At 40.0% G+C, this 492,608-nt stretch overlaps 117 protein-coding genes, 6 long non-coding RNA genes and 6 other non-coding genes across 147 annotated transcripts; 60 read left to right on the forward strand and 69 right to left on the reverse strand.

The window, feature by feature from the left end:
- The first annotated feature begins 3,544 nt into the window (after positions 1–3,544).
- LOC145696711 (uncharacterized) lies at positions 3,545–9,858 on the forward strand. 2 transcript variants are annotated; one of them, XM_081773793.1, is made up of 9 exons: positions 3,545–3,769; positions 3,952–4,094; positions 7,139–7,302; positions 8,295–8,421; positions 8,473–8,620; positions 8,670–8,931; positions 9,108–9,398; positions 9,447–9,513; positions 9,560–9,858. In XM_081773793.1, exons 3-9 carry the CDS (start codon positions 7,142–7,144, stop codon positions 9,587–9,589), a joined length of 1,086 nt encoding a protein of 361 aa, XP_081629919.1. In that variant the 5' UTR covers positions 3,545–3,769; positions 3,952–4,094; positions 7,139–7,141; the 3' UTR covers positions 9,590–9,858. The 2 variants fall into 2 exon arrangements, with proteins under 2 accessions (XP_081629919.1, XP_081629918.1); XM_081773792.1 differs by lacking the exons at positions 3,545–3,769; positions 3,952–4,094 and adding exons at positions 5,270–5,482; positions 6,035–6,092.
- A 68-nt stretch (positions 9,859–9,926) lies between these two features.
- On the forward strand, positions 9,927–11,253 carry LOC145696154 (testis-specific serine/threonine-protein kinase 2-like). The gene is made up of 3 exons (XM_081773148.1): positions 9,927–9,973; positions 10,047–10,549; positions 10,847–11,253. Exons 2-3 carry the CDS (start codon positions 10,093–10,095, stop codon positions 11,245–11,247), a joined length of 858 nt encoding a protein of 285 aa, XP_081629274.1. The 5' UTR covers positions 9,927–9,973; positions 10,047–10,092; the 3' UTR covers positions 11,248–11,253.
- An 8,476-nt stretch (positions 11,254–19,729) lies between these two features.
- On the reverse strand, positions 19,730–20,973 carry LOC145697264 (uncharacterized). The gene is made up of 4 exons (XM_081774442.1): positions 20,758–20,973; positions 20,554–20,712; positions 19,948–20,118; positions 19,730–19,902 (listed from the first exon to the last, which is right to left on the reverse strand). Exons 1-4 carry the CDS (start codon positions 20,971–20,973, stop codon positions 19,750–19,752), a joined length of 699 nt encoding a protein of 232 aa, XP_081630568.1. The 3' UTR covers positions 19,730–19,749.
- A 54-nt stretch (positions 20,974–21,027) lies between these two features.
- Positions 21,028–22,577, reverse strand: LOC145697265 (uncharacterized). Its single transcript, XM_081774443.1, has 3 exons — positions 22,364–22,577; positions 21,880–22,029; positions 21,028–21,321 (listed from the first exon to the last, which is right to left on the reverse strand). The coding sequence occupies exons 1-3, from the start codon at positions 22,514–22,516 to the stop codon at positions 21,028–21,030; spliced, it is 597 nt and encodes a 198-aa protein (XP_081630569.1). The 5' UTR covers positions 22,517–22,577.
- Positions 22,578–22,736: 159 nt separating this feature from the next.
- Positions 22,737–25,634, reverse strand: LOC145697554 (uncharacterized). Its single transcript, XM_081774776.1, has 4 exons — positions 25,455–25,634; positions 24,705–24,815; positions 24,463–24,575; positions 22,737–22,898 (listed from the first exon to the last, which is right to left on the reverse strand). The coding sequence occupies exons 2-4, from the start codon at positions 24,802–24,804 to the stop codon at positions 22,737–22,739; spliced, it is 375 nt and encodes a 124-aa protein (XP_081630902.1). The 5' UTR covers positions 24,805–24,815; positions 25,455–25,634.
- Positions 25,635–28,349: 2,715 nt separating this feature from the next.
- LOC145699028 (uncharacterized) lies at positions 28,350–30,314 on the forward strand. The gene is made up of 7 exons (XM_081776280.1): positions 28,350–28,516; positions 28,559–28,789; positions 28,834–28,995; positions 29,092–29,365; positions 29,411–29,651; positions 29,753–29,917; positions 29,960–30,314. The coding sequence occupies exons 1-7, from the start codon at positions 28,372–28,374 to the stop codon at positions 30,272–30,274; spliced, it is 1,533 nt and encodes a 510-aa protein (XP_081632406.1). The 5' UTR covers positions 28,350–28,371; the 3' UTR covers positions 30,275–30,314.
- A 3,116-nt stretch (positions 30,315–33,430) lies between these two features.
- Positions 33,431–34,695, forward strand: LOC145699597 (uncharacterized). The gene is made up of 5 exons (XM_081776875.1): positions 33,431–33,551; positions 33,633–33,893; positions 33,938–34,177; positions 34,225–34,476; positions 34,521–34,695. Exons 1-5 carry the CDS (start codon positions 33,447–33,449, stop codon positions 34,674–34,676), a joined length of 1,014 nt encoding a protein of 337 aa, XP_081633001.1. The 5' UTR covers positions 33,431–33,446; the 3' UTR covers positions 34,677–34,695.
- Positions 34,696–35,135: 440 nt separating this feature from the next.
- Positions 35,136–38,115, forward strand: LOC145697042 (uncharacterized). Of its 2 annotated transcripts, XM_081774177.1 has the most exons (6): positions 36,739–36,970; positions 37,020–37,121; positions 37,162–37,286; positions 37,329–37,419; positions 37,562–37,666; positions 37,761–38,115. In XM_081774177.1, exons 1-6 carry the CDS (start codon positions 36,809–36,811, stop codon positions 37,887–37,889), a joined length of 714 nt encoding a protein of 237 aa, XP_081630303.1. In that variant the 5' UTR covers positions 36,739–36,808; the 3' UTR covers positions 37,890–38,115. The 2 variants fall into 2 exon arrangements, 1 of the variants encoding a protein (XP_081630303.1); XR_014133847.1 differs by lacking the exons at positions 37,162–37,286; positions 37,329–37,419; positions 37,562–37,666; positions 37,761–38,115 and adding exons at positions 35,136–35,276; positions 35,530–36,537 and having other exon boundaries at positions 36,580–36,970.
- A 507-nt stretch (positions 38,116–38,622) lies between these two features.
- On the reverse strand, positions 38,623–39,090 carry LOC145700218 (uncharacterized). Its single transcript, XR_014134173.1, has 3 exons — positions 38,918–39,090; positions 38,779–38,853; positions 38,623–38,733 (listed from the first exon to the last, which is right to left on the reverse strand). It is a non-coding gene; the product is annotated as an uncharacterized LOC145700218 (long non-coding RNA).
- A 3,920-nt stretch (positions 39,091–43,010) lies between these two features.
- On the forward strand, positions 43,011–45,153 carry LOC145699547 (glutamate dehydrogenase, mitochondrial-like). The gene is made up of 8 exons (XM_081776814.1): positions 43,011–43,298; positions 43,342–43,899; positions 43,940–44,047; positions 44,096–44,299; positions 44,341–44,584; positions 44,628–44,695; positions 44,737–44,832; positions 44,997–45,153. Exons 1-8 carry the CDS (start codon positions 43,074–43,076, stop codon positions 45,087–45,089), a joined length of 1,596 nt encoding a protein of 531 aa, XP_081632940.1. The 5' UTR covers positions 43,011–43,073; the 3' UTR covers positions 45,090–45,153.
- A 3,131-nt stretch (positions 45,154–48,284) lies between these two features.
- On the forward strand, positions 48,285–50,396 carry LOC145697432 (homeobox protein cut-like 1). Its single transcript, XM_081774635.1, has 4 exons — positions 48,285–48,384; positions 48,567–49,055; positions 49,720–50,150; positions 50,196–50,396. The coding sequence occupies exons 2-4, from the start codon at positions 48,572–48,574 to the stop codon at positions 50,313–50,315; spliced, it is 1,035 nt and encodes a 344-aa protein (XP_081630761.1). The 5' UTR covers positions 48,285–48,384; positions 48,567–48,571; the 3' UTR covers positions 50,316–50,396.
- Positions 50,397–67,961: 17,565 nt separating this feature from the next.
- Positions 67,962–69,407, reverse strand: LOC145699445 (uncharacterized). The gene is made up of 5 exons (XM_081776718.1): positions 68,821–69,407; positions 68,679–68,773; positions 68,460–68,632; positions 68,124–68,402; positions 67,962–68,082 (listed from the first exon to the last, which is right to left on the reverse strand). The coding sequence occupies exons 1-4, from the start codon at positions 69,122–69,124 to the stop codon at positions 68,291–68,293; spliced, it is 684 nt and encodes a 227-aa protein (XP_081632844.1). The 5' UTR covers positions 69,125–69,407; the 3' UTR covers positions 67,962–68,082; positions 68,124–68,290.
- A 10,021-nt stretch (positions 69,408–79,428) lies between these two features.
- Positions 79,429–81,148, forward strand: LOC145696370 (uncharacterized). The gene is made up of 6 exons (XM_081773391.1): positions 79,429–79,611; positions 79,754–79,919; positions 79,962–80,123; positions 80,435–80,542; positions 80,590–80,813; positions 80,878–81,148. The coding sequence occupies exons 1-6, from the start codon at positions 79,514–79,516 to the stop codon at positions 81,026–81,028; spliced, it is 909 nt and encodes a 302-aa protein (XP_081629517.1). The 5' UTR covers positions 79,429–79,513; the 3' UTR covers positions 81,029–81,148.
- Positions 81,149–81,700: 552 nt separating this feature from the next.
- On the reverse strand, positions 81,701–82,765 carry LOC145698684 (uncharacterized). Its single transcript, XM_081775895.1, has 2 exons — positions 82,595–82,765; positions 81,701–82,114 (listed from the first exon to the last, which is right to left on the reverse strand). Exons 1-2 carry the CDS (start codon positions 82,707–82,709, stop codon positions 81,798–81,800), a joined length of 432 nt encoding a protein of 143 aa, XP_081632021.1. The 5' UTR covers positions 82,710–82,765; the 3' UTR covers positions 81,701–81,797.
- Positions 82,766–83,043: 278 nt separating this feature from the next.
- On the reverse strand, positions 83,044–83,159 carry TRNAL-CAA (transfer RNA leucine (anticodon CAA)). The gene is made up of 2 exons: positions 83,122–83,159; positions 83,044–83,089 (listed from the first exon to the last, which is right to left on the reverse strand). It is a non-coding gene; the product is annotated as a tRNA-Leu (tRNA).
- Positions 83,160–84,374: 1,215 nt separating this feature from the next.
- LOC145696640 (uncharacterized) lies at positions 84,375–85,572 on the forward strand. The gene is made up of 5 exons (XM_081773711.1): positions 84,375–84,577; positions 84,860–84,986; positions 85,053–85,163; positions 85,207–85,392; positions 85,435–85,572. Exons 1-5 carry the CDS (start codon positions 84,523–84,525, stop codon positions 85,562–85,564), a joined length of 609 nt encoding a protein of 202 aa, XP_081629837.1. The 5' UTR covers positions 84,375–84,522; the 3' UTR covers positions 85,565–85,572.
- Positions 85,573–85,706: 134 nt separating this feature from the next.
- On the forward strand, positions 85,707–86,576 carry LOC145696641 (uncharacterized). The gene is made up of 4 exons (XM_081773712.1): positions 85,707–85,851; positions 85,991–86,053; positions 86,096–86,215; positions 86,257–86,576. Exons 1-4 carry the CDS (start codon positions 85,780–85,782, stop codon positions 86,512–86,514), a joined length of 513 nt encoding a protein of 170 aa, XP_081629838.1. The 5' UTR covers positions 85,707–85,779; the 3' UTR covers positions 86,515–86,576.
- Positions 86,577–92,206: 5,630 nt separating this feature from the next.
- LOC145700167 (uncharacterized) lies at positions 92,207–92,645 on the forward strand. Its single transcript, XR_014134166.1, has 3 exons — positions 92,207–92,326; positions 92,371–92,454; positions 92,504–92,645. It is a non-coding gene; the product is annotated as an uncharacterized LOC145700167 (long non-coding RNA).
- Positions 92,646–92,721: 76 nt separating this feature from the next.
- On the reverse strand, positions 92,722–93,640 carry LOC145697555 (perlucin-like). Its single transcript, XM_081774777.1, has 5 exons — positions 93,613–93,640; positions 93,187–93,314; positions 93,064–93,145; positions 92,816–93,021; positions 92,722–92,727 (listed from the first exon to the last, which is right to left on the reverse strand). The coding sequence occupies exons 1-5, from the start codon at positions 93,638–93,640 to the stop codon at positions 92,722–92,724; spliced, it is 450 nt and encodes a 149-aa protein (XP_081630903.1).
- A 14-nt stretch (positions 93,641–93,654) lies between these two features.
- LOC145697556 (uncharacterized) lies at positions 93,655–95,921 on the forward strand (the record flags this gene model as incomplete). Its single annotated transcript, XM_081774778.1, has 5 exons — positions 93,655–93,745; positions 93,791–94,329; positions 94,446–95,204; positions 95,410–95,618; positions 95,662–95,921. Coding segments are annotated over exons 1-5 (1,854 nt in total), but the record flags the coding sequence as incomplete, so codon positions are not given.
- A 364-nt stretch (positions 95,922–96,285) lies between these two features.
- On the reverse strand, positions 96,286–97,473 carry LOC145697557 (uncharacterized). The gene is made up of 5 exons (XM_081774779.1): positions 97,377–97,473; positions 97,158–97,227; positions 96,897–97,104; positions 96,407–96,470; positions 96,286–96,364 (listed from the first exon to the last, which is right to left on the reverse strand). Exons 1-5 carry the CDS (start codon positions 97,463–97,465, stop codon positions 96,286–96,288), a joined length of 510 nt encoding a protein of 169 aa, XP_081630905.1. The 5' UTR covers positions 97,466–97,473.
- A 151-nt stretch (positions 97,474–97,624) lies between these two features.
- LOC145697559 (heparan sulfate glucosamine 3-O-sulfotransferase 3A1-like) lies at positions 97,625–99,255 on the reverse strand. Its single transcript, XM_081774780.1, has 7 exons — positions 99,239–99,255; positions 98,866–99,148; positions 98,720–98,819; positions 98,339–98,675; positions 98,211–98,295; positions 97,878–98,163; positions 97,625–97,835 (listed from the first exon to the last, which is right to left on the reverse strand). The coding sequence occupies exons 1-7, from the start codon at positions 99,253–99,255 to the stop codon at positions 97,636–97,638; spliced, it is 1,308 nt and encodes a 435-aa protein (XP_081630906.1). The 3' UTR covers positions 97,625–97,635.
- A 2,285-nt stretch (positions 99,256–101,540) lies between these two features.
- On the reverse strand, positions 101,541–103,992 carry LOC145699569 (uncharacterized). 2 transcript variants are annotated; one of them, XM_081776843.1, is made up of 7 exons: positions 103,751–103,992; positions 103,626–103,683; positions 103,523–103,581; positions 103,077–103,330; positions 102,100–102,290; positions 101,816–102,033; positions 101,541–101,775 (listed from the first exon to the last, which is right to left on the reverse strand). In XM_081776843.1, the coding sequence occupies exons 3-7, from the start codon at positions 103,563–103,565 to the stop codon at positions 101,579–101,581; spliced, it is 903 nt and encodes a 300-aa protein (XP_081632969.1). In that variant the 5' UTR covers positions 103,566–103,581; positions 103,626–103,683; positions 103,751–103,992; the 3' UTR covers positions 101,541–101,578. The 2 variants fall into 2 exon arrangements, with proteins under 2 accessions (XP_081632969.1, XP_081632968.1); XM_081776842.1 differs by having other exon boundaries at positions 103,523–103,683.
- Positions 103,993–105,647: 1,655 nt separating this feature from the next.
- On the forward strand, positions 105,648–109,302 carry LOC145699546 (uncharacterized). Of its 2 annotated transcripts, none has more exons than XM_081776812.1 (13): positions 105,648–105,762; positions 105,822–105,928; positions 106,302–106,458; positions 106,802–106,904; positions 106,944–107,116; positions 107,199–107,423; positions 107,496–107,682; positions 107,732–107,840; positions 107,884–108,155; positions 108,198–108,341; positions 108,479–108,786; positions 108,855–109,115; positions 109,156–109,302. In XM_081776812.1, exons 1-13 carry the CDS (start codon positions 105,724–105,726, stop codon positions 109,282–109,284), a joined length of 2,214 nt encoding a protein of 737 aa, XP_081632938.1. In that variant the 5' UTR covers positions 105,648–105,723; the 3' UTR covers positions 109,285–109,302. The 2 variants fall into 2 exon arrangements, with proteins under 2 accessions (XP_081632938.1, XP_081632939.1); XM_081776813.1 differs by having other exon boundaries at positions 109,159–109,302.
- A 65-nt stretch (positions 109,303–109,367) lies between these two features.
- Positions 109,368–110,010, reverse strand: LOC145697560 (neo-calmodulin-like). Its single transcript, XM_081774781.1, has 4 exons — positions 109,905–110,010; positions 109,605–109,864; positions 109,453–109,560; positions 109,368–109,409 (listed from the first exon to the last, which is right to left on the reverse strand). Exons 1-4 carry the CDS (start codon positions 110,008–110,010, stop codon positions 109,368–109,370), a joined length of 516 nt encoding a protein of 171 aa, XP_081630907.1.
- Positions 110,011–110,568: 558 nt separating this feature from the next.
- On the reverse strand, positions 110,569–116,570 carry LOC145699567 (protein FAM78B-like). Of its 3 annotated transcripts, none has more exons than XM_081776839.1 (11): positions 116,331–116,570; positions 112,539–112,823; positions 112,245–112,353; positions 111,781–112,101; positions 111,629–111,718; positions 111,503–111,584; positions 111,261–111,453; positions 111,041–111,199; positions 110,880–110,997; positions 110,653–110,838; positions 110,569–110,606 (listed from the first exon to the last, which is right to left on the reverse strand). In XM_081776839.1, the coding sequence occupies exons 4-11, from the start codon at positions 111,817–111,819 to the stop codon at positions 110,571–110,573; spliced, it is 903 nt and encodes a 300-aa protein (XP_081632965.1). In that variant the 5' UTR covers positions 111,820–112,101; positions 112,245–112,353; positions 112,539–112,823; positions 116,331–116,570; the 3' UTR covers positions 110,569–110,570. The 3 variants fall into 3 exon arrangements, with proteins under 3 accessions (XP_081632965.1, XP_081632967.1, XP_081632966.1); XM_081776841.1 differs by lacking the exon at positions 116,331–116,570 and adding an exon at positions 115,580–115,622; XM_081776840.1 differs by lacking the exon at positions 116,331–116,570 and adding an exon at positions 114,947–115,102.
- Positions 116,571–116,705: 135 nt separating this feature from the next.
- Positions 116,706–119,568, reverse strand: LOC145697561 (uncharacterized). Its single transcript, XM_081774782.1, has 11 exons — positions 119,541–119,568; positions 119,049–119,450; positions 118,776–118,994; positions 118,513–118,728; positions 118,225–118,467; positions 117,938–118,183; positions 117,726–117,888; positions 117,481–117,685; positions 117,192–117,438; positions 116,849–117,150; positions 116,706–116,805 (listed from the first exon to the last, which is right to left on the reverse strand). The coding sequence occupies exons 1-11, from the start codon at positions 119,566–119,568 to the stop codon at positions 116,794–116,796; spliced, it is 2,283 nt and encodes a 760-aa protein (XP_081630908.1). The 3' UTR covers positions 116,706–116,793.
- Positions 119,569–120,521: 953 nt separating this feature from the next.
- Positions 120,522–121,700, reverse strand: LOC145699578 (regulator of G-protein signaling 21-like). The gene is made up of 3 exons (XM_081776854.1): positions 121,570–121,700; positions 120,921–121,218; positions 120,522–120,870 (listed from the first exon to the last, which is right to left on the reverse strand). The coding sequence occupies exons 1-3, from the start codon at positions 121,643–121,645 to the stop codon at positions 120,642–120,644; spliced, it is 603 nt and encodes a 200-aa protein (XP_081632980.1). The 5' UTR covers positions 121,646–121,700; the 3' UTR covers positions 120,522–120,641.
- Positions 121,701–130,002: 8,302 nt separating this feature from the next.
- Positions 130,003–130,891, forward strand: LOC145699581 (glycine cleavage system H protein-like). The gene is made up of 4 exons (XM_081776858.1): positions 130,003–130,137; positions 130,287–130,485; positions 130,529–130,660; positions 130,703–130,891. The coding sequence occupies exons 1-4, from the start codon at positions 130,108–130,110 to the stop codon at positions 130,798–130,800; spliced, it is 459 nt and encodes a 152-aa protein (XP_081632984.1). The 5' UTR covers positions 130,003–130,107; the 3' UTR covers positions 130,801–130,891.
- A 6-nt stretch (positions 130,892–130,897) lies between these two features.
- On the forward strand, positions 130,898–131,862 carry LOC145699575 (uncharacterized). Its single transcript, XM_081776852.1, has 3 exons — positions 130,898–131,449; positions 131,526–131,725; positions 131,772–131,862. The coding sequence occupies exons 1-3, from the start codon at positions 131,056–131,058 to the stop codon at positions 131,853–131,855; spliced, it is 678 nt and encodes a 225-aa protein (XP_081632978.1). The 5' UTR covers positions 130,898–131,055; the 3' UTR covers positions 131,856–131,862.
- Positions 131,863–132,128: 266 nt separating this feature from the next.
- LOC145699545 (transmembrane protease serine 9-like) lies at positions 132,129–135,842 on the forward strand. The gene is made up of 9 exons (XM_081776811.1): positions 132,129–132,308; positions 132,677–133,995; positions 134,040–134,395; positions 134,458–134,545; positions 134,700–134,739; positions 134,801–134,970; positions 135,020–135,154; positions 135,198–135,445; positions 135,488–135,842. Exons 1-9 carry the CDS (start codon positions 132,212–132,214, stop codon positions 135,606–135,608), a joined length of 2,574 nt encoding a protein of 857 aa, XP_081632937.1. The 5' UTR covers positions 132,129–132,211; the 3' UTR covers positions 135,609–135,842.
- A 55-nt stretch (positions 135,843–135,897) lies between these two features.
- Positions 135,898–136,482, reverse strand: LOC145699593 (uncharacterized). Its single transcript, XM_081776871.1, has 3 exons — positions 136,277–136,482; positions 136,034–136,235; positions 135,898–135,993 (listed from the first exon to the last, which is right to left on the reverse strand). Exons 1-3 carry the CDS (start codon positions 136,371–136,373, stop codon positions 135,948–135,950), a joined length of 345 nt encoding a protein of 114 aa, XP_081632997.1. The 5' UTR covers positions 136,374–136,482; the 3' UTR covers positions 135,898–135,947.
- A 1,886-nt stretch (positions 136,483–138,368) lies between these two features.
- On the forward strand, positions 138,369–138,923 carry LOC145697562 (uncharacterized). Its single transcript, XM_081774784.1, has 3 exons — positions 138,369–138,509; positions 138,552–138,662; positions 138,714–138,923. Exons 1-3 carry the CDS (start codon positions 138,441–138,443, stop codon positions 138,921–138,923), a joined length of 390 nt encoding a protein of 129 aa, XP_081630910.1. The 5' UTR covers positions 138,369–138,440.
- Positions 138,924–141,312: 2,389 nt separating this feature from the next.
- On the reverse strand, positions 141,313–141,385 carry TRNAK-CUU (transfer RNA lysine (anticodon CUU)). Its single transcript has one exon. It is a non-coding gene; the product is annotated as a tRNA-Lys (tRNA).
- Positions 141,386–141,424: 39 nt separating this feature from the next.
- LOC145699560 (ileal sodium/bile acid cotransporter-like) lies at positions 141,425–143,128 on the reverse strand. 2 transcript variants are annotated; one of them, XM_081776830.1, is made up of 7 exons: positions 143,066–143,128; positions 142,797–143,014; positions 142,407–142,736; positions 142,144–142,369; positions 141,976–142,101; positions 141,679–141,877; positions 141,425–141,636 (listed from the first exon to the last, which is right to left on the reverse strand). In XM_081776830.1, exons 2-7 carry the CDS (start codon positions 142,811–142,813, stop codon positions 141,455–141,457), a joined length of 1,080 nt encoding a protein of 359 aa, XP_081632956.1. In that variant the 5' UTR covers positions 142,814–143,014; positions 143,066–143,128; the 3' UTR covers positions 141,425–141,454. The 2 variants fall into 2 exon arrangements, with proteins under 2 accessions (XP_081632956.1, XP_081632957.1); XM_081776831.1 differs by lacking the exon at positions 143,066–143,128 and having other exon boundaries at positions 142,797–143,058.
- A 420-nt stretch (positions 143,129–143,548) lies between these two features.
- Positions 143,549–144,769, reverse strand: LOC145699566 (uncharacterized). The gene is made up of 6 exons (XM_081776838.1): positions 144,606–144,769; positions 144,453–144,564; positions 144,350–144,402; positions 144,080–144,307; positions 143,892–144,035; positions 143,549–143,839 (listed from the first exon to the last, which is right to left on the reverse strand). Exons 1-6 carry the CDS (start codon positions 144,738–144,740, stop codon positions 143,594–143,596), a joined length of 918 nt encoding a protein of 305 aa, XP_081632964.1. The 5' UTR covers positions 144,741–144,769; the 3' UTR covers positions 143,549–143,593.
- A 695-nt stretch (positions 144,770–145,464) lies between these two features.
- LOC145697563 (fibroblast growth factor 9-like) lies at positions 145,465–146,190 on the reverse strand. Its single transcript, XM_081774785.1, has 3 exons — positions 145,950–146,190; positions 145,776–145,879; positions 145,465–145,729 (listed from the first exon to the last, which is right to left on the reverse strand). Exons 1-3 carry the CDS (start codon positions 146,188–146,190, stop codon positions 145,496–145,498), a joined length of 579 nt encoding a protein of 192 aa, XP_081630911.1. The 3' UTR covers positions 145,465–145,495.
- Positions 146,191–149,514: 3,324 nt separating this feature from the next.
- On the reverse strand, positions 149,515–163,326 carry LOC145699570 (uncharacterized). Of its 2 annotated transcripts, none has more exons than XM_081776846.1 (4): positions 163,080–163,326; positions 150,385–150,577; positions 150,089–150,342; positions 149,515–149,781 (listed from the first exon to the last, which is right to left on the reverse strand). In XM_081776846.1, the coding sequence occupies exons 1-4, from the start codon at positions 163,198–163,200 to the stop codon at positions 149,519–149,521; spliced, it is 831 nt and encodes a 276-aa protein (XP_081632972.1). In that variant the 5' UTR covers positions 163,201–163,326; the 3' UTR covers positions 149,515–149,518. The 2 variants fall into 2 exon arrangements, with proteins under 2 accessions (XP_081632972.1, XP_081632970.1); XM_081776844.1 differs by having other exon boundaries at positions 150,385–150,583.
- Positions 163,327–172,551: 9,225 nt separating this feature from the next.
- LOC145699576 (uncharacterized) lies at positions 172,552–173,607 on the reverse strand. The gene is made up of 5 exons (XM_081776853.1): positions 173,449–173,607; positions 173,254–173,353; positions 173,099–173,212; positions 172,877–173,051; positions 172,552–172,831 (listed from the first exon to the last, which is right to left on the reverse strand). Exons 1-5 carry the CDS (start codon positions 173,505–173,507, stop codon positions 172,656–172,658), a joined length of 624 nt encoding a protein of 207 aa, XP_081632979.1. The 5' UTR covers positions 173,508–173,607; the 3' UTR covers positions 172,552–172,655.
- Positions 173,608–176,829: 3,222 nt separating this feature from the next.
- Positions 176,830–176,901, forward strand: TRNAQ-CUG (transfer RNA glutamine (anticodon CUG)). Its single transcript has one exon. It is a non-coding gene; the product is annotated as a tRNA-Gln (tRNA).
- Positions 176,902–177,166: 265 nt separating this feature from the next.
- Positions 177,167–177,248, forward strand: TRNAL-AAG (transfer RNA leucine (anticodon AAG)). Its single transcript has one exon. It is a non-coding gene; the product is annotated as a tRNA-Leu (tRNA).
- A 1,334-nt stretch (positions 177,249–178,582) lies between these two features.
- LOC145699559 (carboxypeptidase B-like) lies at positions 178,583–180,252 on the forward strand. Its single transcript, XM_081776829.1, has 2 exons — positions 178,583–178,675; positions 178,718–180,252. The coding sequence occupies exons 1-2, from the start codon at positions 178,616–178,618 to the stop codon at positions 179,804–179,806; spliced, it is 1,149 nt and encodes a 382-aa protein (XP_081632955.1). The 5' UTR covers positions 178,583–178,615; the 3' UTR covers positions 179,807–180,252.
- Positions 180,253–182,858: 2,606 nt separating this feature from the next.
- On the forward strand, positions 182,859–186,801 carry LOC145699551 (uncharacterized). Its single transcript, XM_081776817.1, has 4 exons — positions 182,859–182,981; positions 183,189–184,430; positions 184,473–184,638; positions 184,681–186,801. Exons 2-4 carry the CDS (start codon positions 183,211–183,213, stop codon positions 184,780–184,782), a joined length of 1,488 nt encoding a protein of 495 aa, XP_081632943.1. The 5' UTR covers positions 182,859–182,981; positions 183,189–183,210; the 3' UTR covers positions 184,783–186,801.
- A 127-nt stretch (positions 186,802–186,928) lies between these two features.
- Positions 186,929–187,010, forward strand: TRNAL-AAG (transfer RNA leucine (anticodon AAG)). The gene has a single exon. It is a non-coding gene; the product is annotated as a tRNA-Leu (tRNA).
- Positions 187,011–190,501: 3,491 nt separating this feature from the next.
- LOC145696659 (uncharacterized) lies at positions 190,502–193,392 on the reverse strand. The gene is made up of 5 exons (XM_081773730.1): positions 193,264–193,392; positions 192,207–192,451; positions 192,004–192,154; positions 191,684–191,780; positions 190,502–191,413 (listed from the first exon to the last, which is right to left on the reverse strand). Exons 1-5 carry the CDS (start codon positions 193,295–193,297, stop codon positions 191,179–191,181), a joined length of 762 nt encoding a protein of 253 aa, XP_081629856.1. The 5' UTR covers positions 193,298–193,392; the 3' UTR covers positions 190,502–191,178.
- A 4,079-nt stretch (positions 193,393–197,471) lies between these two features.
- Positions 197,472–199,187, forward strand: LOC145698956 (uncharacterized). Its single transcript, XM_081776196.1, has 7 exons — positions 197,472–197,595; positions 197,636–197,731; positions 197,863–197,923; positions 198,310–198,359; positions 198,412–198,558; positions 198,601–198,690; positions 198,935–199,187. Exons 1-7 carry the CDS (start codon positions 197,548–197,550, stop codon positions 199,160–199,162), a joined length of 720 nt encoding a protein of 239 aa, XP_081632322.1. The 5' UTR covers positions 197,472–197,547; the 3' UTR covers positions 199,163–199,187.
- A 1,028-nt stretch (positions 199,188–200,215) lies between these two features.
- On the forward strand, positions 200,216–202,225 carry LOC145699548 (uncharacterized). The gene is made up of 5 exons (XM_081776815.1): positions 200,216–200,583; positions 200,678–200,906; positions 200,960–201,446; positions 201,490–201,772; positions 201,856–202,225. Exons 1-5 carry the CDS (start codon positions 200,285–200,287, stop codon positions 202,139–202,141), a joined length of 1,584 nt encoding a protein of 527 aa, XP_081632941.1. The 5' UTR covers positions 200,216–200,284; the 3' UTR covers positions 202,142–202,225.
- A 29-nt stretch (positions 202,226–202,254) lies between these two features.
- On the forward strand, positions 202,255–203,400 carry LOC145699572 (D-beta-hydroxybutyrate dehydrogenase-like). Its single transcript, XM_081776847.1, has 7 exons — positions 202,255–202,356; positions 202,400–202,535; positions 202,607–202,817; positions 202,857–202,975; positions 203,020–203,100; positions 203,144–203,252; positions 203,295–203,400. Exons 1-7 carry the CDS (start codon positions 202,319–202,321, stop codon positions 203,381–203,383), a joined length of 783 nt encoding a protein of 260 aa, XP_081632973.1. The 5' UTR covers positions 202,255–202,318; the 3' UTR covers positions 203,384–203,400.
- Positions 203,401–203,560: 160 nt separating this feature from the next.
- On the forward strand, positions 203,561–204,719 carry LOC145698858 (sialate:O-sulfotransferase 2-like). The gene is made up of 3 exons (XM_081776083.1): positions 203,561–203,896; positions 204,030–204,363; positions 204,407–204,719. Exons 1-3 carry the CDS (start codon positions 203,583–203,585, stop codon positions 204,665–204,667), a joined length of 909 nt encoding a protein of 302 aa, XP_081632209.1. The 5' UTR covers positions 203,561–203,582; the 3' UTR covers positions 204,668–204,719.
- Positions 204,720–204,846: 127 nt separating this feature from the next.
- LOC145696784 (uncharacterized) lies at positions 204,847–206,551 on the reverse strand. Its single transcript, XM_081773872.1, has 5 exons — positions 206,347–206,551; positions 205,832–206,132; positions 205,373–205,531; positions 205,226–205,330; positions 204,847–205,180 (listed from the first exon to the last, which is right to left on the reverse strand). The coding sequence occupies exons 1-5, from the start codon at positions 206,382–206,384 to the stop codon at positions 204,944–204,946; spliced, it is 840 nt and encodes a 279-aa protein (XP_081629998.1). The 5' UTR covers positions 206,385–206,551; the 3' UTR covers positions 204,847–204,943.
- Positions 206,552–206,640: 89 nt separating this feature from the next.
- On the reverse strand, positions 206,641–207,837 carry LOC145696785 (uncharacterized). The gene is made up of 3 exons (XM_081773874.1): positions 207,583–207,837; positions 207,244–207,512; positions 206,641–206,944 (listed from the first exon to the last, which is right to left on the reverse strand). Exons 1-3 carry the CDS (start codon positions 207,677–207,679, stop codon positions 206,771–206,773), a joined length of 540 nt encoding a protein of 179 aa, XP_081630000.1. The 5' UTR covers positions 207,680–207,837; the 3' UTR covers positions 206,641–206,770.
- Positions 207,838–208,961: 1,124 nt separating this feature from the next.
- On the reverse strand, positions 208,962–211,144 carry LOC145697564 (uncharacterized). Its single transcript, XM_081774786.1, has 6 exons — positions 211,141–211,144; positions 210,827–211,086; positions 209,821–209,887; positions 209,674–209,781; positions 209,453–209,629; positions 208,962–209,251 (listed from the first exon to the last, which is right to left on the reverse strand). The coding sequence occupies exons 1-6, from the start codon at positions 211,142–211,144 to the stop codon at positions 208,962–208,964; spliced, it is 906 nt and encodes a 301-aa protein (XP_081630912.1).
- A 930-nt stretch (positions 211,145–212,074) lies between these two features.
- On the forward strand, positions 212,075–213,474 carry LOC145696560 (uncharacterized). Its single transcript, XM_081773622.1, has 6 exons — positions 212,075–212,185; positions 212,260–212,349; positions 212,389–212,562; positions 212,751–212,912; positions 213,060–213,248; positions 213,294–213,474. The coding sequence occupies exons 3-6, from the start codon at positions 212,398–212,400 to the stop codon at positions 213,387–213,389; spliced, it is 612 nt and encodes a 203-aa protein (XP_081629748.1). The 5' UTR covers positions 212,075–212,185; positions 212,260–212,349; positions 212,389–212,397; the 3' UTR covers positions 213,390–213,474.
- Positions 213,475–215,207: 1,733 nt separating this feature from the next.
- Positions 215,208–218,244, forward strand: LOC145697434 (uncharacterized). The gene is made up of 4 exons (XM_081774636.1): positions 215,208–217,382; positions 217,429–217,574; positions 217,621–217,902; positions 217,944–218,244. Exons 1-4 carry the CDS (start codon positions 215,237–215,239, stop codon positions 218,160–218,162), a joined length of 2,793 nt encoding a protein of 930 aa, XP_081630762.1. The 5' UTR covers positions 215,208–215,236; the 3' UTR covers positions 218,163–218,244.
- A 3-nt stretch (positions 218,245–218,247) lies between these two features.
- LOC145697565 (uncharacterized) lies at positions 218,248–218,877 on the reverse strand. The gene is made up of 4 exons (XM_081774787.1): positions 218,743–218,877; positions 218,562–218,692; positions 218,415–218,518; positions 218,248–218,374 (listed from the first exon to the last, which is right to left on the reverse strand). The coding sequence occupies exons 1-4, from the start codon at positions 218,792–218,794 to the stop codon at positions 218,248–218,250; spliced, it is 414 nt and encodes a 137-aa protein (XP_081630913.1). The 5' UTR covers positions 218,795–218,877.
- Positions 218,878–219,456: 579 nt separating this feature from the next.
- Positions 219,457–224,183, reverse strand: LOC145699552 (uncharacterized). The gene is made up of 8 exons (XM_081776818.1): positions 223,991–224,183; positions 223,782–223,944; positions 223,550–223,677; positions 222,815–223,453; positions 220,039–220,098; positions 219,862–219,995; positions 219,637–219,819; positions 219,457–219,589 (listed from the first exon to the last, which is right to left on the reverse strand). Exons 1-8 carry the CDS (start codon positions 224,005–224,007, stop codon positions 219,486–219,488), a joined length of 1,428 nt encoding a protein of 475 aa, XP_081632944.1. The 5' UTR covers positions 224,008–224,183; the 3' UTR covers positions 219,457–219,485.
- Positions 220,449–222,534, reverse strand: LOC145699555 (uncharacterized). The gene is made up of 3 exons (XM_081776826.1): positions 220,919–222,534; positions 220,710–220,837; positions 220,449–220,665 (listed from the first exon to the last, which is right to left on the reverse strand). Exon 1 carries the CDS (start codon positions 222,513–222,515, stop codon positions 221,196–221,198), a length of 1,320 nt encoding a protein of 439 aa, XP_081632952.1. The 5' UTR covers positions 222,516–222,534; the 3' UTR covers positions 220,449–220,665; positions 220,710–220,837; positions 220,919–221,195.
- Positions 224,184–226,019: 1,836 nt separating the features above from the next.
- Positions 226,020–228,425, forward strand: LOC145699573 (uncharacterized). Of its 3 annotated transcripts, XM_081776848.1 has the most exons (7): positions 226,020–226,213; positions 226,488–226,514; positions 226,953–227,138; positions 227,481–227,591; positions 227,899–228,004; positions 228,091–228,199; positions 228,299–228,425. In XM_081776848.1, exons 1-7 carry the CDS (start codon positions 226,075–226,077, stop codon positions 228,365–228,367), a joined length of 747 nt encoding a protein of 248 aa, XP_081632974.1. In that variant the 5' UTR covers positions 226,020–226,074; the 3' UTR covers positions 228,368–228,425. The 3 variants fall into 3 exon arrangements, with proteins under 3 accessions (XP_081632974.1, XP_081632976.1, XP_081632975.1); XM_081776850.1 differs by lacking the exon at positions 228,091–228,199; XM_081776849.1 differs by lacking the exon at positions 226,488–226,514.
- An 80-nt stretch (positions 228,426–228,505) lies between these two features.
- On the reverse strand, positions 228,506–229,231 carry LOC145699580 (uncharacterized). The gene is made up of 3 exons (XM_081776856.1): positions 228,917–229,231; positions 228,796–228,849; positions 228,506–228,698 (listed from the first exon to the last, which is right to left on the reverse strand). The coding sequence occupies exons 1-3, from the start codon at positions 229,193–229,195 to the stop codon at positions 228,525–228,527; spliced, it is 507 nt and encodes a 168-aa protein (XP_081632982.1). The 5' UTR covers positions 229,196–229,231; the 3' UTR covers positions 228,506–228,524.
- Positions 229,232–229,861: 630 nt separating this feature from the next.
- On the reverse strand, positions 229,862–230,601 carry LOC145697566 (chymotrypsin-like elastase family member 1). Its single transcript, XM_081774788.1, has 5 exons — positions 230,517–230,601; positions 230,412–230,475; positions 230,211–230,369; positions 230,013–230,169; positions 229,862–229,967 (listed from the first exon to the last, which is right to left on the reverse strand). The coding sequence occupies exons 1-5, from the start codon at positions 230,517–230,519 to the stop codon at positions 229,862–229,864; spliced, it is 489 nt and encodes a 162-aa protein (XP_081630914.1). The 5' UTR covers positions 230,520–230,601.
- Positions 230,602–231,229: 628 nt separating this feature from the next.
- LOC145697567 (uncharacterized) lies at positions 231,230–232,290 on the reverse strand. Its single transcript, XM_081774789.1, has 4 exons — positions 232,191–232,290; positions 231,670–232,142; positions 231,436–231,625; positions 231,230–231,393 (listed from the first exon to the last, which is right to left on the reverse strand). Exons 1-4 carry the CDS (start codon positions 232,288–232,290, stop codon positions 231,230–231,232), a joined length of 927 nt encoding a protein of 308 aa, XP_081630915.1.
- A 214-nt stretch (positions 232,291–232,504) lies between these two features.
- On the reverse strand, positions 232,505–233,923 carry LOC145699650 (uncharacterized). The gene is made up of 5 exons (XM_081776922.1): positions 233,715–233,923; positions 233,048–233,305; positions 232,905–233,009; positions 232,766–232,860; positions 232,505–232,722 (listed from the first exon to the last, which is right to left on the reverse strand). Exons 1-5 carry the CDS (start codon positions 233,767–233,769, stop codon positions 232,552–232,554), a joined length of 684 nt encoding a protein of 227 aa, XP_081633048.1. The 5' UTR covers positions 233,770–233,923; the 3' UTR covers positions 232,505–232,551.
- A 730-nt stretch (positions 233,924–234,653) lies between these two features.
- On the forward strand, positions 234,654–235,893 carry LOC145699377 (uncharacterized). The gene is made up of 6 exons (XM_081776646.1): positions 234,654–234,798; positions 234,841–235,023; positions 235,068–235,170; positions 235,210–235,426; positions 235,471–235,612; positions 235,660–235,893. Exons 1-6 carry the CDS (start codon positions 234,664–234,666, stop codon positions 235,861–235,863), a joined length of 984 nt encoding a protein of 327 aa, XP_081632772.1. The 5' UTR covers positions 234,654–234,663; the 3' UTR covers positions 235,864–235,893.
- Positions 235,894–235,982: 89 nt separating this feature from the next.
- LOC145697568 (slit homolog 1 protein-like) lies at positions 235,983–248,735 on the reverse strand. Its single transcript, XM_081774790.1, has 15 exons — positions 248,684–248,735; positions 246,933–247,080; positions 242,156–242,227; positions 241,873–241,944; positions 241,411–241,770; positions 240,700–241,263; positions 240,542–240,613; positions 239,426–240,299; positions 237,261–239,259; positions 237,108–237,219; positions 237,017–237,046; positions 236,716–236,846; positions 236,594–236,666; positions 236,425–236,550; positions 235,983–236,379 (listed from the first exon to the last, which is right to left on the reverse strand). Exons 1-15 carry the CDS (start codon positions 248,733–248,735, stop codon positions 236,289–236,291), a joined length of 4,776 nt encoding a protein of 1,591 aa, XP_081630916.1. The 3' UTR covers positions 235,983–236,288.
- Positions 248,736–253,090: 4,355 nt separating this feature from the next.
- Positions 253,091–263,927, forward strand: LOC145700815 (uncharacterized). 3 transcript variants are annotated; one of them, XM_081778137.1, is made up of 16 exons: positions 253,091–253,233; positions 255,638–255,904; positions 255,950–256,191; positions 256,233–259,053; positions 259,277–259,381; positions 259,432–260,726; positions 260,770–260,967; positions 261,114–261,415; positions 261,526–261,688; positions 261,729–261,908; positions 262,088–262,247; positions 262,291–262,441; positions 262,486–262,840; positions 262,886–263,080; positions 263,128–263,223; positions 263,297–263,927. In XM_081778137.1, the coding sequence occupies exons 2-16, from the start codon at positions 255,649–255,651 to the stop codon at positions 263,381–263,383; spliced, it is 6,606 nt and encodes a 2,201-aa protein (XP_081634263.1). In that variant the 5' UTR covers positions 253,091–253,233; positions 255,638–255,648; the 3' UTR covers positions 263,384–263,927. The 3 variants fall into 3 exon arrangements, with proteins under 3 accessions (XP_081634263.1, XP_081634262.1, XP_081634264.1); XM_081778136.1 differs by lacking the exon at positions 253,091–253,233 and adding an exon at positions 254,726–254,883; XM_081778138.1 differs by lacking the exon at positions 253,091–253,233 and adding an exon at positions 255,429–255,499.
- A 479-nt stretch (positions 263,928–264,406) lies between these two features.
- Positions 264,407–266,960, forward strand: LOC145698599 (uncharacterized). The gene is made up of 6 exons (XM_081775807.1): positions 264,407–264,643; positions 264,907–265,016; positions 265,176–265,383; positions 265,474–265,694; positions 265,951–266,395; positions 266,442–266,960. Exons 4-6 carry the CDS (start codon positions 265,482–265,484, stop codon positions 266,525–266,527), a joined length of 744 nt encoding a protein of 247 aa, XP_081631933.1. The 5' UTR covers positions 264,407–264,643; positions 264,907–265,016; positions 265,176–265,383; positions 265,474–265,481; the 3' UTR covers positions 266,528–266,960.
- On the forward strand, positions 266,821–268,831 carry LOC145698598 (protein-tyrosine sulfotransferase 2-like). The gene is made up of 8 exons (XM_081775806.1): positions 266,821–266,959; positions 267,004–267,166; positions 267,213–267,285; positions 267,326–267,409; positions 267,456–267,672; positions 267,774–267,989; positions 268,303–268,477; positions 268,521–268,831. The coding sequence occupies exons 1-8, from the start codon at positions 266,879–266,881 to the stop codon at positions 268,541–268,543; spliced, it is 1,032 nt and encodes a 343-aa protein (XP_081631932.1). The 5' UTR covers positions 266,821–266,878; the 3' UTR covers positions 268,544–268,831.
- A 5,865-nt stretch (positions 268,832–274,696) lies between these two features.
- LOC145697570 (uncharacterized) lies at positions 274,697–277,793 on the reverse strand. The gene is made up of 3 exons (XM_081774791.1): positions 276,963–277,793; positions 276,717–276,920; positions 274,697–274,968 (listed from the first exon to the last, which is right to left on the reverse strand). The coding sequence occupies exons 1-3, from the start codon at positions 277,408–277,410 to the stop codon at positions 274,697–274,699; spliced, it is 924 nt and encodes a 307-aa protein (XP_081630917.1). The 5' UTR covers positions 277,411–277,793.
- An 8,249-nt stretch (positions 277,794–286,042) lies between these two features.
- On the reverse strand, positions 286,043–287,220 carry LOC145697571 (5-hydroxyisourate hydrolase-like). The gene is made up of 3 exons (XM_081774792.1): positions 287,112–287,220; positions 286,337–286,432; positions 286,043–286,289 (listed from the first exon to the last, which is right to left on the reverse strand). Exons 1-3 carry the CDS (start codon positions 287,189–287,191, stop codon positions 286,043–286,045), a joined length of 423 nt encoding a protein of 140 aa, XP_081630918.1. The 5' UTR covers positions 287,192–287,220.
- Positions 287,221–288,694: 1,474 nt separating this feature from the next.
- LOC145700241 (uncharacterized) lies at positions 288,695–289,047 on the reverse strand. Its single transcript, XR_014134179.1, has 3 exons — positions 288,963–289,047; positions 288,861–288,914; positions 288,695–288,822 (listed from the first exon to the last, which is right to left on the reverse strand). It is a non-coding gene; the product is annotated as an uncharacterized LOC145700241 (long non-coding RNA).
- A 2,131-nt stretch (positions 289,048–291,178) lies between these two features.
- LOC145697572 (aquaporin-8-like) lies at positions 291,179–292,695 on the forward strand. The gene is made up of 4 exons (XM_081774793.1): positions 291,179–291,196; positions 291,248–291,447; positions 292,102–292,419; positions 292,467–292,695. The coding sequence occupies exons 1-4, from the start codon at positions 291,179–291,181 to the stop codon at positions 292,693–292,695; spliced, it is 765 nt and encodes a 254-aa protein (XP_081630919.1).
- Positions 292,696–296,506: 3,811 nt separating this feature from the next.
- LOC145697573 (spondin-1-like) lies at positions 296,507–298,766 on the forward strand. The gene is made up of 9 exons (XM_081774795.1): positions 296,507–296,668; positions 296,957–297,002; positions 297,233–297,310; positions 297,427–297,645; positions 297,784–297,942; positions 298,155–298,247; positions 298,288–298,374; positions 298,485–298,574; positions 298,624–298,766. The coding sequence occupies exons 2-9, from the start codon at positions 296,999–297,001 to the stop codon at positions 298,764–298,766; spliced, it is 873 nt and encodes a 290-aa protein (XP_081630921.1). The 5' UTR covers positions 296,507–296,668; positions 296,957–296,998.
- Positions 298,767–299,072: 306 nt separating this feature from the next.
- LOC145697574 (uncharacterized) lies at positions 299,073–304,241 on the forward strand. The gene is made up of 8 exons (XM_081774796.1): positions 299,073–300,651; positions 300,698–300,925; positions 300,996–302,517; positions 302,719–302,869; positions 302,911–302,974; positions 303,019–303,268; positions 303,487–303,779; positions 303,828–304,241. Exons 1-8 carry the CDS (start codon positions 299,278–299,280, stop codon positions 304,239–304,241), a joined length of 4,296 nt encoding a protein of 1,431 aa, XP_081630922.1. The 5' UTR covers positions 299,073–299,277.
- Positions 304,242–304,272: 31 nt separating this feature from the next.
- Positions 304,273–311,897, forward strand: LOC145699544 (uncharacterized). Its single transcript, XM_081776810.1, has 13 exons — positions 304,273–304,532; positions 304,575–304,750; positions 304,794–305,336; positions 305,383–305,946; positions 306,587–306,915; positions 306,963–306,981; positions 307,457–307,528; positions 307,745–307,855; positions 308,102–309,304; positions 309,353–309,499; positions 309,662–309,786; positions 309,832–309,958; positions 310,270–311,897. The coding sequence occupies exons 1-13, from the start codon at positions 304,399–304,401 to the stop codon at positions 311,295–311,297; spliced, it is 4,578 nt and encodes a 1,525-aa protein (XP_081632936.1). The 5' UTR covers positions 304,273–304,398; the 3' UTR covers positions 311,298–311,897.
- Positions 311,898–317,855: 5,958 nt separating this feature from the next.
- On the forward strand, positions 317,856–319,840 carry LOC145699564 (uncharacterized). Its single transcript, XM_081776836.1, has 5 exons — positions 317,856–318,183; positions 318,326–318,604; positions 319,082–319,271; positions 319,336–319,504; positions 319,606–319,840. Exons 1-5 carry the CDS (start codon positions 317,944–317,946, stop codon positions 319,733–319,735), a joined length of 1,008 nt encoding a protein of 335 aa, XP_081632962.1. The 5' UTR covers positions 317,856–317,943; the 3' UTR covers positions 319,736–319,840.
- A 4,006-nt stretch (positions 319,841–323,846) lies between these two features.
- On the forward strand, positions 323,847–325,920 carry LOC145699549 (uncharacterized). Its single transcript, XM_081776816.1, has 7 exons — positions 323,847–323,902; positions 323,995–324,960; positions 325,003–325,097; positions 325,145–325,244; positions 325,309–325,363; positions 325,464–325,617; positions 325,658–325,920. Exons 2-7 carry the CDS (start codon positions 324,057–324,059, stop codon positions 325,859–325,861), a joined length of 1,512 nt encoding a protein of 503 aa, XP_081632942.1. The 5' UTR covers positions 323,847–323,902; positions 323,995–324,056; the 3' UTR covers positions 325,862–325,920.
- Positions 325,921–325,943: 23 nt separating this feature from the next.
- Positions 325,944–327,864, reverse strand: LOC145699565 (uncharacterized). Its single transcript, XM_081776837.1, has 6 exons — positions 327,654–327,864; positions 327,194–327,312; positions 326,862–327,029; positions 326,480–326,817; positions 326,128–326,431; positions 325,944–326,079 (listed from the first exon to the last, which is right to left on the reverse strand). Exons 1-6 carry the CDS (start codon positions 327,680–327,682, stop codon positions 326,039–326,041), a joined length of 999 nt encoding a protein of 332 aa, XP_081632963.1. The 5' UTR covers positions 327,683–327,864; the 3' UTR covers positions 325,944–326,038.
- A 1,666-nt stretch (positions 327,865–329,530) lies between these two features.
- LOC145699556 (proton-coupled zinc antiporter SLC30A2-like) lies at positions 329,531–332,889 on the reverse strand. The gene is made up of 11 exons (XM_081776827.1): positions 332,799–332,889; positions 331,250–331,312; positions 331,015–331,157; positions 330,851–330,972; positions 330,723–330,804; positions 330,548–330,653; positions 330,395–330,502; positions 330,269–330,353; positions 330,088–330,209; positions 329,880–330,037; positions 329,531–329,833 (listed from the first exon to the last, which is right to left on the reverse strand). The coding sequence occupies exons 1-11, from the start codon at positions 332,843–332,845 to the stop codon at positions 329,661–329,663; spliced, it is 1,209 nt and encodes a 402-aa protein (XP_081632953.1). The 5' UTR covers positions 332,846–332,889; the 3' UTR covers positions 329,531–329,660.
- Positions 332,890–333,147: 258 nt separating this feature from the next.
- Positions 333,148–334,405, forward strand: LOC145699562 (uncharacterized). The gene is made up of 5 exons (XM_081776834.1): positions 333,148–333,192; positions 333,232–333,866; positions 333,910–333,984; positions 334,027–334,138; positions 334,185–334,405. The coding sequence occupies exons 1-5, from the start codon at positions 333,152–333,154 to the stop codon at positions 334,369–334,371; spliced, it is 1,050 nt and encodes a 349-aa protein (XP_081632960.1). The 5' UTR covers positions 333,148–333,151; the 3' UTR covers positions 334,372–334,405.
- Positions 334,406–334,630: 225 nt separating this feature from the next.
- Positions 334,631–335,795, reverse strand: LOC145699594 (uncharacterized). The gene is made up of 3 exons (XM_081776872.1): positions 335,483–335,795; positions 335,252–335,441; positions 334,631–334,768 (listed from the first exon to the last, which is right to left on the reverse strand). The coding sequence occupies exons 1-3, from the start codon at positions 335,499–335,501 to the stop codon at positions 334,651–334,653; spliced, it is 327 nt and encodes a 108-aa protein (XP_081632998.1). The 5' UTR covers positions 335,502–335,795; the 3' UTR covers positions 334,631–334,650.
- Positions 335,796–336,497: 702 nt separating this feature from the next.
- Positions 336,498–338,628, reverse strand: LOC145697575 (uncharacterized). Its single transcript, XM_081774797.1, has 5 exons — positions 338,500–338,628; positions 338,026–338,131; positions 336,841–336,898; positions 336,673–336,744; positions 336,498–336,627 (listed from the first exon to the last, which is right to left on the reverse strand). The coding sequence occupies exons 1-5, from the start codon at positions 338,623–338,625 to the stop codon at positions 336,498–336,500; spliced, it is 492 nt and encodes a 163-aa protein (XP_081630923.1). The 5' UTR covers positions 338,626–338,628.
- A 167-nt stretch (positions 338,629–338,795) lies between these two features.
- LOC145699561 (uncharacterized) lies at positions 338,796–339,986 on the reverse strand. The gene is made up of 3 exons (XM_081776832.1): positions 339,774–339,986; positions 339,362–339,734; positions 338,796–339,290 (listed from the first exon to the last, which is right to left on the reverse strand). Exons 1-3 carry the CDS (start codon positions 339,968–339,970, stop codon positions 338,796–338,798), a joined length of 1,065 nt encoding a protein of 354 aa, XP_081632958.1. The 5' UTR covers positions 339,971–339,986.
- Positions 339,987–340,034: 48 nt separating this feature from the next.
- Positions 340,035–340,644, reverse strand: LOC145697576 (uncharacterized). The gene is made up of 2 exons (XM_081774798.1): positions 340,372–340,644; positions 340,035–340,334 (listed from the first exon to the last, which is right to left on the reverse strand). Exons 1-2 carry the CDS (start codon positions 340,642–340,644, stop codon positions 340,035–340,037), a joined length of 573 nt encoding a protein of 190 aa, XP_081630924.1.
- Positions 340,645–345,198: 4,554 nt separating this feature from the next.
- Positions 345,199–345,979, forward strand: LOC145699583 (uncharacterized). The gene is made up of 3 exons (XM_081776860.1): positions 345,199–345,331; positions 345,448–345,626; positions 345,671–345,979. Exons 1-3 carry the CDS (start codon positions 345,245–345,247, stop codon positions 345,849–345,851), a joined length of 447 nt encoding a protein of 148 aa, XP_081632986.1. The 5' UTR covers positions 345,199–345,244; the 3' UTR covers positions 345,852–345,979.
- Positions 345,980–347,214: 1,235 nt separating this feature from the next.
- On the forward strand, positions 347,215–348,719 carry LOC145699563 (uncharacterized). The gene is made up of 2 exons (XM_081776835.1): positions 347,215–347,270; positions 347,356–348,719. Exon 2 carries the CDS (start codon positions 347,356–347,358, stop codon positions 348,382–348,384), a length of 1,029 nt encoding a protein of 342 aa, XP_081632961.1. The 5' UTR covers positions 347,215–347,270; the 3' UTR covers positions 348,385–348,719.
- Positions 348,720–352,808: 4,089 nt separating this feature from the next.
- On the reverse strand, positions 352,809–354,924 carry LOC145697577 (uncharacterized). Its single transcript, XM_081774799.1, has 3 exons — positions 354,910–354,924; positions 354,843–354,855; positions 352,809–353,987 (listed from the first exon to the last, which is right to left on the reverse strand). The coding sequence occupies exons 1-3, from the start codon at positions 354,922–354,924 to the stop codon at positions 352,933–352,935; spliced, it is 1,083 nt and encodes a 360-aa protein (XP_081630925.1). The 3' UTR covers positions 352,809–352,932.
- A 338-nt stretch (positions 354,925–355,262) lies between these two features.
- On the forward strand, positions 355,263–357,718 carry LOC145699553 (tubulin alpha chain). Of its 2 annotated transcripts, none has more exons than XM_081776821.1 (4): positions 355,263–355,373; positions 355,956–356,181; positions 356,387–357,051; positions 357,097–357,718. In XM_081776821.1, the coding sequence occupies exons 1-4, from the start codon at positions 355,371–355,373 to the stop codon at positions 357,547–357,549; spliced, it is 1,347 nt and encodes a 448-aa protein (XP_081632947.1). In that variant the 5' UTR covers positions 355,263–355,370; the 3' UTR covers positions 357,550–357,718. The 2 variants fall into 2 exon arrangements, with proteins under 2 accessions (XP_081632947.1, XP_081632945.1); XM_081776819.1 differs by lacking the exon at positions 355,263–355,373 and adding an exon at positions 355,777–355,800.
- Positions 357,719–358,004: 286 nt separating this feature from the next.
- On the forward strand, positions 358,005–358,548 carry LOC145699584 (uncharacterized). The gene is made up of 2 exons (XM_081776861.1): positions 358,005–358,148; positions 358,189–358,548. The coding sequence occupies exons 1-2, from the start codon at positions 358,050–358,052 to the stop codon at positions 358,534–358,536; spliced, it is 447 nt and encodes a 148-aa protein (XP_081632987.1). The 5' UTR covers positions 358,005–358,049; the 3' UTR covers positions 358,537–358,548.
- Positions 358,549–358,573: 25 nt separating this feature from the next.
- Positions 358,574–359,191, reverse strand: LOC145699586 (uncharacterized). The gene is made up of 3 exons (XM_081776863.1): positions 359,154–359,191; positions 359,006–359,107; positions 358,574–358,958 (listed from the first exon to the last, which is right to left on the reverse strand). The coding sequence occupies exons 1-3, from the start codon at positions 359,157–359,159 to the stop codon at positions 358,641–358,643; spliced, it is 426 nt and encodes a 141-aa protein (XP_081632989.1). The 5' UTR covers positions 359,160–359,191; the 3' UTR covers positions 358,574–358,640.
- Positions 359,192–359,978: 787 nt separating this feature from the next.
- Positions 359,979–360,629, reverse strand: LOC145699588 (uncharacterized). The gene is made up of 3 exons (XM_081776864.1): positions 360,561–360,629; positions 360,413–360,514; positions 359,979–360,364 (listed from the first exon to the last, which is right to left on the reverse strand). Exons 1-3 carry the CDS (start codon positions 360,564–360,566, stop codon positions 360,047–360,049), a joined length of 426 nt encoding a protein of 141 aa, XP_081632990.1. The 5' UTR covers positions 360,567–360,629; the 3' UTR covers positions 359,979–360,046.
- A 234-nt stretch (positions 360,630–360,863) lies between these two features.
- On the reverse strand, positions 360,864–361,994 carry LOC145699585 (uncharacterized). Its single transcript, XM_081776862.1, has 5 exons — positions 361,909–361,994; positions 361,674–361,866; positions 361,155–361,616; positions 361,039–361,110; positions 360,864–360,997 (listed from the first exon to the last, which is right to left on the reverse strand). The coding sequence occupies exons 1-3, from the start codon at positions 361,941–361,943 to the stop codon at positions 361,410–361,412; spliced, it is 435 nt and encodes a 144-aa protein (XP_081632988.1). The 5' UTR covers positions 361,944–361,994; the 3' UTR covers positions 360,864–360,997; positions 361,039–361,110; positions 361,155–361,409.
- Positions 361,995–362,137: 143 nt separating this feature from the next.
- LOC145697578 (heparan-sulfate 6-O-sulfotransferase 1-B-like) lies at positions 362,138–363,945 on the reverse strand. Its single transcript, XM_081774800.1, has 8 exons — positions 363,811–363,945; positions 363,669–363,770; positions 363,310–363,374; positions 363,200–363,271; positions 363,092–363,158; positions 362,838–363,016; positions 362,399–362,662; positions 362,138–362,247 (listed from the first exon to the last, which is right to left on the reverse strand). Exons 1-8 carry the CDS (start codon positions 363,875–363,877, stop codon positions 362,152–362,154), a joined length of 912 nt encoding a protein of 303 aa, XP_081630926.1. The 5' UTR covers positions 363,878–363,945; the 3' UTR covers positions 362,138–362,151.
- Positions 363,946–366,358: 2,413 nt separating this feature from the next.
- On the forward strand, positions 366,359–368,183 carry LOC145700552 (uncharacterized). The gene is made up of 3 exons (XM_081777842.1): positions 366,359–366,710; positions 367,830–368,057; positions 368,169–368,183. The coding sequence occupies exons 1-3, from the start codon at positions 366,417–366,419 to the stop codon at positions 368,181–368,183; spliced, it is 537 nt and encodes a 178-aa protein (XP_081633968.1). The 5' UTR covers positions 366,359–366,416.
- Positions 368,184–368,350: 167 nt separating this feature from the next.
- Positions 368,351–369,805, forward strand: LOC145699591 (uncharacterized). The gene is made up of 3 exons (XM_081776868.1): positions 368,351–368,596; positions 368,782–369,182; positions 369,597–369,805. Exons 2-3 carry the CDS (start codon positions 368,978–368,980, stop codon positions 369,761–369,763), a joined length of 372 nt encoding a protein of 123 aa, XP_081632994.1. The 5' UTR covers positions 368,351–368,596; positions 368,782–368,977; the 3' UTR covers positions 369,764–369,805.
- A 2,966-nt stretch (positions 369,806–372,771) lies between these two features.
- LOC145700557 (uncharacterized) lies at positions 372,772–373,573 on the forward strand. The gene is made up of 4 exons (XM_081777848.1): positions 372,772–372,857; positions 372,901–373,233; positions 373,275–373,382; positions 373,424–373,573. The coding sequence occupies exons 2-4, from the start codon at positions 373,099–373,101 to the stop codon at positions 373,571–373,573; spliced, it is 393 nt and encodes a 130-aa protein (XP_081633974.1). The 5' UTR covers positions 372,772–372,857; positions 372,901–373,098.
- A 20-nt stretch (positions 373,574–373,593) lies between these two features.
- Positions 373,594–374,195, forward strand: LOC145699589 (uncharacterized). The gene is made up of 2 exons (XM_081776865.1): positions 373,594–373,780; positions 373,948–374,195. Exons 1-2 carry the CDS (start codon positions 373,616–373,618, stop codon positions 374,164–374,166), a joined length of 384 nt encoding a protein of 127 aa, XP_081632991.1. The 5' UTR covers positions 373,594–373,615; the 3' UTR covers positions 374,167–374,195.
- Positions 374,196–375,279: 1,084 nt separating this feature from the next.
- Positions 375,280–375,728, forward strand: LOC145699590 (uncharacterized). Its single transcript, XM_081776866.1, has 2 exons — positions 375,280–375,454; positions 375,492–375,728. The coding sequence occupies exons 1-2, from the start codon at positions 375,290–375,292 to the stop codon at positions 375,705–375,707; spliced, it is 381 nt and encodes a 126-aa protein (XP_081632992.1). The 5' UTR covers positions 375,280–375,289; the 3' UTR covers positions 375,708–375,728.
- Positions 375,729–376,456: 728 nt separating this feature from the next.
- On the reverse strand, positions 376,457–377,724 carry LOC145699582 (N-alpha-acetyltransferase 80-like). Of its 2 annotated transcripts, XR_014134044.1 has the most exons (5): positions 377,609–377,724; positions 377,223–377,561; positions 377,074–377,181; positions 376,678–377,033; positions 376,457–376,637 (listed from the first exon to the last, which is right to left on the reverse strand). XR_014134044.1 is itself a non-coding variant. In XM_081776859.1 (4 exons), exons 2-4 carry the CDS (start codon positions 377,406–377,408, stop codon positions 376,869–376,871), a joined length of 459 nt encoding a protein of 152 aa, XP_081632985.1. In that variant the 5' UTR covers positions 377,409–377,561; positions 377,609–377,724; the 3' UTR covers positions 376,457–376,868. The 2 variants fall into 2 exon arrangements, 1 of the variants encoding a protein (XP_081632985.1); XM_081776859.1 differs by having other exon boundaries at positions 376,457–377,033.
- A 409-nt stretch (positions 377,725–378,133) lies between these two features.
- On the reverse strand, positions 378,134–381,031 carry LOC145699574 (beta-1,3-galactosyltransferase bre-2-like). The gene is made up of 4 exons (XM_081776851.1): positions 380,717–381,031; positions 378,875–380,231; positions 378,732–378,833; positions 378,134–378,689 (listed from the first exon to the last, which is right to left on the reverse strand). Exons 2-4 carry the CDS (start codon positions 379,196–379,198, stop codon positions 378,381–378,383), a joined length of 735 nt encoding a protein of 244 aa, XP_081632977.1. The 5' UTR covers positions 379,199–380,231; positions 380,717–381,031; the 3' UTR covers positions 378,134–378,380.
- A 164-nt stretch (positions 381,032–381,195) lies between these two features.
- On the reverse strand, positions 381,196–382,522 carry LOC145700558 (very-long-chain enoyl-CoA reductase-like). The gene is made up of 6 exons (XM_081777849.1): positions 382,357–382,522; positions 382,228–382,310; positions 381,816–382,184; positions 381,700–381,768; positions 381,439–381,656; positions 381,196–381,397 (listed from the first exon to the last, which is right to left on the reverse strand). Exons 2-6 carry the CDS (start codon positions 382,267–382,269, stop codon positions 381,196–381,198), a joined length of 900 nt encoding a protein of 299 aa, XP_081633975.1. The 5' UTR covers positions 382,270–382,310; positions 382,357–382,522.
- A 2,321-nt stretch (positions 382,523–384,843) lies between these two features.
- Positions 384,844–388,814, forward strand: LOC145699554 (gonadotropin-releasing hormone receptor-like). Of its 4 annotated transcripts, none has more exons than XM_081776822.1 (13): positions 384,844–384,921; positions 386,383–386,527; positions 386,624–386,851; positions 386,893–386,969; positions 387,010–387,147; positions 387,210–387,278; positions 387,389–387,409; positions 387,780–387,873; positions 387,917–388,002; positions 388,047–388,126; positions 388,170–388,229; positions 388,361–388,389; positions 388,521–388,814. In XM_081776822.1, the coding sequence occupies exons 1-13, from the start codon at positions 384,852–384,854 to the stop codon at positions 388,774–388,776; spliced, it is 1,353 nt and encodes a 450-aa protein (XP_081632948.1). In that variant the 5' UTR covers positions 384,844–384,851; the 3' UTR covers positions 388,777–388,814. The 4 variants fall into 4 exon arrangements, with proteins under 4 accessions (XP_081632948.1, XP_081632949.1, XP_081632950.1 ...); XM_081776823.1 differs by having other exon boundaries at positions 386,896–386,969; XM_081776825.1 differs by lacking the exon at positions 384,844–384,921 and adding an exon at positions 384,942–385,538.
- Positions 388,815–389,830: 1,016 nt separating this feature from the next.
- Positions 389,831–394,696, forward strand: LOC145699595 (glycine--tRNA ligase-like). Its single transcript, XM_081776873.1, is given in 8 exon segments — positions 389,831–389,895; positions 390,094–390,562; positions 390,735–391,113; positions 391,155–391,428; positions 393,238–393,731; positions 393,734–393,843; positions 394,032–394,120; positions 394,292–394,696. Coding segments are annotated over 8 exon segments (2,070 nt in total). The 5' UTR covers positions 389,831–389,845; the 3' UTR covers positions 394,497–394,696.
- Positions 394,678–395,523, reverse strand: LOC145699592 (uncharacterized). Of its 2 annotated transcripts, none has more exons than XM_081776869.1 (3): positions 395,335–395,523; positions 394,892–395,069; positions 394,678–394,847 (listed from the first exon to the last, which is right to left on the reverse strand). In XM_081776869.1, the coding sequence occupies exons 1-3, from the start codon at positions 395,401–395,403 to the stop codon at positions 394,750–394,752; spliced, it is 345 nt and encodes a 114-aa protein (XP_081632995.1). In that variant the 5' UTR covers positions 395,404–395,523; the 3' UTR covers positions 394,678–394,749. The 2 variants fall into 2 exon arrangements, with proteins under 2 accessions (XP_081632995.1, XP_081632996.1); XM_081776870.1 differs by having other exon boundaries at positions 395,260–395,348.
- A 1,794-nt stretch (positions 395,524–397,317) lies between these two features.
- LOC145699579 (chymotrypsin-like protease CTRL-1) lies at positions 397,318–398,037 on the forward strand. Its single transcript, XM_081776855.1, has 2 exons — positions 397,318–397,793; positions 397,835–398,037. Exons 1-2 carry the CDS (start codon positions 397,430–397,432, stop codon positions 398,035–398,037), a joined length of 567 nt encoding a protein of 188 aa, XP_081632981.1. The 5' UTR covers positions 397,318–397,429.
- On the forward strand, positions 398,035–399,614 carry LOC145699557 (uncharacterized). Its single transcript, XM_081776828.1, has 6 exons — positions 398,035–398,462; positions 398,505–398,689; positions 398,734–398,854; positions 398,897–399,131; positions 399,230–399,377; positions 399,418–399,614. The coding sequence occupies exons 1-6, from the start codon at positions 398,129–398,131 to the stop codon at positions 399,541–399,543; spliced, it is 1,149 nt and encodes a 382-aa protein (XP_081632954.1). The 5' UTR covers positions 398,035–398,128; the 3' UTR covers positions 399,544–399,614.
- Positions 399,615–399,651: 37 nt separating this feature from the next.
- LOC145697039 (guanine nucleotide exchange factor DBS-like) lies at positions 399,652–400,565 on the reverse strand. The gene is made up of 3 exons (XM_081774175.1): positions 400,144–400,565; positions 399,929–400,100; positions 399,652–399,887 (listed from the first exon to the last, which is right to left on the reverse strand). The coding sequence occupies exons 1-3, from the start codon at positions 400,422–400,424 to the stop codon at positions 399,825–399,827; spliced, it is 516 nt and encodes a 171-aa protein (XP_081630301.1). The 5' UTR covers positions 400,425–400,565; the 3' UTR covers positions 399,652–399,824.
- Positions 400,566–400,707: 142 nt separating this feature from the next.
- On the reverse strand, positions 400,708–402,988 carry LOC145697038 (proto-oncogene DBL-like). Its single transcript, XM_081774174.1, has 4 exons — positions 402,808–402,988; positions 401,857–402,053; positions 401,638–401,813; positions 400,708–401,101 (listed from the first exon to the last, which is right to left on the reverse strand). The coding sequence occupies exons 2-4, from the start codon at positions 401,902–401,904 to the stop codon at positions 400,711–400,713; spliced, it is 615 nt and encodes a 204-aa protein (XP_081630300.1). The 5' UTR covers positions 401,905–402,053; positions 402,808–402,988; the 3' UTR covers positions 400,708–400,710.
- Positions 402,989–403,096: 108 nt separating this feature from the next.
- Positions 403,097–405,278, reverse strand: LOC145697579 (guanine nucleotide exchange factor DBS-like). Its single transcript, XM_081774801.1, has 6 exons — positions 405,212–405,278; positions 404,249–404,371; positions 404,014–404,096; positions 403,854–403,970; positions 403,293–403,352; positions 403,097–403,240 (listed from the first exon to the last, which is right to left on the reverse strand). The coding sequence occupies exons 1-6, from the start codon at positions 405,264–405,266 to the stop codon at positions 403,097–403,099; spliced, it is 582 nt and encodes a 193-aa protein (XP_081630927.1). The 5' UTR covers positions 405,267–405,278.
- Positions 405,279–405,476: 198 nt separating this feature from the next.
- On the reverse strand, positions 405,477–407,489 carry LOC145697582 (guanine nucleotide exchange factor DBS-like). The gene is made up of 5 exons (XM_081774802.1): positions 407,417–407,489; positions 407,099–407,279; positions 406,429–406,687; positions 406,085–406,280; positions 405,477–405,682 (listed from the first exon to the last, which is right to left on the reverse strand). Exons 1-5 carry the CDS (start codon positions 407,487–407,489, stop codon positions 405,477–405,479), a joined length of 915 nt encoding a protein of 304 aa, XP_081630928.1.
- A 7,290-nt stretch (positions 407,490–414,779) lies between these two features.
- On the forward strand, positions 414,780–415,554 carry LOC145698955 (uncharacterized). Its single transcript, XM_081776195.1, has 4 exons — positions 414,780–414,931; positions 414,977–415,102; positions 415,148–415,216; positions 415,256–415,554. Exons 1-4 carry the CDS (start codon positions 414,806–414,808, stop codon positions 415,514–415,516), a joined length of 582 nt encoding a protein of 193 aa, XP_081632321.1. The 5' UTR covers positions 414,780–414,805; the 3' UTR covers positions 415,517–415,554.
- Positions 415,555–416,224: 670 nt separating this feature from the next.
- LOC145698754 (uncharacterized) lies at positions 416,225–417,479 on the reverse strand. Its single transcript, XM_081775972.1, has 3 exons — positions 416,939–417,479; positions 416,543–416,895; positions 416,225–416,492 (listed from the first exon to the last, which is right to left on the reverse strand). The coding sequence occupies exons 2-3, from the start codon at positions 416,875–416,877 to the stop codon at positions 416,306–416,308; spliced, it is 522 nt and encodes a 173-aa protein (XP_081632098.1). The 5' UTR covers positions 416,878–416,895; positions 416,939–417,479; the 3' UTR covers positions 416,225–416,305.
- A 192-nt stretch (positions 417,480–417,671) lies between these two features.
- Positions 417,672–419,390, reverse strand: LOC145698733 (uncharacterized). Its single transcript, XM_081775947.1, has 6 exons — positions 419,222–419,390; positions 419,102–419,147; positions 418,537–418,926; positions 418,193–418,493; positions 417,886–418,136; positions 417,672–417,843 (listed from the first exon to the last, which is right to left on the reverse strand). The coding sequence occupies exons 1-6, from the start codon at positions 419,317–419,319 to the stop codon at positions 417,727–417,729; spliced, it is 1,203 nt and encodes a 400-aa protein (XP_081632073.1). The 5' UTR covers positions 419,320–419,390; the 3' UTR covers positions 417,672–417,726.
- A 7,218-nt stretch (positions 419,391–426,608) lies between these two features.
- On the reverse strand, positions 426,609–429,297 carry LOC145698732 (NADH-ubiquinone oxidoreductase 49 kDa subunit-like). Its single transcript, XM_081775946.1, has 8 exons — positions 428,992–429,297; positions 428,659–428,890; positions 427,980–428,181; positions 427,671–427,732; positions 427,479–427,625; positions 427,295–427,435; positions 426,931–427,104; positions 426,609–426,887 (listed from the first exon to the last, which is right to left on the reverse strand). The coding sequence occupies exons 1-8, from the start codon at positions 429,282–429,284 to the stop codon at positions 426,708–426,710; spliced, it is 1,431 nt and encodes a 476-aa protein (XP_081632072.1). The 5' UTR covers positions 429,285–429,297; the 3' UTR covers positions 426,609–426,707.
- A 286-nt stretch (positions 429,298–429,583) lies between these two features.
- LOC145698734 (peptidyl-prolyl cis-trans isomerase-like 1) lies at positions 429,584–430,645 on the forward strand. Its single transcript, XM_081775948.1, has 6 exons — positions 429,584–429,642; positions 429,814–429,900; positions 429,943–430,112; positions 430,155–430,251; positions 430,297–430,437; positions 430,486–430,645. The coding sequence occupies exons 2-6, from the start codon at positions 429,835–429,837 to the stop codon at positions 430,540–430,542; spliced, it is 531 nt and encodes a 176-aa protein (XP_081632074.1). The 5' UTR covers positions 429,584–429,642; positions 429,814–429,834; the 3' UTR covers positions 430,543–430,645.
- A 327-nt stretch (positions 430,646–430,972) lies between these two features.
- LOC145697583 (sialin-like) lies at positions 430,973–432,436 on the reverse strand. The gene is made up of 6 exons (XM_081774803.1): positions 432,329–432,436; positions 432,018–432,287; positions 431,742–431,974; positions 431,437–431,701; positions 431,129–431,393; positions 430,973–431,085 (listed from the first exon to the last, which is right to left on the reverse strand). The coding sequence occupies exons 1-6, from the start codon at positions 432,422–432,424 to the stop codon at positions 430,973–430,975; spliced, it is 1,242 nt and encodes a 413-aa protein (XP_081630929.1). The 5' UTR covers positions 432,425–432,436.
- Positions 432,437–432,808: 372 nt separating this feature from the next.
- LOC145697584 (uncharacterized) lies at positions 432,809–435,727 on the reverse strand. Its single transcript, XM_081774804.1, has 9 exons — positions 435,724–435,727; positions 434,048–435,075; positions 433,861–434,004; positions 433,762–433,818; positions 433,353–433,488; positions 433,266–433,306; positions 433,092–433,189; positions 432,940–433,002; positions 432,809–432,893 (listed from the first exon to the last, which is right to left on the reverse strand). Exons 1-9 carry the CDS (start codon positions 435,725–435,727, stop codon positions 432,809–432,811), a joined length of 1,656 nt encoding a protein of 551 aa, XP_081630930.1.
- A 6,217-nt stretch (positions 435,728–441,944) lies between these two features.
- On the reverse strand, positions 441,945–442,519 carry LOC145700112 (uncharacterized). Its single transcript, XM_081777369.1, has 2 exons — positions 442,167–442,519; positions 441,945–442,104 (listed from the first exon to the last, which is right to left on the reverse strand). The coding sequence occupies exons 1-2, from the start codon at positions 442,515–442,517 to the stop codon at positions 441,970–441,972; spliced, it is 486 nt and encodes a 161-aa protein (XP_081633495.1). The 5' UTR covers positions 442,518–442,519; the 3' UTR covers positions 441,945–441,969.
- Positions 442,520–444,306: 1,787 nt separating this feature from the next.
- On the reverse strand, positions 444,307–446,843 carry LOC145697585 (uncharacterized). Its single transcript, XM_081774806.1, has 5 exons — positions 446,411–446,843; positions 445,929–446,369; positions 445,708–445,877; positions 444,724–445,267; positions 444,307–444,683 (listed from the first exon to the last, which is right to left on the reverse strand). Exons 2-5 carry the CDS (start codon positions 446,206–446,208, stop codon positions 444,307–444,309), a joined length of 1,371 nt encoding a protein of 456 aa, XP_081630932.1. The 5' UTR covers positions 446,209–446,369; positions 446,411–446,843.
- Positions 446,844–447,479: 636 nt separating this feature from the next.
- On the forward strand, positions 447,480–449,415 carry LOC145697379 (tripartite motif-containing protein 54-like). Its single transcript, XM_081774573.1, has 7 exons — positions 447,480–447,662; positions 447,936–448,030; positions 448,071–448,224; positions 448,267–448,530; positions 448,571–448,714; positions 448,794–449,317; positions 449,361–449,415. Exons 1-6 carry the CDS (start codon positions 447,547–447,549, stop codon positions 449,077–449,079), a joined length of 1,059 nt encoding a protein of 352 aa, XP_081630699.1. The 5' UTR covers positions 447,480–447,546; the 3' UTR covers positions 449,080–449,317; positions 449,361–449,415.
- A 652-nt stretch (positions 449,416–450,067) lies between these two features.
- Positions 450,068–452,275, reverse strand: LOC145697586 (arylsulfatase K-like). The gene is made up of 11 exons (XM_081774807.1): positions 452,251–452,275; positions 452,087–452,184; positions 451,979–452,040; positions 451,778–451,829; positions 451,547–451,611; positions 451,024–451,506; positions 450,865–450,970; positions 450,751–450,816; positions 450,392–450,554; positions 450,235–450,349; positions 450,068–450,191 (listed from the first exon to the last, which is right to left on the reverse strand). The coding sequence occupies exons 1-11, from the start codon at positions 452,273–452,275 to the stop codon at positions 450,068–450,070; spliced, it is 1,359 nt and encodes a 452-aa protein (XP_081630933.1).
- Positions 452,276–452,677: 402 nt separating this feature from the next.
- Positions 452,678–453,271, forward strand: LOC145698823 (uncharacterized). The gene is made up of 3 exons (XR_014133953.1): positions 452,678–452,975; positions 453,047–453,105; positions 453,152–453,271. It is a non-coding gene; the product is annotated as an uncharacterized LOC145698823 (long non-coding RNA).
- Positions 453,272–459,686: 6,415 nt separating this feature from the next.
- LOC145700256 (uncharacterized) lies at positions 459,687–460,089 on the reverse strand. Its single transcript, XR_014134182.1, has 3 exons — positions 459,979–460,089; positions 459,834–459,937; positions 459,687–459,794 (listed from the first exon to the last, which is right to left on the reverse strand). It is a non-coding gene; the product is annotated as an uncharacterized LOC145700256 (long non-coding RNA).
- Positions 460,090–460,191: 102 nt separating this feature from the next.
- On the reverse strand, positions 460,192–461,481 carry LOC145699196 (uncharacterized). The gene is made up of 4 exons (XM_081776459.1): positions 461,078–461,481; positions 460,874–461,017; positions 460,592–460,833; positions 460,192–460,550 (listed from the first exon to the last, which is right to left on the reverse strand). Exons 3-4 carry the CDS (start codon positions 460,817–460,819, stop codon positions 460,272–460,274), a joined length of 507 nt encoding a protein of 168 aa, XP_081632585.1. The 5' UTR covers positions 460,820–460,833; positions 460,874–461,017; positions 461,078–461,481; the 3' UTR covers positions 460,192–460,271.
- Positions 461,482–464,228: 2,747 nt separating this feature from the next.
- LOC145699494 (uncharacterized) lies at positions 464,229–465,424 on the reverse strand. Its single transcript, XR_014134029.1, has 3 exons — positions 464,689–465,424; positions 464,397–464,642; positions 464,229–464,350 (listed from the first exon to the last, which is right to left on the reverse strand). It is a non-coding gene; the product is annotated as an uncharacterized LOC145699494 (long non-coding RNA).
- A 274-nt stretch (positions 465,425–465,698) lies between these two features.
- On the reverse strand, positions 465,699–467,944 carry LOC145698544 (hydroxylysine kinase-like). Its single transcript, XM_081775749.1, has 6 exons — positions 467,711–467,944; positions 467,081–467,514; positions 466,473–466,680; positions 466,191–466,430; positions 465,835–466,129; positions 465,699–465,781 (listed from the first exon to the last, which is right to left on the reverse strand). The coding sequence occupies exons 1-5, from the start codon at positions 467,757–467,759 to the stop codon at positions 465,990–465,992; spliced, it is 1,071 nt and encodes a 356-aa protein (XP_081631875.1). The 5' UTR covers positions 467,760–467,944; the 3' UTR covers positions 465,699–465,781; positions 465,835–465,989.
- A 1,328-nt stretch (positions 467,945–469,272) lies between these two features.
- On the forward strand, positions 469,273–471,118 carry LOC145699392 (uncharacterized). Its single transcript, XM_081776663.1, has 5 exons — positions 469,273–469,341; positions 469,386–469,787; positions 469,828–470,150; positions 470,189–470,375; positions 470,423–471,118. Exons 1-5 carry the CDS (start codon positions 469,283–469,285, stop codon positions 471,021–471,023), a joined length of 1,572 nt encoding a protein of 523 aa, XP_081632789.1. The 5' UTR covers positions 469,273–469,282; the 3' UTR covers positions 471,024–471,118.
- A 9-nt stretch (positions 471,119–471,127) lies between these two features.
- LOC145699393 (uncharacterized) lies at positions 471,128–472,685 on the forward strand. Its single transcript, XM_081776664.1, has 5 exons — positions 471,128–471,242; positions 471,287–471,688; positions 471,730–472,052; positions 472,096–472,288; positions 472,337–472,685. The coding sequence occupies exons 1-5, from the start codon at positions 471,184–471,186 to the stop codon at positions 472,668–472,670; spliced, it is 1,311 nt and encodes a 436-aa protein (XP_081632790.1). The 5' UTR covers positions 471,128–471,183; the 3' UTR covers positions 472,671–472,685.
- Positions 472,686–474,296: 1,611 nt separating this feature from the next.
- LOC145696580 (uncharacterized) lies at positions 474,297–482,258 on the reverse strand. The gene is made up of 3 exons (XM_081773644.1): positions 482,002–482,258; positions 475,538–475,866; positions 474,297–475,101 (listed from the first exon to the last, which is right to left on the reverse strand). The coding sequence occupies exons 1-3, from the start codon at positions 482,110–482,112 to the stop codon at positions 474,447–474,449; spliced, it is 1,095 nt and encodes a 364-aa protein (XP_081629770.1). The 5' UTR covers positions 482,113–482,258; the 3' UTR covers positions 474,297–474,446.
- A 6,802-nt stretch (positions 482,259–489,060) lies between these two features.
- Positions 489,061–489,132, forward strand: TRNAE-CUC (transfer RNA glutamic acid (anticodon CUC)). The gene has a single exon. It is a non-coding gene; the product is annotated as a tRNA-Glu (tRNA).
- The last annotated feature ends 3,476 nt before the right edge of the window (positions 489,133–492,608 follow it).

Consider the following 492,608-nt stretch of genomic DNA (forward strand, 5'->3'; position numbering starts at 1 on the left):
GCCGCTTGCGACTTCGAGCTTCAAAAGTAAAAAAGCCGCGCTAGCCGCGGCTTTATTGTTCTCCCTCAAAGCGGAAAGCTTGTTTACCTTTATTAGATATAAAGAAGGTCAACTAAAAATCATTTTCATCTTTGAAAATTCTTATTTCTGAAGTCCGAAAAATCCCCTCTCAAAAAGCGATGATCCAGGACATCCTGTCTCTAGAACCGAATAAGACGGCGCGTGGCATGCGATAGTGCTAGCTTGGGCACACTTCGATGGTACTAATAACAACAGTGTCCCACTTGAGGCAGCGCCATTGAACGTTGCCTGGAGGGGCACCCGACTATTGTTAGAAGGAACCATCAAACGAGGCCTCACTCACACCCAGCCAGTACTCTCTTTCTTTCCTTGCTTGTCCTTTTATTATCAGAAAAATAAAGAAAGAACGTTCTGGACACACACGCTTTTCTAGAGACTGGCTCACCGCGCGCTGCAAATAAAAAATATGGGTAAGTCAAAAATAAACTAAAACTTTTAACTTGCAAAAAGAATCGAGAAGCCGCTTGCGGCTTCGAGTTAAAACAAAGAGAAAAAGCCGCAAGCGGCTTATCAATTTTGGTCCTTTTTTGAGTCAAAAATTTTGACAGAAAAACTTAGAATTCGAGCCATTCATTAAAAAAAAAAGTTATAAAATGCGGAGAATTTTCTTTATCCGGGTTCCAGGAGGATATGCGGCTGAAGTTCTCAATTAAAAAACTCAAGTCCCTCTTTGAAACTCGTTTCTTATACTTCCCTCATTGATTTTTCCCACAGCGGTTTCATGACGATCAGTTCGTCCTGGAATGATTCAGAGTGTCTATAACTTGGTTGGCTACAAATTGAATAGCAGATGTCACAGATGTAGTTTTCTCCTAGGTTGGGAAAACTCACGTGAAGAGAAGCTCATATCCGGGCGGTTTGCGAGGGGAAAGTTTCATTAGCAAGGCTGTTACTTCTTTTCCAAAAGAGTCCCAAAGAAGGACGAGCGATCGATCGAGAGCGAGGATGAGCGCGCGGCTGATCCGATCGCGTCGAGCACGCGCCCAAAGTTCCACGAGCGCGACACCTTTGATCAGCTTCGCTAATCCCACTTACAGTCATCTAACTCTTCGTCGACCATGTTGCCCAATCGGTCTAGATCCGAGCCAAAACTTCTAATGACCGATTCCAATATACAGATTTCGAACAGAAGATGGTCATCTATTATCAACAGTCTTTTTTTAATTACTGTATTGCTTCTTATTTTTATTTTAAATTATAATCGACATTTTGACTTAAGTTTTTAAGAACCGTTTTGTATTCATGATTGAGTTTGTTTGTTGAAAGTTCATTTGGCTTGCCCTGGGGGAAGAGTGTGTGTGCCTAAATGGTAATATGCATATTTGTGATTAAAGGACGGGCCAGGCGGCGTACTGTAACGAGCAAGAAAGGAAGGGAACGAAATTGGTGAGTACATGAACAGGCGCTAATTGGGGCTGGGACTAATTGTGCCCGGCGGCATGTGCGTGTGTAGGTATGGTAGAAGTTGTATGTTGCCTCGCGGCGGCCAAGTGCCCAAAAATAGAACTTGCCATTCCTTTTCCGATCGATCTGCCAATCTGGAACCTGTGCTCGATCAGGCTAGAGCTTCAGCCTTAGAGAGAGAGAGAGAGAATAAAACTTGCTTTGGTGCGCGAAAGAACCTGAATTTTTCATGACGTTAATGAAAGGGATCAAAGCGGATCAAGCGAAAGACGATGATGGATTAGGTACAGTTGTAAAAAGTTTCATGAAAAGACCGCCTGGGATCGGTCCTAAAGTCTTTTTTCGGAACATGCAAATTTCATCAAAAACATTGAAAAAGCCTTACTCACCCGAAAATCAACGAGTTTGATTCTGCATGTCATCGATAAATGAATCGCAAGCGCGATTCGAGGGCCGGCGCGTAACAAGGATGAGAACGCAAGGACCAGGGCTAATCGGCGATAGCTCGCCATTCTCAGCGGCTTATCAACAACCCCCGGATATCAAACAAGATGATTGTTCCCGAATCGGCGGGAAACGACCTCTGTAACTTTATCAGAAAGAATCGATCTAGTGACACCTAGTGATTCAGCCAAAAATCATTTCTGGCAAATCAGTTTCAATTTTTCGAAGTGCCATTTTCAAGTTTGATTATTTTTTTCGAAAAAAGATGGTCGATTCAAGAGACTTCTTTCAAATTCAAAGAGGTAATTTTTTCTCAGAAAAATTTGTTTTCAAGACCTCGAGTCCCAAAACAGGAAGCCGAGAGTACCATTGATGTTGACTCAATATCGGCTCTTGGCGGGCCTAATTGAGGAAATCAGAGTGTGATACTGTTAGTTCAGTAGCAGGAAATGGCCGGGACCTGATTTCTTTAGGAATGAAAAAAGTGCTTCCGAAGAATAATAGAAAATTATATCAACAATCAAACGGGCTTCACAAACAGGAGCAGATTTTTGTTGTTGCGATTTTGCGATCGAAGAGTTCCAAAGATTCGATCAGGCACCTATCGATTGCTTCATATTGGAAAAGCCATAATAAGGGGAGTCCTGGTCCTCAAATAAAACTGTCGCTTCTGGCGTGTGGGAACCCCTTGGGGTCACGTGTGTGCCCAAATGATCGCCCCCAGTAATTTTAATTGCCTGCTGTTTTTTCCCTTCTTTTTTCGAAGGTCCCAACTGTGAACAATTAATTTACCCCTTCCATCAAAAAGAAAGAGCGGTATTTTTAATCAGGGAGTTGAATTCGCCTCAGGGCGAGTTCCAAACTGTATTTCTGTGTGCCCAAATTTACAACTGCAAAGTTCAGCGCTCTCGAAGGACTGCGCGGGACCGTTTCATTCTTGTTGACCATAGGAATGGAAAAATTATGGCTTTTAGTGATTCGATATTTATCAAAGAAAAAAAGCTTGCCTAGGAGCGCGAGTAGGGACCGGGGAAACAAGTGTCCTCATCAGTAGGGGAAATCAGTAATTTCTCGTTCTTTTTTAACGAGAAACAAGAAACGTTCTTCTATCTTCTTTAACAGAGAACTGAACAATGAATGGTAAGAAAAAATCGATAAGTTTCATGATTTTCGCATCAGGAAAAAGCTTGGCACTTTTTCCATCAATGGAAGTGAAACTCCCCCAAAAAGTTAACGATTTTTCCGATTCTCAAAAAGGATTTCATCCGAGTATGACATTGGCTTCAAAAACGAGAAAACTTCTGAGATGACCTTTTTATTCATGAAACTATAAATCATAGTTAATTTATTGAAATACTATTTTTTCAAAGAAAAAAAAGTACAACAATTGTTTTTCGGTTTGAATGTGTTAACAAATTGTTTAAATAAAAGCCTTTGATATTATTATTATTAACTTCGGCTTTTGGGTTTTAAAGTCTTTAGTTGAGTCGACCACTTAGTCGAAAAGTGGAGCTGGCCTCGAAGAGTAGCGCACTCCAGGAGTTCTTAGTTGATTTTTCCTCTCCCCTCGCGAGCGCCCTCGTTCCATCGACAAGGACGAGAGTCGCTTCTTCTTCTTCTGGCAACCGACGAGGCGACTTCCTTGATCCCCCGTCGAGAGTTAATAAGGTGGCGGTACACAACTTAAATCGCTCTCATTTTCGAACCGCCACTGGTAGATCACGCATAATTTACTCTCAATTTTTTTCGAAAAAGAAGAAGCGAGAAAATTTCAAGCAAACCTAAAAGAGATTATTTCCAGCTCTAGAATCAAAACGACCGAATTCAAAGAAAAAAATCGGTAAACTAAATCGAAGAAATATTCAGAATTGACGATGAGTCATCGGCGATGACCGGAAAAGCCGCGTGCGGCTTTTTTATTCAAAAAGAAAGCAGAAAATATCTTCAAAAAAATACTTTTTGAAGTAAATGACCCCTTGTTTATCATTTCTCAACACTAATATCCTGACGAATTTTTTCTAGAATCTCCCCCCTTGGAATCTCCGCCAGAAAGTCTCCAGAACCTCGACATCGCGAAAATTCCCAACTACGAAAATCTCCTCCAAGAACTGGCGAAGTTGCATGAAAAGTGCGCCGCCAGTGCTTCGCTAGAAAAGCAGAAACCGGTAAGTCTGTTGCAGAAAGCGGACGGTCCAATTAGCGATCAGTGACTCGGTACTCAAAATTAAACAGCGCCCCCTGCGGCGCGCCTTTTTTTCACTGACGATGAGAACCTTGAGGACTCGTGGGAGTTTTATTAGGCGTGAAAGGGTGGGATTTCTAATGATGATGATTTGGGATAATTATGAGTCGTAATTGACGGTTCTCAAATTCTCTGAATTGACGGAACTTCAAAAATGATTGTCTTTTTCCGCGCTTTTTCAAATTCTTTTTCTAATGTCGTATCTTTGATTTTTGAAATCATGAAAGTTTTATTCAAGAAAAATGTCCGGTAACCGGTTCAAGTTCTCCTCCCCTGGCAAAACACCGCCCTAACGAGGCGAAAAATCGGGACAAAACAAATCCCCACCGCCAAGTAAATTACTCAAAGCTAAACAAACCCAGAACTAGCGTGCTCCGCCACCACCGTCCGTGCGCCACCGAAGATTCCGAATTGTCCGGAACAAATTCACTTTCCTTACTTTTTTCTCGGGCCCACTTGTTTGGGCAATTTTCCGCAATTAGGGTACCCTTGACGGACCTGTCATGTACTGGAAATCCGATCAATTTAAAATAAACTCGCCAGGGAATTTTTTTTTCGAAGAATGGAAACTTCCTTTGGCTAAACTTTCTGTAATTTTTGACCAAAAATCGAGAAAATTTTTAACGAAAAAAATTTTTTCTACTGATTTTTTTATCAAGATATTTAAAATTTTATAATAAACCTGATTTTCCTTTTTACAAAAAAAATCATCTTCAACCCTTTTTCCTCCGAAATCCAATACCCGATAATCCCCGTTTCCCGAGACAAGCACTGAGCATCTGGTACTCCTGTCTTCCTCTGCGTCCAATCATCCCCGTCATCTTCATTGTCCCGGGTCGGCATTACCCCGCGCATTTGCCTTTCATCTTTATTCATGCTTGCACGCTCGTTTTCGTTATTATTTTATTTTACTGCACCTCTCTCCTCGCGAGAGGCGCCTGGCACTAGAACGGTGATGTCCTTCAATAAAACCGGCTCTAATTAGCGAAAAACACAATGGCGGTCATCGAGTAAAACTGGGGGGCGCCATACTCCTCCCGATACCACTTCACGAGTTACTAGAAAAATTACCTGCATCTCCAATCATTCCCTTTTTTTCGCCCGAAAAGTCAAAAGCGAAAGTGTCAAAAAAGAGGCCTGCAACAACCGCAGATTCCAACTGAGAGATTGCCTACCTACTGTCACGCGACAGGAGGACAGGAGGATAGAAGGGGTGATACCTATTGAGGCACTGGGTCCAGAATACTTTAAATACAGACATTCTTTTTGACTTTAAAACTGGAGATTTTAATCAACGAAAATGGCGATGAGGTAAAAATAAAGAGATAAATTTCGATGAAAAAGCCCTAGTTCCTCTCATTTTTATGAACAAGTGACTGTTTAAACGCTTTGAATGTACAGTACTTTGGCTCAGAGTCTAAGAGCTTATGTTCCATCTGAGTGCTCTTTTTGAGTTGTTGAAGTCACGCGCTCCGGGGCTTCGCGGATGATCCTATTTACCGTTGAGAACTTTTTCGATGGCCATTTGTGAGGCTCATCCTCCGAGTCTTGAAGCTTGGGCCCTCTCTCCCTCTCTAGAGCCGGGTAGAGCCTTAATGCTAAAAGGCACTGAGGGCAGCGAGCGTGGCCCCGAGCGCGGATCATCCCCGAGTTCTCAAGTGACAAGCGCCTTTGGCCTGATCTTAAGGGCTCGGCCAGCATATGGCCAGTATGAGGAAAAGTGGCGGGAAGGGACTAGGGCTTTAGGATTAATCTCGCCAAAGCTACTTGAGCTCCAAGAGCTCCAAATAGCAATAATGTAGCGGCGCGAGTTCTTTCATCGAAAAATGATTTTTGAACTTCTTTTCGAACGAATTCGTTTAGGTTTAATAATTATGCGCCGAGCTCGAATATGATGCTGAATGCTGAGGCGAGTTTGAAGGTAAGAACATCTTTTTTTTTTCTGGTCAGGATGGGGATTTCGGGTTTGAAAAACTTGAATTTTAAGTGCTTTGATAAAAATGCCTTTTTTAGATTTTCTTTGAAATTTTACTACCACTTTAATTTTCTATTTTTGGGACTCTGGAAGATCAAAAGCTCACGCCCCGTGATTTCCTGAAATTAAGGATTTAGCCATTATCCTCTCTGGACATATTAAAATTACTTTTGCGGAAAACGAGTTTACGCTCGGCGAGGGCAAATAATTGTACTTGCCTTTCTAAAAGTCCGATCTTAAATAATACACCAAAGTGTTACCAAATCCGGAAAAGATCAAATCAAGCACAAGTGCGAGTTTTTGCACATTCTTGTGCAAATTCTTGAAGCTTCGTTTTTACTCTTACTTTTTCATTGCCCGAACAGATCTTTCATATCAAGAACGTCTTATTTTCGAGAATGCACAAGAATTCTAGAGGAAATGGGGGAGTCTTTTTCGGGCAGCAGCAAAATAGCGGTACGGCTATTTATCAGAGATATCCATTGGTAAGTGACACCCTTAATTTCCCTGTAATCGAGACAAACTCGTTTTCACAAAACCAGCAGCGTTCCAAATTTAAAATTTCAAGAGCGCGCTTGTTCCTGCCCCAGGCGTGCGAATTTTAGGGCTCTTGCGGAAGGGTCCTTGAAAATAACGATGTTGACCGTCTCTAGATCTGACGGGAAATTGCCATCCGTTGAATGATTAACATCAATGGGAACCGTGTGTCCTGTCGAGCGGTACCCTGTTTGCCAAGCGCCAAATTAAACATTTTATTTTACATTTATATTCGCGCATTTATACCGAGCAATTATTTTTTTGCAAAAAAAAAGAGAAATATTTTAAAAATATATTAAGAAAATTACGAATAATTAAAAAATTGAAAGGTAAGCTCGAATTTCGGGAAAAAATAATGCGCTTTTCTTTATTTTTTTGGTCCTCTTTGCTTTCTGATCGCTAATTGGAGTCCTTGAAAGCCCTAAAGATAAAACTTTTTTCATCAATTTTTTTAGGCAATGAGTCTTCTCGACGAATTGAAAGGAATCGTGATCGACCAACAACGAGGAATCCGCGAGCGGGACACGAAGCTCGCCACTCTTCAGCAGCAATACGATGCGCTCAACACTTCCTACTGGACGATCATGCAAAAAGTCCGCAGCTACGATCATCTATTCGGGTAAGCGTCCATCTATCTTCCGAGCTGTCTTTCAACACTAGGCCCTCCTGTTTTCGTTGTAATTTTGGACGAGGGCCATATGGCGCCTCTCAGAGGCAGGAGCCAGTGGTTTTTCGGCACCAGGGAACATATGGCGATATTTTTATTGGACATGATTTTCTTGATTTTTCAATAATTTTTTGTCGAACGGTTTTTGAAACACAACTACTAAGACATTCCGGAATCCGACATTTGGCCGGAGCAGGTGCAAGTAGAGCACTCTCTTTACGAGCCGGGTTTATTGGTGCTCTCGGATCGTAATTGCATGCGCAGGTTCCCTGTTCTCCTTTTCAAGGAGAATTATTTAGCGACGGTTATTTATGAGCCTCGCTTCCGCAACTGAGCATTTTGATGATGATGAACCCTAGACGGCTTTTTTTTTTGTAAATTGTTGTTTCAGCAGGCGGCGGTGAGAACTCTTCGCGTGAATGCCTCCTCCACTTTGTGTGTCCTATTTTAGGCCCAAGCTTTCCTATTCCCGTCCAAGTCCAAGTCATCAAAGGGCCCAGTGAAGCCGATCGGAAATCATTCGAAATCGTGGGAACCGCGATTCTAGTTTGATCCCAGTGATTTCAATTAAGAATCTTGCTGAGTATCCAATGACTAATCTACTGGCTGAAATCATAGAAGAGTACACTGATTCAATCTCCCATAAATAGTTAAGCTAAGATACCCCCTTATTTTTTGATCGTTATAAGCCTGTTCCTGGCACATAACAATTTAACTACTTTTGGAAAGGGCCCCAGTGACGAGGACAGGTAATTTATGCATCAAGGGAGTAATTGGCATTTTCAATTGCAAGCAGACCCTCGTAAAATATCCCCGCCCGGGCGCATTGTTCTATTGCTCGGTAATCACGTGGCACCTCGGAAAAAAGAATAACGACTTGCATAATAAATGAGAAGGGGAGGCTTAATTCCCGGACTAGAATTATTGATCATGGATTATTTCAGAATCTTGACGAATAACGCGAAGAATGCCGCTTCTTCCTCGCTGAATGGAATCACCAATCCTCCTCAAAACGGGACAAGTTCCGTCCCAACTCCGAGCCCAAGCCTTCCTCAGACCGACGAAAGTCAGGTAAGATAAAGAACACTTTGGGAGTACACTCCTCTAACATTCCCTCATAAGGCGGATGTCACAAATGTCAAAGAAAGCAAAGAAGAAGCACAGGAGACGGAAACCAAGCCAGAAAGCTTGCCTGTTGGGATGGGAACACCAGGACTTAATCCTGCTCTCTTTTCCTTGGCCAATTCCTTCGCTCTCGACAGATTCGCTGGTAAGACTTTCTAGAAATGTCACCATACATATTTAATCCGCCATCAAAGGTGTCTCGATGATGAATCTTGGCTCATTCAATTCCGATCTCTCTCCCGACAAAGCCTCAAAGCTCAAGATGAAGTCTCCTTCCAAGTCAACTGTCAAACTCGAGGGCCAAACCAAACCGTACACCTGCAAAGTCTGCGGCAGAAGATTCACTGATCGCTCAAATTGCATCAAACACCAGTTTATCCACACAGGATTGAAACCGTTTGAGTGCCCACACTGCAACAAGCGATTTCGAAGAAAGGACCACTTGAACTCTCACTGGTAAGTTTCAAGGTGTTGATTTACTTTTCACTGAAAGATACTATACATAATATATTCCACAAGGCGGTGTATTGGCACCAATAATTAGTAGTTTTTCGACTTCGATGGCTCCAAGATACAAAAACCCATATTATCGCTCCAGTTTTTTCTTTATGGTTCCTTCATTTAATTTTCAGCAAATCGCAGCATGGCGAAGAGGCTTTTCCACCAGGAGTCCCTGCCCCTCGCCTCTCCATCGTCGCCGCCACTTCCCAGTTGCCAAACATCATCGGAAACCTTCACAACTCCTCCTTGCTCTCCAATGGCTCGCAAAATCTGACAAACGGAAACGGGATAAGCTCGGAACAGTGCTCGATCGAAATCAACGAGGACTCAAACGAGGGTAGTCTTGAAGAGCCATCGCCAAAGAAGATCAAGATGGAGGAAACCAATTGCTTTGATGAGGAGGAACTTACCATCGATGAACTGTAGGAAAAATCTGAAACAAAAAAGATTTTTAAACACGAAATTTCTAGCGGAGAAAACGATGAAAACGTGGCAATTGAACCAGCTGAAGTCGACACTAAACCTGCCTTTTCCAAGGTGACTTTGTCTCTCATTTTTCACCAGAAGTAAAACTTTCCTTCAGGAAATTTACGATAAGATCATGAACGAGTAAAAGCCCTTCCTAACTATAAACCTACTGGAAAAACGACGTACTTCATCCTGAAAAAAAAACAGAGAAAATCCTGAAAAGAAAATCTCAAATTTATCATCCGTTGCCTTTCTTCCTATATCTGTACATATCGAAAACAAACTAACGTAGAGTTGAAAATGTTAACCGCCAAATTTATCATTAATTAACAGATTGAGAGCTGTGTACTAAAACTGAAAAAAGCTGAACAACACTTCAATCTTCAGTGTACGGGAATAAATTATATTGCTTCAACAAAATTTGTTTTTGACTTTTTTGTCTCTAGAATTGAAATTTTCAAATGGTGTTTTTTGTACGAGAGCGTCAGTTCCCTCTGGACTTTTGGGGTCCAAGACCCCATTATAAAAGGTAAGTAAAAAAAGGGATTTCAATACAAAAAAAAAAGAAAGAAAAAAGGGTCGAAAAGGGACTTTTTTTTCAGAGTTACCAGTTTCTCAAAACTTATTCCGGTAAAAAACAACTGAAAAATGAGCGATGAGGAAATCCTAGAGCCTCGTGGTTACATAGTCAACAGAGGATCTATCGGGGAAGGAGCATACTCAAAAGTCCGTCTGGCATTTTCTCGTAAAATTAATTGCGATTGCGCGATAAAATGCATCGACAAGAGAAATGCCCCAGACGACTTTGTGAAAAAATTCCTCCCGCGAGAGCTAGAAATCCTTCCAAAATTAAACCACAAGAACATTATCAGAGTCTATGAGATTCTTGCCGTCTCTGATGGAAGAATATACATTGTCATGGATTATGGGAAAAAGGGAGACCTGCTTAGGTACATCCAGAAAAATAATGCATTAGATGAAAGTGTAGCGCAAAAAATGTTCATGGAAATTTCATCAGCAGTATCATATTGCCATGAACTGGGCTACTGTCATCGAGATCTTAAATGTGAGAATATACTTTTGGAAGATGATCTATCAGTCTTGGGTCGGCAATAAAAACAAAAAAAAAAAGTTTTTTTTAGCGAGAAGACCATAATTTTTATTTTTGCCAAAAAACTTGGCCCGCTTCTTAGCTAAAATGATCGAAAATATAGAAAAAACTGGTGTAAGACATGAACCCATAGTACAGCCATACACAAGATTAAGGGTATCAGCAACGATTTCTTCAATATTGAGCATGATTATACTATGGATTTGAGAATAGCACCGAAAACTTACTTTTAGTCATAAAATTTTCGAAAAAATACTAAAAATATTTTTTATTTGTTGACCCGAATTACAGTCAAACTTACTGATTTTGGTTTCGCTCGAAAAATCGAATTCGACGAAAATGGTGAAATAATACTTTCGCGGACTTTTTGTGGCTCAGCCGCTTATGCAGCGCCAGAAATTATTCAAGGCCATGCTTACGATCCGCGAAAGCACGATTCTTGGTCACTAGGAGTCATACTGTATATAATTGTTTGCGGCAGTATGCCATATGATGACTCGAACGTGCGAAAAATGCTGAAGGAACAGCTCAAAACTCGCGTTCGCTTTCCATCACGATGTGCTTTAACACTTGATCCCGATATAAAAGACATTATCTACAGACTTATCTGTATTGATCCTAAACAAAGAATGAGTGTTTCAATGCTTCATCTCCATAAATGGCTCAAAGACTGTACTTCCAATCCGGAATAATAAAACGAGAAACATTTTTTTGAAAAAAAAACGAAAAAACTGGCAAAAATTGCTTTTCCTAAAGCGATAATTTCCCGAAAACAAGATTTTCCGTCATTCTGTTTTTCGTTACAAAACAAAAACGACGATTTTACGATATTGTAAAATCGTCGTTTTTGAGGAAAAACTTGTTTCGGGGAAATCCTGTGTTTATGGAAAAGCAACTTTTGGCAAAGACTTATTCAATTATTTCATTTGATGCAGGATGACTTTCATATTTTCCGGGAATGATAACGTTTTTTTTATATTTTATTGGCCTCTTTTCGGAGAAAACTGATATAGAGTGCAAACATCATTCAATTAGCTGAAAAGTGCTTTCGAAGACATATTTAGACCAGTGGTTATCCGTTATAATTACCCTTGGAATCGCTTTAAGTGATTTACAGTCTCTCTACTGCACCCCGATTATTGGTTCAGTATCACCTTCAGGGAGAGTATACGCATTCAAAAAACAATCAAAAATTCAATTTTCCGAGAAAGTCGAACAGAGTAAAAACCGATAATCGGACCATTCTGATCAAGCGACTTTCTTTTTTTGATTTGGACTTTTTAATCATCAATTCGCTGAATGCATAATGCATCAAGCGATGCTATGTAATGACTGTCGAGATTGAAATTGAAGACGAACCAGGTTTTTACTCAAACGGGATGATAGAGAACATCAGCTTTTTATTCAACACGAAAATCAGTGTTATACGCCGCGTTTTTTGGGGTATTTTGATTTCGGTCGCTACTTTTTACTCTGTAAGTCAATTTTATATTTTTCTTTTTTATCACCTAGTAGATTTTTACAATCAACAATAATTGCCGACTGTACTTATCTCGGCCGACTTCAATTCGGACGGTAACTCATCCGATGAGCAAGATGAACATGACGAACATTTACATCTGCCTGAACTCGCAGCATTCGATGTGGAGAATTAAGGAGTTCTACTCAGAATACCCCCATCTTTACCATCTCATCCCAGGTACAATTAGTTAATGGCTCCCCCGATTTTTCTGGCCCTTTCTATTTTCATTTTTTTAAGCTCTTTATGGAAACATGCAAGATCAAGTGATTGAAGGCGAGAAAATGGATGTCTCCCGCGTTCTAGCAGAGCTGAGCCACATCAGCCTCTACGAATTTCTCGACAAAACAGCTGCTGAAATCATTCCGCTCAGATGTCGATTCAACATGAAAAACTGCCCACTTCCTCAAATGAAGACGACAAGATATGGAAAATGTCTTTTTTATAATCTAGGTAACTAAATTTGCGGAACCTAGCAATTGGTCTCAGTATATAGAATTTTGATTTCAGAGTCTTTCGGCGAAATAACAATTGCTGGACCACAATCTGGACTGGTCTTTTATGGTGCCTACAATAAAAGTGATCAGGTACCTTTTTTTACCCATTCCGGCTCCTCATTTTCCCGTAGACAACTGGAGCCCTCCAATTTGTTGATGGCCTTAGCATTTTCTACGGAGACGGGGATGAAGAATTGATGCTGATGAAACAGCGAACCACTGCCCTGCCCGATTTATTAAGTCAAATCTCTCTTTTTCGTCATGAATACGAGATGAAATCTGAAAGCTGCGCGACCAAAGATCTCTATTTTTATCGAACATATTCTTACGAAAAATGCCAGGTACCACCCCAAATCATTTTCCTCCATTACATTATACTTCAAAGATGGATTGCAAGTATCATCACATCTTCAAACGATGTGGCTGTCGACCTCCATACATCGAAAACCCAGGCGATTTGTATCAAGACATCCCGAATTGCACCTTCATTGTTCATGCTCGTTGCGTTACAAAGAAACGGGTTCACAGAATATGCGACGGAAAATTTCTAGAGACAGCAATTACCAAACTCTCAAACCATATTCGAACAAAATCATATTCTATGAGTTTATTTTTATATTTTGTAACGGCGACGATTTACGTTTAGACTATGAAGAGGAGTCCTCTGAACCCGAATCATTATTTTGAACCTCACTTAGATTTTCTTCACTTTCAACTATCAAAACTGCGGCGACTGTCCCAAAGATTGCGAATACAAAAACTACGTCCGCAGCGTGGAGTACGCCAAATATCATCAACCCATCCACAAGTTCCTCTTTCTTAAAGACCAGAATTCACTTATTCTTAGAACCTTGGAAGGCTTCAGAAGCCAAGAAGGCAGTAAAGGTATCGACGTCGCCGCTTTTCAAGTCTTCTTTCCAACATTGACTTCGACTGTTCACAAAGAAGAAGAGGATTACACCGCGCAGCAGTTTTTCTCCGAGCTTGGTGGTGCTGCTGGACTTGTTCTGGGCATTTCTCTGATTTCTATAATTAGGAAAGGAATCTAATTCAGAAATCATAAAACTTACTTTTCTTACTGATTATAGAATGTTTTGGTCGATGAAGAGTTAGACTTAGTCACAGGACCACGATCTCATAGTTTTTTGGCCTATGGAGTCTGCCTTAAAAATTGACATGGAATAAATATGAAAAAAATTCCCTCTCAGAATGATTGATTACTCCATCTCCCTCACGGTGGAAAGAATAATCAGTGCTCAGAATATGATCCTGGAAACGTTCCAAACCGACGGCAAAAAAGTCTCTTCCCAATCAACCCAAGTTGAACCCCTCTACATACCGACTTCTGCAATCAACGAAGACAAGGGATCAAAGATTTTCTCACTTAATTATTTGATATGAAACTCGAAAAAATCTTCTCTCAGGCCGGCGTTTTTCAATGTACCAAAAGTATTTGCAGCATACGAACCCGTCTCATTTCAAAAAAGATGAACCAAAGTCATTATTCGGCCTTTTCCGCCAAAAAGAAAAGAAGATCAAGAGCCACTCGAGAGGGAGCCAGGCGAATATTTTTTATTTTGAAAAAGCATGATGATAAAATAAACGAATATTTATGTTTCTTGAATTGTGTGGCGTCCCTTTCTTTTCATAGAGGAATAATAATAGTTGTCGTTAAAAAAACAACAACTGTCCGATTCTTTGCGAACAAAATTGTAACCCTCAGTAAAGGCGTTTGATACAAATGAACTATTGATAACACATAAATTGGATCGTGAGAACTAAACCGGTCGCCTATCAAATCTGGTTTTTGAAAGATATTTCTCATTCCTTGAGTCAAACCGAGACCATGAGGATTTTTCTTTTATGTCTTCTTTTCCGGAGGTTCGAAGCTGATTCAAGAGCAGAAAGAATGGAGAGAGTTGTTTCACGATTTTATACTGTTTGGCACTCAGAAGAATTCGACAAAGATGAGGTAATCTTATGAGCTGTAAGGAAAAATGGATCGTTTGACAGGTTTCTGCTGTTTTGAATGAAGTGATTGCCGATTTTGGAATCAAGGATGATATTTTGTTCACCGACCTGTCTTCCCATAAAGTGGCAAACGTCAATATTTCGAACTATGACCTAGAGGAGATCTGTTCTATTGGAAAAGTTCGATCAATTACCAAACGACAAAGATAGGCTTTTCAAATAATTTTCTTTAAATAAATTTAAAGATCTAAAAAGCCCTAAAAGAACTGAAGAATCATATGATTCATATGAAGGCAGCGACGATGAAAGCAGTGACTTCATTTTGATTAAGCCAATTTATTCTGACCAGACGGGTTTCCAGGAATATCTTCGAATTTTGGGAAAATGTGATCTACGCTTTCTAGAGATCATCATTAATATTACGAGTGGTCGATATTCTTTTGAGAATTTTAAACCATTTCCGGATATTCGTGGAAACCCCCTGGTATTCATCTGGTGACTCTTCCTTTGATGATGAGGACTCTTTTTACTTTATTGAGGGAGAATACAGAAGAAGGCCACAACTGAGGCATGATGAGGACGTCAACAAACCAATAAGTCAACGACAAACTACAACTACAACCTCAACTACGAATACACCTACGACTACAACTACAACTACGACTACAACTTCAACTACAACCTCGACTACAACAACTACAACCTCGACTACGACAACGACTACGACTACAACAACGACAACTTCGACAACGACAACGACTACGACTACAACAACGACAACCTCGACTACGACAACGACTTCAACTTCTAGTACAACTACAACTACAACCTCGACTACGACAACAACTACGAGTACAACATCAACAACAACTACAACTACAACAAAAACGACAACTTATATAGGTGCATGCTCGGCACTTTTAGAAAATCAACGGAAAAAGCGAGACTCTTACGCAACTGAATTCAAAAACGAGATCAAGATCAAAGTCATCATGCTTACTATACAGCTGATAACTAAAACAAAACTCGACAAATCAAGCTTTGCTGAAAAAGCGGAAGAAAAAATGCGAGGCTCAGGATTAAAGCTTATTAAAATGGTTCCATATGATCCAGACACAACTCTTTTCTTTTGGACTCAACAATGCTTTCTTCTTGCGACAATTTCCTGCAGCATTGCTTTCGTTTTTATCAACACAAGAAAGAATGGGAAGGTTTCAATTTTATCTTCGTTGATTTTCGCGCTGGTTCCAATCATCGAAATTCTTCCTCCTGTTTTTGTCTGGTACGAGTATAACACTGTTTCCGAACTCGCCGTCGACCCTGTTCAATGGGTTTCGTTCTCGCTGATTATGTGTGCATCAATAAAGCTTCTAAGCCACGTAATAACGATTTATCTGCTGACGAGAGGGAAGAAAAAAGAAGAAAGAACGATTTTGATAAAAACATTCAAAATAATAGTGGAGCATAAAATTCTTGACAGCTTCTTTTTGAAAGCCTTCGAGGTTTTGCTTGTGTATTTTTACTATTCAAGATTTCTGGGTGAGATTTCTGGTACTAAAATTTAACCATAATTTGTTTTAGTGCATGGAAGCCCTGTTTCAAATTCGACGTATATCTCGCTTCTCTGCTCATTCGTCACTTACTTTCCGAAGATCATCCAAGTCATGGTGCAGGTACTCAACAGAGTTCTGAAAGCTGGCTGCGTCAAGAAAAATATCGAGTTCGCAGACGATCAAAAAATGATTGAACAAAAAGGAGCGTATCATGGTTGGGCTCCGCTCGCTCAGAGAGTATTGAAGTTTTTGCTCAGTTTAACAAAAATATCAATCGGTAATTGATTAATCAAAGTCATTCTAGTTATTTATTCTTAGTTCTTTGCGCCTTGTTGATCTCACTGAATGATTATATCATTGACTTCTGCATTGAATTCAATCAAGAACATAAGATGGACAACAGCATTTGCGCGCAAATTGATGATAACTCTTTATCAGTAAGTAAAATTGTATCAAGAAGATTTCATCATTTTGCAGGTTCTGAAAGGAAGAGTGAAAATTGACGGCAACTGTTTCGAAAAGAAAATTCTCGAGTCGGATTATCGAACTTACAAGACCATTGTTCATCCCTTCAGAACAGAATGCATGCTCAAAAGTGAGTTTATCATCATGACATTCACGATTGGAATCCTCATCGCATCAACTCTTATTTCCACCGCGATTTTCTTCAATTTGCCACCAGCTTCTCCCGGGAAATTGAAGTTCAACTTTTGTCTCGCGATCAAAGATGAAAGTCAAGAGAATGAAGAAGCAGAAAATTCAATAGAACCAACCGAAATAACTCCACTGAATCCTGACAATGTACCATTACAAAGCTCTTTTAATATGTTTTGGGATGGTCATCGGTTTTTGATTGGCTCTAAAAAGGAGCACAGGCCTTCTCTTGACTAAAATTTTTTCATCAAAATAAAGATTCAACAAAAATGGACAATATTTTTTCGAATTTCTAATTCGTATGTCAGTATTTATTTAATTTACTGTATCACCAGTTTTTGCTGCATTGAAGAATATTCTTGTTGTCGAATATACGTGGCTTTGACGAGTTCTGTGATGAGTTTCTCTTCTTTGTCATCAAGCGGGTTCCTGAGCATTTGTCGGATGTAGTAAGACTGCAAAAAACTCATTAAATCAAGAATAGACCTAGCTTTTACGAGAAATTTTAGAGCGTCTGAATAAATGTGAAAAGACTTCATGAGCTTTTCATAGGATGGGAATAAAAGTCATCTCTTGAGTACTCGCATTTAAGCAAGAGAAAATTTGGAAAAAAGCTGAGATTTTATTAACAGAAGCACGGAAACATGCTCGAATCTCTGCGAGAGTTATATTATCTTTATTTGATTCATTTTTTCTTAAGGATCAGAATGTCGAAAAATTTAAAAACGCGCAGCTAAAATGATATAACTTCTTATAGTCGGGTGGAAAATACACCGGCATCGACCCGAAAAAATTTTTGTCATCAAATTTACGAGGCATTTCTGAAGCTGTGCAAACAGAAACTGCAAAAAATGTTATTGTCAAAGGATTTCTTCTCCCTTTCCCTGGGAACATTGATGAAATACGAGAAGAAGCAAAAACCTTGAAGAGTTTTCGTAAAAATGAGGCTTGACATCAAACCGGTGTTAATGCTCCTTTTTATTTTAAGAACACCGTAATATTGTCAAATTCATTGAATTTATTGACGAACATCGGCCAGCATGGGCACAAGTCAATATGTGTTTCATAATTATGGAAAAATGCGGCGCAGGGAGCTTGGTTGATTGGATTTCTGAGAAGAAACAAGCAAAGGAAAAAACTTCGATAATGGAAGCAACCATCATTGGAGCACAACTAGTCTCTGCCTTAGGATATGTTCACGAGCAAGGGCAAATTCACCTAGACATGAAACCAGCAAATGTTTTTATGATGGAAGATCAGTTAACAGTAAAAAATATATTTTATGTTTGATATTACTTTTTAATAGCTTAAATTGGGAGATTTCGGGACGACGAGAGAATTTAAGGCATTTGCTGAAACAATAACAGCATCAAATTCGTCGACAGAAGGTGTTTTAACGCATACGCCGTGTTATGGAACAGCCGAGCTATATAAAAATGAGAAGGTCCTATTGTCTCCTCGGATCGATATTTGGGGCTTTGGTCTAATCTTACAAGAAGTCATTACCCTTGAACATGCTTTCGGAAGGGTCAAAAACGTACCTACAGATCATTATGACGAGATAAGTTATCTTTTACATGATTCAATATATTAAAAATCTGTCAAGTTTTCAATATCCGTAACGATAAACGAACAAAGCTCTCTTCAATATTTGGATCGAATCATAAATTTGATAAATTTGAAGTTCTTCTGTCCAAATGTCTTAACGCTGAAAAGCATAGAAGACCAAAAGATGCAACAAGATTGATGAGCGAGGAAATTTTCTCGTCATTTTTGACCGCGAACAATAATCAAGAAGAAAAATTGAAGAAAACGATCAATAACCGCAGTCAAATTTGTGAGCCTACAAATGAAAAACAATCAGAGGACATGACAAAATGGACTCTTGCTAAACTCAACAATTTTATCAATACAAATCAAGACGTTAAAATGATGAGGAAATGCAGGGAAGAGATAACCCGAAGACTTTTCCTCCAAGGATTGGCAAAAAGCCCTGAGAGAGTTAATTTTTCATTATGAAGTCTTTTAAATAACAGTTGGTTTCCGAATTTCCGGAGTCCGAATCTGGACATTTTTAAGATTTTAAGGCATCTTAGTGGGACAATTCAAAATCGACCATTGTCCAAATTTCCGGACTTTTTTTCAAATTTTATTCATAAGCCATCATTTTCTCTAATTTAAAAAATCACGGTTAAATTAATTTCTTTTTTTAGGCGCAAGCTGAGCTTGTTCGCGAGGTTGAAGAAAGGGAGTAAAAGTAAGAGTTATTTAGTGGTTTTTCTTACATAATCTCTTTGTATTGAGCCCGTACCAACGCTGTTTAAGAACACTTGGTGGGACATACAATTTTTTCCGGTGACCCAAATTTCCGGACATTTTCTCGGAAATCAGGGGACAAAATTAGTCCGGAAATTAGGAAACCAACTGTAGCTTACTTAAAGAATACATCGTCACCAAAAGAAACTGGTCTTCACCAAAGAGGCCCCCTTGCTCAATCAAAAACCCCGAGAAAACAGAGTTACTATAAGTTTCGTATGGAGGGATCAACCAAAGACTTTTGGTATGCTCATTTTGATGGAGAATATGTAAAGCGACAAATTGAGACATATAGCCACAGTGACGCTGTTACCCTTATTCGCGGAAAAGACAATTCAGATTTATACAACTTGAGTCTTCAAGATACAGATATAAAAATGTCAGTTGCTCTCATTTTCAAATATTATTTTAAATTCAGGAGACGGGGAGCTGAAATTTCTGAGGAAGAATTCGATGAAAAATGGAAATTATATCACAAAAAATAATTGCAATCCTGATCATTTTTCCGCTGATAAAATTATTCTCAGAAATACAGATTGACAATCTGGGATTGTGAATTTTGATTCAAAAAGAATTTTAACAGTGTATTCAATGTTAGTGATATGTATTTACAGGCGATAAGGCATTATAAAAGAAGGAGGTATATTTACTGTATCACAAGCTGTTCTGCATTAAAGAATCTTCTTATCGTCTAATATTCATGGCTTTGATGAGTTCCGTGACGAGTTTTTCTCCCTTGTCATCAAGCGGGCTTCTGAGCATTTGTCGAATGTAGTAAGACTCTGGGTTCATCAAGTCTTGGAGCATTTTTGAGGTCATTTCTTCTTTCTGCATTTCCTGAAATAAAAATTGTCTTTTTTTTCCAAAAAAGCAGAAGCTTACGTAAACTGATTCTTTTATTTCGCTCTTAAGTTGAGCTTGAAGAACGATGGATTCTACTTTCAATTGCTCCTGGACTTCTTTCTCGAGCATCTTGAAGTCTAGTCTTTGTTGATGGCGCTCGGCAAGGAGCAAAGATTTAAGCTCTTCTACTTCTTTGCTTTGCTCTTCGATCTTAAAATTGATACGTTCAGTTCATTTCTAAAATTGCAAGGATGAAAACTTTATAAAATAAGTTCTTGGTCAAACCAATCGGTAATTTCCGTTGTACCGCGTTTTATAATCGCAAGGGTTTGATTATGAGCGAGAAGTGCTGTAGAGTGCGGCCTTCCGTTTCTATTAATATTCATCATGAAAATTAGTCAACATCAAACTACGAGGGAACATATTCTGTTCGAATATTCAAATCTATCCCTCTAAATTAAATTATTGCCCCTATATACCTATAATATGATGTATAAAATATGTTCATTTCATATCGAAATTTCGATAATGCCCACTGATATCCACCTATATAACCGCAACCCATTTCAAATAGATTATTATTGATTTTTTTGAATTCCTTGTAACTTACAGGCTGTCAGCAAAATTCTCTTCTAAAAGTATTACCTTTCGATTTTGAGCGGCGATCAGATTTTGAATTTTTCCTTGTTGGATGATATTCTGGACTTCTTGCAGTGCCATCGTCTTTTTAACTCGCCCTATGTCTTCTGAAATATAGTTGTCGAGTGATTTGTTGTCCCAGGCCTCCAATTTTGCTTCAATTAACTGAAAAAATTTCTTTTTATAAAATGAAAAGGCACGTTGTCTCACCTCAATTTCGTGAAGAACATCATCATGGCCAGTTTTCAACCCCTCTATGTCATCGTCATATCTATTTGGGTCAATGTCCTTTATTGGGTCAACTTCATCTTGAAGCTGTTGGATGGCTTGTTTGAGCTCTTCGATGTCATGGGCACTTTCAGAACTGAAGCTGCATCTGATTCCGACAACAGACTCTGCAATTGCGCCGGGAATTGCTTTTGTCATGTTTTAAAATTAATCCCTAAAAAATTCTTGATTTGCTCTTTTTTCGATGTTTTTTCAAAACAGTCCTGAAATTCCTCGTGCCAGCGTGCTAGTATTATCATCGCTTAGACAACTCGTAGTCATGAGCGCACCGTTTCTACTGAATTGATCTTTCCTTCCATCATCAATAAGTAGAATCGCCGATCTTGCGTTCTCCGCATTTGGGTCGATTTGAGCCTCGAAAGTTACTTTGAAAAATGAATTCAACGAAGTGTCTGGATTTGGAATGTCGGCGAGGCTGATGAATTCAGATTCAGTAATGGCTTCAATGTCTTGAACTCGGAACATTTGAATTGCTGGATTATCGACCTGAATTTTTTATTAAAAAACCCTTCTCTGCCCTCCCCTCTCGCGCTTTGGATCTTTAAAAAGGTGAGAAGAAAACCCAATAAAGGACCCGTTCTTGACGCGCAAATCCTTAATCCATTTTTACGCTTGACTTTTAGACGTCGCGGCCATAATCTCATTCATAACACAAGATGCTGGGCAGATGCGATAAGCATAATAACGCTCTTAGTTGAACTAGACTTCGCCCTCTTACATTTTTATGATAATTCTTACGTATCAACTGGCTGATTCAGACCTTGGCACTTAGAATCCAGCTCACTGCTACTGCCAAGTGGAGCTTTTCTAAAAAAATGCACGACAACAATTGTTATTCAGAGTTCAGCAGCTTGTACTACTCAAGTTCGAACTTTGAAGACAGTCTACGGACCAGAGACGATTAACGAGACTTTACGCAACTCAAGTCCACGTACTTCTATGATGACGCAAATGCATATTAGAACACTGATTTTGTAGAAGAGACTGTAAAAGTTTTTCGCGAAATCCCCTCTAAAGACGCATCCCCGTAAATTATGAGTGTACCTGATTTTCAATAAATCGTTTTGACGCCTCTATATTTTCATCACCAATAATAATGAGCTGCAGCGATGACATAACGAAGAAACCTTCTATGTTCTCTGTCTGTAACTCGTGATGCGACAGAAACTGCGCGGTTATTTCTTCGATTTCAGCCTGAAAAAATACTTCGTTAGCAGAACTGTCTTTTTGGCAGTAAACTTGACGTCAATGTTCAACTTTTCTGTCAAACTGGTAGATTTGAAGATAGTTCTGATGAATGTGTCTATATTGTTTGAAATCAGAGGTTTTTCTCAAGATAAACGTCTGACGTTCTCGATTCAAGAAATTTCTGACACTGTCATGACTCATGAGTCAGCGATCTTTTAAAACTCAATATGTTCGAGGTTAGAAACAACTCTTACACTGACAAATTACAGACTAAGCGCGTCAAATAACCACAACTAGTAATTTCGTTTGACTAGAATACATCAAATTCAGTTTTACTCACCGCTAGGTCTTCGACTTGTTGCTCTAGAATAGCGATTTCTTCTGAAGAAGGTGGATCGACTGGTTCTACTGTCGGTGGTTCTGTAGTTGGAGGTTCTGTTGTTGGAGGTTCATCTGTACATTCTCCATCAGGATAATCATAATTGCAACCCATGAATATCCTCGTGAAGCCAAGATCTTGATGGGAGCATACACACTGTATCGTTTTAGTTTCACCACTGTTTTGTGCTCAGACTTTATCCAATCGATTTAGTCAAAGCTTCATCATGGCTTAGTAAAAACAATCTGTTTAGGCGATGATGAGAACGTGTTGAAGTCAAGAGCGCATATGAGCATGTCAAGTGGCTAGGATAATTTACGGATTAAAAAAGGCTTCAAATTAGTAAAATATTTTCATCGTATCTTTTAATGACTGTTGCGAGCACGGTCCTGGTGCATGAGACTTGACATGTCTCGTCATCGTCAAAATCGCCGGTTGGTTTCGAACAGGAATCTGAAATTGTACCAAGGGGAATATCTGGAAGCGCCACACAGCCCTAAAGAATAAGATAAATGACCATCGATGAGTGTACTGAATATTCCATTTTTAGAAAGCTCAAATTCTTGACTGATGACTACTGCTAAGAATGTTTTGAAAGAAGAATGTCCACGTTTCAAAACGGAAATTCTATTAAATTACCCTCCATTTTCCCCTAATAAAGGAAACTGCTTATACAACTTTGGGAGCGCTTTCTGTTGCCGTTTTCCTGGCTGACCATTGCTTCCAAACCTGACATTCTTTGACGGTTATAAAAAGAGTGTCATAATTTGAGAAGCGATCAGATTAAACTTTGACGATTAAGCTGATCCTTGGTTTATTTCCGTAATCCTCCGTTTTAGAGCCATTGGGTTTTGAGTGCGTGAGGAAGGTCCATTATAGTATTATAACAGGATAATGTCATTTCCTTTTCAACTCATTTTTGGCATCAAAACTACTCTTACCCATAACTTATGGGCCATAAGTCTTACTTATAAGTCTCCTTCCTCTTATATAACGAAAGAAAGAGTAGACATTGTGGCTTTTCTTTTGAAATTGATTATTACTGAAATACAGAAAAATTCAGGGGTCGCTAGAGACAGATTTTTTCTGACGAAACACTTGTTTATGGTTACCCTTGCAAGGCCCCGAAGCTATATCAATAAATTTTACCCGCGACATAGTCTTGCGTTTTTGGTATTTTCTGGTGCATTCTTTCGGGCTATACGATGACGGTCATCGCGTCCACTCAATCATGGTAAATTACAGTCTTGATCTCCCGAGTTTTCAGCGCTAGAATCAAGTCAATCTATCAATGGAATAACATCCCATCTTGACGTATCTTTTTTGTCATTTCGGGAAACAACTCTCCATTCTTTGACAATCTTGGTAACATTCAATTTTCATAATTGAAAAAGTCTCCTTTTATAACTCATGTTTGGCCGTTTACGTGTACTTTTGATGTTAAGGGGCTCTTGAATTTAGAAACGTTGCGACGTAATGATTAGAGCCGAGGATGTTCCGATTTATGAGTGGCTCTTTATAGTTTATACTTGACCTGTGGAATGGATTTTAAGGGTTGGTACAACAGTAAACCTAGCTTTCTGCCACTTATTTTCTCACAATTAGCCAGTAATTCCCTTATTTTGAATAAATTTATATACATTCAAAACGATTTTTGGTAGAATTAGTCATCTTTATGTATAAAAGTATCCGATTTTATTGTCAAAATTGTCAGAAAAATTGAAAATTTGAGCTTTTTTAAGAAATGTGTGAATTTCGTCAGCTATTTTACTCAAGAAAACCGCTGAAAACCTGCTGACAACGTGAGATTCAACATGTTTATACGGATGTCAAACAATAACGTCATTTTTGAGTTCCAGAAAGAAGATCGAAAAGCCTAAAAAAACGGTATCTCCAACGAAATATGGGGATTAAATGAAACCGAGGCGACATTACGAAACACGCCTCGGCATGTGATTATGGTCGAGATTTACCAAAAAACTTTAATTTGAAAACGAACCGGCGGTAGCCTTCCCTGGCCATATTTTATTCTCAGGAAAGAATTATTCAGTGGAACTTACGTTTTTGTTTTGACTGTTGAAGTTGACCGTCGTACTTGTTTTTGCTGTACTTCCATTTATTGAAGATGTCCTTGATTTTGCCTTCGAACTACTTGATGAAGGCAAAGCTCTTCCTTTTCAGGGATCGAGTTCTTTATCCTTTTGTATTTGAAAAAGATAGGATCGACAGACAGCAGTGGAGCCTGCAATTTTTTGAATTTAATATTGGATTAAGGCCAATCTACTTATTTCTCGAACCAGACCTGGGTGCGGCACTTTTGATACGTCGATTTCTTGTCCCTTTTTGTCTACAGGTGCAGTTTGACCAAGCGCCGCCAAGTACCATAATTTTTTGTACAGCATAGCTGTTTGACCTTTAAAATCGAGCATGAAAATGAAGATAAAATATGATCTGATACAACTAATGGGTTTGCGACTAAGCATATTTGTAATAAAATAATCAATGATAACTAATCATCCCTATTTATTTGAGTACGTACCATTTAAAAGGTATTGTTTATTCACTAACTATTGAATTAGAAAGCTCTGTCAGCTCAAGCTTGACAAAAAGGACATTCTTTCAAAAGCAGCGGAAATTCTTAAGCGCAGAAGTCACAGAAGAACTGCAGATTTCACCAACAACCCATCCCAATGAAAAAAAATCAAATGGAGCAGTTGTCAAATCAAAAAGAAATATGATTTCTATTCAATAGCGTGTTAGAATCAATTTATCATATAAAAAACATTGAAAAATCGTTGATTAATTCTCCGAAAATTGGACGAAATCTAGATTATCCGTGTTGTATTCCGTAATTATGAGTTGGCTTTTCAGACATTTCATGTTTTATGATGCAACAAGGTCCAACAAGCGATCCTAATCGTGGCAACTCCTTCAGCGAATGAGCGCGCGGTTTCATAACCTTTTAGAATGCCCTTTTTCTAAGAAAATTGAGCGTTTTCATTTCCGCAAACTTTATTCTTGTGGTTTCAGAAAATTAGCAAATTCGACTTACAATTATTTTCTTTGAAATATTTCTTCTTTTATTTCTCTTTTTGTATTTTTCTCTAAAGCTATTTTATGAGAACTTATTCGTTTGTATGCCAAAAAAAGACTGGAATTTTGATCGAAAAGAAAAAAGTGCGATTTGTTTATTACTGGTTTTATTCAATCAACCATTTGCTCAATTTCTCGAGTCCTTAACGTGGCTCACTTTCAAGTTGCTACGTAAGAGATCCCGAAAGCTGAGCGAGGGCGCCCTTACGAGAACGCGCGGTTAGGTTCATGAAACACCTTCTATCAGCAAAAAGGACCATCTCTTACGTGCCAGCGCCACTGCTTCTTGAAAGTGTGCGTGCGAAGAACGTTGTGGCACATAACTCAAAATGAATTCATTCCAATTTTTGATTCTTAATTTCTGTAAAAATGGAAATATTAAACAAAAATTTCCAGGGGTCTAGATCAACTGTAACCAAAAACCATGAGTCAGTTTCTGAAAGCTTAAATTAATAACCGCGAAGCGGCTTTTTTAAAACGAAGCCGCGAAGCGGCTTCGCAAATATTACATTATTATCTATGAAATATTCTGGCGAAGCCGCATAGCGGCTTCGTTTTTGCAAAAAGCCGCTGCGCGGCTTTTCATTTTAGCTCTTTAAAACCTGACTCAGGTTTTCTACACAGGACTACTCGATTAATCAACCCGTTCTGCCCGTTGAAAATCAATATAAATTCGTGGAAAAATCATTGAATAAATAAAAACATGTTGAACAAGATGAAAGTCACGAGAGAACTTCCAAAAAGAACGGCCAAAAAGTAACGTGAGAGTTAATTATAGAGCCCCTAGAATCGAATATAATGTTCCACTTCTAGGTGTTGAGCGATTGACATTTTTGGATTTGATGCGCCTTTTTCTGATCGCGGATTAAATCCCGAGCTACGAATTTGGCGCTTGACCAACGAATACAAGTGCATCTGCCAAATTGTAAAAAAGGAATAAATGAAGGGCTGTAATTATCGTATGTTTCATCGAAATTGAATTTCGAAGGATTTGTTCCTCGCGAAAACATAATGAGAATATTCGCACCTTTTTTGCTTTCCCATCTGCGCTACCCAAAATAAAGCAATATGGGTTTGGCAAAAATATCATGGAGTCCCATTCAGAGAATCCAGAGCTCGACAAACGGTGAAGTAATCCTGAGTCAGGATTATAAAAAAAGCCGCAAAAACAGATAACTAGAAGTTAATTCTTCCTTTAATTTTTGAATTCTGGCGAAGCCGCTGTGCGGCTTCGATTTGAAAAAGCCGCAAAGCAGCTTAAGATTGCTAACCTTAACCCTAACCCTGATTCAGGTTTTCTACACAGGTTGTCGAGCCTAGGGCAAAATTTTTCTGCCAAAAAATTAAGCCTTTGAAAATTGAAATTCCTGTTCTCGTCGAAAATAAATGTAAATTTGCACCATGTTGCGCGGTACTTGATAATTAATAAAAGAACAAAAAAGAGCGAGAGTTATGAAAAAATAAGGTCATTTGAGGTCCCTTTTGTCTGAGGCGGGAGAATCGAGTTTATAGCGCTCGAAATGAATTTAGATTTGATTAGTAAAATTTACGAGAGGAAGCGAAGAAAGCGATGGAAGGGTCAAGAGACAGTTTTCTTACGTCAGGTTCGTTACAGTAGTCGTGCAAACGTCTCGAATACGTTCGTCTGCTCTTTGAGATTTACATGAGTTCACAGGGTCAGAAAGGTCATTTACCATGAAGCAGGCATTTTTTATTGATTCTATTAAATAAATATATATTTATATTAAATATATTTATTCAATTGAAATATTTTAATTGAGTATTTTGAAGTAAGAAATAAGTAGGCCAAAATTCAAAACATCAATTTGTTTTTGTTTAAACATGCTCTTATATGTACTTATAATTAGAAAATTCGGAGCGTACACACCCATCTCGAAACTCATGCGATATTTGTTCATAATGACCTTGCCGAAAAATCCAAAATCTGCTGACCCATTTTTTGTTTTATCGAAAGTCAAACTTATTGACTGTCTATACTTGGTAAGACTTGGGAAATTCTGGTTTGAGCCGCAAATATTAGTGACATCGCAGTAAGATTTTTGTTTTCAGTGTGTTCAAGAAAAGGAATAAAAAATAAAAGTAGGTAAAATAAGAGCTAGTAGGACCTGAAAATCAGCGATTGAAACGAGTATGGTTTTTTGCTTTATCCCTCGCTTTCGAATCCATTTGTTAGAAGGGCAGAAGGAAGTCGCATCTTAGTCTTATTACAAGATACGGAGATTTCCTTTTCAACTTTTGGTTTGTCGACAAAAACTACTGACTTTCAAGAAGTCGCAGGGTTTAGTTATATCAAATGATTATGGTACTCTATTCTCCGTGTAATCTGACAATGACTTCTCTAGTATCAAGAATTGTTATTCACAAATGGCTTTTAATTAATGATCAGGGATCGTATGTCTCCAGTTTTGACAGATCGACAGAACGTAGACATGAATAATAAAGGTTCTTTATTTTATTAAAACTGGCCCTTACTTATTTTTTACTTTGGCAAGATAAGAGAGGATAATTTTGCCCGTGGGAAAACCTGAAAAACTCCTTTGTTCAAAATTTTTATTATTTCATTTTTCCGTGTTTTTGCTCGAAATATCGTTCCGATCTCCCAGCCGAGATTCAGCGAACAAAGAGTTTAAGAGGTTATGAACTTCACTATTTTTTCATGCGGCCGATTTAGTGTTCGTGATCCAATTCCTGCCTGTTACGAATTGTTACGCTAGAATATGATAATCCAATTTATTTTAATATAAAAGTCCGTGAAAATCAAGTTTGGCCAAGTAAAAAACCGACTTTTTAGAATTTAAAAATTTCAAATTCAACATTTTTCAAATTAAGACGAAGCAAAACAAAAGCGTGAAAAGATGAAGGCTTCGACAGTTAATGCAGTCTCGCTATTTTTGGGAATGATCGAAATGCTGCTTTTCGCAAATATTTTCTACGGCTTTCCCTTTATTCAAAAGATTTTTGAAGAAGAAAAGGTTTACATGAACGAAGTTTGCTCGCCAGGTAGAACATCATTATTCTCCTCGAAAATGACCAAAAATTCAGATGATATTGTCAATGGCACGTATTGCAAAGAAGCAAAGCTAGAAATCGGCAAAATTTGGACGTACGGCGTCGTTTTCTCCTGCACCGGTCCGCTCGTTTTTGGAACGCTTGTGAACGCCATTGGTACTTCTTGGACTAGACTTATCGCTGGAGGTTCTGCTACCGTGGGTCTCTTACTGATGAGCTTCTACAAAACTTATTCTGCCCTCCTCCTTCCCGGAGTTATCTTAGGTGAGAAAAAAATAAACGGAAATAATTCTCATCGTTGATTTCAGTTGCTTTCCCATCAATTGCCTGGATCATGCTCAACACTTTCATTTCGCCAGTTTACAAGAAAATCACTGTCATTCTCATCGTCATCATTCCTGGTTTGATCAATTCTTCCGCTACATCAATGCTCATCGCTAAGAAATTATATGAGTCCTCAAATGGAGAAAGTAAGTCTTTTGAAACAAATTATCTTTTTGATCGCTTATTTAATCCTAACCCTAACCAAAATTCGCCATTTAACCCTTTTAAATTTCTTCTTATAGTTGGTTTGGAAACTGTTTTCTCCCTCCTCTGTATCCTATCAATCCTGATCCACATCCGAACTCTCTTCTTGATGCCATCCCGCCCAATTCCGAAAAACATTCATGACAACTACAACTTGTTCAAAGAATCCCTCGTCATGAGTTTCTGCAAAAGCACGGTGAAGACAGAAAAGATGGAAAAGCCAAAACGACCTTCTGCCAGCTCACATTTGAAATTTTGCAAAACTGGGGCATTCCTGGTTTACTTGGTTTACTACACCATCGTCACTTTCAGGTAAAAGATAGCCACGAAATCATGTTTATTCATGGATCCGTTCAGAATCAACACCATTCGTGGCTGGATGACAACCTGGATTAAACATGCATACGAAGGAGTTAAGACCAATTGTTCGACAGAAGAATGCGTTGCCGAAGTCGATGGGACAATTTCTTTCCTGATCGATATTAATGGGTACGCTTACTTCTCTCTTGCCCTGATTCCGCTTATCCCTGCTTTTATCATCAAAGCTATTGGCAACTCATACCCCGAGGGATACAAATTTGGAGAACTCAGAGCCAAGGTAAACAAAAATTCAAAGAAAAAAAAGTTCCCTTTCAAAGTTATGTAATCCGCATGAATCTCTTTAAAAACTCTACAGTTCTTTTAAAATTCTCTTTTCAGCTCGGAGGCATGATTTTTATGATGACATTTTGCGCTGGCGTCTCTTTGTTGTGCTCGTTTTTGATGACCCTGACCGTCTCTTCCGCAGATTCATACATCCTCGCCATTTCGAACATTGCTCTGTCCGTTTTTATCGTCCCGCTTCATTATTCAACACCTTGGCTGGTAAAAATCATTATTTATTTTGCCCTTTTAAACATTTCTTAGCTTCTTTTCTCCTACTTCCCGCCGCAGTTCGTTCAATTCCTCTACGCTCTCATGACGATTCCCTCCATCCTCGTCTCCTTCCTCAACACTCCTCTGTACAACATGATCCTCGGGGAAGAGGACTCCATCAACTTTGGCCCAGTTTCTCTCTACCTCGGTCTTTGCTCAGCGCTTACGTGGATTTGCTCCGTCTACCTTTGGTTCGACTCTCGAAAACTGATCAAAAAGAAAGAAGAAGAAGAGAAGAATACTCTCTATTCGCCCGAAAAGAATCTAATTGACAGTAATCGTGATGATGAAGTCGTCAAAGCCTGAATCATCATAACATATTCCTTTTCTATTTATTGTCTTATAATAAATGTATATTTCTTTATGTATCTGATATTGACTTATTAAAATAACAAATTCAAGGCTTTTTACAAGTTTATTTAAACTCATACTCATGGCTTTTGTCAGGTTTACCGGGCGAGTAATTTGTCAGATGTCGGTTTTCTTTCGATCTCGGCGAAATTGCAAATGCCCATAATATGTTAAGAATCAAGCAAAGTCCAAAAATGATGAAAGGTGTGATGTTAATAAAAGGATCGACGCCTCTTACAAATTTCATAAGCAGGTAGGTTCCGACGAGGAATGAAATATGCTCGAAATGAATAAGAACTGTATTGAAGATTCCCTAAAAATTATAAACAAAAATCAAAATCTGTGGATTACCAAAAAGCGAGAATCATCATCCAAATCATAGTAAAGTATCTTCGACAGCGAGTTCATCTTTTCTTCCCGAGGATTCTTGAGATTAATAAGGAATAGAGCGAGTAAATGAAACAAGATTGGAAGCCCAAATCCAATAAATATCCCGAGAGATCCCCATATCTCATCGATTTCGTTCAAAGCAAAAAGGAGAAAATAGGCTCTTGTGAAAATTTGCAATAGAAACTTAAAATAATTAAACAATATGATTCAAGTCTTGACAAACCATAATAAAAATATATCCAACACGAAAGGCACTCAATTTGTTCTCATATTGTAGTACTTTCTTTTTTGTCGTGATTGCCCAAGAAAGAGATAAAAGAGAAAAATATAACGACATCACATGCAAGAGAACGTCAATAGCATTTCCTTCTTTAATTGGCTCACAATAAAGATTATCCGGTTTAACGGGGTCTTCGGGCCTTTTGCACACATTCAGAATATGAAATTGTAGAAAAAGCTACACAAAATTTATTCTTATCGTTATAGTGGAAATTTGTATACCTGAGGAGCAGATTCAAGTGATGCTATAATGAACTTCACACTCATTAATTCTTTCAGAGCATTTAAGTCCTTTTTTGATTCACCATTTTTCCAAATTTGATAAACAGGACCCATTAAAACACAATGAAGAAGTTTAACCAGAAAGGATCCTCTCTCCTCTTCCGTCAAATTTGTTGATTGATAAGATGAAATACCAGATAAAATCCCAGCAAATAATACGATTGTAATTGTTATTGATCCCCATAAGTAATTCTCCGTGACAAAATATTTTATTCCAAGATAAATATCGGATCTTAAAAACTTTAAATAAAGTTATCTTTCGCCGCTGTTTACCCGAAGTCGAGAATGTAAAGGGCAATCGCAAAACACACTTTCGCAGTCGTCAGGGCATTTCGATTTGATCGAGTAAGAAAAACAAAAAGCGTCAGAAAAGATAATATAATAAAGAGTGGCATGAAAAGATATGATTGACTTTTTTCCATCAAAAAATTATTGATCCAATTTTTCTTGTTACCATAAATACTCTGGTAAACCGCGTAAAGTTCGTCCTTTGGATCAATCGGTTTACAGTAGAGATCTGCATCTGTTTGATTGTGCGGAATATTTGGACATCTTCGCCCAAGAGGGTCGATGAGAAATGGCAAAGCAGCTCCACTTCCCCTTGGACTATCATCGTCATGCACATACCATGAATGAACCTGAATCCAACCATCGTCGTAATAAGGAAATAAAGCCTCCTTAGGGCTTGAGTCCACTCGGACTCTGCTGAGTCCTCGTGGATAATGGTGTACTCCCTGTCTTTCTCTAATAATGCTGGCTTCTGCTGGATAAAAAGATATTGTTGTTTATATAGCGCTTTATTAGACCGATGTTGAAGGTCTTTGTTAATCAGATAATAACTGTATAACTTGATAATAAGCTGATAATAATCTGATTATAACTTGATGATGTTGACAGTGAAGTACAGGCTTTATATAGTCAGTGAATGGTGGGGGTACAGAGTAAAGTGTCGCTGTTGAGTGACTTATTGCTGCCACCGGAAGTGGACAGGAGAATCTGACAATAGGATCAGGATGAAGCTGGAGTTGTGATAGGCGGAAGCGCGCGCCGCGGGCCGGATGTGATAAGGCGGCGGGCGTCCATTGTTATTATGATCTAGATGACTCCTGATGTTATGAGTCATAGGAAAGGAATTCGCGTAGATGGGATTAAGTGGCAATACGTCGAATACAAACGTAGAATACCGTGTGCCAGACCGTGCCATGATACTCTCTATTTTTTTCGATAATGTCACTTTTTACGCCAAGATGCGTTTATTTTTATGTACCTTATTGTTATTTCGGTGAAAAGAGTCCCACTTTATTTTACAATCTCATCGCCTCACCGACCTCATTGGCTAGAATTTAATTTGAGAATCATGAATCTTATTCATAATACTCGACCCAAAAATAGGCACATTTAAATATCTGTCCCGTTCTAAGTCCAGAATCTAAAATAAGAGCACTTGTCAAACCAGCCCCTCAGAAATCGCCGCTGAACGCGATTTAGTCAGGATCGAGGCATATTAAACGCGTCGGACGTGTGGTATAAACTTACTTTTCACGAATTAGTCTTTGCATATATTAATATTGCAAGAAAGAAGGCCGTTTGGCAGGATTTGAAGAGTTGATATTATCTTTTTCAAAATAAGTGAAAGCAGTGAACATGGACTTTTTGAAGCTTTTAGGCATTTTTGTTGCAGTTCTTTCAGGTAAAAAGTGACTAGGGCAAAATTTACCGTACTTACTGTAATCATTCATACTTAGGGGAAACATCTGGAGAACTAGTGCAAAAAAGATGGGGAGAAATCAACCCTTGGTACTCTAGAATGCACTCTCTAACAAAAAATGGCAGAAACACGAACCGCTATTTCCTAAATTCTTTCATTCTAGGTTTTATTTAAAAATTTGTCAAATTTCGCGATATATAAAACCTTGATAAGAACTCAATTCGTCAATTCGAAGAACCCAAAAGCGAAGTTTTTCTGAAGCTCCCAAGAATAAACCAATCACAAGAATAGACATAATCTCTCCTTATTTCTTCCGTGACATAATTACAAAAATATCTTTTATTCAATCAAACACTAAAAATATATCATCGCCACCGGCATTTTCTTTCATCATATGCTGATTGCAACCATTTCATAATCACATTCACTTTTGCGAGAAGAAGTAGCATCGAGAAAAAAAATTGAGAGATGAAAAATATTATCAGCACAATTTTTGTCGCTCTCGCAAATGGAGAAAAATTCGGATCATCAGAGGTTTCAAAGGACTTGAAATTTGGATGGGACCTGAAAAATGTAAGTTTTTTCTATCGATAAAATGAAAAATAAGGGTCTTCTTCACCCATTGAAAGGACATTTCTTCACAAAAAATTCTAGAACTGCGGACCAAGGCCTCAAGGACCCCGCTACCCAGAACCTCCGGTCGCCTCCTCCGGCGACCCAAATGAAAACAAGTCATGTGACATCATCACCGATGCTCAGTACATTTCTGGTTACAAATGCGAAGCGCCTTGCCAAGCAGATCAGGAAATAGTCGTCGAAATCAACTGCAACTGCCACACTTCGATGGGTCCCCTGCAGTTTATCAAACAATGCGAGTGGGAATTCGTCGACGGAAAGAAATGTCCTTCTTTGAAGGTAAAAATCATCCATGCTTTCATCCTCTTATTCCTCGATTTCAGCCTTTTCAAAAAGAATTCGACTGGGAGTGCGACCCAAGATTTCACAACTGCCCTGGTCCTCAGTACAGATCGGTAAACCGCGGCCCTTTAGCTTCTCCGAGACCTGCAGTTCAATCAACCAGGGACAGGCCTGCTTTTCAACCAAAAATTGCGGACCGTGGTCAAAGGGTCCCAACCGATCAAGAGGAAGGATCCCTCAAAATTGAGCCAATTGGTGATCATGGAGACCTAATTACTCAGGTACTTATTTCGAAATCGAAATAAAAAGATGATAAAACTGGCTTTAGAAAGAAAAAGTTAATGGAACGACTTCAATCACGAACATCATCGATTTTGCCCCAGTCTTCTCCAAGCTCTTCCACGGTCTCGAAGAAGGCGAAAAAGGAGAAACCGAAGAATACAATCAGCCTCGAAAGCGATCTCTCCGAGACCACTACGAGTCAGAATACCCAGATTACGACATGAACTACTACGGCGATTTCTCCACGCAGAACATTTTCAAGCAGATAACCAAAGAAAGCCTCAATGTCCAACGAAGAGTAAGCCCATTTTGATCTCCTTGAAATTGATTGAAAAATTCTAGCTCGCTCGAACAATTGCTCAACGAAATCACCTGCGTCATGTGAAAGAATCGTTGACTAAAAAGCTCGAGTCGGTTCTTGATCTCGTAACAGAATACGAAGGTTCTTCCGGAAATGAAGATTTAGCGACTTTGATTGCGGAAATTCAAGCGACCTAAAACTGATGAATCCTTTTCTCATTGTACATTCATTTTTTGTCAGAATTAATAAATATTCCTTTTGAAATATAAAATACGTCATCATAAATTTGAAATAATTGTTGAATTCATTTTTCCTGAACCTCATCATAAATTATATTGACTGCTATTACTCGTTACCTTTCACCTAAAATAAATAACTCAATTATTAGGAAACCTGTAAATTTATATTTCATCAAAATGACCAAAGGTTTATGGTGTTCATATCCGACTAAAACTCGCGTGACCTAAAACGCTTGCTTTACAATCCAAAAATCGGTTGGATTTGTCGGCTCGTTAAGAAAATCCAGGTGCTTGTTCCTCTCCTCTTCTCTCTAGTTTTGATAAGAAGTCTGCGCCAAACCTGCGCCGGTATCGTTGCCCGCGGCGAGCCTCGTCCCTCCTAGCGCAAGTACAAAACATTCGATTTCAAAAGCCCAAAATACACCCAAATCTCACAATTTTTTTAATAATGAGTTGATAAGAGAATAATTTTAGTAATCAGAAGATAATTTAATAAAGAAAATGCCGAAAAATTATATAATGATGATGCCTAAAAAGACGAAGAAAAAGAAGGAATGTGTTTTTTATTCTAAAAATTAAGCCGAAACCTGATTTAAGTATTTTATGCGCGAAATTTGACTAAAAATTTTTTGAAAATCTACATTTTTGGAATTTTTTTTATGTCTGCAAGAATAATTTTGAGCATTTCGGACCAAAAAATTAAATAATTTTTTTTATTTTAATTTAAAAATTTCTTTAATTTTTCACTCAAAAATTTTAAGAAAATGAATTTTCATGAAAATTTATAAGAAAAACACAGAAAAAGCGTGAGCATCCCGATTTTATCCGTTGGATGCTGAATCTCGTTGTCCCCTTACTCACGCTCTTCGGTATCCTCAACCTTGTTATCTCCGGGGAAGCAATAGAAGGCTTCTTTAGCTATTTCAAAGACAGCAGTCCGGGCGCTGCGACGAATTACGTTGGCTCAGACGGAATTATCATCCATGGAAAAGCGGCTCCGGCGAAAACGGACACCCAAATCGACCCGAGCAAACTTCAACCTGTCGTTCAAGAGCTTCTTCTCAAATCACAACAGACGGGGCAAGATCTAAATCTGAACAATCAACAATCCGATTACGAAAAACAGCTTCAATACCAACAACAGCAGTTCCAGCAGCAGCAGCAACAGCAACAGGTTCAAAACCCCCCTCAATATGGCCAAATCGGCTCTGGAAATGCAGCAAATATACTCAACTCAATGACAGAGAGAAATCTGCTGGATCCATCGCCGATTAAAATGTCCCAATTTCGAGAACTCGGAGCTGATCCGGAAAATGACCTGGATGAGACAAACACAAACCAGGATGATGATTTCCGACCAGGGCTGGATTTTGATAACATGCAGTTTCCAGAGTCCTCGAAGGTTCAGTCGCATGAGTGTCCCAATTTGGACGGGCATGACTGGAGCGAGAATATTCAGCCGAAATACGAAAGCCATCCGTGGAGATTTCTCATGCCAGTGCTTTACTATGGCCCGAATAATCAAATCCACGGCCTTCGAGAATCGATCATTCTAGCGATTAAGCTCAATAGAACTCTCGCCCTTCCTCCTTTCCACAAACATGCATCTCTCGTCGCAGAGAACACGCCTTTCTCAGACCTGGTTGAAGCGACTCATAGAATCGACGAACGAGCGTTGAGACATCTTGTGAAAATTGTCCGACTTGATGAGTTGAGGCAAAAATGCGGAACGTGGTTTGGAAATGCGTTTTTGACCAGACAGTTGAGCTGCCAGCCGAATATGTTCGAGCGACTTTTCTCGTTTGAATACTACACTCAGGTTCGATCCTTATTTTCTTCAATGATAGTATTTCTATTCTAGATCCATCTGCTGAAATACCACACGTGGGAAGATTTCAAAAAGAACCAGGGTGCCAATTGCGAGCTGCTTCATTCCCCGTCTCTTCCTCCTCAAACAGCTCTTGCTGATAAAAGGGCAATTCAACTCCCAAGGAGCGTTTTGTCAACAAATTTTCATCATGAAGATCATTTTCTTTTCTTATGTTCTTTGTTAAAAAACGCAGAAAAGCTCGACAGAGGACTTGAAAAAGATGTATTTTTCGAACGAAAGATGCGCCGCGCTAGTTTTTCCGTTCAAAAACTTCAATTTCGATCCGATCGTTCTCAAGGCGCAGGGAGATAAGCTCACGCCAGAAATGAGGAGCTTGATGGAGGATGTGATTAATGCCACTCCTCGGCCTCCTTACATCAAGGTAGTTATTTAATAACATGAAAAGGGGTTGTTAAATTGAGTTTGTTAAGGACGTCGCAACGATGTTTATCGACGAAGTAATTCGACAAGGGGATTTTATTGGAATCCACTGGAGATACGACCTCGATGATTGGATGACTATCAATTGCAAGGTAAGGTCACCAGCTTGCTTCTTGAATGCTCATATTGTAGGATGGCGTTCAAGGCTTCATGGGACAAAAATGTCAACAGATTCACAGCGCAAGAGCTGACCCGAGCATTCTTGCTAGAGGAGTCGCCAAAATCGTCCAATATCTTGGAGAAAAGGGAGCAACAAGGTAAGAATTGATTGTTTTCTATTCAAAAAGGGTCGTTTTTAGGTCGAAAATTGTATATATTGCTACGCCGCTCGCAGAAGAAGATATGATCGAGAAGATAAAATTATGGCTTGAACAAAATTCATCAATAAAGGTATTAATTAATACAATTATTAAAATACAATATGTATGTATTGACACCGGACTTTCCCTGCTTGTTGCCTACAGATGATTTGTAGTTTGTTAAATTCAACTTATTAGGAAATTTTAAATACAAAATTTCTGCAAAGTTTCAGGTCTTATGGTCTCGCCATCTGCAAACTTTTTTCGACCATTTTTATCAAAACTGCGATGTTGTGAACAGAGACTGGTTGGATTTACTCTCTCTTTTGGAACAAGAAGTTGTTTACAGGACCGGGCACTTGAATTTTACTGACGAATATTTTGTCGCAAAAAGATAATCATTAACTTATCATTTCGACCAAGAATATTAAGCCCTGCAACAGAAGTACAGTATTCATCCGATCAGTAGTCTCAAGCTGGTCCCTGAATGTCCAGCTCCAACGATCCGTGGAAAATCGAGACAAATTCGACGTCACAAATTGGCGTCTTCTAGGGACATAATTCTAGAAAAAAAACAACAATTCATATGCAGAATCAACCGCCTCAAGCCATCAAAACCGTATCTATAAGAAAATAATTTGTACAGTCAACATGTACGAACCTTGTAAACTTTGAAAAACAGCAAACTGCTTATATACAGAAAAATGCAACTGCCAAAAACAATCAACCTGTAAAATATTATTTTATTTATCTATTGAGTTACACCAATAATATACTCGAAACTTCTTCAAAATTTATTTCGATTGACAAAATCAGTCAATGCAGAAAATATGTCCATTGCAAGTTCCGGGTCCCAGTAATCTGAAGACTCAGAAGAGTCGGAAGAATCAGAAGAGTCAGAAGAATCTGATGTCGAAGTAGTTGTTGTCGTTGATGTGGTGGTTGTTGTAATTGTGGTGGTAGTTGCATCAGCTTTATTAATTTGAGCAACACAAGTTTCGAACATTCTTTCTGCTTCTGATTTTGCTTGTCTTAGCTGAGAAATTTTCGCATCACATTGAAGCTTGGCTGCATTTTGAGTTGATTTTAACTGTTCCATTTCACTTTCTCTATCTAAGAGCTCAAATCTTAATGTTCGATTGGAACTTCGAAACATAAATAAGACTTTCATTTTTTATAATTTATGTAAAAACTTATGTATAAGCCCGATTCTTGCCGAGGAAGTTTTTTCCAGATCTCTGTATTTTCTTCTACCTGAATTTTTATTAATAATTTTATTTATCTACTTTAAGTATTTATGGTACTTATTCTAAGTTGTAAGACCAAATTATTTATTCTTGTCTTAAATGCGGCGTTATTCTCAGCCAATCGCTCTCGAATAATCCTCTCGATTTCGGGTCTCAGTCTTAAAATTATTGAAATCGGTTCAAAAAGCAGTTATTCTTCTTACGAATCGAGGCTCGGTGTGCTTTGATTATCAAGCTTTGTACAACTGCATTCTCCAACAGCAATTTTCAATTCAGAGCTGAAGGAAGTTTTTCGTCAAAAACTGTCATGAAAATAAGCCCTCCTGTTGATGAACCCCCTACCTGCATTTGTCACTACATTCTTTCGAGGAGCAATTTTCAACACATCCCTTGAATTCAGCATTTGCTTTCTCTTTGCAAATACGTCCACGCTCTCGCACTCGGAAACCAAATCCATCACTCTCGCAAAAATTTTCACAGGAAAAATTTTCGCTACAAATAGCGACATTTTCTGATGAAAGCGTATTTATCAAAAGAAGGAATACTATTCTCAGCATATTTCTTATCCTCAGGAAAAATCATTCTGAGCGAAATAAAAGCGTGTTTATTTGCTCAATAATTTTGGAACTTCCTTCTTTAGTTAGAAAAAAGCGCATTCCTTTTTTAAATTTATTTTCTTGAGACAGTTTATAATTGTTCTTGAAATGAAAAAAACTGCGCTTGTTACCAAGACAAGTCTCTTTCTCCGTGGAGTACAGTAAATGACAGTTTATGTAAGACTTTCTTTGGCAACTTGAGTGTGAGGATTTCGGAATGCACCGTGGTACTGACTTGGTCCAGACCAAACAGAAGATTTTGAATTGCTTGGTTGCGCTAAGAAGATATTACCTTCAACCGGTGATCCATTGAGTAGTCCTGTGCAGAGTTGTCATTAAAAAGGCAACGTTGAGTAATTTGAATCAGTTATAGACAAGCTCTGCCGTTCAAAATGACAACTCTGTTCCTGAAGATCCAACCGCACTTTTGAACGCCGTTGCTGCAACGTGATTGCATCCTTTAGCATTGTAGTCCAAATACGGATCGCAGCAATAGTAGCAAACACTCTCAGTTCCCTTGCCTCGGTGTTGCCATCGTTCAATTGACCCAAATCGCCGATCTCCCCAACCATTTTGCGACGATTTTCCATTTCCACTTTGCGTATCTTCTTCCATCCACGAAAATCTTCGCCAGGAATCGCTAATTGAACCGCTCGGTATTCCGCTAGCATAATCCTGCCACGCCCGGTAGTGGCGGCAAAGTCCGCTTCTGACTTCCGTCTGAGATCCTGCTGGAACATACGCTTCATCTACCAGTGTTGCATTGTACCCGTGATAGAAAGATTTGCCCATAACAATTTGGTAGTTTTGCCATTGCTGTCTTAGACAGCTTAGGGGTTGCTGACAACCCATTGTTACTTTGATCGCGCCATCTGAATTGGCTGGGAAGCCGTTGAGTCGTTCTTGATGATGCCTGGCTTCATCAGCGGACCAAGGAGCGCCGTACTCGAAGTTGAAGTCGTTCTCGTCGTGTCGGATGATTCGCCGCTCACTGATGAAGCAAAAATAGTCCTCACCCTTTTTTCGGATCAAAAATCATGAAAATCAAACAAATTACAAATATTTTGATCCATTTTCCTGACAGTACGAGGCTCCATGTCGGAGTGCATCTCCATTCTGAATCGTGTCCGCCAGACAAGCCGTGTATCCAGCGTCGGTGTCGCAGGTCCAGCAGATTCTTCCGTTCCCAAGGGCTCGAGCAACAGATCCGACTAGTGTTGAATTTCCACCAGATTGGTCAACTTGGGACTTTTGGGTGATCTCTGGGTACCAGTTTTGATAATAGTCGACAGCTGCTAGTTGCGATAAAACAAGACTTATTTCGGCTTAAAAATTCTAAAAACAATTTCTCTTTTTTTGTTAAAAGCCGTTTCCTAAAAAGAAAAAGTAAGCGTTTCATCCTGAATTTTATCAATTCAAAAGGCGAAATGGCGAAGAATGAGGATGGAAACGAGGTGATACGGAGCATGAGCCTTGGTTTGATTGACAGAAAAGTTTACAAACAAATATCTGGCCAACAAAATTTTCAATTAGAAGTTTCACGGCAGTTTAGAATGGAACAAATGACAAATCTGAACGAAAGAATTTATTCGCATAGGGTTTGAAGATAGGGCCTGAAAGTGCGAAGTTAGTGGTTGACCCCGACGGATCAGAATAAAATAACAACCTTGGCTCCTCTCCAAGTTCTTACAACTACTCTAGAAAAGTCAAGCTTTTGCAAATCAGAAGGCAAGCCGATGCCTAATTAAAAAGACGTATGAAAGAGAGAAATGCATTTGTCATTGTCATCGGTGGTGATGAGGGGGTCGGAAAGACCCTCATCAAATGCATGCTTCAGAAGAATCCAGGTATTCGCAATAATAAAAATTGTAAAATTGAAGCTGAATAAGGATCGTATTTTATGTTCGCTGGGCTCGATATGACAAAGCTTAGAAATGCTCTTCGAAAATTTCGAAAGCTTTCCTTCATGTCAGATATTAATTACATCCAGGAAAAGACAATAAAAAACGGAAAATAATTCCTTTCTTATCTTTGCCTTGATTTTGACTTGAAAAGAGCTTTCTTCTGACGACAAAAGCTTCCTGGAAAACCGGTATTACGTAAAAATGGCGGCTGTTGCTTCAAAATTTGAGTGCTACACTGGAATGCCTCTTACAGAGCTTGTACTTGTCTGTACAAATAGCACCAAAAATGATCCAATGAAGGAGCTTGACTTGAGTTCAGCTCGGTCTTTCTACTCACAGAAATGATTTCAGATAAGTTTTTCGCAAGTTCTCTGGACACTTTTTCTGAAATCAACGAAGACAACATCCATTTATCTTCCGATCCTTAAAGCTTTCTACCGACTCGCAGCAAGATTTTCTGTCGACACAACGATCATTTCCGCTCTTTACGATTTATCAGACAAGGCAAGGGTTCAAGCATCAATACTCAATATCATGAAAATTTTTAACGAACCCGCGATCGCCAGCCAAGCACATTATCTGGCCAAGTCGAGCGAGAAATTCTCAACGGCCTCATGGAATCTTCTTTTCGCGAACATCGTCGTGACTTGCGCCAAGTAGCCTTGGTTATCCTCGATGGAGTAGAAATCAATGCAAAGAACAAGCAAGAAAGCATCAAAACCGGCGTTGGAATTTTGGACTTGATCGAAAATCACAGCATCATTGGACTCGCAAGAGAACATATTGGTACCTGGGCCCAGTGTGTTACCAAAGAGACTGCAAAAGCAGTAGAGGAACTTTCCTTTGCGAAGAAAATGTACAATCTCATGGTCGGAAAAGTCAGCAACTTTGTTCAATTGGAATCATTTATCAAAAAAGAAGCGAGCTCTGGAAACAAAAAGGTTGGGAGAAGTTTTCATGATTAAAATCATTTGAATTTAGGTGGAAAAGAAGATTCAGCGGGGAATTTTGAATTACTCGCTGATTGACACGAACAACAATCGTTGGCTTAATCGTGCCAGGTCCATTACTTCAAAAATTTCAAGCAAGACCTCACTGGGAACTGATGACAGCTCATCTCCGGAAGGGCTCCGGAAAGGAAATCGAAAAGGGAAAGCTTATCCCTCTTGAAAGCCATAGGAAATCTTTATATTCAATTAAATAAATTTTGATATGAAGTTAAATGGTTAGGCTTATAATCAAAAATAGAAAAAAACTGATGATTTATGTATGAATCGTTTCCTGTACCAGTTTATGAAGCCTCTCAAAGATTTTCTTTATCGCAGAAGAAGACAACGAAGAATACTCTGATGATGAGGAGCCAAGTTGTCCCCTAGAAATTCGCCGCCACTCCACAGATTTTGCTGGAACTCATCAACGAATTTCGGGATGCAGGCAGCTCAAAAAGTAAAAATATATTCTCTCAGCCATAAATGAAATTTTAGCAAAACATCGCGAGAAATTCTTGAAGCAAAAGCGCCAAATGTAGCGAAGAAAATTATGCGTCAAAATACCATTTCGTAAAATGAATAAATCACGTGCTTTTTTATTCATCCTCTTTTGTTTATATATCATTTTTTGTTGCGTAATTATGTTTTTATAAAATTTCCTTTGTCTAAAATTCGCGCCGCATTTTTTGCTTTCATCCCGATTCTGAGTTAGAAAAATGATTCTGAAAACGCTTTTGTACTAATTTTTAAAGTTCACGATTTAAATTTATTGAAGCGGGAGATTTTGTCGATCGCGCCATTTTTCTTCAAGAGATATTTCTTTCACACAAGAAGAAAAAAGAGACACTGTGCCACACAAAAACACCCCACCCATTTTTGGTCTCCTCCAAAAACAATTTTTTGGGAGTTTGGTCAGCCAAATCCTTTCTCACTCGCCTTGAGCAACTCCAGGCGACAAGAGCCTAAGAAAACTTTTCAGAGAAATTCCTTTTTAGACATTTTTAAAAAGATGTCACTTTCGAATACGATCAAGCGGGCTCTCTCTGCCTCGCCCAAGGTCTTGGCCGCTGATAACCCCAAGTTCTACGCCATGGTTTTGGACTTTACTCAGTCCTCCGCTGATATTCTCGAGAAGGAGCTTCTCAAGCAGAATGAGCTCAAGATCGGTCATGATCTCCAGATGCGGGAGGACCAGGTCAAGGCCATGGAACGAACTGTTGACCAGAAAAAGAAGGTAAAAGCCGCAAAGGTCAATTAGGTTTTATCTTTTTTTTCAGACCATCGAAGGCATCTTCGACTTCATGCTTCCCTGCAAGTCCATCATCGAGACCAACTTCCGAGTTCGAATGGACGACGGTTCCCACAAGGTCTTCTCTGGCTACCGAGCTCAACACTCTCACCACCGACTCCCCACCAAGGGTGGCATGCGATACGCCCCCGACGTCGACATGGACGAGGTCAAGGCTCTCGCCGCTCTTATGACCTGGAAGTGCGCCGCTTGCGACGTTCCCTTCGGTGGTGGAAAAGCCGGTATCACTCTCGACTCGAAGGCTTACTCCGTTGCCGAGTTGGAGCGAATCACCCGAGCCTTTGCTCAGCAATTGAACAAGCACGGTTTCCTCGGACCCGCCGTCGACGTCCCTGCCCCAGACATGTACACTGGTGAGCGAGAAATGGCCTGGATGGCCAACGAGTACCAGCGATTGAACCCAACTGACCTCAACGCCCCTGCCTGCGTCACTGGCAAGCCCATCTCCCAGGGTGGTGTCCATGGTCGAGTTTCTGCCACCGGACGAGGTGTTTTCCATGGAACCGATCTTTTCATCAACAACCAGGTTGATATCCAGAAACCCATTGAATCTAACATTTTCATAGAAATACTGCGACATGATTGGCCTTACTACTGGATGGGAAGGCAAGACTTTCGTCATGCAGGGATTCGGAAATGTTGGCTTCCACTCTGCCCGATACTTCGCTCGAAAGGTAATTTTGACTCACATTCCGTTCGATTTTCATTACGCTTGATTCTAGGGAGCCAAGTGCATTGGTATCTCCGAGTACAACGGTGATCTTTTCAACGAGAACGGCATCGACATTCTCGACCTCGAAGACTACAAGCTTAAGAACGGCGGTTCCATCGTTGGCTATCCCGGGGCCCGAGCTTGGAATGCTGAGACTGAAGGTCCTCTTATTGAGGCCGAGTGCGATATCCTCGGTGTTTGCGCTAAGGAGAAGGTACTTGCTCTTTTCATACACTTTTTCCAACCCTTGTCTAGGTCATCACTGCTGACAACGCCCACAAAATCAAAGCCAAGATCCTCTCCGAAGGTGCCAACGGACCCATCACTCCCAAGGGACACGAAATCCTCGTCAAGAACAACCAGCTCGTCATCCCCGATCTCTACCTCAACGCTGGTGGTGTCACCGTCTCCTACTTCGAATGGCTCAAGAACCTCAACCACGTCTCTTACGGTCGACTCACCTGGCAGTTTACTGAGGACCAGAACAGAGCTATCCTTGGTAAATTTCAAAAGAGAAGTTTTTAATTTTAATCTTATTTCAGGCTCCGTTGCCCAGTCCCTCGCCGCTGCCGGCCAAAACATCCCCATCAATGCCAGTGAAGAACTCGAGGTTGACCCTTATAAATGTCGCTTTTCTCACTTTTATTTAAGAAATCCATCCACGGCGCTTCTGAAAAGGACATCGTCCACTCTGGCCTCGCCTTCACCATGAAAAGAGCTGGTCTTAAAATCATGGAAACTGCCGATGTGAGTCATTCTTTTCGATTCTAGTGCTTCACAAAGAGTCCAGTTGGAAACGCATTTGCACTCGATAAATTTAGCGAGCTTAGCGCGCGAGTGTCGAAATTGGGCGTGAACTCGAGTTGACTCTAGAACTAAAAGTGCGGACACCCATCAATTTACTTTTTAAGGAATTCAACCTTGGCCTCGATGTCAGAACCGCCGCCTACATCTCCTCGCTTAGAAAAGTTTACGAAGTCTACTCCCAGGCCGGCTTCAACTAAACCAGATTCAAATAGCAGAGACTTTCCAGCATACTTGTCAGATTCATAAACTGTTCTATTTTTCAAATGATTGTACAAAATATATATTCACAAAAATAATCTTTTTATCTGATTTATAAGGCAATTGATGTCGGAAAATTATCATTGGGGCTAAACCAAGCATGAACTTTAAGAACCTACTTGACAAAAACGTATATTTCTGACTTAACTAACGTCAATAAACTCTTGTCAAATTTTAAACAATCTTTCTGCTGATAATCTAGGGATTACTGAAGTAACTCGGCCTTCAACTTGTCGCTTGTTTGGCAGCTAATGACCACGGATCTCAGAAAGGGCAGTTCATATGAGCATTTCTGACCATTTTGGGTTATTTTGGAGAAGAAAGCCAAAAAATTTATTGCAAGATTCATAAACGATCTTTCAAGACATTAACTCAGGATCCACAAAGGTTTACGAGCGAGCCGGTAATACCGGTCCGGTATTCCCAATTCTCACTTTTACCGTTTTCCTCAGCCAGAGTTCAAATGAAGCCAGAGCTCATGAGAAACTGTTCCGATAGCCTTATTTTAATTCGTTAATTTTATTCGTCCTTCAATATTTACGTGTCTTTGTTCATTTCTAAATATTGATCTTATTGATGACTTATCGTGATCACTCGCAAGAGTGGGAGACCCCGCGCGCCCTCTTTTTTTGGATTTAAAAACAGTTTTTACCGACTTTTCTACATTCCTTCATTATTTGTTTTTTTTCGAGCAAATTTTCTGAACAAAAATCGTAAATGTTGCTTAACATTGTAGTGATGATGACAACCGCTGTGGGTGCTCAATCTCATGTAGAGAATCTCAAAACCTGGATGCGTTTTTATAATCCTTCTTTTGATTCGAGAAAAACCTGGGTATACGGTTGTCATTGTATTTTTACAGGAAAAGGGCTACAGGAAAACGAAAGATGTCTTTTCGTAAAGATTTGATTTTATGAAAGACAAGGATTTTAGCCCACGAATAGCTGATGATGGATTTAGCCATCCGACGAATGGACTTCCAGTTGATGCTCTTGACTTGTCTTGCAAAGCATACAAAGACTGTCTCAAATGTGCTAGTGACATCTACGGTGAATTATGTAAACCTGAACTGGAATATTACAACTTCCGAAGCTTCCTGAGCTTCGCCTTGAGAGCACAAGAATGCACTGATTCGGAGGGTACTTGTGCTCGGACTCTCTGCGAATGCGACGCTAGGTTTGCAAAGGCTCATGCTGATGCTGTCGGAGTATTTAACGAAAATTACCACATGTTCTGGTCAACATCGGGATGGAACTCTGACAACGAATGCGTTTCAAGTCCTCCTTCCGTAGGGCTCTGGAGCTTTAATGGCGTTAAATCCCGGCGAAAGAAGAGTTGTTGAAGAAAACTGCAAAATCTATGCAAAAATGTTTTCTGAAATTAGTTTCTCTTTTATTTAAAAAACAAAATATTCGAAAAATCAACTCGTTGTTTGGGACAAATAAAATACTTTTTGTTTCTCCTTCTGAGAAAAATTTATTCCCTGAAAATGGGAAAGAGATCGAATAAAAATACGGACCGTAGGTCGAATCAATTAAATGCAGCGTTGGAAGGGAAAGAATGCGCGGTCAGATAATTTTCGCAAAAAGCAAAAATTAATCCAGCCAATTTGCAAACAGCTCTCTTTTTCCTTCAAGTCAACTCTCAAATCATCCAAACTTGAGAAATACTTCAAAAAGATAGAAAAAATTGGCAAAAATGACTGATGATTTTGATACAACAAAAATGTACGCAAAAATTTTGCAGGTAAAAAAAGCAAAGGAAGTGAAACTTATTGCGAAAGACTCAATGCAAAAATTTAAAGGTAATAATCATCGGAGGATATATTTTCGTCTGCATCTGTGTGATTCTCTACGCTTGGGTCGAGTTGGCCAGATATATTCGAGAAAAAATCAGGCCGGAACATTCGGCAAAAGGAAGCGTTCATTATTTACTTGCAACAGGTACATTTTCAAACTACACAGCAAAAAATAGGGGAATTTTAGTCTAGATAATAATGATAATCTTCAGTTCACGGCGACAATACTTTCAACTGCCAGAATTTCAAGAAATATAATTATGTTCACAAATAAAGTTTTTCTTTTGCCTTCACTTGAATTAAAAATTCTCAACGAAAAAGTGAAAGTCCAGATGATAAAATGCAAAAAGCAGGTTAACTCAAAATTTTGGGGAAGCCAGGTGTGAGGCAGATGGATCGCGTGGTCAAACTCTTGCCTTATCGATTTTGGTCAAGTGGCCATGTACTTTTCCGAAATCAGCGAAACTGAGCTTGATCTTCGCATAATGAGCTTTATCGATGGATTGCCCTGAAATTCTGAGCATGGGTAACAACTCTCTCAGAATTCTCACGATTGCTTCTCTCCCAAAAAAAGGGTTAAGAGGCAAGACGTTGAACATTTATTCTACTTTTAGATTTAAGCACTTCCAAATAGTCTATTTGAAATAGATAGGCTTACCAGACTAAATTTCGGGCCATTTTTCTAGCTTAGTTGGGGGGAGTAAGATTGAAATAAGTAAAATAAAGAAGCCACTAAAAATATTTTCCGATTTTAACATCATCAGTCAGCAAGTATCCGAGTAAGAAGAATTGGAGTGTTCATTAATAAAAATAATCATTGTCAAGAAATAATTGGTTCCAAAATTGTAATATTCTTTGATAAAAACTTTTCTTGTAGTCTTTCGTTTTTTATGTTCTAGACTTGTTATTTCTTGAGCGGTCTGATCATGTGACATGATTCATGTCTTTTCCTCGAAAAAAATGCACGAAGCTGAATTCAGATTTTCGGAAAATTCCTTTATTTCTTTCGTAAATAAACTCAGCTAAGTGAAAGATGACAAGTTATGATTGATAATAATCCGTTGCCTTTTTTGTTTGATTTAACGGGGTTGCTTTCCAACTGCGGTCAATTTCATGAGTGAAAGGAAGAAAAAGTCGCCTCCGTTTGAGCCGTCGAGTGTGGATTTCACGGCCTCTCGGGAGGTTTCCTGCTTCGGCTTGTCATTTTTTGCAATCGATATCGCTCGTGCGGCGGGTGCTCCTCCTGTCTTCGCGCTCGGCTGATGGCGCCCGTGCAGCTCCCCTGGGTACCCCTCGCTCCACCTAAGGCGACCACCCAAAAATAAAAACCTAGACACCCTTACATACAATCCAAAGAATTCATCGATCGAGCAAGCTATCAATTCTCACAAGAAAAAAAAACACCAAGAAAAACAACTAAAAAGCCAAACTTACAGGTAAATTAACGATAAGAGAAGAAGGTTGAAAAAAAAATAATTTTTTCCAGAGAGAAAAATCTTTCTTTTTTTATGATCGAAATTTTCTTTCATCAGTTTTTCTAGACTTCCTTGCCAAACCGCGCATTAGCTTATCGAAATTCAAGTCTGAAAATAGAATTTACTAAATTGATTATTTTTAGCGAAAATGATCGAACTTTCGTATATTCCAACCCAGCCGCCTCAACTCGAGCCTTCCACCATCAAAACAGAGAACTTTTCTTCCTACCTTCCAGACTTTCAAGAAATTAAGGAAGAAGCCTTTCAATCCTACGACAGCCATTACGTAACCGCCTTCCCCGTACAAAACACTTACGCCTCATTTACTCCGGATTACGGGCAAATTTACACGCCAGAAACGACAATTCAAAGCGGTCAAGAGCAAAATCGAACTTCGCCGCCCTTGACCCTTGCCGCTAGTCTTCCACCCCCAGAGAATGCCAATTCCAATAATGTCGACCAAACGAAGATCTTTCTCCAGACTCCCCAGACGCAAACTTACATTGCGACTTCTATTCCCGAGGGAGCGTACACTGTTTTTGAAGAGATCCCAACTGACTTTTCGAACTCGTCGAATTCGAACTCTTCCTATGCTTATCCGATTTCCCTCTCAATCAACCCTCCTACAACAGGTAAAATTTAAACAAAAAGCCCCTTACAAAAAATCGCGAAGCCGCTTGCGGCTTCAAGTAGAAAAAAGAAAATAAGCCACTTTTTTTGCGGCTCAATTTTTTAAGATCCGAAGCCGCAAGCGGCTTCTCCATCATTGGCATTGATTCATTGCTTAGAAACCTGTGTTGAAAACAGGGCGGTATAATTTGCATTCTTGTAAATAATCTCGAAAATTTGCGAGATTAATCTTCTTTGGAAAAAGATTCTGAGATTAGTCAAGACTGGACTAGTTTCGAGATTAATCTTTTTAGCGAGGGTCGCGTGGCTCGGGGGAAAAATTTTGGTGGCGCTGGCGAGCTGTGAGCAGTGCGAGGCGGCGCGGACAAAATTTCAAGCTGCGCTCCAAGCATGTTTGAGTTTCATTTTTCTCTCGCGCCGTCGGCCATTGGTCCACCAATCACAGCGCGCGTTTCAAGATTATTTGAAATAATCTCGGAACTATTTCGAAAATTTCCCGAATTAATCTTTTTTATTCAAACAGACTAATCTCGCGTCGAGATTAATCTTATAAGAATAAATGAATAGTCTTCGGAAAAAAGACTATTTACAAGAATGCAAATTATACCGCCCTGGTTGAAAACCTCAGTCAGGATTGAAAAAAGCTTTAATAAAAGCTAATTCTAGATATGCTTCCCCAACCAACTTTCCAAACTTCCACTCCCGACCACCAACATTCCACCCAGTCCTCCAATGGTCTTCCGATGGACACGAAAAAGGTCGCAGAAGACATTCTCTCCGAACTGAAGCGCTACAGTATTCCACAAAGCGTCTTTGCGAACAAGATTCTCGGCCGAAGCCAGGGCACCTTATCCGATCTCTTGCGAAATCCGAAGCCGTGGGACAAATTGAAAGCAGGGCGAGAGACGTTTCGGCGGATGGAGCAGTGGTTGCAGCAGCCAGAAATGAAACGAGTTACAGAGCTTCAACAGGCAACCCGTCTGGCGGGGAGCATGAAACAGCAGCAAAAGGATCTCAATTTGCCCAGACAAAAAGCGAAGAAGATCAGAAGGATCTTCACTGATTCGCAGAGACGAGTACTCCACAATGTCTTCAAGGTAACATTTCAAATCACTCTTTTCCTTTCCTTATTTTTCCCTCAGACAAACAATCGCCCAACGAAGGAGCACCAAATGGCGTTGGCCGAAGAACTGAACCTTGAACTCTCCACAGTTTCGAATTTCTTCATGAACGCGCGCCGCCGCCGCCTTTCGCCCGTCTAAACTGCCAAATTCCAGCCCGCAATCCGTTCTTTTCTTCCTCCTATCTTTATCAAGCTGTAAATAATAAACACGTCCCTATTTAAAACCAACCACAAAGTCGTCAATAATAACTGCTTGAGCTTCTTCTTAGGCTTAAATTACGATATCTTTCCGTTTAAAAAAAGCTCATTAACGAGAGTGAGTCGGAAGAATAAGGTGACAGAGAGCATGAAAAGATGTTAAAATTCATAAATAAATAGACCTTCAATGAGATAAAAAATTAGGAAATATTGAGATTTTCTTTTGTTTTAGAAAAATAAAGTTGGATTTTTTTGATTCAGTAGCATCTTGTGGTCAGATAATGATGAAATGATGTTTGGCGGACTTCCGGCTCTTCTGCGCAGCGAAATTTTCTAAGCCTAATTTATCGGTTGGCAAAAAATCGATAGTCGCTCCATCTGGCTGTCGAGGATCGGCGAGCTTCACTGAATTAGGAGTCCCCTCATCGGCCCCTCCCGGGATTAAGGCGCTCCCCCGCGGGGACAGAAGGTCTTACAGGCCATCTGCTCCCTTCGCGGAAAACTTATTGCCGAGGGTGACATTTTTGTTTATATGCAATAATAAATAGGGAGCGTATAATAATAAAAAAGGCGCTGTAAAAATGACGAAACCGAGCTCTAACGAAAATTTGACATGTGAAAAAAATCTTGACATGACTTTTCTTAAAAATCGTCCCTGTCATCCTTAGAAGGTCATTTCTGCGATTATCCCACATTTTCAGACCTAGAATTCCTCTCAAGAAAAAACAATGAAAGTAAAGAGAAAGAGAGCTCAATGCGCTTTTTGCAGGAAAAAGGGCCAGTTGAGAGTAACTTTAGTTCCTTAACCCCTATACGGTATAGGCTATACCCGAAGTGTACAATTTTTGTCGATTTCGGGATATAATCGCCCGCCGAATAGAGCTGGTGGGTCAGAATGACCTGAAAACTCAAATGAGTATTTGCACAAGACTTGCGCACCTTTCCGCAAAATTTCCGTGTGATAAGCCCAGTGAGCACTGCACCAGTACTGATTTTCTCACGCCACCTCGCGCGCTCCAAGGAAGAAAAAAATTTCCTTTACTTATTTTTGCTTCAGTTTTAGTTTATTCTTAGGTTTTTTAGTATGGAGAATTCGAAAATCACCGTTAAAAATGGCTCAGATGAGTATTTTTCATAATTATCACATAATAAATTTTATAGTGTTAAAATTTCTTTCCCCAATGTCAGCACTAAATATCAATTTTACGGAAAATGTAAAAGTGCAGTTCGAAAGAGAATGGTGAACTTAGTATAATCTGATACTTTGAAAAGATTATCTCGAGAGGAAGGCCAAATCGACAAAAATTGTACACTTCGGGTAAGGGGGTTCTTTAGGCAGCTTCGCGTATAGGGGTTAAGGAAGGTCTTGTAATTTTGATTCCAGGTGATTACGAGTTGAAATCAAGGAAGAGAACTCTATTTTTTCTAGTGGAGACGAAAAAGCTAAAATCGTATGATGCGGAAAAATCGAAATTATTTGCTAATCATGGTTTCGGAACTTGGAGGCAAAAGAAAAATTATGTTGTTTATGGGAGCATTTTCTGGATCATCGTCATGATTCTTGCGAACATCATCAATTTTGAAAGGACAAAATTTCGACCTGGAATTGGATCCTTTTGCGTGAGAGAGTATAAACAGTGCACAGGGATGTACATTTTGAAGTTCGAGTACAACTCGTGCTCGAGTCCATTGTACAGTTGTGCAAGCATATACAGTGATGATTATGGCATTTTCAACTTTCCGGAAAAGATCATTTTACCGAATGAGAAAAGAACAGCTGTCAAAGAGGTCTTCACAGACGAAGAAACAGAGCTGAATCGAAATCTTTGTTTCCAGACTGCTGGTTTATCAAGAAATCTCTGTGAAAACTTATGTTTCCAAGGTCACTTAAGTTATTATGAAGATGAAAGATATTTGACCAAGACTTATGACCCTTCTGGATTTATTGATCAGGCTCCGACTTATAATCACACAAAGAATATCGAGTGTTTGGCGATTTGCAAGTACGCTTCTGGGATTCAAGACAGGGACGATTGCCCGCTGGAAAAGCGATGTCGAGAAGGCTGTCCGTGCAAAGGGTACAAGTGCGTGAAAGACTACCCGAGAGATGACATTGTTTTAATCAGAAAATATCACAAATACGATCAAGTTGCATTTCACGATGAGGTCGGCTTATATAAAATGTCACCAAGTCCGTTTGTTATTAAAAGGATCCAAAGTCAATATCTTCGACATTTTATAAGTAGGGTAAACTTACAAAAAAATCAACTTTTAAACGGCAAATGGTAAGGGAATGAAACTTGGCCAGATGATAGATGGTCAAAAACGACTTTTCAAAATTTTTTTTTGGGGAAGAATCTCTATTGTTTTTCATCCCTTTTTCGTCCATTTCCTTCTAAAATTTTTTAGCAATAAGATAGAAAAAAATGAAGGCAACCAATAGATTCGCCTTGAATCACTGATTATTTTCCACTAAAAAAATTTAGTAATCGGCCTCACATGACTTCAGAAAAAGGAAAAGAAGCTGTAAGTCTTTGTTATTGTCTTGGAGGACCCCCTTGGAGGACTTTATCTGCTGGAAGACCCGATTTTTAAAAAATTTTTTTCAAAGGCCAAATCTACATTTTGGCCGAATATTTTGGCCTTTTTTGGCCGGAGGAACCTGGAGGACCCCTCAAATTGAAAACAAATGCTGGAAGAATTATTTTTTTTTCATTTAAAATAAATATCAAATATTTTTTAATTCAATTTATTATATTATGTCGGTAAGTAACGAGGCCTTCTTGATCACCATCGTAGTTTTTGTTGAAATTGTCGAAGTCGAAGTTGTAGTAGAAATCATCGTTTTGTTGCAACTCCTTGTTGTTGAACTGGGAAAAGGCTAAAAATAAATTAATTTTGTTTAAAATATTCTTTCATATCTTACCATGCAAATAGCCTCCAGCATAGCAAAGACCTCCAAACACCAGAATCAACCCAACTGGGAAAAAAAATTTAATTAAATTAACAATATTAATCTTACTCATCAAAAATTTCTTCATTTTTGCCGGTTTTTTTTTCTCTTCCTCTTCTTCTTCCAAACGACTTGTAGTCGAAAAAAAATCGTCTTCCGACATTTTTGAAATTAAGAAAAGAAAGAGAAAAAATGATGCGATGCCAAAAAATCTAGAAAAACAGCGTCCCCGCAATCTGGAAAGGTTTCGGCGCTTTCAAAACAAGAATTACATCAGTTTCGTTTCTAGAAAGGGAGCGACAATAACATAAAGACAAACATAGTGACACCCTTATTTTGAAAATGGAAATATAGTGACACCCTTATTTTCAAAGATAAATATAGTGACACCCTTATTTAAAGTAAAATTTTGATACTGCGACACCCTTATTTTCAAAAAGCGGAATTCAGTGACACCCTTATTTTCAAAAATCGAAATACAGTGACACCCTTATTTTCAAAAATCGAAACACAGTGACACCCTTATTTTCAAAAAGCGGAACACAGTGACACCCTTATTTTCAAAAAGCGGAACTCAGTGACACCCTTATTTTCAAAAATCGAAATACAGTGACACCCTTATTTTCAAAAATCGAAACACAGTGACACCCTTATTTTCAAAAAGCGGAACACAGTGACACCCTTATTTTCAAAAATCGAAACACAGTGACACCCTTATTTTCAAAAAGCGGAAAACAGTGGCACCCTTATTTTCAGTAAGTGGAAAACAGTGACACCCTTATATTCAGAAATCGAAACACAGTGACACCCTTATTTTCAAAAAGCGGAACACAGTGACATCCTTATTTTCAGAAAGTGGACCACAGTGACATCCTTAGTTTCAGAAATTGAAACACAGTGACACGCTTATTTTCGAAATTCGAAACACAGTGACACCCTTATTTTCAAAAATCGAAACACAGTGACACCCTTATTTTTAAAAATTGATACACAGTGAGATCCTTATTTTCAAAAAGCGGAACACAGTGACACCCTTATTTCAAAAATCAAAACACCCTTGTTTTCAGAACAAAAATAAAGTGACACCCTTATTTTGAAAATGGACATAAAATAGAAATTAAAATTAAAGCAAAGAAGCTTCCTTTTTTTTGACATATTATATTAAAAGTCAGAACATTATTGAATTTGAATTCAGCTTGAAAAGCAAGTCAAGTCAGGCGAACAAGTCGGCGATTGTTCCATCTTCGAGTCGATTAATTAATATTTGCGTTGCTTTGTCAAATATCTTGTCTAAATTATTGTGGTATCATTATGTATATTTGTCAGCTTACGCATAAGATCCAATTCAAAATTCACTTGCGTACGATCAAGGTACCAGCCGTGCGATCCACCTGACTCACGTTTATGCAACTCGTTAAAGTAATCTGAAATTATCGAGCATAATTTAAACAACCAATTAGAAAGTCATCAATAGACAATAACTGACCCATGCAAATCACTTCGAGTACTTGAAAAAGGTTTTAATATCTGTCAATAAATACTGAATATGATTCAATAGATAAAAAACCTCTCCTTCAATACTATTAGTTGTTTTTGATTCTCGAACTTCCGGATTTTCATGATCAACATAGAATGCGGCTTCAAGGTATTCGAATCTTCGATCTAGTTATCGGGTTTCATAGATAAGTTCAAAGTCAGATTAAAGCAAGTGAAACCCTTCCAGTAAACGTAAGCAACCCTTGAACAACGGAATACTGCTCATCATAGATTCTAAGGATCAAAATTTTGATTTAGCAAAGTCACTTGATTAAGGTTTTTTTTTATTTTGTTGAAAGCATCCAAACTTAGATCCCTTAAAACTGTGCTTTCTTAGATTGAGTAAAGTTTTCGTGAGAAACGGGCGCGCTCGGTGTGGTCGTCCTATCTTAAGGAAGACGGTCGAGCGTAATGGCTTTTGAAGGAGTTGATCAAATTATATCAGACATTCCTACAGAAAAAAAAAAGCAAATTTATCACATCGTTCCTTTTTTATCCCATCTATTTCCAGCATATTCGCGATCCAAGGCTGGGTCTCGAATCCATGGCATTTTGTTGGAGCACGCCGTGCTCTTGGGCGCCAAAAACTCCACGCGCCCGGAGCTGAAAACCGGCTGCTCCACGCGCTGGAGCAGCAAAAGTGACGGGCAAGAAAGTGAGGGGCTTATGCTTCATTATGAAATATTGAATATAAATTGTTTCAATCATGAAAACTTGATGAAAACGCAGGTGATTGAGTGCTGCGCGCAAACACTTTTTGGACGCCCGCGCTGTGCCTTCTTTGTCACCGCTGCTCCGGCGGCCGGATCATGCTCCAGCCGCTGGAGCTCCGCCCTGCTCCAGCCTCGTGGAGCTTTTTTCGCACTTGCCCCGGGGCGCGGAGCCGCGAGCGCCCGAGAGCAAACCCTGCTCCAAAAAAACGCCACGGATTCGAGACCCAGATCCAAGGTGCAATAACAAAGAGTCTCTCAAAAATGTGAATGCAAATAAAGACAGCCGTTAAAGACAGAAAAATGAGATTTGCATTCCGATTTTCAGAGACTCGTTGTTCTTCAAGGAACGAGCACGTCTGATGATCTATAGAAAGTTTTTCCACAGTTTTTTTATACACATAAAAGCTCAATATGTGAGATAACAATCCTCTGATCATCACTGAAAAGGCAACCAGGGTGTCACAATTAGATTGGAATCCAATTTGGAACCTTGTCCATTTGGAATTGGATTGGAAATTGGTTGGATTTCGGGTCTTTCCAATTGGAAAATCGAATCCAATTGGAAAATTGGAATCAAATTGTTCAATTGGAATTTGAATTGGATTGGCAGATGGTTGGATTGACCAAAAAATTTTTTCTAATTGTGCCACCCTGAGGCAACCGACACATCTTTTTCTCGATTGAACCGACGTACTTCAGCTTCGGTATCTTTGCATAATGGTGCAAACACCTTGATTTCAGCTGTGAAAGAAAGGCTCGAAATCTGATTTTTTCAGTTGAGCCAAAAAAAAGATCGACACCAGTTTTTGGAAAATTGGAGTGATCCCTCAAACCAAAATTTCGAGCCTTTCGAGAGACAATATTTCCAAATCGGGTGAACTTAGAAGAGATTAAAATATCAGTCTTCGAGGGTTTTTCTTATTCAATAAAAAGATGAATTTTAAACTCCAAAGCTGATCCCTCACGTAAGGATCAGTAAGGGCTCTGGATTTGAGCATTGAAAAATTAAGAAGCATAAGCGGGTAAAGCTTTTGCATAATATCTTAAAATTTAGCAAAGCAAATCCAGATCCCTAAATCAGCAAAAGTCAGTTTTCTCGGGTCATATTTAAAAAATAATATACAGTCGTTACGCACAATTCCGGAATTTTTTTCTCAGCGAAATCTTCGGAATTGTGCGGATTTCTGAAGAAAAATTTTCTCCTCTCAAAAAATAAGTTTTTATGGGGTCAATCTCAGAAATGCCTTTTTGATAGACAGCTTTGACTTCATTGAACCTTTTGTTATTCTCATGCTACGATCACGAGATTATTTATTAAATATGTTCAAATTCTAGTTTTGGGCAGTAAGGGAAATGGGTTGATGACTAGGTTCGTGGGACTAGGTTCGTGGGTTTTTGAACAAGCAAAATGTAGGATTTTATATCCCAAATGAGCCTAGTCTTCACGAACCTAGTCCCACGAACCTAGTCATCAACCCATTTCCTTTACTGACCTAAAATGGGGAAGATACAAAAAAAACATATAATAATTCAAAATTCACGAACCCAGTCACACGAACCATTTTTTCCGACATGGCATCGACGAACCTAGTCCGACGAACCTAGTCCTCACAAACCTGGTCATCGGTCTCGATTTTTTGTCGGAAATCTCCTGAATTGTGCGATTCGAAATTTTTCGGCTCACCCCGAAATCTCCGGAATTGTGCGTTCCGGAATTGTGCGTAAGGACTGTTATAATATATTTATTGCATAATTGATTATTTTTAAGTGATACTGTATTTCCGACCCGAGATCATTGTTAGTTCCACAGCTTTCAATTAAATCAAAAACAGTTTTCTTAATTAATCACAAAATTGTGACTAAGCTTATTCAATTCAATTTTTGAAATCAGCCTGTGTGACAATTTTCTCCATCGCTTCTGAAAGACTTCAGAAAATCTTGAATACTGCTTAGGGTCGACATGAGGCTTTTTCCCTGCTCTGTGGGAAAGTCTTCGATCCTTCACAGAATGAGAAAATGCTTTTACTTTCTGGCATTCTTTTATCATTCACTCTTCCTAAACTCACTTTTTCTCCAGCGGCCTCGCTGAGATAAACTCAGTGCTACGAAAAAGCGATCAGAAGATAGCGCATTATTCTGAAAGATAAATTATTCTTTTAGATTCATATTTGAATTATATAAAAACACTTTATTTTGATTTGAGAATATAAGAATGAAAGAAAATTCAATAATGCAAAGAAATTTTGAATTAATCACATTCGTCTTCATCGATTTCGCCCTTCTCTATGACGTTCACATTATTCAAATTTTCATTTCGCTTATCGGCTAAAACATTCTGTTTGTTTCTTTGATTGAGATCTCTTCTTATTTTCGAGACGCTTTGTGAGCGATGCTTAGTGCGGTTCACGTGATTCTTTTGTTTGAGCCTCAAATTGACTCACGATGCGGAAGAAAATTATTAATTAGAACATATTTTACGATTAAAAGAGACTTTTTAAAGAAAGATCCTTCCTTGAACGAAGCATTAAAAACATTAATTCATCTTTTTCTTCTTTTGTTTCTATCTTCTTCAACCAGTTAGTCGTTTTTGAGAGCTTTGCCAAAGACACAGTCCATAAATTATGGTTACAAAAGGATGAATTCGAAAAAAATTACAATTTAAATAAATATATCTTTTCTGAAATTCTTTCCTTATGGCTGTGTTTCTGAATTCTGTGTTCTTCACCAAGGAAAAGGCACGCTCCCTATAAGATTTAAGTAAGTTAATTTCAAGATTCAGTTTCATACGAAATCCTATTGTCAACGCTGAGAAATTGTCCATCCGATAAAGCGAGTTTTAAAATTTCTCTTGCTCCAAGTTGATCTTTTCGCAGGCCCTTGTAAGGATGATGGTTTATTTAATAAGAAGCTTGCTTACATACCTTCCGACACTGATAAAGATCTCAGACTCTGCAGCATCAATTGATTTTCTTGGTGAAGCTTTCACAAGATTTTCGTAAACATGCCAAAATGCCACAAACTCTTGATTGTCTTCTTGTGACGTCTTATCAAGCAAGCGCTAATGACATCATTGAAAAAAAAACTTATTTTATTTGGTTTACTTTAATAATGTTGACTTTCTTCTGGCCTCGAATTTCTTCCAAAATTAATTTTGTTTTTTCGTATTCTTCCTTGATCTCTAAGTAAGTCAAGGCCAAACCCTTAATTAAATGATGTATATTTGCAGTTTGAATTCAAATGCAAGAAGCAAAATAGAAGATTTCGACGCGCAACATTTAGAAAAAATATACATCCTTGCCTCCGTTGCCCAGATAAAATTATTAATCAACTTGTAAACCAGTGTGATAGAGCCAAGAAATAATTTCAACTCGAATTTTGTTGAGGATGACAATTCTTTTAAAATATTCTTTGCATAGTCGTTTGTTGTCTCGTGTCGTTGAAGAACTGGTATAATACTCGACTCGAAAATCAAAAGATTTTGAGAATTGACCGCGGCCACTCCATGCCTTCGTAAAGTTCTTATTGATTTTCTTTTTGAAGAAAAAAGAATTCAAATGAAAATACAAAATTGATTTAGAACTTTACTTGACCCGATGTCTTGAAATAGAGATGTGCAAACGCAAACTTATCAGTGCACTTAACTGAAGCGCTTCGAACTGATTGCGAAAAATTTAAAATGTCAGATAGCAAATCCCTGTCTGTCAAAAATAGATTCGACGATCGGCGCGGACCATAATGGTCTTCAATTTGAGAGTAAAGCTCTGCTCTCAGATCAGAGCGACTATGAGCTTCGCGAGGTTTCAGAAACATATTATATTAAGCAATTAAACAGAAAAAATAATGCTTTCAAACCTCAACAGACACTTGTCGATTCCCAAATATGACTTTCCATCAAAGTTAAAAAACGAGTGGTTTCTTGCATGTTATAGACGTGGAAAAGGGCGAAAAGCCGCGTGCCCGCATGGAATACTCGAAAAGCTCGATTTCAATAGTGAGAAAAGCCGCGCGCGCGAGGAGAAATGTGGAATTTTCAGAAGAGAGAGAAGCCGCGGTTGTGCACGGAGAACTATAAATGCGCGGTTTTAGTAGTGAGAAAAGCAACGCGCTTTTTATAAATTGTTTTTTATTTCTAAATCGCTTGCAATTTTCGTTTTAATCTTTTAACTTTGCTTTTAACCCATTTAACATCTTTGCCACAGCATTATCCGATGTGATACCATATTTGCGCATTTCCTTCGAATTCAAAAATCTTGAGTACAATCGCTTGTACATAATCGCTTAATTGCAAATTGTACTGAACAAATCAATTGCCAGTTTTTACCTCCATGATGCTTTGATAGGCTTTGAAATTTAACTCAAAAGTTATGATATATATTTTTAATGATTAAAACCCTTTCGCATTGTGCATCCAACTTGATGAAGATTTCTCGCCCCAGCGGCTGTTAATTCCGTTATCAGAAGCTCATTTGCAGAATAAGGGATCACAAAAAAAAATGAAATGTTATCATATTTTTGTTATCCCTGCCTTTAACCTGCGCACGACAACTGAGTCAAGGACTTTGCAATTTGTGAGAAGACCATAAGTCAGTATAAACAAAAGATTTAATAAAAAGTCGGGTTCTAGGTTCTCTTTAAATATGCGAAGCCCAAGCTGTCACTAAAATGACATATAGAATAAAATTAAAGAGTTTATAAAAACCTCAGAATAAAATGAATCTTTGGAACAAGCTCTGACATGATATTCAAATTTCGTAGCTCATCCATAACGCCAGTTTTGATTTCTTCAGATTTTCCACCATGAAGTTTAAAAAGGGATAAAAGAAGGGAATTTCCATCTTGATCAATCAAAGATAAACCCATAAGCGGGACTTGACGATTTGATAAAAAAGAGCTCATAAAATGTATCGTGATTTTGAAAGGAAACAAGGATTTTCTTGTTAATTATCAATTTAAACGAGAACCATTTAATGAGCTCTAGTTGTCGTTGCATCAGAAATTTGGTTACTCTCACGAGAAAAATTAAAATAGTTTAATTCAAATTCATTATTTAAAAGTGCAACCCCGGTCCATCGCCAATGTTATCGAAGTCGCATCGTTCAAAAACTGATTTCGTTGTGGGACCAATAGAACGGGAATGACTTGTTAAAAATGACAGGACTCAATTAATTTAAATCATAAAAAGGAAAGACACGGCTTTCAAGGAAATGAAAAGCCAGGGAAGAGAGAAAGCGGCCTTTAAGACAAAAAAAAAATTTGAAAACCAAAGAAATGACAATATAGAAAGCTAAGAAAAGAAAAACTGTGACACTTAAAAGCTGTCACTTTGCTTTTACCAGCGAGTTTATAAAAGTGCTGCTTTGGTTGGGTCAAAACAAAATTCTTGTTGATTTTTCGCGCTGAAAGTAGTCCGACCTTTTCTTGGTACAAAATAGTCATCGTTTTTTCTCAGATGATGCAAACATTGATTGACGTCGATCAAATGTTTTAATAAGCTTATTATAGCTGGAGTCGATGTACCATCCATTTTTGCACATACGAGTAGAAGCTGCATTTGTGGATTCCAAATCCTTCTTGACCCCTGTTAAGGTTTAGATATTGTCATTATATTTGAATGAACGCTCAAAATTTTGTTTAAACCAGTTGCCTGTCCTCTTCTGTCCTTTTCGGGATCATAACTTTCTTTTGGTCTCTCTATCTTCGTAAAAAAATCAGAAAATGAGCTTAAAATAAATAAGTTTAGAACAGAATTTTCAAAAGTACCATCCGTCGGCGGATCCAGTAAAATCAGTACCAAAAATTTCATCTTCACTCTCATAGTCCATGTCATCTTCAACAATATCAGTATCCTGGAACTCGACTGACATATCAAGTGCTGAGTCTCTTCTTGTCTTTTCAGTACAAAAAAAGGCTGACGTTTTTGAATATGGTGTGGCAAGAATATCGAAGATTTTATGTCGAATCCGTTTTTCGTAAAAATACTCGTCAAAAACAGAAACTTCTATTTGTTCACGTGGCCACAACATTTGTCGGCTTCGTCCATTCTGCTGTTTAATCGAGCTAAATTTTTTTCGAAAACAAGATAAGTAATAAAAATATACTCGAAGACGAAGCTATTGATTGCAGAGCTTCCAGCTGAAGTGCCTTTTGCAGAGGCACGTACGTAATTCTTCCAATTAACTGCTTTACCCTCATAAAAATGTTTTGATTTTTGTTCCCAAACTGCCTCAGTTGTTATTTTTTGCTCGAAACATGCACGTTTTATCACATCCAATGTTAGTTCACACGAATTATGCTCAGTGCAAAAAGCGAGAGAAATGAATAAAAACAAAATAGCCATTTTTCTCTTATATTCGCCCATGGCTCAGAAAGAACAAAGCGCGCCTACGCTCTTTAAATAACAGAATCAGCAGAATAAATCGATTTCAATAATCACGTTGTTTTTCTGTGTTAACCCCTGTTTAATAAGAGTTTCTCAATTTTCATTGAAAAAACCGTAAAAGAAGTCTCTGACTGATTAGAATAGATTTCCGTGGCCTCCGCTTCGGGTCGGCTGTGCCCTGTTTTTGAGAGAATCGAATACATTGGCGTTGCCTCCCCTTCGGGTCGGCTTCGCCCTGTTCCTGACTGAATTATCTGGCTACCCCGTATGGGTTGGCTTGGCTCCCTCAATGACTGAACTAAATATGCTTGTATGGCCTTTTCTACGGGCTAGTCTTGCCCTGTCTTTATCCGAATAGAGTATGCTTAGTTGACCTCTCATGCAGGTCGGTTTGGCCCCCTTCATCACTGAATTTAATGTGATTTATTTCTTATTTTTTTGAATGTTGGTCTTCCACTGATGTTGTGTCTTCCAGCATAAGGGGTCCTCCGGGGGTCCTCCGGCAGAAAGTGACCAAAGTTGGCTGAAAGTGGCAATTTCTAGCCAAGCTAGACATATTATTTCAAAATTTAATTTTCGTCTTCCAGCTGATGGTCTTCCACCAGGGAGGTCCTCCGGGGTCCTCCGGCCGAACTAGACCAAAGTTGACCATAGGTGGCCATATACTGGCCGAGCACGGCCATATATTGAATATTTATAATATTGGTCTTCCAGCAGATAAAGTCCTCCAAGGGGGTCCTCCAAGACAATAACAAAGACTTTCAGCTTCTTTTTCTTTTTCTGCAGTCATGTGAGGTCGATTACTAAATTTTTTTTTTGGAAAATAATCAGTGATTCAAGGCGAATCTATTGGTCGCCTTCATTTTTTTCCATCTGATTGCTAAAAAATTTTAGATTTTTAGCACTTTTACACGGCTCTAGAATGACGTCATTCATATTTTTTCATTAATTTTTTTATCTGATGTTGATCAGCAACCTTCAAAGAGTATTCTTGCCGAAAATGAGCCCTGTAGGATGTCCCTTTCAAAAGCTCATTTTTTGTAAGTTTACCCTATTTATAAGTCATCACGGCACTTTCTGCTCAGTTTGGTTCGAGGGAGCTCATTTTATCCTCGTTGCATTGACCAGTCAGTCTCGATCAATGTCAGGCAACACTGATATTGAGGTCTACAAGATGCTTGACTCAGGCGAGCTCCACTTCCTTCAACTTTTCCAATTACGAGAGCCAGTATTATTTTCATCAAGATACAAAATTTGTGGCACCGGCCTATATAAAAGCCTATTCGATATAGTGATGGGGCTCTTAAACTTGACTCTTTGCGAAATGGGGCACATTTTGTACGTGTTTCTCACAGTACATAAGTTGGATAACTAACTGCGTTTACTGTATTCGCGAGCTGGATACAAGTGAGCGACGAAGTTTGTATAAAAAGAGCAAGTTTATTGTTGAGTCTCTGAGCGTAAAATAGTAGAGTATATGTGTGTTGTGTCTCAGTGAGAAATAAGATCGTTTATATATGGTTTTCGTAAACCGTGGTGAGCTGTTAGATCGTGGTGAGTGACTATTTCGTGAGTTGTGAGTTGATCCTAGTCCATGGTGAACTGTGCTTTCGCGGTTCGCGGCGGAGCGTTTGCGCGTGGTGAAATGCGCTTCGCGAGTCGTGAATAGCGCTTCGCGGGTCGTGAACTGCGCGCAGCGCGGCGCGGTGAACTCAAGTGGCGGATGACTAATGAGAAACACTACATAATTCCTCCTCCATTTATTTTTAGATCGTTTGTCTTTCTGGTAGAGGAATGTCCTGTGTTTGTGAGTCCAAGATATCATCAAGGATGTTTGTCCATAATCAGTGATTGTTGTAAAGGATCGTTTTCCATTTGGTTGTCAGCATCAATGGCGGCTGTCGAGCAAGATCAACCGGAACGTAGTTGATTATTGAGTTTTCGCTTTCGATGAACTGTATTTCTGAACGATCCGAGGTGTTTGTTGATGAATCTTTTAACCCAAGGTGTTTCAGGTGTTCGTGTATTATGAAGGTGACCTAAGATTTCAGAAATCGTCGATCGGCATTTCGATATTTTCAAGTCTTTTCAGAAGCTCTTTTTGGAAGTGGAGGCTAAAGGGTGTCCATTTTTCGATCGACCAATAAGGAGCTAGAGCGCCGTTACTTCTTTAATTTCTAGAATTTGGAGGCCAGCATACTCTTCCCTCTTCTTTTTGAGCATTTGGATCTTCTGAGCGAGCATCTTGTATGAGCTGATTGTTTGAGCAGATGATTTCATTAGTGAGCATATTTGAGCAAAATCGTCTTTGAGCAATATTTCATGGGCGAGCAGGATCGTAGTCGGAGTCTCGATAAGAGTGAGCTGTATTGTATTATATAACGATTTCATGAGCTTCAAAATCGTTGGTGAGCAGCTTGATAAGAGTGATTTTCGCTGATTGAGAGGACAATTCCGTGAGGCTCAAAATTGTCTATGAGCAACTTGATAAGAATCAGCTGAACTGATTGAGAGGACGGTTCCATGAGCGTCAAAATCGTCTATGAGCTTCATTGCAGGTTAATTGTTAGAGAAGACATGAACGTCGAAATCGTCTTTGATAATGAATTGAGCAGACGGTCCCATGAGCGAGCAGAAACGTCTTTGAACAACTTGATCTCGATCGTTTGAGCAGATGAATCTTCGAGCGAGCAGAATCATCCTTGAGTAACTTGATTATGAATTATCTGAATGTGACAAAGCAACTGCACGCATTGCTTCACATCTTTAGAGGAGTGGACCAAGGTTCAGATAAGCGGTGTTCATCGTGTGCGCAATTGATAAACACATTAGCTGGGTCATGAGAACACAAGTCCAAAGAGGCCTGTATGAAACTTCTGCACAGCAAATGAGCGGAACTGGATTCCCTTTGATCATCAGCGGGGATTACTTCGAGCTCTGAAGTGAGCCATTCCAGTGTGCATAAACATTGCCGAAGTTTTTGATCCAATAAACGAGCTTCAGGTATACCTTAAGAACAGGACTTCGAAAAACAGATGTCGAGCGAACTTCGTAACCAAGTGTGAATAGGAGCAGGAGCAAGAGCTTAATGGTTTGATTTACATCGTCGTGAGCGAAGGCGATGTTTCAATTTCGGAGCTTGAACTTGAAGTCCATCATCTCTATCAACAGGCTCATGTTGATCTTTATGAGGGCTTCTGATACTTTGATCTTCTTTTCGTATCATTATGAGCAGGAGCTGGAGCAAGATCTTGATCGAGCTGATCTTCTTCCGCTTTAGGATCCTCATTTTTATTGAGAACAAATTTTGTTTGATTTTCAGCCATTACAGTTGGAGCGGTCGGATCAGGCTGGTATGTCGCAGGTGTAAGCGGGCATTTGACAAGGTAACTTTCCAGAGAAATGATCTGCTTTCCCGCAGAGAACAGATGTGTAGATCTCGAGCGCAGGGCAATTTTCTTGTGTCTTTTAGGAGCTTCTGGTATTGTTGATCTTCGAAGTTGAGCAGAGCAGAATGAAGTGTTATCATGTATTGATTTATTTTTTTGATGAACGATTCCAAGATGTGGACGGCAGCTTTTTTGAGCGGAAACGGAACATGAAATTGTCGTCCAAATACACATTGATTGCTTGGTAGTCCATAATGGCTTCCATGAGCGATTCGTTACGAGTTGAGCTTTGAGCTTTTGATAAAATTGATGGTAGATATTTATCGCATTTTCCATTTCATCTCGAGTAGTTAACAGTTGTTCTGATGTGTCGAATTCGGAAAATTGTCGGTCTTCGATGAACGATGGTCGAAGAATATTGAGCGGTTAACGTCGAATACGAGTTCGAGATAAACTTGAAATTGAGCGAATTGTTTAATCTTCGTTTTTGATCAATTGCTTTATGTGACTTGGAACATAGTCTGAGTGGATAAATTTGCATTTCGAGCCGTATTTGCATGATCTCCGTTTCACGAAGCTGATACAGAATCCATCGATCTTTGATGTGTCGATTCTGGTTTGTTTTCGATTTCTTTCATTTGGCTTCAAATGATCCTCAGTATGAACTTTCTGGACTTTGATCTTCTGGTTCCGGATTCGGTCCTTGGTGTTTTTGTTCTTCTTCAGATGTGATCGTTGTTTTTGTCGAACATAATCATCAATTTCGCACCAGTCCGGAGAATATGAGTCCAAGAGGGATTCTTCTAAGTTTTCACGTTCTTTTTGATCTTGCAATTTCATCAAGGCCATAAGCTCTGCAAGTGTCGTTGCTCTAGCAGAGGCGAGGATCTTGGTAACATCCAGACGGTGATTCTTATAAGCGAACTTTTGATCCATACCAATAGCGTCATCATTCGGTAAGTAATTGATGATTTCACCATTATCGTGGAACACAAACTTTCGATTTTTGGCGAAAACCCCCTCATCCAATTTATGGATGTTCAGAACAATTGATTGCTTCTCTATAATTGGATGCTGTGGCGGAAACGACTGATTCAAATTTTCAAAGATCGTGAGCAGTTCTTGTCGGTTCAGATCAGCGGCAAGTTTGAAATATCGAGTCATGTTTCTTAACAGCAGCTCTCTTCGATCGTTAATCTCTACATGGGCGAAGCGTTTTCTTCAGTCACCAAAATATGTACGTGTTTCTCACAGTACATAAGTTGGATAACTAACTGCGTTTACTGTATTCGCGAGCTGGATACAAGTGAGCGACGAAGTTTGTATAAAAAGAGCAAGTTTATTGTTGAGTCTCTGAGCGTAAAATTGTAGAGTATATGTGTGTTGTGTCTCAGTGAGAAATAAGATCGTTTATATATGGTTTTCGTAAACCGTGGTGAGCTGTTAGATCGTGGTGAGTGACTATTTCGTGAGTTGTGAGTTGATCCTAGTCCATGGTGAACTGTGCTTTCGCGGTTCGCGGCGGAGCGTTTGCGCGTGGTGAAATGCGCTTCGCGAGTCGTGAATAGCGCTTCGCGGGTCGTGAACTGCGCGCAGCGCGGCGCGGTGAACTCAAGTGGCGGATGACTAATGAGAAACACTACAATTTGCCTCGTTGCGCCTGTTTAGTTTAAAATCCCCGATAAAGAAACAAAACAGTACGTAAAAGAAGAAAGAATTTTCTTTTGTCCAAATACACACTTTGCTTCTGATTGCTACTTTATTGATGCTAGTAATGAAAACAAGGATTTTGGTTAAAATCTTTTCTTCATTTTAAGATCATCTGAATCAAAAGTATTCAACCAAAATTTCAAGTTATATTTACGCAGTCTCGGGTCATCAAGGCTAGGAGCAGTGATAACTCACGATGGTAATGGAATATCGACGATGAAATTGAATGGATATTTTGTAAGCTCGGTTGTACGAAAACAAGGATTAAAATATATTTTTAAGACGATCGTAAGCTACAATTCTCTGTTAAGTACAATCGAAATTGATAAATTTTTGGGAATGAAAAAAACTGTTCCGGAATGGAGCTACGAATCTGTCTATCGATCATCAACTTACCGTTCAAAGAAAGACAGATATGGGAATGTCATCGAAGGATCGTTCTTTCTAGCCGCTTTGCCAGACAACGAGGGAGTCCTCTTACTCACGTCAAACTTTGATATTCTTTCATCGGTGGATAGAATAACCATAAATCGTATTTATAAGAACAACTGGTTTTACGTCGTTGTTTTTAAAATTCCGAAGATAAGAAATCGACTTGTCGATATAAGGAAATGGCTCGAATCGACTTAGTTTAGACAACAAAACTATGGACCATAGTTCCGACCATTTGACAGCTTTCTTGATACGGCTTTCATCCTTCAGGGAAAAATCTTCGTCGATCGAAAAATCGAGACTTGCTTTGGAAAATTTTATGGACAAAGATGCGAAAGAGTCTTGGTGACTGGGTCAGAAATATTTCTTCTTGATTACGAAAGAAAAACTCATATGAAGCAAGAATTCCAGATCGATCTCCCTGAAAACTACGCCTATGAGATGACCGTGTGAATAAATGAGCTTCCAGTTCAATTTTTTATTCATTTAATGGCATATGAATATGTCTAAAATTGAGTAGTCTAAGAACATTTTCCGTAGAAACATTCACTAGTCAGTTGTTCGCGCTGTTCGTTGCAAAGAGATGCATCCAGTCCCTTTTAAATAAGCTTGAACGAATGAATGGCCAGTATTTTACCTTGCAATGGAAAATACTTTCAAGACACAATTTAGCATCTTCTTTGGCTTCACAAAAATTGTACGCGTAAATGCATTCGGAATTCCCCGAGAAACAGGAGACTTTGAATTCACTGTCGATGATCGTTTTGTCGAATCCAACCCATGATTTCCAACCTGCTTCGAGGATTACTTCTCTGGCCTATTGTGAAAGAAAAGAATCTGCAATCCATTGCCTTTGGCGTCACTTGGACAGCCTCGAGTTTTGTCTGAAAAAATTCCCAAATGGCCTACTGTCGCCCTAAAAAAGAAGAATTTCGCGCGTCTGATTTCCAACAGATGCAACAAGCCTACCAACCTTGGTCTGTCGCTGATGTAGTACTGTCCAGACTCGTTGTAAATGACATTGCCATGTTTACTCGATGGCCAAATTTGGCGATATTCGCCAGGGAGAGAAGACAGATGTGAGGAGCGAATGTAAATTCCATATTTCGAGTTTTGTTGGTGTGTGGATCCTTTCACTGTAAGGACCTGAATTAATTATCGATGAGGAAAGACATGATTGTACAAGCAAGACCTCGCAGCAGTCGCAGGATGTGTGGATGGGGATAGATTCTTGTGCTTTCGCATCAAAGATGGATGACAATTTGTTCGGGCAGTTTATTGAGTTTTCTGAAGAAAAATGTCATTAACTTATTCTTAAAGACGAAAAACTGTACTTGCAATGAGAAATCCTCTATTCTTCCCGATCGATTTGACCGATCCAATCATCCAGTTTCCCTCCTTGCTTGCCCAAAGAGCAAAGGCGCGATTCTTCCAAATAGGCCTATTATTGACTGTTTTCCTCAGCCTCGAATACGTCCCTGATACTCTTGAAAATCTATCAAGGCGGATAGAGAATGAGTCACAGCACGATTCTTGAGCATCTCTCGATGAATGTTCTTGTCTGGAGCGAGTAGCCTTGGAAAACTCCTCGCAGTATTTTGTGTTGATTGTTACGACATCTGATGTCACCGCTGCCATTCCTCTTAAAGATTTACCATTTCTCTAAACAAAAAGGAAAATCGATCTTGCCTAAGTTGAACAGTATTCTCCTCCCCATCAGTTTTCGTTGATTTCCGGAGGGCGATAAATTTTTCCGTTGATTTAAGAATGAATCGCTTCACGTAGACCGGGTCTTGATTCAGGAAGAAAAAGCATTCATATTCGCCGTCGGAGTCATCCTCGAAAATATTCGCGTATGTCTTCTTTTCGTCGTAAAATGAGCTCATATCGCAGTATTGAGCTTCTTTCGGACATCGCCATTGAATCTTTTACGCAGATTTCAAAAAGTTTTCGATATTCACCACCAAAAATTAAAAAAAAAGATCTGCTTCCTGAGTGAACATTGGTAGTTTCTCGAATTTCACAACCATTGCAATATTTTTGACCTTCTCCGTTCTCCAAACTACTTCCTCCTCAACGATCGGGTCGATGTTGAATTCACTCGAGTCCGAACTTGACGATGAAAAAGCCATATTAACATAGCTCTGGTAACTTGGATCATGAAAAACTGGAGAAAGGGTTTAAAAAAGGGATGATCCGAGTTCCTCTGAGTCGTAGAATGGCGAATTTGGTGCGGCTTTATTGTTGTAAAAAGAAGTTTCGCGAACATATTCGATTCCTGGCACATCTCGGTACTAAGAAAAAACCATAAAGAACTCCTTCAAATAGAAATTTGGTTAAAAATATCTACGATAACGTGATAAAATAACAAAAGCAAAGTCAACACCATGAAATGAAAGTTCATTCTGAAACTCCAGCAGTTACTAAAAGACAAAAATGATGACATAAAATATCACTAAAAGATAAAAAGTCTCGTACTGTATTTCTCTTACATATTGAGCGTCGATAAATCTTCCGAGAAAGAAAAATAAACCAACTCTACTCTGAACCATTCCTACCAAGAAATGATTGATCTCTTCCTAATGATTTTCGGTTTTCATCTCTTTCAAAAGTGAGAGAAGGTGTTTGTTCAACAATCTTAGAAAAGCCATTCTGATATTTGCTCCACACAGTTTTAGAGTGGCTGTTATTCCGGAGTGATGTCTTTTCGGGGAAGTACAAATATGAAATTTAAAAGCTGAATTCGCCGAAATATCATCAAGTTTTTTATTAAACTTCAATAAAAAATAGACTTTATTTGTCAAAAACAGAAAAAATCGATATTTTCTCGATTCCTTGAATCGTAATTTTTCTCACTCGAATGTTCTTCAGTATTCCATTTGTTCGGATGGATCTGAGAATTACCATAAAAATGACTCTCCAGCGTTCGAAACGAATCTTTCCATTGATTTTCCTCATCCTGCGCATAAATCACACCTGGGCTTGGTCCATAAAAGCGCGCCTAGAATCACCAATCCATCAGATAAATCGTAGGATATCATATTTTGCGAAATGATGAGCTTTTTCGGCCTCTTTTTGGTCATTTCTTCCGCTTTGGGCAGCTCCTGCAACATGAAGTTTTGCAAGGCCTGTGAGCACCTTGAGCGAAACAACATCATGAACAACTGGTGCCTCCAGCGATCTAGCTGCTGCGAAGTCTACAACGATCGATTCAGCGGATTAACTGGAGCAACTGACGAAGAAGACAAACTCGATCCTGTTAAAATTACGACCACTGCGGATTTTTTCCAAGAACGAGATGATTTCTCTGCATTCGCGCTTGTTTGCATTACTGTATCTCTGCTTGCGTTTGTTATCATGATTTTCATGCTCGAAAGAATTGTCAAGGCTTCTCTTGGAAATTCATCGAACAGATGTGCTCCGCGAAGTTTTTCGCTTTATTAAATATAGAAAATGACAACAGCTCTGGGAACACTACTGAATTTTCTTCAATCGAATAAAATCATGTGCTACAGTAATTAAACGGGCTCAGAAAGAGAACAGGACCTCTGTTATTTACTTTTTGCTCCGCAATAACAGCCGAGGAAATAAAATTTTCTTCAGAATCTCAAAAGGATCTCGAATTGGCTTATTGAAAAAAAATGAAATAAAAAAAATAATTAAATTTCGAAATCTCTGCCTAAATTAACTCTTTGAATCCAAGATTCGTAATCATCCGTGTAACCCGGAAAGATATAAATGAAGTCGCCGATCAAGATCGCTGTTGGTTCATCCACAGCCTTAAAATCGAAAAAAAAACTCTAAAATTCGACAAATTACTTTCGTAAGAATTCCAATTTTTGACCATTGATTCTTTGACAGACAAAATATTTGATAAAGTTTCTCCCAACTTTTGTAGTCCAAACCTCCAACAGTAAGCATCGAGCCTGACGGCATGCTGACGACATAAGTATAAGAGATAATTCTAGAAACATTCAGAAATATAATTGTTATTTTAAATCAAACTTGGGATGAGGAGGGAGTGGTATCCAGCCCTCTTTCGTCAGTGTTTCAACTTCACCTTCGTTTTCCCAGCCTCCGACAACTGTAGGCTGATTGTTGTAGAGGCCAAGACCACCTGAGTCATGTCGCTTTTCTGTTCGCTGAAGTTTTTTCGCTTTTTCTCCATCAAATTCTTCACAGGATCTCTCTGATTTCCAGTCAAAGCAAACCATCGCTTTTAAGTTTAATAAAGTAACAACACCTGCTTAAAAAATACCTTTGCTTCCTCTGTCTATGTCTGGGCTCGGCAATTTGTGTAGAAGACTTGAGGCAAGGTGTGAAAGACTTAAGGACCCCCCCCCCGTCAGCTTTTTTCGAATAATCAAATTTCGGAATTTTAAAATTTTGAATCCGGACATTGATTCTATGGGTCAAAAAACGATTTTGAGGCTTCATTTTTTGGGGGTCTTTCTCGACTCCTTCACTCCCAAGATCGCATTTGAAAATTTTAATTTTGCTCGAAAAATGACGAATTTGCCCTAATTTAGGCAAAAATATTGATTTTTCTTGGTCAAATATTCATCCTATCAAGTTTTTGAAGCAAGTTTAACCTGAGTACTCATGACCTCTAACCCTAACCGAAAATCTGTTTTTTTTTCAATTTCCATTTTTTGAAGGGAAGAGCTGACGGGGGTCCTTAAGCAAAAGCCGAGTAGCTGATTATACAAAAATAGAATTGTAACAGATTCAAAAGGTTATTAGGCAAAGTCATTAGCGGCTTTGTTATTTTTAAAAATCCGCTACGCGGCTTTTCAGTTTAGTCGCTTAGACCCTTACTTAGGTTTTTATGGATTGCCGAGCCCAGATCAAAACTCATCGCATCATGTCCATGACGATATTCAGCATTGAGTTCGACTTGCAGTGTAGTAAATCTGCATTTGTCTAGCCGTGCAATCTTTGAAAATATCTGCTTTTCAATTTTTTATCTTATATTTTATTACCCTATGACCGTCAACATGGCCTCCAAAAATGTGTAGCTGATCTTTGACGAGTGCAAATCTTGAGCGGTGAACATATGCACTCACCGCATAGTCAATGTCTTTTGGGGTTTTGAGGAACAGTTCTTTGTTGAGACTTCCGTCGCCAAGTAATGCGTATTCTTGAATCTTGTAACGACCCTCTTCGTCAGGAATTATGACGCTAAGTTGAGTTGGTTGGTCAGTAAAAAAGATAAAATCCTCGATCTTCGTGCGACGATCGAATTTGAAGATCCTGATTCTTTTGTCAATTTTATTTGAAAGGCCGGATATCTCAATCTTCGTCTTTTGGGGACGATTCATTTTGAAGAGCGTAAGATTCGAAGAACTCATAGTCTTCAGTTGAAGTTGGAAAATTTCCACGGCCTCTTGAAAAGCGTCGATAAGAAAGCTTTCGAAATAATCGGAAGCCATCATAATCGTTCCATTTTGTTTAATGCTGACTTCGAGCAAAGTTTTTCCATCAAAAAACTGCATTTCAATTATTTTTAGCTGTTTAGTTATTGCCGTCTTGTTCATAGTTAGCTGAAATTCGAAATTTTCAGTTCCATTTAAAGACAATTCCAGAGTTGAAATGTGATTGAATTTTTCAAGCGAGCCAAACGGGTGCTTCGGGACAATTATTTTCGGGTACGGTCTTGTCATGGACGTAGCGGACATAGGGAATTTCAATTGTTTAGCAGCATTCTTTGCAAAACCGGGAAAAACATCGTCGTGGAATGAGAAGAAGGGATTGCTTGTGACGTGCATTTTCTTAATCGACGTTTTCTGATAAAAATCGAGCTCAATTCGTTCGAAGTTAAATCTGATCTCAAAGGTCGCGTCGAATACGTAGTTTTGGATGAAGATTTTTTCGTTGTTGACAAAGCCATTGACAAAATACTCGCATTCATCGTTGTTGTTCTCCATTGTGTCTGTATAGAATGTGTCGTCTTGAGAGAACAACTTCGAGAAGCAGACGGACATTTCTTCATACTTGACGAGTGAGCCGATCCACTCGCTGCCGAGAGTGAGAAACTGTCCTTCTGCTTCGAGTAGCAAAGCGTACTGGGTGTTTGAAAGCTTGATGTGCCTTGTAACGAGAATGAGCATTAATCTGTCAACTCGGCTCGGCAACCTATAAAGAAAACCTGAGTAAGGGTCTTGAAAAACTTAAATGAAAAGCCGCGTAGAAACTTTGCGGCTTTGTTCTACTTTAGCAGCGTTTCAACAATAGCCTGACTCAGATTTTCTTCACAGGTTGCCGAGCCCAGTCTGTCAACATCGATCTTATAAGGATTAAATGAAGAAAAGTCTTTGTCGAAAAATAGACTCGATGAGATAAACGAATGAAAATTTCAAGGAAAATCTTGCGTTTTTTTTTAAATTTTAATCCGTTCCAATGGAACCACATGAACAGGATCCAAATCGTTATATTCCGCCATCAAAGATATTTCATTTTTTCTCCATCCTTTTTCAAGTTCTTCGCTTCTTCTTATTCTACTCAGGGCAACTGTTGTAGACAGTTTGATCGAGCGCTCACCCATCCTGACACTCATCAGATAGAAGACACCTTTGAAGCTGATAGAAGACATCTTTGCGTTGAAATGATTACTAGCAATAAAGCCTTGAGCCTCTTCAAAGCGTTCCATGTTGTATTCTGGAGCATAATAGAAACATTTATCAGACCTTTGTGTTGGGGAACTTTTCACGATCAATATTTGACATTTTGTTGAAAGCGAACAAAGAAATTTAGACCGTTTTCAGATGACGACAACGGGAAAAGTTTGCACGCCGTCTTCTTTGAGTGGGATCTCTATTTGATGGGTTCCAATTGAAGATCCGAAGTGAAAGACGAAGAAACCCCTTTTAAAAATAAAATTATGGTTTTATAAAAGGGGATAAAATTTTTAAATAAATTGTTGAAAATTTCAATGCTAAATTGAGCTAATTTAAGGGACTCTTTTCGGAGCAGAATAAGTCCCTTATTTGTAGGGGAAATCACTTATAATTCGACTTTTTTCTGGGCTTAATAGGGTGGGCATATAATACAGATTTAGAAAGCCCAAGAGCTGGCGATCATTTTGACTATTGAAAGTGGGGGGTGATTTCGTACCCTGAGGGCGTTAAGGTACCCCTGAAGTCCCAAAATCTGGCCAATTTCGGAAATGTGAATTTTCGGTTAGTTAGGGCTTCGAAAATTCACATTTCCGAAATTGGCCAGATTTAAGGACTCCCTCAGAGTACAAAATCACCCCTACTTTCAATAGTCGAAATGATCGCCAGCTCTTGGGCTTTCTAAATCTGTATTATATGCCCACCCTACTAAGCCCAGAAAAAAGTCGAATAATTAGTGATTTCCCCTACATATTTGTAAGAAATTACTTCAAATAATGTTATTTTATACTCCGACTGTACTTACAGTGCATGATTTCCATTGGGAAAAAACTTGTAACGGGTACCACTTTCGTTTAAAATCATTAAATTTCCCTTTGCATCAACAAGGTAATGCTCCCCAGTGAGAAAAGTCGCACCGGTTGACTTTAAAGTTTTTCGCATTTGTTTAACTCGTATCTCCAAAAAGATGCTAAAACCGTTCGTGAGAGTAAAATTTGCAACTAGGAATAATCGGGGTGTTTGTCTCTTTTTCATTAAAGTCGGTAAAAATAAGTGTAAAATTTTTTTGCTTCGAATTTTTGTTCTCCCAGCGGCCAGTTATCAATTCAAAATTATATTTCTCTTCTTTTTCGTGGCATTCTTGTTCATTCGTACTACGCTTTGATCTATTTTTCTCTTCTATTCGAGTATTTAAAATCGCTTTTTCAGCATTTTCTTGAATTTTCAACCACGGTGTCGCGGTCATTGAGGTCCAAAGAGTTGCCATTTCTGTTGTTGAAAAAGTACGGGGCTCTTCAGTCGTTGAAAGAAAACTGATTGTTTCTTCCTCTTCAAGGTTAAAGGTGGGAATCAATTTCTGCGGCGAGTTATTCTTTTCGCACTGATAATGAGGACAAGGACATCCTTTAGCACAGTATTGTTCAGTAGGGCAAACAGCTCCGGCGGAATCAAATGATCGCGTGAGTTCGAAACAAATTGATTCACAGGGGGAAATCGGGTTGTTCCTTGTCGATTCGAGTACGAGGGTCTTTGAACAAAGATGGCGGCAGATCTTTGTATCGTAAAACTTTTTCTTTTGGCAGCGAAGGAGATTTATTTTATTTTCTTCCTCAGTGAATTTTTCTGCTGGCTTTTTCTGTCGCTCAATCTGAGAAATTCGCACAGGGAGTTTGAATTGCTTAGTTTCGTAGCATTTCTTCATCAGATGGCCGCAGTAGTCCATGGTTTCTAGCCGAATACATTGTTTGTAGTTTCGATTGCAAGTAGAAGTCAGAAAAGTCGTGACGGCGCGAGATTTTTCAAGAGAGATGAAGTTTGCTAAAAAAATTATTTCGGTCATTTTTTAAAATTTACTTAGAAGCATGATCGCCACCCAAAAGAGACTCCCAAGCCCGACATAAGTCCATTTCTGCTTGTTTGTCGCGAATCCATGCTCAGACAAGCTCAGGTTTTCAGTGATTTTTTTCTTCAAAGAAGGCTTTTTCAAATCTTCCTCTTGAGTCAAGATACTGCGGGTAGTCAAAATTTCTTCGGGGAATAAGTAAACTTTTCTTCCCTTTTTTCTCAAAGTTCCAACACATTGACAGTCCAAGCACTAGTTGAAGATCAATTGAAGGTCAAAATCTCTCAGTTACCTCAATTCTTTTTTGAAAGATTAAAACGGCTTGTTTTTCTTTTTTTCTTCCAGCTTTCATTTCAAGTTGTTATTTCTAAGAATGAAAAATACTCCAGGGGAAGAGATGATTCTCTGTGAACTTGCGCCCTGCTCCTTGCGTGTGATAAAAAACTGTCAGTCTAATTCCGACTTGAAATACCGTCTGTCTTCTCTGCCATTTCGTTGTGCGAACTTGGTTAACCTTTCACCTCAGATCGAACTCGATACACTTTCTGGAGTGTTCGGAGAGATAGCTTCGGTAAAATTTGTTAAATTTATTCAAAAAGATCAGGACGAATCTGCTGCAAGAATTTTTTAAACTCAAAGAATTCTTCGGACGTCATTTTTGGCTGTCGGGAGTCTTCGTTGTCTTTCAGTTCATTTTGGTTGCCGAAAATAAACCAGGCAAAAAAGCAGAATTCCTTGAAATCCATCATCCCTTCTTCGTTCTCATCAACCCTCGCGAGCAACTCTTCTGCTTGATCTCCAAGCTCTTCAAATGATGAATTAATTACTGCCGTTTTTAACCGATTTTGCTCACCTTTCTTCAAAAATCCGAAAAATTTTGCTCTTGAAACCTTGCCCTCTTCATCGGCAATACTATTGAATGCATCCAGAAAAAGAGGAATTCCAGCAAGAAGAGGGTGCTCCATTTTTCTCTTTGGTTAGTACGAGTCCTCAAATGACTCTTCTTAGGCGACAATGCTTGGCTTAATTGTAAAATCGTTTCCGGTAGCATTGAATTCAGAAGTCGTTTTCGTGAAAAATGTAAACTAAGCCCTCTTCAATTGGATTTCAATTAAAGAAAAAAGGATGATTCTGCGGTTAGATAATTTCAAATTCGCCCCCCTCTCGTTGCAAATCCAAACAAGCTCCGTTTTTTTCTCATGTTGATCTGCCATCCCGCGTTTACAAACAAATGACCAGGGCATAAATATTTTCCGATGAGGCTCGAGTTTTCAACGTGGTGGCGTCCATAACAATAAATTATCATTTATGAAAACAAATTTCTATTGTTGATTTTTTTTATTTGGTGAACTTGTTTCAATGGCAGTTTTTTGTTAAAATGACATGTTGTGACGCATCAGATCCAAATACTGAATAGAGTCAAAGTTAAATTGAAAAAAAATATTTAAGGATATAGCCTTGAATATTGAACTTTCGTAGCGCCGAATCCCTGTTACGAATTCATTCATTTTTCAAATTAACCCTACCTAAAATTTATCGTAGATTTCGAAAATGACCTTATTTTTAGTACTTTCTATGGTGTTTGTACCTAAAAATCGCCTTTAAAATAAAACAGACCGTCGTTCTCTGAAAATTTCCATTAATAAGGTAAATTTGGATTGATGATATGAAAGATTGAAGCCTTATCTCCAATCTAGCGGTGGATTTTGTAAAAATATTGAAGATTATGGCTTCTACTAACTGGTTTATGATTGTACTTCGAAATGGAGAGTGGCGCGCGCTGCCAATCAGAGCGAGGGGAGAATCTCAGTTAGATTTCGTCCAAGCTGTCGACAAAATTTCTCGCGTAAAATAGGATGAGCGATGGCTGAGTGAGATTTTCCCCTCGCTCTCATTGGCTGCGCGCGCCACTCTCCTTTTCGAAGTACAATCAAAAACCAGTTCCTAGAAGCCGTAATCTTCAATATTTTTACAAAATCCACCGCTAGATTGGAGATAAGGCTTCAATCTTTCATATCATCAATCCAAATTTACCTTATTAATGGAAATTTTCAGAGAACGACGGTCTGTTTTATTTTAAAGGCGATTTTTAGGTACAAACACCATAGAAAGTACTAAAAATAAGGTCATTTTCGAAATCTACGCTGCATTTTAGGTAGGGTTTCTTTGAAAAATGAATAAATTCGTAACAGGGATTCGGCGCTACGAAAGTTCAATATTCAAGGCTATATCCTTAATAAAATTTTTAAATTAAAACAAAAATTAAAAAACAAAATTTCAAGTTCGAAAATAGTTTTCGCAAAATTTTTGTTTTTAAATTTCAAAATTCCGGTGACTTTGACAATCAATTTTCACAAAATTCAATTTAAAAATTTTTCAGGACTCTTTCCTCGCCAAGATCAAGGTCTAAGCCATTTAAACTCGCCGAAAAAACTCCGTCGTCTTGATATTCTTCCGGTTGAACTGACCTTGTCTGTACCAATTGCTGATTGTACCATTGTTGAAGCTTTTTTGGCTCTTTTAAGTTAGAAAATCATAATTGTTTAAAAGAAATTCGAGCCGTACCCAAGGGGCTGCGGTGCAAACACTGATCAAATAGGAAAATCTCATCTTTTAAAAAATCTTGTCACACTTTTTCTCTTCTTCTAATTTCTAAATCATTGGTGCTTACTTTATATGCAGCCGCTGGAATACCAAATAAGCTTCTTATTATATATTTATCCATGGCGCTGGTAGGGATTTGCCTTGACGTGCACTCTCGTTTTTTAATTATAAGGGTTTATTTCCTGATAACCGGACTTATCAGGGCTCGATTGGTTTAAAAAAAATGAAAATGAAAATCAAGGATTTTCAGTCCTGGAGTGACTTGGAACAAGAATTTCAATAAATTATTATGTATTATAATTTATATTCAATATCGTACAATTGATTGCGGCCGGCACCGACCAATCCGACCTGATCGGGTGGCCGGTCGGTCTTGTTTCGGATAAAAGGAAGCAAAAAATGACCTACCGACCAACCACCGACCGACCAAAGACTGACCGACCCGACCACGAATCAGATGAACTCTTGAGTCACCTGACCGACTCCGACCTTGGAAAAGGGAGGTCGGTGCCGACCCTAGGGAAAAGCCTCTTTAGCAGTTACCTCCATCTCTATCCCGGATTTTTCGTCTGAGAAGCAGATGACGGGTGGAAGTTTAAATGACCTGTACCCTGGTATTATACAGGCTGCATGCCAGAAATCCCCATTTTCGTCTTATTACTCCAGCGAAGAGATAAGTCAGAAAGGAGAAGATATAAGAAGAACTGATTAGATAAATCTTGACCCCTCTACAACTAAAAGGTTTTTATGCCTTTTTTGGAACAGGGAATAACCCTTGAAAAGTCGGTTTCAATGTGTTGTTTATCGAAAATCCAAACAGTCGACCACCATGGCGCGCTGGAAGCCACGCTCCTCATAAAGCTTCGACCGACGGTTTCTACTCATTACGGCTATTCCGATAAGGAATCCGAAAGCAATCACTTTTTTTCCTTTTTTATATTTCGAGGTTGATAAATTTCTGAAAAAATGAAACTTTTCGCCGCTACAGTCGCCGCCGCCGTGGCACAGGGATTCAAAAGATCGAGCCAGCAGATTGAGGAGACTTTTGTCATCGTCCCAGAAGGGTAAGATCAAGAGATATCAAAATACTTCCAGAGAGCAAAAAATACCTTGCCAGAGATTGAAGTAGATCTTGAACTTTCCTCGTTTTTTATTGAAAGCTATAAGAAGTGATGTCCTTGACAAACTTTTATTCGAAAATTCTAGATATGGAGGAAGCTTCGAAGGATTCAACGCCACTCAAGTCGTCCTCGAAAACGCCGAAGACGATCTCTTCCGAGAATTCGAAGACGAGTTTTACGCCGTCGATATTGATCAAATGAGCCGATCTCAATTTACAGAGGAAGAAAAGAAAATGATCCGAAAGTTCAAGGTACTTTTTTCTTTCCTTCTTTCCCTAATCGAGGAATTTTAGCTCATCAAAAACATGATTGTCTACCTCCAGCAGATCAAGCTCTTCGGAAAGTTCTGCTTCTACGGCTGCTACTGTTTCGCCAAGGGCCCAAGAAATCTCCTTGTCCCAGGAGGAAACACTGCTCCCATGGACGGTGCTGATTCGGCTTGCAAACGACATCTTGTAAGTTCATACAGTCATAGAAAATTGAGAATAACGAAGGCTGACATGAGCCGAATCTCAATAGAATGAGAAACATGCCAACATGATTTTCATCAAAACAAAACATAAGTTACATGAACTCGATAGAGCTACTCAAATCAACTGACTGTAATTGAAACCTGTATTGAAGAAAACTTTCTTTTTGTTTTAAAGAAAGAGCTTTCTATTCTATGATTTATTTCAAAAACAGCTTGAAAAGGGAAAACTTAGATGTCTTTTTTCTTTAAATTTGCTTACGGGGGAAAAATAATGATCACTTATTCAAAACCTAGCAATGCAACGAGTGCTCGAAATTGGACTTCGGCGAGACCTGCTCCGCAACTGATCCTTACAACTTCATCGCTAAGCAAGATGAAGTCACTGGAATCGCATGGATCCAGGTAATTCAATCTTCCTTCTTTCAAACATCGTAACTTTCAAAATCCAGTGCGTTGATGAAGAAGGCTCCTGTGCCCGAGCTCTTTGCGAGTGCGACAAAGCTCTTGCCTACGATCTCTCCGATGCCGAACGCGAGTGGAACATTCTCCATCACGCCAAGTGGGGTAACTTCGATCTCGAGATGAACTGCGTTCGAGTCGGAGGTGGTGGAGCTGACAGAGGCGAACGATTCAACGAGCCTTCTGCCATGGAATGCTGCGGAAAATACCCAAGGTAAAAAAGACTTCTGATTGGTTTCAAGCCCCCATATGACCTCATTCAAAACCGCTCATTTCAGACGATACCCATTCCGCGCTGACGACGGCTACGGAAACATCAAGCAGTGCTGCGTCTCCGACACCGGCTACGGCAAGAGCTACAACCCAATGCGACTCGAATGCTGCGCCCGCGACGGCAGCTTGAAGGGCATCGGCTCCTGCGACGAATAAAAAGGGTTAGAAAAATCCATTTTTTATTCAAAAAGATCTGAACTATCCTGTACAGCCCGTGTTATCACGGATCATCATTCATTGTCTAATTATCGCTTTTGTAATAAAAGATTCACTTCTACTTGAACTACTTGTCTTCTCGATAACTACCTGGTCGACTAAAAAAGCAATTTAATAATTTGCTTTGGTAATGAGTCATTAATAATGACCTTTTTGCTTTTGGGCGAAGAAATGAGTAAAAAGAAATTTAATTATTTATGATCTACTTTCTTCGTAGATAATTTCCAGTTCACCAACTCCAGCAGCATGTACCGAACTCGTGCAGATGCGTCACAAATAATAGGCCATCAAACATACAATTGTATAGTAGGGACAAAAGAATAATGTTCCTTACAGAACGAACATCCTTATGATGATAACATGATCACTGATTCACTGAGTAATTTCAGCGTGTTTGTCGCTGTTCGTGATATATTGAACCTCTTTTAAGTTTCTTTGATGTCTATTCTAATTTAAAATCGATCTTCAAACATGAATCAAACTAACCCTAACCCTAACCCTAAGGCTAGAAAAAATCCCCCTCTCTACGAAAATATATACGCCCTATCTTAGGCGTACAATTTCCTTCGTTTTGCTCAACCCCTATTTTACAAAACTTATTAAGAAACATCATTGAAAAGAACATTATGTATTTTATTGAAAAGTTTTTGTTAGCAGAAAACATCATAAGCGTTAATCGAAATCAAACTCAAGCTGCTACAGCTTATCTTTATTCGTCTCCTCTGTAATTCATGCTGAGTCCAAGCCAGAAAGCCAAGAAGCCACTGATTGAAGCCAAAACATCCATGGCGATGAGCATGTCGACGTGCTTACTCGGCCAGCCAGTTGTGGCACCGTTCATGAGCATAAACGACATCACTCCAACATGCGAGAAGCAGAAAGCAATCAGCTGGAGAGGACGGACAGTCGACCAGAATCGCCGGCACTGGCTGGGTCGAAATTCAAGCGGCATCCAAAAACCGGAAGTGCCAAAAGTGGCGATGGCCCCAGTCAGCTCCCAGGTCCAAGTTTTTCCGTTGCCGTTGTCTGAAAAGACGGCGGATTATTTTTCCTTTTCAAAACTAAGTTGCGAACAATGATGATTGTTTTGAGGATTCTCTTCAGAAACGTATCAAAAATGCTGAGAAAGGCAAATTGCCTATCATCAAAGGTCTGACAGAGTACGCACTCTTAGCAACGCTTCTTTTGTGTATTTTTTATCAATAAAAATGTCGGTTTGCAAAGATAATAGCTTCAAAGTTCAAATTTTGAACTCTTGAGCATGATATCGATGGAAATCTGTCTACCCGCCGATTTCAAACAAAATTTTTTTTCTACGATTTGCATTTTTCGATGACTAATTTTCGTTATATTCCACTAGAACTCCTAGTGAAAGCCGAGAAGCCGCTTGCGGCTTCAAACAAAATATAAGTAAAAAGACAGGCTTTACGCAGTTTTAGTTTCTTCGATCTCCAAGCTCTTTGAATATTCAAATTTATGAATATTTATCTACTGTTGTGAACTTACCGAAAGTGTAGTGATTCGCAAAAGCAAGCGCGAACACGACCGCATTGAGGACAGAAATCGCGATGGCGAGCGTGAACTCAAGTTGACGGCAGCCAAAGAATTTCGAAGTGGCCATTTTTGATGAGCTCTCTTTTCGAAATGAGCGTCGCTCTAAAAAAACGCTGCTTTTATCGTCTGATCTAACAAAGAGTGGGACGCCTAGTCAGCGAGGGCGGGCTTAAATTACGCGCGTTACGCTCGAAATCGTAAAGAAATTTCTTTAATGGTTGGCAACTACCAGCCGTGAATAGGTCGACTTCTTAGGAATGCGGTTTTATACTACCGATTAATTCACTTTGAATTATCAAATAATTTCTTTGTAAGTTCGGTTATTTTCGATTGACCTAATTGTTTGACCGTGAAAACTGTCAAAATTTTATCATGAACACTCATTATTTTCGAAAAATCTGTGTCAGAAGTGGGATTCGAACCCACGCCTCCAATCGGAGACCAGAACACTCGGTACGCTGTTACAGCGCAAGCACAGGCTTGAGTCTGGCGCCTTAGACCACTCGGCCATCCTGACACGGGAACACGCCCCCATTTTATCCGTCCGTATAGTTCAGAATCTCTGACCTCAGGTGACCTCAAGTGACCTGAAAATTGACCCCTATCTTAGTACCTAAGATTAAGGGACCCCCGTTTTGGCCATCTTTGACTGGAAATTCAGCCGATTTGCGCGTATGAATTTCGGCGGACAATAGCTCTTCGGAAAGCTTAGATGCTATCCGCTATTCTCTAGTACAGAGAAGTCTTTCGCTCAAGGTAAACCTACCACTAGGAGGGGGCAAAGTTCGAGAATTTCGAAAAAACGCCATTTTAGGCCATCTTTGACTCGAAATTCAGCCGATTTGGGCTTAGATAGCCACCATCCTCGGCTAGATTTAGATAGACCGAAGCCTAATCTTCAATCTCTAGTACAGAAAAATAGTTTGGTCAAGTAAGTAAAAAATTTTCTTAAGAACAACCGATTGGGGCCATTTTTGGCGTTTTTTGGAGTTTAAATGCTCTCTAGCGCCAACATTTGGTTCAAAAGTCTAGTGCGGTTACAAAATTCTGAATCAGCACATTCTAAGCTTTCGATAGATCCCTCATATGTCTTATTTCGATGTTATTGAAAAGTCGAAAAAATTACCAATTTTTACGCTAAGTATGAATTACATGCATTTTTGCAATTTTCGAAGGCTAAAATTTCAGGGATAGATGTTCGTAAATGGGTCATATAACACATCAAAATGATCCTCAGATCACGAGAAATCTAAATATGTCAGATATAACACCCTATGAAAGACCTGAAAAAACAGGGGGGATCCCTTAAGCTACGCTATTTTGCAATTTTTCGAAATAATGTAATCATGGAGGAGAATTATAGATTTTAATTCTTTTGAAAAGAAGCCAAAAAAAAAACTATCAACTATCAATCATTTTCATTTTGACCAAAACAACTGATTAACGACATGCCATATTAAATTTAAAAGGGAATGAGTTATTTTAAAATTATTTTTCATATCAAAAGAAAGTTGAAATTGCAATTGTCAAGTTATTCAATCTTTATTAATTATTACTCAATCAAAAAATGATCACTAACTATAACAAAGAATTCGCGTTTACAACTTGTACTTGGTGTAAATATCGCTTGGCGGAGGAAAAGCTAATTCTGAAAACTCATCCCTCCCCGAAGGCAGTTTAAATCCCTCTCAGCGTTTTCTGCCTTCGCGGCCCTTCCTCCTATCCCCGCGTTTGCTTCAAATTTCTTATCACTTTCATAATTTTTCCGGACAAAGAATAGAAAAAAAATCATTTAAATTGCAAGTTGTAAAAATTGGTTTAACAACCTCGCCATTGTTTTCACGAGGAACCGGGATTAGCAAAAGAAAAAAGAGAAAAATATGAAGCTTTGGCATATTATCTACGCCTGTGCCGTGGCAAGACGAGTTTCTAGAGGTATGAACAGTGATTTCACTTTCGTTTTTTTTTTTCAAATAAAACAATATCGTTTATTTTTGATTCCAATTTTCATATTTTTTTGCAACTTTTCTTGAAATTTTCGTGGATTTGAGAGTTTGATTGAACCTGCTCGCTCTCAAAAATTGTCACCATCGGAAGCCAAACGCTCTTTTTGCTCTTGAAAATTTCAAATTTTGTCAATTTTTAGGACCGCTTTTCTTTCTTTTGAATTTTTAAAACTCGCCCGAAAATTTCAGCTGTCATTCTTTTTTGTTTCAGAAGAGGGGGTTGAAGGAGAGCCAGCAGATATTCCCGACGATGATGTTGCTGAGGGAGTTCTTGACTCTGCTCTTAGTGATGAAGATAGCTACGATATGTCCGATTATTATGAAGAATACGAGGGCAGGTAAGACAGCATTTTTCAATAGAAATTGAAGCTGGAGAAATCACTTTGTAAAAATTTTTTTTCCAGTGGCACTTGGTTTGATACCTTCAAGGGTGTGGGAAGCAAATTCATGAACATCTTCGGAAATGACGATGTGGACGATTTCGAGTACGAAGGATCCGCCATTGTTGAAGATTGGTAAGTCATTAGTACGATTGAATCGAGGGAAACATGTGTCTAGGTGGAATACGTTCAACAACGAAGATTACGACAAAAGTCTTTACGAAGACGAGGAAGATGCTAAATACGAAAGGGTTACGGCTTACCCCTTCCCGCATTTGAACGAGCAAGGTCATGCGAATATGGCTGATTACAGATACAGGGACACGCTTGATGAGTACTTTGATATCTTCGTCATTGTCCTTAGGTATTTTCTTCCAATGAAAAACATGTCTAATTTATATTCCAGCGGGTCGATTTTATTCCTCCTCGCGTGCGCGGGATATTCGAGAGTACGAAACGTCAAATATCTCAAAGAAAAATACGGCAACACTCAAGACGAAGGCGAATCTGATGGTCTACTGACATCAAAGAATTAATTTTTAAACAAACCCGTGGCAAATGCACAATCCGTTCACAATCACCTATAAAACAATAGTTTCCAATCATCAGTTCGCCTTACTTTTATAAAAAGCAAGGCTTGTAGTTTAAAATATTTTCTCTGCGCACTGTTATCCCGTATTTACTCATCTTCAAAAGTGTTATATAAGTCCTAAGTGCGTTTTTTGATGGATCGAAAATTCAGACTGAAAAAATGAGCAAATTATCGAGTACTTGTCTTTTTGCTGCGGCTTCCGGAGCTGTTTTGGAGTTTAATCGGCAAATTGTAAGTCGACGATAATGATAAATTTGTATGGCTATTTGTCTAAGAATGTAAAGAAGATAATCTGCGTAGTTCAGTGAATAGAAAATATTATTTTATATATTTTCAGTATTTTTCTAAATTTTATGGTTTTTCATTTTAGCCCCTTCAAAAAGAAATCATCCGAGATAACGGCAAAGACATCTATCAAGACTACGAGTCAAAGGTAGAAGCAAATCTTTCTCTTCAAATGTCAAAAATAATTAAGGATGGCAACTACAAATATCACGCCGAGATGCACTTTTCGAGTGACAACAACAAGGACGGAGTCCCAGATGTCCAGTTGCCGCCATTTTCTTTTGGCAGCATGGATGAAGAGCTCAATTCTGTAAGTTTTGATGCGCGAATTTTTCGTGATAAAAATTCAAGATGATGAAATCAGCGTTCAAAATCGACAGCGCTTTTGAAAAACTTCCCGAGCGCTTCGGCCTCAAAAGCTCCATAATCGGCGAAATGGAAAAAGAAATCGAGAAAATTGAAAAGAACATCATCCAACAAGTCGAATACGAATCCTCTGCAGACTACGAAGAAGAATCCTCTGCCGATTATGAGTCCCCAGAGTCAAAGACTTATGATCTCCGCATCTCAAGTTCTCCAGCTTTTTGGAGCTTCTGGGGAAGAAAATAAGAATCGAAAACAAAAACTGTTCGTATTTAATTCATAAAAATCCAAAAAAAAAACATGATTTTTGACAAATCATTTTCGTTCCCAAGCCAAAAACAAGGCAAAACCCAACTTCAAAGTAAAAAAAATCGCTGTTAAAAGCAATCCTTATTCACTGTTACGCCCTTCTTATCCAATATCTGTTTCAACCTTTTTCAACTTTTAAAATATAAAATACCGACCACTGTTTCTTTGACGCCAATAAAACACAAAAATTCAAACCCAGATAAGGTTTTATTGATTTTTACTTTTCCCTTTGATAAGTTTAACAGCTTTCTTAATGATAATAATCGCCCAGTAGATAAAAAGAATGTCAAGAAAGAGGCAGGTTAGGCAAGATCCAATTTTCCAGAAAAACGGGATCTCATCATTACCAGCATTCAAAATGACAGGGAGAAAAGTGATCCAATAATGGGGCATTGGGAAAATTCGACAGCAGAAAAATACAACAGCGAAGCTTGAAAGTATGTAAATGATAGGTCAAGAATGCCTCCACTCTATTGTGGTCCTGCTCTGCTCTCTAGTCTAACTGTAGCCTCTAGATAACACGGAAAAGGGTAGTTTTGGTGTTGTATTCCAGTTAGGTGAACACTGACTTGTACACTGAATTGTGTTATGGTTGCACAGACTGAACGCAGTGGAAAAGCGGCGGGCGCCTCCAGATCTCTATCAGATCTAACGGCTTCTTGCTGACCTAACAGCTCCCCAGTCTTCGAAGTCTTCTGACGATTGGAGACTCTAGAAGTGAAGAAAGAAGTGTAGAGATGATCCAGCGGAAGATGTCCAATAGGAGTAGAGATGAAAGCGGTGCTGAGCCAAGCGTTTCAATTTCTGATGCGCGTTGATAAGATCGAACCAAGCGAGTAGAAAATATGCAGTCAATTGGCCAAACAAGAAGGTTTACCTTGGTTGGGCACTCATGTTTTGGAACAATGAGTGGCGCGTTAGCGACTTGGTTTGAGCATAGTTCCAGTTGGCTGATCAGAACCTGTTGCCAATCAAAGGCGCAACTTTGACGGAGGTTTTGAATATCATCCAGCTCCCCAAACTTTCGGCAAGGCATGAAGTTGGAAGAAGGTTCTAGATGAAGCAGACGGGCGGTTTCGCATCGCGTCCAGGTAAGCATCCCCAAGTACATATTTCTTCTCCAATGAGCATTTGAAGTCCAGGAAATGTCGACATCGACGAGAAGAGTACTTCGGATTATCGCGGCACTTGAATTCTCGCTAGTTTCGGACCAGTGCGCGTCCAAAAATTTCGGCGAGCTGAAGCTCTTTTGAGCCAGAGGCGCTCGGGCGTAGCTGCAAAAAGCAACAGAAGTAGCATGGTCGAGCAGTTCACTGTAGCTATCTTCAGACGAAATCGACGAGTCAGCACTTACATCAGCTGGCTTTTGCTCGGATTCCTGAGTTGAAGTAGGGTCGGCGGCGTGTCTGTTATGCGACTTTTGAGAAGATTCTGGATCTGGCGAGTTCAACGGGAAGTGCGTGTGAATCGCGACCAGAAGTTCCAGAGTGGTGTCTGTTTGAGCATCAAGAAGCAGCAATCTCTCCAAAATACTCGTGGCCAAAGACATCTTCGCGGCAACGGCTAGAATTAAATCTGCTTCATGTTGTCGAGTCGAAGGGTGCCACAGAACAAAGACATCATACGCCTCTTTTACCATTGAGGTAAAATCTTCGACGCTTTTACGACTGATCAAGTCGTATTGAGATGATGATTCCAAGCAGTTGAAGATTTCCAGACGTTCATCGTGGTTGAGACAAGCCTCACTTACAGATTCATGAGCGCTTGCGTCGATGGTGCGACGTGTCAGCCGAATCAACCTTTCGCCAACATCGGCGGAAGTGGAGAAAACGGGAGGTAGCTCGCGGGAAACGATGGCGTCGAGAAGGTCCGATTGAAGTCGACAAGCGTATTCGAAGTCGGCAGTATCGATGAGTTCATGGGGGTGCAGAAGTACGTGCGTCATGAGTGCAGATGCGCAGTGAACTTTTTGGCGGTGAGCGAAACCAGGCCAAAAAATTTTGCCGTTAAGATCGCATCATGAGCAGCAGCGTAGTCGGCGAAATGGGGGCGATCAGCAATTCCAACGGATTTCTTCGCGTTTGAAACCCAGCGGACTTGTGGAAAATAGTGGTCGGGTTCTTGGGCAATCGTGCGCTGGCGAAAATCAGCGGCGGCAGAAGAAGAGGCTTTCTACCTGTGGAGAGCACTGAAGTTGATTCCAAGTCGAATTACTTCGAGTGGCGCGATTCCGCGTCTTTTTCAGCTCCAGCTGTTTCGGGCGACGTTGAACAAGTAAAGAGGAGTTCAGCAACGGCGGTGATGAGTTAAAGTTGACCCAGCTAGGCGGGCTAGAAGATAACAAGTCGGGCAGTACGTCTCGGGAAGTTTGAGTCGACCAGTACGAGGCAGTGGTAGAAAGGGCGCTTCCGTTGGCGTCGTTGTTGAAGTCGAAGGTGTTGCGAACAGCGCGGTCACTGTTGGCCTGGTCGTTGGCGTGATGAAAAGAGCGGTCGAGTGTACACGAGACTTGATTTACCTCAAAGAAGCGCTCAAGTTTTTGAAAAACTATGAGCGGCGCGTTGTACGCGTCTTTGGGTCGTGACTTTACTAGCAGAAGTCCATCAGCAACAATTCGGTTGGTCCAAGCAGAAGTAGCGGTGTTGGCGGGAGATGTTGTGATTGCGCGCGGGAGTTGGCGGAATCAGCAACGGCAACGGTTGTTTTTGACCTGGCGCGCGAAGGTTGGGCCAAGTTGACTGTGGTGCGGCGGTCGACACGTCAGCAAACAGTCGAAAACAAGTTCGTCTAGGTCCAGAGTTGAGCGGCAGAATTCCGGTAGTGCTTAACTTGGCGGCAGAATCGATGAAGTCGAAACAAGTACCTGCGTTGACCCCGAGTAATAAACTGATTAAGTTTATTTACTCCTTCAGGGGCTTTGTGACGAGCAAATTCAGGCAGTTCCGAGGTAAGAATCACCGTTCGTGGCGGAGCAAGTATCAGCAGAAATCCAGCGGTTCAAAGGTCTCCAGGAGTCTCCCAGATCGCGTAGTGGCCGAGTGAAACCAGGCGATCGAGCGTGTTACTTATCGTGAAGTAGTCCAGTGTCCGGCGAAAGCAAATGAGCACATCTGTTGTCACCAGTTGATAGGTCAAGAATGCCTCCACTCTATTGTGGTCCTGCTCTGCTCTCTAGTCTAACTGTAGCCTCTAGATAACACGGAAAAGGGTAGTTTTGGTGTTGTATTCCAGTTAGGTGAACACTGACTTGTACACTGAATTGTGTTATGGTTGCACAGACTGAACGCAGTGGAAAAGCGGCGGGCGCCTCCAGATCTCTATCAGATCTAACGGCTTCTTGCTGACCTAACAGTAAATATTGACGATCCTAAGGTTGGTGCCCTTAAGGGGTAGAACTAGGTTTTTCGAAAAAAGCCGATTCTAAACCGGCGCTCAAAGCCAGGAGAGCTTAGATTTTCAAATTCTCTCTTCGGTTTAAGAATAAACAAACTTAGATCGTACAACATTTTTCTTAAAATTTTTTTTCGTTAACACATTTTGGCGCTAGAGAGCGAAACGTCAACCCACCTCTTCAAAAATTGCAATTTTAGCGTATTCGCGTCCTCAAATTTATCGAGTCACGTGACTAGCCAAATTTTTAAAATCTCATTTTAAGATTGTTTAGCCATTTATCTAGCATTATTTTTGAGGAAATTGCGTAATTATAAGCAATAACAGGTTTTTCTTAATTAAAGTGCCTCCCGAAAATCACGGTTTTTCCGAAAATCTAGTTCTACCCCCTTAAATGCTGATTTACCTTATGCTTATTGCATCATTAGCTTGGGTTGAAAATATTGTAGAAATCCCGGAAAGAAACATAAGATTGACAAGAGGCGTTGAAAGTTCAGAAGTTAGTCGATAAATCGCAAAGTAAGAAAGAACATCCCATTTGAGAGTCATAAAAAATCCAAGTAATCCGAATAGATGATGGCCGAAAATCGGCCATTGTTCTTGAGGGTTATCTTTAAACTCTCTGAAAGAATCATCTGCAAAAGAACCTGATAAAAACAGTACTTGCAGAGGCAAACTTTTAGCAAAGAAAGGATTTTACAATCTGGTTGAATCGTTTCATCGATCAAATATTGGTAAAATTTGTCGTTTTCAGCCATTTTCGCGGCGGTAAAATCATCGAACAAATAATATCCAGCCAAAGATAAACCCAGAACCAGAGTTTCAAAGGCAAAAAAACTATTTCCACGGTCAAAAATATGACACTTTTTGACGAGAAATTGAAAATGTGCTCTGACCAAGTCCTAAAAACTAATGAAAGAATGAATGTTGAGATTCGCGAGCTTCCACTTATCGGATTTTCAATAAGTTCTTCATCAAGGGGTCTGGATTTTGCCCGAAAGTGAAAAGCGAAAGCGAAGCGAAGGCGAAATTTTTTAAAAAAATTTTAGTGAAGGCGAAGCGAAGCGAATTAAAGCGAATTCGCTTCGCCTCGCTTCGCTTCGCTATATGGCGATTTCGCAAAGCGAATCCAGACCCCTGCTTCATCGAATAGCAAAGCCCAAAGAGAAAATAATGAAACAACTAGAAGTATGGGAAAAATATAGGAATGATGCCGAAAAATATTGCTTACCGAGAGTCATGAAAAACGAGTTGATAATTTCGGCTGCTTTAAATCTTGTAAAATAATCAGTTTTCTTGAGTCTCAAACAATTTTCTCTTGATAGAAATGTAGGAACCAATCCAAAAACAGCGTAGACTTGCAATAAGGTAAGAAAACACATCTGCAAAGATCAATTTTTAAGGGGGAGGTCGTCGGAAATTTTTTTGTCGATTTTCAAATTTTTGATTATTTTTTTGAATTCTCCATAAAAAAAGAATCACTTTTGGTCTCCAGCTTTTTTTGATTGGATAAACTTTGATATAGAAAATTTTCGATTTTAGGTCATTAAGTCGAGATATTTCGGAATTTTAGAATTTGTTTTTTCGCACTTAAACCAATAAAACTTAATTTTCTTATGAATTATATATTTTTCTTATCAGATTAGAACTGTTAATATCAAAAAATTACGGGTTTTGGCAATTTTTTGGAAAATTTCAAGAAAAATAAGTGAAAAATAACGATTTTTAGCAAAAGCGACATTTTTAAATCGGCCGTTACGACCTTAATTACCATTGCAAGCCTATTTTTCTTCCACGTTGGCCTCTAAATCTTCGTCTGAAGAGTATTTTCCATAAGTAAAATTTTTAAAATTTTCGAGGATTTGGCCGAAATCCTTGTTAAGAGTAGGGTCATCTTTAAGTAAAATTTTCTCCAACATCACATATTTTTTTGTCAATTTTTCCCACGTTGGCCCCTCCATTTAACCCTTTTCTATCAGACAAAAAACGAATAAAAATTTTTCATAATAAATTTATGGAGTTATGCTTGTTAAAAGCACCTCTAAAAACCGACCACCTCCCCCTTAATGTTAAAAAAGCAAAGAACTTACCAATAAAGTAATTTCAATTGTGAACATCCCTTGAAAAATGTTGTTGTTATCTCTTGAAGCTAATTTTCAATGTAAGCCACTTCCTGTCGGCGTCAAATTATTAAAAAAATATGTATCCTTTTCTCAAAATTGAATTTCGATAAATTATGACAAATTTTTTTTTCTAGAATTATTGACAAAGGATGAAAAAAATCAATTTCGAATTCAGTTCTCAAATTTTTGACAACGTAAAAGGCAGAAAATGGATTGTTCTACTCGATGCTGCGAAGGTAAATTTATTCCGCGAAAGGGTCTAGCAAGTGGAAATTTTTAGCTTCCTGCGAAGGTTGCGTCTCTTGTCCGCCAGGATGTGATCCTTGCAAATGCTCTTTGGATTCTTGCAAGAAAGTTTGCCAAGGTAATTTTTTTATCAAAAAGGGCCACCCCCTATTTCTTCTATTCTCAAGGCTGCCGAGACTGTCCTCCAGGATGTGACCCGTGCAAATGCTCAAAATGCTCCGCAAATGGCTGCAAATGTTCCTGCTGCGCTGCAACAAACACATCCGCCTAAAAACATATTTGAGATCTTTTTTCTTTTCTAAATTTTATTTTTTTCTGAAAATATATGCTTTTCTTTTCTAAAAAAATAATGATATTTAAGGGCATCCTCTTGCAAGGCTTTTTTTCAAGTCTGAATAGAAGAGGGTTCCTTTCAGGCGTTGAATTTTTGAAAAATATTCATCCCTTATCCTCGTATAAATCTCGTTTGTCGAACAAACTTTATAAGTTTCATATCCTGGTATTTCGTCAACGCTTATGAAGACATCCGGGTCTTGCTCGGGCTCAAATCTGCAAGAAACTCCAGCTATGTAATAGCATTTCCAGTCGTTCATCAGATTGTTGCCCCAATAATTAAACACCAAACAGTCTTCTCCTCCATTCCAGTTGTCTGGCTGACCGGAGGACCATTTCAAATGCATTGATTCTATAAAAAAAATCCAAAGAAAAAGACAAAATTTTGATAAACCTCGAGAAACCGAAAGCCAGGTCCCTTCGTTAACAGAATCGGATCCTCCTAGCCATGTTCTTGTTGGGTTTAGCTCCAAAAACTATTTCAAATTTTTGATTTTTAAGAAACTTTTGATCTTACTTCGTCAAACTGCGATTTATCTTCAAACCAAGCGAGTTCTCCTCCTTTATCTTTGCAGCATTCAACGGCCTCATCCCATGTTTTCAAGACTCCAGGATACTGCTCGAATTCCACTCGGTTATGTTTCGCTGTTATTAAAGTCAAAAAATTAAAAAGTAATTCATTCATGCCAAAATATAGAAAAATGAAAAAAGAACAAGTTTTACCGAAATTTTGTCATCTAAAAATAAAAAAAGCGTGAATTATTAATCATAAGGAGAATGTCGATTAACACGTGCGAAAATAAGTTTTGTTGTTTTTCATAACAAAATTCTTTGTTCAATATAAAAAATGGGAAAGGCCGAGTAGGGTCGACTTATGACGACATCTTGTTCTCTAGCTTTTTTTCTTCCTCAGCCTTAACGGCGTCGTAAAAGTCTACATTACTTTTTTCAGTGGAAACGAATGCGTTCATGCTCTTTCACTCATCAAAATGGCAGCAGCGCGGCCGGTCGTTTCGGTCTATTCTAGAGATGGAAAACCAACTGAAGATACTGTCAATCTTCCAGCTGTTTTCAAGGTTAGTTAGGTTTTGCAGGATAACTTACTGTAATCGCTTGTGAAGGCTCCTATTCGAACAGATATCGTTCAATTCGTCCACACAAATCTGAGCAAAAACGCAAGACAACCGTATGCCGTCTCAAAGGTAGCTGGGGAGCAAACTTCTGCCGAATCGTGGGGAACTGGCCGAGCAGTAGCTCGAATTCCCCGAGTTCGTGGCGGCGGAACTTCGCGATCTGGAGCAGCGGCTTTTGGAAACATGTGTCGCGGGGGGAGAATGTTCAACCCGACCAAGACCTGGCGCAACTGGCATCGTCGGGTTAACATAACTCAGAGGCGATTTGCGACGGTTTCTGCTATCGCCGCTACTGGTATTCCTGCTCTCGCGATGGCCAAAGGCCACAGGATTGAAAGCGTTCCTGAATTTCCTCTTGTCCTTGAGAGCGCGGTTGAAAGCATAAAAAAGACAAAAGAAGCGGCAAAAGTATTGAGAAACGTCGGAGCTCTAGAAGACATCAGAAGAGTAAGGGAGACGAGAAGATTCAGAGCAGGGCGAGGAAAAATACGAAATCGAAGACGAGTTCAGAAAAGAGGGCCGCTAATAGGATCGGATGATTAATGACGATCGGATATGCCGGAAATAATAACTTTTTTTCCACCTTAGTTTTTATTCATTTTCATGTCTTTTTTTTATCGAAAGTCGTAAATTATCCCTTTCAAGTGTACAAAAACGACGATGGAATCGTGCGCGCGATGAGAAATCTTCCTGGTGTCACGCTGCTTCCGGTTGATCAGTTGAACCTTTTGAAACTGGCTCCTGGAGGTCACGTCGGCCGGTTTACCATTTACACGCAGGCTGCTTTCGAGGCTCTTGATCGGGTCTACTCAGCGAAGAACAAGAAGGGTTTCTCGATGCCTCGCTCGACTGTTTCGAATCCAGACCTTCAACGAGTCCTCCAAGCTGATGAAGTCAGAGCAGCCTTGAAACCAAGAGGTTTTGCATCAAAACGAACAACAGTTAAGAAGAATCCGTTGAAGAACATCAAGGCGATGCTCAAATTAAACCCCTACGCGGCGGTAGAAAAACGGGCTCGCTGGAAATCGGCAATACGCAATACGAAAGAAAAGGGGAAAACAGACGAACAGGACAAAGATGAAGATGAAGAGATGGAAATCACGATTCTGCGACCGAATGTCGTTGAGAACGCTCCGTCTCTTCGAAATAAAGAAAGTGAAGATGACGAAATGGATGACTTTGAACTAAAAATAGCACAAAATTCAGAAGTAAAAAGCGGCCTTCGGGAAAAAGAGTCCTCAGACGAAGACATAGAAGAAATTGATATCCATTTCACCGGAAGTACGCAGGTCAAGAACAATCGTCCAGGAAACGAATCTTCTGATGAGTCATCATCAGACGAGGATGATTTACCGGAAATTTCAATCCAGACGAATACTGTAGTTGAAAGCTCGATGGTCAGGTCCAGGGTAGTGAAAAAACGAGTACAAAGAAAAAAGTGCCGCTTATTTGTCCAGTATGCATAATTCTATACTTTCTTCTGAAATTCGTTTTCATTCAAATCAGAGCGAAATGGTTTTTCATGAAGAAAATCGCTTTCTTAGTTTGAGTTTTGCCGCGGCAACTTGTCTCCCTTTTTGTTACTGCTTTTTTACACCCCGTAAAAGTGACGATGAAATATTTCACGATGTAATCGTTGTTCTCGACGGATCGGATTCCTTCAATAGGACTTTCAATTCGGAAGCTTTTGATGTGGCACAAAAATTGGTTTTTGACGATTTGGCTCCTCGACTTGCTGAGAAATTTGGCAAGAATTGTGGGATGAGTCTCGTTCAGTTCTCTGGGATCAAAAAGCTGACCAAATCATACGTTCCGGGTAATAAAAAAGGCTCTGTTCTAGAGTCAAGTCTTTTTTCTAGGTTCTGGTGGAAAAGCAGATTCATCAGGAGTCCTAGCTCACTGGCAAATTGAATGCGATCACGTGCACCCCTCCAACGCGAAAATAAATCCAGAGAGTAGCTCTTTCGACGGAAATGGCCAGTTGTTTTTGTGTCTTCAAGATTTGAGCTTGGAGAATTTCATCACGGATTTGGACAAAATGCTTCCGATAAGCAAAGACAGAGAAAGAAAGCAATATCTTCTGGTCATCACTGACGACGGTAATGAAGTTGAGGCCAACTTTGTTTATGAAATTGTTTTCAGAGTGGGATATGAACGGGCTTAGAACACCGGAAGGAACGGAAGCTACTGAAGAAGAGGTAAAAAATGACTTCTGGTTGTTGTTCCATCACTTGAATTTTTTAAAGGTGACCGCGCGAGCAAAACAGCACTACGAAATCTTCCCAATCATCGTTCGTGACAACCGAGCAAGCAATAACAACGAAGAATTCATCTCAACTCATCTCGCTTCTCGACCAGAAAATGTTCAGAAGGTCTTTTCCAACTCTTTTGAAGAGAATCTGACTGCTGCTTTTGAGAAAATTGTCAGTTCGATTTGACGAAAAATTACGTCGAAAAAATACATTGCTAGGAAAATGAACTTTTTATTCGTCTGGTTTTCCGTAGGGAATGACGCAGCTATTCGAGATTTTGAGCTTCGGGAGATATCGTCTTCGAGCATTGCTAGAAAAGAATTTCTTGTCAAATATATTTTTGAGAAAGTACCTGAGCCAGTTTTGAATCTGAGCCTTTTGCATTCCGGTTTTCGCGGCAAGCTCATTTTTCTCATCTTGAAAATTGTCACTTTATCTTTCAGAAAAAACAAGGTACCTTCGGAGGGATACGGATGGTCGCAGTTCAGGAAAAGCCAGAGAAAAAGAGCTGCAGTTTTGTCTTTTCTTGAAAACGATTTCAATTTTTATGCGATTTTGAAAAAAATAATGTTTGAAATCGCTCCCTGGAATCTTCGAAAGGCTCGTTTTTCACAATTTGCGAGATGACAGCCGACATCTTTGTTGAGCGTTCTTTCACGATTGCCTTTTCAATTCCATCAGAGGCAGAAAAGAGCGCAATACTACCTGGAAGAATGTATGAATCTTTCGAATATGGACAACATCCGTGAGCTGTTTGCAAAGATTGACGATCAAAAAGTCGAACTTAATTTCAGAGTATTCATGTTTGCAGCTTTTTCGAATTTTTGTGGAAGAATGAGTACTTTCCTGTGTAGCACATCCAACAAAAAGGTCGTACAAGTACGATTCATTGTAGTCAGAGCAAGATCTTTTTCGAAAATTTCGGCAAAACTCGAAAAAGAGCGGGACGGAAGATTCCCCCTTGTTGATGATGCTCTTGATCAGCCTTTTCGCAAGCTGGGCTTTTTTCAAAATGTCAGAATATGCCTGAAGTGTTTGAGCATCAGTGAACTGAAAGAAAATGAAGGAGAGACAAGGGATGAGTATTAGTAATATTATATTACGATGGTGAAATTGGTTGTGATATCTTCAGCGAGGTCGACCACGGAAGCAGCGATTGTCATAAGAGGATGGCTGAAAATTGCAATTAAAGAAACACCATAAATCCGTTTTCGGATAAATTATTGGGGAAAACTGAAAATTTCAAGGGTGATGATTATAAGCCAGTACTACCGCACTCTTGATAAAAGTCGATTAGTGACTCGATTTGAGATTATTCTTACACATGGAAAGCAAGTTCCTCATCAATATAGCCCCCATTTCTCATCTTGGGCAAATTCGCTATTCCAAAGAACAAATCTCTTGAATTCATTTTCCTCGTTTTCCCTCTGTTTTTCTCTCACTTAGTCTAATTCAGAATATAATCACTTTCTTAATAAAATTTTACGCTCTACCGATTTCAGAACTTTATTATCCGCCTCACTGACTTCACAAACATATTTATTGAAATTCATTTCATATTTCATATAATAATTTATTCGCCTAAATATCTGTACAGGCATAACGGTGAATCCACGAAAATGAACTGTTCTCGTCGGCGAGTTTTTCGCAGCAGGCATCGTCGATCTCCTCGCAAATATTGAAAAAGGGAATCATTTCTAGAACCGTTTCTTTGTAAAGTCGGTCCCAGACTTGGGTGAAATTTCCGTATTGAACTCGAACATCGGTTTTTCGCGAAGTTCCTGAATCAAATTATTTTCAGCGAACTTTTTGAAAAGCGCTACCTTTTGAACTGTTTAAACAATGTTTGATTGGCTTATCAAGACAAGGGAATCCCTTTTCTTCTTCTTTGTAAAATTGAAAATGCTCCTTGTCAACTTCGAGAAAGTCCAGCAGCTTTCCCCACTCATGATTTGGGTTTTGAACGAGATTTTCGCCGTCGACAAGGTGAAAGTTTTTAGCGCCAACGATGTCCACAAAGGGTTTGCATTGATTTGCGTAGTCAGCGAAACCCATGGGCAGGTCGTGTTCTTTGATTTGCTTTTGCTTTTCGGTGAATGCTTCAAACGCCTAGATTTTTTTTATCAAGAATTTCGAGAGAAATCGATGAGCCTTACTTCTTCGATTGTTCCCTTGAGACAACCCTTGGTTCCGCATTTCTTCCCTTGGCTTTTCATTTGCTCCGTTCTTCGCTCTTTCATCCTACAAAAACCTTTAATCATCTCCCTCCATTCTGTCCACTCACGAGAGCTGGGAGTACGCTCTTTTAACCGGATCGCAAGCAATGCCAATAATCTTCACTTTCGGGTTCAGGGCCTTCATCGCCTTAGCTCGCTTGATTCTCACTTCTGTGCTTCCGCCGCCACTGTATTGCGGAGATTTTTCAATGAGAATTTCGTCGTCTGCTGCTAAGGGAACTCTGCGCATGTAGTCTTCTTTGATATCTTTCAACTCGTATTGCATATTTTTGAAATCAACGTCGCTCATGAAATCCGGATTCGGAAAACTTTCTGTCTTTTCGATGATCCGGTCGACGATTTTGTCCGTTGAGAAAAACTTTGGCTCGGATGTTCGAAAAGTAACTTGAAGGATGTGATGAAGAGGAATGAAAGAAGAGAGAGCTTACTTGAAGGATGGCAGTCGAGAAAGTCGAGGGAGCCAGTTCCACACTTGGCGAATCCGATTCCAATCACATCTGGGACTCTTTTTTGCAGCTTCTTTGTCGACTGAAATCATTATTATTTTATCTTAATATTTTTCTCTTTCTTTTACCTTTCGAATTGTCATTGGACAAGCATGATCCAACACACTTCCATTAAAATAAGCAGCATCCCTTCCAGCCTCTCTCAGGACATCAGTGATGACCAGATTCGATTTGACTCCTGCAAAGTCTTCTGGAGGAACATTCATCAAAATGTAATTTCGGAGACTTTCCAGGTCGTCGCCTGTGAGATTTTGTTTGACGCCTCCATAAGTTACTTCAATCGAAGGCTGACTTGAAGAAGCGGAAAAGATGCTTTTGCGGATGAAGAGATCGCGTTTGACTTGAATAAGGCTTTCCTAGAGTTTTTCATGAGTTTTCATGAATATCAGAGGTTTTCCCTTTGATATTCAAAGTTTAAGGATATCCCGAAAAAACGCACACCTGTGCGAAAATTGCATATTCAATAAAATTTGAAATTTGCTCGCAATAAAAAAGGCTCAAATCTGCCCAACGGCATAAAGAAAACATAAGCCACTCCGACCACTAGAATAAACCGGCTCAAACCGAGGGCAAACTTTCTCCTTTGAAAAAGATCTCGAATATTTAAAACTCCATTCCTGATAACAATAAATAGCACCAAAAGGATTAAGGCAGGTCTTCTTTTTGCACCAGATAAATCTAAAAAAAAATTATTAAAAAATATATTTTTGAAATTTTTTTTCGGTGAAAAGTAATTTTCGAAGATTTTTTTTTTCTATTTTATATTTGAAATAAATTCTTAATAATTTTGTACGTACATCTTTTACTTATTATATCTTTTCCCTCTAAATTGAGCTTCTTAATAATTTTCGGTCTGGATTGCCCATCTTCTCCAAGCAAGTTTTCATTTTCATCATTATCCGCCATCTCGTTTCTCTATCTCCTCTGATCCGAAAATAAGCCGCCTTGGACAAAGTTTGTTTACTAGTAGTCTTCTCGCAATATTTTTGCTCTCTACGTCTGCCCTGACATTTTGGGAGGATATCTCCAGGCTTAGGCACGATTCTCAGCCAAGATTCTTTCAAAACTTCGCCACAATGGAACTTTCTGTCGCTTTTTCTCTTGAAATAAAGACACGATGCGTAACCCGGCGCAAGAAATTATTGAGAAATTGCCGCGGGGTATTTAGGTATTTTCAATACGCACAAATATAGACCAGGAAATTCCGGTCGTTATGTAACAAGGTCACTTTCATCGTAAAAAATCGTCGCGGTAGTTTGCTATTTGATCAATTGACAATTGATGAATCATTGTTCAACTAAGGCACATAAGTGGCAATGCCATTGTTCTTTAGGCTTTCATTGTATATTTTTTATATTTTAAAGAAAAGGGCAGTTTGTTGATTATTGCGAAGTTTTGGAGTTTGAAGAGATTCCAGTCAGTTTTCTCATCCTCTCGGCTACTTGACGTCTGGTAGACAGCGCTCTTGATACCTTGTTCAAATCCTTTTAAGTTTGCTTTAGCGCTAGAATTTCTTTGAGCGAGTCCTGTGTGTGACGATATCAGACTGAATCGACAAGCTTTTTGGTCGGGGAATGCCGGATAGTCGTCGTTTTTCGTCGAGATATTCTACTTTTTGAACTCGAAAAGATGTTTCATTCGAATCTAAAATTTTTTCTCAACTTGAAACTCAAACAAGAAAATCAAACCTCTTGGGGAGCAGCTAGTTGAAGCTCGTTGATTCAGATTCACAACGAATTCTCTTGAGATTCCATTTTCTTGCTGAATAGAGAATGTCAAGAACGGTGATTTCTTTTCAGCAGCCTTTGTGGTTAACAACTTCCTTACCTTGCGACGGAACTTGTCTTTTTTCCTGCCGAGTTTACTCTAGAATGAGTGTCTTACCACTGGTGAATGAATAATTGAGACCTGAATTGCCCCAGTCCACTCGATACTGGGGTCGGCGAGGAGTGAAAGGCACCAGAAAAGCGACCGCATTAAAAGAAAGTCCGTGCAGATTATCAGAAGAACATGGATTCTTTGTTTTTTGGTTGAATTCAATCGACTCGGAGCCTTTCAGATCGTGTCTTTCTTTCAATAATTTTCCCAATTTAATTTTTTTTTAAACAAAAATTTCGGGAAGGTGTCTGGAACAAACGAAAAATTCGAAAAATTTTGCGACAAAATTTTAACCAATCAGAAGCCCGGATTCGGCTCAACGGCCAATCAGCACCCGTGAAGCCGCCCACGCAGAATTTTTCAAAATTTTTTGGTGACCATGATTTTCAACATTTCCTATATCTTCTAAGAATGGCTTCGACTGTATTATAATTCATAAAGTCATAGAAAACTAAACGCTTTTATCGAAAATTAATCAAAACAAAAACCTACTGTGCATAAACATTCCATAATTTTTGCCCAAAACAATTGCTGCCATAATCAAATACGTGAAGAATTTTTTCAGCTTCTTTTGCATTCAATTATCTCTTGTTCTTTTTTCAGCCTCTTTCAATTTTTATTTCTCGTTCACTTTAGTTTCTTCTTTCGGGATAGTTGATAGACACATGGCTTGAATCTCCATGTCCAGTGCGCTTAAAATATTCATATAAAGGGTTGAATATTTTATGGAAAAAGTAGCAGCACTCAATCACAAAGCTTCTAGTTCGAGTCATGGACTTATATGAGCTTTCAAACTTATAGAATTAGCTCTGAGTACGTTTAATTAAAAAGAAAAAGCGAAGGTATGTAATTGAAAGTGTTTATTCACATAATTACAGTGCAAAACAGTAGCAGCAAGACATATTATGCCGACAACAGCTCATTCCCCGTCTCATCCACTACTTTTTCTTCGACCAAATATTTTTCTTCTTCAAGATTTTCTTCATCTTTTATTGCTTCTTTTCCTGATTTTTTCTTCTTGGCGACGAATAGAACCACTCCACTGATAAGCGCGATGCTTAAAAAGCTGGAAAGCAGATATGTTGATGATCCAGAATTATCTTCAACAGTTATTGACTTTGAGATTTATAGATTTCTTACTTTCAAAGATTTCTAAATAAGAATTTGTCGGGAAAGAGCATTGGCAAGGGTCATCCACTTCACGTTTTGGTCGGTAGACCGGGACAGCTGTTGAACTTGAATTTTCATCGTCCGAATAAATGTAGTAGTCCTCATTGTAGTCATAGTCAACCTCATGGTTATTGCAACCAGGACAGGGTAGGAACTCGAGCCAATGACCTTCGCATGAACTAAGAGCGCTAGGAAAAAAAGAGTCATGATTTTTTCATCTCATCTCAATATTATCTCTAAATTCAAGAGCTTACCCTTCTTGGTCCGTCATGCAAGTCCGAGTTCGTTGTGTAAAAACACTGTCATTGTCACAATAGCCAGGCTTAGACCACTCTGACCAAGAACCAGGAATTGCTGATGATCGGGAAGAGGAGCAACTCATGTAGACTTCTGATTTGCCGTGAATACAACTTCCTCCGTGAATTCGATAATTTTTGATTTTGCACTAGAATCTTTGCTTAAGGATATACCCGATAAAATTGAACTTTCATAGCGTCGAAATGCGACGTAGGATCATTTATATTTCAAAAGCAATTCTACGTTAAAATGCACGTAGAACTCAAATCTGGTACTTCTTTATATTTTCTCACTTGAATTTTTCTCTTTAGAGCGATTTCAAATCTTACTCTCTCGATTACTCGAAATTTTTTGTATAAATCGGTCGAGATTTTTCGATAGATAAGTTCTTTAGACAGTTATCTACAATTTTGATGGTTTACTTTTCGTTAATTCCGAAGAAAACGGATTCTAGAGCCATTTCATTGAGGGCTACTCAACGCGTAAAAGCTCTACAAAGCGGCGCGCTGGGAGCTCACTCACTCGACTCCTCTTTTCCGAGAGAAAGTGCGTGGTTGAGCGCACCGCTCTGATTGGTAGCACGCGAAAAAACGCGCAGAGAAGAAAATCACTAGAATGGAAATTCGATCGAGTTTAAGAATTTGATCCCATCAATTTTGTAGCTTAGCATCATTGCAATACAGAATACTGTTCAGTTTTAGCGATTTAGTGGAAAAATTTCGAGCAATCGAGAGAGTTCGTTTTCAAATCGCTCTAGAGAGGAAAATTCTAATGAAAATATCTAAAAAAGTACCAGAATTGAATTCTACGCACAATTTTAAGTAGGATTGCTTTTGAAATAAAAATGATCCGACTTCGTATTTAGGCGCTATGAAAGTTCAATTTTATCGGGTATATCCTTAAAAATTCATCGTTGAAATCAACAAGGACTCACCTCATCCAAACTTGAAGCATCGCCACAATCAGAGCCGGACATTGAATATTCCAAATCACAACTATTTGTTGTTTCTGTTGCATTTCCTGGATAGTTATCTCGTGTTCCAATAAATTCTGCATTGTCAAAGCCTAGATTTTGGCAAAGAAGATCGGCGAATGTTTGGTCAAAGGGATGAGTCGATGAACCTTGGCAAACAAGACCCCAGTGCGGAGGATCTCCGAAGCCGAAATCGTAGCCGCCGAAAAGAAGACCTAAAATGTTCTAGAGATGGATGTTTTCGAAAACCATTATTTTACTTTAATAGTTCAGAAGTTTTAATGATTTTCAGATTCAAATAACTATGAAACACAAGTTTAACCAAATGTACCAAATAAAGGATGCAGAGAAATTCAAAATTATTAATGCAAAAGCATAGAAATCTATAAATTAGAGCCAATTCCTACCCGAGTCAGCATTTTGAAGTCGAAATCTAGGTTTCCCCTCCATTTTCTTCTTTTTCAATCTAAGAAGATCAATTGAAAATTCTCATAATTTTATTTCTCTGACTAATTTTTCGTCGTCCTCTTCTTTTTTGTTGACTGGCGTCGTAAATCGCGGAGGCGCACTGAAATACCCTTTTGTTTTACTTCACAAATAACGGACTCGCAAAATTGAAACACCTTATTTCTTACCGATTCCAAATATGACGCCCGTCCTTTTATTTTCAAAAGAACTCGTGATTCAGCGCGTTGATTCGTCTCTTTTTATACTTGATATAAAAAAGAGAGAGTGAATATTTGTTGATGGAATGAAAAAAGTCGATATGAGTCGCTGATTCCGGTCATTAAATTGATTGAAAAGGCCAACTTGCTCGACACTGGAATAAATGATGATTGGGTTTTAGATCGACTCAAGGGCAAGTTGTATTCTGCTGACCGAAGTCATTTTATTTAGAATTTCCGCATATTTTTATAAAATTCTACTACAAAAGCGGGAGACGGAAGATTTGGCGATTGGTGGACGAACAAAAAATTCGACTCCGGGTTAAATTTCTGCAGAGCTGCTCAGTGAGCGGCGTAATTTACCATCGTGCGACATAACTCTGAGGGAAATTAGGTGCCTTACGTGCAGTCGATTCAGAATTTGTAAAGTGCATCTCCCCGGGGCAGCTTCACGATGATCAGCGCCAACAAAAAAGGGTCCCAAACAAACCACCACCACGTTACTGAACTACCACTTCACTACCTTTAATTTTCTAATTTTCTGTTTTCTAAATCATCATCAAAAATCTTAAAAAAGAGCAAAAAAAAAACTAAGAGAAAAGAAAATCTTCTGAGCTGGAAATCCTAGATATGCAGCGTGCGGCACACCCTTAATTGAATAAGGAACGCGAGAGGGAAAGAGAGGGGGTAGAGATTAGGTTTTATCGGAGATTAACTTTTATCGAGCTTTTCTTGTTTTGGGTTGTATAAAAATGAAAAACAAAACAACCAAATTTTAATAAAGAATCTGAGTCGAAAGGAAATCTGACAGGGCTGGAAGCTGCGCGCGGCTTTTTGAGTTTTTGCCGAAGTTTTTCTTTTAGGGAGAAGTTCTACCAAGTATTGATAACGATCAGTTTTATTAGTGGAAATTAGTTTTGAGGGTTTTTGGTAAGAGAACGGGAAGATTATCCACTCTTCCGAGCGCGTGATCCGGATTAGTAGAAGAATAAAGTTTTAATCGGAAGAAAAGAGAGAGAGAATGCTTGTCCCCCTTTTCTCCTTTTTTTCTTTGGAATCGAGAAATTCAAAATTCGAGGTTTTGATCTTCTAAAATAAAGAAATTGAAGAGCGCCTAAAATCACAAGAAAAAAGAGAAACTCTAAATTTTTGAAAGGAAGATGGAGCCAAGTGGGTAATTAGCCGCGACGCATTCCACACGTCAGATTTACTCACGTGACGTTCATGTGCAAAAAATTCCAGAGAAATGCCCATTCGAAGCGATTTTTCCTCCTTGAAGATATGGAGAATTTCCGAGCGAATTTTATCAACCCCTTTTCGACCCTCTTTTTAACCGCTTCTTGAGAGCGATTTTTTATTTTGGCAACTTCTTGCTGACAAGTTGCCGAGTCAAAAAAAAAACTTGATGATAAGGTGCGCTCGGCGGGATACTGGCGGGTGATGCTGCTGATATTGATGATAAATTTCGTTTTGCCCTTTTTCGAACCGGGTATTTGATGTTACATAATTTAAAAAATACGAAAAGAGAGCCAGAGAGATAGAAATAATCTGAGATGAAAAAAGTGTAGGAACAAGTGGTTAAAAATATTTTGACAAAGTTTTGGAAATATTACAAGAATGGGATATTTTATATAAATAGTGTCGCTTTGATAAAAATCCCGTTTTCGACGCGATACCCTTAATCTGGACTTGGAAACCGTAAATCAAGGAAAAAAGAATACTTTTCGATTCAACGTTTTTCTTTTCTTTTGGATAATCAAATATTTATAGAAAAGCAAAAAGTCGAATTCCGCTACTACTTTTCTGAGACCTCTATTTTTAGAGGTGTCAAGCAATGATGATGTAAAAATATGATAATTCCCCGTTTAGAATGTAAATTGACCAAATGCCGATTCAAAAAGTAGCTCAGGGAGTTGAAATTAGCTGATCCCGCTAATTCAAAAATGGGACATGCTCAGTCCAAGCGCAAGAAACAACGCCAGGTACGCCCTTAATCCGCCTTTACATTGATTCTTCAACAAAGTCAAATGATTATTAAAAGGGTCGAGCTCGCCGAAGAATCGAACACGTGACACATGAGCAAACACGCTACTCTCTACAGAATCAGGAAAATCAGACTTCCAGAACTGAATTACAGCGAAATGAAAGGTAAAAAATTGCAGTTAGGACGAGTGGGAAAGTTTTGTTCTTCCACTGCGGAAAGGAGTAACTTTATCTCCGTCCGATTATGCGGCGCCTCAAGGTTGACATAAAGCAACACTTTATTTAGAAAGCTGCATAAATATATAGCTAACAAATTGTTTCGAAAATAAGAGGATTAAAATAACGACAAGCTTAGTTTTAAATTTACCGGTTTGTAGAAAAGCGATTTTTATTAAATAAAAGTAATTTATTTAAATAATAAATAATTTATTTAATTTTTATATAATTAAAAAAAAGGTTCAACAAACTCAAAAATGCGTATTTTTAGTAGTAAAAAATGCTTTATAAAATATTTTTTCAAGGTAAAATCTCTTTTCAGAAGATCTGCTGGAAAATCTGGAAGATGGAGAGAACCGAGTCCGGAGAAAATCGACACACTTGAACGGCGCCAGCGCGAAGCTGTAAATAGAACGAAGCGTAATCGCAGTCATTCAAGAGATTCTAGAGGAAGAAGTCCTAAACGTCATTCCAGATCCGTAAGTTTCTAATTTTTTATGAAAATTGTCTGATAGACAGTCTAATAGACAAAAAACCCTTAATGAAAATTTCTCTTGGTAGAATATTATGTAAGAGCATGTAAAATGTCAGACGAAGCAGAAATCTGTGCGGGAGAGGGTCGGTTTGCTGCGGTTTTAGCGCCGCGTGAAATCGTTGATCCGCGATTAGCTGATGATATCAATGTCCGAAATAATCTTCCCTTGGGCATCCGGGCATAATCCCTGCTTGAATATTTTTCCCCAATTGATATATATTTTTTAAACCGGGAGGAATTGGAATTTCGAATTTGACAAAATGTAAATTGAAAATTTGAAAATTAAGAACCTCGAAAATTCAAAAACGCAGCTGCAACCACAGAAAATGTCGAGCGAGAAATTTCAGACTTTGGCGCAGCGGAATTCGGAAGCGCAACGAGGACGGAATTGTAAGTACATGGCGCGAAACATAAGTTAACATTCCTCAGTTTCGAGAAGATCTGGAACTTGGTTTTGCGTTGTTCGTTGTCGCTCGGAGCCGCCCTTAGATCGGCAAAGTAAGGTCAATCTCAGAGCGCCGAGAAAATCAGCGAGTGCTAGTCCGCCGAGAAAAGTGAGAAGGGAACTTGAATTGGCGCCGTTTTATCAAAATGGATTGAAGGTAAGCAATCATTTTTCAGGCTTTGTTAGTTTTCCCCTAACCCTAAGTCTGACTCTCATCCTAACCCTAACCCTGATTTTAGCCTTTTGAAAGCCAAAAACAACAGTTCAAAAAACCGTCGAATGTGGTACAGAATCATCCGCGAAAAAGCGCGGAATCCTCCGCGACAGCCGTTCCCGCTAGAATGACAAATTATCGGGAAGAAGAAGGCTTAGCGAGGGTAGATCGCTCATTTCAACCGCGAGACGGGACAGAAAACGTGATCAGCGCGGCGCAGCACGACGAAATTGGCATTTCCTTCGAACAGGTACCAATTTTTACAAAATTTAAAAAAGAGAGCTCATTGCGTTCCGTTTTGCCAACTAATTGCCTTTACCAGGTGGAGCCGAAACTCTTTCGATTATTCGGAAGCTCGGCGAAGAGCGGCCCCATTCCTCAAACAAACAGAGTGGCTCCACGTGCACTTCGGCGCAGCTTTCCAAATCTTACCTCCCAAACGAGCCGGAAGGAGCACGACCTCAAGCCAAAGCAAAATTTCATCTCTCGAACAGCAAAAGACAAATCAGGTAAACGTCAAATTAAGGGTATCACTTTGTTAAAGTCGTTCGATTTAAGTTTCCGAAACACGTCTTCAAAAACTCGCCGCTCAGCATTTTCCAAAACCGCCAATTCCTCCTCGAAAACAGAAGCTTTCTGAGCTCGCGCACTTAGTCCAACAGACATCGTAAGGCTCTCCTTTTTGAATCACCCCCTTATTTCTCTTCCAGACCAAAACTGACCAAACACGAGCCCGCCTATCAGCAGCAAGCAAACATAAACCACAACAACCAAAATCACAATTACGGCAGCGTGGAGACCCTTAATTCTCTCTCAAGTCAAAGTGGAAGCTATCACTTGCCGTCGAGCGCGAATTTCTCGACTCTACCGGATCGTTCTCTTGCAGAAAGTCCTCATGCAGTGCATCTCTCGGATTCGGCAAAGATTTCAGCGTACTCAGATGATTCTGAAGAAGGCGATGATGATGATGATGCTCTTCAAAGTATAATACTCTCTATCATCTTTTACTTACAAAAAACTCTAGTTCGAACAATACCTCAAATACCTCCCCTGACAGTAGCTGAGAAAAATAACGATCCAGGAGAATCCAGATACAGTCCGGAAATTGGGAGAAAGAATTTATTGTGGTCCAATCCGGCACCTTTTGGATCTCAGCCACTTCAAAGAGGTATTTCAAAAAACCATAATACCTGTATAAATTGGATATTTCCTAATTTTTTTTAATGTTGGCAATTTGACAATTCAATTGATGTAAATACATCAATTTGTAATTACAAGCTTAATGTTTAGCAATTACCATTCTAGTGATTCGATCAGTCCAAGCTCCCATTCAAAAGCCTCAAAATCTTCACTGGCCGCCAGTCAACGAATTCAAGCCAGTTCAAAAATTTACCCCCGCTGGACGCTACCAGAAAAACAGCATAAACTCACCTCCTCCAGTTCCACTTCGGCCGCCTCAAATCAATCATCAACGAAACGGTCTTCATGAATTTTCTGTCTCACCCGAACGATTAAGGCCATCTACTGTGGCAAGAGAAAGGCCAAGATCGGAGGTGCAAGATCGTGTGTATAAGGATATTATATTCGATAACACGGAAAGATCTTCAAATCTGGTAAGTTCTTCTTTCATTCCTAGACCGCTATTTTTAGCCCATGATCTCACCTCAGTGGTTATTTTCAGATTAAATCAGGCCTTCCGAAAACGCTACGTCCCTCGATTGAAGATCTCGTTTCCATTTTGGCCGAGCCTATTCCGCCGCGCAGTAAAAAGTCTCACAGATTCCAAAGCTCGGATTTCCCATCCGAAGAGAATCTGATTAACGAGCTAAAAACGGAGAAAAAACGACCCGGGATCTTGAAAAACGCGAACACCCACACTTCTTCAAGAGTCGTCGAAGTGCTCTACCACGAACCGAAATCAAGGAAGACTCCAATTCATCAGGTAAAAATATCCACTCGTTCGAAATCTCTAGAACTCATAGCAGAACGATTCTTCCCGCTGGAGCGCTCCATACGACCCGCCAATTTTTCTGGGAGAGGATGACTTTGGAAATAACTGGATAGACCTCACACAACCTGCTAGAAACTCTTACCTCAATGATGACTATTGAAATTATAAATAAACAACGACGAAATGCCTATTTTGTCATTTTTTTATTTCAGAAATTTGCCGAAAAGTTATGTTTGATCAACTTCATTCTGATTTCATTTGAAGAACTTCTTGGCAGACAAGATTCTATAAATAATACTTACTCTCTTAGAATAGCCCTTTTTCTTACCAAAAACTCTCCATAATCAATCTCGCCATCGCCGTTAACATCAACAGCGTCGACCATTGTTTGAACCTGTTTTCGCGTAAGGAAGTGGCCGTATTTGGTCATCCATTCCTTTCGAAAACATTGACTTTCTCAAAAGGAAAAGAAATAATCACCTTGAGCTCATCTCTTGAAATCGAGCCAGATCGGTCCTTGTCTTGTGAAAGGAAAGCGTTTTGGACGCCGTTGACTCCCTTTCTCTTGACCATGATGACCAAAAACTCGGCGAAGGAGAGCTTCTTTTCTTGGTCGACTTCGATTGTGTCCATGATTGCTTCGAGGAATTTTTCAATCGCGACGGGGTCTTTAGCGAAAAGGTTGTTCAGGGAATCGACAGGGACTGAATTGCCGAGACTTTGGAAGGCTGCTTTGTTTTCTGAAGAGAATTAAGGAAAATTATTGGCAAAAAACTTTACCAGCATTGCTGAAAGAGTTGAGAATAATATCCCTCTCGGCGCTTGAAACCTTCAAAACCGAAGCAAATCTTGATGAAAGTCGAAGCGCTGATCGAATTGGCAACATCTTTCGTTTTCTTCTATTTTTTCTCTTCTTGTCTTAAAAACAAGCTTTTGAGATCTGACCCTTCGACCTCGAGTAACCGCGGGTTCCTCTTCTGGAACTAGGTTACACCCGCAAAGATTTAGCAAGCTCAGCAAAGTGAGGCGAGCCTTGGTCAGAAGTTACTCCTAGAGGCCTTGGCATAGCCAGAGGGGCTCTATAAAATTAGAATTCTGAAAAACCTTATATAAGTCGTTGATAACTTAAGGTTCTTGACTTGAGCATGAAAATCGAAACTCTCAGTAGAAAAAACTAGCTAGATTTTCGTCTCCCAAGAACTCGTAGTATCAATGAAGATTGTTTATCATTTATTGAAAATAAAAATGCAGAATGAAAAAGACAGGCTCCACACAGAAATAAAAAAGAAGGTAAAAACTTAAATCGCAACTGGGTTTTCCGCAATCTTGGGACTCATTTGCTTCCAAAGAGAATAATAATTACAAAGTAAAGAGTCTTAAAGAACTCGAGTACTGAAGTACAGGCTTTGATGAAGAATTGGTGGCGGACAATTTAAATTTGATGCATCAGCTTTTTGCGTTTTCACAAGCTTTTTTCGCTTCCTGAAAAAAATGTTAAAAATGCTAAAGAAACCAACATCTTTCTCACCTCGTCGGAAATAAATCTGACTAAATGCCTCTTTCTGTCCATTACAGAAGCGCCATTAAAAAACGAAACTTTTTCATCTTTGTTGTAAGCCTCTTTTGCGCTGACAACGACTTTTTCCGTCCCACTTTTCGGTCGCCAAACGAGCACTTGAGAATTATTCGCCGAGGGTTTTATAAGCGCAGTTTTCTAAAGTGTTTATATTCCAGAGCCGAAGAAGCAGTACTTACGGGAATGATATTTCCTCCACTTTGGATTGAAGGTTTTTCTTGTTTGACTGGAACAAGTTTTCCCCGCTCCCCGAGGTCTTTGGTCGGATCTACCTCGATTTTAAGCTTGAATCTCCATCTAAAAATCATTTTTTTTTTCGAGAGCTGAAAAAAAATCTAACCTGACAGTTTTAAGCACAATTATCTTTCCAGTGCTTTCATTAACAGCGGCAAGCCACGTGATAAAGCTTTGATCTCTCATAATACTCGTCAAATGAACATTTTCTCGCTCGGAAACTGGAACGTCCCAGGTTACAGAAGGATGGAAATTGTCGTTCATCCTGACAAGAAACATAAGTTCTCTAACATATGCTCTCTTTGTTTGAGAGTGGAAATTCTTACTTGACATTCAGCTCGGAGTAGGACGGGCAGGGACCTTTTATCGTGGCGATCTCGGACCCTGATCCATACCAGGGATAACTAACTCCGTCGGAATCGGAAACAAAAGCGATCTCGTTTTTTATCAAGGCTGGAATTTCCCAACTTGAGCAGCCCAGCTCTCCGTAAGTGTTGACAAACTGCATTTCCGAACAAGCTACAGTAGACGAGTACGTTAAATTATCATGAGAGAAAAATATTCTAACCTTGAATCCATCCGACCGTCCATGTCTCGTTTTTCATCACTGGAGGAAAAATAACTGTGGCGTCGGCGAGAAAGTATGGTGACTAAACGGTACGTAAGTAGATCGATTTTTCGAAACAAGTTTGACCTTATATCGGAGGACGATTTTGGACTCTTCCTTGATTTCAGTCGGTTTGTCTTCAAGCACAGCGGAGAAATTCGTGATGATGATATTCGACTAAAGAATTTTGAAGACTTCGTGAATCCAAATTGACATTGAAAAACTGCATTTTATGTTACCTTTTGAACTGGTTTTATTTTGCAGCATTTTGCCCCCATTCGCTTTGCCGGTCCTTTTTTGGCGACTTTCGGAGACGATTTTTTTGTCGACGAGGAACTCGCTGATTCTAGTTCTGATTGCTTCTGGTTTGCTTCTTTTGGGCTTTCTGATTCGGTTTGGTTGGTTTTTGGGAGCTTGTGCTTCGAGCTCTGACTTCTGGCTCTAGATTTTCGAGGGGTCTCGCTTTTCTTTGGGCGGAGAGTTTTATAACTTCGCGCTTCGGACTCAGAATCCTCGGAAGTTAGGGATGAATCGGAAGTGAGGAATTTGTCTGCTTCTTTCTGAAAAAATTGCTTTCTTGAAATTTTCGAGAAGATCATGATCGATTTCTTGACTGAAGAGAAACTCTAGAGATGCGTCTTCAGCAAGAAATCTAGGGATAAGGAGCAGGTACTGTATCTAGGGGGTTTCAAAAGCGACTTACGCGGATATTTTCTTCCAATCTGACGAGAATCGGCGGAGGAACTGCAAAAGTGGAACTGGCTGGCTCGTACTTCTCTGTCGCGAATCGCCCCACTTCCGGTTTCAAAAAGCTTAAAACATCCATTTTCAAAAAAATGAAATGACGATGAAAACAAATCCGAAGCTATATGGAACTGATACTATCCATTCTTATCTTTTCACTTTTTTAGAAGAGGGCTAGCTATGACGATATTCATAAGATTTTAATATCGCTAATCGAAGAGTTCGTTTTGTCAAGTTCCCAGGGATAGCTTACCAGACTTCAGAGTTGGAGCTGCGATTCGTCGACTTTGAGCTCGATGAGTTGACCGAGCACGTCGAAATCGAATTGCTTGATGAACAAGAAGGGCTGGGGCTTTTTGAGAAGATAAGAAAGGCCCTTTCTGAAAGGAGGACTTTTGTTCTTTGATCTTTTCCTTGGGCAGTTTCTGGAAGTTGACGGAATATTGAATTGACTTGTTATTCCAGCAGCAGATCTCGATGTCCCGGGTTTCAAGGCTTTATTCTCCTCGCCGACCGTTGGCTCAGGAACAGGAGACAACTTAACAATATACTGTAACAACTCATCACGAGGAGCAAGCGAGTTTTTCCTTGAGAATATATTTTGCGAAGTGCTAGTTTTGACTAAGTCGCGGGAAGAGTCTCCCACGCTACTTTCCATTTTCATGCTGGGAGGGACTGAGAATGCAACACCCAAAGTTTTAATTACTGAAGTTCCCTGAAGCGATGTGAATCTCAAATGAGACTAAAAAATCGTTTTAGCCCGAGTTTCACATCATTCCTTTTTTAACAGAAGTCATAACAATTTTTTGTCAAATAAAAATCCGTTTTCAAATTAATAAAATTGGTAAAATTCTAGAGTCAAGACATCTGTGCCTGAAGCGTTTCATTCTCATTAAAACGATTAGATTGGCCTTGGTCTGAAGAAGTGGTGGAAGACTCCGCTAAAAAAAGTAGTTTTAATCGACTTTGAAAAATTATGTTTTTCGTGACCTAGGCCATCGCGAACCGTGGTTATCTTTCTCTGAATTATGGATTTATAAATCTTTTCATAATTTCTGTTAACTTCCCCCCCTCCTGAATGATAAGTTGGTAATCAACTTATTTGCTAACTAAATAATAATATAATAACTTATGTATAATCTAAGCTATTAGAACTAGAGATCCCAGTGCATCTTTTTTACATAATAAGTGAGTAGAGTATAATTACTTCTCGGGTATTACGTAGTTTTACATAAGAGGGAGAATATATATATAGTAGATTGGAGCTCCTAAGATCATGAAGCATGATAAGCATGCTTACACCGGACATTCAAGCCTCCTTTTTTGCCTTATTTGCCTTAAAAATCGTTAAAAAGAACAGATAATTGTCCGGCTCGAAAAGTCATTTTTTTAGTCAATAAACCCTTCCTTCATTTCCCCTTCCTCCCTCTTGCTTTGCTGCAATTTGAGTTTTTTGTTTGAAGGAAAAGACGTTCTGCTCTCGAATAGGTTTTCAATAATTACTGAAGCGATTTATTATTTTCAATAACTAGGTATCGCAGCTCTACTCAGTCGTGACGAGTATTAAGTAAGAAAAGAAAATGGAACTGGTGAGAGTCTCGTTTATTCTTTCTATTTAAAACGACTGATACCAGGGGCTCATTTTTATTCTTCCGCCAGAAGTTGAGGCTACTTTTCCACACCTTAGCATCAAAATTATTGATTTTATTCCCGACAATAGCTATTCTTTCGCTACTTTTCGCCGTTCGTTTTATACTTCTGAGTCCGAAATATTTATCCGCCAATCAATTTTTTGATTATGAAATCAATGTATTTCGGTGATCGACAGGTACAGTTGTAACTTGCGATTAAAGCTGATACTGTAACAACTGTGCATTATTAGCTCATCCTGCTCTCAAGCCGAGAATTTCACCCTGAGTGAGATACCTTCTACTTGGTGTCTAGGAAGGGCTATAACACCGCCGCCGACGGAAAAAATAAGGCTGGCTCTCTGATTTGGCATTGAAGTCAGAGGTTGATTTTCGAAAGACCTGCCCTAAAAAAATCTAATAAAATTTTCGAATTTTAGGAAATTATTTTTAACCCCTATAAACGAAGTGTACAATTTTTGTCGATTTCGGGTTATTATCGCCTGCCAAACAGAACTGGTAAATCGGAACGATCTGAAAACTTAAATGAGTATTTGCACACGCATTACGCACCTCCCTAAAAAGTTTCAGCCTGATAAGACCCACGAGTACTGCGTGAGCACCGTTTTTCTCACCTCCACCTGCGCGCTTCAAAGGAACAAAAATTTCTATTTATCTTTCAGGCGTCTCTGAGCTATTGTTTTTAACTTATTTAGAGGTTTTTAAGTATGGAGAATTCGAATCTGGGATCTTTGAAAAGATTGGATGAAGATTTTTAATAATTTCGACATAATTAATTATATAAGAAAAACAAATTCTAGTGCGTAGTATAGTTTTTTTAGAAAATCTAAAAGTGCAGTTTGAAAGAGAATGTTCGTTTATGTATAATTTGTGATTTTCAGGAGATTATCTCAAGAGGAAGGCCAAATCGACAAAAATTGTACACTTCGTCTAAGGGGGTTCTTTAGACTGCTTCGCTTATAGGGGTTAAGAAATCTGATTTATTAAAAAATAAACGTTAGTATTTTCTCACCGGCTGCTGATCCATGTTTTCATCAGCGTTAATTTTTGTTTCTTATCTCTGATTCTCGAAGAGTCCTTTTTTGTCTTCTCTTTAACGCTGAAAGAGAGGGCCACATCCACTCACTCAAACTGTGAGAATTACTCAGCCCCCATTTTTTAATATCCATTTTAATGCACATTTTTGCGAGATTCACTGCCGGCTGAGCCGGCTCCCTGATTTTTCATGCGTTTCTGTCAAATTTCAGAAGAAAAAATAGAGAGCAAAAAAGAAGACTTCAACTCAAATTTATGATATTCAATTAAATTTGGTTTCAATACCTTTTTTACTCTTTTTTCATGCTTTCAATTTCGAATTTGAGCATCTCTTTTTCTTAAAAATTGTCGGTTTGGCTGCTGTTTTTAGCAGATTTTCTGTGCTCAAAAAAGATATCAAGATCAGCGTCTGGTTAATGAAGTATTGATAGTAATTAAGCGAAAAAGGGATGAAACCCGTTTCATGTTGAATAGGCAGCCCGCTGCGTTACTCAAGCTTCGCTGATTATAATTATATTTTTTCTCTCCCTCGCCATTGCCAAAATTGATTTTAAGATTTGCTGTTTTTTGCAATCAAGGAAGACTTTTCTTGTTTAACTTCAAAAATTACCTTTTGCGTTTTTGTTCCTTGAATTCTGTTCTCTAAAAAACTCTGCTCAGATCTTATTCTCTGCCAAGATTTTTGGCATATACATTTACTGAAGCTTAGCACCTTTCATTTTTTAAAATACTGACTTTCTCGCCCCTCAGGCAAGTTTTGGCTTCTACCTTTAATAAACTCAAATGCTTTGAGTGAGAAGAAGTGCTCGCTGGTCCTCATTTTTGATGCTTATTTTTCGGGAGATGAAGAAGAAAAGGTTTTTGGTGTATTTGATGACACTTTTCCTATGCCTCGAAGGTTTGGATATTCTCGGCGCTGCTTTGGTGCTCTGATTTATTCATTTGCCCGTAGTGTCCCTCGAGGCACACGAAAAAAATCAACAGCTGATCTGGGGATTCTAATCACTGCTTGGACTACGAGCCGATATCTGACATAGGACGGATTTCATAATGTCAAGAAATAACAGAAAATTAATTAAACAAAATCCAATTAAAACTTTAACTTCACTAAAAAACCACTCGGACTTTTGAAAGACGTGTAAATCGTTTTATCCTAAAACCAACCTTAAACTCTTATTTTCTCGCTGAAGTGCCCAAATTTATAAGATCTTTATGGTTTTCCAGATTAAATTTCCCAAAAGCCTTCGAAATAAAGAATCATTATCAATAATTTATTTATTTAATCATCTTATCTTTAAAATCTAAAAGCATCTTTTTTGAAGCATTAAATTTACCTCACGCGCCATCGAAATATGCATTACCTTCATTTGACTCAAATCATTTCGCTCTTCTGCTCTCATCTTCATTTTTTTTCTCGAATTGATTAATTTTCTCTTCTCTTCTTTTTTCGCCCTTTTTTTGAAAAATGAACCCTTTCCGAATCTTACAAATCTGGGTTTTAAAAATAATCCATTTTCTCGATTTTATTTTCTCCCTTTTTCGCCCGCCGCTTACTCATGTAGCAATCGGGCACGGGCCTCAGGGGACGACTTGCATATTGAGCCTTCGATTTCTTACAGGCGGGATGCCACACGCCCCAGGGTATTTAAAAAAGCGCGCGGAACATATGTCGAACTTGTCTTTCAAATTCGATGCACAGCTGATTTTGCTGGTCTTGAAATTGAGGAAAAAATTTTTGGACGAAAAATACATTTATTTTATTAAACTTTTGATTTTGAACTTTTTCATTTACTCTCGTTTCTAACAGTGTCGGCTTATTTCAGCTCATTTCAGCGGCTAAAAATCAAAATTGACATTTTTCAAAGATACTATGATTTACCGTTGTTTCAGCAGCTTGAACAAAGTCAAACTCTTCTCTTGCATCGGAGTTTGCTCGTCTTGATTTTTCGACGGCTCCTAAAGATGGGCCTACCGACGGTTTTCGTTGCTTTTGACTTTGTGAACCGAAGTTGGTGGGGAAAACAACCCCGGCGGAGTCTTTTTGGATTCTAGATTTGCCTCTGTCGGCGGAGGAGTCAGATGAGCTTGAGGAGCTTGAAGAACTTGAAGAACTGGATGAACTTGAAGAAACGGAAGATTTTCGGGAAAGAGAGTCCGGTATATTCGCGATGTTTTGCCCCTCTGAAAATTCCTTGCTGGTTTTAAGCTGTGTCCACCCTTACCTTCATAATCGACTTCGCCATTTTCCTTCTCGCATCGGAAATATTCAGGATGTTTGTAAAGGAAATAGACGAGCGCGGCGGACAAAAAGATCGCCAAAAGCATAAAAATGATCCACCAGGGAAACTTGGGTTTGTAAAAAAACTGGCAGAATTCGAAATAATTTTCGAGCAGATCGTCGTGAATAAAGTCGTACTCAGAACCATTGTATTTTTGCGCGTCGATTTCATCCGCAAAGTCGTAGCAAATCTAAACAAATCAGCGATTTAATGCTCAAAAAAGTGGACTCACGATGTAGTGGCCTGGCTCTTCGGGCATCGGATCCATGACGACTTCGAATTCTCCAGTCTTTTCATCTTCCGACTCGATTTTGACGTCGTCAGAAATCTCCACGAGCTCTTTTCTTTCCTCGTCGTAAAAAAACGCCACCATAAAATCGATAAGTTGAGACGTTCGTCTTCGAGCACGTCCGGATCGCCAGTTGTCTAGCAGAGGCCTGAAAATTGATTAAATTGAGAGTAAGGAGAAAAACTTGCATTTTGGTGAAAGTGGCTTTGATTGGAAATTCTCCCTCTTCTTCTTCAATTTGCGCCTGTTGTCGAATGTTTCCGCCTGGCGGCGCATAATTATAAATTCGTCCGGTGTTTCCGTACGGATCGAGGACTTCCAGAATTGCAACAGTGTAAAGCAATTGATACTCTTAACAAAATCATTGCGTAAGATCTTCCAAAATATCCCTTTTCCTCACCTTTTGAAACTTGCCGACTGATGTAGTGCTTGTGCCCTTCTTTCGTCGCTCTTCCTTGTTCGCAATTATCGAGCAGGTATTCGTACATACGTTCGTTTTCCTCGACTCCTTTCTTTCCTGATTCTGGCGGGGAGTTCTTGCAGCTGAAGACTTTTGTCATCAAATCCGCTTTGATCGGTTCGAAGGAGGCTTCAACGTTGACGAACATCCCATGATGCTCACTGGTAATCGTCGGTTCGGAAATTTCTAAAAAAAAATTTTCATGAATTTTGTTCTCTTAGACTTACTGGCTTTGACGAAGTCAAATTCTTGCACGATCCAATTTCCTTCATTCCTCCCATTTCTGGCTTTGCACCTGACTCGGATAAACCCTTTAGGCGGATCAAGTGGTTCCTCCATCACAATATTTTCGCTATCGTTGTCGAATCCGTCCGAATCGCATGTCATTTTGGGAAGATCGTAGCTGATGTCAAGCACCGCAGCTTTAATCGACTCGCCATTGACGAGGATTTCAACGGTTTTCACCGGATCTAGAATTTGTTCAACCGTTTTCATCCCCCTATTTCAGCTCTTACGTAATACTCGGACGAGCTCATCTCCTTTTGGCCACCTGGAAATCTCGACAAATTCCTCCAATTCGCCATCAATCGCTTCTTTGTAGTGCGCCTCACAGATAAAGTATGTTCGATCAAAACTACTGGTCAGCCCGCTTCCATCTTCAGCGTCAAAAGCAAGTGGTAAAGTCGTTGTCTGCATTTTTCGCTTGTCTTTTTTGTCGATGCTCAAAAAATCTAAAAAAACAATCATCAAACTTATTTTTTCGAGCAAAAAATATCACCTGTCGTTTTGCCGCAAAAATTGCTGTCGCCAAATTCGGAATCGCTAACTTTGCAAGCGCCGAATTGATTACTGTCGCTGATGTTTCGGCCAAACTCATCGAAAGCTTTCCAGACGAGAACCGCTGGATCTGGCCCCGCCACTTTCGACTCGCATTCCGCGATGTTGTATTTTATATTTTCCTTGTACTGCTTTTTCCCCCGTTCGCCAAGTCTTTTGTCTAAATAAAAAATGATTTTTTGCAAATTAAAAAATTCTATTCGCTTGAACTTACGTCTGACTATCGGGCTTAAATTGTCCCTATCGAGCAAAAAATTCACCAGCAGTTTGTAGTTCGTCTCGATTATTTCCTCATCGTCTCTCATTACTACTCTGCATCTGTAAAAAGCAATGTCTTCCGGCGAAAATCCATCTTCTTTGAGCTCTTTTTTATTGATTTTCAATTCTCCTTTGAATCCAATTTTGAAGCCAAGAATGTTCTCAGATATTTCTGCATCCCGACTTCCCCCGACTTCTCCAAGTTTGATTCCTTCCGCCTCTTGATCTTCTAGCTTGATTCTTCGCCAGCTAATTCGACTGACATCTCCGAGGGATCGAAGATTTCCGCAAGGGATAGTGGCGCTGGAGTCATAGTTGTTGACCCAAAATTCCGTCGCCTGAATCTTACTCGCGAAAGCTAAAAAAATCTTTTATTTTTCAACGGCCATAAAAATAGTTTTGGAAGTCGTAAATTCCTTTTGACTCATTTTCGCTTTCAAAAAATTACCAAAATTCGCTAACGCCAGCAGTCTCATAATTGACCCTCCTCTATGTCTTCACCGATTTTCGTTTCTATCCTCTGGTTTTGCGGGAAAACAAAAGATTATTTCTCCGGCTCGTTTATTATAAAAGCGAGAACCGCTCTTTCTGACAAACCTGAAAGACGAGAGCGCCTCATAACATTTTTACGGGTACATACCATTTATCTGCTGAATTATGAACGAATTGAGAAATGAGAACTCAAGTTGCCAAAAATTGAAAGGTGCACTTTTGAATTTCATAAAAATTAGTTAATTACCTTCGTCATAAGCCTCCTTTTTAAATAAATTTTATTCAGTAAAATAAATTGGTTCTGCTCCTACCGGACCAGCAGGGCCGGTCCTTGTTATCTTCCCTCACAAAATGAAGCACAGAAAGGAATCGAAATGATTTTTTATTTAAATTAATCACCATCAAAAATGCGAAAAACAAGCTCCGCGGCGGCTATCAAATCCGCAAATAATAAAATTGAAAATGAGAAAAAAAAATTTACAGTTTTCGAAACTGAGTTTTGTCTTGATTTCGTTCAAGTGGCACTTTCGATCATCAAAAATGGCGTCGAGACGGGTAGTTAAACTTTTTCGCACTAAAAATGATAAAAACCGTAGCGCTTAAAAACCACAAATAGACAAGGAAATCAACAAAATATGAAAAAACCTAATCAAGATCCTCATTATTGATGATGAAAATTTTTTAAGAGCAAAAGTCCTTGAAAAGCCCGAATCATCGAAAAAATCTGAAGGTCGTATCAGTTCTTCCGGCCCTCGACACCCTACTTCTGCTTGCAACCACAGTGACATTTGGCCAAGTGTGAGAATTATTTGAACATTACGTCAAAAATACATCTGAAAATTTTCCTATCCAAGGTCGCCATGGAATGATTTTCAAAATACAAGAAAACAAAGAAAATAAGTTTATTTAATATATTTTAGATAAAGTAATGTACAGGCTAAGCAGCGAACGAGTTTGATTGAAATTTTTTCTATCAAAAAAAAATTTAAAAAAGCAAGATAAAAAGAAAATTCTAGAATTGGAAATTTAAATAGCTGAACCGGCTCTATTTTTTACTTTACAAGTGATGGGCATCGTACCATCTTCTGAATCTTCTGTAGCTGTCGCGTTTGATCAATAAGAAAATGCTGTATTTGGCGTCGTCAAAGATATTGGCGGCGGCGTGCCCCGAGGCGAGCGAATCGCGAATCTGGCTGATTAGGTTTGACTCGATGTTGACCTCGTCCGGAGCGCCGGGGGCGAGAAAACGATTGAAGATTGACAGCGCTTTTGATAGATCTTCTTTTCTGAAAAAATTGGTAAGGAGATTGACTTTCGAAAACAATTGATTTCTTACCGATATCTATCAACAGCAACCCAAAACTCAAGATTTTCGGCCGAATGTTCTTTGGTCAAAAACGCCTTGAAAATTTGCCGGCAATTTTCGTCGTGAAGGAGGAGAGTAAGATTCCTGATCTTGGAGGCCTCTTCTACAGAGGGACTTTTTGGCAGTTGAGAGGATGAGCTTGAAGAGTTCACCAGCTGGTAGCAGTTCGGATGCGAAGCGGAAAAGTCGCGCACGAGGTTGACGCAGCTGGTGCGGCGCCGGGGTTTCGGACGGACGCCGATTTTTTCCAAGAGGAAGGTCTTTTTTCCTAAAATAAATAATTATCACATGGAAGCGAAAAAAACAAGCTAACTCCTTTTTTCTGACTACTTTTCCTACTTTTTTGATGAAATTCAAAATCTCTGAAATTTTGTTGGGCAAAGAGAAAATCAAACATTTTTATTTTTCTTAAAAAAATCTCTTTTTTGAAAAAAAATTTTTTTTGAGTCGAGAATTTTTTAACTTGAACTTTTCGGAAAAAACCATCTTTTTTGAAGTCAAGGGCCAAAAAATAGAGCAGATAAGCTAGCTAACCTTTCATACACTCTTGAACATGTCTACACATCTTTTTTTACTTTCAGATAGATCTGGCCTTGTGACCTGTTTTAAATTTACTTACTTTCAATCATTAACGAATATCTTCTCAATTTGCTGCTTCTCGGCGTCTCTACGCTGCTCTGGTTTGGATTTATCATAATTTTTTTCTGTTTTCTCAAAAGTCTTTCCTTCCTATAAATAATTTTGTGGATCAATAAGAACTGTGGATATATGGGGATTTGAAGAATTTTCTATTTTTATCCTGCCCGGCGCCAAACTTGACGGCGCTGCCGAGTCACAAGATCCAGAATCGGCAATTTGACCCGCGCCCTGTTGAACAAGAAGAAAAGAACACTGTATCAAACTGGATCAGATTTACTGTATGTACTGTTCAGAATTGATGAAAAGATGGGTGAATAGAAAGCATGTGCTTCTATAAAATTGAATTATTTTTTGAAGTGATTTTCATGTATCTCTATTGGATTTTTCTTAGAATAAAATTCTTCATTTTGCCATTTTAAGAAACCATAAAATTGAGTCAAATTACTCATTTTTATAATTTAAATAAAATAGTAGCTCCGACAATAAAATCAAAGGATTTGTTTTAGAATAACATTATTCATTTTGTCATTTTAAGAAACCACAAAATTGAGACTTATAACTTATTTTTATAATTTAAATAAAATTGTATCTCCGCCAATAAAATTAGAGATTTGTAATGATTTACAGAGGCAATTCAGTAAAAGCATTCACCTGATAATTAATATTTAAGTACAAAATAATACTGAAAAACGGTATTTTATGACGTCGGAATGAATTTCTTTTTTTTTTCCAAGAATCTTTTTGAACCCAAAACAGCCCATGTTTCCTCCCTCCTTCTCAGCGGATTAGTACTCCCCTTTTATAACCCTTCAGAAGTCCGGATGTATCGAGTTTTCGAAGACTCTCGGAAACGCGTCGTGTTTATATAACGTCTTCTGACCTTTTTATCCACCGCAATGTCGGAAGTCGCCAATTTACTTACCACCAAAAATTTCTTTCGAGAAAAACTTTCAATTTTGAATTTTTCAATGTTTCTTTTTTCCGCTGCTTGAAAAAGCAAGTCTTTCAGACTGGAAAAACAGCAAACAGCAAACAAGCAATGAGTGTCAGTTTCAGGTCAAAAGGTTTGATGCCATATCACGTGACATGTCAATAAGCCTGTAGTTCTTAGAAAAGTGAAACAAGCGACAACAAATCAGAAGAGAGATCAGAGGAGGCCGACGGTAGAAATGGGGCAATTTTGGCACGCATCGATATTTATCATTTTCGGGGAAAGGCGTTTTAGGGATCAAAAGATGTCTTGATTACCATCTGAAAGAATGGATATTTGTTTTTGCCAGCAAAAATGAGGTTTCTTTTTGACCAAAAAAAAGCAATTAGGTCCCGCTGAAACTCGCCCGAAGCCAATTCTGATCTGGTTCGAATCCAAGTGCAGAAGTCACGTGTCACCTTATATCATCATTAACGCTAGTCCCTGAGTCCTTTCCATTGATCTCAATCAACTTGCTAGCGATCAATAACCTTCAATATATTCTGATGACGACAATTTTGCTCATCCGTCTCAAGTCGGTCAAATTGACATTCTATGACGATGCTTATTTTCAATAACGCGATGGTAACAGAAGGCGGTCTCGCTTCCCATTAATAATATTCTCGGATGTCCAAATTCTCAATCAAATGAAAAAAACTAAGAATCGAAAAGCCGCTTGCCGCTTCGAGCGAAAAAAAGCCGCGCTTCGTGCGGCTAAAATATAATTTAGCTCGAAGCCGCAAGCGGCTTCTCGACTTTTGAGGAAGGAAATCGCTCGTGACTTCTGGTCCAGGATCAGATATGTTTGGTTAACCACTTGGTCACGTGACTAGTCGTTTCCGGTGTAATTTGCTAATCGGATATCGAGAACAAGCGGACACACTTGCTGCATCTGTTTGGATTACAAGGTTGCAGCTTTCTTTCCTGCAAGTGCTTTTCTTCAGTCAAGCCTAGTCGAACACGCGTGCTGCTTCTTTTTCATGCTTTGTTGGGTTCAGCTGATTTGAGTATTTTTCTCGAGAAAAAATCGGAAGTTAAATTTTCGGAGGTCGTAAATTTCATGATTGTTTATCATCCGATTCTGGCGAGAAAGTTCATCCCTTCATTTTCAAGCAGCTTCCGCCGAAATAAATCGGACATGCCAAATTTAACCCCTTTGCACAAATCGCGCAATTGTATATTTCGCCGCCTAAATAATCCATTTTCGTGAATGCCGCTAAAAATGCAAATGTCTTCCTCCTTCCCTGACCCAAAGAACACAGCGGGAAAAGGTCAAAATTTCAAATGGGGGTCAGGCATTGCTTTTTTGAATTCTTTCTTTTGGAGAAATCGAAAATAAAGATGGAATTTCACCTCTTCCGTCAAAAAAAATCCGATCGGTCTTCAAAATTTGTTGTCATCTGACTTGAGACAAAAAATATCCATTTTAAGGCCACTTTTGAAATTCGATGTCATCCAAAAATCGGCCTTAAAAATTCTTCATACTGTAACTTTAAACCATGCGATGATCAGCATGGTTTTCTAGCGCCGACCAGCAGCGGCGCTCCGAGTCGAAAGAAATAAAATCGAGAGTTTTCATGAATACGGGCAGATCTCAACGAGTCTCTTTTTCTGATAAAACATCAGGATAAAAAGAAATGAAGGTAAAAATCAGAGATAATTTTTATGCGACATAAATAAAAATTTATTTAGCTCATTATTGCATCCATTGCATCTGCCTCTGCATACTCGACCTCATACGCTAGTGCCGACTACGTCGATAATGATTTTCCAGCGGATGCAACGTGCGGCGGAATAATCACCGGGTCACAGCTACTCCTCCCTCCTCAGGATGAAAATGGTTTCTACTACAAAAACATGAACTGCGTCTGGAAAATCCAATTCCCAGAATCGGTCACCAGCTTCCACATCTTTCCCAATAAGTTCGCCGTCGAGAAGTGCGATGAATGCCTTTGTGACGCGGTCATCCTCGACGATGGCGCTGGAAACCAATCGAGCTACTGCGGCTGGGCATCGCGACGAAGGCGAGAGGCTGAGACCGCTCTCGGTCTGGAATCTCGCACCTCCCCTCCTAACCACAGTAAAAGTGGCATGCCTGCGCAGACTATCAACGGAAACACCGGATCTATCAGCTTTGTCTCCGATGACTCATACGCTATGAGGGGTTTCGAAATCTGCATTTACGCTGATGGAGATGATATGGCCACGGTCTGCATCCCACCTGCACCAGCGGCTCCAGCTACTCTTTCTCCAGCCGAAGCTTGGGGCCAGATCGAAGCCGCTGCTGCTGCTTTGGGCACCGTCGTCAACGACTTCTACGCCGCTCTCCCTGGCCTAGGTGCCAACTCGGTCCTTGCATCCAAGAAGCTTGCTCGATTCAACGATTTCTTCGCCAAGATGCAAAAGCTCAACTCCTTCTCTTCCGCCGATGCCTGCAACTTCCCTGCTGGCTCGAACGATCACTCAACTTTCGTCTCACCTATCGACTCTGCCGACGGTTGCGTGGAATTGCAAGGCCTTTTCGCCTCTCTCGCGTCCTTCACCGACTCCTACGTCTGCATGCCCGACGCCGAATACAATCCAATCAAATTGACCAGACTCATACAGCGGCAGCATAACCAGATCGTCACCCGAAAGCTCAAGCAGATGAACTGCGGAAACTAAGCGCCAAGAAAAATGACGAATCGTTGTCAACAAATTCAAATTTAACTTTCTGATTTTTCTCTGTTTTTCATCAGAAAATACCTTCTTTGAATAAATCGCATCTGATTCGGAAAATGTTGTTTTTGTTATGAAAAAACTCATGTTATAAAAATTTTTTTAGTGTAAACTTTTATCGAGCAGTCAATGGAATATTTTCTCCTGAGTTTTGGCTTTCTTCCTATAATACAAAACCACAAACAAAGCAGCTTTTTGACAACACCACGCAGTTGTCGAAATGATTCCAACAATAATCAACCTATCCATATATAAGAATTAAGAGAAATGACTATTTGTTTCTTTTTCTTTACCCCTAACCCAAGCTATATTTTCGCCGAGCCCGAATAAGCTTTCTTTTTTTGCATCTATCCTTGTGTAGTCTATAGCCTGAATTGGCTTGGCGAAGAATTTTTATGCAGAATTAGCAATAATTGATTTTATTCAAAGAAGAAATATTTTGGAAAGGTGCAAAAATATAATTTTGCGGTCCATTCGAAAGTCTTTATTGATGAATATTTTCCCCCGATTCTTCGGATTCTTTTCCGTCTTTTTCTTTGTTGTCCGCAAGATCAGAGACGTAGCAATCCCTGCAACATTTAAGTAGAAAAGCAACAATCAAGGTTGGCAAAACAAAGAAAACATTTTCATATACGAAGAAAAAGTGGCCTTAAAAGGGCCGGCCTTAAAATGGGTCATCATTGTAATTATCTCGCAGGTGTATTTTGGTAAATGTAACACTCGCGCGAAATGGCGGGATAAGGCTGGCTACTCTTTGTTTTCTTTGGGTTTACATCGAAAGCGGGCTCAAAAGTGCTGTCTGGTCGTGTTTCATTTAAAAATTGTAACTAAGTGGAATATTTAGCTTGAAACAACCATCTAACGACATCTTTATCTGATTCATGGCATAAAACTTATTTATGGACGTCAACAATTTTGCCGAAAAAAGAAACAAAAAAAAAATATATTCAGAGGTGGTGAAAATTATTAACTTCTCAATACACGTGGTCCAATCATTGGACCACGGCGACTTTGACCCCCTGTAATTCCAATTCTAGTAATCTTTTTGACCTGAATTTTGTAATGTGAGTTGACAGGACGGAAACGAACCACTGTGAGAAATTTCGAATGAAAACTCAAAAGTGGTGGCGTTTTGCGCCAGATTTCTCTTTCACTCTTTGGTGGAAAATCAGAGCTGATTTTTCGATTTGCAATTAAAAATTTTTATAAAAGAAGGTTCAAGCTTTCTAGCAATGAATTTACGAGCTTTTTTACTTGACGGAAACGTCAATTAGAGCCAAAAGTCCTGAGCGCTATTTTTCACACTCTGAATTTGGCGCGCCGCGCGGGGCTGGATAATGCATTGTGGTCCAATAATTGGACCCCGTGTTTTGAGCGCTTAGTCGCGCGCCCGTGTAATGAGAAGTTAAGGATTTTTTTGTTTTTATGCTTTTTCGCAAGAATCATCTTTCATTTCGAGCGAAGAAAGTAAATATCAAATACATGTATTGGGACTTGATTCTTGACGATTTTTAAGATTTATGGCGCTATTTGGGAATCGCCTGGTAAATCGATGGTTTTTACGAATTTCGCGGCACCTGTGGTAAACTATCGGTAGGCTTATTTCCAACTATCGTTTTCACCAATCATTTCAGCAAGAAAATGAGCCGTAGATCTATGATTTATGAGCAGATTTAACTTCGCTAATTCCAGGCAAAAAAGGACACCGTAAGATAAGATATCTGTGTCAGAATCTCCCCTTTCCAGCAATTTATCAAGAGAATGATTAATTTCCGAAAGTAGCGGAACCGCGACGAATTTTTCCATCTCATTGAGGCACGGACCGACGTCTTGAAGTTCGATCTTTTAATAGCTCCACCGCTAAAAATAGGAAATCGGGGATAATTTTATTCTGACTGAATTGGGCGTATTTACTGTATTTTGAGAAGGTTATTATTGAGCCACTCAGCCCCGAAGATCCGAAAATACTGCTCTTGATTCAGAATCGTTTCCTTCGAAATAGATGACTTTAAATTTGATGGGAATAAAAATGTAGCGCAAGAAATGTGGAAAATTGCAGCCCACTTATATTTTTCTCAAATTTTGCCAATGAGAAACTGCAATTAAAATTCTTCTGGAACTTCCGAGTACAATTTTTCGCATGGGAAAGCTTTGATTTATTGAAGCGTGATGATGAAGAGCTCAAATAATGCTTTTTTTCTACAGGAAAATATGTTAATGGCCTTGATAAAAGTCAACTTTTACTGAGATTATTCTTTATTTCGCTTGCTCATTATAAAAGGCAGTAGGAATCATAGCTCTTGATTTCAAGGGTAGGACTGAATTTCAGTACTTTAAGTAGAAGTTTCGAATAAGGGTATCCTCAGCGGCGCTAATATCTCTATTCGAAGCCATAGCTTTGAATTCGCCAACCAGAACGTAGTCGGTATAGTAATCGTCAAAATGATAATATTCGCCGTCGCGACGAATAAAAACATCCGTCCATCGCGGATTATTTACATAAAGTCTTTGCATTAGTAAGAAAGTGAACCATTCGCCTGGAACGCACTCCCATGGATATGATCCACCATAATCTCCATTTGTGCCTCTGCTGAATGTGACAGTGATTTTGATCCTTTTGAGGTTGATCGCGAAGCATTGCCCTCTCCAGATTCATTCGTGATTTGCACGAGGTTGATAAAGTCGTCTGAATCTGCATGGGCGCAGCGCATATCAACAGATATGTCGTATTCAATTGTTTCCGCGGTAAGGTTGGCGAGTTGAAGGTTTTTGACGGGATTAATCGTGCAAGAATCAAAGAAAGTCACGCAGTTGTCTTTACCATCGCATGGGTCATCGCCAACGCAGGGTTCCAAAAAAATATCGTTTAGATGGGGCTGAATTTCTGATTTTATCCTACAATATAAGGGAAGGTCTGATAAAAGAAGATTCTGATAAGAGTGTCGTCAGCAGCGAGCCAATCTTTATTCGACGCGATCACTTTGAGTCAGAGTTGCAAATTTGCTGAGCTGAGTGAGCTGAGCTGGCTGAGTGAGCTGAGCAGCTCAGCTCAGCTTAGTGATTTTGGAAAATGATCTGATCTGCTCAGCTCAGCTCAGCTCAGACAATTTTCACTCAGCTGAGCTCAGCTGAGCTCAGCTCAGCTCAATTATTTTCGAACATGATCTGTTCTGCTCAGCTCAGATCAGACGATTATCACTTAGCTCATCTTAGCTCAGCTCGATGATTTGAATACAATTTACTACCAAAAAACAGTAAAAAACAGCTCATCTCAGCTCAATCAGCTCAGCTAAGCTCTAATTAGGCTCTGCTCAGCTCAACTCTCTTGAACAAAAGGTCTGCTCAGCTCAGCTCCGCTCAATGACCTCTGAAAAAGGCCAGCTCAGCTCAGAATCCTCCAAAATAGGCCAGCTCAGCTCAGCTCAGCTCAGAGAAATTTTTACTTAGGTCAGCTCAGCTTAGCTCAGAAAAATTAATCAAAATTTCCAACCCTGCTTTGAGTTCTTCTCCTTCTAGAACTCTGGCGGTTCGAGTTGGTCTCTGGTAGATTACTTTTTCGTTGACTTTAACAATCATGTTGGTCACAGCATTGTTCGTTTCAATTTGTTTCTGCTCGAGTTTGATAGTGTACCATTCCCCTGGAACGCATTCGAATGGGTTAGTTCCTTAATAATATCGTGGAGCATCTGGATTGTTGAAAGAAACAGTCATTCTGTTATCAGGTTGGCGGCTAACAGCGAAGAAACGGTGTCCTGGATGGATGGAGACTCGTTAGTGATCTGCACGAAGTTTTTGTATGATTCTGTATCGGAGTGAGAGCAGAGGACATCAACAGATGTGACGTGGTTGACCGAGGCTGTGATGTTGGTCAGTTGATTGTTTTTTATCGGGCGGACTTCACAGGAATCGAGAAAAGTCTCACAGTTTTCTATACCAAGGCATCGGTCGTCACCAACGCATGAAGGGCAAATGGGGTTGTCGCAACCGACACATCCGTTAGGGCAATTTTCTCAACAAGGGCAATTGTCGAGGCAAACAAGAAATATTTCTCGTACTCGAATCTGTACTTTGAATCTTACTTGCGTATTCTCGTTCGCAAATAGATTGGCAATATTCTGTTTTACACAGAAGTCGACAGCGATTGTATTCAGCTCTGCATAAGGCTTCGCATTCTTGTTTCAAATCGATATCGCTAAAAAATTTTTTGGAATTAAAAATCAGATGGTCTTGATTTCGGGTCTCTGGTTGGGAGAAAAGGGAAGCTGAAAGGATGTAAATACACTGACGGACAAGTCTCTTCCTGAGGGACGATAAGACCCCTGCCGGAGTAGATATTGAGCGGGTTTCCGAAACGATCCTCATCGAAATCACCCAATTGGCATGGTCGACCGCATTCACCTCCGAAAAATAGTAAAAACTGAAGAAAAATCATCTTTCGCCTCAGATAGATGGTGGATATGAAACTATAGCCGGAAAGGCATGCTACATGTAAGATAAATATCATGGGATCTAAACTCAGGCAATGCTTTTTACACGAACAAGTTTAAATTTTATTTAACCGACCATGCCCTTATTTGGAAATAAGGAACATTTTCCAAAATGAGGAATAAAAGTTAACGAGGCTTTCATTTTTGGAAAGCCCTTATTTATCGTTGTCGAGACAGGCTCCCTTATTTGGGTGTTCATCAACAAGCCCCATCCACTTTTCACGAGATTTTTTTTCTTCTTCTTGGCACTTTGAGATTTCACTCGACACATTTTTATTGCGACAAGAAAAAAAACTCAAAAACCCTTTTTTTATTTTCACTGTTTCACATTTTTGTTTCAAAGATGAGCTTGTTTACTCGAAGATTTGTTCAGGTATGAATTTTTAATTCTTATAAAAGACAATTTTGAAGACGATCTTTTATGAAGAAAAAATGTATAGTGATACCCTTATTCAAGATATAATGAAATACTCAACCCTAGTTTATGTCTTATCCCAATTTACGCCCATTTTTCTTCGATAGAATTTCATCACGAGCCAGTTCACACGACAGTTGTCAGTGACGCACAGACACTTTGGACTTTTGTTCACAGATGATCACGAGTGGGTCAAGGTCGACAACGGCGTTGCTCTGATTGGCATTTCTCAACACGCTGCTGATGCACTTGGTGATATCGTTTACGTCGAACTGCCCGAAACTGGTGAAGAAGTTTCAAAAGGAGGTTTGAAGTAGGTTTTTTGATAGGATAAGAATTTTTGTTTTAGATGACATCGGAGTCATCGAGTCCGTCAAATCCGTCGGAAACATCATCTCTCCAGTGAGCGGCGAAATAACTGAAATCAACGAAGAACTAGCTGATGATGCTGCTGTTGTCAACCGATATCCTTTCGAAGAAGGTATTCAGATGATTTAACTAGATTTTGAAGTAAAATTTTAAGGATGGCTTGTAAAAATCGTGATGTCAGACGAAAGCGAGCTGGAAGAATTGATGGATGAAGAGAAATATGCTGAATTCTGCGCGGAAGAAGCTGGCTAGTAGCTGTTACAAACATGTTTTGATTGCATAATCGAATCACCTTTTTGTCTGCCAAAAGTAAAATAGAATTTGAAAATAAATAAGTCTGTGAAAAAAATGTTGATCTTGAGCTTCCAAGGGCAATAAAAGCGTTTTACAACGGTCCTTTGACTTCTGGTACGCTAGAGGATTAGTGGTGATAATTAGAAATTACTCATTACTTCAAAAAAAAATCTTCAAAAATCAAAGTACAAGAGAAACAAAGCAACAGGCAAGATGGTGAGGCGAATGTCAACACAAGAAAAAAGGCTTGACTATGCAATTTACGAAGCAAAAGTCGAAAAGCGTCAGCAAAATTATCTCCCTCCTGTTTACTCAAGCCCGCCCATGACAAAAATAGAAGACGCAAAACAAGCCCAAAAGATTTATGAAAACGGCGTGGCGGAGCTTTTGGATCAGTACGAAGAAATGCTGGTCGAAGAAGGAGACTTTTTGGTTTTTGCGACTTTGTTGAATCCGCTGATGGCGATTCCGGCGAAGTGGGAGTTGGAGAAGGCGAAGGATATTTTCAATGAGGTGAATTTTGCGGCTGGAGCTGGGGTTGATTACGATGATTCTGTGAAAGTGGTAATGCTTCAGAAGAAGATGAAGAAGATAAGGGATACTACAGGTATACCGGTGTATATACAGTGTATCTAACTATTTAGGCTCACCATAAAACAAGTCATATTCTAAATTTTCCGTAGAAAAAGCAAAGAAAGAATGCTATACAGCAATAATTGCTGTCCTCATTATGGCGTTTGCTTTTCTTGTCGTCGGCTGGTTCCATATCTTTGGAATTCTAGCGTTCCTCTTGACAATCTTGTACATCGTTGGGGTGAGCATCTGGTTCATCTTCGGCAAAAAGCTCACTGACAAGAAACGAGACAAGAAGCAATTCGAAAAGGTAAGCAAACACCATAAATACCATAAAAATCATAACATTATTCTAGCGACAAGACTTGCTTCTCGAAATGATGGCGAACAGACTTGCTAGGCAGATTGAAGAAGATGTAACTGATGAAAATTACTTGTAAAATAAACGACCATTTATGAAAAAAATCATCTTGGAACGTAATCGAAGCTTCTTTTTGTTACGAAATTTTCGCTCAAGATGAAGTCTAAATGGCGAAAGTGACAAATTTCGTTCTTGTTCAATTTGCGTGTCTTAATATTCACGAATATAATCGGCTGCGAGAGGCATGTCTATGAAATTATGTCGGTTTTGCTCGGTGGTGGTGGCGCCTCGTGGCCAGATCCAGCGCCGCGTTTAGGGAATGTTTTCTGTCTCGTGAAGTCCACATCCTGGTTGAAGGCGGACCACGAACTCACTAGCAACCGGGAGGTGAAAAAAATTGTAAAGAGAAAGAAGAGACTATTTGACTGATTTGGGATGAAACTGATTGGGTTTTGCTGGGCCCTTCTTGCGGCGAGGGCCCAGGCTTTCGGGCCGAATTTCTTTAGTCAATGGACTCAAAGGTCTACTTCAGGTAACTTGAGAACTTTTACTTATATGCTGACCTTGTCACTTATATAAAATTTATTACACCTTTCTTAATTGCTCAAGTTCTTGCGCTTCTGATCATAATTAGGTGGTGCAACTAATACCAATACAGCTAAAAATGGTTTTGTTCGAGACTCAAATGACTGTTCTATTAAAATTCTTATCTTGACAAAAATTGGTAGTATTATGGTTTTTAATAAAGACTCTATATAATTTCCACCAAATGAGGTTTTCATATCATTTTTGCAAAAAAAAATCAAGTATCAGTGTAACGCTTTCTATGAAAAATGTGACCTTTCCATTGACCGTGAAAACGATTCCATATTCAGCACCTCATCTCAAAATTCTTTTCAGCAAAAAACTTCGCAGAGGCCAACACAGCGAATGGCCTCCTCCCTACGGGTCTTATCTGTCACGATACTGTACCTAACAGTGGTTCACGATTCATGGTCGAGCGGATCATCAACGGGACCACTGCTGGAACAAACTGGCCGTTTATCGTTAGAATCAAGGTCGACAAGATGTTTCTCTGCGGCGGAGCAATTTTGAACGAGCAGTGGATTGTGACTGCAGCGCATTGCTTGAGAAACATGAATCACGTGGTTGTAACGCTCGGGGATCGCTCAAAACTGTTCCAAGAAGAGGACGAGATTCAAGTCACTCCAGATCATTTCTTCATCCATCCGGACTTCAACCCTACCAGTATGGTCAACGACGTCGCTCTGATAAAACTCAACAAAGCCGTCCCCTTCACCGAGAAAATTCAACCTGTTTGTTTGGCGAAAACAGTTCCAGCTCCTGGAACAAGCTGTTTTGTCGCTGGCTGGGGAGCGACAAGCCAAGGTGGAATGAGCTCGGAACGACTTTTGGAAGCGAAAGTAGAAACCATCCCAGATCACCATTGCTCGTCCAGCCAATCGTACGGAAGCTGGTACAAGAAAGAAACTATGCTTTGCGCTGGAAAATTCGATGAAGGAGGAACTGATTCTTGCCAAGGAGATTCTGGCGGGCCATTGATTTGTGTCGAAGGAAATGTCCCAGTTTTGCAAGGAGTTGTCTCCTGGGGTGTCGGCTGTGCTCAGCCGAAGAAACCAGGAGTGTACAACAGAATTGCAAACTCCCGCCTTTGGATTGAAAAATCTGTCTGGCTAGGGCAGCCAGCTGATCCAGCGACGCTCGAGGATGAAATTATCATGCCCGAGCCAACTACGACGCCAATGTTTACACCGCCGAAAAACGCGCCTCCAGCTACGATGCCGCCGATGAAAGGAGCTCTTTTTGCGCCGAACTTGCGCTGCAGTGCGAATACGATTGATGATCGATACGGCTCTCGGCTTTATAGAAGCATGATCACTGCAGGTCTCTTCGACCGGATCATTCTAGGGCAACAGGTCGACACTAACCACTGGAAGTGGATTGCCAGTCTTCAGGGAAATTGCGGAGTTACCTTGATTGCTGAACGGTGGGCTTTGAGCGCGGCCCATTGTTGCAGCCCAAGTGTGATTGGCAAGCCGATCACATTCGGAACGACAAAATTGGATGGAAGCGGAAAAGACACGAAGACGGTGACAATCGTTGATTTCCAGAACCACGAGCAATTTGGAAATGTAGGAGGGCATCGAGGAGCTTTTATCAATGATATTTGCTTGTTGCAGCTTTCTGATAATGTCAAGGTATGGCAATCCCTCTTGCTAGGATGAAAGATCATCAATTTTAGGCCAATGCTAACATCGGCCCCGCATGTCTTCCGAGCAAAAGAATCGACGAAAATTTCCAAGGTGAATGTTTCATCGCTGGTTGGGGAACCCTCGCCGAAGGAGAAATGATCCAGCCCGACACCCTTATGGAAGCCGCAGTTCCTCTCGTCAATCATGCGAAATGCTCGAAGATATTCAAAGCGTCCGTTCTCAAGGAGCACGAAATGATGTGCTTTGGCGGAAATCAAACTGACTCGTGCCAGGGAGACTCTGGTGGACCGCTGATTTGCATCGAAAATGGAGAACCAGTGCTGCACGGAATCACGAGTTTTGGAAAGGGATGCGGCCGGGCTGGATTTCCAGGAATTTATGTTCGGTAAGTTCTATCAAAAAAAACTGCCCAATCATGATTTCAAAAAATTATTTTTTTATATTTAGGGTGTCGTCATATATCGACTGGATCGATTCTACTATCCAGCGTATGCTTGCCAGAACAAGTTGTGGAGCAGTTCGATCCGCATACCAGGTAAAATTAATCCTAAAATAGTAGACCCTCCATCAAAATACAGTGACGGACGTACAGTTAATCTAATTACCGCCCAGCTACTCCACTATAAATAATCGCTGGTTTCACTAATCACCTTTTATGTGGGAAGGTCCAACTAATGAGCAATTTTAAGGTTGTTGGTAATGATGTCAGAATCGACTGCGCTGCAAATAAGGATTGTGGTTTTAAATTTTCGAAAGTCGGAAAACAGAGAAAAATTTATAAAACCTGAACAGTGTACCTTCTCATGTACCTCTGCTGGAACGTCACCAACAGTGAAGAAAGTCCGATGCATCAATCCCCGAAAGCAAAGATGGCTTCCTCCCTCGCCAAAAACCGGAGTCATCAGATGTGAGGATCTGACGAAGAAGAATGCTTGTGGACCGATTTCCTCCCTTTTCCCCGTAATATTTCTCGAGAACAGCTTGCGTGTCTTACGCTTTCCTTTTCTAGAGTATCGATCCTTTGGCAAGTGTCAGCTGCGACGGTGGAAAGTTCTGCGAGGTCAAGTGTCCGGAAGGAAGCGCTCCTAGCCACGAGAAGATCACGTGTGTAAAAGTCGCGATTCGAAAAACCTTCCCACCCGCTGTAAGTAAACACGACTTCTTCTCTTTCAGATTTTTCTCTTCAGGGGACACCGATCCAATGCATCAAGAACGCAAAACCAAAAGAAGAATCAACTGAAATCACGAAAGCGACGCAACATCCTCGTGATCAGCCGTTCACGAACGCTGAGAAGCCAAGAATGGGCTGTCGAAATATTCGAAAGCATCAAGCATTCAGGCAGTTTTTCAAGAAAAATCCCCACATTGGGGTCGATTGTCAGCCGAAATGCTCGAACGGAAGAGCTTGCAAGCGTCCTGATCAGTCTCACTGCTCGTAAGTCTTTAAAAATCAGTCCTTTTCCTCATTTTCTTTTAGATTTTTCTGTCTAAACGGCGCGTCAACAAATCCTCCCTTCATCGCTCGCTGCGAGAAGAACAAGAAGACCCGTCAATTCCAATTTGTCAATCGTCTCACCCAATTCAAGCCCCGATGTTAAACATGAATCCAGCATGTTTCATCCCTTTTACACGCGCTGCTCAAAAGTGTGAGGTCACGATATTCTTGATCAACTTGATCGCACATTTTTGAACATTTTAAAAAGCAACATTTTCATGCCCGAAAATTGAAAGTTGGATCTTGTGCTTCAAAATTGGCCATTTGAAGCACATTTGCCTTTTCAATTTGTTTTGTACTGTACATAAATATCCAAATAAATTATTAAGACTTCTAATTATTCTTCTCGCCAAAAAGAAATCCCGCGAATATATTTTTGTAATCGAAGCAAATTGCTATTTTTGTGCAGATTTATTTACAACATTGTTTTATCAAAAAATATTCAACAGCTCCCCAGCGATCGAATCCGGCCATCACAGCATTTTCTCCTTTGAAATGAATCAATTTGAGCCCAGAGAGAATTCCTACCTGTCAGGATTGTACAGTTTCATATTTGGATAGTCCCCGCAGCACTTTGGCTCAGAAGGGATGAACGGTGTTGTCGGTGTTTTTGGAGTAGTTGGTGATGTTGCCGATGGTTTTTTAGGAAGCTCGATTTTGGGAGCAGAAAATGCTGATTTTAGCACCGGAGCATCCTCGATAAATTTCCCAAAGATTCTTGAGCTGCCACCTTCAAAAAATAATAGAAAGATTTCCACTGATGATTTTTACCTGATGTCATTTTGATGGGTTTCGATCGCTCGTCCTTTCCCGTGACAGGGGGACTAGTAGCGGTCAGGCCATTGAAAAGATCCATCAGTTCTTCCATATCAATATTTAGGTCATCGTAGTTGAAGGGTTCCAAAGCCACCGTATTTGGCTCTGTTGTCGACTTATGAGGATAAAAAGCAAATTCCTACAAAGTAAAACACCCTCTATTTGTATCCTGGCCTGATAATAATCTGGATTTGAGGAAAACGTCTCAAGATCAGCTGTTGTTGTTGAAATAGTCTCAGTTGTTGTGGAAGGAATAGTCGTTGTTGTTGTCATTTTCTGAGTCGGTATTTGATGACTTCCGTGCTGTGCTCGGCAAGATTCTTGCCGATCAAAACCCTAAATTGAAAGAATAAATACAGAAAAAGACCTTCAAGAGAGACAAATTTTAGACGGCGATGACACTTACATTGATTCCCGAATAAGATGGATTGAACAAGTGCGCCTTCTGCACCAGCTGCCGCGCCAGATCGGCTTCGCACTCGCATAAATTTCTTGAGCACGAGTTTAGAGGGTCTTTACAAGAAATGTCACGGGCGCCTTTATTCAAGGTCCATTCGTAAGAGGTTTCGGAGATGTTACACCCGTCGTAGCCTATTTAGCGGATTTCGAAGCTTTTTCGTTTCTCGTGGCTTAGGTTAAGCCCCGAAAATCGAGAGACAGCAAAAATGGTCAAATTTTTCGACATTAAAAATCCGGTAGCTAAGCAGCTCTTGCATAATTGAAAATTCTTGCAAATTTCATCGAGCTCATCAACCGGCTGTCCATGAAGAATCTCTTTGTCTTGCTGATTTGGCAGACAGAAGCAGCCGTATTCCTTAAGAAAAAACGCATAAAGCCCATTTACCTGGTATTGAAATTCAAAGTCGTCTTGCATCTTTGAGTAGTCGTACAGAAGTGCGCGGATGTTGAGCTTTTTGAAAAGCGACAGGGCGCCCGGGATGTTTTTTGGAAGAATTCGCGAGTTTTTGGAGTCGAGTTTTGATCCAATCGAGGTGAATTCGTCGAATTCTGTTAGATGCTCGTATGGGAGAAATTGGAAGTTGTCGTTAAGATATCTATAAAATAAATATCGTCTTTTTTGAGGTCTTTTTTATTGAAAATTTGGGTCGGATGGGTTAATTTAAAATAAAGACCGATCAAATGTCAGCGTTTACTCGCTTGGCCAACCAGATTTCAGAAAAAATATCAAAAAATTTAAATATTTTGTCGATTTTTCTTATAATTCGAGCCACCACTCAAAAAAGTAGCAAGTAAGTTCCAAAGAGCTAAGTTACTAAACCTGTTAATTCCATCTCTAGAATTCTCAAAAGCAGTTCTCAGCTCTCTAACAGTAAGTTCCCCCACAACGAGTCCACAAAAAAGAGCGTTAGAAAAAAGGGCTGTTTTCATGATTGAAAAATTTCTTGCTCAGAAATCGCCAATCCTTTACTTTTTCTGCACTGTTTGAAAAACTGCGGCTTATAAAATCTTTTGCGGAAAGGAATCGCACGTGGCGCGCGCTATAACGGTGGCGCTAGTAATGATTTTTCATGATAAAATTTGTCAAAGCCCCTCGCAGTGGTTTTTAAAAGCCTCGAGTAAGGAAATTTTCGAAGAAGACGATTTTCTAACATGAGACTTTTCTTGTCTAATTTTGAAAAATTGCTTTTTTAGGTCTTATTGCAGTTTCAACTTTTATTTAAAAAATTCATCAGTACTTGCATTTCCCAAAAAAAGTATCCTTGAAGGGTACAATCTCCTCATTCTACAGAAAACTATCCCATTAAAACGAAAACTAAAGAAAACTACAGACATAAATGGATAAAAACGGTAATTTTTCAATCAGGCATAAATGTGCAGTTATTCATAATCCAAACTAATGCGTTTATCTCCCACGAGCATTGACTAAGACCCTTCGATCCCTTATTCTTATCGTTTAAATAAGATAAGTCTGTCCGCCTGTTTTATCATTTATTTTTGACGTCTACGTACTCGGAAAAGACGATTTCCCCTCCTCTTTCAATTATTCATCATCTCCATAAATACGCTCTTTCAATTATTGAAGACCCTTTCTGGCGCTAGAATCGCCATTTAAAAGCAAGAAAACGCTTGCGATTCTCAACAAATCAGCGAGAATCAAATGGAGACACTTTCCGGCTCGAGAACTGCCAAGCGAGAGGGAAATCCTACAAATGTTGACCCTCGAAAGGTAAGGTCTATTTCTCAACCAACAATCGACAAGCCATTCTAGAGCTATTTGCAAATGGGTTCTAGCAAGAAGATGAACTTCGAAACAACCTCTGGAGCCACAGCTAAATCTGGCACTGGACCTTCCAGCGTTTCTACGCCTAGAGGCCCCGCGGTAAATTAAAATCATGAATTTAGAAGTGAATATTTACGACTGTTTGTTTAGTCAAAGAGCTTGCGCCAGAAGTTCATGCAATCGAACATCTCTTTCGGCCAAGAGAAGACGACTTATCAACGGGACTCGCAGCAGCTTGGGCGACTTCCCCGATCGAATGAGAAAATCGCCAACGATTTTAGACGCTCTCGTCGTTCTAATCACATTTCACCGTTTCTAGTGTTTAGCGTTTCTGTTTCTTGTTTTAAAAATCAGAAATAAAAACAAAATGGAAAAAACAAGCACTTCCTTTTTTAAGAACTTTCGACCAGTTAAAGTGGCAAATTTGAGATTTCAAAGGGATGAATCAAGAGCTAAAAGTGTGGGAAAGAAAGTTTTTTTCGAAAATGATGCTTTTTTGAGTGGTAATTTATGATTTCGAGAGTTCAAATTTTAAAGCGAAATTTTCGACTTGTTTTGTTGGTGACGAATTGAAGTCGTCACCGTGACGAAAAATAATTGAGAATTTTTTCAGGTGTTTTTTTTCGAAAATAACGCTTTTGTTTTTGAATTTTTCTCAGAAATTTTTGGGTAGAATGTACTTATAATTGATAAAACGCTTTTTATCATTCATAATCTGCTGCTCTTACATTTTTAAAACAAGATTGGAGAAGCCGCTTCTTGTTAGAATGTTCCTTACGGTTGGTATCTCTGCGCGTTACCCTCTGCGGGGGATTTGCCTGGCTGATAAACCTATCACCTTCTCAACGTTACCAAAACAACAAACTTCAACAACAAAGAGTGCTGACTCTGGGTCAGATTGTAACGCTATCAGATTCGTCGGTAATTTTTCTGGTCTAAGCAGAAATCGCCACTCCACTCTTAGGTCTTGAAATTTTTTCAAAAGGGTCTGATTCGCATGTTTACAAAGTGGAGGACCCTCAACTCGCAGATATCGTAATTAATCACCAGGGATTTTACCAGGCCTAGGTTTTAGACTCTTCGGGTTGTAGGGCTTCTGAGGGTTATTAAAAACATATTTGCTTTCGGAGAAAAAATGTTCAAATTTATGACGCAACAGAATAAATTCTGAACTTCAAATTTTGATTCTGATTGATTGAAGTAAGCAAAAAGCCCTGAGTTCCAAATTTTCCTTTTGATCTATTCTAAATCTAAGTTTTATCAAACCATGTGGACCACATGATCTGGCTATCGAAAAGCTGCGTCTTTGAAAAGAATCATCAGCCGTAACGCTTTCTACTGATAAACTATCAGTAATTACGATGCTTCGATCCTTCGAGATCTGGTGTTTTAGAAATGGAGGAGACGTTTTTGAGAGAGCTCTTTTTTCGGAAAAAATGGGTCTTGATTATCTTTAGCTTTGCTTTGACAATGTAAGTTTATCTCGAAAAACCACCACTCAGAAAAGAATTTTAGATTGATGATGACCAAACCTGGTCTGAATTTGATTTCCAAAACCCGTTCTGCTCGTAAGTAAAAAATGAATTTGGCACAAATAAAATGAATTTGAAGTCTCTCCTGAATTGATGATGCAGCTTCCTGCTGGAAGTATTGACGAGTTCGATAGGCAATTTTTCGGACAAATAAATGTTAAACCATCTAAACAACACAAGCCAAAAACAATAACGGAGAAAGATATATCAAACATTACAGTCATGAATTTGAAGGGCCAGGTCTTCAAAGGCATAAAAGTTGATGATTGGTCCATGGTAACATATGATGAAGGAACAGGGACACTTTTATCGACGTCGTTGAATAGAGAAAATGAAATACATCCCTTTGAAGCAAAACAGTTCTGCGAAGAAAGAGGAGCAGTTTTGCCCTGGTTCGAACTTGCGAAATCAAACCTTCTTCCAACAAGACAGTTTTGGATTGAATCGGAATGCAATTATTTTGATGAGACGATCCAAGCTTCCAACGAAATAAGGTGAACCAGTCACTTGATTATTTTTCGAATCGATTATTTTTCAGCAAAGCGTCTCTTGATAATCTTATGAAGAAATTTGTTCAAGAGTACCAAACGCTGATTTTAATCGAGAAAAATTCGGAAGCGGGGTTGTCTGCATGCCTCTGGCCAAATCAACAATCTTTGATTGACAGTAAGAGTGTTTAACGATGATGTTGGCCTATTGTTTTCCTAGATTTCCAGAAGCAGTATCTTTGCAAAAACACAACTGACGAGTTAGGACGAGCAGTTCTTTACCAAAGTCAAGAAATCCTGTGCGATTTGCAGAAGATGAACATCACTCATATCCAAGACTATCATATCCTCGATCGTAACTTCAAAGGCGGTCGGACTAAAACACTTGTTATTTTAATAAGAACCTAATTTTCAGAAACTTGGGTATCCAAAGTCATCGGTCCCGGAGCCTATGCGAGGCTTGTATCTGGTTGGAAACTCTCTGACGACTTGACTGACTCGGGACTCAAATTGTGCAGCTATGCGGCACAGTGTCGTTTAGTTCAACGAGAGAGACTGGAGATCTTTCGACAGAGGAATGCGTGCACTCTTTGTATTTACAAAAACTGATCTCTTTTCTTGTCGATTCAAATTGCCGAATAAAGTATCAATGCCAATCGTCTGTCTTTTCTCGAATCCTTTAAGAAGGGTAACAGTAGGTAGTACCTACTAGGTACACGGTAAAAAGTAAGCCTAATGCGGGGCTCGAACCCGCGACCGTTGGATTAAGAGTCCAACGCTCTACCGACTGAGCTAACCAGGCTTGACGCCCTCTGATAAGTAATCATAACTCTGATTTTGGAATGTAAGTAGTTATATTATTTCAAGGGTGTTATTTGTCAGTATATCCGATGTTTTGAAGCCCGAACTCCTCATCTTCTATCTTCGCGATTCTTTTTCGAACCGCAGGTATCCTCAAAATAGCGACGAGGACAATCCCGAAGACAATTTGAAACGCAACGGCGATTATCGGGAAGAAGAAAGTTTGAGCGTTTTCATACATCTTGGACGGGTCTTAAAAGCCTTGAATCCCTGCTCATATTGATCAGATAATACCGGAATAGAGAACCAAAGTGATCGCATTGACCATCCGTCCATTTTGTACGGCGGTTTCAACACCAATCGTGAGATGCTGGAGAGCTTCGATTTTGAAATTTTTTCCACATTTTCTTATCAACCAGACAACACTGAAACTCATGGTGGCAGCAACTGCGAAACCAACGTATGGAAGGAGAGCTGCGTAGACTAGCTGGGACTAAAAGAAGCGTTGAAATCAAGGAGAAGAGTGAGAAAAGGGGCTTTGGATGAATAATAAGGGTGTTGTTTCGATAACTCGAGAAGCTGAGTACTTACGACGGTTATAATCGCGGTCAAGTAGTATTTGTAAATTCCAATGATGAGAATAGCGATGAGAGTAAGAGTAGTTCCAGCTGCAAGGAGGATATTTGAAATTCTAACTGCTTTTGAGAACTTGTAGCGCTAGAAAAAAGATAACAGTCAATTTTTTAAAAAAAGGCAAACCTTTCCAAGCCAGTTGATAAATGAGCCGATGAGCGCAGGTACAATAACTGCGGCTAGAGTAGTTCCAATTTCTGCGAAGGGAATTTTGATGGCATCTTCGGAATCAACCATGACGGGGACAACTTGGAGCCAAGCTGGAGTCAGTCCAAGAGCGAGGACACAGGAGAGCATTGTCATAGTGATGGAAAGATCCAAGTCGCCGCCCATGTAGTAGATGATGATATTACTGAAGGAGTAAAGGTAAATTCTAGAGCAGTTTCTACCTGATTCCGCCGCCAGGAGCACAACCGTAAAGCATGATGACCAGTGCTTCATAGGTGCCAATCTTCGCTGCGGAAAGAAAAATCATCGCAAGACATGGCATTATTACAAATTGACAGAGCATTCCGACAAGGGGCCCTACTGGCTTCTTGATATATTTGAACATTTGATGCGGGTCTGTTGCCAATCCCATCGCAAGCATTCCGATGACAAGGGTCCAAAAGGCTCCATCACCAACTACAGAGTTTGGGATGTCGGAACCGGGTAATGTTCCGTTGTATTTGATCATCAGCTGCTGCAGATTGAGCATGAACTCAGTCCGATTCGGAGCTCTAGAAGAGAGATAAAGATCGCTCACTCTCCTTTTTTTGTTTTATTTTCAAATAACTTACGTTGCATAAATGGGCATTTTTCTGATTCGTCGATTTTCTTTCGTTTTTCTCTCTTATATCGTGCAAAAAATGGTTCCACGTGACTAACAACTTTTATCCAGCAAGGGCGTTCTTATGACCGCGGGCGATTATTTAAGTGCGATTCAGATTCTCTCTCAGAGTTTCTTCTTTCATGCAAAATGGTCGAAATGGTCGAGTGCGTCCACTTTTATGAAGCTCTAGGTCACGCGTTATTCAGCCGATTTAGATTTATCACAGCTACAATCTACCTTAAACACCAGACTGCGGAATACTTTTACGACAAACAAGAATTTTATGCTACTTGAACATAATTCTCAGAAATGATTTTGTAAGGAGAAATTTGGAACGAAAGGGGTATTCTAAGGAGCTTTTGTTATTGAGACTTTCTGTACTCATTGTTGTCTATATATTCAAAAGGTAAGAAATTGAAAGCAGTTCCGGTTGAACGAGACTAACAAGATTGGCTTTGTGGTTTTTCGTTCTTTGTCATTCCTAAAGTATGACACTGTATCCATCTCAGAATGAGTTTTACGGTAAAATTTTTCCCATTTATTATCGGAGTGACAGGTTCATCGAAATTGAATTCACGAATATCATATTAATGACTCACTTCTGTAAGCTTTCTATTTGTTTTTCTGTGATATACCTGGGCGATATTTACTCTTGACTCACCATATATTTTAAAGCTTGAAATAATAAAAAGAAAAGAAAATTTTCAGTTTGTAATTTTTTATTCCGAATCAAGACCTTTTAAAAAGGTCATTAACTTGGCTGTTTCATTGCCCAAGGATTGTTGTCGTTGTTGTTGTCGTTGTAGTTGTAGTTGACGTTGTTGATGTCGTTGATGTTGTCGTTGTTGAATCAGTTGTCTTCGTTTCCATTGAGTCTCCAGTGTTTGTAGATAATGTTGAGTCGTCAGAGATGGTTGTTTGATCAATATCTACCACTGTTGTATCTGTAGATAGCGATTTCGTTATCACTTCTGTTAATAAAGTTGAAGCTTCTGTTAAGCCTTCATCTGCCTAAAAAAAATTTAAAAAAAATCATAAAAATCAACAAGGCATCGAGCAAAACCGTTGTTTCTATCGAAGCTGTTGTCGAGCTATCTGCAGTTGCTTCCTCAGTGTCCATTATCAATGTCGTTGTTTTAGAAAGAAGGTTCGTTGTTGAGGAGTCAACCAGTAGAGTGGTTGTTTCCGACGAGTAAAGTTCAATCGTCTTTGAAAGTTTTTTTTTATAAGTCATAAAAGAAGATACCGAACCGTTGTTTCAACTGGTAATTCATTTATTGTTGATTGAAAATTCGGCTCTGTTATCAATTCAGAAGGAAAAGTTTCTGGATTGATAGTTGAAGTTGTTGTCGATTTTGAGGGCATTATTGTTGTCGTCAGATCTCCGGAATCAGTGGCAGTTGTCGTCATGGTTGTCGTCGTTGAATTTAACCATTCGATGGTGGCAGTAAAAGAAATTGTCGAATCAATGACTCCAGTCTTTGTCAGAAAATTTAAGAATTAATAAAATTATTGTCGAACCGTGATTTCACCGGGAGTTGTCGCCGGTGAATTTCCAGTCGTTGTGTATGCCACTGAATAAGGTTAATCGATAACACATGATTTAAAAAAAATCGAAACTAACGAAGGAATGCCAGCCCAACAACAGAGCCCATTGCTAATACAACGGCAAAAGTAAACCAGAAATACTTCCAAAATCCGCTGCAACATGCTCTTATGAAAGTTCCATGTTTCACCTTTGATCGAATTATTCACTATCAAAAAATAACATTCATACCGCGACATAGCTATCTCCAGAATCGCCCGACCCGCCCGATCCACTTGACTTCGAGGAAATCGAGGAATTCGTTCTGGAATATCTACTTGATCCAATCGAGAAATTCTCCTCTAAATCGACCATCTCTCCGGTCATCTTTCCTACGATCTGATTCCACCCGCATTAATTCAGACCATTTATGCAATTTCTGCAAATACTAACGTCGGCTTACGAAAGAAACATGGCTCCGCGAACGATAAAGAAATGTTAATAGAATTTTTTATATGATGAGGGGAGCGATCTTGGCATTTATTGATGGAAGTTCTCGAGTGATTTGCCATCGCGACCGAGTAAGAATTTCAACTTATATCACCTTTCGCTTGCTATAAAGTCATTATAATTGAAATAAAAATAAATTAATTCTGATTCCCCATCTGAGATGGGCCATCTTAAAAAGCATTCTGACATCTAACGCAAAGCCAAAAGCAAATTTCTGTAGAGAGCGTAAATGTTTTCAAAATTTTCTAAAAAAAGTCTCTAGATAAATTGTTGTTATCAGAGCTCAAGAACAGAACTGCTCAGTCTTTGGATTTTTCCGGTCCGATAAGCAGAAAAAAGAGGTAAATTCTAAAAAATTTATTCTATTTTAGTATGAATTGAATAATTTCTAGTGTCAAGGAATGCCAAGAATGGGCGAAGGTTTTTAGCAGCGGGCGATTTCTTCGGCATCGAGAAAGAAGAAGAATGGTTGGAGCCTGTCAACTGCCTGTCTAAATGAGTTTAAGCCTTCGCCTCATTCATTGTCCTGAATAAAATCAATTTCTTTCACAAAAACCCGCCTTGTCTTATTTTCTTGCATATATTTTCATATTTACATCAGGTTTAGTTATCAAATAAAATGATTGCAGATTTCACGCAGTAGAGCCACGGGCAATGAGGTATTTCCGCAGTCGATGATCGAGTGGTCTCGGCAGGAATTGTGAGGACTTCTGTCGTGCGCGGGTCTTGCATCCATTCCGCGCTCTCCCGCTGCGAGCTATCGCCAATCGACAGGTGCGCGACTTGTAGTTTGAAATGGAAGTGTAGGTGTTGAAGAGATTCCGGGAAAGGCTTTCTGCGAACAGGCCATTTTTCGTTAGTTCCTTCTGAAATTGAGTTGTTAGAAATGGAAGAGGGGGAGGAAGGACTTACTGTTCCGACGATTTCTCCTGATGCAGTCATGCTGAGATAGAGGCCAGTGTAGACGGATTGGATAGAGACGACTTGGTAGGCCATTACCTTGAATTCCATGATGCCTAGTAATAACGATTCAGTAACGTAAATGGGGTTTTATTCAAATTCGTTTTCTATTCAAATCGTACTTACTGTATCTACTCTCCGGCTCTCTTGTTCCCCTGATCGTTCCATCGGGCAAAATCTCCAAATGAAATCCAGTCTTGCAGTAGAGCTGCCTCAGCCGCGCTCTCGAGTAATTATACTCAATGTCGATAAAATGAAAGCTCTGGACAATCTGCTTCAATCTCGCCTTCTCCGTCTTCCTGATCCTCTTTGATTCCAAAATACTCAGCAAAAATATAGAAAAGGATAAGATTTGGAGGATTCTCATTTTATGAAATTTTTTGAAATTCGGAGTCGAAAAATTATATAAAAGCAAAGATGAGAGCGCCATCAGGTGAGACCGCCGACTTGGGAAGAGGGTTGATTTGGTCTCCCGCGGCGCGTAAAGAGCGCTACTTTTTTGCGCCAAATGGCCGCTTTGATATAGGCAGAATGGGGGACCAGGGGGTTAGTAAAGGGCTTCACGTTTGTTTTCGGTGGACTAATGAGGAACGCTTCTCTTTAGTAATAAGTTCGAATAGGCCTTCATTTAATAGAGCTTTCAAAATTCAGTTTAAGCGATCTAAATATAAGATTTTCTCTTTTTTAATGCTTCTTATCTTCGTGAAAAATGACATTGTTTTGGGTCAAAGTCAAAACAGGTTTTCTTTTTAATCTTTTGTGAAAAATTTTGTTCGAAAAATCTCCAAATTGAGACTTAAAATAATAATTTTTGAAATTTCTCTCTTCATATTTCTTAATAGCTTTATATTCTCAATTATATTTCGCTAAAAAAACAGTTCGAAACTCAAGTTTCGATAAAATTGAAAGAAAATTCTTTTAAAATTGAAGCTTTTACATTTTTTTGCTTCAAAAAGTACTCATCGAGCATATGTCGCCCCTTTTCTTTGAAAAAATCCATCTATCCATGTCTGATCGATGAGTTCTTTTGATAAACACAGGAGAGAGCTCAATATTCTTAAATGGATCGCCCAATATTAAAATACAAATCCAAAGCGGAAAGTGCCTTTTTGATTCAAAATGTATGAAGTGGCGCTTCCGGCGACCTAAAAATTTCAAAATCCAGCTCAAGCCGAGGAAGTAGGTCGTTTCCGTGCGAATTGCTCGAGTGGCATTTTCAAAATAAATGCGCAATAAGGAGTGCTTTAAGATTAGGCAGCTCTTTTCGCACACGCCTGAGGGATCAAAATCTTTCGTGAAATAACGAAGATGCCTCTTTTTTTATGGAGCTTTTTAACTAAAAATGAGCAGTCTCGAAATTCCGAGCGATAAAAGAGGGAGCTCCTACTGAGCTGACCCGTGCAGCGGATTTTGGACGAACCAGGTGCGAGAAATTTGCACTGACTGGATCAAAGATCTCTTCTCCGACAAGTCTTTTTACGCTTCATAAAACTAAAGCCTCCCTTGACAGACGAAATAAACTTGATTTGATTGAGTGCATAATTGACCTTTTTATGATTTGAAATCAACGAAGATTATATTATTGAAAATAAATTGTATTCAGGATTTCTGGTTGGGATCCTGAGCAAACTAGGGTTGAAAGCAGAAATCTTCAGTGCAAGGATATGCGCATTCATCTGGTTCGGATTTAAAAATAATCGGTGTGAAGCATACTCCCTCGTGTTCAAAGAGTTTTCTTGTGGATGTGACTTCTGTTCCATTCCATTCTCCTCGCTCAACAGATTGATAATTTCTAATTGAAAAAATTAAGCGATCTTATTTTTGCTCTCACTCTTTTTCTCCACCAAAAATAATAAAATGATCTTCCAGAAAGATTGCAGAACCTTGTCGAAACACCTCAAACTTATTTAATTCTCAAAATGATTTTGCTTACATTTTGAAGTTGTCCAACGACGCTCCATTTTTCATCTCGTAAAAGATACACATCCTTTATGTCACTACTAACATAACCACCAAGAGTAAGGATTCCGTCGGAAAGTGTGACGCAGGAATGGTATCGAATTGCTCCCGCTGGTTGAGGCTGTTCATGACACCAGCCACTAAAAATGATGAAAAACTATTGATAACTGATTACCTAACAGAAAAAACTTCGACTGATGCGGAACTTAAGCCGGCAATCATTACTGCTTGATTATTAATAAGTCCCATGCATCCAATAGGATGCTGTTCTTGTAAATCTGGCATTTCGAATGTTTCCGTCAAAGCTTTGACAAGCTTTGTGCCCTTTTTCATAGCCACAGAGGACCACTTCTTCTTCGATTTCATTAACAGTAATCAACGATGCATGATAGGTTTCGAAATACTGAACAAGTTTCTTTCCAGTATCTGTTATCTCACAATCTGTGATCGTAGCGATCTAAATCACTTTCATAATAAAGATTTAAGTGAAATGTAATAAGTACTTTTCGACCATCTGAAATTCCACCAAATATATAATTGATTCCATTCAGTAATGCTGTTCCCGCTTTAATTAAATACTTTGAATTCGTAGAAGGTGACTTATAATAACGATTTTCCTGTCATGAGTTAACATTGTTTCCTACTTGAATGAAATATCACACTCGCTGACTCTTTCTGAAAGTGTCCATCACTTGCAATAATATAACTGAAATCGACATAATTTGTTGCTGAGCTCTGGCATAATGCGGTCACATAGGGTACACATTTGTGCCCCTCGGAACAGGGACATCCTGTTTCACATCCACTATTACAGGGACATTTCTTTGATTTTTCTTTGAACTCATTGTAGCAATCATCATAACATGTAGCATCAGCAGGGCAATTCTCAAGACAAGTCATGAGCTCATTGCTGTTCTCCTTAATACATTGCTTGTAATATCCATTGTTGATTTGCGGGTCTTTGCAGCCACAAATCGAATTCGGGCACCCATCACAACCGGCCATACAATCATCGAAACATGGACAACCTCGGTAGCAATCTACATTATTATTATGGCTGAATAATGAATAATAAATCAACCTGTATAAAGCGTCAAACAATGCCTCTCGCAGGATGAGCTTTCGCAAGCATCCTTACACTCGACAAACTCGGTGTAGCAATACGAGTCACAGAGCAGCCCCAGATCTTCATCCCTTATATGCTCATTATAATAATAAGAACATAAATCACAATTGCTTGGGACGGATACTTACGGGCAAGTAGCATTCCGAACAGTGGGACGAAAAGCTTCAAGAAAAGTTATCCAGTAGATAATCAAGCGTAACATGTCTCTTAGAATCTTTGATATCTTTGTCGGGGTATTGCTCCTTATTACTTTAATATTTGCAATGCCGTTAAATCCGCCGGCTAGCTCTCCTCCAGCTCATGCATCTCACCAAATAAGGAAATCAAGGAAGAAAACGATTTGTAACAGAAAGAATTAAAACTTTATTTGCAGGAAAGAATCATTAAGAAAAGTTGGCATTATATTAGTCATTGAGAGCTTATGTCTTCAAAATAAGCTGCAAGTCGAATGTGAGTGAAATATTTTTTTTATTTATTTTCTTCTTTTTCGAGCTTCGTATTTACAGTTTTTGTCATCTTCTGAGATATTTACAAAAGTCTTGTTTAATTTAACTGCATTTTTTCTAAAAATTTATAAAAACAAGACCGATAATGACGAAAAACAACCATTTTAGAGCGTGATAACGTTCTGCCAATCTGCTGGCAAGTCGGACTGCCAAGAGCTGGCGCTAGAAATCTGAGTTGGTGACATCTGCTTCCTCTGGCGGCGTTTTCGTCGTTTCTGCGTCTTGTTGGCGTTGTTGTTTATTGTTTTGTGAGCATCTGGCGCGTCGGTGTCGATTTCATCGATCGTGTCTAAAGAGTTACCTGGTTGGCGAATGTCTTCCTTAATGTCGTTCATGAAACCGCCCCAGATTCGATCCATCGAAAGTCCTGAAAAATAAGTCATTTTTCGCCTCGAAAATTATTGTGAATAAGTTATGTTGTATCAAACTAGGGTTGAGCTAGGCTTACTAATTGATAAGGGAAAAGTCGCAATTGATAAGAAAAGCGGAGAGCGCCGCGGGAGCCCGTTATCACCTGTTGTTTACATTTTCAACCCATATTTAGAACTTCTCACGTCAAAATAATTATCCAAAAAACGGGCTGGAACGAACTTTTTTAACATTTTTTTTAACACAAAAATCTTGACCGAGAAAGCCAAAAGCTACTTATTCGGCTTCGTTCTTTGTTGTCTTACCACTGAACCGGTCGTTCAATCGGAATTCTTCCACCATCACGTCGGTCAATTTCTTTCCATCAGATTTAAAAATCGCGGAGAATCTCGAAAAAGTAGACTCCGTTCTTTTGACTTTTGTCGAAACAGGCTTGGAGTAATGCGCCTTGATTTGTTCATAAGTGATTCCATCTTCGAGTTTTGAGGAATTTTCGTTGTCGGACTTGTCGGAGTCGGATTTGTTTGATCGATTTGAGCCAACTCCCGAATCGCATTCGCTTGAAAAAGTGTTGAAAAGACGGGAAAAATTGAATTTTTACCTGTTTCCTTCGGAAGAAATACTTTTCCCGCCGAGAGACCCATTTTTTCCCCTTTTGAAATTCTCCGAATCGGAAACTCCCGAGTCCGAATTTGTGTTACAGTCGGTCTCAGTCTCGGCTTTGTAGACGAACCGGTTCAGATATCCCGGAAGCTGCTTGCCATTTGGACTCGTCACCACTTCGTTTTTAATTCCTAAACCTGAAAAATACCATTGACAATTTTTTTTCTAAAAAGCACGAGTTCATGCAAAAGGCATCAATTATGCATTTTAACGAAAGAGAGACGCTAGAACAAGAAAATTCTAAAAGACAAGACGTTTGCAACATTTCTGCGTTCATCATAATTACCAGCTGAGATTTTTCTTTTTCACGAATGCTGGCTAATTTGAGTTCGAGTTTTTAGATGGAGAGAAATTATCATAAAAATGATCTTCTAGGTCGAATTCCGATCGTTTTTAAATTAAAAATCATAAGAGAGACCAATCAGAATTCAGCCGGTTCGCCAATAAGATTTTAGAAAAAAAAATATTGCAAAAAATATTGATTTTTTTTTCAAAAAATGTTTTTTTCAATTTTGTTTTTGAAGCGCATTAGAAATTTTCAAAATCTAGACTTGTCGAAGAAAAAAAATTGAATCGGTAAATCCCTCGCGCTAGTAAAATCAGCATCCGACACGTACGTTAGAATGTTCATGCGCGCTTGTCAAAGTGAGAGTATCTACATCGAGATTTGCGTACGATGCATCTTTAATCGTCTTTAATTTTATACAGTTCTTACCTAAACACTGCCTGGAAGCAGGCGGTTAGTCCAGTTCCAAACGAGAATTTCCACAAATTTCCACTGCCGCCATAAAGTTCAAAGAGCTTAAAAAGAGTTCAAAAAAGAAGGATTTTGTCAAAAAAGCAGAAAATACCGAACAATAAGGAACACCCGCAAAAGACGTGCTGAGTATTTTTTTGAATAAAACTTGTGGGGAGAACAAAATTACAGAAATATACAAAAGAATTTTTTAAATAAAAAGTCTGCGAGTGAACAACTGTTGAACTTTTCTTTAGGGCTCTGCCTATCATAAATTTAAACTTTTCTTTTGCTTTGTTTTTGATGGCTTTCTTGAATTTTGTGGTATGATGATCATTGAAATCATGTTTGGCGGTCGGGAAATTCGGATAATGACACCTTGAGCTAGTTCAAAAAGGTCCCTGTTTCTTTTCCCCAATAAATGACCGCTTGGAACATCGACCTGTATGCCCTTTTCAGATGGAATAAACAGGGAGAAATTGGAAAGTCCCTTCTCGAGAACCCTCTTCTTCTTCCTTTTTCAATATTATTTATCAGCCAAAACCTAAGAGGAACTCCAAGGATGACGCAATTTAGAAATCCACGAGTGTTGTCGGCTGCCATTTGAAACAACACTCGTTTGAAGCGCGAGTTTCCTTGGCAATTAATTTCCCACCCGCTCGGCCAAATAATTATACACCCTCTCTTATCTAAAAAAAATTTTTCTTCTCAAAAAGTGTTCTAAAATGAGCGATGATACTCGAACAGCGGCGAGATAGAGAACCGTATTTGAGGTTAACGGTGTTACATTTTGAGGTTCAAAGTTAGATCAAAGTCACGTGGGTTCTTGAAATTGAAGACATCCGAAAATGTACTGTTGAATTTGAAGAAACCGGATTTCAGGGGAAAAGTACCCTCCCGCAATTTGCTCCGTTGCGTCATGAAATAATTCCCATTCTGCTGGGAAATACCCTTCCATTCCATTCCTACACGGTTTAACGCATTCGCTCTATGATGCGCCGCATTCTTGCGACAAAGTTCCAGAATTAAGCTCGTTTTCAAGCTCCAAGACGTGTCCCGCCACGTTAAAAAACATATGACACAATAATAATAAACTCAGGGTTTTCAAAGAGAGCTATGAAAATCAAGCTCTTTTTTAAATATATTTTTTTCTTCAAAAATCATTCATGATGATTTTTCAAGACTTGGAGACTCTAATTATACATCGAAAATTTGACATATTGAAGGATATTATCTAATATTTGATTTATTGATAGCTTGAAGTATCTTGAGAACATCTCTTCAAATAGCATTTGAGGATGATTTTAACTGGCTTGCTTAAAAATTTGACTTCGAGCTATAAGTCAAAGCCTTTAATTAGCTCTAGAATACAGTTTTTTTCCTCTTTTGTGGACCCCCATTTTGTGGACATTTTCTTCATTATAAGGGGTTTTCGAGGGACACTTTTGCAAGGATAATATTTCCCTTTTGTGGACATTTGTCCAGCCGAGAAAATTTAAGAGGAAGAAACAGGGTGTTATTTTTCTAAAATTTGGATGATTTTCAATTTTTTGGATGAAATCAATGGACTATAGAGTTTAACTGACCAAAAATGGTAAAAGAGGCGAAAATAAGGTGTTTCCTAGATAAAATTTGCCATTTTTCGAAGAAAAATTTAACGAAGAAAAAATTTTAAGGCCCTACGGCGGGACATTTTTTTGAAGACTCTTGCCCACTTTTGTGGACAGTTTTATAAAAATTTGGGACAAAAAATGTCCACAAAAGAGGAAAATAACTGTACTAATAAACGAGCGCTTATTCTCAAAGAAAAGAGTAAAAACGGTTAAATATAATGGATAATCCGTCAAACATTTACAAATTTATCATCTTTGCTAGAGAAGAAATTGTCTGAAGAATGTATATTTTAGGGATTTTCTACTTACTTATTGAATCGTTTCTAGTGAAAAAACGGTCATTGAATTGAAAAAAGAAGGTCATTGATTGAAGAAGGAAGAATTTTTGGACGAAAATGGACCCTTTGGAATGTTTCGGTATTTTGTGCATTTTTGACGCGAGCGATTTGACCATCGACGATGTTTTCACAAAGTGGGTCTTGGTCGTGGGCCTTGATCCTTACCTTATGTGGTGGTATGCGGCGGCGCATTGCACAAGAAGTACCAAAACGCGTAAAAAATTACGCGCGCCAAGCTACATTTTTCATTTTTGGATCAATCGTTACCTAAAAAGATAAAGTCAGAAAAGATTTGAAATTATTTTGAAATCGAATATTCATGATTCGCGTAATCCATCGCCAGGAAAACACCTGTATCTCTCCAAACAAACAAGTAAATCCGCCGTCAAACTGTAACAAGCTAAAATCCCCCTGTATCAGTTTCCGATAAAGCGTGAATCTCAGTCCCTTCCCCTCATCCTTCCAATCCGCTTTGACTATTTCTGGGTACTTGTTATCATGACTTGGGTGCTCAGAGATATTTCGGCTTAGCCTTTTTGATTTCTGTTTTGACGCAACTCAGTTTTTCGGAGTGGTCAGTTTCTGACGCACTTGAAAAATAGTGTTAGAAAATTAAAAAAGAGGAGAGCCGTTTTGGAAATTTTGAATTTTGTTTTTTCAGTTCACGGCTAAATAAAATACCGTAATGCGTGTCTATTTGGTAAAAATGGGAAAAGAGGTCCTCAAGCAAAAAAGTCCTCCGGAGTCCTCCGAGATCACGTCGTTAAAATATTTCGTAAAAATGTTTACTATAAACTTTGGTCTTCCAGCAAAAAGAATCTTCCAGTAGAGGAGTCCTCCAAAAAAAAGGATCCTCGATGGTCATGTGTTCAAAATTTTTAACAAATATTTATTATAATAAATCGAGAAGCCGTTTGCGGCTTCGAGCTTGAACGATTAAAAGCCGCGCGAGGCGAGGCTTCTTTTTTGATAGCTCGAAGCCGCAAGCGGCTTCTCGATTAACGTTAATTTTTGAGAGCGAGATCTTAAATTCTGGAGCGATCAACTAAATAGTGATTCGCGTTCTATCTCTTTCGATAAATTTGATTTGTCCGAGCTGCCCAGATGCCAGGATTAGCCGTGATGAAACCGAGCAAGGGTTGATCGCATCTCACGGAGTGCGAATTCAAGTACGTGGGAAAAACGCTGCTAATCTGTTGTACGTATACGGACGCGTATTCTTAATCCGCTGACGTTCAACGAGACTGTCTTAGAGTCCATTTTTTAATTTGCGATAAGGAGCTGGAGGGGAAGGAAAGGGAGGCTTGAGTGGATAGTTTTAAGCCGATTAGGGGGCGAGATTGATTCGCTAGAAAATTCAATTTATTAGAGGATGAAAATTTCTGATACTGATAAATAAGGGTATAATCAGGCTTAGCGCTGTATCTTCGGATAAATAACCCTGTGTAGAAACCTGAGTCAGGGTCCTGAAAGAGCTGTAATGAAAGGCCTTTTTATTGAACAAGGCCTTGGTTGTTTTTTCAACCAAAAACGTCATGTCTGAAAAAATCCGATTTGTGCTAATTCCAAAACTGCGTCATGTGACACCAACTTCAAATCTCAGAAATCCACTTTCATCCCAAGCTTGCGTATTAGACAACTACGTATCCACAGCTGGGTTCAGTGACTCACCCAGACGAGCGAAAAATTGAGTCACGTGAAAACTCGGATTTTGAATTTTTGAAAAGTGAAATTATGAATATGGACCGGAACATGATGAGGCGGTATTTGGACGGTATCGCCTAAGTGCGCGTGACAAGGCAAAGGGAACACGTGACAGGACGCAAGATTTCAAGTTTTATTAAATTTAAGCTTTCTTATCTAAAAACACGGTCTTTCAATTTCTGTTCTTAAATTATCGAAAAGAAAGAAACGTGGCGGAGAGGAAGATTTAGCGGGACTCACCCCGGATGACCTAAAAAATGACCTCTGACGCGAGTGGATACCGTTTTTCGGAAGTAGATTTCAGATTTCAAAATTTAAAATTCATTATCAAAGTCGAATTTTTACAGTTTTGGCAAAACTGAAGAAAAGGAAGTGCATTTTTGGAAGACCAATAAGAAAGCTGTATTCGGCCTTCCAGCCAATTAAAACCCAGATCCATAAAATCACTTACTTTTCTTGGTTTTGCCCCCCTTTTTGCTGTATTTACCTGGAGGTTAGCATTTGCCATGTGATTCTTCTATTTTACCTTGTTATTTTCAATATCTCCTTGTTTTCCGCCTTTCTGAAAGAGAGAAGTTAGAAATCATTTTTGTTGATCAAAATTATTTTGAAGAAAAAAATCATGTTCAAAAAAACCAAAATCCAATCTTCTTAAAACAGCAAAAATATGTCTACTGGCCTAACCCTCCTTCGTAATGGACATTTTTACGCGGCTGATTAGACAAACTTTTTTAAACACCATTTTTTTCGCCAATTTCTCGAGCAGTTTTTTATCATCACGATCAGGATTGAAATCAAAAAACCTTTGTTTATCCGTTGTTGGAGGGAGACTTAATGTTATTGCATTGGTTTATCTGCAGCTTTTCCTGCGCAACGTGGACACCTTCGAAAATAAATCGAGGCAAAATAGATCGGAAACAAAAAATAAGCTTTTGTTTGATAAACGCAATTTTCTCTTGCTCAAACAAAATTTATAAATTAAAGTGAAACCATTATAATGGAAGTAACGAAGGTGCCCTTTTTGACCATGTTTCTGTGCCTTATTTTTAGGGGAAGAATCAAATAAATCATCAAATCAAATCAGTCAATATTAAATATTAATAAACATTCCAACTCGGAAAAGCCCCGCCTTCCAAATCAAAAATATCAAATTTTATCATGTAATTTATTCACGTTTCTTTACACGTCTTGACTGGGTCCAGACTTTGCTCTTGAAATAAATGCAATTCTGAATTTCTGTCAGTTCGTGTTTACAAAAAAACAAGACTCAAAACGTGAAAAAAATGTCAATCTTACTAAGTAATATTTCGGAGACCATAAACAGCCAAAATTTTATTTTGGTAAATAAATTCTAGAGCTCAAGATCGCTGAAAACAAAATTATTTCGCTCTTCTTTCTTTCGCTCATCAATAGTTTCACAAAATTATTCTTCTATCGATAATTCTAAAATGCACTTTTCTAGTCTAAGTACTTATGAGTTATTATCTAATTAGCGCGAAATTATTGACTTACCGCAAGAGAACTGACCGCAACTTTGCGAAGCCTAATTTCTACCAAGACAAAAAATCTTCCCCAACGTGGGTCAGCTTATCCCCCATTTTAAGCGCTAGAACTGACTTTCAAAACAGAAAAATCCCAAGAAAAACAACAAAAAGAAAACCCGAAATCTTCAAATTTTTCGACAGAATAAATCGGTCTTCTTTTTTGAGATTTCCACGAAAGAAATCGGCGGCTTTAGCAAAAGCAGCTGTGGAAACATCTGAGCTAATCTTTTGGCTAATCCATTCTGAGCCGGAAACTGAAAGGTCGAAGCTCTCTTGGTGATAACCACTTTGGTTGTTTAGGCTTGGCAACGCGGCACTGCCTTTTGAGTTTTGCTTATTTTTCAAGGCAAATCCGATTCAAGGGCTTTTTGAACGATTTCTCGAGGAGGGATGATGTCATCAGTTTCTTCATCGAATTAACGAAGAAATTTAAGAAATTTTTTAATAAAAATATTTTTTAAAAAATAACTTGTTAAAAATATAGCAGAAAAGAAAGCATCGGAAATCGTGCTCCATCAAAAAGAGCTGAGTATAATTTTCCGACTCAAAAAAGCAAGTCGTCAATCATGATTCTAGATTTCCGCGCCAAGCCCTTACACCTGTCTCCGGTCGGGCATCCGGGCGAGTTCAAAAAAGGGAGTTGCATAAAATGTCAAAAAAATATTCCGACAGGAAACATACATACTAGACAAAGAAGAGCTTCAAAGATCGGATTCTGAAAAAATAACATGAGAAAGTTGAATGTTGACCCGGCGGCGACTTCCGCTCATCTAAAATTTTCTTCAGCCGTCGTCTTAGAAAACTCAAATTTCAAATATTCAGAAATCATGACAAGAAAGAAGGAAGGGTCATCAAACAAACATACGTAAGAAAAATGTTCAAAAATGAAAGATTTCAGTAAAAAGAGACTTCTTCTCATACAGAGGAAGTCTTCTAGCAGGCGGGGTCCTCCGCTCTGCATGAAAAAACGAAATACCCTCACACGGTGTCGCTTATTCGAGCTTTTGTTCAGGGCAAACCCCTTCTTTGATCGGTATGTAATATTAAAGATAATACTGAAAAAAGGCTGTGAGAATTTTTGTTCAAAAATTATCAGATCGTCATTCCGCAAGATAAAAAGCCAAAGAATAACGGACGTGTTTCATTGCTCCAAAAATGTCTTTCTGACCAAAAACACGCCCGAGTTACAACTTTCTTACTCGTCATTTATACGTGCAGAGCTCATCCCTTTCCTTTGTTTAAAAACTCGAAACTCAATTTTATTTTATTTAACTTCAAAGAAGGTGTTAATACGACTCTTTCGCGTCGTTTTTGCGGTATCGATAGTGACACCCTTAAAAAACTCTCAACCGCGATTACGTATGACTTTATTTGGCGACACCTGTTTCGCGGTCGCTTGAAAACAAATGCTTTCGAATTTGAAGAAGAGCCGCTTCCTAAAATGGCCAAATCCGACCGATGTTTGAAGCTTGTGGCGAATTATTCAATCGATAGACTTTTGGAGATTTGAGGCGAGTTTTTCAGAATTGCCAATCAAAATTCAGAGTTTGCAAAAAACGTGAAGCAATTTTCGACTCAAAAAAGAACTCTTTAGAAACATTCTTCAAAATCTTAAAATTTTTAAATTATCCCCTAATCTCCCCCGATGCCCTTATTTGTTCCCTGCTCCCACCTTATATAACCACCCTTAATCCATCAAGACTTGGACCAGGCTCATCATCTCCTCAAAGTTCTCGACCTGCTCTATTATGACCGCGCTGTTTTGCTCGTTAGGGCCCTCCCCTCTTTGTAATTACAGTTCTCAAGAAATAAAATTTCGAGTGCGGAAAGAAGAGGAATGAATATTCAAAAACCAAGATTTGGAACATGACAGATTCAAGTAAAAAACATCGCTTATCGATGAATATCTAGTGAAAGACAGCTCAGATGATAAGTCAAGTCAAGGGCGCTGTTCTTTGAATTTTAAGGGTACCCCCGTGGATTTATGGAAAGATTGATCTGGTTTAAGATTGATAAAAATTGATGAATTATTTTATCGGAGAACTTTTTTTCAAGAAAATTTTCTAGAGATGAAGAAACGATCTTTTTTTCCAAGAAAATTTATCAACGCAAGTGTTTACCGATCCCGTCTCTTTTGGTAATTTTCTCTTCTCACAGGTTGCGGACTGATTCGATTTACGCGCACCTTTTGCTCTCCCGTAATTAGGTATCCACCGCCTGGCCGGTCCCTTATTCTCTGTTGAACTGTTTTCTTCTTTTTAGCAAAACGAGATTAGCACGTTGATCAGCAACATGTTTTGAGTATAAGTGGCATCAACAATCTGCTGATACAATCAGTACAAATTTAAGCAGGGTCGGCCTCTTATCATATTTTCTGTCCACGGCCGCGGATTGATCCAATTTTCAAAAACAAAATATTTCCAGTGAACGTAAAATGAAACCGGCGCTCCTTATCGCCATTTTTTGGGAATTCAATTGTGTCGGATTTTGAATATTCGTCTTTTTTCTTCGAAGACCCTTTGTTTGGATTTCCACAGAAGACCGAGAAGCCGCTTGCGGCTTCGAGCCAAAAACCCGGAGCCGCGCTTAGCGCGGCTTTTCCTGTACTTAATTCAATGATTAAATGATCATTCAAAAAATAACAGAAAAAGCCGCGCAAAGCGCGGCTACGCATTTTTCGACTCGAAGCCGCAAGCGGCTTCTCGATCTCCGGTGAAAATAAATGAAAAGGGTTTTCGATGAGAAAATTGGAGATCCTAAGAGGCGATAAGGAGTGTTAGATATTTTTCGACTCGAAACCGCAAGCGGCTTCTCGCTAAGGACATCGAAAATGTTGAATCTGAGGATAAGCAGAAGGGATGAGCATTTTTTGAAGTCGTAAACGTGTAGTGGCTATTTCCTGGTTGCGATAAAACGCGATCGTGTATCGCCTCGCATGTGTCACTTTTCGCATTGGTCGGGGTATACATGTACGAAAAGTGGTGTAGAAACACACGTTTTCGGTTTGAGTCCGATTTCGCAACAGGTGCGGCAATAGGGCTACTCCGATTACTTTCGCTTGCTCAGCTGGGCGTATTAAGCCGCGAGATTCACTTTTCATGCGGATTATTGAAAATCATGGTTCATTGCTAGTATTTTCACTTAATTTTTTTCAATGCCTCTAGAAAGCCTCTAAAAAGCCCTTAATTAGACTAACACATGTATGTATCTCACAGCTTTCTGTTCCACGTGTCGTAAACTAACACCTCGTAAGCACTGGTAATCTTTTTGGGGTCATGAGCGGCTGGCAATTACTCTGCACCAAATTGCGTCTAAACTATTTTGAGTAGTTTCGTAAGCTTTTTCCTAATTTGCTGTTATGAAATTTGTTAAACGAAATTTTTTTTTTGCAAAAAGCGTTTTTGAACGTCTTTGGCAGAAAATGTCATTTTTCGCTTCTCAGAAGTCGAAAAATATTCATCAGAAAATTTGGCAAAGCAAAAAGGTCAGAACTCAAGAGTTACGTAAATTGCGAATGAATGGAGCCAGCCAGATAATCGATCTTCCATGGACATGGGCTCACATTGTCGCCTCAAAAGCCGGATAAGGGTTGACATTTTTAAGAGGATTGAAATCACTTTTTCTTTGCTTATCTTTTTCTCAGAAGTTGACGCGGTTTTTTTACAAATTGAAAAAAAAAGAAAATTTTTCAAATAAAAAACTGTAATCTCATCATTTTCGTCCGAGGCCCTCGACGTGTTAGCGGGTTAAAAATCAGGTTTTTCTTTCTGATCAAAAAGCCGAGCCCCCTTTCATCCTTTTAGCATAATCAAGATGCAAGGCGACTCGTCAAGAGGCGGCTTTTACGCCAAAGTACAGCTTTCTTCTCTCTCAAATTGAGCACCTTGAAATTGATGACCACTACTCTCACGGGCGGCCAGGGAGGAGCTCCAAGGTGCTCGCGAGTTACTAATGGAACTCGCCGGCGTCACTTTATGACGCGAAAATCACCACTCACTGTGATCACACGCGGCACAGGAGCAAACACGAGTTTTTTCGTTAATGAGAAAAAACTCGCACGGGAATTTTAAATTCAGACTTTTATCACACTTAAAAGATCTTTATCGAAAAGTAGCGGCTTTTTTAAACAGAAAGCCGCGAAGCGGCTTTTCAAAATTATTATTCAAGTCTAATTTCAAGTTGTTGCGAAGCCGCTTCGCGGCTTCGTTTTCAAAAAAGCCGCTCCGCGGCTTTTTCATTGATGATTTTAAGGGTACCACCTTCGATTTCCCAAATTTTTCGGTGATTTGGGAAATCGAAGGTATACCCTTAAGAAATGGAATTCTTAAAAATTTCAATCTTGTCCACCTTTTAAATTAAGAATAAAACACATCATGATTATTGTTGAGCAGTTAGGTTGTAAGTACTTTGTTTTGAAACTCTCGGTGATGATGGAAAAATGTCAAGCCGCCGCAAAAAGAATAGAAAAAAAGCCACGGCGAATTTAAGCTCAAAGTGAATCCTCCGCGGGAGATGAGCTGTGTTGCGATAGGCAACATGCTAAAATCACGTGTCGGCCTCCTTTTTTTCTCTCATTAATAAACACTAACATTCTAAATTGCGGGGTTTTATGCTCCGCGTACATATGAAAAACCAGCGAGTTCTTAGATTCTAAGCAGTTACTCTTCGGCGATTTGAACGAATTAGAGCTTATTGAAAGCGGCTTAGAATGCATGAGAAGTCGTTAAGTTCACACTTGGGCGTTTTGGGTTTCATAATAATAGCGCGGCGAAATTTAAGCCAAGAGTTTCCAGCTTCTTTTGTCGATTCTAGCGCCCTGGAAATTAGGTTCAAAGAAGAGGCAAAAATGAGAAGACGCCCTTATTTTTTGATCTTCATCTTTTTGAACACAGCTCATTATCAGTTCGACTTTTCGCTAGAAAGCTCTATTTGTGCCAAATATCCTTATCTCTCCAAGAAAAAGGGAGTGGTGACTGGTCCGCCTGTATAAGCTCATCAATACAAAAGCCCCGAAAACCCTCAAAAAGAATGAGGGCAGTTGAGTTTTCCTTTGAATTTGATTTCTATTATAATGGAAAACAGGCGCTTTTGATTGTGTTTTTAAAATGTGAAGTATTTGAGCCAGGTTTTCAAGAGATTTTTGCGGCTTTGAAAACATGTTTTCTCATGATTCTGATCTCAATGATCTGATTAAGAGTCGTCAGTAATTACTGTTATGAAAAAAATTACAACCGTCTTGAGGAAGAATATTTTGAAAATTTGGCTTTGAAATGAACCGTTTTTTGAATTTTCCTTATTTTTTTTCTCTTACCTGTTTTAATTAAACAGAGAGCAGCAGATATGATCGTCCTTAAGGATGTGCGTGAGATAAGAGAGGGACAAATTGCGGTTACCTGTGGTTCTTTTGCGGGTTAGTCGCGATTTCCGCCGAGAAAATAGTAAAAGATCTACTCTTTATGCTTTAGGAAGTTTGATATTTTGAATGGAGTTTCAAATACAGATTAGAGGCTATTTTGGTTTTGATTTTGAGAAATTTTGATTATCAAATAGGAGATGTACACCCTTAATCAAGAAATGAAGCAGCTTATTGAACATATAAAAGGAAACAAATAGTGAAAAGGATGAGACTCATTTGAAGAGTAAACTAAACGGCGCCGCAAAAATTTGTGCCTCGCGTTAACCCATCAACGCGGGCGCGGGCAATTATGGTCGGATAGTAACCTAGTTGTTATAATAGTGAAGATGACGCGGGCTGGCTTCTGAAGAGAGAAATTGTAATAGATTGGGTAAATAAAGAAGGGGTTTCTTACCTTCGTTTAGCCAGTTTTTCAGCAGCAGACGAAAATAAATGATAAGGGGGTTTTCTTAACACTGGGGGAAGAAAATAAATTGTTACAATTTTTCGACTCGAAAATGAACAGTTACTTTTTTATCGAGTTTTTTAGTACAGCAGCTCACTACAAATGAAAACGATCTTGAAAATGATCTAAGGGGAGACAGACGAAAACCGCACCGACCCGCGACTTGTGAAAATATTATGCCGAGCGTATACGAATTTTTATTTTTCTTCAGAAACACGAAGAAGATCAAAAGACTTTTTCTAACGGTTCAAGCGAGAAGTCTCTTAAGTTTTGAGTTTTCACGAAACAACAGATCTAGGATTTTGGTTTTGGGGTGGAAATAATTCATTTTTGATTGTTCGAATTCGAACGTATTTACGTTCAGTGAAACTTTCTTTGCTCTTATCATCAAACTTCAAACATAAAGTCGATTTTTTCAGAACTTTAATTTTAAGAAAAAACAAATTTCATCCGAAAAAAATCTTTTTATGGTTTACAAAAACACAAAATTTTAAAGAGAGGCACGAATCGACAAAAAATTGAAACAATCAGAGTTTCGCGAGAATTTTTCCTAAAATCGGAATTGAGTAAAATTTGACAAAAATTTTGGTCAAAATTGTCGCTTTTTTTATCGCTTCCTCAGAAATTTACCGTTTTTACCAAGAATTATTTCTAGAGAAATACTCATCAAAAAATGTCTCGAAGACCGTTGTTTCTCGTTTTAAATTTTCATGTTGAGAATCAAACAAAATCTCAATATTTATAACGCGCGAAATATTCCTCTCGGAGCATTGGAAAATGCTCTTCATTCTTTTTCTAGGGGGACGCAGTGTTGAGAAAATTGCCCCTGATAAAAACCTGAATGTAGATCGCCAAATTGTCCATCTTTCTCTTCCTTCTGGAAATCTTCGCTATCTCTACAGCAAAACCACGTTGCGAAAATCTGACCACATGAAAGTTTTTGAGCAGTCTCGGTCATTTTTCGTTGTTTTTTTTCTTTCTTGAGATTCTCGGTTTTTGAAAAAAAAAGAGCAAAGGAGTCAGAAAATTGTTACTTTTTCTGAAGCAAGCAAGGGTGAAAGAAGTTTCTTGAGAAAATTTTTCGTTTCAGGGAAGTTTCGAAAACGCGGTAGCGGGGAGCGCGCGCGGTCCGTGATGCGCCTTGGCTTGCGAGCGCCCTCGGAGAATTCTCGCAAAGGAAAATTTAATGGCTTTTTTTTACTGAAATTTATTAAGGGAGTTTTATATTTTTATTTATTTGGCAGTGCAGAAGCGTTATGAGAACATGTTTTTCGAAATGTTACAGTCATTATCTTACAGTAAGGCGTTAAGAATAGCTTTTTATCTTCTTGAGACTCTTGCCATGATTCGGTTTCTTGTTCGGGCCTTGTATTTGAGCTTGAAATCATCAGCTTTTTTCTTTTCTTCCGGAGCAATCTTTTTTATATCTTTGTAGTAGTAGACAAAGACTTTCAGAAGGATTCTTTAACTTTGAAAGAACAACACCTTAGAGTACTCCTGTAGAGATACTACATTCTTCTCGTGCTATTTATCGTCGATCAAAAGATTATGAAAAGGAAAATTCATATTGATTGTTCAAATAGATATTTTCATGATTTTCAGGCTTTTTATTGTTAATTTTTCTCCTCACAGCTGTTCTAGGGCTTTTTTTATCAAACAATTTTTGCGATCAATTTTTTGACAATCTTTGCGCTCTTTTCACTGTTTTTTTAATATCAAAATCCGTGTCCTAGTAAAAGCAGAAGACAAAGCTGGAAGGCGATAATTGCGATGATCGTGCCCAGCGCGATAACTTCTAACGGATTGAAACATCTAAACATAGCACGTGGTTATGTGGCGTAATCTAACCGTCAGCCGCTTACGAGTCAGAAAATGGTTTTGCTTTTGTTTGGAAACCGTCTTTGTTGGGTTCTACTGGGGCGCATCGAGAGGTGAATCTTAGAAATATTTTTTAGAAAAAAAAATTCTGAAAAATCAAACCTGATGTCAGTAAACCAAGATTCATCAAGCATCATGCAAAACCAGTGTCTTTCAACTTCCGAAACAGCAGTTGTAAAAGTGTTGTTCTTCGCCACAATTGTTCCATCTGGCAAAACTCGATTCAACCTGCAAGCATTACAGTTACATAAAGAAAGAAAGATGTACCTCGGATCAAGGGCGGACTCGGATTTGATACAGATCGTTATGGCAGTGCAGCAGATAAACATGACTAAAATGAATGATTTTTTGACAGGAAGATTGAGGTCTTAGATGAGAAAACAAAGGATTATTATTTTTTCTCGAGAATAGAACTTCTAATTTTTTTTTTCTTGAAAATCATAAGATTCATGATATTTTCGTAAACTTTGATTTTTCTGACAAATTATTGACTGATAGATTTCTCTAACGAAAGGTTATCGTTCGATATAAAGTTGTGGTTTATCATCAATGATTCATCATATTTAGTAACCTGTCGAAAGAATAGTGCCAAAAGTACCAATAACTTCAGCAATAAACCTAATCCACCACTTTTCGTCCTTTTGCCCGCCGCCTTCCGCAAAATATTCGCGTACGCTGCCCACTATGCTGATTACAGCCGGAATAAAGGCCATCAAGAACTGAAATGTCGGAAGCCAAAAATTTGCAATTCCAACTTCTTTATCCGGCGCTTTTTTCCAGGTTGAAGTTTTGTTGATTCTTTTTCGTCTTGGAATTTTTAAATTGGCTAAATTTAGAGATATCCTTAAAGTAGAACGGGATGAATTACGTGCCAGTTTTCGTGGAGGACCCTTAATTATGTTTTGGGATAAAAATAAGGATGATTTGCTCATCCAATTAAGGGTGGGGCTAACGATTTATAAATGGCGAAAAATCAAGTAGAGCAGTTTTAAAATAGCCATATTAAAATATCATTTATGAATTAATAGCGCTAGAATTTTGAATAAAAGAAGATAATTTTGATAATTAAGGGTGTAGCGATCGATAATTGCTGCAATAATTAATACTATTTTGGGCTCAAATGTTCAAAATTTTGAGTACAAATTTGACATTTTCAACCCTTTCCTTGATATCGTGAAGAGTAAAAATATACAATAAAAGTATCGACTGAGTCGCACATAATAAACGAAATAATCCCATGATCGAGAAAAATATCGTTGAGAATTGGGTAGTCGGCTATGAATTGCGTTTCCCGGTAGACTTGATCCATGAAGAACAAATTGATCAGGTAAAGGTAGAGCTTGCAGACGGAAATGTAGATCATGCAGCTTCCGATGTCTTCGAGGGGGTCGGTGAAGAGGTTTTCGTTGACTCTGGCGGAGGATTTGTTGCGAAATTTTCAAATTTAGCGCGAAAAAGGGCGGAAAAAATGACTCATCTCTTCATCAGTACAGAACTCCTGACTCTGACGTGTATTGATTTAGAATCTTAGGCTTCTTAAAATCATCTTGCGGAAGTTTTCGAATTCTCGATCCTCTATTCCTGTATTCAAACCACACGACGATGCTTGGATAAACCCCCAAAATCGGCCAAATGTAGTCGAGTCCGATCGCAAAAGCCAGGTCCTTTTTAGATTCTTGCTCCGAGCGCGGCTTGTCCAGCCAGAATTCTATCTAATGCCGGGATTACGAGAGTGCCGCTCGCGTTTGATTCATGACAATTCTAGAGGCGGAAATTCAACTGAACCCGGCGCCTTTGAGTAAGTAGCGTAACCGGCAGCGCAGGAACAAATTAAAAGAATGATGAGTTGCGTGATAAAAGCGCCAGTTCCTTTTTATCGGTTTTGAATTTCAGCCTTTTTCGCAAAAAATACAGCATAACTTCATGTTTATCTATAAATGATAAAAACCAAGTCCTGACGCCGTCGAAATAAGCGGTATTACGGAGCCCACAATATTGGCAGCTGCTTCGGCCACCTCTTTTGAACGTGACGCTCCAGCATCAGCGGCACTTTGATTTTTAAATGTTGCGCCGACGGACATGCTCTGAAATTACTGTTGATTCTTTTGACACTTTCCAAATAGCACGTCAAAACTCTAAAGTCGAAATTATACCTTTGAAGAGCGCGCACGTTTAGATCTGCCATCAGATGATGATCCAAGCTCCGCCGAGGCTAGAATTTTGCAGGATATGAGCCCGTCGTCTTTGAATTTTTCGTAACAATTTTGGAGCATCACGAAATGGAGGGATCAAAAAACGGCTAAGAAAACAAAAGATAAGGAGCAAAATACGCTATATTATATTATATTATATTATATTATATTATATTATATTATATTATATTATATTATATTATATTATATTATATTATATTATATTATATTATATTATATTATATTATATTATATTATATTATATTATATTATATTATATTATATTATATTATATTTAAAATATTTGTGATTTGATCCCATTTTCTTCACCAGTTCTAGCAAGAGTTTCATCCGTATCCACGACAAATTTCATTTTCGTCTGTTTTTCGAGTTTCTCAGTTCAATCTTTCGCACGTTTTTGTTTTCAACTTCAACCCATATTTACGACTTGTTCAAGTACCAGGCGTGGTGAACCTCTGTGGTCAGAGCTTGTTTGGAGAAACCCTTCCCTGAGCATAAGTGCGCTTTTCGGAATAAGAAGCTGTCAGCGATTTGCCGAAATCCTAACATTCTGGTTCTCACGTTGTTTTAGCTTGATTTTAAATGGATAAATAAGGGTATCACTACGGTAATTTTTGAAGAAAATTTAATGTGAAAAAAAAGGGACTTCCTTCCGGGAAATTCTTCCGCCTTTCGTTTTTGAACCAGGCCTGCGAGGATTGGCTATAACACTCATCATCAATCATGTTTATGAACAAATCATTGCCCTGGCAAGTTTGATTGCACGGGCAAACGCTGATGTACGGCCGCTCGTTCACATCGGTCAAATCTGCAAGGAGAGCAACTTCGTATTTCGTGAAGCCTTTTACATCTCGGATTATTTGTGGGTCGGTTCTGGCTAAATCGTCGGAGCTGAAAACTTCCAAGCAGAGTGATTTCACTGTTCGATCGAAGAGTTCTTTTATAGAAAAACTCAAGAGGATATGTTTGAATAGCACGACCCCCTCTCTTACGTGGAACTGGGTCTCTAAAGCCTCAAATTTTATCTCCCTCGGTATCCTTAACCTATCGCTTCTGTAAATATATCCTGGCCTAAATTTGACGACTCCAAAGTCGCAAATGTCAACCGTTGCTTCTTCGCTGTCATCTGCGAGCTCGACGTCGTAAGGGTCGTCGTCAGAGACGCACTTGAATCCATCACCGATCAAATTCGATGGACAGGCGCAAGTGAACGAGCCCACCGTATTGGAGCAATTTCCACGGGGAGAGCAGTCGTGACTCGCAGTTGCGCACTCGTCTACGTCCACACAGTCGTAGGAATCATCATCGTTGAAGAAGCCTTCATTACATTCGCAGTCAAACGATCCCAGCTGATTTAGGCACATTCCATTTAGACACGTTACCAGACCAGTTGAGCATTCATCAATGTCCTGGCAGATGGGATTTTCTGAAATGGAGCTCTCTTAGATTTTTTTCTTCGCTAGGCTTTTTATGATTACACTATCTTTATGAGCGCAGTGAGTCGTTCGATAATTGTGGTCAGAAATCAAGTAGTACTTTAGCGAAGCTTTTCTAACTAAAAATGATAACGAGTGATAAAAAGTAGAATTTTCGAGCGTCTTTTTGAGAGCTCTTCCCTTTTGAATTTTCAAATCCTTCGTCACAAATGCACTCAAATCCGCCAAGAGTGTTCTCACAAGTTCCAAACTCGCCACATCTACCGGTATCTTCCTCCGCGCATTCGTCCACATCTTCGCAAAGAGAGCTCGTCATGTTCATCTGAAAGCCATCGATGCAAGAACAATCGTATGAGCCATCGTTGTTGTGACAAATTGAAAAGGGGCCACAAAACGTGGTGGTATTGAGGGAGCACTCATCAATATCTATGCAAATGAACTGATCGGTGGGATTATGGAAAGGGGATTTTTCATAGCCAACGGAACAGGAGCAAGTGTAGGAGCCGACTGTATTTGTGCATTTCTTTTTCGAGATACGATTAATAAAATTGATGATTGGCCAAAAGTCACCAAATGTCTCCAAATGTCGCAAAATGTCGGAAAATGTCGAAATTTAAACATCGTGTCAAAGTTTCAAAACATGTTGTTATCAAAAAATTTTATCACTATCTTAACTTAAATTTAAATCTATCGCGATATGGACTTTTTAACCAAGACCGAAATCTAGAAGATGTAATCAGGAAATTCGGAAATTCTCTTTTGTATCTGCATTCCTGGTTGGCACCGCAAGCCTGTTGCCCGGTTTCGTGCTGATCGCATTCGTCCACATCCGCGCACGTGGTGCCAAGATCGTTCTCTGATCGCGGCGGTTGAAATGAACATAAGTCAAGCTAGCTCTTACAGGAGGTTATGACCAATCTAATTGCCACCTCGTGACATCATCGAACATTTTTATTGCAAAGGCGAGAACGAGTTAACGGATCATTTAACATCAATTTAGAAAATAAGTATTTTTAAACCGAGCTCAAACTAACAGTATTAAAAATTTCACGCGAAAAAATGAACGGTCCTTATTTCTAGCTGTTCTCTCAAGAAAACTTGCTATATAAGGGTGAGATCCTTAAATTGAAGTGGTAGTTCTACGAATAAGTATCCATGCCCCAATTTAGAGTTGGAAAAGTAATCCGCTTATAAAAAAATTCCTGTGCGAGAAATTTCGGCAAAAACAATGATCAAAACTCTCCACTGCTCATTAATATTCAAGACACCCTTGAGCAAACGGGTCTACCCCAACCGCCCCATTTCCTGAATCAGCTGACCACATGAACCCTTGAGCACAAGAGCACTCAAATGAGCCATCTAAGTTTGAACACACTGTATTTGGAGTGTGACAGACATCTGTCATCGCGCACTCGTCGATGTCTATACATTTATTAGGCGGAAATTCTAGCGCCGAGTTTTCGGAATCCAAATTGTCTTCGTATCCTGGAAGGCAGGGGCAAGAATAGAACCCAAAAGAATTGACGCATTTTGTTTTGACGGGACATTTTTTTTCCATTTCGCACTCTGAAATGATTCTAAAGGCCAATAATAGAAGAAATCTCTCACCATTGATATCAGCGCATTTTCCAGTACTCTCCCCTTCGGAAGATATTTCAAAACCATGTTTGCATATACACTCGTATGATCCCGCCAAATTCTGGCAAATTTGCGTGACCTCATCACATCGATTCTCGCCATTTGTGCATTCATTTATATCCTCGCATATTTTTGGTTCCCCAGGAGCAGAGGTCGACTCGTACCCAGAATTGCAGTGGCAGGCAAAATAAAGGGTTCGACAAGGTTTTTTTTTGTATAAAATGAACGGTTCCATTTTGTTGAAAAAATTGCCGAACCCGGAATCAAAGGAGCCAATGCTGTTTGTGCATTTTTGGTGCTCGCCGCAGGTGTTCTCTTCCAAACACTCGTCACTATCTTCACAGACGTTGCCCCCGATCTCAGCCAGTTTGTAACCTAAACACGCCGCCAAATAAACACTCCATCAACGAGCAGCCAGCGAGCAAGCGAGGTGATAAATAGCATTCATTTGTTGATAATTCAGTTACGTTACAAATAAATTCCGACAAAGTGAATTTTCAAATAATCATTATAAAATTATCAAGGTGACATCAAAATTATTGCTTATTATCAACAACTGAACGAAAAAAAACAGAAAGTCTAAGTGGTTCGCAAGGAAAGAGCTCTTGAGCAACTTTACCTGGAAAGCAGGAGCAAGAAAAGCCAATAACTTCGTCGTTACAAACTTGGTCGCAATTATGGGTCTTTTGAACGCACTCATTAATTGGCTTCTTTTCGCATTTTCCACCTTCTTCTTTCATGAAATAGCCGCCGCGACATGCGCATTCATAGCTGCCGACTGTATTTGTACATCTCGCATTTTCATCACAAGGGTATTCCTCTCCCTGGCACTCGTTGATATCCTCACAGAAGCCATCCCTCTCTTCAAATCCTTCGAAGCATTCGCAGTGAGCGGAACCAATAGTGTTAACGCAAAAAGAATTGCTTGGACAAAGATGGGTCGAGGCGCATTCGTCGATATCTTCACACTGATCGTTTTTCAGAAAATAACCAGGTTTGCATTGACACTCGAAACTACCAACAGTATTGACGCAGGCTGAATTTTCGAGAATGCCGTCGCAGTAATCTTCGTCTCCAGATCTGAGGGCGCATTCGTCCATGTCATCGCAGACATCCCCGTCGCCGAGGAAACCTGGATTACACTGACAATTGAAGCTGTTTTTCGTATCTTTTGGGTAAAAAAGTCATCAAATTATCAAAAAACGGCCTTACCTATGCAATTAGCATTTTCGTCACAAGTATGCGTCCCCAAAAGACATTCATTGACAGCGCTGCTCTTGCAATTTCCATCCTTCAGCACAAACCCTGAAAAATCACTCGTTCTTATAAAAACAGGGGCAATTCTGCAAATCCATGACATTTTTCTACTCTTTCATCCTCTTTTCTTATTTTCTCTTTTTCAAAAGAAAAAAAGGGCGAGAATCGAGGTCTGCTCCAGAAGATACTTAGAAACCACTAAGTGGTTTTGTTTTGAGGTCCACAACAATCTATCAATTTTTAAGCCGGGCTGAGAAATGAAAGTGAAAGGCCATAATGAAAATAATTATTTTATGCGTTTCTTTTTTAATATACCCTGCTTAATCGAAGCAGTATTTTTAGATAAATCATTCTCAATAAGGATCTGATCGTGGACTCCTAAAATTACCTTCTAAGCATGAGCAAGAAAAACTTCCAGGAGAATTTTCGCAGATTGAATTTTCCCCACAAGCTTCTTCATTCTCCTCGCACTCATCGATATCATAGCAAGGGGCATTTCGAGAACTTTGTTCATATCCTTCGTTGCACTCACAGAAGAAACTTCCTGATCAAAAATTTAATAATGAATGAAAACAGCGATTTTAAAATCGAAACACGAAAATCGACAATTCAAATAAAAAAGGCACCTTCAGTATTTGTACATTGCTGCTGACAAATACTGCTATTCATTTTGCACTCGTCAATGTCCTCACATCGCTTCCAATCAGAATTATACACAAATCCTTCGCTGCAGCCATTTATCTTCAAAATCCCTTTTAAAAACTCAACGATAAAAATACTCCTCCGAGTATTTCGGCCATACTGGGACGCATATGTAGGAACCTTCGGAGTTCTGGCAAGACTCGCTTTTCAAATCGCAGTCGTGCATTCCGAATAAGCATTCGTTGATATCAATACACATAAGTTCGCGAGAGGAAGGGTCTGGGCTGAAACCATATTCGCATTCGCAGGTGGAGCCTTGGCAATAACTATTTGCGGGACAGATTTTTGTACAGCGCGGGATTAGTCTTCCTTGATATCAAAAAGGTAGTAGAGGGTTATCGGAAAACAGTAGTTCTTCGAGCGGTCCCTTTTCCTCGACCCTGCCCAAAATTTTTCGTGATATCATTCCTGCTAAGAAAAGAGCTCCTCGTCGGATTCGTCTCAAAATCTTCCGTTTGGCAAATAAATCCAAAATATCTATTCTCTCTCTGATTGATAAACGACGAATCAAAGCAGTTTCTATAACGAAATTTGTCCGTTACTTCTCCATCCTTTCTTTTCTTCGTCTCAAGAATCGGGCAGAATTCACCTTTTGTTTGTCCTTCAAAAGACTCGATCCAGAACCAAGTGTTTTTGAGGCAAGGTTCGGAGGCGATTTTTCGAACGATGGGAGAGAGGATATTTCCTTGAGTGGAAATCAGGTGACCACCGGAAGAGTGGCATCGATCTGCTGCTTGAAACCATGAAAAACCGTGGGATCCAGAACTTGATTAGGTTTTCAGAATGAAAGAGCTTCGAAAAATGAGCCGAAAATGAAAATTTCATTGTAAACCTCGACTGTGAACGTAGATGCCTCCGGTAACGTCGTAACTTTCTTGACAACTTGTCTCTTTGAATTTCTCTGATGCTAAAAGTGGGATAAATAAAAAGAATATTCTTTTCATGTCGGGAGGAAGAAACAGAATAAGAAATCGAGGACTAGTGATTTTTGGATTAGAAAAGAACTCATTTGATATTGAGCAGGATTACCAATTCATGAATCCATTGGAATAATACTTCTGCTTTCGACCCTTCCGGATCGCGCAAAACACTCGGCAACGACTCAAAATTTCATGGAAGATATGGATTTTGATACTTTATTGGCAAGTTTAAGGGTGTCAACATCGATTTTGGCTTTATTTACTAGGCAAGCTTAGTTACTTTTCGTCATTTTATTCCGGCATTTTAATTTTTCTGAATATAATTTACTCGTTAACAGCCATAAAATTCTTAGTTTGAAATAAAATGTTTTATTTTTGATCATATTGAAACTGATTATAAGCAGGTCTAGTCGTGTCCGGAGCAAGCATTATTCGCTGGTTTCGAAGCCTCATGTTCGACAACGAATTGTTGAGATCATAAGTCACAGCTGAGGGAATGTCTGGGTGGCGGCGATTCGGAGCTGTTTGGCGAGGAAGCTTCCAATCTTCAAGAAAAAAACTTGGTTTTGAATTTAAATTTTGACGACTACCTTTGAAATGGCTCTGGTAATCTGATTTGCGAACATCTTCCTCAGCAGTCATCCTAGCCTTCTTTCGCTCCCAAAGTCCCCAGTTCAGGTGCCCCTTCGTTTCGCGCATGTCAGTCATTGCTGGTTCCGGGCCCCATTCGTTGTGGATGATTCGCCAATTTCGCTCATCCCGAGACTTGAAAAGTAAGTTTTGAAATCAACAAAGACTCCTTCTACTTGTACCTTTCGCGGGCTGAAATCATAAGCATACGAAGTCGTCAAATCACAAGCGGGAGTCTTTGATCGAGTTTGACCTCGAGATCTTTCCATCAGAATTGCTTTCGTTTCATTATCGACCTGAAAAAGTGTCAGAAATAGAAAAGGGGATGAGGAGATACCGGAGCGATTTTTGGAAGAAAATCTCCCCCATAAATTGTTCGCGCGGACTTGTATGATCGAGTCGAAGGTCGGTAGTTGTGACGATTTCGGTTTTCAACCCTGAAAATTTTTGACTTGAAAAATGCTTTTTGCATAATTCTTGAAGTCAAAAATCAAGATTTACTCGAATTAATTTTATATATTTTTTGTCTTACCAATTTCCTACAAGCGTTTTGTCCCCATAAGTCCTCACTCCAGACTGACTAGCCAACATATTCCCTGGTCAATCGCTGCCCACTGCTCTTATCTGGCTTATCTCTGGCTTATTGTCAGAAGTTGATCTCCAAAATAATTTCTAGCAGTGGCTTTTTTTCTTTGTGGAACAATGGATTGATGTTGACACGCTGAACGAATCGACAAGCAACTCGTTGCCTTGGAGACATCAAGGACTCATTATTTGAGGTTTTTCAAATCAGAAGGACTTTCTCAATATTTGAAAAGGGAAGTTTTATGATTTCAATTTTGAAAGAAAAACTTGTTCTTGAGTCGGATCAATATTTTTTCAAATCTATTTTTATTGACATTTTTGTTTATTAACATTTTGAGATGGTTTCAACAAATCATTGCATTAGAAATTCCAAGTTTCTTGTCTAATTTTCTGCAACCGAAAGCAAGACCACAGCAGAATAAGATCATCGCGATGAAGATGCAGAACATGATGATTCCTCCTTTGATATCTTGTTTTTTCTGATCACTCATGCCTTCTGTTGTCGTTGCTAGCAATATTTTTATCATCTGGTATTGAGAAAAAAATTACTTTTCTTGTACGTCTCCGTTGTTGTTTTCACTGTCTTTGAAAAAAATTTTCAATGAAATATTCAAAAGAAAAAAAGATGAAAATTATTATGAGAATCTTTCCGTTATCTCCAGTGAGCCTCTTTTACAAGTGCCCTCTTCCGCCCCAAAATCGAATCTGCATAAAAACGTATGGGGTTTATCACAAGCCGCAGATAGCCATTTTCCTCCGTCATGGCCATATCTGTGTGGGGGATGCAAGAACCATATGATTAATAAATGTAGTAAACTCCTTTTTCGCAAGCCCGATTGCTTGATTGGATAACAGCGCATTGATCTCCACTGCTAGTTCTGACGAAATCTTCGTACTTTTCTTTTTCATTTGTCACCGTTCTCCAAGTTGTCGATGAGCTGGATTCTTTTCTGTATCCAATCCATTCATCGACCGGTTGATTATCAGCTGCCTGAGGAATTACGAAGATAATTGGCCATTAATTCTCCTCTCCTTACCTCTCTGTACATATCTTCTTCCCCTTGACTAGAAAAAAATGGAAGATTTCCTCCGGCTCTTTCGCACATTGCCTGCAAAGGGTTCTATTTCGTCAAAAATTCATCAAGAATATAATTAAGAATCCTGATCCTGGGCATCATAAAAACTTAGTTTTCCATCAGAAATTCTCCCAAATTCAACACATTTTAACTCCTCGGCCCCAAATAACTCATTAAAGATCTTTCCATAAATAATCTCTCTATTGAAAGCAACGATGACAAAAAACGCGATGACGATGAAAATGTTGATGAGAATCCAGCATCTCTCTGATGGATCTCGACACTTGTCCGAGCATTTATATTTCGAGCAAGACGTAAATGACGAGGAATAACAAGAGTTACACTTTTTGAAATAGTAACTGCACAAATAACCACTCATTTTAAAATCGAGTTGTCACTTGAGAGAGCCAGTTTTCTTCTTTTCTATTTCAGCCTCGACATTTTGAATAATCTTTTTTACGAGCGTAAAGTCAGTATACGTACCGTACGTATACGCTCTGAAGAATTCGACAAATCTAAGAATTGATATCTTCAATCGGGCTCGTAATTGTCAATTTAATTGGCTTATAAGATGAAAACTTGGCCGATTTTTCTAGCTTAGTTTAGGGGTTATATGACACAGTTTTGGAAAGCCCAGAAGCTGAGCTTTCATTTGGGCACCATATCAAGGGGTCTGGTTTATGCCCGCAAGGCAATTCATGAGACCGGAAGTTCCGAAATCGGCACTAGATCTCTTCAATCGAATTTTTTAGTACCGGTAGTCACTCGAAATGGCTTCAGAGTAAGCGCGTTAGAAAGCCCAGTGTCTGAGCTTTCCAAAACGCTAATAAAATCTAGCTGCCCTGCTACCTAGTGGCCGCTAGGGATGCTAGAAACTCAAATTTGGCACCGTAAATGGGATTTCTTGCACTAGAACTTGCTCATTTGGTCGAAATTAAAGGCTTAAATTTGTTAATAAAGACGTAAACATCTTAGAAATGATGTTTAACGGTGACAAAACCAACCGGTCGAGACCAGGATTATGCAGTTTTCTTCCTAGAAATCCTTAAAATTCACTATTCTAGCGCCCCTAGCGGCCACTAGATAGCAGGGCAGCTAGATTTTATTAGCGTTTTGGAAAGCTCAGACACTGGGCTTTCTAACGCGCTTACTCTGAAGCCATTTCGAGTGACTACCGGTACTAAAAAATTCGATTGAAGAGATCTAGTGCCGATTTCGGAACTTCCGGTCTCATGAATTGCCTTGCGGGCATAAACCAGACCCCTTGATATGGTGCCCAAATGAAAGCTCAGCTTCTGAGCTTTCCAAAACTGTGTCATATAACCCCTAAACTTACTTATAAAGATGGGCCGAATTTTCATCTAATAAGCCAATTACTAATTGATGTCAATCATTATTAAGTTAGTCTTCCTTGTTAATATCGATAAGGAGAGGATGTGTGAATCTGAGTCATTTGCGAGATGACCCCTTTAGGAGAGACAGTACTTTTGCTCGTGGACAACAGTTGTTCTGGCCCCCCGACGATCAATTACTACTTGAAATGCCTTCATCAGAAAAATGATCGGCTTGAAATTATGTTTGTCATTCCGCATGAAAATTGCTCAGGTAAACGTCAATCCCGACAAGAATAAGAAGGTTCAGAATATAAATCTCTTTTTGAAAAAGAAGAAAACGAGGAGCTTTTTCGAAAGAATGGGCAACAGCGAAATCGATGAAAAAGTATCTGATGAAGATGATGGAATGCGAAACCGTCGCATGGGAATTTATTCCTATCATAAGTTATGATTCATAACTCCTAAATCAAGTCCCGTCTCAGAGACAATTCTCGATCACGCGAAAAAGATCAACGCAAAGATTATCATTTCTTCAACGAAATCGTCTGGCCAAGTCTTCGGGTCTTCCGAAAATCGATACGAAGTAGGATCGGGCTCGAGAAGGCTTTTTTTTTGAGAAAATTGATAGCGTTGTTGAGCTAGAAAAAGGAGGAACATCGAATGATTTGTTGAGAAATAACACTACAGGAATACCAGTCGTCATTGTCCCGATGAAAGGAAGATTCTACGATGAACTTTTTCGGAATAATCGCACCATTGATTATAGGAAAGGATCAAAGCTTACCGTTGTTGATGTCAATTGATCAATTCTTGAATTCCTCCGAAAGAAATTACACAGTTAAGACAAAGAAATGCAACTCTTACTGATATGATTGAACAAGCATTGATTACAATACAGTTTGGTATGCTTGACATCGTGGTCTTATGGTGTAACGGTTAGCACTCTGGACTCTGAATCCAGCGATCCGAGTTCAAATCTCGGTAGGACCTCTCTTTTTCGTTATCACTAAAGTCTTATCAGTGATAAGTTATCACTAAAGTACATCCGCAAAAAAATGATTTTTGAGACACCTCTTCAACCATTTTGCTTCATTTTTAAATTAAAAGCAAAGAACAAATCTTAATCGAGGAAGAAGTCATGACTGATCGATTTCACTGGGATACTTTTATCAGAAATATGCAGAGATAGCTAGGCTGTATTGACGCCCTGAATTTTAACATGTGGTCTGTATGTCGGCTGTAGACTTCCCGTCAAGACTGGATGGCCGAGCGGTCTAAGGCGTTGGATTAAGGCTCCAATCTCTTCGGGGGCGTGGGTTCGAATCCCACTTCAGTCAAATCTTTTTGGAAAGTTGTATTCTAGTTCTGTATTTACAGTAAGAGGAAGATATCTCAGACGAAGTGTTCGTATTCTGGTCTACTTTGGATGATGGCAATGGCGGCATAAAGAGACTTGTCGCCTTTTGGACGAGGCTAATTTGAGGATTTTCAAGTAAGGGGCCTTCTTTATAATTCTACGGCCTCTGAAAACCCGTTCCTGAAAGACTGGAACGGTATTGCATTTCCTCTTCCTTATTTCCTTTTCTTGCACTGTTATAAATCTGAAATGCGCCGCGTTAAAAAATCAAATCTTCCCCGTTTATGCGTCTCACGCGGTTGTTATGAACAAAAGTCCGACGATAAGAATAGCAAAGCCAAAAACGCGCCCTATTTTTGCATCCGTGAAGCAGTATTTATCCAGCTCTCTATTGATCTCCCTCACTTCGTCGCATAAACTTGTCGATTCGCAGTAGAAATTTTCGTCTTTGATGTATCTTGCGAATTCCATTTTTATGACCTTTTACGGGTTAAATTTTTCTTATCTTAAAAATATTCAAAACAGTCTATCTTCAACCCTTTGGATAAATACTCGAAGGAAACTGAGGCTCCATTTCCGCCCAATTTTCAAACCCACATTTCCTCTCATGTCCGGGCAGCCAGACACCATGGTCGATAGACATGATGTCTACAAAGTTCTCGCAGCAGTCGACTCTTTGAAAATATTTAGCCGCCGATGTGGAATTTCAAACAAACCTCAAAAGTTGAATTCGGCACATGTCAAATGTGATGGACGAATAATTATTTCGATTTTGACCAACCACACTTAGTTTGTTTTTAACCTCCTGGCGCACCATCGCCACAGAATTGGCAATCCTACCTTTTACAATCGGAACAGTAAGACATCTCGCAAAACTCTCGTCTTTCCCCCTTGGCTTCTTTCATCAAAAGAATTAAAGAAAATATCATTTGAATTTGCGGCAAATATAGAGATATTGTGTATGTGGATATCCGTGTATTCAACTGACAAAAAGGAAGGATGAATTCTTAACGGCCAGATGAACACAACAAGTAAAGGTATTTAAGTGTTCCTTGAATTTTTAAAGACGAAACGACTTCTTTTGACGCGTTGTAAGTGACTACTCATACGGCACTCAGAGTACTAAACTCGGTTTCAAGAACTATCAATAATCGATGAAATAATATTTCGACAAAATTTCAAAATTGTTGACCCCGTGTGAAATTTACGCGCAAAGCACGTGCTCTGGAAGAACGCTCTTTCTATTTCAAATACGTAAAAACGGTATGGGAATCGGCCATCTGGAGAGAACATTTTTACAACTTCGATGAAAAAGCGATCATTCTCCTTCTTCAAAAAAGAGAAATCATGAAGCTCGCCTGTTTGATCGCATCTGCCCTCGCTAACCGACGATTCGATGAGGACAAGGTAAGAACTTCTTGATATTCTAGATCCGAAATGATGCTTTAGGTCGTTTCCGTCGATAATCTCACCATCGGCCAGATCCAGACGATCAAGACCTTGGATCGAGTCATGAACTTCGACTTCTGGTCTCCCGAGAGCGTCGACGAGCTCGTCCCCGGCGGCACTGCTGACATCCACGTTTCCCGATTCTTCGCCAACGAGCTCGAGGATGCCTTCCGAGCCGCTGATGTCGACTACGAGTTCACCATCCAGAACCTCCAAGAACAAATTGACATCGAGACCATGTTCTCTCGAAACCACGGAAAAGCCCACGATCTTCTCCAGTACAATGACTACGATACCATCAAGTCTTACTCTCAGTCTTTCGATGGCTACTTCACCTACGGTTCTTCCTTCGAAGGCCGAGATCTTTTCGGTGTCAAGTTCGGAACCGGAGCCAAGGTCATCTCCGTCGACTGCGGTATCCATGCTCGAGAATGGATCTCGCCCGCCTACTGCCAGTGGTTCATGAACGAAGCCAAGAACGGCCAGTTTAACCAGTACCTCAGCGATGTTACCTTCGTCGTTATGCCATCCATCAATCCTGACGGCTATGTCCAGACCTGGAATGGCGACCGAATGTGGCGAAAGAACCGAGCCACTGGCTACGGTGCCTGCGTTGGTGTCGATCTCAACCGAAACTACGCCGCCAACCACGCCGGACCAGGTGCTTCTGACCGACCATGCTCCGACACCTACCACGGTCCATCCGCTTTCTCCGAGCCCGAGTCTAAGGCCCAACAGGACGCTATCCAGCCATACATCGATGACGGCAGCCTCAAGGCCTTCTTGACCTTCCACAGCTACTCTCAGCTCATCATCTTCCCCTACTCTTACGACTACACTTCACAGGCCCCCAACAAGGCCGAACTTCAGCAGGTCGGTGACGAGATGGCCGCTGCTATCCGAGAAGTGCACCGACAGAGCTACCAGCCCGGCCAGGGAACAGATATTCTCTACCCCGCCGCCGGTGGTTCCGACGATTGGGCTTACGATGCCATGCTCAGCGCTGGCAACTCTGGTCCTCTCTCCTACACTAGGGTCGGCCAAAAAAAAATCGATCTCGTGTTTCAATTACGAATTATACCTTGTTAGAAAGAGGAAAACGAGACGATTCGAATGGTACTAACCATTTGTCTGTGCGAGTTGGGGAAATTTTTTTAGAATTTTTTGAAAATCGTGATTTTCGTCACTAAAAACGTGAATCTTGGACGTTTCTAAATATCAAATTTTTGGCTACGCCAAATATCAAGCCTTGATTGGCAAGTGATTGCCGACCTCGGTCAAGTTTGGCCACTTATTGCCGGAGGACCTCCCGGAGGACCCCCTGAATAGAAGACCAACTGGTTGAAGACCAATATTCAAATAAATATATAAATAGCCTTGCTTGGCCGAAAACTGCCACATTAAACCACTTTCGTTTACTGTCTGCCGTAAACCTTCCGAAGGAACCCAGTTGAAAGACCAACTCCTGGATGACTTGAGGCGAATAAGCCTGTCTCTTAAATTCAGTCAGGTACAGTGGGTTGCGCAGATCGTGCACTCCTGAAGCCGGCCTGGAGGGGAGGCAAGCCCCGTTTCTTGGATTCAGTCAGGTAAGGGGCCAAGCCGACCCGGAGGGGAGGCCAGCCTCGTTTTTTGGATTCAGTTAGGTTAGGGGCCAAGCCGGCCTGGAGGGGAGGCCAGCCCCGTTTCTTGGATTCAGTTAGGTAAGGAGCCAAGCCGACCCGAAGGGGAGGCAAGCCCCGTTTCTTGGATTCAGTCAGGTAAGGGGCCAAGCCGACCCGGAGGGGAGGCCAGCCTCGTTTCTTGGATTCAGTTAGGTTAGGGGCCAATGCGAACCGGAGGGGACGCTAGCCCCGTTTCTTGGATTCAGGTAGGTACGCATCGGCTTGGTCCTGTAGGATCAGGCAAAGGCGAGTGAAAAGTATTGAAGAAGCCTGGGGTCGAACCAGGGACCTCCGTGTTCATGAACCGGTGTGCTACCACTGCACTACTTCTCCTGGGGACTTTGTCCGCCATTAGAGCCAGTTACTATGCCTAAGAGGAGGGGACCTTCTCCCACAGTCCCTTACCTAACTAAATCAAAGAAACGGGGCTTGCTTATCCTTCGGGTCGGCTTCGAATTCAAGAGTCATTTAGATAGAACTGAGTGAAAATGAGTCAGCATGAGCAAATGAGTGAAAAATGGCGATCCTCGGTTTTATTGGCGTGCCCCGAGTGAGACTTTTAATACTTTTAGGATTTTTCAAAAAGACATTTTGTGCATCTTGAACCCTGTTAATGACTGTACGCAATTTCAGAAGTCATTGACTAAGCCTTTCTAATACAAACACAGACTTGCAGACAACAGGTATCAGTTGGAAGACTTCTGATACTTTGAGGATTATGCAAAAAGACGTTTTGAGCATCTTTAGCCCTTTTTGTGACTGTATGCAATTTGGGAAGTCATTGACTAAGCCTTCCTAATACAGACACTGACTTACAGATGATAGGTATCAGTTGGAGGACTTCTGATACTTTGACGATTTTCCAAAAAGACATTTTGGGCATCTTTAGCCCTGTTAATGACTGTATGCAATTTTCGGAGTCATCGACAATGCGTTTCTAACACAGACACTGACTAACGGATCATAGGTATCAGTTGGAGGACTTCTGATAGTTTGACGATTTTCCAAAAAGACATTTTGGGCATCTTTAGCCCTGTTAATGACTGTATGCAATTTACGGAGTCATCGACAATGCGTTTCTAATACAGACACTGACTAACAGATGATAGGTATCAGTTGGAGGACTTCTGATACTTTGACAATTTTCCAAAAGACATTTTGGGCATCTTTAGCCCTGTATATGACTGTATGCAATTTTCGGAGTCATTGACTAAGCGTTTCTAATACAGACATTACCTTACAGATCATAGGTATCAGTAGCAGGACTTCTGATGATGTTATCATAATTCAAAAGACATTTCGTGTAATTTGAACGACTAGAAACTACATTCACAGTGCTGAAGGTCATTCAAGACCTCTTAATGATACAGATAGAGACCAACAGATCCTCTGATAATAGACTCTCATGAATATCACCGATGATATCCACACAATACTTAGTTAATAATTTTTTATCATTGTTCAAACATATACATAAGAATTTGAACCCGTTTTGTCCTTTTAAAAGACTTTTTTCTTCATTTTTAAGTTCTCGTAAATATCCAGCAGTTTTATTTAAAAATTATTAGAAAAAATTCCCCAACTCATATAAGCATTCTGAAAGAACAAAGTTATTCCTAAGTGTTTAATCTAACTTATGAGCAAAAATTTGGGATTGAAACATCTTTTTTTATTGATTTATGAATGAATGAATACCTGAGTTAACCATATATAAGGGTAATTGGCACAAAACACCCTTCCATAAAAATGGTATATGAGTATTCAATCTCTCTTTTGTTCACAACCTGTATAATTTGAACCCTTCTCTATCGTATTCTGCCACCAGATATATCATTTGCCTTGAATATATAGTGAATTTAATTTTTTTAAGCAAGTATGTCAAATTCAAGTCCCAATTTTTGGAAAAAATGCCCTTGAGTGAGACCTGAACATCGGATCTCAGCAATTTTTGGTCTATAAAGGTTTTTGAGCACTGCGAATCCACTGAAACTGGTTTCAAAAGAATAGGAGATCAAAAAATTTTTTGGCCGACCCTATCCTACACTTTCGAGCTCCGAGACGAAGGTCGATTTGGCTTCCTTCTCCCAGCCAACCAGATCCAGCCAAACTGCGAAGAAATCGACGCCGCCATGCACAAGGTTATCAACTACGTTATTGAGAACAAGTAAATTCGAGATCTGTACTAAACAACAAATAAAAGAAACGCAAGTTGAAAATTTTCATTTCTTCCAAACCTGATCATGAGCTGATTAGAAACCAGCGGAATCGATTGTCTAAATAAATTATAGAAAAGCAGGAAGCTGTTTACATTTCCTCATGAGCTCCAAAAAGTCTGATTCCACGTTCCTTTGTTGACGCTCGAATTTGCTTTCTGTTTTGATTATGGCCCAAACACAATAAATCAATGCGGTTCAAATATACGTCACTTGGGCGGCATTTCACCGAGCCGGTCATTTAACCGTCATCTAAACGCGACCCGACGGTTTGTTTGAGCCCAGTGCACCCAAAGGAGCAAAAATGTTTCCAAATTTCTCTCCGCCGACATATAAATGAAAGCGAAAATCATCTGAAGTGGGCCACTCTTAGGACACAAGAACAAGGTAATTCATTTTTCTTCTATCGAGAATCGCTCAAGAGAAATTATATCAAGAGAGTTAGAGATGTTCCTCTATGTTTTCAAAGTTTTTTTTAATTTTCGGGTTTTCATAAAATACAGATTTTATTGTAAATTGATGAGATATTTCATCATGATTATTCGAAAACTAGAAACATGCTGTTCTAAGGGGATCTCTAAATCTTCGTTTTAGATCGATAAGAGCTTGTTTTGAAATGAAGCTCGCCTCGACGTTGTTCGGGGTTATCGCTGCCCAAGATTACGAGGGTAGCGGACAAGACTATACTGATTCTGTCACTGATTACTCTGATGAGTCTGAACGTGGCAAAATCAAGAACCAGTACCAGCCTGTAAGCAGTTACAACAACAACTACCAGCTGTCTTACAACAACGATGACTACTATGGTAGATCAGGTTCCAACCCAACCGCCGTCACCTGCTGGGAATCTAACAACATGGGTACCCACGACAGCACCGCTTTCGATCAGCACAGCCACGAAGGTCTCAGTCCTAAAGCCTCTTCGGACGCTCTTGAGAACAGAGATGTCTATGGCTGGCGCAATATCCACGCCAACCACAATACAACCTCAACAGCTCATAACGCCCACTCGCTCGATGCATACGATCATCGACTCTCTGGTTGCATCTACGAGTTATCAAGCTTCACCTATGGTTCTGGAACGTACAGCAAGTACTATGATATCACTTTTACCGAGGGAACTCTTTCTCCCGTCTGGTGGCACTATTTCAATGCTCACGTACTTCCTGGTGGAACCAAAAAAGCTCACAAAATCGTCATGGCCAATCCCACCTATGAAGGTCTTGGTTACTTGAACTTTATTATCACTTTCATCGCGAAGACAACTGTCATTGACGGATCTCTTGGCACATACATCAACACTGACGAGAGTCTTCATACCGACGCATTCGCTGCCAACAACCAAATTTCAATCTCAGCGGCTACTGGCAGCTGGTATTCCACATTTGAAGCCAACTCTGGTATTGATGGTGCTGGAACATGGAACGAAAATGTTGCCATCAGTTCGTTCCCTCATAACGATCTTGGCAAGGACTTCCGATTTAACATCAGAATCCTTCACAAGATGGGCGAAGGTGACCAGACGGAAGCAATTGACTCTTACTACTGGTACAAAGTCAATGACGTTACCATTACTTTCCCTGCTGTTGTTGGCTGCCCTTGGGACACCTACGTTGATGGCTCTACCAAGGGCTCCTTCAGATGCATGGACAGCGCTGATCAGAGTGGCAGAAAGAACGGTCACATCAGCTGGGTTAGCGTCGATAATAACCATGAGGATAATGAGGCGGCAACTTTCCTCGAAAGCTTCCTCGACGGCACTGTAAACAACGCTGTCTGCTCAACTACATACAGCGAAGACAAAATGTCTTGTGGAACAAAATACAAAGTCGCTGGGTAGATAAAGTTTGCATTTCCATTTTCTCATAATTTTTAAAGCTTGATGAACACCTACGACGAGTACGCTCAGCAAGAATATGGAACGCACCAAGAATTCTGGTTCCAATTCGAGTACTACATGCCATCAACAGCCACGAATGTTGCATGCGAGCGAAACAATTATGGCTGTTACCAGGCGCCAAACATGCTCTTCAACGCCTTCGAGGTAATATTTACATTTTTATAATGCAACTTTAACATAATCAAGGTCTCTTCCATCGACATCGACTGCAACACATCAGGTCTCTACAACGGTAACCGATGCACTGCTAACTCAACAGTCAGTGAGTCTGTCGAGACCTGGTCATAAATCACGTGCTGATTTTCAATAATCAACGGGCCGGATTACCCGTTTGATTATGGTAAAATTAATTCCCGCCCCACAAAAAAAACAAAAAAATACCAAAAAAAAACTTTGGCGCTTACACACTACCTTGTCTGACTACCTTAAAACCGGAACTTAAAAACCCAAAAAAATCATAAAACGACCTTATCAGCAAGAAGGCAATTTCAACCCCCAGTAAGTACGCGGCCCAGCTGACCCCTTTTTATTTCTTCTTTTCTCTTTCCTTCTTCCCCAAACTGCATGTGCATGTTCGGGGTCAAATTCCACGCAAGTACAGGTGCGCTCATAAAGGCCGCTTGACCCAGGGCGGCTAAGAGTAATTCATATGGTCGACCTTAAGAATTAAGGATCACGGGCCGTCGCTATCGAGCCGATTTGACGAACATTAGGGTCAAATTTCCGTTTGAGCACGGTTAAAGGACAGTAAAAGGCCATTATTTATGTACGACGTAAAAATAAAACATGTTAGGGATAGGACAGTTGTGACTTGAACAGAACAGAATTCACAACGCTCCCGCCCTGGGGCAAGTCATGTGTAAGAGTTGTAGCTTTGCCCCTATACAATCAGCCCAAGGTGGATGGAGCTTGCGGGGGCTGACGAGGGCAGCACGGCGCGGGCGTTGTTCCCTTAGCAGTTGTTCTTTGCAGCGGCTAAGGCTCAACCCTCGCGCAGCACAATTCCTGAGCCGTAATTTCGCTGACACTGCAGCAGATCGGCGAAATGTTGGAAAGCAAAAACCCGGGCGGGCGAGGGCTCTGGTGACGCATCGTGACCGAAACAAACCTTTATTAACAACTTGTCAATTGTTCCCTTATGAGGACCAAAGCGAGAACCCAGGAGTCATCTAGTCACTGACACTTTTCTTCCCATAAAACGGTTAGTCTTGTTTACGCTCCGCGAAAAAAGCATCGATTCCGAGGCCATTCGGATTTCGAAGCTTCCGCCTGAGCCTTTTCAATTCGAACCGGGGAATGATAACGTAGACGTCGCTTGGTGGCGCCCTTCTCCTCTCATCGGACGAAAAATCGTATGAATTTCTAGCGTAACTTATCAAAAATCGTTTGATCAGACGATTCATTTACTATTCTAGAGATTAGCTTGTTAACATTGTCGTTGTCTCGACCAGCGTCCTCGCCTTTAAGTCCAGTGCCGGCCTAGGGGAGCAGGGGCTGCAGTTTTCATGTGTTGTAGGCCCTGCCCCTAGGGGGTGTTTGCCCTGAACGAGGGTGAAGTCAGCCCTTTGTATGCGCCCCATGAATGGCCTCGCGATCGACAGGTGTCGCGGGGACAGTTCCGGGCTCATCGCTTCCTGACCCCTCGGACAACTGAGTGGATAGGGTCGAAGCGAGCGTAGATTGTAACTTAGCGTGGATTGGTTCTCGTGCTTACGAACCCTATTTTTTACGGATGCTCTTGCTTCACGCGGCCCGGCTTGCTCCATACTGGCGATGAACCTCGCTCGGCGACCTAAATGTAGCATGTTACCGCCGACAGGTTTAAAACAAGCTCATCTCCGGTAGGAAAGTTAACGCATTTCCTTTGTGTGAGGGGCCGATCGCTCCCCAAGTGGGGGAGCGGTAGATTGCCGCTCGGGAGCATCCACGGGTGACGGCGGGTTCCATTCTTTTTAAAGAATCATTCTTTTTCTCAATATTCTAGAGAAAATTAGGTAAAAATAGGTTTTTCGGATACATAAGAATTCTTGGATGTCAAACTCTCTGAAGTTTCCCTTATAACTGGCGCGAAGCGCAGACTCGCTCCTGAGTTATTTTCATTGACAGGATTTTGTTTCTGAACTTTTGACTGTCTTTTATGCGTCCTTTCAGGTATTCCTAAAAAAGAATGATTCTTTGCGAAAAAGAACCATTCTTTGAAAAAAGAATCATTCTTCACAAAGAATGGAACCCGCCGTCTACCAGCATCCACTGTTCATTCTCTGAATATACTTATCACCAACTGCTGCACATCTTTAATAAATATACATTATTCTCTCACTTCCATTCTTTATTGTTTCTCTTAAAAAGTGAAATCAAGGAAGACTCGCATCATATCAAATGGCCCCGTTGAAATGGGTTAGGGTTTGAACCTAAGACTCACGCCTGAGGGCAAGACTGGATGGCCGAGCGGTCTAAGGCGTTGGATTAAGGCTCCAATCTCTTCGGGGGCGTGGGTTCGAATCCCACTTCAGTCAAATCTTTTTCACCCTTTTTTCTTTAAACTTTTCAGCCCTTTTTTGAAAATTCGATGATGTTAAAATTATATATCCTTAATCTTTAACTTAATTGATAAAAAATGTCAATTAGACAAAAAAGGGTTTTTATCTTCAATCTTGATATATTTTGAATAAGTTATTTGATGTGATGAAATAAGATTGATGATGAAGCCTTATCATAAAGGACTTAAAATAATTCATGAGGCGGTCCCTGTATATGCAACTGAAAATTAAAATTGGTTGTGGCCTAACGTGGCGCCCTTATGTTCCATCAGATTGAGAAAAATTATCGCGCATCTATTTTCTTGCAGCTTCAATTTTTAACAGAATACGAATTGGGAGAGAAGCGACAGAAGAGAGATGAATGTTTCGACCGAAATTGTTTCAATGAGTTATCTAGGTTTGTTAGTCTGAAATATATGCTTCTCAAAAGGCGATTTTGAATGACTATACTTTTTAAGCAACAAGATCAAAATCAATTAAAAAAAAATACTTAGTCTTCCGTCCGTAGAGCCCGTAAATTTTTGGGATAGGTCATTTTATCCGTTATTCGGAATAACTTATTCCTATGAATTAAGATCAATTCATCTTTGAACCGTGGTCGGGATACAACCACATGGCTAAAGAACCTTTTGCAAGGAGTGCTCTTCTGTCAAAACTCTTTTTGTCTACAAGACAAAGAAAGAGTTCACTTGGCAATAAGTCAGTAACTAAACGCGTACAAATACTGGTACTTTGTTAATCGCCTTGGAAGGAGTCAAAACTACTGAATTATAAAAAGAAGCAGATTGTTTTTTTAACAATATTCGTCAATTTGAATTTCTCACCCCTCTAATGGGAATAGGATAATATCATTAACCAAGGTCAAGGCTTACATTGGATTTGATGACCTGATGAAAATGCTTTTAGCTTGAAGCAAAAGACAAGTTCCTTCAAGAATAATATTTTTTTTTGACAATTTTGAATTGATTAATAGTCTATTCGAAAAATATCAACAATTCTCTGAACTAGGACATCCTCGATGAATTATTAAAAATTAAATAGGAAATAAAATATTTTAAAATTCAAGTTTTAGATCGCCTTGAAATCTGTGCATTTGGCTTCATCGGTGGAATCGGATTTATCTTAAACGTCTTGATGGCGCTTGGAATCTACGCAAGGACTGGGTTTTACTGTCAATAAATTCAAGCTGTTTTTTGAAGTTCACTTTCGCGGAAAGACTTCTCGCAATTATTAACCCAAGATGACAGTCTGACAAAAAGTGTTGCGGGCGTGTTCCTCCTCCACTTAGCAATTACGAATGCGCTCTTTACCGTCGCCATGCCTTTTTGGATTATCGAAACTGTCAATAAAAAGGTATAAAAAAGCAATGAAAAAAAAACAACATTAATCCGTCTTGAACTGTAACTGACGGCGCTGCCAGTTTTCATTACAAGCCGTTTATTTCAGAGGCCACTGGTAGAAATCTATTAATATAAATGTGGACTTACCCTTGTTCATTTTTAGTTTTGGACGCTTGGCAAAACAGTCTGCAAAGCATCGAGTTTGATATCACTCCTGAATCTGAACTGCTCGATTTTGTTTTTGATCGTTGTCGTTTTGGACAGAACAATTATCGCAAAATTCACGCTCAAAGTGATCAAATGGAGGACGGTCAAAAGAGCGCAAATCATCAGCATCTACATATGGATTCTCGCAATTCTCCTGAGCTTTCCGGCCTGGCAAAATCGAAGTCTTCTTCCGAAAAACGTAAATATCATGCGCCCTCAATTTCCTTGTTGATATCAGTTTCTAGTCTTTTCTGACGAAAACTGCGTTGCCATATCAAGGAAACAATTGCACAATCCAAGATATTTCGGAAACAAAGAGCATCTACGAAGATAACCGTTGCAGATGCGTGTGGAACTGGGAAAAACCACAACGATTTTTGTATTTTCGACTTGGTCAGGCGTTCGCCAATTTGGCCTTTTTGATCATTGGCTTCATCGTAAGTAACCCTAACCCTGACTCAGGTTTTCTACAGAGGTTGCCAATGTCTGAAGTTCAGACTCTGAACTCAAATGTAAAAATCCTAAAAGAGGGATAAGTTATCCCTATTTCAAGATCTTTTTTAATCCATTGAATTATCAAAAATCCCTTCCAGATGAAAATAGCTTGATCCCATCTATCTTGGAAGAAGATTGATGCGAATATTAAATAACTTGAGCTGTTAAAAGGTGTGCAAGTCGAGCTTATCCCGATCTGGCGACCTGGAGAGGCTCAGCGAAGACTCTATCAGAGGCAATGGACGAAGCTCCAGCATGCTCAGCCGCCAGGTAATTTTGACCAACAATCGAATTGATACAGAAGGAAAAAAACAAGCAATGATTTTAAGGAAATCACGATGGATAATCCTGAATCGGCCAGCAATAAGCTCGGTCACGTGAGGATGCCAATTTTTAATCATTGATTTTTCATTTGCTTAGCATTCTTTATTTTATTGAATTTGTTTTCGTTAGAATATTGATTGAGGCTTTCAGGGTTCATTTTCATCTACTGTCGTGAAGAATATGTCAAAAAGAAGCAAAACTGTATCTGATACGAACAAACAAGGAAATGTTCTCAACTAAAAAATTATCATGCTTAAGGGCATCCCCCTTAAAAACGGGATATTAAGGGGCAGGTGTCACGAATCGACAAAAAAATTTCGACAATTTTTGCCTTGGAATTTTCAACCAATCAGAAGCCTGGATTCGGTTAACCGACAAATCAGCAGCCGAGTAGTAGCCCAAGCAAAATTTGTCGAATTTTTTGTCGATTTCTGACGCCAGCCTTATTATGACCCCTTTATTGATTATGGAAGTTTATCTTGGTAAAAGAGCATTGATTAGTTCTCCTGATAATATTTGCGTACTCAATATGTTGGCTCCCGCGAAACATTCTCATGTTACTGCAGCTACTTCACCCTCTTAGTATGAATTTTTCGTGGTTCCACGCAGGTAAATAATGAAAATAAAAAAACCTTTTTTACGTTGCCTAGCCTTGCGATGGAGCGTCGTGATGGCGTACCTGCATCCTGTGTTGATTCCAATAACGTGGTTCCTGTCGCGTCCAAATGGAATTTCGGACTTGTTCGGCGATGTCAGCGCCACTGTGCGCAGGCCACGGCGCAAATCCGAATTTGATTTTGCCAGGTACAAAATAAATCCATTTTTCGAACGAAAAAGAGTAGCCTCTGAGAATTTTTCATCTTTCTCTTTTCTGAAGCTATTTTATCTCAACAAATTCTAGATATTCAACAATCAAAAAACTGGACAGCTCGTCCTCCCGACCGAGTTCCTTTCAACTTACCGTTGCCTGCACCAACAACAACAATATTTCACAAACAAATTGCACTCTTTCCAAATCAAATCTGCTCCAGCCGCCAGAATCGCCAGTTTCAATCAGACAATGACCCTTTTGTGAATAAAACTGCATAAAAAATTCGAGAGTCAGTATATTCAGATGTTTATTTAAACTTGAAATTATGTACAGTTAGCGCGAAATGTCCATCACATTTCGAAAAAAAGTGTGTTCTTTGAACTTGAAAGCAGTTTTTTTTTTAATTTTTAAAATATTGTGAAAAGGTCATTATCTGACATTTTAAACGAGTTTATTCTTACTTTCTCCTTAAATCAAATCTTCAATCAAAAAAATGAATTAAATATAACTTGAAAACAATTAAGGGTATTCCCCCAGATTTCAATCAAAAAGATCAGAATATTCTGAAGATTCTGTTTTTATAAAAAAAGGATGATTCTAATCTTCATTTGTCGGAATGGTGTTTAATTTCAAACACGTTGTGTGAGAGTTTCTCCAACTCACTTCCGTATTTTGAAACAAACGTCGCGCCATGTTTTCACGAAATTAGATTTGAAGATTTGAAGCTTTCAAGCGGCGTTTCTGACTCATCATAATTTATGATTTAAAATTGAATATTTAAGATGATGCGTTTTTTGATTGAAAATTTGAAAGAAAAGAAATAAAAAATATAAGAATAAATACCTGGAATCGAAGATTTTAAAGAGGACACATTCCAATCGACCGGATATCTGAATCCTCCTATATAAAGGTTCGAATTTTTGGAGCCTTCAGAAAAGAAAGCAACTATAAATGCAATATCTTGGCTTCAATCTGAACCACATTCCTGCGAGCAACATTCCAATGTCTCCGTATTGTAAGTCCTCGTTCCACAGCAAGCTCTTAGTCCACCATTTGTCGCAAAAGGATACCTGAAAATCTCATCGCCGCAGCAAGAGTCCAGTTCTGCCTTCTTCTCTTTTTCTCCAAGAGCTAGTGATCGTCCAGCTAAAACCGGGCCCTTGTTGGCAGTCTTGCACTGGTCGGCTTTTAAAGATTGGTCTCTAAGGAAAAATATTTAGGGCGTGGGTTATTCGGATGATGATATTATGGTAATTCGGCGCGAGAAAAAAATTGGACTTAGAAAGAGGGAATCCGTCTCAGATCCAAATCATCAAAAAAAAATCATGAATCTGATTGGCCTACCGGCGAAATGGGGAAATCTGATTGGTTAACCAAAATTTTGACAAACAATGCCTCGATGATTTATACTATCTTCTTCTCGAAAGAGGAACACCCTTTATTTTACTTCCAAAAATAAGGGGACCCTTTACCTTAATTGAGAGTTGTAGACGTATTCGAAGTCGCGAAGATTCAGCGCCAATTTTCTGTCGCACTCGCAAATCGCCCGCTTGCATGGATCCTGATCAACTAAAAAATAGAAGTTCAACTGTGGGTCAAACTCGCTTTTCCAATTTGAAAATTGCCTCCGAAGTAGATCCTTATCGCATTTCATGTTCTTATCGTTTTGAACAAGTTTTCTAAAACAGAACGAACACGTAAGAAATAATATTTTACGTTCGCTCAAAATCATAAACACCAAAACTGGGTGGAATATTTTAAGCTGGATTAATATAATACTGCTGGAACTTACGGCAGGCGATTTCGATGTTGACGCCGGTGGAGCCATCCTTGATGAATCGCCAATTGTAGGAAGTTTGAAGGCCATCGCATTCCTTGCCGTTTTCAGCTCGGGCACAGCCCCAGCATTTGGAATGGGCGAAGCAGGCGAAATCGAGCTCGTCCTAAATTGAACAGAGGGTCAAATAGAAGGTCTTCTTTTTCTTTCGATTTTACCTGTGGCTGTCCTCGACCCTTATTCTCCAAGCACCAGCAGCCGTACTGCTCGAATTCCCAAAAGTTCTTTGTCGCCATTCCGTTGATCATCTTCCTTCTTCCTCCTTTTCGAGAGCCAGGAATCTTGCCCGGCGTCTTGTTCGCTCGCGCCAGGTCGAGAGCATCCTGATCTGCGCCATCGTCTCCATACTCCTCAGTCATGTAATCGTCTCCGCCTCCGAAGAGAACCGAGCTCTGTCCGAAAACTAAAGAGGAAAATGTGGTAATGAGTGTTGTTAACAGATCGTTAGCAGCCGCAAAGTTGAACGGCAGGTTTTGTAACGGGCTTGAATTAATCAATGGCGTGAAATTCTTATTAACGAATATTTACTGCAAGAAGATTTCAATGAGATACTTAACGGACTTTTTTGAACTTTAACATCATTCATGAAAAAGTGAAATTCTAAATTTTGTAAACAGAAAATTGACTTATGGTCTTTTTTTCAAAAAAAAAATTATTGATCATGGATTCGGATTTCCGTGAATTTTTAAAAAAAATCAGGAAAAAATTGAACGCGTGGTTTGTTTTATACACCAAGCAAAAAGATCAGAGAGGCAGGATTTTGACAAGAATGATGAAAACTTGATTTTTGATTAAACAAAATGGATCAGAAAAAACCCAACACGACTCAGAAAAAATTCAACAGAAGATTAATGTCATCAAAAAACACGCTACGACTGGAAAGAATAATAACGCAATCAAAGCCGCGTGCGGCTTTTTTGAAAAATAAAAGAAATATATCAACTTATAAAACGCAGAAAGCTTTCTAGATCTTAGGGGAAATCGACAAGCGAGAAAGTCTCTTGCAACTTTCGAGTCGAAAAATGCGTCTAGCCGCACTTTGCTTCAGATAATCAATTGACAAGAAAGCCGTTTGCGGCTATCTTCCAACTATTCTTAGAAACTATTCATCGCCATAAGAATTTCCATAAAAATAACCCGTCTTCTGATAAAAGCCGCACGCGGCTACCCCTTATCATTAAAATCTTTCTTCGATAAAAAACAATGAAAACATACCTGCTGAAAAAGCTGTGACTGCCAAAAGTTTCATTTTTCCGCTGCTCTATTTCTTCTTGAAGACAAAACAAAAAGTGTAAAAAGACCGTAAGTATTACCGAATCTCCTTGATCGAAGAGTAACTTGCACCAGATTTTGGGTTGGGGTCGGCTCGATCTTGGTGCTCCGTGGTGGCGCAACGGCGGCACCCTCCGCGCCATCGCGCTTTTCCAAACGAGATTTCTCCACGACAAATTCTGGTTACACAATAAAGCTACTTTTACAAGTTCATGCGATTCTGCAACATCAACGGAAGTTTCGGGACAAAATGAACGGATGCCGATATCGTACTTCATTAACAAGCAAGTTTGTCTCAAAAATAGAATTAGGAAATAAGATTTCGACTTTTTTCTTGCAATTGAGCACCATCTTCAAATCTCAAAAACCAATCAAATCCACTTGGCCCTCTCGCTCCTTACAGTCAGCTTTAACAAGGGCTCCAACATTTTCATCCACTGTTGCATTAAAACCCTCTCCAAGAGTAGCTGTCCATTCTAAAGTGTCATCGAATCTTGAGGAGTCCAGTATCCCAACTCAACGACTATCAATTATTTCTCACTTCAATCTTGAAATACAGTTAGATCTGCTGAGATTTCATTTCGTCCTTCGTTCTCAAGAGAAGCCTTAATTATGAACAAGATTCTCAAAAAGTATATAAAGAAGTACACTTCCTCATTTGATTCACCTATTGAAAAGGGTTCAAAATGAAAGTAGCAAATATTATATTTTTCTCTCCTTTTCTTTCTACCCTCGCGAATCCAGCTTACTATCGAATCAATCTTTACGATTTTCACAAGGTCTACACTTCATGCATCAGAGGTAACGATCTCCAGACGTAAGTTCATACATCATGTATTGTATTTTAGGGATGATCAAGAACAAATCTGTGGATGAGCAGTATCCTTATTCCCCGAGCAGCGGTTTTTCAAATAGGGAAATTGAGATCACGTGCGATAACTTTATCAAGAAGCTGTGGGAGCTACGTGGGATGGTAAAATCTGGGCTCGGCAGCCTGAAACCTTAGTCAGGCTCTAAAAAAAAGCTTTAATGAAAAACCACGTAGCGGTTTTTTGAAAAACGAAGCCGCAGGGCGGCTTCGAAAGTAAATCTTTTTTACCGATATGTTTCTTCTTGCGAAGCCGCTTCGCGGCTTCGTTCGAAAAAAAAGCCGCTACGCGGCTTTTCATTTTAGTTTTTTCAGAGTCTAAGTCAGGTTTTTCACTCAGGTTGCCGAGCCGAGGGTAAAATATTCTAGTGCTAGGGATGAAGGATTGTCTAGCTCTAGAATCGGCTTCGCTATCTGATAAATCACATAATATTTAAGCCACTCAAACAGGACGATAAAGAAAAAGATCCCATCAACCATGTTCACTCTTTTGCTTTCCTCGGAAAAATGAAAAATATCTTCTAAAATGAATCTATCATTTTTCAATAAAAGAAAAAAATGCCATCTCGGCGCCGCTTTGTATCAATATTTTCCTCTCGTTTGTCTTCACTGGCAATTATGATGTCAATTGCGATTAATTATCGCGTGTGATTGAATATTTACAGAACAGGTCACGCATATGCGTTGTCGAATTTGGATGTTTTAGCAACGCGCTCGAATTTGTTCTAAAGCAGGAAGCCCATGTTTGGGCCGTAATCACCCGCCGCCAAGTCAAAATGAAGAAAAAAGAAAACTCAATTAAAAATAACCGAGCAGCGCTGAATTACGCATGGATTATGCCCCCGTCTCGAAGTTAAAAATATACTAAGGCTAGGGCTGATCGGTGATCATTGATCATGTGACTAACGAAAGAGCTTTTTTCACGTGATATTTGCTAGTAGTACGTGTTTTTCGGGTTTTTCGGCTAAAGATTTCAAATAACAAATTTAGGGATAGGGTTAGGGAGTATCCACTGGGGGTTCCCGTCGGGTTAAGGGGGTGTAGGGCGCCCAGGTTCACAATCTGTGTGAACCCGGTTCACAAAATTTTTAAAAGAATGAAATCAGGGGTCTTTATGCGCTTCGCGCCTGATTTCATTAAGAATTCTCTATTAGAGAAACTCATTTTTGACGTTATAAGCTTTCTCTACAACCGCGCCTTTAGTCAATTTGATTCACTCTTTGACCGAAATTCACAGAATTCGGGTTCCGGAACCGGGTTCACAAAATTGTGAACCAATCGATTGTGAACCTGGGCGCCCGCCACCCGGTTAAGGTCTTTTATTGAGGGGGGTCACCTTAAGGGTAGACCCCTTGATAAAGCTGATGGTTAGTTTCGCCCTTTTTTACCATTCATATTATTCTCAGAGTGTTTATCTCAAAACTCACTCTTATCCAATCAAAAAATTAGCAATTTGCAAATTTGATACTTTCGTGTGTCATCAACTTGCATAACCGGCTAGCATCTCCTTACTCCAAATCCTATCTTCTCTTCGTTTAGAACCACCGTTTTTCCTCGCTTCTTCTCTTTTTTTGATCAGCAAAATTTGAGTTGTAGGGTCAGGAAAAGTTTATTTCGCGTTGTAGATCGTTTATTTTCGCCGCGATCTAAAGATCAGATTATTCCGGAGCTGATATGAGTTCGTTTTAGATACTTCTGTCTAGAATATTTTAGAGAGATCATCCTCAAGTCCGATTCCGTTTTTTTGTAAAAAATGCGAGTTCAGCGATCGAAAGTTCGAAAAATGGCTCGCGACGTAAGCTTCTCCCTTCCAAAACTTGATAAATTTATCAATCCGAACGATACGAAAATCGTGGATTATTATGACGCAACAGAATTTGTTTCTTAGGCTTCAAGATCAAGCTTGCAAGAAGGGCAATAATTTCATTGCTTTCTCTTTTTTCCAAGGATTCTATTTTTATTGAATCAAATAAAAAGGAACAAGCTGTGTTTTGAGAGGAACGTCAGTTCTGAGGTTTTTCGGGGAACACGTGTTTTTTTGCTCCCAGGACTTGTTTCAAAAGAAAGTTGAGGCTCTAGAAAAGTTTTTTTATAAATTTTTTTTGATTGAAGAAACCGACTCTTCCAAAAATGGACAAAAATGTAAAATTAATATAAAATAAATTATATTATCGATTAAGCTATTATCGAATGTGCTTTCGTTTCAGCCAATCAGATTTCATAATATTTTGGAAGACCAATGGAAAGAGAGCCTTTAACGCCTTCCCATTGGCTTTTCAAAAAATTCTGAAATATGATTGGCTACAACGAAGGCAGAGGTCACAGGCTCGATCAATTTTCTTGAACCAACTCTAAAAAAACTCTTATCACTAGAAACGAATTGAATTTAGCTCGAGACGTCAGCTCCACTAATTGCAACTAATAAAATCTCCTCCCTGGCCAGTTGTCTCGGCCCGCAAACAACGGCCGCCAGGAAATTTCAATCTGTAAATTTCGCGCCACACTTACCTCATCCTGCGGTCAACAATGCTCCAGAAAAACACAACAAGACTACAACTGCGTCAATCTGATTTCCTGGATCAACCACCAAACCAAATTTCATCCCCTTTTACCGCTTAATTTTTCTCTTGAACTTGAGGCGCAATTTAAAAGGCCGGGCAAGTTCAAGAAAAAAATGTTAAAAGAAAAGTCACTTTATTGATTTTCTTGAACAGTCAGTTTTGCGAAAGGTTATCATTGCTTGAAGTTGAGTTTCAAAATGTAGTCGATGAATTCGACAATATTCAGTGAGCACTTCCTTGATTTAGGAAATGATTAAACTTTTCTCTTCCTCCGTTTGAAGAAAATAACCTGAAAATACTTTCTCTTTTTTCGAAAATTTTGCATAAAACTTACTGTAAGTTGCTCTTGCTCGGACATTGAAAGCCAAGGACTGATCCTATCAAGATTTTTGCCCTGACAACAACAGTTTTTCTAGAGAATTTTCAGTTTATTGACTGTGGCTTAAAATTTTATCTAAGTGTGGCAAAACAAAAATTCCAGCTTCTAGAGATTCTCAAGTTCTTCTTTTGAAGAGAACGTCTCGCTCCGGGATCTTTTTGTCTAGCATCATTTTCAGTAAAAGCTTTTCATTTTAACAATCTTTCTGCATCTATCACTGCGCCAAATGAAAAAGCATCATTTTATCCATTTTTGGTTGATTTTCTCGCTGATCTTCGCTCTTTTTTCTTTTTCGAAAAAGTCCGTCGAGGACGTCTTTTTCAAATTTGTTTGTTTAGATTTCAAATAAACATGGCTTTTCATTCAATAACCTGATTTCAATAGGAAAGAATTGAGAAATTTTGAGCGAAAAAAAAGACATGAAAATTTTTTCTTTGGCTTTATTGGGCCTTGCTGCGTCTGATCAGGTTAAATAAAAATTGGTCTTGGATTTTTATGAAATTTTAGATGGAGGAAATCGGGGCGAAATTCAAAAGCGAGTTCGAAGGGAATTTGAAGCACAACGTGAAGTACTACACGAAATCGAATGGAAAAGGTCGCAATGTGAGTTTATTCCTCCCAGCCCAGAAAGTTGGCTTATTTTCGAAGCAAACACGATTTTAATGAATTTACTCAACTTTCCACTTTCATCGCGTTTTGGGGCGCGGCGAGAGCAATCACGTTTTCTGTTTTAGAAAACCTATCGAAGACTCGACGAAGCAAATAAACTTCCCTATGGACTCTCATTGAAAGAAGGTAAAAATTGATTAACAGCGAAAAATAGGCGCTTTTTAAGGTCAGTTCTGAAAATGTCACGACTGTCACGATTTTGTGACATTCGTGACATTCATGCAACTTGTGATATTCATCGCATTCGTGCCATTTGTGATATTCGTGACATTAGTGCCATTCGTGACATTCGTGGCATTCGTTACAGTCGTGACATTCGTCACAGTCGTGATGTTCGTGCCACTCGTGACAAGCGTCACAGTCCTGACGTTCGTGCCATTCGTGCCATTCCTGTCATTCGTGACAGTCGTGCCATTCGTGACATTCGTGACAGTCGTGACATTTTCAGCACTGTCGGCTTTTTTAAAAAATTAGTAAAGGTCAAATTTGTGACCGTTTATTTCATTTTTCAGCGGATTTTGACCTTGCGTTTGATTTCTGCGACGATAATGGCGATGGAGTCGTAAGTATATTATTTATCAATAATTCGCTCCCGGACATGACTTTTTTCAAAGATCAACATCAAAAAAGAAATTCCCAAATGCACCGAAAAAGCGATGAAAATCATGAGCGCGCAAATCGGCGAAACCGAGGAACTGCCAAAAATCGGCATGCGCGCCCGAAAGAAGTTCGATTTCGACCATGACAGAGTGCTCTCAAAGGTGACTTTTTTCTCGGGCGAACGCTTCCTAATCGGATCTCAGAGCGAATTCGCCACATCGTGTGCGGTTTTGAACAAAAGCTTCGCGCAGACGATCATTTCAATTTTTGATGGCATCGATGGCAGCGAACCAGTAAGTCGATTAATTTTTGCACTTCAGTTGTTTTAATAATTGTACTTTTCCAAGACCGTCTGTACAGATACTGACCCGTCTGTAGTGTTAACTCTACAGTGTTGAGGAGGATAAATTATTCAAATTTTGATACTTTAGTTGACTCCTCTCTAAGAGCTTTTCAAGTTGCCCCTTATTTTTTGTACCTTTCTTTCTTTTCTTTTTTTTTCTGAAATCAAGGAAGAGAACCAACTTTTCAACCTAGAACGGAGCGCTCAATGGAATGACCGAAGTAATCGCCATGGGCGGAATGATGTCAAAGTTCTACGAAAACGTCGATCAAAGCACTTCCCGAGGCCTCCTTAACTCGGTCAACGTCGATGGAAACGCCGCAGCGGACAAGATGACAATTACAGAGCTCGAGATTCAAGATTTCATGCAAAAATTAATGACTGCCGCTCTGGAAACTTGCTTCAAAAATGACTGTATTTAAATTCAGAATAAAAAGTTCGCAGATTTCAAATTTAAAATTTAAACATCTTCACATTTATTAATTACAATTTGATTGCCGGAAAACGATGATGGAAGGGAGCAAATATTTCCCACGTGAGAATTGAATAATTTTTCATGCTTCGTGGCGGACCATCGCTCCAAATATCGAATGTAATACTTTGAAATTATGTTAATCGGCTCAAAAAACTTGAGGTTAGATATTGTCTCAGTAGCAAATAATTTCTGCACTTTTTTTATTGCTGTTAGTTGTACTCAATCACCATCTTATCCATAAACACACATTCTTACCAGAATAAGCCCCATTATGGTTACTGAAAAACCACAAAGCCAGTAAAACGAGAGTCCAGCATCATCAACAGATTCTCTTAAAAATCATAAAAATCTCTCCAGTATTATTTTTCCTTACAAAAGTGACTTTTGTCGCGGCATCATTTATAAAAATCAACTATTCGAAATCTCATTATAAAAGCATCATCCTCTTACACTAACCACTCCGTTTTTTTGAGCGAGAAAAGAACAGAATCGATGTTGTATGAAGGGATTCAACCCCCAAGGGGAGCGTCTTGATCTTTCTGTACCCTGAAATAATTTAAAAACGGTATTCAGAGATTGATAAAAATTAATTAACTGGTCACGAGACCTCGTTCTTCTATAAGTTGATTATTGCTCTAATAGATTTAAAAGAAGCCGTTTCAGGGTGTCAACATCGATTTTGTCAAAATTGGCAAACTTGGCAAACTTTGACAAAATCGATGTTGACACCCTTAATTTTGCTTTAAAACTTTTTTACTAATATTTATAATTATTTATTATTGTTTTCTCTGCAATAGTTATATAGAAATTGTGCCTGAGAGTTGATCTTATTTCAAAGTATTGATAGATGCAAATAACAACATGCAATTCTTGAGAGGTAGGTCTCTTAGCCTTGTTCCGATGATAAACATTTCGCGGTTAAAACTCATGTTTGTTACTTCAACATCGCGATAGAGAGATGGAGAGAGAACTCGAAGAGAATCGCCAGAAAATAGTTCATTCTCGTTTCGGAAATTTATAAGAAACACATCTTTCAAAAAGTATAAATTTTCAAAGAATAAACTAGAGAATGAAACTTTCGAGCGTCCTTATCGCCTCCGTCTCGGCGGGATACTATCAAGGCCACAAACATCTGGCAGGAAAAGAGCTCGAGGAGAGAACTGCTAAATGCGATGCGAAAGTCGATGAAGTAAAAGAGACCTACAGCATTGGAGGCCAAGGCTGGTGGGATTGCCAAGGCTATGGATCTGGAAATCCAAAGGTGTTTTGCTACCCAAAGTGTCCAAGTGGAAAGAAGGCTAACTGGCCTTCGAATTCCGTTCCTGAGCTGAAGGTCATGTGCGGCAATCCACCAAGTGTCATGAAACAGTAAGTACCATAGCATGTTATCAATTACAGTCTGTTACTGACACATAAAAAGATCATTCTGAAATTTTAAAGAGAAATCAAAAAATCTTTGTAGAAATCTCCCTGACAACTTCGCTCTGGCATGTGACGATGTCGCTCAAAAAGGATCAAAAAGTCATGCTTGTGAAAAGGGAATCGATCATTCCACGGTGTACGGCACGTTAAAGATGCAGAAAAAGATCAACAGAGCGAGAGCGATGTACACACTTGAATGTGAAAATAAGGAGAAGACCTGGCATCTTTGCAAAAGAATATTTGCTAGAAACAGAAACACTTGGAAAACGGTAAAATAAAACTTAAATTCATCTCGAAAAAAATCTTATTTTCTTTGTTCTAGAAAAAAGTTTGGAGTAATCAGATGCCGGCTTGCGAAAAGCCAGAGGAACCAGAAGAACCCGAAACACCCGAAGAACCAGAAACACCTGAAGAACCTGAAACTCCCGAAGAACCAACAGAACCAGAAGTTCCAGATGACGAATCGGACAAGACTCCAAGCGGCGAATTCGTTGCTCTGACAAACGAAATCACCGCGAATCTGAACACTTGCACTCAAGAAGAAAACTTCGATCTCACCGAAAAATCCCTCTTCGGCGCATCTTCAGATTCCGACGACGAAGAGAACAGAATCGTCGGTGGAGTAGCCGCTGCTGACAATGCATGGCCTTGGATCGTTCGACTTGAATTGAGAGCATACAGCAACGCTGTTTACAGTTGCGGTGGAAGTATCATTGCGAATCGATGGGTTGCCACTGCCGCTCATTGCTGCAGAGGAATGAGGAGCATAACGGGAGTATTTGGTGATCTCAGAAGATATGGATTTGACAGTAAGCTCACAACATCCTTCCTTATTTAACCGTTTTTTTAAAGGCCAAGAGTACAGACTCACCACTGACAAGTTCTACAATCACTGGGAATACGGACAGAGAGGCGATGGAAACTCTGGAAACAACGACGTCTGCATCATCAAATTCAACGAAGACATTCTCGAAGCAGATCCTGAGAAGAAGACGCGAATCGCTTGTATTCCAAAGAAAAAGGAAGTTCACGGCGCAGGCTGTTGGGTCGCTGGCTGGGGCACATTGAAATCCGGTGGTTCGCTTTCTCCTGAGTTGATGTCTGTTGGCGTCAATATTATGGGACATGATTATTGGCACGGGTTTTTTTCTTGATAAAAATGATTTTTTTCACTTTTGAAAATTAGTCGACTTTAAGATAAAAAAAACCGTTAAAAAGCATGAACAACTCAAATTTCGCCAATCTCAATTACAAACTCGCCGAAGATGATATTTGCGCCGCCAAACCCGATCTCGACGGAGATGGAAAAACCGACGCGGGTGCTGATGCTTGCCAGGGTGATTCCGGAGGACCTCTCATTTGCCCAGTCGATGGAAAAGCTACGCTGATGGGTGTTGTTTCAAGAGGATACGGCTGCGCGTGGGAAGGCTACCCAGGTCTCTACACTTCTTTGTCTACTACGTACGATTGGGTTAAAAAGAAAATCCTTGCTAGAGGACTCTAACTCACTCGCTCTCTACCTTTTCTGTTATTTTCTCCGTTTGATAATAAACCATGATCTATTTCATACAAAAAATCTTGTCTCAGTAAAGATAATGAGTCATTCCTTGCGTCAGATTTGAAGAATCAATAAAGAACTTTCGAAATTTTTAAAAATCAAAACTCCGCCATTTGTAAAAATATGAGCTTGAAAGGACACCTAGCGCTTGTTACCGGCAGGTTTGAAGAGAATTTAAGTTTTCCGCCTGATTTTTTCGCTCAGTACAAGTGGCATCGGTCTTGGAATAGCCACGTCTCTGGCTGATGCAGGGGCGAATTTGGCGATAAATGGATTTGGGCCGGATGAAGAGATTCAAAAAATTCTTGGTTCTCTTAGAGCGAAAAATGTCAAAGGAAAAGTTCCAAAAGAAAGTCACGTGATTGTTTTCTTTCAATGAATTTTGCCAATTTGAACGCTTCGAAAGCGGAGTTCGTGAGCTTCGACGTTTCTGACGCTGAAAAAGTCGAAGAAGGGATCAAAAAGGCCAAAGAAATCTTCGGCCAACCAGTTGATATTTTGGTCAACAATGCTGGTATTCAATTCACTTCTCCGACCGAAGACTTTCCGGTGGAAAAATTCGACCAAATCATCAAGATCAACATGTCTTCGAATTTCTACGCGATCAAGGCGGTTTTGCCAGGTTCGAATTTTTGTGATAAAAATCGTTCTATTTGAGAAGATATGAAGGCGCAGAATTGGGGCCGAATCATAAACATTTCCTCCGCTCATGGAAAAGTCGCTTCGGCGAACAAGATCGCTTATGTCGCCGCAAAACACGGTGTTTTGGGAATGACAAAGGTTGGAAAATATATTGTTGAGTCTTTTTTTTTCGAATTCCTCAGGTTGTGGCTCTAGAAACAGCGAAAACCGGGATCACCTGCAATGCGATTTGTCCTGGTTGGGTTTTGACACCCTTAGTTGAGGTTCGAGCTAGAATTTTTTCTGAGATATCGTTTATCGATTTAGACTCAAATTCGAAAACGCGCTGCTGAAAACGAAACTTTTGAAGTCGAAAAGAAAAAGCTGCTAGAAGAAAAACAGCCCTCTGGAGATTTCGTGAAAATCGAAGATTTAGGTACTCAGATTCTTTTTTCATCTAAAAATCAAGCATTTTCAGGGGCAATGGTCGTCTTTCTCTGCTCAGAAGCAGGCGCGAACATTCGCGGCTCTGATTTTTCCATGGACGGTGGTTGGACCGCTCAATAATTATTTAATTTTCCGAGCCATGTTTTGGCAATAAATGGTTATGAAAAAATGTTCGAATTTTTTGTTTAAAGCTAAAACTAGTTCTCCGAGCAAATTTATTATTTCATCTCAAAACATTGTCTCTTACCGCTGGTTTTAACCAAAAACGCGCGGTTCCATTTTTGTTCCATCAAAAAATATATAAAAAAAAAAGACTCGAATGAAGCTTTTTACCATCTTTTTCTCAGCTTTCTTGGCTGAAAATTGCAGAGAAAATGTCCGACTTGGCTACGACGGCGAATTTCCTCTAATTCCTCTTGCTTCTACCCAGGGATCGGGGAACACTTGGACCAGGCAGTTGCTCGAAGCTGCTACTGGGATTTATACGGGGAGTATTTACAATGAAACGAGAGTGATAACGGAGGATGGCTTTGTTGGAGAAGCGGCGAAAATGCTCTCGGGGCGAACGATTGGGAATAAAAATCATGGAAAGAGCTTTTTGAGCTTTGCTTACGGGGCGATTCTTATTATCAGGTACACTTCTATTATCCTTAAGACTGAAAAAGACTCAGGCCATTTTTCTCGAGAATCGACGATGGAGTAATAAGAAACTCCCTTTTGTCGAATAAAAAAATTGATATATGGTTTCTCAGGAAAATCTTTTCAGAAATCCATACGATGTCTTCAAAGCCGAATTCAACCGAAAAAACTCTCGAGAATACGACCGAAACGGCGGGCACACCGGTCTCGCAAAAGAACATCTCTTCCTCTCTGAAAAGTGGGACATCTTCGTCCAAGTCATGATTCGCCGATGGTTGGGCATCAACGAGGCTTACATTCGAGAAGGGCAGATTGAAAGTGAAATTCCAATCCAAATTGTCTACTTTGAAGATTTGAAGGAAAACGCTGCGAAAGAGATGGAAAAAGTGCTTTATTTTCTGGAGCAAAATATTGGCTTCAGACCGGATGATGCTGAAAAACGACTCGATTGCATCAGAAATGTAAGGGCGTTGATACCATAAATACTTATCTACGATATTTTAGTCCGAAGCCGAATTCGAAAAATTCAAGCGACCAAAACAAGAACTCGACTTTGAAATCTGGAACGCGACGAAAATCGAAGCTGTCGATGCAGCAATCTACCAACTATCACAGGCTATCGAGGAAGCTGGTCTCCCACCAATGCCAAACTATTACAAGAGCGAGAAATTTTTGAATTTCAATGCTGAAGATTTCGAAGGAGTTGAAATAAGGCAAGATCGAGATCGCGTGAGAAGACTTTACAACAAATATCGAAGCCTGTAATGATTTTTATTGATAATTCAAGCTGCAAATAAATTCATTTTCCTATAAAGACGAAAAATTGGCGACTTTTGAAGCATAATTTCAAGTTTGGCTTCTGATTGGCTCATTTAGAAAATGCAGGCTTTTGATTGGTCAAGAGCTTCTTTTAAAAAATGATTTCTATTTTAAATGAAAATGAGTCCAAATAGTATAAATTTTATTTACAAACGAGGTTTGAAGCAGGGCAGAATCGTGAACTGGTAAACAGAAAAAAAAATAATAAATTAATCAAGAACTTTATCGGAAGTCCCCTCTTGGCATAATGGAAGCTTCAACTTCACCATCTCTCACAGGGTAGTCATGAATGCTTCTTTCAATGTTCGTGTTTTTACTCCACGATGATCCGGCTGAATGAAGGAAGACGGAAGATTGGAGGCAAACCTCTTGCTCGGCCATCGAAAGAATTTCCCAGAATCGATCATCGAGCTCAGAGCAACCAGCGTTCTTGTAGTATTTTCTGATGAAGGGCTCAATCTTAATTTTTTTAGTAAATAAAAATTCATCATTTTTCCTTCTTACATCAGTTTGAACGAAGATTTTCAACTCCGGGTTGATCTTCTTCAATTCTTCTCGCATTCGTTCCATCAAATCCAGTTCTGATGGAGGAGTTGCAATGTACATTGTCTACAAGATGTTTTGATTTCTGCTTTCAAAAGAAATGTCTACCTTGATGATATTGGGAATGATTCGGCCTTTTTCGTTGTTGACATTCGCCCAGGTTTTTGTCAGGAATTCGTTGACCTGCATTGCGAAATTTCGAGGATCGCGCATGTAGGTTAGTTTTCGGCAGATTTCGGGGATTTTATCCTCACCATCCCCATTACGCTTAAGAGTTATTTTAAAATCATTATTTTTCGAAGGTTCAAGTTAATGATCTATATTTCATAGTTAAGTGTCAGAAAAAATGTGCATTCATTTTATGAAACTGCAGAGCAGGAAATGTTATGAGCGAATTGAGCAAACTAAGGCTTCATTTTTTCTACAATAAAAAATTGTGAAAAAAATCTGCTTATATGGCTCACTGAGGCTGATGAAATCTTATCCTTCTAGCATCAATGGTAAAATCGAACTGTACTTATCAGTTACTATCTACTTCAAAAATTGATAAAATCTTTCAGGACTTACCTTAGCTGCCTTATAATGTCCATCCTTAATATCGCAGCCTCCATGCCACCAGTCTCCAGCATTGTACCTCCAGTGCATAGAAACATACGTTTCATCTCCTCCGATCGCGTTCTTGACGAATTCTTGCACGACTTCTTCGATATGCAAAGGTCTACCAGTAGCTTTCATGATGTCTTTCATCAGTTCTTTGTCTTCGTCGTTGATTTTTGGGTGGAAGAGGTTCCGGGCGAAGTTGATGTCCATGTAGGGATAGGCCATGATTGCGCAAGAGTGGTCGGAGTCGTAGATTGTTTCCATGATTCTAGAGCTCAGGTAATGCTCAGTTTCAAGGAGATTTTAGCAAAAAGTGCTTCATTTTTTTATCAGACATAATAAAATAAGGGTGTCTAGGATAACTAGGATAAAAATAGAAGAAAAGCTGATTTTGGCTTGGTTTGATTATGAAAAATCTTAGGAACATCTGCGCGTAACAAAATTAAGTTTTTTGAATAAATATGCATACAAAATCGACTCACGTATTATTTCCATCCTGCGCCAGTCTAGAGAGCTTCATCGGAGTTTTGTTCAAATTCGGAACCTTCGGCAGGCTCACATTTTCCAAGCAAACTCCTTCGTTCCATTCATCGCAATTGACATTGTCAACTTCGCAATCGACCTTTTCGCAAGTTTTGATCAGACGGCCTTGATTTTGAGAACCACCTTTTCTGGCAAGTTGGTAAAAGACACTATGTTTGGCTTGAAATAATGATCAAAATAAAAAATAGACGATAATTTATTACATAATTCTTTCAATTTAATCCCCTCAAGAGCACTTCTCTCTCCGTATTGTTCCTGCAAACAGCACCGCTTTGGGTCTAAATGTTTACCCCTCGCCGATGTTGTTAGTGCCATAATCATGTCTTCTACCCAAAAAACATGCAACGTTCAATCAACCGTATTTCAAGCCCGTTTCCTGAATTCGCCGTTTTCGCAAATATCTGGAACGGATTCGAGAGGCTTTGTGTTCATTAATCGTCGCATCTTCAGGATCGAAACTCGCTCATTTGGCTCGACTTCTTCCAAATACTCGTGGACAGCTGTTGGGTCGGCTCGGTCGTGTTTGAAGAATTTTGGCTGAAAAGAAGAAATTTTGTAAATCGGATTTCAAGAAGGGCTCAAGAAATAGCTCAAGGCGCGCTTATGACAGGAAATCCCGTTTTCTGGAAAATCTGGATGATCTTTTCTGGCCACGAAAGAGGATTTGATGGTTTCAAAAGTGGTCATAACTTTGATATTCTTATTACAAAAAATTCCGTTTTAGAACTTTTCCTACTCAAAGGGTGTTTTCTAAGATTCCTGAAAAGCCAATTTTGCATGTTCATTATACGATTATCGCGTCGATAAGACTCCTACGGATGTTCAAGCAAACTTACCATAATGTAAGATCTCTTCAATTTAATGGCGATGAACATTGTTTCCCTCAAACCCAAGAGTTGATTGTTGGGCCCATTCATCAGCACAGAGGTCAGGAATTTGTCAGGTCGGGTTTCGTACTTTGCCAGAACGTTTTCTTCTCGGAATTCTGCGGCGGTGTATTCGGCTGAAAGGGGGCAGATTTTTTGTGATTCTTCAACCGCGTTTTCGTACAGATCATCGTAGTTTTCTTCTTCGCTTTCTGATGACTCATCTTCGTCTTCGTCCTCTGAAATTCACGATAAGAGCTGACTCAGGTTTCGATGCAGATTTTCGAGCCGAAAATCCTGATTTCTTACCGGTTATCTCTTCCCACTCCTCATCAGAAATCGTCTCTTCCGCCTTTGGCGCTGGATAAAATCTTCCACCAAGGGTTTCGAGGGAATCACTCTTCATTAACTCTCCAGCTGCCGCATTATTTTGAAGAAATTGAATTTCTTCACGGAGACTTTCGACTTCATTTTCAGTGACAGAATTTTCTTCGTCTGTCTCTTCTAGTTTTTCTTCCAAAAGACGGATTTTTTCACCAAGAAGCTCGTATTGAACGCTGATCTTTTCAAGAGATAATTATTTTTTTCCGAAATATTAAAATTATTTTTATTAAAAAAATATGAAATTATTTTTTTCATTTTTTTCTCTCTTTCCTTATCAATCTGGTACTCTTCCACTTCTCCGAAAAATCTCTCTTTAGCGAAAAGATTCAAATAAAAGAACCCCGCCAGTGCGATAAAAGCAAGTATAGCCAAGCAATCTCTATTCGATCTTCCTATTTCAAGCATCTTGAAAACTTATATTTTCTAAAAGAAAAAACGCGCGCTTTTTCTTCAAGTTTTTTTTTCTAGCGCGCTCACGGGCGCCCGCTTCGTTCCGCAAATTTCTCTACTTTCTTTTTTTTTTTCTTGCTTTGGCCGAAAATGTTTTGAGGTGTTTGGGATGCAAACTACTAGGGACCAGAAAAAAATGATTGGAGTCGTAATCTTTCGGCGTAAAATGACGAATGTTTGGAAGAGAATAGGATTTCGCTAATTTTGATCGATCGCTTCTTCTACCGGATTGTTTTTGAGAATATTTCCCATCGTATTCGCGTTAATATCCTCAGAATAGAAAAAATAGATATTTTTCGGTAAAAAAAGCTAGCAAAAAATCGAATAAACGAGCTTTCTGAATTCTCAGGGCGCCACTTTGAGTCCAATCAATGAAAAAGATGTGAAAAATTGCCATTTTCAAGCCGATTTTGTCAAAAAAAAAAATCGCAAAATTATCAAAGTTTTCGACTAGAAATGACTTCAAAAATGAAAAAAATATGATTCCCGGTTATATAAAACGTGAAGTTTTGAATTTGACATTTTTGACATTTTTTCCGATGCAACCCTTATTTATACAGCTGCAAGTCTTTATTTTAATAGGGACCCTCTTGATTTTCTTATGAATTCTTAGAAATGGCATTATCCATCATTGTTTAATTTCTAGCGGTTACAGGAGGTATTTCTTCAAAAAATATTTTTAGCGACTAAAGTTGAATACTTGCAGCTTCTTCTTGACCGCAAAACATTCCGCAAAATTCGAAAAGCTTTTTGCAGATTTACAATCTTGAGTCAATAACGGGTCTCTTTCGACAAAACTGATTATCAAAAAAGCTGAATTTTTATGCGAAAAATATTTTTAATGAAAATTTTTTTTATTTTATTGGTGAAGCAAAACTAGCAGCAGTCGCGATCGTTTTTCGCCTAAAGCTTTCGAAAGCCTTATCAATGTCTTCTTCCTCATTATTTTCCGCTCTTCTGCCGAATCCTTCCTTTGGGTAACCGCAAAGCAAAGCCCTTTTTATTTTGAATAAAAATGGGTGCTTTTTCTTCTGTTTCACGATTTTGGTCGTTTTCTCGAATTTCTCAGAGTCTCGTTCCAAATTTTCGGCGATTGGGACGAGCACTTCCAATTCGTGTTGGCGTTTTTGGAGCTGATTTTTGACTAAAAAAAATTTTTTAACAAATTTTGAACAAAATTTTTTCTTTGGCCTTTTTGAAGGGGACCCTTTTTCGAGTCGAATTCGTGTCAAAAAACGTGACATCAGAAAAGGATCCTGTAAATAAATTAACCCGTTGCTCACGGTCTAATTAATGAGCGTGCTTGTAAATGAGTTTATCGCTTACGAAAGATGTTCAGGTGTACCTTGTGATTTGATTAGACTCTCAGCTTCTTCCGCGCTCTTTTTCAGGAACTCAATCTTCTTTGCTTGAAGAATTTCGAGAATTCGATCGACCAGAACCGGATCGGTTTCTTTTGATGGCTTCAGTTTGTAGGTTTTTTCAGCGTGTTTTACGGTCAAAGTCCATTTTGATTTTGATTCTGAAAGCCAAAACTTATTATTGAACGGCTTTTGCGCTAATTACCTTGGGATAGAAAACAAGTTTCAGCATCTAAAATTTTCTCACAAAATGGATTTCCGAAGTCTTCTTCTGTTTTTGTCAATTTGATTTCGTCGTTGATTTCGATAAACGCTTAAATTTTTTGATTTCTAGAGCAATTTGCCGAGGTACCTTTAGAATACTTTCTCGGGCGGGAAATTTCGTTGCCTGACGATTTGACTATTTGTTTCTTTTGAATCTAAAAAGCATTATAAAGAAGCTTTTTTTCGTAATCTTACAGAAGTTCTCATTTTCGTCTCGGCTCTCTATTCTCTCCTTGTTATTTGGCCCTTGTAATCATGCGAATCTATTTTGCTTGTGCCACTTCTCTCTCCTGGAGGACTGCGTTTACAAAGAAACTTTCCACAGTCGATTGGGAGCAGCACTAACTCTACTCGGCCGGAGGGATGATTAATCTAAATAGGAAATGGGCAAGGAAAGCATTTGCTTAGCAAAATTTATTGTCTTTTGATTCTAACTTGCTCTTTTTCTTGTTGAACACATCATTAATGAAAAAATAAATTAAGATAGTTTAAACAAAATGCATTATTTTATCAAGATTTAGAAAAAAGAAGCAGCCATGATTGGTCCAACTTTTTATCAGTAAAACGCTACTGGTAAGCTAATTTGCAAAGAATCGGCGAAGAATTTTGGCCAAAAAAAGAGAGAAAAAAAAAACAACAAATACATTTTCTTTTTTATTTGGCTTGAATGGCATTTACGCGTTGGTTAACTGAAATTTGTAGCAACCCTAGGCCGAGCTGTTTACCAAATGAGCGAAAAGGGCACTTCTCCCACTTTCCAACACTTTTTTTCTCGAGCTCCACAGCTCATTCAACAAAAACACAAGCAAAGAGAGACCAATAATTGCAAAAAAAGTTATTTTATTCGACTAAAAGAGTGGGTAAAATTAGTAGGTTTGACGTTCTGTTATGTCTTTAAGGTTTTGGTTTATGATATTGACATAACGATGTCACCTAGAAATTTTGCACAGATAATCGACAAAAAGAGAGAAATTGAGAGATGACTGTAAGTTGCCGGAGATCCAGAAGTTGTTTCTTGAAAAGGGATAGAAGACTCAGAATGCGAAATAAGGGTGTCATTTTTTTATAAATATTTGAAGAAAGATACTTTAAACCCTTCCTGCAAGCATTTGTTCTGTCATATGAATCGCTTCTGACGTCGCAGCTGTCGGCACAGAAGTCGTTGAAGCAGGTCTCATGCTATTCTGTCCCCCCATCTGATGATGGATCATTTCTGCCGTTGTTGTTCTCTCAGTTGTTGTTGCAACAGTCGTTGTTTCCGGAAAACAGTCGGCTTCATCAACGCAAACTCGATCCTGGTTGTACTTCTGTCCAGCTTCGCAGTGGCAAAGAAAGGCGCCTCCGAAGTTCAGTCCTATTTACTGCGTCTCTAACTGTGATTTTTATTGAAAGAAAATGTAAAGAAAACTCATTCCTATGCACTGCGTTTCATTACAGTAAATGCAATTTCCATCAGCAACAATCCCTAAAAAAATTTTAGCCTTCGGTCCCAATCTCGTTCTTACCAAGAGCTGGGCAATCTTGAGCTCTAGAAAATGACAGAAATAGAATAATAAAGCAGTTCATTTTTGGATGTGATTCTTCATTTTCCTGGTTTTTATGAGAGAGGAGGACACCATGAGATTTTTCTCCATGACGATTTGGCGCTTGTATTTTTAGTAACAATTTCAGCTTGGGGATGGACGGCTAGATTGGTTTAGTGAAAATGTTTTTGTTAGATTCTCAATCACAGGAAAAAGTGAAATGTATTAATTTTTGAAATAAATATCAACATTATGGTGTCTTATATTTGTAATAGAATATTTCCTTCTGTGATCAATCTAACTGCTCCAAATTACTCTCATTTGGTCAAATGATTTGACCCTGAGGCTGAAGCAATCGAAATCAAGATATTTTTTTTGAGAGAACTTGTTTTTGAATATTTAATAAACGTATCTTTTTGTTGAACAATCAATTGTCGTCAGAACAAACATCCAAAGGAAAGTCTATTTGCCCATGTCATAAATGTAAAATTCTATTACTCACTAGTCTCAAGGCGGCCGCTCCGTTTTTTACGGTCCTTGAGTCTTCTGGCACACGCTCAGAACCTTACTTCCCCAGCGAGAAGACCAGCGACCACAAAAGAGCCACAGATCCACTCTAAATACATTGAACGAGTGGGAAACCAAGAGAACAAGATCGACAGCGCAGATACTTTCTAAAAATGACAAATGGAAAGCTAAAGATTACGGTCGACAAAGCATACGACCTTGAGGAATTGTTTTACGAAGCTAAACAAGAATCATTCAAAATAAAGAAATTTCACCGAGAAATTTTTTTGACCAAATCATTGAACTTCGATTGTAAAACAACAAAAGGGCGACAATATTCCAGAAAACCTTTTCTGTCTTCTCGAATTCGACGGTAAAGGTCTTGCGACAGATTCTAATCCAGTAAGATCCGCCAACAGTGTCAGGAAAATGGTACAAATTTGGACCCTTTTGGCTGTTTTCTTGCTTTTGTCCCTTTTCAAATTTATACCAAAAATAGATGGAACGAAGAAGCCGATTTTGACATCAGAAAAACTGCAAACTTGCGGGTTCAAGTTTGCACAAAAGAAGGCAAAGGAAAGCTCGATGTAAGTCAATTACTTTTTTCCATTTTCTTGAAAATTTAGGATCACAAAATGTTCGGCCGAGCGAAATACGCAATCTGTTTCGATCGATCAGAATCCTCCGTGAAAGACGTTCCAGATCTCGAACTAAAGTCGAAATCTGGCAAATATCGTGGAAAAATTTCCATGCGAGTTTCGATTCCTCCCAATCCGAAAGTCCTTGGAAACGCGAAAAAGGTAAAAACTGGTCAATTTCGATGAATAATTACTCATCGTTAATAATTATTAAACTCCCAGTTTTGTGGTACCAACATCGTAAAATGCGGTTGTCGTCATTCAAAGTCAAAGCTGGCACTTTAATTCAAACTCATTTGTCTTTTGATTCTCCTAGACTTGCGTGAATCCATTGATGTCATTTTCTTTAGTCATCGGAAGCCGAAATGATCGCAAAGACCAATACAAGTCCGTCAATGCAGCGGGATAGGTCGTTGAGCATGATCGATCTTTCCGCCAGTCGACCAGAGCCTATTCCAGGCAATCCTTTTGCTGGGTCTGATGCTAGCTCAGATGATCCAGCTGACAGTAAGGTAAGAAAATGAAGCAAATCAATCAAGCAAATAACCAAGCTCCCTTTTTTTGCTAAAAAAATTTTATCAAAATTTATCATCAAATTTTGATTCTCGAAATTTCTTGAAATTTTCGGACCAAGTCATTAAAAAACATGTGTTCCTAAGAAGGGGATTATCCAAAAATTAAAGACGGCGTCATTTGGCGGATTCAAGCGCAGCAAGTCAATTAAAAAGAAGCCTGTCGAGGAAGGAAGGCCAAAGGAGAGAGTGATTTTTGAAGACGATCCGCTTGAAAAGGCGAATGATTTGTTGGAGGCGAAGAATAGGGAGCTCAGATACGCTGTCAAAATGAAGGTAAGATTTATTTCTTCGCAAGAAAGTCGCAAACTTGTTTCAAAGGACATGGAAATCCGCGATTTGAAGAGATACATCGATAACTTGCTTCTGAAAATCATGGAGAACAAGCCTGACCTTTTACTTGGAGATCGATGCTAGAAAATTTTCTCTTCAACTGTATAAAGCTTAATTACTGTAAGCGTTGCATGAGAATATATGTGTGCTTTACTGATTCACTCTCTAGTTTTTATCCTTGGAATAGATCAAGATCGCACCAATGTGATAGTTTTGTCTCCAATGCGCTCCTAGCTCTACCAGATCAAAAAATGACAATTTATAAAAAATCTTTTATTTTTTTCGATGAGAAAAGAGGTTATATCATCACTGACAAGTTAACCGACAAGGAACGTAAGGAGAAATCAGTAATTGATATCGTTGATGAGACTGGAAACTTTCTTTCCACAGAAGAGATTCTCGGGCTACTATCTGTGAATCTTCAATATGCAAATTATTCAATGTCATCAAAACTTTTCGATTTCAAGGCGAAAATCAAGAAAAATGTAACACTAAAGATCCTGGCGGACTCCCTAGTGAACGACTATTTTCTGGTTATTCACATAGACACTGCTCTTGATGGAAATATTGATGGGGCCATTGAAATCGTTATAACTCGAAGAAACGGAAGCTTTATCGATACAACCTGGTATAAATTCAAGTACAACAAGTTTGATAGTGATTTTGATGACTGGATGAGCGACAAAGCATACCTTCTTGACAGACGTTTACTACTTAATGAAGCCTATAATGTGGATTGGGTCCAAGCGATTATTCATCAAACAGATGTGCTCTACACGAATTACCTGAAATTCACGGCAAATTTGCAGAAGAAATCAAATGAAATCAAGAAGCAACCTTCTGAGCGACAGAAAGAAGCGGTGTTGCTTCAAGATTTCATTGCAACCCATAATACCTTCCAAAAATCAACAAAATTATCTAATTACATTGGAAAGCTTGAGAGCGAACGGAAGAGATGTTTGACGGATATTGATAAATTGAACCTTAAAATTAAAGGGATTGACGCTCACGTGACTAACTTACGATCTGATCTAGAGAAAGAGCGTAAAAGAGACAAGGAGCGATATCAAAATTTGATGGCTAAGATTAAAGAAAACGAAGGAGTAAAAGATGATCAAAAGGACTCTGATCAGAACAGATGCTCAGTTTGCTTCGAAACATATGAAAAAGACAAGCGTCAGCGATCATGTCTAACTGTATGTGGTCATCAATTTTGCTTTCCTTGTGTTCAAAAATTATCTGGTTCCTGTCCGAAGTGCAGAAAATCTTTCAAGAAGCACGAAGCCATCAGACTGTTCTGAAATAATTTCAATCTGTTTAGAGAATAAAAATTATTGACAAGAAAAAATATAAGAAACAATAATAATAAGAATAATAATAATAATAAAAATAATAAGAAATAATAAAAAGAAATATAAGAAATATAAGAAAAATACAAGAAACTGATCTTATTAAAAATAGACGAAACGGAATTCGAATGCTCTGGAACTTGTTTTTCAAAAGTTATCATGTTTCTGAATTCTATCAGGCTTATTGTTACGTTTGCCGTTCAGATTTGCCCAGAACTGATCTCAACCTTCTGCCTAGTGACGACGAATGCATTGATATGACAACGCTATCAGTTATTTTTTCTCGCAGGACAACTTCTTTCAACAGCTGCTTCAAGACACGCGCGTTCGGGTGTTCGCGCTTATCAGAAGAGAATAAAAAGAGGGAGCTGAGTATGAGCAACGCAGAATCAGGATAAGCTTGATTTCTGAACAACCAAAACTTAAAAGATGAAGCTTTTACCGTCCGTCGTGCTTGCCGCGGCTGTTGCCCAACATTGTGAAGGATCGGATTTTTTTTATATTAATCAAAAATTTTTGAGAGAAAAAATAGAAAAAATCCTATGAAAAGTATGCGAAAGTAGTAAAGATTGTGGCGAAAATATGATGTGCGCAACTTACGAAAAGGAAGGCGAAGGCGAATCTCGATGCGTTTGCAAGGAATCTAAGTCCGGTGTCTACGGTAATCTTGATGGAATTAACTCCAACTGCGAGGCTTTCTGCAAGTTCCCATGGACAAGGCGATGTCTCGAAGAACAGGAATCTGTGTATGACGTTTGCTGGTGGGAAGATACTGAAGAATCTGGCGACGGGTCTGGTGAAGGATCTGGCTCCGGCGACGGCTCTGGAGAAGGATCCGGCGAAGGATCTGGCGATCCATACATCGAATTTTGCGATGCTGAGGACGAACTCAAGTGCATTGATAAGCTCGGTGAGCTCTCAACATGCTTCTACGATCACAACGGCCGAACTCGATGCGTTTGTGACGAAGGCGCTTACTACTCGAAGAGAGATGATGAGTGTGTCGCTATCTTGGACGAATGTTCTGTCGATGCTGATTGCGAGGATGGCATGGTCTGCGAAGAGACCGAATTCAAGGGTCAGTACATGAACAAGTGCATGTGTACTGAAGGCTTTGGAATGTCCGAAATGGGCTCTTGTGAGCCACTTTGTGGATGGGGAGAAGGCTCCGGAGGCGGTTCCGGGGACGGTTCCGGTGACGGCCCCGAAGAGCCGGAGGATCCAACAGTGCCAGAGGTTGATCAGAAGAAGAAATGGAAGGGCAAGTGGGAAAAGAAGAAGCGAGGCCGACGATCCGCACGGAAAGGAAAGCCCGATGTTTGGGACGATGACTATGAAGTCTGCCACTCCAATGCCACCTGCATCACCGAGGGCATTGATTTCCCAGAGTGCGTTTGCAACGAGGGATTCTACGGTAACGGAGAGAAGTGCGAATCGATCGAAGAGTCGTGCGATGATAAGTGTATCGACCGATATTCTGAGTTCCATCAGTGCGTTGTCTCCACTGACGGTAACCAATTCTCGTGCGAGTGCATTGATGGCTACGTCGTCGGCTCCGATCCAAAATCGTGCATCCCTGCTCCAACTGTCTGCGAACTCTCCGAAGACTGCTACGCGCCATACCTCGCTTACAACCTCACTGAAATCGAGGCTGCCGAGCGAGTTATGTGCGTTGGTGATCAAGATGGAGAAACTTCTATCTGCGGCTGTACCCTCGATTTCCCATACATCGACCAAGAGGGTCTCTGCGTTGATGAGCGTGAGGATCCAGAAGATCCAGAAATCCCAACTTGTGAGACCAAAAAATGCAAGGAGGGCGCCATCTGTGTCGAAGAATCTGGTGAGCCCGAGTGCGTCTGTGACGAAGCAAACGGATATGTTGGTAATGGCGGCCGATGCTGGTTGGACGAAGGCATCTGCGGCGTCGACAGCTTTGGTTCCTGTGGCCACAAGTACGCTGACTTTCCAGTTGGATTCAAGGAGTCCTGCGCTCCTGACATCGACGCCGTCAACCCAGTCTCTTTCAACACCGTCTGTATGCCAGCTGAAGGCTCTGACAACAAGCGAGATGGCTGCTGCGAGTGCGCACCCGGTTTTATCGACGCCAACGGCGACCCTACCGATGGTTGTGAAGAAGAAGCTCTCGGATGCGAGTACAACGCGGACTTCTGCCACGAAGATGCCACCTGCGAAGACCTTGACACCGATCTCATCGACGCTTCTGAGACCGATATTGACCCGACTTTCCTCAAGCAAGGATTCATGTGCGTCTGCAATGATGGCTTCTTCGGAAAAGGATATGGCCGCAAAGGCTGCCGGGAAAAAGTCGGCGGTGGCGATCACTGCGAGAAGTGGGGCTACAGATGCGGAGAAAACGCCGTGTGCACTGAGATTGAAAGAAAGCCCTTCATTGATTGCTCTTGCCAGGAAGGCTTCGAAGGTCTTCCACCAAACTGCGTCGCCGTCGCTCCAAGCCTCTCTGTTCAAGCAATAGAAGATGGTGCCAGCACTTGCGATCAGCTAGACACTTCTCAATGGTTTCTCTTGACTTCCAAGAAGCCCGACTTCCGACTTTCAGCCGCCGGTGACGAGACTTCTTACACCCTTGACATCACTAACGGAGCTTACAATTACAAGACCCCTATGCTCAACGGAAAAGCCTACTCTGGTCTCATTGAGTTTGGCGCCTACGGATGTGGGGCGGATTTCATCCAAGCTTTTGCTAAGGGTAAGTCGGTGTTTGACAACTTTTCTTTGATTGGCTTGATTTTTAGGACAAATTCAAGCTCGAGTTATCGACACTGTTTCCTTCACTGACAAAGACGGCAACGAAATTGATTCACTTTACGAAGTCGTTGAAGTAACCGGATACTACGTTTCCCAGGCAGGAAATGACAAAAAATCCAAGGCCTATGTCCAGGTTACATTAATCTTTTTATAAAGTTCTTTAAAATTCTGCTCTCTAGTTTACGAAGAAATACGATTCTCTCGGACAGCACATGGGTTACACAACAACTGAGCTCGCTGACATGAGGAACAGACAACTCAATGTTCTTGAGCGAAACCAGGAGTGGAAGAGCCGAAACGGATGGGTTTACGTCAAGCCTAATGCTGATACCGTCCAGCTCCAGCTCACCTCCGACTTGCCAGTTTTCAACACTGTCGACCCTGCCAAGTGCTTTACTCCAGATCGAATTCGATTCTTCCTCTACGCCGAGGAACAGCCTGATGGCAAGCTCTCTCCAATGGTATCCACAAGATTTTTCACCTTTTTTTTCAGATATTTTAGGTCTTTAAAAACGCTAATGACACCAGTGTCTCCGTCGTTGATTGCTTCTACCAGAGCAAGATGAACTTCGAAGACTACGAATGTGATAACAAAAAAACTGAGTGCGAATACGACGAAATCCTTGAAGAAGAACACTGTATGGACGTCAACCAGACCCTCTTTGAAGCACTTTTCGAAGCTACCGATGAGATCAACGATAAGAGCTGTATCACTGCTTAATTCTCATGCTCGCTTTTTCTCTCTGTCGATTTCAACAAATATACAGTATATTATATACTGGTCCCTATCACTTTTCTATCTCCTTTTATTTTTCATAAAAATCCATAAACGATTTGTCAAGTAAATCTTTATCGCCCCAAAGCCGGCGAATGATTTGACGGTGCTCGGACTTCCGATCTTCAAGCAGTATTTTCGACTGTGTCAAGACATATCTTATCTTTAATTTATAATCATAATCTGATGACACAGTACCTGATTTCTTGTTGTCGCTTTATTGGGTCGTTTATATGATTAAAATCGCAAGGCATTTTTGTTTTCTTCGGAATTCGTGATATGTTCCGAGAAATAACATAAATCTTCAATAAACAAATGAGTTGAAAAATTATTCGATGGAGTTACCCAGAAAACAGCGACAAGTATTCCAAGGCCAATGAAGAGTTCTCGAGGTGTGAAGGCTATCGCGTCTACCAGACTTGACTCATTTGAAAGAGTTGATTCTCCAGTGCTTGAACTTCCTCCACTTCCTCCTCCTAGAAAAATTTTTGTTGATAAAACTTCTGATTTATCTGTTGAATCTCACCTCTCTTAGCTTTGCAACTAAAAATGCAAACAGAAAAAATCAGCAAAATCATGTTATCTTTCTTCTCTAACTTCTCAAATTTTCACCCAAGCCAGATGGTAGGCGATTAAATCATAACAAAAAACTGCAATAAATGTCCACTATCTTAGGTCTGAGAGCAATTTTAAATGCTACCTGCCATAAACATCAAAAATTGCCCCCTCTATCATTATAAAACAGGAAGTATTAACGATTTCCCTCTTTAAGCAAAAACCGTATGACAAAATGGAAATGTATCTCCTATTAAAATAATCGCCCCATGCGCATCAAAAGCGGCTTAACGGATCTGTCGATCGAAGGGATCCACTCTTCTCCCCTTCTTTCTATCTGATGCCAAAAGACTCGAGAATTTAACATGCCGTTTATCAAAACTCTCGATTTAAAATACGAGCTTATTTTTATAGCGACTTTGGTTGCGACTCTTATCGTTTGCAATGGCTTCTGTTATTGGGTAAGTAAAAAGCATTCTTTATTTTACTACTAATAATAGTTCAATAGAAAAGAAGACAAGCTCGAATGTCTTGACGGCTGTCTACCAGACCATTGTGTGCCGAAGAAAGCGAGAAAATACTTTACACGAAATCAAAAGACCACAACAAGACATCGAGCAATCGAAAACTTCATTTTCAACGAAAGGGGTTCGCCAAAAACTGAAACTGTTTGATTCACAAAATTCTGGGTACAAACTTTTATTATCAGATTTTCTATTTTTTACAGAGTTTTGTTGCACTTTTGATACTTTCCCAAACGCTCTTGTTGCTTCTCCCGGAGCAGGAAGCGCCGCAGAGACCTTTTTTCTTCGGAACAACTTTAAAAATTGAAATGATTAAAAATGAAAAGGATGAAAAATTTTACTTTCGACCATTTGTTTTGGTGGAAGCTCCATGTCAACGTCAATTAAGGAGGTATCGTCATTAATCGGGCCAAAGTCATTATCTGCATTGATGGCTTTGCTGTTGAACTGATTCACATAATCGTCAGGATCGGATTCGATGTTGTCAGTTGTCATGAGATATTTCGCGGGAATCGCTTCCTCTTCTGCTCAAGAATTTGTTATGATGGATTGGTTTCAATAACTACCTTTGGTGAGCTTTGCTTCAGTGTCTGTCCAGTCGGTGCCGGAGGACATGGGAACCGCAGATTTAGGAATCGCTGGTGGTGGAGATTCTTTATGAGCGACAGTCGCATCGAAGGGATTCATGAAAGGATTGGCTCTAAAAAGAACTTGAGATTCATGATCATCTTTTTTTTTCTTACCGATTTTGATTCGTATTCGAGTCGATTGAGCTCAGCTTATTCATCCTTCCAGGCGCGACTCTAGAATCCATTTTAGGAGCTGCTTTTGAGACGTTCTAGTTAGATGTATTAGAGCGATGATTTGTGAGAAAACATGCAAAATCATTTTCACTTAGCGAGAGCTGAAAATGAAACCTTTGAGAGTTTTCGACAGTCCAGTTGGAGCCGGATGAGAAATCTCGCTCTACCCTAGAAGATGTTAAAAGAAGTTAAAAAGAAACTACCTGTACATTGTGTCTGGCTCTGAGATTTCTAAAATAGTGTAATCTATTGCTTGTTTGATGCGTTTTTGACGGACTGTCTGGCCTTGGCTGGCGATGACGCTTTGTGTTTGGGTGAAATCTTGCGTGTAAGGAGTCATGATCGTCGATTCTAGCGCAGAAGAGCGGAATGAGCCGCGCCAGGAGGGATTCCGATAGGGAACAGGAGGCGGACCGAGCTTTGTCGGTTCCTCTTCAAGAAGCTGAATGTTGTCGGAAACCTCGGAAAGGCGAGAACCAAAATCATTTTTTGGATAATCCAGGGAACGGCGAGAGGAAGGAAGAGAGTGCTTACTTGATAGCGAGTGCTCTCCAGATGTTCCTGAAGCTACTCAGAGTCAGCTTGATTGCTAAGAAAGAAGAGGATGGTACCTAATTCGCTAGAACGAATCGATGAATTATTTGAGCGCTGAACGTCGCCCCACTTGGAAGAAACTGTTGATGTCCAGGAAGAAAGTCGGGAGACTTTGTTTTCAATTTCAACTTTTTGATTTTCAGCGCTAGAGTTATCGATGAGTTATCTAGTCATGATTTGATTTGTTCTACTTTCAGTCTTTTTTTTTTTATTTTTTCTAACGAACCTTTGTTGAGCAGCATTTGTTGGTGTCTTTTCAGGATCAGAAAGAACGTCAGTCCATGCTGATTGATTCGAAAGTTCTGGCTTTTCTGACTGATTATCGGACCATTTTGATAGTGATGAAACATTGGCGGAATCAGCCTCCGTGTGAGAGGAGTAGACCGAGGAACCGCGTTGAGTTCCCCATTTTGATGACGCTCGGCTCTCTATGCTTGTTACTCGGCTTGGGGCCTTTCGCCAAGTGTTTTCTTTGATAAGATTATGGAATAAGCATTTGATTTTTATAGTGATTTTAAAAAATGAATTGAATTAATAAATAATAAAATATAACCTTTTCCTTCTATTTTTTGATCTTTATTCCCTTGATTTTCATCGTTGCTTTCTTGATCACTCCATTTCGACAAGGCTGATCTTATTTCTGACTGATTATCTGACCATTTTGAGGACTTCGACCGGACATCCAGTGCTCTCGCCAGTGGGATATTCTTCGGTGTCATTTCATTTTCGTCATCGCTCTCATTATCTGTCCATTTTGAAATATTTGACCTGTTCACCGATTGTTTATCCGTCCAAGCAGACAAGGCAGAAATTTCTCGTTCTTCCTTCGTCTCACTTTCTTTTTGAAGGGATGAAGAGTTGATTGGCTGAGCGTTTTTTTCTTCCCTCATTCTGTTGAAAACAGCGAAATAATCGTCGATGTTGATCCTTTTTCTCCATTCTGGTGTTGAAGGTTTCTCTTCCTTGATTTCAATTTCTTGTTTATCCGATTCGTTGTCCGACCATTTCGACAGCGCTGAAACTTTGGCTTTCGATATTTTTGATTTTCTAAGCGACTCATCCTTTTCAGACTCATTATCTGACCATTTTGAGAGGGCAGATATTTCCGCTCTAGAAAATTTGGATCGTCTGGATTCATTTTTGTCCGATTCGTTGACAGACCATTTTGAGAGCGACGAAACTTGGGCCTTTGATATTCTTGATTTTCCAAGGGATTTATTCTTATCCGACTCGTTATCTGACCATTTAGACAGGGCGGATATTTCCGCTCTAGAAACTTTGGATCGCCTTGACTCATTTTTCTCTGACTCGTTGTCCGACCATTTCGAGAGGGAAGAAAGTTGGGCCATTGAGATTCTTGATTTTGGTTTGTCCTTTTCTGACTCGTTATCTGACCATTTTGAGAGGGCGGATATGTCCGCTTTAGAAAACTCAGATCGTCTGGATTCATGTTTGTCGGACTCGTTGTCTGACCATTTTGAAAGGGAGGAAACTTTCTTCTCTTGAATTTTCATTTTGTCGGACTCATGATCAGACCACTCTGACAGAGCAGAAGCTTGGTTTGATTTTGGAATCAGTGGTGTTTTTGATGATTTCTCGTACTTTTCTTTCTTGATGGGAATGTTTGCTTCAGTTTTGAAGATTTCCGAGAATCGTTTATTGTCCATCTCTACTTCTGTATCAGAGGAATCATCATTGTCTGACCATTTTGAAGCAGTCGAAAATTCTGGTTGAATTTGAGCGCGAGTTTTTGGTCGAATTTCAGATTTTTCTTCTTTCACTTCAAATTTCGATGAAGATGAGTTGCTCGCGGAAAATTTCATCAAATCAGACAGCTCTTGTGACTCGTTTTTCTCATTTGCTTTCGAGGAAATTCTAGAGCTCGATCTCCCAGAAGCTCGAATAGCATTTTTCCTCGACAATCCGCTTGATGAAATTTCTTTAACTCTCTTTGGGAGCTTCCCAGTTTCATCTTTCAGATCGCTAATTGATTGTTTTTAATCAAATTAAAAAAGAATGCCAAAGCAGTTTTTAAACGAGTTTATGCATTTTCATAAACTTTAAAAACGATGATCTTGATTTATTTTTAAGCATGCAATTATTGTTCAAGAAGCTAAAAAACCTTTTAGGAGGTTCTTCTTCGTCGGAGTCCTCATCCGACCACTGCGAAATCCTGGAGATTTTGGATATTCTTGATCCCTTGACACGAGAGCTTCGGGACTGATTATCCTCAGACGATTCTTGTTTCCTCTCTGAGTTCGTCGAGTTAAGAACAAAATGTTCTTTATCAGAATCATTCGAGCTTTCTGATTTTGGCGTCGGTAGAACCGGTTTTTTCTCCAAAAGCTTTTCAATTTTCTTTATTGATGTTTCTCTTTTTTCTTCACTTTCTTGATTTGCTTTTGGCGGCGATTTTGGTGGAGCTTTATCTGGTGCTCTAAGCGAAACAGGTCTTTTTGACATGTTGCTTGTTTTTCGGGAGGGTTCATTTCTCGATTCGCCATAAGAAATTTTTGACATCAGTTCGTCGAGGCTTTTTCTTGCCGGTTCGGGCTCTTTTTTTGACGACTCGGGCGACTTTTTCGATGGTTGTGGGCTTTTTATGGAAGCTTCGGATTGATCATCTGACCATTTTGAGACGCTTGAGATCTTCTTTGATTTCGATTTCTTCGAAAAATGATGCTCTTCCTCGTCCGACTCCTCATCAGACCATTTTGATGCTCGTGAGAGCGTGCTTTTTTCGCGTGCACTTGCTCGTGCACTTATTCAATGTTAATTTGGGAGCGATGGAAATTAAGTTAAGACAATCGGTATGTGAAATTGTCTTGATGATTCTCTCGTGGAAAAAATTGATTACCTTATTGGTTTTGGTTTGACAGCACCTCCATAAGCCGGGGCATCGGAATCGGAACTTGTTCCAGAATCACCCCAGCTGGACAATTTCGACGGCTGGCGAGAAGGATTCTGCGAGTAGATTCTCCTCACCTAAGATGATCCATACTAACTGTCTTCTATTTGAATGGCTAGCCGCTACGCAGCGATCGTAAATGCGGTGGAAAATTTGCCCTACTCATTTCTCTTATTTTTACCTTTGAATCGTCAGATGACTCGTCTGTATCTCCCCAGTGAGAGCTTTTTGTCGAAAGAGCTCCTCTGGAAATTTTCTTCGAGGCCTTTCTGGAAAATTCATCTGCCGAGCTTTCATCAGAATCGCCCCAGCCAGAGGACACACCAGATCTTCTAGAGCTTTCTCTTCAAAATTTTAGTAAGAAAATATTTCCAAATGATGAATTTTTACCTACTAAAGCTTGGCATCTTTTTCTATTTTTCTCTGCAATACTAAATGATAGGATTTGATGAAAACGATGCTGATTCTTTACGGGCGCATGTTTAGTACCTCGGAGTAAAAGGTGACTCATTCTTGTCATAAAAATTAGACCGGATTAAAACAGCCGAAGTTAACCTTGACATGTTGTCGAGAAAAGGTCACCATTTCTAAAAAGGAAAACATTGTTTTGTTTTACAATTTAGATTCCAAACTTGAGAATTGTCTGAACAATCAGTTACATATTTAACTTGAACGTCGCCCGAAAAGTGGCATGAATCACTTTAAAAATAGAACATCAAAGGTATTCACTTGATTTGTGCTGTTTGAGTTGTAGTACAGTAGATCAAACTTGTGAACACAGGAACATATGTCAAAACCACAAAATCAAGAAGATATTTAATATTTCAAGTAACCTCATTCAACATGCTCATCCTGTTGTTGATAAAGGAGCCAGTTCACTTTGCAATATTTGATTGTCTGGCAGACAGGATGGCGAATAGTGTCTTTCGGAGATAATTAGCTACAGTTGGTGATCTTCAAAATAAATTAAATTTGACTGCTTCTTCGAGGACAGCCAAATTGACTGAGGATTTGAAGAAAAGGAATAAGTAAAGAGCTCCTTTGTCGGCCCTAGAATCTTGACTGAAGAAGGAATATCCTGCCAGCTAACCATGTTTATTTATTATTCTGCTTCTCGCAGCAGAAAAATCTCAGTATAATAAGCACGAGTCTAAATATGGCTGATGTCGTTTTGATCCTTGTTATGAATTTTGATGGAATTCCATCTTTGATTTGTAGGAAATCTGGCAAAATTCTCCGACCGCAGTCTCCCCAGACTGGTATTTTGAGAGCTCTTAAAAACGCAGCTTTGTTAATTTTACTTGCGATTTATTGCTTATTAAAATCTTGTCTGCTCAAGGTGACTCTATTTCTATCTGTCTAACCAAAGTACAGCTAATTGACATCTGTTTTTGGGGCGATTATGCTCAATAATAAATAAGTTTTAAAAACGCTGATACTGCAAAAAAGCTATTGATTCTATTGAAGATCTTGAGAAAATGAAGCTACGACACATAATCTCGCGAAACAAAGAAGGGGTATTGGGATGGCCAGATTGGGTACGCACAAACAATCCTTTGACCGATTATAATTACTTCTCTTTGAAATACGGGACAGGCCGCTTTGCTAGGGCATCTTTGTATGTTTTGCAAATGACGTACTTTCTTCTTGAAATTTGAAAGTGAGCTCAATTTCATTTTTAGCACAGAGGATTGTTATCAAAATCTGTAATTCAGTTATATAATATATTTTTGTAAATCATTGCCCAGACGTCCGATATTCTTATTTTCCCCCGGAAAGAATATTGCCCCGATACTCTGGCGAATAGCCAGTGTAGATGGTAAGAATCACCGTCAATATAAAATTCTTCTGATACAATTGTCAATTGCTGTTATGGAAATTAAAAACCAATTAAAAACCATATAAAAACGAAGCACTGATCTCCAATTCTTCAGACATAACCGTCCCGAAATCACCAGGATTGGTTAATTAAATGGGTAAATGATGCATTTTCAGACTATAAAATGGCCACATTTTGATTAATATTGAGTCCTAGACGAGCATTAATGATCTTCTTCGATTCATGGCGTCAGAAAATCTTGCTTTTCCAGCTAAAGTTTCAACTATTATGTTGATGACCATTGTTTTAAAATTAACAAAAGTTTGATCGAATATCAACTTTATAAGATTTTCCCAGAAGTCATTTGACCAACAGACTAAATGAGAATCTAACCAGAGATATGTAACTACAAATCCGTAAATCAAATAGCCGCTACGGATGACCAAAGAAGATTCAGTCTCGCGAGTATAGTAGTACGTCAGCAGACTTTGGCGTCAATTCTACTTCCATCTCTTCAGCTTTCGGGAGCGCCAAAGCGCGCTGCCAAATTTATTCGCGCCCCGCTCCTGCCGTGCTCGTCATATAAAAAATAAACTAAATCATATTTCTTTTTTTCATTTTCATTCAATTTGAAATCAAGGAAGAGAGAGGAACCATGCTGATTTTAATTGTTTCACTGATCGGTTGCATATTCGGCCAGAAAATTCCAAAACAGTATCAGAAAATTTGCAACGACAGGACTTGCAAAACATGCGACAAATATTTGGTGAATTTGATTATCAAGAAAAATAATGGTAAGTCGACTATTTTATTGATATTGCTAGATAGTCGTAGGATTTTATGGAGGAAAGAAGTATCCCTTCAGCCAATCAGAAGCCTTTATATCTTATTCTAACCAATAAGATCCCTCAAAATTTCGCTTTTCATAAAGCCACTTAAGGATGTCTAGTAGACATTCTGCGCAGAAAATATGGCATAGGCGTAGCTTACTTAGGGTACTGACACCCTTATTCAAATGTTACCTTTGGAGACAAATCGAAATTATCGAGCTTTTACTAATAAGTTAAGGACTTGAAATATCTCAACCAAATAAAGGTGACTAACATTGCACATCGGATAACAACGGATATATAACATTCGTTATCCATTTTACACGCCACAAAATAAATGATAAATTCTTATGGTACAATATTATCATTTTTCGAAGCACCGAGCATATCTTTTTCCATTCACAATTATAATTATAATTTATAAACATATTCTCAAAGTTCAACAAGAACACTACCAACATCAAATATTGGCGAGTTCTGCGGTATCAAAGCCACAGTATAAAACTTGCATTGGACGCAAATTAGATGCGAAAGACGCCAAATGCTTTTATTTCGATGTTTCACTCGAGCGGACTATCAAAGGTCAAATACAACTGGCCAATTTTTAGCCAACTTGAGAACACATATTCATTTCTGCACCCTCCGCACCGGATTTTTTATATTGAAGGGTTTATCATTCAAAGACTTACCCCTTCTCATTCAGATGACAAAATACTATCATTTTGCACTGGAATCCTCCAAGCGGAAATCCCAACAGACAATGGAAAAGTCATGTGTTGTCACCATAACGATCATGGAATTCAATTCGGCTTCGCGGAAGATCTTTGCAATAGCAAAGTTGAGCAAGAAGAGGAGTCCAAAATCATGTCCCTTATTGGCGAAACTTGTCGTAAGTCAACAAACGCTTATTGACAATAAGTTATTGTACATGGCTTTTATTGGATCTCGATATTCATAATGGGTTTAAAATTCAATTAAATTAGGGAATTCGGAATAGGATACGGAGGGGATATTAATAATTTAATTGAAAACAGGTGACTCTGAGAAAGAAGGAAAAGTAATTCAAATTCAATCGAATGAAAGACAATTGAATAAGCATCATTAGCGATTCAGAATCATTCTCAAGTTAAAAGGCAATAGGAGGAGATCATCAGTCTGGCACCCCTTACCAAAAGGCCTTCCTAAGGGCCTCATCCCGCTTCTCAAATCAAAGTCAAGTTCATTAATTTAGCTGGTGGAGATTGCAATGATCTTCTACTGGAAAACAGCGAAACAAACGATCGCAACACGAACAACATAAGATTCGCCGCCAACAAATGCTTCGAAAAAGAATCCGCTAAAAGTAAGTCTATTCTAAAATCCATCGTTCCCAAACACTTGAACCTATCTTCAACGGGTTTCGAGCGCTTGAGTCTTTTCTTGAAGAAGCTACCTAGTTTCAAAGTGATTCTTTCAACGATACTTTTTAATAATGCGACCCCTTACTTTAAATATTGAAAAATAAGATTAAGATTAAACATTCTCGTCGATTGAACTAAAATCTCAACAAGAAATTTAATTGTTTTTATAAAAAATCCGCACATTGAATAATCAAAAACATGGTCAGAGCGTATTGAATACCGAATTATGAAAATAAAGCTTTGTTTCAGTGATCAAAGTTTTATACTTCCTCGGCATTGGAATGATGGCTTTTGCTTGTGTCGCTTTATTCATGGCTTACTCCCGCCATCGAGCGCCAGACTTCAGGGCTTACCAGTAAGTACAAATCGCATCATAGCTCCATTGCTTACCTTTTCATTACTAATTGTCATCATCCATTTCACTAACAAAATTCAATACAGATCTGAAATCGTGAAGCAAAACGAAAAAATGCTATGTAATCGAGATCTTGAAAAATCAGAAGGTTTCGGAGATCCCAAACCTGCTAAATCTTCAAGGCCTTCTGGACAGGTAACTTTTTTTTTCTCTTCAAGCGCCCGAAAAATTCAACTCTGTATTGAATTTTTTTCCATCAAAGCTCATTTTATTTGAATTTTTAACCCTTTTCAGCGAGATGAACCAAAACAATGGGCCTGCAGACTGTCTAACTCCTCTGAATCCTTAAGGTCGTTGCCTTAGAATGTCCTTTCTTTTGTATCCATTCATCTAATGTTAACAAAGTTCAAACCAGCTTCCATTTCTTTTTTATATCTTCTGTACAAAAACCACACCAGAAATTCTTCAAAAAATACATCCTTCTTGTCATAAATTTCCATTTATTTATTAATTCAAGTGTTCAAAATTCATCCCGCTGGGACATGATCAGAGCCTGGGAAAGTTCCTCGAACCAGGATTTGATGCGGTTAAATTCGAACTTTTCAAATCGCTCGCTTCTGCATTGTCGGTAGAATGTTGAGAAGAGGTTTCGCCAGCCATGAGTGATTTGTGCCAGGCCGGTGAGCGCTCGAGTCTTGAAAATAGACGAATATTAAGGGGTTAAGCCAAATACTTAGGAGTATCAAGGAGATATTAAAGACTTCTTTTAGCCATGAATAAATAGTGCGTACCTTATCATAGCCACCTATTGCCAGATTCTGTTTTGCTTCCTTATTCATCGCCTCCTGAAAAACTTCAATATTTAAACTTGTCGGAGGAAAATAACAAAGCTGCCAAACCCTGGCACAGTACCTTTCCGTGTGGTAAATCAGTATTGTCGAATTCGCAGACAAATTCCAAAAATGCCCGTTTTATTCTCTTCTCAGAATGTACAAACCGCGAATCCCACTTTTTCGAAGACTTCGCTGGCAGATGAGCCATATTTTCTCCGATCCATTCGCGGGTATAATTCGTCAGTTCTTTCAATCTCTTGATCGGATGAAGATCCGGCTGCATTTCGTGTTTTTGTTTGTGTCTCTGTTTATCTTCATTTTCTGCATAAACAACAAAAAACAAAACGAAGAAAAACATGCCTCTGGAATTGAAAGAAAAAAAAGTATCTGCGGATTTTGATTGGAGATTTTTTGCTGAGACTGGCAAAAAATACGCGGGTCTGATCTCTGGCTGGTATCTTGTTGATGGACAAAACATACTATAACATCGCTCCGGGTCGGACGCGCAGCAAAACCAACCCTTATTTCTCTTTGGGAGACGAAGACCATAATAAATACGAAATTCTAAATTTGAAGATATATTGGCAGGGTAAGTGATTTTAAGTTAAAATTTTTAACAGTAATTTAATCGCAGGAACACGTGATTCCAGGCTGCTCTCGCTGAGTTCGTCTGGATTGAGAGTTGTAAGTCGGTTTCTTTTGAGCTGGAGGCTGATATCGTTTGTAGCTGTTTTGCGATTTGTAGTTATTTCCCGAATATTTGTTCTGTTGAGTATTCGTTGATGATTTCCAGGAATAAGAAGTTGACTTTTTGGGCTGAGAAAATGTTGGTTTCTTTTGAGTTCCGAAATTTTGCTTGTAAGTTGGTCTTTTGAATGTCGCTTGAGTGCCATATCTTCGCTTGGGCGGGAATCTCTTGTTGAATTCAATAGTTCTTTGGCGCGCTCGTTCCCTGGAAGCCTGGTCATATCTTTGTCTTTTAGGGGATTTTTGATGGTAATTGAAAATTATGATAGAATAATTATCAAATCCGATTCCTTTTAACTTTGATTTCTCCAGTTTTCGCGGCAGTAGAAGAAGAGGTCAGAATTGTCTTGTGAGCGACATAATTTCGCACCATTATGTCCATGCTTTAATTTTTAAATAAGCAGATAGAACATGAAAGAATCACTTACTCTTCGAAATTTCTAGGAGTCTTGTTCGCTGGATTCCAGCGGCGAAGATATTGATGAGCGATGGGAGTAAAAACAGCAGCATAACCCGTATAAGCGTCGAAAAAGGAAGCTTCTCCGTTGTGCGCAAAAGAAGCAACACCAAAGACTTTTTGGACTCCTAGCAAATTTTTCGATAAAAAGGAAAGAGAGCGCACTCACCGTTTATGGGACAGTACAAAGGTCCACCAGAATCGCCTTTTCCTGCGATTGCTTTGCCGGAATTGTCCATCAAGAAAACATTTTCTTTGTCGCCATACATAAATCCTACTGCTTTGAGCTGATACGAGTGTATTTTCGTCCTTCCCTCTTTGAGTGTATCTGAAAACCAGCGATAAAGAACCGATCTAAGAATAAAATTACCTGAATATGAGCCACTCATGTCTGTTTGTCCATTTCCGACGATCATGCAAGTTGTTTTCCCGGTCTAAAACGGGTTGGATAACTTTGTCGAATTCAAATTTTTACCATAATATTATTGGCGAATTCGTCGAAGGTGCCCAATTTCGCAGCTTTGACCTTTGAATTGAATCGAATCGGCGAAGAAAGGGTGACAAGTCTGATTTAGATTAAAAGAAGGTCGCTTCTTATTGGCTACGGAAAAGAAAAGTGGCTTATGATTGGCTAAAAATCCCATTGGTGAAGAAATCTCTCAAATTTTTTATCAAGTTTTAATCCCTTCGTATAGTCGTCTTTCCACAAACCAGAGTTCATAATTTTACCAAAGTTCTTGACGCTTTTGATTCTAGCGACGTTGTTTTGATTGGGATTAAAGTTTCGGTCGTTTGATCTTTTCAGGGTTCCAAAAACAACAAAATTCGATGTTTCGATGTCGCAGTGAGAAGAAGACAATACAGTTGTTGCATCAAGAATTACACTGCCGCTTAATAATCGATGTAAGACAGCAAGAAGAACAAGAGCTTACCAGAAGTGACCGCCATTCTGAGTGACAATCGATACAAAGGATGGATACTTTGTATCTGATGTGACTTTTGACCCTCCTTTGACTCTGCCCCGTTTCTTTCTCTTTGCATTGGCAACAACAAAAAATACTGCAAGTAGTTTTAAAATATTCATTTTGAATGAAAATTGCAAGAAAAAAAACTTTTGTGGCAAAAAATTCTAGAAGAAAAAAAAACAAAAAGAGTTTTTTCATTTTATTTATTTGAATACATTTTTCGTTAATCTTCATTTTCAGAGTTCGCGATGGACAAAAATTCCTCTTCGGTTATTTCATCCGCGTCCTCAGGAAGCATTTGAGGTGTTTCACATTCTTTCGCTATCCAGAGTCCTTCATTCTGCGCGCCATCTGTTAGGACTTTTCTTAGATTTCCATCAATCACATCTTAATTTTTCCATAAATTTCAGATATTCACAAAGAAGTTACCGATCTGTTGATAAATTTTATTGTCGAGGAAATGCATGTATCGTGCGCCTTTTTCTACTACTTTTCTGAATGGCGGCTTTTTACCGAGACGCATCTCCTTCTCTTGGTGAAGTTCTTGAAGAATGTCGAAAGCACATTCAGAGTTCATCTTTTCTTGAATTTCTTGGTCCGTCGAATTTCTGTATTTATCCTATTTATGTATTTTTAGATATATTAACTGAAGGAATTACTCACAGAGGCGTAGATGGTTGTTTTAAAATACATATTTCTCGTATCTTTCCTCAAACCAAAGCATGGTTTTGGAGGCCATTGTTGTTGACGTGGGCGATAAACTTTGATATTCACCCGTTGTGTTGGCACTCTTTCTTGCCTCAATTGATCATGATGCCCTGTTTCATCGACGGTTTTCTCTTTAGATCGTTTTATTTCTTCCTCAAGTTCATCAATCTTCTTTTCCATCATCTTGAACTTCATCTCATGCAAATCATTCTTCAAGGAAAGCTCCTCGATCTGTCGTTTCAACGAATCAACAAGGGTTGACTGCTGGTCCTCCTTGATTTCAATTTTTCTTTGGAAGTCTTTTGCAAACTGCTCTTGAGCAAAAAGTCCTTTTCTATCGTTCCTTTCTTGCTCTCTTTCCAGCGATTTTTGAAGAGTAAAAACAAGATTTTGCAAGTGATGGTACGAGTTTCTCAGTGATTGAATTTCTAAAATATAAATGAATGTTTTCAGTATACTATTATGAAAAGCTTTACCATTTCTATCGTAAGAACTGTATGTTTGATTCCCATCAGTTGATCCCGTTAGATATTCAGGAATACCAGTTGCATAATAACTTCTATTGCGTTCAGACATTTTCTCTTCTTTTTTAGAGTAATTTTTGCCTCTGAGCTTCAGAATGCTGGTATTTACCAAGAACAAATTGCAAGGTCAATATAAAGCTGCCAAATTTAAAATTCTCCTCACAAGCCCTTATAATGAACAAATACAGGAGTTATTCGAATTTTTTGCAATGTAAGATTGATAAGTTTGATGATATTTTCGATTTATTTTGAAAGAATGAGAAAACTTTACATTGAATTTTACAGTTGATGAATATTGAGTTGAGTTTTGAAACTAATGCACTATTGAACTTGAAGAGTCTGTAGTTGTTTCGTTGATTGTACTGTTGAAACTATCAAAAAGCACTTCTGATAGATCATATGATGGTTGGGACTTTTTGTGCTTTCTTAGGACGAGCAAAGTGGTCCAAGTTATCGTGCCGAGCATAATGGCGAAAACAGAGAACTAGAAGAGAAGAGTCAGAAAAGAAATGAGCTCATATGCATACCCATCTTGAGAAGCGCATATTGTCTCGCTGGCTTTTGACATTTTGTAGGTTGAAAGCGTTTGTTGCTCGGAAATTGTGAAGAATAGCCAGTAATCCTGCAATTTCTAGATAAGTTTTGCCTCAGATAAATTAACCCTACCTAAAAAAGGGCAGCATAAGAGTGCGCAAAGCTGGAGCCTCCACTTTGGCTTTTTCATTTCTTTTGGCTCTTCGTGAACATGCAGACGATCTTTTCTCACCAAAACTTAATACAGTAGAAATGGGTTTTTCTTCCGTTCGTACCTTGAATCGCCTTGGCATAGGGATATTCTTTCGTGAACACAATCTTTTGCGAAAGATACGTGGAGTACATGCCCTCATCGACGGCATCAGGGGTCCACAAATACGACTGACGACGGCCCTTTGAATCGACTCCTTTTGGATTCGCATTCTTTCCTATTTTAGGAGATCTAGCAGCTTCTGGAGTCTGCACAGCTTCCAAGTCAGTCTCCGTGTCAACCTTTCTCGTCGGCCAGGCTGTTCGATTCGGGATAAAGGGCCCTGAAATAATGAGTAATAAATTTATCCATCTTCATTTTTTGACTAAGAGGTTTTGCAGCATTGGACGTAACGAGGTGAGAATGAAGAAATGTGACATGAAGATTTATCATCCTCAACTATCCACCCATTCTTCGATCAGTTACTGTTCTATTAATACAGTATATATTTATTCTTGCTACAAGAGACTTAAAATTAAGAAAAAATCTTGAAGCTTCGTCAAGAAAATTATCAAAAAAATCGATTCCTTATCAGGTCAAAATATAGTTTTAAAAGAAATCATTGAAAATTTCTTCTTGAGATTTCAAGTTTAACCCATCAAAATATCAAAAATGCCTTATGAATCATAAGTTATGATTACATTCAAACACGGGTGGTTTACATATTTTTTAAGAAAAAAGGGAGGATTTACCTTCTGATAGATCGTATGAAGATTCAGGCGTTACTTGAAGTAGGTACTCGTTCATCTTGCAGCAGTCCTTCTTCTTCAAATGTTTCTCTCGTTCATGTGCCTTTCGTAGTTTCTCTATCGACGATTTCGAAAAGGGAGAGAATTGAACTTCGCGTTGGTTTTGCTCGAGTTTTATGGAGCTTGAGGAGGAACCGGATGAGGCTCTTCCCTTCTCATTTGTCTCGCCTCTTCCTGAAGGAAGCCCTAAAATGATCTCGCTTTTGACTAGTTAAGATGCAAAAAAGTGACAACTGCGACCACAATTTAGAGTTATCAACAAGCCTGGGATTAGCTCGAAAGTTCTTACTTTCGATCATTTTGAACTTCGAGCTTTTCTTCTCTCTAACGATTTACGAGGCTCATTTGGGGTCTCGAATAAACTCCTTTTTTTCTCATTCAGTCCATTTGCTGGAGATTTGAAATCAGATAATTAGACTGACAGTTGATTGAAAGTCGTTTTGAATAATTTAAAATGACAATTTTTCATTACTTGGTTGAATTATCAGCAAGATTTTTTATCTTCAAGGCAAAGCTTAGAAGAAATATTTGGAATGGAGTCGTTAAATATCGTTATTTTGAATGTTTTATGAAATATATTCAGTCGAAGTGAGATCAATTATTTCTTGGCGCACCAATCAAGAGTACTTATAGACTAAAAGTATTCTTTGCTCTAAGTTATAGCAAAAAATTACAGAAGAAAGACCTCTTACCGTATAATGTCTGAACCAATAAATTCTGCATTTTCCGTTGACGCCGTTTGCCTAAAATTCCCGACAAAAAAAGGCTCGTAATTGCCAGAGTCGACTGTACATGACATTTGCGAAAGACTTGAATAAACAGCAACACACGAATTCAGTGCGGTATTTTTCTGTTCACTCAACAGTGTAGAGAATATACTGACAAGGGAAATATGGTTACTTTATCGACTAAGAAAATTGTCTTACTCTCAATTTTCTCCGTTACAATAACAACTCAATCTTCAACAGAAACTAGCATTCAAACTAATTCTACGGTTTCAACAACTCCATTTGATCCAAGCCACCCGGTCTGTTAAAATTTTTTGATCGAATAAATAATTTCAAAGCAGAGCAATGTCCGAATTTTGGTTCTTGCTAAGCGATTGAGAAATTCTGTCACTTTCTCCGGCGATGGAGAAATTTTAGAAAGGACTTTTGTTTTCGCACCATCTCAAAATTTTGCCGACACAAGTGCTTACGCAGTTGTACAGGGAACGATGTACATTTTCGGGGGCTATTCGGATTCTCACAAAGTAAATATCCCAAAATTATACGAATGAATTCAAGTTAACCTTAGATCGCAAAACTGGAAAGCTGTCGATTGTCAGAGATCTCTATTAGACTCATTAACTCGTACGAATATGCTCCTGCAGCGTTGGCAATAGAAAATGGCCACAAAGGTTTGAGTTTCATAAATTTATACTTATTTCTTTTCCAAGCATTAATCTGCTTTGCCCAAAACCACAGAGAAAAATGTGAGATATTTGACACAGTTGAATCGACATCCACTCACTCCACAAAATACGAGCATCATTTTGGCGGCTTTGGTTACTATAACGGGCAGCCAACAACGGTTGGAAGTGCCTTTTACTGGAGTTTTCAGAAAGTAGAGACTTACTCCTCATCTGGATGGAACGAGCTTGCAGATCACCCAAAGTTATCCTAAGTTTAAAAAAACCAAAAAATAATAAAGAACTTAGAAAAATTTACCGACATACATTGACTGGACTTGACAGTGGAGCAATGCTTATGGTCGGCGGAAGAGACGCTGAATCAGAAGAAAATCGCGATATTTGGCTTTTGAAAGAAGGAATTTGGGACCTTATTGGATACCTTCAACATGTAAGAATAGATTTGGTTTGAGATCTCTTGTTTTAAAATATTTTAAGTCGCAGGCCGAGGCTTCAGCATTGAAGGTTGGCGACTATATCTACATTGTCCCCAGAGAAATCGAGGATTCGGATGGACTTTTACCGATTGAAAGAATTCAAGTTTCCAATGATGAAGTTATCGAGACAAAAGTGATTGCTCGGCTTATTGACAAAAGCACCCTTCCAGTCGTTTTTGAAATAGAGATCGATTCTTGTTTTTAAAACCCTGAAAGCTCAAAAATCACGCATCCTGTAGAAGATATATAATAAAAATCATCTTCATGCTTGATATTCAGCCTTTCATGAGAGAGGATATTAGCAAAGGTTCCTTGCCTAGGTAGACTTATATTTTATTTACAGAGAAATATTTACAAAACAGGATTTTTCTATACAGTTTTAAAGTTTTTTTTTCAGGAACTGAGGTTTGTAAAGTAGGAATTGAATAAACAGATAGAGGAAGATTATTTAGCTTTGGAACTTTTTGAAGCCTAGAAATAGTGAAAAAGTGATTTTCAGTTTTTGGGAAGAACGAGTCTGAAAGAGGCTCTGTGGCTTGACGTTTTATAAAAGAATCAGCTCGGGCAATGAAGAAGGCGGTTTGAGGTCACTGGAGGTCATGAATTCAATTTCGGGAGATTTTGGAGACTTCAGCTGAGGAAAAACGAGCTCTGGCGCGTTGCGCGGCGACAACTGCAGCTTTTGACGAACGGAACTGGCTTCATGATCGTTGAACCGTCGCTATGAAAAGAGATGAAAATCGTGTAAAAGAGAAAAGGGTCCTACTTGCAAGTGAGTGTGAGGATTCGATCTTCACTTTGCTCCACGCATTCGTAGCCAGTATGGCAGAGTTGTTTCCGACTGTGCTTGATTCTTCGTCCCTCACACCAGTTTCTCTCGATTCCCTCGATTCTAGAAAAGGATGAATAAAAGGAAAATTAGGGAAGAAACTTACTTGCAATAGATACTGTTGCTTTCAGAGTAAGAATAGCTTCCAAAGTGCTTTCTCAGCTTGCAATTGTTTTCCCCTAAAAATTGATTGAAAAAGATTCTTCTACAAAATCAAAAGTAACTTACGAATTTCACATCGATCTCCGGAGTAATTTCTCTGGCATTTGCAAACTGGCTTGTTTCTCCTTCCGATCTGACATCTTCCATGTCCACAATCGTAGCCCACACACGGGTCTTTTATCGTGCATTCTTTACCACTAGAAAATTGAGTTTTGATTGGGAAAATAATTTTTGGAATGAGTCATTATTATTGAGAGTTAAGAAAATCGGCAAACTGTTTCTTCGATCAAACTTTTTCGACAAGCGCAGCGGAAAATTAACATTTTTAGCAAAGCATCAAAAGCGGTTTTCAAGATCTTTTTTTTACCTTTTGCGACCGTATCTATTCTTTTTGGATCTAATTTGCGAGTGTCAGACAACAGAAAAAATGAAGGCAAAAACAATGAAAATATTCTTACCTGTATCCGTTGGAGCATTGGCAAGTTTCTTCTCCTCGAATCGTGATGCATTTTCCGTTGACGCAGTTTGCCTCGCACTCGGATTCGTCTTTCTTGACACTGCACAAGGGACCTAAAAATCAATGAATTCAATTCTTTAAGACGATTCTTTACCTGTCCATCCAGACTGACACTTGCAACTTTTTCTGTTCCCTGCGCTCACACAGGTTCCATGCTCACAACTGGCGCCGTCCACACAGCTCGGTCTGAAAGTACAGCCCAGGGCGACATTTTTCAAATTCTCCGCCCCGGTGAAGTACATCGCTTTATCGTTGACGCTGATTTTACCAATGCAGCCGGAGAAGCTTCCTGATTCCTTTGTGATATGCCCTGCGGCGAGTGCTTTGGCGAAGAGGGTCGAAGAAAGACCACCAGTGAAGAGATCACCGGAGTAAATAAGGTCGATGATCTGGGTCGGTTTCGCCTTGAGCGCTGAGGTGGTCAGATCGTTGAGTTTAACTTTGACAGCAGTTCTATTGATGAAAACTTCAAGGCGATGCTCCACATCGATTTCAAGTGATTTCTCGAGGAAGAGCGCTACATCTGCGTGGCGAACTCTGATCATTCCGGAAATTAGTTCTACCGCGATGAAGTCATTTTTCTCCCCGTCGCCGAGATAAAGAATAATTCCGCTTTTCCTTTCAGGGCGAATGGTCAAAGTGATATTGATGGTTGATCTTGTGCGCATGATTGAGCTTGAAGAAAACGCAGGAGTCGGAAGAACGATCTTTGAGTAGCTTCTTTTTTCAGAGAGAGAAATGGTTTCGATATTCTCGCACTGTTGTCCAGAAAAACCATTGGAGCATCTGCAGCTGTCGGTTTTCTTGTCGAATGAATGACCATTTCTGCATCTCTCATCACGCTGGATTTGTTGAGTGCCGTCATTCATGTAGACCTCGTATCGACGCTCGAGCTCACAATATTGCCCGGTAAAATTGCTCGGACAGTTGCAGGAGAAAAGAGGCGCAGAGTGAGTAACTTGGCAAACGCCACCATTGAAGCAAGGACTGCCATCGGAAGATTGACATGGACTTTGGGGTCGATCACAGTCTTTGCCTGTCCAGCCTCGAGGGCACTCGCACTCGTAGCCGCCAAGAGATGGAATGCATCGACCGTCGTTTCGGCAGGGTTTTCGAGAGATGCACATGTCCTCATGCTTGCATCCATCGAGGGAGAGAAGTTTACCTTCCGGACAGAGGCATTGTGGCGCGTTGATCGAATCTACACAACCGATAGAATCAGCTGGACAAGATTTTGTAGCACAAAGGTCGATCTTTTCCTCGCAGTGTTGCCCACCAAAGCCAGTTAAGCAATCGCACCAGTAGTTTTGCGGCTCGTCCTCGCTCAAACCAGAGCGGCAGATTCCATTAAAGCAAGGTGAGTCAGCGCAAGGATCAGCAATAGCTCTTTGTTCGCATGTATTGCCCTTGAAACCTTTTGGACAAATGCATTGGAAGGAAAAAGGAGAGGAGCTAGAGTTGAGGCATTTGCCATCGTTTTTGCAAGGATTGGAAGCGCAGACATTGCATTGGTCCTCGTTGTTGTCACTGTCGCAGAATTGCCTCATCGTTGGCGGAATTTGTCGATCGATCAAAGTTGCGCCTTTGAGTCGTCCAGGACTAGCACAGGTTGCTTCACCCGTCTCCGTATGTGCCTGCTGTATCCACCTGGCAAGCCATTCCAGTTTGCAATCACAGTCGAGCTCATTGTCTGACAGGGAAATTCTAGTGATGGAGTTGAGCACAGAAGAAGGAAACGCGCTCTCTGGGATTCTCTTGATTCTGTTTTCGTTCAACGTCAGCATGTTCAAATTTGGCAGACCAGCGAACGAGTTTTCGATCAAACAACCGATCCGATTTCCAGCAAGCATGAGAAACTTCAATTTTGGCAGGGAGAAGGTGTTCGGAGAAATGCCTCGAATGCGGTTGGAACTGAGATCAAGGAGGACTAGTTCTTTGAAATTTTGCAGCTCGGGGAGGGACTCGATTTGGTTGTTTTTGAGGAGAAGTTCTTTGGTATCAGTGGGAATCATTTCGAGTTCGATTGAGGTGAGTTGGCGGTTGGAGCAGTCGACGAGTTTGGTTTTTTCGTTGCAGTGGCATTTTCGAGGGCACTAGAATTGACATTATAAGTCTTGTTCTTTCAAGAGGGTCGGATTATGCCTTGCTTCGATATTAGTTTATTAGTGATTATTCCGAATAAGAGCTGCAAATTAAACACCATTTAAAAAAATATATATTTTGATTATGGTTTCTTATTCTTTTTTATATTTTTCTCACCTTCGATCCAGTCTGACATTTAACATGGTCCGTCTCGCCTTGCGCACATTTCAAGTCGCTAAGTGGAATATCCAAAATATAATATCCTTGCAAATACTGTGGCTCGTTACACTTCGGGAAGCCCAGCGCAATTTGATTCTTGACGCTTTGCATATATTTCGCGGTGCTTTGGAAGAGGCAATTGCAGTTGACTGGGTTTTTCATGATGTTGAAGTATTCCAAGTTTTTGAATTGCTGGAGCGTTCCGTCGCCGATTTCTTGAAGATTGTTTTGGAAGAGGTCGAGGCGGGAGAGCTTTTCGAGATCGAAAGGCATGAAGGTATCATTGGCGATGCAGGAGATCTGGTTCTCTCGGAGCGACAGTTCTTTGAGATTCGAGAGCCCGGAGAAAGCGAATTGAGGCAAAGCATTGATGGCGTTTGAATCAAGCTTGAGGATTTCCAGCATTTTGAAGTCCTTGAACATATCGACGGTCAGTTCCAGCTGATTGTTTTTCAAGATCAGTTCTTTCAGAGAATATCTGGAAAGACTCTTTGGCAATTCTCTCAGACGGTTGTTTGAAAGATCCAAAGATGTCATGAAGCTGGGGAAAGGGAAATTGACACTGCTCCAGTTTTGACCAACGCATCGGACTTGGCCGGAGCGTGCGTCGCAGGAACAGCCCCGAGGGCACTTCACGTCGCATGTGGAAACTGTTCTTTCTTCGTAGCGAGAACATTTCAAGTCGGACTTATTGAGATTTTGCAGAAGAGTTCCGGCTTTATTTCCTGGTCCAGCGCATTTGGCCCGCTGAGCTCGGGTTCGAGAAGAATCAAAGTAGTCAGCAAGCCATTTCAGCTGACAATCGCAGTTCCATGGGTTGTCAAACAGCATCCTGAAACAAATGTGTCAATTTTTAAATTCTGAACTCACGGTAACTCAAACTAGTCTCATTATCCGCTAAACAATGGCGAAGTAACACATCTGCTATTATGCCCTGGCACAATGAAAGAAGCGAGATTGTTAAAAAAAATGTGTCTTTTCGTGAAAATCAGGCGCCTTTGAGAGTAGATCAGTTTTAAGTTCACTCAGCTGAATCTCGGCTCAAAAAGACGACGCAAATTATGAAGGGCTTACAGGGTTTGAATCTTCTTATTCGAGCTAAAGAAACCATTTGGCAGCGTTGTTAACTCGTTGTTGTGAAGAGCACTGAAAGAAAAAAGTATTGAAATTGAAATCAAGGAAGAAAAAAAAATGAAAAGCAAAAATGCTAATTGTCAGTAATGAAGACTTACATTATTAATGAGCCGCGCTGATCGTTGAGCAAATCAGCTGGTAAGCACTTTAGCTTATTACTGTTCATCATGATCGTCTGTAGCCCTCTGAGCCCGTTGAGGGTGCCCGGGCCAATACTCGTTAATTGATTCTCGTACAAATACAGTTTTTGCAGGTTCACCAGGCCATCGAACGCTTTCTCGTCGATTGTTTCGATTTTGTTCTTTGAAAGATCGAGTCCCTGGATTCGACGATATTGGGTGAACTCGCGGGCGCGGAGTTCAGTTAGCTCGTTGTCTTCAAGAATCAGGTTGACGACGTTTTCAGGCCCGTGCTTTGGAACTTTTTGCAGTCGCTTGTCTCGGCAATTCATATGGATTGTATCCGAAGTTGCTTCTTTGCAAGTGCACTCTGCGGGGCAAGTTGGTTCTTCCGGGCATTTTCGCAAGTCCGGTACATCGTACGAAGTCGGGCAGTAAAGTCGGCTCGGGTCCAAGTCCCGGATAAGCTCATGCATCGACAAGTCGCCATCTTTGAGGCGCCCGCCGGAGCAAGTCGTGTAAGGGGCGATTTCATCTGATCTCCTGAAAGTTGTGGTAAGAAACATGTTATGCTAAAAGCAATTTGAAGAGTGATTTTGACCCTGATCAAGGTAATTTTCTGTTGTGGTCTTCAATTAAGCGCGACCGCGAGATGTTGATCGAGCATTGGTCGACTGACTCTGGGCTCACCTTTTACTGTCCAAGTAGCTGATGAAGTAGCTGATTTGGCAGTCGCAGTAAAGCGGTAATTTCTCCACGCTCAGCACTTTCAGCTTTTTCAGCTTGTCGAAGATCCCTGGCTGGAAGAAACTGATCATGTTTTCTTTCAAATGGAGCTCTCGCAATCGTCGGCAGGAGTTGAACAAGTTTTCGTCGAGGCAAGAGAGCTTGTTGCCGGTCAAATGGATGGTCTTGAGCTTTTTGGAGCGACGAAATTGCCGTTTGTTTAAGGATAAAAGGCCGTTGTTGGAAATATCCAATTTTTGAAGACGCTTGAGTTGGTGCAACAGCTTCGACGGAAGCCGGGTGAGATCATTGTCGTCCAGGTACCTAAACAGAACATGACATGGAACATGGTGCTGGCACACTGCCAAATCGTAAGAGATTGAATTGATTCCGGAAGGGGGAATTCAGATTATTGTTTTTACTTACAGTCGAGTTAGTTTTTTAGTCTTTTCGAAGGATTGCTGGTCGATGTGGTCGATTTGATTCTGCCCGACATTCCTGAATTTAATTTCTAACACTTTTGGTTGGAAAAATGAGGACAAAAACGAATGATCTAGACCTGGTCATCTTTCCGTCCAGGAGGTCCTCCATCTATCAAATGGCGCTGAATAGCCCAGCGTGAGCGCAAATAATGAAATAATTGAAACGTAAATTTGTCCCTTTTCCTCTGTCAAAGTGGCGGAAAGCCAATAAGACGAACAGTACTTACAGAACTTTGAGATTGACGAAGTAGCGCAGAGCTTCTCGGTAGATGTTCGTCAGGTTGTTGCCTCGAAGATCCCTTAAAAATGCATGTTTGATTATGAAATCTTTACTTTTTCATAATTTTGTTGGTAAATTGCCTTTTATCGATATTGCAAAGGTTATCTTAGGTCCTGGTTCAAATTGCTTTTCCAATTATTTTAGGGCGAATCCGAAATAATTTAATCCCGGGTCATTAAATCGCACCAATCGTCATTAGTTTCATTCAACTCGCGACTATCACGCAGCTGGAGAACTTTGAAAATCATGGCTCTCCTCCAAGTGCCGAGAAAAGAAAAGATAAAGAGAGAGCGAAAGTCAGATGAAATACTGTAATAAATCGCGGTCGGCGACTGGGGGTAAAGCAGTCTGGCGGCGCGAGGGGTTATTTACGATGGGACTGTGGCAACATTTTGGGCAGAATATTTTCAAGGCTGCTTCAACATTCGCAAATCTCGGGCCAAGGGTTAATTTTGATGAATAATGGGGTTGATTTTCGAGAAGTTTCAGCTCAAATCTGTCTGTTCAAAAAGCAAACTGTAAAATAAATACAGTTATTAACAGTTATAATCGAGTTTCCTTTGAAGCGAGTCGGAAAGAAACGTTCAACTTCACACGAGCTATTGTCTCCCACTTGAAGAGTGCTTTTGGGAGGCGTTATCAGACGAGTATTTGACTCCGGACGGCGCTTTGTCCGCCCAACGGAAGAACTATGGATTCAGAATCGGCCCAATTTCGTATTCCAATGGACAAACTAAAACCACTGACAGAGCTTCTGAAACCAGTGGGATTTTGGTCGACGTCATAATTGGAAAAGGAAATTCAAAGATTGGAAAATAATCAGCTCGAACTCGGGGCGCAAATGAGAAATTGGAAAACCTGTCATGTTTCGCATGTATTTCGCGAATTAGGGAGCAAGGGCTTAATTGAGCCCGATCGCCCAGGTCAAGTGTGTCCAACTTGTTACCAGTCTTGTTTCTCCAGATTGATGGGCAAACCCTTGAGCCCAAAATTCCAAGCCGCGCTTCGAGGATTCGAAGAATTTTGGAAGATTCGAAATTCATAGTTCAAATTGAAAGATTCTCGATTCAAACAGATCGGCATCTTGAACGAAGCACTTCAGGTCGAGTTCGATTGTCTGATCGTATGAAAAAGTGGGAAAGAGAGCAAATGAAGAAGGAAAATTCATTTGGCAAAAATTTTTGGCTCAGACTTTGACCGAGCGATCGAGTTGGATGTCTCCAGGTGGCATCGGAAGTAAAGGCGAATGAAACGTCACATGATTGATTTATCAGATCGCTCCATAAATCCGTTACAAAACCATCATCATCAAAAAACACACATTACGCTGCCATGATTCTTGCTGATTTACCCCCTTGCCATGTAAATTTTGGAAAACCACGAACGTCATGTTCACTAGAACGAAGATTCTCGCTTGAGCGATTTTCGAAGCTACATTTTGATAATTGACGGTGCCCGGTTCGGGAGTCGTCGCGTGAGCTGGTTATCGCCAAATTGCCGTTTTATATGACCTCGGTATTATTTTTTAGATAACCCTAATACAACTTCGTTGTTTCGAGAAAAAATATTTCGAGATTCAACTCAATAATTATAAATAAAAAGGTGAAAGAAGCGACATCTCGACAATCTGCGTAGAAACCTGAGTCAGGGTACTGTAATCGCTAGAATTGAAAGCCGCGCAGCGGCTTTTATAAAAGAAGCCGCATTTTTTGAAAATAAAATCTTGTAAGCGGCTTTTCATTCAGGCTTTTTCAGGGCCCTGAGTCAGGTTTTTACACAGGAAAAACTGGTGATTTTCGACTTTATTTTCCCATTAGCATTTTGTTTTTGATTATGAATGGGAATTCAACACCTTGTAAAATTAACCACCCATTCCCAAACGTCAGTAATTACCGCCTATTACGGGCCGGGTGCCCTTTCAATTTACTGTGACGAGTCCAGTGGGGAGCCCAGTGTCTGTCTTTCGGAGCGGCACCAAATCGAGAAGATCGGATGCATGGCTGATTCCAAATAAAGCCACGCGAGGGACAATAAAAATATGCTGCTTTTCTCAATACGATTGCTCAAATTTGAGGGGAAAATTTACGGAGATTTGATTATCCTAAATGGTAATTACGCTCATTGTTTTCAGGACAGTGAAAGTATTTGCACGAAACCTAATGGAGTTGACATCATATCACCTAATTTTTGAGCCTGTTAGATTAATAAGAATGATTTTTTACAGTCCTTGAAGATTCTCAAAAGCCTTCCAATCTAGTCTGCTGTCCCAAGGACAGCAAATCAGCATAGAGAGTGGATATCTCTCGCCCTGAAATCCCCGCTGTCAAGCCATAATGAGTGGAAGTAATCCGCTGTCAGATAATTTTCCGCTGGAATGTTGCTCGGAATTCGTCCCAGCCAGTTTGAAGAGTGACTAGCCGGTACTCTTTTTTACATTTTTATTGGAAATTATTCATTATTGGAGCAATGAATTAAAAAAAATGACCAAAACAAGTACTAATGATTCATTAGCAGTTTTATGATAAAGGTGATGATTTCTTGGCGAGGAAAAAAGTACTGAATGGGTGCGAATATATTTTACAAGCATTTTTTATCAGATGAATTGCAAATTCTTTTCCGGCTTTATGTTTCCGCCGGATGGATAGTTATATGACCTGCGTCACAGTTAGATTTTTTTTCAATGCAGAATTTCTCCGAAAAATGGTCAGTTCATAATATGAGATGATGACCTGTGGATTCCGCCTTGACCTTCGACCAACAATTTTGTTGGTGTTACCGCTAGTCTTGCGTTTTTCCTATTTCCCAGCGTAATTTGCGAATAAACACCCCTCGACGATAGGGATTTGTCCTTGTTTGCGCGGTTCCTTTGAAGGCATCCGTTTCCGCTCAGAAGTATCGAGCTCTGCAATCTCCCAAATGTCAAGCGAGACTCTCACTCAAAGTTTTCAAAATTTTCGATGATTTTTTTCAGCTGTCATGTCCCTTAATCCGCACTGTCAAAACGAAGTAAAAGTCGTTTCTCTTCCCAAAAAGAGAAACCGCGCGAAAACATGCGCAACCGCGGTCAAGACTACCCATGGAATTTGAAGAAATTAAAAACTTCTCAACTTCCCATGGATAAATCGTTTCTTCAAGTGAAAAAATGAGCAAGTGAAAAAATGAGCCACAAAATCATCGTTTTTTGATATTTCAAAAAGACCACCCCGCTGCTCAGAAGCAGCTGGATCCTTCTCTCACAGAACTCCACCTGGGTCGGCGCACCTGTTGAGTTAACATTTTCAAAATCAAAATATGAATTTTTCAAAGCGCGAATTTTGGTTCTTGTTCTTTGCTTTAAAAAGGTCATCGACTCGAATCATCTTCAACAGTTTCGAATCCGCAACTATTTTTCTTGTTTTCCGGCGTTGAATCTGATCAATCTGATTAGGAGCATCAAGATCTGTTGGTGGTTTACCGGTTCAATGAAAAACCGGAAGAAGATCGAGAAAAAAAGAAGGACCGACCGATCCGGGGCCGGATTGAAGGATCGGAAAACCGGTAAGCCGGGATCAGAAGGAACCCGGCGTTCGAAACTGTGATGACTAAAGAAAAGTTGACTTTTCATGATTTTTAAATCAATTTATTCCGTATTGGTTTTTAAGGTCCATACCCTGGCGTTTTGCCAATGTTTGTGCCCGGAAAAGCAACAGCAGAACACGCCAAAACCACGGACCGGAAGCAAACCGCCAAATTATAAACTTGACGGGCACTACTTGATAGTTATCACAATAAACTGCGTATTTTTCCGATTCGAGAGTAATAATATGAAATGCAAGGAAAAAAGTGCTTGTTTAGAGCACTTTTTGACCTCTTTTTGACCTGTTTTTTCGTTGAATGAAAAATTTTTTGTATCAAAAAGAGGGCTTATAATTTCTAGCCCCATCTGCTTGGCATTAAAAGTCCATCTCAAAATGGGGGTCAATTATTTTCCGATTATCACGACTCGCGAATTTTTTTTAGTGGCGCAGTAAAATTCACACATCAATCACAACTATGGGATCAATAAAAAAACGATCACATAGGTTTTCATCAAAGGCATCGTTCCTGAGGCTCCATCAAATTTTCAAAACGGCAAGGACTTTTTGCCACGAAGATCGTTTCTTTTTTGGATAAGAGGGGGGAGAGGGGGAGTAACGGCTTTTTGAGGGACATGAAAGGGAGGATAAGACATGGATAGGTTAAAATGAGATTGAAAAGGGTTCGATGATTTTTATTTTTAAGGGTATATACAATGAAAAACGAAATTTCTGAGGGTTTTCAGATCCATTTCCTTTCATTCTAAAAAAGCTTTTTTTCCCAAAAAGTATATTTTATGACATGATCCAGGTCGATAAAACAAGCATAAAATTGAAAAATGAAGTATCAAGTGCTGAATCTCGATCGAAAATTACGACCTGAAATCTATCTCCCCCCATTGCCAAGATTTTTCTCAGATAGCCAGATAAGTTATCGTAATGTTTCGATTCTGATTTCATGCGTGTAAAATACGAGACCACGTGATAGGGCGAACTCGGGAGAAATTTATGATTCTGTTCTTCCTTTCAAGATCAAAGCAAAGATGATTTCTCTGTCCCAAGGAGCTTAGCACTTGTTGAAAGAGTGCTGACTCAGCACTGCTGAGACAGCCACCTTAGCTGAGTTATGCCAAGCCCTCTCAATAAGTACTCATTCAGACGAATACTTACAGTCGTTCAATGTTCTGGGCTTCGTTTCGGGAGATTTCGGGAAAGTCGGAGAATCCTCGACGGGAACAATCAAGCTCGATTTTGCCCGATTTGAGCGGTTTTTCTTCGCATCCGTGTTTTTCAGAAGCATTTTGAGGGATGAAAATGGCTTTGATTGTTTTAAAACTTGACAAAATTAAACTCAAATGCGCATTTTTGATTCAAAACCAACATTTTTGTAGCTTTTCCGTCACTTTTTCGAGTCAGAAAAAAGTCAAATGTCAGGAATGACAGAAAAACGCCAGTGTTGAAAATTTTCTTGTTCAAAAACTTTCCTGAAAACAACCAAAACAGCTTCATTTTTTATTATCTTCTTACTTTTCTTTCTTCAAATCTCTGTTTTTCCAATCTCTTTTTCAAAAAACCTTCATGTTCAAAAACAAGAAAAAAGATGAAACTTTCAAAAAATAACTTTGTTCTCAACAAGTTCTCAATAGATTTTCCTTTGCTATCGTATGCTGTAATCCGCAGCTCGAGCCCGCCCAGGTTGCCGCGCAGGAGCGGACTCTCCGCTCGCTCCTGGCCGCCATCTATGCGCGCATCGAGCGCCGCCGCAAAATTTTTTTTTTCGCGTGATAATTTTTTTTAATTGAATGATAAATTTAATTATTTTCATTGAAAGTTTCATTATTATTTTATTAATTTTCCTAAAAAGTGCTAATATTCGGAACTGATATCGATAAAAACGATCATTTACAGGCTGGGCTTATTTGTGACGAGATAGCGGGGCCTTTGATAGCGGCCCTACGCCATTATTATCGAAAATTCCTATCATCCGACCCACAGGTTGAATCATTCTGGATGTCTCTTATTGGAGGTTATTGCGCGCGCTTCAAATCAACAATGCTGGCGGATTAAAGGAATTATGATAGAGGCTGCTCAAGCATTGTATCAGCCTTTCCTTATCTCGTCACAAATAAGCCCAGCCTGTAGCTTGAATATATTGCTAAAAAACTAAATAAAAAATCACTTACTGTAGTAAAAAAGGTAATTTTCGAAAAGGTCGAAATATAAAAGCTCATTTCTTAAAAAAAACTAAGCTTTTTTCGAACACAACAGCATATGCTGATTTTGCTGAAATTCTAGCGCTAGGGTAGTTCACGGTGGAGCGACTGACGTGTCAACTGAAGGAGATAATCGTTTGTTTCGGATATCACAAAAGGCACAAGCTCCACTTTCTCACGTTCAAGGAATTTTCAGAAGGCTTTGTCTGAATTTCCCGATCAATAGAACTCGCGACGGGCCGCCTCTCAGAGTACATCTCTGGCTAATTGCTTAGTTTGTCATGCTCGAGTTGAACTTAGGGGCGAAAATGTCTTTTTAAAAAGTCTTATTTCAGAAAAAATTGAGGGAAAAATCTTCTTCCTTGAAAATTTTCCGATAAAAAAGGTCAATAAAATCGCCAACAAAGGCAAAATTAATGATGATCTGGTTATGTCTGAAATCATTCAAAAAAAGATCAAGGGATTTCTGTCTCAAGCGAGGCGAGACGCTTTTTGGCTTGGCTTTTTTGTTGATTCGAATTAGCCCTGTAAATCTGCTTTATTTTTGTAAAATTTGTGTAAAACGTGTTGGCCCCTCGAGTGGAACGTAAGGGGACGATTTATACTGACAGGGTGGAGTGGTTGATTCCAGAGGAAAGTCGACAGGTGCCGCAAAACAAGACTCCAGGCTCCATCGATTAGAGGCGATAAAATTTCCAGAGCTCTTACGACCGGAATGCCCCGACTCAGCAATTTCCCCCTCAGCACAGAAAAAGGTCATTTTCATTAAATTTGCTGAGTTACAGGTTGTTGAAAACACTGTACATCTCCATCTGCAGCAAAATTATGAGGTGATAATGGCGATCTCACGATTGTTGTAAATTTGTAAATTGAGATTCAATGACTCTGAAGCAGCAATTTAAACTCTGAACTTGAATCAAAATGCAACAAGTTGAGCAACAAGGGGAGGCCAAGGTTGCTGCTCTATCACAAGTGCTTGTTCAACAGCTGATAACATAGAAGACGTCACTTTTTATACCACCTCTTTCGTCTTTGGTGGTCGCTTTTTCTATCCACGCAATTGTCGTCGAAAGAATTTAAAGAAGATCAAGTGCGAAGAAAAAAATATCCTAAACTAGAATTTTCCCTAAGGATTTAACATTGTGATGCCCTTATTTTATCTTCCTAGGCAGATTCTTCTTCGCAATAAATATCAAAGTTGAAGGCTTCAACTTGAAGCTTAAATGGCTATCTTCAAACTACAAGTAGATTATCGGGATTTCCGTTTACGTAAAAAGTAAAAACTTTTCAGAGTCCTGTCTTGAAAGAAAAAAGATCAGAAGAGGGGCACGGGCTGATGACAGATGAATTTCCGCATGAAGGCAATCGCGCCCGCCACATGAAAGTGGCGATCCAAGTGACTGAGAGCCTCAAAGCCTTCAAGGCTTCAGCACTTGCTACGTTGTAAAAGTGACCGACGGCATCCGACCGGAGAAAGGAGTCTGCTCTCGAAGAATGTGCTCTTTCTGAAATTCCATGGATCATTTCGTTTGTCCTGATCAAATAAAAGAAAAAATGTCCATTTCTCCTTCCTTTTGACCTTCAATTAAATTCACTTTAGATTTCCTCCCTTTGTTCTTTTCAAAGGTTTTCCAAAAAGGGCGGCTTTCAAACTCGCTTCCCAGGACATTTAGCGGTACGCAAACAGTTTATGAAATTATATTTATTACATAAAAATTAAGTTTATACAAGAAGATTGTTTGAAGGATGAGGAGAAAGTTTCAGGGTAGAATTCGTGTGCGATCTTAAATTTAATGCTGACTTGCGATTGACTTCCAGGGAAAGAGTTTTTCTGAGAAGGGTGAAATCAACAAGGAAAGCGAAAAAAATTAAAAAAAAGAAAACTTGTTGAAACCCTTTCCTTGAATCTTCTGCGTCGTCCCTGCTTTTTCCAATGTCGTCGAAGATGTCTTTGATTGAGATTTTCTCTCGATGACTGTTCTCACTTTGAAGACTTTCCTCGCTCTTGACATTCAAAGAAGACATCCGAGAAAGCAAAGAAGTCTTGGATCGCATGCTCCCTAGGTAACTCATCGTTCTTTCCAAATTCGTGTATTTTAAGTAGCTGTCTTGAGTTGTTTCTCGCTCTCCATCAGAGACAGTGATTTGGATCTCAAATATTTCCGGTTGTTTTTCTTTCAAAATGTTTAAATTTCGCTGCTGTCGATTGACGTCTCCATTTGAATGTAGCTCAATGCCTTTTTAGATTCAAGAATTCTGGATTTCTTTGCGAAATAAAAATGATCGAACCTGTTCCTGTTGCTTCCGATGCCAATTCTAGCTCTTGATTCTCGTCGATTACAAAAACGCCTTTTTTCTTTATGAGTGGCTTCTTGTGCCGAATAGAGCCAGTTGGTAATCTAAACATTAGAATATAAATTATATTATTTATCGCTCAAAAATAGATGATAATATGAAAATCTAAGATTTACTTTTTTGGACCCGAGCCGAAAAGACACATATCTTCAATTAATAAATCCTTGATGCATAAATCGTATATTGATTGTTCCTTACTTGTCAAACTACTCTTTCCCATTTGTAATAATAATAGGTCATTAAAGCATAACAGAGTTCTAGAGACTCTGAAAGTCTCCATCTAAGCATCTTTGAAACAAAAAGAAGAGCCAGAACTTCCAAACATCAGTCAACAAATGCTTCCTTTTCTCCCCCGGGTCAATCACCGCTTTTCCAATAGTTTGTGACCTAATCTCTCTACTCAAGATAATAGCGGCCTCGAGACGATTTGGTTCACGCCGCGGGGCATCGCCGAAAATCCCTTCTTTCCAAATCAATACTGCGAAAAACACGAAAGCGTTCTCCTCTTTTTCTTTCGCGGAAGTCGTCAAAAAAGCCCTTTTTTGAGTTTGTTAGTCATTTTTTGCCGCTGTGAGAAAGTGGTTAAATTGTTATCAGTTTTGATAAGACTAAAAGACGCGAGCGAGGAGAAAGCCGTTTCAAAGCAGAGAAAAACAAAGTGAAAAAAGTGAGAATGAATTTTACAGAAGAATATTTGGAGAATACGACAAAACAAGTTCTGGTAGATTTTGGACACGAAAATGAAACGAATTTGGAAGAAACTCTTACGACAGCACAAGGAAATATCTCAGAAATGACGACTGGGTATTTTTCCGCAGATGGATCCGGTGATTTTGACGGTAACTGAGTTCGAGGAGACGCTTTTTCAACTCTTTATTTCAGTTATTCTCGATAAACATTCAACAAACCACTCAATCTGGGAGCGAGAATTCTGGCTCGACATCTACTTCTACTTTCGTGATAAAATTCTATCTAATGGAGCTCTCCCGATCATGCTATTGATCGGGGGGATTGTCTTGTTCTGTCTAGGAAAAAGCGGATCAAAGTGCATCTTCTTGAGAATCTTAAACTTAATGAACTAATACTATTGATCCTCGGAAAAAGTGTTGATTGTAACGGTTTGGATGCTCTGCAAGATCAAAAAGAAGAGAAAGGGACACGGCGAGTACAGGAAAGGTTCTAACTATACTGTTTTCTGAGAACTGAACAGTATGTTGAGCTGAAAAAGGCCTTCGGAAAAAGAAGCGATGGAGATGTACTTCAAATTCGGCGTCTTTTCGGAAAAAGGATCGGGTCAAGATTTCTTCCTCAAGTCGAATGAGACATTTCTTTCTTGAGCCAACTAAAAGCCCTGCCCTTCATTCCATATCCTGACATAGAGCGACTTATCTAGATTTCACGAACTTCTTCATTCCTGAATAAACCTGTTCTTTACATTGTAAATCAGCATTGTGATGAGAAAAAGACAATAAATCGATGCGAAAAAGCCCCCATTGTTTTCTTCCTTGATTTCAGGCGACCGTCTTGTCGGCTTTTGACGTAGTTTAAATTGGACTTTTATTCGATAATACACTTTTGGCTTCCTTGAAGCAAAACCCAAGAAGCGAAAATGTTCTTTGAAGAAGGAATAGACATGAGAGAGTATTTGAGGGAAAACGAAAATGATGAAGATGTTGAAATTCGGCCACAAGATTCTAGGCGGATTCCCAAGTACAGAGACTTTATTCTGAAAATCATGGAACATCCGTTCGTTGACCAAATTCAAACAAGAAGAGAGACATTCAATTATGACATTCCAATCAGAAGAATACCGCTACTCGAGAAGTTCTCAAAGTACTTTGTTAACGGATTGAAATCTAAAGAATTTCTAACATTGAAATTTTATAATTCAAATCCCCTAAAGTTTTTTTCTACAGTCTTCACATCTGGCTTGTTTACCCATCACTTTTCTTTCTAAATTTATTAATGAGGAAAGAGAAAAGCGATCTTCCAGGTTATTTGATTATAAAAAATGTCTAATAAAATCATCTTTTTTACTTTAGACTTCATAAGATTGGTGCTCATACTTCTGCTGCTGGAACAAAGCCGAGTTCTTCACAATGGTAGGGATTCCTACATGTGGAAGTATGCCTTTTACCGACTCTTCTTTTCGATGTTTATCATTTGTTCCTCATCGATTCTTTTTTCGGTAACAAGTTTGAAAGCTCTTTAAATCCTGACTCAGGTCGTTTAATTTATCAAACAGCTTATCAAACTTGACAAAGATGATCAAAAATTCGTGGAACTGGGGCATGCAACATCTTCATCTTGAAGAATACGACGAGACAGAAGACGATCTCCTTGTTTATTTCTCTTTTCCAGGTCATGATCTGGATAACTGTTAAATCCGAAAATGATAAAATTTTAAGACGTCAAAGAAATTTTCGTTTTCCTCTTCGTCGTCATTTTCAATGGTAGAATAAGGAGTCAACTTGACGAGAAAAAGAAGATATCAAAAGGCTTCAAGAAACATTTGAGAAATTACTGAAGAATTTCTGCAACGAATAAAATCTAAATTCTAGCAGCAGCCAATTAATTGTGTTGACTTAAACGATTGGGCATTACAAAATCGATCGACGATCGCTGAAAAAAAAGTTCTTCAAGTGAGCGAATCCTTGAGCCGCGTCCCCCTGCGCTTGCCCTCGCTTTTCTTCGCCATCCAGCTCCGTGTCATTTTCGCAAATTCAGCGGTACGAGTAGCCTCATTTACCAAACGCGCGATAGCGGCTTAACTCTACTAGGGCCCTTCGCTTTCCAAAAGCTTGTGCCTAATACAATGTCCCGTACTTATTCACATCAAAATCCAGCCTACCACTAAGAAGGGAAATCAGCTGTCCAAATTTCAGCTTCCACTTTTCAAACAGGTAAAACAGAGATAGCCTTAATTTTCCCGCTTAATTTCGCTCTATTTCCGCTCTGAAACCGCTCCAAGGACACAAATCCCTTCTCTAGTGAATGTATCTATACATTTGGGATGAAAAGAAGGTCGATTTTGCCATATTTTCTGCACTTGGCGGACAGAAAATATGCAAAAAGACCATTTATTTTAAAATCCCAAGCCGGTGTGGTAGCCCGGCCGTGATGCGATTTTCACAAAGGCTACCTGTCACTGATAGCTCACAACTTAGGGTAGCGACGCTTAAAAAGAATCATGTTTTGAATTACAAATTTACAAGAATAGGCCTTCTTTACTCAATTGAATTCGATTTTCGATATTTATAAAGGTCTTTTCCTTCAAACAACAGGAAGTTTTTTTTTTAAATTAGGGTAGATTTGTCGCGGTCTCGCCTTTTTTTCTGGCGAAATTCAGCCAATAAGAGTTAATAAAACCAGGGTGATATTCAAAATTTGAATGTCAACCCTTAGTTTTGCATTGTGAAGCCCTTATTGATTGAATTTCGCCGCAAAAAAGCGAGTACCGCGTGTCTACCCTAATTCCATGACGCGGCGCACTCAACTCAATTCGCCCGGCGTGGTTGCTACTACACCGCCGTCTTGGGTATTTTCCGGGCGCGTGAGTCGCTGGAGGGCGGTCGAGTCGACACTGATCAAACACGCGAAAAGGCAGCAAAGCTCTACTGGCCGCTTGTTGGCGTCCGAGTGCCGTCGCTGCCGTTTTCGCCTTTTCGATTTTGCTCAGTTCGGCCGGGGCAAGGCTGCGAGCCACTTCCACTCGCACCGAGCCCGTGCGTAGGCGCCCAGGCGAGCCCCTCTGATAGGCTGGGACTTCCCACTACCGACCCTTGCATTATTGGTAGTGGAGGACCCCCTTGAAAGAGGAAGACCAGCTCAACTGGAAAACGCCTCGCATTTAATAAAAATAAATAAGCGAGAAATTCAGAGAAATATAATAAAAATATAAATGAAATTTTGAATTTAAAAGAAAAAGAAATTTATTTAATTCTGGAAATTTGTTTTTTTTTTATATAAATCGAGCCGGATATTTTCCAAAATTTTCAAGTTTCTCGATAAAAAAAATTTTTATGAAAAAAGAATATTAATAAATAATGACTTGAAAATATAAATGTATACTATTGAAGATTTTTCTTCACAAAAATGCTCTCATTTAAAAATTACTCAAAATATCATTTTTCTCTTCTCCCATTCTTCTTCCAGCAAATTTCTCCTCTCTTCCAGCAGCGGAGGACCCTTCTCTCATCCAGTAAATAGGCGCCCTCTCGCGGCTCTTCATTATTTTTTTTCTGTCTCGTTTCGTTTGAGTGGTTCGTTCCGCCCCTCGTTGATTAGGGATGGTAGCTTCGGCGGTTGGGAAATGTAAAGAAAAACGCTGCGTCGCGGCGGTGTGGTATACTACACTTGGCAGGTATTTTTTTACTCCCGTGTCGTGCCGTTCGATCACAAAATTAAAGCGACTTTTCAATTTTTAACCGTTTCGACTTTCCGAAGGGCCCTGCATTTTTACTGTATCAGTTTACAGTTGCAGTTTGCTCGTCTCTAGAAAAAGCAACCATGAAACAGTCATTGTGACATTCGTCGGAAAAAACGCCCATCCAGTGAGTTGAGCCCGAAAAAGATAATCGAGAAAAGAGCAGAAATCTGGAAATTGGAATTTCGTTCATATGGACTGGACAAAAAAATATCATGAAATCTTGTAGCTTAGATTTTGACACATTTTGGTGCTTATTTTTGCGTAGAAACGGCCGGTTTAGTGCCAAAATCGCCATTTTTGCAGCCCGAAATGCCGGTTTTTCGGGCTATCCATGATAATCCGGCTTTTCTTTGCTAGATACAATTGAAAAATACTGAATAATGTCCATTTCTATGTCTTTTCCTTTACTTAAATGCGATAGAAGGACGCGTTTCGGGAAGAAAATACGTTTTCGCTTCATATTTTTGAAAATAAACTTGTTTTTTTAGCCCAAGTAGTTAGGAAAGCCCTTCGTCGTGCTATTTTTGCAGCAAACAGGAAGAAATTTTCGTCGAAAATCGACGAAAAACGTACTCGATAAACGTGTTTTCGAGCTCATAAACAGCCTCTTTGGCGAGCTATTTTATCTTTTCTCGTGGCAATTTATTTGGTCCAGGACTTTGAGTGTTCTTTTGGTTGCTATAACTGTATTTTTCGCTTATTTTAATGAGCGAAAGTCCTTTATTTGTCAGAATTAAAAGGTTAATTCAGTAGTTGGACTTAAATAAATATAATTCTATCCCAAAATAGCGGCGTAATTATCAATTTTGTTGAAATTTTGGGCAATTTATATTCCAGTTTGAGAAAGAAACATTCTTTAACTAATCCTGTATTTCCAGGGTGAAGAAAAATGGAGTCGTTCAACGAAGACGCAGACGGTCTCTTCGCTTGTCTGTTGGAAGAGCCAGGAGGCGACCAGTCCGTCAACTACGAGGTCGACCAATCGCAGAATCAAGGCGCTCTCGGCGGCCAGAATCAGTCCTTCGGCTACGACGATGGATACGGCGGCCAGGCCGATGATTCTGTTGGCGGCGGAGGAGGTGGCGATGATGGTGGAGGAATGTCGCTTGGAGCGCAGTTTCTTGATCTCGTCGCCAATACAATCGGTAATTAAAGATCTTCCTTACAAAATTGCTTATTTAAATTTTAAGGCGACGACGCTGGCTTCGCTCCTGCAGCTCCGAAGCCCACGCCACCAAAGCAGCCTTCTTATAGCAACAAGCAAAGCTATGATAACTCCGATCAGGGAATAGGGATCTCCAATCCTCCCATGCGTCAGCGTCCTCGGCAGCAGTTTCAACAAGGTCAAATCGTCCGGCCGAGGCAAGGAGACATCGTCGGAGGACCCAAGATTCAACCGATGAATCGAATGGCTAAACCGCTGAATACGAAGGTAAATAAAACTATCCCCATTCTCATGTCATCTGATTTTAGGTACAGAAAGCGAGCCCGAACTTATTTATAAAAACACAAAATGGAACTGGTCCAAAGCGAATTATTGGCACTCCGATCGGCGCCGGAATAAAAATCCGTCGACCAGGAGGTGGTGTTCCCATTGCCGGCCCTGGTGGAGCCAAGCCGAAGCCAAGCTACCAATCTAACCAGTCTGGTCCTTCCATTCGTCCGACGGAGAAGGCGCCTTCTATCCCGTCGATGAGAAACAAGCAGAGTCAGATGAACAGGATGAACCGTGGGCCCGTCCAAACTGCGAGCCAGAACGATATGGATGGCTCTTTTTCAAATGCTGGCTCTAATCAGAACTTTCAACGAGGACACGCGCTTCCGCGAAATCAACAGAATAGCCAATATTGTGGGCAGAATCGAGGACCGCCGCAGAATCAAGATGATGGCTACGGAGGAATGAGCGTTCCTGTCAAAGACAACAACTCCTCGTTTAGTCAAAACCAGCAATCCAACGCTCCTCTTCACGGTCGACAGAATCAATTCGATAACACGCGCTCTGGACCTAACCAGAGCTTCAACAAGGGACCTGTAAGAAATAACCAAGGCCAATTTCAATCCGGGCAGTCCTTCAACCCTTCCCAGAATCGACAGAAGGCACCCGGCCAAGTCGGGCGGCATCCTGTTGGCCAACCAAGGCCAGTTTCGCAAAATATCGGCTTAAAACCTACCGGACCAAGTGGCGATCATGGCAATGTACGTTCGCACACGCCGCAGGGCCAGTCATTCGACGATTGGTCAAGCCCAAGTCCTGAAGGAACGCATCAACAGCAGCATCAGCCGAGGCAGCGTAATCCAACGCCGAATAACTCCAGGCCGCAAATGGGTCACGGTCACTCGCCAGGGAACAATCGTAATAGTCAGCAGCAAGGAGCGAATATGAGGATGAATCCTGCCATGCAACCTCAGCAAAAGCAACAGCTAACGGCAGAGCAGAGCTGGGATCGCGCGATGGGAAACAATTCTAGCTCCGGACCGCCGAATTCGCAGAAACGAGCAAGCTTACCTGGCCAGCAGAATCAACAAAATTCTCAGCAGCCAGGCCGCTACACGAACTCGCCGATGAATCAGCACTCAAATACGAATCTTGGCCCTTACGAATCGGAACCGATCAGCCCACTGACATCTTCAAAAAGTCCTTATCAAAGCCAGTCGCATTCGCAAGGCCAAAATGCGATGCAAGGTCAAAATCAAATGCAAAGAAACGCTCCTCAAAATCGTATGCGCCCTGACCCTGGACAAATGCAAGGTCAAAAATCACAATTCCGCGGATCTATGGATTCAAACTTTCCTATGAGTCCACCTGGAACGCAGCCTCAAAACTCTCGAATGCACAATCAAAATCAGCCGAGCACTAATCAAAGTCCGAGTATGCATCAACGAGTGCCAAGTTTAGGGAATTCTAGCATGAGTCAACAGCCTCAAAATCAAAGTGGTCAGAATAAATTCCCGGTCGGCCATCCTCAGCATCCTGGAATGAATCAGCAAACTGGAAATCAGAATCGGGGCATGCCTCAAAATCAACCAAATAACCGCCGACAGAGCTCCGAAAATCGAAACCAAACGAACGATGACCTTGGTTTCCTCGACTTTGGTTCAACCTTCAACGATCCAAATCAAGCGTCAAAAACGTCTGTTCCATCTTCAGTTCATCAACAAGCGACCCAGCTTTCGAGTCAACCTCAACCCCAATCGAACATCAACCAGCCAGGTTACCCAACGAACTCGTCGGGGCCGATCCCGTCTTCGCTAGCTGGATCAATGAGCGCGCCCCTCTCGTCGTCCGCGACGCCGAATATTCGCACTAGCATGAGTAACATCCCGGGAAGCATGGCTCAACAATCTTTCAATTCCTCGAGCATTGGGCAGCCAGTGTCGACATTCTCCAGCTCGAAACAAGCTCAACCAATTCAGCAAACATCATCGATGCCATCGCATATGCCAACTCCGATGCAGAATGAAATGAATCGAAGTATCCCTTCTCAGCAACAACAACAGCAGCAGCAGCGCCAGGCGATGCAAAACATGGGTCAAAAACAACCTTCCCAAGCTCAGCCAGGAAACGTGAACGACAACAACTTGAACGATTGGCTAAGTAGCATCATGACCGACAATAACAAACAACCATCGAGTCAACCATCAGCTCCTGCCGCTCAACCAGCAGCTCCGCCAAAGCCGAGAAGCTCGCTTTTGAATGTGACCCCTAATATGTCAAAATCTCAGGCAAGCTCGCATCCTTCACAACCGCCAGCTCCACAAATGACGAATAGCCAACAAATGCTGCTGAACTTGAAGCAGGAGCCCATCGATACCTCGTACATGCGACAAGCTGCGGAGAAAACAGCAGCTGGTGCTGTTTCAAGCTCGGTTCTCAAAAAACCATCAGTACCTGCTCCAGCGCCTGTGGCACCAAAAGCACCTGGATTCACTGGCATGCCCGGTATGAGTTTGCCAAGTTCGATGCCGATGAGCATGAGTACGAGCATCCCACAGTCCTTTCCTGGTCATCCCGCTTCTGTGAGTAGCGCCTTAGGTGCCATCCCTAATGCCCAGACAAATCCCAGCGTCATGCACTCAATGCTTACCCAGCCTGCTCTTACCGTCACTACTGCTTCGTCCAAACCTTCTGTAATCACCAGCTTGAATCAAACTGAAAAGTCACCCATCGTTTTGACTCCTACGGGAGTTTCCTCACACAGCAGTCTCAGTCAACACTCAAGTACTGTTCAATCAGGTCTACCTGGAGCAATCAAAGCTCCAGCACAAGCACAGCAAGCCACAAAGCAGAGCTCAAAGTTTGGGATGAAAAATTTGCGGAAAAGTGGTTTGTTTAATTATTGGGTAAGAGTTAGAAAAATCGCTTAGCTTAAATCGCTTGTGGTGGGTTCAATTCTTAGCACAATTTCTAATGATGTCGGTGTCGGCTTCTTTAATTTCAGAATCAAGCATGATAGATGCACTTTTTTAAACTGGGACTTTTTATGTAAAAGCTGGATATCAAATTATCATTCCATAACAGGGTCAGATTCCTGGGCTTCCAGCGGTTCCTTCGTCAGCTGTGAGTTCAATCCCATCCACGATTACTGCTTCGCCTCTTGACCCGGCTTCAAAAGCAAAGCAAGGTAAAATTGAGTTTATCGGAAACTGTCAATTCTAAATGATCCCTTTCCAGGCGCTCTTCAATCTGGACTTCAATCAGCGATGGCTGCGGCTGGGCATCCAACCATGACGCCACCGAATATCGCCGACTTGATTCGAATGGGTGTCCCAATGGAAAGCATCACTCCTCAAATGATGAATGCGCTAATGGGCGTCCATCGCGATCCATACGGTCGTCCCTTGGACAACTATCTCGGCTCAATGATCCAAGCACAGGCTGAAATGACCAAATCTGCACATGGAATGATCCCTGGCATGCCTGGCGCGATTCCTGGCCTCGCCGGTAAAATTCCTGAACAGCCTTCTGCTGCTGCTACTGAAAAAGCAGCTCAGAAACCATCAGTATCTTCTGGTGGATTAATGAATGCTCTCTCGCAAACAATTTCAAAGCAAAACACGAAGGACTCTCAAGCAAAAAGTATCCTAGAAGAAGTGAAAAATCAGAAAGTCCAAGAGCTTGAGAACAGACGAAAGCTGCAAAAGGACACGATTGAACCGGGAAAAGCCTCGTTGAAAACGAAAGATGGGCACTCGAATGATGACACTCCCATCGTCGATCTTCTACGATCTACGCCCGACCCATCAAAGAAACAAGCGGCCGCATCAACGACTCCAATTAAACCGCCAAGCTCAGCAACTCCTGCTGCTCCAGTGACTCCATCAGCCTTCAACTGGAAGAAAAAAATGGCAAGCTCCGCGAGCACTGATCCGACAACTCCAACCTCGAAGCCGCCACTTTCGGGAAAATCGAGCACTTCTAGCGTCATTATGTCGAATCCAAATCTCGTTAGTCCGAAGGAAGATAGCGCGATCGCTAAAGCAACTCCTCTGTCGGACATCATCGCGGCCGAGCTGAAGGAGAAAAAGAAGAAGAGAAAGAAGAAAAAAGAAGAGCGGAGACGAAGAAAGACAAAAGACTCCGACGACGAGGCTAAGGAATCGTCCGTTTTGCAAAAGCATCGACTTCCGCCTGATCCTGGTTACATCCCAAAAGTCAGAATTACAACGTATCGATCTTTAAATGGAAGCACCGTTCATTTGAGCCATCAATTCAAGCCTGGGGATGAGAAACCAGTGAAGACGCGCGGTAGAAGGGCAAAGAAGGACTTGGAGTCTGGAAGTGTCGATTTGAGCGAAATGTACGGCTGGGAAAGGAGCTATGAAGAGAAGCGTAGAAAGAGGCGGAGAGCGATGATCGGGTTGCCTGAGGAAGATGAGATCCCGGAGAAAGAACAGAGGGTAGAAGAACCGGTCAAGGAAGACAAGCCGATGGAGCCGATCCAGATCGAAGACGAAAAGCCCCAACCGGTAATATTCGAACGAAAAGTCCACTTTCTTATCTTTTTTTCAGGACAAAGAAAACCAGGAATTCTCATCATTAATTTACTCGTCGGCGCCTATTCCTCGACGAGTCCTTCCAAAACCTCCTGCTCGCCTGCATCTCGATGATTTGATGAAGAATACATTCAAATGCGAGGAATGCAATGACGAGTTCCTTTTTGAAAAGTCACTCAAGCATCATTATGATCGAGAAAGCATCCTTATTCATGTAAGTCTTGATTCAGGCGGCTCTATCAAAGAATATTGAGAAGCCGCTTGCAGTACTAAAATTTATTTAAAGATTAGTACTAAAAACAAAATCACGACTTTTACGTCTATTTTTCTGCCGCGAATTTTCCTGACATTATCTTGTAGATCCACTGTATCGTTTGCAATTTACAACAAGTGTTCAAAAACAAATGCCAGCTGCTCCGCCACGCCAGGGAGCACAGTCTCAACGGGAAGCCAATGAAGTTCGTACGTCCGAAGATAATGCCGCTGACAATGTCCATGTGTCAAAATATAAAGACGACGGCGCCGGACAAAAACACCAAGTACGCAAAATCGTGCTCGGAATGCAGCAAACGCTTCGCAACCCGTATTGGATTACAGGAACACATGTCGGAGAAGATTGACGAGACCGAGTGTGACGTTTGTCACACTGTACTGCCTAACATGTGAGTAACTTAGAGGATTATATGGTAGCCATGTCTGATGGCCATTTTCATTGGTAAGTCTTCAATCCAAGACAATTAACCTCATCCCAGTCTGATTGAATTAAATTCAGGTGCGCTTATCAAGCTCATTGTCGCATCCACAACGACATGGGTGGCAACACCTTCGTCTGTCCGGAATGCGGCGAAAACTTTAAGTCCGACGAGCTCGAATTCCGCAAGCACATCAAGCTCCACTGCGCTCACACTTCCAAAATTCGAGGCTTTCGCTGCCCGGTAAGTCGAGTATCCTTAAACCCTCCCTCACGATTTTCAGACGAGCCGGAAGGTCTTTTCCCGCGCCGAGCATCTCCGAGCTCATTGGCAAAATCACTGCCTGATTAAATTTCACAAATGTTCTGTCTGTCCCATCGCCTTTCGAGGCCAGAAGAGTATACGTAATCACCAACAAGAAAAACATCCCAAAACGAATATGCTTTACAAGTCGATCTTCCAGGTAAAACGACTTTGATGGTTTCTTTCTGGAAACACCTTTTTGTGTTTTCTGCTCAAAGCGGGCGGCTGTTCGATGTTATGTGATACTGCCTTGAAGCTCGAAGGCCACTGGCTTTCTAGAGTATTTTTGTTATCTACCCTCTTTCACTTTGTCGCCAGCTTTTAACAATCGAATTCTAGTGCCCATTATGCGACACACTATTCGAAGATCGCGAGTCGCCCAACGTTTCCAAGCACCTAATGGAACACACGAAAAATCACACTTACACAGTTTATCACTGCCTTGTTTGCCCAGAAGTTTTTGAACACTCGTCAGAACTCATGGAACACCTATTAGCCGGTAATGCATACCCTCCTCTTTTCTTATCAAATCTTTCGTTTAGATCACAATATATCTGAATATAAGACACCTGCCGCCGAGCTCGAGAGTGCCCTTGAATATGCAAGAACTAGTTTTTTAAGTTCCAAAAATGGACAAATAGACAATCACAACAAGCTTTTTACAGATGAAGAATTCTCGGACGACGGAGAGAGGTAAGATTCTTACTCTTTGCAAGATAGTAAATTGTCGATTCTAGCATATCAAAAGGACGTGGTCGAAATCGCAGAGATCGTTCCCGCGCCCGAAGCCCCGAGCCCAGCCCAGGCACGCCCCGTCGAACTTACATTTGCTCAATCTGCGATTTCTCAAGTTCACAATCAGAAAAGCTGCAGCGCCATTTCAAGAAGACCCACAAAGTCAACTACGTCACTGCTGACATGATCCGGACAAAGGTCTCTCAGACGTCCATTTCTTCGAGCTCCTTGAGTCTGTCAAACAGAAGCAATGGCGTCTCGGCCACGCTTCCACCGACCGGTGGGAATGTTCTCATGACGCCACAGGGACCGATTCCGATGAGAAACATGCGAAAAGAACCGACGCAGGAAGAATTGGTAAGAAAGGCTTCCATGGATAAAACATTAAGTCATTCTTTTTAGGCTCAAGAAGATCCGCCCTTGCCAGAAGTCTATAAGTGCGCTAAATGCGACTACCAGCACCGCTCGCGCGAGGACTTCCAGCGCCACATCCGAATCCACTCGAACTTCAACACAGAAGAAAAACAGTGCACTGAATGTGGGCAATCCTTTGCGTCGCTGCCTGCGCTCGAAAAACACCTCTTCATGTCTCATAAGGTTAGATTCATCAGTTAGTCGATGAAATAATTGTTTTGAATTTGTAGATCGTGTCAATTCATCAGCTAGACAGGATTGACAAGGGTTTCCGCGAACCAATGGCGCCAAAGAATTTGAAAAGTTCAACAACCTACAGTTGCAAGGTAGAGTCACAAATTGAAAAGAACTCGAGTCTACTGACAATTTCAAAGAAAATATCATTCATTTTCAATTCAGGCCTGTCACAAATCGTTCAACAGCGAGGTCGTTCTCAAGCAACACGAGAAGCAACACGGTTTGCATTTCATCAAAAGCCTCAAATAGTCCAAAATTTCGCACTACACTTTAAGACTTTAAAATCGTATCCAACTTGGTGCTCCTCCTTGTTTCTCACTCCTCACTTTATCTTCTTTTCCTAATTTATTTGACTGTATCAAGCCTTTTATACTAAAAATTACCATTGATCTTGATGCTACTCTTTTTCTTTATTGTCTTCTTCCCTTATTCATTCATTTCTTTTGTACTTGTGCTAAACATAAAACTGCTTCTGTACAAAAATGCAACACAACTTTTTTGTTATTTATTTTCATCTTAAAAATGCGGCGTTACAATTTCAAACTGAAAATTTTATTTTTCAAAGTATTTTTTCGGGTATTTCAACTTTAAATTATTTAAACAAAATACTGTCATTATGCAGCCTTACTTTAAAACTCTTTACTTTCAACCTTTTAAGTTTGCTTCTTTTTTGTTTTCCTTTTTTTATTTTAATTAATTATTTCTATTTCTTCTTATGTTTGTGTGAAGCCAAAGCTGAGACCTGCCAAGATGACACTTTACTGTCACTTTAATACAGACACAATCGAACTTATTTTTCTCTTCCTTAGTCTTCTTGCAGATGTATACAAGAGAAGAAAGAGGTTGTCAAGTTTTCCGACAAAAAATAAGGCTCAACACAATTTTTGGTCCACCGAAAACGGGTTAAAGACAGTCTAAGGGTTGCTTGAGCTAGATGCAATTGAATGACCCTAGATTCATTATTGGAGTAGATTGGTCGGTCAAATCGGATTAATAGTAAACCCGCATGCATGCATACGACTCTTATTTGGATTGAAAATCCCACTTTATCCACGCGGACTCCGAGAAAGACAATATGCAAGTGTCTAATCGACAACCAGGCCTGCGGACCTGACCGACATTTTCATGCCCTTTCGTTGCTAATTACTCACATCGCGTCGGCAAAAATACCTTTTTCAATATTGAATGTACCTCCACTTCTTTTTTCCTTCTTTTTGGCAAATGCGAATTGGTGCCTCTCGCAAATAATAAATATTTATTTATTTTAGAAAAGAATCTTTCTGTTTCAGGCAAGAAAAGACTGCTTCGGAAAATGACAAAAAGAGAAATCGGCAATTTATCGAACGGAATTTGGATTACCAGCTTTTTCTCGCTCTTTTTCTCGGAAAAATAAGCCAAAATTGTAAAACAGAAGAGCAACAGACGCACAGAGTCGCTAGAATCAGCCCGATGGTCGCGATTTCAGGAGTTCCTGGTTTGGGAGCATGAAAAATGACGCATGAAAAGAAGGTGAATTATTTTTTAAACGAAGCATATTTAAAAATATGCATCAATTTTTATTTACAAGTGATATTCATACTAGGCTCAGCATTCGAAAGAACCATTGGTATGAGTCAATCGCTCATATTTTATTCAGAATAGTGCCACTATCGTAGCCAGAAAAGAGCCTGTTTGAACGACAGTATTCCAACGGTTCAGTCTTATTCTGTATTCTTTTTATAGTTTTTCTTCCAGGAGAAATCAAAATATCTTTGAATTCAATTTTTGATAAGAGAGTGGTCAGCGACTCCTCGAATTCTATCTCAAGCAGCTGCCGGATTCCTTCGTTAACTTCGAGACGCCAAAAACGGCAGAGAATTTTGAAGAATGGAGTGCTCAATGGGTAAGTCTACGCATATTTACCATAAAAACGAACAGTTGACGTTAAAAAGAGTAATTTGAACTCCTCTTTTATTATTCTTTTTTTCCATGTTATCTTTATCGATTCAGAAAGGCCGCTTACCATAGTTCAGAAATAAACAGCCACTAAAAATTAATTAAGTTTTCCTCGGAAAAGGAGACAAAGCGACTGCGAGAAGCTGGCGTTCACGAATTCGTTGTCCATGACGCAATTGCGCAGGTCCTCTTTAATAATGTCCAGTGGAGAAGGCAGGAGAAAGTGCTTTTCATCAGAGACTGGCTGCTGGACAATCACCTGAAATTTGAAGCGAAGAGGCAAATCTTTGACAATTTTGTTAGTCAGAATCAAAGTGAGTTTGGAATATACCATGTATGTTGCATTTTTATATTAATCGAACCAGCAAATATCCTATATCGTCATTAACGATTTATGTTCTCAGCAAAGCGAATGACGACACCGCGAGAAACGGAGCTGCCATTCGGCGGACTAATCCACTTTCCCGAGTTGGCAAAGTCGCATTTTAAAATCAAGAAGACAGAAGCATTCAAAAAGAATACAACTAACACGGGCGCCTTGCGTCTTCTCTCATTAGACGAGAACAAAAAAGTCAGGACAGTGTCGGGGAGTACTCTTTACTGGATGGCTGAGAATTATTACCAGGTAAATTGCCAGACAAAACTGGACGTTATTGTCTAAAAAAGGGCCGCGATAACGCTTTGATCTTCCAAAAATGCCGCTTGCGGCTTTGACCGTACACTAGCCAACGCTGAGTCAGGGTTCTGAATGAGCAAGCTAGAATACCAGACTCAGGTTTTGCGGAGAATAGACCCTCTTTTCCGGTTAAGTGCGAGCCAAGAGCTTTTCCTGAGCCCTCTTTATCTTTGGTCCTTAGAGTGTTATAACGTCCATCGTTCAGAACTCAACAAAAAGTGCGTTTGACCTTTTCTCAAATCTTCGGTTTATCGTCCTTGTCCGGGATCCGCGCTCACTCGCGGCGTCGCGCCTTACCCATGCGACCTCCCGCACCGCTCGCAAAGCCAAATTCTTCGATTTTCTCCAGAGTTGGGTTTCAATAATGACTGCTATCACGAAGATGTGCGACGAAAACAGGCAAAGATGCTTTTACCTGCGATACGAAGACTTGCTCGAGCGGCCAGGAGCTGTTTTAAAAGCAATTTTATCCACGAAAGCGAGAATAACGGCTTTGCGGCCCGCAAAGCTTTATGATAACTTGGTAATGAGAGAATTTCCTGAAGAACGAAACGCGACGAAATGGAAGGATTTTGTGCCAGAAGGAACGATAGAGAAGCTAAGAGAGCACGAGGAATTGCTACGAAGATTCAGATATCCACTAGGAATGAGTTAGGAATATTTTTTCTAAAATCTTTAGTCATTATTGACTTCTAGGCTCGGCAATATGTGAACAAAACTTGGTCAGGGTTTCAAAGAAGCTTGAAAAAGCCTCTACGCAGCTTTCATCTGAAGTTTATTGAAAAGAATCTGACCATAGGTTGGCAAAACTACGTTGATATTTCCATTTCATTTTCTCAACTCAGAAATAAGACCATTTATCCGATCCAGCGGCAGAGAAAGCAGGAAACCCGCTGGATAATATCGAGTCCGAATTTGACCTTTACCAGCTTGAGCCGGAGGCCGCCGTGAACTTTTGAATTCAACCATAGTTTTCTCACCGAATATTGCCTATTTTCTTTCACTTCTATATCTACCCTTGTCCGGTCTATCCGTAGGTGTTTGTTCTCAACCTGAGTCATTAAAAAAAGACGTGCGAGTCAACAAATGTCTGACTGAAGCTAAAGGAGCCTGATTTTCAGAGAAATCGTAGTATGAGAATGACCGTACGTCAATTTCTTCCCCAGTTTATTTTCTGGCTCGTCTCCTTATCAATTGTTCATCATTATACAAAGGTATTTTCGAAGTTTCAATTTTCATTTAAAAACTTTTTATTCAGGAAAAATGCTTGTCGAGTTCCCTTGCGAAAAAGAGTGAAAATGACATCATGTGGTATAAAAAGGAAAAGATGCATGCCGGAAAGGTGTATAATCGAGAGACGCCGATTTTGTTCATAGGAGGAATGCCACGATCCGGGACGACTCTCATGCGTTCTATGATGGGTAAGACGTTCTTTCAGGAATAGAGTTCGCAAATCATCCTTTTCAGACGCTCATCCGAAAATGAGATGTGGAGAAGAAACCAGACTTGTTCCTAGATTGCTTGGAATGCGATCGAATTGGTAAGAATTCTAGCTTTTCGCTCGAACTTAAATTTCTCAGGTACAAGTCCGAAAAAGAAGCAAACAGATTGGAAGAAGCGGGAGTAACTAGAGACGTCGTCGATAGTGCTGTAGCTGAATTCCTGTATGATTTCCCTCGCTTGAACTCGTGCCGCTAACTCTTGTTTTAGTCTTGAAATCATCGTTAAACACGGAAAACCAGCCGAAAGATTGTGCAACAAAGATCCCTTCACGCTGAAATCGACGAAATACCTGACCGAGCTGTTTCCAAATAGTCGATTTATTCTCATGCTTCGTGATGGTCGAGCGTCTGCGCATTCGATCATTTCTAGAGAAGTCACCATCTCGGGCTTCGATATTACTTCTTACAGAGATGTCATCACAAAGGTGTGTAAGGAAAAGCTGGTATTTCTGACGGCGATAAAGCCGCTGCTGTTTTTGAATGAAAAAACCCCGCTCTTTCTAGTCTTGAAATTTAATTTTTCTAGTGGAACAAAGCTGTTGAAGGAATGTACTATCAGTGCAAAGAAGTCGGCCCCAAGTACTGTCTCCCAGTTCACTACGAAGATCTTGTTCTGCATCCCCGACCAACGCTCAAGAAAATCCTCGAATTCGCAGATCTGGAATGGAATGAAAATGTCATGGAGCATGAGAAACACATGGACGACATTTCGCTATCAGCTGTAGAGAAATCGACTGACCAGGTGAGTGTTTTACCGAGCCATTAGTGACCTGCAGTAGGGGATTTGAAAACGTGTTGGATTTCTGTAGAATTCATTAATGATATCTGCGGTTGCAGATTGGGAAACAAGATGAGCGGTGCTCGTAGGCCTCAGACAGGGATAACTTTGTGACTTCATGATGCTTTTTGGCATTCAAGAGGTGTCCTAAGTTGTGTGACATCTTCGACCTTATGATTTTGAAAAGTTACCCTCTCGCTATCATTTTTCGACCAACCCATAAGATATCGCACTCTCTTATGGTTCCTTTATTCATAATCTTGAATTTGTTATTCAGGTTGTGAAGCCGCTCTACACGGATTCGTTGAAGAGCTGGGTCGGGCATATTCCAGACGATGTGATGGCTGATCTTCCCAAAATCGCGCCGATGATGAAAACTCTTGGATACGATGTCCATTCAAAAGATCCGCATTACGGAAAACCTGATCAAGAAGTTCAGGATAAATACGACGGTAAGTCTCTCTTCTAAAAAGTCTTTCTATTCTTTTTTTCTAGCTTGGCTGAAGACCCAGAAATAAGTCCGATAAGTCCCTTAGAGCCTCTTCTTCAAATCCAAACCTCGGGTTCTTCTGTTATCCTGATTTCAATTTGACGATCGTTCCGAAACTGCCGACTCCCAGAAAATGTACACATCTATATATTTACCGGCCGTGCTGCAATTTGAAAATGCTCCGTTTGATCACCAATCATAGATTCCCAATATTATCTACGTCTTCGAAGAAAAAAATCTGCATTTCAAGTGTTTTGTTATATACAGTGTATATAATACATTCTACATAAAATAGAAACATATTACGAATAAAGATAACTATATTTTCAATAAAAGTTCGATTGAGATTCAAGAATCATCAAAAGCGGAGTTGTCTTTTTCAAATTGCTTTTGGCAGAAAATTATTATGACAACAGATGCATGACAGGAATGATGGATGTTTTGATGTTTAGTGATGGGTTGATTCTCAGGAAGATTTTCTATGCAAGCAGATTGCAAATGCACTATGTTCAAAAAGGTGAAAAATTCATCAAAACTGAGAAGATGCTTACTTCATTCCGAATTTTCGACCAAGATGAAGCATGTTCAAGTAATAGTATACACCGAGAAGGCGGTTGGGATTGTTTTGGCACCATGGAATACCAATTTCATCGTTGTACTCATCTTAGAGGTCGTAAGTTGTCACCTGGGAACCAGGTTCCAAGATTAGAAAATTTTGCCAATCTGGGAACCTGGTTCCAAGATTCGATTTTATTTCTAATCTGGGAACTAAAGTTCCAAGATTGGAAAAATTTTCGAATCTGGGACCCAAGTTCCCAGGTGACAACGACGGCCTGCCCTAAAGTCGGTTGCGAATCTTGGAACCTCATTATTTCACTGATTGTGCTGATTCTAGATGCACAATCTCTATTTATGTTATTATTTGTTATGAATTTTTCACATCATTGGCTTATTCTGACCATAATTCAATAAAGAACCCTGTTACCTTTACCTTGGAAGACTCGCCCCTTGCGTTTAACTGTTTTGTATTTTTGTCGAGCGCCCCTTATTAGTGTAAAACACTCATTTCAAATAAAACAAATCTCCCAATAAATGAAACTTGAGACCAATATTAACGTTACTAACTTTACAGTCAATGAGCGGGAGTGCGCTCCGCGCCTGTCTTACAGTAAATCTCAGGTTTGACATTGTCAAAACGGGAAAAATGTCATTTTTTTGAAAAGAAAAGGTTCCAAGATTCACTTCACTGGCCGTCGTTGTCACCTGGGAACTTGGGTCCCAGATTCGAAAATTTTTCCAATCTTGGAACTTAAGTTCCCAGATTAGAAATAAAATCGAATCTTGGAACCAGGTTCCCAGATTGGTAAATAATTCTAATCTGGGAACCTGGTTCCCAGGTGACAGCATACCACCATCTTAGAATAAGTAAAAACTTAGTTTCTTGCCGCTATAATTGTACCTGCAAGATAAGCAGTGAGAATTAGAGGACTGAAGGATGTTCTTTTTGCTGTTCGTTTCCACTGAGAAGGCATCTCATTTATATGAAATTCAAAAGCTCCTACAGATAAGAATCGAGCGCCTTTCTTGGAACCTTCCATGATATCCGGAAGATTGTCTTCCGTAATTGATGATATTCCAGAAATGACGCATTCAACTAGATTTCTATCTTTAGATATTGTTGAGCTCACGCTTTAGAACCAAGAATACCTTTAACAAATCGCATTTCACTTTCTTTTCAATATGAATCACGACTTTACCGCCGTCGAAAACTTTATCAGCCCAGATATATTCAACTTCTCTTCCTTCCGGAGTACCACTAGCACTATTTTTCAAGCAATCAGTTGGCAATTTTTCATCAAAGAGCTCTTGATTGCACTCTCTGCAAAGGAAAATATGATCTTTTGTAAGTTTTGCTATATCGAGATCGGGTTGAATTGATTTCCGAATGTCTTCGTTGATTTCAATAAACTCAAACTCTGGTGTGTATTCTGCATAGATCCAATATTTGTAAGTTGCGATTCTAACAAATTCTGTGACAGGGCTTTGCAACCTGAGAAATACTGCTGAAATTTATTCAGGACATAGACTCAGGTTTCTTAACAGGTTGCCGAGCCCAGCTCTGGAATGGGCATGATATGACTTGTCTTTTTCTGGAGCAAGGTTGTATTTCGATCCTCACAGAAAGATTTCGCCCCGTCGTATGCTTTAGAAAAATGATAATTTGAGACTAGATGAGTTTCTTTCTAAATTCTTGTAATAGTCGTCAAAAAGCTTTGCTTGACTGTCACTCAATGGCATTGGCCTGAAGTGGGGCTCCTCGTACCCTTCTTCTGCTTTATCTGATAAATCTTTACGGTCGTCTTTAGGGGCATCTTTAATAGATATAATCATGCCGACACGAAATTCTAGGACTTACTGATTTTCCAAAAAAAACCAGGATAAGAGGCCAGCTAGCAATTCCAGCACTAGAAAGGCTCTTATTTTCTCTTAAAAAGCTATCAAATCAAACCAAAGCAAAATGGCAACGAAAACATAAATTTTCTTCTTCTTGTCCATTTTTTGGTGGAAAGAAAATAATTCGGATTGAAGAGCTACTTTTGAAAGAGTTGTGCTCACTCTTCCGATGAAAACATGTGTTTTTGAAGTCACTACATTGCTAAGTATAGAAAAATTGTGTCTACGAATGTCCCAAATCACCCCAATGACCCCGAATGTCCCCAAATGTCCCCAATTATCCGAATGTCCCCATCATTTTTGCAAAAAAAAAAGATGAATTTTTTGACCGCGTTTTTTGTATTCGAAGTAACATTTCGCTTAAAAAATTACAAAATAAGGAAAATGAAGAGAAATAAAGTTGACGCAGTTATTCCAGAGGAACTATTTTGCCGGATAGGCTCTTCGTCGATTGCGATGTTTTTCGGGTGATAATGATGACAGCGGGGCATGTTTTTTGGCAAGTACGAAAACGGCTTGTTTTCGTCCCTATCCTTGACGAAAAGGGCGACTGCCATTCCCTCGTAGTTGTGGAAGAGCTGGTGGCAGTGAAAAGGCCAGATTCCAGGATTGTCAGCGCGAATTCTATAACAATAAAATTAATTCTTAACCTGATTGAAAATCCTCTTACCGGAAGGTAACAAAACCCATTGCAGGAACCAAGACAGTGTTTTTGAGAATGTGGTCGTCGCGATTTGAGCGCTGCGAAGTGAAGATTTCCTCGTCGAATTCAGCGCGATTGCACTTTATTTGATCGTCCTTGCAAGAAATTGCCGGATGAAGACCTTCGATGAATCCAGTCGTCTGATTCGCCCGTCCGAAGCCGATATCAGTGACGACAAATTCGTAACCATGAAGGTGAATCGCATGGTACGTCCACTGCCATCTGCGCACAATATTCAGCAGATTTTCTGCGGCGGTTACTCTTTAAGCAAAAAAGTAAATTAAATTTAATAAACATACATATAAGAAAGATTTAGCATTGTGACACTCTTATTCAACTACAGAAATAGAAAAAGAAATCTTTATCTTTTTCTGCTCGTTTTTACCGAAGCTCCGAAGCAATGAAAAATAAATGGAAAAAAGGACTTGTCCTACCTAAATTCGATAAGCTCTCCCTTCTCCACTTCCAAAATTTGAGTACAGTGTCCTCCAGTTTTGAGCGCCTTTTCCGAGCATATTGTGATTCCGGCGCTGTTCGGCCCGTCAAAAAACGGCATTTCTGGATATTTGAATTCGATTCCGTTGATTGCCGCCCCGACTGCGAAATTCATGTTGAGATCAATCACCCGATCGGGCTCTTCATTTATAGAAGGAGGCGTTTTCTCGAGAAGAGACTCATACTCCGGGTCTCGTTTGAAGTCAACCACTGTCACGCAAGTTATCTTTCCGACCTTCTTCGCTGGGCAATTAAGGAGAATTTTGTCTTCAACTTCATTGTCGGCAGCGAAGATGGAAGGGTAACGAGCCTCAGACTCTGGAAATGCGGCGATCAGTCGATTTTCAATTTTAGAGCCATAGATCGCTGAATCTCGAACAAAAGTAATCTTTACAAAAGGATTTTCATAATGTCTCGCTTTTTTGCCGACCCCTTCAAAGATAATTTCAGCGAGCAACTCCAGTCTTTGTTCCTCAAGCGGAAAATCAACTTCTATGTTCAGAGTTTCGCCCACACCCATGAAAATTCCGTCGCCTTCTCGAGGCAGAATTCTTCTCCCATCTGCAGCATTAATGATTAATTTTCGATCGTCCGTGGGCCGAATCAATATCGGGTGTTCGAATCCAGCATGAATTGTTTTGAGCTGAACCCTGTTGCTAGTTTGTGAGACCAGATACTCCTCCAAGACGCTGAACTCGAACCCAGTTTCTTTTTCGGACGGAAGCCGTCGATATTGACCCCTTCCGTTCGCGAGTATCGAGTCGACACAGAGCGAGCTCATCTTCACTCCTGTCAAGAAAGGCTTATCCTCGGTCCGGCAATGCTTCGTTCCCGCACCGGTCATCCGCTTTCCGTTTGTGTTTCCGTATCTGTAGGGATCAGTTCCAGCAAGATAAGTCGAGTCAGAATTCCACCAATCGGTCAAAACGAGTGGCATCCAGCTCACTTTATCCTTTTTATCCTCCTCATCTAGAACTCAGGGTTCATTACTATCATACGGTTACCATTAAGAGGTTGCACGAAGGCTAGCAAATTATAGCCTGATTGAGTGTCGCGTTTTTACTCACGAGAAAGAGTTCTCAAGCGTTCTACAACGATCATTTTTCAAAATTCCGACAAAAAATCCGTCTTTTATACCAAGAAAACAAGCAGGTTTTTCCTTTTTTGACGAAAATTGTTCTAGATCAGTGTTTGAATAAATGGTGAGGGCGAGCTCACTCATAGAAAAATTCCGGAATTTCCGGTATCTGCGCTCGCGCTCGCTCGCTCACGAAAAAATCTAAAGGGTCTGCTCGCGCTCGCTCACTCATGTTACAAATCCAGGGCCCTCTGTTCGCGCTCACTTGCTCACGAGAGTTTTGACCATTATCTCAAAGACTGTTCTAGATGGCCCGGGTACATTAAAAGTGTTTCCGCTCTTGTTATCGTATTATTTCAATCACGCGTTATTGGGTTAGGGTTAATATTTCTCTCCAGAGCGATTACAAAATTAATTATCACGATTTTTCGAATTTTTTCCGCTGCAACGGTTGAGTTTTTTTTGATAAATACGTTCTGTCGACCCCTATCTACAAAATTGATGATGAAATTTTATCTTATTCCGAAAAAAAAAAACGATTTAAGAGACATTTCAATCAGGCCGACTCGGCGCGTCAAAGCTTTAAAAATTGTGCGCTCAAGCCAAGGCAGTAGCTCTATCGTAGGGCTCGCCAGAAAAAAGGCGATGTCAATTCTCTCCTACGAAATGCACCTAAAAATGATTCCCGTTTTTTCCTGATTAGAATGATATGTTTCTGTCAGGCGTGAGTCTTGGGGAAAAATTCTAGAGCTAGGCCGAAAATCCTGTTTTTGGGACTTCGATCACGTGCCATGATGTCATTTTATCGGAAATATCAGAGTCTATATACAGTATTTTCCTCTTTTGTTGATCCCATTTTTATGGACATTTTCTTGATTTTAAGGGGTTTTCGTGGGACACTTTTGCAAGGATAATGTTCCACTTTTGTGGACATTTGTCCAGCTAAGAAAATTTATGAGGAATTAACAGGGTGTATTTTTCAAAAAATAAGGATGTCTTTTATAAAAAATTAATGGCCTTGACCGTGTTATTGACTAAAAATGGTAAAAAGGCAGAACAAAGTCGTTTTGATGATATAATTTTCCATTTTTCGAAGAAAAATTTATCGAAGAAAAATTTTAAGGCTCTACGGCTGGACATTTTTTGAAGACTCTTGCCCATTTTTGTGGACATTTTTATGAAACAATGGGATAAAAAATGTCCACAAAAGAGGAAAATAACTGTATAAGAGAGTCTATCGTCTCCTCTTTTCGAGAGAGCGGGCGCGCTTGAGTTGCTTTTAGGCCCCACGCGTTCTTTTCTTTTAAGAATTGATCATTTTATGAATCGAAAGGTCAAGTGGTGGCGACATTGACTTTAAGGGGGAATTCCATGTTTTCTGATAAAGTTCCCATAAATAAATTTTATCTCACAAAACAAAGAAAAGGTTATTTCATGACCATAACGGCAATCTAAGGAACCAAGACAGTGTTTTTGAGAATGTGGTCGTCGCGATTTGAGCGCTGCGAAGTGAAGATTTCCTCGTCGAATTCAGCGCGATTGCACTTTATTTGATCGTCCTTGCAAGAAATTGCCGGATGAAGACCTTCGATGAATCCAGTCGTCTGATTCGCCCGTCCGAAGCCGATATCAGTGACGACAAATTCGTAACCATGAAGGTGAATCGCATGGTACGTCCACTGCCATCTGCGCACAATATTCAGCAGATTTTCTGCGGCGGTTACTCTTTAAGCAAAAAAGTAAATTAAATTTAATAAACATACATATAAGAAAGATTTAGCATTGTGACACTCTTATTCAACTACAGAAATAGAAAAAGAAATCTTTATCTTTTTCTGCTCGTTTTTACCGAAGCTCCGAAGCAATGAAAAATAAATGGAAAAAAAGGACTTGTCCTACCTAAATCATTACTATCATACGGTTACCATTAAGAGGTTGCACGAAGGCTAGCAAATTATAGCCTGATTGAGTGTCGCGTTTTTACTCACGAGAAAGAGTTCTCAAGCGTTCTACAACGATCATTTTTCAAAATTCCGACAAAAAATCCGTCTTTTATACCAAGAAAACAAGCAGGTTTTTCCTTTTTTGACGAAAATTGTTCTAGATCAGTGTTTGAATAAATGGTGAGGGCGAGCTCACTCATAGAAAAATTCCGGAATTTCCGGTATCTGCGCTCGCGCTCGCTCGCTCACGAAAAAATCTAAAGGGTCTGCTCGCGCTCGCTCACTCATGTTACAAATCCAGGGCCCTCTGTTCGCGCTCACTTGCTCACGAGAGTTTTGACCATTATCTCAAAGACTGTTCTAGATGGCCCGGGTACATTAAAAGTGTTTCCGCTCTTGTTATCGTATTATTTCAATCACGCGTTATTGGGTTAGGGTTAATATTTCTCTCCAGAGCGATTACAAAATTAATTATCACGATTTTTCGAATTTTTCCGCTGCAACGGTTGAGTTTTTGATAAATACGTTCTGTCGACCCCTATCTACAAAATTGATGATGAAATTTTATCTTATTCCGAAAAAACGATTTAAGAGACATTTCAATCAGGCCGACTCGGCGCGTCAAAGCTTTAAAAATTGTGCGCTCAAGCCAAGGCAGTAGCTCTATCGTAGGGCTCGCCAGAAAAAGGCGATGTCAATTCTCTCCTACGAAATGCACCTAAAAATGATTCCCGTTTTTTCCTGATTAGAATGATATGTTTCTGTCAGGCGTGAGTCTTGGGGAAAAATTCTAGAGCTAGGCCGAAAATCCTGTTTTTGGGACTTCGATCACGTGCCATGATGTCATTTTATCGGAAATATCAGAGTCTATATACAGTATTTTCCTCTTTTGTTGATCCCATTTTTATGGACATTTTCTTGATTTTAAGGGGTTTTCGTGGGACACTTTTGCAAGGATAATGTTCCACTTTTGTGGACATTTGTCCAGCTAAGAAAATTTATGAGGAATTAACAGGGTGTATTTTTCAAAAAATAAGGATGTCTTTTATAAAAAATTAATGGCCTTGACCGTGTTATTGACTAAAAATGGTAAAAAAGGCAGAACAAAGTCGTTTTGATGATATAATTTTCCATTTTTCGAAGAAAAATTTATCGAAGAAAAAATTTTAAGGCTCTACGGCTGGACATTTTTTGAAGACTCTTGCCCATTTTTGTGGACATTTTTATGAAACAATGGGATAAAAAATGTCCACAAAAGAGGAAAATAACTGTATAAGAGAGTCTATCGTCTCCTCTTTTTCGAGAGAGCGGGCGCGCTTGAGTTGCTTTTAGGCCCCACGCGTTCTTTTCTTTTAAGAATTGATCATTTTATGAATCGAAAGGTCAAGTGGTGGCGACATTGACTTTAAGGGGGAATTCCATGTTTTCTGATAAAGTTCCCATAAATAAATTTTATCTCACAAAACAAAGAAAAGGTTATTTCATGACCATAACGGCAATCTAAGCGATTGCTTATTTAGTAAAGAACCCTTATCTAAGATTATGAAAGCTCCATGAAGGCCATCCGCACGTTGAATGATGTAATGCGAGTGATACCAATGTGTTCCCGCATTTTCCGCTTTCATCACATATGTGAACGAGTTGAAAGCGTCGACAGGGCATTGTGAAAACATTGCGGCGCCATCGTTCCAATAGTTGTCGTATTGATGCAAACCGTGCCAGTGAAGAGAAACTGCGGGAAAAGTTAGATAGTGGAGACTGTCAAAAGACTTACATGACTCTTCATGCAAGGTGCTTTTCACAGTGATCTTGACAAGTGCCCCTTTGTTGACGACGATGTTCGGCCCGGGAACTTGCCCGTTGATGGTGATCACTTTGCGCATTTGCTGGCCGTCTAAGAGTAAGAGCTTTTCAAGCTCGTCAAGAGGGTTTTTGGCGCGTCCATTCTCGTCGATGACGTCGTTGATACCTACATTAATGCCTTCTTGGAAAATGTCGAAATTTTTTTTCGTCGAATTCCATGAAAGCGGAAAATCCCTCATCGCTCCTTTCGGGTAGCTCCTTTTTTCGCCGAAGTCGCTCGTCCGCCAAGTCTGACTATATCGGTGCTCGATGTTCCAAAAATACTCGCAAACGGAGTCAGTGCAAGCCCTGAGACATGGCTCATCGTATTCGCAAATAATTTCTGCCTGAAACAAGGGCAGCAAAAATATAAGAATCATTGTGTTCGCGGAATTTGAAATCAATTCACTTGCTTATAAAAGCTTATTTTCCGGTGGCGCAGACTTAAAAAGGAAGTCTACTTTTTTATGAAAGCACTTTTCTCTCAGAGTTTTTAATTAAAAAGAAGTCTATTCTTTATCATTCGAAATTATTTTGGGTTCCTTATTTTGTGTAGTATAAGTCCTAAAGAGGTATTTATCGGCTAGAGTTCTTAAATTATCAAAAAAAAATACTCTTGGGTTTGGCAAATATCCGGATTTCAAAGGTTTTTAAGATGTGCTTGGTCAAGAACAACAAGGTTCCTATGTTTTTTTTCATCGATAAAGATCGATAGTGAAAAAAATGATTAAAAATTGACGTTTGTGTGAATGCTTGCGAGATTTTTTCCAAGGGCGGAACCAGCGCATGCCACTGTTATTATTTCTTATGAAAAATTTTCAACTTTAATTTTAGGGGGTCCCTAACGATTTTTCCGAAAATGGCCATTTTCGACCGGCGTTCACGCCTACATAGATAGGTGTAACGGTAGAAAAATGGGATTGATGACTAAGTTCGTGGGGACTAGGTTCGTGGGACTAGGTTCGTAGGTGGTTATGCCAAAGTATGCAAGATGGGGTATGGTTTCCTTTCTATAAGGAACAATGTGGTGCGACTAGGTTCGTGGGACTAGGTTCGTAGGGGTGCTAGGTTCGTGGGTTTTGAAATTAGAGATTTTTCTATAAGTATTATAAGTATTATAAAAATTATAAATTTTTTATAAGGAACAATTGAGTGCGACTAGGTTCGTGGGACTAGGTTCGTGGGTTTTGAAATTTTTTTATAAGGAACAATTGAGTGCGACTAGGTTCGTGGGACTAGGTTCGTGAGTTTTGAAATTTTTTATAAGGAAAAGGAGGGTGCGACTAGGTTCGTGAGACTAGGTTCGTGGGTTTTGAAATTTTTTATAAGGAAAAGGGGGTGCGACTAGGTTCGTGGGACTAGGTTCGTGAAGACTAGGTTCGTGAAGACTAGGTTAGTGGGACTAGGTTCGTGGGACTAGGTTCGTGAAGACTAGGTTCGTGAAGACTAGGTTCGTGAGACTAGGTTCGTGGGACTAGGTTCGTGGGACTAGGTTCGTGGGTTGTAAAATTGGGTAAAGTTGAATGGTAAAAAATGACTTTCCCACCCCCACCCCCAAAATAAGCCGCTAGGCTCTTTAACTGAATTTCTATGTTAGCGCTGAATAACAATGGTTGCCTTAGAATAGAAACCCACGAACCTAAACCCACGAACCTAGTCGTACCCCATTTTCCTTATAAAAATTTTTGAAAGCCACGAACCTAGTCCCACGAACCTAGTCGCACCTCCCTTTTCCTTATAAAAAATTTCAAAACCCACGAACCTAGTCTCACGAACCTAGTCGCACCCCACTTTTCCTTATAAAAATTTCAAAACCCACGAACCTAGTCCCACGAACCTAGTCGCACATAATTTCTCCTTATAGAATAAAAATAATTACCCATTAAAAACTCACGAACCTAGTCCCACGAACCTAGTCGCACATATTTTTTCCTTATAGAATAAAAATTCTAACCAATCAAAAACCCCCGAACCAATATTTAGATAGCAATATTATATTATATGATCATATAATTACAATACATATATATAAATATATATAAATAAATATATACATATAAATAACACTTAATCATTATAAATAAAAATATACATATAAAATCAAAAACTCACGAACCTAGTCCCACGAACCACGTTTTCCAGCCAGCCTCCCACGAACCTAGTCTCACGAACCTAGTCCCCACGAACTTAGTCATCCCACACAGAAAAATCGGCTCATCCTTATCTCTTTCTAAGCCTCTGTTTTTCTTTATTATGAATCGCCAGGTTCCAGCGATCATTTTGATTTTAGGACGGACCAATAGGATGGAGTAATCACCCTCTTCCGAGCGCTAGATTTTACCATCAAAATGATCGCTTGAACCTGGCGATTCATAATAAAGAAAAAACCAGAGCCTTAGAAAGAGATAAGGATGAGCTGATTTTTCTACCGTTACACCTATACATAGACTTATATTTTTCAGAAATTTTTTCACTAACAAGTTGATAAAACCTAGATCTAGTGACTTCTTTAAAGTTCTAACACTAAACTAGTGACGCGTCTCTCAGTTTTCATTATTTTCAAAAAATGATTATGTACGATTAAATAAAAGAACGATTTTGGAAATGTCAACGACGTTAATTGCCTAACCCATATTTTCGGGAATAAACAGAAAATTGAGCACATAGCCTTTCTAAAAATGTGCCATGTGCGACCCTTAGACAACTGTAAAAGGGGTCGATCTTTTAATTTTGATGAAGATGCAGCAAAATTGGTCACTTTAAGATCGATTTCAGTCACTTTTTTGTACAAAAATAAAAAAAAAAGCTAGTGACCTTTTTTGCAGCTTTTTGCATGAGGAATTCAGATCTGAAGAGGAAAAAACCTAATTGGCAAAATCGAAAAATCGTTGGGGACCCCTTATGGTCCAATCTATAAGTAGAAGAGGAGTTTCTAAAAAATTCTTACTCTACTGAGCCTGAGGGCTGTTTGAAAAGGGTCAATTTTCCGAAAACTGCCCCACGTCTCCATAAAACCCAAATTGGCTGTAGAAAAACAAAAATGATTATTGTTAGTTGTATAATTGCACTTATTGAAAGATAGATGCACAGATACAGAGTTAACATCCACAGACCGAAATTTTATTGTTTTCGTAAAAATAGACACTGACGAAACATGGTAAGATTTGAACGGATTTTCTTCATAAAGGCGTTCGAGAAAATAGACTTTTAGGATGTTCGACGCTTTTAAGTCAAAAACAGACTTCCTTGATGCCTTTTCTTTTCGAAAAGACTTCCTCTCAGTTCATTATTGTGGAATCTTTTAAAAATGAGTTCAGAGAGGAAGTCTTTTATCAAAGGAAAAAAATAGACACGCCTTGGTCAGTCGAATCTAGGTCAGTCTAAAACTTCCATTTCAAAATAGCATATCCATTTGTCCCTGCTTCATTCAGCATCAAAGGAATGGTAGACGAAACTTTCTCCTGCAACACGCCTCCTAAAAACCAAAATTGGCTGAAGACAAATACAAATTATTTTTTATAGTTGTTTAATTATACTTATTGAAAAATAAATGCACTGATACAGAGTTAACATGCACAGACCGAAATTTTTTTTTCGAAAAAAATAGACATTTTCGAAATATGGTAAGATTTGAACGAATTTTCAGCATCAAGGCGTTCGAGAAAATAGACATTAAGGATGTTTGACGCTTTTAAGTCAAAAAAGCAGACTTCCTGGATGCCTTTTCTTTCCGAAAAGACTTCCTCTAAGTTCATTATTGTGAAATCTTTAAAAAATGAGTTCAGAGAGGAAGTCTTTTATCAATGGAAAAAATAGACACGCCTTGGTCAGTCGAATCTAGGTCAGTCTAAAATTTCCATTTCAAAATAGCATTACAATTTGTCCCTGCTTCATTCAGCATCATAGCAACGGAAGACGAAAACTTCTGCCATAAAAGCGTTCTAAAAGGGTGCTCAAATTTTAACTTCCTTCCCTTATTCGCCGATTATTCTCCCTTCCTATCACCAAATATGAGATTTATAAAAGCCTTGAAAGCTCCGTCATTTTCAGCATACTTCAGCAAAAAACCGAGATTTAAACAGCAGTCAAAAGTCGCGGTCCAAAGATGATAGGAAATTACATTTCCCTTTTTTTAGCAGGGATCTAAGATCAAAAAGCATCGTCTCGATATTTCATACTGAGCAAAACAAGAAAATAATTTTCTTCCCATAATAAGTACATGCTCATAAGGGTGAAGCTTAGATAGGTGATCTTATTTTTTTGTCCACGCTTATCCAATTTTCGTAAGAATGCAAAATAAGGAATTTTTGACGGCCTGTGTCGCCTTAAGGGGGTGGTGGTCGTAAATAAGGATTTCAGCCTAAAAACTCTATTCTTTTCAAAAAAAAAAAAATTTCTCATCTTAATCTTTATAAATGAAAAAGGGTTGAAATTGTGTTGGCGGATTTGTTTGAGAAATAGATTTTAAGGGAATAATGACTAAATCGAGCGTCAAAGTCGACCTGAAATCGCGTTTTTACCTTTTTTTTTTGTAGATCTTTTCGGACTTTTGGTCATTCTTGGCCTCTGTCTGAAGCCAATGTGCTTGCAACGTGATTTTGACACTACAAATGGATTTTTCAAGAGAAAAAATATCTTATTTTATCGAATCACTGTTAGTTTAAGCCGATAATAAAAAATCATTTTATAATTCTCGACCACCACCTCCTAAAATCACGTAAATCGATGACCTTGGATACAGGTATGTCACAAAGATCGCCTTAATTTTTTCATGGTAAGCCTTGGAAAAAATTTTGGCGAAAAACATTAGTTCCAGTATTTTGTCATAGAGCTGCGCTGACTTTTTGAATTTTAAATCCCTGCTTCTTAGGAGTCATAGAAATGATGACGTTTGCGAATATTTTTTATGGGATTCCGTTCATCCAACGAATTTTTACGGGAGAAAAAGTGTTCATGAAAGAATACTGTTCTTTAGCTGAATTCGACGCTGGCGTTTACTGCTCACAAGCGAGCGAAATGATTGGGACGATGTGGACGATCGGAACAATTTTCTCGTGCTCGGGACCGATTTTCTTTGGAAGCTTGCAGTCGCTCATTGGAAGTCATTGGACAAGGTCAGTGGTTATTATTGCATTGCGAATCGCAAGTTAGGTATTGAAATCAGTCAAATTATCGGCCCCACGTGACCTCGACCAAAATTGATCAGCCAAATTTTAGAGTGATTGCAGGCTCCCTCACCTCCACAGGCCTTCTACTGATGTCGTTCTACCAATCAAGCGCTTATTTGCTTCTTATCGGGGTTACTTTCGTCGCCTTTCCCTCGATTTCATACATCATGCTCAACAGTTTCGTCGCTCCAGTTTACAAGTCCATCACTACGCCGTTGATCGTCATGATCCCAGGATTAATTAACTCGTCTGCAACGTCGATGCTGGTGGCGAAAAAACTCCACGAAGTTGGATTGCCTCTCAACTCCTATTTTTTGATACTTTTTATCGCCTCGTCAGTGATTCATGTGAGAACCTATTTTTTTATCCCTTCTGTTCCGGAAAGGCTTTAAATCAAGATCATACCTCCTCAATATTTGCACTTATACGCCACATAAAGATTCCAAAAACACAAGACGATCTGGATAAGCCCGCAGGTATAAAAGAGCCGCCATTCGACATGATGAAAACTTCAATCGCGATGCAGCTTTTTTGTAAAAGAAAGGAGAGCGAAATCGAGGCGATTGAGGGAGCATCTACTGAAAAACGACCGCCCATAAAGGATCACTTGCCTCTTATGAAAAACCTAGTGTTTCCGATCTATGGTGTTTACTATACTATCATTACTTTTAGAATAAATACAATCAAAGGCAAGCGTAATGCATTTTAGATTTTGAATGATGAGATGATTCAGGTTGGATGACTTCATGGATTCAACACGCATATAGATCACTTGACTGTGCTGATTTCAGTGACAGATTTACGGAAAACGAATGTCTTCAGGAAATCGAAAAATCAATAACATTCCTTATCGACATCAATGGGTACACGTATTTCTTCCTCGCCGTAATTCCATTTTTCCCTGCATTTCTGATCAAATTTTTCGCCCGGCGATATCCAAGTGACTATCATTACGGAGAACTTCGAACCAAGGTTAAATAATGAAGAAAAACGAGACGCTAATTAACTTTCAGCTTCAAGCGCTGCTGATTCAAATGTCTTTTGTCATAATTGTCACAATTGCTTCCTCGATAATCATGACTCATCAGGCGACTGCACCAGACTCCTATGGCTAGGGATTTTCGAAAAATTTTGACTGATTGTCTTCGTTTTTCGGGATAATCCAGGATCCCGAAAACAGTCTTGCTTTGGTTCTAATTTTCTTTTCTCTTCTGATTGTGCCAATTCATTATTCGACTCCATGGCTCGTTAGTTATTCAAATATTCGATAGTTTTGAACAAGTTAATTTAGCTCCTGTTTTCCTACTTTCCGACTCCGATGGTTCAATTTCTGTACGCTATATTGACGACTCCGATGATTTTTGTCAGTCTTGTCAACGACCCTCTTTACAAGCTGATACTAAGCGGACAGTCAAGCGCGGAACACTTTGATTTCGAAAAAAGTATTTTTCTCTTATTCTTAAAAAGCTCAAAAGTTCAGTTTCGTATGGAATGGCCGGCGCGTCAGGGATTTGCATCTTCGTCGTCATTTATCTTTTCTTTGACACAAAGAAATTCATTAAGAAGAAAGAAAAGGAAACTGACAACACGAAGACAATGATTATTGAGCCGAGAAACGATGCTCAAATTGGCGCAAATAATCAAAATGAGCTTGAATTTATTCAAATATAATTTTTGCGTAAATAATCAAATTAAGACATATTATTTTAGACCCTTTTTCCTTTTCATTGAATAAATATGCAAAAACACTCTTTTTTGTTTCGGACTTTTTAGTCAGAAGTATTTACAGGAAGCCAGCGAAAGCATGTGCAGTATCCCCAGCTGCAAAAATAGTGAGCACATTCTCGATTTGGTAACTCTTAAATATTGGTAAGGAGTCGTTAGAGTTTCAGACTACCTATTGATTACCTCTATTCTCTTCGGAGCGACGATCGTAGGACGGGCATCGTCTTCTTGTCAATTTTCCGCAGTCATGTATCGCGTGAGACTTCAATTTATCATTAGAAATCTTATTTTTTTTCTTCAAATCATTTTAAAATTATCTATTTGGAGAGCGTTTTTTCCCAAAAATAACTCAAGATTTGAAGAAATGCAAATGAAACATAATTTGCTACACAAGGCATCAATCTCTCAATTCTTACCCTTTCGTACGGAGATGACATGGCCAGAGCAAAAAATAGAAAAATCTTCATTTCGCGAACTCAGCGTGATTTCAAATTAAGGCTTAACCGACTTGCCGAGAAGATCTTGAGCGACAGAATCGTTAACCGAAAATGTGGGTATTTTCTGTTGAACTTAATTTTTCGATTGTCTATTTTTCGAATGCGTTATTTAGGTTTATTTGGTCGCTTTTATCGTCATTTTTTCGCGTCTATTTTTTCGCGTCTATTTTATAAGGCATTCTAAACCTATCTTAGCTTCTGGTAATAAAACAAAAACAATGAGTCTCGTTGATCGGAACCGGCCGCGGATTGCTCTGTTCGCTGGACAGAAAAAGACAAGAAAAATATAATCTTAATTTTAAACGAAAAAAAGCATTAACTTTTCAAACATCGATTTTGGGCTGATACCCTTTGTCTTTTAGAAAATTTTAAATGTCTTATTAGCTTATACGACTATAGTTGGTTTGTGGTACCAAAAAAGTAACCCTGCTCGTCCGACTTTCAAAGATTTCAAACACGAATATCGAGCCAGATCGATGGTCCCTCTATTTTATAGTATACGGTACAATTATCCGAAGTCTATTTTTGAGAGCTTGAGAGATCAAATTTTATCAGTGGCGTCGTCTCTTTGGGCTGTAATAATTTAGCTTTATAAAAATGACACCGCAGCTTTTCGACTCATTTTTGTAATTGGCTTTCTCCGCCACATATTTTTATTCCACATGGGCAGCTGCAACTCGACGTTACCAAACACGGAGATAGAGAAACTCGAAGCAAAAACCCATTTTTCGAAAGCTGAGATTCTTCTCTGGCACAAGGGTTTTATGCAGGCACATCGATATAGGTCTTTTAATTGGGGTAGAGATATTTTTTAGGATTGCCCCGCCGGAGAATTAAGCAGAGAAGATTTTATCGACATCTACGCAAGCTTCTTCGAGAAGGGAGATGCTTGCGACTTTGCAAATATTATATTCAAGGAAAGACCCATTCGCCGCTTCTATCTTATAGCTTTTTTATTTTTTAGGTTTTTGATATAAACGGCGACGGAACGATCGATTTTGAAGAATTTCTCAGGTCTGGTTTCTTTTAGAAGTCTCCGTTTTTTCGAGAAGACTTGTCAAAAAGGACACGTAGACTCAGTTTCATAATTTCTAAAAAAATGAATTAGTGCTCTCTCGATCACTTCTAAAGGAACGATGGACGAGAAGCTCGAATGGGTAAGAGACGAGTTCGAGTTTTGGGGGTACTTTAGATGTTGTCTTAGGCGTTTCAAGTATACGATGTTGACAACACGGGAACCATCAATCGTGAAAAAATGAAGCAAATTGTCAGGGCGATGATAACAATGGCAGGGGACAAAAATCCACAGGAGGATGTTTACAAAAGGGTGGCGATGATTTACGACCTTATGGACAAGGCAAGACGAATTTACTTGTTCTCAGTTAAGAATATCCAATTAAGGACGGTAACGGCATGCTTTCGAAAGAAGATTTCATTTCTGCTGCAAAACGTGGCGAAGGCATCATTCAGGCTCTTTCTTTCTTATAAATTGCATTTTTTTCTGTTGAACCTTTTCAATCATGATTTTCCGTTTATTTGATTCTTAAGTTTGAGTCAAATCTGCAAATATAAAATACCGAACAAATCTTTTTGAAAAATTTTTTGAGAAATTATTATATTGTTCAGGAGCCCCTGTAAGTAGAGTAGGAAAAGGGAGTACAGAGAATTGGCACATGAAAATGCTCTTCAATTTGCTCTTTTTTGATTCGGAAGACCATTTCTGGTCGACGGTAAAAAACTTCCCTTCCAGAGTAGTACTCGTCGGTGAAGAAAACGAGTTTGTAGAAGACATCCGCGTTGGCGTTGATTTTGCGGATTTCTTCGTCGCCGAGGACTGCTGTGTCAGTTCGACCATCTGAATTGGTTCTCCTGAAAGCATAATTTTCAGCGTGAAAATAATTTTCCGGCAATCTTACAGAGTACGGAGAGGAGTCCAGTTCGAAGCGACACCCTCTCCTTGATCAGTTTGGAAGAAAACATCGATTTTCATTCCAGAGCCGGGGCGGCCAGTGCTTAAGGGATCCCCTCCTAGATTTCGCAAACTTTGACGTCGAACTTATTTTTTCTGGGCTTAGCTTTTTAAATGGTATATGGCTCATTTTGAAGCCCGTTTCTCAGTGAACAAACTCTAGCACAGAAAAAAATTTTCATAAGGGGAAACACCTCGAAAAGCGGGCTGAATACATAGATAACACCATTTTGGCCTTTTTAAAAGTCGAACTAGTTTTTTTGCTCATTTAAAGAGCCCTAAATCAATTTTTATTTTCTTTGTTGATCCCTCATCTATAATCTCTTGTTCAGAGAAATCGTTTGGTCAAGTCAGAAAATTTTTTTCTTAAGAAAAATTTTGATGCTATTTTGGCCCTTTTCTGGCCTTCAGTTGCTCTCTGGCGCAGATATATGGTCAAAAATCCAAATGCGGTGATCAGATTCTTACTCAGTGCACTGTAAGCGTTCGAAAGACCTCTTGTACGGCTTTTTTCGATGACATCGAAAAGTCGATAAAAAATTGCGATTTTAACGTTAAGTACAAATTTCATGCATTTTTTCGATTTTCGAGGGTCAATATTTTGGGTAAAGATGCTCGTTAGGGGGCCATATAATATATCAAAATGATCCTCAGAGCACGGGGATTTTAAAAATGCCGCATAGACACCCGTCATAAAGACTCGGGAAATCGGGAAGGGATCCCTTAAATCGAGAACATGAGTAGTGATCCCAGTCGCGTCTACTTTCCAAAAAATAGCGAAAAGCATCGCAAAAACCCTCATTTTCGGATCTCTTTACGAGTGTTTTTGAATCACATCGTTCTTTCGGAAGCTTTAATTCTCACAAACACAAAAGCGTGCAAACATTCTTTAAGTTCCATTATAAAGAAGCGGAAGAGACATTTTTTATGGCAATACTCCGTTTTACTTACGGGAATCTCCCACTTAAGGGGGAGATCGACGAGAATAAGAATTTTCAGAACAAATTGTCGGAAAAATCCGATTGTACAATTACATTTTGACTTCTCGGTTGGAATAAGAAGGGTATAAAGAATCTATCGGAAAAGAGTTTCGCGAGTCTTCGCAGAAAATTCGTGCACTTCTTCACCAAAAGGGTCCGAAAAAAAAGATAACTAAAAAATGGCCATTTGGGGTCCATTTTGAGACAAGTTTTCGACCATTTTTTCTGGTCAAAATATTTCCTTTTTTCGCCGATAGATTTTTTCAACCCTATTTATTTCACCCGAAAAGTCCTAATTTTTCCAGAAAATCAGGTTTTCTCGGAATTTTGTTCCAAAAAATCCCGTTTCTCGTCGATTCCCCCTCCCTCCTTAAGAGAGCAACAAATTTTTTAACCGAAAATATTAGCATTGGAATCACAAAAATTTTTAGACGCAGAAGTCAGGAAGAGCTTGAAAAATGACAGGTGTTTTGGCAAAAAAATCGTGTTCGCCGATTACTTGTACATCGATTATTTCGTCGCTGGTTGTTGTAATTCTTTCCACTGGGTACACGCCATTGGAAGCCGATTTATAACCGGAGATGATAAAGATGAAGCCGTCGATGTTCAATGCCGAGCCGAAGTAGCAGAACTGATATTAAGAAAAAAATAGACATGATTATTTTCACCTCGTTAAGGGACCCAACCATTCTCCAAATTTCATTTTTCAGACGCCAGATCTCCCGGCTGTATTGTCTTTCTTCATTGTCGAAGCCACCAACCATCATCAACACTCCATTTTTCACTCCGGTAAGAGTATGCCCGTCTATTTTTCTTTGAAACTTAAATTTAACGATGAAAAATTCGGTAACTGATCACCTCGGATGATCAGGTAAGCTTTCCCATCCAGAAGAAGCGTAGGTTTCCACTTTTTGATATCCGTCGCGGAGATAACTCGAGACTGTAGTTGGCCGTCCTTTGTAGTGTCCAAGGCTGCCAAATTGATGCGGGAATTCGGTCGAGTGTGTGGATATTGAGGCGGTTCCATTGAACAACTCGCAATTTTTGTAGAAGAGATTGTAATTGAAGCAGATGAGCGCTTAAAATAAAGAAACGGACAAAGAAAAAATAAGCAAACCTTGATCTCCGTGATGAATAGCAATTGCAGAATGGCCAGTTCGGAACTCATTGATCAGTCGAACAGGGTGCTCATTAAATCTACAATTTTCAAGTTTCGCGACCTGAAATAAATCGTCCTATTTAGAAATTTTCGCAACATTATTTTTGCCTTTTGAAAATCAGTTTGGCCGCCAAAAATGTACATTTCTCCCTTCACAAGAGAAAATGCGCTGTTTTTTGCATAGCTGTCGTGAGAGGCGTCAATAAAGGCCGAATTCTTCGTTGCTCCATCGCCGGAAAAGATGAAAGAGTCCGTCAAATCATCCCAGCCAAGAACGAGAATCCTCACATCATTCTGATCAGTAAATCTCTGAGAGAAAAATTTTAATTTACCAATTCTGACAGAGCAGTAGTTGTAGGTGTTCTAGCAGTAGTTGTTGTTGAATGCTAAGTTTATTACTCATGGAAAGTTTAAAAAAATCAAAGATAGATTACCTCCACACAAGGACACTCATTTATTTCGTTTGAGAAGAGGATATTGCATTCTCCGAAGCAATAAGAGTCTGGTGGACAATTTCGAACACACTGTGCCTGAAAGAATAAAAATTCAAGGGACCCCAGTTGGCCTTTTTTCTTTGAAAAATCTCAATTTGGAGAATGCCATTCTTTGTTTTTGAGTAAAATTTACTTCTAAACAAATAAATTTTGAAAATTTTTATATTAAGATCTTGTTTGAAAAATCGAGGAGTAGCGTACACAATGCTGTTTGCTAGAAAAGCGTTCTCACTTGACTGATTTCGGTCGATTACGTCAAAATCAAATAGGACCATCATCTTGACACACTTTTCCAGAAATATTTCTTTCTCCCAAGACGCCCTTTCGCCGCAAACACCCAGCAAATGTCAACAATCCAGTAATGGGACATGTTTTCAAGTTTGACCCATTTAACAAAGCCTTATGCCCTTCGATCGGGCAAAGTTAAAAGTGAACGTTTTTTTCTAAAGCTTAATAAATTATATACATACTTGATTTTCAAGGGCATTCTCTCGGCAACTCATGTATTCTTGATTTTCACTTTCCGCTCTCCTGCATTCGCCGAGACAAATTTCATTTGCACATTCAGTGCATCCGCTTTGACAGTACTCACCGCAGGGGCAGAGAGCGGTGCATTCTGAAATCTGTAAGAAAAAAAATTCATGATTTTTTACCTCCGAATTCTAAAACGCAGCCCGAATCACAAGAAGCCGTCTCGCAATCGGCCTTGCATTGCAAGTAGCTTACTCGACAGAGACCGTAGCATTCATCGTATAGCTCCTTGTCGCTTTAAAAAAGAGTTATCTCATCTCAGTCTTCTTTAAAAATGCGCTTCATTTACAGTGGTGTGTGAAGTGGCTGCACCCTTACCGAGTGCTTCGTTGCTGCACCCCTGACCCGCACTTTTTCTATTGTTTTTTTCTAGAAGTAGCAAAAGTGAGTGCTGCGTTTCTGCACCTTTTACCCGCTGTCTAGGGGTGCAGGCTGCACCGTGCAGCAACTCCACACACCACTGTAAGAAGAAAGCACACATCTTCAGTAAAGCCGTGAAACTCAACTTACATGCACTCCTCTAAACCTGTTCCATAATTGATTTGAGAGGCGAATCCGGAAATTTGAAAATCCAGCAAAAGAAGTGAAAAAATCATTCTTTGAAAAAGTGTCAAAAAAATTCAGCGTCCGCAGTTATTTAAAATACCCTTTAATGAAAAACAAATATTAAGGCTGCCTGATTTTTTTCAGTCTATTTCTTGCTATTCTGGCGTTCTACGGCCTTGCGAAATAATCGAGAACTGGGTCATCTTTTAAATTTTGACCCAATTTTGGTTTTGAAATTCCTAATTGTTTGGCTTCAATCAATAGCCGAATAAAATCTGGAAAAGCGGCTGTGTCTAGATTTTTTCTGCTTTTTGAAGGCAAATATTTACAGCAGAATATAAAATGCTGATTCTGGAGATTTTTACCAATTAAAATAAATCAGTAAGCATCATTTTTTTTCTAAAAATGTTTTCGAAAAGATTCATTGATGAGTACAACAAAATTCGGTGGGAGGATGGCAATGAAAACTTCAATCGGCATTCAGGAATGTGATTTTTTGATTTATCGCTCAAAATGAGAATTTTTAAACTTTGAAAACCATCGACCAGGCGAGCCGAACGTTACCAACCTGCCAAATTTATTCAATGCTGACTTCAAGAGCTCAATTACTTTCGCTCGAATTTTCCAGCGCTGGATTAAGCCAATCGCAGCGGAATTCATCGCAACGTTTATGCTTGTCTTTTGGGCTTGCATGCTTCAGCCGGGAAACGCTCGTCTAAATTACCAATTGCTAATGCATAACCAATTTTGGTAATCCATTACAGTGGGTTGCGCAGTTGGTTGCCCCTTTGCGATTGCAGCTTTGGTTGCCTCTTTGCCCGCGCTTTTTCTATTGTTCCTTTCTAGACTCGCTCAAAGTGCTTGCAGGATTTGTTGATCCTTCACCCGCTCTTTAGGGGGCAACTACCTGCGCAACCCACTGTACCAATTTTTGATAATACATCACCAAACTTCCCGAAAAAGGCCAATTTCGTTTAGTGAGAGAGTCTGTGTGCGCTCGTTGCCTGTTTGATAGGTTAAGTTTGGGAGTGATTTACTCATTTTTCGACAAAAAAGTCGAAGTCAATAAAAAATTGGTAATGGATTATCAACTTTTGGTAATGCATTACCAAAATCTTTGGTTATTTAGACGAGCGTCCCCGCTTCAGCCGAGCTCGCCCGAAAACACTTCTGATCCGGCCTGGCCGTTGATTGCTGCTCTTGCAGCTGGAATCAATCTGATCATTATCATCACAATGTTTTGGGAGATTTGCATTATTCAGTTCAATCCCTGCATAACTGTGGCTCTTTGCCTCGCTGGCTCAATCCCGTGGCGAGTTTGCCTGCCAAACATTATCCTCCCGGCAAAGTGACATTTCCAGGAAACAACATGCTATCCCGCCTTTGTCACTCACTATCAAGGGAGTGGTGGTCGAGATTGAGACCCGGTTTTTCTAAAAATTTAAGTATTCCTTTTGTCGGGCAGTTTTTTTTCACGAATGAAAAAAAAATGGTTTGTATCTTTTTTCGTATTAAAGGTGGTTTTGGATCAAAATGAACCCTTATTCTCGACCACCCTTACCCCCGTCATTTTTTTCGACAAAAGCTTACGAATTATGGCTACTTAGTGTACCTTGTGGCTTAATTCGTCATTCGAATTTGTAAAAAGCAAGTTTCGCCAAGAAAAATCTGATTTTCTTTCACAATAAGGCCATTTTCGTCATTTTTCGGCGTTAAGTCGAATTTTCATACGCGATTGTAAGGGTTAAAGGCAGAGTTCCAAAAATCGCACGTACGCACGCGTGTTTTTGAACTCTGGTGTTAGGGTTGAGATAGACCCGCAAAAAATGAAGCGTCACAATCTTTTTTTTTTTTGCCCGTAGAATCCATTTTCGGGCTCAAAATTTTGAAATTCCGAATATCGATTTTTCGAAGATTGATGACAGGGGATCCTTAAGAAAAAAAAAATCAACATTCGGAATTTTTTTTTCGTAATTTCGGCACTGATATAAGGGCAAGTAAGGTACTGTGATAGCGGGGTTCGTCTGAAAATGTCACTCTTTCCAATTTTCCAATGCTTTGGGGCGTATCTCGCAGCCTTGTTGGCTTCCAATCTCCGTGGCTCGCCTGTTGGGATGATACCAATCACAGAAGAATCAGATCTGCATGCAATTTTCTGGGCAGAATTTTGGTTTACCTTTATGATGGCGCTAACAGCGTTAATGGCGATTATGGACCCAGGCTATTTTCATTCGCTGACGCCAGTCGCCATCGGATTGACTGTTACACAAGGAGTATTCGGGGGATGGTTCCTTGGAGCTGGGTGTATGAACCCTGCGAGGTACTTTCTTTTAAGGTCTTGAGCGCGAGTTTTGATTTGCATTTCAGAATTTTCGGACCAGCTCTTGTTTCGTTGAACTTCGACTATCACTGGGTTTGGTGGCTGTCGGAGATTCTTGGAGCATCTTTTGCAGTTCTTGTGGAATCTCTTTTCTTTGCGCCGATTAAAATCAGCGAAGCGAGCGAAAAATCGAACCTTATTTGGTGGCGAGCGTTAATGATGATTTTCAGAAAAAAATACGAGTCTTTTGGAGATAACGTTGAACTTGCGCTGTAACCACCTGCTATCATTTTTTAAATATCAATGCTAGTCGAATTTTATTTCGTTTTTTTATTGGCGAAATAAATTATTTTTGAAGGGTCTTAAGAATACTGAATAACTTTGGACGTGGAAAAGAATATTTTTTACTTTGAAACTATTCGGATCGTAGTGGCCATGGCGCTTGATTTGGTTCAAAACGCGAATCAGCATGTCTTGCTCGTTTTTTACTCGTTTGGCTCGTTTTTCGCTTGGTCAGATGCTGTTGCAAAACAGCTAAAATCGAGAAAGTAAAATAATTCTTGGGCGACTTTTTGACTAACCACAAGTCATATTGTATGCCTGAGAAGACCGGTATCCAGCAAGATTGTGCAGGATATGCAGGAAAAATAAAAAAAATAAATTCTTTGTCTTGTTCTCAACTTCTCATAAATCACTTCAAATCAAAGCCAGATTCTGAAATGGCTGCGATAGCTTATTTGAAAGAAATTCGGCGAAAGTTTATTTCGATGGCCGAGAAAATTTTAATTTTATTTGTATATAAAAAGATTTCAGTCTCCGCGAAAAACAAGAGGGTAACTGTAAATGATTGCGGAAACTCGTTATTTTGATGATTAAGACCTGAGTAAAAATTGTCAAAAATCCGAGAAGATACCAGACAAAAAGCCGACGTTGCGAAACTGCCGACTCCCAGAAAATGTACGCATCTATATATTTACCGGCCGTGCTGCAATTTAAATATGCTCCGTTTGATCACCAATCATAGATTCCCAATATTATCTACGTCTTCGAAGAAAAAAATCTGCATTTCAAGTGTTTTGTTATATTATATGACTTATATACAGTGTATATAATACATTCTACATAAAATAGAAACATATTACGAATAAAGATAACTATATTTTCAATAAATGTTCGATTGAGGTTCAAGAATCATCAAAAGCGGAGTTGTCTTTTTCAAATTGCTTTTGGCAGAAAATTATTATGACAACAGATGCATGACAGGAATGATGGATGTTTTGATGTTTAATGATGGGTTGATTCTCAGGAAGATTTTCTATGCAAGCAGATTGCAAATGCACTATGTTCAAAAAGGTGAAAAATTCAACAAAACTGAGAAGATGCTTACTTCATTCCGAATTTTCGACCAAGATGAAGCTTGTTCAAGTAATAATATACACCGAGGAGGCGGTTGGGATTGTTTTCGCACCATGGAATGCCAATTTCTTCGCTGTACTCATCTAAGAATAAATAAAGACAAGCTTGCCTGAATGAGCTAAATTTGTACCTGCAAGATAAGCAGTGAGAATCAGAGGACTAAAGGATGTTCTTTTTGCAGTTCGTTTCCACTAAGAAGGCATCTCATTTATATGAAATTCAAAAGCTTCTACAGATATGAATCGAGCGCCTTTCTTGGAACCTTCCATGATATCCGGAAGATTGTCTTCTTTCCATAATTGATGATCCTCCAGAAACGACGCATTCAGCTAGTAGGATGTTTTTGAGCTGACGGCTTAAATGCAAGAAGGAATACCTTTAACAAATCGCATTTCACCTTCTTTTCAATATGAATTACGACTTTGCCGCCGTCGAAAACGTTATCAGCACAGATATATTCAACTTCTTTTCCTTCCGGAGTACCAATGGCACTATTTTTCAAGCAGTCTGTAACTGAGTCAGTTGGCAAGTTTTCATCATAGACCTCTTGATTGCACTCTCTACAGAGAAAAATATGATCTTTTGTTAGTTTTGCTTTGTCGAGATCGGGTTGAATTGATTTCCGAATGTCTTCGTTGATTTCAATAAACTCAAACTCTGATGTGTACTCTGCGTAGATCCAGTATTTGTAAGTTGCGATACGAACGAACTCTGTGACTGGGCTTTGCAACCTGTGAAAGAGTACTGAAATTTATTCAGTCTCAGGATTTTACACAGGCTTTCGAGCCCAGCTCTGGAACTGGCATGATTTGACTGGTCTTTTTGTGGAGCAAGGTTGTATTTCGATCCCCGCAGAAAGATTTCGCCCCGTCGTATGCTTTAGAAAAATCATAATTTGAGGCAAGATGGATTGCTAGTTACATAATCGAGAGGTAGAAATCAATGCTGGCCAGGATTTTCCGTCGATAAAAGCCTCAATTTCCACCGATTCAGTCAAATTCTTGTAATAGTCATCAAAAAGCTTCGCTTGACTATCACTTAATGGCATTGGCCTGAAGTGGGGCTCCTCGTATCCTTCTTCTCCTTCATCTGGTGAATCTTTACAGTCGTCTTTAGGGGCATCTTTAATAGATATAATCATGCGGACGCAAAATTCTAGGACTTACTGATTTTCCGAAAAACAAGGATAAGAGGCCAAGTAGCAATTCCAGCACTAAAAAGGCTCTCATTTTCTCTGAAAAAAAAGCAATCAAATCAAACCAAAGCAAAATGGCGATGAAAACATAAATTTTCTTCTTCTTGTCCATATTTTGTGAAGAGGAAAAGATTAAGTTTGAAGGTCTACTTTTGACAAAGTTGTGCTCACTCTTCCGATGAAAACATATGTTTTTAGAGTCCCTTCCTCGCTTTGTATATAAAATTGTTTTTTGGTAGATGAATCATCTAAGATGATTTTTAAAAGATTATCTTTTTATTTATAAGAATATACTTTAATTCAAGATTTATAAATAAGTGCTTTTGAAAGGGGAGGAAATTGATATTTGATAGAAAAATTAGCGTCAAAGTGTGTGATTGACAAAATTTGACACAATCTAATTATCACATTCCCAAAACTTCAGCAGCTCATAAAATTCAATTTTCATCGTGTTTTTTGAAAGGACGGCGGAGGATGAGACGAAAAATTTGTGTGTTGAGGAACCAGACAAGTTCAAGATTTGGCGAGCTGCCACGGAAAAGTCAACAGGTCCTTATAAACAATTAATCAAAACGCATTAAAATCTTTGATTCATTTGACCGAAACTTTTTTTCGGAATCCGATCGGGGTAAATTATTGCTCTCGTGACACAATTTTTAATAGAAAGTTCACTGAAAAACCTGGCAAAAAAAAATGCAGAGGCAGGTCAAGTTTAATTTCGTTGATGTCAATTGTGAACTTATACAACATGATCCAATCAATTGATTAATCAAAAAGGGGCGATTTATGGGCACATGCACCGGCCATGATTTCTTCCCAGCTTTTTGTTCGAAGCTCGTCCTTTTTTTTATAAAAAGAGAGATGACATCCTTCCGAAGATGCACCTTGAGTTCCTTTGAGATTCTTCAGGTGCGAAGCAAAATTAAATTTTAGCAAAAATGAGGGATTAGGGCTAGAGTAATCGCCAGTCATCGTAGAAGAAGACTTTTTCGATGATTCATGAACCATGATATTTAGACGGTGACACCCTTATTTTTCCGGGAGAAAGTTCAATTCTTTGTCTTGTTCTCACCTTCTCATAAATCACTTCAAATCAAAGCCAGATTCTGAAATGGCTGCGACGGCTTATTTGAAAGAAATTTGGCGAAAGTTCAGTCCGATGGCCGAGAAAATTTTCAATTTTATTTTGTATAGAAAAAGATATCTGTCTCCTGGTTCCTCGAATCGCGAAAAACAAGAGGGTTACTGTAAATGATTGCGGAAACTCGTTATTCTGATGATTAAGACCTGAGTAAAAATTGTCAAAAATCCGAGAAGGTACCAGACAAAAAGGAAGAGGGCAATTAAGGTGGTCCACATAATTAAAGGTTTTGTCATCGGCCGGCATGTACGTAGAGTGATTTCTCACACAAGTGTAAATAAAGAACTCGACGCGCTCCTCAAGATAGCTCGGACAGGACGGAATAGTTTCGCGAGGACGCTCAACCCAGAAACTCACTTTCGAAGAATCCGACAAATATTTTTCGAAATTATTTTTTTTTCTTCATTTTCAACTGAGAAAAAAACCGAGCGATCTTAGAATTTCAGAAATAGAGATACAACTCTTCCAATTTGATACTTCTTCGAAAGACAATACAGGTACTAAAATAGCCGATTAGCGAGGGGATTCTTAAGGGTATCCCTCTTTATATTTTCTAAATATTTTCGCACTCTATCGCGTTCAAGAGCGATTATTACTCATTTTATTTCGTCTAGTTCAGCCAAGGTTTTTTGAAGGCTCGAAAAAAAGGCTCGCTGGACGTGCAAAGCTTGGTGTTAAATTCACCCCCAAGGCGAGGCCACTTTTGCCTTTAGCGAGAGTTTTTTTCTCGCCCGTTTAGGACGAGAGAGGGGTTGTGTCCGAAAGTAACGTTTTTGCCGATTCAGATATTTTGATACACAGAAGAAATTTATGAGAGATTTCATCCGATGAAGGAAAAGGTCAAATTCATCTTCAATTAATTTTCAATAAGGTTTAGTTCCTGCATTTTTGAAAATAATATATTTTAATTTATTTGATTACCAAAAATTTTGGTACAGCAAAATTGTCAAATTAAGCTTTTTAACCATCAAATAATCGAATTTACGTCTTGATAAGTGATTTTTCAAAGAGAGGAGAAAATCTTTTTTCTTCCTTGATTTCAATATTTGACCTTTGAAACCAGTTAGTTAAAATTTTCGGCCTTGTTGGGCTCAGTTCTGGGGAAGACTATCGGAGCGATGAGCGAAACAACCTTCCAGGTAATCTTTTATTGAAAAAAGAGCATGAAAAAGATCGATTTGAAAGATAGAATTTCGATTCTAACAGTAATCGCCTGCATGCGTAAGTCTGCATGTTACTACGTAATCTGTTCTAGGTCCATTTGGGCGTCTAGCCCGGCGGAACGTGCCGTGCCAGTGGGCCGGTTGGTGCGATTGGTCGCCCTGTGGCGCCTCGTGCGGAAAGAACGCCGTGCAATCCCGCACGCGCGAGTGCATCTGCGACGGGCTGATAGATCCAGCCTCGCGCGGGTGCATCGGCGAGGCCCACGAGGGAAAGCCCTGCGGCGATATCGAGTGCCCGGAGGAAAAAGACGGTTAGTCGCGGGGCACAAAAATCATAAAATCCACGAAAATTTCCATTTAAAATCTCATTTGAAAAATATTCAATAGTTCTTCGGTCCCAGTCAGTTTATTCGGAAAAAAATGAACAAAAAATCATCATTGTTTCATAGAAAAATCATGCTGGACTGATTGGAGCGCCTGGGGCGAGTGCTGCGGCGGCGATTGTGGCGGGGGTGAACGCTCCCGTTCGCGCGCGTGCACTTGCGGCCCGCCAGGGTGCACGAATTGCCCCGGCGACGATACTGAGTACGAGCCATGTCCAGAGCTCAGTAAGCAAGAGTGGCTTTAGTGGTCTTTTTTTTTTGAGTTAATTGTTTTTTTTTTGAAAAGCCTTTTTTATGATTTGCTTACTTCGTAATACAGTATTACTAATACTAAGTCATCTGATTCAGATTCTGAATGTATCTTTATCATCTCATTAACAAACCTAACCCTAACCCCTTCCGATTAATCCTAACCAGAAAAATAATCGGTCGCTCAGAATGCCCGACAGGCGACTGGATGCCATGGTCGGAATGTTCAGCAACTTGCGGCGACGGGTCAAGATCGAGAAGTCGAGATTGCGTTTGCCCAGGTATTCAAGTCCCGTTTCAACCTTTTTCTATTATTCTAAGACGGCAAATCACCAGATGAATGCGGCGGCTGTGGCGACGAACTTTTGAGCGAGGACGAGCCATGCAACAATGGCGTTTGTCCATCAGGTAATTCAGCGTCTTACCAAGTTTTTTTCTCTGATTTGAAATTAACATCTTGCTTGAATGTTTGCTTTAATCTGTTGTGCATGCCGTGCTCTAACCAATTAACCGAATAGCTTGCGTTTGGGATGGATGGAGCACCTGGTCCGAGTGCACCGCTTCTTGCGGGCCGGGCAATCAAATCCGCAAAAGAGATTTTCCTCCAGGTAAATTTCGATGTCTTCGCAACTTCAGAACTTGCAATTCTCCTCTTAGGTTGCGATGATTACGTAACTGGAGACAACATAGAAGCGAGATCCTGCGAAAAAATGCCCTGCGAAACACTGTATATTGGAAGCACTGGAAAAGGAATTCTAGAAGCAGGGAAAGGCTCAAGAATAAGAATTTTGCTTTGCTGAACTCAAAACTAGCTGATAAGCCATTTTGGCCACCCCTCACGGTCAACGCAATTTGACAAGTGTAACTCTTCAATTTTTAAATCTCGTTTATCGTTCTCTTAAAATTCTAGAGCTTCAAAACAGGACATGGTGACATGCCACCACCAGAACCAATTGGTACTGGATTTTAACCCAGACTCACCACATCCAATTACAGTCTCTTCATTACCGAATATCGGGCCGAAAACCAGGATCGTTCAACAAAAGTCGTTAAACCATCCGAACTACTGTAACAGTACCTAACCGATAAGCTCAAATCAGCATAACTACCAGCATCTAACTCAGCATTTGCACTTTAGTCTCTTACATCGACTTTTCTGTCAACGATGATAGTGATTATTGGCCGGCGGCAGAGTCATACGACGCTTCCGGTGACTTGCCCTGGACTGGTGGCGAGTTTGATTACTCCTCTGGAGATGGTCCTTCTTTGCGGCCTGATTACAATGTTTATCCGGATGGAAGTGAAGTTCCGATGCCGGACGAAAACTATCCTGACATTGATGAAACCTTCGACATTAATGTTTCTTCCGAAATCGAAGTCGTTACGACGAGTAGTCCACAATCAGAAGATGTCGATCCCATTATATTCGACAGCGGCAGTATATTTACGACAGCAAACTACTATTATGGTGGTGAATCTGAAACTGTTGCTCCTATTGTCGAAGAACCAGAGCCCAACGAAACGACCTCAACGACAAGTACAACTAGAACATCGACAGCAACAACCACAACCACAGAAAAAACAACAACATCAACAACTTCTTCTGCTTCGACGACAACAACTCCAAAGAAAACAACCGCCTCAGTTATCGAAGAAATTGATGCGGACGAGACAGAAGCTGAAGATACATTCAGTAGCTCAAGCTCATCCTCGATCTCATCATCCTCGGAATCATCGACAAGCGAAAGCTCTCAACCTTGCGAATGTTCTGAAGAGTCTTCTTCTCCTTGTAGCTGCGTTTCTGAGTTCATTGAAGAACCAGACCCAGACCATTCGGCTCCGATTCTTGACTGTGATATCCTCAGTGGTGAGCGATGTGCCCCTGAGACGACAACGGAGATTCCAGAAATCGAGACAACACCAGAAGACCTTGAAGCGACCACTGAAAGCTCTCCAGATTATTACACAGCCACAGAAGTGATTTGTAACACAACTGAAATTGAGGAAATCGATGAAACCACAATGGAACTCGCTATCGAGACCACTCCCGAACCTCTGATCGAGACGACGACGAAAGAATCAGGTCCTGATTTCATTACAGTTCTCGATTGCAACACCACGGAATCTCCTGAGAATCCAGTTACAACACCGATGACAATTGAGACCACAATGGCAGAAATAATTGAAACCACCGTCGCGGAAATAGCCGAAACGACTCAACCAAAACTCGAAACTTCCTTCGTCACGGAGCTTGACTGCGACACAATTGAGCCTACAGAAGCTCCTGACTGTAATTGTGAAGATGACGAGTGTCCAAATGTTTGTCCACCAGAGTGTGATAGTCCGCAGTGCGCACCGAAGCCAAACTGTGATAATTCTCCAAATTGTAATCCCGAGGATATTGAATCTACAACCGAGCCTGACAATGGTTTAACATTCGAACTGACAACTGCTGAGCCAGCTGGACCATATGTAACTTACTTCGACAACCAAGGACCGCTTGTTACGACTGAAGGTCCTCCAGGTCCACCAGAAGAGCCAGAACTCTGCGTCGAGCCATGGTCGGAATGGTCTCCCTGTGATTGTATTGAAGAAAGATCGATGCGATCAAGAGAGAGAATTTGTTTTTGTGAACTTTGTTTGGAAGATCTTTTCGAAGAAGAAATTTGCACTGAGCCTTGTGAGGTAGGAAAAGCCTCCAAAAATAAAAAAAGAAATTCATCAGTTTCAGGAAGCCAAGCCAACAACAGCAAGTCCAAAGCCAAGTACGAGTGAGCCCAATCCAACCACTTCAAAATTAGAACCAATTAGAACAACTATTAGCATGGGAACGAGTATAACTACAAATCGCATGGAATTGCCCGTCAATTCAGACTTACCTACCCTAGCAAAGTTAACCACTTCTCACACAATTAGCACCAGTACTGAAGACGATTCCACCACTCGGCAAAGTACCAACGTAAGTGCAAATCGTTTACCGCGCTGATGACAGGTTCGGTTAGAGCTTGACATTCAACTTCTTTTTTTAGCACGAAACATGGACAGCCAATTCGAATGATGATTTATACGATGCTTCGACTTGGCCGTCGTCCAGTCCTGAGACTGACGCCTTGTCCACAGTGACGGAATATTGGACAGAAAGTGGATTAACAAGTTCGCCCGACACGACCTTTGCGCCCTTGATGGAGACAACGATGACTCACCTCGATGAGTTGGAAGCAACGACAAAAATAGCCACAACTCCAAGTCCAAGTTTTTCGCTGGAAACAACCCAAAAGACGATATTGGAAAAGACTGATCGATGGTCAACGGAGGCAATCACAGATGATGAAGAGGATGATTGTAATTGCGATGATTTCGAAGCATCCGGAGATGACGAGTCTGGCTCTGGATACAAATCATGTTGTAAAATCAGTCCGACAATTTTACCTAGAGAGCCCATTATTGAAGAGTCGACTACTGAGTTGGATGTTTTTGCAGAAACAACTGAAGGATTTCAAACTGAGTCTCCCTTCGTTGAAATAACGACTCAAGACATCAGTTTTACTACGCAATCTGCTTTAGAAACTTCACTGCCAAATGAATCTACAACTGAAGAATACATCACTGTTTGGGACTGCAATACAACTGAATCCGCCGACGATCAGACACCGTTTTCGGATGAAACAACCGCATATTCTACAACTGAACTTGAGTTCAGTTCGGGTCAATCTATTGAGCAAACAACGATCCCAGTTCAAACAAGTTCCACCATTCAGCCCACTGGAAACTGCGATGGGAAATGTGGAGAAGAAATTCCATTACCAAAGACGACGGAAATCCCTGATTGTCAGGAATGCGAAACAGAAGATGAAGACAGCGAACCAAAAACGTCTTCCGCGGAAGTGACAACATCGATCACGACAACGGATTCTGATTGCAATTGTGATGAAGAAGAAAATTGCATCCATTCAAACTCATCATCATCTTCAACGTCATCTCAGAAAATATCAACTACAACAGTAACAACATCAACAACAACGCGTTCAACTAAGTCAGAATCAACAACATCGACATCAGCATCAACAAAATCCCCGCTCACCGAAAAATCAAAAGACTGCGAATGTACTGAGAAACATGGATGCGACGCTGCTCCTGATAAAACATCAACATCAACTGTTCACTCAAAAGAGGAAACGTCGACAACAACCTCAACGAAGCAAATGTCAACAACGACATCAGCAACAATCTCAACTCCAAATATATCAGAAGACTGTGATTGCAAAAATAATTCCGACTGCGAATGCCAACCCGTCACAACTACAGATTATATCGAGATTACAACGACTCCGACAGAAGAAAGTTCAACAACAACAACAACATCAACTACAACATCATCAACTACAACATCATCAACTACAACAACATCAACAACAACCACAACAAAGCCTGAATTGATATCCATCCCTGGACGCCCAGACATCATTATTGGAAACAACAACAACGAGCAAGTCACAAGTGGATCCAATCTCATAAGTCCACCTCTTGAGCCAACTGCAAGCGCTCCCGAAGGTGTCGGAATCAAAAAGATCCAAGCTTCCTGCTCCTGCCTGGCTCTGAATGAAAAATTCCTTGGCTGATACAAATACCAAATCTCATAAATTCGCTCCGGTTCATCCCAATGCAGCAAAATCGCAATACTAGTGCATGTTTTTACTAAAAACCAATTTCACCTTTTTCAGTCGATCAAACATTTTCTAAAGATACATTTAGCGTGCGACAAAGGCAATTGGGAACCATGGGGTCCTTGTTCAACAACTTGTGGTGAAGAGGGAACTCGAACCCGTAAGAGACCATGCGGAAGCGGTTGTGACGCGGATAAAGAAGATGAAAGGCCGGAGGAAACTGGGCCTTGTGATGCAAGGTAAAAAAGACTCACTTAGCATAGGATACAAAAAATATTAGCGATTGCGCGCCCTGTCCTAAGAAAGAATGCGATTGCTCTGTTCCTGCTTGCGATCGGCCAAAGGTTGTTTTTTCTTTCTTTGTGAAAGAGATATTAATAGCTCTTAGGACTGCGAATGCCCCGATGAGCTGAAAGAAATGTGTGCATGGACTGAATGGTCCGGCTTCTGCGGCTGCAGTGCATCCTGTGATGAAGGCATCCAAGCTCGAACGCGAAAATGCTTTTGTGGAGATGAGGAAGCCATCGGTTTGCCCCAGCCTGGTTGCGAAGGAGAACCCCAAGAGGAAGTTCCTTGTAATGAGGGACCATGTGACCCAACCGAAAATTGCTTGGAAAATGGTCTTGTTTGCAGTCCAGGTAAACTTTTCCTTTCAACCCCGTTAATTTTTGGAAATTCGTCTCGAGAACTTGATATTACGCAACAGTTATCAAGAGAACGCACGTTCTTTTCGCGTTTTTCCTCACAAAAAAGAGCTCTCGAGAGTTCTAGACCAAGCATTTTTCATAATTCTGACATAAACCTTTCTTACAAAAATTTTCGTAATTATTTTTAATCGATGACTATACCCTTAAAGGTCAATGGTCTGATTTCGGCCCTTGCGATGCTCCTTGTGGCGAAACTAGACAGCAAACTCGAGAACGATCTTGTGAATGTCCCGAAGGAATCCCAGCTGATCACGAAGAGTGTGGCTGTGGAGAAACCTCCGAGTGCAAAACTTGCCGTGGCGAATGCGACAATAATCCCGAACCCTGGACAAGTTGGTCTCCTTGTGAGTGCGAAATGGAGAACCCTGAGCGATCGCGCTTCCGAGAATGCGACAGTTGCGATGACTCTGTGCCTCTTGTTGAGACTGAGACCTGTCCACCGGTAAATAAATAATTCTGTCGTCTTGTCGATTTACTTTTAACCTATCAGGGCGAGTGTGTTCCTGAAATGAGTCTGGACGACTGCTTGGGCGATTGGGAAGATTGGGGACCATGCGATGCTGTTTGCGGCGTTGGTACTCGAACACGAGAACGTCCTTGCAAGTGTGGCCAACCAGGCTGCCCTGGTTGTGAGGAAACGAGCGAAGAAGAAGAATGTATCGGTGATCAAGAACCTTGCGAAGCCGGGCCTTGGTCGGAATTCGGCGAGTGTGATGCTAAATGCGACGAGCCTGGCCAGCAGTTCCGAAATAGAGAGTGCTTCTGTCCACCCGGAATCGACGAGGACCATCCCGATTGTGGATGTGAGAGCACTTCTGAATGTAAATCGTGCATTGGCAACTGCAACTGCCCAACAGAGTGGGAGCCATGGGGCCCCTGCGACGGTGTTTGTGACGGATTTTAGAAAGACTGGGAATTAGATTTATTATAACTTCCCGGGTCTTTCTAAATCCGATTCTAGCGGATCGGGATACCGCGAGCGAGTGCGATACAACCCTTGCGACCCGAACCCAGATGCTCCTCCAGAAGTTCTTACTGAACCCTGTGCCGAAGAGCCAATTATGTGCGTTGCTTCTGAATGGAGCGAATTCGGCGAGTGCGATGCTGAGTGCGACGGATTTGGACAAATGACCAGAAGCAGAGAATGCGCTTGCCCAGAAGGAGCAGATGAGGATGATGAAGAATGCGGCTGTGGGTGAGTTTGAACCTGTTTTTCACTTTTTATTTTGTTGAATAGTGAACTGACCGAATGCAAATCTTGCCAAGGCAAGCCATGCAACTGCTGGGGCGAATGGGCTCCTTGGTCTCCATGTGACGGTCCATGTGGCGGTGGAGTTAGAACTCGAGAATCTCAAAACATTTGCGATGAAGGTGTCGAGCCAAAGATTGAGGAAGAAGAGTGCGAAGAAATCAGTAAGTTTCCATCATTTACGCATTAAATTCAGACGCTCTTTAGTTTGCACGCCTGGAGAATGGTCTGAATGGACTGAGTGCGATGCCGAGCCTGGCGAGTACGGTCAGAAATTCCGTGAGCGCGATTGCACTTGCCCACCTGGTGGCGACGAACTCAACCCCGATTGCGGCTGTGGAGATTTGAAAGAATGCTTGAGCTGCAAGGGTGAGTCACTTTGTGAATGGTCACCCTGGTCTGAGCCCAAAGCGCCATGCACTGCTACTTGTGGTGGCGGAACTCAACCACGTGATCGAACTTGCAACGAAAGACCAAAGTCATTCGAGTCGCCAGAGGCCCCTCGACGAACCTGTGAAAAAATCCCCGATATTGAAGAAGGCTGCCCTGGTGCTTTTACTGAACAGACTCCCTGCTCATTTGATGCTTGTCCTCCAAAATGCGAATTTGGAGAATGGAGCTGCTGGTCTGAATGCAGTGCTACTTGCGGCGGTGGAAAAATGTCACGTGAACGACCATGCAACTGTCCCGAAGGAGTTCCAGAATCTGAATGCGAAAACAATGGGCAGTGCGATGGCGAGCCTATCGAAGGTTAAATTGAAAAAAAATGTTTCACTCTTTATTTTTTTAATTCTAGAGCAAGATTGCAATACAGATGTCACTTGCCCTCCTGACTGTGAATTTGGCGACGACTGGGCCCCATGGGGTCCATGCACAACCACTTGCGGCCCTGGATCTCGTCAACGAGAGAAAGAATGTGACTGTAAGAGCTCAGACAGCTGCGACGGTTGCGAAGTACCCGAAGGATCCAATCCTGATGACTTCCTCGAGACTGGTGACTGCCCGAACGCTCCATGTACTTGCTGGGGAGACTGGGCTCCATGGAGCGAGTGCCCCAACAGTTGTGGAACTGACACTAGAACTCGAGAGCGACCTTGCATTTGCGAAGATGAGGACTGCAACGAAGAAGACAACATCGAGCAAGAACTCTGTCCTGGTGACTCTTGCATGTGGTCTTGCTGGTCCGAGTGGACCGAGTGTCTCGGCGGCGTGAACTCGTTGGAGGGACCTCCCTGTGGCGAGTCAACTAAGAAGAGAACTCGAACTTGCGACTGCCCACCTGGTGTCGATGAGTCCGAGTGCGGATGTGAAGGACCTTCGGAAGAAGAAGAACCTTGTGATCTTGGATCTTGCGAAGACCGTAAGTAAAACACTAGATAATATGCATGAGACCGAAATGAAATTGACTTTCATTTGCTCTTACTTACCATGACAATAGTCTGCTACACTCAATGGAGTCCGTGGTCGCCGTGCGGCGAGTGCGGCGGCCTTAGCACGCGCGAACGCGAATGCATGTGCGACGCCGAGTGGTGCCAGTTCACCACTACGGAGATGAACGAGTGCCCTGATTTTAAGTGCAAACCAGGCACGGGCTCACTTCACTTTATAAATAATAATGAACATATTATTTATAATCTCAAACATTCAAAAAGCCTCGTAAACAGGTCAGTGGTCTGACTGGTCACCTTGCACGGCCACGTGTGGTCCGCGGGCGATTATGACCAAAACCAGGGATTGCAATTGCCCCGAGGGCGCGAATCCCATCGCCTGCGGCTGTGACCAAGATCTGGTCAAAGAACGCAAATGCCCTAATGTTCCGGATGAATGTCCCCCAGGTGACATTTTTGACTGCATGTTTTCGTAATCCTTGTTGATTTCAATTAACAGTCCATTTCATTATAATAACAAAACGATAAAAAACTTGTGGTTGAAAGAAAATTGATAAATAAAACTTCTCAATTTTTATTCAACAACAATGAGTTTGTAAGTATAACCTTTAGAGTGCACCGACTGGTGCAACTGGTCTGAGTGCGAGTGCAAGACCGGTCAGCAAACTCGTGTTCGAGAATGCGATGAGAATGTCTGCCAAGGCCGTGAAGAAACACCAGAGTGCCAGGAACGCGAGGATCGAACTTGCCCAGATGGATCTTGCGACAAGCCCAACTGCGGATGGACTGAATGGTGTTCTTGGTCCGATTGCGATGTGACATGCGGTAGTGGTGGAACACGCGTCCGCACTAGAAACTGCGACTGCGAGGACGAGTGCAGCCAAGACGAGCGCGACGAGGGATGCCCAGGAGATGCCATTGAAGAGGAGCCTTGCGTCGAGGTAAAAAGACTACGACTAAAATGGCCTTTTTGACACATAAACTTAAGGTTCCTCCCTGCGATTTCGGTAAGTTCACAGAACGCGAAGAACTGCGCCGCAGTTGCCGCGGTGCTCACTGCGCACGCAGCCCCTAATAGTCTCGCCACCAGCTCCCTAACTCGTCGCTCACCAATAAAAAAAATCGCGTAAAAGCTAAATTAACCCAGCACCAGAACATGAATCAAAGATCAGAAATTTGAATTTCATTTTATGCACCGTCTGAATTTACCATCTCACTATCTCACTGTACTTCTATTAGTACGGATTATTCACACCGTCACTGTAAATATCTTCTAACAAATTAGGATTCATCAATTTTTGTAAAACTGCATGCTCTCGAAGCTCAAATCTCAAGAATTGAGCTTCACTATCATCTCATATCAGTATCTCATGTTTTACAATCATCACCCGAAGGATTTCATATCCTTATTCAAATTAATTCCTAACCAAAGAACAACCATCTGACGCCCCATAGTTTTCTCTAACCTGAGCTCATTTTCAGAAGGATCGGGTGGCAATCCGCCAGTCATCGGTGAGGGAACACCAAATCTCGGACCCACAGGAAGTGGTGACGGTAATTCGCCGCTACTTCGCTAATACTTTTCTTAGTCCAATAATTTTAATGCATGGCAACAAAAATAACTTATAATTTACCCAAAAATAGAGAGTAATATTGCTTATGCGTTTGAAAACTGGACAAAAGTCATGACTCATGCTCATATCATTTGAACTCATGATCATGAACTCACTAATATCAATAGATGAAGACGTGTATAAACTGTATTCTCAGACTCAGGTGTGGATTCTGAATGTGGAGAAGACGAAGATTGTAATGGCGACAGTGAGTGTACTGGACCTGATTGCTCTGGCACCACCAATTATGACGGCAATCCACCTCTAGGTACTACTAGCAATAATTTTTAACAGAAACAAACAAAAAATCTAAACAACTCAAAACTCAAAACTCAACTCCTAACAAAAGCATCATAAAACTGAAAAAACAACACGAAATAACGGCATGAATCAATCAACAACTGAAATCTACTGAAAACGACCATATCGCTACTGAAGAAAAGATCTTCAAAAGCAGCTAAATCGACCAACTAAACCAATAAACGAGAAAAATCCTTCTCAACTCACTTCTAAGAACCTGAGCCTGAGTGCGAAGAAACACTTGGCCCATGGTGCGATTGGTCCGATTGCATGGAGTACGAAGATGACAATCCTTACTTTGAAGGACAGTGCTTCCAGTCGAGATCGAGAGAATGCCTCTGTGGAGATTGCGCAGATGAGGAAGTCATTGAGACGGAACCCTGCCCTTGTCCAGATGATGATGCCCCTGAGTGTGAAAACGATGATTGTGCACCAGAAGGATCTGGAAGCGAACCGTGTCCAGATGACAATTGTCCTGAAGGCTCTGGAGAAGCTCCAGAAGAAGCCCCAGAAGACTGTGATGATGAAAAGGAAGCACCACCGGTTGATGAGTGTCCCGAGGGATCTCCATGCAATGATAAAGAAGAGTGTCCAGAAGGATCTCCTTGCGATGAAAATGATGAGTGTCCAGAGGGATCTCCGTGCGATGATGATGATGAAGCTCCGGAACTCCCATCAGGTGATGGCGGGGATGAAGAATGCGACGAAAACACTGGTTGTGATGAAGGCAGTGGAGCACCACCGATCATCGATCTTGATACAACCCCTCTTCCTCCACCAACTACAACTTCGGCTGAAGAAACTGAGCCTCCCTGTGACAACAACGATAATGGAGGCTGCTCGTGGAACGAATGGTGTGGTTGGTCAGAATGCGTCGGAGGTGGGCCACCTGATTGTTTCCGCGTAAGAGTTAGAACTTGCGATTGCCCAACGCCTTGCCCTGGAGAAGATATTGAGAAAGAGCCGTGTCCGTGCCCTGAATGCTCAAGTGATAATCCAGACAGGCCGCCTGATTGCGATGCTGACTGTACTCCGGGTCCAGCTACTGAAGTGACACCGGAAGACTTGACAACTCCTCAAATTCAAGAATACCTCTCCACTGTTCCACCAACCATGCTCACTACAGCTCCCCCAACCGACGATTTCGACGGATCAGGAGACTGTGATGATGATGATTGTACGATGGAGGGATCAAGTGATATTCCTTGCAGAGATTGCCCTGATTGCGAAGGCTGTGTGCCCAGCAGTGGAGATGGAAGTGACAACGAATGTCCATCAACTCCTTGGGCTGAGTGGACAGAGTGCTCTTGCGAGAATAACCAGCGAGAGCGTTTCCGAGGATGTGTTGAAGATGGACTCTGCACTTGCCCGGATATTGTTGAGAGCGAGCCGTGCCCAGAGGAGGAGTTGACTGAGTGTACTTTTAATAGAAATAATTTTTCTCACGTTCTTATTTGTTTTTCAGGCACTTGCGAGTTTGACGAATGGTGTCCTTGGAGCGAATGTACAAAACCATGCAATGGGGGAACAATGACAAGATCTAGAAATTGCCCTTGCGGTAATTGCGATGGAGACGCTTACGAAGTGCAAGATTGCAATACCCAGTGTTGTCGTAAGTTTGATGAGTTTTAATTCAATAGAGCAATAGAGAGCGATGCGCTTGTTAATTTTATTTTTCCATCAGTAACAGTGGCGCATTAAAAATACACAAAATTGCGAATTTTCTGTAAATTTATGGTTGTTTTTATTGAAATTGTCTCAATCAATATTTTAGCGGATCTTCCAGAAGCCCCCGAAGATGGTCGCTACTGTTCTTCTCGAATCAACTACAGAACAAAAGAACCAGCTGTCTGTTGTGATGAGCGAAATGACGACTGTACTTTTGACATGGGCGATGGGGTGAGATAACTTGAAAAAAAACTAATCTCAAAAAAAAAATTCTAGCGTAAGTGCTTCTGTGACAACTATTGCGCTCGTGAAGAGTCCGACTGTTGCCCCGACTATGCCGAGACCTGCCTAGATATACCACCAACAGCTCTTCCACCTCCTGTCTACACAACTCGCGAGCCATGTAGGAATTCGACAACGAGTGAATCTATGTGTGACACGAACGCTTGAGATATTGACTTCCTTTTTTAATCCTCCAGTTGCTCTCGATTTTGAGAGATTCTGACGGATTAAAATAGGATCACTTTTGTGTGCTTTTGTGTGATAACGACTTGAAATTTGCGGTAAGATAATTTACAATTACAAAAAGAAACCATTGATCCGTTTAACCCCGCAATTTTGAATGCATGACCTTGATTTTAACTATTTTGAAAACATTTTTCAAAATGTGTCTTCCATGATCTCAAACCATTTATAAATCCAAATCATTTTTAGCTCTTGACCTCGATTCCCCTACCGGCCCCTGTTACGATTCAACAGGCACGCGCATTGTGCCTATCTCTACTGAAACCCGCGAAAACTGCAACTCCTGCCGTTGCCGCTTGCAACCAGACGGTTCGCTCCGCTTCTCCTGCGATACCAACATCTGCCTCATCGATCCTGAACTGATTGCAACCGTCAACGCTGCTGACCGCCAAGACGCAACTTCTTGGACGGCTGGCAATTACTCTTTCTTTTGGGGAAAGACCTTGAACCATGGATATCGCAATTATCTTGGAACAGCGCCCCCAAGCGACTTTGCCGAAGCTTGCGAGACTCTCGAAGTTACCGAGCTTCCATCTTCTTTCGACTTTACTTCTCCAGCTGATCACGTGATCCCTCAAAACCTCCACCAAGAAGACTGCGGCGCATCATTTGCTTTCTCATTCTTCAATCTCGTGAATTTCAAACTCTTATCGACGAATCAGCGCGCTTTCCACGGCGATGTTCTCGAGGTCTTAAAATCTTGTGGAAATGGCTGCATTCCTGGTGATGTTCTCGACATTCATCATGCTGCCAAGACTGGTTTCTGGCCTGATTCCGACGGAAGCAACGTCTGCCCGATGTTCGATTCCTGTGTCCGAGTTTCGGGTGCAAAACGACTCGCCTGCGTTGACGACATCAAACGTGAGGTCCTCACCGTTGGCCCCGTCATTGCGTACTTGAACGTGTCCCGCGACTTCTTCGTCTACCAGGATGGAATCTACTCGCCAACAGTTCAAACACCCGCCACTCAAACTAATAGCCAACTCCACAGTGTGGTCCTCGTTGGCTGGGGCGAGGGATACTGGCTCGCGCGCAACTCCTGGGGTGACGACTCACGTGACAACGAGAGCGCCTGGGGCATGTGTCTCAACGATGGCGGGCGCGAGCGATGCGGCTTTGTCAAACTCGCCAGTGGCATCATCGATTCTAGTTACGTCGTGACAATTCCAGTGGATACAAGCGATTGCGATCACTCTGGAGAATACAACGAGTCGTAAAGAAACTCTTACAAATCAACAAAAAACAAGCTCTCCCTCAGTCTGGTAGACGATTCCGCCCTTCTGAAGTTCAAAAAACCCACAGCTGTGCGCGAGCGCGAATTGCGACAACCATAAAAATGCGAGCAAGGCGAATAAAAAAAATGCGAATGACCCTCTTTGCGAAAAATCAAGGAAGATAACATGGACGAAAATGGACATTTCTATCGCCGTTCTTTTTTTCCGAGCGACTAACATGTGTCTCAAAAACAGTTATTTTTTTCTGTCTAACCAATCAACTGATCCTCTTCTTTTCTGACCTCCAACCTTTACCATTTTTAACCTTACCAAGCGACCTCAACGCAGCGCCGAGGTCCCTTTGCGCCCCGTTTTTTTACCCCGAGCTATCTGCGAAAACTCGACTACTGTATATTCCTGTACAATTCGAATGAAAACCTAGACTGTTCAAAAGTTCTGCTTCTGTCCGCTTGACGGCGCCCGCGTGTCACCTGCATCTGCCAGCGATTACTGTACATTCTTTTTCTACTTTCCAAAATAGGTGACACGCAATGCGATAACCAAAACAAACAGCATAATACAAACTTAAACTTATCAAACTTATTGAAGTTATTGTCGTTTTTTATTATATAAGTTGAATGCAAGTTTATCTCCGATACGACTATTTTCTCGATATTTATGATTTTCGGATAATTCGGGCGGAATCAGCGAAGATTTTATCGATTTGTTTGACAATATCGGGAATCGTGGCCAGTTTAAAAAGTCATAATATCGCCGGTTAATTCTGAACAGAATGACGTAGGAACGCGATTTTAAAGAAAATCTTGCATTTTTCTCTTTAAAATTTCATTTTAGCAAAGGTAGCACTCTTGAAAGATAAAATATCTTCGTGAACGTGCGGGCTCGCTGCACAAATAATAATCATGGCCGGGATACGAAAAGTGGCGAGAAGCTGCATCTTTTACTTTTTCTGTTTTCCTGGCACGGGCTAGAATAAACACGATAAGCACCAAAAAGAGAGGCCGCCACTTATTTTTCGCCACTCAGAATAGTCGTTAGCTGGCTCACCTTGAAAACAAAACGTATTCAAAAATTTTTGAATGTCTGGTCATTTATGAAGTAGACATTCGTTTATCATCGCAAAAAAACAGTCAGAAAATCATCTGTTTTTGGCCGGTCAATGGGCGGCAATTTTGACGCGAGCAATACGCTTCTAAAATGTTTTGTAATTTCTGCATGCGACTTATTTTGGTTGAGGTTGTAATTGCGGGCGAAGGCAATGTCTGAGACAAATTCTTTCGGTCGCAGACGATCCATGTGGTCGGCTCAAGCGTTGTAACAACTCGCGCCCAAACCCTCTTTTTAGTAAAATGGAAAGTGCTTACAATTGGTTTTTGGAAAGATCTCTCTTTTTCCCAGAATTTAACCTTTCAAAAATTATCAAAAAAAATGTCTGACAAGTGCATCTCTAATTGTATTAGGCGCGAAATCTGTCGACGGGCGGCGCGAAATTCCGATTTCGAAAGGGTGAATCTAACCGCCGAACACGGATACCGCGGCGCCCCTTCTCCTCTTTTTGGAGATTTCGCACCGGAAGTGGCATTGACCACTCTTGGACAATGTCGGGCGGTTACAAAGTGTTAAAACACAAGTCTTTTAATCGATACACAGCGTGAGGGCTTTAGCAAACCACAGCATCGAGGGTGAAACTCGGTGTCATAAGGGAACATACTAAACCACTACTGTATGTCTCCGTCAAAAAAGACCCCTGAAATATTGGGGTCCCCAATTTGGGGGGGTGTCAGGAACCGACAAAAAATTTCGACAAAATTTGCGTGGGCGGCTAGTCCGCTGCTGATTGGCCGGTTAGCCGAATCCTGGCTTCTGATTGGTTGAAAATCTCCACGAAAAATTTGTCGAAATTTTGATGTCTATTCAGAATAGACTATTGAATAGTCACTATTCTCGGCATCTCCCCAATATTTCAGGGGTCTTTTTTGTCTCCCCAAATATTTTCCAGTTTGAAAAGGGCCCCGATATTTCCTTTTACAACTCGGTTTCGTCGACAAGAAGCTCAACTCTATAATTCCATCCCCTGACCATCTGGATGCTCTTTTTTTCCTTGTGTTGAATACCGCGTGTGTTGTGTACTGTGTTGTTGTTTACACTTTCTGTCCAAAAAATCTGCGCCCAAAGCTTATTAGCCGCACATTTAGGGAGAAATTAGCGCTGCACCTGAGGTTGATTTTTTGCGCTTCAGGAAACACTGCTTGAAAATGTTCCCAGACAAAATGAATGTCTTCTTTGATTGATGATTTGAGGCGATGCTGCATTGGGACATGTTTTTTGCTAATTGGTAATGGAATTTGTTGTAGAAGCGGTGCGTGTAAAGCACAAGTGCGAAAAATAAACTCGCGAAAGTGCAAATTGAATTTTTGATTTTGCATCAGGAGGCTGTTTTTAGAGGGCTCCGCCTGCTGCTCGCCGCCTAGTCCGATTAAAGTCCGCTCGGCGTCATGATGCAAGATTACGTCGTAAACCCAATTTGCACGATGCTCTTGCACTCATCGCCAAATGCACGCAGCACCTTTCTCAGACGATTGCTTCTAAATTCCCCTACTTGTTTGTTTTACCATCTAGTAGGGTCTCTCGAGTTTAGCAGGTTCGTCAAAGGAACCCCTCTCTAGTTATTGTGGCTCTCAAAAATTATCAATTGCTTATCGATAAAAAATAATTGAACAAGGAACCATCAAGATTTACATCGAATTATTTCAGTAAATAAAGTTTACATCTGTGGTCCCTAAACAGTTTCGAGGGTTTCAGAAACATACGGTTTTTCGATGATAAATGAATTTTATATTGACGCTTGCTTGGAGAAGATAGATTAGGGATTCAAATTGGATATCTATTGATTATCTATTAACTACCTGTTACTTGGACAAACTTATCAATAAACAGCTTTCTCAAAACTTAGAATTTGAAGAGCAATTGAGGTGTAAAATGCTCGAATCCAAACTTCCGGTCCTCTGATTCCAGAAATTGCACTGTATCAATAATTAACCCCCCTTTTTTCTCGCGTGGCTGAGCCCGGTCAATTGGAAAATTTCGAGCTGAGGAGAGAGCTGAGATTATTTTGTTAGTGATTAGGGACTTTGTCGGGGGACGAGAAGGAGCGGCGCCTTTCGATTGATCATTTTTAGGAGCGTGCGTGACTATTTCGCGCTCTTTTGGCTTTCCAAGCATCGGAAACCGCCGCGTAAGATGCAAATGCAAATGGAACATGCCTAAGTTGTCGAGTTATGTCTTTCTTGTGCTAATTAGGTGCGAATAGTTCTAGAATACAGACATTCGAGCATTATTGTTTCGACTCGATACACAAAAAAATCGTCCTGACAAAGAGCGAAAGAGAGCAAAATGGTTCGACACAGGAATGTTCAATAAAATCATCCCTTTTAGAAAAAAAAGTTTATTTCAAAGAACAAAAAAAGTTTGATGCGCGCTCCGCTGGAAGAACTCGAACGACTTGAGCGAAAATCTTCGTTCACAAAAGAAGGAGATCTTCTGCAGGAAAGGGTTGATGAACATTTCTTCTGATGATTTTATCGCAAGTTTTGACCTTTTTTGAGACATCAAGCGCCGAAAAAATTGATAGAAAGGATTACTACGTTGCTGTTGCTTTGGTTGGGCTCATCATTTCTTCCTGCATTCTTGGTACGATGCTTATTTTTGTTCTAGAGAAGGGACCATATCTGGCCTTGTCAATAGAATCGTCGAAATTGGACCCATGATCGTCGATATTTTTGATTGTCGGACAAAAATCTTCATTTTTGGGTCCAATTTTCACAATTTTTTAAATTTTTTTGACTCAATTTTTAGGTGTCATCGCATTTTACCTGAACTCCAGCGCCAAGTAAACTCTTCTATAAGCTGTCTCGCCCAAATTTTCCGATTTCGTCATATGTATTCCTTTTTTTGAGTCAGGAGGGACTCGTCTGCCCTGCTATCCGGCGGGTGACCAGAATGGCCGGACCAAGCGGGTGACAAGTCCGCCCTGGCCGGACTGCCCTTCTCCGCAGGGGACTGCGAGTCTCGGAGGGAAATTGCTAAGTGACCGTGCAAAATCCTGATCACAAGGGTGTTCCGATGATGGAGCTTATCTGCACTAGGTTCATTTTTCAGAGGATCAAGAGCATTTTTCTTCAAATATTTTCAGGAAAAAGGCTATTTATACAAAAACGAATATGAAAATTCCGAAAATCGAGGTTATAACTTCTGAAAATGAAAGTTTCTTCATGAAAACATGCATCAAAGAACATCCTCTTCTTATCTAATTATATAACAGCTGTCTTATGATCTTCTTTCCTGTTTGAATTTCCTTAAATGTTCTTCCAGCTGATCTTCTGACACTTATTCTTACCGTCATGGTGAAAACAAGTGAGCTGTACGCTATCTTTGTAAGCGCCCCTGACTGTAAAGATGAATCGTTTATTACTGGGATGTGGCAAAATCTCTGAGCCTGCTAAAGTAAATACCAATTGGCAAAGCTTTTTTGAGTTTCGAAAATATCTCACTCATTTCTTTTATTTTCTGGTTGAACGAGAAGGAGAGAACAATTAAATAGCTTTCCGTTAGGTGAAAACATAAACGAAGCATCTGTAATTACTCCGACAAAGTCAGAAGATCAGCTGGAAGAAAGTTAAAGGAAATTCAAACAGAAAAGAAGATCATAAGACAGCTGTTATATAATTAGATAAGAAGAGGATGTTCTTTGATGCATGTTTTCATGAAGAAACTTTCATTTTCAGAAGTTATAACCTCGATTTTCGGAATCTTCATATTCGTTTTTGTATAAATAGCCTTTTTCCTGAAAATTTTTGAAGAAAAATGCTCTTGATCCTCTGAAAAATGAACCTAATGCAGATAAGCTGCACTGTCGGAACACCCTTATGATCAAGATTTTGTAAGGTCACTTCGCAATTTCCCACCGAGACTCGCAGTCCCCTGCGGAGAAGGGCAGTCCGGCCAGGGCGGACTTGTCACCCGCTTGGTCCGGCCATTCTGGTCACCCGCCGGATAGCAGGGCAGACGAGTCCCTCTTACCCCCTTTTTTTTCTTTCACCTTGAATTCCGCAAATAAACACACGCACTCGAAAAAATGGTTAAAGATATGCTTTTATTGCAAGAATATGCATTCTGCATGAAAAGTGCCAGTTCACTTAAAATCACTTGGCCAGTCGACCTCTCCACTTCCGGAAGCACTTTTTCGAAGACATTTTAAATGTTTCTTCTCTTCTTTTTCTAAAGAGGGCTTTTTATGAAAGCATTACAGGGTCCGCTTTGGAGCGCGTTAATTGCAATTATTTGCACCACCAAGAGGGATAATCTCATTTTCAGAGTTGTCACAAAAATGAAGAATAATTTTGTCCTGATAATTGCCACGGCAAGTTCACCCACACGTTGGACATTTCCGCGGCCAATTGATTATTGACATTTTATAGAGACTCCGACTTCTGAAGCGGAAATAAAGGAAACTTTTCAATAATTTTATTTTCAAAAAAAAATTAAGGGTTTTTTAATGTTGATAAATTATCCTAAATAGCGTTTTGAAACTGATTTTTAACTGATAATATTCCTTAAAATTGTCCGTCTTTAGAACCCCCGATCGAGAATCACGAAAATGAGCTTCCTAGGAGAAGTTTTTCTCAAAAAACAATTTTAGATACACCCTTAACCCTAGCCGGCCAAAAATGATTTTTCTCGGGTACCGGTCAAGATACTCCATATTTGGCGCCAGGGATTTACCTGCAAATAAGACTATACAAATGATAAAGGTCAAATTATATGGTCTTGGGGAAATAGATTAAACCCTGCCTATCAAGATGCAATAGAAAAAAAACCGCTCCAGAATGAGTTTCTTAGAAATTATACGTTAAGTATTGTGAGGTACTTGGAAATCAGTAAAAACCTGCTTCATATTTGGAGTACCTTGACCGGCTAGGGTTAATTCTAATTTGAACTTTTAGATCAAACCCTCTGCAATCGTTTGCCTTATGATAATCTCTCGATATCAAATTTAAGGATATACAGGCCGTGAACGGTAAAGTTGCTGGGAGCAGGTTTTTTCGGATTTTTTATTGAGGTATACCCTTAATTTTTACAGGCTAAAATTAAGGCCCTTAGTTACGACCATTTCTTTTTTGAGAGCTTTGAGTCAATGAACTTGAGGAGGACAACCCCTTTAAATTTTATCAGTCGATATTTCTGATCTTGGTCAAAAAGACTTTTCCGTTAACTAGATTACTTTCTTTCTAAAACGCTCCTTCCTAAAGCCAATGTTTTCAGTGTAATCTAACTCATCCAGTTATGCTTCTTTTGGGTAACGTGTTGGATTTAATGCGGACAAGCAGCGCAACACTCCAAACGGTGTAGAAAACGGCGCGCTGTAGCGCTCTACGCTCTGATCAAGCGCGTAGCTTTAGATTTAGAGGTGGCGCTGTTTTCGGAAATTCGCTCTATACGGTCCCGAGACTTTTTGATATCGTCTATCAAAAGGAATTTCAGAGAAAAGAAGCTGCTATTCCGAGATTTACAAAGAAATTAACACAACGACTTTTCGATTTATTTTGAACAAGAGACTAATCCGAAGAAGATGGATCCGACCCACCTGATGCTCAACAGGTCGATCTTCAACCTCTACCCGAATCTAGCATCGAAGCTCACCGCTCAGCCGCTTCTTCCGGGAGCTCTTCCCTGGGCACATGGTTTTCCGCAGATTCCACAAACGACAGCAGTTCCAAAGATACCAGCTCGAGAGCTGAAGCAAGAGCATGATTCTTGCGGAGGATCGAGTGCGTCGAACGCATCCGACACGAATGGATCCGGGGATGAGGTACAGTAGTGGGGGAAAAAAGAGCGAAAATAAAGACAAAAAAGATTTTTGAATAAAATTTGTTGAGATAAGAAGTCTTAAAACTTTTATCTTCTATCGTTTTTCATCATAGATGGCCATTTGTCTAGCATTATCATCCTAGGTTGACGTAGATACCATCGACGATTCTGCCTCCGAAGTCACTCGCGTCTCCGCCAACAGCCTCAAATTCTCCATTGGCAACCTCCTCAAAGACGAAGCACCAAAAGCGCCAGCGAAAACGACTCAATTTTGGTCCCCAGTGCAGCAAATCCACGCCAATTTCCCGTCGATATTTCATCATCAACGAGAAAATTCCCCTCATCCTCATCATCTTTCGTCCCCAAATCACAATCAGCATCAACATGGTCTTCCAGCTTGTTTTCAGAAAATTAAACAAGAGGTTAGATTGTCAAAAATTAAGGCTTGTAGCGCTCGAATCGAAAATGATTGACTAAATATGAATTTTTTTAATTGAAATCTTTGCTTGTTGAAAATTTGCTGAAGTGAGCAAAATTACATAATAAATTTTTCAAAATTCTCCAAAAGCTGGATCTCGCTGGCATATTATGACTATCAACAGTGGAGCATGTTACGCGGTGTGGTGAACAACACTCAACGGAGTTTAGAACGGAAATTCGTTTTTGTCCAAAATAGTGCAACTTTCGAATAGAGCGTTGTTTCTAAACCCGTCTTATTGAAATAATGTCTACCCCGTAAATTGGGCGAACTGTTTTGTTTTCCAAGATTTATTAATTGTTAAAGAAAAGTAGGATTTCACTGGAATTATTAACGATGTCGACAAAGTTTAGGCAACTCTCGAACATCGAAAGACAAATGTTCAATAAAAATGTCTTGAAATTCATCCCCCGTTTTTCAGGAATCGACCCAAGTCCAGAGCGACCTAGCCAATTATTCCTGCGACTTGTGCGGCAAAACATTCAAGCATGTGAGGATGCTCAATCGTCATCGTCGCAACCACTCGCCGTTCAAAAAATACAAGTGCAACTTTTGCGGCAAAGGTTTCAACGATTCCTTCGATCTGAAACGCCACGTCCGAACTCATACTGGTATCGTATCACCTCAAAAACCCCTTGTTTTGTCAATCATTCGCCAAGTTAACTGATTTTCTAGGAGTAAAGCCCTACAAGTGTACCGAATGCGACAAGAGTTTCACGCAACGATGTTCCTTGGAAAGCCACCAGGATAAAATTCATGGCATAAAGCCCAAACTCGCCTACAAACAACGAAGAGACAAGATTTACGTTTGCGAAGAATGTGGATTTTCGACAGGAGATGTTCGGTTAGTCCTTTTTTTTATACCAAAACGCCTTTTTGATGAGTTTTTCCTCGAGAAATCTTCAACTCAAATAATCAACCGACCCTTAAAAATGTCAATTTTAGTGAGCACTACTCACACGCCCGCGAATGCAGCCACAAACTCGAGCGAAAAATGTCAGCAAGTTCCTCATCAACCAGTTCGATCGTCGACTCCCCCGTTTCTCTGCCGATGAAACTAGCATCAGCATTTTGACGAACTTTCAATCGACTCGATTGCATTTATCCTGAGCTGTTAACGTTGTTACTTGTCACTTCCTTGTACATTCACTTTTTTCTTTCTATTTTTTGTCTATATAAATCAACATTATTAAAAAATTAAGAAAATGAGATTAATTTTTTTTTTTTGAATTTTTATTGATATGAAAGTTTTTACAATCAAATTTGTACATGAATATTTTGAACAAAAAGAGCTTCATCTTGAGTTTTGATGGTTTCTGATGCTTCTCTGGCTCAATTTTCTTTGAAGAGATGCTCGTTTCGCCCGTTGCATGACTTCCAGAAATTCCTTCTTTTCGCTTCTCTCTTCGATTTCTTTCCCAAAGTTGAACTCAAAGTCGGCCGACTCGAATCCTGATGAATTGAGGCTCTCTTCGCTGCTTGCTGAATGAAGTTGGTTGACGAGAAATCGGCGGATGGCTTGAGGAGTCGACATTTTCGACGATTTGCTGGACGATTTTTGCTTCTTGGACGACGATTTGAGGCCGAAACAAGCGAACATTTTTGAGTGTTTTTGTTTGTCTGTTGAAACTGACTGTATGAAGAGTTCTGCGAAGGCAGGCTATTTATCGGATCGGACAGGAGCGCCACCGGGGAGTGGCAAATGTGGCAAGCATGATTCCAGCTGGGATGAAAGCGATAAGATCAGAGGGAGGAGATCCGGATCTCGAGGGTGTGCAGCAGGCCAAATGGCGACCTAGTTGCACACAGACTAATCAGAACTAACACGACACACGCGGCCTAGATTTTATGATGACTTTGGACCACTTCAAAGCGTTTCTCACACGTGTTCCGCCTCACTATTTTGTTTTTTTTTTTGCCATTTTGAAATGCAAAAATCAAAAATTAAAGGATTTATAGGATACCGAGCTCCGAAAAGCGATCTTTAAAACGGTTCTTGCCCGTTGATAATTTCATTAATTATTTCGACACTTTTCATTTTTCTCAAACACTGGCGCATTAATTTCATTAACTTAATGACTCTGGAAAAATAATCTGCTATCCAGAAATTACCCCGCTAATCTGGAGTCTATCTAATAATTGAATTAAGTACCCACTGCGTACCGACAAGCATCAAGTGTTTATCCTTCGACTGTTATTGGTTGGTCGTAGAAAGCTGTTGCCGTGTCTTGCGGTAAATTAGAGCAGCGAGTTATGAAACATTAACATTGTAAAACATTGCTCTAAACATTTTACCATCCGCCGAGCGGGACCGCTCTAAACCAACCCAACATGCCAAGACTCATTCCGCCATTCCAAGCCACATTCAAGCCGCCACTTTTTAATTGCAATTTGATAGAACACGCGTTTCTCTATGCACCTTTGTTTTTCCTGTCAGTTTGACTTTATGATAAGTGGAAATTGGAGATTATTATTGTTGCTTATGATAATTGTAAAGCCGCTTTTACTGAAAATAGGCTACTAAAAGGGAGTTGGAGTTGTAATTCAATGGGTCCGTGTTTACTTATAAATAGACCCAAATTATCAAGCAATTTTCTTTCACGAGGTTTTCCTCAGAAATAACGAAGGATGTCTATTGATAAATTATGCTTTGCTTTAGTTGTTTATTTTTTCTAGACGCGCTCTTAAATCTAGAGTAGGGTCCGGCATGTGGTTTTGGGTGGTCAACTTGAAGCGGTCATATATATACCCACGTGATCCCCATGATCTGTGGATTCTAAAAATGTATGACTCATCACCATACGAGTTGGGAATAGGATTCTAGAGCCGTTTAAAGTTCCAAAAAATGAAATTTTTAGTTTTTTCTTTTTGTTAAAAATGAATGCCCAATGGGGTTTTAAGGCACGCACATTTCAAAAAATATTGTCTCAAAAGCCCCCTCCCCTGGCTTTAAATTTAATTTGGGCTTGACGGCCCGAAGGGCCGTTTCCCCCCCTCCCCTGGCTTTAAATTTAATTTGGGCTTGACGGCCCGAAGGGCCGTTTCCCCCCCTCCCCTGGCTTTAAATTTAATTTGGGCTTGACGGCCCGAAGGGCCGTTTCCCCTCCCCTGGCTTTAAATTTAATTTGGGCTTGACGGCCCGAAGGGCCGTTTCCCCCTCCCCTGGCTTTAAATTTAATTTGTGCTTGACGGCCCGAAGGGCCGTTTCCCCCCCCTGGCTTTAAATTTAATTTGGGCTTGACGGCCCGAAGGGCCGTTTCCCCTCCCCTGGCTTTAAATTTAATTTGGGCTTGACGGCCCGAAGGGCCGTTTCCCCCCCCTGGCTTTAAATTTAATTTGGGCTTGACGGCCCGAAGGGCCGTTTCCCCCCCTGGCTTTAAATTTAATTTGGGCTTGACGGCCCGAAGGGCCGTTTCCCCTCCCCTGGCTTTAAATTTAATTTGGGCTTGACGGCCCGAAGGGCCGTTTCCCCTCCCTGGCTTTAAATTTAATTTGGGCTTGACGGCCCGAAGGGCCGTTTCCCCTCCCCTGGCTTTAAATTTAATTTGGGCTTGACGGCCCGAAGGGCCGTTTCCCCTCCCCTGGCTTTAAATTTAATTTGGGCTTGACGGCCCGAAGGGCCGTTTCCCCTCCCCTGGCTTTAAATTTAATTTGGGCTTGACGGCCCGAAGGGCCGTTTCCCCCCCCTGGCTTTAAATTTAATTTGGGCTTGACGGCCCGAAGGGCCGTTTCCCCCCCCCTGGCTTTAAATTTAATTTGGGCTTGACGGCCCGAAGGGCCGTTTCCCCTCCCTGGCTTTAAATTTAATTTGGGCTTGACGGCCCGAAGGGCCGTTTCCCCCCCTCCCCTGGCTTTAAATTTAATTTGGGCTTGACGGCCCGAAGGGCCGTTTCCCCCCCTCCCCTGGCTTTAAATTTAATTTGGGCTTGACGGCCCGAAGGGCCGTTTCCCCCCCTCCCCTGGCTTTAAATTTAATTTGTGCTTGATATAGGCAGGAAAGTCTCACCTTTCAAAATAGGAAGGTACAAGACTGAGTTGATCAATTTCAGTTTTGTCCCCAACCCCACCCTCACCCATCATTTATTTAATTTAAATTGTTCCTTTTTAAATTATTATTATGGTTCGTTTTCAATTGAAGATCTTTTTTTCTTTATTTGGGATAAAATATTTGGGATAAGACTGGCCCTTCAGAAACCCAGAATGCCAATATTTAAAAAATGGAGTTGATTATTAAAAAAGATTTTTAGTATTGCACCACCAAGTTTGCACCAAAACACCAAAATAATATGCATCACTTATTTTTATTTTTAAGTTAATTTAATTTTGTTTTTAATTAAGGTTACTTATATTATGAATTCGAAGTTCATATGTTTTAAGTAAGAGCACCACCAAAAATGCATTATTACACCATAAAATCCGGTTTTTGGAAGATTTTTTCTTGAAGAAGGATTCAAGACTGAAGTAATCTGAGGTCATTGAATTAAAGAGTAAACGCTTTCTAAGCAAGTATCTTCAAGCAAAAGTCCTCCGGAGGACTTTCCCAAGGCTGAAATATCGTATTTCAACCTCGAAAACCTTAAATATCTTACGATTCCCAACTCGGCAAAGAGTGATTGACACTTCTATCTGTAGATAAGCGTCTGCGCTATTATAATCAAGTAAGTTTTTCGCTTCAAGTTGAGGTTTACTGCATTAAATTCTTGATTTATACTTATGGAAAGGTGAAATTTTGGCGTTTCTTGAACTTTGACTTGGAAATTTTCCAAGAAAAAACTGATGAAATTCCATCAAAGACCCCTATAAATGAAGCTCAGAGTCTATTCTTCAGGTTTAATAATCAAGCAATCAAAAAATTTGACCACAGTAAAATTTTTCTTAATAAAAACAATGATAACCCAAAATAACTCTTAAAAATCCTAAAAATTGCCTGTAAATTTTTTCTTGTTGGGTTTCAAGCTTCACTGTAATGGAATAAAATATGTTTTTTGACCTAGGGAATTCGATAAAAGTGAAATGGGCTTATAAAAAAATCTGACCCTGATCCATGCCGGACCCTAATCTAGAGCGTTGTGATGTTTCTTTTCTGGAGCGAAGTTCGTCTGTTCGAGCCGGCAAAAATTTTTTCTAGAAGCGTTGCTTTGCAAAGCTCCTTCCTTCATTACGAAAAATAAATCGAAAAAAATGAGCTCACGTGACTACAGAGAAAATCCCCAAGATTTTGGAAGGTCATTTAGTAATAATGGTAAGTTCTTTGTTCATTTTCCGATATAAATTATTCCGCTAAAATTTGCCGATAGAAAATGGAAATTAAAATTAATAAACCCTTGATTTTAGGTGGCAAAATCCTCAAGCCCAAACGACTTCGGCGTCTGAGTTCGTCGACAATCTCGTCAAGAATGAGTGAAGATGAATTTAGAGCACAACTGGTCGGCGCATATCGAATTAACCGACAAGATTCTTCCGTCAAAACCCACATTGATGCACATGAGCAAAACCGAGTCTACTCTGAAAGAATAGAAGAAGAAGCCTCTGATTCGTCGGAATCGTCAGCATCACCGAGTCCTCTTCCGATTTCTCCAGAAAAAGTGGCTAGCACGAGGCTGATTTGCCCTCCGAACGATGAAAATCGACAAGAAGCGGCCCCTGGTCAACTTGGATTCGACAACTTCTCTTCTGACAATGTTGACGACGATATTCCTGTCTTCGAATCTGCTCGAACCTTCACTCAAGCTTCAAACGACTCTGCCTTCGTCTTGCCAAATCCACCAGCTTCGCATCCGGGCTTCTCAAGTCCCGATCCGATACCGTCGAGCAGTAATGAAGAAATACCAAGCACGGGCACAAGTAATGACGAAGTAGAGTTGAGGAAAGTCCCGTCCAGAAATCGTGGTCGGAAAACTACTAGGACGTTTCAATCCACTCAGGGCAGCGAGATTCCTCTTCCCAAACAGGTTAAAATTGCAATCAACAACGAGAACGAACAAAATCAGAATCAGCCGATTACGAATTTTTCGAAGAAAAAGGCTCCCTTCACCTTCCGAAAAACGCAGTCAGAGACAACTTCGACATCAACAGACTCAGCTGATCGACCGAAAACTGCACCCAAGGTCATCAGAACAAATTTCATCCGAAATTACGACAGCACAGCGTCCGAAAGCGAGAACAGCAGAATTGGAATTGTCAAGCTTCACGGTAAAAATTGGCACGGAAACGAATGGTCAAGCGAAGTTCTTCAAGAAGAAGGAACTTGGGTCGAATGTGTTGATTGCAAAAAGTGGCGATACTTACCAAATGTTCAAGGTAAATAAAAGTTTTAAAAGATAGGCTCTCATCAATTCATAGACCCTGCACTGCTACCGGAAGACTGGATTTGCAAAATGAATCCAAATGAAGAATTCAACGACTGCTCGAAAGCTGAATATGAGCCTGCGCAACCGGTAAGCAATCAGCAAAGTCGAAATTCCTCAGAGACAAATTTGTTAAGGGTGCCTTCAAATACTGGGTTTACTATGATTGGCGATGCACAATCGGCTCCGTCGTCTGGATTGGAGTCAACTCGCAACGACTGCCATGGCCAGCCATAGGTTCTTGGTTTGAAATTTACTTTTATGCCGAAAATTTACGCATATTTATTTCAAACCATGGAAGTTGAAGTTGAACCAGCAATAGGCGAATTCATGAAGAAAAATAAACACTTTGACAGGTAGCTTAAATTCCAAACAACTGATGTGAGTGACATGAAGTCCTCAATCGGTCTCCCGTTGAGCTTAGATAGATAATGCCTATTTCACGAAAATTTTAAGCATTCACGTGACGATGATGCCAACTGAGCTGGGGAAGTTCCAACGACCAGTTACGAAATGGGTTCCTCTGCATCAAGTTACACCCTTCAACGATTACGGGCCAGAAGATGCAAAGAGTGTCTTACTGAAGCAGCCAAGCAAAGATCGCACTAAGGTAAGTTGACTTGATTTTCTCTTGCAAAATGTAATTTTAGTGGCGGGCTGCATTTTTATTCGCCAAGCACGCTAGCATGCAAGAAAATTCAACGAAGCGCTTGGAAAACTACGGCCTAGAGTTTCAGATCCAAAGGTGGTCCGAACATGAAGCTCAGCCGGGAAAGCAGATCGACTACGAGTCCAACGAGACCGTCATCGCAAGACTGGAGTTTTCGCTCAAAAAGATGAAGCATAAGGCGTAAAGAAACGCTTTATTTCACTGTTTTTTTTTAAGTTTTTTATTTTTCATTTTGCCACAATAAAGAAAAAACACGAGAAAGATAAACTCTGTTTCATATTTATTGGAGGTCGCAATATTATATTAAAATTGAATTATTTGGAATCAGAGGCGAATTTCAATAGTTGCATTTTCAGCAAGATCAGGATCGAGCACTCGGGGCTGAGCTTCTGTAAGGATCTTCTGAAAACAATGAAATGAAAAATCAAAGTTGAAAGATGAAAAACTGACCTTCGTATTCAAGAGAGTAGCCAGAAGGATTCGATGCTCGTTCGCTCGAATAATCTTCGTAATCTTCATCGTCGTAATCTTCGTCATCGTCGACTCTGTCGCCAGAGGATTCTTCATCACCGGAAGCTTCTTCGAACAGATGAGCACACGCTTCCCGGCAGTCAATCACTTTTTCTTTCGACATGTTTTCACAACCAACGCCGAACGCTTCGAGGTAGATAGTTTGCAGCGGCTCGAACGGAAGAGCACAAGAGCAGAGTTCCTCTTCGTTGCCGAATTCGTAGGTGCATTCGACTGGCTCAAGCTGAGAATGAGTTTTACTCTCTTCGTTAATTTATGATTGATTTTTTACCTCGGGCTCAATAACTTGAGGTTCGAAGATATTCTCATCAGGCTCAGCTTCAGTTTCTTCAACCGGGAGGAAATTAATCGGTGGCGACTCGGTTTGATCTTCGCTTTTGTTGCTGTCCGACGAATCAGAGTACTCTGGTTCGATGGAAATCACTTGCTTTTTGGTAGTTGTTGTTGTCTCGGGCTTTTTAGTTGGAGGAATGGGTGCGTAAGCCTCGGTTGGTTCCGGCTCGTATCGGTCAACTGCTGGTTCGTCGAAATCGGCTTCTTTACTGTTGACGCTTTCCATTCGGATGACGTCGGTGATGGTATTCAAGCTCTTCGAGTAGACATTGCTCACTGAAAGATAAAACTGTAGGAAAGGCTCTTGGGGAAGAAGTTACCTTCTCTTCCAAGAACGAGCTTTCCATCGACAACATCGCCGAAGAGAATTTTCGTCTGGTCCTGACGAAAGTAGCGATGGAGGTTTGAAGCATCGAGAGCATCGACAACGTCAGTTTCGAAGCGGTCAATGTTCTCCGTTTTCTTGATTTTGTCTACCAGACTCGCGCCTTAAAAGATATGTTTCAAGAACAAACAAAGAAGATGATTCTCTTTGTTGACTACAGGACGGATTAAGTTCATATGATTTATAGCGCGTTGGATGCGGCGCCTGTCAGATCAAAAAATGAACAATAAAAACGGCTTTGTTAAAGAGAATTGTGAATAGAAGTACCTTTGTAGACGTGCCAGGCGGCGAGTTTTCGACATTGGCCTTGCGAAAACGTGAGACAGGTGCCGGTGAGCACTATCGGATTTGATTTGGTCGACTCTACTACGGTCTGGCAAAGAGTCCTGAAGGTGAAAAGGTTAACGGCTTGGTTGAAATGATTTTTGAATAGGTCAAAAAGGCCGACTGATGAATCACAAAAGTGAATGGCTTGACTCTAGTCAATGTCAAATTCTTGCTTTCTTGAAAACTTTGGGGATAAGATCTTCATCTTCGTCCTTGCTTGAAATGATTTTTTGTCGATAGAAACTTAGAATTTAGTGGAAATGCTGAAATTCCGTCACTTCTTGAAATAAATAATAAATAAAAAATGATTAATTTCACATCCAAGCCGAGAATTCCGGTAAAATTCATAATTTATAAAGTTTTTTTTAAATTTATGGTTTCTCTTAAAAATCGAATTTACCCAGCAAAGAGCGCGAAAAGTATCTTCATCGTGGTTCTTCTCCTCTTCTTATTATCTTTATTCTTCAAAGCTCTTTTCCGATGATGTTTTCTCTAATTCCGGGGCTCTAGTTGCGGAGCTGGCGCGAGAGCGATTGATCGTAAATGAGCACGAAGCTACTTCAAACCTGCATCGACTCTAAAAAATGTTAACGAGCGCGAGAAACTCTTTTATGATTTCTCTGATCAAAGCAGTCAAAAAGCAGGAATGCTCGAATGTCAGAAGCTATTTGGATAAATCAGCTGATTCCTCGGAGGTTATTTCCTCTTGTCTTTCATCTCTTCCGGTTGAGTGAGCACGAACGGGCTTCCGGCACGAAATTTCGCCGCCTTGTACTGTGTTGTAATTGAGATTCGCCTGGCATGGCGAGTATTAAATTCTAATGCGCTAATTGAGAGACTGATTTGGGAAAATCCCTCTTTTTGGCGCCACGCCGGAAAATTGAGTCAAGAAAAAGGAAAAATCCTACTTTTGAAATCTTGCTGTTTTAAGTTGCATAGTTGATTGGAATTCTCTGAATTTTGGATTTTAATAATGAGGAAAAATTTGGTTTGTGGGCTTCTGTTTGTTTGCAAAACTTCAAATTCTCCGGTGATAATTGTCTTTGCTTTTCTCTTATGGCTTTTTCTTTTGGAATTGTTGGCCAGTTCCGAAGTTCAAACTCGTCACTTTTCACAAAAACAAATAGTCCCTCTCTTTTAAAATTTAGGATTCCTCAATCAAATGAGCCTGAAAAAAAAATGTTGAAAATGTTCAATCGTCTATTTTTTCTTCTTTCTTTTTAATCTTTTTGAAAGAAAAGTTCGAGCGCTGAGATGCGATTGCACGGCTTTGTTAAATATTCAGCATTGAAGCGACGCCAAGAAGTGGGACTTACCTCAAAAGTGAAAAGGCTTTTGTCCTACTCAAGTTATTTTTCGAAGGAGGTACATATTCTCTTCTCGATGATTCGTAGTTAGAATAACCGAAAAGTCCACTAAACTATTTTCCTCCTTGATTTCAATCTTCCCCGAAATGTCACCAGCTGTCATCATTACTAGAAAATCACTATCCCTCGTTTCCGTCCATTTGTCCAAAAGGCACGCTTTCGGAAGCTCACTTCTTCCACCGGGAAATCCGCCGCGCGCCGATTTACGCCGATCGCTCATCATTTGCCCTTGCGTGAGAAACAATAAACATGTTTCGACTCTAATCATCGTTTTTTTGGCATTTTCACGATTTTACGACAGTTTAAAAAACGGTCAACTAAGATAAAATTGGCTGCTTCTGAGTCTGAAAATCTAAGATTCAAGATTGTTGTTAAAAAGCAGCAATCAAGCAGAATTATCGTCGTAAAAATGGATTCATTTTCGACAATACTAAAGCATAGCAGACTAATTTTATTGGAATATGAAAAATGAAACTAAGAGTGAAAAATAAAAATTTTGATGCATCAAGCTACTGATACAGAATAAAGTGATTGCCGCTTTTAAGGTCCTCTTCATTTGTTATTTTCAATCTTCCTGTCAAAATAAAGGTTGACTGGGAGTATAGATGATTTTTGATGATTGACCCGAAAATATTAGCGTCACCAAGCGAGCATATATTATTTTTTGTCCCTGGAGGACCCCCCTACTTGAAGAATTTTCACTAGAAGAAGAATCTCTTTGCGGACCATTCCTGACTCGCCGAACTCCCTGGTCTCGTCCCCGGTCTTGTTCTTGGCTTTGGCTTCGGAGATTTGCAAGTCGACATGTATCTCATTCTTATGCACTAGAAAAACTGACTCATCAATTGATTTTGATTTTTATTTTGACAGTGATCAATATATTTATCTGTTATATATTGATGATTCGCGATATTTTTAAAGGACAGGAAAAGATAAATAAATAAGGTATAAAAAAGAGTTATAAAAGAATTTTCACTCAATTGAGCAATCAATATTCGAAATCGTTTCAGATTTAGAATAGATTTTTTTCTGATAAAAAACTAGACTTCATTAGTCCAGGCTGATTTGAGTTGACAATTCCAAAGGTCGGCTACTACCGGCTTATCGGGATCGTGAGCTTCAGGTTGAAGAGTGACGGAGAGAAAGCGTTTTTCAGATTTGACTGAAGCTACCGCGCGTTTAACTACGTCTTCGCAACTGTAATTGACAGTATCTAGAAAGGACAGTCCTTAGAATTTTGGACATTTCTTTTAATTTACTTATGACGACATGAGCGGTTAAAACCCACTGCTGAGGAGTTAACGCCCACGCATGCAGATCGTGTACTTTGAGAACCCCATCAACGGAGATATCCTTCTTGACTTGTTCCAAGTTGAGCCCTGCTGGCGAGCCCTCCATAATAAATCTGATCAAGTCTCTGGACAAAATAAGGGGGTTAAATATTCAGCGAGAAGAAGAACGACTCACTTGACTACTGAAAGAGTCGTCATCAGGGTGATGACGGAAAACATAAATGTGCATATTGGATCGACGATCTTGTACTCGGGGTTGATGTAGATGACGATGGAGGCAATCAGTACTCCACAGCTCTAGAATTAGTAGAGTAATACGGGAGAAAAGATATACTGAAGAAACGAAAGTAGTCTACCTGTAATAAATCGCCGATGACATGAATGATGGCAGCACGAACATTAAGAGGCGTTTCGCCATCTCCAGAATGACTGTGGCCGTGACTAAAGTTCATTTAGAAACTACAGTAGTCAGATAAACTAACCTGTGAGTATGGCTCTTTTCACTCGAATCGCCGTGAGAATGATCGTGTCCACCGGAAAGTCCGCCGTGCGTGTGGCCATGTCCACTGCCCCAGAGAACATAGAACATCCTGAAAGTTGTTGAAGCCAAAAGAGAATCGACTGGCTCAACTTACAGTATATTTACAAGAATGGCACAGGCGCTCAAACCGACCATAGTTGAGCTATGAATTTCAAAGTCCATCGTTCGTATCCTTTGAACTGCCGAATAACATAAAATTGCTTCGAAAAGATTCAAAAACTTTCATCACAGAAAACGCTCAAAAACAAGCTTGCTAGATAGAATCATGCCTGTAAGAATCCAAATGGCCTCGACAGATATCAGAGCTCCAAGAACTTCTGCCCTGTGCCATCCATATGTGAGAGTTTTCGTCTTAAATTGATCAAAATGAATAATGAATCCGCGCAATGCGACTTACAGGAGGCCGTTCCGCCAAGTGGATCGCCACCAAAGAGATGACAAAACTGCTCATGTCGGTTAAAAGATGCGCCGCATCCGTCAAAATTGCCAAAGACCCCGAGTACATTCCACCAAGAAGCTCTAGAATCGTCAGTTTTCTCTTTCAGAGCTCATCTAATCTACCTGCGACAAAGAAGACTGCGCAAATGCCAGTAGCGATTATCAATTGTCTTCTCCCCCGATCTGGTTGAGGACCTGTTTTCCGACTCGAAGAATTTGTGTAGATTTTCCCGTCGACATCTTGCTCGAGGAGAGTGTCTGTGTATCTAGGAAAATTGTTTGTTTTTGTTCAAAAGAGGCGGAATTGACCATTTGAAACGATTTTTGTATATAAACTGTATATTTTTGATGTATTTACTGGTAGCTTTCCATTTGATAGTAATCCACGTCGATACCGTTTTGAAGCTTATATTCCATCATTCTGAAAGCGAAAAGAATTATGTTCGAGTTTTCTCAACTTCTCTAAAAAATAAAAAAAAACTATCGAAAATTTTCCCTCTTTTTCGCCGCAGCTGAAGATTAAAATTATCTTTCTCGGCTGATAAAAGAGAAAAGGCTTAGATTCTTGAGGCCTCCCTTTCAACCTCTTTTTTTCTGTTTGTTTGATTCAGCAGAAAATGGATGCGACTAAGTATTGTCTTAGTATCGGTGAGTGGCAGTATCAATAATGCAAAATAATTTTGCGGTTATTAGTTAACCAGTCGGAAAAGGATTATTTCTTCCTGACTGAAGGCAAAGTGTTCCCGAGAGACACACTTATTGTAATTGCTCTCAATCGGTACCAATTTTGCGGTAATATCGCGTCGGAGGATTTGGACACGAGTATCCAATACTAATCAAAATATGGCCAAGTTCGAACATTCATTTTTAATATTGAGAAAAGTAATTTAGTAGTCAGAGCTGGAAAGAAATCAAAAAATAATTTATTTGCAGAAGCTAAAAATTTACAGCGTGTTTTTTTTCAAACTAAAACCAATTTACCGTATAAACAGAAACGAAAAACAAAAACAAAATATCTGAGAAGTCTTCCTTGATTTCAATTTTTTTTGCTTGAAGCTTCATTTTCGTGTTTTTTTCTCTTTTTTCCGTCTCTCTTTTGGCGTTGATTGTTTAGATCTCGAGAAAGTTAAACGGGCTGCCTTGTGTCGGCTATAATTTTTGCATATAACAATCCAAAAGTCTATGCATTTTTAAACTAGAACCTGTTTTGGCGCCACCTGCGCGAAAAAAAAATCGTCTCTATTTTCTTTACATTCCTCCAGATATATTGTTATTGACTTGGCGGCAAGTGTTATTTGCAAATAATTCAATATATTTGTACCGCGAATAAAATATGAGTTCGCTTCTTTTAATTTAATCTTCAACTTGAGGTCCTTCGTGTCCTATTTTGGACCATTTTTCAGCTCAAGAAAAGTCTCTTTTGTGTGATTTTTTCAGTGAAAATGGATTGAAAGACCCTCTTCTTTTTTAAAAATGGACTTCTTTGCCGACCCCTTATTTTGCGGCTAAAATATTAAACTTGCAAAATGCAATGATTTTCTATTCTCCATGCACTGATCTGGATAAGTGCCGAATCATGAAGGCGATCATCTGTTGTAAAGAGCGATTGCGATATGCGCAGATTCCGACAACTTCTCCGCCGATTATCTTCTATTTCGACGCCATCAATTATTCAAAGAGAGCTCCAGGCTCATTTTCAAATGGATAACTTCGGACAAAAATAAGGATACAAATTAAAGTACAGATATCTAGGTCAATAACTTATTGACAATAACTTATTGACAATAAGGGTCTTAGGCTTGTATGAACTTTGTTATAACATCTATTAAGACATAATCAATGGGTCACCTAAAGATACCCCAAAGTCTTCGTTGATTTCACTTGCAAGCTAAAGCTGAAGTACTTACTCATAATAGCTGTCATCAGAATTGGAAAACGACTCCGCACTGGTCATCTCTGTGAAAATGCCAGACTTTTCTCATTATGCCTCCCTTTTTTACTCTCTCGGAAGGGAGAAATTATTCAAACTTTAATCGGCCACCAAATGGCACCAACAGCCCCAGGCCCAAGAAAATAGAAGATCTTTCTTAGTTTCAACTAAACATATGTTATCCCATTATTTTATTAGAGCATTCGTTAAATGATTGTCGGATGCAGATGATCAATAAATATTTTTTGCATAGCTTAGCGACGAGGGCAAATACGACTCTTGCCAATGTGTACTTACGCGTTAAAACCCGCGTGAAATTACGAAGAGAAAATGAATGAAAACAAAGTTTATCCGGTTCCGCCTCAGAGCAGGTATGATTTCGAATCGAAAGTGATCTTCATTTTTATCAGCGTTATGAAAACCTACGACGATGACGGAAAGCTTGTCTCAGAAGTGCCTGTAACTTACGGCGCCCAAACGTTACCAGGATACCACTGGGACGAAGTTTCTCGGTTTTCTTCAAGTTCTGATGATTCATCTACTCCGCCAAATTACTACAGTAGCCATGGCGGTGCTGCGGCTACTGTTGGTTACATACAAAGCAATATGCACAATCCAATTTCGCGGCGAAATTTCATCATCAAAGTTCTATTGACAGTTAGCGCCATGGTCTCAGTTATGGTCGGAATGACCTTTTGGTTTTTATACGATTACAATGTTGGCTGCACTTTGACTTCAGAGTGGTACTTGTACTATGTCTTTACGCTTCTTGTCCCGCTAGTTGGGTTGGTTATTTTTTGCTCAGATACGCTAACGAGAAGGTGGCCATTGAATCTCTTTGTGCTGATTTTCTGGACTTTTATCATGTCAGCCGGCTATGCTTTTCTAGCGAATCTTTGGGCGGTCAACAGTTCAACTGGAAATACCGCTATTTGCAAAACAGCTTTTTGCTGTAGTGTTTCTTTGGATAAGCCTAACTGTATACATTCATTAGGCCAAGAGTTTTATCAAGAAAGTGCCGCAATTTGCAGCGCAAATGCTGCTGGTAATTAAGGAAAGATCAAAAAAATAATCTGATTATTTCTCAGGTACTATGGGAATTTCTCTTGGGGTCGTTGTTGCAGTTCTGCTTATTGGAGTTTGCTTAGCTCTTGCTGGAATAGGTAAAACCGGTATTGCTTTCGGAAAGTACGCTTTTCATTCAGATTTATTTAACATCAGTACCCTCCTTACTGTCATTTTCCTACTTCTTCTTCTACCATGTGGATTTCTTGGCTATTTCTTATTGCCTTATGATTGGTACTTTGGCTTTGTCTGGTAAGAATCAAGTTTTACGCCACTCTCCATTAATTTATCAACAAAGTGCTTTGATGATTTACACGGCTACGATTGGAATATGGACATCAATACGCCTGATGATCGACCCTTATTCCGGCTTCCACCCGGATGAGTGGGTCAGAGCATCAATGTATATTTTTCATCTGGGACGGTCTTCTAATTTATTTCAAAAAGATGATATCGAAAGAGCTATTAAATTAAAGAGACCTTAAAAGATTGGAAACTTGTTCACATATATGACTGGTTGTATCGGCCTTTGTGATTGAATCGTTTTTTAAAAAATATTTTTGTAAAATAAACTTCGATAAACCATTTCTTCTTTTTTATTAAAGATCATCTCAATTTCAACAGACCTTATCGGTATATCCTTCACCGGACACGAATTCTTAACTCGTCAGAATGTCACGTTCCAAAAAGAACACGCGTAAAAAGCTCATTATCGACAAACAATCCTTATCTCGAAATCTTTTTCAAAGAAGAAAGAACAAATTTTATTCAGTGTCAAGGCATCTAGGGCAGCGATCACAGTAACAAGAATAATTGCACTGTTCGCATTTCGACTTGTAGGTTTCGCACGTGACCAGATTTTCCAAGTTAGCGGCCTCGAATCTGAATTTTTAAATTATTAACTTCTCAATACACGGGCGCGCGACTAAGCGCTCAATACACGGGGTCCAATTATTGGACCACAATGCATTATCCAGCCCCGCGCGGCGCGCCAAATTCAGAGTGTGAAAAACAGCGCTCAGGACTTTTGGCTCTAATTGACGTTTCCGTCGGGTAAAAAAGCTCGTGAATATATTGCTAGAAAGCTTGAACCCTCTTCTATAAATGTAAACAATTGTAAATCGAAAAATCCGTTCCGATTTTTCACCAGAGAGCGAAAGAGAAATCTGGCGCAAAACGCCACCACTTTTGAGTTTTCATTCGAAACTTCACAGAGTGGTTCGTTTTTGTCTTGTCAGCTCACATTACATAATTCAGGTCAAACAGATAACAACAACGGGAATTACAGGGGGTCAAAGTCGCCGTGGTCCAATGATTGGACCACGTGCATTGAGAAGTTAAGAATGAAGCTGAAATTCTTCAAACTTTTGAATTCTGAAAACAAGAGTTTTGAATCGTCCGTTTCCTCGAATGTATTTTTGGTCGATTTCGCAGTTTTCATCGCAGGAAGAAACTTGTGATCTGAGATGATTAAGCTGGGCATCGCATTTTTCTAGCGACTCGAAGCAGTTGTTGTACGCTTCTTTGTATTCTTCGTAGTGTTTCAGCCCAAGATCTAGTAATTTGACGACCTTACTTTCAAGAAAACGAGCTTACCGTATTTGGCCATAAGCATTTCATACTGTAATGGTTTTTAAGAAAAAATTTTCTAGAGACAAAAATAAAGAAAAGTTATCATGGGCAGGAGAAGCGGTAAAATGGCGAAAACACTGATAACAACTGATAAAATAAGCATTGAAGCGTCTTCTGAAACGTTTTCGCGTCTCAATAATTCTTGCGCCAGTTTTTATCGCTAAATAAATTACAGCGAAAATACTTGATTAAATCAAGGGAGATCATAATTGAACGCAATTTTCTAGACAGAAATGTGGGGTTCTCGTAGAAACGAAACATTTTAAAATTGCTCTTATCGTTTATATACCCTTAATTTTTTCGTTAAAAACCGTGTTCCTGTTGAGAAATCGCCCAAGAATTCTCAATCGCTGTCTTTAATCCCGGTTGTCATTTGAGCTCTAGAACCAGCTCTAGAAAACGTGTCGACCGGAGCCTGAAATTCCTCGTTCAGTTTTTGATTTTCCTCGGCGAGCTTCTTGTACTCGGATTTGATACATTCCGCATCGCTTCCGCAGGTTTTCAAGGGAACTTTTTAAACTCAGAAAAAGAACGAATATCTAAGTGAAAAGCCGAAAATCTCGCCTCTCGAGAAATTTTATCGCATTTCTAAAATGAGCCATCTTTGGCGAACTGCTGCGATTTCCTGAATTTAGGTTGATCCCGGGATCGTATTTGATTTCATTATTCGGATAATAACGGCTCGAGATTTATGATTATGCATTCGTTATGGTGGAGCCTTAAATTTCCGGAAGAAGATAAATTCAATTTATTTTGATAAATTCAGGTAGTTCAAATCATTTCCAAAAAACTATATCAAAAAAAAATCCTTGAAAACCAAGCCTAGAATATCGAGCAACGTCAAAAGTCTGGGCTCAGAAACCTGTCTAAAAGCCTGACTCAGGCCCTGAGTCTCAGAGTCCTCAAAGAACCTGAAAAAAAGGCGCTTCTTTCGGCTCAAAAGTACCAGTAGTGGGTTTTCTCATTTAAAAAACGGTTTTTAGGACCCTGAGTCAGAGTTCAACACAGGTTGCTGAGCCCAGTCAGACATCCACGGCGTAATACAGTCAGTTCTGCAGACAGGGCAGTCGCACTTTTTGCATTCTTGGCACTTTTGCTCATAGCATCGTCTTAATCATCGTTTTAACACCCTTTTTTAAAAGTACAAAACTAACCGTTGCCCAGAAGATCTCATCGAACTCAAACTCGTTGACAGTCCAAAACGTTGCTCGCAACGTTCTTGCAAGCTAAAATTCAAAATGTTTGAAAGCCACTTTTTAAAAACATCGAAAAGCTAAAAAGACAAGATCGTCTTTCTCGCTTTTGACAATGTAATTATATACCAAGAGTGGATTTTTCGCGGTAGAAGATTCGTTTGTTCGTGACATCTGCGCACCATTCCTAAATTTTATCTTTTTAGAAAAAAATTCTAGCGGCGCTAGAAAAATACAAAAAAACCAAAAGACGGTTTCTAAAAAATCAGAAGAATTTTTTAGGTGCATCACCAACTGGATTGGATTTCTTAAAAGTCTCGAGTGTGAAATTCTTTAACCGCAGCAATTATAAACGCATCGCAAATCCGAAAACGCTTTAGATCTGATATTTATTGAGTCATCTTTCAAAATCCGCCAATTTTCCTCTCGACAGCTTGCGAAGAAAACCTGAGTCAGGGCTCGAAAGACCTGAATTAAAAGACCATTCAGAGTCAGGTTTTAGATCCTGACTCAGGTTTTCAGACCCTGACCCAGGTTTTTAGACCCTGACTCAGGTTTTATGACCCTGACTCTGGTTTTTAGACCCTGACTCAGGTTTTCAGACCCTGACTCAGGTTTTAGATCCTGACTCAGGTTTTCTGACCCTGACTCTTGTTTTTAGACCCTGACTCAGGTTTTCAGACCCTGACTCAGGTTTTTAGACACTGACTTAGGTTTTCAGACCCTGACTCAGGTTTTTAGAGCCTGACTCAGGATTTCAGACCCTGACTCAGGATTTCAGACCCTGACTCAGGTTTTAGATCCTGACTCAGGTTTTCTGACCCTGACTCTTGTTTTTAGACCCTGACTCAGGATTTCAGACCCTGAGTCAGGTTTTTAGACACTGACTTAGGTTTTCAGACCCTGACTCAGGTTTTTAGAGCCTGACTCAGGATTTCAGACCCTGACTCAGGATTTCAGACCCTGACTCAGGTTTTTAGACACTGACTTAGGTTTTTAGACCCTGACTCAGGTTTTCTGCTCCTGACACAGGTTTCAAAGCATGCGACTGGCACGCGATAAATGCATATGTTCACTTGGAAAGCGGATTTCTATCACACGCTTGTAGTAAATAGCGATATTCTAGCCCTCCTTTATCAACCCGTTTACGTTGGTAATTTTATCGCGAACACGTTTTTGCCGCAGTCCGGCCCCTTGGAATTAACAAAAAAAGAAAACCGAAATCATGACTTTAGAAAACACCACGGAGGACAATGCGTAAGGGCCCCGAACGCTAGAATTACTAGTTTTTTAAGGAGAAAAGTGGAAATTTACCTGAGCAGCTTTTGTAATGATCTTCCATTTCGTGGAGCTGGATGGTCAGGTTTCCGACGACTGGAAGCATTTCGTTGTATTTTTGAGAAAAGTAGCGAGCTTGATCCTTGAAAGAAGAAGAATTAATATTTTGACACCCTTAAATTTTATCTTTTTGAAGCGATTCATGATTCTAGTGAGCTTTCTAAACACCGCGAACCCGAATTCCTGGACTGGCGTAATCATAATCGCTAACACAAATACGGTCATCTTTAATCCCGGCTTCAGAGATAAACCAGATCTCCAAGCTCACCGCAAAAATATGAAGATTCGATGGATTAAGGGGACACGTCCGAGTCACCCTTTCGAGGAAGTACTTTTTCGTTGAAAAAATAATTAAGAAACGAAGTAAAAATGATTCATAAGCCGATCAATCAGGGTTCTTTATTCCAGCTGCAGTGAGTTCTTGAAACTGTTGTGTAAAGCCTTAATTACCTCAAACTCAAATTTTCGTTTGTATTTTCCTCTGATTACTCTGTCAAACTGCGCCAATTTCGGGTGGAAGCAAGTTTCCTCTTTTGCTTGGGCAAAGATTGCTAGAAGTCCGAAGGAAAGCTTCATTGTTTTTTTTTCTCTAGGAAAAAATCTCAGTTGCGATGAACTACAAGATTCTGCCCTGATTGACAATTTTCAATTGTTTACAAAAGAACTTAAATTCACAAACAGAGGGAATTCCAGCCTCTCCCTGGCCAAAGTCAACAAGAGCCCCTTTTTCTCCTTTATCAGGTTTTTTATTCCTCGAAATTTCGAACAGAAAAATCTTCTTCACGATTTCTTGATCTGCATCTTCCTCTGCCTCCTCTTCCTCGATGATGAGGTCTTCCATGGTGCGGGGGTCCTCCGTGCGGCCCTCCCCAGTGGTGGGGATGTCCTCTTCGATGATGAGGGGGTCCTCCACGGTGGTGAGGAGGGCCTCCTCGATGATGGGGAGGACCAGGAGGTCCATGATAGTAAGGGAAATGCCCTTGCCCTTCCGGCCCGTGGCGGTAATCCATCATCGTTTGTTGTAACATCTGATTGTATTCAATTTGGTCATCGTGAGTTGGAGGGCAGATTTGCGCTCCGGGAGGAGGATTCTTGAGAAGAGGGGTTTTTTTCTTTGACTTTCTGCCATCTTGAGTAGCGGTTTCATAGGATGGTGGTGGTGGAATCGAGGAGTCAATTGAGTTGGCCTTTGTTTCGTTCAAATTATCGGATTTCTGGAGGGAGCCGCTATTTTCGTCGTTCTTTTTATGGTTTTTACAAATGCATTTTATGGGGTTCGATGTGTAAATATAGCATTTTTGCTAACCCAGGCCTTTGTGGTTGATTTCAAATCAGATTTTTGAGCTTCAACTTCTTTTTCAGCGTTTTTTTGTTTTTCGCTTTTTTCCTCTTTTTGTTTCTTTTTTGGTTTTTCGTCCGATTTCTCGGCTTTTGACTGTTTCTTCTCAGTTTTCTTGGCCTTTTGCTTTTTCGGCTCTTCGTTTTTTGATTTTTCAGCTTTCGGCTTTTCAGAGTTGGTTGTTTGTAGAGTTGCTTCTTTTTCCTTGATCATGGCATTTTTCTTTTTGATGAATTCTTCTGATTTGTGGTAGAAAACGGATTTGTTTTGATTGAGAGTTTTGGAGTCGAGAGGTGATTGAACTTGAAGGGTGATATCTGCTTCTAGTTTTCGGAATTCGTTTTCACTAATAAAAAGTATTTTTTGTTTATTAAAAATGAGGAACCTGAGTCCAAACGTCGTGAGTAACAGTCCAATCGTGCTCAGAATCGGGGTGAATTCTTCTTTTCCTCGAAAGAACAAGTCGTCTCCTTCGATATCCGGAAATTCGAATCCTTCTTGGTCTTCGATGAAGAATTCGTCGAGGATTTCACGGAAAGATCGGGCTTTTTCGAATGGCATTTGGTTTTTGTTGAAGATCATTTCTCGTAAAAATTGTCTTTATAAAGAATACTCAAAAAGATAATTAAAATTTAGTCATTCAAGGTCAATTTCGTGCTTTTTGATATCCTTTCCTTAATTTTCCCAATCTCGTCTGATTTGGAGCATTTTTCGCCCCCTCGGAATTCAAATTCTGCGCTTTTTGAGCATGAGCGTATAGCTGCGTCTTGAAAACCTGGTAAGACTCGATTTTTCCTTTCAAAAACTGGCCAGCGAATTCCTTGGGCGCGTGTTTTCCCAGAAGAGTTCTTCCAGCTGCCATGGCGGATCGGATTTTGTCAGAGTTGACAAAGTAATGGGTCATTCGGGCTTCAAGGTATGCTCGTGAGTCGGCTGATGTCAAATACTGAACACATGATTTTTCATCAAACCCTAGCCTTTACCTGAAAATATTCTTCTTTCGTATGATCATCAGCTTTTCGAAACGCTTTTTTCTCGACCAACTGCTCCAACTCCTCGACCGAGCCCGGAATTCCAAAATCATCATTCGCAACTTCGGGGTGTTTTGCATCTGGAACCGTCCATTTCCACGGATATTTTCGAAAGTAATCTTCCTCCCCGATCGATAGCGCGTCAAGTTCCTTCTCTAAGTTTTGAAAGAAACTGTCGAGATTCCAGTTTGAGGGATTTCCCTCGAGTTTCTTCAGCTTACTCATTCTTTTTGAAGCAAGAAAAAGAGCAAGCCGGAAAAAGTGCGACCGTTTTGTGCAAATATTAACCATTCAGCGACTCGCTGTGCAATCGATTTTTGCACTCACATGACTTTCACGGGGATACCCTTATTTGAATGGCGAAGCCCTTTTTGATACTTAGTTTTGGTTGGAATACACAAAAATTTAGAATAAAGCAGACGAAATATTCAAATCAATAAGCTTTAAATTCCTGTTTGATACACAAAAAAGGCCATTTTCCCGAACAGGTTAAAATATATTTTTTTTCTGTTATCGGAAATTTGAGCAAAAACGCGTCTCTGTTCAATCGAAAGTTGTCAAAACTGGCTGCCACTTGATTGGAAATCTGAATCGAGTCCAAAGTCGCGAATAAAATCAGGGAACGTGCGAGATAAGAAATTCTAGAGACCAAGAGGGGCTCTCATCGGGCGATGGAGCCCTAATCTAATCAGCTATTTTTTCATTCAATGAATGGATTGGCGGCTTTTTTTCGTCGCCACCTTAGATTAAAGTGAACTTAAAATTTAATTCACTGTTTTGAAAATAAGAGTTTATACCGAATTTTCAATCAATTAATTTTCTTGTATCGTAAAGTTGAAGCTTTCAAACCCCTTTTCTTGCGGTAAAGAATACGGTTTTCGTAAGCGTAAAATTTTAATAAAAGATGTCCTTTTCAACTCCTTAACCGCGTGGGACGAATTGTACATTTCAATGTAGTTTAAGACTTTGCAGTGCCCTAGCTCAAAAACTACTGATCGTATGAATCTGAAAATTGAAATGCGCCTTAGCACAACCTTATTCTCTCGTTCTTTCAAATTTCAGCGAATTATCGCGCACCACCAGCGCTCTGCGCCGGATTAAGTCTGACCTACTTCGCGCCGCGCTCTTTCTCTCACTCATAACTCTCGTTTCAGTTGGGTATTTTTATTATTTTCAAAGTGAAAATATAGGTTTTCAATACCGGAGATTTCAAATTTTGAATAATATTTGCAAAAAATCATTGCACAATCACTGCACTCGGTCAAAATGAGAGCTACAAGTAATATGAAAATGATTTTGTTTCGGAAATTTAAGTTGAAATTATTAAAGCTCATATTCGAATTAGTATTGTCTGTAAATTTGCCGAGAATCGGATGGGCGAGTCGCGAGTTATTCAAGTTTTCGCTTAAACTACAATGAAATGTACAATTCGTCCCGCGCTCATACGCGCGGATTCGTCCCACGCGGTTAAAAAACGTCATATTTTCGCAGCTTTTAAAAAAATTACAATGAAATTTACGCTGACACCTCTTTAACCTCCTTGAGCTGGTCATCCGTTTTCACGCCGAATCTAATTTGTCTTTCATGTTCTGAGCAATTTATTTTCTCTCGCCATTTTCCTGTTTTCAGTGCTGATCGACCTTTTTAAATTTGGAAAATAGAAGAACACGTCATTTCTAAAGACCGGCAATTCTTTACAACACTGTATTTTTTTTTAATTATTGAAAAAGAAATATTTTAAGTGGTTTCAATTTGATCGATTTCTGACAGAAGAAGTTTGAAAGAATCTTTTTTCGGTTCAGAAATTTTCGAATTTGTCATGATTTTTTTAATAAATATTAAAATTTCTTGACCAAATCAAAAGTAATTTCATCTTCATTTTTCCCTTCAGCTGAATTATTCGCGACTTTAATCATTTGCTTCGCATCATCTCTATGGCAGGCCAGACCGAGTTCGTCTTCAGACATGTTCTACTTGAAAATGATGACAGAGTGTATCACAGCAGGAACATGTTCCTAGGGTCGTCATTAATTCGTCAATTGAAATTTTTCCGTCGCGATTTCGATCGAATTCTTGAAAAATTTGAAGACTATCGTCATTTTCGGGAAAGAAATTGTCTTTTTCATCCTTCTTTTTACGCTCTTTTCTACTGTAAAAAAATTTTCATATTTAGTTTTTGTTATTTTTAAAAAGCCTCTTTCCTCGTTGGAATTTTGGATCGGGACGGGCGCACTCTAAATAATAATTTTCAGCAATTTCGAATTTTCAATTTCGTCGAAATAAAAACACTGACCGAAATCGGCTGGTCGGGAGAAAAGCTCAAGGCGGAAACAGTTCTTTGGAGAAATTCTTAATTAACGATTTCAAGCTGATTTTTGATTTCATGCAGACATGGCTTTTCTTTGGAATTTTGTTCATCAACGTTCACTTTTCTTGTCAATGTGAGCTTTTGATTGAATCTTTTTGAAATTAAGGCTCTCCCAGGGCCAGACTATTTGCATTCTCAAAGTTATTCTTTTTGCCGAAGATTCACTATTTATTGCTGTATGAATATTCACGACGCGAAAATATTCAAATGAATGGAAAAGAATATCTTCCGTGAATTTTTGAAAAATCCGTGAATATCTCAAATATTCGCGAATGCTGCGCGCTCTGATTGGTCGAGCTCCGAGCCGGCGGCGGAATCAAATCGGGCCCTTAGGCTCACGGCTCGTGGGCGCCACCCAAATCGAAGCCCCGTCCCTGTCCGCTCAAAAGTTCGTGAATATGCACGAGAATAGGCCAAAATGAATATGCATGCATTCTTTTTTCGAAAAAGAATATTCAAAGAAAATTTCGTGAATTTTTTCGAGAATGCAAATAGTCTGGCCCTGGGCTCTCCACAATGTTATGAAGGCCTTCGAAAGTACCATAGTAATCATGGTATATTTTCGTTCGAATGGGGACCCCCTGTTTTCTGCTCGAAAATATGGGTGTCACAATTATAAATTTTTAACTATAAATTTTAAATATATGATTGTGACACCCTTATTTTCGAGCAGAAAATAGGGGTCCCAATTCGAACAAAAATAAACCATGATAACTATGGTACTTTCGAAAATAAGGGTGTCACAATTATAAATTCAAAATTAATTGTTAAAATTTTATCATTGTGACACCCTTATTTTCGTTAATTTTGCTTATACAGTATAAAGTATAAGACTTATACTATAAGTTATACTTCAAAAATAAAATTTCAAAAATTCTATCTCTAGAATTTCTTTCCTGTGTTCATCTGGCACGACAAAGGGAACTTGCGAAACACCGCCAACCATTTCGACGAAGAGTCGCGCTAGAATTATGTTTTCGTTAAAAGCTGAGTCAATGCCCTTTTTCGCAAAAGATTAAGAATGAACCGAAAGCGGAAGGTTTGGGCGAACGAATTTTCGGGGAGCGGATCGTGTTCAATTTATCCGGCATGCTCTGGAATCGCTTCAGCGAAATGTCCTTTTTGCGAATTCTCATCTTTTCGAGCCGAATCGACACTTTTCTCTTTGGCGAATTCGGGCGCAAGAAATCCATGCCTTTCAGACATTAATTATGGGCTATTTAAAGCTAGCGGCTAAAAACTATCAAAAGAGGATTTAAATATTTTTAATCAATCAATTCCTAGCAGTAACCACTGCTTTAGCTTATTGATCATCAAGTTGTTTCCTAGCAATTTATCCTTTGAAAGCAAGGTTTATTTTTTAGAAATTTCTAGGTTCATTTTTCCCCGAAAATTTTGGTTGACCCTTTATAACACGAAAATTGGGGATAAGAGATTTCAAAGAGATTTTTGATTGGCTGCCCGGTCAAAAAAGGGCTTCTGATTGGCGGACAACTTCAACTCCAATCAGAAGCTTTTTATCGGCCTTATAGCCAATCAGAAACGTCTTCTAGATTAATTCTCCATTTTCTGGGGTCTGGAAAGATTCTAAAAATTGGGGTTATAATAAAACTGACGAATCATAACCATTTTTGTCAAAAAAATACAAAAAATATTTTAAAAAATCTGAATTAGTTTGATAATCCGATTCCTCGAGATCTCGTCTTTTTTCCTTTTCTCTGACCATTTTTGTCATTTAAAACAGACACTGTTGGAAAAAATGGGCCGATGATTATTTTTTTGAGGTGATTAAATATATCATTAATGATGGTATCTTAAAAGCATTTTCTCTCGACGAATGACCGACAAAATGCCTGCCTGTCAAATAAATCAGAATATTTGATAAAAACAGGTGTTTTTTGATGATTCGGTTTATTCTGCATTATTCTTATTTCAAGGTTTAAAAATTGAACTTTACCTGTCGACGAGTTTTTCTTTTGATTCGACTTTCTTTTTCCCATTTTTTTGGCTTTTTGGTTTTTGAAAAATGAACGTTTTCGATTGTGGTTCTCAGAAGACATCATTTTTCAGCAGAGTTTAAATTAAATTCTGCTGCTAAATAACAAGATAAATAATCTCGCGCATGCTAGACAAAATCTGAGTCTTCTGGGAGTAAGAAACATTCTTCATTCTTGTTAATTAAGATTTGCTACAAAGGTTTATTAAGGAAGATAGACGGCTTCTTGTCAGAGGAATGCTGAACTCTGAGTTCAATAAGAAAATTGGATAACTGATGCCTACCCCCTTAAAACTCCGTCTCCGCGCGCTACCGCTTGGTGGCGCATTTTATGCGCATGCGGCGGGGCGCGCGCGGGCAATCATGAAATTTCACTATTTAAGCTGCTCTCAGCATTCTAGCTCTCATCAAACTCTCCAGGTCCAAATCGAGAAAGAAATAGCTTTAGAAAAAATCGCAAAATGAAATTTTTCGCTGCTCTCCTCGCCGCCGCTCAAGCTCAAACTGACGCTGCTGATCGAATGGCTGTTATTCAGGACAATATTGCTGTAAGTAAAAAAACAAATTTTAAAATGAAAAATATTTTGAAAATTTTTCAAAAAATTCCTTCAAATTTTGAAGAAAATTTCTTTGAGTCAAAATTTTTACTAAAATTTTTCTTTAGAATTTGACAGCGCCAATGCCAACTGTAAACAGCGGCTCTCGATTCACAGCCAAATTCGTTAACCGACTCGCAAAGCTTACCGAAGAAATGGTCAACAACACCAACGCTTGGGGAACTGCCTGTGATGAAGGATCAGGAGCAGGATCTGGAGATGGAGCTCAAGGGGATGATATCTTTGCGTAAGTACTTCATTTTCGGAACTTAGAAAACGGGAAATTTGTAGTTTCAACACTGGAGACGCGCCGGAAGACAAATGCCAGTTGAACAAGCAAATCAACCGGGCTTTGAACTCATACGTCCGAAACTACGTTTGCTCTGGCCGAGGCAACTACGTCTCCCGAACTATCCGACGACTCCGAAAGGTCAAAAACTGGTACAACACCAAGTACGACTGCGCCATCTAAACTCAAGAACACCGACTTGAAACTACAACTGCAGTTGAAATGCCCTCTTCTCTTTTTATATAGCTAATTTCTTTTTACTTTTTAAAATTGCCACTGTATAAAAATTCCTTGAAATAAAAAAATGCAAAAAAAAATAGAAAATACTTTATTGGAAAATCGAAAGAGAAAAATTTTTGCTGGGTTTTTTGAAGTTAATTGCATGTTTTTCTTGCACGTAGATATTCGGAGAATGAAAAGCTTTGAAAGTGGAGTCGATTCACCGCCACCTAATTTTAATTGCGGCGAAGTGGATCTAGAACTTCTCTGACAATTATCCACTTGAGTTGTGGGCTCTTGAGTCATTACACGAAAGATGCACATCCGCGCAGCTTTTTCTCTATTTTTGAAATCGGAGATTTTTAACACGTTTTTTTACCTTTTAGAAAAAAACATGTTTTTAAAAAGTCTTCAGAATCAATGAAATAGTTCGCCGATTTGATGCGCGAACTCTTAGTTATCCTCTCATTAACCCTGACATTTTGAATTAATCGCACCTTGATTAATTACTGTAGCTAAATAGCTGGTACCTCTCTTTCCTGATGACTAGCACTAAATCGAGAAATCAACAATGAAATTCACTTTTATCTTGCCTTTTGTCAACTCCCAATTTTGCAAAAACGACAGTCAGAAATGCCCCGAAAAAATGAGTCTCGAAAGCATGAGAGAGCAGAGAATTCAGTCACTGAAATTTCAAGTCATAAAAGAGATCAGCAGAAGATACAACCTTTCCGACCTGATTGTGAATTACTCTGGCCCGGCTCCGGAAGATCATGAGGTGAAAATTGATGCAGAGGATGCAATTGAGCTCGAAAATTCAAAATGTGAGGTGGCTAAAACAGGCGAAAAAAGTAAAGTCATCATTCATTCACCGCAAAAATCATATCAAGGTAAAAAAAATTATCATAAGTTCTGCAGCAAAGATCAATTAAATCATTCATTTAACTCTAGAATCGGCTCAATTTACGAGCGCCCGGCTCGCAACCGAAATTCCCGGCCACCTCTGCGGCCATATCTGGCTGAGTTTCAGCTCTCGTGACATCTCATTTTTCGAAAACGGCCACGGTAGGGCGTTTTTTTCGTTGATTTCCGCCTCATATTCTAGGAAAAGTGAAAAGCGCCCATTTGATGTTCTACAAGTTGCCGAACCCGAACAACCATCAAAAGCGATTTCCCGTGAGTGTTTTCCAGGAACGGTACAAATGAGAAAAATCGAAAGCAAAAGAGAGAAATCTTGTTATTGCGCTGGGCTGAGAGAAGTTTATAAACAGAGATGGTTTAAAGTTCTGACCGCGCGGTTTAGACCAGCGCGCTTTTTGGAGACATAAAATTCAGAAGAAAGCGAATGAAAATTTAGTCAGGAAACTTCATCTTAACATCAAGGTACGTTTTTGAGATAAGAGATTATTTTTATTGAATTTATAATTTGTCGTCCTTGATTTCAATTTTTGCTAAGAATCTCATTTAGATGAAGTTACTCGCCGGGGTTTTGGCCGGGTGGGTCTCTGCCCAATACCCGTACTACGATTACGATCAAATCTACACCGGCAAGTCGCAGGCCGATCAGTCCGGAGGAGCTCTCTTCACCGGGCATACCAACTCGCCCGAAGTTGCCTCTGTCGCCCGAGCCCTCGGAAACGGACGAATCTGCTGGTCGTGTCTTGAGGAGTCATACGCCAATTGCTTGGGTGCCTCCGCTGTTCGAGGCGATAGCGAGCGACACGGCGCCGTCTACTGCCAAGGTGAAGATTACTTCTGCTACATCTCCGAGCGACGAATCATCCGTCACGCCGAGAACGAGTGGAACTACGAGCAAGGAGCTCCATGGCAAACTGTTAGCGCAGTTGATCATGGAGAGCTTCTCAATGGCGCTGCTTCAGGCCCAACTGAGGTTCGAGTCCAGATGGGTTGCCAGCAGCCGCTGAGCTGCCTCCGTCAGCAATGGCAAAACTACCAGATCCAGATCGGTGTTGCTTTCCATCAGGATAACCCAACACAGGTTGACGCCCAGTACGTCCCTGTTGGTTCCCAGACCGAGGTCAGATCCGGAGCTTGCCGACACCATTACGCCTGGAACGATCACGAAGACGGTACCTTCACTGTTGACGACGAGTGGCGAGCGTTCTCCTGGATGGAGGCCGACACTCAGAGCGGCAACAGCAAGGCTAGCGCTCAAGGATGGGGCGATCGACGATTCGGAGCAACTGAACGTCATTTCCAACGAGGCAAGGGTACCGAATCCGTCTGCCACTACTGTTGCGATCCATACCTGGAGTACGACGCTGAAGGATGCAACCACGTCGCTGCCGAGGGCTTTGTCGATAGCGGAGCTGGTCAAATCACCGATTTCTCCGCTGGTGTCAAGGACTCCAACATCTTCCTCAAGCGGCCCGCCAATGATCACTCCAAGGACTGGAGCTCCAACACCAACTTGCCCCAGTACCACGGTGCCTTCCGAAACCCCCACACCCAAGTGGCCAAGGGTATCCTCGCATAACCGATTCAAATGGCCCTGGCGCGCTCGAGAACCAATCCCGTGCTCAAGAACAACAGAAGACTGCATTCCACAACTTACCATTCTTCCAGCCCTTCTTGTTTTTCTTCTGTACTATGATTACGGTCCAATGCTAATTTGAGCTTTCTCCTTGGCTGATTATTTTTATCAACCCCCACCCTGACTCAATTCTGATAGAAAAGCCACCGGAGAGAGGGCAAATTACAGCGCGCCTTTCTTTTCCATCTTCCTTATTTTTCTGCTGTGCTCCGATCGCGAATCGTAAATGGACTCGATCCTGAGCCGACAGTGAATAAACTAAAAAAGCAAGAAAAAAATCTTTGTTGATTTGATAATTTCTTTGTACCGATAAAAGATATCCGACCATCCTTTTCGAAGGGATCTTGTGAAGACGATTGATGTGGAAGATGAAGGGTCTGGGTGGCATCATGTCGAGGTATGAAGAATTCAAGGGGGTATGTTTTTATTGAATTCTTAAGATAACCGATCACGTGATAAATTGGATAGACCAAGATTCTTTTGAAAACCTCTCTCTCGAACTAATTAGTTGGAATTATCCTCAACGATCGAATTCTGATTGCTCAAATGATCTCTGGATTCTCGGGACGCTAAAAGATCCTGCAAACGATGCATCTTACTTACCAAGATTGTTGATTTCTTATGATGAGATTTACAAAGAAGAAAGGATGAGAAGAAGTCGGGGAAACGGGTCATTACAGAGTTGATATAATTTTTAGTCTTTTCTAGAGTTTTTGACCCTAGAAAAGAGGAGAATGATCCAATGGCATTTGCTGTTTGTCAAATGCATCCTCTCATAGGCACTTGTTCTTCAAAAACATTATGATTTTATTACAGCTGAATGATTTTTTGTAAAACAAGGAAAAAGTGAATCTTCAAAAGGAAATCACAGAATTTTACATTCGGAGCCCGCCAGTTTACGTCAATTTCTGCAGAGGCGAATGCTTTGACTACAGTTCTCTTTGTAAGATCTGTTATTTCATTCAATGCAATGACTGATTCCGCTTTTAGATGAAAACAAGCTGCTTCGATCTAGTCTTAAATCTTCAATAGCAAGTATCCGTGACAGAGATGTTGGACCAGTGTCTTGTTGAATTCGGATTTTATCATAAATTCTATAGACCTTCTTTCACCTTCATTATCTTGATCAAATAATATCCGAAAAAAGCCACCCCAAAAAACTTTACCCCGTGGATATCATCATTGGCTTACGCGACGGGGCAGGAAGACCGAAGTGGAAAAAAGTCAAACTACGAAAAATACGCGTCGAAGAATGCGTCTGCTACAATTGAATAAAAATATCCAAAAAATATCGCGCTATTTTTAATTCATAGTCTTGTAAAGATCGTTCAGCAGACTTTTGAAGGTGATGGGCATTCTTTTAGTCCGGCAGCCGCTCATTGTCGCTCTCCAGTTTGCTAGAAACATAAATTTTAACTGCTAAGAGATAAATTTACCAACCTGGCATGATTTGGCAATTTAAATTGGACAAAAAGTCCAGCGCGCCTCTTTTTTGGTCACTTTCGAAATCTTGACCGTTTGCGAAAAATGACGCTGCGAGAAGAAAAATTGCAGTTTGGAAGATTCTCACAAGCATTTTAATTGTTTGCGAGCTAAACTGATCACTGACGTCTTTTTATAGATGAAAACATTAATAATTAAGTGGCTGGGGATGATGGATCAGCTGTAATAACAGTCTCAGTCCAAGTAACCCGACAGCTCTGGGTTATCTTCAGGAAATCACTTGAATAACCAGTAATTCTTTAATAAGAGCTGTATAAGAACGTATTTTATTGATAAATATACCCCTCCGAGGTTCCAAGACTGAACTTGGCTTTCTTCAGGATAAAAAACTTGCTTCTGCTTGCCTTTTGCAAATCTGAAACCTGAAATTAACTTGCGAAAAAATGATAGAAGACATGAAAACATCATCTGGAAAGATGGGCGCAAGAAAGATTTCGATGAAAATGAACTGTAAAACGGGGATGAAAATGATCGTGACTGTTCGACGAAATATTAATGCTTCAGCGGTGAAATTGAAAGAGCAAAATTGGATGCTCTTCAAAACCACGAATCAGTCACCCGTCAACACTTTTTCGATACAGAGTTTTAATGACAGAATAAGATCACTCAGAATGTGAGTTTTCTCAACAATTCTCAATAAACTTTTTCCATTACGACCTAGAAAAGCCCTAAAATGACTTTGAAAAACATTGCAACAGGAAGATGCGGTTTTTGTTCGCTGAAAAATTCAGACTGAGTCAATTAATGCCAGGTTTGGTTTGGTTTGTTATTTTCAGCGGTTTTCGATATTGAAGAAAACAAGCAATCAAAGCGTCGATTTTGGCTCAATTCAAAGTAAGAAATGCCGAAATGAAAGAGTATTTATTCAAAAATCTTTAGTGATAATTTTGCCGCTTCTTAGCTCAATAAACGAATTTGACAGATTTGAACTTGACAACTCCGAATCTTCTTTTATGTCGACATTTTCTTCGCTGATTCCAGAAGGCTTGATTTTCGTTGTTTTATTTTCTTCGCTTGATTTTAATCGGTGAAGAAATCTCAGAATATGAAGAATAACAATATTGCAGAAACTCCAGTATTTTGAAAGAAAGCCTTCTCGTCTCTTTATTTCTCCTCTTTTTTGGATTTTCTCTCCTCTCTTTTTGATAAAGGGACTGTGCATTTTTGTCAAGGACTAACTAAGTAATGAATGATGAAAAGTATTTTGCCAATCTGGCTGGGCCTAATCAGCAGATTTCTTCAATCAGCAAACTGACTCGTCAACTTTGAGGATCTTGCGTCACAACTCGTTAAATTTTCGCAGAATTCTTTCGCTTTGAAAAGTGGCCTGCTAATTTTTCTTGCTGACAGCATCATAAAATAGGCCAATAATTAGTGAAAAATAGTTGTTTTTCTTCATTACAAAGTTTGAATAATTGATAATTTTCGTGGATATAATTCCGGGTTGCAAAAATCATTATTTAAAAAAATGCAGATTTTTAAGATTTTTCTACTTTTTAGCTTTATTGAAGCTACAAAAAACACACCTGCAGAAAATTTAAAGAATAGCGACGTTCATTCGTGGTTGCAAAGCCCGAAAATTACTGCTCTTTTGAATTTCATGAACAAATATTCAGGCGACTACGAAGATCATCGAACTCAAGAGTATTCAAAAAAAGACAACGACGATTCTTTTGAATCGATAATGGACCTCTTTTGATAAGATTCTTCTGAGCGACTTTATTTTTATTCAATAAATTTACTGCAAAACGTAGCTAAGAGAAGATGGCTTAAAGATGTTGCTGCAGAACAGATGGTAGAGCCCATTTTGTGATGCGCTTTTGACAGGATAAAATAGAAAACTCTTTTTTGAAAAGCCAAAATAATATTTTCATCCGTCTCAGAAGTCTTTCTTTGGGGCTGCAGATCGTTTTGTAAAGTAAACTGGCTGCTGGTTGTCGATGAAGTCGAAAAGTGCTCGAAAATCGTCACTGTTCATTATTCTTTTAATGCTATCAGCGAAGTTCTCAGAAGCAGCGTCATTTCTATTCAAATAATATTCACGAGATAGGGTTAGGGTTGAGCTCAGGTTAAGGATAAGGGTTTGAATAAAAAAGGTCTTTCATCATTTTCCTGGCAGCAAAAGTGCAAACGAAGAAAATAAAATATAAAACTTTCATTTTTGCTCTTTTTTCCTTTGTCTTCCATCCAATTTATATCTGCAATTTTTCATCAAGTAAAGTAAGCCATAAAATATTCAAGTGTTGAACGTCCATTTGCGAATGAAACAAAGAAATTGAATATTGCCGACTTGATCTATGGTCCATAGACTATGGAGCTCTGGAAAAGAAAATAATCGAGCCATTTTTTTTTTAATATTTTTGTGTTAGGAATTCATTTAATTTTCAGACCATCGCAGCGGAACTCGGAAAAATTGACAACATGGCATCTAGTTCGACTAGTATATGGTAGTTTGAATGCTGTTTGCTTCATTCATATTAACGAGCTGCCCCTTTTAAAAGATAGTTTATACTCAATTTCGTCATTCACAAGATGCTCGTTTTCCATTTTTTCTCGTTGATTTCTGCACTTGTGCTTCCTCCCTGGCCAACTTTATTCGAGCTTAAAGGCAACGCTGCGAAACGGGATTATCCAGAGCTCGCTGAAGTTATAAACAGGAATTGAGTTTTCGATGATTTTTTTTTTCCAAAAATACACTTTTCGTTTATTCGGACAAGTTTGCAAAACTCGCTAAAAGCCCAGAAATGGCGAATATTCTCCAGCAATACAACAAATACGACGGGGCTGGGGAAGATCACCAGATGGCTGAGTTTCGGAAATGAAAAAAGAGAAACAAACTGACTCTGATATATTTAAATATATATTTGTTTTTCTACTCTCATATCAGTACGGTAGTTTTATGAGAGCTAGCAGTTACTTATAGTGTTGAATTTTTGACTACAGAAATTTTAAGGGTGATTGTTTTTTGTTGATAAAGCGAGATAAGGATTATTTCTTCTTCTTTTTCTTCTTGTTGTTCTTTTTCTTTGGCGCCTGTTTGGGTTCTTCCTTTGGTTTTGCTGCGGGTGGGGCTTTTTCTTGAACGGGTTCAGGGGTTGGTTGAGGAGCTGGTTCTGGAGCTGGTTCAGGAGAGGGATCATCAATTGGCTCAGGAGATGGCTCTTGGGTTTGTTCAGGAGTTGGTTTAGAAGCTGGCTCTGAATCTGGTTCTTTTGGTTCCTCAGCCGCTTCCTCAGAAGGCTCTGGAGTTTGCTCGGCAATTGGCTCTGAAGCTGCTTCAGGAGCTTGTTCTTCCGTCTGTTCAGGTTCAACAGCGGCTTCGATTGGTTCGGCAGTTTCCTCAACTTTTTGGTTCACTCCTTCTTGTTCTGGTTTTTGCTCTACCTCAACAACTTCTCTTTCGGGTTGTTCTGGAAGAACTTCCTCAGCTGGGACTTCTTGCTGCTCGGCAACTGGTTCGGGAACGGCTTGTTCTTCAGTAACGTCCTGAGCTTGCTCAGGTTGTTGTTCGACGACTGGTTCAGGCTCTGGTTCCTTGACTGCTTCAGAGTTTTCGTCTTCAATAGGTTGAGCTTCTGCCTCAGTAATTGCCTCTTCAACTGGTTCGGATATTTCTTCAGGTCCTGGCTCTTCAGTCTTGACTTCTTCAACTTGAGGTTCGGGCTCGGGCTCAGCTGGCGGCTCATCTTCTTGCTTTGGTTCGGCAACTGATTCTTGTTGAGCTTCTTGAGCAGGAACAACGTCAACTCGGAGTTCTTGATATTCTTCTTTGGCATCGATTTCTCGCTCCTTTTCCGGCTCGGGAACTGGTTCGTCATCTGGCTTCTGAATCTCCGGAACTCGTTGTTCATTATCATTTTCGTCCTTGCTTTTCGCAACCTTCTTCGTTTTAGATCGAGATTGAATAGGGTCTTTCGAGTCTCGATCGGTGCAGATTTTGCGGATTGCTTCTGGAGTCTTCAACCATTTTTGAATCGGCCAGGAGATGTCGGAAGACTCAATGTAATAGAAATCAGGGTCGACACCGGCGGATTCGAAGGAACCTTTTTGAGTTTGAAAATAGGAGTCATAAAGTGATTTTTTCTTCTGTAAGTGAAGTTTTTTTTCAATTCGAAAATTCGATTGTGTTGAAATTCGACAGTTACACGGTAGACTACTATTTCGATAAACTCTTCCTTTAGGTAATGTCACATCTTGACCAGTAATAATTCTGATAAACAACTTCAGCAAAATCAGCTCATCGCATGGGTCAAAAACGCCGTCAAAATTCTAAACCAGGGATGCTCAAAAATCTTGACAAGCCGCAAATTTAAACAAACATGACTCAGCTCTTTTGAAAGACTAATGCTATTCTTGGAGGTGAAAACTCGTAAAAAAAGCTTGATAAAAATAGGAAAATATCCCCGTTCCTTATTTTCATGGCGGATTCGCACCCTAATCCGTTGCATCTTTTTACTTATCGGGTTGTTTCTTTTGGGAATTGTCTCTGGAAGGCAGTTTTTTGCAATTTTTTCCGCGCTAGTAGCGAAACAAACCCGGCAGAAGGGCTTCGCGGGCCGCGGGCCACATCAGCTCAGAGCTTTTTTTCTCAGGACAATTGATTTCAGAATTCATCTAGAACATTTTTCATTAGCAATATAAAAATATTGATCTTTGTAAAAAGAATGCTATTTGATAAATGGCTTTTTCTGCTTGCGACTCATCCTTTTTAAGATCAAGTTTATGTTCTGGCGTTTTCTCAAGTCACGTTCATTCGGACAATTCGAACAGATGAATAAGGTCCATAAGGATCTGTCAATATGATGCGATTAAATTGAATCAATACCTTTAACCATAATTATCATCTGAATATTAGGACTGCGAAAATCTTCTTCTTTGATCAGGAATTTGAAACAAACCAAGATTTCTTTTCTGAAAGTCCATTGATTACTATGAGAAACACTAGTTATAGTACCATAATCATACCGTAATAGTGTTCATTATAATATTAAATATTTATTGATTCGTATAATTTATACGAATCAATAACGGTATTTATACGGTATAAACAAACCGCAAAATAATAATAAGCAAATCCCTAGTACACCAAAAGAATCTTTCTGAAAAACGATAAGAAATTAAATTCAAGTTGATTTATCAGCATTTGAAAAGTTTTATTCAAATTTTAAAACTCATCCCCGCGACATTTATCGTTTTCGATTTTCAGAGTCCAATTGGGCGCTGGAGTCGCATCAGTGAACTGAAGCGCGCGCCAGGGCGGGCTCGGGCCCGGTCACGTGGCGCTCCGACCCAGAGCGCTACTCTCCCTCTCTCGACATCCTCTCTCTCTCCAAAGCTCATTCATTCGAAAAAGTTGCCCCTTACAGGTCACATATCTTTTTCTCGAATCATTCCTGTTTAACTTTTCAACCTTTTTTACCTGCAATATGGTGAGTACAGAGACAGAACTTCGTTTTCATCTTTCAAATAGAAAAAATCACTTTTCATCATCATAAAATTTTCTTATATAAGATCCCTTTCCAGACGATTTTGACCATTTTTTCCATAAAAACCATACAGGGCTCCTTGAGAATTCGATTCTTCAGGCCTCATTCCTTGAGCATATGTTCTCAAGTTCGCACATTTCGCATGTCAATGAAACGGAAACTTATTGATTTTTCTCACGCACACGCCGCCGGTTACTCACTCAGGCAGCAGAAGAAAATCCATGAGTCGCGCTCTTCCCCGTGGTGCGAGCTCTTTTAATGACGTTAGATATTGAGCAGAAGCCGGGCCTTATCTTTTTTCCTCTCAGCCGGCGTGATTTGATTTGTGAAAGATTCTCAATAATAAATTGATTTTGAAACTATGCCGAAGGTATAAGGAAGATTTTGAATAGCTCAAACACAAATTAAAAAAAAAGCCGCGTGCGGCTTTTGGGAAAGTAAAATCATAAGCTTCTTGTTGACTTCATCTTATTTTCAGAAAGAGGTTTTATTGGATTCATAATGATTCTAACATTATTTTCTTAGCGAGAAGTCATTTCAATCCATGTCGGCCAGGCTGGTGTCCAGATGGGTAACGCCTGCTGGGAGCTCTACTGCCTGGAGCACGGCATCAAGCCCGACGGAACCATGTCCGACGACTCCGTCTCGCAAAAAGATGACTCCTTCTCGACTTTCTTCCACTCGACCGGCGCTGGAAAGCACGTCCCACGAGCCGTCATGGTCGATTTGGAACCATCTGTCATCGATGCCGGTAAGTTTTGAAATACCAACTGGAGCGGAAATGACTAAGTTTCAAAATATTTTGCGTTTTTTGAAGTTTTTTCTTCTTTGAAATTAGAAATTCGCGCTAAAAGTCGTTGAAATGCTCGTTAAAAACTGGATTTTTACGAGCGTCAAAGTTAAAACAAATCCACGAATTGTTCAAAAACTTTCCAATTTTGAATAACTCTTTTCAGTTCGATCCTCCGAGTACGCCAGGCTCTACCACCCTGAACAGCTCATTACCGGCAAAGAAGATGCCGCCAACAACTACGCCCGTGGCCACTACACCGTCGGCAAGGAAATCATCGACAATGTCCTTGATCGCATCCGAAAGCTCTCCGACAACTGCACTGGTCTCCAAGGTTTCCTCGTCTTCCACTCCTTCGGCGGCGGAACTGGCTCTGGTTTCACTTCTCTCTTGATGGAGCGACTTTCTGTCGACTACGGAAAGAAAGCAAAGCTCGAATTCGCAGTCTACCCCGCTCCTCAGGTCTCCACCGCCGTCGTCGAGCCCTACAACTCCATCCTCACCACCCACACCACTCTCGAGCACTCCGACTGCGCCTTCATGGTCGACAACGAAGCCATCTACGACATCTGCCGCAACAACCTTGGCGTCCAGCGACCCAGCTACTCGAATCTCAACCGAATGATCGGCCAGATTGTCTCCTCCATCACTGCTTCGCTCCGATTCGACGGTGCTCTCAACGTCGATCTCAACGAGTTCCAGACCAACTTGGTTCCTTACCCAAGAATTCACTTCCCCTTGGCTACTTACGCCCCGATCATTTCTGCTGACCGAGCTGGACACGAACAGTTGTCTGTTGCCGAAATCACCAATGCTTGCTTCGAGCCACAGGTAAAGCTTGTCCTTTTCTTTCCTGGATTTACCTCTCATTTCTAGAACCAAATGGTCAAGTGCGATCCCCGACACGGCAAGTACATGGCCTGCTGCCTCCTCTACCGAGGTGATGTCGTCCCCAAAGACGTCAACGCTGCCATCGCGCAAATCAAGACCAAGCGATCAATTCAATTCGTCGACTGGTGCCCAACCGGTTTCAAGGTCGGCATCAACTACCAGAAGCCAACCGCCGTCCCCGGCTCCGACCAGGCCCCTGTCAACCGCGCAGTCTGCATGTTGTCCAATACGACCGCCATCGCCGAGGCCTGGGCTCGATTGGACCACAAGTTCGATCTCATGTACGCCAAGCGAGCTTTCGTCCACTGGTACGTTGGAGAAGGTATGGAAGAAGGCGAGTTCGCCGAGGCCCGAGAAGACATGGCCGCTCTTGAGAAGGACTACGAAGAGGTCGGACTTGACTCCATCGATGGCGAAGAAGACGAGGAAGAATACTAAGCTCTGAGTGGCACTGCTAGAACTGCTTGCTAGTACAATTGTTTTTCTCTCAAACATGTCCTTTTTCCCCCTCTGATATTTGACAGATACTTATGATGTGCTTACATGTTTGTTTTCAACTGGCTACTTCATCAAGTTTTTGTTCAATAAAATCATCCGCTAAAAATCATTCTAGAATTTATATTGTAGCAGTAACTTTATGATCTTTCCAAAACCACAATACTGAATAATTATTTTTGGATATAGATTTTGGCGACCAGTGTGAATTAATTTGACTGCATTAAAAAAGAAAAAAGGTTGACCAACTCGAATGTAACTTAAGTTTTTTAATATCTCTAAATCAGCGGGGCACTTGAATCCTCAAAAAGCCTCTCAACAAAAAGACCCCGTGCCTATTCATGCTTTACTTAATTCAAATCCATTCCAAGAAAATTCGCCCTGGAGGAAGAAACAGTTTCAAATCAGAGGCGAAAAACCTGGCTAGAACTGCATTTTACAAAATGAAGATTTTTTATGCACTTTTTCTTTTGATCTCCGCAGAGCCGCGGTTGAGAAGAGAGGATTGTGGTGGTTGGTGGTGTAAGAATATGGCGGTTTTCGTAAGTCTATTTCTTAAAAGGAAAAAATAAGATTTCGAAGGGCAAAAATGTCGATTGGCTCGTGAAAAAAGGAGCTAAAGGAATCGATGCTGCAGTAGAGACTGGTGAAAGAGCTGTTAAAACAGTTGGTGAAACGTTTTCTACCGGAGTTCAGTATTCAAAGGACAAGCTTGCTGAAGGAAGTAAAGCAATCTCCGAAGTCGGCTCTCAAACTGTCGAAGATGCAAAAAATACAATTATCGGAACAAACGGAGCCATCAAAAATGGAATGGAGCAAGGAATCATCTTCACAAATGGAGTTGTTTCAGAAGGAGTAGCGAAGATCAAGACCAAAGGTCAAGAAACTATCGACTATATTTCTTCCTGGTACTCGCAATTTTTCGGTTGAAATAAACAGAGAGCAAAATTTTCGCGTCATTTAAATGTCTTTTTTTATAAAATTTATTTTCAGAAAGAAAATAAAATGATGATCAGAAAGTTCTTCCATCGAAATTAGCAGTTCATCTTGTCGTTGTAGAAGTTTCGGATCTTTCGGGCAGATCGGATGACCTGTCGGTAGACCTTGCCTCGTCCATCGCAAGCGTAGTTGCGTGCCCAGCTGTTGAGGGCGGCGTTTACCTGGCCGTTGAGCTTGCAGAAGTCGTTTTCATCGAAGACCTGGACGTCATCGGCGCTGTCCTCTCCACCGAAACCATTTTCTTCGTAGCAGCTTTCGCCGTTGCCGGAGTCTCGGGCTTTGCCGGCAGCTTTGTTGAATCGGGCGACGTATCGATCAGCCCAGTTAGCGTCTGGGAGAGATGCGGCGAGTCTCTGAAAGTTGGTTTTATCGAGATTCGACCATATTTTTTGCTACTTACATCGAAGTGGTACTGGATGACGTCAAGTCGGTCATTTGGGTCGAAAGGTTCAGCAGTAGTATACTCGTAGGAGTAGGCAGATGCGACGATCAAAGAAAAGAGCTAAAATAAAGAGTTATCTTCATCATTTTATCTTTTTGAAACATACCTTCATTTTCTCGATTATTCTCAGATATTCTGATGAGTTTTAACGTATTTCTCCCGTTTTTATGCGCAATATGACCTGTTGCGACAGCTAGGTGGCGATGTTGTTTTACCAAGAGGTTATTCGTTATATCGCCGACGCGCGTAACAAAACGGATTTCGTACGAATAACAACAATCTTCAGACTGCAGAAATTATCCTTGCATATTTTCTCAAGAAATAATAGTGCGAAAATAAGTAAAATCATCAATGAAGAGGGTCATCTTTTCAGTTTGAAAGTTTTTTTTCCGAATAGAAAACATATTTTTAGAATTATTCTATTTTAACCTCAGGGCAATTAAGGAGGTTGTTTAGGTCAAAGGTCGTCACGTGGTAAAAATGAAGGATTTTTTTAAAAAGCTCTTCTCAAAAGTAAGACCTAGGATAGATCTTCAATTCTAGCCCTTAAGGACATTCTCACAATTTACAAGTGCAGAGGAATTCAAGCTCAAAGTAGGCCTGAGCGATTACTATACCCTTAATTTAGACTCGAAATTTTTGAATGATGCGAGGAACAATATTTTTTTCGCGGACAGATACGGTACCTTTCTTGGTAAAATTTTGGAACTTATGCAAAGGATAACCTCTTGCGAACTTATGAAAAGCATAAACAAACGAGTAAGGCCTTGTGAGTTGGCCCCATGTGCTAATAGCAACTTTTCAAGTTGTTGCTACTTGATTATTGGTCTGGACCCAAAGTGCAATTTGTCAGAGTCGGCAGCAGGAAACGATCCGGAATAAGACAAAGTATGATACAATTCATTTATGAAACAAAAAATAATATCGTAAGTGTTCTCGTTTCGTAATTTATTCTCAGAAAGAAAATAAATTAGTGACCAGAAAGTTCTTTTATCGAAATTAGCAGCCCATCTTGTCGCTGTAGAATTTTTTGGCCTTTCGAGCGGATCGAATGACCTGTCGGTAGACCTTGCCTCGTCCGTCGCACGCGTAGTTTCGCGCCCAGCTGTTGAGGGCGGCGTTGACCTGCCCGTTGAGCTTGCAGAAGTCGGTTTCGTCGAAGACCTGGACGTCATCGGCGGTATCTTCCTTAGGGAAACCATTTTCTTCGTAGCAGCTTTCGCCGATGCCGGAGTCTCGGGCTTTGCCGGCAGCTTTGTTGAATCGGGCGACGTATCGGTCAGCCCAGTTAGCGTCTGGGAGAGATGCGGCGAGTCTCTTGAAATTAGTTTTATCGAGATTTCGACCATATTTTTTGCTACTTACATCGAAGTGGTATTGGATGACGTCAAGTCGGTCATTTGGGTCGAAGGGTTTTTCAGTAGTATACTCGTAAGAGTAGGCAGATGCGACGATCAAAGAAAAGAGCTTAAATAAAGAGTTATCTTCATCATCGTATCTCTTTGAAACTTACCTTCATTTTCTCGATTATTTTTAGATATTCTGATAAATTTTCACGAGATTCTCCGGTTTTTATGCGGAACATGACCTGTTGCGACAGCTAGGTGGCGATATTGTTTTACGAAGAGGTTATTCGATATATCGCTGACGCGCGTAACAAAATGGATTTTGTGCGAATCACAACAATCTTCAGACGGCAGAAATTATGCCCGCTTATTTTCTTAAGAAATCATACCGCTAGGGCCGACGAGCAAAAAATCACTTCGAAGAACCCGTTGAGGTAAAGGCCTGAACCTTATAATAAAAAAGACGAAACTTTATTACGGTTTCTGTTTTCTGTATTTTCCATGACATGTTAGAAAGAGAGAAATTTTGAACTTGATTTTATAGTTCTCTAGAGACTGTTGACATCATCATTGATAGTCGTTGCATCGTCGTCTGCTCCTTTGACTAGAAGAAATTCAACTCAGAGGTAGAAATTCTGTCTTTACCTAGGTTCAAAATTGCTTCAGCTTGAAGTTCCTCCAACTTATCTCCATTAATCGTCAAGCATGGTCGACAACCTTAATTTTTATTGTCTTCTGTATCTGAATTATGATTTTCGAACCTGCTGGGCAACAAGAAACCATGAACCAAATCAAGCATCGCAGCAAAAAAGAAATCATGATCGCCCAAAATCCAAAACCCAAATTTTCTGCGCCAAATGGATACTCAGCCAGTCGCAGGGTTTGCTGGATATACGCGGCGAATGTCAACTTATCCTGGCTTTCTCAGATTTAATGATCGGCAAATTATTTTCTTGAATAGCCATTCCAGAGCGCAGAGATGCAGGTAGACTTGGACAGTGATGATTGAGCTCATTTTAGCCCAATAAAACACCTAGATTGAATAAACAAGAGATTTTTAAGTTATGAATTGCCTTCTTGAAACCACATTGAGCGAAACAGTAGACTGCGGCGACAATGTCAACGACCAGGGAAATAATAAGCAGTCCAAGAGGAACTCCAACTCCAATATCGTAATCAACTCGCGCATCAACTCGGTCGATCTCGGTCGGATTTGGTCGAGTCTATTCAGTTTTTCGACGAATAATTTCTCCCTCGATTTTCTTTTATCAAAACTGTGCCTGAATGAAAATCAGCGTTTGTTTCTTCAACATTCCAGCGGAGAATTTTATGTTGATGTCATAATCGGTCGTTAAATTTTTCGAATTGAGGACGTTCAAAAGCTCTTGGCTGAAATCTTCCTTCTTCGTCAAATTCTCCCCAGAGTACCAAAAGAACCCGAAAGCTCCAAAGCATGTCATGATCGTTGCGATCCTAATAATGGCTTTTTCGCGCTCTAGAATGCTTATAACTTACGCTAGGGGGATGAAAACCCCTGTATTCACAATCATTATCTCTTTCTCTCTTCTTTTCAAAAACAATAATTCTGCCTCTCGCTTAAAATAAAAAATCGCCTCTGAGACTCAAAATCCGAATCAGAAGCTAATGATCTTCATACTCCACTGGAGCAGTTAATGAATAACACCTCCAGAGAGCATTCCTGAAAGGAGTCATAAAAAAATTCCCAAATTGATGTTGAAGTTGATGATTCAGTTTTTTTTATTCTTGTGGCAGTGGAATTCGTTTTTCTGATATTCTTTTGAAGAAGAGTTGTTTCGCGAAATCGTAGAACTCGACGTCCAAGGCATTGTCGCTCTAGAAAAGAGACCATAATGATAGCATTTATGATTTTGTATAAGAATTTTATGATTGGGCTAAAAGTCGAAGGAATATTCATACATGAAAGCCGCACTCATGAAACCTTAATACCCGATTTTCTTAGACATAGAATCAATCGGCCCATTACCTTTATTCTTTCAATAATATCATCGGGTATCTCGACATCATCTTTGAATCTCTCCGTCTTTGTCTTGTGGTACTCCCAGTCTTCCGAAAACTTCAGCCTGAAAGTTGCTTCGAAGAGTTGCTGCGATTCTTTTTGATATTCAAGCATGCTGAAGAAGTCGATATTTTCAAGGTTTCTTTTTGCAGACTCGAGTAAGTGCCGGCCGAGATTTTGGTCTGGAACTCGCATGTCGTAGTTTTTGAAGCCTTCGTAGCATCCGATCGACTTTAAAGATCATTAAAACATTTATTGAACTGCTATGGACATCAATTCATTTCTACTTCGTATTAAGAATGTTTAGTTATCAACAAAATTATCCTTGAAAAGTAAATAAAAGATAAGAAAAAGTAAAAGAAATCACTTTTGATTTCTGCTTTATTTTTTCTAGAAGAAAATTTACCTCGAGATCAGCAATCATCCTCGTCTGCCGATTAAACGCCATGTTCGTCTCACAAGCCATAAAATCTTCGAGTTCTACTCCCAGCCACTTTTCAGTCTGATAGCACTGGGGAATCGTGTTTCTCCTGGAGTCGCAGAGAAGATGTTGTCTTTGTTTAGGGATCATACATTTTTTAATTACTAAAACTAGTTCAAGGCGGATTTTCGGTGATGAAATCAAGGAAGAGCGCTCTCGTTTGAATGAACCCTTTCTACTCCAAGTGGCCCCACGCTGAACATGACGCCACTCAGATAAAAATCGATCTATTGGGTCTCTCAGCGTCTAGAAACACTTTCAGTCGCGACCGGCAAAAATGTACTTACAGTTACATGAAACAGCTTTCTTCCTTCATACGAGGGGCCATCTAAAGATCGTAGCTTTCTTCTTGCGCAGTCCTTAAATCGGTTTTTAGGGAAAACACCTTGAATTGAACCTTCAAAGCGGTCCAATCAGGGTGCACTCCACAAGGCCATCCGACAGTGTATCTACTGTATAAAGCTCAATCTCAATTTGTTTACTTGTAAATGCAAGAGAATGCAAGCAAATTTGGCCCTGGTTATTAAGGGTGTAACTTTCTTATTTCCTTTGGGAAAGCTTTTCCTAAAGAGCCAAGTCGAATTCTTTCCAGGATGCTTGCAGGAGCTATGGTGCCAATTTGACCTTTTCTGCATCGATTCTGGGGGCAAACTACAGTGATTTCCTTCCAAGTCGCTTATCAATTTTCTGTTGAATGTCGTTCCTTTCAAAGGGTTCTCTCTTTTGAAGAAAGATAATTCGAAAAAAGGGGACAACCCGTCCCTCCAGTTTTCTGGACATGAAGAATGACGAGCACGTGGTTTTCGTTGTTGATATCAAACTTTTGGTTGTTCTCAGCATTTTTGCTTGTATTTTTGACTAATCAATTTTTTTCACTGTAACCCTAGAAATACTGCACCTTTTACGCGCCTGTAAGAACATGCCTTGGCCGACACCAAAACGAAGAAGAAACCAAAAATCATCATTCTTCAAGGGATTTTTAGACTCCTCTTTCTTTCTTTCTCTTTCTTTTTTCTCTTGTCAATTTTTCTTTTTCAAAATTGAATTTTGATGATTTTATTTTATTTGATTAACGAGGAGGGATGTTGGCGAGCTGGGGCTGGCCCGAGCTTGTGCAAATAAATACTGTTCATTCTCTTCAAAACTTTCGGATTTCGAAAGATTTCAAAAAATACTTGCGAGCCGGGGTTTATTTTCTTACGTGGAAAGGTAGATGCCAAAGAAGATGATGATTTGACGCGGCCGGGGGATTCTCAGTCTCATTTTTTCGTGAGAACAATTTGAATGAGATATCGTTCTACAGTTTTTTCGCACAGTATCGCAAGCCTGTCAATTTTAAGTCTCGCAAACAAACGCCTTCGACTATGAATTAATTTTCGTTTTCTTCTCACACAGAAGAAATCTTCCAGCAGACGGGGTCCTCCGCCCTGCATGAAAAAGTGGAATACACTCACACGGTGTCGCTTATTCGGGCTTTGGTCAAGGGCACCCCCTACTTTTATCGGTAATTTCATTGTAGTTTCCTAGACGTTGAGTTACGGTCTTTAGGCGCTAGACACGTGTCTTGACATCCTCAGGACGAAATAAATCGTAATTAACGTGCTGGATAAAAATTTTTCAAATAGAGTTAATTTTGCTTTTATCGGATTCAGCGTGTTCGAAAACCTAGAAAAAATAGTACTTTTTGACTTCTGGTGTGAAATAGCGATAAGCGCGGCACTTCAAAAGTGAAAAGTATGTCACTTTTGGAAATAGATTTCTAGCGATGCGTCAATGATATAAAAATTCTAATCGTACAGACGTTTAGATAATTGTCTATTCTTGTTGGCACTTTTTTAAAATCTTCAAAAAGTTAATGTTTACCCTACTTTTCGAGCGATTATGATCACCCAGCGCGCCCGCTCTCATTTTTCGTCCGCTGAACTCACGCTGGGGAGTCCCGCTTGGGACCAGGCGGACGTTGATTACCACTCGATTTTCAGACGGTTCATCTTTGAGCGTTCGAAAAGTAGGGTAAACATTAACTTTTTAAAGATTTCAAAAAAGTCCCAACTAGATTAGACAATTATCTAAAAGTCTGTTTGATTAGAATTTTTATATCATTGACGCATCGCTAGAAATCTATTTCCAAAAGTGACATACTTTTCACTTTTGAAGTGCCGCGCTTATCGCTATTTCACACCCGAAGTCAAAAAGTACTATTTTTTCCTAGGTTTTCGAACACGCTGAATCCGATAAAAGCAAAATTAACTCGAGTTGAAAAATTTTTATCGAGCACGTTAATTACGATTTATTTCGTCCTCAGTTGGACAACAAGACGAGAAAAAAATTGTTCAAGAAGAAGCGTGAACTTTTTTTTCCAAATCTTAAATTGATTTTCAATTAGGATTGACTCTGGTCACCAAAGTTCAACCGAAGCTAAGATGGATTTTCGTTGAAGATCATATTTTAGATCCATCATTCTTACCAAATAAAATTTCTGAAACATGCCACAAGCGTTTTGTTCAAGTTCTAAACAAAAAGAGTATGCGATTGATTATTTGAGCAATTTTCTAAAATCAAACAATTTCAATGTTCCGATCGGAATTCTCCACGGGGAGGCATCAATTTTTCAACCATCAAGCTCAAAATCACCAAGCGGCTTCCAAGGCGGATCATCCCACACGGATCAACACGAGGTTTTCGGTTTCAACGCGAAGAAAATAAAAAATCTTTTTACCTTGGCGAAAATTATTTAGCTGAATTTTGAGCTCGCTCTGCTCAGAAAAATAATTTATCTCGATATTTTGATTTTCTCTTTTGAGTTTAATTCTATCAAATCTTTTTCTAAATCCTTCAAAATGAGCTTAGAAAAGTGCTCGAATCGCCTTTAAAACTTGACTTAAAAAGTTCTTAATCATATCCATTTTCCTCAATCCACTTCTTTTCTGAACGTTGTCAAACGTGAGGAATAAAGTCCCCCGGCTCCTATTACTGCAAGCTTTTTTCTTGGCCTAAGTTTCCGGCTCATCCTTTTTTATCCCGACTTTTTTTGTTGCTATTTTGAAATTCTATGCTATTTTAGGCTGCTTTTGACCGTGAATCGAACCGGTCTAGAATTAGAATCTAGCGGTGTGCTGTGACAATTATAGCATTCTAGTTCGACTAATTTAAGGTGACCTTGAAAATTGTTCCTAGTCTAGGAACTTCCTAGACCGCTTAAAACTAGCAGCATTCCTCTGTTTTCATCATTTTAGAAATAAAAATGGATTGTTACAGTAGCTTCCGATTTAAAGCCTGTTTTTGTATCACTGCTTCCACGTGGGAAAAAAACATTACGCGCACATTATGCGCAAAATTGCCGTAGCGCCAACTTGCGGGAGCGCTGCGCCGCGCATTCCACGGTTTTTTTCTTATCGCTCCTTCTTATCGATTTTCATAATTATAGTTTTGAGATAAACTATCAATACTTTAGTTTATTGTTTTTTATAAATATTTTGTATAAATTCATCGAGAGAAAGAGAAATGTGGATATTGCCGGTTCTTTTTGTCGGAAAAATAGCTGCAGAATCGGTATGCGATTGGAAGAAATGCCACAGAAATCGAGTCTGCGAGAGGGGACGATGTCGTCGACCGACTGCAAGGACAGTTTGCGATCTTGGCTACATCCCTAACGCTGCTGGGGATTGTGTGGTCAATCCATGCATCGGTCATGCTTGCCACAATAATGCAAATTGCAATGCTCTGCCGAAAGAAGATAATGAGAACGAATACGAAGCAGTTTGTCAGTGCAAAGATGGTTACATTGGAGACGGAACAGTGAGTTACACATAATCATTTTAATTTTTTGGTTATTTTTGGCAGTTTTGAGCCAGTTGGGCCATTAAAATTTTCTTAAGGAAAATGAGATATTTTGTCGGGATTTTTTTGTTGGTTCCCGATACGGTATCGGCGATACCTACAGATTTTTTCTTCATACTGAGTTTTAACGGACGTCCATTATTAATGATTTTTCTATAAAAATAGTCCGAATTTGAATTATCAAAGACGGTGATTTTTAGAATATCTATATGAGCTATTATTCTATCAATCAAATGATCTTTCCTCTCGATGATTTTTTGAAGATCATTAATTGTTTTTTGACTCTCACGAATTTCATTAAGGATTTTTGAGTCAAATCCTTGATTGTTGATTTCACCGAAATTTCGAGATAAAAAGACAAGGAAAAATGACAAGACAACAGTGACAACTTCAGGCGATTTCAGTAATTTAAAAAACGAACGAGCAATATTTTTTCCTTCTTTCAGCAGAAGCCACAAGTTTTTCAGCCATTTCTTTATAAAATTCGAAGTTTTCCTTTTCGTATTTTACTCTGAGCGCTTCGTATTCTGCAGTTTTCTTGCTCATCTCTCTATGCGTCATTTCAATTATTCTTTGCATTTCTCTGTGGTTCAATTCCATATTTTCGACTCGGTGTTCAAGCCAACCAACTCGTTTATGGAGATCTTCATTCTCTTCTCTGATTTGTTTTATCTTCGCTTCGGCATTCATTAGGTTGTCAGAAAGCAAGCTCGATTTGTAAGCATGGTCCTTTATTTTCCCCTCGAAGATCTTTTCTATTTCTTCATTTGATGGACCTTTACGAAAAAATCCGTTGCTCGCGTCATCAGTATAAAAGCAATAACTTTCGCTTACTGAACTTCCTTGAGACATTTTTTCACATGCTCCTAAGAATTCGGAAAAAGAAATTTTTTTCGTAAATAGAACTTCGATCCGAATCAAACAAAGTTACCCTGTTTTGAAATTTCAAATCGAGCAAATAAAAATTTTTAAGGACAAACGACTCATCTGAAAAAAATCTCAAATTCTTGCCATAAAACATCTCCTGATGAAAAAACGTGTTCTTCACGTCAGACACTTGATAATTTCTTAATATAGATGAGCTGTACATCTGACTTCTGCGGGCTTGGGCGACACAAGTGCGGTGCCTTCGCCGAGTGCAAAACACTTGACGCTTTGTACGATTACGACTACGAGTGCTATTGTATCGACGGTTACGTTGGCTTTGGCTCTAGACATCGAGACACTGGCGGAAGCGGTTTCAGAAGAGACTGCATGCCTTTTCCTTGTGACGCCAAAAATACGCCTCCTACAGATCCAGGAAAGGTTAATTTTATTCACCATCATATGATACTTGTTTTTCAACAATTTTTTTAATCAATTACAAAATTTGATAACTGAAAAAATAAATTCATGAAAATAAATAACAAAATATAGTACTTTCATTTCTAATTTTCCAAAAACAAAACACCATAATTGTATTCTTCGAGTGACTAAAATCAACTTTCTTATTTCACTCTTTATTGACTAAATCTATAAACTCCAAAAACCGCATGGGTAAAAAGTTCCGTCATAAAAGTGTAAATATAAAAAGAAGATCTCAAACCTCTTTAAGACTATGAAATCTACCTACCAACAAATCTGAACGACGGCTTCAATTGGTATTCCGCCCAGCAGATGTGCCAAGAAAAAGGAATCGGCTGGGACCTGGCCGTGATCGAAACAGAAGCCGAGTACGAAAAAATCATGAATCTCATGAACTGCGATACGACTGGTGTTTGGTTGGGGTACAAAGAGAAGTTTCGAAGTCTTCTGACGACTTTGAAGATGTCTTTGGCGACCGACCAGTGGTCATCAACGATAAGGTAAAAAGAAATCTGAAGTGCGATAATCCAAAATGAAGAAAATAGGAGGTAGAATTCGCTCTGATCCAGCAGGGATATCGAACACGTTCGAGTAGATTTAAGGATTACCACACCTGCATTACTTTTTCATGAATTTTGATAAGTCTAAATTTTAATTGGAATTTTGAATTTTTATGAAAATTCAGTGGGCGACGGGCGAACCAAATTTGACTGAAGAAAAAGCTGCTTGTGTCCGAATGAGAGTCGGTCAATTCAGGAAATGTTCGATTTTTTTTACCAGGAAGGACAAAAGCCGCCCCTTTTAGAGTCATTTATGAACAGTTAAAAAGCGATGGCAACTGCCGCGCTTCCCGCTACGGCTCCAAGCATACGATCGCTTCGATGGGCTACGTTTGCGAGCGGCATGCTGCCAAGCCAGCTCCTGGAATCCGCTGCGAAACGAAAAACGACAACGATCGAGTTGAACCGTTCGAGACCAAGGCCGGATGTCCGGCGCCGTCTTGTTTCGGCGGTAGCGGCTTTCAAATCGTCGATGCGTGGAGAAAACGGGACCAGGGAACTTATGCTTTCAACTATGGATTCACAGGTTTTAAATTAAAGAAAAAAACTATTAGGTCAATATGCTAATGAAAATCATGTTCGTGATGTTTTTTTTTCTAAAAAGTTTTTGAAAATTCTTGATCTTTTTTTCCGAAAAACTTCGTGAATATTAAAATCCAGGCTTTTAGAGAGCTCGTTGACGCAAGAGTTGGACTACTTTATTTTTGAATAAATTGCAAAAAGTACCGTCGAGTCCAAAATTAGTGAACTTGAGTCCGTGTTTTGAAGTTATTTTTAGAGGCCATGTTATACCACCATAATTCGTATTTCATTTAACAGCATTTAGCGCTCGCCTTTGACATAGATTTCTATTTACACAATCTTGCTTTCTTTTTTAGAGGCGGTTTATGCTAATTGTCATTATTGCTTTATTTGACCAATTGTCAATTCAAATTTCTAGCGGCTTTTTTTCTCGGGACGGATGCGCATGACGCTGATGGTGCTTCGATTATGATGCGGTTCGCAAGAGGGAATAGGCAACACAATATTCAGACGTGGAACTTGAAGTTCTGGGGATTCTACAATGAGAACAGGGATGTTCTCTTTCATACAAAGGAAAAGGGTTGATATTTCTCGAAAAAAAACCTACAACAATGTCAACAGATAAGACGCTCTTCCATCGAAAATCTGATATGCCAAAGATCATACATTTGATTTTTGACCAATGAAAATCGTAAATGGTTCTAAAATTTTCTCCAATAATATTTATTGATGGCAAAAATTTTCAGAAGGCTGATTTATCATTTTTTCTGATTTTTCTCCGCCAATAAATATCGATTTTCTTGAGAAAAACCTTTTTTTCATTCAAATTAAAAGTGACAAAATCATCAACCATTAACAACAGTACTGGTCAACAGATCGTCTCGATCGTCGATCAGTAATCGTCACAGTCGAAAATCTCAACACTCCCGATTATCCCGAAGTCTTTTTCTGGAAAAACCGCATCACTCGTCATCGCTGCTTCATGCCCGAATTCGCCCGTTCCAGGCCTCAGGTAATTTTTTAAAATCTTGAGAGTTCATAAGAAAGGAAGCTTTCGAGCAGCATGACATTTTACATTTGTAATTCGGGAGTAGCGTTAACTCGGGGGAAATCGAGATGAATCACTGACAGGGGATTTATGAGAACTGATTGACTGTGATTTTTCGATTGTAATGAGGTTAAATTGTCGGACGAAACTTGTTATGAAGCCTTAACTCGTAAATGTCGGCAAATGTCTTCGAATGTCGCAAAATGTCTCCGAAGGTCGCAAAATGTCGCCAAATGTCTCCGAATGTCGCCAAATGTTGGCAAACATCGCCTAGTGCCGATAAAACTGGCAACAATTGGCTACATTCGGCGACATTTAGCGACATTCGCCGACTTTTAGCGACATTCGGCGAGACTCCGCAACAAAATCAAAGCGCGTCGACTCTTCTATAGAAAGATTCGTTATCCTATTATTTCTAGTCGCTTGAAAACATCGCCCGCCACCTCAAACCCGAGCTGGAAGATTTGGAAGAAATCCGCCAAGTCAGTTTCCGAAACGGCCGTTTCCGAAAAATCAAGACCTAAAGAAAGTCCAAATCTTCTTTCATTTTGCTCCTTCCTCTTTTTCATCCCCTTTTTCACGAAAAGAACAAGACTGTTTCACTTTTGCCAAGCGAAAAATACTTCCGGCCCAGAGTAGAATTTGTAAATATTATTTAAATTTAATCCTGCCTTGCTGTAAATAAAAACATCGTCACTTATGTTTAGTGTTTTTTGCAAACGGGATGGCAATTTGTCATCTCATGAATTTTATAAGTGCACTTTAGTTCTAACGTGAGGGCGAGAACACGTGGTAGTTGGGATGAGCGCTGGAAATCGAATAAGTCTATTGAGAATTTTGAGAAGTTTATTGGGTTCTTGATTGAGCGCTAGAAGAAAAGCCAGCCGAAGAAGAAATCGTAGTTGAAGAGCATTATTCCAACGACGCTAGAAATTTCAGTGAATCATGGAACTTAACTAGGGGAAGATTAAGGGTATCACATTTTTCGACCAATCAGAAGGAAAGCAGCGGAATGCAAAGAAAGGGAAACTTTGACCAATCAGGGGTCTGAATTCATTGACTATTCGAAAGTCCCCATAAACCTTTCTGATTGGTCAGATCGCCCCCTTTTTTGAGATGAAGTCCTTCTACTCTCTCACTCTGGACTTGATTCTTACCTGAGGCAGAGAAGGATGAAGATAGAAATGAGATGATTTTGAATAATCTCCGTTTGCCGAACATTTCTTCTCCCTTCTCTATATTCTGCGTCTGGCATGGCGAAGCACTGCGCTAGAATCTGCGAACTGATCAAAGACGAGAACAAAATCGATATCGATGAGAAATGGTCTAGCTTCAACTCGTTGCAATTTATTATTTATTGACTGCGATTCAGTTGCTAGACCTGCCACAGACTTTCTCCCCCTTTCTTTTTTATTATTTTTTTATTATCAAGTCATTTTTGCGTTTCAAAACTTAATTTGGTTAAATTTTGTTTATTATTGATCAGGAGAAACAAAAATTGCAGGAATTTCAGAATAAAGTTTTCTCTTTTTATAAACCAACTCCACTTCCTTCTTCCTCGATATAATGTCGGAAGGCAATGCATTCGGTTTTGTTTCTCGTCTCGTAGTAGACACCTGTTTTGTGCATGTAAAATCCACTCTCTCCCTTTCCGTGTAGTTTTGCAGCAACCATGATGTTGAATCTTCAATATCATATTGAAAATATGCATATTTTCAAATAACAAACCCGTCATAAGAGTTGTGCGCAATAATCATGCAGTCCTTGACACAGGTCGCAAATTCCTCCTCATTGGCGCAGCGGGACTCGCAAGATTCGCACTAAAATAAGGTTGGTTAAAGAATTGTCATTCTTCAACCTAACCTTGACAGCAAAAGACGAAAAGTCAATCGTCTTCGTTGATTTCGGCCCGCAAACTGCCCGAAGAGAACCTGCTCTTGGCTGTGCTGTGTGTCGCCCTTCTGCGTCAGCAATGCCATTAGCAATAATACAGTTGTAATGCTGGCTGTAGTTTCGTTCAAGATTCTTGCTCATTTTCACTGCGCATTCGGTCATTCCAGATTCGGAATTTGCGCAAAGCCGGAGTGTGTTGAGCATGATATCTTCAGCAGTATCGGCTCGCTCATCGAAAAATCGGCCAAAAGCGGAAGAAAAAGCGAAAAGTCCGACGAAAATTTTCATGGTGACAAAATTGAATTGACTAGAAGCAGAAAATTTTGGGGATTATATTGGTTGAACAGCTTGTTAGATCCCAAGGCAGGGATGGAAAGAGGCCAGAAATGACGATTGCGGGTAATTTTTTTGGCAAAGATAAGAATTTTTAAAGCCAAAATATACAGAATTTTTTTGCTTGTTCAGCGACATCCTCGATATTTCGGAAATCTAGAAACTTCAACAGCTCAATCCAAATCAGTGTGATTTTGCTGACTCAAATAAATTGGGTGCACTTCGTGTCATCGCCGCGGTCCTAATGGACATTTTTTGATAGTGCTAAACCCTGTCTTCATCTGCTGATCTGCGAATTCGGAACACAATTGCTTTCAGAGTTGGTCAAAGATGAGCCTTTACAGGGCAAAAGATTATATTTTGGTGAAACTCCATGAGCTACAGGAGACATTTGAACAGCGACAGGTACAGAAAAAGTCTAAACAACATGATTTTCCTCATAAAATAGGAATTCTACGAGTTCGAAGAAGAAAAATCGCCAGTAAACCTGACCGTAAATCTTCTCCAAGAAGATTTTCCAGTCACAGAAGGTTCTAAGAAGCACAAGAAACGTTTTTTATAGAACAATATTCTGAGAATTTGGAAAGAAAAAAACACATGAAAGGCACGACTCAGCTCCCTGGAAGGCAGTTCTGATCAATTATCGATGCATGTTCTGCTTGTAAACAAACATTTTATGACGCAAATGAAAGAGACCGAAGTCGAAATTGCCGGACATGCCCGACTTTTATGCGTCGCTGGGAAGGTCAATATGTGTTTCATCGACGAATTTGTCATACGAGTAAGTCTTGATGACTATTCATTAACTACTTGAAGCGCTAGAAACAATACAGAGCACAAGGATTAGGAAAGCATCTGTGGAAATCGCTGGAAGAATTTCTCAAGCTCGAAATCGACCAGGACTTCTGTGGAACTGCAACTAAAGATGAGGTTTTTATCGCCTAAAATCAGGTTTCTTACCTTTTCATCAGACTGCTAGATCATTTTTTCATCACATGGGAATGAACAAACTCGAAAAAGGAGAGAAACTCGCCTACATTGACATCCACGAAGGAGAATTGCTCAACAAGCTCAGCGATTTTTTCTCAGGAATGATCGTAAAAATGCTTTTTCGATCTTGATTCAAGGACATTTTCGACCTTTTTTAAGTTGCAAAAGAAGCAATGGCTCGAAAGAAAGATGCTGAAATGCTCTTCTTGACGAAAGATCTAATTCATTTCGATCTCTGTGGAACGGATGGATACAAAGAGAGAATTCAGCTGATAAAAGAAGCGCAGGAGAAGCTCGAAGCGGAAATTATGGAGAAAGCTGTTGGCTCAAATTACAAGGTACCTTCTCTAATTGACAAAAAGCCGGGGAAGAGGTAGGATTCTTTATTACCTTGAAATTTTGTGGACTACCCATTTTGATTTGCTGAGATAACAGATACAGGCCTCTTATTGGCTGAGGGCATCAAAAAACTAACCAAAATGAACCTCAGTATTAATATCATTAGAAAATGAGTGCTGATACATCAACTCATGCTGGAATCGAAAAAATGGCTGAAAAATTTGGCGGCGCTTCAAGACGAGCCTCTTCTGTTTCAAATTTGAGCGATGCCGAGCTTGAACGAGAAGCTCTTCTCGCTCTCACCAGCAAAGACACTCTTGGAAGAAGAATGTCAGTCAAAAGTCACAGAAGAGAGTCTCTCATGAAAGAATCCATCGATGAATGACCATTTTTATTCCCTGCTTTTGCTGTCAAAAAACACGAATCGTTAAAAAAACCTTAAAAATCTTATTCTTTTTATTCTTACAGGCTCGTCAAATTAAGTTCATTTCTGGGGTCTTCATTTGAAGACGAGATCCATATCATGGCGCTACCAGAGCTTGGCTTAACCGCTATAATTTATACGAAAACTCTTATCATGCCGTAACAGCACCTAAATCAACTGAGATAACTCTCGAAAATATCCCCACTCAAACCAGTCCTTTATAACTCAGCTTTGAGAAAGCAATGAACGTCTATAAACCAAAAGATTATATTTTAATAAAGCTGCATGAGCTCCAAGAGACATTTGTTCGACGCCAGGTAGATCTATTGATAAGAAACTGTTAACTTATTCATAAAATTGGAATTCTACGAGTTCGAGGAAGAGAAATCGCCAATAAATCTTACTTTTAATTTTCTCCAAGAAGACTTTCCAGTGACAATTGACTCGAAAAAGCACCAGGAATGGATTTTATTTTCCTTTTTTTATGAAAACTAGTCAATCTGCCCGGAAAATCACATGACAGGCACGACTCAGCTCTCTTGAAGGAAGCTCTGATCAATTATCGATGCATGTTGTCCTAGTAAACAAACATTTCATGACTCAAATGAAGGAGACCGAGGTGGAAATTGCAGGACATGCTCGGCTATTATGCGTTGCTGGGAAAGTCAACATGTGTTTTATCGACGAATTCGTCATCAGAGTAAGCGAAGAAAATCTTTCATCGATCATCTGGATCTCTAGAAACAATACAGAGCCCACGGATTCGGGCGACATTTGTGGAAATCGCTTGAAGAGTTTCTCAAGCTTGAAATTGATCAGGACGCTTGTGGAACTGCAACTAAAGATGAGGTTCAGTCACACTTCTCTTGATTGGAACTGATTTCAATTTCAGAATGCGAGGTCATTTTTTCACCACATGGGAATGAAAAAACTTGAAAAGGGCGAGAAACTCGCGTACATCAATATCCACGAAGGAGAATTATTGGCCAAGCTTAGCGACTTTTTCTCAGGAATGATTGAAAAAGCAGTTAGTTCTCCGTTTATTCAAACTCATTTTGATCCATAAAAAGTCGCGAGGGAAGCGATGAACAGAAAAAGGGACAGTGAGCTGCAATTCCTGACAAAAGATCTCATCCATTTCGATCTCTGCGGCACTGATGGATACAAGGAGAGAATTCTGGCGATCAAGGATGCTCAGGAAAAACTGGAATTGGAGATTATGGAAAAGGCTGTGGGCTCAAATTATAAGGTTCGCTTATGAACAGTTAGAGTAAAATTATTTTCAGAAAACTTCTGCGAAAACATCGACCCATGCTGGAATCGAAGTCGTTGCAGAAAAATTTGGCGGAGCTTCTAGAAGAGCTTCGACGGTATCAAATATGAGTGAGGCCGAACTAGAACGAGAAGCTCTTCTGGCTTTGACGAGCAAAGACACTCTTGGAAGAAGAATGTCGATGAAAGCTCATCGAAGGGAATCTATTCAACAATCGATCATTGAATAATATTTTGCTGGAAATATATTATTGTTTCTCAGAAAAAAAAAGATGAGAAATCACGTGATCATCTAAATGTCATTCCGTTGTTTTCATAATTGTTTGACCGCCGAGCCGCGACCACATCCGTTCTCAACCTTTAAAAGCTCAATTGTCTGTTCTTTTCTTCAGTTCAATTCACAATGAAGTTTTCAATTATTTTTCTCTCTTCGATCTTGAATCTATCAAGAGCGAGTGTTGTGCAAGATAAAGTGGACATTCTGCTTGGTCATTTTGATGTAAGTATTTTTAAAGTTGACTTTACGAATAATATTTTTAAAAGTGGTTTGCTGAAAACTTGCCACTTCAACCAGGAGACAAAAAAGACGATAGATACGTAAGTAAAATACAACAGTATGCATCACAAATTGTTGCTGCGAATGGCGGCAGGGGCGAAGTTTGTAATTTGAGAAATCGAGATTCACTGCTAGCTGATGTTGATGCGCAGTGCTCTTGGACTAATGGAATGACTCCATGCCAACGACATGAAAATGTCATAACCTGCTTGTTTGCTCTTGCTGACGCTTATGCTTGTGACGGACGAGGAAATCTTGCAGCTCGGATTCAGAGAAGATGGAAAAGACGAAAGATTAATTTGATTATTCCTCGGCACTGTCCATTCTCGACTGTCCTTTGCCCACTTGGCCTTTGTGCCAGTGGTTAAAGTAAAATAGCAACACCAAGAAAATAAAATTTCAACAATCATTTCTTATAAAATAAGCTCAATTTTATTCTAAAAAATCAACCGACAGTATTTTGTCTTTTGAACAAAGCTCTCGACATTCTTCTTCCAAGGCCTCCAACACTACTAACGACCGCCGCAGACGCCCTTCTTGCCCCAGCGAACCGACTAGCGATAGCGCTAACTCCTGCATGAGTCTTCGTATCCGCAGTTGTTTTCTTCAAGAAATGATATTACGATAACTTTATATTCTGCGACCTTAAAATTTGTGCCAGCGGTTCTTCGTTCAACCTCTGATCGGATTCGTTCATTCGCTTCCATGATCGCTTCTAGTCTTGCTTTGTATCCATCAGTGCCGCAAAGATTGAAATGAAAGAGATCCTTGGTCATAAAAAGCCGATTTTCATCCTTTTTTCGGTCCATCGCATCCTTAGCGACTTTATTTTTGATCAAAAATGGCCATTATTTGATGGAAAGATGGTCTTTTGAATCCTCCCTGAGAAGAATTTGTTCAGTTTATTGAGCAATTGTCCTTCTTGAACGTCAATGTAAGGTATTTTCTGGCCATCGTCAAGCTTGTTCATTCCCATGTGGCGGAAAAATGAGCGATCAATCTTCGTTGTTTCCATTATTTCGTGGTAAAAGAAAACGTACCTCAGTTTTTGAAGCAATTCCAAAAGAGTCCTGGTCGAGTTCAAGCTTGAGAAATTCTTCCAAAGATTTGAACAAATATCGCCCAAAACCTTGGGCTCTGTATTGTTTCTAGAACTTGAAATAACTCAAGAATCGTCTTACGAACTTACTCTGATGACAAAATCATCGATGAAAGTCATGTTCGACTTCCCAGCCACACACAAAAGTCGACAATGTCCAACAATTTCAATTTCAGTTTCTTTCATTTGCGTCATAAAATTCTTATTGACGAGGACAACATGCATTGGTAGAGCATCGCAGCTGTTTTTCAGAGAACTGACTCTTTGCTTTCTCATGATTTTATCAATGGATTACTGAAAGAGAGACTGTTTTATCGAATAAATCATTTCCTGGTACTTTTTTGAGCCATCTTTCACGGGAAAATCCTCTTCTAGAAGCTCAAGGGTGAGATTTACCGGCGATTTTTGATCATCAAATTCATATATCTCCTATTTTTGATCAGATGAGCCCCTTTTCTTGTCAAATTTGTACATACCTGCAGCTTAATAAATTTCTCTTGGCACTCATGAAGCTTCAATAAAATGTAATCTTTCTGTCTATAAACGCTCATCTTCTGATCCTCTCTTCAAAGTTCGATAAAAGCCTTCAGAGCAAAAAAGAAGACAGGATGCCCATCAAAGCAGTTTCTATCTTGAGTTTTAGCACTATAAAATACTGCATACGCAACGCTTCAATCAATAAACAAGGTGACAACAAGCCGTAGGTCAATGTTACTCATGTTCAAAGAACGGCAGTTGGCAAAGAATTCTTACTGATTATCCCATAAAGAATGAGCTCTATCTTTTACGTCGAAGACCGTTGCACTATCCTCAGCATTTTTCATTCCTAATTGAATGCTGCCGAAAAATTATCCAAGGAGCGTCACGACCAAGGTTTCATTAGAAGATCAATGTTTTCCGGAGATATTTCGACAGCTCAGGATCAGAAGCTACCTTATTTTTCGACCGCTAATTATGGCTAATTAGTAATTATGAAAAGTCGCGAAAGGGGTTTTTTGTTATCTACATTTTTTATTACAGCTCTGAGCACCAGTACAGAAAAAAAAACAGAAAGATTGAAGAAAACAGGATATTTACAAATTAATTCTAGTTGTTCCATCGTTTATCCTCTTGAAGAAACAGTGTGTCTGACCATTTGCAACTGCTTATTTAAATTAGTTTCCTTGCTGCTAGCAAAGTGTTGGGCCATTCCAGTGATCATTTTGATGTCCTTGTCATGAGCGATTTCACGGAAGATTCCAGTGAACATCACATCCTCGAGGATGAACCCAGAGAGGCTTTTAATTGGTCAAAAATAAAACAAAGGTACAATTTTAACAAGCTATTTCGACCGTTTCTATGAGTCCTCGCAATTTCAAAAATGTCCTCTGAAGCTTTTTTCGTGAAAGAAGCAGCGGGTCCATTGCAAAAAGCAGGAAAAATGTAGCCCATTGGGAAGTTGTGAGCATTGACGCCATATTTGCCCGTACGGATAGGGGGACCAGGGTTGATGTTGGAAAAAATACAGCGGAATTTGGCAGTGTCCGGCGATTCTCTTTTGAAGACATTGTTGATCAACTAAAAAGTGTAAATGATGGAAAAAGGGGGTTGAAAAGGCACCTTGTCATAAACGACTGCAGAATCATCATCGTGGAAGATTGTCCATTGAACATTACAGCTGTCGAAATAATCGGAGTTCAGGAAGTTATGAGCAGCAAAAGTCTTAAAATACATGAGCGACTAAAAAAATTATTTTTTTTTACCTTGAGCGGCAGATTATTGTAAATATCGTTGAAATCAGCAATGATCAAGTCGTCAAACTCCTCGAGCTCCTTGTAGAGAAGATCCATTCCAGCGTCCTTTTTCCCGAAAACAAAGTAGAGCTTGAGTTTCCAATCGGGAATCAGTTTCTGGTACTCGTTGCGGATCTGGCGATTGAAGGATCGAAGTTTTTTGTTGTTGATCGCGCTTTTGATGAAGATCGGCAGCTCGTTCATTTCGCAAGTTTTTCTCGGATGCGCTAGAATTGCTGGAGGTACGTTGTAATCCTTCTCTTCCAATTTGTAAAAATTCGGCGGTGGTTTCATTATTTTATAACTCTGCGGCAAAATTCTTTCGGCGGAAATGAAATCGACTGGTTTTGAGCGAGTGATGGCTGGAGAAAGCAGAGTGCCCGTAATAGTGTTGTTCAAAAAACGAGATTTTGAAAGGAGAAAAGGCCCCTGGCGAGAAGTTGAGCGGCATGGACCGAGATTTTCGCCGCGGAAGGTGAACTTGACGAAGTCATTTGGGTTCTTAGAGGGATAGATTTCGCGGATGCGATTTTTAATATTTATTAAGAAAAATCAATCCCTTTCCTGATCAGCCTTCTTCTGCTTGATCCTATAATCATCCTTGATGCACACAATACCCTCCTTTGGATCTGGCTTCTTCGCAACCAATTCCGGCAAGAGAAGAATATCTGCTTCAGTTTTGAAGACTACTGTTTCAGACTCCACTTTGGGCAAGATTTCCTCAATCATCAGCGAATCGTTGCCTTCTTCTTTCTTCACAAAAATGAACTCAAACTTGACTGGGCAGGATTGGAAATTCGTTAAACTCAAGAATTCTTGATTCAAGAGCTTCATTTCTTCACTAATGTAAGAAATAACTATCGTCCATTTTTGCTGTTCAGGCTGGTTTTCTTCGGGTTTTTTGGTGGCTTTAAGGGGTTTTTCAGGTAATGATATGGTTTCTTTTGGATTTGGGGTTTTCGGAGCTGAGTTTTCGATATTTTTAGGGTCTAAATTTTCGGCTGGCTTTGGAAAAACGGAAATTTTCTCTTTGCTTTTGGAACTGTCAATTTCATCCGGGTCGAAATTCACTCCTGGTGGAGGATAGTAGCGCTCATCTGCTCTCATTTTCGGTGATGTCGGCGGAATAAACACTTGAATATAACTCGGCACAATTATCGTGAAATTACTGTACGGGAGATACAGTGCACCGAAGAGGATGATAATGATGAAAACGAGGACAATTTTTCCGCGAGTATGGGCATTATTGCTGATTTTTCGCTGTTCTGGTGTTTCTCTTTGATTTGGAAGCAGTGGAATTTCGTCTGACATCGCTTTATTGTTTCGTCTTAAAAAGGTCATTTTATTAGTGAAACGTAACAATTTCAATAGAGCTCTTCAAATATAATTATCATTCTCATTATTCTATCGGCTTTTTTATCGAAACATTATTCGACATGTTTCGTTGGACAAGCCGATAATCAAAGACCGAAGCAAAAACCATCGTTGTCAGTGTTCTTTATTATAAGAAAAAAAAGAGACACTTGTAATTCGAAAATTTCGCGAGGCTTGAAATGAGTGCCGTCATCTTGTCAGATTTTCATGTCAGATTAAAGCAGGGTCGGATGTACAATCAAAGTGCCTTGAAAGCCCCAAATCCCGGACCGCTGACATTGTAAAACCGGCAAATTACTGTTATCGAAGCGTAACGGGGTCAGATTTCCCGACAAACAGCTGATATTTTTATCGATAGAGTACCAAAAAACTGAATTTTGTTTTGCTTCTTTCTAATCATTTTTTAGAAAAAAAGAACAAGCAAAAAATAAGACTTACTTTGATTCTTTTTTTTTCTATTTATTTTCTCTCAACGGCGAATCTCAACTTTAAGTTGAAAGTTTCAACTCTTCTTTTCGCTCTTCGTTGAAGCGTTTTCCACTTGAAAAATCTCTTGAATCTTCGTCATTAAAAAATCACGCACTTTCTTTTTTCACCGAGCGCGTTAAAGGTTTGTTTTGAGAAAATGAAAGGCGAAAGACAATTGAGGAGGATCAGTTGGACGCCCACAAATTTCTCTCTTTTTCTCTCTCACGCGCCACCTCTCACGGTCACTCTTTTCTCGCCGCCCGGGATGAGCTCAGACTTGTCTTGAAATTCGGAGCATTTTGAAAAAAAACGGGCGGAGAGGATTTGATTTTTTTGTGTTTTCGGTTGATTCATCCCTTTTTTGATGGATCGATTTTTTGGTGAAAACGACTGGCGCGCCGTTCGATCAATTTTTCTTTTTGCAAAAATTGTAGAATCAAATTTATTTATTAAAAAACATAGGGAATGAGGGCAGCACGAGAATTGGGATAGTTTGGAAACTGATTGAGCAAGTTTGCATGCTTCTTTTGCGCCCAAATGGACAGTTGAAAAAATTTCAGTACAGTCAGAATAAGCACTACGCCGCAATTTGTCATGATGATGAAGCTGATCCATGTCAGGAGCTCGTATGTGTAGTTTGGGCAGGAAACTCTGAAAAATAATTTAAAAAAATGAAGAAAAGAAAAATTTACCTGGAGTAGAGCCAAGTGAAAGGATTCCAGCTTGGGTTCTGAATCGTTCTGTTTTTGAAGTTACTTTTGAGCTGATAGTGAATCGATAAAGACCCCAACTCAGCCAGGAGAAAAATAACAGAGGCAAAGAGGACTTGGAGATTTCTAGGAGGATGGTACTGCGGGTGGTTGATGATGTAAGCCATCCAGGCGGTCATGATCCCGTTGAAAATGCAGATCTGAAATAAGTCGCTACTTGTACAGAGAAATAATCGGGCTTACTTTTGGGATATTTCGAACAGCAAAAGTGCTCCCGCTGAATTTGTGCAAAAAGCAAACTTCAAGAATTCTCTGAAAATAAATAGTTTTTAAATATCCTCATTTCTTATTTTTAATACCCTTAAATAATGAAAAGTGTGAGCAATCATTGCCGCCAAACATGCGAAATCATCTGCTGATTTGACAAAGATCTCTTCATTTTCCCCTTCATCTCCTTCTGTTTCGTCTTGATCATCATCATCATTCTCACTGTTGTAACTGTCTCCTCGGATGTATCGGAGAAGGAAGAAGATGGAATAGACAAGGATCATGCAGCTTTTTCGAGTCAAAATAGTGCTTAAAAATGTGAAGGGCAAATTCTCTGACTTCTTTCCTGAATTCGCAAAGAAAGACAGTCTTCCAGTTGCTCTGCGGGCCCAGGTCTTTGAAGTACAATACGCACTCGTTTGTAAGTCCATGGGATGATAGGCAGTCCTTATTCGGAAGCGCTACAGAAAGATGGTTTTTAAGAAAAACTGGGAAAGGGGTTACCTTTTGATTTTTTGTCGAGATGAAAAGACTGCCTCTCAACATAAATGGTCGGGAATTCCCGTTCAAAAAGCTTCTTCAGCTCTCTAGAAAAACATAATTTTCTTCCTTGATTTCAGTAGCTGATTCTACCTGGTGGTCGTTGTTGTTGGGACGCGGTTGAGGACGCATAGCGTTTTCTCAGTATTGATATCCTTGACCTCGACCTCGACGAGTGCAAATCGAGCTGGCTGCTCTTGGCCTTTTTTGTGGCTCGGGGCGTTGGCACTTCCGGAACTCTGTTTTGGGCTGCTGTCGATGCTCGAATCTAGATTTTTTTTGCAAGTTTACGATAATTATCATAATCGAAAACTTACATAAACCGAAACCGGCATAATTTATTAAAATAATTAAAGATTAACAAGAATTTTTATCATTTTTGGGAACCATAAAGTGATACATTTTCAAAACTTGAAGAAAATTAAAGATTTGTTAGAATTGACGAATTATTGATATTGTTCTTTGTCTTAAAATCTTCTTGAATTTTATTGTTACAACATTCTATAAACTTCAATTATAAAATTCTAAAAAATGGCCCAGTCCTGATCATTTGGTGCAGAACTCACTCTTCTCAAATTCTCTGAAACAGCGAAAAGCGACATTTTCGCTGTTTAAAAATGATGATTTGGAAAAGAGTGAGTTGACTCGAGCACTATTAAAAATTCGATAGTGGGAAGATATTATCACCTGGGAAGAGGCACAGAGGTGATCTCATTAACATAACTCTATTTTTTCCTCTTTTGTTTTTGCAATTTTTTGATTTTTTTATATCCTCGCAATTATCAGCTTATTTTTGACCGAGAAGGGCAAGTTAAGAGTGGCAGTTTTTCGCATCAAATTGTCATGCTAACAGCCTCATTAATTTATGCTTATTTGATTCAAACTCCAATAGATCAGTCGAGAAAAAGAATTTCTCAAAGTGAAGAAAAAAAAGATATAACCACAACTTAGTTTTGGCTTTGGCGAAAGAAAAATTGCGATGTTTTTGCATGAAAGCTGGTATTTTAAATATTTTCAAGGTAATCGTGTTAAATGGGCTACCTAAGGGGGTAGCTCAGCACTAAACTACACTAAAATGCCCCATGTTTTTAAACGCGGCTCTGAATTGACAAGTTTGCTTCATCGTCAGTTATTGAAGTAAAATCTTTAGCATTCATTTGAGTCTTGCAAGTATTGATCGTAATAAGAGCAATGGAATCGGTTAGCAAAAATGCATTCTTATTCGAAAAGTAAAAAGAGGAAAAATGGACTATAAAAAATTCTGGACAGGTGAGTTTCAAAATAAATGCCAAAGATATACCTCTTTTCAATGATATTGACGGTAGACCCTCTCGTTTTCGGCGGTTTTCGACTAGTTGTTGAACAACTTCATACACTTTTTATGGATTGAACAATTTTTTTGATCAAAAAAGCATAAACTTTTGTCGAAAACGTCGATTATTGTCAATAATTTACTGACTAAAATTTCCGAACAAGAATATGATACATATTTCCGCCTAAAAAATAAGGGTGTCAAAATTATAATGAGACCAATTGAAATCCATTCCCGAAGCAGATCTTTCTCTGTTCTTAACCTTTGATACCATTTATATACAAATCAATTATTCGCTTTATTTTTTCAATGAAGTTTGACTCAAACCTTTTTCTTGGTTGGCATCTCCGTTCGTCAAGTCTTTAATCAGCAACAGATGCAAAAAAGATAATCTGGTCAAGCAGTTATCAGTTTCTCTAATGAGCCTCTGTTCAAGCTTTTTTGCATTGTCGAAAGTTTCCAAGTCAGATCTGCGCTGAAATGAGGAACGTCAATCATTTTTAATGATCCAGCGCAAGTTGTTTTCGCCAGATAAGCGATTTCTCCTTCCGTTGGGGACTCTGGACAGGTCTTTTTGCACCTTGTTAAAGTTGAAATGAAAAAAAATTTATGGCCGAACTGAAATGCTCTCAATTGGGTTCATTGAGGTTCATTCTAACCCAAACCCAAACCCAAACCCAAACCCTGACTCAGGTTTTCTACACAGGTTGCCAAGCCCACTTGACTTTCAAAAGAAAAATAAAGTGCTAGAGCCCTAATTAACCCTCCCAGTTTCCCGCCCATTTATCATCTTACATGAACTTGAGGAGAAAGATTATTAAATGGCAACTTGTTTTTAATCGAATGCTTCCTTCTTTTTAAAACAATTGAAAAAGGCGACAGTCGTCGAGATGATCGTTCCTCGTAAACCGCAACTGCTGCTTACTATTGATTTGCGTGTTACAAAAGTCTTACCAAACAATGCAACGAGCAGACGTATTTTTTTAATAATTACTGCCGGGATCTTCTGTCAAAAAGAGAGAAGAAGAAGAAGGAGAATATTAAAAAGGAGAAAAAAAGGGAAAGCAAGAAAAAGTGCGACAAATAATGAAAATCTCAATCTATCAATTTATCAATCAGCTACTTATTGTATTCATATCATAATGAAAATAATGTTAAATTGATCTAAAATTACGCTCTTTGTGCGTAAATATATATTATTAATCTGTGGATTGACGTATTTTGCGCGTACTTAAAACCACTGCCGGCTCATAATTTTCTCGTTTTAAGATTTTTTATGAAATTTTCTGTTTATCAATTTTACGAGATTTCAGAAATTCCAGCCTTGAGAAAGATATCTGTCTTAGGTAAAATAGTCCCAGGACCTTTTAAAACTCTTTTATACGAGATGTCAGAATTACATAAAAATAACATTGTTTAAAAAGGTTATTACATAAAAGGTTTTATTCTTCGCGCAGAAGGATCTTTTTTATATGTTTTTATGGTAATTATGCGCAGTAGTTCATTTCCAATAAAACAATTTAGCTGGATACATAATGCCGAGGTATAAATGCGCTCTAGAACGCGTGTTCTATAGTAAGACAATACTCAGACTTCAGAAAGAGTCGTTCATTGTTGTTCACTTTGACAAAAGGCGGATGCGGGGTGATCAGTTTAATCTGAGAAATGAATTCGCCGTTCGGCAATAAAGAACTAAACTGGCTCAGAAAGTGCCCTGGTCAGTCTTCCACTTCGATTTTTCTCAATTCCAAAAAGTACGGATCAATTCTTTTACGCCTGGAAACAGACACGAATTATTCATATCGACACTGAGAAAGAAAAAGGGAGATTCTGTATTGGAAGATTTGACAAGAGAGACCAGTTGACAACAAAAAAAAAAGAGGATCACAATAAAAAAAAGAGACTAGAGAGAGAGACCTTACAGTAATGGACAATGTTACTGTTAGCATGCAGAATATACACAGTAAGTGCAAGCAATAATCTCCCCTTGAGTTCGTTATTTTTCATGAGTTTTCTGACTGAACTCATATGATTCTGTCACTCCCGGACACATTCATATGAACCACACGACTTCATCAATAATGCTCTTAATTGCAAAAGCAAGGATAAAAGCCCAACAACTTCTCCCCCTTTTTCAGAACTTCCAAGATGATCTCAGAACAAGGGCTCTTGCCCCTTATCATGTCAAATAACACAAGAAATTTTTTTATGGAAAAGTTTTTTAAATCGGCCTTCGAGCCAAGCCGCCAGGTTCTCCGACATATACTGTACGGAAAACTAAACGAACTCCGCTGGCTCTTGAAAAATTACATCGCCAAAAGCTACTTTTGTAAGTTTCGGTTTTCGGAGTTTTTTTATTATTCAGATAATGACGTAATCGGAAGTACTTTTCTGAGCCTTTGTTTTGGGCTCCTGGTTGTCGTTTTTTTAACGAGCACTGAAAAAAAAATGGAAAAAATAATGAAAAATTAGACTTTTTTTTCAAAAAAAAAAATTTAAAAAAAGAGAAAATGAAATGACGAGCTCAGTTTTGTTCTTGACATAACGTTTTATTCAATTCAAGGATTTTCATATTTAAAATTGATATCGTCGATACAGTACAAAAAAGTACCTGTATCGTTCCTCGATATCCTCAAAAATTACTTTTGTAAATATGTGGGTAAAGTTGAATTGATTCTTACGATGGAAAAAAAATCTATAAAGCAAGAACAAATCTCAGAATTATGGTTTTCAAGAGCGATAAATTCTTCCCTTTCTCAAAATCGTGACTTCATCCCTAAAAAAGCTTTCTAGTTAATTATTTTTAGCGAGCACATGCGAGGACCCGCCGACGAAGCCAAATCCAGTTTATATCGCGAAAGCATCGATAGCCTTTTTGTTCGTTGTCCTGTCGCTTCCGATGAATATCCTGACAATCTGCGCGCTTTGGAAAAATTTTCGCAAATCTCCAAGGCAGAGAGTTACGATTCTCTCGAAGGACCACCCTAGTAGAGTGGGCGTCTCCTAGCCCACCTGCACCTTTAGCTGCAACCTTAACTCTTCTCAAAGCTACGCGTTCATCATCAACCTCTGCCTCTCAAATATCTTCTTCGCTCTTTTTGTAAACAACCTCGATGCAGTTTGGAACCTCACAGTCCAGTGGTATGCAGGAAACATCGCCTGTAAAATCTGCCAATTTTTCAAGCAGTTTTCGCTGACCTGGAGCTCCACTGCAGTGACTTGCATTTCGCTGGACAGATGTCTTACCCTGCTTTTTCCGCTTCTTGCTGGATCAAAGTAAGGACCAAGAAAACTTGAAAAAGAATTTATTGGTTCAGTAGAAGTACGAAAAGAGCAGCTTTGATAATCATTCCGTCGCTGATCGCGAATTTCCTGACCTGTGCTCCTGCTTTTGGTGAGTCAAAATAGACTTGAGAGGCTAAGATTAACTTCAGCTTTGTATAAACTCCACGACGGAAAAGTGTGCAACATCGAGCGATACCGTCAATGCGTCGACTTCATGGGCAATTACACGATCGAGCAGCGCAATCGATATTATTCAGCTCTGATGACACTTCAATTCATCATTCCAGGCGCGTACTCGCTCTGATACCATCACTTTCGCTAAATTACTTTTGACGAGTCTGTCGATCAGCCGTTGTTAATACCATTTGCTCGGGATTGTTGATATACGAAGTGGCGAAAATGATTCGCACGGAAAAAGGTACTTGTTGAAAATTTAACCTGTCGGCGCGAAAGGGCACAAAATGTGTCAGCGAAATAATGAACAGTCTTTTGATGATAAAATTCAAATGTGTTTAACATTTTTTGAAGCAAGAACATCCATTCCAACTCGTAAGTATTCTTCCAGCTCATTTTTAACCCTCTCTCACCCAAGCTCTCGGAATCGGAATGCGGCAAAGGTCTCTCAATGCGCTCAAACGCGCCAGGCTCAGAATGTTCTTCAGACCTCGTGCTAGCAATCTCAGTTAGTTCAGGCTCTAGATCTGTTCATACCACAAACTGAGGGGTTAAAAATTAACCCGTCTATCTCATGAGTCCCTTTTTCATCAACTAACCTCGCCATTGAATCTTGATTATTTCTCATCCTGTTTCTCAAACGAAAAAATATTTTTCGAATTTGAGAATTCCATTTTCTAACCCGTTGAAGTTAGTAGGAAACAAACATGACCACCATTCGGTCATGAGTTAAACTTTTTTACAGGTATGATTGGACAGTCGAGAAAATCAGTTACATCAGTGGCGAAAGCGAAAAGAAAGCTAGAGAGATTAGCTGTTGTTCTCATCTTTGCTTTCTGGTATGCGATGTTAGATTTCGTTCTTTACTGTCACTATCTTCAGCTTCTGTTACGGACCATATTATGGGCACGCGCTATTAACTGGTTGGGGCGATCCATCTACAATTTCTTCCAGCAAAGCTCTTCTAAGTAGCTTTTCCCTAAACTAACGTCCTTTCTATTATTAATTTTAGTCTGGGTCCAGTCCTGTCTTTACCTGGTCCCATTACTGTACTCTCTCGTTTTCTGCTCAATGCTTTCCGACGTCAGAGAGGTAAAAAAAAACATCGTATCTAAATGGACTGAGTGATTTTTAGTACGCGCGAAATTTGTTCGATTTCAGTGGCAAAATAGAAGCCAGGGCGACCATGAGTAACGTAAGTTATCCTTTCTAGAGCGATTCTCTAGAACTTCGAAATTCAGACTTTTTTACTAAAAAGCTTCGATCCAGAGGTAAAACTAGAATTCGCATTTTCGCAAATTTAGATCTTTCATCTTCATTTTTTAGTATCAAACATCTCCAACAATGATCACCAGGCACTGTTCATACTCACTCTCGATTCTTGACTCTAGAACTCTAACTGACAATCTAAATCCTCGTTTATCAATCCCCATTATTAGAAAATCCTTGAAATTCTGCGCCTTTCAAAGCTTGAACAAAACACCAGATTCTCCAATCGCCCGAGTCCAATGCCCAGTGCTTCTGGCACTCCAAAACTACCTCTTCGCGATCTTCCATTCTCAAAGCAAGAAAGCTCCAATCTTTTGTCCACCAGCCCCTCAATGGATTCAGAAAAGCTGATCATTCCAAAACGCGAGAATGGAAATGTCTTCACGACTCTCCAGCTAGACGAGCACGGCGACGCATTGGTGGATCAAAGTCGGCCTCGATCGCCGCGAAATTTTATCGTTGATAAATTATAAGATTTGTAAAGTTTACTTTCTGTGTTAATAAAAATATTTATTTCTGTACATTTTCGTTGATTTTCCTGCGAAAAAGCTAGTGCAAATGCGAAATCGAAAGGTTTCCTGCAAAGAAAATGAGACAAGACATATTTTGTGAGAGAAATTGATTTTATTCAGGACAATGAATGAGGCGAAGGCTTAACTTTTTGAACACGGGCAGTTTCACTTTTCAGAAGTTATCTCTCTCTTCAGTAGTGGACACCATCTGAACCGCCCGCTAGAAGAACCATTCGCCCATTCTTGACATTCCCGTTTGCTAGAAATTTTTGGATTAGACTTCATTCTGCAATAATTCACCTGAATTTACCTTTTTTTACTGCTTCTCGGACCGGAAAAATCCGTAGACTGAGAGATTCATTTGTTGAGCCCTGACAACAACAATTTATCTAGAGACTTTTTCTTGAAAATACTGAAAACATTGGCGCTCTCTAGAGAATTTTTTGCTATCACGCGGTTAGTGTGAAGAAGTTTCACGAATTATGGAAACTGAAATCAAACATTGATTATTATTTTGATTCAAGCAGTCTCGATTTTAGCCCGATCGGTCGGAAAATACCCAGTTCTTCCAGCAGCGTCGCGGATCTTCCAGTAGCAGAGGAGTTTTCTGATTTTCCCACGCGCTTTTTCCTCCCTGCCAGGCGCAATAAAAAATAATGAAAAAATTAGACAAGTTCATTTTTGCCCATATTTACCGGCGATATGAGGACGAAAGCGTAGAGAATCAATCGCGAATTTTATGCTTTTCCAGTTTAGCGGAAGAAATTCGAAGAGATAAACAATCGAGAGGGCTTATTTTGAAGAATTTCGACGATATTCTCGGGAAAAATACTTATTTAGTGGGAGAAAGTGTTAATTTATGCGATATTGCTCTTTTCTCCGCGTTATGAAAGGTTCAAACTGTCGATTTACCGTTATTTTTGCCCGGAAAGGGGCTTTCCAAAGCGGATTCTGGTGATTTTCGCGCTTTGAATCTTTAAAAGTCAAGGATCAAAGCCTGTTTTCTCAATATTCCAATATTGTTCGATACATGAACAACCTTTCAACCTCTTTCTCGACCGTTTTCTGTGAAAATGAGGGGTAAAAAGTGTGGCTTACAAGATTTCTTATCCGACTAACACAAATGCTCTTGTGTAGAAAACCTGAGTCAGGTCCTATAAAGCGATTTTGCAAAACCTAATCATTTTAAACCCTCTCTCAGGTTTTCTACACGGGTTGCCCTCTTCACTTTGTTTCTGTTTCCATTTTTAAATTTCAAGATTTGATGGTTCGTTTCAGAATGGAAGATATTGACTCGATCCTCGAGCCTCTCCGCCTTTCGGTAAAAGAACAAGGTGATATCGTCCGAGAACTGAAGGCGCAAAAAGCTCCTGAGCTCGACATCAAAACTGCCGTCGCCGAACTCAAGAAGCGAAAGAAGGCGCTGCAAGACAAGGAAAATGAACTGGTCGCCGCAGAAGCTCCTTTCGATCGAGTACAATTCGAAGCATGTTTGAAGAAGCGATTTTTCTTCGGCCAAGCGTTCGAGATCTACGGCGGCGTGGCGGGCTTGTTCGACTACGGACCGGTCGGATGCATGCTGAAAAACAACGTGATCGATCTTTGGAGAAGACATTTCATCACGAACGATGACATGTTAGAAGTAGAGTGCACGATGATGACTCCATCAAAAGTGCTGGAAGCGTCGGGACATGCGCAGAGATTTGCAGATTTGATGGTCAAAGATTTGACGAATGGAGATTGCTTCAGGAACGGATGAATTCTGATTATCACAAACAACTGTAAATGTGAGTTATGGTCATGAAATGCTTTAATAAAAGCTGCGTAGTGGCAGTCCTAGCCTAGGAATCAAGCCGCTAAAGTTGAGCGGCTAAACGGCTTTACCTAAGTCACCATCTCAGTCTTTCTATCCTTCGAAAAGAGCTGACCACCTCCTGGAAGCCGCGATCGAAAAAGCCTTGACAGACAAAACAACTTCGGAAGAACTAAAAGCCGACATGCGGGCCACTTCTCCCCTCATCGAAGGTTTTTCAAAAGAAGAACTGGGCGCCAAACTGAGCCAGTACAAAGTAAAGTCTCCTTCCAGTGGCGGCGACATTTCCGAACCGATGGAATTCAACTTGATGTTTCGCAGCGAAATCGGCCCGACCGGGGCGCAACCAGCTTTTCTTCGCCCAGAAACGGCGCAAGGCATCTTTTTGAATTTCAAACGCTTACTGGATTTCAACAACGGAAAGTTGCCTTTTGCTGGAGCGCAGATTGGGCATTCTTTCAGAAACGAAATCGCTCCTCGAGCAGGTAAATAAAATGAATACGCAGAATAAATTAGCTGCTTTCAGGTCTGATCCGCTGCCGAGAATTCCAAATGGCCGAGATCGAGCACTTCTACGACCCAGCAGATGCTTCTCACTCCAGCCTCGAAAGCGTCAAAGAACTAATCCTTCCTTTCTTCACGAAAGATGCGCAAATGGGTGGTGGAAAATTGACCAAATGTTCGATCGGCGAAGCGCTGAAGAATGGAGTTCTTTGCAACGAAACTTTGGCTTATTTTATCGGTAGAATTTTCTTGTTTGCGAAGGCAATCGGCATTGATCCTGCTAGAATGCGATTCAGGCAGGGTCATGAAAAATTGGTGGAAGCGTGGTGGATTAGCGCTTCTCGCACCTCGCGCTCCACTGCGCCTCGGGGGAGTGAAAGTAAATTCCACCGCGGGCCGGTGGAAAATCTTCTACCATCCACCGGTGGATCTACCAAGGCCGGTGGATTTTGAAAATTTTTATTTTTTTTTATAAATTTATCGTCCCGAGGATACTTTTTCGGGGACTAAGAATGATTTATATTATTCTCAAAGGATTATTCTTAGGTATTATATCGGAAATTGCATGAGTACTCACTCTGTATGAAGTAAACCGTATACTTAGAGTTTTTTCGGGAACAGCGAAGTTTCCTAATTAAAATAAAATTTTATTCATAAAATAATTTTTCCAGCCGATTCCAACGATACCAAAATCTTTTTGATAGCATGATTTTATGGAAGGCAGGCTTAAGAATTCACATAAAGTGAAGTGATTTTTCACCCAAGTGTTCAAGGGCACCTGCTAATTCTCTTCTCGAAATAACTCAACATGAACCTACTACTTCCGGGAACCTTTTCGTGTTAATCACCCGGTGTTATTTGCATCTGATTCTGAGTACAGGGTCACAGTAAGCACCCACCGAGATTATGGCGCGCGCTAATGCTTTTGGGCTCCCGCGCGGCGCGTAAAGCACTTCCACTCTCTTATCTGACGACTGTGTGCGACAGGAAGAACCAGGAAAATTTTTGGGGGCAGTAAGAAAAGTATCTGATAAACAACATATCGAAAAATTAATGACATGCAAGACGTGCTCTATATGATTTGCCTCTTTGAAAAATAAATTTTGAGTTTTCATTAATTATTGAACATTTTCTGCCTAATCTTTTTCAATATTTGGAATCCCGGTGTTATTTTTGATAGATTCCCTACGGTGATATGCGGTCAATAGGAGATTTATCTCCCAGTTCGTATTTTGGCGAAATAGGAGATTTATCTCCCAGTTCGAACTTTTGTGAAATAGGAGATTATTTTCTCCCAGTTCAATTTTGACAAAAACTGCGGTAAATGGGAGATTTTTTGAACAATTTTTTAGTGATTAATAGTTTATTATAATCCTGTTAATTCAATAAATTCATGAATAAGCACCTTGCAGGATAAGATTAAATTGGAACTTGGAGAAAAAGAAGAAGACAACAGTCACGGAATGTCACGAATGTCACAAATGTCACGGAAACAGAGGTAAATGATTAAGATTTGAGATTGGTCGAAAGTAAAATTTGAATAATTCGATCAAAAGAAACATCTTTTGACCCTCTAAAACGAAACTGACTAATAATAAGCATTGTATCTTCATGGCGTTGCAAGGATGCTTTGGAAACTTTTCTTGCTTTCGATTTAAAATTATTTTGAAAATCAAATTGCTGATACCAGAATTCGTCCCGAAGGACAAAAATTCGGTCAATTGCGCGTGTTTTTCGACTCTCCTCAAGAGCAGTTTTAAATTTTTGATTTGCGCGCTCGATTGCGTTGGATGTTTTATCACACCAGAGAGTCGTTGATTGAAGAACATTCCACCAGCAAAGGAAATTTGAATCTTTTTCGAAACGCGAAAGAAAAGTTTAAGTGTGGTGATCTAACGGTGGGTTCCTGCTAAGCGCAGGAATGAACTACCCGAGTTGAAAGTGACATTCTCCCACCAGGCCCGGTGGATTTTGCTTGCCTTCCACCATGGCGCAGTGGAGCGCGAGGCGCGAGAAGCGTTAATCCACCACGCTTCCACCAATTTTTCATGACCCTGGATTCAGGTATGCCTGTTGCAAAACGAACATATAAAAATGCGCTTCAGACAGCACATGGACAATGAAATGGCCCACTACGCAAAAGACTGCTGGGATCTCGAATGCCGAACCTCCTACGGCTGGGTAGAGTGCGTCGGTTGCGCCGACCGCTCCTGCTTCGATCTCCAATGCCACGCCGAAGCTTCCAAAGTCAATTTGCAAGCAGAGCGCACTCTTCCTCAACCAATCGAAAAAGAAGTCTTTGAAGCGATTCCGGTAAAGAAGTTCATCGCCAAGCAGTTCAAAAAAGACACTCCCGCGGTGACAGAAGCGATTGTTTCAGCCGACGCCGCCGATTTAGAAAAACAATTCGAAAACAGCGAAAAAATCACACTCGCTGGCTTCGAAATCAGCAAAGAAATGATCCAGTTGAAAAAGAGCGTCAAGAAATTCCACACAGAGTCGTTTACCCCGTTCGTGATTGAGCCCAGTTTCGGAATCGGAAGATTAATCTACGCCTGCTTGGAACATAACTACGATTGCAGAGAAAAAGATGCGGAGAGGAGGTTTTCACGATTCCACCGCTCGTTGCGCCCTACAAATGCTCCGTCTTGCCGCTTTCGAATAAACCCGAGTTTGATCCGTTCATCAACACTATTTCTTCCGGTCTAAAGGTTAGTTTAAACTACCCCAATTTTATCCCTGTTTGTCAACTAAGACCAAAAATAACGTTTTGATTTAGTTTCATTTTAGTCCAATTATTCTCTTTCAGCTACAAAAGAGCTCCTCTCCCCATTTCAGACCACTTGTACCTCTCCCTAATGTATCAGACAAAAGCTTTTCCTGATTTTCTTCATTTTAGAGCCTGTCAGTAGCCCACAAAGTCGACAAATCATCTGGATCAATTGGAAAACGATACGCTAGAACAGATGAAATCGCAGTTCCATTCGGGTAAGTTCCGTTACTTCGCTGACTTTTCAGAAAACTCCTGGACTAGAATGTTCCATGTTCGAATCATGCTTTTTGCAGACAAAAGTGTATTTTGCAAGAGAAGCAAAAGCTACTTACTCGTGAAAAGCGCATGATAAAAGCATGGAAAATAAAGTAACAAATTTTTTTCAGCGTCACCGTCGATTTCCACACCGTGAAAATTACGCCAGCTACGGTGACCCTTCGAGATCGAGACACGCTCGATCAAATTCGAGTGCCAGTTCAAGACACAGCGAATTTGATCAATGAGATGGCCAGCCAGCGGCAGTCCTGGGCACAAGTTGCGGCAAGATACCCTTCCCAAGACGACTGGCTCAAGGAAAATCCTCTAGAATAATCTCTTACTTGATTTGTCTTAGAAAAACTAGGTGCTTTTCCTTTCCCCTTTTAGGTTAAATTAAAATTTAGCAATATTTTCAACTGTTACAGTAGCAAATCCTGACTTTTCAAAGTTCAAACTACTATCTAAATAATAACTTAAATACTGAAGTTAAAAATAAACAAAGAGAGCTTGTAAATTTGTTTATTTGTGTCATTTAGTGGGCTGAAGGGTTTATATCTTGCGAAAGAAAGACGAACTTGTTAAATCTTCAATTGAAATCAATGTCATTCCAAGTCAGGGCCCGTTGTTCCAAGTTTTCTCGCACTGCGGCGCAGTAGTTCTTGAAATCATTTGTGACCCTCAGCTCTAAAATACGCAATTAGCCCCCTTCTTCGCGCCTTTCTTCATACCTTTTGGGTCTCTTTTCGCTCTGAGCCGCCAAACTATCGAGGGTAACGCCGCATTGAGTCCTTCCAGAAGATCTTCTCTTTCTCCAAGCTCTTTTTCTAGCTCCAACAATTCGAAATCCGAGAGGAAGGGGAGGACGCGCTCGAAAATTACATGTCCAGAATGGTGAGAGAGAATTTTCTGAAAAAGATTTTCGAGATTTTTTCGCATTTTTCTATCAGCCAATTTAGATGAGTGTTCCAAAAATAGGAGTATAGGATGGACACGCCCACGGTCAATAAAGGTCATTTCTGGTGGAAGGTCAAGGCTTGATTTTGAGTTCAAAACGAGTGTTTCGAGTTATTTTCGAAAATATATATTCTGCAATTACCTCGATATTGTACAGCATCTTTCTCTTTTGAGTTACTTTTTGTTCTTCTCTTGAATCGACAAAAGATCGACTAACCTGTGCTACGAAGATTAAATTTTCGAAAGCTGGAATTGAGGCCCTAAGGCCACCACTCATGCTACGCATGGTAATCCGGTCATCAGACAATTTCGTCTACCAGAATGTGGTAGCTAAATTTTGGCTACTAGTGCATTTTGACCGCGGAGGAACTTTGTAACCGCCCTGTTTATTTTCCCCAGTAAGCAGATTTTCTTTCAATTTATTATAAATACTAAGATTTTGTAAACGAAAATTTCTAGCGATTCTTTCTCTACTGTAATAAAAGAGACGAATGTCTTATAAGCCCTGTCTGATTCGAATCTTGTTTGCAACCACAACTTCAAGCAATATGTTCATGATAATGTTTATTTGTTTATCTATTTTGTTCAAAACTTGAGTCCATTGAATTCTTGCCGTCTTCGCGAAGCTGGCGATAAATGATCTTTGAGTGTGTAGGCAGGAATATCGAGGTTGACGCTTGACCCTTTTGAAGACTTGCTTGTAATCGATGCTCTTCTAGAGGCGTAAAGTGAGTGGGCTGGAGAGGCAAGGCGGGAACAACGGAGGGAGGGGATCGAAGAACCGGCGGAGGAGCGCAGCTGGTTTTCAAATCGTTGATGTACTGTAAAAAATTTATCTACAATTGAAGCAAAATTTTTAAAAATTCAAGCCCTCTCTCAAATTAAAAATTAAATCAACTATCGACGATAACTTATCGTCACTTACGGATTCAATGCAAGTCAGCATCTCACTGTAATTCTCTTTCTTGAAGCTTCTTTGGTACTCACTCTAAAATTCACCAAAAGATTTTTCTTTCTTGATTTGAGCATCAAATTATTACCGGCAACTTTCCCGCGATTTCTTTAATCCTTGCCTTCAAAATCGCCACATTCAATTTCTCTACATTTCCATCAAACAAAGCGCCACTATCACTCTTTTCTTCATTTCTCATCTCTCCAACGAAGCAGTTCCCCATCACCGGGATAATTAGCACTTCAACCGGCTGCGGACTCTCTTTTAATATTTGATCTGCTCCAGAGTCCAAAAAAATCAAATCAAATTTTGCAAAGGAATTCAATTTGGTGCTCAAAAGATAAACCGAGGTTCATGTTGAAAAACGGCAGGACGCGAAGATTTTGTCGATAATCTCGTTAAAAATTCAGCATGACATTCATTCAAAACGAAAATCTTTTCCTCTTGACAAGAAGCTTCTATTAGCGACAAGTAAAATGCCGTCAAAAATGCAAATTATGATCACTAAAATCTTAGCATTATGGGAAGAAAGAATTAAAGTTCATGGATTTCGGCAAATCCACCTCTGTTTCTAGCGTCTTGAATGAGATAATGAACTGTCAACATTTTTCCTCGGAATTCAGACTCAGCAAAAAATGGCGCCGCATATGGTGGAACATGCATTTCGACAAGATAATAAATCGAGATTCGTTCCATTTATTTTCTTATCGTTTTATTTCCGTCCGAAACTGGATTATTCTTTTGTCTTGCAAATAATTTTTTTCTATAAAAATCTGAATCGACCTCATGAAACTGGTAAGAGTGTGGAATTCTAGAGAAAAATACGAAGAAAAAATTTTAGGGGATATTGCTCGCCAGCGCCTCCAATGGTCAAAGACTGATGGGAGGCTTTGAAGATGATTTTGCAGAAAAGGTGGCTTGGGACATTGAATCTGAGGAATCACGTGATACATGTTTTTATATTTCGCGAATTTTATTATTGCTAAGAACTTGATATAATTGACCAATCTGAAGATCGATGGAAATTTTCGTTATCCAAGGTATCAAATGTAGACTATTACGAAGCTGTATGTATCATTGTATGAGACTGAAACTCCAGATGGCGCATCTGATGTCCGTGACAAAGGATATCTTGACCCAGGGACGGTTTTAAACAGTTATGCTCGGCAAAAGATTCTTATCTTCTGAACCACTTTGCTAACCCCTCTCGCATCTTTTTCCCCAAACTTGCGAAAAGGATCATGTCAAATAAAATCAACAAAAAGGGCACTGGTGCGATCAACAAGGAATCGACATCGATGGCAAAAACAAGTTCAACCTTGACTCGCTCAAATTTCGACACCAGCTTGAGTCCAACGATATGGAGCGCTCTTTCACCCATTTCACCACAACAGTTCAAAAGGACAGAATCATCGGAGGAGAGAACGCACAGAAAAACGCTTGGAAATGGATCGGTTATTTCTACGGCTGTGGATCTACCCTGATCGCGAATGATTGGGCCCTCACTGCTGCTCATTGCTGCACAATTCCAGCCTGGTACTTCAAAGGAAAGCAACTGTGCTTCGGAAGGGACGAGCGAGGAGTTCCAGCGCCGAATGAACAATGTGCCGAAATCGTCGATTTGATTCAGCATCCGCTGTATGATCGATCAGAAACTGTCCTCAACGATATCTGCCTCATCAGGCTCGGGAGCAAAATTAAGTACACAGAAACTGTCGAGCCCTGTAAGAAATCGATCTGAAAGCTAATTTTTAAGAATTTCTAGCGTGCTTGCCGAGAATGGGCGCGTCATTATCCGAAAAAGATACGAAGGATGTCGAGTGCTTTGTCGCTGGATGGGGTTACAGACAAGAAGGAGTAGGTTCATCTCTCCCATCGATTCTTCAAGGAACTGCGTTTTCTTTCACCATTTTTCAATTCCATTTTTATAGTTCCACTTTTTTTCTGAAACGCGCAAATAGATACTGATGCCAACATCTTATCAAATTCGACTTGTGACAAAGCCTACACGCAAGTCGACGAAAACGGCAGAATCATCAACTATTACCGTCGCGATGAAATGAGCTGTTTCGGCCACACCGATGGAACCCGTGACGCCTGCCAGGGAGACTCCGGAGGACCTCTTGTTTGCCTTGAAGATTCAGAAAACATTCCTGGAAGAAAGAACCCGGTTTTGAGAGGTGTTGTTTCGTGGGGAGAAGGATGTGCCAGATTTGAGAAGCCAGGAGTATACGCCAGACTGTCAAACTACATCGATTGGATTCACGAAACGATCATCGAGAAAGCCCAATCGCCAAGCCCGATTTGTTTGCTTCCAGAAAATGTGTTCGATATCAATACCAAAAATGCGCTGATCGACTGTGCTTGGGACAAATGCACTGTTCATTGCAAAAGTAAAAATCAAGATTAATTTTCTTGCCAATCTAAGTTTTAAGATCCCGACTGGACTCCAAGTCTGAAAACACTGACATGCAATACTCTCACCAAAAAGTACACAGAGGCAAAAATCACGACCCTCATTGATTGCGCACCAGATCCAGGTCCTGGAAACAAGCTATTCTCCGCGTGTGGCGCTCTCACGAGTCATTTTGATGTAGATCTAGAAAATTTAGACGTCAAGGTAATTCTTTCATCAAGAAAAATAAAGTAACGAGGAGTTTCTAGTGCAACGCGAAAGTCTGCAAAATCTACGCGAAGAACAAGAAGCTCTTTTCTCCAAGTGTGAATGTCATCAAATGCCAGCGTGGAAGATATGTTTTCAAGGGAGATTCAGTCAAAGCTCATCGTAAGTCTTCGCTTAAATGACCCATTCTTATCATTTTTGCAGCTGCTGGAACAACGACAAAAGCTTGTGGTGCATTCTTCGACCGCTTCCCTGAAGTAGCCAATAGTGGAATCAAAGTCAGTTGCAAGCCAAATGCGTGCTTTTTGTCAGCCGATGGGGTCTTCCAAATTCAACCTTCGAACAAAGTCATGTGCAAGAAGAGAGAATGGGTGATTAACAATAAAGTTATTGGATCATCAAAGATCGAGTTTTCATCGCAAACTTTCGATGAATTTGAGTAAGTTACTTTATGATTGAAAAAATTTGTAGTCGAATATTTCATGGTTAAAATTCATTGAATTTTAATCTTTTTTTTAATCCGATTTTGTATTTCAGTGATGAGCCACGATCGTTTAAAGCTGGAGTCGAGAATGGAATCTGCGGAAGAACTTCGGTCTGGGATTACGTCTTGCAGAAGACTAGGAAGGATTTGAGAGCACAGGGAGCAAAGGCTGTTTGTTCCCCAAGTTCTATGCCATCGAAGGTATGTGGTCTTGTTTTTCATCGTTTTCATCGATTTCAAGTGGACATGTCAAATTTATTGCCCACCGAAAAACGGCGCATCTGCAAAGAAAACGGGCGTCCTTCTCTCCTGCAAGAAGAATTCCTGGCTTCCTGGAAACCTTCCCTCGGCGAAATTTCAATGCTAGTCAACCTTTTCATAATATATAATATATTATATATTGTCTCTTTTCTAATGGCTAAATTTATAATAAAAGCGTTTTAATAAAAATCTTCCAACTCAGAGAAAACGGTCAAATATCGTTTATTTACATCTGAAATAATACAGCTCACGAAAACGAAAGAAATGAATTTTGAAGAAACTTTTGAACTTGTGGAAGTGAAGCTAGATGAAGTGAGAAGTGAAATTATTGAGGAAGAACTTTTCGCCCAGCAGGTTTTCTTTTTACAGTCAGTCGGCTTAGTGAGTCTAAACCATGAGTTCCCTCCTGCTTGGTTGGCGATAAGAGTCTTCCTTCTCCATCTCCAGGTTCTAGCAAATAGTTAGAGGTGCGACTTAAGGGTGGTACTTACGTCTAAGTTGAGGAGAGCTCGTTTAATTTGGCTGATCCAGCTCATTTTCGTCTCCCTGTTGATAACAGAAACCATCAAATAGCGCCCTCCGGCGGACATTAGACTGAAGCGATTCATCTTTGTTTTTTCTTCATTGATTTTTAGACTTTCAAGGGGCAGTTCCAGTTTGAAGCTAAAATTGATGCTCTAGAAATTTTGGTGAGATTTTTCGGTACCTGTAGTTTCCATTTTCTTGTTTCTTACAGACAAGGAGACTTTCTTGATACAGGAACAAAAACCTCGTGATCGTCCTCATCGAAACCCGCACCCTGCTCCGTTTCGTTTCAATCTCTACCTGTCCGAATTTTATCAACTTTCCGAGTTGGAAAACCGCGCCGGAATAACCGGTGATATTTTGGAGAGAATCATTGACGGAACGGACGCATTTGAGCATTTTGGCAAGTGCGAGTTGGACGATTTCGGCCTCGTCCTCGGTTGTCGAGGTGCATTTGACCATTTGGTCGAGCAAAAGCTGGTATTTTGTGATGCGCTGATTCGGATAAAGATAAATTTAGCTTTAGCTTTCAATTAAGAAATACGTCTTTTTGTTGTCTAATACCGAGTTGCCTATGTTTGATTGAATGACCACACTTCTAGCGGAAGAAAAGACAAAATTCAAGAGATAAAAATCATTTTTGCGGTCTTCATTATTCCGAAAGAAATGACTCTTTGACAAAAATATCTCTAGAATAGTTTTAATTAGTTTCTAAATGAGCGACACGATGTCAAACATCGCCAAGCTGTCACTTCCGCTCGTTAGCTAGATAGATTCCTGGCTCCTTCACCCTTTTGGAGGTGCTCAAATGAGCATGAGTCGTTAGGGCACCCCTAATGAGATTATCGCTGTCTATCCTCTCCTGAATGGGTTTCAACAAAAACGCAGTTATCGGCAGCGAATGTTTCAGCGAATTTTGACACTTTTTCAAAAACGCGTTGTCGACCCCGAGTTGTTGGCAAATCTGCTCGGCTTTCGCGGAGTTTTGGCAGTAAACAGAGTAAATGTCGAAATCGTCGATGAAATCAAGGAAGACTCGCGCCATTTTAGCCGGCGCGGGGAAAGCATCTTGCAGCTGAGGGAGGAAGGTTTGGGAGTGGAAGTTGAAAATGACGTCCAGGTTTCCAAGAAGCACGTGACTAAGAATAAAATTAATCGGAAGGTCTTTAAAGATATCTTTTTACTGGATTTTGAAAAATTTTCTAGAGGTGTTATAAAATAAAGACTAAAAGTTTTATTAAAAATATATATTAGTAAAGTTTTTTAAATAAAATTAATTTGAAATCACTAAAATTCAGTTTTTCTTGATTAGCCGAAAATCCTCAGTTTTTCAAAATGCTTATTCTCGTTAGAATTTACGATATTGAGCAAAAAATCTATTTTTTTTTCTATTTGAAAGCTACACCTATTATTGATTTGTTCGGGTAAAATTAGAACTCGAAAGAAATAAATCAAAGAAATCTTATAAATTGTGAGCTTCTATTTTTTAGATTTAGAAAATTGGCGTGTTAGAAAAGGGCCTTTGTGGTCAGCTGCGCGGTTTGAGAGAGTGAAGTCGGCCTCCGTGACATAATCTCATACTTGCCACGCTCCTTGTCATTTCAATACAGATGATTGCACTTTGTTGAAAAAACCAACGCGAAGTGCGGCTGATGCTCTTGATTCTTAAATATACCTTTTTCCGCGGAGAATTTCAGGGCAGTCGAAGGATTCGGAATCGATCATCTCTCCATAACCTTGGAGAATTTCTTCGATTTCGCGAATGTAGATCTTTTCGGATTCTAGCAGCTCGCTCAGGACATTGTCGACCTTTTGAGGGCTTAAGAGGTCTTCGTCGGCGGATAAGGAGCTCTTGAAAATGGATTGAATTCGATTCATTTGTTGAAAAACTTACGGCAGAGCTGGACATAACAACGGCAGAGAGAGAAGTGTTCAATCGCATCGAAGTGAGCTTGTCAGTCGATTTGTCTGTTCTCGGCGGTCTCGACTTTCTCCCTCAATCATTTTGCTTTTTGAGGGAGAAGAGCTTGATAAACTGCACTCTTCGGAACTTTCTTCGGTCGAAATATACTCCGATGATTCTGCCTGGCTCTGAAGAACAATTGTTAAAAAATAAGGGTGTCACTTCATTATATTTTCGAGAAAATTTTCCTTGGAAAGAAGGCCTTGTTTTCCCCTAAATTAGTTATTTTCTGATTATATGACGCAATTTGCGGTCAAATCAAACATCCCGTTAGCTGCTGCGAATTTTTTAATTGCTTTTGCGATCGCTGTTCGACCCGTAAGAAACCTGCTTTTACGTGGAATACGCTTGTCCCGAGATTTGTTTTTAAAATGATTATTGCATAAGTTCAAAATTCAAAAGAACGCGAAATCAACTTTTGCGGGGTTTAAAATTTTTCAGAAAATTGGCTCAATCACGCAAACGCGGAAAGACACGTGACTGATTTTTCTAAGAGAAATTTGAAAAACCTAGTTTCGAAAATTCTCTTTAATTTTCCATTTAAAAAATCCTACCATAATGGATTTTTCTTTCAGTGAGTTTCTCTTTCAATAAAAAAAAATCAATAATTAATAATTATTAATTATCGTGAAGCTAAAAGAGATTGTCTTCATTCTGAAAAAGACCGATTTCGCTATCGTAGAACCGAAAATATTCTGACAAGCAAAAGTCGTTCTCCTGCCCAAAGACGACTTGAACAAAATGATAGCCAATTATCTTGTTGTTCTTTTTGACAGATGCAATGAAACGTTCCTATCGTTTTCTCGCCAGAAGATGTTACTTTCAAAATTGAATAATTGAAAGTAAGGTTCTTCCTCTGAAAGCCAAAGGGAGAAAACTTACATCGTCTCTAGAAATCTCCTGAAGTTTCGGATTTTTGACGACAATCCTTGGCTCCACCGGCGCAATCGGAACTGGCTTCTCTTCAATTCTCACCAATAAAATTTTCTTTTCGTACTGCTCGCACAGCTCGTTTACTTGCTCACTATTTTTCGCAAGTCTTTTTCGAAGTCAAAGGTAGAATATTATTTTAAAAGGTAAAATCTGCGCACTAAAGTGGCCATGTGTTTCGCTTGAGCTCTTTTTCCCAGACTCAATCAGGGTTATTCACAATTTTTGCGGGGCAACGACCTTAAATCACGATTTTCTTTATCAAAAATGATTTAATCTTTTTATAATTAAAATTTTTCTTGACTTCTTTCCTTGTTGAATACTGCAGCCTCACGAAAGCATCATAATCTTCATTTAAAATCTTCAATTTTCTTCCCTCTTCGAGCTAATTTAAAAAATAATTGTTTTTCTTTTCGTTTAGTCACTTGGCTTCTCACCTTCTGTTCCAAGAAAGAAGCTGAATACTGGACGGCGTCCGACGCTGCTCGACAAAGAATCTATCAAGGGCTCTCTATTTGAGCTCCTGAGCTCATGCTGGGCCACGCTGACGTTTTTATGACGAAAAGGAGAAAAAGAGAGGGCGAAAAGCACAGAGTGGTTGAAAAGTGGTCGAGTACGCCCGGTTCTACTTCCGATCCTCTTCCCCTGAGAATATTTACCAAGGCAAACGTTTTATTGGCCTCCCCACCCTTATTTTATTGAAAAGTTTTTATGAATATTTTTGCGAAAATTTGAATTTTTTCTTTTAAATTTTTAGTCATTTTTTTTTTATAAAATATAAATTTTGAAGTGCTTATAATTGAATTTTGTGAACTCTAGAAATTACAGAACACGGTAGTTTCTAATAGACGTGACCAAATATGCGGTCGCCACACCAAAAGGCGTTAAACTTTGGTGAACGACACCAAAACTGGATTTTGCGGGCATCGGAAAAAAGAACAAACAAATTTCCATTTTCTGGAATTATTACGACTTTTTCTCAGAAGTGAGTCCTTTTCCTTTGATGCTGATTCCCACCAATCTAGGGCGGCTTCCATATCGCGATTGGCGGCCAAACCGAGTTCTAGTTTTGACCGACGGTCTTCGGAAGAGTCCTCGATTCGGGTGATTAGGTGCTAGAAAAACCAGTCATTTGAGAGCGCTGTAAACAAAACTTACCTTGACATCGTCGCATTTGGGAGCAACAGAGTCAGAAAGATAGATCGAAATCTCGTGGGCTTGGTCGAGCAGAATTTCCGCTTCTGATTTTTCGCGTTGAAAAAAGTAGCAAGTTAATATCTGCTCATTTTTATGTTTACAAGGCTGAGAAATTCGCCCCCTCCCAATTTTATAATTTTCATCGAGCAACCAAGCAAGTTGCTCATCACGTTAGTAACAGTTTTCAACGCTGGTCCTTTGATGGTGTCTTGACTTTCGACTCGGTATTGGCGGTGCAGACTGATGAGTTTTTCGATCCATTCTGTTCCGAGACCGTATTCGGTTGAGGAGAGTTTTTGCTCGTGTGCTTTTAATTTTACTAAAAAAGATGAGATTCAGAGATTCTAGATTCATTTTTTGAACATCACAAAAAAAAAATTTTTAGAGCAAATTTTTTATTTTTTCTTTTCGAAACAATTGATAAGACATTAAGAGCCTTACAACTGTATATGGAGTTGCCCCAATTTGTAATAAATGTACTTTTATATTATTTTCCTAATTGAAACCATAATTTCATCGTATCTTGTATTCGTGGTATGGGCTGATTCTTCGGCAAGGCCGAAGAATTGATGCTTTCAATAACACTGATTCTTCGGCTAATTGAGAATTGCCTTGAACCGAAGTATTAATAATAAAATTGACAGTGATTCTTCGGCAAATTTTCTAGAAGCCATTATCAAAATTCTTTTGATAAATCTTTGATTGCAATCTATGAGTCATCACTTATGAAAAAAGGCATTTTCTAGAAAAAAACACATTTTAGCAATAAGTACTTTCTATGATTTGAGGTTAGTGTTAGGGGGCACTGGGCAAAATGACAGAACTAACTCACCCGAGGGGGATAGGCTAGGGTTAGTTAGGGTTACCGAAGGTAACCCTAAGTAACCATAGACTAGACCCCGGCATTTTAGGACCTAAGGGGCGGAGCCCCGTGGTTAGGGGCACAGGAATCTGTGAATTAATTCATCTTAGCCGAAGAATCAGTGCATCTTTTATCACTCATTCTTCGGTTTATGCCGAAGAATCAGTGTTCTTACACGCATCAATCCTTCGGCCTCCAAGCCGAAGAATTAGGCCGTATCACCCTTGTATTACGCTTAGAAAATGTTTTCCGATCAAACACGCCGAAATTAATTCAATTTGATTTTTAGAGGCTTACCAATGATTGTACGATAGGAGACCTCAAATTTGCGGAACGAGCAGGCAATGTCCATTCTACACTTGGTTCATCACTGCCAATTACAGTCAGATTAGAGCTTTTCCAAGAAGCGGAAAAAGTGAAACATCAGCGGAAACGAAATGAAATGTGGTTTACAAGCCGCCTTGATCTTATTAGACACTGGTTAGCTGGTGACTTCAAATTTGCAAATATTTAGCCAAATGCTTGAAATCGCTCCAGAAACTTTCAAAACTAAACTTTTTTTTTATCTCTTTTTTGAGGTTAAAAAGTGATGAACCATTTTCCTTTGAGAATGCGAGCTCCAAACAGCACTTAGATTTGAATTCAAGTGCTTCAGTTTTAGCAGCAAATTCTCCAGTTCCGCGACATATTTCGCGCTGCAAATTTCTCTCACCGAATCGCTCAACTGATCTCCTTCGTTGATCGAGTCCAAGAGCTCGTCCATCATCACTGAAGAAAAATTTTGAAGATAATGACGCGTATTGAATAATTTAATGCGCCGAACCAAGGTGTCTTTCGTTCGTCAATCATTTACAAATACGTATATGTGACGGACTTAATTAAGCTTATTCCATTAATTTCCAAATTGAGGAAAAATGTATTCGAGTCGACAAAAAATTGCAACAAAAATTTTTAACGACATTTTTCTGAAACCTGATTGTCCAATCTATTGAATCAGAGAATTTGATTGGTCTAAAATTTGATAAAAATTTTGTGAAATTTGTCGCATATTTGTCGATTCGTTCGAAATTATGAGTAAAAAATTGATTCTTATCAACCAAAAAAAAAGCGATAATGGTTATTTCCTTTGCCTTCCCTTAACTCCCCCCACACTTATAATTCACGGCTTACCGAGAAACTGATGATTCTGAGCTTCTTTTTGCACCACACACTGATGCTCATCATTTGGCATTTCTACTTGGTTGATTTTTTTGACGAAAATGTTGACTTTGTCGAGAAAATTCGCAACTTTAATCCTGAAATCGCAGAATCGCTCCGAACATTTCAGCTGGAATTCGACTGTGCAGTGATTTTTCCCTCCAATATCCTAAAAAATTTTTATCGAAAAAGAATAGCAAAAAAAAACATGTATTTTTGCATATTTTTTGACAAGAAAAAAGCACGTGTTCTCGGATAACAAGGTTCAAATTATAATTTTCAAAGGTGTCACGTTTTGAAGAACTTTGTTTTTTTACCGTTGAGATAAATTCAGGATCGATGTGTGGTAGAACCTGCTCGAAGTTTTTCAAAAATTTGATGTTCGTTCGTTCTGGAAAGCCCAGATCAACAAAACGAATTGTTGCTTCGGAGAATATTCGCTGCAGGCCACCGGGACGAAGAACGAGAATCGAAGACAGCTCAATTTTCGAGCCTTGTAGTGTTGCTAAAATTTCCTTCACATTTGACCAGTTTGAAGATCTCCTATCAATCAGGACTGCGTACGGGGCTTGCGAGCTGAAAAATAAAATAAAATCAAAGTCCGAAAAATAACAAGATGAGTAAGCAGTAAACGGACGAAGATGCACGTGAGTAACGAGGTTAGCTCTTTCTTCCCACTAGAAAAACTAGCAGGTGGCGAGAGAAGTTTTAAAATTGGACTGGAGCCGAAATATCTCGGGATTATAATTTTTTTTTTCTTTTCTTTCAATTGAGTTACTTTTTTCTGGTTAAATTTTTGAATAAGAAAGACAAGATATTTTCTAGATTTTATACAAATTAACTGAACACCAGAACTTTCTTTTAATTCTTTTTATATAAATATTTTCGGAATCAATAATCGTCGAAATGATAAAACAAAGATATCTCAACATTAATTACTGCTGGTTGCATAAATTTACTGCTCATATTTCAAACCGTATTGCTTACCTCCTCGTAGCGTAGTCAATAATCTCAGTCCAATTCTTCGAGTCAATATTCTCCAAATTGGAATGCGCGTTGGGGAGTGCTAGCAATGATCTCCCGCTGCGATCACGGCCCGAGATAAAATGAACATATCCTGCTGCCAATTTTTGAAGTTCACTTTCAGTCTTTTCGTGGCGCTCAAAAACTGGAAAATCATGTGATCATTCTCCCTTTATTCGGGTTTATGTAGAATCATCAGAAGAATCAAGATCTTCTGAGAAAAAGAAACGTTGAAAAAAAGGGTTCAGTGGGGTTAAGAATGTTGAGAGTTTGAAGACGTGCAGTTTGGGGACATGGAATGTCGGCAGTGTATCTTTCGTTTTGTTTTGCGAGTTCCAACACATGACCTGCTCATTATCGCATATTAGGCGACTAGTAAGACATCTACTCGAAATTTTTCTTCAAAATTTTTCATGAAAACGAAGAGTTTTCTCATTGGTCGAACAAAAAAACCTAAAATATGGCTCTTTATTAAAAACAAGTTAGAATTAATTCCGGGTTAGGCTTGGCTTAGCCAATCAGAAGCTTCTATAACTGATATCAGCCAATGAGAAGCGTGTATTCTTTAACACTTCCACTCAAAGGCCCTTACAAACGAAAGACAACGAAAAAAGCACCTTCATTATTCAGAAATAATCCAATTCTAGAGGAGCTTTTCGCGTTCGCCAATCAGCGAAAACGCAACGAAAAAATGCACTCAAGAATTTGGTTGAATATGATTGAGGTTTGTCGCTGACATCATCAAGAATTCTGAATTTTAATTCAGCGGAATTAGCGATTGAAAATAGTCTTGGCAGCTGTGAGCACGTTTAATGCTGCTCCTTCCACGTGACCTTGGGAAGAAGAATTGGACGCATTAAAATTGGTTAAGCCATTCTTGAATTCTTGAGCGCCATTCCTTGATAGTTCCATCCACATAGCTTGAGAGTTGAATTAGGCAGGCTTGGAAATCAGAAGTTGCTTCTTCTGTGAATTTTGTCCATCCTCGCATTCTGAAAAGAAGAATTAAAAATTTTTACGATTAAAAAATAACTAAAATCTTCCTAATTATAATCCTGAATTTCGGAAAAGCAAACTCTGATTATTTATTCATCCCACGTGGGGTCCGTAAATCTTCCTGGCCTGAAAATAAACGAAGAGTTCTGGAGAAGCCTACTAGCTTTTTCAACCCCTGTAATTTTCGCAAAATAAATTCTTACGAAAATCTTTATACTTTGCACTAGGGACTCAACTCTTTTTCAGACATTCTCTGATCTTCAGAATGACTGCTGAGCCCTTTTACCAAGGCTTTTATATCATTTTCTTCTTTTTGAAGGTTAATAAAAAATAAAAATATGCCTCCGATTCAGAATTCTCTCCCAAGAGAAAGAAAAAAAGAGAGGAAAATCGACTCTTGCCGTTGTGTTTCGATTCATTGTCACGGTGCCTCCCTGTCTTTAATATTGATCCATTCTGAGAAAATAGTCATAAATACAGTCATTTTTCAGACTTTATTGAAGAAATGAAAAGAGTTAAAAATACACTCCTGTTCTCTTTTATAATTCAAATCCGATTTTAAAGACATTGCGATTTTGACCAATCAAAATCCTTAGAAAATCTTTCCAGCCAATCAAAATTCTCAAATTGGCATATAAGCAGTCTTATTATCAAACTTGCCGAATTCGGAATTTTCTCGAAACCTTCTCTTTTTTGTAAATTTTCAAACTGTTATTCTAATTTTAAAGTTAGTTACAGTCGTTCTTATGTAGGATTGTTATTGAGAAAAAATCTTATCAAGAGAGCAAGTGTGAAAATCGAGATACAAAGACCTGATTATCTAAAGCAAGTTATGCAGACTGAAAAACTCGTTTGCCGTCTACGCATTTATAATTTTTAAGTAATGATATTTTTAAAATATTGGAGAGAATTGAATTTTCCCGCAATGTTTTGATTGCGTGATATAATCGCGTTTTCCGCGATATTTCCGGAAGCGCGAAGCTGTTGACAAAACTCTTACCGATTTGCTCTTTTCTTATCATTTCGCTTTTTTCGGGGTTGCGAAAACAGACTTCTTCTATTTGATAATTAATGGTAAATATTCTTTTAAATAATTTTCTTTCAAAAATATAATTCTTTGAAGAAAATATTTAATCTTCAAAACAATCTCATTTTCAACAGCATCAACGATTGATAAGGAAAAAGTTCATCAGGCTTTTTATTGGCCAATCAAAGAAATTCCGGTTTTCACGATTGGCCAATAAGAAGGACGGATGACAGTTTTCGTTATCAATCGTTCTCCTTGAAGAAAATGTTTAAGCTCTAGAATTCTCAACCCTTGCAAATGCCGAAAAACTCTCCCGAATTTGTTCCTTCTCGATTTTATCTCGATCATCCTTTTTTCTTTCTCTGTCAATTTTTCATAAAAAAATTTATTTCTACAATTCGCCAATTCGATAATTTTTCTAAATGCAAATCTCTTCCATTACAAGTCGGGGTAAAAATAAACCTCTTTTTCCTTCAACTTTATTTTTAGCCTCAATTCAACAAACGCGCTTTTTGGTACTTATTCAAAGCGGTTTATTTTTCCATTTCCATTTCCAAGGTCAGGTTTTTTAGAAAACTGCCGGTTATCAAAACCAAGATCCGGAACACATCAGCCCTGAAACTAAATACGACCCAAAGTTGGACTCCGAAACTGCGGTTTTCCCTCAATTTGAGGCCTTGAATGACTGTATATTCAATACTCACGTGGCATATTTGAACCGATTCTAGCGACAATCAATTGAAAATCAAAACCAACAATTTTCACATTCACGAAATTCGACTTTTCCAATTTGAAAATCATGTTGTTATGTGCTCTTATCTTGAGATTTTTGAACCACCCTCTTATCCAAAAATTTCGCTCTCTAGAATTTTCGAGCGTTCTATACAGATATCGCGGGGGAGATGCTTATCAGGGAAATTTTATTTGGGCGGGCAGGGATTATGACAATATCTGATGAAGATTATGTAACAAGAAGAAGAAGAGTACAGATAAGTTCAGTCTGGGTTCGGTTACCTGTCTAAAAACCTGAGTCAGGATTTCTTATAGAAAAAGAGCCAAATAAAAATACTAACCCTAACCCTCACCCTTACCCTAACTCTAACCCTAACCCTAAATCCATTGATGCAAAATTAACTCCGAAAAGGAAAAAAACAAGGCAAGCGAGTCACATTTCTAATATGGCGATTGTCGGATGGCATCTGTCACAGCTCAATTTTAAAGAAGAAAAGGAAAAATAATTGAGGAAGCAACTCCTCAAATCAATTCTAAGCCAATTAGCTCCGTACAACGACTAATCGCCTCTTTAGTAGGCCACGAAGTGTCTTAATTTGCCTTTACTGGCTTCTCAATTATTGATTTTTCTTATTTTTTTCATTAAATTAACCCTTTATTTAACCCTTTCTCGCGAGAATAATGTAAATTTCGCGCGCGATGGGTCCAAAATCAAAATAATCAAACAATAATCTACCCGCCTTGCCGTGAAGAATAGACATTATAAATAGCCACTATCTATATTTAAAAATAGAACAAAATGTTTAACAAATTTAATATAGAGCTCGTTGTTCGAGGTAAATATCGTAAAACAAGCCTTTCGTTGGGAGAAAAAGTCTGAATAAAAAATAATTTTTACGATCTTGACCGCTCAAAATTCAAATTCTTCAAAGCAGGAATAAATGAAAGATTCATAATTTTCGAAATTTCAATTAGCGCCGTCGAAATTCTCACGCCTTGTTCTGCTCTTGAAAGTTTATTACCGGCCCCCTCCTATTGCTTTGTTCATGGAAAAATATCGATAAGGCAAGAGGAGCTCTAGGAAAAATCGAAAATTTCTCGAGTGCCGCTTAGATAAGATTTCAATACAGCCTGCTGGAATTATTCAGTAGGCTGTCACCTGCACAGCGGGCTTTTTTTTCGCTTTCACTTTCTTTTTATTTTGATAAAATTAATTTTCCTCTAAGAAAATTTTCGAATAAACAATCAAGAAATAACTATTCAAAAAATTCTTTTTAGAAAAGTTCGAAATTGGCAAAAGAGAAACTTTCTCTTTACTCAAGAGGTTAATACTTTTAGCCTTCAAAATGAACTCTCAAACTGATCCCAGCTCATCTTTCGAGGCTTTAGCCTTTTAGCCGAATATGATAGAATTTATTGATTAGAGACGAGATGAAATCTTTATTCAGTGTTCTCCTCACTGACAGCTTCTTGTCAAAAGAAAGTTTGTTCTGCAAATCCACTGGGGATCCTCCTCGTAATAAAACTGTAATTAAACTTGGATACGGTTACCAGCAGTTCATCACGGAGCAGAAAATAAGGGGAGGAGGCATGAATCGACAAAAATATTATATCATTCTGACAAAAATTCTAGTCAATCTGTAAACCAATCAGAAAGCCCAATTCGGCTGGTAAGCAAATCAGATTTCAGAAAAAATTTTCGGAAAAAATTCTAATTTTTAGTTTTTTTCGACTCAAAGCATCTACCCGAAATTTTCGGGCCGAAAATGATGATTGAAATTTGAAAAATCTGCTCATTTGTAAAAGTTGTCCGAATCATAAGAACATGAATCAGAAACGCTCTAAATTCGGCGAGATTCGGCCACGTCTAATTTGCCATTTTCCCGTTGCATCTCGTCTAAGGTCAATCGGACGCCACCAAGCCAGATCAACCCTTTTTCTTTTTCCAAAAGAAGCTTTTCCAAAAATCCCAAATCATCAATTCGTTCAAATTCTCAATTAAAGCTCTTTCCCCCTCTTCTTGAATTGGAAAAAGACACACTTTGATTTGAAGAGCTTTTCAATCACTTTTTGATTTGTTCAATCGAACACTCTGTTACAGCTCATTTCACTTGACGGAAGTTTCCGACCTGAAATTCTTGCTTGTAAAAAGCATTGGCATTGGCGAAATCGCCCCTCCCTTTTTAGAAATCGAAGAAAAAGGGGGAGAAATAATGCAAATGTAAATTTCCGGCTGGATGAGCAGGCAAACTTGCCCGAATCACCGGCCTGGATCCAAGATTAGCGATATTAATGCGCTGCAAATGCGAAAAGAAAACCGGATTTTTGAATGATAACGAAGATACCCCTTAAAAATCGCTCAAAAAGGTTAATTTGCCGATTTTTGAGATCTAAAAGAGTCTTTTGTAATAAAAAAGCTTCAAATTTCGGTTTTTAAACCACTTTTAGGGCCTTTCATTCAGTCGATAAATAAGGGTGTCACAATGAAAGAGGATGAGTTTTTACCTGTCAAATTTTCTTAAATTTTTCTTCTTCTTCTCAGAAAAACCTCTACTTTTTCAAGTCATAATCTCTTTATTATAAAAAGTATCTTTATATCCAACTGTTTATTTTTAGTTCAGGATAAAAGTGTCAACAAAGTCTATAAAAAGTTAAATAGCTATTTTAGGAGCAAAAAAGAAGCGCTTGCGGTGTGAAACAACGCGCGCGTTGCTAGCGCAATCTCTCTTGCTCCACCCAGCGGAGCGCGCACCAAGCGCTTTTTTTTCTCGGCGCTACCACCGCGCGCTTTTTTTTTGGGAGAATATATCGGAGAACGCCGATTCTGGCGATGATAAGTTAGGGTAAAATGGATGGAAAACTGTTGATAGAACGTTGCTAGGGAAAGCGAAAGTACAGAAACAAATTAATTTGAGTATTCAAAAATAACTAGGATTTTTTTATTTCTAATAGTTCCATAAGAATTCAAATTTATGGTTTTTCAAACTGGCAAAATTTTTAAAAGCCCTTTTTCATGATAAATTATCGTTGATAATAGAAATTTATTCAACTGGATCGGCCTTTTTATCGTCAAGAAATTTCTAAAATATGAAATAATTACATATGTACGAGAAGATTCAATTTCAATGAAAGCATTTAGTGATCGGCATGTAACGTGAATCTACCCGAAATTTGTCCGTTTTTAGCGTTTTGAGGTCGCGAAATAAAGTTTCAAGTTTTCGACAAAGTGAAGAAATTTGTCCGTCCACGTTGGCCCAGCGAGCTCAATCAACCTTTTTCGGCGGAAATAGATTATGCTGTGGTTTAATCGAATGCTCCAGAGGATTTTTGCGATTCGATGACATTTCAGGGCTTTTTTAGAAAGATACGGTTGTTTTTCGTACAGTGGGTTGCGCAGGTAGTTGCCCCCTAAAGAGCGGGCGAAGGGTCAACCAATCCTGCAATCACTTTGAGCAAGTCTAGAAAGAAACAATAGAAAAAGCGCGGGCGAAGGGGCAACCAAAGCGGCAATCGCAAAGGGGCAACTACCTGCGCAACCCACTGTATCTTAAATAATATAAAATATAAAATAAAAAAATATAATAAAAAATGAAAAAAAAATTCGACTCAAAAATTTTCCACCCTAGAAAATCCATTTTTCTAGTCATAAAGCTTAAAATTTGACTTGTTGCTTTTTGAAAAAAGGTCAACCCAGATAACTCATTAATTAAGCCTCCCTGACGTCTTGAAATCTAATTAGAATGATTTTGATTAGCACCTCGTGACTCGACAAAAATATTATTACGCGTAGGACTAATGATATCAGTGGGTGAGTTTGAAACATAATTATCGATGTTATCTTTCTCCCGGACGGAGGACTTATTTTTTCATTAGGTTCACGTTTTTCTGCCGACTTTCAAATTGGTTCTTTTTTGAACATATCCTGAAAAGAAAAAAAAGAGGGGAAAAGAAGCAACCATTTCCAAAAATATTAATCCCGTCCTAAACACGCCATTATGAGTTGTTATTTGCGCTCAAAACTTCCATTTCCCAAAGGCCACCTTTTTTTTCCAAGGCCGAAAATAGATCTCAATAATTTAAAGAGCAGGATTTATTGAGATTTAATATTTTTTATAAATCTTAAACCGCAGCGCCATATGGAGGGGCTCGATCAATTAATCCCTTTTTTAACCCCCCGAGATCCCAACGGACGTCACTTATTTTTCCCTTGACAAACCTGTTTATGAGCTTATTAGCGAAGAAAAACGATCGTTACTGAAAGTCTTGTCTTCAAGGAAATGAAAGAAGCGATTGATGATCTTCGCCGAAATTTACAGTAAACTGAACAGTTACGAAAACGCGGTAGTGATGGTGTCAACCAGGCGCGAAACTTTATTCGTTGAGTGTCAACCCAAATGAGTTGTTGTGAATACCCCACACGTTTTCATTAAATATCTTCAGTTGCAGCAGATTCTAGCGCAAATACGGTCCACGCAGCGACGATAATATTAAATATCAAATATCGTGTAAATCAAATTTTTCTAATGATCGTTTTCACCCTTTTTTCCGAGGGGAAATTTCGAATTTGCGCCGTGGAAAAAAACCGCCAAAAGACGGCTTCAGATTAGTCTCGGACATGTAATGAAGTTTCGCTAGACCTCGGTTAGAGATACTAGGAAACCGAGTCAAAAGTGACTGAGATTTTTTCTTTCAATTAGCTAATCAGCAATAAGAAATTCTTTCCTGATTTCTCGGCGCTAGAATTTGCTTGAAAACAGACTGAAAGTCAGCTGGTTTTGCGGCTGTCGGCGGTCAATTTGAAATTTAGTTAGATACACAAATTAGCGAAAAAACACGCATCTTGGACATTTCTCTAGAATCAAATCAGTAAGGTGAAGTTTACCAACAACTTACGTCAGTGAAAATTTTCTAAAAAGATGGAGGTCGACAATGAAAGCTCCAACTCTTCCTCGCCCGCCCAGGAAAATCAAGAAGTTCAAGAAGTGAACCCTCCATCAAATGAAGCAGAAAGTACTGATGTTGAACCAATGGAGCAAGGAGAGGTAAATTTATATTTTTAAATAATTCATAAACTGATGAAAACAAAGGAAGCGGAAGAATTCGAAGGCCCGCAGTATCTTCCTGATGAAGAACAACCTCCGGCGATTCTACCTTCGTCAACTGGCGTGATCGGAGATGGACAACCAGAGCCCGGTACTGTTCCTGAGGATATGGTAAGATAGAATAGGGGGACAAAAGGGTTGAAGTATTTGTTTTAGTATCCAAGTTCAAGCGATGAAGAAGAAGACCAGCAGAGAAAAGAAGAATGGGAAAGAGCCGGAGTGAAGGTAACAGGGGGAGAAAGGTTGTTTTGATGACAATTTCAGAATTCGCTGCGAAAATACAGAATCGATGACAAAAAGGCCCTAGAAGTTCTGAACAAGCACATAACCCGAATGGGGACGATGTACATGTGGGGCAAAACACCACGCGGAATCGAACGACGATGGCACGATTACTGGCCACAACCTGACCGAGAATGCAGATCTGAACTCTGCCCCTGCAGAAATGTCGAACTGAGTTCGAAGAAATGCAAATGCAGAAAGTGCGAACGGCTCAGAATCGATCCAATTTCAAGAGACTGGTGAATTTTTTCTCTTGCCCTTTTCTGTTATTTTTAACATTAATAAACACTTAAAAATTTTAAACTTGACCAAATCAAATTAAATACGCATTCAAGGCAAAAAAGATGTCTTTGTTAACCCCTGCCCGCATATCGACCTACGCGTAGGTAAATTGACTTTTAAACGCGATTATCTCGCGATTGGTAAATATTTTCTATAAAGCTGACCCCCACATATCGGGCTACTTTTTAATGGAGAATCAGGATCTGAGGTCAAAATAAAATTTATTTAAAGATTTAAGATTTTAGCAATTGAGCGAAATTTTGATCTCGGGTCAACATGACAAAACCCAACTTTGATTCAACTGTTCTCGGCAAGATCTATTTGATCAAATTAATACTCAGTAGATAATAAAAGTTCGGAATTCTAATTCTATTCTATTTTACTGTATTTATGACTGCATGAAAATATTTGAGTTTATTTTGGACGAGATTTGGAGCGCTGACGACTTATTCTTTTATCAAAAATGAGTACTTTTGAAAAGATGACATTTGTTGACATTTGACATCTGACATTTGACATTTGATCATGTCCAGGAGAAAGCTCAGCCTTTAATCTTTCCATCTATGTCCTTTGGAAAATTTTATTCCGACTAAAAGACCCCAAAAAGGCCCGACCTACGCGTAGGTCGATATGCGGGCAGGGGTGACAAATTTTTCATGCGGGCAGGGGTTAACCTTTTTCGTTCGATTATCAAAAGAAAAATTTTATTTGTGTTGCAAAAATAGAGAAAAGGTAAAAAGACACGGGTATCTACAGTAAATTCTGCTCGAGCTTTTGAAGTGCAGCTGCGACTTGAGACATTGTCGAAGAATCATCAGATAGATCATCCTCATCTGAGAAGGATTGTTCATTTCGAGGACTAGAACTTTGACCAGCAGATGGAGTTGGAGTTTGAAGGTATTTCTTGAGGATTTTTTGGCGTTTCTTCAATTTTTTGCTGAAGAAAAAATCAGAATTTTAAGAAAGTAAGAGTTTTTGAAAACGTACCATTCTGCCTCTTTCTCTGGCGATTTGAGTTCCTTCGATTTGAGCATGATTTCGATCCTTTCCAACAAAATCTGTCCAAGCTGATTTTGCGCGTCAACTTTCTTATCTTGTTGAAGCTTTGTTATTGTGTGTTCCAATTCTGCTTTGTAGCTCTCTGCCATCATTTTGTATTTAGCGACTTCTTTCTTCAATGCCTCAATTTGGTGTTTCGCGACTTCAAGGTTTCTACCGACGTTGTTTTGGAGCGCTAAGTTTTGCTTTAGCGACTTGTTTTCTTCCTTGATTGCAGTTGAATCTGAACGGAGCTGGTTGATTTCTTTTTGGCAGCTTCGCATGTCTTTTTCGCTTTCACTCTTAAATTTCTAATAAGCGACAAATGATGCCTTGAAATGGTACCTTTACAAAAGAAATAGATTCAGCCAGCCGACCGGCTCGGATTTGCTCTGTTTCAAGCTTTTTCTGCAGATCGTTCTTTTCTTCTACGGCCTTTTCCAGCCTTGAGGAGAGATCAACATTTTCGTTTGTCAGATTATCTACTGTCTTATCAAGCTGACTGTTTTCTCGTTTCAGCGATTCGACTTTAGAGATGCTCTCTGTCGCGATTTTTGCCGACTTTTTGCAGCTTTTTTCCAAGTTTTCAATGTTCTACTTTGAGTTCATCATTATTTTCAATTTTTAACTGTATCGTTTATTCGAAATGTGAACTGCCTAACTGAGCATCCGAGAAGTTCTTATCGTATTGCTCCATTTGTTTGATGACGCTCATTGCCAGTGGAATATTTCGCTTTTCAATGGCGAAACGAAGGTTTTGAAGAAGCTGGGAGCATGGATTTGGAGTTGGGTGATTCGTTTGTTCTTCGATAAAGGAAGGCGGGGGGAGAGCAGGGAGGACTAGGAGCGGGAGTGGAGGAAATAACGCGGCACTCGATCCGTTTCATCCCCTATAAAGATCGGTTTCGTAAAAATGAGACCTAGATTTTCGAAATTTTAATTGAATTATAGTTTGTAACAGGTAGTAATACAGAATTCGAGAGCATATAAAACCTCATCAAAATCGTCACTTCTGCTAGAAAAGACTTTAAGAACAGAATTCTTGAATATGAATTGAAAGAGAAATGAATGAGAAAAGTTATCACAATAAGTAAAAATGTATTTGCTGTTACAGAAAAGAAAGAAAAGATGAATTAGTTGGAAAACTGGATCCGAACAATTTCATTGACCCGGATTCTTGAATCTATTCGATCGCCGGCTTTTCGAAAGAAGACGACGGAATCGATTGCGCATTCGAACGTATCATGTGGCTGAAAAGTGATGAAAAGGGGAAGGCTGATAGCTTCATTTACCTGTGGAACTATTGAATCAAAAAACCCTTCGGAGTTTCGAGGAAAAAAGCTGATTTCGACTTTCGGTTCTTTTCCAAAAATGGCTTTGATTCCGCCGATGAGCTGGTTTCGTGTATGATTGAAGGATGCAGAAGCAGTTTCGCTTCGTTTGAGCTTGGAAAGCTTGCCAGGACCCGCCTTAAAATCGCCAGTAAGAACTCGACCGCCTTCGAGATGAATCTCATCCCAGGTTCCGCATTCTCCGATTGATTCTAAAAAGATGTTGACCAAAATGGGCAAACGACTGAAAGTCGTGAAGGGATTGTACCTTTTATTCGAGCGGTTGTTTTTTCATCAAAGCCAGTCCAAGACTTTGGCAAGACCAACTCCGAAAACACCCTCATCGGAGATGGCGTTTGACGATGAACCCAGTTCATAAACTCTTTTGCCGAGAGAACTTCTGGCTGGATTCCGATGGCGTAGGTGATCTTCAGGTTCTCTTTGGGAAAAATGACGAAACAGGAGATCTTGTCTTTGGGAATAGAGAGTTTTTCGCGAAAGAGGCACATTTTATGACGCGTTTTTTCGAGGACGTTTGCGTGGATTAATTCTGGCGGCGTCGAGTTTTTCTAAAATAAAAAAGTCAAGGGGAAGAAGGAGGGTGACCCTTACGTTTCTGATCTGCTTCCATTCTCCAGTCGGCGTCAATTCAAGAGTTCCCGTCCAGTTCTTCACTTCGAACAGCGTTATTTTATTCCTCTGCTCGAGAACCAGATCAATTTCGAACCTCCCTTCTGTTCCAGGAATTCGCACTGCTTGTCTGACTTTGCCCAGCTTCTGCAATTCCCTCAACACCATTTCTTCGCCCTTCCTTCCCGCCTCGACATGGCCCATCTCGAAGCTCTGTTTTGGGTTCGCAGCGACTTTGACCTTTTCCATTCGTCCTTGAACGCGTTCCAGCGCGTTTCCGGACTCGTTGTTTTCACCACTTCCAAAACACATTTCGGAGATGTTTGATAAAGAAGGGATTTCAGGGAGAGCAACTTTTGGAATCTCTGGGCTCTATAATGGAAGCTCTTTTTAAGTGAGAAAATGGACTAATTTCAACTGTTATTGAGGCCAAAGGCCGAGAAAGGACGAAGCCCGAAAAAGGTGTCGTCTTCCTCGCCTTTTTTTTAAAGAGGGGGCTTCCCTCTTCCTCGGCCTATGGGCCATAGTCTCAAGCTTATTTTCTTACCGGAATTCGACTTGACGCGTAGCTGGAAACTGCTGAAGCTGTATCACTGAAAGATAGTGTTAGGTACCATATTTTGATGGCTTAAGAATATTTATCAAAGAAATGCAACTGTAGAAAGACCTTATTGTCTGATAGAATTGCTCGTAATAGGATGCGGGAGGGCTCTCGCTCTCAAGCTCTGGGGGTAGGTTTGCTCTATTGTTTTCACTTTGCGTCATTTTTTATCCACTTATGATCATTCTAAATTGGCGATTATCAAGATTGATCTTTTGGCAATACAATAAGTCAGATTCTGTCTCTTTTTATCTGCGTTAAATGCTCCTGATTGAACAAAATATGGATTATTTAAAATTTCTGTTTTTGCCAGACAAAAATAACCGTGATGCGAGCCAGACATGAAAACAATCATGTGACCATACAATTTTGTCCTTATACCTGGATAAATATATTTTCTGCTTTAATTTCTGATATAAGTAGGGTTTCCGGTAGAAAAAATGCTTACTTTTGATCCTCAAGGGTTTTTTTTTTACATTTTTATGGGCTATATGGATAGCTTAGATAATTTCAAGCAAGAATATGAAATAAAAAAGTAGTTGTATAATTTCGAAAGTTGGTCAAAAATGCCAAAATGTTAAAAAGTACGAATATTCAATCCCCTTTTTGACCAACATTCTTCCTCAGTATCTTCTAAGCTATCGATAGAGCCCATAAAAATGCAAAAAACCCCTTGAGGATCGAAAGATAATTTTTGTCCGGAGACCCTAGATAGTATTGAAGGGATCCTAGCTTCTGCTGAATCTCCCACTTCTAGCGTAGTTTGCCTGCTCTCTATATCTGGACGAGTGAAGAAAACGAGTAAAGTATCTTTGACGTCTGTATTTCGAGCTGGAGTAAAATAGAGGTTAATTCACGAACTGCGTGAATTACCGAATGGAGAGAAATACACGGCGGCGACCGAGCAAAGCTCGATCTAGATAAGCAAGTGACCTTAGGGGACGAGGGAGTCTAACGAATCTAAGATCCCAATACCCCCCATGAGACTGAAACGTCCTCTAAGGCCAAAGTGTGTGATTTTTGCAGGAGTATAAGCGTAAGATGAGTAACATGGCAGGTTCGAAACGTCGAGGCAGTCTGATTCGCGTTAAAAAACCCTTTTTTGGGAAAAAGCTTGAATCAGATGCGAAGTTTTCGTGATGTCCGAGCGGTGATGACATGAAGGAGTAGCTGCACATGTAGAAGAACTCAAAATACGTCGGCGACGGTAAACTGTGATAATTTCCGTACCTTTTCAGGCCCCGGTCGATGAATAGGGGACCTGAGTGGGGCAGTACTTGCGCTTAGTCGTATGACTGACCCGAGTTTGTGCCGATGTTTAGAGGTTCGACGGGCCTCGTTTCACGGTGTGCTCGTTTTGTATGTTTCGGGAGATGAGCTGCTCCAACTTCGGTTAAAGTCGCATTCGGATCGGCGCCGGCTGAGTATTGACGATCTGGTGAAGACTTTGGACGGGTTCTTTTCTTGCTGTTTTCAGTTGCTGAGCCCTCAACTACTGTTGAATTTTGTTTATCGACTGACATATGGCTATTGTCGGGCGCAGCAACCTCCGAAATCACTGTAGCATCAGCTGACATGTCCTCGGCAGTTTCATAAAGAGTACCACCAGAGTACCAGCGATCTGACGGCTCGGCTGGAGCTACCGACGAGTCCAAAATAGATGTAGCGGTTGTATCTCCCAGATTTTCCATGTCCAATCGGCGTCTACTTTCCAAAATAGGTGATAGAGATGATCTTGGCGGTTTTTCCATAGCAACCATCGGAGTCGACGCGACCTGAGAAGATTTCCTCCCCCCATGCGACTTCGACCCGGACTTTTCCATCGGTTTGGAAGTAGGAACAGGCGATTTTTGTGGGACTTTCGACTTAACGATTTCGGTTAAATGTGGGAATACGTACTCGGCCTCGTAGTAATCAATCCAGCGTAAGTCGTGATTTCGTTCTGCGGCGTGAACCACGTGTTCTCGATGGATGAAATCACGTTGTCCTTTTTTATCTTCGACCATGACGACCCAGTCGTTGCTCGAAACGGCTTTCAGGGGACCTACCCAGCGTTCCTTCTTGCTTTTAGCGTCGGTCAGGTTTTCTCGCTTAATGTACACGACAGCGCCAGCGGGGATTGGTCTCGGCTTAGGCTCGTTTTTCAGCCTGTGCTCCATGGCTCGGTCAGCAGCTTCCATCGCAGTTTTCACAATGGCTTCCGCCGATTTCGCTAAAGCTCCAACATTGAGACCAAACACCTGAGGTGTTTCCGCTGTCATTTCTGCGCCAGTAGAGTGGGTGAAAGTACTTTTTCGGCCAAACCAAACTTCTCGCGGTGAAATTTTCGTGCTTTTGTTTTTCACACTATTGAGCGCGCGCATCACGTGGGGAACGCAGTCGGCCCAAGTTTTTCGACCGGAAGATGAGTTGACCATGCAGAATAGACTGTTTTTGATAGTCCGATTCGCTCTTTCTGCGAAAGCGTTTGATTGAGGGTGAAATGCGGTACTTATTGTATGTTTTATCTGGTTAAGCTTACACATTTCGTCAATCACGCTTGCGCAGAAGTGGGTACCTCTGTCACTGTGTAGATGTTTCGGCAAGAAATCCATGGGAAGGAAGACCTTGTAGATGAGCGCTTTTGCAGCGCAGATAGCAGTGTCGGACCGCGTCGGAATGCACCAAGTGTAGCGAGAGAAAGTGTCCGCCACCACCAAATAATACTTGAATCCGCCAGCGGGAGGCATACAAGCGAAATCGATCTGAATCGATTCGCCAGCTGTTTTTCCACGACGAAGGGTTCCAAGTGGCGGTTTGGTACGAGTTCCAGCAGATCCTTTTCTGCGTAGGCAAGGGACGCAGCTGTGGACGTAGTTAGAAACATCGTCTTGAAATGAAGGCCACCAAACGTCCTCTAATCGCTCTAAAGTCCGCGGCTCGCCCAGATGACCGGACAAGTCGTGAGCTAGAAAGAGAAAGTGACTTTTTACCGCTTCCGGTACCACCGCCCGCGCGCCAGATTTGAATTGACACATCAAGCACCCGGTAGTGTTATCCAGGAACAGAGCTTTTTCCATCTTGAGTAGAGACGATTGTCGGTGGTCGGAGTCCTTCACCAGCGATTTTATGTCCAGTGGCTCCTTACCAGATTCCAGAAAAGTGATGATTGCACTCAGAGCAGAGTCCTCCCTTTGATAGTCCAGAATGTTATTATAATTCGCTGACACCAACGGAATCTCCATTGGCGCCGCGATAGCCTTGACGTTTACCTTATGTATCTTCACCTCTGATAAAGTGATTTTCTCCGGAAACTGATTTTCGTTCCAGAAAGGGACGAAGACACGTACTGGTGAATTCTTGTCGATTTCGTACTCGCGACCAACGGGAAACTCAGAGTCGTATCCAAGTGATTTGTCGTCCTCGCCAGGTCTGCGGCTCATAAAATCGGCGAATTGATTTTCTGATCCCTTGATGTAGACAATGTGAAAATCGAATTCTTCCAATCGGCTTTGCCATCGGCTTATTTTAGAATTCTTGAACTTCTTTTTGTGTAGGAAGATCAAAGATCTGTGGTCTGTGTGAATCTGAAAGAATCTACCTTTCAGGAGCTTTTCCAGTCGCTCGCAGCACCAGACAATGCTAAACATTTCCTTTTCTGAAGTGTTCCATTTTCTTTCAGCTTTGTTGAAGGTGTGGGAAATCGCGCTTACTAGGTGCACTCTCCCGCCATACTCTTGTAGCAGAACACCACCCGCTGCGTACAGGCTCGCGTCTGTGTAGAGGTGAAAAGACTCGTCAAAGTTAGGAAAGCTTATGACAGGAGTCTCGGAGAGTCGTCGTTGAATTTCCTTGAGCGCCAAATCCGCTTCTTTGGTCCACTTGAAACAATTTGTTTCGTTCGCCGAATTTCGAACATCGTTTATGGGTTTCATTCTGCTCGAGAAGCAACCGGATGAAATAGCTTCGCCCATTTTTGTTTCTAGAAAACCTCGGATCCAATTCAATGACCCGATTAATGAAGCTAACTCCTTTTGGGAGCGTGGGGGTTTCATCTGACGAAGGGCGGAGACTTGCGCAGGGTCCGGTTTGATTCCTTCTTCGTTGATGATTCGGCCCAAAAAGTGAGCTTCTGATTGTAGGAAAGAGCACTTTTCGCCCTTGAGTTTAGCGTTAAACTTGCGGAGCGCGATGAATAGGTTTCGGAGAGTGTTGTAATAGCAGCTGAAAGACTTCCCAAAACATACTATGTCATCGATATAAGAAAGCATCTTCTTCCTGGTGGGGCTTGAGTCGAGAATCGTGTTTACGACGCGCGAGAATATATTCCCCGAGCATCGATAACCGAAAGGTAATCTGCAGAAGGCGTAAGATTTCCCACCCCACTGGAAGGAAGTCTTATACCTATCGCTTTTCTTAATAGGGCACTGCCAATATCCGCTCCGCAAATCAACTGTGGCGAAATACTTGTTGCCCGGTCCAATGTTCGCGATCGTATCCTCCATGCTCGGAAGATGATATGGGTCGGATTTGTCGGAGAGGCATTTGTTCAAGCTGTTCTTGTAGTTGATGCAGAAGCGCATTTCCCCAGATTTCTTAGGGATTGGCAGAACGGGGCTATTAAACCCTTTCTGGTCCTTGATCTCTTCTATTATTTTCGTATCGAGCAGTTCGGAGATGTGATCAGTGACCTGGCCATGAAAAGCTTGCGGAATAGGGTGTTGACTGATGTTTCGACTCGTACCATCAGTCGGGATTTCGATCTCGAATGGGAATTCACCCATTTTTTGACCGTCGCAGCCGAATCTGTCGTCGAAATCCAAACACAGCTCGGCGACCACCTTCTTTTGCCCCGGGTCGGCGTTTGCTGGTAGGGTAATTCCGAGTTTTTGCTTCGCTAGCTGAATGGGGCACCTGGCTGCGTTCTTGTTAGGTGCGTCCAGCTTTGGGACTTTTGGTGGCGGTTGAGTGCGGGATCGATCGCTATCCTTGACCGCTGATCTAGTAGTCAAGTATTTCTTGATTTTGGTCCGCTTCACTCCGTCCAGCTTCACCACTTGAGTCTCAGTTTGTGTGAAGGCTTCGTTGTAGCAAAATGAGAGAGTACGATTCTTATTGTCGACTGTGAAGCTGTCCGTCATCGCATTCTCTAGTATATCGCGGCCCAGTAGACTTGGGTATTTACTGCCTGGCATAATGGTGAGATTCAGGGAGAATGCAGGGCCACCATTGAATGATAAGCGGCAGGGAAGGATACCCATCGGCTGCTCGGCGGGAATATTTGGGCTGAAACCGGTGACCTTGAAGGGACAGGGCTTCAGCATCTGGAGAAATTCGTCGGGAACGTAAGCAGCGGACAGACAGGAGGACTCGGCTCCGCTGTCGACTTCCATCGATACGTCAAAACTTTTAGAGCCCGTAATGATGGTAGCCGAAGCGAAATAAGCCTTTCCTGGTCGCTTCTTCTTCACTGTGTAAAAGTGAACGTCGAATGGTTGGAAATCTTCAACGTTCTTAGTCGTATTTATCTTCTTGGATTCTGGTTGTTTATCGTCTTTCCCATCCTTAGAATCGTTGCTGGCGCGCTTAGCATTCTTCTTCTTTTTGTTCTTATTTCTGTTGAAGTGCTGGGAGACGGTCGCGCTGTCAACTCGATTCTGTCTTGTGGATTGGGCGAGACGGCAGAGTTCGTTGATATCGTAAACTTTTGATAGGCTTGGAAGGATTGCGTTGAAAACGTCTGGTTCTTCTTTCCTAAGATTCAAGTACAGCATCATCGTCGAGAATATGTCAAATATTTCATCGACCCCGGCGTCGGCTGACTTCTCTTGTCGGTAAGAGTTCAAAGTCGCTTGCTTCGCCTCGTTCATCTTTTGCAAGACGTTGGCGGTGTAGTGTGCAAACGGCTTCGAATGGTCGTATTCGACGTCGAAAACTTCGCTTAGCTTCAGTAAGTAGTGACTCTTCGCGGCGAATGATTTCTCTAGCAGCGCCTTGGCCGATTTCCAGTCTTGACAATTCAGAAATTCGGTTCCAAGTGAGCGTTCGATGTTCAAGTCGAAGTGGCTGTACACTGCTGCGATGAAAGGCTGTTCACGTGAAGGTCTGTCGCGGACGTAGGCGCGGTGATAAATGTCGGCTCTGCCCAAGAAGGTGTTGAAAGATGTGTTGCATGCGGCGTCCAGCTTCGGCAAGTCTTGGACGTGACGAGACCAGGTAGTGGCCACCCATGCTTCTTCTCTCATTGTCGCATTCGTAGAGTCTTTTCCTTGATCGAGCTCGCAGGTAAGAAGCGTTGTACTGAGCTGTTCTAATTTTACTCTGCTTTCTGTGATCAAGGGCTCTAGGCTTGGCTTTAGTGATTCGTCATTTCGCACTTGTTCTTCGAGGTAGTTTACTCGATCGTTTATGCTTCTTATTTCGGTGACGGTTTCTAGCAGTGATTTGTTCGCCGCCATAGCTCGAAATATATCGGCAGTAAGGGTTTATGGGCCTTGGATTACCTTTCAGGCCCTCAGAAAATACTGCGACTAAAAGTCGCAATATGATGAGCTGAGGTGCCTTTTTGCGCAAACGCCCGACGATTTCTCTGTCCAGCGATTGTCGAAATTTCAAGGTCTGGTCCAAGGGTCGATTCTTCGTAAACTTCTCTCGATTTTTGGTGAAAAGTGGCGAAAGAATTATGTTTTTCTCAGTATTTTAGGTTTTCCCCGGCGTGCGTGCGTGGTTGCGTGGGCGCGACTTTCGGCGCGTGGGTCGTGGTGGCGCTCGTGCGGTGGCGCTCGCTCGGGGTGGTGTTGGTGTGGTGCGGAAAATTCTCTGAGTGGAGTTTCTCCGGCGGCGCGGTGGCGGTTGGTGATTCGGTTCCCCTCGACTCCGCTGACGGCCAATCAGCGTCCAAGTTGCGAAACTTCGGTTGTCGATGGCGGAAAAATTTATCTTTTCTCCAACGGGACTACTCTGATACCACTGAAGGGATCCTAGCTTCTGCTGAATCTCCCACTTCTAGCGTAGTTTGCCTGCTCTCTATATCTGGACGAGTGAAGAAAACGAGTAAAGTATCTTTGACGTCTGTATTTCGAGCTGGAGTAAAATAGAGGTTAATTCACGAACTGCGTGAATTACCGAATGGAGAGAAATACACGGCGGCGACCGAGCAAAGCTCGATCTAGATAAGCAAGTGACCTTAGGGGACGAGGGAGTCTAACGAATCTAAGATCCCAATAGTATCAAGCTCTTATAAAGAAAGAAAATACAACAAGATAGAAAATCATCCTCTAGAAACCACAAACCTTCTGAAACAAATTTCATACATAGAATTTACTGAAATATGAAACACGAGGTACCGCAGTAAGTCGTGATTGTGTATTTAAGTCTACAAATAGGTATGTGAAACAATTTCAATACGGAATGATCGGTTACTTTATTCATAGTATTGTAGTGATCTCTTAGAGGATGATTTTCAGTCAGAGCGTTTTTGAACGGTCTTGAACAGGGTTAATTTTATTAGACAGATAGATTTAGTTTTGTTGTTTTCGTAATAAATAAAAAGAACAGCTGGCAATGTCGGTAATTAACGATCAATTTCTCCAAACACCAAGTCCATAGTTCCGACAATGCCGCAAATATCGGGTAAGTTGTTTCCAGTGGCCACGTGATCGATAGCACCCAAGTGAGCGAAGCCGGGAGCCTTGATTTTGCATCTGTAAGGTCGAGAAGTTCCGTCAGAGACAAGGTACACGCCAAATTCACCCTAAAATCGCATTTGCCAACTTTCAAGCGCTAGAAAAATGTACCTTGGGCGCTTCAACAGCAGTGTAAGTAGCTCCGGGAGGCACTTGGTAACCTTCAGTCCAGAATTTGAAGTGATGAATGACTGCTTCCATATCGTTCTTCATCGAGAGTCGGTTTGGTGGAGTGAACTTTCTGTCGTCAGCTTTGATGTCGCCTTCTGGCATTTGATTCAAGCACTTTAAAAGAAGATAAGGAGGAGTCCAATCGGTATTCCCGAAAGTCGAGGACATAGGCGGAGTAGGGGGCGAAGCTCCTTTCAAAAGCAATCATCTGCTAGCTTCTCAGGGGGCCCCATTCTTCTCAGAGGAGGTTCGCCTTTCTACTCGGCCTTTGGGATCGGGTAGATGGCTATGCCAAATATTTTACCTGGTGAATGATTCGGATAGACTCTCTCATCTCTTCCATTCGGCAAAGATATCTGTCAAAGCAATCGCCTCTAGTTCCAATTGGCACGTCAAACTCCACCAAATCGTAAGCATCATAAGGAGCGACCTTTCGGATATCCCACTACAACACTTCGTTATCCCCCAATTTTGCTTCCCGGACTTACCTTGATTCCAGATCCACGAAGCATGCAGCCAGAGAAGCCCCACTCCTGGGCAGAATCGTAGGATACAATGCCGACGTCGACGTTTCGCGCTCTCCAGACTCGGTTTTCTGTCAGCATTTCTTCGACTTCATCGAGTCGAGAAGAGTACTAGAAAGGGAATTAAAGAAGGGAGAAGTTAAGAGTTGGTCTTACTCGTTTGGCCCAGTCGTAGATATCGTCGCAAAGACCGATTGGCAGATCCAAGTTGACACCACCTAAGAACGTAAGTATTCATCGAATCGTATGTGAACGTCAATAACTCTGACCGAGGCCGGAAGGCTGACGATGGGGGCGAACCCAAGGGTGTAAAACTCGTTGATTTTTGGTATTTTTTCTCTGATAAAATGCAATCGAGGATTACGGGTTTTAGAGGGGGATTCAGACCTACTTTCAGCCACACCGGCATGTGAAGAGAAATGGACTTGTTTTATGGAAAATTTACATCTTTATCGTTGATTTTACCTGGTCGGACATAAGCAGCGTGCATTCGAGCTCCACAGACTCGCTCATAGAATTCGTAAAGCTTCTCTCTTTCTTCGAAGAGCCAGAAGAAAGGAGTCATGGCGCCGAGATCGAGAGCACCACAGCCGACGAAAACGGTGTGGTTCAAGATTCGAGTGATTTCGGCGAACATCGTTCGGATGTATTTGGCTCGGAGGGGAACCTAAAGATTGAAGGATTGGATCAGAGTTAACTTCTCATTACACGGGCGCGCGACTAAGCGCTCAAAACACGGGGTCGGGAAAACCGACCACCAAGCATTATTCAGCCCGCGCGGGGCGCCGAATCCGGGTGTGAAAAACCGCGCCGACTATTTTGACCTCTTATTCATATTTCCGTTTCGGTATTGAGTTCAAAATTATACTGTTAGAAAGCTTGAACACTGAGCTATTTACTCATCTTATTATCAAGGAAGAAAAACCTTCAGATTTTTCGATAATGAGCGCGAGAGAAATCTGGTGCAAAGCGCCATTCCTCTTGAGAAATTTCACGAAACTTCGCAGAGTGGTTCGATTTGTTCATATAAGTGCACATTCCAAAAATTAGGCCAAACAGATTACCAACTTCGAAGTTATTGAGGGCCAAAGTCGCCGTGGTCGGTTTTACCGACCCCGTGTATTGAGAAGTTAAGGATGTGTACCTCGATATTGCACAATTTCTCGACAGCGAGGGAGAAGCACTGTTCGTTGACCATCATCGAGCAGTAGTCAAGTCGGTCGAAGTAGGGAAGCGCCTGGTTGTAGGTTTTGTATTCGATGAGCTTCTCAGTTCCTCGGTGGAGGAGGCCGATATGAGGGTCGCATCGCATGACGTTTTCGCCGTGGAGCTCGAGGATCAATCGCAACACTCCGTGAGCAGCTGGATGCTGAGGGCTAGAGAACAGAATATAAGATATTTAGAGTTTAAAGGGATCAGTGATCCCAGATCACTCGAGGCCTCGGGTTAAAAACCATTGTCTGCTCGATTATCTTACCCGAAGTTAAGCTGCATAGTTTCGAGTTTCTTGTATCCGACTGGATCGTGCGTCTTTCGCTCCGACTGGGCATTTCTCAGTTTGAAAGTGTTGGGTGTGTCGAAGAGATTCATGTTGTTCTTCTTCGACTGAGGATTGTAGACGGCGTCGAAGGTGGGGTCGATTCGCTCGAAGGAGTTGACCTTGAATTTGTCCATTTGGTACTTGCCGGTCAAGCCGCTGGCGCGGTACTCTTGGTTGATCATGTACCGGAAGGTACGAGACGACCGACCGGGAGCCAATCGACTGAACATTTTCTAAATAAATAAAAAATGAGGATAATTCTCATTATTAATTCTCAATGAGCACGACATAATCAGACGTTAACCATCTATTTTAAATCCAACAGCACTGTGAATCATTTGTAATTATATTATCATTTTTTAGTATCCAAGATATTCCTTTGACGAAGACCGAGACAAAGGGCTAAATAGTTGGGATTCTCATTTGATATTTTCTCGAAGGACGAATTCTAGCGCAGTTTTCTTTTCTCTTCCATTTTTTTCCTCAGAATGACTCATCTTTGGTGCGCTCGGCCAATCGGCGCCGCGAAAAAAATTACCAAAGGGAAGCGCAAGTTCGAGAGAAATCCATTTTTGGCGAAGAAGGGAAAAAGGAAATTTTCAAAATAATATGAAGTGTTCAATCTTCATGGATTGATATATTTATCACAAAAATAATTAGGGCCAGAAAATTGGTCTAACCTCTAGAAATACCCGTTTCTCTTGGCGAAAACTTTCATAAGAGAAGATTTCCGAATGAATTTAGTTTATGAAAATTGTTAAAGAACGATAGGCAGTCAAAATGAGCGGAATTCCTGGAAAAAGCTGGCAGCCACCGTTCGTCCATTTAGAAACATCCATGGGTCCCGTAAGAACCCCAATTTTCCACCCAAACTAGCTCTCATTTCAGGTGGTACTGGAGCTGTACTGGAACCACGCGCCAGACACATGTCGTAACTTTGCGGAACTGGCAAGAAGAGGCTACTACAACAACTTGATCTTCCACAGAATCATCGCCGACTTCATGATTCAAGGAGGCGATCCAACTGGAACTGGCCGCGGCGGAGCCTCTATTTATGGGTAAAAAAAAGTGTTGTGGCAAAGTGTAAAAAAATTGTTCAGAAAAACATTTGCAGATGAAATTTCAAAGGAGCTGAAACACACTGGCGCTGGAATTTTATCGATGGCGAATTCGGGAAAGAATACTAATGGCTCGCAGGTTTGAAATTTCGAGCTTCGTTGTCGTCAAATGGATTTATTTAGTTTTTTTATAACTTTGGCTCCGACTCAGTGGCTCGACGGAAAACACACGATTTTCGGACGAGTGGCGAAAGGGATGAAAGTCGTGGCGAATATGGGAATGGTGAAGACAAATGCCAGGGATATTCCAAAAGATAAAGTTTCCGTAAGACCTCTTTTTCCCGATTTCCCTTGAAAATGATGGTAATTTTAGATACGGCAGGCGTTCCCGATGGATACAGAAGGAAGACCAGTTCAACATGTCATTTGAAAAATCGAAAAGAAAAACTGCCAGAAAATCACATGTTACAGTAACGACTGTTAGGTTAAATTCTCCTTTATCACTGCTGAATACACTCAATTTGTTCCGAAGAGCTACAAACGATCGCGTTTTATTAACAGTTTAGATTCATTTTGAACCCTTTTTCTCTCTGATAAAAACTTCATCTTTTGAATCAAACGAAACAAGATCTTCTTCTGTCTCTGGCTGCTCAGATGCTCCGAAATTTTGATTCTTTCCACTTCCAAGCCCTAGAAAAGTGTATCCGCCAACGAGAGAGACTGCTGCTGAAATAAAGAAAGCATTCTTCCACCCGTCAGCAGCGCTTTTTGACCCCTTCAAAATCTGTTCCACCAAAAGGGGAACGGCTTTTTTCGATTGAAAAGAAGAGGAAGAACGGTTGAATTATTCAAAGAGATTTTCAATCGGTTCCGAAACCAGCGCAATTGCCAACTGTATTGACGAGTCCTTGAACAATGCCAGAGTAATCGGGCGCCAAATCCATCGAGTTCGGCTCCAATGCTAGAAATGACCCTAAATTCATAATTTTTCAATTAAAAATGGCGAATCTTCGAACCGATTCCGACAGAAAAAGCCATCAAAAGAGCGAAAGCAATGTTCAGCTCAAACATACAAGCAGTCCTTGTCAGTAGCACAAGGCACAGAGCAATCCCCATTGATGATGTTGTCGATATAGCTTTTCTAGAGAAAGTCGGGGATTTCTTCTTTGCAAGATGATCGCTTATGAAGCCGAAAAATCCGGAAGCGATGAGGGAAAGCGCCAAAGTCGTGCCAATTATTCCGATTGTGAAAACATCCAGGCCGTAAGAAACTGAGAGAAACTAACAAAAAATTAGCGCGAAAGCAATTCTAGCACCTTTCTACCTCTGGAAACTTCGCTAGAATCAAAAAAATGGTCCACTGAACGCATAATTGACCAATAACCAGCGCCCAAAAAGGTATTGACTCGAGAATTTCTCCCCAAGGAACTTTCTTTGCAGTTTTTCTATCGCAAGATGCATTTCGTTTTGTGATTATGTAATCTGTTTCTTCTTTGGAACAGCGTTTGTCTTGTTCTGGAGTTGGAAAAACGAAGAATTGCCAGATTCCCGCCCAGATGAGGCACATCAAACCGGACAAATAAAAAACCCTGAAACATTAATAACATATTAAAATCAACGTTGACTTACAGTTGCCAACTGTATCTGCTCAGCAGTCCTCCGAAAAACTGAGCAGAAACGATGCCAACAGGGCAGCCAATAATCTGAAGGGATACCATTCTACCGATTTCACTCGATGGCGCCCACCCCGACAAGCTTTCTCTGGTAACTGGTATGGCTGGGCCTGAGAGGGCTCCAGCAACGATTCTTGAGATGATGGCCAATGTTACGCTTGTTTTCAGAATCACTGGAAAACCAAGTGTCTATGACAAAAATGCTCAATATTCTTGTTTCGCAAGAACTTACCAATATTCCAGAGAAAAGGGTTGAAATCAAAAGCACTTTTTTAAAACCAATTCTCGTCGCCAACCATGGCCCGGCTAGTTGCGTCAAAACATAGCCAATATTGAAAGCAGATACAAGCAAGCTCTTTTCATCCTCAGACATTTCTATCACATCTTTTTCGTCTTGAAAAACCGTTGAATTTGTCAAAACAGCTGTCGAGTTTCCACTACTATCACTTTCTTCAACACAAATCGCCGACTCTTCCGACGAAGATGCAGTTTTCTTCGGAACCTAAGAGGACGCCATAAATGAGCGGTAAAGAAAGCTCTTACAATGACTAAAATCGCAATAAACATCGAATTCATCATAAAATAAGAACAAGCCAGGCACCAACTTCCCATAAGTGTCACAAAATATCTCCTTTTCATTTTGGACGAATACTGATAAACTAAAAATAAAACTAAACGATGGTTCTTTCTCTTTACCCAAACGTATATTTCTGAGAAAATGTATCTAGAGATAACTTATTTGAGAAAAAAAATCTCACACCCACTTTTGATTTTGTCGTAAACAAACCCGGATCATCAAATTTAAACCCATCAAATTATTGGTTTTATAAAAAATTGTATATTTTATTGAAGGAAAGCATGAAAATTTGTACAGTAAAGAACTGGAGCAACAGACTTAAAGATTCATCCCAAAGACAACATTCATCGAAGATCGTCGAGATTGAGCTTTTTCTTATCACGGATCAACCCCATAATTAATGATAAAAGAAAGAGTCCTGAAAGAGGACTTTTGTCGATAGTTTCTCATATTTTGACCCATTCCGATAGTTTCTCTGGGATTTCAGTAGTCGTGTATCCGGATGAAGAGGAGTAAATTGTTATGGAATCGCTAGAAAATCAGTTGCTGGACTGGATATTTTTCAAAATTGAGTTACCTAGTTTCAGACTCGGAAGAGACGTCGGTTTTCTCGTGTATGGGGTTTTCAGTTATTAATTCCCTAAAGCTATGAAAATATACAGTGTCGATTTCCGAGAGTTATTTACGGTTCACCAAATGTTGGTGAGATCGTGGCCCTCGAGGGAGTACCTTGCGCGCACCGGCATGTGCACGGGGATAACTGTTCCCTTTCCCGCATTCGCTGGTGGTACCCCGTAGATGTCCTCGTCCTGCACGTACAGCGGGTTCTTTCGGCGGTCAAAACAAGTTCTCAGGGTTTTTCTTAGACAAAAACTTGGTCAACCGTTCCTTGGAGCCCATTACCTTCGACATTGTTTCGTATGTGTTGGCCATGTCTACTGGACCTAAAGAAAAAGGGATGGTTCTCAATTACCCTTTGACTCATTTTACCTTTGCTGAGTGTTCGGATGATTCGATTCTCTGCTGCCGTCATTGGCCTCTGGTAGAGCTCGTCGTTGGTATAGTAGTTTGTAGGTCTAACATCTTCCTTAGGACGCGTGATATTCGGTTTCACCCCCCGCAAAACCTTACTGTTTATCGTGTGAGTTAAACTTATTCTAGCACTTTTGTGAAAGATGAAAAATTGTACTTACAGCAATATTTAAATGATAGTCGAGCCAATCGTGTGGATTGTGTTTTTGAGTGAGAATTTGTCGCTAGAATAAAGAAAGGAGCATTTTGAGAAGGTTTTTTAGTAAAAATTGTAGATATCGCTTATTTGAATTGAGTTGGATTTTCTGAGGCCAACTGGGCGGTCGTACATGCCCTCGTACACTGGTTGAGTATTCACTCTTACTACCTCGCGAGTTCGCTCCCGCCGGAGCTTCATTTTTTTCACCACCATCCAAAGCACGATCTGAATAAATCAATTAACAAATTCCATTTGAAGCTCTTTCACCAAAATAACGATGAGGATCAAAAGAACCGCAAGGGTTGAAATCACGATTGTCGCTGCGGATTGCTTCAGTTCTCGAGTTTCTTCTTCATTCATTGGCTCGATTGTTGTGATTCGATCTTCACCTGGTGGTTTCGTAGAGTGAGCCTAGAATAAATGGTAAACATTTGTAAGAAAAGTAGAAACATACATTGAGGATGTCGAAAAGATACTTTGGAAGAGTCTTTTGGGTAGTGCTAGGAGGGCGAGTTGGACTGGGCCCCTTTTCGAGCAGTTTAATCAGAGCTTCAAGATCCATTATAGTAGTTTTCTCTTTTGTTGTCGTTGGTTTTATGGTGGTTGTTGTTGTCGTTGTTGTGGAAGTGGTTGATGTCGTGGTCGATGTTGTTGTAGTTGTAGTTGATGTGGTTGTTGATGTCGTAGTTGTGGTTGTTGTGGTGGTGGTTGTTGTCCGCTCAGTTGTAGTTGTTGTCTGCGCCTCTGAAGTCGTCATTTCCGCCGTTGTCGGAACCGTTGTGGGCACATTCTCGAAACCATTTTTCATCAAGACCGGACAACTATCCCAAGGGCCGAAAGACACCTCTTGATTGACATTTTCTACGTTGCTAAGCGGCGAGCCGACATCGTCAATCCAGAACTTCTCGCCGCGATCACACGAGCAGTTTTCCTCCTTGTTTTCAATCTTCTCCGCGGCTTCTTGTTCCCGAACAAGTTTGTCGAAAATATTGATGTCGTAGATGTCGCCAGTGAAAGATTTCAGATTATTGTCGTTTGAGCCAAAGATGATGGCGCTTTCTTTCTTTTCATTTTTGAACCGAAACTTTTGCGTTTCTAGCGTCACGCCGCCGAGGGAGAAGCGAAAGTACCCACTGTCGGAGAATGAGAAACAGATCAAATTCCAATCAAACGCCTTGATTTTGTCCCTGGCGCTTACGGAGCTTCGTTGCCCGTTAATTTCCAACGCGAATCCCTGTACTGCGCCTTCGTCTCGGACGATATTGACGATGATCGAATTTTGACCGTCGACGGCGAAGAGGCGCTCATGCTGAGTTTTCCGATCTTTCGGCTTGAACTGCACCCAGAAGCAGCCATTGACAGCGGTTGAATTTGAAAGCCCAGAAAGCTGGTGCTGCCAGAAAGTTTTCTGACCATTTTCAGGTCGGAAACGCAAATGAAGACTTTGGCAGGAGAAGCATCGTTTTATCCATGTATTGGGATCTTAGATTCGTTAGACTCCCTCGTCCCCTAAGGTCACTTGCTTATCTAGATCGAGCTTTGCTCGGTCGCCGCCGTGTATTTCTCTCCATTCGGTAATTCACGCAGTTCGTGAATTAACCTCTATTTTACTCCAGCTCGAAATACAGACGTCAAAGATAATTTACTCGTTTTCTTCACTCGTCCAGATATAGAGAGCAGGCAAACTACGCTAGAAGTGGGAGATTCAGCAGAAGCTAGGATCCCTTCAGTGGTATCAGAGTAGTCCCGTTGGAGAAAAGGTAAATTTGCCGCCATCGACAACCGAAGTTTCGCAACTTGGACGCTGATTGGCCGTCAGCGGAGTCGAGGGGAACCGAATCACCAACCGCCACCGCGCCGCCACGACCCACGCGCCGAAAGTCGCGCCCACGCAACCACGCACGCACGCCGGGGAAAACCTAAAATACTGAGAAAAACATAATTCTTTCGCCACTTTTCACCAAAAATCGAGAGAAGTTTACGAAGAATCGACCCTTGGACCAGACCTTGAAATTTCGACAATCGCTGGACAGAGAAATCGTCGGGCGTTTGCGCAAAAGGCACCTCAGCTCATCATATTGCGACTTTTAGTCGCAGTATTTTCTGAGGGCCTGAAAGGTAATCCAAGGCCCATAAACCCTTACTGCCGATATATTTCGAGCTATGGCGGCGAACAAATCACTGCTAGAAACCGTCACCGAAATAAGAAGCATAAACGATCGAGTAAACTACCTCGAAGAACAAGTGCGAAATGACGAATCACTAAAGCCAAGCCTAGAGCCCTTGATCACAGAAAGCAGAGTAAAATTAGAACAGCTCAGTACAACGCTTCTTACCTGCGAGCTCGATCAAGGAAAAGACTCTACGAATGCGACAATGAGAGAAGAAGCATGGGTGGCCACTACCTGGTCTCGTCACGTCCAAGACTTGCCGAAGCTGGACGCCGCATGCAACACATCTTTCAACACCTTCTTGGGCAGAGCCGACATTTATCACCGCGCCTACGTCCGCGACAGACCTTCACGTGAACAGCCTTTCATCGCAGCAGTGTACAGCCACTTCGACTTGAACATCGAACGCTCACTTGGAACCGAATTTCTGAATTGTCAAGACTGGAAATCGGCCAAGGCGCTGCTAGAGAAATCATTCGCCGCGAAGAGTCACTACTTACTGAAGCTAAGCGAAGTTTTCGACGTCGAATACGACCATTCGAAGCCGTTTGCACACTACACCGCCAACGTCTTGCAAAAGATGAACGAGGCGAAGCAAGCGACTTTGAACTCTTACCGACAAGAGAAGTCAGCCGACGCCGGGGTCGATGAAATATTTGACATATTCTCGACGATGATGCTGTACTTGAATCTTAGGAAAGAAGAACCAGACGTTTTCAACGCAATCCTTCCAAGCCTATCAAAAGTTTACGATATCAACGAACTCTGCCGTCTCGCCCAATCCACAAGACAGAATCGAGTTGACAGCGCGACCGTCTCCCAGCACTTCAACAGAAATAAGAACAAAAAGAAGAAGAATGCTAAGCGCGCCAGCAACGATTCTAAGGATGGGAAAGACGATAAACAACCAGAATCCAAGAAGATAAATACGACTAAGAACGTTGAAGATTTCCAACCATTCGACGTTCACTTTTACACAGTGAAGAAGAAGCGACCAGGAAAGGCTTATTTCGCTTCGGCTACCATCATTACGGGCTCTAAAAGTTTTGACGTATCGATGGAAGTCGACAGCGGAGCCGAGTCCTCCTGTCTGTCCGCTGCTTACGTTCCCGACGAATTTCTCCAGATGCTGAAGCCCTGTCCCTTCAAGGTCACCGGTTTCAGCCCAAATATTCCCGCCGAGCAGCCGATGGGTATCCTTCCCTGCCGCTTATCATTCAATGGTGGCCCTGCATTCTCCCTGAATCTCACCATTATGCCAGGCAGTAAATACCCAAGTCTACTGGGCCGCGATATACTAGAGAATGCGATGACGGACAGCTTCACAGTCGACAATAAGAATCGTACTCTCTCATTTTGCTACAACGAAGCCTTCACACAAACTGAGACTCAAGTGGTGAAGCTGGACGGAGTGAAGCGGACCAAAATCAAGAAATACTTGACTACTAGATCAGCGGTCAAGGATAGCGATCGATCCCGCACTCAACCGCCACCAAAAGTCCCAAAGCTGGACGCACCTAACAAGAACGCAGCCAGGTGCCCCATTCAGCTAGCGAAGCAAAAACTCGGAATTACCCTACCAGCAAACGCCGACCCGGGGCAAAAGAAGGTGGTCGCCGAGCTGTGTTTGGAATTCGACGACAGATTCGGCTGCGACGGTCAAAAAATGGGTGAATTCCCGTTCGAGATCGAAATCCCGACTGATGGTACGAGTCGAAACATCAGTCAACACCCGATTCCGCAAGCTTTTCATGGTCAGGTCAGCGATCACATCTCCGAACTGCTCGAAACGAAAATAATAGAAGAGATCAAAGACCAGAAAGGGTTTAACAGCCCGGTATTGCCTATTCCTAAGAAATCTGGGGAAATGCGCTTCTGCATCAACTACAAAAACAGCCTGAACAAATGCCTCTCCGACAAATCCGACCCTTACCATCTCCCAAGCATGGAGGATACGATTGCGAACATTGGACCGGGCAATAAGTTTTTCGCCACAGTTGATCTACGAAGTGGATATTGGCAGTGCCCTGTAAAGAAAAGCGACAGGTACAAGACTTCCTTCCAGTGGGGTGGGAAATCTTACGCCTTCTGCAGACTACCATTCGGTTATCGATGCTCGGGGAATATATTCTCGCGCGTCGTAAACACAATTCTCGACTCAAGCCCCACCAGGAAAAAGATGCTTTCTTATATCGATGACATAGTGTGTTTTGGGAAGACTTTCAGCTGCTATTACAACACTCTCCGAAACCTATTCATCGCGCTCCGCAAGTTTAACGCTAAACTCAAGGGCGAAAAGTGCTCTTTCCTACAATCCGAAGCTCACTTTTTGGGCCGAATCATCAACGAAGATGGAATCAAACCGGACCCTGCGCAAGTCTCCGCTCTTCGTCAGATGAAACCCCCACGCTCCCAAAAGGAGTTAGCTTCATTAATCGGGTCATTGAATTGGATCCGAGGTTTTCTAGAAACGAAAATGGGCGAAGCTATTTCATCCGGTTGCTTCTCGAGCAGAATGAAGCCCATAAACGATGTTCGAAATTCGGCGAACGAAACAAATTGTTTCAAGTGGACCAAAGAAGCGGATTTGGCGCTCAAGGAAATTCAACGACGACTCTCCGAGACTCCAGTCATAAGTTTTCCTAACTTTGACGAGTCTTTTCATCTCTACACAGACGCGAGCCTGTACGCAGCGGGTGGCGTCCTGCTACAAGAGTATGGCGGGAGAGTGCACCTAGTAAGCGCGATTTCCCACACCTTCAACAAAGCTGAAAGAAAATGGAACACTTCAGAAAAGGAAATGTTTAGCATTGTCTGGTGCTGCGAGCGACTGGAAAAGCTCCTGAAAGGTAGATTCTTTCAGATTCACACAGACCACAGATCTTTGATCTTCCTACACAAAAAGAAGTTCAAGAATTCTAAAATAAGCCGATGGCAAAGCCGATTGGAAGAATTCGATTTTCACATTGTCTACATCAAGGGATCAGAAAATCAATTCGCCGATTTTATGAGCCGCAGACCTGGCGAGGACGACAAATCACTTGGATACGACTCTGAGTTTCCCGTTGGTCGCGAGTACGAAATCGACAAGAATTCACCAGTACGTGTCTTCGTCCCTTTCTGGAACGAAAATCAGTTTCCGGAGAAAATCACTTTATCAGAGGTGAAGATACATAAGGTAAACGTCAAGGCTATCGCGGCGCCAATGGAGATTCCGTTGGTGTCAGCGAATTATAATAACATTCTGGACTATCAAAGGGAGGACTCTGCTCTGAGTGCAATCATCACTTTTCTGGAATCTGGTAAGGAGCCACTGGACATAAAATCGCTGGTGAAGGACTCCGACCACCGACAATCGTCTCTACTCAAGATGGAAAAAGCTCTGTTCCTGGATAACACTACCGGGTGCTTGATGTGTCAATTCAAATCTGGCGCGCGGGCGGTGGTACCGGAAGCGGTAAAAAGTCACTTTCTCTTTCTAGCTCACGACTTGTCCGGTCATCTGGGCGAGCCGCGGACTTTAGAGCGATTAGAGGACGTTTGGTGGCCTTCATTTCAAGACGATGTTTCTAACTACGTCCACAGCTGCGTCCCTTGCCTACGCAGAAAAGGATCTGCTGGAACTCGTACCAAACCGCCACTTGGAACCCTTCGTCGTGGAAAAACAGCTGGCGAATCGATTCAGATCGATTTCGCTTGTATGCCTCCCGCTGGCGGATTCAAGTATTATTTGGTGGTGGCGGACACTTTCTCTCGCTACACTTGGTGCATTCCGACGCGGTCCGACACTGCTATCTGCGCTGCAAAAGCGCTCATCTACAAGGTCTTCCTTCCCATGGATTTCTTGCCGAAACATCTACACAGTGACAGAGGTACCCACTTCTGCGCAAGCGTGATTGACGAAATGTGTAAGCTTAACCAGATAAAACATACAATAAGTACCGCATTTCACCCTCAATCAAACGCTTTCGCAGAAAGAGCGAATCGGACTATCAAAAACAGTCTATTCTGCATGGTCAACTCATCTTCCGGTCGAAAAACTTGGGCCGACTGCGTTCCCCACGTGATGCGCGCGCTCAATAGTGTGAAAAACAAAAGCACGAAAATTTCACCGCGAGAAGTTTGGTTTGGCCGAAAAAGTACTTTCACCCACTCTACTGGCGCAGAAATGACAGCGGAAACACCTCAGGTGTTTGGTCTCAATGTGGGAGCTTTAGCGAAATCGGCGGAAGCCATTGTGAAAACTGCGATGGAAGCTGCTGACCGAGCCATGGAGCACAGGCTGAAAAACGAGCCTAAGCCGAGACCAATCCCCGCTGGCGCTGTCGTGTACATTAAGCGAGAAAACCTGACCGACGCTAAAAGCAAGAAGGAACGCTGGGTAGGTCCCCTGAAAGCCGTTTCGAGCAACGACTGGGTCGTCATGGTCGAAGATAAAAAAGGACAACGTGATTTCATCCATCGAGAACACGTGGTTCACGCCGCAGAACGAAATCACGACTTACGCTGGATTGATTACTACGAGGCCGAGTACGTATTCCCACATTTAACCGAAATCGTTAAGTCGAAAGTCCCACAAAAATCGCCTGTTCCTACTTCCAAACCGATGGAAAAGTCCGGGTCGAAGTCGCATGGGGGGAGGAAATCTTCTCAGGTCGCGTCGACTCCGATGGTTGCTATGGAAAAACCGCCAAGATCATCTCTATCACCTATTTTGGAAAGTAGACGCCGATTGGACATGGAAAATCTGGGAGATACAACCGCTACATCTATTTTGGACTCGTCGGTAGCTCCAGCCGAGCCGTCAGATCGCTGGTACTCTGGTGGTACTCTTTATGAAACTGCCGAGGACATGTCAGCTGATGCTACAGTGATTTCGGAGGTTGCTGCGCCCGACAATAGCCATATGTCAGTCGATAAACATAATTCAACAGTAGTTGAGGGCTCAGCAACTGAAAACAGCAAGAAAAGAACCCGTCCAAAGTCTTCACCAGATCGTCAATACTCAGCCGGCGCCGATCCGAATGCGACTTTAACCGAAGTTGGAGCAGCTCATCTCCCGAAACATACAAAACGAGCACACCGTGAAACGAGGCCCGTCGAACCTCTAAACATCGGCACAAACTCGGGTCAGTCATACGACTAAGCGCAAGTACTGCCCCACTCAGGTCCCCTATTCATCGACCGGGGCCTGAAAAGGTACGGAAATTATCACAGTTTACCGTCGCCGACGTATTTTGAGTTCTTCTACATGTGCAGCTACTCCTTCATGTCATCACCGCTCGGACATCACGAAAACTTCGCATCTGATTCAAGCTTTTTCCCAAAAAAGGGTTTTTTAACGCGAATCAGACTGCCTCGACGTTTCGAACCTGCCATGTTACTCATCTTACGCTTATACTCCTGCAAAAATCACACACTTTGGCCTTAGAGGACGTTTCAGTCTCATGGGGGGTATTGGGATCTTAGATTCGTTAGACTCCCTCGTCCCCTAAGGTCACTTGCTTATCTAGATCGAGCTTTGCTCGGTCGCCGCCGTGTATTTCTCTCCATTCGGTAATTCACGCAGTTCGTGAATTAACCTCTATTTTACTCCAGCTCGAAATACAGACGTCAAAGATACTTTACTCGTTTTCTTCACTCGTCCAGATATAGAGAGCAGGCAAACTACGCTAGAAGTGGGAGATTCAGCAGAAGCTAGGATCCCTTCACATGCTTCAGATCCATTTCTAGCGATTAAATTATCACTTCCCATCACGCGAAATTTCGTTACTCCACGAAGCGTGACAATGTCTACCCCAGCGCACTCCTCTCCCATCATTTTGCATCTCGCCTTGGCTTTGTCCAAGCTCGTGAAAGTTTTCAACGGCGAACCCTGAAGTATTTGACCATCGTGCTTTTCCCAAGTGCATGAAGTTTTCTCTCTATCTGCGAAACTCAAAGTAAAGAGACCCAAAATTAAACGAATCATTTTTCAGAAACGAAAGAGGGATCCGATAGAAATGAAAGAAAAGGGCTTGCTCCTGACCGATTTTTATCGATCTCAAAACAAGCAGCTGGCGGTGGAGCCCTGCGATAACCGGTTAAATAAGCACTTTCTAGGAAGTTTTTTGCCGATTGATTTGGCAGAGAGACCATGTTTTTCGCCCTCTGTGAAAGTCTTTGAGTAGTCATCAAGATATTTTATTGATACAGTAGTCGTTACTCAGTAAGTTTCAAGTCTAATTGTTCCTTCAGTATTTTCTCCAATAGAGTAACCCTTATCGAAATATCCGAGAAATTGGTATTTTATCCTGACGACAGCGTCTGATCCAAGTTTAAAGTCGATTTTTGGCTCGACCTAGAGATAAAATTAAGAATAGCAAGCTCTTGATTTCGAAGAAAGAGGAAGTTAAGAAATACCTGAACAGACCAGGTATGCATGACTTTTGAAAAAGCATAAGTCACCCACGTGTTCGTTGTTTTTGGCGCTTTGAAAGTCGCCAAGTGTTTTGATTTGTTTTCCTTGTCATTCGCGAAGAATGAGAATTGTCGGACTTTGCATGTTTCGTCCGTTAGAAAGGAGATTCTGATCCTCACTCCGGTCAGAAAGGACGGCTGAATCATGTGACTTGTTCGGTGATTGTCTACCGTTCTTCTTTTGTAGATTCCTGTGTCGAGGTCGAGATCTTCGCCGAGGTTGACTTGATCGCCGAGGATTTCTAGCGAGCACTTCATGAATAAGCTGCCTTTCAGAAAGATCCGTATTCCCATTCCCTTGAAGAAGGATGGGCAAATTCTTTTTCAAAATTTCTTAGCCAATCAGGCCCTAGTTTTTGTCGTCTAAGCCAATCAAAAGACAGTTTTCCTTTGATTGGATAATCAAGAAAATAGTGCCTTCTGATTGGTCAAAGAACCAATTTTCCCAACCCGTCCCTTGATCGGATAAGGCAGAGCCACGAGTTGCGTTGTCGCAACTCTAGAATTTCCAACCAGCCATCTTCCGTCATAATAATTCTTTCTCGCGCAAGAAAGATCGTAGAACTCAATTTTTACATCTTTTATCAGGCATAGTTTTTCGTAGTGCTCTCCTTTCTCAGAGCTAAAGAAATGCAGAAGCGCTCTAGAAACGATGTTTTACCGTAACAGCAAGCCGCGGACGACAAAGGGCTTTTGAAAATCGACTTCTACAAAGGGCTCCGGGTCATCAACAAGCTCGGGTTGCCACGTTGAATAATCCAGCCTCGGTAGATCTCCGCCTCTGCCGCTAGAAAGCCCGAACTGCCGGTCTTTCACCACTGCCGGATCGGACAAACCTAGTGGTTCGCCAAACATAGTCGCCATCAATCTCAATTGCTGTCTTTTCTGCCTCTCTCGAAGTCGGCTTTCATTCAAACTCGTTTCCATTTTCGCCAGAAATTCGGAGAAACTCGCGATTCTATTTGAAAGATCAGCGGTTTGGGAAGCGATTTTGTCGAAATTTTCTTTCTGAATCTTCTCAAATCGGCGAGTTTGGCTTTCAAAAATGTCAACGAAGCGTTTTTCTATCTCCAAACTTCACCAGAATAAAAATTTTCAACCGAGAAAAAAATCCTATTCTGAAACTTTTTTGAAAGCAGCTGCGCGCGTTTCCGCCTGAGACTGGACCTCGAAAATGACTTGTTTGATATCTTTGAATTTTTCTGCAGTTTTCGCCGCTTGAATTTCGATTTCTTCTGATCCCGGGATTTCTGTGAGCTCTTCTGGAGCGACCAAGCTTTCTTTTAGATTGTTTTTCATGTGCTCTAGTTTTGCGCTCTTTTTACTGAGTTCGAGAATTTCCAATCGTCAAAAGAGGTTATCACAACTCGATTCCTGAACTTCGATTTGATTCAGTACGCCCTCGATAATATTGGTAAACGGCTCCTTTTCATGAGCATACGCTGTTTTGAGGGTCGTCCCTGATGAAAACTCGGAATCTTCCGATTTTGTTTCGATTGTTTCATTATTATCGCTTTCTTCAGGACTATCTGGATCTCTCAGAACTGACAAATTTAGCTTCGTGTCGATTTCAAAATTATCACTATTCATTTTATTTGAGCTAATTCTTCCGAAACAAATTTTTCTGATAATGTTTTTTATTCGTCTTGACTTCAAGGGTGCTTGAATCTTTTGAGCTCTTTCACGAAGAATTATTTCAATTGTTTTTTATTCCAAATGCGCATTTCTCATTATTGAGAAATTCCAGCGATTGAACTGAGTGACCATGGAAGGTCAAGAATACTGCCATGTTCAATTTTGTTTCAGTCTCGAAATTTTTATTTTTCATTTGAAATATTTCAAAGAATAAGCTCTCGGCAAAGGCTTTGGAGATTTTGACTACAAGGATGGCAATTTTCAAAAACAGGTTAAATTTTGCTCGTCGATGTTGGGTTAAGCGAGGGCCATGTGTATGTTCTGGAAGAGTACCTCCCATAGGTTCACCCAAAAAAATATCGGCGCCTACCGTGATCATGGCCCTGAAATTTCCGACCCTTGTTTAACAAAAGAATTTTATTTGCATCGAAATGTACAGAACAATGAATTAGAAATTGCGAACATTGTGTTTTGGCGTAAGAGTTACTGAGTATGCTTGAGGAAGAAGATACCATGTTTCTTCTTTCATTTTGTTGACGTGTTCATTAGTAAGTGTTAAAAACTCTCCCTTGTCTCCGTAATAAATATAATCATAAAAACAGTTGTGGCATTCTTCCATCATTCTGTTACTTGCGTAATATGGTCTTTTGAGAGGGATTCTTATTTGAGAAGAAGAATGAGCGATCAAAGTATTTTGAAGAATATATTCGGAGTATTCGACTCGGTCAAGTACCATTTGGTGAAAAATTAAACTTCCGTCGGTGTTGAGAAATGTGCCGGTAACCACCAAGGGACGTTGAAAGGTGAATTTTTCGTGAAGCAGAACTTTCGAATAAATAATTAATTCCTAAAAAGATAAAACAACCTTTTTGAAAGTCAAACTCAGATTTTGTACGTAGAGTATCAATGTGCAAAATATCCCATCCACTTTTATGAAAAAATGTTTCAAATTTGAGTCTCTTCAGAAGCATTTCAATATCATTATCCTGGAATTCTTGCTCTTCCATTTTCGGATTTAGAGTAAATCCAGCCAAACTTCGAGGGAAAATGATCATCGTCAGAACTATGAGAATGTTTTCAAGAGTATAATCATCATTCATTCTTTTATCATTAACTTTCAAATCATTCTTGATCGCCCATCTCAAAATGACGCTGACTGAAATTGGAACACAGAGATTGCTTCCTTTCTGATCGAGAACATTTTGAGTAACATTTGTAAACTCGTTTTTCATGGTTCTCTTGAATCGCTGTTTTAAATTCGCCATTGCAGAGGATTTTGTCAAATTCGGATCATCAAAAGAGGAAAATGACGTTTTTTTGAGAGAGATAATTTTGGTCAGCTTTGAGACTTCTTTTTCGTGATCTTCACCGTAGCTTGGGTTAACCCAATATTCATCAAAATATTCGTCCTAATTATGGCGATTACAAAAATTATAATTAAAAATTTTTAACAGCAGAAATAACGACATGTCAATTGTTTGTGCTCAAGAGAAAAAACGATACACTTAAATATATTTTACTTAGGAAAATTTTTCTAGAAAATGACGTCATTTTTTTTAGGCAATCTTTCCGATGAATTTTCGTTATTTAAAATGGGTCAAATAGAAGCTAATATAGAAGAAATCTTGCGAAAAGAATATTTAAATTGGCTCAAAATTCGCTCAATATGGCCCTTTTTGCTATCTTATCAGATCATTTTTGGTGTCGTCGGTTGTTGTTTTTTGCATAATTTTAACCATGAAAATCGGTATAATCTAAGCTTTTGAGCGGAAAAAAAGATTGGTCAATTCTGTGCTGCAAGTTTTTCTTTATTTCATCTAAATGATTGCAATTTTCAATTATGTTTTACCTCGTTTATTTTCTTTCTGATATTTTCTTTTTCTTCTGTCGTTAAAGGATTATAAAGAACACTCCATGCAGTTTTCCAGTCGCAAATAATCAAAACATGTAAATTTGTCAAAAAACCACCACTGCCTTCGCAAAGTTGGCTGATACTAGAAAATCCTGCAGAACCAGCGCCTGTTCGAAAGCAAAAATAAGATAAACTATAAATTTTAAGGTTTAACTTACGTAGAGAATGAACATCTTCGTACTTGCATCCTTTCCTTGCATAGCCCATTTCACAATAACTTATTCTCATTGATTCGTTAGTTACGATGCCGAAATCAGTCCATTTTGGCTTTCCATTTTTAAGAAGGATATTTTCAGGTTTTCTGTCCATATGATGGATATAGATTTCCGTCAAATACTTGTATCCCTCCGAGACGCCTATTGATATTAATTTTCTTTCGTCCAGACTCAAATCCTCATTCTTGAGCCTTATTCTCAAATCAGAATCACATTTTTCCATGATTGTTATCCATCCTAGACAGTCTTCCTTTTTTTCATCTTCTTTTAAAAATATTTGAATATTGCAGAAATTTTTTATAACATTTTCGTGTGATGGAATTGCCCTTGGTATAATATGAAACTTGTTTTTCTCGGAGTTAATTTTTTCAGCAATTTCATAATCTAAATTTCAGGTTCTAGTAAATAATAAAAACGGAAAAAACCTTTTGAAAGATGAATATAAAAGAAAAGATCCTGTTTCGCTGCAAAAAGTGCTGGATCAAAACATTGAACTCGAACAACGACTTTCAGTTCTCCAAATATCTCTTGAAAGACAATTGCTTCTCCACCAACAGAAAGGATCTTCTCCTCGAAAGAACGACCAAGTGTCCATTCGCCGAATTCTTCTTGCAATTCTGATCGTAGAATTGTCTTATTTTTAAAATCAGGATTTCGCTCAAGAATTATTTTCTGCAATTCAGTAACGGTCCATCGTAAGCCCCCGAGGTCGGCTGACTCACACTCCTGGCCAGGAAAAAAGACTTGCCCTTCCTCGTCTCGGAAAATAATCTTGTCCCACCCAGTGTATATATTCTGCAATGACCCATTGATCGCGATCTTGAAATCTTCATGTATCCTGTCAACTGATAAAATCAATCTGTCTAAATCATTACGACTTGTCCATCTTTCTAGTTTTCTCGTGAAACATCCAAGCCATTTCTTCACGCTCTCTTTTGTCAATTCGTCTGGATGCAATGGTATTTTCATTTTTAGAATTATTGCTTGTAAAGAGGAAAAGTCATCGCTTGAGCACTAAGCAAATGTAACATTTGAAATGTTTACTCGTTTTTTTTTACAAATAAGAACGGGAAAAAAATGATCATCGACGATTATTAGGTTTTCTTTTTACTGAAAATATACTTTCTTCATCTCAAGGTGATTTTTTTGAGAATATTTTCGGGATTCTGTCATTCTAAAAATTCTGACTTTGAAAAATCCTCCAGCGATTATGTTTTTCGAGAATCAAACAGTCTGTAATGTTAGTCAGTTTAGTAAAGCAAGTTGAGCGAGTGTAATGCTAGCTAGTTTTCCTCACATAATTAGTTATTCCTTTATTATACAGAGTAAGTCAGCCCATTCTCATTTTGGAAAAATTATTATTGACCTCATGGAATATCAGAGAAGTTTTCTGTCTCGGCATCTGAATTGCAAGTTTCTTGGGCAAAAAAGGCAAGTCATTTATTTTCGATGGCGAGACGCTGCTCATGATTTGGCCAGGTCACAGTTGATAAGCTTAACGCCTGAAAAGGGTCAACACGTGTCCCTTTTCTGTCAGAAGAAGATCGATTTTTGCACTGTCATGGATCAGTTTATCAGAGATCTGCAAAATCACGGTGTTCCAGAAGAAAAGAAAGAAGAAGAAAAACCTCCAGAAGAGACGACTGAGAGCAAAGTTGATCGGGCGATCTCATGTCCAGGAAAATGGCTTGATTTATTTCATCAGGTTCAATTTTGATTTATTTATGAAATATATCAGAAGAAGATCAGAAGAAATTTTACCGGAGGAATGTCAAACATATTTTTTATTTATCTCGATTGTATTCAGGCAAAAATATATCAATTTATGAGGCAAAATTCTCACTTATGGTTTTTGTTAAGAAACAAGACAAAAAACTTTAATCTCGATATTTCATTGAAAAACCATCTTTATTCTCTTTACTTTCTCTGAGAAAATTCCAAGCCAATCTAAGAATGCCGAGAGCGACTGAAACGACCGATTCTTATGCTACCATGCGCCCATAATCTTTGCCAAAAATGTGCCCAGAATATTTTCGACAACAAAGGTTTTCCAACGAGTCAACATGTATCAACCCTTTTCCATAGCAATCGTGATGCGAAATGCTCGTAGCGATCGTCACAAAATCAGATGTCCCTGTTGCCGAAAAGAAGTCGTCCTTGACATGCATGGAATTCATGGACTAACGCGAAATCTCGTCATTGAGCAATTTATCGAAACTTTCGAAAAGCATGAGAAACTGTAATTTTACCCTTCATCCTCCTTTCTACCATTTTTCTCTAGAAAAAAATCAGGCAAAACTCTTCCTCCACCCCGATCACGAAAAACAGTAGCGCTGAAGTACATCCCTCCAAGCTGCAAAACTCACAAGAACCAGAAGCTGAACATCTACTGTAACGACTGTTCTGAACTCACATGCACTTTGTGCAAGTGCTTCGGAGCTCATAAAAACTGCCACGTGACTGTCGTCAAGGACTCATTTCAACTCGAAAAAGAAGAGCTCGAAAAAAGCTTGGACAGATCGAAAAATATTCTCAAAGAACTTAGGTTCGAGTTTCTCAAATTTCAAAAAAAAAGGGAGTTTTAGGGAAATTTGCAAACTGTACGAAGAAGCGCTCAAAACATCGAGAAATCTACAGCTCTCGGAGAATCAGAGGATTCTTAATGCTTTTCATGAGATTTTCGAGATTCTAGAGAAGCGGAAAAAAGCTTTGCTGAAGTCCATTGACAAGTAAATATTCGTTTTATGATTGGTCAAAGCAAAGCATGTTGCATTTTGATTGGTTCAAGGGGCAAAATTTTCATTTTAGCGAAGCCAAGTCCAAGTTGACCAACTTGGACAACAACTTGGAACAATACGGCGAAATCCTCTCCTCACAGACTGAAATTCTCACCGAAAGTTCTCGAATCAGCGGCGCCAAAAACTGGGTCGGCTTCATTTTCCGCGTCAAAAACGATCTCATCCCCAAGATCGACAAATTCTGCGACCGGCGAGAGCAAGTTATGACATTGAAAAAAGTTCCATTCAACGAGGATTCGTGGAAATTAAATGTAGAGCCTGTTCTTTCTTTGATCAATAAAATCGACTTTGAATAGAAGATAATTTCTAAATCGAAAACGAAAAAGGGAAAAACGTGTTCAATTTCTGCACGGGTCATCAATAGAACATCGGAGCATGAAATTTAACATTTCATCCTTTTATAACCAGCCCTGATAAGCGAATCAGGATCAAAAAAGGCTAGGAAAAATGAAGGTTTTAACAATTCTAGTGCTTTTGAACTCGAGTTTTATGGAAGCAAGTGAAGTACCAGAGAGTTTATTGCAAGAAATGCAGGTAATCACAAACTTTTTTTATAAAAAAGACAAATTTTTTGAAGAAAACGATCGAAAAATGTTCGTTTTTCATGGAATTTGCGCTTTTATGTCCGACAGGAAGAGTTTTATAAAAATTTTTTCATGAAAATAGCTTCTCCTTAGGGCATTTGAATTAGAGGCTCTAGTTCATATCATGGTATGCCATTTTTAATATCATCGAAAAATAAACTCACATAAGCTCCATTGAAAAAAACCGGCCTTCTCGAGCAACCGACGAGTTTATGGTTTGTTCGTGGCGGGCTCATTCGAAAATACACCCACCGGTTGAGTCAAGTTTTTCTCGACGCAATTCATCACATTGAACAAAAGAAGTGCACACTTATTCCAGCTCAACTGAAGGAAATTGAGGAGCGAAATGGTTTTGAAGAAGTTTTGGGGCAAATTCAACGACAGCAGTTTTTGAAAACGAATGTTCCGAAGAATATCGTTGAAGAAATGGGCAACTTTTGTCTTCAAGGTAACTCGGAAATCTAATCACGTGACGGTTTATTGTTAGATGTGAGAAAACTCCTCGATGAAAGCTCAATCAAAACTGCGGAAAACGCGGCTCCTGGCTTCGCCGTTTTACTCACGTGATCAAAGATATCAACAAGAAGAAAAACAACTGTAGGAAAATCGGCGCGTTACCAATTTTCCCCCCGAAATAATCTTCATGATGCCTTCCTTGCAAAGTTTTAACGAAAATAAACATCTTGCTAGGATTTCTCATTTATTTTGGTGGGTTTTTATTGTCAACTTCAAGTGAAATTGTCGGCAAGTCGTAAAGCCAGCGATCGATCAGGGCGAGATTTTTATGCTTATTTTCGTTGAAATGCTCGGCCCAGCGAAGATTGCTAGAATGCATTTTTCAGAATTCCATCAAATTTAATTTCAGACCTTATTGCATCTTCATAATCCTCTCCTTTCTGATTTCTCCACTGAAGGAATGATTCTTTGTTGTATCGCTCAACTTTTTCAGTCACTGATTGAACATCAAGGTGCTTCAGCAGCTCTAGAATTCATTCTGTATTCAAATTGATAAGCGTTTTTTTACCGCGACGGAGTTTTCGAGCAATATTTTCATCCTGAATTTCATGAAGTTCTTCGGGATCATTTTTCAGATCGAAAAGTTGGTATCGATGCTGACTGTAGAAAATGAACTTGTAGTCTCCTTGTACGATCATGTAACCAGACGCGTTCATATGTTCTGCATGGTACTGTGCTTTTTGACAGATGTCAGTTACTGTAACCAATTTTTCCCAGAACAAGGTAAATTTTTAATCAAGACAGGTCTTTTCAAAACCAAGATTTTGACCCGCTTTTTCATTTAATTCTGGTCAGTGTTTTTTTTTCTGCAGGCATTTTTTATTAATGGCCAATTTTGTTCTACTGAACTCATCCGTTTCCTAATACAGGGCGGTTTGAACTGATTCTCTTGTCCGGCAACAGGCTCAATCCGTCAATTTCATGTTCGGTCGTCTTAATTGATATTGACTGAAACTCCATTCTTGACTCGAGCTGACTTACTGTATTGGCTAAGGACAACAAAGTCGGATAAATATCCAAAAGACTTCGTGGCTCATGTTTTCTCATGTCACTTTTGAATGGCGGCCCAGCGGCAATTAGTGGAACTCTGAACATCAAGAAAGAAAATGTTGATTTTCGAATATTTTTTTGATGAACGACCTGACGGAGCCTTCATAGAAACTCATCTTGTAGTACTGTTGATGCTCCATCGCGAGATCTCCATGATCAGAAGTGAAAAAGACGACGGTTTCGTTCAAATTTGGAATTGAACGGAAAAGCTCGCCGAGAATCGCATCCACTTCTGCAAGCATCGCAAAGTAGTACGCGCGGATTTCGAGAATTTCTTCGTTTGACCAGCTTCCAGAGCAGTTTTTTGTAACGACCGCGTATTGGTCGACAGGATGAAGGTCTTGGAATTTCTTCCAAACTGGAGCTTTGATCTTTGATTTGTCCACTTTCTTCAAATAATAGGGCGAAGTCTTAAATGTAGATCCACCAGCATTGGGCCCTGCAGAATTGGTTCGATAAGGGTGAGGGAGGTTAATTCCGTAGTAGGCAAGCCATGGAGAAGATGAATTTTTTGACGCCTTTTTGATGAACGACCTCACTTTTTTCAGTCGCATCCAATCTTTGAGTTGAACTCTGAAGGAGAAAAAGGCGGAGAGGAGGTACTAAGTGCTACTTTTTGGTATTTTGATTGCCAAGAAGCTCGACTGTCGGTCTAGGCTCCTGTCTCAACGTCAATCCCTGTTTAAAATACGTAAAACAAGCAAATTAGTTATTCAAAAAGAGGCGTACCTGTACCCTAGATGTCCAGGCTTCTATCCGCTCTGATTCTGAAGGCGGTCATTAAAATTGTATTCATCGAAGGAGGAGGAAATTATTTCTCTCTTCTGGAATATTAAAAACGTACCTGAATGGTCGCCTTTATATTTTTCAAAAGAAGGATTATAAAAACAGGGCAACTGAAAACTGAAGACAGAGAAAAAACAGATTTCTTATTGAAAAATATTTCCTGAGTGATCATCAATTTTACCAAATAGACCAATTTTGTAACGAACTAAGTTTTGTTCAAGACTATTTTTCGGGTTGGAAGAAAAAATTCTTGATAAACAATTCTTTTTTCAAGTCCTCGGTCCAGTTTCCAACACCATTTGAAAGCCCTCGAAAATTATTCTAAAACATGTTTCATAACGGCTTTCTTTTCTATTAAAATTTTTACCCAGCTTTCTGTTTTATGAATATGCCGGCCAGAGAACAGAGCTGCTCTTGATGGAACACACAGGGGCGAGGCACAGTAGGTCCTCGTAAAAGTCGTGCCTACCAGAGGAAAGTTTTAGTCAGATTATTGAAAAACTCTCAGTTAAATTTTATCTGACAACTGACCGGCGCGCTGGAGTTTTTCTTTCATTATCGGATTTGTCAGTAACCGTATTTATATGAACCGTAGTCACTTTTTTTTATCTTGTATTTGAATAATTATTTGAATCTTTTTTAGTCCGATTTTCCTAAATTTGGTAGAGCAACTGGCTTTGTTTTTTCACTGAGAATTCTTCCATCAAAAGCGTCTTCAAATAATCATCAATTTTACGATATTAATAGCTTTGTGAGATAGATGATCTGAGTATTATATAACTAAACGACGTTGAATAGTTCTATTTATTGCACTCTGAAACTCGATTAGCAAATTTAATTTACGCTCCCTTGGGTTGGAAAATAGGATTTATATAACTACTTATATAACCAAACGAACCTGTAATGACAAACAAAATATTCGGGGGCCGGGAAGCAAAGCCGAAGTGAATTTGGGTATTGAGCCAAAAAACAAGGAGGAACATGAACATCGTTTTTTTCTAAGAACACTTGTTTTTTTTCTCGCTGATTCTTATTTTCGCAACACGTCCTCAAATGATTTTTTGATGGGCTTTTCTTATAAAACCCCTTCTCTCGTTCCTTACCAAATCCAAGTCGAGATTGGAAAACAGCTCAATCAGGGGCTTTCTGTTTAGATTGAGAAGGAATATTGAGGATGCGATTTTCACAGATTCAATTTTTTTCGATGCTTTTGTTCGTTACCTCGGCGCTTGAAATTACTCTTGGAATTCCTGAACGTAAGTTTTCTTCCAAAAAATTAACAAACTTAGCAAAAATTTCCCTTTTTTTTCTAAAAAATCCACTTTAGCGAAATCAATTTCAAAACGAGCATCATTAACAAGCAGCCTAATATCTCAACTTCAACAGGTTCGATACCTTCTTTCAACCCCTTTTTGAAGATATTAAAATTAAGAAAGAAGAAAAGAAGCGACAGCTGAATTATTTCATCGAAATGTTGGAAAACGAAAACCTTTAGCGAAACATTTTTTCCTGTCAGAAATCATCCTTTTTTTACATATATCTTCGTCTGCTAAAGAGAATTTGAGTTTTAATAAAACTAAAAACCAAATTTTTATCGTATATTAAGAAATAGACAGAGATATAAATTTAAATCGAATCATATAAGATTGTACAAGCTTTATATAATGTCCAATTTCTAGGTCAATTATCTAATCCTTCGTAGAGATATATAAACGACCAGATATAAGTGAGATATCGTAATAAAAGCGAAGAATTACGACCCCTTGCAGAAAAATCAATATAGTGACCTAGATACGCTCGTTATTGTTGATTGCTTTTCTGCTTAAAAATTAAGGTGCAACCCTTGATTTTTTGCTGAGGGGACATTGAAGAAAAAATTGATTTTGAGAGTTCTTTTTTTCTAATCAGGCAATTATATAACCGCTTATTCGCCATATTCAACATAATATTTCTTCATTCTTTCCCGGTCCAGTGATCCTTAATCGACAGAGTTATATAACTCAGTTATATAATTTGTATTTTATACAGCGAATATAAGCGCTCGCGGTACAACATACTTCACACAAGGGGAAAGAACAATGATGAATTCTTCAAAGAAGCGCAGTGGATTCAAAAAACGATCGGGTCTTCAGTTCAAATTGCCGCTAAAATGCGAACTCTGCGGGCGAAACTTTCGCTATGAATATTCTAAGGCTTTGCACATTGAGGAAGATCACAAAATCAGGCAACCAAAGCCTCGAGCGATCCCGATCTCAGTCATCGTTAGAAATCCCTGCACAATTTTTCATTGAATATCAAGCTGTTATAAAACTGTCTACGAAAAAAGACAAATGGGAATAAAATTCAAAGAAAATATTCAAAATCTTTTTCTGTAGGATTTTTGAAAGAAATAACTACGGTAAGAAACAATCAGGAGCGATTATCGTGTCGATAGTTCCCTGAGCTGGCATTTTCTCAAACAATGGACACCTGTGCTTCCGACGGTATCAAGCCCAGTCTATTGCAAGAGACTTTTCTTATTTTTTCTTCAAACAGTTTTGCTTCTCGCAAAAATGGTTGACTTTATGAAACGGAAAAAGAGACCGATAATTATAACAATTTTCATCCTAGGTAAGAGAGAAAGACGAGGGTATAAAGGTTATCTTTGAAAAATTACAGTTATTGTATTTTGTCTTGGAGCTTTGATTTCGATCCCTATTGTCCAAAATCAATCAAAGACAATTCCGAGCTCGGAAACAACGACGACACAGTCAATTTTCGCAACAGCTGATGATGAAACGACAAGCGCGCATCTTTCTACCCAAAGCTCTCAAAATTTATCGTCAACGTTAGCGCTTGATCCCTGTTCATTGAACTCATGTTTAAATGACGGAATCTGCTTTTCAACGGGAAGTACATTTAGATGTGATTGCCCTCCTGCCTATTCAGGAGCTCTTTGTGAGATAACACCATGCACAGACCAGTCTTGCCAACATGGAGGAACATGTTGGGTAAAGGACGGAGCTTACCAGTGTGACTGTCCTCCTGGTTTTACTGGGAGAGAATGTCACCAAAATCCTTGTACTCCGGGACCTTGTCAACATGGAGGGACATGTGACTACTTTGAAGATGGGTCATCACCTGATTATCTATGTACTTGCAAAGATGGATACTCGGGGGGAAAATTGCGAAAATACACCATGAGATGATCACAACTGCCTGAATGGTGGGACATGTGTTCTTGCTGGCGATGGTTACATTTGTTCCTGTGCTGAAGGATATTCTGGAGACACTTGCGATGAAACACCTTGTTCACAAAATAGATATCTTTATGGTTCTTATTGTCAAATTATCGGAAGTACATATGACGTGCTTTTTTTAAGGTTAACGAAGTTTTCCAGCCCACTTCCGCCTTATAGACCCCCGAACACTATACCTTTTTAGAATCAGCAGAAAATTTTAAGAAATTTGACGGTTTAAAATTTTCGAAAACTCCACTTCCGGTCGATTCTAGAGCCGGAAGTCGACGAAATTTGGGATTAATATTAGAGTCTGACCTATCAAATTGATGCTCAGAAGATTTTGACTCATCCAGTAATCAATTTATCAGAAGAAACAGTCCCAAACGTGATCAAACCGACCGGTTAAATTATGTAAAAAACGCATAAATTGATGATTTTTTTCAGTTTTTTTCCGGTTGGTATGACCGCGGTTGGTCTTGATTCTTTTTTTAAATGATAGGAAATCGTTTGAGCATCATTTTGATAGGTCAGACTTTACCCTAATACGTAAATTTCGTCAACTTCCGGCTCTAGAATCGACCGGAAGTGGAGTTTTCTAGAATTTTAAACCGTCAAAGTTCTTTAAATTTTCTACTGATTCTAAAAAGGGATAGTGTTTGGGGGTCTATAAGGCGGAAGTGGGCTGGAAAACTTCGTTAACCTAAGGTTTTTTTAAGTTAAAAAAAGCACGTCATATGCATGTCAGTGCCTGGATTACTTTGCCGGTGATCATTGCGAAATTACTCCTTGCGACTATGACAGTCCCACTAAATGTGAAGCTAATGGTAATGGCCAGTGCGAAGTTAAAGATAACGGAGAGTTCACATGTGTTTGCAATCCAGGTCATTGTGGAGCTTTATGCAATGAGTACTGTAATAATAGATATCACATATGGTACGAGTCATAACTTGGAAGAAGTCACCATACGATTTTTCATGATACATGTACAGTTTGAAGCACTTTTAAGGCCGACCCTTTTAAGGCCACTTTTTCGAAAAATTCCCAAAATCTGTCATCCTAAAAAAATCCACTTTAAGGCCACTTTCCCTTCAATTTCAGTTCAAAATCCGAAAGTTACAGTGTCTCTTGAAAAAGCTTTTTATCATCGACTGCGTGATGCCTTGTGTTTTTATCTTTATTTTTCTTTCGGTATTTTTGGATGTTTTTTCTTGACTTTTTCAATTAACGATAATTTCTTACGGTCTTGTTTGAATTTTCACTTTGATTTTGAGTCCAATTGTTTTAATCTATAATCATTATATAGGCGTGTAAAAATACGCAGAGGAATGTCTTAACCATTTTTCTTTCGAAAAAGCTCAGCAATGGTCTTCTTCACGTCACTATTCTTTGACGTCTTCACTAGAATCTCTACATATCTTTTTTACTTAGCATTTGCCATGTTGATTCTTTTTTAAGACATGCTTTAAGAATATGATCTTTGAAAAAATAAAAGAAAGAATCATGTTGAGTTCAATTTAAAGGACACATTCTGAAAGAGGCTACAATTCATACTTTGTTCGGCCGTGAAAAATCAAACTATTTCTATTTTTTAGGAAATAAGTTGAAAGTATATTCCAAAAACAGTGAAAGAAAGTTAAGTTCCAAATAATTTTATGAACCCTCATTTATTTTTTTTCGCAAGAGAGGAAAAAATTTGTTGTCATCCGACTCGAGACAAAAAATATCCATTTTAAGGCCACTTTTGAAATTTGCTGTCATCTAAAAATCGGCCTTAAAAGTGCTTCACACTGTACTCAATAAATATCGAATGCTTTCAATTCAAATAACTTATGCCTACAAAATACATATGAAGGACCAAAAATGGGTTGATAAGATGAGTCAGCTGATGACGATAAAAATCAAGTGGCCTTGAGCGGTGTCTGTCGGTCATGTGCGGCTCGAAAATCATCGCCGCGTCGTCAACTTGCGTGGGCGAGGGTGTCGCCACCCTCCCATTGGCTTATTTGGTTCGGACCATGACATCACAGCCAAACATAGAGACGCGAAACCGCTTCATTTTTCAGTTTCTTTTGATTTTCGAGCTTTTTTCGACGCGAAACCAGATTCCGTCGATTTCGATGTTTCCGAGAGAGCGTTTTTAAAACTTCAGAAAATTAGGCAGTGAGTTGATAGCGCCCTGAACGGGAGAACAAGTTAAAATACCGAACCGGGTCTATCGTTACTGCTCCACTTTCTGGAAGAAAACTCGACGAAAACCGTCCAGTCAGGATGACTTTAGCAAAATAACTTATTTTGCCAACTAGAATCAGCTTCAAGGAATTTTTCTATCTTTTCATTTACAGTAGCATAAAGTATTTTATTCAGAGCGATGATTGAAAAGTCGAAATTCATGTTGAATCGCTAGTATTTGAGTTATTCTTTCAGGCAGATGAATGTCATGCTAAAAATATTTTGCTAAAACAAAGCTAATCCGTTATTTCGAGACTCGAAATTCGAGTCCCTTACTTGTGACTGCCATCAGGGCCTTCGAAAAGCATCACATCCTTTGATTCCGGATCAGTATTGTATGCAAATTCCATCGTTTCAACAGGATACCCATCGCACCAGGGAAGCCTTTCTGTCGATTCGTAATCATCCCATATTCCAGCGAGAAACCTTGAAAATGATCTTGGTCGGGAGCTTAAAATCCACGTCTCCTAAAAATTAATTCGGTCTGACTCTTCTTTTCGTAGCGTACTTTAAAGGTAGATTTAGCGACGGAAGCAGGGAAGAGATTGTATTTTTCAATAAAAGATGGGTAAAGAGAAAAGATTGGGCAGTGGATTGTTTTGTTTTCATGAACAATTACCCTAGAATCAGAAATAAGAAAAATCTAGTCCCTTTCAAACCGTCCAAAGTCGTCAAAAACGCGATCTTCACAGATGTATCGCATCGTAAATCCTTCATTTATTCGGTTGTTAGTCAAGCAATATCCAAGTTGTCCTTTTCTCAAATTTCCCCGTCCGTTCTTGGTAGAATCATTATCCCGAAGTCTTTGCTCTCCTGCTCCTTTATAAGACCATCGACTCGTCTCTGAGTTTCAGAACTTATAGAATCGTCGTTATAGAAAAGCGGGTCGATCCACCAAATTCGATCAAGATGATGCTCTTTAAGAGGTCTTTCAGGATAAAAATCGACGATTTCGAAGCTAGAATCGTTGATAAAAAGCACAAAAAAAAACTGTCACCTTTCAGCCGGAATCGACATATTTCTTTTCGCACATTCACTTCTCGCCTTATTAAAAGAAGCAGGCTTTCCAAAGGCAATTCCAAACCAATTTTCACCGTTAATTTTCACTTTCACATCCATCTCGAGGGGAAGCAGCGTTTCCTTTGACCTTTTGCGTCTCGGATCGACTTCATCGGTTCCATAGAAAAAACTAGAAAAGAGAATCTTTCTTCTCATATCTTCGCTTGTTAGTTTCACGCCATCATCGGGAGGATTTTATTGCTTGGTTTTGATTGACCAAAAATAGGAGATACAAGCCGCTAAAACCTCTGAAAAACGTCTCATCGAGTCAAGTAAAGTCTCTCCCGACTTACATGATCATAGGAAGAATGATATAAAGAAGCGAAAAACCGTTCATCTCTTACAAACTGATCAACGCTCTCCCGATGGTTTTTCTTTATACCAGCAAAATTTATCAGAAAAAATCATCGGCGCGCGACCATAACTGTTATCTGATGCTCATTTCCTAAAGCAAGAAGCGTCTTTTAACGATTTTTATCGACAAAATTATTTGATGGAAATCATTGTTAATTGATTGTTCATTTACTAGTCATACAAAGAAACAACTGCTGAAGATGGTTTTATTCCTCTTTTCAGTTTTTTACAAGCCACAATCGTCGGCACAGGCTTCGCACCATCGATGCATTTGGACTTTTGATTGGTCGACTTGGTCCCTGAAGGGCTCATCGTAGTAACTTATGTCGATGAAAAAGAATAAACCATATCATTCACACCTTTTTCGGACGATATCATATCTTTGTGGTCTGAAAAATCGAGCCAGCCGCGCTTGCTGATTCTTTCTTGAGGATCTTCTTCGTTGATTTCTGATTTCATAAGTTCATCCATATCGACACTTCGTTTTCCAAGCAGATGGGGCGAACAGGCAACGCAAACCTTCGGGCTTAAAAAAGAGGGTTATTGACGTACTTCTAGACGAGCAAACTCATATAACCAAAAATAACATAATAATAAAATAATGAAATAAATCACGAAAGCAAAGCGTCCTGCTAGCATATAGCTAGGGTTAGGGTTAGGGCTATGGAGTGGCTTTTTTGGGGTTCTTTAAGAAAAAAAAACTCTACGCAGCTTTTCATTTGAGCTCTTCTTTACCTGACTCAGGCTTTCTGCACAGGTTGCTAAGCTCAGGATATAAGGATACAGCATAACAGTACAATGAACTCACCAGAAATCATGGACAGAAAAGGAGTACCCTAGCGCGAAGAAAAACATGAAAAAAACTTTCATCTTCTTCTTCTTCTCTCTGTATGTATCGGAATATCGTCACCAACCGCCGCTTTATTTGGTTTTACTTCACTTTCGAATGGTTTTCTGTCATTTAATTATTAAGCTTCTAATTGAAAAGGATTTTACGGCGCAGATAAAGCACTTCACAAGCATCTGCTATGAATATTTATGACGAAAATCAGGATGCATTAGAGTGGTCACTTCTGTTTTTATTCATAAAGTTATACAGGTGCTTGAAAATTTAATACATTGGCTAAATGGTTGACTCGGAAGAAGGGATGACGGCCAAGTCTGGAGAAAACTGGAGGGAATTTCGCTTTGAAGTAACATTTGAAAAATTAACTGAAAAATTACTGTAATCGAGGTTTATCATAAAGTTACCTGATTCGGTAGATGAAAAGCGCATTTTGTATAATTTGTTGAACTGAAAATTCTTGGCCCTGGAGTTGAGAGATTCCCTCGTGTGGTCGAGTCTTGTGCTCATGCTAAAATACAGTCAGAATAAGTAATACTGATGGTTTCGTACCATTTGGCAGCGTTCATAAAATCTTGTTTGAACTGTGAACTCATGAATGTGTAGATAAAGGGGTTGAGAGCAGCGTTGAAGAAGATCAGTAATTCAGCGATTGTTTTCAATCCTGAAAAATAAAGAAATCTGCTGATGAAAAGCTGGCTTTCAACCTGAAGAGGCAGTACAGTGGTGAATCCTCGATTGGGAAGGTCACTTTGACTTGCCGCTTCCCAATCGAGGATTCGGTCCGCACCGCACTTCTCTAGAGATTGGCTTGCTATATGCGCTGCCGCTTCCCAATCGAGGATTCAGCGCGTCCTTCCCAATCGAGGATTCACCACTGTATTTTCCTCGAACTCAAAGCTTCCCCCCGAGCAAGGCACTTGATCTTTGTTGATATTTGAAAAGCTGTCTCCAAGATACAGGCTCGGATCGTTTTTCGATCTTTCATAATTCGCCACTTCGATAAGTTTATCCACGTGGAATGGGAGCCAGCAAAGTACGAAACTCGCCAAAATGACGATGATCATCAAAATCACTCGTTTTCGAAGATCGAATCGTTTTCGTGCTTCTTTCGATCGAGCAAACTTAATTTTTTTAATCCTTTTAAATTCGACTCAAAAATTACCTTCACCCTTTTACTCGTCTCTTGAAGCTTGGTGCAAATCAATATGTAGCAAATGGTCATCAAAATCAGCGGCAAAAAGAAACAAATCGACGCAACGCAGATCAAATAGTCATTATACGCTTTTACACAGAAGAAGCAGCCTCTTTTCTCCTGCAAAACCTCGATGTAAACTTGCGCATCATAAATTGGATAATCGTCATAATCGCCAAAAACATCAGCACTTTCCATTCTCGAAGGCGCCTCTAGAATCATCTGAGCTTTTTTGCTTCTATCAAAAATTACCGATATTAAAGCTGTCAGCGATTTCGCACTGGAATTTTTCGCATTCGTCGAATTTCAAATGCTCAACTATGCTTTCTCCGCAATTTTTTCTAAAAGAACTTATCTCTAGAAAAGAATTGACGGAGTTTCCAAGGTGCACTCTTTCTCAGGATTCTCAATTGTCCCTCTACCTAAAGCCCCCATGAAGAGAGAACCCTGCTCCACAAAGCTCTCGTTTTTCTAGAGCAATTGCTTGAGGTACTTCCCAGTTCGACCAATTCGTCGACTTGACCATTTCCCCATCGAGCTGGAGGCTGACTTGACTCGTTCTCGGATCAACAGTGTACCAGATAAACAAAGGAATGCACCAAAAATCGAAAAGATCCAGGCAAAAAGGCAAATCAAATTCGTGTACTTTTGAAAAATCTCCCTCGATTTCGTGAATAAAGAAGGAGAACCAACGATCAAGTAAAATCGGTCGAGAGACATGATCGTGAGAAACGAGACAGAGGCGAAAAATGAAATGAAATTGACGCAGTACATGAACTTTTTCCACTGCCCGTAGATCGTGTTTTTGCTACGGTGGGAGTTCAGCGCCGAGTTGAAGCTCTGAAGCTCAGAAGGTGAAAGGTCACTATCTCGGATCAATAATGTAAAGTGGATAAATTATCCAGGATAATCCTGGTAATGACTTCAAATGGTCAATCAACTTGATCGGCCCGAGTCATAGAGTTTCAGCATATCCCGACTTATTCCACAAATCCATCGTCAGATCGATTTCTGGCAGTCCAATTACTGGAATATTTAACCTTTCGCCACATAAACTGACCCCTGCTTTGTCCAAATAATTGGTACGAATATTGAACTGTTCGACGAATACGGTATTTGGAATGCTAAAGCTCAAGATTTCACCGTTTCTACGGCCCAGGAGCCTTTACCTGATGATGAGGAGAATATCTGCTATAGTAAGATTGAGAATAAATAGGTTAGCGGAGCGATTGAGCTTTTGAAAATTCCCAATAATGGTGAAGATAACGACCAAGTTTCCAAAAAGGCCGACGATGAATATTAAAAAGTACACGACGATAAATCCGGTCGACATTGAAGTCTCGTTGCGCTGGATGAACGATAGCAAAGTTGAAATCGTCTCATCCTCGCAGTCACTTGATACTGTAAGGCTCTCCTGACAAGGGTCACCTCCTTAATTGAACAACAGGATATTTGGATTAATTCAATTTGGAGGGTTAAAGTGGATTTTCAAAGATTGCCGACTAAAAAGTCCTGACGAAGATCGAAAATAAACAGTTCGACTTTCGGAAGCTCTGACTGGCCGAAAAAATTGAGCTAATCGTAGTTTTCCGGCCCCTGATTGGTTGGTTGGCGAAATCTTATTGGCTCAAAACGACACTCTGATAAAATCTATTATGAGTCATAATTTATGACTCATTATATATAAAATATTTTATCGTCACTTTCTTAGGGGAATGTCTCTGTTACCTGTTAAATTGAAGAAGCAATCAGGCGGTCGATATCGATGCTGACCGAATCCAAAAATTTTTCCAGCATTATCTCCAATTGACTTGAACGGATTTGGCGACATCTAAAAATAATCTTTGAAAAAGTTCCTTTGACGGATTGAAGTAAAAACACTTTTGGCAACGAAAAGCTCAATTTCAATCTTGTTCTTTCTCTGATGAAAAATTCAAGCTCTGATGAGGATATATTTAATCAAATGATGATCAACCTCGAGTCGTGTATTTTTAATTTCGTCCATGTTAGAACCCAGCAGAACTGACCTTCAATTTGAGATACAGACGAACTTGTTTGCTTATCCGTTTATCTCCTCTAATAAAAATTCTCTTGAAAAGAGTAAACTCTAAACCACTCCTTGGATCTCCAAAAAAGAGGTGACAAAAAAGAGCCCCGCATCTGGATCAAATCGAACCGTACAGTTTATCTTTTACAAAGAACGTATAGCGTCCATAATTTATGTATCAAATGACAATCTCTGTCTACTTTTGCTGACTGTCAGCTTTCTTTTCTTTCAGGGAGGCTTTAGGGCATAAGATTTTATTTTTTACATAATTGATTGAATTGATTTTTCAGCAACTTAATTGTCCCCTTAATTAAATGTTGTTAATAACAAGTTGTTATGAACAAAAAATGTTATTAATTTTTTCAATACTTCTTGAAACTTTTACCTCCAAGGAAAAATCAAAATCAAAGTAAAAATCATATAAGTCCATTTTCTTCTCTGTGTAAAAATTCTGAACTCTGTTCATATTTTTTCATAAATATCACCAACAGGAAATGAAATCAAGGAAGAGGAACTCAATTTTTTTTACCTTATTTTTCGATCCTTTCGGATATTTCTGAAGATATAAAAAGAAGCTTCTCTTTTTGACTAAAAAAAGAACTTGTGCACTTAACTTTTATAAAATAATCAGATTTAAAAGGCACTCATCCTTTTTTGGGCAAGTGTCTTCTGAATCCTATTAAATTTGGCATGATAGCGTTTTTGCATGTGTATATTCTGAGCGGGAAAGGGGATCGGAGCGGATTGTTGTTTGTTTATGACCTTATTCCAGGCGATCCTCATTACTGAGAGCTTTATGTCTTATTCTTCAATATTCCTGGATATTCTCATCCTTAGAAATCTGTGTGTTTGGCGGACAGACACGATTCTTTTGCGAACATCGGTGATTTATTAGCTTGTTTCTTCGCGTGTCCTCGCTCTGCAGACCTGGTCCTTCATTAACCTTTCACAAAGAAACCAGATCACTTCTTGTACAAGGCGAATATTGATGATTAAACGGAGCCAAATACTTATCTCATAGTCGGATATAGTTGTTTGATCAGGGGTCAAGAATTATTCAAAACGGCGTATTTAAGAACTCTCTTCTTTCTTCGAAGAACATAGTTCGATTTTAAGATATTCAGAAAATTTTTAAGATGCTTTTTAAAATATATACAATTTTGCCAGGATTGAGCTCGGCTTTCGGAATATATCAACTGCACAGATTTCGATTTGAATGCATGCAAGGTAATTTTTGGTTAGTTTGACGCTGAAAATCCGCGAATTTTCCAAAATTTCCGACTCAAATCGACAGATAGGTGCCAAAATTTTTATAAATTGACGAATCAGAGCGCATTTTTCCGAAATTTTTGTCCTTCGATAGTCTAAATAATTGAAAAAAGCTTGAGAAAAAAATAATTTTCAGGTGTTATGTCGATGCCAACAGAAAACCTCAACCCGGAAACAACGATGAGCGAGCTTGAATCAATCTGCGACGAGTACATTTTTACTTTGTGGCAAATGCACAACAAGAAACCAAAATACTTTGAAAAACAATGATTGTGGAAAACACAATTGAGCGACATTTCTTTTACTGTGAATAAATTTTAAAACACATCGAATTTTTCAAAGATGATAAGCGTTTCTTGTTGAAGGAGCTCTAGAAACTGCATCAAACTCAACCTCTGTTGGCTCATTTAGGTCTAAAAAAGTTTTTTTCTTATTTTTTTTCGCTAAAGATTGTGTTACCGATTCGATTGTAAGAACAACAATAGCAACAGCCAAGAACATTTCCTTGAAAAAACAGAATGATGACCAGGGAATTGATAGAAATCATCTGCATCAAAAATAAAACACAGTAGACAGCGAAAATGTAAGGGTCGGAAGACGTCATCCACTTCACAATAGAAAGGTAGTAGACATGGCTTCCGACCGAAAGACTGAGCCACAAGAATGCCAGAATCGAGAAAGAACCAATAACATTCGACCAGCAAGCTAAAACCCGTTAAAACCTAACCTCAAAGCGAAAAATTTTTCCCACAAGTTTTTCGATATCTTCTCCGAAATCGGCGTTCATCATCGCAGGAAAGGCAGCATCCACAAATCGAAGGAATCAAGGTCAAAATGCCCATCAAAATGCCGACTCCGTAAGAATAAAATATTGAAGCAGCATATTCATATGGGCAGACGACGGATTGAGTTGGCCCACTCCGCACGTGGGGCCAAGGCACGGGAGGTGTCAAGCCGAGAGTCAATAGATGCAAGGGACCACGCCGCCGGGGCGAACTCCTGCAGAGTACGGTTTCGGGCCAAGTTTGGAGCAAGTCTCGGTGTGAGACCTCGAGTAAACAGAATCAAAGGTCACATTGAGCCCGAGATCAGGATCAAGCTCATCTCCGGATAAGCCCTAAAAGTGAAGATATAGATGACCTAAAAATAAAATTTGATGAAACTTGGCTCAATAGGGTAAAAGGGCCTTCAAAACACAGAAAAAAGGCTCTGAATCAAACAAAACTTACGTCAGAACATCGTGGGAGCAATTTGACAAGACCGAAATTCGCGAAAAATCGCATTTTGCGAAATCTTGACGAAAACTGAGCTGCGATTGCGATGCGATTGCGATTCGGTCAGAAAAGTTCTTGCGATTGCGAATTTTCTGCAAAATTTCGCATCGCAATCGCAAAATATTCGCCAATTGCGATTTTCGCGAAAAAGTCTTTTTCGACCAAAGATTCGGATTCAACGCCCCTGATTACCCTATTGGGCCAAGTTTCATAAAATTCTATTTTTCGGTCATCTATATCTTCACTTTTAGGGCTGATCCGGGGATGAGCTTGATCCTGATCTCGGGCTCAACGTGACCTTTGATTCTGTTTACTCAAGGTCTCACACCGAGACTTGCTCCAAACTTGGCCCAGAACTGGACTCTGCAGGAGTTCGCACCGGCGGCGTGGTCCCTTCCATCTATTGACTCTCGGCTTGACACCGCCTGTGCCTTGGCCTCACGTGCGGAGTGGGCCAACTCAATCCGTGTTTCCCCATTCATATGTTCCCAAGTAAAAATCCATGGTCAAAATTCCCACATCGCTGATTATCAGGAAAATTGCAAAAAGAATAAGGGTCCCCCCAGTCGCCTAAAATCGTAGTATATATAAATTATATTTTATTATATATATAAATTTCATACTCGTAAAAAGCGCTGGTAGAGCATTCTCTTTTTCAAAATTGAAAAAACCGTATACAAGCAATTGTTTTCGAGGGTAAACATGATTATCGCAGTAACTCTTCCACGTGAATATTTATTCTTCGCATTAATCGAATAAAAACAGCAAGTATCAAAGTTCAAAGTTTGGGTATGATTCTGAGAAGAAACTGCTCTTTCGTCAAATTCTGCATTTCGTTGAGCAGCTTTTCGGCCGGGCCCGCTTCCGATAGCAGATATTCCCTGTTTTCGGGCTCGGTGCTCAACGTGTGATAAGCTCCTTAAAAATATTTACAGAGAAGTTATGTTGTTTTTTTGCTCCGTGAAACAAGCGTATTTACCTAAGACGCTTTGAGCTGCTCGTGCTCGCACTGCATAATAAATAGCATTTATCTCGGCTTCCGTAAGTTTCCGGGAATGAAGATATCCACGGAGAAGCCAGCTGATTGGCTGGTAGACGGATTCGAGGGATGAAGTTTTGGTGAAGACTGCCACCATGTGGTAAAGAACAGCGATGGAAAGGTCGAAAACTAAGGCACTCCCGCAGACATCACCGAAATCAATGAAAGCCTTCAGCGCAGCTAAAAACATGATGAGCAAAAACCTTTTTCACTTTCGAGAACCTTTTCCAGATTCGTCTTTTTCTCCGATGATGTTGAGTGAATTTAAGTCTCCATGAACGACTCCACTTGGTAAATCACAGTTGTTTTTCAATATCTCTTTGAAATCTTTGATCGCCGCTTTGACTGAAGCGGTTGTTTCTTCTGATTCAAGAGTGGCGATTCTTTCCTCCCATTCTGGATTCACGACTCGTTCGATTGACCAGATGTGCTTATAAAAATAAAATTGGGTGAGAAGAAGAGGAACTATAACTAGGGCCGACGCGCAAAAAATCAACCCCAAGAAAGCATCAACGTAGAGAGCTGAAACTTCGGGACATTATGTAGTTCGACCCAACTAAAAAAATTGCTATTGAAAATTTTTTGGTCAGGTCACGTGGTCACGTGATACAGGCCTCCGAAAAGCTAAAAAAGCTTGACGACCTTGAACGCCTGATCAAGGTCGATCAGCTCATACCTCAAAAGAAAGCGCTCAAAAAGTTGGGGGGTTTTAGTTGGGTCGAACTACATAATTTCCCGGAGTTTCAGCTCTCAGAAACTCCAATTTTCAAGGTGAATTTATGGCGTCTACTTTTAACCCAGACGAACTTATTTTCAGATCCCTTTCTTACCTTTAATTTCGAAGTGAAAGGGAACTTCTCTGAAGACCCCTTTCTTTCCATTAGCAAGTGGCATTTTGCAATAGCTTCTCCGATCTCCGAAAAAAACTGTTCCTCAACGGGCAATTTTTGCAACATCTCTCCTTCAATAAATTCCAACAGCCGGACGTAACACTCTCCATCTTTTCCGTTCGCCATTTTTGTCTTGAGCTTCTTCTGCAAAAGCCCTTCCTTTGTCTTGATTATCTGCGGGACGGCGATGCCGGAATTGAACCAAAATTGCTGGAGTTCTGCTTGTTCGGAAACGCGGTTTTCATCGGAGGAGAATTCTTCGTGGAAGACTTTCAGGACGACTTTTGTTGAGGTTGAAGTGGTGATGAGGAAGTTGAGGTCATCATAGCTCGGAAGGGATTTGATTGATTGAGTTTTGATGTTGTAAAAATTGTCTGAAATAGATTTACATGATATCAAATTTTAAAATTAAAGTTGTGGTGTTAAGATTGAATACCTGGCCATTCAAGATTATTTTTATGCTTAATGATGTTAATCGCATTTTGCCTTTTATTTTAAATATAAACAAGAGAAATGAAAGAAAAACTTATGATTTCTAAAGAGAGAACTAAAGCACAGTATGAAACGTACCAAGTACAGTTGTTGCTTCATCAATTAAAAGTTTTGGCTTCGTGGGCATCTCTTCAGTTGTATTACTGTTTTTTTTTGTCTCTTTTGAAATCAAACTCGCAAAATTCAAGCAAATATTTTTCTGGCCAATAAGTTCTGTCTTCGTTTTTGCGTGGGCAAAATTCGAATTTCTACAAATTCTGGAGTCTAGGCCAAAATTTCCTCGTTGATTCCAACGCCAGCAAGGTTCGAGAAACCGTTATTTTTGATCAAAATATTTTCCATCCGACTCTGATTTAATTCACTCTTCTCATTTTTGAGCCCTTCCAGGTGTACTGGAAAACGTCACGTGAAGGGAATGAATTTTATTCAGATTTAGAACGCGTCCCTTGTTTTTCAGTGTTTTCAAGATGCGGCAACCTTCTTGAGAGAAAAAAGTGTTGTTCCGTTAACAAAAATGCAAAGTGGGCTGAGTGTGACGAATACGGAATTGGACGGTTTACGGTTCTTTTCTAGAGCGCGAACTCCACGGCCACTTCAACGAATATTGAAATAATTACGAGCAAACCTGTTTTCCGACCATTTTTTCTTATCATCAAAGGCTATAATAAAGCATAAATCAAAGGGTTTAATTTTTATCAATGATAAATTATCATTCAGCTGCTCTGCTCATTTTCCTTCTTTGTTAATAAAATTTTGAAAACAACTCTTCCCAAAACATTGCCAAAAACGTGATTCAACCAACAAATCAACAATCTTTACGCATTTTATCAGCTGCTTATTCCTTTTTTCGTTCGTTGTTATCTCAAGTCCGCTTATGGGATTTAGCTCCGAAGCCCACGTTCAATGACATGAGCCACAATAAACTCGCTCGAGAACATTTTTATGCGCATTCTAATAAGGAAGTAAATCTACGTTTTAAACTGTTTACCAAACGGCGCAAATGAAAATAATTTGCGGCTTTCGTGGCGTTCCGTATTTTTACGAAATAACCAGGGTACATTTTTGCCGGAAGAAAATATTGTCAAAACTGGTCAAGAACTTTGTAAATGGATTTCCGTCTTTAGAAAAGAAAAAAAAATCCATCATCTAACAAAGTCAAAACTTTTAAATTCCTGATGTATAAAAAGAACCGCACTTGATTTCGAACGGAATTCAAGGACAAAACAGGAAGCGGTTTTGCAAATCTTGTTCGTTCTCGTTACTGTTTATGCTGGTCTGATTTGTTTGTAAAAAGCCCTCGTAAATATGACCTTTCCGGGCGGAAGGGGTTCCATTCTCGCTTGCTTTTAGAAATCGAATCTTTGCTGACGAAATCATTCTGATTATACTCTCATAATTCTTACTCTTCAGCGATGATTTCTAGCGTCGGCAAGGTGAGGCTTATCCAGGTTAATCGCTCTTCAGCTGGTTCACCTAACCGTTCTTGTTTATCAGCTGATTAGGCAACTTTACGTGAGCTTTTAAATTCTCCGCATTTTCGATATTCCAAAACAACCAGATTAGTCGCTCTTGGGAGCAAAATCTTTCGCTAGCAGCTGGCGTTGATTTCTTACTTTCTACTGTCAAGTCAAGAGAAAATATCTCTCGAAAATGAAGCTTTCTGCTTTTCTATCTGTTATCCAAGCTACAAAAGCTGATGATTCCTGCCCGTGAGTCCACTGTCTAATTACCTATTTTATCCTTTTTTTTCTAGAGATCAAGAACTAGGGGACCTCTGTGACGCGAATTGCCGCGATACCCTTACCTCCTGCCTTGCAGCTTGCTCCAACGCTTCTTGTCAAGAACAGTGCTACAATTCTTACAGTACTTGTTCCTTCCGATGTCCCTGTAACATCTTCTGCCCAGACGGGTGTAAAGATTGCGACAACGAAATCTGCCCCGAAGACGGCTGCCCGGATCAGGATTTGGCCGACATTTGCGAGAATACATGCTCAGAGGAGCTAGGAACCTGTTTGGGAGAATGCTCAGATGCTAGCTGTCAGGAAAACTGCTACATTTCGTACAGCACTTGCTCATTCCGATGCCCCTGTAACATCTTTTGCCCAGATGGATGTGAGGGATGTGAAAATGAAATTTGCGATGATGGAACTTGCCCGTAAGAAAATCAAAAGTAGCCAGATTGGAACCATTTTTAGAGATGAAGAGCTGAAGGAAATCTGCGAGTTAGACTGCTACGATGTTCTTCAAACATGCCTTGAAGGTTGTTCAAGCGCAGAATGCCATGAAACTTGCTACAATGATTTTGTCAATTGTGATCTACACTGTCCTTGCAATATTTTCTGTCCTAACGGGTGTGAGGGTTGCGATGAAGCGCTCATTTGTGGCGGCGATGGAGGCAATGGCCCGAGAAGAATCGTTCATCTTGGCGATGCTGGAGGAAACGACTTAGTTGGTGCGGCTTTCTTCAATACTGACGAGTTTGGCGAAATTTACGAAAAGCTCAAGCTCCAGATTCCAGGTAAAATCTTCGTCTAAACTATGACATATTTTCGGTAGCTTCTGGGCAATCTAATACGGCCCTCAGAAACGCAGGCTTCGCTGTTTACAAAGACGAAGTCTTCACCTTTGGAGGTCAAGTTCGAGAGGACCTGAGGACAAGGATTATGAAACTCAATGGCTGCACATTTACAGCTCTCTCCAATCAATTGGTGAAGCCCTACAATTCTTATTATGGATCTATTGCGTAAGTTTAGGAAATGATTTGGAATGAGAAGAAACTGAATTCTTTAGAATCTGGGATGGTGGAAGCTGGGAGCCGGAAGGCGTCTACCTTTGCTTCGGCAGCTGGGACTATCGAAAATATTGTGAGCGGTTCAACGGAACTTCTTCTACTCGAATCGCAACCGCAAAAGATTACCATCAACATGGAGCAATGTGCGTTTATGAGAACCAGCTACTCGCCATCGGTGGAATCACAGCTACTGAAAAAAGTGTCGAGATCTTTAATTGGGAGTGGAACAAGACCACAGATCTTCCTGTCGCGGCGAATTATTCGCCATGCGTGAGTGTCGATGAAGGAGTGTTGCTGTTCACCCAAGCATCTTCAGGAAGCACATCGAGAGTCTGGCTCTTTAGCGAACTAAAATGGTCACAAGTTGGAAATTTTGTAAAGGGCGCGTATGGTTTTACCGCCGCGAAACTGGATAACAACACCATCATGATGTTCCCCGGGCAATATGGAAAGTCTGCGTACCGGACGATTTGGGACGGCGAGAAAATTGACCTTCAGAAGACTCAGCAAATACTGACCAATGGAGAACTAAGACACGATAATGTCATGCATCCAATCGTTTTTGAAGGAGCTCTTGATTGTTTAGAAACAACTTTTTAGCGAAAATATTTACTGTTACCGGATAAGTTCAATATCAGCTGAAACTTTTATTTCTTGTAATTAGTAGGCCTTGGGAATGAACAACGAAATTATCAGCTGTCGAAATTAGCGTTATTCGAATTTCAGAATCTTGCTTAGAATCGAACTCGCAGTTCGGAAAATGAAAACTTTCGCATTTTTGTCGGTGATCAATGCTTCTCAAGATTTGAGAGCCTGTCCGTAAGTCCTCGTCTGTTCTTTTCTCCCAGCAAACTTTTTACTAGTGACCAGGAATTAGGAGACCAATGTGTTTCAAATTGCCAAGGGGATCTTTCGACCTGTCTTGCTAGCTGCTCTGATGCTTCCTGCCAGGAGCAATGCTACAACAACTTCAACACCTGCTCTTTCCGTTGCCCCTGCAACATCTTCTGCCCCGAGGGCTGCAAGGATTGCGATAACCCGATCTGCCCTGAGGACGGTTGCCCAGATCAGGTCCTCGCCGACGAATGCGAGGGAAAATGTTCGGCTGTTCTTGGAAGCTGCTTGAGTGGTTGCTCCAGTGCCGACTGTCAAGAAGACTGCTTCAACTCGTACAATAATTGTTCATTCCGATGCCCATGCAATATTTTCTGTCCTAACGGATGTGAAGGATGTGACAATGAAATTTGTGGCGACGGAACCTGCCCGTGAGTTTTCATAATAAATGTTTGCCGAAACCCATTTTAAGGGACCAGGATCTCCTGGAAATCTGCGAGGCAAACTGCAATTCAACTCTTCAAATCTGCATGAGCGGCTGCAGCGGTGCCCAGTGCCAGGAAGACTGCTACCATGACTTTGTCACGTGTGAGTTCCACTGTCCCTGCAACGCCTTCTGCCCAAGTGGATGTGATGCTATCGGCTGCGATGCTCCAATCTGCGGTGGCGATGGGGGCTCAGGAGGTTCTAGAAGAATTGTTCACCTTGGTGATCCAGAGTCTACGGATAAAACTGTGTTCTTTGCTACCGATGAGTGGGGCGAGATTTTTGAAAATCTGTCAATCCAACTTCCCGGTAAATCATATTTAAAAAAATCGGAATCGTAATGAATTTCTAGAGTCGGGTTCGAATTCCTTCACTGTGCTCAACGGAGCCGGCTACGTAGTCTATAAAAACGAAGTCTACGCCTTCGGTGGCTACACAACCTACGGTGTTCCTAAAACAAGAATCTTGAAGCTCGTTGGCTGCGAATTCCAAGTTCAGTCCGCGAAGTTGCGATACGACTTCTCCACTTCATACGGCTCTATTGCGTACGTATTCATTTTCTTAAAGAAATTTTCAAATGAAATTATTTCAAGTGTTTGGGACGGTGGCAAATGGGAGCCCGAAGGTGTGTACATCTGTTTCGGAAGCTTCGACGGCGGAAAACGATGCGAGCGATTCGATGGAACAGAATCCGTCTACTCTAGCACTTCAAGAAAGTCCCACAGAGATGGGTCGGTGTGCATTTACGACGGAAAACTACTTGCTATCGGTGGGACAAATGACGATGCCAACTACACTGAGATGTTCAGCTGGGAATGGAATCCTGCTATTCCACACCCAGAGGGACATTCTTATGCACCTTGTGTCACTGTTGATGAAGGAGTTTTGCTCTTTTCCAGAAGGACAGGAATCAAAACTTTATTTTAGAAGTTGTTTTTTTCCTTCGTTATTCATCCCTCTTTACAGCAGCGCATACAACAGCAAAGTCTGGCTCTTCTCAAACTTTGAGTGGTCAGAAGTCGGAGGTTTCCCGGTGAAAGCCTCTTGGTTTACCGCCCTACCTCTTGACAATAATACGATTATGATGTATCCCGGCGAAGTTGGCAAAGCCGCTTATCGAACAGTCTGGAATGGGGAGGAAATTGTGGAGAGCACGAAAATGCTGGATGATGGAGAACTTCGATACGATAGAACAATGAAGCCGATTGTTTTCCAGGGAGTCTTAGACTGCCCAGTTACTGTTTGAACGACTGTCAGTAAGAATAAATTAGAGGAATTACATTTTGAACTATTACTGTAACCCTACTTGAATTTGTTAGCTTTTCGTCGGGTCTTAGAAGTCCGCACGGCCGTGATATTGCGCGCAAAAAGGTTGACAGCTGTCCGCGATAAGAGACGACATGCCCGTCGTGGAACCGGTTCACGTTATCGGCGAATATCGCTGGCAGGAAAGAAGCATGATTTTTACCTAGTAATCACTATTTACCTAGTCCTCCAATGAACCCTGTCTGGCGGTTTCTATGGAAAGAGGGGATAGAGGAACGGTGCTGATTTTGTCGAATTCTCAACCCGCGTTTCGGTTGATTGATGACCTCAGCGAGCACCTGAGACATGCCGAGATACGATTCCAATCGAGTTAAAAAGGAATACTCTGGTTGAATTTTATGTCATCGCAAATTAGAAATATCAACATAGAGCAAGCAATTTTCACAAAATTTTCTTCAAAATTGTCTTACTTTTTAACCTCTTGAATAAGCAAATCTTGGTTTCTTTTTCCCAAAAAAACTAGTGCAAAGTCGAGTTAACGATCTTAACCCCCTAAAGCTCGTTCTAGAAAAAAAACTTCAGTAAGTTGATAACAAGCACTCCGATTTTCATGCATAAAACTCGAGCGGCTCAAACTCCGCCCTCTCCAAATTCATGCACGGTCATTGCCCAGCCCACATTTAGAAAAATTCTCAATCCAGGGCGGCGTTTATTTCCGAAGAGAACGTGATTCCAAGTAAACAGGTTGAAATCGATTCAATAGCTACTTGTAGGCTATCAAAACTGCCCTTTTTCAAGCTCGATCGGCCGAGAAAGATCTAAATCTGGTAAACGCGCCGCGGAGGAAATTGAAAAACGGATTGAGACGGACAGAAAGACGACATGATAGCGTTCGGCAAAATGATCTTGATGAACAAGCTTAGAGTTTTAGAATTCTGAAAGGAGCTGATAACGACTTTTCTCTTCCTTCTTGTAACAAACGCACAAGTTCAACATTGTTGAAGTGAGATTAAGTTTTAAAAAATAGGCTGTAAGTAAAGTTTAGTTTGTATGGTGGCGATAGTCTTAGCTTTCCGTTACACGTGCTTTCTGAGAAGGATAAGTAAAAGATTAGTAATATCCGGCTTTTGCAAATCTCCGTCTTAGTCCATAAATCTGCCCATTTACAAAACAGAAGTCAAAATTTGATAACTGGATTTTCAACTCTCGCTGACTTTTCTTTTCTCGCTGCCCTGGCAAAATATGATCCTCATGCGCCAACAGGTTAAAAAAGGAACTATGGCAAGTTTTTGTTAAAGAAATTTTATTTAATTTACAGTTTTAATCATGTGCGGTAGTACAGTAAGCAAAATTCTGAACCCAGTCTACTTTCGTTTTTGTTTCTTTTTATACAGTTTGAATTTAAAATTTTCACAGTTTTTTATGAATTTTGAGCTATTATCTTGATCGAAGAAGCCTGACAGCGGCTTGGCAGACGACTTCGAAGCTTTTTCGCTTTTTATCGGGTTTTGGGACGCATGCGGGGATCGAGACTTCTGATCCTGTTGGAGAGCGGTTTTCCTTGTTTTCTTTTTCTTCTGCCCCCGGGCGAGTGGAATTGGGCTGTGTGATGTTGGTGATGCTGGCGAGCTTGTCTGCTGCTTCTATTGCCTTTTTTACTTCTGGAATCGGCGATTCTAGAGCTGTTGAAAGCCCTTTTAGGAGAAGAGGATATCTCATGACCCGCTGAATCGGTTCCAGTAAAAATGCGATGAGGGGCAACGCCGAATCGAGAGTCGTTGATGATTCCAGCGATTTTTGGAGAAATTCGCACTGCAGATTTGCTCGTGAAATCTCAGGATCTTCCTTTTTCAAGGGAAAAAGTCCTCCAGGACTTGACTTTCTCGGCGATAGTTTTCTCTTCAAGAAATTGACTGTATTTCCAGCCCCAGCCTCGTTGAGATTTTGGACGGACTTGCCAGATGTGAGCGTGTGGCGGCGAAAAACTGCAGAAGTGGAGCGGAATAAAAGCGTATTTGTCCGGCGCAAGGTGGGAAAGGATGAGTTCTCCAAGCGATCTGAGGGAGAAGGGAGGGAGGAACTCGAGATGGAACTGAAAGAAGCGATTTAAAAGCGGTTTGGGTTGAGATTATCAAGTGCGAGAGAAGGAGAGAGTGTTCAAAAATTAGGGAAAAACCTCTGACTCAATTTTCAAGAGGGTTATTTTCGGAATAGAATTTTTAGATTTTATTTGAGAATAAATTATTCGAAAAAATTTAAATAAAAATTTATTTTTTCCTCGAATTATTGCTGACAAAGGTTTATTGTTTACTGATGAACTAATTTGTTCGAACTAAATCAAATTACTCTGACTAAGAAAAAACGTTATTGCAATGTTCTCCCTTCTTAATCGCACTTGATACCCTCAAGCAGGGGGTACTTTGCAAGATTATTTCGATCTCTCACGAAGAAAAATCCCCTCTCAAAGTACCCCATCATCAATTTTATAATCAGCGAGCATATATGAATAAGAAATAATAATGACTTACTCAGACGGGCTCTTGGAAATCCGGCGAAGAGTTGAGCTTGAATCGCATTTCGCGTTTTGAAAATTCATTTTGGAATTTTTTCGAATTTTTGAATAAAGTCGAGTTGCGCGGGGAAAGTTGGAGCAGTATTGATGGTAGGCGATGGAGAATTGAGGGAGTTCTTCGGAAATGATCTTCGCCAGCTTTTCTGGCTGCTGGGAGTCGGAATCGGCGAATTTAGAGAACATCTTTGAGTGGAGGTTGCGCAGTTCAACGATGTTGCCAAAGAGGAGGGCGATTTCGGAAGAAGAGAAGACGGAGGAGTTCTGGAGGGCGGGCATCATCAATGACTAAAATGAAGGGTTAGATGAAGAAACATTTGATGAAGATAATGATACGTCAGGACAAAAATGCTCAACAAAGAATAGTTATCAATAAAATTGGCCTCGTTGGCGCACCTTTAAAAACATACTTTCGGTAACAGTAATGCCCGGGCTCTCGCGAATTTATCATCCCGCAATCGTACTACCCACGTTTTTGCGTTCAACCAAGACAAGACAAAAACTTATTCCGACTCATCTACCGCGAAAACATCGAACAAGCGAAAATCTTCAAATAGAAATGTAGAAATAAGGAGTTCTACTACCGGTAGTAGCGTTTGTTGGGAGTTACTTAGATGCAATAAATAGAACACGTGTTCTGTATTGTGGAGGAAACAACGCTGACGCCCTTAATCTTGTTTTATGTATGGTATACGTGGTTCAGATTGCAATCGAGCCGGGCTTTTTTATTGTTTATCCTTATTAGAGTGTTACGGTTTTCGCCTATCCCTTTTTTATCAGATGAACTAGAGGCGATTCGATTAAAAATAAGGGTATCATTACGTTAACTTCGAGAGAAAACGCTACTTGTTTACAGGGGTTGAAATTTGTTTACCCCCCTTCTGAAGAAAATCTCAGGCCTTATGAAACTCTCGACCGCGGAAACCAACCACTTGAGTATTTTGGTGACCCAGCTAAATAAACACAGGGGAAAGTGGGGTTCAATTTTTTATACATATCACGTGGGAAATCCCCACTTCCTGCATGAATGCATTATTCACGGTGGATAAGCATGACCACTGTTTCAGAAAAGAGTCGAGCTTAGAAAGTTATCTCTTAAAAATGTATTGTTTGAATTTTTGATAAAAATCTACGAAAAAAAAACAAATCTCGGCTACGCGCAAATTTGCGAAAAGGAAGTCCGGCTGTCTAAAAATCTTTTGGCTTCTCAATTAAAGACTTATTTTTGCATTTTTCATGGGTGATTTGTGGTAAATTGGCGACGATGATTTGCGAAATTGTTTTTCAGAAGGGGATTTCCAAATTATCGGTCACTTGATAATTTGAGCTCGACTTGAGCTCGAAATTATCGTCACGTGATATAAGAAGACAAGTCTACAGACAGACAAGGGAGCTGCCACTGTTAGGGGGAACGTGAGGTAAGGGTATCCAACTCGATAATTGAAATGTGGAAGGATTATGTCTTATTTTAACTTTTACGGCCAAAAGTCCTTTCTTTTGACCAATTTTCTTTTTGAAAGAAGAAATAAGGGTATCACTATGAATATAAGCAAATTTCTTTTTAGACAGATACACCCTTAATTAAAGACTTTGTTCTTTGAAAAAAGTATCAAAGAGAAAGAGCTTGTCAAAATATCAATATTTATCTGCCCCAAATTCCCCGATCCTTTCTTTGAAAACGAGCCACATATAGGTCCCATATCCGGACTCGACTGCGCCTGTCAAAACTCGCGGAAAGATAAGAGACCCGCGTCGACGCAAATCTTGGGCTCGCTCTCTCTCGAGGACACTGGAAAAGGGCACCGCCGAGAAAAATACGGGCGATAAGGATAGGGACTATTGGTTTTCGAGCGAAAGGTATTACGCTAAAGGCAGGCGGCTTTGCCGTACGTGTGTTATCGCTAAATGAGGTGATAAGGCAATAAAGAAGCATTTTTAAGGATACTGCCGACGTGTATTTCAAATACAGTATTTGACAGTATTTTATGCGGATTTAATGTAAAAATGATGATGTGTTCCCATTTTTGTCAAATTTAAGGGCGTAAGTTTGCTAAAAATACAAATTTTTAGAAATTTTTTGTTATCGATGTCCACCCCCTTAAAACCTTAAACCCGGTAAAATGAGCTAAGGAAGCTGTTTTAAACCCCCTTACTTATGTAATCATCCATTATGCCCAGCTCTCCAAGTACCTACTCTTTCTCCCCTCGAGTCGAGTATTTGCGCCTACTTGTTGGGCAAAAATCCCCATACAAAAGACGCAACATGTGGCAACTCACATGTGCGTCCTCGAAAAAAACCAACGTGTGTTGTCACTCCACTTTTTTTTGATGGTTTATTATTTATACCATCTCTTGATTCGAATATTGAGATAGTTTCGACTTCGACGATCACGTGGCTAATTCAAAAATAAGAAGAAACAGGTGTCGTTTCTGTTTATCATGAAATAACAGAAACAATTTGCAAAATAAATCCGCTTGAATTTGAAATGACTTGAAATCATTCAAATCAAGGGGATGAAAATTAATCTCTGGCGGTTTCTGATTTCAATCCTTTTTCGTTCTTAGATCGAAAAATGCAATTCTGAGAAGAAATTCTGCATTTTTTCATTGCGTGAATATTTCAACAGAATGCGAATATCAGACCGCATGCATATTAATTAAGGATATACCCTCTACATCGACCAAGCAATTACGCAATGAGCCGGATAAGCATGGATCTGAAAGTGAACCTTATTTGCATAATATCGTCCAAAAGAAAACCAACCGGAACTTCCTGTTTTCATTTTCTGAGCGATTTCTGCCCGATTTTCCGGCCCATTTGGCGGGCGGAGTTTTCGGTCAGCTTTTCCGCCAGAGCGATTATGGTCGATTAGGAAATCTGAAACTGCTTTGCTCAATGAAATTTTATAAGTCGGAAGTTCACAATCGTATTAGTCGAGTTCAAGGGAAATTTAAGAAAGTGACGCCCTTATATATTTTTGGGGGAAAAGAATAAGGGCGTCACTGCTTTAAGAAACTCTTAAAAAATGAGCTTAACGAGGTGTCCCCCCTTAAAATCTCAAAGCAAAGAAAAGATCTATATTGTGCGAGTCTAATGACTTTGAAAAAAGTGATTGTTTTTGCAACGTGTATCCCCTTAATACGCTCCATGTATTGAATTCAACGATAGATCGTATCATCTCCTCGCTGATGATTTTTTATTCTTGACAGGTTGTCAAAAGTGTCAAATTCGCTCCTTATCAAGGTGTTTTTCGCATTTCTTAAGATTTTACTAAGACAGTACTTTTTATAATAAAAACATCTAGAATAATGAATCAAAATTCGAGTGGGGAAACAAGCTCCGTGACAAAAAAGTTGGTCGATTTTTTCCCGGACCGCGAAACCTCCAACAGTGGTGATTCAGCTGAGCTGACGAAACTCGTAAGTCAAAAACCCCCAGCGTAATGTTATGGCGGTAACCCTGGCTCTTCGTTGAACCCAAGACGTAAGGGGTAAGCAAAGAGAGAGCACGGAAACCCAAAACAGGATTTTACAAGCGTACAAGCCCCTTTTCTACTGAGGAAACACCCTTACATGTCCGGCAAACTCCAATTCTATTGGGTCTATTTTTTGGTCCCGGAAGGATAGAAAACCTTGTTTTTTTAATGAAACAAAAGAGGGGCATAAATCGAAATATAAAAAATATAAAGGCGATTGGGGAAGAACACCATTCACACGTGTTTGAAGTCAAATGTGCCGACGGAACTCCCGTGGCGAGGCAAAGAGGATCAAAATCACAGAGAAGCGGATTTGCGGCGAGACAAATAATTCACGGGAATATTCACATAATTCTTTACTGTAATTGGGTCTTTCTAAAGAAAAGTTCAAAAGTTTCAATTTTGTCTTGAAACGGAGCTTTTACGAAATAGGGGTCTTTTTGGACCGCGTTTACGGAACAGGTTAATAACTAAATTCATTAAATTAGCCCCTACGAAAACCGCAAAACACTTCCCTTTCCCGGTCCAAGAAATAATACCTTCTTGTTTCAAATCTAAACAGCCCCAGCGCTAGAAATGATAAAACCAAATCACTGGAACTGGGAGATATCACCTTAACCCATCAGCGCGAGGAACAGGTGCGAAATGCATTTTTAGGCCGCCGATCAAGAATCTTGATAGTCAAAAACTCAGTTTTTTACAAGCTTCTTGACCTTCCTCGCAAAATATTTATATATTTACCCATCGAAAAAGAAAACCCAAATTTTCAACCTTTATTGACCCCCTTGTAAAAAAATCACTTCCCAAACACGACAAACAGGCTTGTTAACCTGTTTCTTTTTTTCTAAATTTGATCTTGCTTTCTGACTCTTGAGGTTGAGCAGAAAGAAAGTCAAGTTTTGGTGACACGATTTTGACATTGTCAGTGTCACATTGGTCAGAGCGAAGTTCGTTGTTGAACACAGAATTGACGTCGTTTTTCGTGTGCAAAAAATAAATAGAAAGTTTTGAGGAAAAATAGCGGTTTCGAAGGAAAAGTCCAGTTTTCAAGCTTTTTTTTACATAGTGACACCCTTATTTTTTAACTGGAACAAGTTCAATGTTTCCAAAAATACATTTTCCCAAAGAAAGATCGTCACGAGTCTTTTTGTCATTGTTTGCGCCGTCGAAATTTTCGTCAATTAAGGCCGTCACCGTGCGTTTCGCATGATTTAATATCGATCATAATTTACCCCTTACGTAATCAAAAAATGAATAAGTTTTCTTGAACAGTAACGATTACGGTAACGGGATGATCATTACCCGGGCTCGTCACCAAAACGAGCTTTTGGAGAGCGCTACACTTGACGGCCGAAATTTCTGAGCCAAGAGGATGAGCCACCAGTCGGTTTTGGGTTAAACGGAAAACGCTGGGGACGTGTGAACGTAAAATATGATCCAATGAGGATTAACTCGGCTTTCCGAACGAAAATTTATGCCAAGTTTCAAGCCAAGTCAGGAAAGCTACCGCGAAGACCAAAAAAAAGCTGGAAATCTGATTGGTTTGCACTGGAATTTTTCGCCTTGAAAAGCAATTTCCGCCTTAGATCATTATTTTATTGCCTTATCCCTCCAATAAAGCCCTCCCTAACCGTGAAATTATATGTATACACTTTGTACAATCTGCTTGTTTCAAGAATTCTAGAGTAATCACAAGGTGCCTGGGATGAAAAAAACTCGCCGCCCTTGAAATTTTCGGAACGTCACAGTTCTCAGCTGTTATTTGCTTCTACCCCCTTATTCATCTTTTCTTGTCACGTGCCAAAAAACTTTATTTTGAACAGTTTTTGAGAAAAAAATAAGGGTGTCTCATTATTAAAATATGAAAAAAGGCTCAAGAAACATTTCCAGAAGTCTCGACATTGTTAAGGGGTAAAATTAAGGGTATCACGTCCTTATATTGACCAAAAAATGCGTTTGAAAATGTGGATTTTTAAGGGCTTCCGCCTTAAAAGTATCAATGTGAAAACAGAAAATTTATCACTTTTTTCGGCTCGAATTCATGTAATAATAAACTTTCTTCTCCTTAGACTCTGATCACATGATCCTTGATCAAACAAAGCAGCGGTTCGTAGAACATGTAAAACGGGGCTCAGCCCTAAGCTCTCGGTTTAATTTCAAGGTTAACTCCTCGCGTCATCCTGCATAATATGCATTTATATGCTCAACCAGCAAGCAGCTCCCAACTCAGAAAAAAAAACTCAAAAACGAATTTCATGCAACATCATAATTTTCGACAGTTAATCGTTTTAGTTCGTCTTTTTTTGCTGAAGATGCTGTTTTGAAAATTGAAAAAAGAAGAAGCGCGATAGAATAGAATATTGAAATAACAAATATGGAACGTATCGAGTAAATTGAAAATTACTTGGAAAAGAAAAAACGGTGGATGATGAAGATGATTTGTTGGAAAAACAGATTGGAAACAAAGAAAAAGAAGCAAAAGACGACATGGTTTATTTTGAGCCGTGGAAAATCGAAAAGGAGATTGTGAGTATTTTCGATGGATAGAATCAGTCCAAAAATTTTGACAAAAATAGAGGTTTTCAGAATCCAGCAAAATGGTTTTTTTTTTTCTTTTTTAGCTTATCGCCGATGAGTCATCGGTTTTTGGCAAAAAGATGTAAACTTCAAACGCGATTTTAAGGGTGTTAGAGTCAAGATAGACCCCCGAAAAATATGCCTAAAATTGTTTTTTGACCAATAAATTTCTACTCATTTGCAATTTTCTGGGGTGAAATTTTGAGTTTCCGAAATTTGAATTTTGATCGAATTTGAGGGAAAGTCGTTCTTCAAAACTAAATGATTCTGACCCAGTCACTGGAAATGTAAAATATTCTATGTCAATCTTTTAAGGAAAATAAATCAAAATAAAATCAAAAAATCGTTATAATATGGTTTTTGTTCTTACCTCAACGATGCTATTCAACTTGTCGACATATTTCTTCTCCGATTCAAAAATCTCTTCCAGCGCGTGTTGAGCTTTCCTCTTCTTTATTACTTGTTCTTCTTTCACCGTCATCCTCTTTTTTCTTCGTTTCTATCTCTTTAGTTATTTTTTCGGCTTAGTCAGCAAATTATTAATGGATTCGAAAAATGTAGCAATTCAACTTTTTTCCGTTCGCGTGTTCGTTTTTTGGAGGTTTAGCCGCGAAAAAGCTGATTTTCGAAAATCGAGTTGACGAAAAGCGGACGGAGTCGGCACAGGGAGCGCTGTCTGGTCTTTTTGGCGGAGCGCGGGGGAGCTCGAGAGCCGGAGGAGGAAAAATGATGAGCAGCGGTGAAGCCATCTGGAAAGAAGATGACCAGGTTAATTGAGGAAGATAAACTTGTGGTCGACGAAAGATGATTAGTTTTATAACAAGAAATGGGATTTTCTTTAATTTGACTCGAAGATTAAATTGCTGCATGGATATGATGAATCAAAGAGTTTTCTCTTTGAAAATAAAATCCCGAAGAGCCAAACTTATGGGTCCCATACGGGCCATATAGGGCCATAATGCACTTTTTTTATCTTTTTTTAGATAGATCTGTAAAATTTTCATTTTTGATGTCATATTTGCAGCTACGAGTATTTATAAGATTCGGAAGGAATAATCTCAGAATTTCTGATTCAGAAAAAATAAATACATGTTATTTTCTTTCAGCGAAAACATACAGTAAATTTAAAAAAGATAACATTGACAGTTCTCTTATGGTATTTATTTAGAGAGGTTCCTCAAATCGTCTTAAAATTTTGGCAATTATGAAATTGGAATTTTATATTTTTTGGTCAAAAAAGTCAACTTTTCGACGGAACTTTTTTTTGTTCTAATAAACCTTTCACGCGAGCTGTGGTAAAAATTCCTTGAAGGCGTAATTACGATCAAACGATTCCGAAAATAACGTGTCGACCTTTGACATGAGAGACGAGGAAAAATTCGTGAAAATTTTTACGATTTGTCGAATCAAAAGGGTGTTTAAGCTCTAGTTGCTTCCTCCAGGGCTTCATGGAGCCTGCTGCTGGCATTTTTATTAGCGCGGGAAGGGTAGAAGCGAACTGGGTGGGAGAGGAATTTCTAGGAAATGGAGAAGGAAATAGTTGCGGGAAAAGGGCTATAAAAATGTTTTGGAGGGTTTCAACCAGTAAAAAAATAAAAAAAACTAAAGTTTGAAGAAAAATATAATAATTTTTATTGAGAAAGATTTTAAAAAGTTCTAGTTTTTAAGTCAAATTCCAGCATTTATTATTTTCCAACTATCATCCCATAATTGAAATTGTTTCTTCTCAAAAATATTCGCCGAGAAGCCATGATATCCGACACTGGAGTCCGTTTTGAAGGAAATCCGCAGCATCGATTTTCGTGGCACTTCAAAAAAGATCCCACCCATCGGCAGCCTAAAAACGTCAATTCTCAACTCTTCGTTCTTCTTCTCCACAAATTCGATGCTCGCTTCTGAGAAGAAATGAGCAGTTAAGCCGCAAATGATGAATTCGTAAATTTGAGACTTTTCATTTGAAATTGTGAATTGAAGAGAATCTAGTCCGCAATTGTCGAATTTTTCAATGGCGAATTTTTCGATGAAAATTTGAAAGCCAGTGTCAAAGTCGTCATAAATAAACTGAAAAGATAATAAGAAAAATTTTTCTTGAATTTTTCTAAAAAGAAAAAACCATAACCCTAACCCGAATTTCGGGAAGTGTCTGGAACCGACAAAAAAATTCGACAAATTTTGCATGGAAATTTTCAACCAATCAGAAGCCTGGATTCGGCTTAGCGGCCGATAAGCAGCCGAGTAGCCGCCTACGCAAAATTTGTCGAATTTTTTTTGTTGGTTCCAGACACCATCCCCCTAATTTAACCCTAACCATAACCTTACCCAGTCACAGAAGAGATCATTTTCGTATGGAACTGTCCAGAAGATCTTTTCAGGAAGGCACCAAAGAGGCGGCTCTGGATAATGACCATTTATAGAAGAAATTTTTAAATCATCATTTCTATCTCTAATCAAGCAACTCTTCGAATTACTCTTCGGAAATTCTCCCTCGACAAAAGTGAAAAATACCATAACAAGCTTCATTCTGACAATCAAAAAGACAGAAAAGCAAGGTTGAGAACATCGTTTTTCTTCGAAGCGTAGCTAGTAAAAACTTCAAAAAAGCTCAAGAAACAGATGCCAAGCAGAAGGTCACGCAAATAAAAACCGGATGTCCTCTCCGCCGGAATTTTCGAAATTCGCCTTTTGCCAGAAATTAAAGGACGAATATACAAATCATATCCGGCGACGAGCCTCAATAGAGTTGCATAAGGGACCGGACGGATATATCTAAAGTGGCTCGACAGGGTGCCGAGAATTAGGCCCTTTGTCTGTAGTTCTTGGAAACCTAACGCGGGTTTTCGTTCTTTAAGGGTATACGCACTCTAAAAGAACGATTTTCCAGCGAAGTTTTCAGGATTTTTTAATTTTCTTTTGAAAATTTTTTTGATCTTTTTTGTCTAAAATGGCGATTTTCATCAATTTTTTATCAAAAAACGAGGGTTGCGTAACTAAAGAGGCTATCGATCTTCCTTGGTGCAGAAAATAATCCAACCTTGCTATCGATATCAATCAACTAAAAAGTTTCTCCCTCTGTGAGCTGGATCGCATCGTCTTAACTCCGGAAATCTTGTCGATAAATCCGCTGGATCCAGACCAAATACCGGATTTGGCAGAAGAGCAGGTTTCTTTGATATTTTTTTGAGTATTTGAGAGTTAAAATCAAGGCCAAGGAGGGTTTAAGGGAATCCCCCGTTAAGCAATTAGCAGTTTTTCTGTCTCAAAAAGAAGATTCTCTCAAGCGATTGAACTGCAGGTGAAATTCTATAAGATGATTGAGGGTTCACGTAATTTAGCGCTAAGGGCGTCCCCTCTGTACTTCTGAAAGGGCTTTCAGAAGTGCATTTGAAGCACTTTTCACTTGTCATTTTGGTATTATTGAGCGGCGCCCAGTTTTGGGTACTTCAGTACTTGTCAAAATTGAACACCACAGATATGCATACCGCCATTTGCTCAAGCTCGCATCCTGTGTGAATACTCTTGCATACTCGAAGGAAAAGAAAAGAAAATAGACTGTGTCGGCGAAATCCTTTGCGGCGGAGGTTTAAAATTGACAGAAAAAAAACCGCCGAAAACATTTGACATCCTCCGAGTATCGGCTTTCCGAAAAGACAGTTCCCTGGCAGATACGGTGTTTGAAATCGTAACTCTTTGTTTGCACGAGGAAATGATTGTTCAATAAGCAAAAAAGGGGAACTCTTTTGGTCTTTACGGAAATTTAAGGGGGTGCACACCGGTTTTTCAAACGAGGTTATCGTCTTCTGAATAAAGGGAGGGGAGCCCTTTTTTAATATTTTTATCTTTTATCATTTTTTAGAGTTGTCTTTCTAAATAATTTTGAGAAAAATGACGCTTATCATTTAAACTTCCGTTTTCCCATCCTTCTCCCGGGCGGAAATCCAAAGGGATAATCCAGCATTAGATGCTCTTTAGTTTAAACTCTTTTATGATAATTATATCAAAATGAGTTTGAGAGAAATTTTTTTTTTAGAAAATTGAAGATTTTGAGCTCTAAAATTGACGTCAATTATACCGGAAGTATCCTCTTATATTGAAAAAGCCCTTTTATAATTTTTTGTCTGGCAGACAATGATAAAAAAGGTTCAACGACACGAAGATAAAGTATCTGCTACAGTAGCGGTTGATAATTCAGGGAGATCAGTTCAGGGCGTTCTTCTTTAGGAGTTATTACAGTGACGACCTTATCTAAGGGAGCCTCTACGCAAGTTGAACTTTCGAGCTGATATTTAGCATAAATTGAGCCCGAAGATCTGTATGAAAATCCCCAAGCAATGCGCATCGGTTAATTCCGTCTGAAGTGTTTCTTCAAACGAAACTCGCCATGGCTCGATGATTTTGAAAATCCAGAATTTGCGAAATTTTCGCCAAATTCCTAAGCTGCTTATCAACAAATCCCAAATCCCATAATTGGGATTGTTTTTTGGATAACAGGCACTTGAGGACCCCCAAGTGGAAAAGCTCTTATTTTCGTTTGAAAAACAGGAATTAATGCTAATTGTAGAAATCTTGTTGGTCCGCGAAATGACGTTAATCAATTTCATCATCATTATTTTTTGAAGAGAATAGTAGCATTGCATTTCTTTTGCCACAAACGAGGGGATAGAAGAATCCGTGATTGCAGGCCGTTGATGCTGTTGAACTAGCCTCTCAAATTACGAAAAGTAACGAAACACCCTTAATCTAGCGACCAAATAACAGGTTTGTTTCGGTTGCAAATCATCCTCGAAAAACATCAGAAGAACTTCGATGTAAGCAAATTTTTCTTTATCAAAAAAATTGCATTTTTTATCGTCAGAAATCCCCTTTTCGTGAAAATTTCATAAGACATCTAAGCAGTTTGACGTCAATTCACAAAGTTCTAAAAGAAAAAATTTTTTTGATAAACATTTAATGAGCTTCCGACTTTTTTTATCTTCGACGGAAAGGGTTAAGAAACGGAAGTTTAGCGGTTTATGATTATCTTAATTCTTTTATTAATACACTTGTCTTTCCCCTAGCAACATTTTTGAATCGATTTCTGTAACGAAGGAAAAACTGGATTAGGGAGCTTATTTTTGCCCCGCTCATTGTCCGTAACATTTCATCCGGATCTGCGCTATTCGGACAACATCTGACATCCAGTTGCCCTTTCATGCTTCCTTGCTGAGGAAGAGAAACAAAGCTTGTTGTCATTATTTATTAAATATTCAGTTTTTATTGTGAAGTGAGCGGGAAACTGTTGTTTTCATACTATACTGAAGTAATGTCTGTCAATTCTGAAACACTGTTTTTATGACACCCAGACTTAATTACCAGATACCCTTAGCTAAATAATTGACGACAGGTTGTCGACTAGATAATAATACTGTCAGTCCAAATGGAGACGGAAAATATTCTTAAATTTTCCGATTTTTTGTCAGATTTTTGACATTTTTATCGATAAATTGGTGATTTTAGATTTTCAGCCAATCCAAAGCCCGCATTCAACTTATTCTTCCAATCAGATTTATCAAAGTCTCCTTTGAAAATCATTAAGTAAAATTGGTTTCAGAAACTCATTTTTTTTGATAAATTTTTGAAAAAGCCTCAAATTACCGACATCGTTTATTTCAAATCTTGGGTCTTGTTTGACCCTGGCTCCGTTAACCCGTGCTCCAAACTTGATCTTAATCTAACTCGTACACGACCTTATCATCCATCCTCGTTTGATGAAAACGCACACAAAGCCAACACTACCTATCAATAATTTAGAAATATCACTCGGATCATCTTTTGCTTTGGCAACTCGGCCACCTGGAGGTTCTTCGTTTGATGGCAGTTTTGATTCGCGAATTTTCAAAACGAACTGATAGAGCTTGAAACCACGGGTTACAAACAATCCGATCCAGCTTTACGGTCGTTTTTCGGATGATCTAAAAAGGCTCAATTTATGGTCGCAGATTTAGTTCACCCGATTTTCTACCAAAGTTAACGAAGTGACACCCTTATTTTTTTCCTCATTTGATGATTTCAAAAAACTTTTTGTGGGGCCGGAAATCGTAAAAAATCTGTTAGTGCAGTTTTCTTCAGCTCGTCGAGACGAGTCGAATGATGGGTCTAACTCCTGATAACTGTCAGGATTTACCGGTTTACCGGCTGGTTACCGGAAAATACGTTGTCACCCGCCGTTTTTGTTCTAGAAATGGTAAACAGATGATCGACCCAGGAAATTGTTCCTTATAGTCGGTTCTACTCTAGGCTCAAAGATGAGGCTCGTATCAATACTCTGAAGAGAGTTATCACAAAAACAGTAAATTTTACATGCATTTTGTTGTTGCTGCACTTTCCTGATTTTTTGTCCCATTTCTGCCATAAATAGTATTTTAGTGATAACTCTCTTCAGAGTATTGATACGAGCCTCATCTTTGAGCCTAGAGTAGAACCGACTATAAGGAACAATTTCCTGGGTCGATCATCTGTTTACCATTTCTAGAACAAAAACCATTTCCGGCCCCACAAAAAGTTTTTTGAAATCATCATTTTTGCGAAATGACTAAATGCTGATTCGCGTCAACCCCCTTTTTTTCTGTGACTAGACATTCTTTAGCGATAAAAAACTGGTCAACTCAGGGTCTAAGTAGCAGTTTTCTCTTATCAGGTGCTTATTCCGAAAATATGCAGAAGATTATGGCTTGTCGCTGGTAATTTACAAAATCTACCCGAGCAATATTTTTTTTACTAAGTCGAAGAAGGGCAAAGTTTGTTGATTTTCATGGCGTCGCCGTAATATAAACATACACCTTGCGCCAAGGTGATTTCCAGCTCTTGTTTGAATTTTTCTTTATAAGACTTCTCACTTCTGATTTATAAATACCCCAAACTTGCTTTAGAAAAAAACTTTTCCATGGAGCGCTCTTAGCTTTTGCTCTAAAAGGAGATGTGGATTACGCTTGGAAAATGATGTGAAAACATGAAAAGCGTTCTTCTTATCTTGGGCTGGACTCGAGTTGGAGCGTCTGTTCTAGAGCAGTCAATCTTGAGCGCTTTTATCCGGTTAATTTCGATGAAAAATAGACTGACATTTTTTAAAGACTTCGAAAGTTGATGATCTTGAGCGCTGGATGGGAGCTATTTACATCAAAATAACTCGTCGAACACGAAAAGTCGTCGGAATTTGTTTTTGAGGGCAGCTTCGGCGACCTTGCGGTTTGCTGCAAATCGCTGTGGTTGTGTACTTGACCTTTTTTCTTCATGTTTCGTTGAAATTCGAGTTGGTAGTGAAATTCTTTCAATGTAATAAGGCCCTTTTATTTGTCAAAATTGATTATTTTTTCAATAAAAATCGAGCAAATTCAGTTTTTTTTTTTCAAAAACGAGACAATGATTGAACCTTGCTCTCTCGCCTGAGGGCAAGTCCCGAATGGTCTAGGGGTTAGGATTCCGGATTCTCACTCCGGCGGCCCGGGTTCGATTCCCGGTTCGGGAGGACTTTTTTTTCTTCGTATTTTTTTAGAAATTAAACTTCAGATTTTTCCAAAGAAAAATTGCATGAGTTTGCTTATAAACAGACATTTAAAGCAATCTCCTGATAACTTAAACTTTTCGGTCGTTGTTTGAGACAAGGAAAAAATTGAATTTGTCGGAATACATAATCAGATCATTTCTGCAGTGTGAGTATTAAAAACCACGAAATGCCGAGCCAGTGATTTGAAAATTGCGACAAAGTTTGGACACTGCGGTTGGCTTCTCATTTTTGGCGATTTTCGGACTTTGAGTTTTTTTATTCTTGTTATTTTTAGAACGTAAAGCTCGAGAGTGATAAAAAAACGTCGTTTAGACGTATGATTTTGTTTCGGGAAAAAAGTGATAAAGGAGGAGAACACTTGATACATAAAAAGGCATCTTGGCTTATCAAAGACCGTAGCTACTTCAGATGATAGGGAGCGAAAATTATGTTGTACTGTATCTTTGAGAGGGTAAACAAGCAGATGTGGCTAGTTGAACCAATAGGCAATTTGCAATTAGGGTTACACCAAAGATCCCTGCTTTGTTTTCCTCCATTATTTTGAAATGTTTTGATGCATCTCCCCGGTTAGATTTCTCAATGCTAACTCCTCTATTGAAACTTTCACCGAACCCATTAAATCTCCATTTCGTAAGCGGTTCCTTGAACAAACTGGTCGATCAATTAATTCAACAAATTATTATCAAGCAAGCAAAGATAAAATATACAACCCGGTGGAATGATAATTGACGGAAGTTTATATTTTTGGAATGCAATCTCGATAGATTTTTTGATTGAATCCGGAAGTTTTTACCGCTCTCGTTATTTTTATCAAAATTGTTTTAATTATTTTTATCAATTAATTTTATTTATAATAATAAAATAAGGGTGTCACTGTCCTAGGACACTAAAAATATATTTTTTGAGAAAACTGAAAAGTTCTTGTTTCAAGGAACGAGTATGCTCAGCTGAAAGAGCATCCTCGATTACGTATGCTGACTCAATCCGGTGGGGGGCTGAAAACGGAAATTTTCGAAAAAATGGGGTCGAAATCTCGAAAATGGTGGTTCTTATGACGCCAGTTTTGGGTACTTTTACTATCCCGTTTTAAAAGGTCAATAACTCATTTTGTAGCTCAGAGCCTGCGCTTCGCTGCAAGGTATAGATGAGCCGGTCAGTATCAGCCAAAGATTTTTATCAGGACCTGAGAAGGTAGGGTACTTTTTCGCGATAAACATGTCCCTTTCTTCTTTGATTTTGGCTAATTTCGTTCTATGTCAGGGTTGGCTGAATAATAATTGCTATTATTGCCACTTATTGCCACTTTCTGCCGGAGGACCTCCCGGAGGACCCTCTTACTGGAAGACCAACTGCTGGAAGACCAATATAAAAAAAAATAAATAAATAGCCTTGCTTGGCCACCTATTGCCACATTTGGCCAATTGTGGTCGCTTTCTGCCGGAGGACCTCCCGGAGGACTCCCTCACTGGAGGACCAACTGCTGGAAAACTTGTGGGGAATGAATCTGCCTCAGTGGGAGGAAGACACTCAAGCACATTAAACTCAGTCAGGGAGGGGGCCAAGCCGACCCGTAGGGGAGGCCATTCAAGCTCATTCGATTCAGTAAGGCAGGGGGCGAAGCCGACCCGATGGGGAGGCCGCGCCCGTCGACTTTATTCAGTCAGAGTCAGGGCGAAGCCGACCCAAAAGGGAGGCAACGCCCGTTTATTTTATTCAATCAGAGAAATTAGCAAGTCTTTTCTGGTTGGCTTTCGTCTTTTTAAATTTCTGTTCCTTTTGGAATCTCGAACGTTGAATCTGTTGAAAACCTCCCAGATTATTCGGGAGACTGTAAGATTTGAAAAATCTCGAAATATTCGGTATCTTGAAATTTTGAAAGAGACAACCCTTTCGCGGACTCAGACTTTATCAAATAAACGGGCGTGGCCTCCTCTTCGGGTCGGCTTCGCCCTGACTCTGATTGAATTATATGAACGGGCGTGGCCTCCCCTTTGGGTCGGCTTCGCCCTGACTCTGACTGAATAAAGTCGACGGGCGCGGCCTCCCCATCGGGTCGGCTTCGCCCTGACTCTGATTGAATAATATGAACGGGCGTGGCCTCCCCTTCGGGTCGGCTTCGCCCCCTGCCTTACTGAATCGAATGAGCTTGAATGGCCTCCCCTTCGGGTCGGCTTCGCCCCTACCTTACTGAATCGAATGAGCTTGAATGGCCTCCCCTACGGGTCGGCTTGGCCCCCTCCCTGACTGAGTTTAATGTGCTTGAGTGTCTTCCTCCCACTGAGGCAGATTTATTCCCCACAAGTTTTCCAGCAGTTGGTCCTCCAGTGAAGGAGTCATCCGGGAGGTCCTCCGGCAATAAGCGGCCGAAATTGTCCAAAGGTGGCAACTTGTGGCCAAGCGAGGTTATTTATTCATTTTTTTTATATTGGTCTTCCAGCAGTTGGTCTTCCAGTAAAGGAGTCCTCCGGGAGGTCCTCCGGCAGAAAGCGACCACAATTGGCCAAATGTGGCAATAGGTGGCCAAGCAAGGCTATTTATTTATTTTTTTTTATATTGGTCTTCCAGCAGTTGGTCTTCCAGTAAGAGGGTCCTCCGGGAGGTCCTCCGGCAGAAAGTGGCAATAAGTGGCAATAATAACAATTATTATTCAGCCAACCCTGACATAGAACGAAATTAGCCAAAATCAAAGAAGAAAGGGACATGTTTATCGCGAAAAAGTACCCTACCTTCTCAGGTCCTGATAAAAATCTTTGGCTGATACTGACCGGCTCATCTATACCTTGCAGCGAAGCGCAGGCTCTGAGCTACAAAATGAGTTATTGACCTTTTAAAACGGGAAAGTAAAAGTACCCAAAACTTGCGTCATAAGAACCACCATTTTCGAGATTTCGACCCCATTTTTTCGAAAATTTCCGTTTTCAGCCCCCCACCGGATTGAGCCAGCATACGTAATCGAGGATGCTCTTTCAGCTGAGCATACTCGTTCCTTGAAACAAGAACTTTTCAGTTTTCTCAAAAAATATATTTTTAGTGTCCCTAGCTAACTTGGGAGAAAAGGGTTGATTAGGTCAGGCCCTTAATAAATCAAAAATGGCTTTTTGAAAAATTGCTCGTAATAAAAGTTGACATTGTATACAAGAAAAATATAATTTGGCGATAATTGTCAAAAGATTTCGGCTGCCAGAAAAGTGTTGAGCACATAATTACCCAGGGTCATTTGTTCATTTAGGACGCTCGTTTGTGGATACCCGCTATCAAAGAACACCACTCTAGGCAAATTGCCAGTTGTTTTTTTGGGGTCATGGAAGGTGAGGAGTCCAAATATGCAGGTGGTCTCACCTCGTTGTCTCGGGACCATGCAGATGCGAGCAAGTGCGGCGGATCAATAGCGTAAACTGCCCTGCATCGCAGATAAAATCAACATCCGGTAGCCCCCT

The sequence above is a fragment of the Oikopleura dioica genome, chromosome 2 (assembly GCF_907165135.1).
Source record: "Oikopleura dioica chromosome 2, OKI2018_I68_1.0, whole genome shotgun sequence".
NCBI classification, from domain to species: Eukaryota; Metazoa; Chordata; class Appendicularia; order Copelata; family Oikopleuridae; genus Oikopleura; species Oikopleura dioica.

Coding starts and splice junctions, on each gene's coding strand:
- LOC145696711 (XM_081773792.1), top strand. Junction 7,303..8,294: donor AGCTACGATCATCTATTCGG/GTAAGCGTCCAT, acceptor GGATTATTTCAG/AATCTTGACGAATAACGCGA. Junction 9,399..9,446: donor GAACTTACCATCGATGAACT/GTAGGAAAAATC, acceptor CGAAATTTCTAG/CGGAGAAAACGATGAAAACG.
- LOC145696154 (XM_081773148.1), top strand. CDS start 10,093: ATGAGCGATGAGGAAATCCTAGAGCCTCGTGGTTACATAGTCAACAGA. Junction 10,550..10,846: donor AGATGATCTATCAGTCTTGG/GTCGGCAATAAA, acceptor CCCGAATTACAG/TCAAACTTACTGATTTTGGT.
- LOC145697264 (XM_081774442.1), bottom strand. CDS start 20,973: ATGACAAAAGCAATTCCCGGCGCAATTGCAGAGTCTGTTGTCGGAATC. Junction 20,713..20,757: donor ATGTTCTTCACGAAATTGAG/GTGAGACAACGT, acceptor AAATTTTTTCAG/TTAATTGAAGCAAAATTGGA. Junction 20,119..20,553: donor TCGCCGCTCAAAATCGAAAG/GTAATACTTTTA, acceptor ATCAATTTTAAG/ATCGAAGAGCAAAGCAAAGA.
- LOC145697265 (XM_081774443.1), bottom strand. CDS start 22,516: ATGGGTTGCAATTATGATTATCCTGATGGAGAATGTACAGATGAACCT. Junction 22,030..22,363: donor AACAAGTCGAAGACCTAGCG/GTGAGTAAAACT, acceptor GTATTTTTTCAG/GCTGAAATCGAAGAAATAAC. Junction 21,322..21,879: donor AACGATTTATTGAAAATCAG/GTACACTCATAA, acceptor TAAAAAATTCAG/GTCGATAATCCAGCAATTCA.
- LOC145697554 (XM_081774776.1), bottom strand. CDS start 24,804: ATGCTGTACAAAAAATTATGGTACTTGGCGGCGCTTGGTCAAACTGCA. Junction 24,576..24,704: donor ATCAAAAGTGCCGCACCCAG/GTCTGGTTCGAG, acceptor ATCCCTGAAAAG/GAAGAGCTTTGCCTTCATCA. Junction 22,899..24,462: donor TCAACAGTCAAAACAAAAAC/GTAAGTTCCACT, acceptor CTTATTCTTTAG/GGCTGTGTGGCGCTTCCAGA.
- LOC145699028 (XM_081776280.1), top strand. CDS start 28,372: ATGAAGGCTTCGACAGTTAATGCAGTCTCGCTATTTTTGGGAATGATC. Junction 29,652..29,752: donor TTGGAGAACTCAGAGCCAAG/GTAAACAAAAAT, acceptor TTCTCTTTTCAG/CTCGGAGGCATGATTTTTAT. Junction 29,918..29,959: donor ATTATTCAACACCTTGGCTG/GTAAAAATCATT, acceptor AACATTTCTTAG/CTTCTTTTCTCCTACTTCCC.
- LOC145699597 (XM_081776875.1), top strand. CDS start 33,447: ATGAAAAATATTATCAGCACAATTTTTGTCGCTCTCGCAAATGGAGAA. Junction 33,552..33,632: donor TTGGATGGGACCTGAAAAAT/GTAAGTTTTTTC, acceptor AAAAAATTCTAG/AACTGCGGACCAAGGCCTCA. Junction 34,477..34,520: donor GCCTCAATGTCCAACGAAGA/GTAAGCCCATTT, acceptor GAAAAATTCTAG/CTCGCTCGAACAATTGCTCA.
- LOC145697042 (XM_081774177.1), top strand. CDS start 36,809: ATGTATTTTTCGAACGAAAGATGCGCCGCGCTAGTTTTTCCGTTCAAA. Junction 37,122..37,161: donor GGATGACTATCAATTGCAAG/GTAAGGTCACCA, acceptor CTCATATTGTAG/GATGGCGTTCAAGGCTTCAT. Junction 37,420..37,561: donor AACAAAATTCATCAATAAAG/GTATTAATTAAT, acceptor GCAAAGTTTCAG/GTCTTATGGTCTCGCCATCT.
- LOC145699547 (XM_081776814.1), top strand. CDS start 43,074: ATGTCACTTTCGAATACGATCAAGCGGGCTCTCTCTGCCTCGCCCAAG. Junction 43,900..43,939: donor ATCTTTTCATCAACAACCAG/GTTGATATCCAG, acceptor ACATTTTCATAG/AAATACTGCGACATGATTGG. Junction 44,833..44,996: donor AAATCATGGAAACTGCCGAT/GTGAGTCATTCT, acceptor TTACTTTTTAAG/GAATTCAACCTTGGCCTCGA.
- LOC145697432 (XM_081774635.1), top strand. CDS start 48,572: ATGATCGAACTTTCGTATATTCCAACCCAGCCGCCTCAACTCGAGCCT. Junction 49,056..49,719: donor AATCAACCCTCCTACAACAG/GTAAAATTTAAA, acceptor AGCTAATTCTAG/ATATGCTTCCCCAACCAACT. Junction 50,151..50,195: donor TACTCCACAATGTCTTCAAG/GTAACATTTCAA, acceptor TTTTTCCCTCAG/ACAAACAATCGCCCAACGAA.
- LOC145699445 (XM_081776718.1), bottom strand. CDS start 69,124: ATGGCAGCGGTGACATCAGATGTCGTAACAATCAACACAAAATACTGC. Junction 68,774..68,820: donor TAGAGGATTTCTCATTGCAA/GTACAGTTTTTC, acceptor ATTTTTCTTCAG/AAAACTCAATAAACTGCCCG. Junction 68,633..68,678: donor CATCCTGCGACTGCTGCGAG/GTCTTGCTTGTA, acceptor TAATTAATTCAG/GTCCTTACAGTGAAAGGATC.
- LOC145696370 (XM_081773391.1), top strand. CDS start 79,514: ATGAAACTTTTCGCCGCTACAGTCGCCGCCGCCGTGGCACAGGGATTC. Junction 79,612..79,753: donor TTTGTCATCGTCCCAGAAGG/GTAAGATCAAGA, acceptor CGAAAATTCTAG/ATATGGAGGAAGCTTCGAAG. Junction 80,124..80,434: donor CGGCTTGCAAACGACATCTT/GTAAGTTCATAC, acceptor TTCAAAACCTAG/CAATGCAACGAGTGCTCGAA.
- LOC145698684 (XM_081775895.1), bottom strand. CDS start 82,709: ATGGCCACTTCGAAATTCTTTGGCTGCCGTCAACTTGAGTTCACGCTC. Junction 82,115..82,594: donor TGCGAATCACTACACTTTCG/GTAAGTTCACAA, acceptor CCGTCTTTTCAG/ACAACGGCAACGGAAAAACT.
- LOC145696640 (XM_081773711.1), top strand. CDS start 84,523: ATGAAGCTTTGGCATATTATCTACGCCTGTGCCGTGGCAAGACGAGTT. Junction 84,578..84,859: donor GGCAAGACGAGTTTCTAGAG/GTATGAACAGTG, acceptor TTTTTGTTTCAG/AAGAGGGGGTTGAAGGAGAG. Junction 84,987..85,052: donor TATGAAGAATACGAGGGCAG/GTAAGACAGCAT, acceptor TTTTTTTTCCAG/TGGCACTTGGTTTGATACCT.
- LOC145696641 (XM_081773712.1), top strand. CDS start 85,780: ATGAGCAAATTATCGAGTACTTGTCTTTTTGCTGCGGCTTCCGGAGCT. Junction 85,852..85,990: donor TGGAGTTTAATCGGCAAATT/GTAAGTCGACGA, acceptor TTTTCATTTTAG/CCCCTTCAAAAAGAAATCAT. Junction 86,216..86,256: donor TGGATGAAGAGCTCAATTCT/GTAAGTTTTGAT, acceptor TAAAAATTCAAG/ATGATGAAATCAGCGTTCAA.
- LOC145697555 (XM_081774777.1), bottom strand. CDS start 93,640: ATGAACGCATTCGTTTCCACTGAAAAAA. Junction 93,146..93,186: donor ATAAATCGCAGTTTGACGAA/GTAAGATCAAAA, acceptor AATTTGAAATAG/TTTTTGGAGCTAAACCCAAC. Junction 93,022..93,063: donor CTGGCTTTCGGTTTCTCGAG/GTTTATCAAAAT, acceptor TTTTTTTTATAG/AATCAATGCATTTGAAATGG.
- LOC145697557 (XM_081774779.1), bottom strand. CDS start 97,465: ATGAATTCAAGAGATTTGTTCTTTGGAATAGCGAATTTGCCCAAGATG. Junction 97,228..97,376: donor GAGGAACTTGCTTTCCATGT/GTAAGAATAATC, acceptor TGCAATTTTCAG/CCATCCTCTTATGACAATCG. Junction 96,365..96,406: donor CAGATTCAAAACTGGCTCAG/GTACTTTCTCAA, acceptor ATTCTTTTCTAG/CAATGCTCGAAGACGATATC.
- LOC145697559 (XM_081774780.1), bottom strand. Junction 98,676..98,719: donor TCTCGACTGCCATCCTTCAA/GTAAGCTCTCTC, acceptor ACATCCTTCAAG/TTACTTTTCGAACATCCGAG. Junction 98,164..98,210: donor TCAAGGGAACAATCGAAGAA/GTAAGGCTCATC, acceptor AAAAAAATCTAG/GCGTTTGAAGCATTCACCGA.
- LOC145699569 (XM_081776843.1), bottom strand. CDS start 103,565: ATGGAGGGGAAACCTAGATTTCGACTTCAAAATGCTGACTCGG. Junction 102,291..103,076: donor ATGCTTCAAGTTTGGATGAG/GTGAGTCCTTGT, acceptor CAAAGATTCTAG/TGCAAAATCAAAAATTATCG. Junction 102,034..102,099: donor TGCATGACGGACCAAGAAGG/GTAAGCTCTTGA, acceptor TTTTTTTCCTAG/CGCTCTTAGTTCATGCGAAG.
- LOC145699546 (XM_081776812.1), top strand. CDS start 105,724: ATGGGACATGCTCAGTCCAAGCGCAAGAAACAACGCCAG. Junction 105,763..105,821: donor AGCGCAAGAAACAACGCCAG/GTACGCCCTTAA, acceptor GATTATTAAAAG/GGTCGAGCTCGCCGAAGAAT. Junction 106,459..106,801: donor CTAAACGTCATTCCAGATCC/GTAAGTTTCTAA, acceptor TTGAAAATTAAG/AACCTCGAAAATTCAAAAAC.
- LOC145697560 (XM_081774781.1), bottom strand. CDS start 110,010: ATGTTGCCAATTCGATCAGCGCTTCGACTTTCATCAAGATTTGCTTCG. Junction 109,865..109,904: donor CAACTCTTTCAGCAATGCTG/GTAAAGTTTTTT, acceptor AATTCTCTTCAG/AAAACAAAGCAGCCTTCCAA. Junction 109,410..109,452: donor TTGATTATGGAGAGTTTTTG/GTAAGAAAAAGG, acceptor TATTATTTATAG/AATCTTGTCTGCCAAGAAGT.
- LOC145699567 (XM_081776839.1), bottom strand. CDS start 111,819: ATGGGGGCAAAATGCTGCAAAATAAAACCAGTTCAAAAG. Junction 110,839..110,879: donor GTGGAGGAAATATCATTCCC/GTAAGTACTGCT, acceptor TAAACACTTTAG/AAAACTGCGCTTATAAAACC. Junction 110,607..110,652: donor TCAGATTTATTTCCGACGAG/GTGAGAAAGATG, acceptor CATTTTTTTCAG/GAAGCGAAAAAAGCTTGTGA.
- LOC145697561 (XM_081774782.1), bottom strand. CDS start 119,568: ATGAGACTGCTGGCGTTAGCGAATTTTG. Junction 118,729..118,775: donor TTTTTGCGGCAAAACGACAG/GTGATATTTTTT, acceptor TTGTTTTTTTAG/ATTTTTTGAGCATCGACAAA. Junction 117,151..117,191: donor TGGCGAAGTCGATTATGAAG/GTAAGGGTGGAC, acceptor AGGAATTTTCAG/AGGGGCAAAACATCGCGAAT.
- LOC145699578 (XM_081776854.1), bottom strand. CDS start 121,645: ATGATAAATCCAAACCAGAGCAGCGTAGAGACGCCGAGAAGCAGCAAA. Junction 121,219..121,569: donor ATATTCGTTAATGATTGAAA/GTAAGTAAATTT, acceptor TATTTATTTTAG/GAAAAAAGACCTTCCTCTTG. Junction 120,871..120,920: donor GTTGCTGTTGATAGATATCG/GTAAGAAATCAA, acceptor CAATTTTTTCAG/AAAAGAAGATCTATCAAAAG.
- LOC145699581 (XM_081776858.1), top strand. CDS start 130,108: ATGAGCTTGTTTACTCGAAGATTTGTTCAG. Junction 130,138..130,286: donor TTACTCGAAGATTTGTTCAG/GTATGAATTTTT, acceptor TTTCTTCGATAG/AATTTCATCACGAGCCAGTT. Junction 130,486..130,528: donor TGAAGAAGTTTCAAAAGGAG/GTTTGAAGTAGG, acceptor TTTTTGTTTTAG/ATGACATCGGAGTCATCGAG.
- LOC145699575 (XM_081776852.1), top strand. CDS start 131,056: ATGGTGAGGCGAATGTCAACACAAGAAAAAAGGCTTGACTATGCAATT. Junction 131,450..131,525: donor GAAGATAAGGGATACTACAG/GTATACCGGTGT, acceptor AATTTTCCGTAG/AAAAAGCAAAGAAAGAATGC. Junction 131,726..131,771: donor ACAAGAAGCAATTCGAAAAG/GTAAGCAAACAC, acceptor ACATTATTCTAG/CGACAAGACTTGCTTCTCGA.
- LOC145699545 (XM_081776811.1), top strand. CDS start 132,212: ATGAAACTGATTGGGTTTTGCTGGGCCCTTCTTGCGGCGAGGGCCCAG. Junction 134,740..134,800: donor AATCGACTGCGCTGCAAATA/AGGATTGTGGTT, acceptor TAAAACCTGAAC/AGTGTACCTTCTCATGTACC. Junction 135,155..135,197: donor GAAAAACCTTCCCACCCGCT/GTAAGTAAACAC, acceptor TTTTCTCTTCAG/GGGACACCGATCCAATGCAT.
- LOC145699593 (XM_081776871.1), bottom strand. CDS start 136,373: ATGGAAGAACTGATGGATCTTTTCAATGGCCTGACCGCTACTAGTCCC. Junction 136,236..136,276: donor ACCCATCAAAATGACATCAG/GTAAAAATCATC, acceptor TATTTTTTGAAG/GTGGCAGCTCAAGAATCTTT. Junction 135,994..136,033: donor AAACTGTACAATCCTGACAG/GTAGGAATTCTC, acceptor TTCATTTCAAAG/GAGAAAATGCTGTGATGGCC.
- LOC145697562 (XM_081774784.1), top strand. CDS start 138,441: ATGGAGACACTTTCCGGCTCGAGAACTGCCAAGCGAGAGGGAAATCCT. Junction 138,510..138,551: donor CAAATGTTGACCCTCGAAAG/GTAAGGTCTATT, acceptor AAGCCATTCTAG/AGCTATTTGCAAATGGGTTC. Junction 138,663..138,713: donor CTACGCCTAGAGGCCCCGCG/GTAAATTAAAAT, acceptor CTGTTTGTTTAG/TCAAAGAGCTTGCGCCAGAA.
- LOC145699560 (XM_081776830.1), bottom strand. Junction 142,370..142,406: donor GCTCCTGGCGGCGGAATCAG/GTAGAAACTGCT, acceptor TTACTCCTTCAG/TAATATCATCATCTACTACA. Junction 142,102..142,143: donor TTATCAACTGGCTTGGAAAG/GTTTGCCTTTTT, acceptor TCTTTTTTCTAG/CGCTACAAGTTCTCAAAAGC.
- LOC145699566 (XM_081776838.1), bottom strand. CDS start 144,740: ATGACCGGAGAGATGGTCGATTTAGAGGAGAATTTCTCGATTGGATCA. Junction 144,308..144,349: donor CAACTCCCGGTGAAATCACG/GTTCGACAATAA, acceptor TTTCTGACAAAG/ACTGGAGTCATTGATTCGAC. Junction 144,036..144,079: donor AATTACCAGTTGAAACAACG/GTTCGGTATCTT, acceptor AAACTTTCAAAG/ACGATTGAACTTTACTCGTC.
- LOC145697563 (XM_081774785.1), bottom strand. CDS start 146,190: ATGAGAATCCTCCAAATCTTATCCTTTTCTATATTTTTGCTGAGTATT. Junction 145,880..145,949: donor AGAGCCGGAGAGTAGATACA/GTAAGTACGATT, acceptor CGTTATTACTAG/GCATCATGGAATTCAAGGTA. Junction 145,730..145,775: donor CAGGAGAAATCGTCGGAACA/GTAAGTCCTTCC, acceptor ACTCAATTTCAG/AAGGAACTAACGAAAAATGG.
- LOC145699570 (XM_081776844.1), bottom strand. CDS start 163,200: ATGACCGAGACTGCTCAAAAACTTTCATGTGGTCAGATTTTCGCAACG. Junction 150,343..150,384: donor ATTTCTTCCGAAGGAAACAG/GTAAAAATTCAA, acceptor CACTTTTTCAAG/CGAATGCGATTCGGGAGTTG. Junction 149,782..150,088: donor ATTGAACGACCGGTTCAGTG/GTAAGACAACAA, acceptor CTTATTTTTCAG/GACTTTCGATGGATCGAATC.
- LOC145699576 (XM_081776853.1), bottom strand. CDS start 173,507: ATGTTGGCTAGTCAGTCTGGAGTGAGGACTTATGGGGACAAAACGCTT. Junction 173,354..173,448: donor AAAACGCTTGTAGGAAATTG/GTAAGACAAAAA, acceptor AAAAATTTTCAG/GGTTGAAAACCGAAATCGTC. Junction 172,832..172,876: donor TTACCAGAGCCATTTCAAAG/GTAGTCGTCAAA, acceptor TTTTTCTTGAAG/ATTGGAAGCTTCCTCGCCAA.
- LOC145699559 (XM_081776829.1), top strand. CDS start 178,616: ATGAAGCTCGCCTGTTTGATCGCATCTGCCCTCGCTAACCGACGATTC. Junction 178,676..178,717: donor GACGATTCGATGAGGACAAG/GTAAGAACTTCT, acceptor ATGATGCTTTAG/GTCGTTTCCGTCGATAATCT.
- LOC145699551 (XM_081776817.1), top strand. CDS start 183,211: ATGAAGCTCGCCTCGACGTTGTTCGGGGTTATCGCTGCCCAAGATTAC. Junction 184,431..184,472: donor ACAAAATACAAAGTCGCTGG/GTAGATAAAGTT, acceptor TAATTTTTAAAG/CTTGATGAACACCTACGACG. Junction 184,639..184,680: donor TGCTCTTCAACGCCTTCGAG/GTAATATTTACA, acceptor AACATAATCAAG/GTCTCTTCCATCGACATCGA.
- LOC145696659 (XM_081773730.1), bottom strand. CDS start 193,297: ATGAAACTTTTGGCAGTCACAGCTTTTTCAGCAG. Junction 192,452..193,263: donor AGTCACAGCTTTTTCAGCAG/GTATGTTTTCAT, acceptor TTTCCTCTTTAG/TTTTCGGACAGAGCTCGGTT. Junction 191,781..192,003: donor CAACATCGAAATCGCCTGCC/GTAAGTTCCAGC, acceptor TCTATTTTTTAG/TTGATCAGGATCCATGCAAG.
- LOC145698956 (XM_081776196.1), top strand. CDS start 197,548: ATGAAAATTTTTTCTTTGGCTTTATTGGGCCTTGCTGCGTCTGATCAG. Junction 197,732..197,862: donor CGAATGGAAAAGGTCGCAAT/GTGAGTTTATTC, acceptor TTTCTGTTTTAG/AAAACCTATCGAAGACTCGA. Junction 198,360..198,411: donor ACGATAATGGCGATGGAGTC/GTAAGTATATTA, acceptor CTTTTTTCAAAG/ATCAACATCAAAAAAGAAAT.
- LOC145699548 (XM_081776815.1), top strand. CDS start 200,285: ATGAAACTTTCGAGCGTCCTTATCGCCTCCGTCTCGGCGGGATACTAT. Junction 200,584..200,677: donor CCACCAAGTGTCATGAAACA/GTAAGTACCATA, acceptor AAATCTTTGTAG/AAATCTCCCTGACAACTTCG. Junction 201,447..201,489: donor CAGAAGATATGGATTTGACA/GTAAGCTCACAA, acceptor GTTTTTTTAAAG/GCCAAGAGTACAGACTCACC.
- LOC145699572 (XM_081776847.1), top strand. CDS start 202,319: ATGAGCTTGAAAGGACACCTAGCGCTTGTTACCGGCAG. Junction 202,976..203,019: donor GTGTTTTGGGAATGACAAAG/GTTGGAAAATAT, acceptor CGAATTCCTCAG/GTTGTGGCTCTAGAAACAGC. Junction 203,101..203,143: donor TTTTGACACCCTTAGTTGAG/GTTCGAGCTAGA, acceptor TTATCGATTTAG/ACTCAAATTCGAAAACGCGC.
- LOC145698858 (XM_081776083.1), top strand. CDS start 203,583: ATGAAGCTTTTTACCATCTTTTTCTCAGCTTTCTTGGCTGAAAATTGC. Junction 203,897..204,029: donor GGGGCGATTCTTATTATCAG/GTACACTTCTAT, acceptor AAATCTTTTCAG/AAATCCATACGATGTCTTCA. Junction 204,364..204,406: donor GACTCGATTGCATCAGAAAT/GTAAGGGCGTTG, acceptor ACGATATTTTAG/TCCGAAGCCGAATTCGAAAA.
- LOC145696784 (XM_081773872.1), bottom strand. CDS start 206,384: ATGAAGCTCTCTAGACTGGCGCAGGATGGAAATAATAC. Junction 206,133..206,346: donor GCGCAGGATGGAAATAATAC/GTGAGTCGATTT, acceptor CCTGAGCTCTAG/AATCATGGAAACAATCTACG. Junction 205,331..205,372: donor TCATTCCCAATATCATCAAG/GTAGACATTTCT, acceptor AACATCTTGTAG/ACAATGTACATTGCAACTCC.
- LOC145696785 (XM_081773874.1), bottom strand. CDS start 207,679: ATGAAGAGTGATTCCCTCGAAACCCTTGGTGGAAGATTTTATCCAGCG. Junction 207,513..207,582: donor GGAGTGGGAAGAGATAACCG/GTAAGAAATCAG, acceptor CGTGAATTTCAG/AGGACGAAGACGAAGATGAG. Junction 206,945..207,243: donor TGAAGAGATCTTACATTATG/GTAAGTTTGCTT, acceptor TCTTCTTTTCAG/CCAAAATTCTTCAAACACGA.
- LOC145697564 (XM_081774786.1), bottom strand. Junction 209,782..209,820: donor CCCGAGAAAGTATTCTAAAG/GTACCTCGGCAA, acceptor AAAAAATTTAAG/CGTTTATCGAAATCAACGAC. Junction 209,252..209,452: donor GAGTCTAATCAAATCACAAG/GTACACCTGAAC, acceptor AATTTTTTTTAG/TCAAAAATCAGCTCCAAAAA.
- LOC145696560 (XM_081773622.1), top strand. CDS start 212,398: ATGTTCGGCCGAGCGAAATACGCAATCTGTTTCGATCGATCAGAATCC. Junction 212,563..212,750: donor TCCTTGGAAACGCGAAAAAG/GTAAAAACTGGT, acceptor CATTTTCTTTAG/TCATCGGAAGCCGAAATGAT. Junction 212,913..213,059: donor ATGATCCAGCTGACAGTAAG/GTAAGAAAATGA, acceptor TGTGTTCCTAAG/AAGGGGATTATCCAAAAATT.
- LOC145697434 (XM_081774636.1), top strand. CDS start 215,237: ATGATGTGCGCAACTTACGAAAAGGAAGGCGAAGGCGAATCTCGATGC. Junction 217,383..217,428: donor CATCCAAGCTTTTGCTAAGG/GTAAGTCGGTGT, acceptor CTTGATTTTTAG/GACAAATTCAAGCTCGAGTT. Junction 217,575..217,620: donor AATCCAAGGCCTATGTCCAG/GTTACATTAATC, acceptor TCTGCTCTCTAG/TTTACGAAGAAATACGATTC.
- LOC145697565 (XM_081774787.1), bottom strand. CDS start 218,794: ATGATTTTGCTGATTTTTTCTGTTTGCATTTTTAGTTGCAAAGCTAAG. Junction 218,693..218,742: donor TAGTTGCAAAGCTAAGAGAG/GTGAGATTCAAC, acceptor AAATTTTTCTAG/GAGGAGGAAGTGGAGGAAGT. Junction 218,375..218,414: donor AAGCGACAACAAGAAATCAG/GTACTGTGTCAT, acceptor ATTAAAGATAAG/ATATGTCTTGACACAGTCGA.
- LOC145699555 (XM_081776826.1), bottom strand. CDS start 222,515: ATGAAATTTTCCGCGAGCAACTCATCTTCATCGAAATTTGAAGTGAAA.
- LOC145699552 (XM_081776818.1), bottom strand. Junction 223,678..223,781: donor AGTCATCTGACGATTCAAAG/GTAAAAATAAGA, acceptor GGATCATCTTAG/GTGAGGAGAATCTACTCGCA. Junction 219,996..220,038: donor TCGAATACGAATCAAAATCG/GTAAGAAAAAAA, acceptor AGTTCTTTTTAG/AGCCAATCCTTTCATGAATC.
- LOC145699573 (XM_081776848.1), top strand. CDS start 226,075: ATGCTGATTTTAATTGTTTCACTGATCGGTTGCATATTCGGCCAGAAA. Junction 226,214..226,487: donor GATTATCAAGAAAAATAATG/GTAAGTCGACTA, acceptor TAATAAGTTAAG/GACTTGAAATATCTCAACCA. Junction 228,200..228,298: donor CTTCAAGGCCTTCTGGACAG/GTAACTTTTTTT, acceptor AACCCTTTTCAG/CGAGATGAACCAAAACAATG.
- LOC145699580 (XM_081776856.1), bottom strand. CDS start 229,195: ATGTTTTTCTTCGTTTTGTTTTTTGTTGTTTATGCAGAAAATGAAGAT. Junction 228,850..228,916: donor CTGATTTACCACACGGAAAG/GTACTGTGCCAG, acceptor GAAGTTTTTCAG/GAGGCGATGAATAAGGAAGC. Junction 228,699..228,795: donor CAATAGGTGGCTATGATAAG/GTACGCACTATT, acceptor TCTATTTTCAAG/ACTCGAGCGCTCACCGGCCT.
- LOC145697566 (XM_081774788.1), bottom strand. Junction 230,370..230,411: donor CATGAGTGGCTCATATTCAG/GTAATTTTATTC, acceptor GCTGGTTTTCAG/ATACACTCAAAGAGGGAAGG. Junction 230,170..230,210: donor TTTGTACTGTCCCATAAACG/GTGAGTGCGCTC, acceptor AAAATTTGCTAG/GAGTCCAAAAAGTCTTTGGT.
- LOC145697567 (XM_081774789.1), bottom strand. CDS start 232,290: ATGTCTGAACGCAATAGAAGTTATTATGCAACTGGTATTCCTGAATAT. Junction 231,626..231,669: donor AAACAACCATCTACGCCTCT/GTGAGTAATTCC, acceptor ATACATAAATAG/GATAAATACAGAAATTCGAC. Junction 231,394..231,435: donor TAAAATTTATCAACAGATCG/GTAACTTCTTTG, acceptor GGAAAAATTAAG/ATGTGATTGATGGAAATCTA.
- LOC145699650 (XM_081776922.1), bottom strand. CDS start 233,769: ATGAACGAGTACCTACTTCAAGTAACGCCTGAATCTTCATACGATCTA. Junction 233,306..233,714: donor TTCATACGATCTATCAGAAG/GTAAATCCTCCC, acceptor TCATTATTTCAG/GGCCCTTTATCCCGAATCGA. Junction 233,010..233,047: donor CTATGCCAAGGCGATTCAAG/GTACGAACGGAA, acceptor TACTGTATTAAG/TTTTGGTGAGAAAAGATCGT.
- LOC145699377 (XM_081776646.1), top strand. CDS start 234,664: ATGGTTACTTTATCGACTAAGAAAATTGTCTTACTCTCAATTTTCTCC. Junction 234,799..234,840: donor CATTTGATCCAAGCCACCCG/GTCTGTTAAAAT, acceptor ATTTCAAAGCAG/AGCAATGTCCGAATTTTGGT. Junction 235,613..235,659: donor TTATTGGATACCTTCAACAT/GTAAGAATAGAT, acceptor AAATATTTTAAG/TCGCAGGCCGAGGCTTCAGC.
- LOC145697568 (XM_081774790.1), bottom strand. CDS start 248,735: ATGACCTTTTTCTGTGCTGAGGGGGAAATTGCTGAGTCGGGGCATTCC. Junction 241,264..241,410: donor AGCTACTTGGACAGTAAAAG/GTGAGCCCAGAG, acceptor CACAACTTTCAG/GAGATCAGATGAAATCGCCC. Junction 237,220..237,260: donor GTGTCAGTCTGGATGGACAG/GTAAAGAATCGT, acceptor ATTGATTTTTAG/GTCCCTTGTGCAGTGTCAAG.
- LOC145700815 (XM_081778137.1), top strand. CDS start 255,649: ATGGAGTCGTTCAACGAAGACGCAGACGGTCTCTTCGCTTGTCTGTTG. Junction 260,727..260,769: donor AAGACGAAAAGCCCCAACCG/GTAATATTCGAA, acceptor TCTTTTTTTCAG/GACAAAGAAAACCAGGAATT. Junction 263,224..263,296: donor CAACAACCTACAGTTGCAAG/GTAGAGTCACAA, acceptor TTTTCAATTCAG/GCCTGTCACAAATCGTTCAA.
- LOC145698599 (XM_081775807.1), top strand. CDS start 265,482: ATGACGACACCGCGAGAAACGGAGCTGCCATTCGGCGGACTAATCCAC. Junction 265,695..265,950: donor TGGCTGAGAATTATTACCAG/GTAAATTGCCAG, acceptor TCCATCGTTCAG/AACTCAACAAAAAGTGCGTT. Junction 266,396..266,441: donor CAGATATCCACTAGGAATGA/GTTAGGAATATT, acceptor ATTGACTTCTAG/GCTCGGCAATATGTGAACAA.
- LOC145698598 (XM_081775806.1), top strand. CDS start 266,879: ATGAGAATGACCGTACGTCAATTTCTTCCCCAGTTTATTTTCTGGCTC. Junction 267,673..267,773: donor ACAGAGATGTCATCACAAAG/GTGTGTAAGGAA, acceptor TAATTTTTCTAG/TGGAACAAAGCTGTTGAAGG. Junction 267,990..268,302: donor TAGAGAAATCGACTGACCAG/GTGAGTGTTTTA, acceptor TTTGTTATTCAG/GTTGTGAAGCCGCTCTACAC.
- LOC145697570 (XM_081774791.1), bottom strand. CDS start 277,410: ATGATTCTTATATTTTTGCTGCCCTTGTTTCAGGCAGAAATTATTTGC. Junction 276,921..276,962: donor CACCTTGCATGAAGAGTCAT/GTAAGTCTTTTG, acceptor CTTTTCCCGCAG/TTTCTCTTCACTGGCACGGT. Junction 274,969..276,716: donor TTTCATAATCTTAGATAAGG/GTTCTTTACTAA, acceptor TTGCTTAAAGAG/TAACCGCCGCAGAAAATCTG.
- LOC145697571 (XM_081774792.1), bottom strand. CDS start 287,191: ATGAGGGTTTTTGCGATGCTTTTCGCTATTTTTTGGAAAGTAGACGCG. Junction 286,433..287,111: donor ACTCATGTTCTCGATTTAAG/GGATCCCTTCCC, acceptor GGATCCCTTAAG/CACTGGCCGCCCCGGCTCTG. Junction 286,290..286,336: donor TGGACTCCTCTCCGTACTCT/GTAAGATTGCCG, acceptor TTATGCTTTCAG/GAGAACCAATTCAGATGGTC.
- LOC145697572 (XM_081774793.1), top strand. Junction 291,448..292,101: donor AACATTATCCTCCCGGCAAA/GTGACATTTCCA, acceptor AGGGCAAGTAAG/GTACTGTGATAGCGGGGTTC. Junction 292,420..292,466: donor GGGTGTATGAACCCTGCGAG/GTACTTTCTTTT, acceptor TTTGCATTTCAG/AATTTTCGGACCAGCTCTTG.
- LOC145697573 (XM_081774795.1), top strand. Junction 297,646..297,783: donor GTGCCCGGAGGAAAAAGACG/GTTAGTCGCGGG, acceptor ATTGTTTCATAG/AAAAATCATGCTGGACTGAT. Junction 298,575..298,623: donor CAAAAGAGATTTTCCTCCAG/GTAAATTTCGAT, acceptor TTCTCCTCTTAG/GTTGCGATGATTACGTAACT.
- LOC145697574 (XM_081774796.1), top strand. CDS start 299,278: ATGCCGGACGAAAACTATCCTGACATTGATGAAACCTTCGACATTAAT. Junction 303,269..303,486: donor TGGTCTTGTTTGCAGTCCAG/GTAAACTTTTCC, acceptor ATACCCTTAAAG/GTCAATGGTCTGATTTCGGC. Junction 303,780..303,827: donor AGACTGAGACCTGTCCACCG/GTAAATAAATAA, acceptor TTAACCTATCAG/GGCGAGTGTGTTCCTGAAAT.
- LOC145699544 (XM_081776810.1), top strand. CDS start 304,399: ATGTGCGTTGCTTCTGAATGGAGCGAATTCGGCGAGTGCGATGCTGAG. Junction 305,337..305,382: donor CGATGGCGAGCCTATCGAAG/GTTAAATTGAAA, acceptor TTTTAATTCTAG/AGCAAGATTGCAATACAGAT. Junction 305,947..306,586: donor TCTTGGATCTTGCGAAGACC/GTAAGTAAAACA, acceptor TATAACCTTTAG/AGTGCACCGACTGGTGCAAC.
- LOC145699564 (XM_081776836.1), top strand. CDS start 317,944: ATGGATCCGACCCACCTGATGCTCAACAGGTCGATCTTCAACCTCTAC. Junction 318,605..319,081: donor TTCAGAAAATTAAACAAGAG/GTTAGATTGTCA, acceptor CCCGTTTTTCAG/GAATCGACCCAAGTCCAGAG. Junction 319,272..319,335: donor CCACGTCCGAACTCATACTG/GTATCGTATCAC, acceptor CTGATTTTCTAG/GAGTAAAGCCCTACAAGTGT.
- LOC145699549 (XM_081776816.1), top strand. CDS start 324,057: ATGAGTGAAGATGAATTTAGAGCACAACTGGTCGGCGCATATCGAATT. Junction 325,098..325,144: donor AATATGAGCCTGCGCAACCG/GTAAGCAATCAG, acceptor AAATTTGTTAAG/GGTGCCTTCAAATACTGGGT. Junction 325,364..325,463: donor AAAAATAAACACTTTGACAG/GTAGCTTAAATT, acceptor GAAAATTTTAAG/CATTCACGTGACGATGATGC.
- LOC145699565 (XM_081776837.1), bottom strand. CDS start 327,682: ATGAAGATACTTTTCGCGCTCTTTGCTGG. Junction 327,030..327,193: donor CGCCTGGCACGTCTACAAAG/GTACTTCTATTC, acceptor ATATCTTTTAAG/GCGCGAGTCTGGTAGACAAA. Junction 326,818..326,861: donor GCTCGTTCTTGGAAGAGAAG/GTAACTTCTTCC, acceptor TTTATCTTTCAG/TGAGCAATGTCTACTCGAAG.
- LOC145699556 (XM_081776827.1), bottom strand. CDS start 332,845: ATGACCAGTGCGGAGTCGTTTTCCAATTCTGATGACAGCTATTATGA. Junction 330,654..330,722: donor GGCCATTTGGATTCTTACAG/GCATGATTCTAT, acceptor ATCTTTTCGAAG/CAATTTTATGTTATTCGGCA. Junction 330,503..330,547: donor GCCATTCTTGTAAATATACT/GTAAGTTGAGCC, acceptor AACAACTTTCAG/GATGTTCTATGTTCTCTGGG.
- LOC145699562 (XM_081776834.1), top strand. CDS start 333,152: ATGAATGAAAACAAAGTTTATCCGGTTCCGCCTCAGAGCAG. Junction 333,193..333,231: donor CCGGTTCCGCCTCAGAGCAG/GTATGATTTCGA, acceptor CATTTTTATCAG/CGTTATGAAAACCTACGACG. Junction 334,139..334,184: donor TGGTACTTTGGCTTTGTCTG/GTAAGAATCAAG, acceptor TTATCAACAAAG/TGCTTTGATGATTTACACGG.
- LOC145699594 (XM_081776872.1), bottom strand. Junction 334,769..335,251: donor CTTGTTTTCAGAATTCAAAA/GTTTGAAGAATT, acceptor TTAAAAATTCAG/ATTCGAGGCCGCTAACTTGG.
- LOC145697575 (XM_081774797.1), bottom strand. CDS start 338,625: ATGAAGCTTTCCTTCGGACTTCTAGCAATCTTTGCCCAAGCAAAAGAG. Junction 336,899..338,025: donor TCATTACAAAAGCTGCTCAG/GTAAATTTCCAC, acceptor GATAAAATTTAG/GAATGGTGCGCAGATGTCAC. Junction 336,745..336,840: donor CCGCGAAAAATCCACTCTTG/GTATATAATTAC, acceptor TTTGAATTTTAG/CTTGCAAGAACGTTGCGAGC.
- LOC145699561 (XM_081776832.1), bottom strand. CDS start 339,970: ATGATCTTCAACAAAAACCAAATGCCATTCGAAAAAGCCCGATCTTTC. Junction 339,735..339,773: donor CTCACGACGTTTGGACTCAG/GTTCCTCATTTT, acceptor ACTTTTTATTAG/TGAAAACGAATTCCGAAAAC. Junction 339,291..339,361: donor ATTTGAAATCAACCACAAAG/GCCTGGGTTAGC, acceptor AACCATAAAAAG/AACGACGAAAATAGCGGCTC.
- LOC145697576 (XM_081774798.1), bottom strand. CDS start 340,644: ATGAGTAAGCTGAAGAAACTCGAGGGAAATCCCTCAAACTGGAATCTC. Junction 340,335..340,371: donor CGAAAGAAGAATATTTTCAG/GTAAAGGCTAGG, acceptor TCATGTGTTCAG/TATTTGACATCAGCCGACTC.
- LOC145699583 (XM_081776860.1), top strand. CDS start 345,245: ATGAAATTTTTCGCTGCTCTCCTCGCCGCCGCTCAAGCTCAAACTGAC. Junction 345,332..345,447: donor TTATTCAGGACAATATTGCT/GTAAGTAAAAAA, acceptor ATTTTTCTTTAG/AATTTGACAGCGCCAATGCC. Junction 345,627..345,670: donor CAAGGGGATGATATCTTTGC/GTAAGTACTTCA, acceptor GGAAATTTGTAG/TTTCAACACTGGAGACGCGC.
- LOC145699563 (XM_081776835.1), top strand. CDS start 347,356: ATGAAGTTACTCGCCGGGGTTTTGGCCGGGTGGGTCTCTGCCCAATAC.
- LOC145699553 (XM_081776819.1), top strand. Junction 356,182..356,386: donor ACCATCTGTCATCGATGCCG/GTAAGTTTTGAA, acceptor AACTCTTTTCAG/TTCGATCCTCCGAGTACGCC. Junction 357,052..357,096: donor ATGCTTGCTTCGAGCCACAG/GTAAAGCTTGTC, acceptor TCTCATTTCTAG/AACCAAATGGTCAAGTGCGA.
- LOC145699584 (XM_081776861.1), top strand. CDS start 358,050: ATGAAGATTTTTTATGCACTTTTTCTTTTGATCTCCGCAGAGCCGCGG. Junction 358,149..358,188: donor GTAAGAATATGGCGGTTTTC/GTAAGTCTATTT, acceptor AAGATTTCGAAG/GGCAAAAATGTCGATTGGCT.
- LOC145699586 (XM_081776863.1), bottom strand. Junction 358,959..359,005: donor TCATCCAGTACCACTTCGAT/GTAAGTAGCAAA, acceptor ACCAACTTTCAG/AGACTCGCCGCATCTCTCCC.
- LOC145699588 (XM_081776864.1), bottom strand. Junction 360,365..360,412: donor TCATCCAATACCACTTCGAT/GTAAGTAGCAAA, acceptor ACTAATTTCAAG/AGACTCGCCGCATCTCTCCC.
- LOC145699585 (XM_081776862.1), bottom strand. CDS start 361,943: ATGATTGTGAATACAGGGGTTTTCATCCCCCTAGC. Junction 361,867..361,908: donor GGGGTTTTCATCCCCCTAGC/GTAAGTTATAAG, acceptor AGCCATTATTAG/GATCGCAACGATCATGACAT. Junction 361,617..361,673: donor AAACGCTGATTTTCATTCAG/GCACAGTTTTGA, acceptor AAAACTGAATAG/ACTCGACCAAATCCGACCGA.
- LOC145697578 (XM_081774800.1), bottom strand. CDS start 363,877: ATGATGATTTTTGGTTTCTTCTTCGTTTTGGTGTCGGCCAAGGCATGT. Junction 363,375..363,668: donor CCAGAAAACTGGAGGGACGG/GTTGTCCCCTTT, acceptor ATTGAGATTGAG/CTTTATACAGTAGATACACT. Junction 363,017..363,091: donor TCAGCGTGGGGCCACTTGGA/GTAGAAAGGGTT, acceptor AACTAGTTTTAG/TAATTAAAAAATGTATGATC.
- LOC145700552 (XM_081777842.1), top strand. CDS start 366,417: ATGTGGATATTGCCGGTTCTTTTTGTCGGAAAAATAGCTGCAGAATCG. Junction 366,711..367,829: donor GTTACATTGGAGACGGAACA/GTGAGTTACACA, acceptor TTCTTAATATAG/ATGAGCTGTACATCTGACTT.
- LOC145699591 (XM_081776868.1), top strand. CDS start 368,978: ATGGGCTACGTTTGCGAGCGGCATGCTGCCAAGCCAGCTCCTGGAATC. Junction 369,183..369,596: donor TTTCAACTATGGATTCACAG/GTTTTAAATTAA, acceptor TCAAATTTCTAG/CGGCTTTTTTTCTCGGGACG.
- LOC145700557 (XM_081777848.1), top strand. CDS start 373,099: ATGCATGTTCTGCTTGTAAACAAACATTTTATGACGCAAATGAAAGAG. Junction 373,234..373,274: donor TCGACGAATTTGTCATACGA/GTAAGTCTTGAT, acceptor TTGAAGCGCTAG/AAACAATACAGAGCACAAGG. Junction 373,383..373,423: donor GAACTGCAACTAAAGATGAG/GTTTTTATCGCC, acceptor CCTTTTCATCAG/ACTGCTAGATCATTTTTTCA.
- LOC145699589 (XM_081776865.1), top strand. CDS start 373,616: ATGGCTCGAAAGAAAGATGCTGAAATGCTCTTCTTGACGAAAGATCTA. Junction 373,781..373,947: donor CTGTTGGCTCAAATTACAAG/GTACCTTCTCTA, acceptor TAATATCATTAG/AAAATGAGTGCTGATACATC.
- LOC145699590 (XM_081776866.1), top strand. CDS start 375,290: ATGAACAGAAAAAGGGACAGTGAGCTGCAATTCCTGACAAAAGATCTC. Junction 375,455..375,491: donor CTGTGGGCTCAAATTATAAG/GTTCGCTTATGA, acceptor AATTATTTTCAG/AAAACTTCTGCGAAAACATC.
- LOC145699582 (XM_081776859.1), bottom strand. CDS start 377,408: ATGAGAAAGCAAAGAGTCAGTTCTCTGAAAAACAGCTGCGATGCTCTA. Junction 377,182..377,222: donor TCGATGATTTTGTCATCAGA/GTAAGTTCGTAA, acceptor TTCAAGTTCTAG/AAACAATACAGAGCCCAAGG. Junction 377,034..377,073: donor GAATTGCTTCAAAAACTGAG/GTACGTTTTCTT, acceptor GAAACAACGAAG/ATTGATCGCTCATTTTTCCG.
- LOC145699574 (XM_081776851.1), bottom strand. CDS start 379,198: ATGAAACCACCGCCGAATTTTTACAAATTGGAAGAGAAGGATTACAAC. Junction 378,834..378,874: donor ACAATAATCTGCCGCTCAAG/GTAAAAAAAAAT, acceptor ATGTATTTTAAG/ACTTTTGCTGCTCATAACTT. Junction 378,690..378,731: donor CTGCAGTCGTTTATGACAAG/GTGCCTTTTCAA, acceptor TACACTTTTTAG/TTGATCAACAATGTCTTCAA.
- LOC145700558 (XM_081777849.1), bottom strand. CDS start 382,269: ATGTTGAGAGGCAGTCTTTTCATCTCGACAAAAAATCAAAAG. Junction 382,185..382,227: donor TCTCGACAAAAAATCAAAAG/GTAACCCCTTTC, acceptor ATCTTTCTGTAG/CGCTTCCGAATAAGGACTGC. Junction 381,398..381,438: donor TTCACTTGGCTCTACTCCAG/GTAAATTTTTCT, acceptor ATTATTTTTCAG/AGTTTCCTGCCCAAACTACA.
- LOC145699554 (XM_081776822.1), top strand. CDS start 384,852: ATGAAATTTTCTGTTTATCAATTTTACGAGATTTCAGAAATTCCAGCC. Junction 387,410..387,779: donor AAGAACATCCATTCCAACTC/GTAAGTATTCTT, acceptor ACTTTTTTACAG/GTATGATTGGACAGTCGAGA. Junction 388,390..388,520: donor TCTCCAACAATGATCACCAG/GCACTGTTCATA, acceptor ACAAAACACCAG/ATTCTCCAATCGCCCGAGTC.
- LOC145699592 (XM_081776869.1), bottom strand. CDS start 395,403: ATGCGTAGCATGAGTGGTGGCCTTAGGGCCTCAATTCCAGCTTTCGAA. Junction 395,070..395,334: donor ATTTAATCTTCGTAGCACAG/GTTAGTCGATCT, acceptor AATCTTTTTCAG/AAAATTCTCTCTCACCATTC. Junction 394,848..394,891: donor AGCGAAAAGAGACCCAAAAG/GTATGAAGAAAG, acceptor TGCGTATTTTAG/AGCTGAGGGTCACAAATGAT.
- LOC145699579 (XM_081776855.1), top strand. CDS start 397,430: ATGGAGCGCTCTTTCACCCATTTCACCACAACAGTTCAAAAGGACAGA. Junction 397,794..397,834: donor CACAGAAACTGTCGAGCCCT/GTAAGAAATCGA, acceptor AAGAATTTCTAG/CGTGCTTGCCGAGAATGGGC.
- LOC145699557 (XM_081776828.1), top strand. CDS start 398,129: ATGAGCTGTTTCGGCCACACCGATGGAACCCGTGACGCCTGCCAGGGA. Junction 398,855..398,896: donor AGATTCAGTCAAAGCTCATC/GTAAGTCTTCGC, acceptor TCATTTTTGCAG/CTGCTGGAACAACGACAAAA. Junction 399,378..399,417: donor CAAGTTCTATGCCATCGAAG/GTATGTGGTCTT, acceptor ATCGATTTCAAG/TGGACATGTCAAATTTATTG.
- LOC145697039 (XM_081774175.1), bottom strand. CDS start 400,424: ATGGTCAAATGCACCTCGACAACCGAGGACGAGGCCGAAATCGTCCAA. Junction 400,101..400,143: donor CAAGAAAATGGAAACTACAG/GTACCGAAAAAT, acceptor CATCAATTTTAG/CTTCAAACTGGAACTGCCCC. Junction 399,888..399,928: donor GAGCTCTCCTCAACTTAGAC/GTAAGTACCACC, acceptor ACTATTTGCTAG/AACCTGGAGATGGAGAAGGA.
- LOC145697038 (XM_081774174.1), bottom strand. CDS start 401,904: ATGCGATTGAACACTTCTCTCTCTGCCGTTGTTATGTCCAGCTCTGCC. Junction 401,814..401,856: donor TTGTTATGTCCAGCTCTGCC/GTAAGTTTTTCA, acceptor TCCATTTTCAAG/AGCTCCTTATCCGCCGACGA. Junction 401,102..401,637: donor GAAATTCTCCGCGGAAAAAG/GTATATTTAAGA, acceptor TTTTATTCTTAG/TCACGTGCTTCTTGGAAACC.
- LOC145697579 (XM_081774801.1), bottom strand. CDS start 405,266: ATGGACATTGCCTGCTCGTTCCGCAAATTTGAGGTCTCCTATCGTACA. Junction 404,372..405,211: donor CTCCTATCGTACAATCATTG/GTAAGCCTCTAA, acceptor CATCTTTTTTAG/TAAAATTAAAAGCACACGAG. Junction 403,353..403,853: donor GGTGGGAATCAGCATCAAAG/GAAAAGGACTCA, acceptor AGCCCTTGATAG/ATTCTTTGTCGAGCAGCGTC.
- LOC145697582 (XM_081774802.1), bottom strand. CDS start 407,489: ATGAGCAGGTCATGTGTTGGAACTCGCAAAACAAAACGAAAGATACAC. Junction 407,280..407,416: donor ACATTCCATGTCCCCAAACT/GCACGTCTTCAA, acceptor ATGATTTTCCAG/TTTTTGAGCGCCACGAAAAG. Junction 405,683..406,084: donor TCAGAATCATCAGTTTCTCG/GTAAGCCGTGAA, acceptor ATTTTTCTTCAG/TGATGATGGACGAGCTCTTG.
- LOC145698955 (XM_081776195.1), top strand. CDS start 414,806: ATGGAGGTCGACAATGAAAGCTCCAACTCTTCCTCGCCCGCCCAGGAA. Junction 414,932..414,976: donor AACCAATGGAGCAAGGAGAG/GTAAATTTATAT, acceptor ATGAAAACAAAG/GAAGCGGAAGAATTCGAAGG. Junction 415,103..415,147: donor GTACTGTTCCTGAGGATATG/GTAAGATAGAAT, acceptor TATTTGTTTTAG/TATCCAAGTTCAAGCGATGA.
- LOC145698754 (XM_081775972.1), bottom strand. CDS start 416,877: ATGCGAAGCTGCCAAAAAGAAATCAACCAGCTCCGTTCAGATTCAACT. Junction 416,493..416,542: donor CCAGAGAAAGAGGCAGAATG/GTACGTTTTCAA, acceptor TTTTTTCTTCAG/CAAAAAATTGAAGAAACGCC.
- LOC145698733 (XM_081775947.1), bottom strand. CDS start 419,319: ATGACGCAAAGTGAAAACAATAGAGCAAACCTACCCCCAGAGCTTGAG. Junction 419,148..419,221: donor CAATTCTATCAGACAATAAG/GTCTTTCTACAG, acceptor ACTATCTTTCAG/TGATACAGCTTCAGCAGTTT. Junction 418,494..418,536: donor AATGGAAGCAGATCAGAAAC/GTAAGGGTCACC, acceptor TTTTTATTTTAG/AAAAACTCGACGCCGCCAGA.
- LOC145698732 (XM_081775946.1), bottom strand. CDS start 429,284: ATGTTCAGTCGATTGGCTCCCGGTCGGTCGTCTCGTACCTTCCGGTAC. Junction 428,891..428,991: donor ACTATGCAGCTTAACTTCGG/GTAAGATAATCG, acceptor TCTGTTCTCTAG/CCCTCAGCATCCAGCTGCTC. Junction 427,105..427,294: donor CTATCCGAATCATTCACCAG/GTAAAATATTTG, acceptor CTTCTTTTAAAG/TGCTTGAATCAAATGCCAGA.
- LOC145698734 (XM_081775948.1), top strand. CDS start 429,835: ATGAGCGGAATTCCTGGAAAAAGCTGGCAGCCACCGTTCGTCCATTTA. Junction 429,901..429,942: donor TAGAAACATCCATGGGTCCC/GTAAGAACCCCA, acceptor CTCTCATTTCAG/GTGGTACTGGAGCTGTACTG. Junction 430,252..430,296: donor AGAATACTAATGGCTCGCAG/GTTTGAAATTTC, acceptor GATTTATTTAGT/TTTTTTATAACTTTGGCTCC.
- LOC145697583 (XM_081774803.1), bottom strand. CDS start 432,424: ATGAAAAGGAGATATTTTGTGACACTTATGGGAAGTTGGTGCCTGGCT. Junction 431,702..431,741: donor AGCAGATACAGTTGGCAACT/GTAAGTCAACGT, acceptor TTAATGTTTCAG/GGTTTTTTATTTGTCCGGTT. Junction 431,394..431,436: donor TTCTAGCGAAGTTTCCAGAG/GTAGAAAGGTGC, acceptor ATTTTTTGTTAG/TTTCTCTCAGTTTCTTACGG.
- LOC145697584 (XM_081774804.1), bottom strand. Junction 434,005..434,047: donor ATCTTTTCGACATCCTCAAT/GTATGTTTCTAC, acceptor CATTTATTCTAG/GCTCACTCTACGAAACCACC. Junction 433,819..433,860: donor TGATCCTCATCGTTATTTTG/GTGAAAGAGCTT, acceptor TGATTTATTCAG/ATCGTGCTTTGGATGGTGGT.
- LOC145700112 (XM_081777369.1), bottom strand. CDS start 442,517: ATGGGAATACGGATCTTTCTGAAAGGCAGCTTATTCATGAAGTGCTCG. Junction 442,105..442,166: donor TGCATACCTGGTCTGTTCAG/GTATTTCTTAAC, acceptor TTTTATCTCTAG/GTCGAGCCAAAAATCGACTT.
- LOC145697585 (XM_081774806.1), bottom strand. CDS start 446,208: ATGGAAAAATGTGATTCTGATTTGAGAATAAGGCTCAAGAATGAGGAT. Junction 445,878..445,928: donor CGAAGATGTTCATTCTCTAC/GTAAGTTAAACC, acceptor GCTTTCGAACAG/GCGCTGGTTCTGCAGGATTT. Junction 444,684..444,723: donor TGAGTTTGACTTTCAAAAAG/GTTGTTTTATCT, acceptor TTTATTCGAAAG/TTCTGCTTCACGAAAAATTC.
- LOC145697379 (XM_081774573.1), top strand. CDS start 447,547: ATGGATCAGTTTATCAGAGATCTGCAAAATCACGGTGTTCCAGAAGAA. Junction 448,531..448,570: donor AATATTCTCAAAGAACTTAG/GTTCGAGTTTCT, acceptor AGGGAGTTTTAG/GGAAATTTGCAAACTGTACG. Junction 448,715..448,793: donor TTGCTGAAGTCCATTGACAA/GTAAATATTCGT, acceptor TTTTCATTTTAG/CGAAGCCAAGTCCAAGTTGA.
- LOC145697586 (XM_081774807.1), bottom strand. CDS start 452,275: ATGAAAGAAAAACTCCAGCGCGCCG. Junction 452,041..452,086: donor TTCATAAAACAGAAAGCTGG/GTAAAAATTTTA, acceptor AACATGTTTTAG/AATAATTTTCGAGGGCTTTC. Junction 450,192..450,234: donor GATTATGAAGATGCAATAAG/GTCTGAAATTAA, acceptor AATGCATTCTAG/CAATCTTCGCTGGGCCGAGC.
- LOC145699196 (XM_081776459.1), bottom strand. CDS start 460,819: ATGGAAAGTGCTGATGTTTTTGGCGATTATGACGATTATCCAATTTAT. Junction 460,551..460,591: donor AGACGAGTAAAAGGGTGAAG/GTAATTTTTGAG, acceptor AAAAAAATTAAG/TTTGCTCGATCGAAAGAAGC.
- LOC145698544 (XM_081775749.1), bottom strand. CDS start 467,759: ATGCCCACGAAGCCAAAACTTTTAATTGATGAAGCAACAACTGTACTT. Junction 466,431..466,472: donor AAAAGACGAATCTGGAAAAG/GTTCTCGAAAGT, acceptor TCATGTTTTTAG/CTGCGCTGAAGGCTTTCATT. Junction 466,130..466,190: donor AGCAGCTCAAAGCGTCTTAG/GTAAATACGCTT, acceptor AATATTTTTAAG/GAGCTTATCACACGTTGAGC.
- LOC145699392 (XM_081776663.1), top strand. CDS start 469,283: ATGAAGCTTTCTGCTTTTCTATCTGTTATCCAAGCTACAAAAGCTGAT. Junction 469,788..469,827: donor TGCGATGATGGAACTTGCCC/GTAAGAAAATCA, acceptor AACCATTTTTAG/AGATGAAGAGCTGAAGGAAA. Junction 470,376..470,422: donor TCTTATTATGGATCTATTGC/GTAAGTTTAGGA, acceptor TGAATTCTTTAG/AATCTGGGATGGTGGAAGCT.
- LOC145699393 (XM_081776664.1), top strand. CDS start 471,184: ATGAAAACTTTCGCATTTTTGTCGGTGATCAATGCTTCTCAAGATTTG. Junction 471,243..471,286: donor CAAGATTTGAGAGCCTGTCC/GTAAGTCCTCGT, acceptor ACTTTTTACTAG/TGACCAGGAATTAGGAGACC. Junction 472,053..472,095: donor TCTGTCAATCCAACTTCCCG/GTAAATCATATT, acceptor ATGAATTTCTAG/AGTCGGGTTCGAATTCCTTC.
- LOC145696580 (XM_081773644.1), bottom strand. CDS start 482,112: ATGACGGTGAAAGAAGAACAAGTAATAAAGAAGAGGAAAGCTCAACAC. Junction 475,867..482,001: donor AGTTGAATAGCATCGTTGAG/GTAAGAACAAAA, acceptor CCTTCATTTTAG/TCATTGATGATGCCCGCCCT. Junction 475,102..475,537: donor ATTTCCAAGAGCCCGTCTGA/GTAAGTCATTAT, acceptor CGCTTCTTTCAG/TTCCATCTCGAGTTCCTCCC.